Below are 576,716 nucleotides of genomic sequence, written 5' to 3'. Positions count from 1 at the left end.
GAAAAAGAAAACAAGTTGTAATTTGTGATCTGCATGCAACAAAATTATCACCTCATTTTCTAGTTAGGAATAATCATTAATTAAGAACACTATAATTGTACCCAAAGCTTGAGTAAAAATAAACAGGGAAAAACAGTGTGAAAAGTGACATAATTGTAAGTTGAAACGTAGGCCGTTGCCATGGTTACATCTCCCAACTTTGTCCCCCTTTTTCGGGCATTGTTAACCTGCGTTGAAAAATGAAGCCCACTTTTCTAGGGGGTTTGAAATATGCTCTTTCTAATGAGACTGATTTGAAAGAGTTTCTGAAAGGTATTTTTCTGTAAAAGCAGGCTGAAAATACCCTATTTTTGGCCTTTTTACACAAATTAGCAACTTTACACTTAATTTGTAAACTAATGGAAAGAGCTTGGAGGTTGAAATTGTACTTTTGAAAACAACGTTGTACTGAGACATTATGCGCCAAATTTCGCATTTATTACTCAATTATTGTGGGAGCTAAGTAATGTCAAACTTTGACTTTTTTTTGGAGCACTAATTTTTTCGGCCAAGTTTACTGTAATTCAGCCATTCACTCAGTGCTCGACAAAAATTATTATTGGTAGCACTGAATAGAGCTCCAAAAGTTATGCAGGGTAGCTAAGTTTCAGTTTTTTTGGAAACATAGCTCGTGAGATATTGTGTCTCAAAGTTGTCAGAATGTCACTGTCGTACTGTATGTCATTGCAGTATGGGGTTAAACAAATGGCTATATCTCCATGAATATTCCACAGGCGAAACTAAAACTTTACCAAAGTTCGTTTGATACATGTGGGACTTTGTGCATAAAGTTTTATCAAAATCCGTGATGGTCATGCAGGGAGCCCTTGATCACTTGACATGGAATAACCCCTGTGCAAGTCCAGTAATCTTCCTCCCATCTCATGTATGTGTGGTGGGAAGGATTGAAATGTGTGACACTGTGGGACAGAAAAAGGTGGTACTACTACTGCTGCTGGTAGTGTACATGAGGCTGGGGAGCAGAGAGTTGGATGGGCTGGCTGTATAAATTGTGGGGGGCTGGGGACAACAGAGAGAAAGACGTCTGTGCTGGCTCTATGTGGAGGGAGCAGAAAGAGGTGGTAGTGTGCATTAGGAAAAAGGAGGCAAATAAATGGACAGGCTGGCTATCTTCTCAATGGGGAGGTAGAGTAGGACAGGCTGGACATGTGCATTGGGGAGCACGGTCTTGTTTTACTGCTTTATGTATTAAATTCTATTAGGGTCTCTAAATCTCTACCTGTCCTTTCCTTAAGTATGTTGGTTTGTTTTCTGGTACGTCACAGTTGTATGGCCAGTGGCTCATGACTAGTAAGTGATAACCTTGTTAAATTGTATGGAGAATCATGTGAGCTTGAAAACGTGCTCTGAAATTTTTTTAAAAGGTTTAGAATCACCGAGTTAGATGCCAGAGCAGTTTCTTTGGGGATCATTCTATACCAGGGATCTCAAAGTCCCTCCTTGAGGGCCGCAATCCAGTCGGGTTTTCAGGATTTCCCCAATGAATATGCATTGAAAGCAGCGCGTGCCCATAGATCTCATCAAAGTTTTTTCAAAGTTCAAAGTTTTTATTAACATTTGATGAATCGCCTATTTGAATTACTAAGCAATGAACAACATTTAATAAAAGCATGTCATATAACAACAAAAAAACTAACAAAAATTCTTCAATAAAATACGGACGTGAGACAGAAGGAAAGGAGGAAAAGTTACAATTTTGTCTTAGAAGAAATAAACAATCAAGGCAAAAACAAAAGGAAATTGAAGGGGTTGAAACTAGAGCATATTTTATAATATGATTAAATGTTAAAAGCATCTTTAAAAGGATAAGATTTTAGTGATTTTTTAAAAAGTATAATATCTTTTTCGTTTTTAATATATTGTGGCATGGAATTCCACAATTGCAGGCCCATTATGGAAAACATGGGGAAATCCTGAAAACCCGACTGGTTTGCGGCCCCAAGTGGTTTAAAATAAAATAAAAAAAGCTCTTCACCATAATGTCTCGTATTTTGTTCAAAATTTGTATGCAGAACTAGCACAGCATTAAAAAAGAGTTTCCCAAGTTATCATATCCTTAGTTGCAATAGTCCAGGGGTGTCAAAGTCCCTCCTCGAGGGCCGCAGTCCAGTCGGGTTTTCAGGATTTCCCCAATGAATATGCATGAGATCTTTTAGCATACAATGAAAGCAGTGCAAGCAAATAGATCTCATACATATTCATTGGGGAAATCCTGAAAACCCGACTGGATTGTGGCCCTCGAGGAGGACTTTGACACCCCTGCAGTAGTCACTGAGCTAGACCCCCCCCCTTGTTTTACTGGGTGCTGGTAGCATCATGCACAGCAGTGAATAAAATGTAATTTTTAGCTGCTGATAAAGCTGATAATAATTAATGAAAAATGCTAATTTTGGGCAATCTAGCACAACTTTTTAAGCTAGTTTTAGTGCTAGTATGAGCATCATGAATGCAAAAGGCCGCTTAACATTTGCATAAAGTGTGCCTTAAAACTGTCGCAATGTGTCTTGACAGATGACCAGTTTATAACATAAATGTTTATTTATGTACCGTATTAGCCTTTCGGTTCAAGGCGGTGTACAGGATAATAAAAAGCACCAAGGAACAATAATTTTTAACAAATTAGAATAATACAGTTTTACAAACGCATAAAAAACAATAAACGAAAAATTGAGGTTTGTGATGGGGTAAGACGCTGAGTGAAAGTTGTCGAGTCTTGGGTCAACAAGGGTTAATTTTAAACCGGGTCGTCGGGTTCGGGGAAGAGGTGAGTTTTCAGGAGCTTCCTAAAATGCATGTATGAAGTAGAAGAACGGACCAGATGACTCCATGCTGGATCTTTAGAAACTGCTTGGTAGGATAAGAATTTATTGATGAATCTCTTATCTTTTCACAGATGGGAAGGAAAAGAGTGACTGGGGTTGAGAGGTCTGCCCGGGTCTGAAAAATAAGAAATGATTGGTTTATTGCCTGATTAACTCACCATATAGGGCCTTATAATTTATCAGCTGCTATAGCTCCAGAGCAAAAGTAGATACAGACATCAGAGTTTTATCATAGATTATCCTTGCACTGGACACTACACTGTCAAATTTGCAGCAATTTCAGTATGAATAGCTGAAGGATACTATTGAAACAGGATATTTAGGGAGTCCCAGTGGAGAGATTTCAATAATGGTGAAAGAAAGCCAGGAAAGTTTAAGAGGAAGGCAGAGTAAAAGACTCAAATTTTCCCTGTCATCTCAGCAGCCTGTAATTACAAGGAAAAAACCCCACAATTTGAAGTGTCTGTATGCAAATGCAAGAAACCTACAAAATAAAATAGGAGAGATAGAGTATATAGCACTGAATGATGAGGTAGATATAATAGGCATCTCGGAGACCTGGTGGAAGGAGGACAATCAATGGGATACTGTATTATCTGGGTACAAATTATATTTGCAAGAATAGAGTAGATCAAATTGGAGGGGGGGTTGCACTATATGTTAAAGAGGGAATTGAATCAAATCAAATAAACATTCTGCATGACCATACCTCTCCTATGCAACCTAGCATCCTTCTAGGTTTCGCCGTCACCTTTTCAACCTGTTTGGCCACCTTAAGATCATCACATACAATCACACCCAAATCCCACTCTTCCGTCATGCACATAAGTTCTTCACCTCCCTAAACTGTACTGTTCCCTCTGGTTTTTGCAGCCCAAATGCATGACCTTGTATTTCTTAGCATTAAATTTTAGGTGCCAAATTTCAGACCATTCTTCAAGCTTCACCAGGTCTTTCTCCATGTTATTCACACCATCCGGTGTGTCTACTCTATTGCAGATTTTGGTATCATCCGCAAAGAGGTAAATCTTACTAAACTAAAACTTAATTTTATAGACCGGGTCATCAACCAAAAGGAGCTCGACTCGGTTATCTCCTACTCACTGCTTACCAGTAACTAGTTACTATGAAACTCTGCTTAGCTGTCCACTGCTGCTGAGAGCAGGCTATATTTTGCAACATTTTCTGACACAATTTACAGGGAAGAATTATTGGTTCCATCTCTGGCGTTTTAGTATATTTTATGTTTATCCATCTTACTCTTCTGCCTTTGTTACAGGCCGTGCTTTTTTTTTCCTATAATTAATCTTACTTCATACTTATAGTTCATACCAATACTTTTCAGGCACATTAGCAAAATTGTGATCCCAATCTGGGACAGATAGGGAAACGCTATGTTCCATTTATTTTACCACTGAAATAAAAAATCAGATTACTTATATCCTAAATCAGATTGAACAATGGACCATTAAATCGAAATTAAACACTGAAAAAAACCAGATTCTTTTTGGCTAGTCCCAACGATAAAATTACAGATAAAAAAACTCTGTTTAAGAGGACAAGAATATCCAATAGCCTCGTCTCTTAAAATTTTAGGAGTCGTACTCGACCGCCATTTAACCCTGGGGGAGCATACTGATATGCTTGAAAAGAAATGTTTCTTTGCATTATGGAAGTTGCGTTCCATCAAAAAATACTTTGACCCTACTTCTTTCAGATTACTAGTTCAAGCATTAATTTTATCTATTCTTGATTATTGCAATAATAATAAAATGCTAGAGGCGCATGCGCTCTTGAAAATTCGTGAGCGCTGGCACCCTGAGGTGTGCTTCTGTGGCAACATTATAAACCTCAGGGCGCATGCAGTGGCTGAAGGCGCGCGACTGTGGAGCTTTCTCAGCGGTCGTCTTCAGCGCATTTGGCGGTTTGCAGTCTGCCGCTGATTCAGAGGGGGAGGGGGGGCACAGGCGCACCTGCCAGGATCTTCTCACCCTCCTCACCCACCCGCCGTGACTCCTCTCTCGAACCGCACCAGGCGGGGATCAAGAGAGGAGCTGCAGCGCGGGCGGCCAGCCCGCAGACAGGAGGCTGCCGAAGCCGGAAACGAAGCTTCCCGGGGGGGGGACGGGGGACGGACGGACGGCGAGGAAGGAGTGGGAGCAGGCTGCAGAGGCTGTAGGTGCCTGCAGGCCGCGGCGGCTTTAGGCAGATGTCAGTGGAGGTAAGGGTTGCTGCTGGACATGGGAAGAGGTGCTGATGGACGGGGGGAAAGGAAGGGAGGCCTACTGCTGGACAGGGGGAACAGAAAAGAGGTACTGCTGGACAGGGGAAGAGGTGCTGATGGACGGGGGGAAAGGAAGGGAGGCCTACTGCTGGACAGGGGGAACAGAAAAGAGGTACTGCTGGACAGGGGGAACAGAAAAGAGGTACTGCTGGTCACGGGAAGAGGTGCTGATGGACGGGGGAGGGACGGGGGGGCCAAAAAAGGAAGGGAGGCCTACTGTGGGACAGGGGGAACAGAAAAGAGGTATTGCTGGACAGGGAAAGAGGTGCTGATGGACGGGGGGAGGCAAAAAAGGAAGGGAGGCCTACTGCTGGACAGGGGGAGCAAGAAAGAGTTGCTGCTGGACAGGGGGGGGAGTTAAAACAAAGGGAGAAGGGCTGCTGCTGGATAAGGGGACCAGTGAAGGGGTGGTGGTGGATACAGGGGAAGAAAAAGGAAAGGAGAATGGACAGGGGGAGCAGGCAAGGGGTGGTGGTGGACCGCCGAGGAAAAAGAAAGACAGAAATAAATAAATACAGAAACAGGCTAAGGAGAGAGAGAGAGAAAGAAAGAAATACACACACATACATATTCTAGCACCCGTTAATGTAACGGGCTTAAAGACTAGTTGCAATATAAACTACTAGTCTTTAAGCCCGTTACATTAATGGGTGCTAGAGATTCCTCGGCTTCCTCCCCCTCCCTTTCCCTTTCCCGTCCCGTCAACCCCTTTGTTTCCCTTTGCACAGTTTCCCTGCTTCATCCGCTCCTTCTCCTGCGCGGGCCACCGGAGCAGAGAGGACTGGGCAGAGGGGGCTGCCAGCCGGGGCTGGAGAGGAGCTAGGCAGCTGGAGGAGTAGCAGCAGCCGCTGACGATTGCAGCCTCAGTCCCGCCTTCGCCTCCCTGGATTTGCTAGAGCGGCCTGCAAGGTTCGCTACAGTGGCTGGCGAACCTCAGCAGGCCGCTTTGAAGAGGACCGTCAGTGGAAGGGAGGAGTCGCTGGCACACGCGCTAGCGCAGGCACCGTGAGCACTGGCACAGAAGCACAGCTCACACCACCAGGACTCACGGATTTTTGACAGCGCATGCGCGCTTAGCCTTTTATTTTTATGGATTTGGGAGCTTATAAAACCATTTTAGGAAGATTAAGGCTAATCCAAAATACAGCGGTCCGTTTAATTTACGGATTAAAAAAACAGGAACATGTCAGCCCTTACTACCGTCAGCTGCACTGGTTGCCAATGGAAGCAAGAGTACTTTTCAAATTTGCTTGTATTTGCTATAAGATGTTATTTGGATTAGCTCCGCTATATCTCCTCTCTCATTTTGAATGGTACCGTTCAACTAGGCCTACTCGGCGTACTGGTTTATTTACTTTTCCTAATCCCACAAATTGCCATTATAAAAAATATTTTGATCGATCTTTGGCTTATCAAGCAGGTAAAGTTCAAGTTAGAATACCTGATTCAACAATCTGCATCTTATTGCACCTTTAGAAAATTGGTTAAGACCTATTTGTTCAAAAAATTAATTACTTGATTGATTACCATGTCTTAGTTTCTTACTGTATTTTTCACTATTGAAATATGGTACTGCTTTTCTGTGTGCTTTGTATCATCACTGGAATGTCCATTCCTCTTTATTCTGTGACCCACCTAGAACTTTTTGGGTGTCGGTGATATAGAAAAATAAAATTATTATTATTATTACTTTATACAAATGGTTCTGTTAATTTTTAATATTAAAACATTTTCTTCTTTGTTGTACCTACTTTTCTGTAACTGCATCGAATTGAAAGGCATTTTGCGGTGTATAAATAAACACTTCTGTTATGTTAAGAAATTCTTCAGAGTTCAGGCTTCTTTCTTGTTCCATTCCCTCACCATGCTTGTCTCCAACATATTGATTTTTCCCTTTCAGCTTTCCTTCCTTTTACCTTTTCTGCCTTTGTCCTTGCAAATCTCACCCTTCTTTTTATATTTTCATCTCCTCGCTGTCCCTAGCCCTCCCATTTCCCATCTCACTCCTTTCCCAGCCTCCTGTTTCTTTCTGTCCACTCTCCATTACCACATTTTCACCACTGTACTCACTGTTCTCTCACTCATCATCTTGTCATCGCCCTTTTGACCTCTTCCACATGGCTTTCTACTTTGGAAATCCCCCTCTCTCTCTCCACTCTTGTCAGGCTATACCACGTTTCCTTCTCTCCTTAGCATCTTCCTATCCCACTTCTCTTTCCTCCTTGTGGCACCGCCGGTGCCGGCTTGAACGATGGCCCCGGTCAGCGCCCAGAATAGCCTGTGCCCAACGTGCCTCCAGGAGACGCTGGAGGTCCTGCTGTTTTTTAATCAATAAAATAAAACAAATCAGGAACAATAAAGTTCTTATATAAACCAGTCTCAATTTATTGAGTGCCTTGTCCCCTAAAGCTGGGGTTTAGATCATGTGCTTCATGAATAAAAAAGAAACATAAAAAAAAACATCCGGGCTGTAAAACCACCAAGCCCTCACCTTCCTTGCAGGTATTAACAGGTAAGCACTGCAACAGTCTCTGGTAGTCTAGTCTTAATAATCCTGTGATTCTAAGCATGGTAAGACTCAGACTATTAGACCTTCCAAATTGTATGCAAGAGTGCAATTAAGCCTGGCTTGCAACAGGCCTGTTCCAACCAACTTCATAAGCAGTTGGTGGGGGAGGGGAGTAGTCGAATCCACTTCTCTAATATACTTGCCACAAATGGCCCCACAATCCCACCCAAGGATCTTGTGTGGATTCTCCCCAACTACTATCCCTTTCACACAGTTCATAACATAGTCCACAATCAGCCACCAAAAAGGCAAAAAGGTAAAAATGTTATAAACAAACTGAACCTGGTTTTTAATGCTACCAGATTCTAGCACCTTTGTAGCCTTGAGCCTAGCACTGCTCAGCAGGCTTCCCACAGGTGCATACAGGTTTTCAAAAGAAAACAAAACCAGCAAAAACAAAGTTCATCAAGTCAAGCACAGCCAAAAAGAAAAAGTTACTGTACTTAACTCATATCCATTGCTATGGCATCCGGTTCCATGGAAGCGTCCAAGAACTCCATGGGCTCCAGGCTTGGTAGCTGGCTGGCTTCAGGAACAGGGGCTGCCTCTACCATTTCAACATCCTGATTCCTTTGGGCCTCAGGAGACTGGTCCTGAGCACCTTCTTCCTGGGCTGCCCCAGGGTAGACTAACCTGTTCCTTCTCAGTGCTGCCTCTAAAGCACTGAGGCGACCACGCCCTGTTCTGTGAGGGGGAAGGGCAGCCTGTAGCTGTTGCTGGGATTTTCCTGGGACTCTAATTGGGCCCAGTTGCTGCGAATTACCTAAGCTTGTGTTCTGACTCTTAGGCAGTTGCTTTGTATGAGGCACCTCCCTCTGCCCCAGGCTGTTCTTCCCACATCCCTCTCCTCCCCAGGGTTTTGTAACCTGAGTTTTAAATGGAAAATCGGAACTTTCTTTTTTCTTTCTGTCTAACCCATCACATTGGTTAGCCCGGGTAAAAGCCACGCCAGGGCTAGGAGGAGCCTTCCCTGGCACAAGCCGAACCTTAGTGCTAGGGTTGTGACATCCTGCCCTCCCATTGGTCTATCTCTCTTCATGGTCCAACATGTCTCACTCTCTTTTCTGTTATTCTTCTTCCCTCCATCCTTGATGCTGCATCTCTCTCTTCTTTCCATCCCCAGACCTAACATTTCTCTCTACTTTCCTTCCACCCCCAGGTCCAATTTTCTTTATGTTTCCAACTCCCTCCCATCCCATATCTCTCCTTGCATCCCCCTCACCCCCCAGGTCTACCTTCTCTCCCTTTCTCTTTCCAACTGCCTTACCTTCCCATCCCAGATCCCTCTGCACCACCCCCAGATCCACCATCTTTCTCTTTTCTATTCCCAACTATCCTCCCTTCAAGTATCTCTTTCCTCCTTCCTCCACACCACCCCATGTACAATTTTTCTCCCTTTCTCTTAGATTTTATTATGTTGTACATCGCCTAGTAATTTAAATAGGCAATTCATTAAGAACAAATAAACTTAAACTTAACTTAAACTCCTCTCTGTTTCCAGCCCCATAAATTCTTCCTTTTTACCTCCCTTCTTTTCACCAGTCTGACACTTAACTTTGAACCCCCCCCTACCTGTTCTACTTAAAAGAAAAATAGCTGGTTCAGGGGGCTTCCTTGGCCCAGCATGTCTTCCCCCTTCTGTCTACACTGGTCCAATGTTGCCCTCACTTTCAGTCTTGCTGACAAATCCATTTTTTGTTGCAGGGGATTGCCTGCGACCTCTCCGTGCTTTCCTTTTGTCACAGTTCATTCCCAATGACATAACTTCCTGTTTCTGCCTGGATGGAAAACCTTGTGTCCATAGTACAGATACATAGATAGATATTGATAATGGTGTCCCTGATAGCTTTCAGTCCTCCATACAATTTGAAGTATAAGAAATGGTAACCATGCAGTACCAAAATCCAGTTCTTGTTTGAATTATGGATTCTTATTGTGTGTGTAATTTTTTTTTCAGGAACTTGATTCTTCCAAAGCCACCTTGGCTAAAGTAGTGCCAACTCCAAACAATGGCTCTGCAGAATTGGTATTGCTCCATCGGAACAAGGTAGGAATACACTTTATATTCAGAGAGACAGTTTTACTTATTGGTGTTCCGGAAAGGTGTTTTGGGATTCCTGCTGGCAGAAGAAGGACCAGAAAACAAGGAAGAGGCAGCGCTTGCACATAAACTTTGTGTGGAGACCAGCCAAAAACAAAACCATTAAAATGGATGAATAGAGTTAATTTGATTATAAAAAAAACACATCTTTTATATCTTCTGTTTCTAAAACAAAACCAATAATGATTATGTTTTGGTTAATGCCTGCATCAGGGGTATATACAGTATGATGTATCTTTGAATCAGTCTTGGTGAATATCATCTCAACAGTCAGCTTCCTAGTATTCTGCCAATGAGCAGCCTTTTCAAAAATGGAAATAGCTCGTGTAAGAACTCTTGAGCTTGAAAGTGTACCCTGAAATAAAAAAGATGAGAACCACTTCACTGGACACCAGAGCAGTTGGGTGGGGGTGGGTGGGTTGGAAGATTGGGGTCCTCTTGGGGGTGTGTATGGATGAGGAACCTTGGCTTGAATGAGGAGATTACAAGCTGGTGATACAGTTATCCGAGGACAAGCAGGCAGCACATTCTCATATGTGGGTGATGTCATCCAAGGAGCCCGGTATGGATAGTGTAAAAGTGTACTGTCACTTTAAAAAACTCGACAGCCCATACTATGCATGCATGATTGCCTTCCTGCCCGACGTTGGCTCACAGGACCATCAGTTCTTAGTTTTCTGCAGAGAAGCTTTTCTTAGAGTTTCTCTAAATGCATGTATTATGTACCTTCCCATCATTTTTGTCATTTATTTCTCTTTTCTTTCATTATATATAAAATTTTTTTAATTTTTGATAACTTTTTTGTTTTGGGCCTGTGGGCACTTTTCAGCCTCTTCTTGGAATGGGAGTATCGATACGGTTTTCAGGTTACTACCTACTCGATCTCCCCAGACCATTGAGTCCTTTGACCTTGCATCATCATTTTTTCCTTCCATGTCCAAAGTGCCTAGCAGCTTCAAGCGAGTTCAAAATTTAGCAATTTGCCTCCTATATAACCTCAACTTCCGCAGACCACTGACTACCTGTCAACAAGTGCTGCGCCTTCAAGGCCCTTGTAATGACCCACAAAAGATTCCTCCACAAACCCCCTCCTACATAGCATCCAAGCTGCGCCCATACACCCCCAACCACTTCCTTTGCTCTGAAACAGAGCGACAACTCAGCATTCCTCCAGGAATGTCTCTGCAGATGGAAACCTCATGCAAACACTCCTACAGCCATTTTCTCTCTCGGCTATAGAACCATTTGCCCTCACAGATAAGGTCAGTGGAATCACTGATGACCTTCCGAAAAGCAGTGAAGATCATCCTCTTATGCTAAATCTACCATCAGCAGGAAGAAGTGGTCGGAGCATACCGCAAATGATTTCCTTCACTCGCCGGCGCTAAGGCTGCCCTCTCCTGCCTTTTATAGAAAGTGGAGGTAAAGTCTTTTCAAAGCAAAGGCAGTGTGCATCTATTGGAGGGGGAGGGAATGTTCAAAAAAGTAATTTACCTGTGCAGATGGTTATTTAGCCAGGCAAAAGATCTTATCGAAAACGGCCTACCCTACAGTTTCTGTATTTTTACGGAAGCATTCCCAGGGGCAGCGTTAGGAGAGGACGCTACATTGCACATATTTCAGGATTTTCAAAACTACCGTATTCGCGTTTTTTCAAGATTTGCGGAGGTTCCTGGAATGGAACCCCCACGAATATCAGGGGAGTACTGTACTTTGTTATGCTTATTTCTATGTGCTTCTTGTTTGTAACCAGTCATGTCCTAAAATTTATTCTGCAATAATTCTGGGAGGGGGGCACTGGCCCGAATATAAACCGGGACCCCATTTTTGGGCCAATTTTTTTGACCCCAAAATCCCGGTTTATATTCGAGTATATATGGTATATTTTTTTTTCTCCTCTTTCTATCTTTCATGTAGTCTGTATTTCCCCCCTCATGCAATATGTCTTTCTTTACCCTTCTCCTTGCCACCTTGGTCTCTGTGCTGGAAACTGCCAGGCAGGATGCTTTTTAATCCTGGGGCTGCAAGATTATTGTGCTTTCTTCCTTCGTAGGAAGGAGATGGTCGAGAAGTGCTTTCCTTTGAGTTTCAGAAGATAAAGTATTATCACGAGGATAATGAGAAGAAAGAATTTATTCCTGTGGCATTCCCTGTAGAGTATCCATTATCCTACTACCAGACTGCAAAAGGCTACCAGGATGATGCTGAAATCAGAGTTGCTGAAAAGAAATATGGAACAAACAGGTGTGTACTGTATGTGAGTATCTGAGTAATGAAAGGGGCCCACATGTAAAGGGAGTGGCAGTTTTGTGAAGTGAGGAGTACATATTCCTGTGTGATTAGGGCAGTGGGGTTTTTGAGATAACCCTAATGAATATGCATGAGAAAGATTTGCATATAATGAAGGTGACAGGCATGCAAATCTGCTCCATGCATATTCATTAGAGCTATCCTGTGCTAGGGTATAATTCATATTTCCAGTGCAATAGGTGTGTCATTCTAGACAAGCCATGAACCATATGCATAAGGTATCAACTTTTTTTATTTTTATTTTTTATTTATTCAGTTTTCTATACCATTCTTCCAGGGGAGCTCAGAACGGTTTACATGCATTTATTTATTCAGGTACTCAAGCAGTTTTCCCTCTCTGTCCCAGCGGGCTTACAATCTATCTAACGTACCTGGGGCAATGGGGGGATTAAGTGACTTGCCCAGGGTCACAAGGAGCAGCGTGGGTTTGAACCCACAACCTCAGGGTGCTGAAGCTGTAGCTTTAACCACTGCGCCACACTCTCCCAATTTTTTCTGTGCTCCTCCTCCTTCGCTGAGAGCTCTACTGCCACCTGCAGTTTTTCCCTTCTGCACGTGTGCTGGAACCAGTGTTTCTGTTCCTCTCTCTCCTTTTTATTATTTTATTTGTTGTTTTTAAATGCTCGGAACTTCTCACCTTTATTCTCATCTCTGCCAGCGTAGGGAAGAACTAAACTTAAATACAAAAAGTGAGTGAAAAGCTCACGAGGTGGGGTGTCAGATATGACCAATCCAAGCAATAGTGTTTTCAGAGGTCTAGCAGTTCTTCATTCATCCCCCTCTGTCCTCATATATATAGAGTAATTTTTTTTTTTTTTTGAGTTTTTATATTCATATGTGTCTTCTTTTATATACCAATTTTTTATATATATATATATTCATGTGTGTATTCAAAAAGGTCTATCTTATAAGAACTTATCTTCAATTCATGATAGGCATTGATAGAGCATGTCTTATGTTCCGACATTCACCACTTATAAGATAGACCTTTTTGAATACACACATGAATATATATATATATAAAAAATTGGTATATAAAAGAAGACACATATGAATATAAAAACTCAAAAAAAAAAAAAAAAAAAAAAAAATTACTCTATATATATGAGGACAGAGGGGGATGAATGAAGAACTGCTAGACCTCTGAAAGCACTATTGCTTGGATTGGTCATATCTGACACCCCACCTCGTGAGCTTTTCACTCACTTTTTGTATTTAAGTTTAGTTGTTCACTTTTTGTTTTTTCACGAAACGTATGTAAAGGATAGCGTAGGGAAGAAGCAGACTAAGGTCTATAGCCCACAGGCCAATCCCAAGCTCGGGGCTGTCCCCGCTTACCTTATCACCTACTGCTTAGCATGGGTTTGAGTGCAAGTTGTTTGGCATCCGTAGGAGGCTCAGTGGTGTCTTGCAGGGTGCCAGCTGCATTTTCTACCTCCCTTTTCTGCTAGCGTATCTGTTGGTCCGTGGGGGTGGAGGTGCGGTCAGACGCCGTGTCTGACTGGCAGCCTGAAAATCAGCATTGAAGAGGAGCATCTCAGCATGAGGCAGTGATTCTTTTCCTTTCTAGCTACTGTAAAGAGCTTAGGCAGGCTGCAGCACATTGCTAGCACAGTTTACAGTGAGTAAGGCTGTTAAGGGGTGGGTGTTGTGTGAAAAACAAGTTTTTAAGATTCCTGCATGTTCTCCTAGGTCCCCTCCTACAAAATATTAAATTTGGCAATTTTTTTACTTTTGTAAGTTAGTTATTTTAGCGTTTTTAGGTGTGAAAATCTTGATGGCGGCCATCTTGGATTTTTAGTGATCTTTTTTACTAAAGTTCCCTGCACTTACAAAACTTCACTTTCAGTCTCATAACTGGTTGGGATGGAGTCCTTGGGCTCTTTTACCCCAGATTCATGCAATGATTGCGCAAGCTCTGTGCTTCAGGAACTTCCTTGTGCCACATGCCGCGCCGCACAGACAGGAGAGGTGGGAGAGGCCAGCTTAATCTCTCCTTTACTTGCTCAGCTGGTAAAAAGGACGGCAAGCACTTTGTGCGGCCTTCTCTATTTTTGGGGACTGGAAATTGTGAATGTTTCATGCAAAAGGTCACGGACGTCCTGCAGTCCACGAAACACAAAGTAGTGTCATCATAGGGTGACTCCTCAAGCCCTGGTAAGGCTTTCTTCTCAGATTTTGTGAATTTTATGTGAAAAGCGTTTCGGAAGAGCCGTACTCCTCCTCCGCATTCCCACTGCACATCGGAATTGCCTCATCATGATGTAGCCTCTCAGGGCATATCTGCTTCTCAGTTTGCCACTGTTCGGGTCTTGGGAGACCTGTTTACAGGGGATTTTGATGATGAGCATAATTTTACTGTTCCTTTACTGTTTATAAATGCTCCTTCCCTGACAAGGGGCCAGGGAAATATACTGGCACTTTGGATTCTCATTGCTTTGCTAGATCTCCTTTTAGAGTCTCTGCATGAACTGATTTTGGACACACAACCAGCTTTTGCTGTCTCCTCCTCCTCCTTTTGTTGTGGAGTGAGGGTTCAATCCTTTGTGTTTCCCTGGCTTCCATCAGACCACTGAACAAACCTCCATCCCCCCTCTTGAGATCTTGACATAGTTCACCAAAGCTCCATTCGAGCTACTGGAAGAAGTGTCCTTCTTGGACTTGACATTTGGGCATTTTTTTTTGTTAGCTGTGACCTCAGTGAGACGAGTCTTGGAGCTTCAGGTTCTTTCTTGTAAAGAGCCTTTCCTTAGAATCTCAGAGACTGGGGGTTCCCTATGAACTGTTCCTTCTTTTCTGTCGAAGGTGGTTTTGGCGTTTCATGTTAATCAATAAGTCCGATTATCTGAATTCCAGTCCATCGGTTCTAAGAAACAGGACTGCATTTGAAGATGTTGGATGTGAGAAGAGTGCTTCTTTGTTTCCTGGAAGTCACCAACAAATTTAGACTCAATGACCATCTGTTTGTGCTGACTAAGCCTGTCTCTAAAGGCTACGATTTCCAGATGAATCCATAAAGCCATTTCATCAGCCTACATTATCTGTGGAAAACAGTTTCCTGTTTCTGCTAAGGCGTTTTCGACTAGAAGTTTCCTTCATCATTGGCTGAGGCTAGGGCAGGCTCTCCAGCAGAGATTTGTAGAGCTGCGACTTGGTCCATTCTACACCCATTTGCAAAATTGTACAGGGTGGACATTGTGGCAAGAGATGACTCTGCCTTGGAATCCACAGTGTTATGGGCTGGCACAGTCAGCCTGCCCTAACTTTCTGGGACTGCTTTTGTGCGTCCCGCTTACCCAGAATGACACACCTATTGCACTGGAAAAAGAGATTATGTCCTTACCTTGATCATATCTTTTCCAGTAGATAGGTGTGTCATTCTGGACCCCCGTCCTGTCCTTCCTGCACATGCCTACTGTCTTATATCTTTGGATGCCAGTCAGTCCTTTGGGTCCTAAAGAAGTCTGTATAATATGTTTATAGTCTCTACAGTGGTACTACCTGAGAATCTTTGATGCTTCTGTTGGCTGTTGCTTATTCATTGAGTGCTCAAGTGTTCTTATGTTTGAGCAGAACAGTTGATTTGTTTAGGAAATTTCCCATTTTTGTCCTTCACATAATTTTGATAGAGCTCTTGAATTCTGGAGTTCTAACTGCAGGTAGCAGTAGAGCTCCCAGTGAAGTAGGAGGATCATAGAAAAAATCAAGAGTGGATTCCTTCTGCATATGCGCAGCTGTGTTCCATGTGCACTGCGACCTGCGAGGGGGCGAAGTTTGCACGGATGTGGTGCCTTCCACCTCTGGGGAGACTTGAGCCTTCTGCCCCAATTTCCATGAATATTACATCTGGGGACTCGAGAGAGCGAGAGAGCGCTGGCAGTGTATTGGTGAAACTCAAGCACAATTCCAAAGAAAAGCCTCATAAGTCTTACAAGCATTCTGTCAGAGGCGCACAGGACGGCTCGCTGTGGGAGATCTTTTTCCCCCAGAATTTGTGAATATGTTCTATCAGGCATACTTAATTAAGAAGTCCATCCTGTGGTCACCCCACCAATGTCTGGGCCATCTGTGGGGACTATGCCTCCGCTGGGCCTGAGTCTTTCACTTTGTTTTCAAGTGGGAACCCCGGCGTGGTAAAGAATGATGCCTGCAATTGCGTCAGGCACTCTCTTCATTCCTCTGCTTTCATAGGGAGGTTTGGCAGTGTCCATAGATGTGGCAAATTTGGCAGAGCTCCGTGATCAGGATCCGTATGGTTCCAGGGACCTGGCTGATGATTCCACAGTATGCAGGTTCTTCAAACCTGTTTGTCTGGAGGACCTCATTACAGAATTTCTGTAGGAATTAAAACTTCAGCTGGATCAGCCAGTCCATCAGAATGTTCTCTCATAAGTGATCAGAGGCCGCTAACTGCCTCCTTTCCTGATAACCCCAATGTGGTTCACATCCTGTTGGAGATTTGGGATAACCCGGAGGGTCCCTTGAAATGTGCTCGGGCCTTGGCAAGGCTATATCCCCTGGCAGTCAGTTTTGCCAAGCGCTTTGCTTCTCTGAAGGTGGATTCAGCTATGACTCAGGTCACCAAGCGTACTTCCCTCCCTTCTTATGGCGGGGTGGTCCTGATGGATGTTTAGGACAGGCATGTGGATTTCATCCTTAAATGCCTTTTTGATTCGGCTGTAGCTGGTGTCAAGATGACGACAGCCTTGTCCTTTGTTGCTGGGGTGGGGCAATCCAAATTACGCCGTGACCCTGACACTGTGGTGCTGCATGATTTGGACTTTCTCATCTCCTTATATGATGCCTTATATGACATATTGAAAGTTTTCGCCAAGCTGTACGCTTCTTCAGTGGAGGATGCTGTGGTTCAGGCAGTGATCTCCTCTAAGGCCACCTTGAGCAAGTTGCTCTTTAAGGGACAGCTTCTGTTCAGCCAGGGTCTGGATGACCTCATAGCAAGTGTACAAGACTACAAACCCAAAGCTTTGTCCAGGAACATGTCACGTCCTGCCAGGTGTTCAGGGCATTCTAATTTTCATCCCTTTCGATGTCTTCACCAATATGTCGGTCCTCCTGCCTCAGGGCAGAGGTACCCTTCGTCCTCCAGGCCCTGTTTCAGCAGTCCTAAAATAGATGTCCAGCAACCCTTCCTAAGAAACAGCTCTGACGCCAGGCATCCAGCCTCTCTCCTATGAATCAGGTGGCGGCTGTTGGCTATCCTAGTGGAATGGGAGACCATTGCATCCAACAACTGGGTCTTGGAGGTACTGCACAACAGGCTCAAATTGGAGTTTCGCCGTCCTCTCTCCGAGTACTTTCTAGATTCCCCTGCAGACCACCTCAAGAAGGTGCTTCGGGTGCAGGCCATGGTCTGCAAACCATTGGATCTTGCAGCAATCAAGTCATAGGGTGACTTGGGCTATAGGAGATACGCGATATACTTCATCGTTCCAAAGAAAGGCTCCGAAGATTGGAGACTGATCCTGGATTTCAAATCGGTCAATGCGACACTGATGGTGTGCTGCTTCTGCATGGAGACAATGTGTTCCATCATTGCCTCAGTGGCATTGGGGGAGTTTCTGGCCTCCCTGGATCTCACGAAGGTGTACAGTGGTACCTTGGATTACAAGCATAATCCGTTCCAGGAGCATGCTCGTAATCCAAAATGCTCGTTTATCAAAGCGAGTTTCCCCATAGGAAATAATGGAAACTCGCTTTGATACGTTCCCACCCCCCACCCCCGATAACCGGCATCGCTCCCCCCCCCGCTTGCAAAGGCCCCCTCGCTCCAACCGCCCCCCCCCACCAGTACAACTTAAATTTACCCACCTCCCCGTCTAGCACCGGCATGCAGGCACAGCTCGTGTGCCTAGAAGATCTTCCGGCTTCGGTTCATAGACAAAGTGCGCCTTTGTCCCAGCGCGCTTTTGACCTGACACCTCCGACTTCTGCCTGCCTTGAGCATGCATCTGCGCATGCTCAAGGACTTCTATTCTCCCTCTCGCCGGAGGTGTCAGGTCAAAAGCGCACCGGGACAAAGGCGCGCTTTATCTATGAACCGAAGCCGGAAGCCGGAAGATCTTCTAGGCACACGAGCTCTGCCTGCGTGCCGATGCCAGTGCTGGTGCTAGACGGGGAGGTGGGTAAATTTAAGTTATACTGGCGGGGGGGCCGGTTCACGCGGTGGGGGGGGGGTGCTGATTGGAGCGAGGGGTCCTTTGCGAGCGGGGGGGGGGGAAGCGATGCCGGTTATCGGGGGGGGGGGGGGTGCTTGCAAATCAAGTCAACACTCGGTTTGTGAATCAAAAGTTTGCTGAGTGTTTTGCTCGTCTTACAAAACACTCGCAAACAGGGTTACTCGCAAACCGAGGTTTGACTGTATCTTCATTTCCCTATTTTTCCGGTGCACAGGAAGTTTCTGCGGTTTCACATCCTGGAGCAGCACTTTCAGTTTGCGGGTCTTCCCTTCAAATTGGCGACGCCACCCAGGACCTTCACCAAGGTGATGGTGGTAGTGGCAGCGCATTTCCACTCTCTGGGTGTCCTAGTCCACCCATATCTGGACGATTAGCTGATCAGAGCTCCCTCTCGGACCGAGGGGATCCAGGAAGTTCAGCAGGTGGTTCACTGGGTTGAGTGATCAACCTTCAGAAGAGTCACTTGTAGTTCACCCAGGATTTGGAGTACCTGGGGGTCCACTTTCACACGGGACAGAACAAAATGTTCCTTCCCATATCCTGTTAAGAGAAGATTTGGAAAGTCATCAGAGAACGTCTGGCCACTCAGACCCTGATGGCCTGGCAGTATCTCCAGGTCCTGGGGCTCATGGTGGTGACAATCGATGTAGTTCCATGGGCCAGAGCCAGATTGCGTCCCTTGCCGGAGATTCTTTTGTCCTGATGGAATCCGCAATGGGACCCATTGCTTGCTCTCCTGCCTTGGATGGCAGCGGGGTGCAGCAGCATGGTATGGTGGTTGCATCCCTTATCGCTGGCCAAGGGCTTCCCGCTCTGGATTTCAGATTGAGTGACTGTCAATGGCCGTGAGTCTCTCTGATTGTTCCAGTGCAGGGCTGTTCAGTGCCCTTGGAGCGCAAGTGGTCTATCAATCGCCCGGAACTGAGGGCAATTCATCTGGCCCTCTTGCATTTCCATGGTTGTCTCCATCATCAAGATGTCTGAGTGTTCTAGGACAATGCCACAGCGGTGGCTTATGTCAATCGGTAGGGGGGCACGAGGAGTCCCTCCCTGAGCAAGGAGGCTCGGTTGCTCTTTTGCCTGGGTGGAAAGACACCTGGTAGCACTGTCCGTGGCTCACTTGGCAGGCATCGACAATGTTCAGGCAGACTTTCTCAGTCGCCAGACATTGGACCCTGGAGAGAAGTCTCCCATAGAGCATTCGAATGCATAGTGCACCGATGGGGGACCAGTGTTCGACCTCATGATGACCGCAGCAAACAAGAAGGACAATCGGTTTTGCAGTTGTCATTGTGAGGCCGACAGAAACGGCCTGGATGCTGTGGTTCAGTCCTGTCATAGGAGGATCTTCTTCATGCCTTCTCTCCATGGCCCATAATAGGGTGTCTGTTGTGTAGTATAGCAGAGCACAGGGGCCGATGATCTTGGTGGCTTCTGATTGGTGGAGACGGCCATGGTATGCTGACCTGATGCGTCTTCGGCAGGGCTGGGAACTGCGATTGCCCTTTCACCCTCGTCTACTTACACAGGGGCCAATTGCTCTGCAAGACCCAGACCACTTTGGTCTTACGGCATGGTTCTTGAGCACATGGCCTTGACAGCCCATGTCTATTCTACTGCAGTGATAGCCATGTTGCTTCACAATAAACAAAGTCCATGGTTGCAGCCTACATGAAAGCTTGGCGGTGCTACCAGGCTTGGTGTTCCAGCTGTCAGGAGGATCCTTCTTCTCCCTTAGTTCCTTGGGTGCTAGAGTTTCTGCAGGATGGCCTGAAAAAGGGCCTTGCAGAGGCTTCCCTATGGGTTTAGATTGCAGGTCTGTCCTGCCTGGGCCCCATTGCTTTGAGGGGATCTTTGGCAGTGCATCCAGACATGGTTCATTTTCTAAGGGGCGTGGTTCGTCTGAGGTCTCCTTTGTGCCTCCCTTGTCTGATGTTCTCCGTTCCCTAGCTTCCCCGCCTTAAGAGCCTCTGGAGCAGGTGTCCTTGATGGATTCACTATCAAGACAGTCTTCCTTGTAGATGTCACATCAGCTTGGAGAGTTTTGGAACTTCAAGCTCTTTCTTGTCGGGATTTTTTCTTGCGTATTACGGATACCACAGTGCTCTTCCATATGGTTCCTTCCTTCCTTCCAAAAGTGGTTTTGGTCTTCCTTGTGAATCTGGAAGTTTGTCTTCTGGCATTTGTTCCTTCTGGTTCAAAGGCCCAGGACTGGGTGCTACGGTCCCTGGATGTGTGCAAGCTTTTGTTGAGGTATTTGGAGGTCACCAACAAGTATCGTGTCTCGGACCACCTGTTTGCCCTGGCAAGGGCAAGCCTGCCTCTAAGGCTACCATTTTGAGATGGATTAGAGCGGCCATTTCTGCAGCTTATGTAGCAGCAGGAAAGAAGCACCCCCTCGGGGTGCGGGCTCATTCTACCTGAGAGGTGTCCTCCTCCTTGGTCAAGTGTTTGGCAGTGTCTTCTAATGAGATTTGCAGGGCTGCTATGTGGGTCCTCCTTACACACGTTTACCAAGTTTTACAGGCTTGATATGGTGGCCAAACATGATCCTGCTTTTAGTGCCTCGGTGTTAACAGCAAGCTTATCAGTCCCACTCTGATGTTTTCGGGACTGCTCTGTTACATCCCACTGGTCCTGGAATAATAGGGGATTGTACAAGAACGAAAGATTAGGTTCTTACCTTTGCTAACCTTCTTTCTTGTAAATCCTCCCTTTATTCCGGGAAACCACCCTATGTATGCTTGATTCGCTGTCGCCTGTCTTGAAGTATTGGTAAGCTAGATTTAAGTTTCAGACCAGCCTTTACAAAAATGCCATCTGACTGGCTCTAGCACTAAATTTGTTTTTCTTGGGGGGGGGATCCCTGGTTTAGCACCCCCTTCTGACAGTGCAGACTGTGTCTCCCTTTAGCACTTTTTTTTGTCATTCAGGTTTCTAACATTTCAAAACTTGTTTTCTAGTTTTCATTGTTGCTGTTTTGCATATGTTAATATGAGCAGAACTGATTTGTTTGGGGAATTCCCTGTTTCCGTCTCTCTCTTGTTTATTATTTTCTGTAGATGCTCCTGGCTGCTTGAAGACTGAATGGTGTCCAAGGGGCTTGCTCCAGGATATGCTAGCAGAGGAAGGAGTTAAGACTTCAATTATCTGAGGCTTCATACAGGGTTTTGATATCTGAAGCCTCCAAAAATAGAGCATTTCAATTAATACAAATATTTTTTTCCTCAGGGCTGAAATGGTGGTTCCAGAATTCTTGCAACTTTTTAAAGAAAGAGCAACAGCACCTTTCTTTGTCTTTCAGGTAATAAACTTTTCATGTTGAAATTGGGTATGAATTTAACTTCCTGTTTCATAGTTATCCTTCAATGCTTCATGTGCATATAATCTGTGCAGAACTGATGTATCATTGAAATGACTCCATCATATTGTTGAAAGAGTTATGTTTAATACACAGCACAGGGGACTCTGGATCAGATTTGAATCTACTGTTCTCTGAAGGCAAGTAGGTCATATTCTCACATGTGGGTGACTTCATCCATGGAGCCGCGGTATGGATGCTTGAAAAAGTGTTGGCGCCCTACCGTGTATGTGCCTTCCTACCAGACTTGTGCGTGCAGGACCAGCAATCTCTTCGTCCTTGGTGAGAGGCACATTTTTTCTTAGTGGTTCCTCTCTGCCTCGGTTTCAAATTTGCTTATTTTGACATGTGGTGCCTTTCCTTCAGGGATCGTCAATAAATATGTTGAACAATAGAGGTCCCAGCACCGACCCCTGTGGAACTCCGCTCGTGACCCATTGCCAGGGCCAATACTCAGACTGGCAATGGGTCACGAGCGGAGTTCCACAGGGGTCGGTGCTGGGACATATTTATTGACGATCTGGAGACGGGGACAAAATGTGAGGTTATCAAATTTGCTGATGACACCAAACTCTGCAGCAGGGTTAGGAACACGGAAGACTGTGAAAACCTGCAAAGGGACCTAACGAGACTGGAAGACTGGGCAAATAAGTGGCAAATGAGTTTTAACGTAGAGAAATGCAAAGTCATGCATGTAGGGAAAAAGAACCCGATGTTCAGCTACAAAATGGGGGGAACACGGCTAGGGGTGAGTAACCTTGAAAGGGATCTGGGGGTGATGGTTGACACATCACTGAAACCATTGGCGCAATGTGCGACAGCCTCAAAGAAAGCAAACAGAATGCTGGGCATCATCAAAAAGGGTATCACAACCAGGACGAAGGAAGTCATCATGCCGCTGTATCGCGCAATGGTGCGCCCGCACCTGGAGTACTGTGTTCAATACTGGTCGCCGTACCTCAAAAAGGACATGGCGGTACTCGAGGGAGTGCAGAGGAGGGCGACTAAACTGATAAAAGGTATGGAAAATTTCTCTTACGCTGACAGGTTAAAAACGCTGGGGCTGTTCTCTCTGGAGAAGAGGAGACTTAGAGGGGACATGATAGAAACCTTCAAAATCCTAAAGGGCATAGAGAAAGTGAATAAGAACAGATTCTTCAAACTGTGGGGAGCCACAAGCACTAGGGGTCACTCGGAGAAATTGAAAGGGGACAGGTTTAGAACAAATGCTAGGAAGTTCTTTTTTACCCAGAGGGTGGTGGACACATGGAACAAGCTTCCGGAGGAGGTGATAGGCCAGAACTCTGTACAGGGGTTCAAGAAAAGTTTGGATAGGTTCCTGGAGGATAAGGGGATAGAGGGGTACAGATAGAACTTGAGGTAGGTTATAGAAGTGGCCAATAACCACTTCACAGGTCGCAGACCTGATGGGCCGCCGCGGGAGCGGACCGCTGGGCAGGATGGACCTCTGGTCTGACCCAGTGGAGGCAACTTCTTATGTTCTTATATGAAGGGGGTGCTGAAAAAGTTCTCAGCCCAGCCAAGAAGAGAATGACGTCGATATGGTTCAATCAGTAATCTGAAAATAGTGTCAAAATAAGATGACATTCTTTTTAGCTACAGTGACAAAATAATGCTCACAAGTTAGGAAGTTGGTTGGTTGGGCTGAGAACTTTTCAGCACCCACTCATATTTTAGTCTTGTCCCCATCTTTTTTAAGTTTCCTTTATTTTTGCGCCTCACAGGCCAGCTTAGGCCTTAGCACTGGTCAGGAGCGGCCTAGTGGCTAAAGAAGCTGCCTGATTCCCATTGCAGCTCTTTATGACTCTGGGCAAGTCACTTAACACTTCATTGCCCCAGGTACAAAATGGTGTACAAGTTAGAGGTCTGCACGGGAACGGGGATCGCGGGAATCCCCCCTAACCCACGGGGACCCCCCTCTAGCCCACGTGATTCCCAACGGGGATGGAAGGCTTTGGAAGCAGGGTTCGTCCATATAATATAATGGACACGTCAGCCTTAGTAAAAGAGGGGGGTTTATAAGTTAATTACCTGAACAGAAAACAAAAAAAGGGTTCCACCAAAGAGATTCCACAAGGAAAACAGCAGCGCAAACACACAAGAAACTGTGGAATTGATGATCTTGTCAGAAGTAATTGCTGCTTTTTATGGGGACGGGGCGGGTATGGAGGTAATTCCTTGCAGGGATGGGTGGGAACGGAGAGGATCCTGGCGGGGACGGATGGGGACGGAGAGGATCCTGGCGGGGACGGAGAGGATCCTGGCGGGGACGGAGAGGATCCTGGCGGGGACGGATGGGGACGGAGAGGATCCTGGCGGGGACGGATGGGGACGGAGAGGATCCTGGCGGGGACGGATGGGGACGGAGAGGATCCTGGCAGGGACGGATGGGGACGGAGAGGATCCTGGCGGGGACGGATGGGGACGGAGAGGATCCTGATGGGGACGGGTGGAGACAGAGAGGATCCTGGCGGGGACGGATGGGGACGGAGAGGATCCTGGCGGGAACGGGTGGGGATGGGTGGGATTTCTGTCCCCGTGCAACTCTCTAGTACAAGTCTCATTCCCTTTACATTTGGTGAGCACCTCTGTTTCACTATAGAGTCATTAGATTTAGCCATGACTGATTTTCCTCCTGTGTCATTTAAAGTTCCCACTGGCTTTAAGCATTGCATTCAGTGCAATAGGACCATAAGAACATAAGAATTGCCGCTGCTGGGTCAGACCAGTGGTCCATCGCGCCTAGCAGTCTGCTCACGCGGCGGCCTCCAGGTCAAGACCTGTGCCCTAACCGAGACCAGCCCTACCTGCGTTCGTTCTGGTTCAGCAGGAACTTGTCCAACCTTGTCTTGAATCCCTGGACCCACATTCCTGGTGTATTCAGTGTTTGGGGCCAGAACATAATCATTTAAATTGTCATCTTTGCTTGCATATGCAGAGAACACAGAAATCCAGAGAGGCTCAGAAACAGAAAATTTTTGAGCCAGGTGCGAATCGTCAACTTTGGTATTGATATCAGCATCTGATCTAGCATTGGGAACATTAGTCCTCATGCCACAGAGACCTGTAACTGACACTAGGAGTTGCCCTGCATTGAGTGGGTCTCCTTGTGCCTTAGTGCCAGGAACTGAGTAGGTCCATTGGGACCAGTCCGCATCAGAACTGATACCGAGGAGATATGGGAATTTGACATCGTCCTCGTTGTCACCAAGGGGACATTATGCTGTCTGGGTCATTTCTAGGGGGACATTCAAAAGGTAGAGGCACCTCTCTCAGCGAGCACCTTCTGCACTCTTCTAGGAGGTATTTGAATAAGTCAGAGAGAGCATCTTACTACTCTCATAGGTGTAGGTCCAATCCTTGGCACACCCAGCAAGTTCTCAACAGTGTGCAGAGAAGCCCCAACTGACTCCCCAGTTAAACAAGAGGCACATTTTTGACTGTTCTGTACTATACTAGATGACTTATGAGTAGGAAGGAGGCTGAGGCTTTTTTTCCAAGAAAGGTGGCCCGTTGTAACCTCCAATTGGTAGATTTTTCAAATAGTCCACTCCAGTTACGCTCATAGCAAGAAAAAACACCAAATTGCCCTAAGAGAGCCACTTCATACAGCTCTCAAAACAGGGAAATACTACTAGAAGAACTCTGTCCTTCTAAAGACCAGTGCAGTCGAACCAGTTCCATAGGGGGAGGAAGGGCTGGTATTCTATTCTAACTACTTCCTTGTTCTAAAGAAGATATCTCATCCTAGACCCAGGGCTCTGAACAGATATCTGGGCAAGGAAAAGTTCAAGATGGTTTTTCTGTGCTCTCCTCTTTCAGTGATTCAGAAGTACAGTTAGTTATGCTCTCTGGACTTGAAGGATGCTCATCCTGATATAGGTCCAGGTCATAGGAAGTATCTTTGATTTCAGGTGGGAACATATCACTTCCAGTATAATTGTTGCCCTTTGGCCTCGTATCAGTTCCCAGAATCATTATCAAATATCTAATAATAGTTGCAGCATCACTACATGGAATAGGAGTCCATGTGTTCCCCTACCTGAACAACTGTCTGATGAAGATTTCATCAAGGGAAGGTGCTCAGGAGTCAGTGCAGAGCACTATTCAGGTGTTAAAGCTACTAGGGTTCATTTTAAACTACCTCAAGTCCCATTTTACCCCAGTTCAATGATTGGAATTCATAGGAGCCCTGCTAGACACAGTACAGGCTTGAACTTTTCTTCCTGTAGCTTGGGCAGACACACTCCTCACTCTAGCCATTGTTTTGAACCTGCCAGCATGTCACAGTGCGGGAAATGGTGAGATTACTGGGTCTCATGGCCTGTATTGTGCAAGTCACACCCTTGGCATTATCACACATTGGACCAGGCCAATAAGGCCTATGGGAACCTAGCAGATGTCATCCAGGTGACCTCAGAATTGGTACATGTCCTTCTCTGGTGGACAATTCATTCCAAGATGAATAGTCCTCAGACTGATCTTGTTCAACTCTGTTGTTGCTGGGAGATCCCCATACAAATAAAAAAATAAGTGTAACATGCTCCCCAAAAATTTCAAAAATAAAAATATTAAAACAATATACAGAAATCCCAGTGAAAAATCTCACAAAAAGAGTCCACATAATAACAATAGCTTTTTCATATTTTGCCCTTCCTCTACACCAGGGGTGTCAAAGTCCCTCCTCGAGGGCCGCAATCCAGTCGGGCTTTCAGGATTTCCCCAATGAATATGCAGGAGATCTAGTAGCATACAATGAAAACAGTGCATGCAAATAGATCTCATGCATATTCATTGGGGAAATTCTGAAAACCCGACTGGATTTTGGCCCTCGAGGAGGGACTTTGACACCCCTGCTCTACACCAATCATGTTTCACACCGTTGCTTCGTCAGGAGGAAGATTTATATTTGTATGGTTCCAGTAAAAAAAGAAAAAACACGGGATATGATCCATAGTATGCATATTCAGATCTCTAAGTTTGTTCAATGACAAAGACCACTAACCAGTTTTGAAGTGGCCCCCTAGAGCCTATTTATGCTTTTGAAGGTGCGGTTTCTAGAATTTCACACAGTATTTCAATTGGGGCCTCACCAGAGACTTATAAGATGGCACTATAACCGCCTTTTTCCTATTGGCCATTCCTCTTCTTATGCACCCGAGCATCCTCCTGGCTTTGACCATCGCCTTTTTACCTGTTTTGCCACCGTAAAATTATCAGATGCAATTCCCCCCCAAGTCTTGCTCTTCTTTCGTACACAGAAGTACCGGTACTTCACCCCCCTGTACTATACTGTTCTCTTGAATTTTTGCAGCCCAAGTGTATGACCCTGCACTAGAGAATGACACGGGGACAAATTTTTCCCTGTCCCTGCAGCAACTCAATTTCCTCATCCTGTCCCTGTGAATTTTGCCGCTGTCTGTTCCTGCCCCATTCCTGTAAGCTCTGCCTTAACTGCACAAGCCTTCAATACTTATGATTTTATGTTTAAATGGTTTTTATTATTCCAGCAGTAAGAAGCAAATACAAACAGTAGTACCATTCAGGAAATAACATTTTCAACAATATAATCAGTTCCCCTCCCATCCCCAAGAATCCATGGCCAGTCCAACAGCTGAGAGTGGGAATAAAATCTTAAAGATTCAAAAGTCTACTGCGAGCACGCGGTGTGAGGTCCTGCCAGAAGTGCTCCCACACCTGACAAAATTTGTGACCCGGGCCAAGAGTCAAGTCTCCCATACTTATGATTTTAAAGTGTTTGAGATGAGGACAGAGTATACAGGAATGGAGCAGGGACAGGAAAAGAAATTGTGGGGACTGGGAAAAACTTGTCCCCTTGCCATTCTCTACTCTGCACATTTTATTATTAAAACTTAGTTGCCAATTACTTGACCATTTTAAAAACTTTGCTAGATCCTACCTCATATTATCCACACCCTCCAGAGTGTCAACCCTATTACAGTGTTTGATATCATCTGCCAAAAGACAAATTTTATCAGACTGACCTTCCACAATATCACTCACAAAGATGTTAAGAGTCGGCCCTGCGGCACTCAGCTAACAACGTCCTTATCTTCCAAGCAAACTCCATTTACCACAGCCCTCTGTCCCCTCCCACTTGACCATACTGAGAGCACTCAGTTTATTTATCAGTCGTTTATGCGGAACCGTGTCAAAGGCTTTGCTAAAATCCCAGTACATCATTTATCCCAGGACAAGCCGGCAGCATATTCTTGACTGATGGGTGACGGCACCGACGGAGCCCCGGTACGGACACTTTTAGAGTGATTGCACTCTAAGAACTTAGAAAGTTCTAGAGGCCCTCCCATATCCAACTATTTGGTCACCCAGTCAGAGAAATCAATCAGATTTGTTTTGACAAGACTCGCCTCTTGTAAAAACCATGTTGTCTCGAGTTCAGTAGTCAATTTGATTCTGGAAATCTCACTATCCTCCGCTTTAGAAGCATTTCCATAAGTGTACTTACTACCGAGGTCAGACTAACCAGCCCTCTAATTCCCAACCTCCTTCTTATTTTTGCTCTTGTGCAGAGGGACCACTGTCTTGAGAAAGCAATATTACACTTTAAAAAGTGTCTACACCAGGCTCTATGAATAATCGTACCCACATGTGAGAATAATTGGCTTGCTTTTCTTGGAGAACACCTCCTACAGGTAAGTACCTTTGCTTTATGATAGGGTAGAGATAGCTCTGGGTGGTATGTTGCTACAGCGATAATCAGACCCCCCCAAGTAGGGGACGTTTGATTACCGTATCAACATACCACTTGTAGCACAAAATTCTGGTATGACGGCAGTTAAAGCACAGCTCTATCCCCTGATGAAGCCGGTGGTCCACATAAGCATGAGTAATATTTAAGTTCTCTTGTATTTGTTTTACATTGGTCTGGGGACCCCTAACTACCTTTTACCTCATTTCGTGCTATTAAACCATACCAGGATAACCAGGAACTGTAATTTTATTTACCTACCCCAGGATCATTGGCTGTAAATACAAGTCTTTTTTGGGCAGGATAAGAACATAAGCAGTGCCTCTGCTGGGTCAGACCAGAGGTCCATCATGCCCAGCAGTCCGCTCACATGGCGGCCCATCAGGTCCAGGACCTGTATAGTATTCCTCTATCTACCCTTCTATCCCCTTTTCCTTCAGGAAATCATCCAATCCCTTCTTGAACCCCAAAACCGTACTCTGTCCTATCACGCCTTCTGGAAGTGCATTCCAGGTGTCCACCACCCTCTGGGTGAAGAAGAACTTCCTAGCATTGGTTCTGAATCTGTCCCCTTTTAATTTTTCGGAATGCCCTCTTATTCTCATAGTATTCGAAAGTTTGAAGAATCTGTCCCTCTCCACTTTCTCTATGCCTTTCATGATCTTGTAACTCTCTATCATGTCCCCTCTAAGTCTCCGCTTCTCCAGGGAAAAGAGCCCCAGTTTCTCCAGTCTTTCAGCGTCTGAAAGGTTTTCCATACCTTTTATCAAACGTGTTGCTCTCTTCTGGACCCTCTCAAGTATCGCCATATCTTTCTTTAGGTATGGCGACCAATACTGGATGCAGTACTCCAAATGCGGGCGCACCATCGCCCGATACAACGGCAGGATAACTTCTTTCGTTCTGGTTGCAATACCGTTCTTGATTATACCTAGCATTCTATTCGCTTTCTTAGCGACCGCTGCATGCCAAGCAAATAAACAACAATCCTGGTTGGGCAATTATATCACTGGAACCATGCAATCAAAAAGGGATTAAGACTGCACTATTTGATAAATTCATTTCTTAACTGAAGTCTCATTGTAACAGTACTTTTAATCTGCCTGTACTTTAGATAACATGCTGTACTTCTATTCTCAATACTTTGTACTTCGCTGATTGACCAGTTTCTCTTCTTTGTAAACCGCCTAGAAGTCATGTGATTGTTGGCTGTATAGAAGAATAAAGTTATTATTATTATTCATCCCCTAAACCAGGGGTGTCCAACCTGCGGCCCCGTGAAGTATTCTTAAAGCTTTACTAGATCCTACCTCATATTATCCACACCCTCTGGAGTCGAGGGCGATGCAGAGTTTTCCTCTGCTGCCCCCGGGTGTTTGCCATCTTGCCGGCTCCCTCCTCTGTCTTGCTGCAGCACTTGCGCATTTGTGCGGCCCCAGAAACATTTTTTTCGGTCAATGCGGTCCAGGGCAGCCAAAAGGCTGGACACCCCTGCCCTAAACTGTACCGTTCCCTCTGGGTTTTGCAGCCCAAATGCATGACCTTCCATTTCTTAGCATTAAATTTTAGCTACCAAATTTCAGACCATTCTTCACCAGGTCTTTCTTCACGTTCTTCACACCATCCGGCGTGTCTACTCTTTTGCCGATTTTGGTATCAATACATTTTTATTAATATAGAAAATGTCAATAAAGCTCAACATATAACAGATTGGGAGCTAGATGCACTAAAGTAGGGATCAGAATTTGAAGATAAGTGCTACACTCTTATTTAATACATTTTGCAATTTTGATATGTGCTCTTATATGGATGGAAGGGGTTATTTTTTGAAGAGTGGTTATATTGTGGGCTAACACAGCAGTACCATATATTGGGTCTGCTTTATCCTATGAGGTCTTTTTTCCTCCTTATAACACAATAAAAAAAATCATTTCTGTATTAATTGCTGGTTGAGTACCACTTTAATATGGGTTATCTGTGGATATATTTTTTTAAATCAATACATTTTTATTAATATAGCTAGATGCAATAAAGTCAATGATCGTCGCTAAACCAGTTTTAACTACTTTAGCAACCATTGCATTTACCGACTGGCTACACAAAACGGCTCACCATGTATTTTTCCTCTCGATCACCCACTTTCTGATCTGGCCATTCAAAATTTCACATGCACAATACCTGCCCCATTAAAAAAAACCAAACAAACCAAAAGCCCTTGCCTATGACAGCCCTCCCTGACGTCTCCCCAACAAACCAGTACCAGGGATCGACCCTCCATCCCACACTAGCGAAAATCGGCAGGAGGGATGCCCACTCCCTCCTGCCTTGCTGACCCCTCCTCCCCACAAGTGAGAAAAAATTGGCATTTGGGATGTGTCCATTCTCTCCTGCAAACAGAGGTATCACCAGGTGCCATCCCCCGAACCATCCTCTCCCCTTCCCCCTCCCCCCCAAAAAAAAGGCAGGAGGGATGCCCACTCCCTTCAGTCACCGGATGCTCCTCTGAACCCCCCCTCCCCAAACTCCCCCCTCCCCAATACCTTTGTGTGAAGAGAGCAGGAGGGAGGATCTGTCCCTGCAGCTCTGAGGCCCACCAATCCAAAATGGTGGGCCTTCCTCTCCTCGGCACATCATGTGTAGCCTAAGGCCCTGATTGGCTCAGACACCTAAGGCCCCTTCCAAGGGGTGGCCAATCAGGGCCTTAGGCTCCTCCGTCTGTATCCCGGCTCAGTCAAGGGATTCGGGGAGGTGGGGGGAGATTCGGGGGAGCATCCGATGGCAAGAGGGAGTGGGCAGGCCTCCTGCCTTTTTGGGGATGGGGGTATGGTTCGGGGAGTGGCACGGGGAGGGGGGGCTCCGTTGGCAGAAGGGAGTGGGCATCCTTCCTGTCAATTTTTTCTTGCGTGGGGGTTGGAGAGTCAGCATGGCCGGAGGGAATGGGCATCCCTCATTCTGATTTTTGCAGGGGGGAGGGGGGTCGGTCCCTAGTGCCGGTTCATTGGGGGGTTGTCGGGGAAGGCCATCATCGGCAGGATTGCTTTTCTCTCTTCTTTTCCTAAATGGGGCACATATTGTGCATGTGTAGCACATACACAGCATCTGTGCCCATTTAAAAATCAAAAGGTTTCCTGCCCCAAACAGCTGAGTGGCAGGATGCTTCCCCAGCCTCTCAGCTGTTCGAGTTTCCCCTGCCGGCTCTGCATATATGTGAGAGTCACTCTCACAGCGATCAGTCGGACGGGAGAGACGGGGATTACAACTAACCTCCACACGAATCATTTGCATGCAAAATTTTTAGTGCATCAATAGTTCTTTTAGAATCGGCCAAAAATTGTATTGGAGTGATCCCATGCAGTCTTTCCGATCCTGTTTAGAGCATCTAGCTCTGGAATCCCCAACAGTAATCGGAACCCCTAACAGTAAGCAAATTACAAACACAGTATTAAATCCCAGCCTCTAATACAAAATAACTGAATCCTTCCCCCACCCCAAGCAAGCAAGCCCTCAATCAGAACCAAAAATAATAGGTTTGCTAGGATTTCCTTCTGGCCGACATAGAAACATAGAAGATGACGGCAGATAAGGGCCATAGCCCATCAGGTCTGCCCACTCTACTTACCCACCCCCAAGTCTACTATCCTAGGGATCCCACTCCTGGTGACAGGTTCCCTTGGCTTAACCCTCTAAGGGATCCCACATGGGCATCCCATTTGCTCTTAAATTCTTGCACGCTGTTTGCCTCAATCACCTGCACCGGGAGCTCGTTCCAAGGATCAACCACTCTCTCGGTGAAGAAATATTTCCTAGTGTCACCATGAAATTTCCCGCCCCTGAGTTTGAGCGGATGCCCTCTTGTGGCTGAGGGTCCTTTGAGAAAGAGAATTTCTTCTTCCATCTCGACCTATGCCCCTCCCTTCCTGCAACTTCTGTCTCTGTCCATAAATAATCCTGGTGCTTCCATTTTTTGGCACTGGCATCATAGTGATGTTTCCTCTGATCGATGAGGCATTCCAAGCCGTCAACCAGGCGCAAGTGTAACAACCAGCCCTCTACAATGGACATCCTCATTGCAGCTGCTACTGCTACTGCTGCGTCTAAATTGGGTATTCCCCTCCCCGGTGCATCTTGGGATGCACCGGGGAGGGGCCTGAGGCTCTGATTGGCCCAGAGCGTTTAAGGCCCCTCCAAGTTTCTGTTGGTCTGCTGTCTAAGCCGTTTCTTCTGTTTCTCGTAAATTGCATGACATTTTCCTAGTGATGATCACACCTTTTAGGTTATAAAATTGACCCTGCATTTATTTTCAGTCTTAAGATCCTGAATGGATGATACTGTAAAAGGTGAGAGAGATCTTAGAACCATGCCTGTTAACACTACAGCTGAGAAAACTCTTTGGCTTGTGCATGCCATTTTTCTGAGCATTTCTTGATTAATAGCTTTTACTTTGATGTAACACTGATAATAATCTTTATCTAGAGCAGGGGTGTCAAAGTCCCTCCTCGAGGGCCGTAATCCGGTCGGGTTTTCAGGATTTCCCCAATGAATATGCATTGAAAGCAGTGCATGCACATAGATCTCATGCATATTCATTGGGGAAATCCTGAAAACCCGACTGGATTCCGGCCCTCGAGGACCGACTTTGACACCTGTGATCTAGAGCATATTTGTTTGGTATTGAGTATAGACTTTGCTTTTAATGGAATGAATTTTCAGATCATTGATGTGTTGGGAAAGATGCTGGCATTTTTTTTCCCCCTCTGTAGGTGTTCTGTGTTGGGTTGTGGTGCCTGGATGAGTACTGGTATTATAGTGTCTTCACTCTCTTCATGTTGGTGGCTTTTGAAGCTTCCCTGGTCCAACAACAAATGAGAAACATGTCAGAGATTCGTAAGATGGGGAACAAACCCTACATGATACAAGTAAGTGCAAGCTGGTGCATTATGGAAGCCCTTTGCTTTGAAGAGTTCAGGGGAAAAATTTGAAGATAATTGAATAAGGTTAATTGCTTTACAATCTCTGTTTTCTTACTGCTAGCTCGGCATTCTTGAATCCTTAGGGTAGCAATGAGAATCTTAGACATTATGTATTGCAAGGTTCTTATAAAATACGCAATTTGATTGCAGATAGGAACATAAGGCCCATCTGTTTCTGTTCAAATTCCTTTTGCAGTGCTGTAGATCCCTTCTCTTTACACAGTTAAAAGACTGTGTGCTTGTATGTATCTCATACTTGAATTCTGTCGCTGTTTAGGCTGCCTCCATCTCCTGGAGGAAAGCATACCAAGTATCTACCACTTTATTTGTGAATATTTTGCATATTATTCCTGAGTTACTTCCTTTGAATTTTTTGTTGTAGAACTTACTTTCCAAGTTCAAGCTGCTCATTGAGGAACACATCTGAGCAGTTTACAAACCATATATATGGGGGAAGAGTAAGGGAAGTAACAAAGAATTATTGTATAATCCCACTTTGTTCTGGGACGATTGGGTTAATTCTGTATACCCGCCAGAACTTTGTATGAAGCCTCAAATTTCAAAGACTTTAGCTCCACCCCTCTCACCTCAGCACTGGCCCCTCCTGAATCAGTTTTTCTTCCCTCAAGCCAGGCTGTAGGAGCTTGTCTTTTCTGCTCATGTTTTAAAGTTCAGTCTTTTCGTTCGCGGTTTTTCCTTTTGTGGTGCAGAGGTTCCCTGCGGGGACAGCTCTGAATGCGGGAAATCGCAGACCTTTTGGAAAAGTCTGCTTCCATGGGGTTCACTGCCTGTCAGTATGCCGTCTGGACAATTTGCACATCAGATCAGAGCTCAGGGACCGTTCCCTTGGGAGCTTGCTCGCCCCAGGTTCGTCCACTGGTGGGTCATGCATAGGCTGTATGGCTCTGTGGAGGCGTGCCTGGGATTGGGGCCAGGCTGCGTTCCTCTGCCAGGCATCTGCGTGGCATGTTCAAAGGTAGTGGAGGTCCTGGCCATGGATGTCCAGCCGGTGGGGCAGTCCGAAGATTTCCAGTCTAGCTTTCCTTCTTCCTAAGGCAGAGGAGATCTCCCTGTAAGCTGTTTCGGCTCTCTCATCAAGGTTTTCCCAATCGGCACATGTCACAGTGAGTACAGGCTGACAGCCTGAATCAGCAATTTTGGAGGGTATTAAAAAAGGGGTTTTGGGAGGTTTCCCTGCATGTCCTACCTCCCACCCCCACAATCCTAAAATCCTAAAATCGCTGTTTTTGAGGGCTTCTGGTAATTTTCCCAGGCTATTTTTAGTCAAAATCGGCACCCACAGTGGCCATCTTGGATTTTCTCGATTTAAAATTAGTTATTTTTAGCATTTGCAAACTTCATGTTTGCAAGAAAACCACTCAGATGAGCTCCCCAGGACAAGATTTTGTTGATTTGTACCTTATTTGCAGCCCGTGGAGGGAGGCGGGGGTTGAATTTGCCCAGACCCTGTACCTTCGACCTCTGCAGGGGGTCTTCCTGCTTTTTCTGGCCAGTTACCCGAAAAAAATGGTGTCAGGGGCCCCAGGGAGGGCGCAGGTGGTGCTCCAGCGAAACGCAAGTGCACTTTGGGGGAAGAATTTTACAGATCCTCTAATCATCCCCAAAAAAGGGTCCACAGGAGCCAGCTCCCACCCCAGAGAAGTGGTTTTCCCCTACTTTCTGAGTATGCTGTATCCAGCTTCTTTGCCTCAGAAATCTCTGCTTGTCTCCCTTCCGCAGGCATCCCCCCCGGCCACCTTAGAAACATAGAAATAGACGGCAGATAAGGGCCACGGCCCATCTATGCCCACCCCAATGACCCTCCCCTACCTATCTCTGTGAATAGATCCCACATTTCTATCCCATTTGGCCTTAAAATCAGGCACGCTGCTGGCCTCAATGACCTGAAGTGGAAGACTATTCCAGCGATCAACCACCCTTTCAGTGAAAAAGAATTTCTTGGTGTCACCGTGCAGTTTCCCGCCCCTGATTTTCCACGGATGCCCCCTTGTTGCCGTGGGACCCTTGAAAAAGAAGATATCCTCTTCCACCTTGATGCGGCCCGTGAGATACTTGAACGTCTCGATCATGTCTCCCCTCTCTCTGCGTTCCTCGAGTGAGTAGAGCTGCAACGTCACCTTGGCCTTTTCTTTTGCTTCCCTTCTGAGGTCCCAGTTGGTAAGCTGCTCATGACTGCGGTTTCTCCCAATTCCATATCTCTGCTTGTGCAGGTGGGCATCACGGCTGCTGGAGATGTGGCAGCCCTGGTGGAGAGAGGGGTGGGGTGGATCCTAAGATCTGGAGGTGGATCCCACTATGTGTAGATTTTATCCAGCCTACGCATTTAGTGGATTTGATCTCTGCATCTCTTCCGGCATTGAAGCTGCAGACTGAGCAGTCTTTCCCGGTGGAATATTCCCTCATGAATGACCAGAGGCTGCAGTCCACTTTTTTCTTGATCATTCTGACATAGTTTGGATACTTTCAGACATTTTGGGAGGTTTTCACACATGGCAGATGCTTTTACCAAGCATTTTGCTTACCTGAAGGTGTATTCTTTGATGGCACAGGTCACCTAATGCACTTCCTTCCCCAGTGACAGGGGGTGGTCCTGCAGGATGTCCAGCCTCTTACTTCATGGCCAGGGCATGTCATTCCAAGCTTCGCCATGATTCTGACATGGTTGTGCCTCGGGACCTGGATTTCCTGTTCTCGGGTGTGGTCTTTATGGCTGATGCTCTGTATGACATGTTGAAGGGTCTCTTTAAGCGATCTGCCTCTTCCTTTTGGCTCACAGAATGCTTTGGATCAGTCAGTTGCTTTAAAAATCTCCTTGAATTAGACATAGACATAGAAACATGATGTCAGATAAAGACCAAATGGCCCATCTAGTCTGCCCATCTGACTATCCATTATCTCTTTCTCTCTCCGAGAGATCCCACGAGTCTCTCCCAGGCCCTTTTGAATTCAGACACCTCTTCTGGGGAGACTGTTCCATGCATCTACCTTTCTGTAAAAAAGTATTTCCTTAGATTACTCTGGAGCCTATCACCTCTTAACTTCATCCTATGCCCTCTCATTGCAGTTTCCTTTCAAATGAAAGAGACTCGATTCATGTTCATTTACATTATGTATGTATTTAAACGTCTCTCATATCTCCCCTCTCCCACCTTTCCTCCAAAGTATGCAAATTGAGATCTTTAAGTCTGTCTCCATATGCCTTATGATGAACACCACATACCATTGCAGTAGCCTTCCTCTGGACCGACTCCATCCTTTTTATACACACCCTCTGAGCTCAAGTGTGATTCTTTATATAACTGGATTTGCTTTCTTGGTTACCAATGTACAGTGGTCTCTGAATGAGATAAGCATGGTTTTCATGGACATACATACACATCTGATTGTGTTAAGATAAAATCACTTCTGTTCCTGTAATTTTATACCTCAGTGTATTATGTGATCTTTACCTTTTTCACTATGTTTCAGAGGTCGAGTTTATTGCAAAGTTAATGTCAGGAAGCTAAAACCCAAACATGACAGCAGAAACCAGAAGTGAACTTAAATAATCAACTTGGTTTATTGAAATAATTGATTTGATAATTACAAGGAAAAGTTGAATCAATGCAGTGAGTTAATGTACAACTGGAGGTTTCACAAATATGCATTACAGCATGTAATTACAGCCAGTCCCCTGATTTAAGTACGACTCGTACTTAAGAACGCGGGTTGCAACTTCATTTCATTTCACTGAGCAGCATTTTCAGTGGCATAGACTCCTATAGCAGGTTCAGGAATGATGGTGTGTGGTTGTTCATGCTGTACCTTAAAGGGAACACTGATAGGGGCAGTTGGCACTTTTGTCAGCTGAGAGCAGAGGCAAGCAACAAGAATCTTAAAATCTACAAGTTCTGAGTTGCATACAAATCTGATTTTAAAACAGCTTTAAAAACGTAACTCGTTCTTAACCCGGGGACTGCCTGTACAGTGAAACTCCTCTTATTCTATGAATATCTAATCTACAACTAAACTAGTTTCTTAACTAGAATCTCTAAATTATATCAAAGCAAACTATACATTACCCAATTCTTGATTTACTCTCTCTGAAACAGCTCACGTTCCCTGTAGAGCAGACATGTCAAACTGGCCTGTGGGCCAAATGTGGCCCGCGGGGTACTGAAATTTGGTCCGCCAGACAATTTCTAATTTCCCCTAAAGCGGGCCAGCTGGTACAAGCGCCGCATCATTTGTAGATTCACACGGCCTGCAGAGGATCGCTGATCAGCAGTAGTGATCCTAGCAGGCCGCTGTAGCCTCAGCTGCATGTTCCCTCTGGCGCGGTTCCACCCCTCCGCTGACGTACAGGACCGATGCTGAGGAAAGGTATTTTGGGGCTGGTATTCTTAGGAAGTTATCATTTAGTCAGGCAAAAATCAAAGCAAAATTATATATAAACTAGTCTTATAGCCCGTTAATTAACGGGTGCTAGATTATATGTGTGTGTGTCTGTCTTTATTTCTTTCTCTCTCTCTCCTTAGCTGCTTTCCGTATTTCTGTCTTTCCTTCTTTCTGTCTTTCTTTTTCCTCGGCTGTCCACCACCACCCCTTGCCTGCTCCCTCTGTCCATTCTCCCTTCCTTTTACCTCCCCTGTGTCCGACAACCACCCCTTCACTGCTCCCCCTTATCCAGCAGCAGCCCTTCTCCCTTTGTTTTACCTCCCCCTGTCCAGCAGCACCTCTTTCCTGCTCCCCCTGTCCAGCAGTAGGCCTCCCTTCCTTTTTCTGCTCCCCCCCATCCATCAGCACCTCTTCCCCTGTCCAGCAGCACCCCTTACCTCCATTCGCGTCTGCCCTCCGCCACAGCCGCCTCAAGCCGCCGCAGCCTGCAGGTACCGACAGCCGCAGCGGCCTGCAGGCGCTGACAGCCGCCGCGTGCACCTGAAGCCGACAGCCGCCTCGGTAACACTTCCGCCATCCCTACCACCACCGCTGCTTGAGAGGCCCGCGGGACCGAAGGCGGTCAGGGTGTCTGGGGCTCGGGAAGAGGAGTCCTAGTGTCGCACATGCGCACTCCTGCCGACCACTGACCTACAGATCAGGGAACACGCAAATAAGGGTGCGCAAGCGCGCTTAGCATTTTATTATTATAGATATTCAATATAAAAGCATTAGAGGTATCATTTTAAATAAACTTGACATATTTCATGTGCTCACTAAGCACAAGTTTTTTCATCATTTACCCCCAAAGTAAGTGAACAATTATGCAATATTAAATAATGCACTTATCTGAGCTCAGTTAACAATCCTGATACTGGTGTTTCAGAAACAGTACGGCTTTGTCTTTTTTATTTATTTTGTTTGCATCACAGAGCCGGCGTGGGGTTGGAGAGGTGGTAACCATATACTTCTACTAAGACTAAGGGGTCCTTTTATTAAGTTGTGCATTTAGCACGCACTAAATCGGTTAGCGTACCTTAATAAAAAGGACCCCTTTGGGCCGCGACTTAGCCTTTTTTTCAGATTTCGGCCCCTTCTGTGATCGAGTTTGACACCCCTGCTGTAGAGGAAGGGGACCAAAGCAGGAACAGGCCCCTCTTGAGCAGCCTCAGCCCTTCCTTTCTTAATAGTCTTTTATCCATAAATTTAAGACCATGTGATGAGATGGAAAGTCCCAAACTCATGCCTCAACCCTACTATGGCACATCTTCTCTAAGGAGGGGACAGTATACACAATACCAGCCAATCTTCACTCGCTAGCTTGTTTACACTCCCTACACCCTAGCTCAGGATTGATGCTTATTTGATCATGTCAATTCCTCTGTCCCTGCTCCTTCCGTTCCAGATCATCTTGCCCCAACATCCGGAGTAGGACATGTCGCTGATGATCCTGTTTTTGGATATTCTGCATGCCATCATATCTGGATCCAACTCAAAAACATGATACTGCCAATTTACCAGTCGGCTCAGCAAAAGCCTTCTGTTGATCTGAAAACCTAATTATGAAATCAGGCATGCCCACCATTTCGGAGAGAGGGAAAAAAATCTACTGTCTTCCATTTTAAGTTAGTCATTGTCTCACTAAATCTCATCCTGCTATCCCCATTCATGTAATAAAATAATACGCTTGGTTCCTTACAATTGCACGTTGTTTTAAGAGAGGATTCTTTGTATTTCTTCTTGTTCCTTAGGTCTACAGAAACAGAAAGTGGAGACCTATCTCCAGTGATGAGATCATACCTGGTGATCTTGTGTCCATAGGTAATGTATATTTCATATATAGGGCAGTGTTCATATAGGACAGACTTGTAGAGGTTTTAGAAAATTTTATAACAGGTTGTGAAGGCACAAAGGCTCTTATGCTGGGCTGTTTTTTAAGACACAGACAAAAAGGCAGAACCAGTCTAAGGGTTCTGAGAGTGATAACCCAATGATGAATTCACCTGTGAGAGCCAACACAACTTCGGAATCTTTTATAATAAATCTCTAAGCGAGCATGCGCACTCCCACCTGCGTGCTCCCGTTTTCCGTGAGCTGTAGGGACCCGCAGGTAGGAGTGCGCAAGCGCTCGGCGGCATGGAGCCTGTCGGACGCGGTGGCTCTTGCAGTCTGAACTTAAGGATGTGAACTGCCAGGGCGATGTCAGCGGGGGCCAGAACAGACTTTAATTACTGCCTCCCAGGCTTCTCCTCCTTCTCCGGCTGGGCCCACGTAAAAAAAACCCAAAAACCTAGAGCTCGCTTCAGGTCCGGCAAGGGCTGCAGGTCCTGAAACCTTCCGATTCAAGCAGCATCTGCAGCATTCTACACACGCTGCTTCGGGGCCTTCTACTGAAGGCCCCGAAGCAGCAGTGTGTAGAGTGCTGCAGACGCTGCTGGAATTGGAAGGTTAGTCGGGACCGCAGGAAGGGAAGGGGGGGGGAGCAGTAAGGGACTAAGGGAGCTGCCAGACCGTGGGAAGGGAAATGGGGGGGTAGGGGAAACGCTGCTGCTGCACAGGGAAGTGGTGTGGGGGGAGGGAATCCTGCTGTGGCTGCTGCACAGGGAAGTGGTGGGAGAGAAATGCTGCTGCATAGGAGGCAGGGAGAGAGACAGATAGAAAGAAAAGAAGAAAGACAGGGGCAGGGAGAGACACAAAAAGATACAGACAAAGGGGGCCAGGGAAAGAGACAGACAGCGGGAGGGAGAGAGAGACAGAAATAAAGACACACAGACATATATTCTAGCACCCGTTAATGTAACGGGCTAAAATACTAGTAAAGTAAAAATACTAAATATTAGTGAGAGTGGGTAATCTCAGTGTGGAGGGTCAGCGAAGGGAGAATTTCTCCAGCGCTTCACACAACAAGACAAAGGCAAGCATATCCCTGCCTGCACACCATCATCGGGTACCTCACGTGTACTTAAATCAAAATATGTGACATACCTCAGTGAAATAACTAATATCACACAGGTGAAAATCAATCATTGGAACCACTCTTAGAACCCCCCCAACCAACTCCCCAAAATTACCACGGACTTAGCTTCAAAAAGTTTTCATGAGTCTTGCTGAAGAAACAGGGGGTGACATGATAGTCCAAACACCCCTAGGTGCCAGGTTCAACCAAGCCCGGTTTCGGGAGCTCAGCGTCTCTTCATCAGGAACCTGTAGACGTTGATTATCAGTAACACAAGTCCGAGCCAGCTGGGAGGAAGGCGGAGCTAACAGAGCTTGGCGCACACCACACTTAAAAGCCAAGCAGAGATAACGTCATGAAACAATAAGCCGACATATGCAATTATTTACCTTTTATAAAATAACCTCCTTTAAAGCTTTTGCACAATTACACATGAACTTGTATGCATTTCATAAAATAGGCGCATAACTGCTGATCCCACTCAAAACTGCCTGTTCCCCTAACCTTAGTAATGCTCCAGATTGGACTATTGCAACTCTATCTACTTAAGCCTAACTAAGAAAAACCTCCACAGACTCCAATGGATTCATAATGCCGCGGCCAAGCTCATCTTCGCTAAAAGTAAATTTGACCATGTCTCCCCGCTCCTGGCCAAGCTCCACTGGCTTCCGATAATCGCCAGGGTCCACTATAAATGCGCCTGTTTAACTTTCAAAATCCTATATGGTATCCTCCCTCCCTTTATCCCTCTTTCTTGGAATTCCTCAAACCCTAATACCACCAGATCCTCCCACAAATTAAAACTATCCTTCCCCTCGCTAAAAGGCATTTCCCACACAGGAAAGCTAGGGACCTCCCTCCACTTCAAAATCACTGAGCTCCGGAACAACCTTACCTCCCCTCTTCGGAACTTGAGCTCTCTCCAAGTTTTCCGCAAACATCTGAAAACCTGGCTTTTCTCAAAAAAATGTAAGTCTCCCTCCAACTTAGGAATCAAGGAAACTCATATCTTGGCATCCCAAGTCCTCTAAATTTTCTTCACACTTCTACCTCTAACCCTCTGTTGTAGTTCCTTCCTATTTCTCCTACTGTAAACCGCGTCGAGCTCTACGAACGTGGAGATGATGCGGTATACAAACCTAAGGATTAGATTAGATTAGATATGTATCCTGCAAAAGTATATTGCTTGATACTTATGAACTTAGTTTTACATGCATATTCCCCTACTCTCAAGTGACTACTTGAGCGCATAAAATATTTTATGCATCCAAGTTGCTTATAAAATTGGGACCGATGTAACAAGTTGTGTGTTAGAACAGTACGCTGAGTTTCATTTACTCCTGATGCAATAAAACTAATGGCTTGCACATTACAGCAGCATTACAAATTGTTCTCCGACAGAAAAACAACGTAGACCATCTCTTGTACACTTTATTCCGGGACCAGCGGGTTCTTGCCCTCCACCTGCTAGGGTCTGTAGGAAGCCTCAAAACTTCAGAGGCTTTTTCCCCCCTCCCTTACATAACTCCTCTCTGAGCAAGCTCACCGGTCTTTTCTTCCTTCAAAGCCAGTTTGCCATATATATAAGATGGAGCGTACATTTGCAACACAAAAAGGATATATGGATAAGTTCAAGAAGATTTGGGGACCATTAACAGATTTTTGCAATGAATGATTTTAATTTTTTTTTTCCCATAATAAGATAATGGTTAAAGAAGGGAGGGAGGGAAGGGGTAAGGAATTTATTCTCTTTATTATACATTATAAAAAATATATCATAATGAATGAATGATAGTCCTATGAGAAATTAATGTGATAAAGGGAGAGAAAAGGGTTCATAATTAAATAATAATTGATAAAATCATTACAATATATATGTTATATAAATTCATAAGAAAAATAATATAAAATATGGTTTATATAAAATACATTATAGAAATATCAAGTGTATTGTTAAGATAAATGTACGGAAAATTTATAACACTTGTTGATATGTGAAAAAATCAATAAAAAAACAAAAAACAAAAAAAAACAAAGCCAGGCTGTAGGAGCTCATCTTTTCTGCTCGTGTTTTTATTTTGTGATTTTTCCGGATTTTTTTGGTTCACGGTTTTCGCCCTCATGCTTAATCCTTTGTTGCCCCAGGTACCGTGGGTAGATTGCCGTGAACGGATAGGGAAATACTTAGGGCTCCTTTTACGAAGGTGCGCTAGTGTTTTTAATGCACGCACCAGATTAGCACGTGCTAGCCAAAAAAAAAACTACCGCCTGCTCAAGAGGAGGCGGTAGTGGCTAGCGCACGCGGCATTTCCGCGCATTAAGGCCCTAACACACCTTCATAAAGGGAGTCCTTTGAGTACCTTAATGTAAAAACTGCCTCAATGGTATTGCGAATAAACGTAAACATAGACGACTGGTCGATCAAGGCCTCATCATCACAGGAGGCTCAGCAGTTCGTCTATTAGAGCTCCTGGGGTTTGCAGTGAACGACCAGAAGTCTCATCTCCAGCTGACCCAGACCTTAGAGTTCACTGGAGCTCTTTTAGACACTACTCAAAGTCGAGCTTTTCTACCTCAGCAGAGAAACATACAACATAAGAATTGCTGCTGCTGGGTCAGACCAGTGGTCCATCGTGCCCAGAAGTCTGCTCACGCGGCGGCCCTTAGAAACATGATGGCAGATAAAGGCCAAATGGCCCAACCAGTCTGCTCATCCACAGAAACCATTATCTCTTTCTCTATCTAAGAGTTCTCACGTGACTATCCCAGGCTTTCTTGAAATCAGACACAGTCTCTGTCTCCACCACCTCTACCGGGAGTCATCTACCACCCTTTCTGTAAAAAAGTATTTCCATAGATTACTCCTGAGCCTATCACCTCTTAACTTCATGCAGTCTTGTAGAATTGAATGGCATCACTTTGATCTTAAAAACCTCTGACTTTTAATGCCTTGTTTGCAGGTCGGTCTCCCCATGAGAACTTGGTTCCATGTGATGTGCTTCTGCTGCGGGGAAGATGCATTGTAGATGAAGCCATGCTAACTGGTGAATCAGTGCCACAAATGAAGGCAAGAAATTATAGTGTTGCCTCTAATATCATTTTTAATTCTGCTTAATGTCAGTTTAATTCTTCACACAATATCAAAAACCCAAAGAGGAATGTCAAAAACAGAAAAGAAACTAGTATCCCCAGATAAAACTGAGAAAAGTAGGCAGCACTGCACTCGAACAAGCCCCAGGCCTAAATAGGCCTAAATATATAAATTTATAAAGGTGAGGCCTCAGTGCTATAGTAAAAGCTGTGGTGCACCAATACCACCGGCGTCCTACAAACCTGCGGCTTGCCTCCTCAAAGAAAGGTTTCTTTTTGCCTAAGCTCCTGAAGAAGGGTGTTTATCCTGAAACTGGACCAGTTGCGCTACCAACTAGACCAGTGGTCTCAAACTCAAACCCTTTGCGGGGCCACATTTTGGATTTGTAGGTACTTGGAGGGCCGCAGAAAAAATAGTTAATGTCTTATTAAAGAAATGACAATTTTGCATGAGGTAAAACTCTTCATACTTTATAAATCTTTCCTTTTGGCCAAGTCTTCAATAATAATATTGTCATTTATAGCTAAAGAGACATATGATCAAGAAACTGTTTTATTTTACTTTTGCGATTATGATAAACATACTGAGGGCCTCAAAATAGTACCTGGCGGGCCGCATATGGTCCCCGGGCCACTTGTTTGAGACCACTGCACTAGACGGTTTTGCCTTGTTTGAAAACAGAAATATTATACTGAGAGTTTGAGAATGTCGGATATGAACTGAACTGGCCGCCATTGCAGATAAGTTTTTTACTTCCGCTGGCTTGGAGCCTTAACTTTGAAATGTTGACAGCACTGCATCTGTATTAAGTCTGTTGCTTTCTAATTTATTGCATTTGCACTTTAATATTCACTATAAGTTGTGCATAGCACGGCTTGAGAAAAGGCCCGCTTCTAAATGGTAAGCCAGGAGCACTGGTATCGGTGCACCATAGCTTTTACTGTAGCACTGAGGCCTCACCTTTATAAATTTATATATTTATAGTTAGATTTTCCCTATTTAGGGCTGGGGCTTGTTCGAATGCAGTGCTGCCTACCTTTCTCAGTTTTATCCGAGTTTAATTCTTCAGACAAAATCAAAGCGTTATTTAGCAGGTAAGGCTTTGCACTCATCTCCCTCAACACAAAGAAATGAGGGACATCAAAATGCAGAAAGACCTGTATTTTTTAAGCTTTGTATTTGTAACGAGGCTTGGAACTAGAAGCTGTTTAATACAATCTTAGTAATAAGTAAATTAATGAAATAACTGCTGAAACAGAGGATATTGCAATTTATGGGAAGTCTCAGAAGCTAATGGAAAGAGGATTTCCTGTGACATGTTCAGAGATTTGCTCTTTTGTCTGGTTCTTGTCAGCATTTTTGTAAGTAATATTGCAAAAGGACTCGGGAGAGGTTTGAGTTGTTTTTTTTTTTGCAGATGATAAGATCTGCCACAGGGTACACATTCCGGAAGGTGTGGAAAGCATAAGTAAAAATAATGCCTGAGGAATGGCAGCTAAGATTAAATTACAGTTCTGTTTGCAGAAAAAGACTGGAACTTGGTAGTTATTATATCTTACCTTACGATGGCTGAATAAATGGATAAGATGACAACAAAAGCCAGAAGGATGTGTGGATTCATAGGGGAAAGGCATGGTCAGCAGGAAGAAAGTAATCGTGCCCCCGATACCTCAATTGCAGTACTGTGTACAGTTCTGGAAACTGCACCTTCAAAAATGGACAGGCATGGAGCCTGTCCAGAAGGCAGCCTTTCTTAAGAAATGTTCACATATCGATGTCAACTCTTTTTAAATTCCTTACCAGAGTTATAAGCTGCTCCAATCTTCTTTCTGAAGGCCTCAAACAGCTCTTTTGATCTCACCATGGTGTTCACTCTCACTGCAGCAGTCACGAGCACACCAAACTAAATGTTTGAGGTTTAAGTAGGGACATGTGGGACCAATGAGATGGGATGAAACATGGAAAATGCACAATAAAAACTAAAACATGAGAATAAAGCTAAAAAGATAAAAACACGCTGGAATATGTTTGTTCCGTTCACTTCTTTTTACCATGTTGTCAGGTTTTCCAACGCTGGCACCCGATCTGTACCCCTGCTTTCTTTCCCCTTGGGTTTCATTATTTCAGTACCATGGCTTGTCTGTTTTCTTATACAGCACCTGGTTTCATAATCATATTTCTCCCTTGTTGCTGCTGTTTTTTTTTAGCTTTTTTAATAAACATAAACATTCTCATATATTATTGTGCATTTTCCATGTTTTATCCCATCTCATTGGTCTCATATGTCCCTTTTAGCTTTTATTTCCAGTTGTAATCCTTATGGTTCCCCCGCAAGTGGTTTGAATACCTTTCAGGTATGTAGGTTTGGCATCATACGGATTCCTCTCCTTGACGCCTTAGCAATTTCACACATGTTACAAGTCCACCGTTCTTAACGTTCATCATGGCACTAGGTCTTACCAAGGGATGTACGGTTTGTCCACTCGTATCCACATTGCTCACCCCCACTGATTAATATTCATTGCACCAAAATTTTTTTATCATTTTATTCAGAAGTAGTCTCTATATCCCACCATCACTCTGGGTCTGTGTTCCACAATCTCGCATCAGTGCTATCACCATCCACATTAATGCTGTCATCATCTTTTCATAATTTATAACATATCTGTTCACACATTAATATTCTTACACTAAGACCCCTGAGGAAGGAGTGTGTTTTTCAAAACACGGACCTTGTTGGGTCCCAGTTCTCCACACAACTGAACCATACTTTGGATACAAACTGTTCATTGTTTTTAGGATTGCGAATAAAAGTCTTGTTTTTTAATCAAGAACTTGGCATCTTGTACCTCATTGCTGGCAATTTCCTTCTTTTTGTTTGTTGCTTGACGTTTTACTGCAATCTCGTTGGATTTTTTGCTTGTGTTCGCCTTCGGGGAAAACAAAAGGTAGAAAAAATAATTTGATTTTCTATTTTGTGATTGCAATATGGGTTCATAGACAACCCCGCGAAAGACAAAGGCGCGCGCCGACAACTGAGCGCAAGATGGAGGCACGCGCCGAAGAAAATTACAGTTTTTAGGGGCTCCGACGGAGGGTTTTGTTGGGGAGCCCCCCCAGTTTACTTAATAGAGATCGCGCCGGCGTTGTGGGGGGTTTGGGGGGTTGTAACCCTCCACATTTTACTGTAAACTTAACTTTTTCCCTAAAAACAGGGAAAAAGTGAAGTTTTCAGTAAAATGTGGGGGGTTACAACCTCCCAAACCCCCCACAACGCCCCCACAACGTGGCGCGATCTCTATTAAGTAAAGTGGGGGGGTTCCCCCCCACACCCCCGTCAGAGCCCTAAAAACAGTAATTTTCTGCGGCGCGCGCCTCCACGCTCCGCTCAATTGTCTGCGCGCTTTTGACCTGACACCGCAATATGTTAGATTTGAAATATGTATCCTGTCAAAGGTTGTTAGCAAGCATGAACTAGGACCTAAAAGAGAGAGGCAGTGTCTTCATTTATTTTGTTTTCATCACAGAGCCAGCATGGGGTTGGAGAGGTTGTAACCCTAAATTTCTACTAAGACAGTACCTTAATAAAAAATTTGGCCCACGACTTAGCCTGTGTTTGAATTTGGTCTCTTATGTGATTGAGTTTGACACCCCTAGTCTATGTGATTCAGTGCCCTCCTTAACCTTCTTGCAATATAATTTGTACCTTAGTATCTTCCTTCCACCAAGTCTCAGAGAAGTCTTTAGATCTCTTTTCATTTAGTGCAATATATTTTAACTCTTGTTTCTTAGGCTTTTGGCCTTTGCATGCCCAGACATTTCATTTAAACAGTGACTTTATGAGAGCACAATAGAGTAGTTTACAAATTAGTAAAAGGGAGAAAGGAACTCCAGAATCAATGACAATAAAGAAAAAGAGCAGAGACATGGAGACGTGATGGGACTGAAAATGGTGAAGGAATTCAAAAAAAGTGTGGGATCGCTCTATATAGGATGAGGATGGAAAAAAAAAATTATAGAGTATTTTCACTCAAAGTGAAAAAACCAAAACAAATAGTTCTTGCAAATAAAAAGGAGAGAGAGAATATTGAAAGGGATAACCTGCATGGAGCTGTGGATGCAACCCTGGCCACCTTTCTGGACAGTCTGAATGGGCTATGACAGTCTTTATCTGCAATTATATACTGTGCTAATACAGTATATTATTGTTTTTGCTTACATTTGATAGTTGCTTATGTATGTGACTTCCTATTCAGTTGGGAGCTTCATCTGCTACTGGGGTCTGGGTCCCTGCCAGTCTCGCTCTCTAGCCTCACCCAGTCTCTTCCATTCTCTCACTCTGTCCCCAGCAGTAATTCTTCCTTTCCTCTCGGTTTTCATACCCTGCCTTCACACTGTCCCTTTGTCTACAACAGTCTCCCTCTTTCTCCACTCCCTTTATCTTCACCAGTCTTATCTCATCAAATCGTACCAGTCTTCCTCACCCCTCCAACCATCTCTCCTCAGCCACACAGCTAGTCAGTCTTCTTCCAGTCAGCTGCAAATCCCATTCTCACCAGCTAGCCAGCTTCAGTCATACTAGCAGGTTTGAACTGGGCACCCACCCCGCTCACTCCTTGCTAGCTGCCACTCTTGGAAACTTTCTTAGAGCCAGCACTGACCAGTTTGCAAGGAGTTTGAGCCTTGTGATGAATTCAACTCCCATGCTAGTATCACAGCCTTAAGGCTATAGATTTTTTATTGTGTATGTTTGTCCTTTTGATCATTAGGCAATAATGAGCTATACATTTGAAAATAAATAGGCATATTATAGCCTGCACTGTTTGTAATTAATGAACTTTTTGTCTGAGAGAGTGGTTGTTAGTGAATATTAGTTTCAAGTTTATTTTTAAAAATTTTAAGCGTGGGATGAACACAGAGGATCTAGAATCAGAAAATAATATTAAATATTGAACTAAGGCCAGTACTGGGCAGACTTGCACGGTCTGTGTTTGCGTATGGCCGTTTGGGGGAGGATAGGCTGGGGAGGACTTCAGTGGCTGGGAGGGTTTAGATGGGATGGAGTAGGTTTTAACGGAGATTTCGGCAGTGGGAACCCAAGCACAGCACTGGGTAGAGCTTTGGATTCTTGCCCAGAAATAGCTAAGAAGAAAAAAATTTAAATTGAATCAGGTTGGGCAGACTGGATGGACCGTTCGGGTCTTTATCTGTGTCATCTACTATGTTACTATGTTATGTTAGTAATCAGACTTCTAAGCGGTGTACAATAATAAAAAGATTATACAAAGTACATATAGGGTTAAAACAAGGTTACAAAAATTAATAATGAGACATCACTAGGGATTGTTAGTTCAATGAGTAGCTTAAAAAAAAAAAAAAAAAAGACTGAATTGAGCTCTTTTGAGTTGTGCACTTTGTGTTTCAGGAACCAGTTGAAGATCTTGATCCTACACATGTGCTGGACATGCAGACAGACTCCAAGCTGCACATCATATTTGGGGGGACCAAAGTTGTTCAGCATACTCCACCTCAGAAAGCCAGCACTGGGCTGAAATGTGAGTACCTGTCAATTTACTTTAGAGTAGTACTACTCATAGAAACATAGAAACATGACGGCAGATAAAGGCCAAATGGCCCATCCAGTCTGCCGATCCGCAGTAACCATCATTTTTTCCTCTGTCTAAGAGATCCCACGTGCCTATCCCACAATTTCTTGAATTCAGACACAGTCTCTGTCTCCATCACCTCTTCCGAGAGACTGTTCCACGCACCTACCACCCTTTCTGTAAAAAAGTATTTCCTTAGATTACTCCGGAGCCGATCACCTCTTAACTTCATCCTATGCCCTCTCTTTCCAGAGCTTCCTTTCAAATGAAAGAGACTCAACTCATGCACATTTATGCCACATAGGGATTTAAACATCTCTATCATATGTCCCCTCTCCTGCCTTTGAACACATCCTGCCAGTTTGGCTTTTAGGATATCCACTTCCTGGATAATCTGCCTCCATTGCATGCAAATTCAACTCATACATATTCAATATTCTGAAAACCTGTCTGGGTATTAGTGGCGGATTCACTATTTACAGTGTTCCACCATGACAAGGTTGTGCTTCGCGCTCATCCAAAATTCTTACCAAAAGTCGTCACTGAATTTCATCTCAATCAATCCATTGTTCTTCCAGTATTCTTTCCCAAGCCTCATTCTCATCCTGGAGAACAGGCTCTTCATACTCTGGACTGCAAATGAGCATTGGCTTACTATTTGCAAAGAACTAAATCACATAGATCATCTCCCCAGCTTTTTCTCTTTTTCGATCCAAACAAGTTGGAGCATCCTGTTTCCAAGAGGACGCTCTCCAGTTGGTTGGTTGCTTGCATCTATTTTTGTTATGCTCAGGCTGGGCTGCAACCGGACAGTTGGGTCAAAGCCCATAAGTTCGAGCTATGGTAACTTCAGTAGCTTTTCTCCGCTCTACTCCTATTGTTGAAATCTGCAAAGCTGCTACTTGGTCTTTGGTTCATACCTTCACTTCACATCACTGATGCAAGAGCAGCGCAGATGCCGCACTGCGATCGACGGCCTGCAATTGGAGGAGCTGGAGGGAGACCCACTGTCTGGATGTGCCTGACAGATCGTACTGAAGTGGAGAACTCGCCCCTAATGTCCAGCCTTGGCGCCTCTTGGTCGTTGCGGTCCTCTTCGCCGACTCCGCTTGTCTCCTGCGCACCTGGTTCCAGCCTTTCTTTGGGAACGTCATCATTCCTCCAAATCTTACTTGCTCCACTTCATCACCGAAGCTGAAACAATGGATTGAAAATAATGTTTTATTTTTTCCAGTTTATGAATTATTTTTAATCTTATTCATTGTTTTGCCACTTGTTTTTGTTTTGTTCTATTTCTATTATTTAAAATTCACCAGAATTCTTTTGTCCAACGATTCCTCCTTCTGTACTTAGTTCAAAACAGTCTTGTTAGAATGTTTACTTAATTATTTTTCCTCTATATCTACTTCTCACTTCTCTATTACTCTCTAGGTACTTTAGTTAGATTGTGAGCCTTCGGGACAGTAAGGGAAATTTCTAAGTACCTTTCTTTCTTATAATTTTAATGTATATTTTCTGTAAACCGCTTAGAACTTAACGGATGTAGCGGTATATAAGAAATAAATTACATTACATTACATTATTGTCTGGAATATTATTCCAGATGGAATGTACGCTTTGGCCAAGCAGTATTACAAAACTTATTTTCCTAAAGGCCAACTCTCCCACCAGCCCATTCTGGTTAGCTTGGAGGTCACCCACATGTGAGAATATGCTGCCTGCTTGTCCTGGGATAAAGCACAGTTACTTACCATAACAGGTGTTATCCAGGAACAGCAGACAGATATTCTCACAACCCACCCACCGCCCCTGGTTGGCTTCTTAGTTGGCTTACTGAACTGAGGAACCACGTGCCTACGTCGGGCGAGAAGGCACTCGCGTATGCGTGGTGCATTCAGTTGCAAACTTTCTAAAGTTCTTAAAAGTGTACGTACACTTTAGCAGACGTCTGTACCGGGGCTCCATGGATGACGTCACCCACATGTGAGAATATCTGCCTGCTGTCCCTGGATAACATCTGTTACTATACTTAACTGTGCTGTCTTCACAGCTTTCCTAAATTACAGATAATTAGAACAGCTGTGAATTTACTCAACAACTTATTCCAGCATATAAGTGCCATATTTGAAAAGGCTGTAACCCTAATACAGGCTGCATGCATTAGACTGGTCCCTGGAAAAATTCTAGTGTGATGTTCTATGTCATAGGGTTCTAGTTTTGGTTGGTTTATTGCAGTATTTGTTCATTTTTGTACATTAGGTTTTAGATTATTTTATTTAGGTTTTTCTCATCTTGGGTTTCCTTGTTTTTTTTCCCCAATTCTTTATTCATTTTAAAATCAAACAACAAGTGCACATCAATATATCATAAATTGATTCCAATATAGCACTTAAAATCTAACACATATAATCTAATAGACCAACAAAGATAAAAACCCATCATTTATTCTATATAAAATATATTATACTATTATTATAAACATAATTATAATTATAAAGTTTCCTCCCTAAATCCTCCCTCCCCCCCTGAGTAGGTTTCCTAGTAGTAAAGCAAAGTGTGTGTAAATAAAGTAGGGTGTGAAAAGAATGCAATCTTGTGATTTGAAATCATGTACTTAGGCTAATTTTCTCTTTTCATTGTACAGCTGTTGACAACGGATGTGTGGCATATGTTTTACGAACTGGCTTCAATACCTCTCAGGTAAGAACAATGAATTTCTTTAATGTAATCTTTTTTTAAACAATGTGTTGCAGGATCACTTGAGAACGAGAGCTTTGCTTTGTCTTGTATTCAAAATTTTTAATAAGAATCTTGTAGCAGCTCTGAAAATTATAAAATACACAGGAGAGAAGAGGTGTTTCTGCCTTTATACTCTTGAGGAACAACTTCAGAAATGTACTCAAGTTTCCAAGTTTATTTCATACTTGATATGCCCAATTCCGGTCCTCGAGATCTACTGGCAGGCCAGGTTTTCAGGATATCCACAACGAATATGCATGAGAGAGATTTGCCTTCTTGGTATGCAAATCTCTCTCATACGTGTTCATTGTGGGATAGGCACGTGGGATCTCTGAGAGAGAGAAAGAGATCATGGTTACTGTGGATGGGCAGACTAGATGGGCCATTTGGCCTTTATCTGCCGTCATGTTTCTAGATCCTGAAAACCTGGCCTGCCAGTAGATCTCGAGGACCGGAATTGGGCAGCCCTGACCTAGACAGTTTACAGTACTAAATTTTTTTTTTGATTTATAATATTTCTTTATTGAGCAAATTCAGCAACGTACAGAACAAGAAAAAGAAGCATACGGCCGCAGCTCCCGGTAAAGTGCTAAAACAAGGCAGCCAAGGAACTCAGAAACAATACAACAGGAGAGCGCCCAGGCAAAAATGCTAGAGTGCCCAATACATGGTTTTACCAGAATACCCCCCCCCCCCCCACACTTCCCAAACCCCCAACCCCCCACTCCCCCAAAGATACCCCCCCAAACCCAGACCCGTGTGATTAGATGGGAAGACAAGAAAAAAAAAAAAAGATGACCACAAAGAAAACAGGCCAAAAGGAAAGAAAGAAAGGTGGAACAAGACCAAGAGGAAAGAAAGACGAAGGCAGACTACACAGAGAAAACTGCAGCACCCAACTCCCTCCCACATCACCACAACTGACAGGGTTAGCAATTCAACAGCATACTCCGCTCCCTGTGCGGAAGAGACAACCAGTACCCCTCCCACACACCCTGAAATGTGGCCCACCGGCCCTCGTCCTGTCTCCCTACCATCCTGCGCTCCAGAAGCGCTAAGTCATATAGGGACAAGTGCCACTTAGAAAAAGAGGGAGCTTGGGGAGCCCGCCATGAAATCAAAATGGCCTTCTTGGCTAAAAGGAGGGCCTTAAACACCAACATCCGCTGCCCAACGGAGCAACGAGAGAGAGCCGCTCCATCATAAAAAAGGACTATAGAAGGGGTGCATGCAGGCAACGGAGGAGAGATAGAAGACAAAAAGGTCCACACTCGCAGCCAGAAAGCCCGTATCCGGGGACAATCCCAGAACATATGTCCCAGGGTAGCAGGACTCACAGGGCACTTGGGACAACAGGCCTGAGCTGCAAAGCCCGCTCGATAAGCCCTCTGTGGGGAAATAAACGCTCTGTGGAGGAATTTATATTCCTGCTCCCTATGGAGCATATTGCAGGAGAGGGCACGCAGGAAGACAAAGCAACGAGAAATCAAGGAGGACAGGATAGTGCACCCCAGGTCAGCGCTCCACGCCCCAGCCAACATGTCCGCCCTCTCGGTTGACAAAGGTGACAATAGCGCAGTAACAAAGTAACGCAGGCGCGGAGCCGGATCCTCCCACAAACCCAAACTCAAGCCAAGACCCCGCGCCACCGAGTACCGCAAGGACGGCTCTCCGAGACTGCGAACATAATGACTCAGCTGTAAATAACCAAATGTATCCACATGATCCAAACCGTAGAGGGACGCCAACTCAGCAGGAGAAAGAAGAATCCCCCTCTCAGTGAGCACATCTCCCACTCTATGGATCCCATGAGCATGCCAAATCCGGAATACTCGGCTGTCACTTCCAGGACCGAACTGCGCGTTGCCCACTAAGGGCAACATTGGTGTTGCACTATAATTGACCCCCAAGCGGTGGCACAGCTGTTTCCAGATACATCTCATGTATGACCACACCACATGGCCCCTCTGGAAAGAGTCTAACCGAACCGACGGAGCATGCAACAAGAACAATCCCGAGACAGGGGACAGGAAGTCCCTGTCCACAGAGAAGGTCAAAGAGGAGGAACTCTCCAGACACCAATCCCGAATCTGGCGTAAGCCACATGCCAAGTTATAAGCGCGAAGATCTAGAAGACCGAACCCCCCCTGCGCCTCTGGCAGCATCAGAACGCGAAGGGGCAGGCGAGGACGCCCTCCCCGCCACAGGAAAGTCCGCAAAGCCCGGTACAGCTCCTCCAAATCCCTATGTCTCAACCAAATTGGTAAAGTCTGCAACAAGTAGAGCCACCGCGGCACAATCATCATATTATATAAAAAGACGCGGCCCGCAAGGGAAACCGGCAGAGCCCCCCATAAGCGCAGACTCTCAACAGAAGACCGAAGCATAGGTCGTACATTAATCTCATAAAGGCGCGTCAAGGTGGAGGGAATAAGAACCCCCAAGTATTTCACCTGAGCCGAAGCCTCCTTCAAAGGAAAGTCCGACCACAGGTGAGAGACACGCAGATGAAGGGGGAGAGCTTCCGATTTAGATACATTGAGTTTGAGGCCCGAGAGCTCTCCAAACTGCCGAAACAACTCCAGCAACAAAGAAAGGTGCGAGACCGGGTCGGACAAAAGAATCATGATGTCATCCGCAAAGGCCAAACTACGCAGGGAGGAGGCTCCCACCTCCACGCCCTCAAGCAACGGATGAGTGCGGATACAAAGCAACAGAGGTTCCAAAAATAAAATATAAAGCAAAGGAGACAGGGGGCAGCCCTGCCGGGTACCCCGCCGCAGGGAAAAAACCGGGGAAGCTACCCCATTGACAATCACAGCAGCCTCGGGGTTAGAGTATAGAGCACGAAGAGCGTTCAGATAATAGCCAGTCACCCCATAGCGGAGTAACAATGGGAAGAGGAAAGCCCACTCGACCCTGTCAAAGGCTTTTTCAGAATCAAAACTAATGGCCAAGGTAGGCTGACACCGAGAGTCACAGTGGGCCAGAGCCAGTAGAAGCTTCCGAACATTATGACCTGCCTGACGGCCCTTCACAAACCCCACCTGGTCCAGTCCCACCAGTGAAGGGACAAGCGGGGCCAACCGATTAGCCAGCAGCCGGGCCAGAATTTTAAGATCTACGTTGATAAGCGAAATGGGCCTATAAGACCCCACCAAGAGAGGGTCCTTCCCCGGTTTAGGCAGCACAGTTATCAGCGCCTGATTCGAACCAGGAGGGAAGGACCCCCCCTCCACCGCTCGCTCATAATACCGCCTCAACGGATCCGCCACAAACCCCTGCAAGAGACGATAAAATTCCCCGCCAAAGCCATCCGGACCCGGGGATTTGCAGAGAGGCAAGGTTTTAATAACCCCCAAGACCTCCTCCCCAGTAATAGGGGAGACCAAGTTCGCACTGTCGGCCTCCGAGAGCCGAGGCAAGGGCAGTGAGTCAAAGTACGCCTGAATCGCAGAGTCCCGGTCCACCACCTCCGCCGAGTAAAGAGAGCTGTAAAAAGAAACAAAAAGCTGTTCAAGTTGAGGCTGGGCTGTGACCAGCTGCCCCCCAGCTCCTCGAAGTGAGGTGATGGACGAGGACCCCCTCCGCGCCCTAGTCAACTGCGCTAACATTCTACCCGGGCGATTACCAAACCTATGAAGGCGATATTTATAATAGAAGAGCGACTTGTGCGCCCGTTCATGTAAGAGGGCATGGAGCGCCGCCTGGGCCGCCTGAAACTCATGTCTGTGGGATAGAGTGGGAGAATGCAATACTAGAAGCCTGCCCTCCCGCACTTTACGCTCGAGAGCTAATATCTTTGCCGCCATCCGTTTCTTCCGTCGGGCACAGTAGGCTATCACAGCTCCACGAAGCACCACCTTGGCTGCCTCCCAAAAAAGAGCTCCGTCCTCCGCATGCACCCCATTGAACTCAACATACTCCCTCCACTGCACTTCTAGATACTGTTTAAAATCAGGGTCAGAATAAAGTGCTATCGGAAAACGCCAGCGCCCACCCCCAGCAGAGGACCCATCAGCAAGACCAAGGTCCATCCAAACCATAGTATGATCAGAAATAGCCAACACCCCAATCTCAGCTTGATGGACTGCATAGAAGGAGGAGCGGGAGAGAAAAACATAGTCTATCCTAGAAGAGGAATCATGCACTTTGGAAGTATGAGTAAAATCCCTCTCTCCAGGATGAAGGGTTCTCCAGACATCTACCACATCCAAAGCCTGCAGCCAAGCACTTAGCCCGTTATCCGACCTCCCAGAGGAACGAGAGGGCCCCCTAGAAGAATCCAGGACAGGATCCAGAATAGAGTTGAAATCCCCCAGGATAATCAAATGAGTCCCAGGTAACAAGGACACCGACAGGATCACCCCCAGAAGCTTCTTATAAAAAGACCGTTGGGCAGCATTGGGAGCATACACTGACAGTAAGAGTACCGGGCGCTGGTACAATGTACCCTGGACCAGAACATAGTGACCCTCCGGGTCAGACAGGACCCGAGAGTGAACAAAAGGGATAGACTTATGTAGCAGGAGAGCCACCCCGGCCTTAGCCTTAGAAGAAGAAGCAGAATAACATTGTCCCACCCAGGACTGCCTCAGCTTACCGTGTTCTTTCTCTGAAAGCTTAGTCTCCTGCAGGCCCACTATATCTGCCCGATGCCGGGCTAAGTGCTGCAAAATCTTGGTTCTCTTTATCGGAGAGTTAATACCCGACACATTCCACGTCACACATCGCACTCCTCTCTTAGGCGTCATTCAGAAGAAAACCAACATGGTCTACAAAATAAATGAGTAGAAAACTCCTGCCGAGAGTCCCAGCCCTCCTCCCGACAGCCACCCATCCAGCACGCACACACAGATCTCCCACCATCAACCACACCGATCCAAGTCCCCCACCCCTCCAACCACTATCCCTCTTCAACCCCAACTCCCCCCTCCCATACCCCCCCCACCCCACCCTAGCCCAACTCCCCCTCCCACCCTCCCTACCCCTCCTCCCAAACCCGACATCCCCCTCCCATACCCCCTCTGATACCCCAGCCCACCACTCCAGAAGAGGGTACACCAAGGGCCCAAAGTCCCTCCCCCCCTCAACCTCCCATACATATACCAAGCAGTACAAAACAAGAAGGAGAAAAGGCAAAAGCCAAGGGGCAAATACCATCAACAACGGCAGGACCCCTTAGGGAAAGAGCATCTAAAGGAAGAACAAATCGCAAAGTCTCACCCCTGCAGGACACAACAACAATCTAGCTCAAAAAGCCAGAGAACAGTGTCCAGAACAAACCAAAGTGACCCCCAGGGAGGAGCCACTAAACAAAGATAGTCAACATAATATGAGCCATCATGTCTCAAGGGGAGCACCACCAGGATCCCACGGGCGCTCCCCCACTCATAGCAGACAGGAACCTCCAGCCACTGTCAGGGGCCCTCAAGTGCTCGGCTCCAGATCAGGATACCACAGAAGAACCTGAGCCCGGGCAGCCTCACTGGTTTCAAAGAGGAAGGGTTGACCCCCATGAAGCACCCGGAGCTTGGCTGGATATTGCAAAGTGAAGCGCAGCTTTTTCTCGGTGAGTTGCTTGCAGACAGTCGAGTAGCCTCGGCGGAGAGATGCCACCTGTGCAGAATAATCCTGGAACATCAGGATACGCTGGTTCTGGAACTGTAAATCCTTTTTCTGGCGATAGGTGCGAAGCAGAAGATCTTTGATAGCAAAATTGAGGATGCGGAGGATTACCACACGCGGCCTGGTCGAGCTCTCCTGCCTCCTGCCCAGCCGATGTGCCCGTTCTATACGCAAGGGACCCAGGCCCCGCGTAGCCAGCAGCTCAGTCATCAGCCATGCTTCAAGGGTAGGCAGGAGATCTCCATCCGATATAGTTTCAGGGACCCCCACCAGGCGCAGATTATTTCGTCTGGAGCGATTCTCCAGATCCTCCATCTTCTCCTCACATTGCCCCACTTTACGCTGGAGTTGCTGTATCTCTGCCTGCATAAAAGTAATGGTGTCCTCTGCAGTGCTGATCCTCTGCTCAGCTTCAGAAACGCGGTTGTTAAACTCAGCCACCGAGGTAGAGAGGGTTGCTATGGACTCGTGTACTTTATCCAGGCGCGTCCCCAGCGCCAGCACGACTGCCTCCGTGAGGCGCGCTATCATGTCCGCCCCCGCTGAATCAGCAGCGTCTCCCGAGCCGGCCATCTTGCCTTCAGTGCCCGACCCCGATTTCAGTCGTTCGCGCTCCTTTTTACCCGCCTTCGCCGCCATGTCTCCGCTCCCTTTTAGAATAAATTTGTCCATAAAGCCCCAAGGAGTCGGGAGAAAATGCTTGGTGGCGATTTTTTTTCGCTGAGTCTGGATCCGGGAGGCCGAGGCAGGGGAAGAGCAGCGGAGCTCAAGGAAAACGCGTCTTCCCTGCTCTCGGCACGGCCACGCCCCCTCACAGTACTAAATTTTAAAAAGAAAAAAAAAAGGGAGGTATTCATAGTTAAAATATCAAGGACGGATCAGACACAGTTCTGCACTGGATATATTTTAGGTCTTTGGGTAGACATTTTTAAAATTTATTTCTAAAGTTTCTTAACCGCCTATAACTAAGCGGTTTATAGCATAAAACATTCACAATGATTCAAAGAGCAACATATAACAGTACTTTCAGTACATACATTTAACCCACTAAAAATAGCAGGGAGCGACAGTAGGATTACATATCATCAATCGTTAATGAATCAAGAGCATTATTCATAGTTCAGATTCCTCATTAAACATCTCCTTTCCACATAGCATCAGAGGAAGGCATCTACATACATATTTAATGTTAACAAAAGAATAAAATATTGCTTTACGCAAATCAAAATTTAAAAAATGTGTTTCTTACAGATCTGGATCTTCCACAATTGGTTAGCTCAGCAACGCATTGAGAAAGCATACCCTAAATTTGGTAATTTTCCAGAAGATTGCAGCTACTCCAAAATATGGCTGCCAGACTAATCTGGCGAAGCAAATTTCAGAGAATTACCCCACTATTAAGGGAACTACACTGGCTACCCATAAGGAAAAAAAATTAATTATAAAATAGCATGTATGGTCCACAAGGCCATCTATGAGGAGAACTCCAAAGGACTAATCAAAGACACCGTGGTCACAAACTCTTTTCTCAACTTGAGACCGATGCAGTGTTTTAAGTTGGCCTTCCCCTCACCATCACAGGTTCTCCGAAAGAAACTATATGAATTCATTTTTGCATTCCAAGTGCCCAAAATTTGTAATGGCCTCCCACAGCACCTGCGTCACCCATTACATTACAACTTTAGGAAAATGCTAAAGACTCATTTCTTCTCAGCGAACCTATAGCTCAAAATGCAAAGGCACTCTACCTCCTCTATCTATATCTCATTGTTCATGATCACGGTCTAGAAATCTTATTGTAAACCGCATTGAATCCCTGCCAAAACTTACAGTATAGAAGAAAATGTATGGTATGGACTGGATTGGTCATTATCTTTTACCTTTCTCCTCACCTTTCTCTACACCTCTATCGGTTTCTTTATCCACTGGTTATTGGACAAGAAAACGCCATTGTTTGGATCCTCTCTTGTCCTTCAATTAGTTCTTCTTTTCCTGCTAATTTTTCAGATCTAACCTGAACTTGGAAGATGATCAAAAAGAATGTTGGAATCCAGTACTTTGTATAGCATTGGATTTGATTGCTCCTTTTTTAAAGTATGTTCAACCCTCCTCTCATCAATGTTAACCGTGATATCACCGATGTCTGCAGTTACGGCAAGTTTGCAGAGTAGAGTGCAACTCCTATAAAACCCAACAAAAATTGTACATCTCTCAACTATACAAAGCCAAGAAGAATTATTTTTCAAATATTAAAACCTCTCGAATAAGGAAATTATCCTAGGATAAGCAGCCAGCATATTCTCACAAGTGGGTGATCTTATCCATGGAGCCCGGTATGAACAGCGTTAAAAGTGAACTGTCACGTTAAGTTTTAAGAAACTTCAAGACTGCCCGCACTGTGCATGCCTGATTGCCTTCCTGCCCGATATAGGCTCGTGGTTCCTCAGTTCTTAGTTCTCTATAGAACAAAGTGTGTTTCTGGACTTTGTCTGACTGGTGTGCCTTCAAACCCACATTTGTTTCTAATCTTGGCCTTTGTTTTCTGTTTCTTTTTTCTTCATTAAAAAATAATAATAATAGTAATGATTTAATTTAATTTCTTTTTCCCTCACTTGGGCTCCTGCCCTTGTGAGGGCTTTCATTGCCTTTGTGTGAGGTGTTTTCTGCCTTTGGTTTATTTTCAAGTTTAATCATTGAGTTTAACCTTGCTGATGCCATATTTCCATCCATGTTGAAACCGTTGACAGGCTTCAAAAAGTGCTGTCGGTGCTGGTGGCCTATCTCCATAACTAACCCACACAGTGGTGTTTTTCAGTGTTTAGACCCAGAACATCGAGTGGATTCCTGCCTGCGTTGTTCTACCTTGCAGAAGCAATCCTTAAAAGCTCATCGAATTCAACAGGAGAAGCTCTTCGGTTTGGCTATGGACAACGGGAAACATTCTGAACCGGCGGTACCGATGGTACCAGCATCGACATTGGCATTGGAATAAGCCAGCTAAGAAGCCATCCTCTTCCCAACCAATGTCGCAGGCCTCGACAGCATCGAGTCCCTCAATGGAGGCTAAAAAGTAACGCCACAGCTCTCCATCTCTGCAAGCGGTGTCTCCTTCAGGGCTGCATCCTCTCCGAGGTCCTAGAGACTCTGCCATATCGATAGTACTGGCTCTTGAGCCAAGGGTACTGATGCAGCTCTTTAAAGGGCAACTTATTGAGCTCTTTCGAAGAAAGAGAGATCAGTGACATGTTTAAGTTTCATGCAACACTGCTGTTAACATTGACTCCCTCGGTAGTAGCCAGCCTAAGCATAGCACCTCGAGGCCGCAAGGTACCGAATCCAGATCTCCGTCATGGCGTCAGTCTACATTGCACCAATCTGCTAGTAAACATCGGTGCTCACCATCAAAGCATCGATCCCCAACGTCACAACAAAGATTTACATCAAAGCATCATCACTGTGCATCGATGCTCGTCTTCGATACATCAAAGCTCTTCTTCAGTTAGGCACTCTGGATCTAGACACGTTTCAGTGTTGCCACCGAGAGGTCTTGGAGACTTCCACCCATAACCCCACCCATGTGTAATTTGCCAGTTTCCTAGCAGCATGAAAAATGTCCTCCATGATTGAGAAGCTATTGAAGCAAAACACAATGAGCTAGATGCACTAAATAGTATCCAAAATGGCGGGCCTTCCCCTCCTTGGTGCATCATGTGATGCATGAGGAGGGCCAAAGGCCCTGATTGGTTCAGACGCCAAAGACCCCTCCTAAGGATACAGAGGGAGAAGCCTAAGGCCCTGATTGACCTTGGAAGGGACCTTAGGCATCTGAGACAGTCTGGGCTTTAGGTCCCTCCCTGTGCATCACATGATGCACTAAGGCGGAGAAGGCCTGCCATTTTGGATTGGTGGGCCTTGGAGCTGCCTCCCTCCTGCTCTTTTCAGATAATGGTACTGAAGGGGTCTGGGGATGGTCCAGTGGGCATCTCTCCTGCTTTTTTTGAGGGGGGGGAGGGTAGGGGTTGATTGTGGGGTGGCGCCTGGCAGTGGGGGGATGACTCTCCATTGGCAGGAGGGAGTAGGCATCCTTCCTGCCAATTTTTTTTCTTGCATGAGAGGGGGGTCGGCAAGGCAGGAGGGAGTGGGCATCCTTCTTTTTGATTTTCACTGGCACTGGGAGGGGAGAGGTCAGTCCCCAGTGTTGGTTCATCAGGAAGACTTTGGGGAGGGCCGTCATTGGTGGGATGGGGTGCTTATTTATTTATTTATAATGGGGCAGATATTGTGCATGTATAATATATACACAGCATCTGTGCCCATTAAAAAAAGTGCCATAAGACAGGCAAGCGACTGGTCTTGGCCAGTCACTTTTTTTGATCATCTGTTTTTTGTGCATCACTAAGCAATATTAGTGCATCAATCGCTCGGGTAGTTTGCATGGGGTTTTAATATTAAATAGATAATTTGCTTGGGCGATCGAGGGGAAGAACACGCAGTGAGCCGTTTTGTGCTTCGGGTTGGCAAATGCTATTGTCGCTAAAGCAGTCATAATTGGTTTAATGACAGTCACTGACTTTAGTGTATCTAGCTCAATGTCTCTAGGTTTATTATTGATCAGTTTGCGTAGCACTCTATGTGCTTTTTTGATAAGAACTGTGGAAACCAAGTCATTACCCCAGGCTTGTTGCAGTAAATCTAAGCAAATGTCCTGAGCAACTCTGAGGATCACAGAACACTTCTTCCAGAATGCCCCAGAGGCATAGATTTACACCTTCTGAAGCGGTTCTCCAGATCTTTTAGTTTATCCTAGATTTCCAGTTCTCCTTTCTGCAATGTGTCCACCTTTTGACAAGTGTCATCTAATTTTTCCGTCAGTGTCCTTATGCACCTCTGCCTCGTCTTGCCATTTTGCGATCTCATTCAAATCATTTGATCTCAGCTGCTACGTGCTTAATATCCAGTCTGATAGATTGCACCTCAGTCTTAAGATTGGCAAGTGCTCCAATAAATCACAGTTTGACAATGCATTGGGACTACCATTCGGGCCTCCACCACGGCCCTCCCGATATTCTGCCTCCACAGAATGCTATCTTGGGACCCTTAGAGGGGCTGGGTGTTTTCAGCGGACCCATTCCAGCTCTGCACCTCGTGGACATTGCACTGCGGAGAGAGAAGTCTGTAGCTTCACTCCAGAGTGACCACCCGAATCGGTGACCTCACTTCCCCCTCTGCACCATCTGCTAATATCATCCACTTGTGTGCCTAATTCAATTCTTTTTGTCAACAGAAAAATAATAAATTTACAAAAAGATTCTAAAATAAAATCAGTATGCTACTTTCAGTACCAATATTTTTAGGAAAAAAAAAAAAAAAATTATTCATAAATTAGAATTCCAAAATAAACAGCTCTTTTAATAAAGCTGAAAAATAGTGTTGGGAGGGAGGGTGGGTTATGGGTTTATATATATATATATATACAATTGTTATTGTCTTGATGGATTTATCAAGTGTTGTTTCTGAGACTATGTATGGTTTTTCTTGTTCACTTGTTTAATGATTAAAAAGGAATAAAGAATTAAAAAAAAAAAAAAGAAGAACAATATTTTATTGTACACTTGTAAGAAATGAAAATGAATAAACATTTGGAAAAAAAAAAAAAATAAAGCTGTGAACTACTACTACTGTTAATTATTTCTATTGCGCTACCAGACGTGCGCAGCACTGTACAGAGTCGCAAAGAAGACAGTCCCTGCTCAAAAGAGCTTACAATCTAAACAGACAAGGCAGATAAACAGGATGTCATGGATACAGTTAAGGGGAACGGTTAATCTGTTGGCTGGGTTGGTGGGCAGTGGGGATTAGGGTTATGGACTGAAAACTCTTATCAAAAAGGTGGATTTTTGGATTTTGTTTTGGCAAACCTTGAGAGCATAATTGACTAAAATTTAGGAGAAGTTTCAATGGGTCACCTCTCTTCTAAATGCACAAATAGGCAGGGTGACTATGAAATGACAACAGGAGCTCTAAAGCCTGAAGGCAGCAGTTTCAGAGCTCAGTCCATTTATTTAAATAGCATAAGTCTGAAATTTGCATAATAGGGTCTACTGTGTGTAAAGGATTATTTATCTCGTAGGGTAAATTGCTGAGGACAATCCTGTTCGGGGTGAAGAGGGTGACGGCTAACAACCTCGAAACATTTATCTTCATCCTTTTCCTGCTCATTTTTGCAATTGCAGCAGCTGCCTATGTTTGGATCGAAGGTATGGTGATTATTTTTTAAAATTTAGCTTATGCCTTTTCAGTGACACTTGAGGGGGTTACATTCAAGTACAGTAGGTGTTTCCCTGTTCCAAAAAGGGCTAATTGTCTGTTTGTACCTGACCTGGGGGAGGGAGATGACTTGTCCAAGGTCACAAGGAGCATTGGTGAGAGGTTAAATTTGAATTCTGGCTTCTCTTGTCTGCAGCCGGCTGCTTTACCCATTAGGCTACTCCTTCATGCCCTTGCTAAGCTTACAATTTCATTCATATACTTTTCACCACACTTTTAAGCTACTGCCAAAGAGTACTGCCACTAAAAGAATCACTATTTGATAGAAGGGGGAGCCTGAGGTTGAACCACCCTTTCAGCTAGCTCTGTGCGCCTGGCTGTGGGTCCTTTGGCCCCTTGGCAAGAGAGGAATTGATTATGTATACATCTATATAAATCAAGGTAACATTTTTCCCTTAAAAAAGGAGGGGGGTGGAATGTTAACTCAAATTTAAACTGATGGTCTATATTCAAGTAATCATCTCCCTCCCTCCCTCCCTCCCTCTTCTATGGCATCCAACATTTCTTCCATTCCATCCCATTCCTGAAATGTCCTACTGCTGCTGTCTCTCTTCTCCCCCCCCCCAAACCGGAAAGTCCTTATCACTCACTCTTTCCATTGAAAAGATGAACCCCATCCCCAGGCCTACTTTATAGCCCTGGCGGTCCAGTGGTGAGTTGGGGCAGGAGCAATCCTTCTCTGTTCCTAACTGTGCTGAAAATGGCTGCCGTGAGTTCCTGTAGCAATCTCGCAAGACTTCTGCTGAAACTTGCTAATAGAGAATAACACAGGGACAGGTACCCATGGTTAACTGTGGGGTAGAGATGGTGACAGTGCCTAAGGGGACGGGATGGGAATAAACTTTGTCCATGTGTCATTCTCTGAAAACTTGAGACTAATATCAATATGTAAAAAATTTACACATCTTAGTTAATTGGCAACTGAATTCAATGATTAAAAAAACTGCAGAAGCCGCTTTTGGATTTAAATGAACTACTGTAAAAGAACATTTTTGCGTCTTGTCTGCTTTTGATGCGACGACAAGAAGCTTTTGTGCTTCAGCATCCTTCCATCATGTGCCCAACTGCTTAAGCATCTTACTGTTACTGCAACAGATTCATTCATAGTTGCTGGCATCAAAGAACATTTCCAACATTTAATAGACACTTATTCATCCATTGCACAGTTTAGATTCTCTTCTACACCTGTTTGAAAGACAATACAGTTACCTTCCCAGATGATGTAAAAACTAGACAATGGAATCTTTGGGAAGGTTGTACCAAAATCAAGATCGAAATGGAGCTGTGCTAGTTACTGTAAAAAAGTAACTAGTTACCGTTGCTAGTTACATGAGATAAAAAGCAACTACCGTGTTTCCCCGAAAATAAGACACTGTTTTATATTAATTTGGGGTACAAAAATGCACTAGGGCTTATTTTGGGAGGATGTCTTATTTTTTTCATGTACAATGATCATCTCTCCCTTCCTCTCCTCCACCCCAATTCTTCCTATTTCCTTTCTTTCCCCCACATGTACAGCATCTTTCCTCCCCCTCCTCTTATTCCTTCCCTCTGCAGCATCTTTCTATCCTTCCCTCCCTCTCATCCTCCCATGCAGCAGAACCTTTCCACAGCTTCTGTCCCTCCATCCCATCCCCCTGTGCAGTAGAACCCTTGAGCAGCATCTTTCTATCCCCCTGCCTCACAGCCGAACCTCCGCTGACCCTCACATCTTTCCATCTCTCCCTCCCATCTGAACACCACTGACACTCCCACCGCGAGACGACCGACATACCAAACAGCAGCGTTGGCAGCACTCTAAACCGGCTGCTTTGCATCCTTCTCCCGCCGGGTCCTCCCTGTGTCACGTTGCTGATGACATCATCAATGATGCGGCAGAGGGAATCACCGGCTGGAGAAGAAAGCAGTGTTTCTCCCCATACACCATCTCTTCCTGCCCTCCACCCTATGTCCAACATTTCTCCCCCTCTCTTCTTGCATGTCTCCCTGCCCTCCACCACATGCTTTCTCACCCCTTTCTTCCTCTTTGTTGCATCTTTCCCTTCCTTTCCTCCACCCCATATCAAATTATTCCTCTCTCCCCCCATGAGCAGCAGCTTTCCATCCCTCCTATCCCCCTGTGCAGTAGCTTTCAATCCCACCCTCCTATCCCCCTCCATCCCTGAGCAGCAGTTTTCCATCCCTCCCTCCTATCCCCTTGAGCAACAGCTTTCCATCCTTCCCTCCCATTCTCCTGTGCAGCAGCTTTCCATTCCTCCTATCCCCATATGCAGCATCTCCCGAATGACCTCCCACTATGAGATCTGACATTCTACGGGACTCCTAATGCAGCAGCAACAACAGTCATGGCCGGCCAACAGAAACAGTGCTGTGAACAGGCTGCTTGCAGCCTGCCCCACTAGGGCTTCCCTCTGCCACATCATCAGTGATGTCATTTAAACATCTCTATTGTATCTCCTCTTTCCTGCCTTTCTTCAAAAGTATACATATTGAGATCTTTTAAGTCTTTTGAGTGCGGTCCGATCTCAGCCCGCATCCTTTCTGTGGCACCCAGACATGAAATTCCTGGTTTCAGAGCCCTTGGAGGTCTCAGAAGGCTCCCTCAAAGGGACGATAGCCATAACTAGGCTGTATCCTATGGATCAAGAGTTCCAGCAAATGATTACTATGCCAAAGGTAGACTCCCTAGTAGCACAGGTGACTAGATATATTTCCTTACCCAGTGAGGGAGGAATCGTGCTGAAGAATACACAGAACCACAGTAATGAATATGGTCCTCAGGAGGCAATTTGAGGCCCTAGCCCTAGGAGTTAAGGCAGTGTCAGCTGCTTCTTTCGTAGCATGTGCTTACTATTCACAGCTGCGAACCCTGGGCATGACAGCGGCTGAGTGACTATTTCAGAAAATTGCGAGCCATGGAATCGAGGATGAAATACTCACGTGGATTAAAAACTGGCTGGAGCATAGGAAACAGAGAGTGGGGATAAATGGGCAATACTCGGACTGGAAGAGTGTCACCAGTGGGGTGCCGCAGAGCTCAGTGCTTGGACCCGTGCTTTTCAACGTCTTTGTAAACGATCTGGACATAGGTACGACGAGTGAGATGATTAAATTTGCAGACAATACGAAGTTGTTCAGAGTACTGAAGACACAGGGGGATTGCGAAGATCTGCAGCGTGACATAATCAAGCTCAAGGAATGGGCATCGACATGGCAAATGAGGTTCAACGTTTATAAGTGTAAAGTGATGCATGTCGGTAACAAAAATCTCATGCACGAATACAGGATGTCCAGGGCAGTACTTGGAGAGACTTCCCAGGAAAGAGACTTGGGAGTTCTGATCAACAAGTTAATGAAGCCGTCCGCACAATATGCGGTGGTGGCGAAAAGGGCGAACAGAATGCTAGGAATGATAAAGAAGGGGATCACAAATAGATCGGAGAAGGTTATCATGCTGCTGTACCGGGCCATGGTGCGCCCTCACCTGGAGTACTGCGTCCAGCACTGGTCACCGTACATGAAGAAGGACATGGTACTACTCGAAAGGTTCCAGAGAAGGGTGACTAAGATGGTTAAGGGGCTGGATAAGTTGCCGTACAATAAAAGATTAGAGAAATTGGGCCTTTTCTCCCTCGAACAGAGGAGTTTGAGAGGGGACATGATCAAAACATTCAAAGTACTGAAGGGAATAGACTTAGTAGATAAGGACAGGTTGTTCACCCTCTCCAAGGTAGGGAGAACAAGAGGACACTCTCTAAAATTGAAAGGGGATAGATTTTGTAAGAACGTAAGGAAGTTCTTCTTCACCCAGAGAGTGATAGAAAACTGGAACGCTCTTCCAGAGTCTGTCATAGGGGAGAACACCCTCCAGGGATTCAAGACAAAGTTAGACAAGTTCCTGCTGAACCGGAACGTACTCAGGTAGGGCTAGTCTCAGTTAGGGCACTGGTCTTTGACCAGAGGGCTGCCGTGTGAGCAGACTGCTGGGCAAGATGGACCACTGGTCTGACCCAGCAGCGGCAGTTCTTATGTTCTTACCTCAGCTTGTGCTAGCAGGGGTGAACTATATGGTTGACACGCTTTATGATGCAATTAGAGTCATGGTGATAGTCTTTGCTTATTCATCTCCGCCCTGCGCTTGCTGTGGATCAGACAGATGGGCAAGTGAATCAACCTCTAAGACTGTGCTTAGGAGGCTCCCCTTCAAGGGACAGATGCTTTTTGGCAAAGGCCAAAGTGCAAGATTCTCATCCCAAGTCCTTACTGGACAGCAGACCTTGAGTGGCTAGAAGCCAAAACCGGAGTTCCTTTTGGGGGCACTGACTTTTTCGCCTCAGGAGGCTCATCTCAGAGAACGTATCAAGGTTCCAGACAGAGATATTCCGGAAGCTATAAAATTCAAAATATAGGTTCCAAGCCAGCCAGGAAGCCACAATGATGATAGGCTTCCAGCGGCCCTTCAGAAAACTGGAGGTCAGCTCTTGGACTTTCTGGAGGACTGAGATAGTTTTCATACCCTCTGTCTGACTGGTTTGTGAATTCTCCGGCAGGTGGTCCAAGTCCGAGCAAAATTAAAAAGATTGCTGCATATTTAAGCCATAGAACGAGATCCAAAAGAACACTCGAGCTCGGGCAGATACTCAGTATACTTTGTCGTGCCCAAGAAAGATTCTGACAACTGGAGGCCCATTCTCGATCTCAAACATGTAAATGCGGCCCAGAGGGTTCTGCTTTTCTGGATGGAGATGGTGAGATCTGTCATTGCAGTGGTGCAGCTGGGAGAGTTTCTGACCACCCTGGGTTTGACCTAGGCTTATCTCCACATTCCAATTTTCCCAGCACACAGAAAGTTCCTGACATTTCATGTATTGGAGAATCACTATCAATTTTCAACGCTACCGATTGGGCTGGCAACAACACCTCTGATGTTCACCAAGGCGATAGTGGTGGTAGCAGCTCATCTCCACAGGACGGGCTGGCTGGTTCATCCTTATCTAGATGACTGGCTCATGAGATCCCCTACTTGAGAATAGGGAGAAAGAGCAGTGGTGGCAGTTTGCAGAGTCTGAGATAGATTGTAAACTTTTGAAAGAGCCAATTGTTCCCCATGCCAGTCTTTGGAATACCTGGAAGTTCTCCTCAACATGGCAGAAGGCCGAGTTTTTCTACCAAAGGCACACAAACACAAGCTTTATACATTATAGTTTCATTATTGACTTATGTTATGTGAGCAGATTAGAATGTTGGTTTCAGGGAGTTCCCCGTGTCCCTCCTTCTCCGGTCTTTTACTCTAAAGCTCTTGCATGCATTGGAACAAACAGAAGGGGGCATCAGACTCCTAGGAGAAGGAGGCGGTTTCAAAAGCTATGATTGACATCTTTCTGCAGTATGCTCACGAGAATGGACAAGAGTACCTTAAGGTTCAGCATACCATTCCTCTCTACTGGAAAAGATATTATCAATGTAAGAACCTAATCTATTTTTCTGTTAATTTTAGGTACTAAAGACCCAAGCAGGAACCGTTACAAGTTGTTTCTGGAATGTACACTAATTTTGACGTCAGTTGTTCCACCTGAACTTCCAATTGAGCTCTCGTTAGCCGTCAATACTTCTCTTATTGCATTGGCAAAGCTCTGTAAGTATCAGCTTCTTTCTTCTTTTCCACACTGCCCCCCCTCCCTCCCGATCACCACCCTATTTCTTTCTCATCTTGTTTTTTGCTCTTCCCATTTCTTGTCTTCCTAATCTTTTCTCATGTCTTTTGCCCCTGTAGTTCCCTCATAGGTGCTCCTCTTCACTTCCTCCAATAATTTCTTCCCCACCACCTGCCATTCACTCATGCTTCTCACACATTCATTCTCCTGGTTGGGGTTTGGTGTTTTTTTTTTTCTCTCTCCTTATTTTCTTTCTTGATTTTTCATTAACATTTGTCTACAAATGATGCTAGCTTAAAGTTTTTATTTTTTCTAATACAGGCAGTCCCTGGGTTAAGAGCAAGGTAGGTTTTTAAAACTGTTCCTAAGTTGGATTTGTATGTAACTCATAACTTGTAGATTTTCAGATTCTTGCTGCTTCTCTCTGCTCCCAGCTGACAAAAGGGCCAACTGTCCCTCCCAGTGTTCCCTCTAAGCTACAGCATGCACAACCACACACTGTTCTCAATGTGGCCATGCCTCATTCCTGAATCTGCTACAGGAGAAGTGTATGAGTCTTTACCACTGGAAATAGTGCTCAGTGAAATCAAATGAACATAAGAATTGCCGCTGCTGAATCAGACCAGTGGTCCATCGTGCCCAGCAGTCGGCTCACGCGGCGGCCCTTTGGTCAAAGGCCAGTGCTCTAAATGAGTCCAGCCTCACCTGCGTACGTTCCCGGTTTAGCAGGAACTTGTCTAACTTTGTCTTGAATCCCTGGAGGGTGTTTTCCCCTATAACAGACTCCGGAAGAACATTCCAGTTTTCTACCACTCTCTGGGTGAAGAAGAACTTCCTTACGTTCTTAAGTATGAGTCAAGTATCTGTAACTCGGGGACTGCCTGGACTGAGGATATTTTTCTTCTTTTCTTATCTCAACTTCATTTCTCCTCATCTTTACCTTTTACTCACAACTCTTTTTGCCTTCTTCCTTTTCATTCCTCTGAGACTTCAGCACTTTCATATTTATTCCCTTTGTCTTTCCCCCATTTCCTTTCAACTCATCTCTGTTTATTTGCCAGCACTTTGCTCATTCAGTCTATTTCTTTCACCCATACCCATTCCTTCCTATAATCTTCAGTCTTCCTATAATCCTTCAGTCTCTTCCATCTCCTGTCTATATCTCCTCCCTGTCGCACAATCTATTCATACAACACATTCCTTCTCATACATCCCCTTTCCTTTCATACCTTCTGTATTCCTCACCTTGTCTTATTTCTGGATTTGTTTCTGATTCTAGATGTGTACTGTACAGAACCATTCCGAATCCCCTTTGCTGGCAAAGTTCAGGTTTGCTGCTTTGATAAAACTGGCACTTTGACCAGTGACAGTCTTGTGGTTCGAGGAGTGGCTGGTCTTAAGTAAGTAGCAAAAAAATCTGAACATTTATGTAACAGAGCTTATACATTAATAACAGATTACACTATTTAGTTTGCTTCGCTTCATATAAAGAGCCAGTGTACTTACTGTATATACTCGAATATAAGTCGAACCAAACATAAGCCGAGACCCCCATTTCCTCCCCAAAATGGAGGAAAAATGGTTGACTTGAATATAAGACGAGCCAAGAAAACAAAAAGCAGGGTGGGTTTTAGCTCACTCCAGATAGAAGGACAAGGCTCTTTTGCACTATTTGTCATTTCGATAAAACTACCAGATGCATATAGCACTGCGCATAACATGTAAGAGACCGTCTCTGCTTGAAAGAGCTTATAATCTAATTATGACAAAAAAGCAAAAAGGGTGAATCTATACATGTTGATCAAACAGGGAATGAATTGAGGTTGTGCTCTCAGATTTCTAAAAAGAAATGCTTCATAATAAACATACACTGAAAGGTACAAGGTATATACTTGAATATAAACCGCCCTGTCCATTGTACTTCCTCTCTGCCAATATTCTGCATGCTGCGCCTTCCCTATGACCCGCATACCTGGAATCCCTGGTGGTCCAGAGGTGTAGCGGGCAGGAGCCAGCTTTCCACACTCCTGCCCCGCTGCTAAACTGGTCGCTGCCGCAAGTTCTGGCTTCAGCTATACCGAGCAGGAGCACGCTTTGATGCCGCTGCTCAGTGCTGAGTGGCTTCCTGAATGGCTCCCACAAATTCTTGTCAGAACTCGGCAGCAGCGACCAATTTAGTAGCGGAGCAGGAGCGTGGAAAGCTCACTCCTGCCCACTACACCTCTGGACCACCAGGGCTTGCAGGTATGCGGGTCATAGGGAAGGCGCAGCATGCAGAATATTGGCAGAGAGGAAGTACAATGGACAGGGCGGTTTATATTCAAATACAGTGGAACCTTGGTTTACGAGCATAATTCGTTCCAGAAGCATGCTCGTAAACCAAATTGCTCGTATATCAAAGCAAGTTTCCCCATAGGAAGTAAGGGAAACTGCTTTGATTGGTTCCACCTCCTCCCCTCCTCCCCCCCCCCCCCCGAGGCTATCGGCGCTGCTCTATTCTCCCCCCTTGAGGAATCCGACGCTGTTCCAACCCCCCCTTCTCCCGCGATCCGGCATCCCCCCCCGCTCGCATTGCCCCCCCTCCACCGCGATCCTACTTCTCCCCCCCGAGCAGTCAATGACATCTTTTACCCGACTTAGCACTAGTGCCGGTGCCCGAAGATCCTCCCTCTTCTGGCGCGGCTGGGCGGTGCGTCGGAGATCCTCCTTCTTCTGGGCTGGGCTGGGCTGGACTGGCTTTGAGCATGCGCAAATGCTCAAAGCCAGTCCAGTCCAGCCCAGACCAGAAGAAGGAGGATCTACGATGCACCTCCCAGCCCAGGCCGCGCCAGAAGAGGGAGGATCTTCGGGCACCGGCACTGGTGCCAAATCGGGTAAAGGATGTAATTGACTGCTCGGGGGGGGGGGAAGTAGGATCGCGGTGGAGGGGGGGCAACGAGAGCGGGGGGATACCGGATCGCTGGGGGGATGCCGGATTACGGGGGGGGGCGCTCGTACACCGAGGCAAGCTCGGTTTACGAGGCACCAAGTTTGCGAATGTTTTGCTCGTCTTGCAAAACACTCACAAATTGGTGCACTCGTAAACCGAGGCCTTGTACCTTTCAGTGTAGGTTTATTATGAAGCATTTCTTTTTACAAATCTGAGAGCACAACCTCAGTTCATTCCCTGTTTGATCAGCATGTATAGATTCACCCTTTTTGTCATAATTAGATTATAAGCTTCTTTCAAGCATCTGGTAGTGTTATCGAAATGACAAATAGTACAAAAGAGCCTTGTTCTTCTATCTGGAGTGAGCTAAAACCCACCCTGCTTTTTGTTTTCTTGGCTACCAGCAGATTGAGGGCTGCCATCAGCAAAGGCACTCTTTCAGATTGGCCTTTTACTTGTGCTACTGCTACTACTATTAATTATTTTTATAGTGCTACCAGACGCACGCAACGCTGTACAGAGTCACAAAGAGTAAGAAAACAGTCCCTGCTCGAAAGAGCTTACAATCTAAGCTCAGGCTGAGGGCCATGCTATGCTAAGCTGGTGTCCCATGCTTTGTCATACAATACTCCTCATGCAATGTCGCACCATACCATGTTTGTCATGTTATGTTTTTACCAAATCCTATATAATAAAACCCTAAGCGCGCATACGCACTTAGGGTTTCGTGTTCCCTGTCGCTGTGGTGTGTGTGATCCATGGCCCTGTTCCATTTTAGAACCTGGCGGCAGGGAACATTCTGGCCACACCCCTCCTCCCGCCCTCACTCACCATTTGAAGCCAGGCAAGCTCTCTCCCTGCCTGCGTCCTCGGCAGGGAACACATCTCCCGCCCTTACTCGCCACTGCCGCCGCTGCTGATCCTCCTCTTCAGAGCAGCCTGTCCCGCCCTCACTTGCCGCTGCCGCCGCTGATCCTCCTCTTCAGAGCATCCTGCGATGGTGGCCGTCTTTAAAGAACCTCGCAGGCCGCTCTCCAACCTCAGTAGCACGTTCCCTCTGACGCACGGGATCGCGTCAGAGGGAACGTGCTACCGAGTTGGAGAGCGGCCTGCGAGGTTCGCTAAAGCCGGCCACCACGATTGCAGGCTGCTTTGAAGAAGAGCAGGCCAGAAGATGCCGGGATGGAGGGAGGGCAAGAAGCGGATCAATACCGGGGGCCAGGGGGAGAGTGAAAGGGAAAGGGGTCTGCTTTGGGGGGAGGGGTGTGCTGGGGGGAGACAGAAGGGGCCATGGAGAGATAGGGAGAGGGAAAGGGGGCTGCTTTGGGGGGGAGGTGTGCTGGGGACAGACAGCTTTGCACTGGGGGGGGGAGACAGAAGGGGCCATGGAGAGACAGGGAGAGGAAAAGGGGGCTGTTTTGGGAGGGAGGTGTGTTGGGGACAGACAGCTTTGCTCTGGGGGGGAAGACAGAAGAGGGCCATGGAGAGACAGGGAGAGGGAAAGGAGGCTGCTTTGGGGGGGAGGTGTATGCTGGGGGCAGACAGCTTTGCTCGGGGTGGGGGGGAAAGACAGAAGGACACAGACAGCGGCCAAGGAGAGAGATAAAGAAACACAGACAGATAGACACATCTATTCTAGCACCCATTAATGTAACGGGCTTAAAGACTAATAAATAAATAAATGCCATGGCTCATAATGTCAGAACCATGGCTGCATTGCTACCCTCTTGATAGCTGCAATACGTCCTTCATCAACTCATTCATCTAACTATTGTTTGGAACAAGACACCAGATGCGACAGTTGATTTGGTCAGAACTCTCTTGTCCTTCAGAATCTATTTATGGTCTAGAATCCAATTCCAGCTACCTAGGTCCATTTCTTTCTGTTCCAGATTGCCTTAAAAAGAGGCATTAGTTGCAGGACTCCATAGGCCCTGCCTGTTAAGGTTCTTGATGTTCTTATTCTCTACTTTTTGTTTTTAATCAGCCTAGTTCTGGTTGACCAGGGCTGCCCAAGTCCGGTCCTCGAGATCTACTGGCAGGCCAGGGTTTCAGGATACTCACAATGAATATGCATGAGAGAGATTTGCCTGCACTGCCTTCTTGGTATGCAAATCTCTCTCATGCATGTTCATTGTGGATGTCCTGAAAACTTGGCCTGCCAGTAGATCTCGAGGACCGGACTTGGGCAACCCTGTGGTTGACCTTAGAGGAAAAAAAAAGTACTTCCCTGTAGTAAGTGTTCTCTGATAGCAGTCTGGAGATTCTTACATCTAAACTAAACTAAACCTTAGGTTTGTATACCGCGCCATCTCCGCAAGCGCAGAGCTCGGCACGGTTTACAGAATTAGGAGGAAAGGAACTACAATGAAAGGATAAAGGAGAGGGACTAAGAAGATAAAGAGGGACAAAATATTAGAGAATGGGAGGTGATTAGATTTTTGAAAAGAGCCAAGTTTTCAAATGTTTGCGGAAGGATTGGAAGGAGCTAGAATTTCTGAGCGGGGATGAGAGGTTGTTCCAGAGTTCTGTGGTTCTAAAGGGGAGGGATGTTCCAAGTTTTCCTGCGCGGGATATACCTTTTATAGAGGGGAATGATAGTTTCCGTTTTTGGGAGGGTCTGGTGGACTGTGGATTTGAGGAATTCCAAAAGAGTGGGATCCTCACCTACATCCTCACCTACCTCCCTTTAGAGTTGAATTCTATAAGATTATTAGACTGACTGGAATCCGTGGGACAGCAGCACGGAAGTGTTGCACATACACGGTCCAACACTTTCAAAAACTTCTAGAAAGTAAACTGAGGAGCATTCTTATACAGTGTCTATTGATTATGCTCTGGTTTCAAAAATAAGAATTCTGGGATTACTTTTTGATAACAATCTCTCTTTGTTAACACACGTCAACATATTAAAAAATCTTTTGGTTTTTTTTGGGAAACTTAGACGGTTAAGAAAATATTTTGTTCCATTTACTGGACTATCGCAGGGTTACATTTTTAGACTGTCCTAAATCAATAATTTAAAAAAAAAAAAAACATCAAACCCTTCAAAATACAGCTGTAAGACACATTTTTCAATCTGAAAAAGAGTGATAGGATCACACCTTATCTACTACAGCTGCACTGTAGTGGAAGCTAGGATACATTATAAATTCTTTGATACATTGTTCAAAACTCGCTTTGGGGACACTCCAGATTATACACCTCAACTTTTTAAATACTCTAAAAAGTCAACTTTGAATTTAAGGCAAAACCATACCTTTCATTTTCCTGATATTAAAGATATAAAATACACCAGGATTTTTAATTCAACCTTGGCTTATCAAGCAGCCAAACTGTAGAAAATATCTACTTAACCTAACAAATTAACTGTGAGAATTTCAAAAAAGATCCAAAGACTTATCTGTTTGAAGAATTTATACTTTAAAAGATATGACTTTAAGATAACCTGTTCATAATGTTATATTAGCTCATTTATTTTTTGTAAAATACTGTGAACTTCCATGAGGTATTGGCGATATATAAATAAAGATTTTATTGTATTGGATGATGTCACCCATCAGTAAGAATACATATCCCTGTTGCTGTTCTCCAAGAACACCTGTTAACAGAATAAAGTAGCACTTCCAATCTTATATTACTGAAGGTGTAAGTCCTGAAGGAATACTCTTCTTTAGCACTTTACCAATAAAGAGGAATCTGTGCAGAGTCTGTGGTCATCTAAAGCAGTGTTTTTCAACCTTTTTACACCTATGGACCGGCAGAAATAAAAGAATTATTCTGTGGACCGGCATCGGTCCGTGGACCGGTGGTTGAAGAACACTGGGCTAAGTCACGGGCCAGACCCCTCCCATCTCTACCCAATCTTCACCCCAGACCCCTCCCCATAATAGTACTAATTGCACCTTGCACGTCCCGTACCTCATCTGGAAGCCTTCCCTCTGATGTCAGAGAGAAGGCTTCCGGTTCAGGCGCAGGATGCCTGTAGGAGTCCCTGCCCGTGGCTTTGTGCACTGAATGTTAGGAAGAGGGAGCTCGCTCGAAGATAATGCCGCATCGATTGCATCATGGACCGGCGGTTGAAGAACACTGTGTTGGGCCTGATGCACGTGCTGGCCCTGTGGACCGGCAGGAAATTTCTGTGGACCGGCACTGGTCCATGGACCGGTGGTTGAAGAACACTGATCTAAAGCATAGTAGGAAAGGCACATATAAAACAGAATATGGGAACAATATATTGTAGAGAAGATAGTCTGATAATTGGGACATTTTTTTAAAAAATTTCTTTTAGAGACGGGAAAGAGGTGACTCCTGTGTCAGATATCCCTGTAGAGACCCATCGAGTGATAGCGACTTGCCATTCACTGGTACAGCTGGATGATGGGACATTGGTGGGAGACCCGCTGGAGAAAGCCATGCTGACTGCTATTGACTGGACTCTTACCAAAGGTATGACGACCTCAGCTAAGCTATCTATAATTAGAAATGAAGCTTTTGAGAGGGAGTTTCTTATGTTTATAGAGTTCATGCAGCTGTGCAAAAAAGAACACTATATTATTTCCTGAGGTGTTGAAAACAAATTGCACCCTGTGCTATAACCAAAGATCATGGTAAAAAAAAGTGTGCAAACATGGGAGACCACATTGGTCAGCACACACAAATTGACATGAACTGGAGATTGTACTCCACATAAATATTATTATAAGAATAACCATACGGGGTCAGGCCAGGGGTCCATCTAGCTCAGTATCCTGTTTCCTCAGTGGCCAATCCAGGTTACAGGTACCTGATAGAAACCTTAAAAAAATAGCAATATTCCATGTTACTGAACCCAGGGCAAGAAATTGTTTCCCTGATGTCTATCTCAATAGCAGACTATGGACCTTTCTTCCTGGAACTTGTCCAAACCTTTTTTAAATCCAGCTGCGTTAACCACTGTTAGCACATTCTCTGGCAATGAGGGCAAAACACTTGATAGCACCCCTCTCGCTGCTGGACTGTTGTCTGCATCTTAGTATTACTGAGGTTTAATTAATTAAAACATGTTAGTTGTTAGGTACCATCAACTCGTGCTGGAGTCCTAGCAACTTGATAAATTGCGGATCTAAAAAGAAATGGTTTTGTGCTAGTCTGGAAAGGTCCTCCAGCATCAAACCCATGGTTATTTTCAACGTGTCCAGCCATCTGATTGCAGGTCGCCCTCTTCACCTGGTTCCTTCAATCTTCCCAAACATGATGAACTTCTCCAGTGATCGCTCTCTTCTGATGGTGTGACCAAAATAAGACAGTTGTAACTTCATCATTTGGGCTTGGAGTGATATAGCTGGTTTGATCTCTTCCAGAATCAATTTGTTAGTTCTTCTGGCGGTCCATGGCATGCCTAAATTTCTTCTCCAGCACCAAAGCTCAAATGAGTCAATCTTCTTTCTGCCTTGTTTATGTAGTGTCCAGCTTTTGCATCCGTAACAGACCACTGAGAAAATGAGTGCATGGACAAGTCTGATCTTCGTTTGGAGTGTTATCTCCTTGCCTTTGAATACTTTGTCAAGAGCCTCCCGGTTATTTGCTTCTTTGTTTACAAAAGAACCCAGGAGATTGAAATCCTTTACAACTTCTATTCTATCGCCTTCAAACTCAAAATCTTCATCATTTTCTGTGTTCATGATCTTCGTCTTATTTATGTTCAGTTCTAATCCCATGTTATGACTTTCTCAGTAGATACAGCATGTCTTCTTTGCTGCTGGTGATGAGTGTTGTATCATCTGCATAGCGCAGGTTGTTTATATTTCAGCCACTAACTTTGAAACAGACACTCTCTTCTTCCAAATTTGCTTTTCTGAAGATGGTTTCACTGTACAGGTTGAACAGGTAAGGAGACAAGATGCATATGGAAGAGGCAGAGAGGAGGCAGACAGTGGATGGAAACCAGTCAGTGTTGCCATATTCAGTTCTCACTGTAGCTTCTTGATTTTCATATAGGCTCTCTATCAGCTGAGTTATGTGTTTGTGTATTCCCATTTGCACTTGAGTTCTCCATAGTTTATTGTGATCCACTTGAGGAAATGGTCTGAAATTTGGCAACTAAGACATAATGCTAGAAATACAAGTTCATGCATTTGGACTGCAAAAACCCAAGGGAATGGTACAGTTTAGGGGATGAACTTTTGTAGACAAAAGAGGAGCAGGACTTAGCTGTGATAGTATGTTATGATCTTAAGGTGGCCAAACAGGTTGAAAAGTCAACAATGAAAGCTAGAGGGATGCTTAGGTGCATAGTGAGAGGAAAAAGGAGCTATTGATGCCCCTTTATAAGACCTCTCCTCGTATTCTTCCCTTATATGTTTCCATATCTCCAGTCCATAATTTGTCTTGTTGATATGCCTTTGGAAGTCTCTTCCCCTTGCTTTTAATATTGTAAAACGCTTAGAATTTGTGATAGGCATTTCAACAAATTTTTAAAAACTTGGTAACTTAGAATTTTTGTACAATTTTGGAGACCACACCTTCAAAAAGATATAAACAGGATGGAAATGGTCCAGAGGAAGACAACTAAAATGGTTGATAGTCTACGTTATAAGGTGTACGGGGACAGATTTAATCTCAGGATGGAAATGGTCCAGAGGAAGGCAACTAAAATGGTTGATAGTCTACGTTATAAGGTGTACGGGGACAGATTTAATCTCAATATGTATACTTTGGAGGAAAGACTTGATAGAGTTGTTTAAATAACCTACATGGCATAAATATGCACAAGGCGAGTCTCTTTCAATTGAAAGGAAACTCCAGAGTGAGAGGGCATAAGATGAAGTTAAGAGGTGATAGACTAAGGTGTAATCTAAGGACATACTTTTTTACAGAAAGGGGTGGTAGATGGGTGGAATAATCTCCTGGTAGAGTTGGTGGAGACAAAGATTGTGTCTGCATTCAGGGTCACATTATAATTCTGGGTCACATTGTTATGCTGGGGCTAAGGGGAGTATACAGTGTAAATCTGGGTCTAAGGGGAGTTCAAATTGTAATTCTGGATCTAGGAGGGGTGTACACTGTGATTCTGGGACTAGGAGAAGTACACATTGTAATTCTGGGTCCAGCGACAGAATACACACTGCAAACTGTATTATAGGAAGTCAAGCTGCTCAAGAGGGAATACCCCCACAGAGTACACACAATTCTGAGTCTGGGTTAGGCATAAACTGTAGTTCTGGGTATGGGGAGTCCGGGAAAGGTGCACGTTGCAGCTCTGGGTCTAGGAAGAGTACGAGACATGCAAATAATGCTAAAGGTGGCCTAGTTGCTATAGCAGGAATGTCCCCACTGAGACATAACAAACATACAACATGGAGGGCTATGTACGTCAACGCCCACAGTCTGGGAAACAAGATCCTGGAACTGGAAACAGAAATGATAAATGCCGACTTGGATGTGGTGGCGATATCTGAGACCTGGCTCACAGACTCCCACGGGTGGGACATGGTCATACCGGGTTACAACTTGCTTCGCCGGGACAGGGAGGGCAAAATGGGAGGAGGTGTAGCATTATATACTAAAGATGACATTAAAGTCACCAGAATCACAGATGTACGGTACACTGGGGAATCCCTTTGGGTAAATTTGGCCAGAGGGAAGGACAAATGCCTGTATCTTGGCGTAGTATACAGACCCCCAAGACAACAGGATGACCAAGATATGGAATTAATCGGAGATATAGAGAATATCACCTTGCGTGGGGACACAGTATTGTTAGGTGACTTCAACATGCCTGATGTGGATTGGGTCACGCTTTCCTCTGCTTCATGCAGCAGCAGGAGGCTATTAAATTCCTTGAAGGGAGCAAGACTAAGGCAACTAGTGTTGGAACCAACAAGGGATCAGGCAATCCTAGACCTGATACTTACCAATGGAGAAAGTGTCACAGAGGTCTCGGTGGGCGACACATTGGCCTCCAGCGACCACAACATGGTATGGTTCAATCTCAGAAAAGGTTTCACTAAATCTACCACACTGACCAAGGTCCTTAAATTCAAGGACACAAACTTCAAAGAAATGGGAGACTTCGTTCACCAGGTGCTACAAAGCCAAACAGAAACCGATAACGTGGAAGAAATGTGGTCAACTATGAAAGCCACCATACAGGAAGCAACAAACCGCTATGTTAAATCGGTAAGTAAACGGAGTAGGAACAATAAGCCACAATGGTTCTCTACGGAGATCTCGGACCTCATCAAGGAGAAAAAAAAAGCATTCATCCCTTACAAACAATCAGGGAAACAGGACTCCAGGGAAATCTATCTGACCAAGTCAAAAACAGTCAAAACAGCAGTTAGGGAGGCCAAATTCCGAATGGAGAAGTCTTTAGCAAGGAACATAAAGAGAGGAGATAAATCCTTTTTCAGGTATATCAGTGACAGGAACAAGAACTCAGGTGGGATAGTACGCCTCAGGAAACCAGGGGGAGACTATGCAGAAACGGACTCTGAGAAAGCCCAACTGTTAAATGAATACTTCTGCTCAGTCTTCACCCGCGAGGCGCCGGGACTTGGTCCTCAGCTGCAGACAAGGGTTGACTCAGCTGATCCATTTAGTAATTTCGAGTTTACGCCCAGCAGTGTCTACTGCGAGCTGTCAAAGCTCAAGGTTAACAAGGCAATGGGGCCTGACAACCTACACCCCAGGGTGCTCAGGGAGTTGTGTGATGTCTTGGCGGAACCGCTATCCGCACTCTTCAATCTCTCCCTTAGTACAGGTGACGTCCCGTTGGACTGGAAAATGGCTAACGTCATCCCACTCCATAAGAAAGGCTCCAAGATGGAAACAGCAAACTACAGACCGGTGAGTCTCACATCAATAGTGAGCAAACTAATGGAAACTCTAATCAAATGCCAATTGGATACGATCATGAACGAGGAGAATCTACGTGATCCCCGTCAACATGGATTTACTAAGGGGAGATCCTGCCAATCCAACCTGATCGGCTTCTTTGACTGGGTGACGAGAAAGCTGGATGTTGGGGAGTCCCTGGACATCGTATACCTGGACTTCAGCAAGGCATTCGATAGCGTACCACACCGCAGGTTGCTGAGCAAAATGAGTTCTATAGGATTGGGCGACACGCTGACGAAATGGATTGGGAACTGGCTTGAGGGTAGGCTTCAGAGGGTAATGGTGAATGGCACCCCCTCCGAAACGACGGAGGTGATCAGTGGAGTGCCACAGGGCTCCGTCCTGGGCCCGATCCTGTTCAACATCTACATAAGAGACTTGGCAGAAGGTCTCCGAGGTAAAATAACATTATTCGCTGATGACGCCAAACTAAGCAATGTAGTGGCCAAGAGTACAACAGACAAAAACTCAATGCCCGACAACATGATGCACGACCTACTACTACTGGAGCGCTGGTCTAGGTCCTGGCAACTCAGCTTCAATGCCAAAAAATGCAAAGTCATGCACCTAGGCAGCCATAATCCATGCAAGACTTACACCCTAAATGGCGAGATCCTAACAAGAACTGAAGCAGAGCGTGACCTAGGGGTGATCGTCAGTGAGGACATGAAGGCTGCCAATCAAGTGGAGCAAGCTTCCTCCAAAGCAAGGCAAATCATAGGTTGCATACGCAGGAGTTTCATCAGCCGTAAGCTTGAAGTCATTATGCCATTGTATAGATCCATGGTGAGACCACACCTGGAGTACTGTGTGCAATTTTGGAGGCCGCATTACCGAAAAGATGTGCTGAGACTAGAGTCGGTGCAGAGAATGGCAACCCGGATGATCGCGGGTCTCAAGGATCTCCCTTACGAGGAAAGGCTGGATAAGTTACAGCTCTACTCACTCGAGGAACGCAGAGAGAGGGGAGACATGATCGAGACGTTCAAGTATCTCACGGGTCGCATCGAAGTGGAAGAAGATATCTTCCTTCTCATGGGTCCCACGGCAACCAGGGGGCACCCGTGGAAAATCAGGGGAGGGAAACTGCACAGTGACACCAGGAAATTCTTTTTCACTGAGAGAGTGGTTGATCGCTGGAATAATCTTCCACTTCAGGTCACTGAGGCCAGCAGCGTGCCTGATTTTAAGGCCAAATGGGATAGATACGTGGGATCTATTCACTGAGTTAGGTGGGGAAGGGTCATTGCGGTGGGCAGACTGGATGGGCCGTGGCCCTTATCTGCCGTCTATTTCTATGTTTCTATGTAATTAGAGAATGAGACGAGTTCTGTCCGTGTCTCTGCCCCATCCCTGCAAGCCTTGTACTCATCCGCACAAGCCACCTATAACTTGTAAACCGCTTTGCTGTGCTAGATGGCTCATAGGGTAGTATGTAATGGAATAAAGTAGATTGGGGATTTTTTTAGGTCACTTTCTATTTTGGGTACAAATCATAGTATTATCTCTAAAAATACAAAACTTTGTTACTAACCTTTGTGCCTTATCATTTCTAAAAATATTGGAACAGGCCCCAGAACTGATCCCTGATATTCCAAGTAAAGATAGTTACTAGTGTAATGAGTTCATTTAGCATTGCTTCTTGCTGTCTACCATGTAACTAATTTTTAACCTGCTAATCTACCTTTGGACTCACCCCTAGACTACTCATTTTTTAATGTATGGTGGGTTTTTTTTCCTTTTACTGTGAACTGTCGGTGTCGGATAGTTGCAAATGTTTTACTGATATCTAAGTAGCTGCTTTAAGTGTTACTAACAGAAAGGGAAGCAGCTGTAACTACTGAATTTCTTTATGTGCTTATTTTTAGATGAGAGAGAACAATTGCCGTATAAAATGGGAATTATAATAATTTAAAAAAAATTTGGGGGCCATTGATAACATATTGTAATGATTAGACACCTTTTTTTTTAAATTTATTTATTCTTTTTCAAACTTACATCAAGTGCACAAAAAGAACAACATGAAATACTATCATATAACACTTGAACATCATACATTATATTCTTAATATGTAAATTAATTAAAAACCCTCCCCCCTCCCATCTTTCAATACAATCATTAAAACTATCATATTCCTTCAAAATTTCAATTTTGCTACATCTTATCTTCCAATCCCCCCACCCCCCTATGTATATTATCAAAGAAAAATGATGCCTATTCACTACAAAAATCAACCATCGGTCTCCATATCTTTAAAAAATTTTTATAACTTCCTTTCTGTATTGCAATTGCTCTTTCCATCTTGTAAATATGACACGGGGAATTCCACCAAAACGTATAATTGAGATTACTATAATTTTTCCAGTTGTTAGTAATATGTTGCATAGCAACACCCGTCATTATCATCAAAAGCTTATTGTTATGTGCTGATAACCTTTTTACACTTAAAGTGTAATTATAATAATGGGAAAGGGGGATATATTGCTATATTATTGGTTTAATTATTATTTCGAACACATTACATGTACGATATGTTTGGTTTACAATAATTGTGGAAAGGGAGGGTGCGGGAGGGGCTTAAAATATGTATTGAAATAATAATAGGAAAGAATTTCAAGTGATGTATATGATTCAATTGATGTAATATTGTACACTTGTAAGATGAAAAAATGAATAAAGAAATGGGGAAAAAAAGAAAGAAAGGGAAACAGCTGTAACTACTGAATTTCTTTCTGTGCTTGTTTTTAGATGAGAAAGTATTTCCTAGAAGTATTAAAACTCAGGGGCTGAAGATACATCAACGTTTCCATTTTGCCAGTGCCCTGAAAAGAATGTCAGTCTTGGCGTCCTACGAGAAGGCAGGCTCTATGGACTTGTGTTGTGTTGCTGCTGTAAAGGGAGCCCCGGAAACACTGCACAAAATGGTAGTTCCTACAGCAAGTAAACTTCTTTTCAAATATGATATTAAATTAAAAATTCTGACGCTGCTTTTAGTTTAATTCCATGTTAATATATACTTAACAGTAATATTAAACAAAATTCAAGCATCCTAATAGTTCATAGATTAGAAAATTACCAGTAAGATGGACTGTCAAAAATTGTTTTTTGAATTGGTTTTCGATTAAGAAATGTAAACAAAAAAATCTTTTATATTTTTTCAGTTCCAAAATTTTTTATTGAAATTTTATATATACAGTGGTACCTCGGTTTACGAGTGCACCGGTTTGCGAGTGTTTTGCAAGACGAGCAAAACATTTGCAAAATCGGTGCCTCGGAAACCGAGCATGGCTCGATTTACGAGCAACCCCCCCCCCCCCCCGGCAATCCGGCACCCCCCGCCACGATCCGACCCCCCCCCCCCGACACAATTGGGCACCCCCCTGCCGCTTCTTACCCTCATCTGGGAACTCTTGAAGATCGGCCTTCTCGTCTGCTGGGCTTTGAGCATCTGAGCATGCTCAAGGCCTGCGAGTTCACGTTCTGCGGTTTACAATAGATTAAGCGAGGTACAAATTGATTGAATTTAAGAGGAAGGAAGAGGAGATTTTAATAGGACCGGAAATGCGTTGTTGAGGAGAAAGAGATTAATAGGACAGAGGAATCACTATGGAGGAGAAAGAAGATGAGTGGGTCAGTTGTCTAGATACTTTAGGAACAGTTGAGTTTTTAGACGTTTTCTGAATTTCTAAATGAAGGAAAGGAGAGTTTAACCCTTTCAGGACCAAGGGACATATTTGTCCCATAACTTTAAAATCCTATAAATTTTGATTGGGATAGTCTACAGTTCTAAATTTGATATGTACGGATTCCATATGATACTGCCTTTATGTAAACAAACTGGTTCCGACATTCATTCATTAGCGTCGTTGCTAGATTGACGAGAAGATTCACTTGCCACACTGTCCATAAGCCAGAAGTGTGATTTTTTTAAATAAAAATAATGATATTTCACAAAAAAAATCAATTTTTTGGCATCTGCAAGCCCTTTTTACCATAAAAATGTCGTCAAAACCACAAAAATTGGCCTACGATCCTTATGGTCCTGAAAGGGTTAAGGGCTCCTTTTACGAAGGCGCGTTAAGGCCTCAACGGGCGGAATAGCGCACGCTAAAATGCCGCTCGCACTAGCCGCTACCGCCTCCTCTTGAGCAGGCGGTAGTTTTTTGTCTAGCGCGCGCGCGCTAAAAACACTAGCGCCCCTTCATAAAAGGAGCCCTAAATCTTTGAGTACATCTAGCGAGTTGAGCTCTATGAAAATTCCAGGAAAGAGGAACGAGAGGAGCGATAAATCCAAACAAGATCTTAAAGGCGATACAGCTAACATTTAAAATGGATTCTGCAATGAACAGGAAGCCAGTGTAATTTTTTTACGTAATGGGAGACACATGGCCATATTTGCTTTTCCCGAAAATGTTTCCTTCGCTGTCCCAGATACCAGCTCAAGACACTATTTACGAACCTGCATTTTCTTCTCTTTTGGGTCTGTGGCAGGCAGAAGTTTGGTGTCAGTGCAGTGTCTCTCAAACCTTTTCAGCTCTGGCACACTAAACAGAGCAAATGGGCTTTTACTAAGCTGCGTTAGTGTTTTTAGCGCACGCGGCAGATTAGTGCACGCTAACCCCAGCGTCTAAAGCGTGTAGCAATTTAGCGCGTTAATGCCCTAACGCAGCTTAGTAAAAGGAGCCCTAAATGGAGCAAATGTTTTTCACTGCACATTATAATTGAAATTATAAAATTGCAAAACCAACAAAAAATTTAAGTTGAGAGTTATTTATTTCAAGCTCTTTAAGCTATGTATGGGTAATTGTAGTAATGGTGAAACTAAAGTAGATAGAATAGAATTGCTAATCAATGCAATGGATGTGCTTGTGTTTGAGTGTGAATTAGCTCAAAACGCGGCTCGATAGTCAACAAGCAAACACACATTTCATCATCTACATCAGGGGTATCAAAGTCCCTACTCGAGGTCTGCAGTTCAAGTCAGGTTCTCAGGATTTCCCCAATGAATATGTATGAGATCTATTTGCATGCACTGCTTTCATTGTATGCTAATAGATCTCATGCATATTCATTGGGGAAATCCTGTAAACCTAACTGGATTGCGGCCAACGAGGAGGGACTTTGACACCCCTGATCTACATTTTCCTGTATGGTTCTATTCCCTTATGAAAATGTTGGTTGGGTGGTTTTTTTTTCTAATGCTGTATTGATTTTGATTGATTATAGATGCATATGTGATTAATATTATTTGTATAGATACTGTATTGCATTTTTGTTAGCTTTAGAAACTCAATAAAGATTTAAAAAATAAAATAAAATTTAATTTCTGTCAGTGCTAAAAATCCAAGTGTGCAAAGATAAGTTCCATAAAGTAACAAAGCCTTGATTGCTTTGTTGCTCAAGTTAGGATAACTACTGCATAAAAACTAAAAATACATGCCTTTAGTTTTCAAGGACCAGTCGCGTCAAAGAATGATGCTTGTCTGGGCGATTGTATCCTTACGCAGACGTTCATAACATTGACAGACTCTTGTGTATGCGATACATATGTCATCTATTCTAGTGTATGCTTATGAACGGAATTTTTAAAATGAAAAGTAAAATTCTGGAATCTCTTGTGGCACACCCGGATTCTCTTCAGGGCACACTGCAGTGCTTTGGCAAACAGTTTGAGAGACACTGTGTTAGTGACTCTGACTAGGGTACTGACAGGATAGATTAAGAACTGTAGTGTGGAAGAGGAGATAAAGAGGGCTGTTCACTTTTTTTTGTTTTTTCACTTGAGGGATGTTCACTGTCCTGGGAAGAAATTCCATATACAGTGGAACCTTGGTTTACGAGCATAATTCGTTCCAGAAGCATGCTCGTAAACCAAATTGCTCGTATATCAAAGCAACTTTACCCATAGGAAGTAAGGGAAACTGCTTTGATTGGTTCCACCTCCCCCCCCCCCGAGGCTACCGGCACTGCTCCATTCTCCCCCCCCCCCCGGCTCGCGTTGCCCCCCCTCCACCGCGATCCTACTTCCCCCCCCCCGAGCAGTCAATGACACCCTTTACTCGACTTGGCACCAGTGCTGGTGCCCGAAGATCCTCCCTCTTCTGGCGCGGCTGGGCGGTGCGTCGGAGATCCTCCTTCTTCTGGGCTGGGCTGTACTGGCTTTGAGCATTTGCGCATGCTCAAGGCCTTCTGGTCTCACTCTCAATCTCGGAGAGAGCGAGACCAGAAGGCTTTGAGCATGCGCAAATGCTCAAAGCCAGTACAGCCCAAACCAAGCCAAGAAGAAGGAGGATCTCCGACGCACCGCCCAGCCCAGGCCGCGCCAGAAGAGGGAGGATCTTCGGGCAACGGCACTGGTGCCAAGTTGGGTAAAGGGTGTCATTGACTGCTCGGGGGGGGGGAAGAGTAGGATCGCGATGGAGGGGGGCAATGCGAGCGGGGGGGTGGGGGGGATGCCGGATCGCTGGGGGGGATGCCGGATAGCGGGGGTAGGGCGCTCATACAGCGAGGCAAGCTCGGTTTACGAGGCACCAAGTTTGCGAATGTTTTGCTCGTCTTGCAAAACACTCGCAAACTGGTGCACTCGTAAACCGAGGTACCACTGTATTATATATTATGTGCACATCCAGGGGGAGGGAGGGAGGGTGGATTTATTTTTAAATGATTCTCTGAATTCTTGTAAAATTAATGTATTGGTTTATTTATTAGTGCTTATTATCTCTTATGGATATGAAATGTATATCATAATGAGCTTTTTGAAGATTTGATTATTAAATTAAAAATTTATAATAGTTATGGGATAGGGTGGGGGGAGGGATATAGATTGATTTGTTTCTTGAAAGAGTATTAAGTGATATCTTAAATATAAAATGTATTTAATTTGTATTGCACTTATTGAAAATATTGAAAATGAATAAAGAATTAAAACAAAAAAAAACTGTAGTGTGGAAGAGGAGATAAAGAGGGCTGTTCGCTTTTTTTTTTTTCTTTTCACTTGAGGGATGTTCACTTTCCTGGGAAGAAATTCCATGTATGGAACAGGGGAGAAGATGGGTTTGGTGCAGATGTTTGTAGGGGATGTATTTTGTTCTTGGTGAGTAAAACCTGCAGGCGTTTTTCAAACCCTATGAATCTATTTTTAGTTCTCCCAGCATCCAGAGAACTACAACACGGTTCACACTGAGATCTCCCGTGAGGGCGCCAGAGTGCTAGCCCTAGGATACAAAGAGTTGGGACACATGTCTCACCAACAGGTATGTTTACTAATACTGTTCTAGTTTTATTTTAATAAATATATATTGATTTTGCCTTCTACCTCAAGGTGTAAGACGACAAATGTTTAAAGAGAAAAAAAAAACTTATGCACATCAGTACATCATGACCATCTTTTTTTTTTTTTTTTTAATTCTTTATTCATTTTCCATTCTTACAAGTGAATTATACATAATATCACAAATTTCAAATGACACTTGTAATTACATTCAAAAATTCTTATACAATAAAATAACTATCACTTATTCTCCAAAATTCTTATACCAATTAATCGATACCCCCACCCTAACCCATCCCTTTCCCCATCCCTTATATTCTTTCCATGTGCTAAGATATCTGATCATTAGAATAATTAGTCAATGGTCTCCATATTTTCTTAAAATTATGATAACTCCCTTATTGTAACGCAAATGCCTTTTCCATCTTATAAATGTGGCAAACTGAATTCCACCAGAATATATAATTTAATTTCGTATAGTCTTTCCAGTTTTGAGTAATTTGTTGCATGGCGACCCCTGTCAATATAAACAATAACATTATTTTTTGCGGAAATTGGACTCTGAGTTCTCATCGCTGTACCAAATAAAATAGTATCATATGAGAGTCCTACATGATTTTCTAATAATTTATTAATTTGGGGCCAAATTAGTTTCCAGAAAGCATTTATACAGGGACAAAAAAAAATCAAGTGATCTAACGTCCCTACTTCTAATCTACAATGCCAGCATCTATTGGATCTACTGCTATCTAATTTTTGTAAACGTGTAGGGGTCCATAAAACACGATGTAACAGAAATAACCACCTTTGACTCATAGATGCTGATTTTGTAGACCTTAACCTTCAGGACCAAAACATCCTGACCATCTTAATGAGTAACAGGGAAACTAGTACTGCCTTGAAATAATGCTGTATCAATCAGAAGTCTAATCTTGCTCTTGGACATCTAACCAACAGGGAGAGTAGTGTTACCCAAGGATACTTCGACTACAGACTAGGGTGTTATCTTCGACTACAGGCTACAAAACCTTCAGGAGAGATGTTAAAACCATACTCTTCAAAAAACACATAAAACCTATCCAGCACAACCAATCCCAACCCAATATCCCAAATCTATTAGATCTCTCTAATACTCTTTTATCTACCAAACGTTATCTAAAACCCATAATTTCACCCTATTCTTATCTCCTAAAGACCTCCACTTCCCTTTGATAACTCTTTACCCAACGTTTATTACCTTAAAAAAATTCTATGTCATCGCTTATTTTATTCCTTTTAATTTGAATGTAATTCTTGTTTTTAGTTTGAATGTAATCCGGCTTGAACCACAAGGTAATGGCGGAATAGAAATCACTAATGTAATGTAATACTTAACCAACAGGCAATTTAGTGTGTATTGAATTTAGAGTTTAATTTGATTACTTGCCTTTCCATATCGGAGCTCAAATCTGTTGTCCAAAAGGGTTTGCTCTCTAAGTTTTGTACTTGAGGCAATGAAGAGTGACGTGACTTGCACAGAATCAGAAAGAGTATCAGTGGGGTTCTCTGAGGACAAGCTGGATATAATAGCCTTACTTGTGAGTGATGTCCTCTGATGGAGTACTCGCGGGAATGCTTTCCAGCTTGTTTGCAATAACTTTTTAGTACATGGCACCACACATGCATGCATGTCTTCCTGCCTGCTGCCGTTGTGTAAGACTTATGCCCTAATTCACAAAAGGTTTCCTGGTACAGGGTCAGTGGTCCCTATCCTAGAGAAGGTGATCAATAAATCGCCTGGAGCTTTGGGCGGTTCGGCTGTCTCTTCTGCACATCGAGCGTCTTCTCTGGAATCAGGCGGTGCCAGTCTTCTCGGACAATGCCAAGGCAATGGCTTATGTCAGTCACCAGGGGGGGCACTAGGGACGTGTCTCTGCGCAAGGAAGTTCAGCTTCTCTTTCAGTGGGCAGAAAACGACTTTGTGGTGGCAGGAGTGGACAACGTCCAGGCAGATTATCTCAGCCATCAGACTCTGGATCCAGGGGAATGGTCCCTGTCCCAGAGAGCATGCAGCTGCATAGTGGAACGGGGTTGTTCAACGTTCAACCTCATGACGTTGGCGGTCAACAAGAAAGCGGAACAGTTCTTCATCCTCCATCGCAAGCCAGGAAGTGAAAGCTTAAACGCGCTGATACAGCCCTGGCAGCTGGAGGGTATGGCTTCCTCTGTGGCTCATGATAGGCCATCTGCTGAGATGGATCAAGGCACACAGAAGTTGGGTGATTCTTATAGCGCCCTTCTGACCAAGGTGACCATGGTTTGCCGACCTGGTTCATCTGCAGCAGGATCAGGGACTCGGACTTCCCTGCCATCCTCATCTGCTTACGATTGCGCTTTGGTCTTACAGCCTGGCTATTGAGCATGCGGCTTAGTCCAAAGAGGCTATTATTTGGGCATCCGTAGGGGTTTTGTCAGCAGAAAACCTGAAGTCATAATGCCACTGTACAGATCCATGGTGAGACCTCATCTCGAGTATTGTGTTCAATTCTGGAGACCACACTACCGGAAAGATGTGTTGAGAATTGAGTCGGTTCAGCGAATGGCTACCAGGATGGTCTTGGGGTTCAAGGATCTCACGTATGAAGAAAGGTTAAAAAAACTGCGGATATGCTCACTGGAGGAGCGAAGAGAGAGGGGGGACATGATTGAGACCTTTAAATATATCACGGGGCGTATAGAGGTGAAAGATGATATCTTCAGTCTTACAGGGCCCTCGGTAACCAGAGGACACTCGCTGAAAATCAGGGGAGGGAAATTTCAAGGTGATGCTAGGAAGTACTTCTTCACCGAAAGGGTGGTCGATCATTGGAACGAGCTGCCTCAGCAGGTGATTGAGGCCAACAGAGTGTCAGATTTTAAGAGAAAATGGGATATTCAAGTGGGATCTATAGGGTAGTAAAAGTCAGGGAGTGGGTCATTGGTATGGGCAGACTCGATGGGCTATGGCCCTTTTCTGCCGTCAATTTCTATGTTTCTATGATGACTTCTTTTGCTGCGCAAGAGAGTAGCTAACTGTGGCAGCCTATGCAATGGCTTGGAGATGTTATCAATTGTGGTGCATTCTAGTGTTCCTTCAGGATGGGCTGGAAAGGGGCCTGGCCAATGGCTCTGAGGGTTCGGATCGCCATTCTCTCTTGTTTGGGTCCTAAACCTCTAAGAGGCTCTTTGCCTGCTTACCCAGACCTTGTCCGGTTTCTTAGGGGCTCTTTGGGGCTTTGGCCTCTACTGCGACTACCCTGTCTGATTTGGCATCTCAATCTAGTTTTTCAATTGCTGGCTCATCCATCCTATGAGTATCTGGAGCAAGTATCTTAATGGACCTGGTGGTCATAATTTCAGCCCGCAGGATTTTCGAGCTTCAGGCTTTTTCCTGCAGAGATCCTTTTCTTAGGATTATGGATTCCAGCATTTTTCTGCGCACTGTTCCCTCTTTTCTTCCAAACGTGGTCTCCAATTTCTACATTTACCAGGAGGTCCAACAACCTACTTTCATTCCCTCCAGTTCCAGAGTGCAGGAACATGTGTTGCGATCACTGGATGTAGGCAGGCTTTTGTTGCGGTACTTGGAGGTCATGATGAGTTTCAGATTTTCAACCATCTGTTCGTTCTTGTAGGCCCTTTCGATAAGGGCAAGCCGGCTTTGATAGCCACATCACAGCTGGAAATAAGCCCCCTGTTTTTGTGAGGGCTCCATTTTACTAGAGGTGTTTCTTCTTCTTGGGATAGTTGTTGGCTATCTCTCTGGAGGAGATTTGCAGATCTGCTATCTGGTTCTCCTTGCATACTTTTACCAAGTTTTATAGGATCGAAATGGTGGCCAAGCAGGATGCTGCTTTTGGTTCCTCTGTTTTGGCAGCAGGCTCATCAGTCCCACCCTGATTCTGCAGGACTGCTCTGCTATGTCCCACTTGTCCAGGGATAGAGCGGGATTGTACAAGAACAAAAGATTAGGAGGAAGATTCTCAAAACTTCATGATAAAATTAGATGGGCTGCTACCAAGGTCGCTATTGTAATGATTTAAAAAAGGCGAGTCATTCTGAAAAGATCCCACATGCAAATGAGGTTTGCGGATGTTCACGTAGGCTTGCTAAATTAGCAATCAGCATATGCGCAGAATACACTCACATATTTTTTTAAAAAATTCAAATCCACCAAACCAAATCGAAAATCGGCAGTAGAGATGCACACTCTCTCCCGCTGTGCTTGCACAACCTCTGGACACCCACCACTTGCAGCGGAAGGGATGCCCATTCTCTTCCACTGCGTTGCACAAACCCACAATACTACTACCCACCCACCCCCACCCCACAGCGGGAGAGATGCCCACTGTCTCCCACCGCATCGCACAGTCCTCCAACACCACCACCCATCCACCCCCATCCCTCCCACTGCACAGTCCCCTGATACTGCTACTACCCACCCACCCACCACCACCAAACCCCCACAGTGGGAGGGATGCCTACTCCCTCCCACTGTTGCCCAACCCTCCCCCCATGCCCCTGACAATTCCCACGCCCCTTCCTACCTTATTCACGAAGTCTGGCCAGAAGGACACCTACCTGCTCTGGGAGGGGTATAATGCTCTGATTGGCCCTGGTGCCAGGATGCACTGGGAAGGGGAAGGACCGCCATTTTGTAAGAAGCAGGCCTGCCAGCCGGAGGGGGTTGGCGTCCTTCCGACCGGACCGTGAATAAGGGAGGGTCAGGGGGTCGTTGGGGGTTGGACATCTGCAGAGGGAGTGAGCATCTCACCCACTGTGAGGTGGGGGGGTGGGTAATAATGTCGGTGGATTGTGTGGCGGGAGGAAATGGACCTCTCTTCCGCTGCAGGGTCTGGGTGGGTGGGTAATAGTGTCAGGGGTGAAAGTGGGCATCTCTCCTGCCGATTTTGATTTGGGATTTGTTTGGGGTTTTTAATTAAAATTTGTGTGTAGGTGCTGAGCTGTCAAACCTTACTTTCCTGTCAATGCCTGAGCCAATCAACGCACAGGCACTGATCAAAAAGTACGACAGCTCAGACCTGTTGGCAAATTTTGACTGCAAATGTGGCACAACGAGGTTAGGAATCACTTGGCGAGTGCTCATTTTAATATTAATGACTTCGTCATACTACATTTGCATGACAGTGTCAGAGATTGCTAGGAAACTCAGAAAAGACCACCGTAAGCCATTTTGATAATCCATCGCTAAAATACATGCACGCTAAACTGGCTGGAACCAGTTTAGAGAGCATGTTAAAGGCACATTTTAGTTTTGAGAATCTTCCCCCAGGTTCTTACCTTTGCTAATCTTCTTTCTTGTAAATCCACGCTCTATTCCTGGAACCTGCGCTGGGAGTTGCTGATTAGCCCATTGTCTGCCTTAATACACACTGGTAAGCTGAACTTCTGGTTTCTTCACCAGCTTTTCTAAGAGTACCGTCCATACATGTTAAGCACTTTGCTTTGGGGGGTTCCTAGCTGGAGTGTCCCCCTCCTTTGGAGCAGGCTGTATTTCTTTTCTTTCAGGTTTATACTATTTGATAACCTGTTTCATTTGTTTATGATTGTGAAATTTCATGTTCTGAACAGAATTAGACTTATTTGTCAGAAAGTTAACCCATACACCTCCTCTTTGCTTGTATCTTCTACAGATCTGGCTGTTTGTTTTTGCATGAACTAGAACTCAGGCCCAAATGCAGTAAAGCAAGCAATTGTCGCTAAACCTGTTTTAACAGCTTGAACGACAATTGCATTTGCTGACCTGATGCAGAAAATGGCTCACTGCGTGGTTTTCTGCACGATCGCTCATTCCCCAGTCCTGCTAAACTGGCTGGAGCAGGTTTAGTGACTGCGTTAAAGGCACGTTAAGTTTTGAGAATCTTCCCCTTAGTGTAGCGGTGAGACGGTCATTGTGGCTGAAGGCTTGGTCAGCAGGTTAGCAAGTTTTCCTTTAGAAGTTCCCTTTTGTTTGAGGAAGACCTAGACAAGCTGGTTAAATGCCTTACCAAACAGGATGTGCTGCCCAGTGAAGGTCTCGGGTTCCAGCCTCCGATTCCAGTAGGTGCAAGACTGAAGGACTTCTGTTGGAGGTGGATTGGCCATGAAGACCTTTGTACGGGGATTTAATGTGGCTCCTGGTGGAGGATACACTCCGGCTGCCTGCAGAGGAGGATCTATCTTAGGGGCCAGGGTGATGGAAGATTTGGCTCGGTTCTCGCTTATGACTTGGCTCTTGAGAGGGTGTATTTGAGGAAGAAGGGATGTTCCAGTCAAGTAATTGCAACTCTTTTGCATTCTAAGAAGCAGTCAACTTCCCTCTCATATGTGTGAGTATGACATATTTTTGAAGATTAGTGTGATGGCCATCAGATTATTCCCTTTAAAGTTTCACTGCCTTACATTCTTGATTTTTTGCAGGCTGGGTTAGACAAAGACCTAGCCTTATTGCCATGAAGGTGCAAGTGGCAGGTTTAGCCTGCTTTCAGGGATTCCTCAAGGGTCGTTCCTTTGCGACACATGCAGACATGGTGTGGTTCCTTCGGGTGGTGCTCCTTATTCATCCTCCACTCTGTCTGTCCGTTTCACCTTGGGATCTCAGTCTGTTTTTTGTTAGTACTTGTGTTGGCACCTTTCACACTTATCCGGTTATATGGTAAAAGATCTGATCTTGAAGGCAGTGTTTCCATTGGCCTCGTCTTCAGCACGATACATTTCAGAATTACAGGCCCTATTGTATAGAAAGCCTTTCTTAATGTTAAGGACAAAGTGCTGCTCCAGATGATTCCTTCCTTCCTACCTAAAGTGGTGTCAGTTTTTTACGTGAATCAGACAATTTTCCTTCCAGTTTTAGGTGATCATACTGGGACAGAGGAGCAGAGGCGTTTGAATTACTTGGTCGTCTGGAGGATGCTTCATCATTATTTGTGAGTGACTCAGGAGTTTTGGCGTACTGATCGACTGTTTGTTTTAATAGGTGGTCCGAGGTAAGGTGAGGCAGCATCCAAGGCTACAATTGCTCGTTGGATTAAGGAGACAGTGGTGTTGACTTATTAGCTTAAAGGTAAGCCTGTTCTGTCCTTGAAGGCTCATTCAACTAGGACTTGGACAGCTTTGTGGGCAGAGCACTCCCTAGTTTCACCTCATGCCATCTGTAAAACACTGGTTTGGTCTTCAATCCATTCCTTTACTTGGCATTACAGGCTGGACGTGTTCAGGATGAGGGTTTTGGAGGCAGGGTTTCAAGGGTCCTGCCCATGATAGTCACTGCTTTGGTACTTCCCATCTGTGCTGGTCTAGAGGGATGTTGCGGAAGGAGAAATTAGGGCTTACCTACTAATGCACTTTCCTTTAGTCCCCCTAGATTGGCACAGAGCCCACCTGATTCCTATCAGCCTGTTCTGTTTCTGTCTTCTGATACCGATTCCATTGTGTGTGTCAGTTTGGACTGTGAGAGGTTTGCTGTTTGGACTTTCCACATTTGAACATAAAAAAAACCCCATGAGCTAAGAAAGAATTGTCATCAGAACAGAGCAAGTAAAGAGGATTCTTGAGGTTCCTGAGTCAGAAACCTTGACCTGGGGGTTGGGGGATATAGAGGTGTGAGAGTGTGTTGGTTCGTTCACTGGGGGAAATCTGCTTCGTAGACTGACTTTCAGGGGACTGCACAATCCACTTATAGGTTTACTTGAAACTCAGTAGTAGTTAGTCTCCATCTGCTGGTAGAAGTGCATAAACCCATCTGTGCCGATCTAGAGGAACTAAAGGAAAGTAAATGATCAGAAAAGCCCTAATTTCTCCATATGCATGCTAACATTTCTAAATGGTGGTTGTTGTAAACAAAAGGGCGAACTTTCCTATATTGGCTCAATTGGATTGATGTCGCCCACACGTAAGGCTATTTATCTTGTTTTACTGGGGAATCGCCTGTTTCAGTTCAACAATAACTTCTCTGATTTACTTTGTTCTCAGCCTTCTGGTCCTGAGGGAACTTCAGCCAGTCAGGTTTTCAGGATATCCACAAGGAATATGCATGAGATAGATTTGCATACCATGGAGACTTTGCACTGATCCCATGCATATTCCTTGAGGATATCCTGGAAACCTGCCTAGTTGGGTTCCCCCAGGACAAGTTTGGGAATCACTGCACTATAAGGTTATGGTTTACTTATTTATGCCCCACTTATATCTCAGCAGTGTATAAAAACACATACATAAGATTTACAAAATTTAAAACTGATCAGTGAAAACATATCATAAAAACACCTCTTCACATTTAGAAGTACACCAGCCAGGACAAAACTACCGTATAGTTGTCTGCCCAATAACTCTCCAATCTTGTCCATTTTCTTATGAACATATATCCATCAGAAGATTCATACACTTATTCATATCGCCAATCGCGTTCTTAATCTTAATCTATTGGCACATTTCCCTTGTTTGTATCAGTTCCATAAACTCTAATATACAATTGACCTTTTCAACAATTTTCTAATTGTCCTGTTGTGGTTTTCATAGGCAGTTGATTCTACAATATAGACCACAATATCTAGCGGCCAGACTGCATCGGCACACAACAACATGCGCACTGTGCTCGAGCCAAAATCACCTGCTGGAAATTCCCTCCCTCAGAGACATCAAATACAAAAGCGTCAGGAAAAGAATGTTCTCGGTGACGGTGCAATGCCCTCCCGAAGGAACTAAAACTAGAAAAAGATTCCGGAAAGTTCAAGAAAGGGATAAAGACCGTCCTCTTCATAGACTACTTAGCCAATAAAATGACATAGAGGAGACAGTTGGCTAGTCCCCCCCCCCCAATCAGGGACTCGATAGGAAGAACACAAAAGGATAAATAAACCAAGGGCTGAAGCCCAGAAAACTAGACTCTGAGGAATATAATACTTCAAAGATAAACATAAAACATGATACAGATACATGTATATAGACTATATTTAGTTGAATAGGCCAAATTCCTTAAGAGGTGTGTAAATATAGCGTACTTAGCTGCAATAGTAAACCTAATATTAGATGTGTAGGATGATTGATTTGGTATGAACATATGCAAATAAGTAGGATGATCGATGTGCCGGTAACATAAGTAGGATGATTGATTATGCCATAATTATGCCGGTCTGTATTATAACACTGCTACAGAAGCCCCTATAACTCTGTATGGAACCCATGTATTGTAACACCTCTACAGAAGCTCATGCCAACCGCTCTGAATTGACTTCCCAGTCATTAGTAGCGGTATAGAAGCTCACAATAAACTATTACTTCACTCCATCTATTCCATTCTGCTCTAAGACGCATCTTTACTGACATGAGATCTAGTACCCCTAGGTACCTTGTTCATCAACAGAACTATATTAAGTTCTTTGGAGCTACCAGCAGTTAACCTATAGGAATGCTGCTTTGTGAACTTCTGGCTGTGAGTGGTACTCAGACACACAGATCAGATAGCACCAGAATCATCAATGGTTTATTTTGGCACACAGCTGCACCGATGGGGTCTACAAACGATAATCAACTAGACCACCTAAGGTGCTTGCTTTTGATACTGTTTGATTGGCGACCTTAGGGAAAGTATACATATATATTTTGCCTATTGTATTTGTGAGGGGTACTGACATCTCTAAGATATGGAAATAGTGCACCAAACAGTTTTTTGTTGGGGGGCGGTTAATTGAAATAAGGTGTAAAATATTCATCTGATTTACTTTTCCTTTTTCCCCCAGATTCGAGAAATGAAACGTGAGGCTTTGGAATGTGACCTGAAATTTGCTGGCTTTATTGTGGTTTCTTGTCCCCTGAAAGCAGACTCGAAAATTGTTATTAAAGAGATTCAGAATGCCTCCCACCATGTAAGCAAAACACTGTTGGGTGGGGGGACCCTCTCATTTTATAAGAGAACTTACATGGCAGATAGGAACAAAGAGCCACATGGCAATCCTAAAGACCACATATTCCAGGACAAGCAGGCAGCATATTCTCACATATGGGTGACATCATCCACGGAGCCTAGTATGGACAATGTAAAAGTGTACTGTCACTTTAAGCTTTAGAAGCTTTAAGACTGTCTGCATGCGTGAGTGCCTTCCTGCCTGATGCCGGCTCGTGAGGTGTCAGTTTTTCATTTTCTGCGGAGTAAAGAACATGTATCTAAACTTTGTCTAGTTGAGTTTGCCTTCCCGCTTTTTATTTTTCCTTAATTTCTTAATTTCATTCTTGTTACTTGTTTTTCTTTTCAGGCCTTTACAATGTCAAGTAAATTTCTTTATTTTCATTTTCGGGGCCTTTAGGCATTTTTGTAGCCTTCGACCCATCAACGGCGTCGACTGCTTTTGGCCTTCTTTTCACTCGACCCATGCTGTTGGTCTTTCCTGCTGGATCTCTTCTCGATCTTCCAGGGCTATATTAAAAAAAGAAACAACCGAAGAAGAAGAATGCCTTGCCAAACAAATCTTTTCATTCTTTTTATTCCTACATTTATTTTTCTATAATGAGATGTTAGGCTTGGAGTCAGGTACCTGGCAAGTTGAACTTCTTCTCTGTTACCGTTCCAAGCAGTACTGGTGCATTGCCATTTTCCATTGACATCATGGGCATATCTCACGTCGAGTCTCTTGATGCATGCCTCTCTTCAATGCCATTGATGCTGGCTGTCATTTTGAAGCGCGCTTCTTCTTGAGGTTCCCAACTCTTCAACACCCTGCTGCACCTATGGTACCAGCTGAGCAGCATATGGTACTGGTGCCACCTTTCCACAGATTGATCATCTGATTGGTATCTATTCCTTTTGGTACCAGAAACATAGAAACATGATGGCAGATAAAGGCCAAATGGCCCATCCAGTCTGCCTATCAGCAGTAACCATCATTTCTTCCTTTGTCTAAGAGATCCCACGTGCCTATCCCACAATTTCTTGAATTCAGACACAGTCTCTGTCTCCACCACCTCTTCCGCGAGACTGTTCCACGCATCTACCACCCTTTCTGTAAAAAGGTATTTCCTTAGATTACTCCTGAGCCTATCAGCTCTTAACTTCATCCTATGCCCTCTCATTCCAGAGCTTCCTTTCAAATGAGAGACTCGACATATGCGCATATGTCGAGTCTCTTAAGTATTTAAATGCCTATTATATCTCCCCTCTTCCTCCATTCCTCCAAAGTATACATGATGAAATCTTTAAGTCTTTCCCCATACTCCTTAAGATGAAGACTACGCACCATTTTAGTAGCCTTCCTCTGGACTGACTCTATCCTTTTTATATCTTTTTCAAGGTGCGGCTTCCAGAATTGCATACAATATTCTAAATGAGGTCTCACCAGAGTCTTATACAGGGGCATCAATACCTCCTTTTTCCTACTGACCATACCTTTTCCTAAGTCACTTCTCTCTGAATCACTAACTATTCTTTGTACTCTTTTAAATCTCTAATCTAATAAAGCTATATGGTGCCTAATAAATTATTAGATTAGAGATTTAAAAGAGTATAGAGAATATTTAGTGATTCAGAGAGAAGTGGTTAAGATATCAAGTGATTGCAAAAAATAACCCATACTTTCAAAAAGAGATTGGATGATTTCCTGAAGGAGAAGGGGATCGAAGGGTACAGATAGAGGGTAACTATACAGGTACTAAATGAATATGGAATAAATAATTTTAGGTTAACCCTTTCAGGACCAAGGGACATATTTGTCCCATAACTTTAAAATCCTATAAATTTTGATTGGGATAGTCTACAGTTCTAAATTTGATATGTACGGATTCCATATGATACTGCCTTTATGTAAACAAACTGGTTCCGACATTCATTCATTAGCGTCGTTGCCAGATTGACGAGAAGATTCACTTGCCACACTGTCCATAAGCCAGAAGTTTGATTTTTTTTAAAAAAAATAATGATATTTCACAAAAAAAATCAATTTTTTGGCATCTGCAAGCCCTTTTTACCATAAAAATGTCGTCAAAACCACAAAAATTGGCCTACGATCCTTATGGTCCTGAAAGGGTTAAGGACCACTTACAGGTCACGGACCTGGGGGCCACCGCAGGAGTGGACTGCTGGGCACGATGGACCCCTGGTCTGACCCCTCAGAGGCAATGCTTATATTCTTTTCCTAGGCACCCTAGCATTCTTCTAGCTTTTGCCATTACCTGTTTGGCCACTTTAAGATCATCACATACAGTCACATCCAAATCACGCTCTTCTGTCATTCACATAAGTTCTTCATCCCCTAAACTACCGTTCCCTCGGGTTTTTGCAGCCCAAATGCACGGACTTGCATTTCTTAGCATTAAATTTTAGCTGCCAAATTTCAGACCATTCTTCAAATTTTGCTAGGTCTTTCTTTATGTTATTCACACCATCTGGGATGTCTACTCTATTGCAGATTTTTGCATCATCTGCAAAGAGGTAAATCTTACGTACCAGCCCTTCAGCAATATCACATATAAAAATGTTTAAAAGAACAGGCCCAAGAACAGAACCTTGAGGCACACCACTGGTCACATCCCTTTCCTCTAAGCGATCTCCATTGATCATTACCCTCTGTTGTCTTCCACTCAAACCAGTTTCTAACCAGGCCCATCCTGAGGGCACTCCGTTTATTTATTAGATGTCTGTTTGGAATACTGTGAAAGGCTTTGCTAAAATCTAAATACACTACATCTAGCGCACACCTCTATCCAGTTCTCTGGTCACCCAGTCAAAGAAATTGATCAGATTTGTCTGACAAGGCCTACCTCTAGTGAATCCATGTTGCCTCCGGTCCTGTAATCCACAGGATTCCAGAAACTTCAACATTCTCTGTTTTTTTAAAAGCGTTTCTATTAATTTGCTTACCACAGAAGTCAGATGTACAGGAAGAAATAATTTATTAAGATGATAGGTTTATCAACAATGATTAAGTATTAGTTCATATGCAATGACTGGATGGTAAGCTCCGCGTTGGGGATTCCCTACAGAGCTTCATGTTTCTGAGCATATGTGAAATAACAGCGTATTTATATAAAGCATCAAATCAGAGTATAAGATATTGGAGGTTATGGTATATTTGAGCGGGATTATATTTTGGTATCACTTGTTTATATATCTCTCTCAACATTTCAGAGCAATTTATATTCCCTGTTCCTACTTTGCTTTGACAGAGCATTTTAGATTTAGCAGGCCTATTTTAGATGGCTAGTGCTGAAAATCTCTGCTTGAAGTCTTTCTGTTGCCACCCCCTTTTTTAGGACTAAATTTAGAAGCCTTGTGAAATCAGAAATGTAATTTTAGACAGTAACCCCCTCTTCTATGAAACTGCGCTAGCGGTTTTTTTAGCGCAGAGAGCCGCGCGGAATGGCCCGCGCTGCTCCCAACACTCATTGAGTTCCTATGAGTGTCGGGAGCAGCGCGGGCCATTCAGCGCGGCTCTCTGCGCTAAAAACCACTAGCGCGGTTTCGTAGAAGAGGGGGTAAAAACCTAGTAAATTTTTATGACCAGTTTGGAATTCTAATTTCTCAGTTAAGAGCCCATACCTTTTGAATATTGTCTCAAAATGCATCCTATTTTTGGTCAGAATTCCTGTAGAAATGCTATACTGTATAAGATGTTATGTCCATATATTTAGAGTGAATGCATTACATGTAACTGTTCTCTACATTATAATTTAAAGAAAATAGTTTGCAAATATCTTCAGCTTCTTCATTCTGTTTCCTCTTTTTCTGGATATTATATGATTTTGCTTCATTACTGATTGTTTAAGTTTTTGTCCTTCAGTAAGATGAAAATATCAGTCCAGTTGTAAAGTATAAGTTCTTCTATTGTATTTTCCCAGGTGGTAATGATAACTGGGGACAATCCCCTCACTGCCTGCCATGTGGCTCAGGAACTCCACTTTATCCAGAAGGAGTGTACACTAATTCTGCAAACATCTGTCTCAGGTGGTAAGTGATTATAAGACTAGTGGTAGACTCTGATAAGGTTGCACTTCTTACACAGAATGGAATATTCCAGAACACATTATGATAGGAGGCTTGCGCCAGAAGACGTATGAGGAGAGACTGGAAGCCCTGAATATGTATACCCTAGAGGAAAGGAGAGACAGGGGAGATATGATTCAGACGTTCAAATACTTGAAGGGTATTAACGTAGAACAAAATCTTTTCCAGAGAAAGGAAAATGGTAAAACCAGAGGACATAATTTGAGGTTGAGGGGTGGTAGATTCAGGGGCAATGTTAGGAAATTCTACTTTACGGAGAGGGCGGTGGATGCCTGGAATGCGCTCCCGAGAGAGGTGGTGGAGAGTAAAACTGTGACTGAGTTCAAAGAAGCGTGGGAAGAACACAGAAGATTTAGAATCAGAAAATAATATTAAATATTGAACTAAGGCCAGTTACTGGGCAGACTTGCACGGTCTGTGTCTGTGTATGGCCATTTGGTGGAGGATGGGCTGGGGAGGGCTTCAATGGCTGGGAGGGTATAAATGGGCTGGAGTAAGTCTTAACAGAGATTTCGGCAGTTGGAACCCAAGCACAGTACAGGGTAAAGCCTTGGATTCTTGCCCAGAAATAGCTAAGAAGAAAAAATTAAAAAATTTAAATTGAATCAGGTTGGGCAGACTGGATGGACCATTCGGGTCTTTATCTGCCGTCATCTACTATGTTACTATGTATATGTTACTCTATTCTATGGTTCTAAATTTAGTGCACATGTTTTTAAGACTTATGATTACACCTGATTTTCTGATCCTGTATTATCTCCTCACCTGTCTGGATTCAGATGCTGCAGGCTTGACATCAATTAAGTCTAACCTCTTACAATTTTCTTTTTCTCCCGTGAGTTCATGCTGTTTATCATCCTCTACCCCTAGAGCAGGGGTGTCAAAGTCCCTCCTCGAGGGCCACAATCCAGTTGGGTTTTCAGGATTTCCCCAATGAATATGCATGAGATCTATTTGCATGCTCTGCTTTCATTGTATGCTAATAGATCTCATGTATATTCATTGGGGAACTCCTGAAAACCCCGACTGGATTGCGGCCCTCGAGAAGGGACTTTTAACACCCCTGCCCTAGAGCTTTCCCAATCACAAGCAGGATGTAATAGGCATACAAGTGAGTGATGTCTCTACATCACAGGTGTCAAAGTCGGTCCTCGAGGGCCGGAATCCAGTCGGGTTTTCAGGATTTCCCCAATGAATATGCATGAGATCTATGTGCATGCACTGCTTTCAATGCATATTCATTGGGGAAATCCTGAAAACCCGACTGGATTACGGCCCTCGAGGAGGGACTTTGACACCCCTGCCCTAGAGCTTTCCCAATCACAAGCAGGATGTAATAGGCATACAAGTGAGTGATGTCTCTACATCACAGGTGTCAAAGTCGGTCCTCGAGGGCCGGAATCCAGTCGGGTTTTCAGGATTTCCCCAATGAATATGCATGAGATCTATGTGCATGCACTGCTTTCAATGCATATTCATTGGGGAAATCCTGAAAACCCAACTGGATTACGGCCCTCGAGGAGGGACTTTGACACCCCTGCCCTAGAGCTTTCCCAATCACAAGCAGGATGTAATAGGCATACAAGTGAGTGATGTCTCTACATCACAGGTGTCAAAGTCGGTCCTCGAGGGCCGGAATCCAGTCGGGTTTTCAGGATTTCCCCAATGAATATGCATGAGATCTATGTGCATGCACTGCTTTCAATGCATATTCATTGGGGAAATCCTGAAAACCCGACTGGATTGCGGCCCTCGAGAAGGGACTTTTAACACCCCTGCCCTAGAGCTTTCCCAATCACAAGCAGGATGTAATAGGCATACAAGTGAGTGATGTCTCTACATCACAGGTGTCAAAGTCGGTCCTCGAGGGCCGGAATCCAGTCGGGTTTTCAGGATTTCCCCAATGAATATGCATGAGATCTATGTGCATGCACTGCTTTCAATGCATATTCATTGGGGAAATCCTGAAAACCCGACTGGATTACGGCCCTCGAGGAGGGACTTTGACACCCCTGCTCTACATGGTGCAAGGACGGCTGTCCGTCCCCCCTCCCAGAACTCAGGACTAGTGAAACGTTCTGAGCTTATGTGACCCTTCTCTTATTTGATGGTCTTCTTAGTCCCCTCAGTTCTTTTCACTTTGCCAAGCAGAGGCAAAAATACAGGTATCCCATAACTTTCAAGTGTTTATACTCAGTTATCTTCTAATACGGTGGTTTTTAATCCAGTCCTCAGGGACCACTAGTTAGTCAGGCTTTGAGGATCATCTACAATGAATGTGCATGAGAGAGATTTGCAGACTAAGAAGGCAGTGTATGCAAATGTACCTCATGGCATATTCATTGTGGATATGATGAAATCCTGACTGGCCATGCGATAGCCACCTGAGGGCTAGGATGGAAAACATTGCTATTTGTTTTTCAAACAAAAAAATACTTTTATTTTGGGTTTTTTCATTCTCATGGCGCGTGGCACAGATCAAGTTAGAATTCTAGCCTTGTCCTCAGTGTGGAAGAAAGATCCAGAACCGTCTAGTCTAAACTGTAAATGGGTTCTTGCTTTTGCCTCAAAATAAAATCTATCCGAAAATCTGTGCAGCTGTTTGTCTCCTTGGACTTCAGCAGCAATAGCCATCCCAGTTGCAACATGATCTTAGCAAATTGTCTGGCATCAAGCATCCAGTTCTGTTATGAGCAAGCTGGTGCTGGAAATGAATTCTCATCATCACATCAGAGCCATCGGTGGCTCATCTTAAGGCTGTTCATTGGGCACCATTTGTAAAGCAGCGACTCATTCCTCACATCATGCATTTCTCCCACATTATTGTTTGGCTGCGACATTGGAGGAGGCAGCCGTCCAGCAAGGGAGCTTTTAAAAGGTACAGGGGACTCCAGTAGTATGGCGGCTTATCTAGGAATTTTAAATCGAGAATAGGCGTTTCCTGCGGCCTATACATGGAGAAATACGGTACACATTTAAAAATATATATATATATGATAGAGTTGTCTCTCTCTGATATTACAGTTCTTGCTCCTATTCAATGTGTAGTCTACTCTTATGTAGTAGTCAGTACATAATGTGATGAGCCAGTCCTGTACTTGGGAGTAATTCACTTGTGTGCCAGACTCAATCCTGCTTGATAATGGATAACCATTGTATGTTTTGTTGGTGTTTTTTTGTTTTGTTTTTCATAGTTAACAGAGTTGTATTCGTTCTTGAGCTGAGGAGCTGAAGTTACCACGCAAGTTTTGAGTTCTGGGAGAGCTGTACTGTCATGGCGGTGTATAATGATGTCATTCTCACTTGCATGCCTAATCAGTCCTGCTATCTATAGAAAATGCCAAGGAGCATTACTTTACTGGATCTCAAGAAAATGAATAACTTTGTGTCAAGGAAGACTTTTTTTTTCCCTCAGCAATACCTATTATCCATGACTCAAACTATTGTTCTTTTTATTCTGCGAAGCTGTAAAATGGAAGTTTATGTTATTCTGTAACACTTTCCGAAGATAAAAAGGAAAGAAGAGGACTTCCTATTTATATAAACATCCAACCCATAACAAGATATAATATAGAACAAAATAAGGTCCAACGTGGATGTCTCTGAAAATTTTTTGGAAATCTATAAAGTGCCTGACACAGGCAAGTTTCAATATTTCTATCCTCTATATTATCAATGCCCATACAGAGTCACTATAAGACACTATCTTTTTTTCTAAACAATAAATTTATTTTCAGTAAGAGACAGGCGTATCATAACTATGGGTGATCAGATCATAGGACCTCCTATAATCTTTATATTATTTCAGGCCCACATCCTGACTCCAAGTTTTAATCACCTACGCCTGTTCCATCCTACCTCCCTCACTTTTTTTGTGTAAAACCTACATCTGCAAGAATGTGCTTTATGAATTATCATTAAACTAAAGTATATATAATAGAAAGGTATAATCCATGAACTAGTGCTGGTTGGAGACGTACATTTATTGTTTAGAAAGGATAGTGTCTTATAGTGGCTCTGTATGGGAATTGATAATACTGAGGATAGAAATACTGAAACTTACCTGTGTCAGGCACTTTATAGAGTTCCCAAAAATTTTTGGGGAGACAACCACTTTGGACCCTATTTTGTTCTATATTATATTCTGTAACACTATAGCGTTATAAGTGCCTTTATTTTATTGAAGTTAAGGTGGTAAAATCTCAAGCAAGGTCGTGGTTTACTCATAATCTGAAGGAATTCTCATCTACTATTTCATTTTTGTTCCTTTGCTGCAAAGTTTGCGACAGCTTTAGAGCTCCTACTTTTTTTCAGGTGGTTATATATTCCAGGATTGTTGCCCCTTTTCAGAGTCCCTTCTCTTTTTTTTTTTTTTTTTTTAATTCTTTATTCATTTTAAATCTATCAACAAGTGTACAAAAATTATACCAATACAAAACAAACCATATAACACCGAAAAACCTTCACAAATAATCATAAAACATAAAAATTACCACCCATCCCACCCATCCACCCTCCATTACTATCAATAAACATATTTCAAGTGACCATATCATCATTACATTACATTACATTAGTGATTTCTATTCCGCCATTACCTTGCGGTTCAAGGCGGATTACATCCAAACTAAAAACAAGAATTACATTCCAAATTTGAAGAATAGAATAAGCGATGAGATAAAACATTTAAGGATACCAGTGGGAAGTAGAAGTCTTTAGGAGATAAGAAAAGGGTGAATTGTGGGTTATAGATAACGTTTGGTAAATAGAAGAATATTAGAGAGTACTAAGGGTTTAGAGAGTGCTGGATGTTGGGATTGGTTGTGCTGGATAGGTTTTATGTGTTTTTTGAAGAGTATGGTTTTAATATCTTTCTTGAAGGTTTTGTAGTCACACCCCCCAATAAAATAAATATACCTAAACAAAGGAAAATGATGTTCACGATCTGTTGTAGGCAAATTTAGGGCACTCTACACATTTGCTTCTACCACAGGACAGCTAGAACAGGGTTGTTTGGGATTGTATTTCAGGTCGTCGTCAATTTTTTTTCTATCTTTAGGCTCAGAATGGCTATGGCATTCTATCGATGGCAATGTCACCCTTCCTGTGATTCCTGGGTCCCTAAAAAACTTCATCGGTAGTTACCATCTGTGTGTCACTGGAGCAGGCATCACATATCTCCAGGCTGCAAACAGACAACTGCTATTAGAGCTTATCCCTCATATCCAAGTGTTTGCCAGAGTGGCACCAAAGCAAAAGGTAACTGCTTTATGGTGGATTAATGTGCTTTCCTGTCTTCTGAAAGTGCAAATGTTCGGATACCATGCAGCTGAAACTTGTTGAGTTACACTGTACCCGAAGAAAACGGAAATGCCGTTCTGGAGGGGGTTCTAGCAGAAAATGTGCACTAAGGGGGAGATTCCGGGGCCATTCTACACTTCTCTCTCCGTATTCGCGGTGATTAGGCGATGAACACACATGCGCATATGGAAAGAACATGAATAACTTTGCGTCTCTACTGTACTTCTCTACTGTACTTCTCTCCACACGCAGGAAATGGCGGCTACCAAAATAAAAAAAATTAAAAAAAAGTCGCGCGAGACATAACGCCTCTTTGTTCCTCCCTTTGTTGTCATTAACTGATAGAAAACACAACGGTCAGGCTGTTCTCCTACGGCTTTGACCCCCACCTCGCCCTCTTTTCGGCTGAGTCGTGGCTGCCAATTGGCCTTCCTTCCTGCTTTGCACATGGCTCCTCTAAGTTGGGTCGCCTAGCAACTTGGCGTAATGTTGAGTTTTCTGTTCTCTTCCCTCCCCCTGTGCAGAGACTACAGGTAATACGGTGCTTAAACTTCTTAACTGGACTTTGTCTAGAGTCAAGGTTTTGGTGGCGAAGGGCTGAGATGTTTCTAGGTACTGTAATTTTTTTCTTTTTCTTTATGCGACAAGAGGGATTTAAAAAGATGCGTCTCTTGCAGCTCTCTGACGAATGGAAAATAGTAGCTGCTACTTTGAAAGCGCCAAAATTTTTATCAGATGGTGTAATTTGGGGGGAGGGGGGGGAGAAGCCAGCATGTCAATAATCGCAAATAATCGAAATTGCGATTGTTGAAACCGCGAATACAGAGGGAGAAGTGTATAGGGTTCCAGTTAAAAAAGCCCTAGTAAATTCATACTTAACATGTCATATGTTCAAATATATATCCTCATCTTTCTAGTCCAAAAGGACAACTCAACCAATGGTTTTCCTTTCCTTCTATGAAGATGTGTAGGGGGAGAAAAAGATAAATCATTAAAATACTTTCTTACATGTATAGTCGCTATGGGAGGTATAAGAGGAGAGTTAATGTTTTTCTTCAGAGTGGTGATTTTTTTCAGGGATGTCCTACATTAAAGAATTCACACTATACACAAAACCCAATATGGGACTCGCTCATACATATAAACAAAATTGTCCCTTATGAAATAATCACAATAGGTAGGTTTCAAGCAAAATTATACATCATTTGTATAATATTAAGTGCACCCTCAGTGTGTCTATGAAAGCTAACAAGACCCTGGAAGAATAACCAGGATTCCAGGCTTATACATATTATGCAGGCTCTATCTCGAGCACCGTTACATACCATCATAGGCGTACATGTTGGACTACGAAATTATGGTGGTGCCTATATAAAGAACTTCATCTACAAAATAGAGAAACGCCTGAGATAAGTCCCGCAATCTGCATCAGTTTTGAGCACTTCATCTTGATAAGTCGTCAACAAGCAATAAAGAATTTGTCTGTCACATTTGTCCCCCTTCAATATGCCATTTATTAGATGATGTTTCTTTTAAATTGTATTTCCTCTGTTAATGTCAAAGGCATTGTTTTTATCTTTAATAAACTAAACACTTTCACCAAGATGAAATATAATGATGGTATGACCACGATAATAAAGCACAAGCGAAAGACTAGACTTAATGGAGGAAAAAGCCTCAGACAGGGGCCCGCCCACCTCCACAATGGTGGAATAGCGGTGTTCGAGCGGTCACTTCACTGGCTCAAAACTTCCTATTTAGATGGTCCAAGCAATGTGTTAAGTTGATAATTGCTTTTGAAAAGTTGAATGAAATGGAAAAAAACAAACTGATCTTTCTTTCTTGAGGATCGGTGCACCAACGGTGGCCAGCGTTTCACTATCAAGCTGCCTCAGGGTGTAACATGTCCAATCGCACTTGGACTATCTAAATAGGAGGTTTTGAGCCAGTGAAGTGACCACTCGAACACCGCTATTCCACCATTGTGGAGGTGGGCGGGCCCCTGTCTGAGGCTTTTTCCTCCATTAAGTCTGGTCTTTCGCTTGTGCTTTATTATCGTTGTCATACCATCATTATATTCCATCTTGGTGAAAGTGTTTAGTTTATTACTAGTGGTTTTCACAATATCCGAGTATTTTTTGCTATTGTTTTTATCTTTATCATGTTTTTGTTTTACCTTTCACATTTTACCTTGTAAACTCGCTTTAGATATTGGATAAGCGATTAAATCAAATTTGAATAAAAACTTGAATTAGTAATAAATGATTAGCATGGACACTTTTTGTGTATTATGCACTAATATAATTTAAAACACACAACGTGTACGCCTATGAGATAGAGCCTGCATAATATGTATAAGCCTGGAACCCTGGTTATTCTTCCAGGGTCCTGTTAGCTTTCATAGACACATTGAGGGTGCACTTAATATTATACAAATGATGTATAATTTTGCTTGAAACCTACCTATTTTGATTATTTCATAAGGGACAATATTGTTTATATTTATATCTGTATTAAAGAATGTCATTTAAAGAAAAATGTCTGCTTCAAGCCATTATCTGGTGAGTAAACCTATACTTTGTAATTGTAGGAGTTTGTGGTCACTAGTCTTAAGAGTATGGGGTTTATTACCCTCATGTGTGGAGATGGCACAAATGATGTTGGAGCTCTGAAACATGCTGATGTAGGTGAGTATGAAACATAGTGTTGTGGAGGGAGAGGGGGTTTCTATCAGCTCTTTTATTTTTTGTTATGTTCAAATGATTTTTATTATTTCTACCAGAACATCAAATAGAAGTTGCATACAAATCCAAAGAATAACAGTGCAAGCTCACCCCCTCCCCTCCCTCCCCTCCCTTCCCCCACCCAAAAGTCCAATGCCACTACCATGGCTGAGAGTGTAAGATAGTCCTAACAATTCAAGAGTCTACTGCGAGCATAAGGTGTGAGGTCCTGCCAGAAGCATTCCCAGGTCTGACAAAATTTGCGGCCCGGTCCACGATCTAAATCTCCCACTAGTCTCCGCTCCAGCGTCGCATGAACAATCAACAACGCTCTCCATTGAGCTTAGGAAGGTGGATCTCGGGACAGCCAGTTAGTAAGAATTGCTTTCTTCCCCATCAAAAGCACTCTAGTGACAAAAGCTGACATCCCTTTGGGTTTGGGCGCGGCTATATTATAATGTCCAAATAAAGCTTTCGGTTGTGGGAGCCAACGCCTCCGCCAAAGCTGCGTAATATAGTGCCCTGAATGTCGCCAGAACTGTTTAATTTTGGGGCAATTCCAAAGCATATGCCCCAATGAAGCGTGAGCTTGAGCACATTTTGGGCAGGAGTGAGTTGTAGTAATCCCCATCCGGGCTGCCCATTCCGGCGGGATATAAAGTTTCAAAACAATTTTTAACTGCATTTCCCAGTGGACAATATTAGGAGACACCTTCAGAATATTTTTCAGCGTCCTCTGTATCTGTTGGGCCGTTAACGTGCAGTGCAAGTCCTCAGCCCATGTTGCCGCTAAGATGTCCAAATTGGGGCCAGAGTGCCCATCCCGGATCCCCACTATGTGAAATCGAAGCGGAATCCGCTGTTGTGCAGAAAGGCTAAAGAGTTCTGAAAGAGCCTCCCTGTTATCTTCCTCAAGATGGTGCGCCGGAAGAGACTGAACGTAATGTCGGATTTGGTAAAATGCAAAAAAATCATTAGGTGGTAAAGTAAATGTCCGACGTAAGTCAGCAAAAGTTGCCAGTTTCCCCTCCTCGGAAAATAAGTGGAATGGGTATTGAAGTCCCTGCACACCCCACCTCCGGAAGGCGGTATTTTGCAGTCCAGGCTGAAAGGCTCCATTGCTTTTATTTTTTGTTAAAGAACTTGATAGGCAGCAGTGACGCAGAGGACAGAGCTAGTCGCGAGTCTTTCTGTGGCAGTGTTGTTTAAGATGAGGCCTAATCTAGACATTATTAGCAGGTCCATAGTTGTGACTATGATCTGTAAGGAAAAACCAGAAATGTAACCTCAAAATACCATTTGTCACTGGTTATTTTTTTTTTTTTATTAGGTCTTGTCATGTAATTTAATGTATCACTATGTATGGTTCTTTTTGTTGCATAGAGCGTTTTGGACCCCTGTTCGTTTACAAAAATTAGATAGCTCTAAGTCTAATAGATTTTAATAGTCTAATAGTATTAACGTAGAACAAAATCTTTTTCAGAGAAAGGAAAATGGTAAAACCAGAGGACATAATTTGAGGTTGAGGGGTGGTAGATTCAAAGGCAATGTTAGGAAATTCTACTTTACGGAGAGGGTGGTGGATGCCTGGAATGCGCTCCCGAGAGAGGTGGTGGAGAGTAAAACTGTGACTGAATTCAAAGAAGCGTGGGATGAACACAAAGGGTCTAGAATCAGAAAATAAGATTAAATATTGAACTAAGGCCAGTTACTGGGCAGACTTGCACGGTTTGTGTCTGTATATGGCCGTTTGGTGGAGGATGGGCTGGGGAGGGCTTCAATGGCTGGGAGGGTGTAGATGGGCTGGAGTAAGTCTTAACAGAGATTTCGGCAGTTGGAACCCAAGCACAGTACAGGGTAAAGCTTTGGATTCTTGCCCAGAAATAGCTAAGAAGAAAAAATTTAAAAAATTTAAATGGAATCAGGTTGGGCAGACTGGATGGACCATTCGGGTCTTTATCTGCCATCATCTACTATGTTACTATGCTGGCATTGTAATCTGGAACCAGGGACATTAGATCATCTACTTTATTATTGTCCCTTCATCAAGTTATTTTGGAATTAAATCTGGACTCAAGTAAACTCTTTATTGGAAAACCATGTTACGCTTTCATATGATACAATTTTATTTGGAATGGCTATGAGAAAGAAAAGTCAAATATCATCACATAATAATAAACTTTTATTAGTTATGACAGGGGTTGCCATTCAACGTATTACCAATAATTGGAAAAATCACAAGAATCTTAATTACACATTCTGGTGGAATTCGTTATGCCACATTTTTAAGATGGAAAGAGCAATAGCGGTACAAAAAGGGTCATATAATAACTTTGTAAAGATATGGGTGCCATTGGAAAAGTATTGTGATGAATAGACATCATTTTCTTTCCTGTTCCTTATCTTTTTCATTTTTAGTTATATCTAGCACACTCAAGGGGGAGGGTAGATTTGGGATGTAATTTAATACGATATGTTAGAATATGTTGTATAATACAGTATATTCTATTTTAGTTGAGAATGTGATGAAGGGTGGGTGGATGGGGATTTTACACTATTAGATTTTATGTGTTAGATATTATAGTGCTATATGGAAAGTACTTTTGTGATATATTTTTGTGCACTTAGGTCCTGATTCTGTATAGGACGCTCGGGAGAGGTGTCCTATTCAGAATCGGGCCTACACTAAACCCCGATTCTGTAACCGGCGTCCATGGTACAGACGCTGGTTAGAGAATCGGGTTAGATTAGACATGGCCCGCTACACTTATCGCGGCAAGGGATCTCTCTGCCGCTATAAGTATAGCGGGCCGCGGCCACCTGTCCGATTGCCGGCAGGAGGGTGCCCCCCTCCCGACACTACCGACTGCCCCCCCCCCCGACACTACCGACCGCCCCCCCCCCCCCCCCGACACTACCGATCGCTGGCAGGAGGGTTCCCAATTCCTCCTGCCGGAAGACGCACCCCCTCCGCACCCCCCCCCACACTAACAGGCCCCAAACCTCCCCCCACCAAACTAACCTTTTCTTGTTGGCCAGACAGGTCTTGCCCGTCCAGCCGGCAGGCTCGCCTCGTTGAAATGAGGCGGGCCTGCCCCTTCCCGGCCCATCCCTCCGAAGCCTAAGACCTGATTGGCCCAGGCTCTAGAAGCCTGGACCAATCATGCCTTAGGCATAGCGGGTCCGCCCATCCCCACTAAGTCTAAGGTCTGATTGGCCCAGCTACCCTGTGACAGCCTGCAGCACATCTTCCCAGTGTCTGGTCTGTTAGTAAGGCTGTCAAAGCTCAAAGGGCAGTTTGGAAGGGGTGGGGTCTAAAATTGTAGTTCTTGAGATTATATTTTGTAGCCTTGTTCCGCCACCCCAGAAATCCTAAAATAATTGTTTTTTTTAGGTCCTCGGTGGAGTTAGAGCGCGTCCATCTTGGATTTTTTTCCCATTTAGAAAATGTTACCAAAGCAGAGGGAGTGGTTCCATGTGCAAGTTGTCTGCCACTTGGATCTCTCATGAAGGAAGTAAAGGAACTGAGAGAGGAGGTGACAAGACTGAGAAGCATCCGTGAGAATGAGAGGTACATCGATGAAATGGTTCTTGAGGCGTCAAAGATTTCAAGCAGTGGGGAAGAAGAGGCTGTGCTGAGGGAAGGCAGCTGGACTCAGATTATGAAACACTGCAAGATTGATACTGTGACTCCCCCTGCCGTTGAACTGAAGAACCGGTATGCTGTCCTGGAAGTGGAGCAGATGAGAGCATCCCAAGGAGAGGAAGGACCAAAGCTTGAAATTCCAAAAATTACTAGATCTGTGACCACTAAGAGGTGTAAGGTAGTGGTAGTTGGCGATTCCCTTCTGAGGGGTACAGAAGCATCCATCTGCAGACCAGACATGATGTCACAAGAGGTATGCTGTCTGCCTGGTGCCAAAATCCAAGATGTTATGAAGAGCTTGCCAAGACTCATCAAGCCTGATGACTATTATCCATTGCTGCTCATCTACTTTGACACTAACAATACTGCCAGGTACCCTTGCGAACGTATCAAAAGTGGCTGTGGCTCTGGAAGAGAAGATGAAGCAGTCAGGTGCGTAGGTGATATTCTCATCCATCCTTCCTGTCAAGGGTAAAGGTCAGGGCAAAGAAGCTCGCATCCTGGAGTTGAATGCATGGCTACGTGGATGATGTCGTTGAGAGAGTTTTGGCTACCTGGACCACGAGATGATTTTCCAAGGGCTGCTGAGCAGGGATGGTGTGCAAATATCAAAGTAATGTCTTAGGCAGCAGGCTGGCTAATCTATTAAACAAGGCTTTAAATTAGAAGTGATGGGGCAGAGTGATCAAAGCCGCTGGATGAGTATAAGCCCTCAAGTAAGTAAATCACTGAATATCTCTACACGGATGGGAAAAGGGGAAAATGTCTGGAAAGCAGCATACACTAATGCTCAAAGTATGGAAAACAAGATTTTGGATCTAGAAACTGTGAGGGAAGATGAGTTGGATAATAGTGGCAATCACGGAGACATGGTTCACGGAGAACCGTGACTGGGATGTAGTTATACCAGACTATAATCTGTTCAGGAAAGATCATATTAAAGCCGCTCAATTGCAGGAACTGCAGGGCAAGGAAGAGGATCAATTTAGAAAGAGGGAATGGTGAATATTTACATTGATGTGATAGACGGATGTGATAGATGGAAAAAGTGGACAAAGATTTAATAGTAGACATTCAGAATATATCTAAAAAAAGGGGAAGTTTTACCAATAGGTGATTTTAACATGCTGGAAGTTGATTGGGGTATCCTTATTGTGGGGTCTTCTAGAATAGGGAGATCTTGGATTCTCTACAAGGAGAACTGTTCCAGCAGTTGGTAATGGAACCCACGCGTGATGGGGTCATACTGGACTTAGTGCTTACAAAGGGGGAAAGTGTTTCTGATGTTACAATGGGTGATCATCTGGCATCCAGTGATCACTGCATGGTACAGTTTAATATTAAGATTATAGAGAGGGCTCATCCAAAAGCAAAGGGTCTAACTGTTTGGATGGGGGAATTATGTTAAGGAATTGTTGTCTGGATGGGAACATCTGGAAGGAGTGGAAATGCTGTGGGCAAAACTGAAAGGAGTAATTGTAAGGGCAACAAACCTTTTTCTGCAGCAAGTAAGTAAAAGTAAGAGGAAAAGAAGGCTGTTTTGGTTCTCAAAAGTAGTAGCTGAGAAGGTAAGGAATAAGGAGGTTAGCTTTCATAAATTACAAAAGATCGAAGAAAGATGAATTCAGGCAAAATATCTGAAAACGTTAACAGAGGCTGGTCAAGTAGTCAGGAAAGCAAAGATGCGAATGGAAGAAAAAATAGTTGACACTAAAATGGGGAGATAAGACATTTTTTTTTTTAGATATATTAGTGATAGGAAGAAGTGAAAGAGTGGCATTGTGAGACTCAAAGGTGAAGGGGAGAAATATGGTAGAAGCTGATAAAGAAAAGGCTGAATTGCTTAACAAATATTTCTGTTCTGTGTTCATGGCTAAAGCAGGACTGCAGAAGACATGAATAGGAGTGGTAGACCCTAATTGATTTTCAGAGGGTTGTGTTCGAGAGGAGCTAGTTAAAATAAAATACAAAGTGATTGGGCTGGATGGTGTACATCTGAGGGTGCTGAAGGAATTTAGGTAATTTCTGGTGGCTCCACTAACTGACCATTTCAATGAGTTGGTAGTGCTAACAGAGTACTGGAGAAGGGTGGACGTGGTCCCTCTCTACAAAAAAATGGAAGTAAGGAAGAAGTAGGGAATTACAGTCCGGTAAGTCTGAATTCTGTGGTAAGCAAATTAACGGAAACGCCTTTAAAAGAGAGAATGGTGAAGTTTCTGGAATCCTGGATTACAGGACGGAGGCAACATGGATTCACTAGAGGTAGATCTTGTCAAACAAATCTGATTAATTTCTTTGACTGGTGACCATAGAATTGGATAGAGGATGTGCGCTAGATGTGGTATATTTAGATTTTATCAAAGCCTTTGACAGTGTTCCACACAGACGCCTAATAAATAAACTGAGTGCCCTCGGAATGGGTCCCAAAGTGACGAGCTGGGTGAAGAGCTGGTTGAGTGGAAGGCAACAGAGTGTAGTGATCAGTGGAGATCGCTCTGAGGAAAGGGATGTTACCAGTGGTGTGCCTCAAGGTTCTGTTCTTGGGCCTGTTCTTGTTAACATTTTTATAAACAATATTGCTACAGGGCTGTCGGGTAAGATTTGCCTCTGTGGATGATACTAAAATCTGCAATAGAGTAGACACCCAGGATGGTGTGAATAACATGAAGAAAGACCAGGCAAAACTTGAAGAATGGTCTGAAATTTGGCAGCTAAAATTTAATGCTAAGAAATGCAAGGTCATGGTACAGTTTAGAGGGTGAAGAACTTATGTTCATGACAGAAGAGTAGGACTTGGGTGTTATGGTATGTGATGATATTAAGGTGGCCAAATAGGTTAAAAATGTGACGTGAAAGCTAAAAGGATGCTAGGGTGCATAGGGAGAAGTATGGCCAGTAGGGAAAAGGAGGTATTGATGCCCCTGTATAAGACTTTAGTGAGACCTCATTTAGAATATTGTGTGCAATTCTGGAGGCCACACCTTGAAAAAGATATAACAAGGGTGGAGTTTGTCCAAAGGAAGGCTACAATGGTGCATGGTCTTCGTCATAAGGTGTATGGAGACAGACTTAAAGATCTCAATATGTATTCTTTGGAGGAAAGGTGGGAGAGGGGAGATATAGAGACATTTAAATACCTACATGATGTAAATGTGCATGAGCCGAGTCTTTCAATTGAAAGAAAGCTCTGAAATGAGAGGGTATAGGATGAATTTAAGAGATGATAGGCTCGGGAGTAATCTAAGGAAATACTTTTTTACAGAAAGGGTGGTAGATGTGTGGAACAGTCTCCCGGAAGAGGTGGTGGAGACAGAGACTGTGTCTGAATTCAAGAAAGCCTGGGATAGGCATGTGGGATCTCTTAGAAAGAGAAAGAGATAATGGCTACTGCGGATGGGCAAACTGGATAGGCCATTTGGCCTTTATCTGCCGTCATGTTTCTACGAATTCTAAGTTCTCAAACTTCTTCAAAAAGCCTCATTTTTTATTCAAACCACCAGGGATGGAGTTCTCATGCTCAAGTGATATGAATTCATGCGAAGCTTGTACCAGTTGGGCACCCAGAGAGCACTTTTATGACTCATGTTCAACCGCGCACGCCGGGGAGGTGGGAACCTCAGGTTTAGTCTCTGCAGGGTGCGGATGCTGGTGATGGGAAAGGCAGGAATCAGAATTTTCAGGAATGGGGCAGGTTTGTCAACCACTGGGAAATTAATAAATAATTTTGATGACATACTGATTAGCTATCACTTACCTGGAACCTTGCCTTTTCTTTCCTAGCATTTAAATCACCAAAGGCTCCCTCCTTTGCTCATCAAACTCCAAAAAAGAAATCCTCCTTCTCCTTGGCTGGCTTGCTGTAATTTGAAATGTAAACCTTTTCTTAAATATTTGCAATCTTCGACGAAGTGAGTCAGACAAAGCTTTGATTTTATAGATATTATGGTTGTCTTGTGCAGCTATGTCACGATGTTTAGAAACTGCTTAGATATCATTTTAGGTTACATTTACTCAGGGCATGAGAGCTATTAGAAAGCCTGCCTTTAGAGAAGTAAAGTAAGAATTGAGTTGCTCTTTGTCCAAAGATCTAAAATAAGATTGTTATCAGGTTTCAGAACTGTCTTTTAGTAAATAAAGGAAGCTCTATCCCTGTTTATAACAGTGAAGACCCTAGGCCTTCACAGACAGACCACTCAACTCTCCTTATGCTGGTTCAAACATTATGAGTTAATAATCAAATGGTAGCTTACAGGAACAAATCACACAGCATATAGAGTGATAGAGCATACACCAGGCTGGCCAGACTGATGGAGAACTTCCAAAGAGTTCTGAAGCTCTGGTCCCGGGAGCCCTCTTTTATAGGACTCTTGACAGTTCTGGCCCACCTTGATGCATGTTACATTTCACATTTACATTGGTTAATCATATTTATTATCTCATTTATTAATCTATTGATTGATTAACATAATGAGTTATACTGTGTGACCACACCCCTTATGATCTAATCCTACCCTGTGTCCCAATAAATGTCCTGTTAATATACCAAGCCCCCCCTTCCGAGCACCTGGCCTAACGGGGTTTTTTTTAGCGCAGTTTCTTGGTGAGTTTCTTACACCAATTTCAGTGTCTTCCTTTCCAGCTGTGTTTTCTGGTTGACCTTTCCTTCAAGAAAGCAGAAGTGTCTTTCAGAGCTGGCAGTTTGTTAGTCAGAGTCCATTTTTACTTTTTCAGCATCCATTTTAGACTCCATCCGATTTGGCCTATTTCTGCTTAAATGGGGGAAATTTCAGGGGTCTTCAGCTGGTCTCTTCTACACAGGACTTCTATACCCTTCCTCAACAGGGACGATTAATGATGTTGTTTAGACATGTCTATGTTAGAGGTCATAATCGCAGGGAAACAAGATTTTATGTATGTGATATGGAAACCACATAGTTGTATTTTTAAATAAATAATGCTTAAGCATTTGTTAAGGAATACAGACATTTTTGCCTTGTACTTCCTATTATTTCATTTTATGCAATGGTTTGCTGTGCATAGAACGAGTTTAGTTCTCCAATCTTTCTCCCTGCAGTTCACGTTTTGGTCTTTCAGGGGTGGCACTTCTGGCCAATGCTCCCGAGAGACTTCCAGAGAGGAAACGGAAAGCGCGAGAAGTACAAAATGACGGGAGAGCAGCAGGGTCCACGCTGGGAAGCAGCACTGTGAAGCCAAACTCTCGAGCCGCAAAGCAGCGCCTCATGTCTCAGCGAGAGGAGCAGTTAGCTGTTCAGCGGGTGTGTTTTAGATTTTAATTAAAAGTATCAAACCTAGAATCTTTAAAAAATGACGGGCTGCTAGCGCAGCTATTCTGGTAGCAAATTTAAATGAGGTTGGCAGAGAGTAGCAAAGACTCGCTAAATTTGCAAGTGCCCATCGCTGATGATAGCGATGGACACATGCGCAGAAAAAAAACACAAAATAACCCCCCCAAAAAAACAGAACAACAGTAGGAGAGATGTTCAATCTCTCCTGCTGCCAACCCCACCCCCCTTGCAGTGGGAGAGATGTCCACTTGCTCCCGCTGCCAAGCAACCCCCACCCCTCCCCGCAGTGTGAGAGCTGCCCATTCTCTCCCGCTGCATCACAACACCCCACTGCACTGGGAGAGATGCCCATTCTCTCCCGCTGCCACACAACACCCCCCCACCCCTGCCTACAGCCCTTCTCCCATGTACCTTTAATTAGATAGCTGACCGGCCTCCCTCCGGCCTGCTGGCCCCCCTCTTCCAAAATGAGCCTTCTCTTCCCCAGTGCATCCTGGGATGCACCAGGGAGGGACCTGAGGCTATGATTGGCCCAGGTTGTAGGCGGGGCCTTATGCGTCCAGGCTAATCAGAGCCTCCTACGGGGAGAGAGGTCAGAGGTGGGGGGATGTTGTGATGCAGCGGGAAAGAGTGGGCATCTGTTCCACTGCAGAGGGCGGTTTTGTGTGGCAGTGGGAGAGAATGGGCATCTCTCCTGCTGCAGAGGGGATGTTGTGTGGCAGCGGGAAGCAGAGGCCATTTTAGGAAGCAGAGGCCATTCATTTTTTATTTTTTTTCTTCAAATTTTGTTTATTAAAAATGGCAAACGGTCCAGACAAGCGGCACATAATAACTATGGTAAAATCCAGTGCAACACTTTATATCTCTGTCTTCACAATATCAATTATGTAGTGACATCCGGTGTAGGAAATCTTTTAATAGGAAAGTTGTCTAAATAGTTTATTGATGATTAATTCTAGCCAACTCAGTTTTAAATATGTGTAATATTTTATTGCATTTGTTGTTAACTGGAGTTTTTCTTCCATGAAAACTGCATAATAGGAAAGAATCAACCAGGTTTTGAAGGATCTGGAAGAGGACCAGACACCAGTTGTTAAACTAGGTGACGCCAGTATTGCTGCTCCCTTCACATCAAAGCTGTCATCAATCCAGTGCAGTAAGTATTTGGGCCTACAAATGTGCTGTCCATGTGTGAGTGATATTGTAGTGCACTTCTGGGGAAATGTATCTTGTGATATGTTTTTCAAAAGCCAACAAAATAGATGTAGTACACAGTTTATCAAAACCAGAAAGGTTCCTTCTTTAAATGTGACTATAAGGAAATATTATATCTAGAGAAAGATTCGGGATCAAAATTCTTACAACAGAAGCTGGAACATTAGTAATGCATCATCTGTATAATGTGGTAGTTTATGGTCCTGTCCCCAAATCTCCATCAGTATTTTTCCGAATGTTATACTTGTATTCCACCAGCTCCCAGCCGTGGTCCAAAGTGGATAATACAAACAAAACAGAAAAGAGTAAAATAAAAGAGAGTTCATGATATATTAAATACCTTTAAATAAATAGATTTTCTAGTCCCACTCTAAGTTACGCTGTAAGACCAATTGAAGCGCGATCAGACCATGCTGGAAGAGCAAGGCCTCACTGTACCTCAGAGGCACTTTATTTATCTGACCTTGTTGACGGTTAAACGAACGATCTTCCAATATTGGACCCAGGAAGGGACTATTCCCTTGGAAAGATGGCTAAGTCAGATGTCTGAGCTGGCACGTTTTGAACTTTGCTATCACCCTGAGGTGTTGGCCTACTTGGCTTAGTGGAGGGTGTTTCTGCGGTTACCTCTAATCTCCCGACTTGGGGGTGGGGGGGAGAGACTGAATGGGGAGTGTATGTGGAGTATGTATGATTTTTTTGTCTGGTTTGCGTTGTCTGGTGTGCATGTTGCCCCTCGCATAGGGGATTCTTGGGGATAGGCGTACCACATTGAAAAATTTGTAGGGCTGACAGGGGAAGCGGGCTGTCCTTGTCCTTAGATAGTCCTGCATATTATCCCAGGACAAGCAGGCATGATATTCTCACATGTGGGTGACGTCATCTACGGAGCCCCGATGCGGACAGCATTTCAAGCAAACTTGATTGAAGATTCAAGCTTGCTGGCTGCACCACGCATGTGTGCCTCCTGCTCCACTAGAGGGCACATCCCCTCCAGTTCGATTTTTTCCACTGTGCTAATAAGACACGTTTTTTCTTAGCGCTGCCCCAGTGCCTTCTTTGCACCGCGATTTATTATATTTTTTCTTTTTTCGTCGCTAAAAGTCACGGTGCGTAACAAATTTTTTCTTTCTTCCTGCTCATCGCGCTTTTCGCGCCCTTTTTCTCGCGATCCGGGGGCTCCCGGATCGCCGCGACCACAAGGCCTGATTGGCCGCGACCGCCTGGATGTCCCGGCCCATTACGGGCTTTAAAAAGTGCACTGGGTGCGAGTGTCTTCTATCTCTCACAGACCCGCATCGCTGGTGCATCCTTTGCCTGGGGGCCAATCATCCAACAGAAACTTGCCCCCGGTGTGCTACCTTCCAACAGCGGGCGCTCCGACGACGACGGGCCCGCATGGCGGAACTATTTGCTACCGACCAACCCTCGGCCTCGATCTCGGCCTAGAGTACATCGGCCCCGCCTCGGGACTCGACTTCGAAGGCCTCGAGCTCTCAGAAGTCCTCTGCCCCGGGTAAGTCCCCTTTTCCTTCCTCAGGTTCCACATCGTCGAAGAAGCCAACCTCGGGGACAATGGCCGGACAGAGTGGGAAGTCCTTACCCACAGCCCCGGCGAAAACCCCGAATACCTCGGGACGTGCCTCCACCACTCGGGAATGCTCCGAAGCGAGATCGCCCCCGGTGGAGAGCACAGCGGTCTTGGACATGCCATCGATGCTGTCCGTGCCAGTATTCCAGGAACTGCTCCGGGCAATGATCACAACGGAGCTATCCGCTGCCATGGCTCACCTTCAACCGGCCTCGACCTCGCACGCGCCGGACCAGCCTGAGCAACGCGCCGAGACCCCTCAAGGTAAAGCGCGCCGTTCTCGTCGCCTCTCCTCTTCATCGGATTCCTCTCCGAGGCATTTGAGGCGCACGTCCCTGGCGGAGCGCCGCGGGGTGAAACGAAAATTGAGACACCTCTCTAAGAAAGCCCGGAGTTCCCCTCCGGCTCGAGGGCACACCCCCTCGACTCGATCGGGGGGGGCCGCTAAGGGTTACCGAGCTATCTCTCACCAACCCACAGCTCCTATTGACTCCCCCTCGGTCCGGGGCTCCGGTCCGAGGCCCAAGGCTTTCGCCGAGGGAGTCCGAGGAGGTATCCCCGACCAGACATCGGTTGGTACCCAGAACCCTGGCGTCGTCCCCGAGGGGCTTCCCGAGACGACGCAGGTCCTCCACCCTGGAACGCTTCCACAGCGCGTCTCCGGTATCGGACCGAGGGTCTGAGCGAGAACCCCGCTATTCGAGGGAGGCTTCTCCTTCCTTCTCGGCCAAACGGAGGTCTCGGTCACCGTCCCCGCAAGGGGCCACGGGACCCCATCGACCATCCTTCACGAGGTTCGTCCAGGACATGGGACGTGCCCTTGACTTGGACTTACAATCTGACTCAAGGTACTCCAAGGAATACCTGGCGGAGCTGGATATGCCTTCCCCGCCCCAAGAGTCCCTCCGGCTACCACTGAACCCGGTACTCGGGCAGACCCTTATCAGGAACCTCGAAACTCCTTACATGGTGACGGCGGTCCCATCTAAAATGGAGTCTAAGTACCGGACGGTACCTTACCCGGGGTTTGAGCAACCACAGCTGTCCCACCAATCCTTACTGGTGGAGTCTTCTCTAAAAAAAGCTCACCCCTCTAGGGTGTCCGCGGCGGTCCCTCCTGGACGCGAAGGCCGGACACTGGACAAATTCGGACGCCGGTTGTATCAGAACTCTATGATGACCGCTAGAGTCCTGAACTACACCTTTACTTTTTCCTCCTACCTCAAGCACCTCATTGGGCGGCTTGCCTCCTTCTCGGAGAGCTTACCCACCCCTCGCCAGACAGAGTTCGGCCTCCTCCTCGAGGATTTTTCCAACCTCAGACTGCACTTGTTCCATGCCGCTTATGACGGCTTTGAACTGTCTTCCAGGGTCGCAGCCTTTGCGGTGGCCATGCGCCGGCTGGCATGGCTACGACTCGTCGATATGGACCCTAACCTGCAAGATCGGTTAGCCAACCTCCCTTGCATCGGGAAGGAGCTCTTCGACGACACCATCGAGGCTGCTACAAAACGGTTGTCGTAACACGAACGTTCCTTCGCGTCTCTTGTCCGGCAGAAGCCTAAACCACAGGCCTCTCGCCCTTTCCGGGGATTACCTCGCCACTACCCCCAGAAGTCCACACCGGCCTTTTCCAGACCACCGCCGCGACACCCCCAGGCTCACTCTAGGGCTCCACCAAAGTCACAGCCCACGGCGCAGGCGAAGCCGTCTCCGTCCTTTTGACGGAATGAGCGGACGGGGGTGGGCCCCCTCCGCACCTCCACCGGGCCTCCTCCCCATCGGGGGCCGCCTACGAGCCTACTACCCTCGCTGGAAAGCCATCATGTCGGACTCATGGGTCCTTGGCGTGATCTCATCAGGGTACTCGCTCAACTTTCGGGAGGTACCCCTCGACAGCCCACCGAGTGCGTGTCCTCCAAATTGAGCGCAGTTGCCCCTCCTCCGCCTGCGGGCGGTGGAGCCGGTCCCCCAAAATCAAAGGGGCCAAGGGTTTTACTCCCGCTACTTCCTGGTACCGAAGAAGACGGGAGACCTGCCCCGATCCTGGACTTAAGGCGCCTGAACAAGTTTCTGGTACGGGAAAAGTTTCGGATGCTTTCCCTTCCAATCCTTTACCCCTTGATCAGCGAAGGCGATTGGCTCTGCTCCCTCGATCTGAAGGAGGCCTACACCCATGTTCCGGTGCACCCTGCTTGCCGCAGGTTCCTGCGCTTTCAGGTGGGGGACCTCCACCTGCAATATCGGGTCCTCCCCTTCGGCCTGTCCTCGTCCCCCCGAGTCTTCACGAAGTGCCTCGTAGTAGTCGCGGCTACCTTGCGCTCCCAAGGTCTGCAGGTATTCCCCTACCTGGACGATTGGTTGATCAAAGCCTTGACCAGGGAGGGGGTTATCTCAGCGACCCAACAGACTATTACTGCGCTTCAGTGTCTGGGGTTTGAGATAAACTTCCCAAAATCCCAGCTATGCCCCTCTCAGTCCTTACAATTCATCGGGGCCGTGCTGGACACGGTCCGTCTGAGTTCCTTCCTTCCTCCTCAGCGTCGGGAGGCGTTGGTAAATCTGAGCCGACAAGTCTCGAGATCGATCACCGTCTCGGCACGACAGATGATGACGCTCCTCGGCCATATGGCCTCCACAGTCCACGTTACCCCACTTGCCCACCTCCATCTGCGGTTACCACAGTGGACCGTGGCATCACAATGGCGACAGGATTGGGACCCGATCTACCGCCACGTGACAGTGACTCCTTCCTTGCTAAGATCTCTCCGTTGGTGGGCCGACTATTCGAATCTTTCCAAGGGTTTGCTCTTTCTCGCCCCGCCACACCACAAGGTCCTAACCATGGACTCGTCGGAGTACGCTTGGGGGGCTCATGTAGACGGTCTACACACGCAAGGCCTGTGGACCACAGAGGACCGTCACTGTCACATCAACGTGCTGGAGCTTCGGGCCATTTACCTCGCTGCGGTGGCCTTTCAGCATCTGCTTCACGACCGGGTGGTTCTCGTCTGCATGGACAACCAGGTGGCGATGTACTACGTAAACAAGCAAAGAAGGACGGGATCTTGGCCCCTCTGCCAGGAGGCCTTACGGCTCTGGAAGTGGGCGGTCTCCCTAAACATCTCCCTTCGAGCGGTTTACATCCAAGGGGAACAAAACTGCCTGGCGGACAGGCTCAGCCGCCTCCTCCAGCCACACGAGTGGTCCCTGCACTCTCAGGTGCTGCGACAGGTGTTCGACCGTGGGGGACTCCCCAGATAGATCTGTTCGCCTCCCCCGACAATCAAAAACTGCCTCTCTTCTGTTCAAGGATATACTCCCTGGACCGTCTCAAGGCCGATGCCTTCCTCCTAGATTGGGAGGGAAAGTTCCTCTATGCGTTCCCGCCGTTTCCTCTGATTCTGAGGACGCTGGTCCATCTAAAATCTCTGAGGGCCACTCTGATATTGATCGCTCCTTGATGGCCCCGCCAGCCTTGGTTCTCCCTACTACTTCAACTCAGTGTCAGGGAACCTCTGCTTCTACCTGTCTTTCCCTCTCTGCTATCTCAGAGTCGGGGTTCACTGTTACATCCCAATCTTCAGTCTCTTCATCTGACTGCTTGGTTTCTTTCCCCTTGACTTCCTTCCCTGTATCTCAGTCGGCCAGGGAAGTGTTGGAGGCTTCTCGGAAGGTCTCGACTAGACTCTGCTATTCTCAGAAGTGGACTAGATTCTCGTCCTGGTGCTCCTCTCACCGCCAGGACCCGGTGTCGGTCCCTGTGTCCTTGGTTCTGGAGTATTTACTCCATTTATCTCACTCTGGCCTGAAGACCAATTCCATTCGAGTCCATCTCAGCGCCATTGCTGCCTTTCATCAGCCCCTGGAAGGGAAGGCTCTTTCACTCCATCCCTTAGTTTCCCGTTTCATGAAGGGACTCCTGAATGTTCATCCTCCCCTCAAACCGCCTCTGGTGGTTTGGGATCTCAATGTGGTTCTAGCTCAACTGATGAAACCTCCATTTGAGCCTATGGATAAGTGTCATCTTAAGTTCCTCACTTGGAAAGTGATCTTCCTACTCGCTCTCACTTCTGCTCGGAGGGTTAGCGAGCTGCAGGCCTTGGTGGCGGACCCACCTTTCACGGTATTCCACCATGACAAGGTGGTCCTCCGCACTCACCCTAAGTTTTTGCCTAAGGTGGTGTCTGATTTTCACCTCAACCAGTCCATTGTTCTACCTGTGTTCTTCCCCAAGCCCCACTCTCATCCCGGAGAGGTGGCGCTTCACACTCTCGACTGCAAGCGGGCGTTGGCCTTCTACCTCCAACGCACCCAGTCTCATCGGACGGCCCCCCAGTTGTTTTTGTCCTTCGACCCTAAACAGGTTGGGGCGCCCAGTTTCCAAGCGCACCCTGTCCAATTGGTTAGCTGCTTGTATTTCCTTCTGCTACGCTCAGGCTGGTCTCGCGCTGTACGGTCGAGTTACGGGACATAAGGTCCGAGCGATGGCAGCTTCGATAGCTTTCCTCAGGTCCACGCCTATCAAGGATATCTGCAAGGCTGCCACGTGGTCTTCGGTTCATACTTTCACCTCACACTACTGCCTGGATACACTGTCCAGGAGCGATGGCCGGTTTGGCCAATCGGTCTTACGTAACCTATTTTCTTGAATTGCCAACCTCCCTCCATCCCTTATCAGTTAGCTTGGAGGTCACCCACATGTGAGAATATCATGCCTGCTTGTCCTGGGATAAAGCACAGTTACTTACCGTAACAGGTGTTATCCAGGGACAGCAGGCATATATTCTCACAACCCGCCCACCTCCCCGGGGTTGGCTTCTTTGCTGGATATATGAACTGGAGACCACGAGGAGGGGATGCGCCCTCTAGTGGAGCAGGAGGCACACATGCGTGGTGCAGCCAGCAAGCTTGAATCTTCAATCAAGTTTGATTGAAATGCTGTCCGCATCGGGGCTCCGTAGATGACGTCACCCACATGTGAGAATATATGCCTGCTGTCCCTGGATAACACCTGTTACGGTAAGTAACTGTGCTTTACTGGTACCCTATGTATTCTTGTTGATGGCTAATTTATGTCTTTTTCACTGATGCTTCTGGTTGTATATCTCTTCATTGTACCATGCTTGTTTCTCTTATTGACTCTTTAATAAAAATGATATTAAAAAATAAATAAATAGATTTTCTAAAGCTTTAGGAAACATAAAATAAAAATTCAAAGATCTCAATTCTGCAGGTTACAAATTCCAAAACTGAACAGCTTGATATTAGATAGAATTTGTCAGTATATTCATATAATGAATACCATGAAGGGGAGGGATAGTGTAACAGAGGCACAAGGAATTCATATTAGGAAAAGAAAATAAAGATATTAAATATTTGGGGAAGGTCTGTCAAAAATTTTAAATATTATGCATGCTAGTTAAAAAACAAAACACAAAAAACAAGCCTGGATAGAGAGCCAATGTTCATGAATTAACAATGGAGTACCATGATCAGATTTTTTAATCGATTAGCACACCTTAGTAAAAGAGGGCTTTAGTTCTTTCTGTTAAGAGTTAAATAGAGTTAAAGAGTTAAATAATCTGTTGAATTGAATGGGTTTGAAGAAATTCTCTACTATGAGATGAAAGAAAAGCAAACTGAAGATTGTGGGAATATAGGTAAAAAAATTCAATTCCATGACAACTGACTTAATAATTTTAGCAAGTAGTAGAATACTGCAGTGGTGTACTAAGGATAGGGTGTAGAGAATTGTGCGGGAATATAAACCTGTCCCTGCCGAAAATCAAATCCATCCCTACCCATCTCTGCTGGAATCAAGTCTGTCCCCACAAGTAATCTCTTCTGTCTCCGCCCATCCCTATAAACTTCAAATGTAGTTATTTCATTTAATTATGCTACTGAATTAAAGGCTCTGGTAGAGACCCATTTACAAATAAGCAAAGACACTTTATTCATTTAGAAATATTAATTGGGAAGAATACATACTTTGTAAACAGGTTTCTACCAGAGCCTCTAATGTAAATATAAAATAGTAATACTCAGCTGATGACCTCCAAGCTGTCAGCTGAGGATTTCCTCCGAAAGTAGCCGAGAGTCCCTTTTGTCAAGTTTAGCAGGCAGAAGCAGCGTCCCCCGAGTCACAGATGCTGTCACCTCAATGGCTCAGGGATGCTGCCAGCGACTGCTACACTTCATGGAGGGGAGTTCTGGCCATCTTTGGAGGAAGTCCTCAGTAGGCGGTGCTTGGGAATCCTCACCAGCCACAACAAGGGTCAGCAAGTACTTCAGCAGTGGAGAAATAAAACCAGAAATGCATTTCCTTTTCTATTGAACACAATACAAAAACATCTGTTATATACATTTCTCAAAGCTAACATATTTCAGTCAGTAAATTCTCTCCAGACCGGTACAGATTCCGGAGGACTGGAAGGTGGCGAATGTTACACCGATCTTCAAAAAAGGTTTGAGGGGGACCTGGGAAACTACAGACCGGTGAGTCTGACCTCGGTACCGGGAAAGATGGTAGAGGTGCTAATAAAGAACCACATCATTGATCACCTTGACAGACATGGGTTGATGAGGACCAGCCAGCACGGTTTTAGCAAAGGCAGATCTTGTTTGACAAACTTGCTGCACTTCTTCGAGGGACTAAACAGGCAGATAGATAAGGGCGACCTGATCAACATTGTATATCTGGATTTTCAGAAGGCATTCGACAAGGTTCAGCATGAACGACTACTTTGGAAAATTGCAAGCCATGGAATCGAGGGTGAAATACTCAAGTGAATTAAAAACTGGTTGGAGTATAGGAAACAGAAAGTGGGAGTAAATGGACAATACGCGGACTGGAAGAGTGTCACCAGTGGGGTGCCGCAGGGCTCGGTGCTTGGACCCGTGCTCTTCAACATCTTTATAAATGATATGGATATTGGTACAATGAGTGAAGTGATTAAATTTGCGGACGATACGAAGTTATTCAGAGTAGTGAGGAAACAGGGGGATTGCGAAGATCTGCAACGTGACATAATCAAGCTCGAGAAACGGGCATCAACATGGCAGATGAGGTTTAACGTGGATAAGTATAAAGTGATGCATGTTGGTAACAAAAATCTCATGCGCGAATACAGGATGTCCGGGGCGGCACTTGGAGACACCTCCCAGGAAAGAGACTTGGGAGTTCTGATCAACAAGTCGATAAAGCCGTCCACCCAATGCATGGCGGTGGCGGCGAAAAGGGCGAATAGAATGCTAGGAATGATAAAGAAGGGGATCACGAACAGATCGGAGAAGGTTATCATGCCGCTGTACCAGGCCATGGTGCGACCTCACCTGGAGTATTGTGTCTGGCACTGGTTACCGTACATGAAGAGGTACTACTCGAGAGGTTCCAAAGAAGAGCGACTAAAATGGTTAAGTGGCTGGAGGAGTTGCCGTACTGCGAGAGATTAGAGAAATTGGGCCTCTTCTCTCTCGAAAAGAGGAGATTGAGAGGGGACATGATCAAAACATTCAAGATACTGAAGGAAATAGACTTAGTAGATAAAGACAGGTTGTTCACCCTCTCCAAGGAAGGGAGAAAGAGAGGGCACTCTCTAAAGTTGAAAGGGGATAGATTCCGTACGAACTTAAGGAAGTTCTTCTTCACTCAGAGTGGTAGAAAACTGGAATGCTCTTCCGGAGTCTTTCATAGGGGAAAACACCTCCAGGGATTCAAGACAAAGTTGGACAAGTTCCTGCTCAACTGGAAAGTACGCACCAATCTTTCACCTAGGGGCCGCCGCGTGAGCGGACTGCTTGGCACGATGGACCACTGGTCTGATTCAGCAGCGGCAATTCTTCTGTTCTTATAACTCACCTTGACCAGCAGGTGGAGACTAAGACAAAACTGTGGCTGTAATACTAATTGCTGTGCTTCACTCTAGTCTAATCAGTCTGTTCTCAGTCTCAGCAGGTGTGGTAAACTGTGCCAGTCTTCCCTGAAAATGGTTAGTGTAGGCCTGTTGGAAGTTGTTTAGTGGCCTTGTCCCCGCTTGGTGCCGGACTGAGCTTGGGTGGACCCTTTCGGGGGTCCATCCGCCCTCAGGGATGTCACGATGGGTCACGAGTTGAGTCCCTGCCCCCAGGAAAAAATATCCTGAAGTTGTATAAGTCTGAAGGGAGCCTTCAGTTCATTATTATTGCTTACCGGCACTCCCCCCCCCCCCCCCTTAGCTAGGGTGCATATTGCGCAATAACATTTTTAGTACAGGATGTTTGCTGTATTGTACAATATGACTGACGAGGGAGATTCCTTGTTTGTACATGTTCTTTTGCTGGATTTTAGGAAGTAAAAATTCTAATTACATATTAATTCTTTCTGTCTGATCAGTCTGTCACGTAATTAAACAGGGACGCTGCACACTGGTGACAACTCTGCAGATGTTTAAGATCCTTGCATTGAATGCTCTGATTCTCGCATACAGTCAGAGTGTCCTTTACTTGGAAGGTGTAAAGTTCAGTGACTTCCAGGCAACCCTTCAAGGTCTCTTACTGGCTGGCTGCTTCCTCTTCATTTCCAGATCTAAGGTAAGGATATTGTACTGTACTTTTGTCCTAATTGAAAAAGTGATCTATAAATTAAAGCAGCTTAACTAACAATTATATGTACTGTATTTTCTGCTCTATAAGACGCACCTGACCATAAGACGCACCCACTTATAGAGGAGGAAAACCCAAGAAAAAAAATTCCCACCGCCGTGCCCTGTACCCCCTCTGGTGGTCTAGTGGTAGGCCAGGACAGGGTCTTATAGAGCGAAAAACCCGTAGGCGGCATAGGCATCACCCCCCCCCCCCAGTACCTTTTTTTAAAGTCGGTTGGAGCTTTCCGTGCTCCCTGCCAGTCTCCCTCGCTGGACGGCTGTTCTGTTCAGGCAGAGCGGCGCAGAAGGCAGGCGCATGCTGTTCGCATTCCTACCTGGTCCAGCGTCCATTTAGGGAGCAGCGCCGGACCAGGCAGGAACGCAAACAGCACGCACCTGCCTTCTGCGCCGCTCTGCCCGAACAGAAGAACAGCTGTCCAGCGAGGGAGACTGGCAGGGAGCACGGAAAACTCCAACGGACTTTAAAAAAAAGGTACCCGGGGGGGTTATTTGCTCCATAAGATTCCCCCACTTTTTGGGGGGAAAAAGTGTGTCTTATGAAGTGAAAAATATGATAACTCAGATGACAGGAAAAGCAGAAACTCATTTAGATCTGTTTTCATACTTTGAGAATATCAACTTTTCGAAACATTGATGAGCCATGTAGCATGTATCATTCATTGGACACCAGCGTCTCATACTGCAGTTTTGCGCTTTGCTACTTTGTGCTTCTGTTTTTGCTCATAGACCAGGTCCTCTCCTCAAGCAGGTTAGTTTATTTATGATTGACTTGAAGATAGATTTTATACATACACTCTCTCTTATATGTGTATATATATATATATATATTTTTTTTTTTTTTTTTTTAATTGTAGTGTTAATTATTAATTTTTTCATATAAAATTATAATTTCACATCATTTTGAATTAGCTACACTTTTAGGGCTCCTTTTACAAAACGGCACCAGAGGTTTTTAGCACTGGCCGGAGAGGTAAATGCTCCGATGCTCTTAGAATTCTTATGAGCATCAGAGCTTTACTTTGCCGGCCCACACTAAAAAAACCTTTAGCGCCGTTTAGTAAACCCAGCGTTAGAAAGTAACATATAAATAATACAAATAAATTGATAAGCTAAAGCTAAAATGAAGATGGTGACGTTTCTGGCTGATATAGCACGAAACCTTAACTCACAGTATCCTTCTCTCCTTGTAGCCTCTGAAACTACTGTCAAGAGAGCGGCCACTGCCAAATATCTTTAACCTGTACACTATCCTGACAGTGCTGCTACAGTTTGTGGTGCATTTCCTTAGCCTAGTGTACCTGTACTATGGAGCACAGGCTCGGAGTCAACCCAGGTGAGTCCTTTATATCACCTTCCAGTATAGGCCAGGTTAGTGTAACAATCTTAAAATTATTGGTCAACATTTTCCTCAGCCAAATAAATACCTTTGTAGTTCCTTTAAAGCAGTGGTCTCAAACTTGCGGCCCACCAGGTACTATTTTGAGGCCCTCGGTATATTTAGCATAATCATAAAAGTAAAATAAAACAGTTTCTTGATCATATGTCTCTTTAGCTATAAAGACGTAGCCAAAAGGAAAGATTTATAAACTATAAAGAGTTTTACCTCATGCAAAATGGTCATTTCTTTAATAAGACATTAACTATTTTTTTCTGAGGCCCTCCAAGTACCTACAAATCCAAAATGTGGCCCTGCAAAGGGTTTGAGACCACTGCTTTAAAGTAATCTTAGGCCTTTTAGTGACCTTACTCAGAAATTCCTTAATCCACTAGTAGTAATTTGGGGCGGAGGGCCTAATTGGGGTAATGTCTTGGTGATGGCAGGCTGTTTCCACTTTACACTAATGGAACCGAGGATCCCCCAAAAGATATTCAAAAACGCTGAAATATTCCTGTAGACTTCCACCAATCCATATCTTTGAATAACTTTACTGTAGGGTTCTTTTAGCGACTCTGTGTTTAGCATACTTCCTTCAAATTCTCTTCATACAACAGAAAAAGCTTGATTTTTATCTTGTGGTATTCACTTTAACTCAACTACAGCAGTTGGACACTGGTTCACTCCAGTTTTGCTATGGGCTTTCAAAGAGCAGTTTATGAAAATGAACCAAATTCAATTTTTTATGAAAAAAAAAGGTATAAAGAACATAAGAATAGCCTTGTCGGTTAGAAAGACCCAGATGTAACAAGTAGGCTGAAATCCACTAACAAGTCAGACAGGCTCACCCAAGAATGGGCACGATGGTCTTCCAGCTGTAGCAGCTGCCTTTCCCTTGGCTTAACCCAGAGGTGCACAACTTCGGCCCACGCCAGGCCAGGTTTTCAGGACATCCCAAATGAATATGCATACAATGGAAGCAGTGAATAACCCAGTCTCTTCTTCAACATTGGTCCATAATTTATATTCAATATCAAAGGACTAATGTCACTACTATCTCATCAACTACTGTATAATTTGCTGTTTAGGGCTTCAGACATGCCATTATTGTTCGCTCGTTTTTCTCGGCGATACAAAATGATCTTAGTGGCTATGGCTGTGGCTTCTTCATTCGCCCATTCAAAGAATATTTTTAAAACATTTTTTAATAGTTTTAATAATTTTTATCTGTTTTTCTTTATTTTAATTCCTTTTCTTTTATAAAGTGCATAGTGCTCTCATAAATATTTGCAATAAAAAATTTTTTGCAATAAAAGTTGACTTATCTTAAATATATGTAGTTTCCTTAATAGGATCGGGTAGGGGCTTGTCACATCGACATGTTTCGCCGTGAGGCTTTTTCAAGATTATATCCCCCTTTTTTTTCAGATTTAACAGACCATCCAGATGTCATAAACTTTCTGATCTAACAAAGATGCATCTTTGTTAGATCAGAAAGTTTATGACATCGGGATGGTCTGTTAAATCTGAAAAAAAAGGGGGATATAATCTTGAAAAAGCCTCACGGCGAAACATGTCGATGTGACAAGCCCCTACCCGATCCTATTAAGGAAACTACATATATTTAAGATAAGTCAACTTTTATTGCAAAAAATTTTTTATTGCAAATATTTATGAGAGCACTATGCACTTTATAAAAGAAAAGGAATTAAAATAAAGAAAAACAGATAAAAATTATTAAAACTATTAAAAAATGTTTTAAAAATATTCTTTGAATGGGCGAATGAAGAAGCCACAGCCATAGCCACTAAGATCATTTTGTATCGCCGAGAAAAACGAGCGAACAATAATGGCATGTCTGAAGCCCTAAACAACAAATTATACAGTAGTTGATGAGATAGTAGTGACATTAGTCCTTTGATATTGAATACAATGGAAGCAGTGCAGGCAAACAAATCTCATGCATATTCACTGGGGAAATCCTGAAAGCCCGACTGATTCTGCCTTCGAGGGTCGGAGTTGTGCACCCCTGGCTTAACCCCTTTGGTGCTGCCAGGCCTTAGCTACATGAAGCACAAGATCCAAGACATGAGAAGGGATACAGGATACTTAGAACCCCTAGAAGAGAAATAGAGACAGAGCTAATGACACTCACTGTGAGGGGTCTTGGATTAAAAACCAGACTGGATTCCGGTAGAAGTACTTGTACAGAAATAAAGAGACTTCCACAAAGAAGAATGAAAATCTGAAGTGCAGAAAACAAGCTGAGTCCAAACACAAAGTAGCTCCAGAACAGTGGTCTCAAACTCAAACCCTTTGCAGGGCCACATTTTGGATTCGTAGGTACTTGGAAGGCCTCAAAAAAAAATAGTTAATGTATTATTAAAGAAATGACAACTTTGCATGAGGTAAAAACTCTATAGTTTATAAATCTTTCCTTTTGGCTACATTTAATAATAATATTGTCATTGATAGCTAAAGAGTCATATGATCAAGAAACTGTTTTAGTTTACTTTTGTGATTATGATAAACATACCGAGGGCCTCAAAATAGTACCTGGCGGGCCGTGAGTTTGAGACCACTGCTCCAGAAGAAGTGTGGACTAACTTCTGGTACAGAGACCACTTAAGTAATTGCACTATTATGGTTTGCTTTATCATGTGAGGCAGGAAGACAGTTTTCTGAAACATTTATATGGATAGCATATTTGCCCAGATAAATTGGCCCCACTCACTTTAGCTAAAAGTACAAATAAGCTTCCATACAGCATATACTTTTAGCTGGACTTCAAGAGGCAGGTTTAGGAAACGCATGTTCATGTTTAAGAGCAAAATCAGCCCAAACAAAAACCAGAGGTAAATTCTCTAGGCTCTCTTATGTGAACAATTATTTAAATGAAAAGCATAAGCACACATTCTGTTTGAATATTGTTCCAAGAAAGTAGAAGACTAGTATCTATTCCCAACCCTAAGAACACCACTGGAAGTAACTCTCCTTAGCAAAGCAGCATTTTAATAATAATAATAACTTTATTTTTATATACCGCCATACCACAAACATAGAGGAAGCTCTGCATGATGGTCCCCTATGAGAGCTAGATGGGATAGAGTAAGAAAACGGTTATGGGAGGGAGCCTTTGAAGAGTGTTTTACTTTCTGACCAGACATTGCTTGACTTTATTCTCAGGAAGGAAGAATTTGTGGATTTATATAAAGAATTTGAACCCAGCTTGGTGAATAGCACAGTGTACATTATGTCTATGGCTATGCAGATGGCCACTTTTGCCATAAATTACAAGGTAAGGTTTAGGGCTCTGTCTTAGTTCTTTGCCCATATGTTTAGAAAATGAAGAAAGTGGACTTATCAGACACCAACAGTTCTACACATGCTTTATTTGTATGTCTGTTCAAGCACCAGAAATGATGGTTGAATTAAGAACTTCTTTAGCACTCTCCAGACCAGTAGAGGTTAACTTTACGATTGGGTATATATCTAATCATGACCAGCAGGTGGAGACTGAAAACAAAACTTTGGGACAGTATATCCTAGCCCCTCCTCTCTATTTCCCTCAGTCTTCTTTCAGTCTCCAGCAGGTGTTGAGTGATCTGTACCCATCTCCCTTGGTAGGGCTGTTGGAATTTGTTTAGGGGTTTATTGTCCCTGTTTTTAGCCGGACGGAGCTTGGACGGACTCTGTTTGGGGGTTCGTCCGACCTCGGGGGTGTCAAACCCGGCGGGTCACGAGCGGGGTCCCTCCCCCCACTTCCTCCACCTCCCCATATTTTTTTAGAGGAGCCTCAGCAGTAAGCCTTGCCCCCTAAATCAAGCAAGGCATATTGCTTCGAGAGCCTGTGGAGTCTGTTCTGTAAAAAAAAAAAAAAAAAAAAAAAAAATCCTGAGGTAGTGCTGGTCTGGAGGGTTGTATCCCTTTAAGAAAACTGTATTTTACTGTATTTTTTCAACTAACCGGCACTTTTTTTTTACAGCTAGGTCGCGTATGGAGCAATGAGCACTTCTAAAGGGAAAAAGTGCTCATTGTGCTCCAGACGCGAGGCACTCGCGGCCGGCCTGTGCAAGCGGTGTTCAGGCCGGTGCGGTGGAGGAGCTCCGTCGGCAGCGGCTGCAGGCGCCCAGAGCTCCCCGCCGATGGTGCCTCGCGAGTCGGCAGGGAACGGTGGAGAAGCCCGGTCTTCTCCGTCCGCCCACGGAGGGATTCCCCGAGCCGCCGACGGTCGGGTTTTAGAGGATTCCCTCTCAGCTGATATTTTGACAGCTGATGCCGGCTTGCCTGTTTTAGCGGCTGAGACTATTCAGGTCTCTCAGCCGCTGCAGGCTATGGAGGGAGCTGTTTTGGCGGGAAAGACGCCATCTTCTCTGTCTGGCCCCTCCATTTTGTCTTCCACCTCAGGTGACCTTCCCCCTGTTTTGGCTAAGCAGGGGCAGGTTTCTGCTGGGTCCCCTGCTGTGGCAGGGAGTCCCTTGGGACCCTCGGGGGGTTTTTCCCCTGATTTTTTCTTTTCATTATGCAAAGCCTATTTTCAGGCGGCTGGGGGTCCCGGTTGCGCCCAGGGGGTCTCGGGGGGTGGGGTTTCCTCCGCGCTCCCTGCGGCTTTGCCTCTCTCGTCTGACGTGACGTCCCCTCCGCCGCCTCTCTTGTCCAAGCGTCCGCGGGTGTCGTGGGACGAGGATTTGTGGTCGGAGGAACGTGTCGGTCTGGAGGAGGACCTGGACCCTTCTGAGGAATTCCAGGACCCTCTGGAGGGGACGGAAGCTGGCGGCGGGTTGTCGGGTTTCCCGTTCTCCAGTGACGAGGCGTCCGTGGTGCGCCTTTTTCAGAGAGATGAGCTGCCTGACCTTATTCAACAGGTTTCTTCGGCTTTGCGTTTTGAGGACGCGCCGCCGGAGACTCCGCGTGTGGGGGACCCTCTGTTACGAGGGATCCGCTCCGTTTCCCGCTCTTTTCCTATGCATCAGGATATTCGGGATATTATTCTTGAGCAGTGGAAAACGCCGGAGACGCCGTTTCGGCTGGCGCGCAGCATGGCTCGCCTGTATCCCATTCCTGAAGGGGATCGGGCTACGTTAGCTTCGCCAGTCGTGGATGCGGTGGTCTCGGCTATTTCCAAGCGGCATACCGTGCCTGTTGAGGGCGGTTCTGCCTTGCGGGACTCTGAGGAGCGCAAATTGGAGACCATCCTTAAGCAAAATTTTCAAGTCTCTGCCTTTGGGGTCCAGGCGGCTATTTGTGGGGGACTGGTCGCTCGCGCCGTGTTTCGGTGGGCGGAGCGGGTCTTGGATCGAGAGTCTGACGACTGGTCTCTGGTGGATCAGGAGGTAGCGAAGATTGAGATGGCTGCCTCATTCCTCTCGGATGCTCTGTATGACTTGGTGCGGATCTCGGCTAAGTCCATGGCTTTTGGCGTGGCCGCAAGGCGTGTGTTGTGGCTGCGCGCTTGGGCGGCGGATGCTGCGTCCAAAGCTAAGCTTACTAAATTTCCCTTTCGGGGGTCGTTTTTATTTGGAGAGGACTTGGATAAGTTGATTCAGACTCTGTCGGACTCGAAAGTTCCCCGTTTGCCGGAGGACCGTGCCCGCCCGGCGTCTCGGGGTGGTGCGGCCCGGGGGCGGTTGCGGGAATTTCGCAAGTATCGCCCTGGGCGTGGGGCTGCTTCTTTCCAGTCTCCGGGGTTTTCCCGGGGTCGGTTCTTCCAGCGCATGCAGCCCTTTCGGGGGGCCCGTCGGGGGGCAGGGAATCCCTCCGCCGGTTCCCCCGCTTCCCGTCCTGCACAATGACGCCTTGCCGGCGCCCCCCTTGGTTCCGGTGGGGGCCCGGCTGCGCGACTTTTTTCCCAAATGGGCCGAGATCACGTCCGATCAGTGGGTCCTGGAGGTGGTGCGGGACGGTTATGCCCTGGAGTTCGCCCGCTCTCTGCCGGATTTTTTCCTCGCTTCTCCATGTCAGACTCCTGGGAAGACGCTGGCGTTTCGCCAGACCCTTCAGCACTTGCTAGATCTCAGGGCAGTAGTTCCAGTGCCCCCCCCGGAGTGGGGCACGGGCAGGTACTCCATTTACTTTGTGGTGCCCAAGAAGGAGGGGACCTTTCGGCCCATCCTCGATTTGAAAGGGGTCAACAGGGCTCTCAAGATTCCCTCTTTCCGTATGGAAACTCTGCGGTCGGTCATTCTGGCGGTTCAGCCGGGGGAGTTTCTCACTTCTCTCGATCTGACGGAGGCCTACTTGCATGTTCCCATTCGGGCCTCTCATCAGCGTTTCCTGCGCTTTGCGATCTTGGGTCGGCACTATCAGTTCTGTGCGCTTCCCTTTGGGCTGGCCACGGCTCCCCGGACGTTCACCAAGGTGATGGTGGTCGTCGCGGCAGCCTTGCGGTCGGAGGGCATCCTGGTACACCCCTACCTGGACGACTGGTTAATTCGGGCCAAGTCGTTGCAGGAAAGCTCCCGGGTTACGGCTCGGGTGGTGGAGTTTCTCCGGTCGCTGGGCTGGGTGGTCAACCTTTCCAAGAGTCGGTTGGTTCCGGCTCAGCGTCTGGAGTACCTCGGGGTGCTGTTCGACACCTCCTTGGGGAAGGTCTTCCTCCCAGAGGCCCGGGTGAGCAAATTGCAGTCTCAGATTCGCCTGCTTTTGGCGGCCCGGTGTCCTCGGGCGCGAGATTTCCTCCAGGTCCTGGGATCGATGGCGGCGTCCCTGGACGTGGTGAGGTGGGCGCGGGCCCACATGCGTCCTCTCCAGTATGCTCTGCTCCGGAGGTGGTCTCCCCAGAGGCACGGGATGGATGTTCCGGTTCCCCTGCGAGGCTTGGCGCGCTGCAGTCTGCGTTGGTGGCTCCGGACCCCTCACCTAGTTCAGGGGGTGGGTCTGGATCTTCCGCAGTGGACGGTGCTCCTTACGGATGCGAGTCTCCTGGGTTGGGGGGCCCAGTGCCTGGGTCACTCAGCTCAGGGAACCTGGTCCACGGAGGAGGCCTCCTGGTCGATCAACGTGTTGGAGACCAGGGCGGTCCGGCTGGCGCTGTTGGCTTTCCACTCCCTTTTGTTGGGCAAGTCGGTCAGAGTCCTGTCGGACAATGCCACGGCGGTGGCTTATGTCAATCGTCAGGGGGGCACCAAGAGCACTCTGGTGGCGCAGGAGGCGGCTCGGCTCATGGTTTGGGCGGAAGTCGCATCTTCTGGACCTCTCGGCCTCTCACATTGCCGGGGTAGAAAACGTTCAGGCGGACTTCCTCAGTCGTCACTTCTTGGATCCGGGAGAGTGGTGTCTCGGTGCCGAGGCGTTTCAGTTGCTAGTGCGTGCTTGGGGGCAGCCCCTGATGGATCTGATGGCTACAAGTGGCAACGCCAAAGTACCCCGCTTCTTCAGTCGTCGCAGGGACGGTCTGGCCGAGGGTCTGGATGCTCTGGTCCAACCGTGGCCAACGGAGGGGCTGTTGTATGTGTTCCCTCCTTGGCCATTAGTGGGCAGAGTACTGCTTCGCATTGTTCGCCATCCGGGGCTGGTGGTCTTGGTGGCTCCGGATTGGCCTCGTCGTCCGTGGTATGCGGATCTGGTGAGGCATCTGGTGGCGGATCCTCTTCCTCTGCCTCTCGGGTGCGATCTTCTGACGCAGGGTCCCATTCCCATGTTCGACCCGTCTCCCTTTTGTCTTACGGCTTGGCTCTTGAAAGGGGCCGCCTGAGTAAGAAGGGATATTCCGACAAGGTGATCTCTACACTTTTGGGGTCCCGGAGGCTTTCTACCTCTCGGGCTTATGTACGGGTTTGGCGTCTTTTTGAGGAATGGTGCCGAGCGCGGGGAGTGGTCTCCTTTCGTGCTTCTCTGCCTAACATTCTAGAGTTTTTGCAGGATGGCCTGGATAGGGGCCTGGCCTGGTCTTCTCTTCGGGTTCATCTGGCGGCCCTGTCGGCTTTTCGGGGGCTGGTGACAGGTCAGCGTTTGTCAGCCATTCCTGATGTGATTCGCTTTCTTAGGGCGGCCAAGTTGATCAGGCCTCCCATAAGGCCCTCGATTCCCTCTTGGGATCTCAATCTGGTTCTCTCTGTTCTAGTGCGCCCTCCTTTCGAGCCGTTGGATGGCTGTTCGTTGAAGGACCTTACGCTGAAGTCGGTCTTTTTGGTGGCCATTACTTCCGCTAGACGGGTGTCTGAGCTACAGGCTTTTTCTTGTAGGGCTCCCTTCCTGGAGTTTTCGAAGGAGCGGGTTGTTTTGCGGCCTGTTCCTTCCTTTCTGCCGAAGGTAGTTTCTCCTTTTCATGTCAATCAATCGGTGGTCCTCCCGGTCTTGGGTAGTCGGGAGGGTTCTTCTGAGCAACGACAGCTGCGCAAGTTGGATGTCGGTCGGGTCCTCCATGCTTATGTGCAGCGGACCCGGGATTTTCGGAGCTCCGATCATCTCTTTGTGCTTCTGGCGGGTCCTCGTCGGGGGGCTGGCGCTTCTAAGGCTACTATTGCGCGCTGGATCAAGGAGATGATTGCTTCCGCTTATCTTCTGAGTCAGAAGCCGGTTCCGGAGTTTCTCAAGGCTCATTCCACTAGGGGTCAGGCGGCTTCTTGGGCTGAGTCGTCGCTCGTGCCTCCGGTGGATATTTGTAAGGCTGCGGTTTGGTCCTCCTTGCATTCATTTGTTCGGCATTATCGGGTAGATGTTCAGGCGCGTCGGGACGCGGTGTTCGGTGAGCGTGTTCTGGTATCGGCCCTTCGGGGGTCCCGCCCGTGAGAGGGACTGCTTTGGTACGTCCCAATCGTAAAGTTAACCTCTACTGGTCTGGAGAGTGCTAAAGAAGGAGAAATTAGGTTCTTACCTGCTAATTTACTTTCTTTTAGCTTCTCCAGACCAGTAGAGGTCCCCACCCTGTCTGTTGTTGTTGTTGTTGGGGCTGTTGCGCGAGCAGTTTTTGGTTTTTGCTGCGGGTTCTAGTATTTTTCTAGGGCCGGGGAGAATTGAAGAACAGCGGCTGTGGCTCGGCTGGCTTAGCTGGCGAGCTGTGGGGACCTTCTTCCTTCGGGAATTTCTCCTCTGCATTTTCCAACAGCATTTTTGGGTATGTTATTTGTTACTCCTTTCGGAGTATTGTTTTTTCTCTCTGTTGTTTTCCAGTTCTTGGTTCTGCTTGGCTATTCGGCAGACTGAGGGAAATAGAGAGGAGGGGCTAGGATATACTGTCCCAAAGTTTTGTTTTCAGTCTCCACCTGCTGGTCATGATTAGATATATACCCAATCGTAAAGTTAACCTCTACTGGTCTGGAGAAGCTAAAAGAAAGTAAATTAGCAGGTAAGAACCTAATTTCTCCTTCTTACTCTGCAGATGGAAGCTTTCTCAGACTTTCAAGTTTAAGGTGCATAGCCATGTGAAGCAAAAAGGATTAGTTTTCAGTTATGAACAATTCTGGTACATCCCTTTCAGATTCTGTATGCAAGGTGTCCAATCTATTCCCAAGATCTGGGACCTGCAGAAATCCACACACTTTTCTCACTATGTGTTCCTCCTGTTACTGAGAGAGAGAGACAGAGCCCCCTGTAATTTCAATTTCTGCAAGCAATCTGTGCGAAAATCTTTCTGTTCTGCATCTTTTTCTTATTTTTTTCAATTAAAGTTCATTTTTGGTAGCTTGGATGCCATGAGGCCTCTTGCAGTGGTCTTCTGCCAGAGGAAAGGAAGCAGTTTCCGCGGAGCCAAATTGGAGCTTCATAGAGAAACTAGTGGATCTGTAGAGCCAGCCTGCTATGTGCCACCTTCTTCGGACTCGGGGTCTGTTCCCTGGAAGCTAGCTTGCAGGCTAAATGTGTCCCGAGTAATAGCCCCTCAGGGATTCAGGGCGCAGGCTGCATTTCCCACCCCTGGTCACGTGGAGATGTTCCCAGGGGGTGGAGGTTTCGGTCAGGGTTCACCCAACTGGCAGGCCGAAGATCTTGAAGCTGGGTCCTTTGGAGCATTTCTGAGGCAAAATATCCTTTTCCTCCATTCAGCTGCAATAGAGATAGCTGACAAGCAAGGCACTTCAGTGACTGACTGACTTATTTATTTACTTATTTATTTATGTTAGGCATTTATATACCACCTATCAAATTACAGGTGTTTCAAGCATTTTCTCTATCTACCGTAGCTTAGTAAAAGAGGGCCATAGTGAATAACCATTCCCTATATCTCCACATCCTGAGCAGTTTTAAATACAGTAATTCTAGCATATCTGCCTTCTGTCTTCTCTTTTCCACACTGAAGTATTTTATTCATTTGTTGTGCACATCATATGGCATATCTCTGTTCATCTTTGTTCCTCTTTGTGCCTTTTCAAGGTAAGTTGTAATATTGGGGTGACCAGACCTGAATACATTATTCAAGATACGAGTTATAGGCAAAAATCATTAATTTTTGTAATGACATATGTTCTATCATTCCCCAGGATGTTCATAGTATAGTTTGCTACTTGTTAATGAGTAAAAGATATATTTTTAAAGGAATAAAACAACTCTTGACATGCATCTTCTTCCAGGGCCATCCTTTTATGGAGAGCCTGCGAGAGAACAAGCCCCTTCTGTGGAGTATTATCTTATCTGGGCTAGCTATTGTTGGGCTTCTGACTGGTTCTTCTCCAGAATTCAATGAACAGTTTGGACTTGTAGACATTCCCTTCGAGGTAAAAAAGCTTTTTTAACAGACATCTTAGGAATACTTTATATATATATATTTTTTTTTTTAAAAACTTTTAATTTGACAACAGTGGCATCATGTAAACCAGTGTTTCTCAACTTCTTCAAGCCAAGTACCTCTTAAGTCTAAGATCCCCATCCCCATAATAATAGTACTAATTATAATGTGATTTCTTCCATTCATTTTTCATATATACACAATATAATCTTATTAACAATGCATAATGGTAACCACAAAATTAAACTACACAAGGCAAACTGTACACAGAGAAAATGTTAATTATCATTTATATTCTGAGGGGAGGGGGCTTCAAAGAGGTCAAGGCAGATGACTTTAAAATATGTAATATCTCGATACCTCAGTAACAGCTTCAGAAAAATAGACAAATATAGTGTAAAATAATTTTAAACTATTAGAATAATATATTAGAAAAAAAGTTTTGGGGAAGAAAGTATGAAGAGGATTTACTTCTGCTACCCATCTGTATATGCCTCTAAAGAAAAAAAAGAAACAAGGAAGAAAGATTTAGAATATATATATAATATTTATTGTTTTAAGGAATAAGAAAAAATGAAGAAAATATAATTAATTGAAAGAAAAAAAGAATATAAGAATAGATAAGGGAGGCTGGTGGTTGGAAGCCGGTGATTACAAACAAGACAGTCCAAAACCGTTGGATATTAACAACTTATGGTGGAGCTATTCTACCACCTAGTAAGCTGGATAGTAGTCTAATGGTCTTATGATATACACTGTTTTCTTATTCCATTGAGAAGATAATAAGTGTCTAATTTATAATGCCACATGTTTTTCCTGCCTAAATGAAGTTGTTTCTTCTATTTGTTTTTGTAGTTTAAAATCGTGATTACGAAGGTCTTGTTTGCTGACTTCTGCTTGGCCTGGCTCATAGACAGGATACTTCAGTTTTTTCTTGGGAGTGTAAAACTCAACATGCCTTCCTGACCCAGGTCCTGGACATTATCCTAGTGTTGTGACCCTGTACCTCTCAACAATTGCAGCTCAGAGCAGCAGATGCCACAGAAGGACTTATTTTCTCAAAACCGATATGAAAAGCAAGGCATTCTACTATGTTATAGCTCAGAGACAGGATTCTCGCAAATGGGACATGATCACCTTTTAAATAATGTTTGCAAGACCAGATTTGAGCTGCAGAAATTTTTTATACTGCAATACACTCTGGAATTTGGTAAATAAACTATATCAATGTATTTTAATTCTTGGTTTCTAGCCTCTTTTCTCCCCCTCCCCCGAAGATTTCTTCCATGCCTTTGGACTGTCATTGTATTTAGCGGTAGCCTGTACTGGGCTATAGCCTTAGTTTGAACTCTCACCTATCCAGAGTAGCATGGCAGCTCTTAGCCATTTTCTTAGCTACAGCTCCTTAAATAACTCACTACATATTCATCACAAATCTGACTAGCAAGTTCTACTGTTGAGGATATGTGTGGAATTACTTAACCTAGCAGGCACAAAAAGAAGAGCCCCTTGTCTTGGGAAAAAGTACACAAACAGGAGAACGACAAGGTGGATATCTCAATCGACCAAAATGGGTCTTTATTAAACTGCACAAAAAGTTGAGTCCCAACAAGGATCCCCTGTTTTGGGGCTGCTAAATAGCGTCTTTTTCAGGGGACACTAAATGCAACATATAGAGAAAACAACATTAATATCATAAAACAAATCATAAATGCATTAATATCATAAAACATAAAAATATTGTAAAAGCAATATCATTAAAACATTAATATCATGAAAGCAACATCATAAAACATAGCATAGTGATAGAAAATAAAAGCATAGACAGACCAAAAAACAATACCAATATCAAACATTTTAAAACATTAATATGAAAGCAACACCATAAAAACATAGCATAGTGATAGAAAATAAAAGCATAGACATAGACCAAAAAACAATATCAATATCAAACATTTTAAAACATTAATATCATGGAAGCAACACCATAAAAGCATAACATATTGATAGAAAATAAAAGCACTGGCATAGACCAAAGGATAATAAAACCAATATCAAACCATTCAAAACATATTGGAATGGTGATACCATATAGATGAAACATCTTAAATAAAATGTAACCCATTAAACAGAACCTGATAAATAGACTGGACCTATTATCCATGAACGAAGAAAAGCCAGATCAAGGGCGGAGACCACAGCAATAAAGGAATAAGAACAACAGTGACAAGTGCGCTGGGTCAAAGCCCACATATGGAGCAAATAAAGCCACAGTAAAACTTGTGCAATAAATGTATGCAGTGGAAAAAACTGAAGTAAGACAGACAATAAACCTATGCAGCAATTTAGTCACAAGATGATAAAGGGGATGGAACTCCTCTCGTATGAGGAAAGACTAAAACGGTTAGGGCTCTTCAGCTGAGGGGAGATAGGATTGAAGTCTACAAAATCCTGAATGGAATTCACTCCATCAAAAATGACAAAGACTAGGGGACACTCGATGAACTTACAGGGAAATAATTTTAAAACCAATAGGAGGAAATATTTTTTCACTCAGAGAATAGTTAAGCTCTGGAATGTGTTGCCAGAGGATGTGGTAAAAGTGGATAGCGTAGCTGGCTTTAAGAAAGGTTTGGACAAGTTCCTGGAGGAAAAGTCCATAGTTTGTTATTGAGAAAGACATGGGGGAAGCCATGGAATATTGCTACTTCTTGGGTTTTGGCCAGGTACTAGTGACCTGGCTTGGCCACCGTGAGAACGGGCTACTGGGCTTGACTGACCATTGGTCTGACCCAGTTAAGGCTATTCTTATGTTCTTAATACTATGTAGCAATTTAGTGCCAAAGCGGAACACCTGACCTGAATAAATAAAACTGCATAAATGCATCCAATGTACACCCCCTCTGGACAATATGGTGTAAAATTACATGACCAAATGAAAGAACGGGCGACGGGTACAGAGACATGAACCAAAGCACAAAGAATGGAGAACCAGGGAGGCACAGCATAATGACATTAATGAGGCAGATAAAATAAATCACAGCAGCAAAAAGACACAGCGATATGAGGCTTAAAGTTTGCAAAAAACAGAGTCACATTGTGAAAACAAGGACACATGATTAAAACAACCATAGCAAGGATACATAATGTAACTTGTATAAAACGTGCATAAAACTGGGCCACAATCAACCCAAGCATAATAAAACATTACATAGTGGAACCAAACCAGGAATATGCATACAGATAAAGGATCCATAGGAACACAAATGTGGCGGCACAGCAAAAAAATCATAATGGAAAATGTGTAGACAAAGAAACAATGGCACAAATGAACAGTTCGCTAACCTGATGGTAGATCCTACAATGAAACCAACGGCACAATGTGCAGCAGCCTCCAAGAAAGCAAACAGAATGTTGGGTATTATTAAGAAGGGCATTACAACCAGGACGAAGGAAGTCATCATGCCGCTGTATTGTGCGATGGTGCGCCTGCATCTGGAGTACTGTGTCCAGTATTGGTCACCGTACCTCAAGAAGGACATGGCGATACTTGAAAGGGTCCAGAGTAGAGCGACGAAAATGATAAAAGGTATGGAAAACCTTTCATAAGCAGACAGGTTGGGAAGGCTGGGGCTCTTCTCCCTTGAAAAGAGGAGACTCAGAGGAGACATGATAGAGACTTTCAAGATCATGAAGGGCATAGATAGGGTGGAAAGGGACAGATTCTTCAGATTATTGGGAACCACAAGCACAAGGGGGCACTCAGAGAAGCTGAAAGGGGACAATTTTAGAACCAATGCTAGGAAGTTCTTTTTTACACAGAGGGTGGTGGACACCTGGAATGCGCTTCCGGAGGTTGTGATAGGACAGAGTACACTACGGGGGGTTCAAGGAAGGATTGGATAAATTCCTGAACGATAGGGGGATTGAAGGATACAGATAGAGGTAGAGATAGAGAAGGATCACATTACAGGTCATGGTCCTGATGGGCCGCCGCGGGTGCGGACTGCTGAGCACGATGGACCTCGAGTCTGACCCAGCGGAGGCAACTTCTTATGTTCTTATGTAAATGAACCATAAAAAATAAATGAGTAGGACAAACAAAAGCCAAAATAAATGATTAAGATAAAATTAAAGTACCAAATGAAAACAAATGGTGAAACCCAGAACAGAAGGGAAGTAAATTACGAAAGGTAAAATGAGAGAGCTGGACAGGAAACCGAACATAAGAGGTGGCTGAAGCAACGTGTGCCGGTTTGAATGCGGGTGGTGCACTATAGAAAAAGTAAACACGTAACGCCCGAGGTAAATACCTTATTAGTTGAGTACCATCCAAACATGCGCTGGAAAGAGAAAAAGGAGCAAATAAGAATACAGACGGGAAAAAGGAAAAGGAATCTGAGAGGACCTACTGACCTGTAGAGCCAAAGCTATGCGGTCTGTACTGAACACTGCAAAAGTGAAAAGGGGGCAAAGCAGGGCAGAGATTTAGAGCTGAGATAGACAGGTCACATGACAAGCGGCTGAAAAAAATGGCGTGAAAATTTGAAAGTGAAAATAAGGGGGGGGGGATTGAATCAAAGGAATTATCCACCTTTTACCTCTACTAATTATTACTAATATTATTGTGCTCAGTCGCCTCCACCAGGTCAATTTTCTAGAGTAGATATTAAGACCAAGATTCCAAGGAACCATCATGGCAAAATAGCGTTCCTATCCCCATTCATTATCTAAATTTGCTAATGGCTGTTGTGTGTGTATATATATATATATATATATATATATATAAGTCAGCGTCATAACAATAAAGATAAGTGGTCTGGTTACTTGGAATTATTAAATATATTTAATGCACTTATTTAAGAAACTTTCAAGTTGCTAAATTTGGCCAGCACAGTAGTTAAGGAGGAAGGGAGAGGACCAATGATTATAGTATGGTTTCATTCAGCTGAATAGCTGTTCGGCTGGTTTGTAAGCATCAGAAACCTGTCTGAGGTCTTTTCTCCTTTGTTAGATACAAGAAGAAAAGAGAGAATCTGTCAGAATCAATACTGTATGATATGATGGAAAAATAGAACTGGTTGGGACAATGGACTGAGAAGAAGTGTTCTTTTGTAAAAATTAAAAAATTATTTTCTTTTTTCTTTTGCTATTTTGCAGTGTGGAATTTATATTTGGAATATATATAAATACAATTGTGAGTCTACGTTAAAAAATGTATATAATAAACAGCCTAAGTCTTGTATTTATCTGGGGCCGCTAGGCAAGTGAATTGTGCGTGATTGTTATTTCAGTTGTCCGTGATCTTTTCAGTGTAGCTGGTCTTCCTTTGCTTTTTTGTCTCAACACCCTGGTCCTCCGAGTGTCCGGACTTTTATTGCCGCAGGAAAAAAATCTTCCATTCACAATGTGACCAAAACCCATATGTGAAAAAGTAAGAATCAAAATCTAAAATGAAAAAAAAATATGTGAATACAAATGCTCAAATAAATCCATAATTATATCTATGATGATCAGTGAAAACGAGCACCCCTCCAGGGTTTCAAGACAAAGTTGGACAAGTTCATGCTAACTTGGTGAGACTGGACTCATTTGGAGCACTGGTCTTGACCTAGGGGCCGCCGTGTGAGCGGATGGCTGGGCAGGATGGACCACTGGTCTTGACCTAACAGCGGCAATTCTTATGTTCGTGTCAGGCAACTCAACAGTTGCTCAAAATATTTATTTATTTAGAGTTCTATCCTGTTCTCCCAGAAACTCAGAACGGGTGACAAGTAGGCATTCACAATCGTTTGAAAACAGACTAGTCATGACAACAAATAGGTTACAGTAGACAATAACAGAGCTTACTCTAGAGACCAGACTGGTCATAGTGAAGAGTACTAGGAGAAGTATATTGAGGAGACAGTATATGATCACTCCTGCTCTCATTGGATTTTGGAAACAAGACGGCCAGCATTCAGTGACAACATTTTACAGCAGGAGTAATAATTTATATATTGTTAACATGAAGCAAACATTGGCATTACAGGAATATGTTTTAATAATAACTTTATTCTTCTATATCGCCAACAATCACATGACTTCTAGGCGGTTTGAATGTCTTATTTAAGTTTATTTTCCCACAAATTGTGATTAATTAATGAATCAAAGGAGTGACAGAACCAGAACATGGCAGTAAAGGAGCAGGGATGAGGACAGGAACCACTGTGTATAAAAATATAAGACAGAAGAGATTATGCATGGAACAGGGGAGATCAATCAAAAAAACACCAGGAACCATCCCTAACTAAGCCCTGTTTTCCTTGGCTATGTTTAAACCTAGGTTTAGGCACTTCCTTAAGAGCAGTGCTGTGGGTAAAGTCAGGACAGAAATCTCCTCCGGCGCTATGAGTGTTTGCTGAGCAGTGATCAGCCATAACTAGCTCTACAGGAGCTTTCTTACTAATTCCAGCTGGCACTGGTGTCAGGCTTCTGACACTATTTAGATTGTTAAGCCACCTAGAAGGCTTCGCCCTTAGATTGGGATAGAAAGTTTGAAATAAACTTGGAAATATTTTAGATCAAGTTTAAGTTTCAAGTTTATTAGGTTTTCACATACCGCCTATCAAGGTTTATCTAAGCGGTTTTTACAATCAGGTACTGAAGCATTTTCCCTATCCGTCCCGGCGGGTTCACAATCTATCTAATGTACCTGGGGCTATGGAGGACTGAGAGACTTGCCCAGGGTCACAAGGAACAGCGCCGGGTTTGAACCCACAACCCCAAGGTGCTGAGGCCGTGGCTCCAACCAATGCACCACACTCCTCCAGATTTAGTCCTTATTGAAATGCAGGGTCTGCTGGGAAACAGTGATCATAGTGTGACCAAATTTGAGCTCAAACAAAACAAAACTGCAGATCTGTACAAGACGTAGGCAAAATTTATTAATGACAAAAAATAAAATTTATTAATGACAAAAAATTTTTATATGCAAACCCTTTTACCAATCAAGGGACCCGACACGGTCCGTGTTTCGGACACACCTTCGTCAGGGGTCCATGGTAAAAGTAGAGGGAGAAAACAAAAAAATCACAAAAATACTGTATAGTGGTAGCAAAACATAAGCGACGTCACAACAGCCCTTCTCAAGACACAGCTCAGACTGAAGAAAACAGTTTTCTTCAGTCTGAGCTGTGTCTTGAGAAGGGCTGTTGCAGATTGTTTCTGTGGTGGCTTTTTACAGTGACGGATTGTGATGTCGCTTATGTTTTGCTACCACTATACAGTATTTTTGTGATTTTTTTGTTTTCTCCCTCTACTTTTACCATGGACCCCTGACGAAGGTGTGTCCGAAACACGGACCGTGTCGGGTCCCTTGATTGGTAAAAGGGTTTGCATATAAAAATTTTTTGTCATTAATAAATTTTATTTTTTGTCATTAATAAATTTTGCCTACGTCTTGTACAGATCTGCAGTTTTGTTTTGTTTGCTCTCAGTTGTTTTTGACTGCAGTTTAGGTTGGACCTTCTTTTGTTCTTTTGCTTAGGACCAAATTTGAGCTGACATCTGGACTGACGTCACTAACGAAATCTACGATAACATGAGGAAATTGTTAAAAAGAAGTTAAAAGACCAGCAGAAAAGGTTCGGACTTTAAATCGAGCATAGACAATATTTAAAAATGCCATCATGAAAGTCCAGGCCAGATGTATTCCACGTATTAACAAAGGTGGAAAGAAAAGCAAACGACAACTGGCATGATTAAAAGGTGATGTGAAACAGGCTATTGGAGCCAAATGAGCATCCTTTCACAATGGAAAATGGTTCCACATGAAGAAAATAAGAAGCAAAATATGTACTGGCAAGTTAAAACTTGATAAAGAGGCAAGGACTCACAGCTGCAACTTTTTCAGATACACCAAAAGCAGAAAACCAGGGGACACTGGATCACCAAGGAGCAAAAGGGGCACTCAGGGAGGATAAGGCCATAGCGATTAGACTGAATTAAATGCTTTGCTTTGGTTTTCAAGGGTGACAAGGTGGAGGAACTTAAAGAAATTTCAGTGACCCTGGAAGACATACTGAGCCAAGCTGACAAGCTAAAGAGTGATAAATCACCTGGACTGGATGGTATATATCTCAGGGTACTGAAAGAACTCCAACATGAAATTGCTGATCTGTAACCTGACGCTAAAATTGTCTGTAGTACCTTAAGATTGGAGGGTGGCCGATGTTACACCCGTTTTTAAAAAAGGGTCCAGGGAAAATACGGGATATTACAGACCAGTAAGCCTGACTTCAGTTCCTGGCAAAATAATGGAAACTATTATTAAAAAATAAAATAAAATTACAGAACACGCAGTAGGCAAACATGGTTTAATGGGACAGTCAGCATGGGTTCAGCCAAGGAAGTTCTTGCCTCACCAATTTGCTTCATTTCATTAAAAGGTGTGATTGAGCAGGTTGCTGTAGTGTATTTAGATTTTCAAAAAGCTTTTGACAAAGCTCCTCATGAGAGAGGGTTGAGAAAATTAGAGACATGGAATAGGAGACAATGTAGGTTTGTTTGGTTTTAATAATAGTTGTCATGATTACATCAAAAAGATATGTAAACAGGCCCTGATTCCATAAATGGTGCCTAGGCCTCATTAAGCATGATTGTCCATCATCTGCCAGGCACCATTTATTTATTTATCGACCGCTTAAATCTAAGCAGTTTCCAGAAGAAAAATACATAATATTGCAAATAGACAGTGTGTATAACAGATTATGACTACTGTATTTTCACGCATATAATGCACATACGTGTATAACACGCATACGCGTATAGCGCGCGGGTCCAAAGCATTTCTGTAAAAAAAATTTTTTATATAGCACGCACACGCGTATACCGCGCATGCTGCTATAACCTCCTCCCACTCCCGCTTACTCTTCTGGCCTGCAAACCAGCATCCTCCCCCACCCCCGCTCGCGTCACCCCCCCTCCCCTGTGATCCTACATCCCCCCCAGCACCGCAAAACATCTCTTACCCAATTGGGCACCGGCACCAGCATCAATGCACAGGACGTGCCAGTGCCAATGCCTGAAGATCCTCCCTCGTTGTTGCTGGGCTGGGCGGTGCGAGGGAGATCCTCCTTCTTCCTTGTGCTGGGCTGGACTGGGCTTTGAGCATTTGTGCATGCTCAAAGCCTTCTGGTCTCGCTCTCTCCGAGATGAACGAGGGAGGATCTTCGGGCACTGGCACTGGCACGTCCTGTGCATTGGTGCTGGTGCCGGTGCCCAATCGGGTAAGAGATGTTTTGCGGTGCTGGGGGGATGTAGCATCGCGGGGGAGGGGGGGTGACGTGAGCGGGGGGGAGGATGCCGGTTCGCAGGGGGCATGCCGGATCAGAATGAAAAAAAAATTGTACAACGCGCTCAAGCGTATAACGTGCAAGGTTATGCACGGTTTGTAAAAATCGTGTATAACGCGCGCATTATATGCGTGAAAATATGGTACTCAAACAAAGCTTTAACCAACATCAGGCCCTTCAATTTCTCTATCTCCCACATAATCAAACTATTAATTCTAAGACTATTCGTTTCTCAGTCCAATAATATTATTAAAATCACTATATCAGACTCATAATTCTCCTCTCTTTAGATGTCTTTAGATAGCTGGTCTGACCCAGCAGCTACAATTCTTATGTGCCTACCAGCGCCTAAATCAAACCATTCCCAAAATCCATCTCAAATTCACCCCTAACCATGACTGCTTGCTGGTAGGTGCCTCAGGATCGATGCCTACCAGCTACTTAATGTTTTTAATTGGGGGGGGGGGGTTAATGGCACTTTAAATTATTGACACTAATTAAGCCAATTAAAATTAAGTTAGACACCGTTTATAGAATCTGGGCCAAAATGCAAGAAATAAAAACAAATAATTTCTTCGTCAATACAAAACATCAAGTCCGCATTACGGAGAAGCCTCTTAATCCAAAACTAATTAGTAAATGTAACAAACATAATATCCAAAAATAAAGAGTAAGTTACAGACCATGAAATTATAAATCCTCTATACCAGTGGTCTCAAACTCAAACCCTTTGCAGGGCCAAATTTTGGATTTTTAGGTACTTGGAGGGCCTCAGAAAAAATAGTTAATGTCTTATTAAAGAAGTGACAGTTTTGCATGAGGTAAAACTCTTTAGAGTTTATAAATCTTTCCCTTTGGCTAAGTCTTAATAATAATATGGTCATTTATAGCTAAAGAGACATATGATCAAGAAACTGTTTTATTTTACTTTTGTGATTATGATAAACAGACCGAGGGCCTCAAAATAGCACCTGGTGAGACCACTGCTCTATACGAACCTCAACTTGAAAAATGGATTAACACGTAAACATTCATAAAACCTCTTTATCCTTAAGAAAATTTTCCAAATATAAAGTATCCAAAAAAATATATCTAACTTCCGTAAATGTAACCAAGCATCTGCAGTGAAATAGTAAAAAAGGAAGTAGTCCCCACAGCCAAAACATTTGGCTTCAGCTGTAGAAAGGCCTTTCTCCTCATCTGAGTGGGTCTTGCAACATCAGGAAACATTTGCACAGCCTGTCCACAAAACAACACTTGTTTCTTAGGAAAATAAACATAGAAACATGACGGCAGATAAAGGCCAAATGGCCCATCTAGTCTGCCCATCTGCAGTAACCATTATCTCTTTCTCTCTCCGAGAGATCCCACGTGCCTATCCCAGGCCCTTCTGAATTCAGAGTTCAGACACAGTCTCTGTCTCCACCACCTCTTCTGGGAGGCTGTTCCATGCATCTACCATCCTTTCTATAAAATAGTATTTCATTAGATTACTCCGGAGCCTCCGGACAAACTGCTTATATTCTATTTGAAAAGATACCCCAAGAATTTTTTTAAAAAACAACAACGCTATTCCCATAATGAAGTCCTATCCCCAATCAGCAAAGACGGTTCAACAAAGGCAGAACTTCAAACTGAAGGCAGAGCATTAAAACACAATATTTGCTTTTCTTTTTCACTATTTGGGGTTCCATAGAGCCTATGGGAAGGAGGTGAAGCAATTACAGATCCAGCAAGGTTGTGGTACCCTTCTGAATCATTTCCTTTATTAGCCATGCCACCTCAAGTTAAGCTGTGCTTGGGGTGGCCTGGCTAATAAAGGCGATGGGGAGCCAATGAAGTGACTTGAGGAGGGAGGGGGAGGGAGGGAGAGGGATTAGCATGTTTTTATTGTAAATTATATGAAGAATTAGAAACCCAAGCAGAGGATATAAGTGCAAAAGTTTTTAGTCACTGGGTAGACTCTAGAGCTTCCAGTATGAGCCAGAGGCCTCCTTCTGCCCGCAAGATTAGCTCTGGCTTCCGACGAACTGTCTTGGTCTCATCTGGCTTCACCAAAAACCGCAACAGAGTCAATGCTAGAACCACCTTCATCTCTGCCATAGCAAAGTTCTGCCCAATGCAGTTCCTGTAAATAATAGACACAAAGAGGTATGGAGGACTATGCGATCCCCAAAACAATACATAAGACTCCAACAAACGTGGCTGAGGTAAAGAAAGAAAGAAAGAAAAACTCAAACAACATTATCTGCTACTTAACCTCATCGTTACTCAAAAAATAATTGTAAATTAGTTTTGCATTACAAAATAGATTTTATTAATTATTACAAGTTTTTAAATACTGTAAATCATAGATTTCAATCAATGGTGGAACTCCGTTTGTCTCCACAGTAAATTTGAACGACATATGGCTGAACGCCATAACTCGATAACAACGTTTGACAAAACTTGGTCGATTTTGGCAAATCTCAGCACTTAGACCCTTGACCAACATACAGATTTTTACTTATAGTTTTCTGGTTGACATATGTGTTTACTCTGTCCTCTATATCATATTATATTAGCATTTTAATGTCTGCTAATACTATAACATACCTACATGTACTGATATTAGCATTGAATGTATAATACCATTCTCTTTCTCAACATACTTTCCTCATTCCTCTTAGTTATTTGTGTATTTCATTTCCTTACGTATTTATGATTTGCATACATTGATGATTGTTATAATGTTTTCTGCTCTTATAATTTCTGCTACTACCACCTCTACTTTGTAATTAGATATACATGATGGGTGTCTTCACCCGGCTTAACCTGTGCTTCATTAGAAGCTCTCTTTTTGTTTTTGTATTGTTATGCTTTCTAAAACCAATAAAATTTTCTTGAACTAAAAAAAAAAAATACTGTAAATCAAAAAACACATAGGAAGGTTAATTGAGTGATAAGGGGCACTGAACGAGCAAAATTCTTGAAAACTTTCACTCAAAATCAGTTAGAAACAAAAAAAAAAGTTGTCTACCAGCAAATACAAACTCTAAGGGCTCCTTTTATGAAGGTGCGCTAGGGCCTTAATGCACGGAGTAGCGCACGCTAAATTGCCATGCGCACTAGCCGCTACCGCCTCCTTTTCAGCAGGTGGTAGATTTTCAGCTAGATACTCCGGTGTGTACGATAAAAACGCTAGCGAACCTTTGCAAAAGGGAGCCCTAAGGGCTCCTTTTCTTAAGCTGCAATAGCGTTTTTAGCGCGCGCTAAAACCTGCGCTACGCGGCTAGAACTAACGCCAATGCTGGCCTTAGCGTCTAGCGCGCGGGGCAATTCTGCGCACGCTAAAACCACTATCGCAGCTTAGTAAAAGGAGCCCTAAGATTAGCTACTACGGTATATAAATAAATATATGCCATGCATCAAAGTGCTATTTCAGTATACGAGTAGGTTAATGCCACTAAAAAGACATGAATTGAGATGATACGTGTTTTAAAGTATTTATACAGGTTTGAAAAAATGAAAAAAGATTTTATGTTTTTCTTTATACACAGATATTTTTTTTTTTTTTTTTAATCTAGCTACTAATTATATTCCCTAAAACAGCATAGTGAAATGGTGGTCAATGTCGGGTTTTCGGGGTTTCCCTAATGAATATGCATTGAAAGCAGTGCATGCACATAGATCTCATGCATATTCATTGGGGAAATACTGGGGACCCGACTGGATTGCGGCCCTCGGGGAGGGACTTTGGGGACCCCTGCATTAGGAAGTTCCAGGCATCACTGCTGCATCTCTTGGACATTCTAGCCATAAAGTCGGTTTCCATAAGTGAATCGAGCTCTGGAAGATACTCCTTATACTTCATCATCTCAAAGAAAGGCTTAGAAGACTGGAGATCCATTCTGGATCTCAAGTTGGTCAATGCCTTTCTGCAGATTCCGCACTTTAGCATGGAGACAGTGCGTTCGGTCATTGCAGCAGTGACTCCAGTGGCATTTCATGCCTCTCCTGGATGTGACAGAGGCTTATTTTCAAGTCCCTATATTCCCGGGTTACCGGAAGTATCTGAGATTTCATGTTTTCCAGCGGCATTTCCAGTTGGATATGATCGAAACCTTCAAAATACTGAAAGGAATCGACAAAATAGAGCAGAAAAAACTATTTACATTGTCCAATTTGACACGGACAAGAGGACATGAAATGAAGCTAAGGGGGGGCAAGTTCAGGACTAATGTCAGGAAGTTCTGCTTCACACAGAGAGTGGTTGACATCTGGAATACTCTCCCAGAGGAGATTATTGCGGAATCGACAGTCCTAGGCTTCAAAAGCAAACTAGATGCATATCTCCTTGAGAGAGGCATATAAAGTATGGTTGGCTATAAAATAAGCCAGGTGTATACCTGGCAGGGCCTCCGCGTGTGCGGATCGCCGGACTTGATGGACCGAAGGTCTGATCCGGAGATGGCGCTTCTTATGTTCTTATGTTCTTATGTCAGAGTTTGCCTTTGATGTTGTACATCTTCTATTTTTTTTTTACTTAGATAAGTTTCCGTTTACATAGCACATATATTTTCAATAACCTTCCTAGCTCACATTGTCGTGGCCCTGAGCATATATTCTACAGTATATTTCTGTATGAATGAATATATTTAAAATTCATAAAATGTTCTATAAGAGAAAATCATTTGCAAGTATTTTTTAATTACAGAGGTTTTAGGATTGCATATGAAATATCAGATTGATGTCTCCTCCCCTCCATTTAATCGCAACAGCGATTTATGTTATGGTTGTCAGGATCACAGATCAGCAACAGAATCCATTTAACCATCACATCGGGTAAGCATAAGGAAGTAATTTTATAATTGAGCACCTGGGAAGGGAACATGCAAAAGGTGCATATCCTCCTCAAAAGCTCCTGTACAACATGGCACCTGCTCTGAGGTCTCTCAGGGGCTCACCTTATTCTAACTATCCCTCCAAACCTCTTATAGCTTTTAAGGGTTCCTCTCCTGTCACTGATCACCCTTTTGTACAGATTGCATCTTCCTAAAGAATCTTATGGGACAAACTGGACGCATGGCGTGCATATTGGTACCTGGGGCCAGCTGAAAAAGGAACAAATGCATGCGAGGACCTCTGCTGGTAGTTCTCAGGATCAAAACGATAGGGATTGTATACCTGGGAAACCAAAGAACATAGAAGAGAGAATGGTTTTGATAAGATGCTGCGATATCTTATCATCAGCCCATAATAAGACCTCGTGACAGTGACAGTTACAATAAGGCAACACACACACACAAAGGATAGCATACATACGAAATAGCAATCTGATGTTCTTTTGGGTCTGACTCCTTTCTTCTCTCTCCTACACTCCTTATGCCATCCAGCATGTCACTTATATACATTATTTCAGTAGCCTAGGGTACCTCCTAGTTACTCACTTCTCATTGGTTTGTCACATATGTCATTTTTATTGGCTGAATGGTCTATACACCTATCATGGAGTTATACTGAAGTGTGACGTCACCTGGTGCCAAAACTGACCTTTCTATATTTCCCTGACAAATGCATTCCCAATACTAAGGCTAATAACTCCAGAGAGCAAGCCCCCACCTTCCTGAGTTACACTGTCCTTCGCTAGCACTTCTTAGGAGGACTTCCTATCATGTACTGTACTGTTCTGAAAAGTCCCAAAACTGTGATGCCACAGACAGGAGATCTGACTGCTGGTTTCTGGAGCAAAGGTGAGTCTCTCTCTTACTGGCAGAGAAGAAAATGACTGCTTAGAAGGTTGAATTCATATGCACAATGTCTCTCTTAGAAATATAACTATTTGGGGTTCTCAGGGGTCTTCGCCTACAATATATGCAGGTCTTATGTTTGCATCTTCTTCCGCCTACATTTTCATGCAGGTCTTACCCGATTCTCCTCTGATTCATCCTCATTTTCAAGTTTATTTAAAATTTCTTATACTGCCTAATCAAACTTCTAACATACATCAACTCTAAAACTAAGGTTAAAACTTAACATTACAAGACATCATTGGGGAAAGTCAGCAGAACCAAAGACCTAAACTGTGGACAAATGAAAATGGCAAGAACTACAATATTCTGTGAAAAGAGAACAAGTAAAGGAAGAACAATGGGAGGGGTAGAACTTTAATGAAAAACTGTGTAATTTAGCCCTTACGAGGGCAGCTACGATTCGAAAGCATCAAAGAATAAAAATGTTTTTAGCTTTGTTTTGAAATGACTTACAGATGATTCTTTGTGTAAATAATTGGGTATTGAATTCCAGAGAGAGAGTGCGGTTACCGCAAAAATATTTGATCTCATTGTGTTTATATGCTTTAAGGATGGAATAGTAAGAAGGTTCTAGGTCATGGAACGAAGGACTATAAGGAATGAGAAGTCTGTCGATGAATTCGGGCTGGTCACTTAGACAGGTTTTAGAAGTTAGCAGAAGGATTTTATAGCTAACTAGTTTTTTAGCCCGTTACATTAAAGGGTGCTAGCAGCCCTTCTCCCTTACTTTTACCTCCCCCCTGTCCAGCAGCACCCTTTCCCTGCTCCCCCCTGTCCAGCAGCAGCCCTTCTCCCTTACTTTTACCTCCCCCCTGTCCAGCAGCACCCTTTCCCTGCTCCCCCCTGTCCAGCAGTAGCCCTTCTCCCTTCCCTTTTACCTCCCCCTTGTCCAGTAGTACCCCTTCTCCCTTACTTGCTCCCCCTGTCCAGCATCCGCTAGCCAGGGCAGCCTCAGGGCTTTTGCTAGGACAGCCCGCCTCACATTATCGAAGTGGAACGGCCTAGCAAATGGCCCACGGCTGCTCTCATGCTCGGAGCAACGTCAGGAGGGCATTTGCGCATGTGTAGCTATGAAATGATGATATCACACGCATGCATGTGACATCACCACGTTGCATCCATGCTGGGTTTTGAAAAGCCTTCCGGACAGCTAGGCATGATTCTCTAAAGGACTTAAGTGCCTATAACGTAGGCCTTTAAAACCCCGGTCCACATTACAGGTGCCTAAGTTTTAAGTTAGGCACGAATCTGACATAAGCGCCTAAGTTTGATTGACAAGAGATAGACACCTATGGGGCTCATAATCAGAAAAAAAATGTCTAAAAAGAGGCCTAAATGGGTACTTGAAATATCAAAAAGCCTGATCGTCCAAGTACCCATAATCAAATCTGGTTTTATACGTATCTAAAACCAGCTTAGGCCTTTCCCCTGCCTCTAAACGCATAGAGCGAAAAGAGGCGTTTTTAGAGGAGGGGAAAGGATGGGAGGTGGGCGGGAGGTGGGCCGACCTAGACATAGGCGTACAGCAGGTATAACCAAACGTTTAGGCAGGTTGTCTAGTCAGCACTTATACGTTTTGACTTAGACCAAGTCATAACAGGTATAAGTGCCAAAAAAGGGGCTGCTGAGATGATCACTGCAGCTCAGCGGCCCCAGCAACCTGCCTGCTGAAACTATCGCAGCAGGAGAGATGGCTCATCTATCCTGCTGCGATGATGATTGCCCACCCCCCCCTCCGAACCGCGGCACTTTGAGGTGAGCATCACAGCAGGGCATCTCCCCTGCTGGCAATCCTCACCCCCAAGTGCCGCGGTTCAGAGGGGGGTGGGCGATCACCATCATGGTAGGAGAGATGAGCCATCTCTCCTGCAGCGATCATCCCTCCCCTGCAACTCAATCCGGGCAGGAGAGAGCCCAAGCCCTCCTGCCCGGCGACACCCCAAACCCCCGACTACGATCGGGGCAAGAGGGAGCCCAAGCCCTCTTGCCCCGGTGATCCCAAACCCCCCTTCTCCCCCTGCCAATTACAATGTGGCCAGGAGGGAGCCCAAGCCCTCCTTGCCACGTGACCTCCCCCTACAAGATTGGGCAGGAGGGAGCCCAACCCCTCCTGCCCAGGCAAACCCCCTACCTCTACTCCCAGGCCCTCCTGCCCTTGACGCACCCCCCTCCCATAATCGCCCCCCTGAACCCCCGATCGCCCCCCCGGTTGACCCACGTGACCCCCAGCCGACCCCCTCGATCCCCCATCCCCAATCCACCCCCGTACCTTAAAATCATTGGCCGGATGGACAGGTGCCATGTCTGTCCATCCGACAGGCTAGCTATCCCTTGAATGGCTGGCCTGAGGCACCTGGGCCAACCGGAATAGGCCCAGTAGCCTTAGGCCCCTCCTGGTACCCAGATGTCCCTCCTGGAACCCAGATGCCATTATAGAATTAGTATTTAGCATCCAGGATCTTAATCATAGCATCAAATCCTACAATTGTCCCTTTAATGCAGAGAAGATGCATTTATTGTATTGCAGATAATGTGAATTCCCATTAATGCCATCTGTCAAAGTGGCATCGACTGCTCCATGTCGACAGTATATTAACTGTTAAAGCAGAAGATAAGTTAGCATATGCTATTCAGTTAACATGAGAATTAGCATATGCTGTCAAATTGTTCTATTGCACAAACAGTTAATAGTGTATTAATTCCCATATCAAATGCTTAATACACTTTAAAGGGATGTAAAGAAAATATATATATATATTTCATACATTCATATTCTGCTGATTCAAAATTCTTGTTCCATAATGGGATACGGAGGTGAAAATTTAAAATATACCAAAATTTAAAGCACATTAAAGTTAAATCAGAAAAGATGAACACAGAGCAGATTGAAACAGTTAGGATACTTTAAAAAAAATCTAAAATACTTAGCAATATGGGAGGTCATAGCAGAGAAATGGAATTATATGAATTACTCGTACAATACCTCAGGCTCTGGCCATATAGTGGGATTGTGGTGGGTTCCATAGATGCTGATCAAACATGTGATCCCTGCAAAGTATAGCAAAAGCCACAGAAAAATCTGAGACCTTAGGTAAAATGGATTTATACTGTAGAAACATAGAAACATGATGGCAGATAAAGGCCAAATGGCCCATCCGCAGTAACCATTATCTCTTCCTCTCCCTCTCCCTATTGGCTAAGGCTCTTAACATTTGCATCTCCTCTTCCATTGTTTTGACCAATCAGGGACTTCCTTAGGCTCCTCCCTAAAGATGTCCCTGGTTGGCTCAGACGCCTCGGGCCCCTCCCAAGGGAGGAGCCCAAGGTGCCTGAGCCAATCAGGGTCTTAGGCCCCTCCCCATGCATCACATGATGCACGGGAAGGGGCCTAAGGTCCACATCACTGACGGCAGCCGGCGGAGGAGCAGGAGGGACTGAGCACCCCTCCTGCTCCCAACTTAAAGGCGGGGGGGCTCGATGGCAGGAGGGAGTGGGTATCCCTCCTGCCATATAAGTGCGAGAGGGGGGGAAGCATCAGGGGGAACATATGATGTCATGGCAATTATCGGGGGGGGTGCACAATTGTCGGAGGGTCGTTGGAGAGGGCCGGCGGTGGGGGATTTTTTTTTTTCCATGGGACAGATATTTTGCATGTGTAATACAGCAATCGGGTGTTTAGGATCAATCGCTTGGCTATTTTGCATGGGGTTTTACTAATTTGCAAGGCCGGATCAGAAAATGGGCATTCAAGGGGGAAATCGGGTCAGTTAGCAGTGATCTTCGCTATACCTGTGAAAACAGGTTTAGCGACAATCACTGACTTTAGTGAATCGGGGCCTATGTCTTTCCAAAGACATAAAATGACTTGAAGCCATATGAGTCTGTACCAGCACAAGCATGAGAAAAGAACCGAAACACTTGATTATATACCCCAGAGAAGAAGAGGACAGGGAGATATGACACAGATGTTTAAATACTGAATGTTATCAATAAATAAACCCCAAAAAGACTCAGACATTGTGAAAAGTCAATAAATAAACCAACATCTTAAAAAAAAAAATAAATGGAAGAGGCAACAGAACATAAATGCCTGTCAACTTTCTGGATAGTCTGGATAAGTAATCCTAGTATTTATCTACCTCCCAAGAGGCTCAATTTTTAGGATTAATAGTAGAGATCTCAAATGTTTTTGTTTGATTTTTTTTTAAATCCCTCTCACATAACTTTCATTAAAAAAAGTGCCATGAACCTCAGCAGGTACCTTACAACTGAGTTTACTTAGCCAAGTTGATCATAAGTCCAATATACTTAAAACTTTATCTAATGTAATATAATAAAACGGTAAGCCATGCATGCGCACTTCCTATGCGTGCGCTGCTTTTCCTTGAGCTGTAGCGACCCATAGGAAGTGTTCTGTTTTTCGGTCTGGCCTGCTCTCTGCCGTATTGCATTTTTCAGTTGAAAGACGCAGCGGTGGCTCCTCTCATGATCCCCGCCTGCGTCGGATTTCCGACGCAGATGGGGATCATGAGAGGAGCCACCGCCGCGTCTTTCAACTTAAAAAAAAAAATACAGCAAGGCGAGCAGGCCAAACCATACCGAAGCTCAAGACCACAGGAAGGGAAGGGAAAGGGGGGCCGACAAAGAAGAGGACTCCAGCCGCGAGGAGCCGAATGGAGCAGCCAGATCGCAGCAGGCCAGAACGCGGGGGAAGGGCCAAACGGAGTAGGCAAGATCGCGGTAAGAGAAGGGAAGGGGTGGGGCAAATGCTGCAACTGCTGCACAGGGACTTGGAGAGGAAGACAAATACCGCTGCTGCTGCTGCACAGGGAAGTCGGGGGGGGGGGAGGGAAATGCTGTTGCAGGGAAGTGGGGTGTAAATACTACTGCACAGGGAAATGGAGGGAAAGAATGACAGACAGACAGCAGGAGGGAGGGAGACAGACAGAAAGGAAGAAAGACACAGGGGCAGGGAGAGGGACAGAAAGACAGACAGAAAAAGGGAGTCATGGAGAGAGAGAGAGACATCGGGAGAGAGAGAGAGAGAAAGAAAGAAAGACAGACAGACATATTTTCTAATACCCGTTAATGTAACGGGCTTAAAGACTAGTTCTTAAATATTCTCTATATTATTCATTATCTCATCTTATTTCAAAAACAAGTACTCATCTTAAAATTACTGATGGGGACTTCCAACATGATATCACATTTCACCAATAGGCTGTTTCAAGGCATGTCCCCTTCACATTGCTAGCCTGCCATCTCATACTGAGAGAGAAACTGAGCTTTACCAGCGTTTTAGCTGGAGAAAGATCCCTATTTGGATTTCCCATTCCTGATTGCGGCTAAGAAATTAAATATAATGAATTGTCAGAGATTGCGAAGAAGTGGAGCCCGTTTCAGTTCTAAGCTCCTGATAACGCCTGAGGGCAAAACACAGAACTGTGTCAGGCTAAATTGTTTCCAATGATCAGGCTTGACCGATTGAACGAGTGTGGAGGAAACACAGTGAACAGCGGCGTGAAGAGAAAAGCAATTGAGAATTGGCACAGTGAAGAAGATTGTGCATGGATAAGATGACCATACGTCCTGTTTTCAACGGGACAGTCCCATTTTCGGACCGACTGTCCTGTTGTCCCGACCCACCGCATCGGGACACCGAAATGTCCCATTTTTAGGGACAGCATCCCGAAGCTGTGCGTGGGGACACCGGGACGATTAATTGCTTTCCCTCCCTGCTGCGCCGATTCAAAGCCCGGACCACCGCCGCTGCTTCTTGCCTTCTTCTCGACATCAATTTTGATGTTGGAGAGGAAGTTCCGGGCCAGCCAATCGCTGCTTGAATGGAAGAAATTGGGGTGGGATTGGGGGCGGGGCTAGGGCGGGATTGGGGCGGGACTGACAATTAATAGACGTCCCCTTTTGATGAAAAAAATAAATGGTCACGTTATGCATGGAGCACAGCACTTTATTGAAAGGATGAACATTTCATGAATTTTAAATATAATGGGTAGACTGGGAGGGCTTCATTTTGGGAAGGATGATTGTATGTGTGTATTATATGAAATGATCACCACAAAGAAGGAGTCGGTGCACTAAACCTCCCTTAAATACCTTCTATTTCTTTTCCTTACGGCCCTCAGAGATGCCACCAAGTGTTCAATACACTTTCATGACACTTGGCTTTATGCACCCAATCGTCACCGGGTCGCTTAGAATATATAATCTTAGAATATGGTAAGTTAGAATCTGCAACTTGATTAGGTTTAATAAATAAATAGTACTTAGCTTAGGTGGTGAGTAACGAGGGATGAGTTCGCCAACATGTTTCACCCTTAAAGGGGGTTTCCTCGGGGCTACAATCCCACGTCGTGACGATTTTTCACCTGGGTGGTCACGTCATGAAAAATCAGTCAAATCGAGGGATTGTAGCCCTGAGGAAACCCCCTTTAAGAGTGAAACATGTTGGCGAACTCATCCCTCGTTACTCACCACCTAAGCTAAGTACTATTTATTTATTAAACCTAATCAAGTTGCAGATTCTAACTTACCATATTCTAAGATTATATATTCTAAGCGACCCGGTGACGATTGGGTGCATAAAGCCAAGTGTCATGAAAGTGTATTGAACACTTGGTGGCATCTCTGAGGGCAGTAAGGAAAAGAAATAGAAGGTATTTAAGGGAGGTTTAGTGCACCGACCCCTTCTTTGTGGTTCTAGCCAATCCTTCTATTATAACGATTCAAGTCAATTTAGAAATTCATTATATGAAATGATGGCATTGAAAAAAATGTTTTAAGGTTTTCATGGTGCAATATAGAATTATAAGAAATGATAAAATATTTATAAAACCATTAGGAGGTTTAAAGTACAGTATAGCTCTCACTCTGAGAACTAGTATCCTGTAGCTTGAATCACGTATATTGCAGGTAAGGAATTTGTGCTTTTGTTGTAGGTGTAATTGTCACCTATAGAAGAAGCCTGTTACCTTTAGGGATGACCTTTCCATCAGGCAGTTTGAGGTCCTCAGTGCAGCAGCGAGTTATAGTAGTAACTGGAGGGTGTAGCCGTAGGCTTTCCTTAATGCACATGGTAGTGAAGGGCAACTGGGAAAGATCATCCCTGTGGGAACAAGAAAAGTTACTGTGAGGTGCTGAATTATAGACGTGCATTATGGGTATCATAAGATATTCCAAGATAGATGTATGTGGCTAGCATTACAAGTAGGGTTACCATATGGTCCGGGTTTGACTTCCATTGCTTTCAAGGGCAGTAAAACCCAGATGTCTCAAGCTGTCTTCCTTTTTCTAGATAAAAAAAAAAAACCTCAAAAGGCTTCAACACTCAGAAAATAATTAATTTAAGGTCAATCTCTATAAGTAATCAGTTGAATAGATACCTTAAATAATGTAGTCATAGACCTCAGCGGTGCTACCGTGTGTATAGAAATCTCCACACACAGGTCAACAACACCAACCTCTTCATCGGTCTAATATTCTTTTTTAAAATATTTGAAACTATTTAATTCTTCTTTTAAAGTGCTTAATAGTGCATTTAAAGTTTTAATAAATACTCATCTTTATAAACACGGCTAAGGGTACATATTCTCAGTTTCTTTTTGCTATTCCCAAAATTCTCTCAAGTTTCAAGTTTATTAGGATTTTATATACCGCCTATCAAGGTTATCTAAGCGGTTTTACAATCAGGTACTCAAGCATTTTCCCTATCTGTCTCAGTGGGCTCACAATCTTTCTAACTTATGGAGGATTAAGTGGCTTGCACTGCAGGGAAGGGCAGGAGATCAGGAGTGAGAACAGCAGATTGGGGCTGAGAGCAGGAGATTGGGGCAGGCAGCAGATCGGGAGTGAGAGCAGCAGATCGGGGCTGAAAGCAGGAGATTGGGAGTGAGAACAGGAGATCGGGCAGGCAGCAGATCGTTGAGAGCAGGAGATCATGGGTGAGAGCAGCAGATCGGGGCTGAGAGCAGCAGATCAGGGCTTAGAGCAGCAGATTAGGGCTGAGAGCAGCAGATCGGGGTTGAGAACAACAGATCGGGGTTGAGATCAGGGCAGCCAGCAGATCGGGGCTGAGAGCATCAGATCGGGGTTGAGAGCAGCAGATCGGGGCTGAAAGCAGGAGATTGGAGTGAGAGCAGGAGATCAGGCAGGCAGCAGATCGGAGTTGAGAGCAGGAGATCGGGGCTGAGAGCAGGAGATCGGGGCTGAGAGCAGGAGATCATGGGTGAGAGCAGCAGATCGGGGCTGAGAACAGCAGATCGGGGCTAAGAGCAGCAGATCGGGGCTGAGAGCAGCAGATTAGGGCTGAGAGCATCAGATCGGGGCTGAGAGCATCAGATCGGGGTTGAGAGCATCAGATCAGGGTTGAGAGCAGCAGATCGGGGCTGAGAGCAGGAGATCGGGGCTGAGAGCAGGAGATCGTGGGTGAGAGCAGGAGATCAGGGCTGAGAGCATCAGATCAGAGTTGAGAGCATCAGATCGGGGCTGAGAGCAGCAGATTAGGGCTGAGAGCATCAGATCGGGGTTGAGAGCATCAGATCGGGGTTGAGAGCAGGAGATCGGGGCTGAGAGCAGGAGATCGTGGGTGAGAGCAGGAGATCAGGGCTGAGAGCATCAGATCAGAGTTGAGAGCATCAGATCGGGGCTGAAAGCAGGAGAATGGGGATGAGAGCAGGAAATCGTGGGTGAGAGCAGGAGATTAGGGCAGGCAGCAGATCGGGAGTGAGAGCAGCAGATCGGGGCTGAAAGCAGGAGATTGGAGTGAGAGCAGGAGATCAGGCAGGCAGCAGATCGGAGTTGAGAGCAGGAGATCGGGGCTGAGAGCAGGAGATCATGGGTGAGAGCAGGAGATCATGGGTGAGAGCAGCAGATCGGGGCTGAGAACAGCAGATCGGGGCTAAGAGCAGCAGATCGGGGCTGAGAGCAGCAGATCAGGGCTGAGAGCAGCAGATCAGGGCTTAGAGCAGCAGATTAGGGCTGAGAGCAGCAGATTGGTTTGAGAGCATCAGATCGGGGTTGAGAGCATCAGATCGGGGTTGAGAGCAGCAGATCAGAGCTGAGAGCAGCAGATCAGGGCTGAGAGCAGCAGATTTGGGTTGAGAGCAGGAGATCGGGGCTGAGAGCATCAGATCGGGGCTGAAAGCAGGAGATTGGGAATGAGAGCAGGAGATTATGGCAGGCAGCAGATCGGGGGTGAAGGCAGGAGATCAGGGCTGAAGGCAGGGCAGTCGGTAAGGACCTGAAAAACTGGTTTTCAGCAGTCGCTTATTTTGGATCGGTCAGCCCAGTCGGTGTCCTTTTTTTTTTTAGTGAATCTCGTCCCTGCCTACTTTGCATGCTGTTTCCCCTCATTTGCATGCACGGATCGGAATTGGATCGGTCCACAGGTTAGTGAATCGGGTCAGAGGGAAATCAGGATCGGTACACAGTCGGTTTCCGTAGTGAATCTAGTCCTTTGTTTTCAGAGCCAATTTTTTTTAGGTACAATATATAGAATTCAATCCTAAATGCATCCGTAAACAAGAATGCCTTTAACTGTTCCCTGAACTGTAAATATGAGGACCCAAGAGGCAGCGAATTAGGTAAATGGTGAACAATTCAACAAGAAAATACCATTAACAAATTCAGTTGTGGCAATTGCTGAGACTGAAGTGATGGAATAAGGTGTCAAAAGCCAGATAACTTTGTTGGTATTCCTGAATGATCATTTTGTAGACTAATGTTAGAATCTTAAACGTTGTTCTGCATGAAATTTGAAATCAGTGTTCTTCTTTCAGTAATGGTGTGATGCGATCTCATTTCTGGGTGTCATTGAAACCTTCTGCCAAATGTGCGGCGGCGGCCAAAAAAGCAAACAGGATGCTGGGAATTATTAAAAAAAGGGATGGTTAACAAGACTAAGAATGTCATAATGCCCCTGTATCGCTCCATGGTGCGACCTCATTTGGAGTATTGCGTTCAATTCTGGTCTCCTTATCTCAAGAAAGATATAGTGGCGCTAAAAAGGTTCAATGAAGAGCGACCGAGATGGTAAAGGGGATGGAACTCCTCTCCTATGAGGAAAGACTAAAACGGTTAGGGCTCTTCAGCTTGGAAAAGAGACGGCTGAGGAGAGAGATGATCGAAGTTTACGACGTCCTGAGTGGAGTAGAACAGGTACAAGTGGATCGATTTTTCACTCCGTCAAAAATTACAAAGACTAGGGGGACACTCGATGAAGTTACAGGAAAATACTTTTAAAACCAATAGGAGGGGAAAAAAATTTTCACTCAGAGAATAGTTAAGCTCTGGAACGCGTTGCCAGAGGATGTGGTTAGAACGGTTAGTGTAGCTGGTTTTAAGAAAGGTTTGGACAAGTTCCTGGAGGAAAAGTCCATAGTCTGTTATTGAGAAAGACATGGGGGAAGCCACTGTTTGCCCTGTATTGGTAGCATGGAATGTTGCTACTCCTTGGGTTTTAGCCAGGTACTAGTGACTTGGATTGTTCACCGTGAGAACGGGCTACTGGGCTTGATGGACCATTGGTCTCACCCAGTAGGACTGTTCTTATGTTCTGAACTCTCTTGATAAGTCTGATGGTGGCTGTTTTTCCTACTACTGTACATGAAGATGAAGCGGTTCTTTTCAACAAGGAGTTTCAGAGGAGATTGAGAGGGGACATGATAGAAATAGTCAAGGTACTGAAGGGAATAGACTTAGTAGATAAAGACAGGTTGTTCACCCTCTCCAAGGTAGAGAGAATGAGAGGCCTCTCTCTAAAGTTAGAAGGGGATTGATTCTGTACGAATATAAGGAAGTTCTTCTTCACCCAGAGAGTGGTAGAAATCTGGAACGCTCTTCCGGAGTCTGTCATAGGGAAAAACACCCTCCAGGGATTCAAGACAAAGTTAGACAAGTTCCTGCTGAACCAGAACGTACGCAGGTAGGGCTAGTCTCAGTTAGGGCGCTGGCTTTGACCAGAGGGCCGCCACGTGAGTGGACTGCTGGGCACGATGGACCACTGGTCTGATCCAGCAGCGACAATTCTTATGTTCTTAATTCTGCTTGTGACTGCAGACAGAATTATCATTTTCAAAGCATCTTTAGTAAATAAGGATTTTACTGCGCATATCATGTGAAGTTTCTAAAAATATTTTTTTAGAAACAAACTCAGGAATTTTGTAGAAGGTACCCAATTAATTGGTGAACTAGCCATCTGAATAACTGGATTTATTAGATTTACTGAACCCTTTCCTGCTCCTTTGAATGTCAGAAACTGAAAACTGTATTCTTCCATTGAAGAAGAAGCTGTACGCTTGTTAATTCTGTTACTCAAATAGATCCAGCTTGGAACTTTGCTAGGAATTCAACTGCTTGCTCCAGGGATTTTTTTTTTTTTTTCACTAAGGGGTCGTTTTACGTGTTAGCATGTAGCGTACGCTAAGATGCACTAGCGCTCCTTAGTCAAAAGACTCCCAAGTCTATACAATGACAGTTCAGCTTCTAGCCTCAAACCACTTAAATACATGGCATCTGCAGGGAGAGACGTTTGTATGTGTTTCCCGGAGAGAGGATCTACTTAGTGAATACGCCCCGAGGCAGCACAAAATTGTGAAACGCTGGCCATCGTCGTTGTGACGATCCTCGATATAAGATACGTAGTCTTGTGCTGTGATCTTGTTTATTCTTCTATTGCATGGCGCAGAGCTATTTTGAATTTTGTAAAGAGAAGGGTTTTTTGGATGCCCAGGCCTTAAGCCGCTGCGATGGCTGGCTTGTGCCGCATTTTCTGAGGCTTTTCTTTTCTCCTTTTCCTATTTAAATCAACTCGCGCATGCTAAGTTTGATTGGGTTCTGAGTGGACTTTGACCTACGTGAGTTTTCCATTCACCGCACTGTTAAAGGTGAGAAAGTGTTATTTTGTGATCTATAGAAAACCAAAAAAAACTAAACAAAACTCTGTGGAGTGACGATGTTACATTACATTACATTACATTAGGGATTTCTATTCCGCCTGTGCCTTGCGGTTCTAGGCGGATTACATTATAGAAGATATCTGGACAGTTCCAGTTGAATTACATTTCAGGATAGGAGTATATTACAGTAACAGTAAAGAGTTATGATACTTCAAGTTCACAGAAGATAATACTTGTCACCGAAGTTATTACATATGACAGAAGATAGTGCATTTTGCAGAGGTAATACATGGCAACTCGATCGTTTAAATCAGGTGTAAAGTAGAAGAGTTACATTACATTTTAGGTCACAGACAAAGAGATAGTATAGATGGGTGTTTCCGAAGTCGTTGGTTGGGAACTCATTGGGTGGTGGTTAGAGTGATGGGAGATATTTTTTGAACAGTAGTGTTTTTATTTCTTTGCGGAACTCTTTTATGTCTGTTGTTTTGGTCAGTAATTTTGAGATGTCAGAGTCTATTTTAGCTGCCTGTGTCCCCAGGAGGTTGTCGTAGAGTTTCTTACGACAAGTTCCGTTGAGTGGTGGATAGGTGAAAAGGTTCTGTGTTCTCCTTCTTCTTGGTGGGTGGTAGTGATGGAAACGATTAATTAGGTAACTGGGTGCCGTGCCATGGGTTACTTTGAAAATGAGACTGTAGAGTTTGAATTGTGTTCTTGCTTTTATTGGTAGCCAGTGAGATTCTAGGTATGCGTTGGTAATGTGGTCGTATTTGCTGAGTGAGTATATGAGTCTGAGGGCTGTGTTCTGGATGGTCTGTAGTTTTTTTATTGTGTTGGTCGGGCAAGGTAGGTAGAGGCTGTTGCAATAGTCGACAATACTTAGCACAAGGGATTGGACAATGATCCTGAATTGGTCTTTGTTAAAGAATTTCCTGATTTTTCTTAAATTTCGCATTGTGAAGAATGCTTTTTGGGTGACCTTTAGGATTTGTGTTTGCATTGTGCAGCATCTGTCTAAATGTATTCCTAGGATGTTCCTAAATGGACTTTATTTGAAAGTGTCAAAGTTCCAAAGGTACACTGAAATCATCCACATAAAATAATTCCATCCACATAAGAATAAATCAAACACATAAGAGCCTTAAAGGACCTAGTCCGCTCGGGATACAGGACCCAACACGGTCCGCGTTTCGACAAAAAGTCTTCTTCAGGGGTCCCTGGGGGTCCTATAAAAGGTGAGTATGTGGGAAACAATTGTGTGGTGAACCGGAAGTGAGACTCTGTTTGCATTTGCAATGGATCTATACCTGTTCTGCCCGTCCTTCTGTGTTGTTCCAATTTGCATTCAGCTTCAGCTCAGCACTGCAAGCCCTATTTTCAGAGACATTCTGTATTCCCGTGTTGCGCCTAGTTTTCTGTCTTCACTTTTTCTTTAAGAGTGTTCAGAGCCATTATCCGATTTCTTGTTCGGCAAATCTTCTTGCGGTGCAACTGAGAAGTTTAAGAGATCTAGAGAAATTTCCTCTTCTCTTGCAACATTTCTCTGTTGCAGGCACAAGAACAAGAAGGAAGTGTTTTAGCCCATGCTGCTTCTCTGCCTCCTGTGACTGACTGGTTTGTTGCCTCTTGCACAACACTAGCTCAGAAATGCTTCCTTCCAGCTCCCAAAGTCGTTTCTCCAAGCTGCCAGCAGTGAGGAAAGGAAACCAACCTGTAACTAGGCATTTTAATACCCAAGAAAGGCATCATAATATGGAAACACTAGTATTTTAGCCCGTTACATTAACGAGTGCTAGAATATATGTCTGTGTGTCTTTATTGCTGTCTGTCTCTCTCCCTGGCCCCCTTTGTCTGTCTGTCTTTCTGTGTCTCTCCCTGCCCCTGTGGCTTTCTTTTTTCCTTCTATCTATCTATCTGTCTCTCTCCCTGCCTCCTATGCAGCACCATTTCTCTCCCACCATTTCCCTGTGTGTGTGCATGTGCCCAGGCGGTAAGTAATGGACAGGCTGATCGGGTTAAGTTGCATAGTTTTTTGAATCAGTAGGGATTGGTCATTCTGTAGCATGTGTTACATCCAGATCTTAAGGACTTCACTTATCATTCTTCTAAACATAATACTTTTTGTAGAATTAATCTCTGGCTAAGTTGTTTGGCATTTTGGGGGCAGGTGTTGGAGGTTTCTATTCAAGCTAACAGGTGGTGGGATTGTGTCTCCCTTTTTTTTACTTTTATCCTGTGAGTCTCGGGTTTGAGGTCTTAGAAGTTGGCACTTAATTCTTTCGGCGGAACCCTCACATTTACTGTAGCTGTTGTCCGCTGTGGCTTGCCGTCACGGCCGCGGCCTGCCACCACCGCAGAGGCCTGTTGCTGCCGTGGCCTGCCGCCGCCGCAGACAGCCGACAGCCACCGCGGCCGACATCCACAGCCGGGGCTGACATCCGCCTCGGGGGGGGGGGGATTCCGGTGCATGCGCAGTCCTACCTGCAGTGCCCTACATCTCACGGAAAACGGACGCACGCAGGTGGGAGTGCGCATGCGCGAGTAGCCTTTTATTATATTAGATGGCTACTTTCTAATTCAAATTATTGGTTGGTCTCAACAGAACCACACTAGGCAACCGGGCCAGTTTCTTGACTTATCACCTGCATTTGTCTTCTAATCTGTAACATCTTATAAAAGATCTGAAGTCAATAGCGATTAAGGATCAGATCTTGGTTTCAGGCATATTTTTCTGAGAAGGCCCAGGTGGTGCAGATGGCAGGATCTTTCCGATCCCTTTAATGTGAGTCAGGGAAGTCCCTCAAGGCTCAATATTGTCTAAAATACTGTTTAATATTTACTTAAAACATTTTTGTGACATGGAGTTAAAATGTCTATGCTGATGAAAATCATATCCATAGTTTAATTTTGCTTTGGTTTTAAGCAGCGTCTGTTTCACGACTCTCCGCATATCAGTTTGTTCCACGTATCTACAACCATAGGACTCTCAGGGACCCTTGAAGAAGACTTTTTGTTGAAACACGGACTGTGTTGTGTCCCATGCCTTCAGCGGACTAGGTCCTTTATCTTTTAATGTGGATTATCTTATTCTCATGTGGATTATTTTATCTTTGAGTGGATTATATTATTGTACTTTTGAACTTTGACATTTTTAATGAAGTCCATTTTAGGAACATCATCACTCCACAGTGTTTTTTTGGTTTTTCCTTTAATTTTGCATCTACCATAGATGAACTGTCAGCTATCATCCAGAATCTTTCAATTTGGTTACTGACTTAGTATATATTTCATTAAACCACAAATTTTAATGGTACATACTCTTTTTTATTTTTTTAATTCTTTATTCATTTTCAATATTTTCAATAAGTGCAGTACAAATTAAATACATTTTATATTTAAGACTTCACTTAATACTCTTTCAAGAAACAAATCAATCTATATCCCTCCCCCCACCCTATCCCATAACTATTATAAATTATAAATGGTACATACTTTTGATACATTACCTTAGTGATGGATTCAGAATGATGCTTATATTCAGCCTCAGGACACGTCCAGCCAATCAGGTTTTCAGGATGCTCACAATAAAAATGCACGAAATAGTTTTGCATATAATAAAGACAACTGACTTTAAATGCCTTATCGGTGCTATAATTCAGTTTACTGGAAGCCTCGGGGTATACTCAGCAACGCTTATCTTCAATGGAAGAATCAGATCCTGACTCCAAAATTCTAGGCAGTATGTCTGAATCTGTACCTAAAGGCGTTTGATAATCCAGTATAAACAGCCCTGCCTTGTTCTGAAAACCAAAGGAGTCAACTTTTCAAAATGATCGGAGGAAATCAAGACCCTACTATTCAAGAAATTCACCCAAACGTCCTAATCCCTTCCTTTTCCCCTCTCTACCCCTCTTAGAATCTACTCATCAAAATTGCTTTAGACCTTACGCCTTAATTGTAATTTGTATTTCTCTTCCTGAAATGTCCAGTTATCGTTCGGATGTAATCCGCTTAAAACTGAAAGGTACAGGCGGAATATAAGCCAGTTATGTAATGTAATGTAATGTAATGTAATGTAATGTAATGTAAGGTGCATTAAGATCGTAGGGATTATTTTTGATTATAAACTAACTTATCACGACCACATTAGTAGTATTGTTAAATCAACTTTCTTCAGACTACGTCAAATTCGTTCAGTTTTGAAAGTCTTATGTCCAAAGCCACTTAACACGTTAATTCATTCTCTGGTTATTTCAAAAATCGATTATTGTAATGCTCTATTTAAGGGAATAGCCCAAAATGAAACCAGACGTTTGCAGATTATCCAAAATGCTTCAATTAAACTTATAATGAAAGCTAAGAAATTCGACCATGTGACACCTCTCCTTAAGAAAGCGCATTGGCTCCCAGTTGCTTACCGCATAACATATAAATTAAGGGCTGGATTCACTAACCTGCCCGATCGGGTCCTGATCCCGGCAGGTCCGACTGATTCAGTAAACTTAAACATGCAGATGAGGGCGATCGGAGGAACGCCCTCATCTGCCTGCACAGTTCGCACATGCGCAGGCCATAGGATCAGCGATCTTTTTTAAAAACTTTTTTTACTTTTGACTTCAGGGAAACGCCGCCACCTCCACTGAACCCCCAACCCGCTTGGCTCCTAAAAGCTGGTCCCGCTTTTGCCAGCTGCTGCCCTCACAAAAAGATAAATGGAGCCCGTGGTTATAACCCGCTTTAAAACCGCGGGTTAAAACCACGGGCTCGCTGGGCAGGGAAAGGCAGGAGAGCTTTGGAGAAAGGCAGGAGAACGGCAATGCGGCAGGGGAAGATTGAGGCAGAGCAGGGCGGCATGACGGCGAGCAGCAGAGATAGCAGGGCAGAATTCGGGATGAGCAAGCAGGAGAGATTGCAGGGCAGAGAGCAGGGCTTCCAGTCGGAAAGACGTTTTCGACTGGTCCCCAGCAGTCGCTTCTTCAGGTGATCGGCCAGCCCAGTCGGATCGGAAATTTGGTGTAGTGAATCGGGTCGCTGTCCAATTTGCATGCGTTTCACCTCATTTGTATGCAAGGATTCCAAGCGGATTGTAGGAGAGGTAAGTGAATCAGGCCGGATGGAAATTTGATAGTTAAGTGGTCGCAAACCGATTGTTACATGATCGATTTGCATATGAATATAGCCCTAAGTTTGCTAACTCTCAAATCGCTTCTTTATAAAAGTCCCGCCTTCATTCCTAAATTACTGATTCCCTATACCTCAATAAGATTACTGAGGTCAAACAACCAACATCTATTAATTGTTCCCTCACTCAAAAATATTAACACACGGAGGCAATTCATCTTTTCTGTCACAGCCCCCCAAACATGGAATCCCCTCCCTATTTATTTAAGGGAAGAACGCAATCTAGACAGATTCAAGAGCCAGTTAAAAAGCTTTCTTTTTAAAGATGCATTTGATAGCTAGAAAGCTTGATTAGGAGCTTCAATTGAATCCCATTTCCCAACTTTTTTGAAGCGCATTGCTCTCTCCCCTCCTTTTGGTTTTTTTCCCATACGTATTTTATTTACTATCAACCACTTGTATTTCTTTTTCCATCTTTTCCTTTTGGTTAATATGTTTTGTTAGGTTAGTTCTATTCGTTTGTTTTGTTTCCCCCAGAAATTTGTAATTTTATTGATTTGTACATTGCTTAGAATTTTGAATAGGCGATTAATCAAATTTATAATAATAATAAAACTTGATCATCAAGTCCGTAAAAAGGAAAATTACAGCATGGTAAGTTGTGAACACAACTGGCAAGGCTGTCCTTAAATGAAAAGCGCAACAGATGGTGCCACACGGAGAGGACTTGTTAGGAGTGATACTGCAAGTCCCACCAGTCTCTCTTCCTCCCCAACCCCAACTAATCACCACAGTTTATCATCCTACTCCCAGACCATCTACATCAGGGGGGGTCAAAGTCCCTCCTCAAGGGCCGCAATCCAGTCGGGTTTTCAGGATTTCCCCAATGAATATGCATGAGATCTATTTGCATGCACTGCTTTCAATGCATATTCATTGGGAAAATCCTGAAAACCCGACTGGATTGCGGCCCTCGAGGAAGGACTTTGACACCCCTGGGCTAGTTTGAAGTAAAACTTGGACTGTTTCCTCTAAGCCAGGGGTGTCAAAGTCCCTCCTCGAGGGCCGCAATTCAGTCGGGTTTTCAGGATTTCCCCAATGAATATGCATGAGATCTATTTGCATGCACTGCTTTCATTGTATGCCAATAGATCTCATGCATATTCATTGGGGAAATCCTGAAAACCCGACTGGATTGCTGCCCTTGAGGAGGGACTTTGACACCCTTGATCTATACCATACTCCTCCTGTGCCTTCTAGTGCAGCCTGGTCCATAGTCTCCACTCCCAGCCTCTCCTCAATAGTCTCTCTTCCTTAACAAACCTGTGCCTACCACACAGTTTCTTTTCTTAGACATCTCTATTTCTTTCTCAGTCCCTCCCCGCCTTAAAATCTTTCCTCTCATCTTATTCTGTTTTTCCCCTCACTTCATTTTCCAGTGCAGTTTGAATATTGTTTTGGGGTAGGATGTTTAATATCACACACCCATATACTTACTTCACCCCCCATTCTTTGCTAACTCTGCTCTCTACTTCCTCCTGACTTGACTTGCTCCCTACTAATTTCTTCCCCACCTTGGGTTCTCTCTCACTCTACCTTGGTCAATGCACCTCCCCTGCAGGCTAGACACGCCCATCAGTCACACTTCATTGTACATTTCAAAATTTTGAACTCCACACTTCCTGGCAAGGATCATATTCCTACTCCCCCTTCCCAGATCCCCAGACTAGAGAACGACACAGATACCCATTCCCGAGGTAAATCGCAGCCAAAAACCACAGGAATAGGGAAAAATTCAGCCCGTTTGCCACAGGTTCGGGAGCAAAGCTGTTCACCGCCAAACAGGAGCAATAAAGGGTCTTGCTCCCACAGTAAAGTATGAGATTGCCAACATGGTTTTAGTCAAGGGCAATCTTGCCTCACCAATCTACTGCACTTCTTTGAAGGGCTGAATGAACATGTGGATAAAGGTGAACCAGTCGATATCATGTATTTGGATTTTCAAAAGGCATAAGAACATAAAAATATAAGAATTCCGCTGCTGGGTCCATCGTGCCCAGCAGTCCGCTCCCGCCACGGCCCATAGATCAAAGACCAGTGCCCTAACTGAGTCTAGCCTTACCTGTGTATGTTCCGGTTCAACAGGAAGTTATCTAGCTTTGTCTTGAATCCTTGGAGGGTGTTTTTCCCCTATAACAGCCTCCAGAAGAGTGTTCCAGTTTTCCACCACTCTCTGGATTAAGAAGAACTGCCTTACGTTTATATGGAGTCCACCAGGATAGACAGAGAAAAATGTTTGCATACATGAATAAATCAATGGAAACCATTCTGAGCTCCCCCGGGAGAACGGTATAGAAAAAAACAGGGGACAACAGAAGAGTTTAGAAGGGATAAAAGTGGAAGATGAAAAGTTGGTAGGTTAGGAGTGAAAAGAGGGAGACTGAGAACTGGAGGTTGAGCGATGAGGGAAGTGTGATGAGGGAATTGTGATCCCATCTCTGGTTTCAAAAGCAAAAAAAAAAAAAAAAATTGAGTTCCGCAGCTAAACTCTTCTTGGTCATGCAATTTAGGCTCCTAAATTGTACTGGAAACAAGAGCAAAATTTAGAAACCTAAAATTAAGTAGCTCAGCTCTTTTTTAAATATCAGGACCGATTTATCCTCACAGCATAATAGGCCCACTTGAGCTTCTTCTGTCATCATCTATTAAATTAACAATGTAGACTAGCATGGGCCAGTTTCAGTGGCATGCAGGTGGATGTTTTCAAGATATTACAACGGGGAGGAGCGCTTCGCTCAGGCCAGTACACGGTGCATCTTAATTCAAGCAAAAATGGGACAAGCACATAGGTCTCTAAGTCAGAGGAAGAGATAATAGATTGTATGGATCAGGGGTGTCAAAGGTCGGTCCTCAAGGGCCGCAATCCAGTCGGATTTTTGAGATTTCCTCCGATGAATATGCACGAGATCTATTAGCATACAATGAAAGCAGTGCATGCAAATAGATCTCATGCATATTCATTGGGGAAATCCTGACAGCCTGACTGGATTGCAGCCCTTGAGGACCAACATTTGACACTCCTGATATAGATGGTCCAGATTGGATAGGCCATGTGTTCTTAATCTATGTCATAATAGGTGTAACCTAGGTACTTGGCAACTAAGAGGTGTTCCAGATTAGGAACTGATGTGAAGCTATACATAGGAAACATTCATCACAAAAAGCAAAGTGCCAACCACCACCTGTTACAACCTGTGACTGACACATAGCCAACTTTTTAGATGAATTATAGATCTAACCAGTCGAATTCTTCAACTTCTTTTCCCGTCATTAATTCTTTAATCTCCTCTCTGCATTTTTGTTGGTATTCCGGATGTTGGGCCAAATTGTACAGAATCCAGGAAAGGCCACTGGCTGTGGTGTCATGTCCTGTAGGAATAAAAAAAAAGAAAAATATTTGTTTCACAGAATCAAGCTCTCTCTCTCTCTGCACCCAGAGCCAGGAATAGCTTTTTCTTCGCCAAAGGCAGATATTCAGAATTACACTCTCTCCCCTCAGGATTTTATTTTTTATTTATCATTTTTTAATTGTTCCAACAAGCATAATCAACACACTTGTATACAGATTCACAAAACTGAATAAGTAATCTAAAGCAGGGAAATAATCCCTCCATAAGAAAACCAATTATTATTATTTGGTCCACAAATAATATATATATTTTTTAACTTTGGGCCAGCAGACCACTGGTATCTGGACTAGGGTTAGCAGACATCCGGGAAAACCCGGACTTGTCCTCTTTCGCCAACTGTCCAAGTGCCCGGACGTTTTTTGTTTTGTTTTTTTAATTGGGGAATCTATCCAGTTTTAGCCAGCTCTCCCGACTCCCCCACCTACCTCCTCCCTGAGATTGGCTACTACATTTGAATCTTCAGGCAGCCGGCAACAGCAACAAAATCAGCCTGCCACCAGCCTTCACTAGAAGCCGCCACTGTACAGCAACTTCCTATTCCAGCATTGGCAGGACTTGCAGAGAGTCAGCTTCTGGGGCAGGCCAGTGGCGGCAGGCTTACTTCGCTGCTGCCGGCTGCCCAAAGATAGGTTACAATGGCTAGACCCGGGGAAGAGGTAGATGGGGGCGTCAGGAGCTAAAGAGGTCGTGAGGGGAAGCAGCTTTGGAGGAGGGAAGGGGGCTGGAGAAACAACATGGAGGGGGGAGGGGGGCTGGTGAAACAATATGGAGGGAGGAGGTTGGAGAGACAGCATGGAGGGAGGGAGGGAGGGACAGAAAAGCATTATGGAAAGGAGAAAGTGCTGGAGAAAGAGCATGGAGTAGGGTAGTGCTGGGAAGGGAAGACAAACAGAAGGAGAGGAGGTAGGAAGGAGAGAGAAAGAAAGAAGCACCCACAGAAGAGGTGGGTTGGAAGAAGAGAGAGTGAGAGAGAAGCACCCATGGGGGAGAAGAATTGGAGGAAGGAGGAGAGAGAGTAGCACTAAAAGGGTACAGAGGATGGGAAGGGGGTACCAAGGAAATGGGTGGAATGAGGGCAGGGCTATGAGTAGAGTGTGAGTGGGGCTGTGGATGGAGTTTAGGCAGGGTCGTGTGTCCTCTTCTTTGTCTTAACAAATATGGTAACCCTAGTTTGGATAAAATTGGGAGTGAAGATAGAGGAGCAAGCTAAAGTGATATTGCCCTTCATTATGCCTATCACCATAATCACAACCCTTTCTCCTACCTTTAAAGTAGCTATAAAAGACTCTACAAGAAAAGTCCTAAGGGCCTTCTATCCTAAGTCGTAAGGGCCAATATCTCCGGTCTAGTAAAATTGCCATTATAATTGATAGCTTCATTCAACCAATTTATTTTTTATGGATTATATAAAAGATTGGACAGAATCTCAACTTAAAACCTGCATCTCCAGTTCTATAACACATTCCATATTTCTCAACAATAGAGCTAAGATCTTTCCCACTATGCCCATAAAAATGAAATTATGTTGACAACTCAGGAATAGTAAAACTCTCCCTCCTGCTGCCATTTTACAAAATTACACAAAACCATGCATAAAATCAAAGCAAATCTAAACAAAAAACTTATAATGTTTATTTATTAAGAAACAATCGCCAGTATGCAAAGATTAGGTTCTTACCTCGGTAATCTTTCTAGTAGACAGACACATTATTCCTGAACCTGTGGGACATGTCAAAGCAGTCCCCTAAGTTTAGAGTAGGAAAGATGAGCCTGCTGACAGAATGAATGATCCAAATGCAGAGTCCTTTATGACTGCTACTTCCACCCTATAAAACTTCATGAACGTATGGAGAGAGGACCTTGTGGTCACTCTACAGATTTCTTCTGGAAACTCCTCTGAAAACGCTGCCCATGAGGAAGCCCAGCCCAGTCTCTGCAGTAACTGAATCACTCTTTGCACAGCTGTTCTACCTTAAGATTTGGACTGGGCTCTTATCAGCCAATCGTCCAGATACGGATGTACATGTATACCCACTCTGCGTAGGTGTGCTGCAACCACCACCATCACCTTGATGAAGGTATTTGGTGCCATGGCCAGCCCAAAGAGCAAGGTCACGAACTGAAAGTGTTACTCCAGCACATGGAATCGCAAGATAGGCCTCCATCAAATCCAGTGAACTGAGAAATTTCCCAGGCACCACCAAAGTAATTACTGACCTCACCATCTCCATCCGGAAACCTGATATTTTGAGGGTCGCACTGACCGCCTTGAGGTTTAGAATTGGCCTCCATTCTTCTTAGTCTCTTTACAGCACTATGAAGTAAATAGAGCATCTGCCAGAGCACAAGTCTTCTTCTAATATTGATTCTGTGGCCTCCAGATCTAACAGATCTAATTGTACCATTGCTTGGACTTATCTCTTTTTCTGGCTTCCCAGTCAGAGAATCCAGAAAGAGGTCTGGAAGGGGACAAAAGAACTCGAGGTTGTACCCCTCCAGTATAATATCTAGCATCAGCAGTCTGTAGTGATCTCCGCCCACACTTCCCAATAGGTTAACCTCCCCCCCCATGCGTGGAGGCCCGACAGACAGCTTGGCGTCATAACTGCTTCTTGAAAGCTGCTGTGGATCAGGATCCTGAAGATTAGGAGAACCTGGCCCTTCCAAATTTTTGCCTTAAGCTTTAAAATGATCTCTGGCTCAAAGGGCCTCCCGAGAACAGGCGATATTGTCTTGAGATCTGCTGTTGGGTAAAGGGTTCCATGCGGCCCTTGTTAATCATGTAAGCTTCAAAAATCATATTGATGAATTCAGGGGGAAAACCCTGTCCAGGACATCCAGACACCCCCCTGAGAATACTCTCAAGCTCTTTTGTGGGGGTTTTGCAGCAGCAACATGGCTGTGCTTCACAGTGGATGCATTTTCACTGCTGCTAGCCCAAACCTGGACTTTTTGCCTGGTCCTTGTACCATCTGGGCACTAATATAAAAATTGTATTTCCGCCCCTTTCTCCTATTGTTTTAAAGACTTGAGTTTGTCTGTTTAGTCCTGGTTTGTCCAATAATTTAATCTATATATGTTTTACATTGCAGACATGTTTGTCTTCCAGTAATTTTTAAATTTTTTGTTCAACACTTTGTACTGCTGGATAAGCGTTTAATCAAATACTTTGAATAAACAATAATACCCTCCCCACTCCCAAGGAACTAGAGGAGGCTAAGCCAGTGGCTCCTGCCCCCCCCCCCCCCCCATCATGTGCCAGGTGGCAAGCGGGACATGGATGATCCTCAGACAGCTATCCAGCACAAATCTGAAATGAATCCAAGGTATCAGTGGAGTCCATCAAAATTTAGGTGTTTTGAGACAGATAGAGGTTTATGTTTTCAAATTGAGAAATCCAAGATGGCCACCATGGCAGCAATTTTAGCACCAAAGACGGCCTGTGGGAGCACATTGGGGTCCAAAAACTAGTGATTTGGGGATTTTAGAGGTGGGAGAGCCTGGCTTTAAATCCAAAGCCACAAAAATCCACTTTTAAAGATACTCCCCCCCCCCTCAATTTTGTGTCAAAGACTGTCAGCTGCCCTGCTGTGTGCTGAGGGCTGCTTGCGATTAAGTTGCAGACAGCTTACAGAGAGAACTGCTGCCTCAAACAAGCCTGTAATATGGACTGTTGATCACTTCAGACTGCCTCCCAGACCCAACGATCAGCCAGAGACCTCAACCCCCCTACCAGAACCCCACAAGTGCAGTCGGGGAGGAGGAAAGCAGTCACGATCCTAGAAAAACCACCACGGAGCTACTCAGCCTGCACTCAAGCTCACTGCAGACAGACCCTGAGGTGAGCCTTGCTTCCAAGGGACTGGGCCCTGAGCTCCTGATAGTGCAGGCTGTCCAAGTGGGTGCATTGCAAGGCAGTCTGCCCTCTTGGATGTAGACCTTTGACCTTAGAGTCTGTGCTCTCCTGCAGCCAGAGATGTCCCAAGATTGGGACCCTCTGCAGCACCGAAAAGCCTTGCAAACAGAAATCAAAACCTGGATTTAATGGGAAATAAACTTGAACATAATAGACGACTCCTACCATCTTGCTTGAAGAGAGACAACCAAGGAATTGAAGGACAGCCCAGAGAGATGGGAGGTGGAGCAAAAGAATGCCAATGAAACTCTCTACAAGAATTCTCGCAGGAACAGACTGACTACCCACAGGTTCAGCAATAATGTGTCTGTCGCAGTAGAAACCTATTATTAGGAAAATAGGACTGCTGTTGATTGTTGAATCCAGTTGTTTTTTTTTGTCTAGATTTATTAGGTTTTTGTAATAACTATCCTGTCTCCTTTTCTTCTTAATTTTTTTCATTCTCCCCATCACTCATTCCCTAACCTCCATCGACATCTTCTGTACTCACTACCTACCAAACCTTCATCTACCTTCCCCTGCTGCTCATTTCCTCATCGCTCCCAGCTCCTTCCGTCATTCAACAACTCCTGGCATCTAAACACCTCTCTTATCTGTATCCAGCTTCTTTTTGCCTCTCTTTGTTTTCATCCCAGCTTCCACAATCCCCTTGTACCTTTACGCTCCCTCTCAATCCCTAACCCTTCAAGATCCTTCACTCCATATATCCAGCGTTCTGTCAAAAACATCGCGATCAGGTTTCAGGTGGTTTGGTGATTTCTTTGCAATCTGTACCTTCGAACATGAAGGTGTCAACCTCTGCTCTCAGGTCTTCATCAGACAGTCCATTCCCATCCGCATCCTGCAATAAATTGTAGATAAACATTAGTGAGCAAAACCGTTGCTGTCTCAACTTTCCGAAGACTAACGGCATCCTTTTTTCCACAAAGCAGACGTTGAGTCGCCAGCCTGCAGCCCATATTATACATAGGCCTGAAGAGATGCTAGCTTAACAGTATCATACATGCAGGTCTTCCTTCATACAGGGTCATAAAAGTCACTGATCAGCCCAACTTACCGAGAGCTTGGAAAGTCACTGACCATATTCCAGAATCAGAGCTATAGAACACAGCATAAAACAATATTTCTCAGGCTGGTTGTACAATACCCCTAGGCCAGGGGTGGGGAACTCTGGTCCTCGAGGGCCGTAATCCAGTCGGGTTTTCAGGATTTCCCCAATAAATATGCGTGAGAACTATATGCATGCACTGCTTTCAATGCATATTCATTGGGGAAATCCTGAATCCCGACTGGATTACGGCCCTCGAGGACCGGAGTTCCCCACCCCTGCCCTAGGCAGTCTGGTTTTCAGAATATCCACAATGAATAAACCCAACTCCCCACTGCCCACCCACCTAGAAAGCAGACTAACCGCTTCCCTTAACTGTATCCATGACATCCTGTTTGTCCGTCGTGTTTGTTTTGATTGTAAACTCTTTCGAGTAGGGACTCTCTTCTTTGTGACTCTATACAGTGCTGTGTATGTCTTGTAGTGCTATAGAAATAATTAATAGAAGTAGTGTGAAGAGTTTAAGTCTTTGGGAAGCAGAGCTGAGATTGTGATGTCACAATGCCTCATTCCACCAATGAGAGCCAACCTCATCAGTGATGTCACAATGGCTTGATTATCCTGTACTCTACTCTACCCTCCAACCCAGCCAGCTGATTAGCTGTTCCCCTTAACTGTATCCATGACATCCTGTTTGTCTGTTTAGATAGTAAGTTTTTTCGAGCAGGGACTGTCTTCTTTGTGACTCTGTACAGTGCTGACGTGAGCAGGGGGGGGGATGCTGGAACGCAGGGGGGATGCTGGATCGCAGGGGGGGGCTCGCAAATCAAGGCAAGTTCGGTTTCCGAGGTGCGGATTTTGCAAATGTTTTGCTCATCTTGCAAAACACTCGCAAATAGCAGCACTCGTAAACTGAGGTTTTACTCGTTTTGTTTACTGAGATGGTAGTGGACAACCGGAACACACTTTCAGCAGGCGTGGTAGAAATCCGAAGAGTGGCATGCACACTCTCTTCCCCCCAGTCCTGCCCATTTTTCTCTTCCTGTGGACAACCGCACGACTTGTTGTAGCAATACGCAGAAGGCTTCAGAGAAATGGATTTCAGTAACCTTGCTTAAACTAATTTCTTAAGAGAAGCGGTGAATACAAAAAGAGAGGAAATCCCCCAGGAAACCGCAAATGAAAACTCATAGTGCCATTACTTAACACAGGCTTGTTCCAGTTTTATTAGAAGTTGTAAGTAACAACTGCTGGTCTTTAAAAAACCAAAGCTGATTTTGTAGCAGCTGACTTACACCTCAGTTGAAACTAACAGTATGAAATGCCATGTCAAGATGGAAAGAGTAAAGTTTCACGTTTTATTTAAAATCTGAATTTAAAAAAACGCTTACAATATAAAAATAGGCATCTTGAAACATACAAACGACAGACGTTACCTATGACAAACTTGAGGAAGGGGTAAAACTACAATTTATCCTGAAAAGAACGAAGAAGGGGAAAAACATTAGGGAAGGGATAAAGAGCCGCCTAAAATACGACTGTATTTGAACATGGCTGATCTGTCAATTTGTTCTTCTTATTTTTCAAAAGCGACTATATAGGGCTCCTTTTACAAAGGAGCGTTTTTAACGCACGCACCGGATTAACGCACGCTATAGCACACTCTAGCCGAAAATCTACCGCCTGCTCAAAAGGAAGCACACGGCAATTTAGCACGCGCTATTCTGCGCATGAAGGCCTTAGCGCGCCTTTGTAAAAGGAGCCCATAGTAATGAAGAAGGAACAGCAGTGGAGAATGACATGGGGGCAAGGCAGGATTAACCAATAGGCCCAGTAGGCACGTGCCTAGAGCCCGAAATGGTCAGGGGGGCCCGATGAAGGAGGGCATCAACATTGTTTTTTCCAAACGGCGATGGGCCCCTCCAGCAATGCGGGCCCCCCCCGATCAGCAATGCGGCCCCCCCCATCGACGGAAAGTAAGACAAGCAAGCAACGCGGGTAAGAAAGGCAACGGGAACTGTAATTTTGCAAGCGGTGCTGCTCGCCCAAAGCTTCCCTCTGGCGCAGCTTCCTGTTTCCGCCTGGGCACATGGTGGGGTGGGGCGGGGCAGGGGGGCCCAGTGTACTTGTGTGCCTAGGGGCCCTCGACGAATTAATCCTGCCCTGCATGGGGGATAAATTTTTCCCCGTCCCCACGGGAACTCATTTTCCCGTCCATCCCCGCGAGTTCTTTTCCTGTCCCTGCCCCATTCCTGCAAGCTCCATCCTCATCTGCACAAGCCTCAAATGCTTTAAAATCATAAGTGTTCAAGGCTTGTGCGGTTAAGGCAGATCTTACAGGAATGGGACAGGGACAGGGACAAAACTCATGGGGAAATTGAGTTCCTGCGGGGACGGAGACACATTTGTCCCCGTGCCATTCTCTAAATAGCAGCCCTATTTAGCACTTGAGCTCTGCATTTCTCAGTTTTCCATTTCTAGACCGCAAATACCTTTCGGTTCATTGCAGTGAACAATGAAACGAAGAGACTGTAAAACCACAATGAGTTCCAAAATTTGCAGAAAACAATTTGTAGAAAATAGCAAAAATTTTCAGTTATAAAATAAAGTACTGGAATTTCAATTACCAATAAATATGGTACACAAGGACAAGTTCAGTCATTTTCTAAATTGCAAATACGAGGATGCCAACGATTGGAGCTTACGAAATTCAGCATCCTGAAAAAAGATCAATTGATGCAAAAACTTCTTATAAATACATCCTCTTACCAATGGAAAAGTAAAAATATAAGTAATCCCTAAAGGGCGATTTGTAGCAAAAAACAAAAACAAAACCCTAAATTGAGCCATTAGGTATCCTGGAATTTGACTCTGAAGAGCTTTATAACCTAAAATTCCAAACTTAGGGGTTGTTTTACTAAGACGCACTGACAAATTTAGTGCACACTAAATGCTAAGGTGCCTTAGTAAAAGAACCTCTTAAACATAACCCTTGCTTCAAGAGGAAGCTTGACAAATTACAGCTATACTCGCTCGAGGAGCGCAGAGAGAGGGGTGACATGATCGAGACGTTCAAGTATCTTACGGGCCGCATCGAGGCGGAGGAAGATATCTTCTTTTTCAAGGGTCCCACGACAACAAGAGGGCATCCGTTGAAAATCAGGGGCGGGAAACTACGAGGTGACACCAGGAAATTCTTTTTCACTGAAAGAGTGGTTGATCGCTGGAATAGTCTTCCACTACAGGTGATTGAGGCCAGCAGCGTGCCTGATTTTAAGGCAAAATGGGATCGGCACGTGGGATCTATTCACAGGGCAAAGGTAGGGGAGGGGCATTAAGGTGGGCAGACTAGATGGGCCGTGGGCCCTTATCTGCCGTCTATTTCTATGTTTCTATGAAGCCAGTAAGAACTCTTAGAATAGTCCTTCAGTCTCTGATCTATTTCATATTGTCATCACTGACCTTTGATAGAAGTAGGATGTCTATGAAGTCTGTGGTCTTGCCCTTCTTAGATTTCAACCAGGCATCAGCACCCAGTTTTGTCAGGGCCTCACGCCGCTGCTGCACTACGCCACCTGTGAAATCATGCACAATGGTGCAGGCTTTCTGGAAACGGCGTCCATCAGCAGAAAAACGATAGATGAGGTCAAAGTGATGTGGCAAGAAGAGCTCCCGCTTCATCACCAATGCGCTAAGCTCATAGATAGCAGAAATATATTCACTTGGCTTCCTGAAACGTAAAAGACACAGAAGCTCAATGTGATATGTAATTCTCCCTAATCACATAAGTCAAAAACTGAAATAAAATGCAAAGTCCCAAAAATAGGAAAGCCAAGAAGACGCTTTGAAAGCTTTAAACTCAAGAGTTGGGGATGTTGTAGGAAGTGGGAGGAGAGGCAAAAGCAAGAAGACCCAAATTTCCATAGGAAAAAGGAGAGCAAGTCCAAGCAAACGAGATTGTGGAAAGCCAATGTTCTCGGATCTTGAGTTGTAATTTATTCAGAGTATTTTGACAACAATAGAAGCAATAAGCACAATAAAACTCTAGCCACATATATCATAAGAGGACCCAACACGGGCCGTGTTTCGGCTAAACACGCCTTCCTCAGGGATCCAAGATGTAATAATGCAGTCTTTGATAGATAAGGACAAATTCTGGCCAAGCCTAAAAACCGATTGTTGAAGCCATCCAGACTGGATGGACCAAAGGTCTGATTTGGTGAGGGCATTTCTTAGGTTCTTATGTTCAAACTAACAGCAAACACCAGCAGATAACAATACATAAACTCAAGATATCAAGTATCCTTTTCACATATAGTTCCCCCTGCCCCCCTCCCATTACGGACATAAGAATTGCCATAGTGGGACAAACCAAAGGTCTGTCAAGCCTGTTTCCAACAGTGCCCAAGCACCTAGCTAGATCCCAAGTAGCAAAACAGATTCTATGCTGCTTATTCTGGGAATAAGCAGTGGATTTCCCCAAGCCATCTCAATAATGGCCTATGGACTTCTCTTTTAGGAAATTATCCAAACCCTTTTTAAACCCTGCTAAGCTAACTGATTTCACCACATTCTCTGGCAACGAATTCCAGAGTTTAACTGTACACTGTGTGAAGAAATATTTTCTCCGGTTTGTTTTAAATCTACTACTTAGCTTCAGCGCATGTCCACCAGTCCTATTATTTTGGGAAAGAGTGAACAAGCGATTCGCATCTACCCTTTCCACTCCACTCAGTATTTTATAGACCTCTATCATATCAACCCTGAGGCATCTCTTTCTCCAAGCTAGAGAGCCCTAGCCGCTTTAGCCTATTTGCTTTCTTGAGCTGAGGGTTTCAATGTATCCTCAACAATGACACCTAGATCGTTTTCCTGGGCAGTGACTCCTAACACAGAACCCAGCATCACATAGCTATAGTTTGGGTTCCTCTTTCCCACATGCATCATTTTGCACTTGATCACATTTAACGTCATCTTCCAGTCTCTCAAGGTCCTCTTGCAATTTTTCACAATCCTCTTGCGATTTAACAACTTTGAACAACTTTGTGCCATCAGCAAATTTAATTATCTCACTAGTTACTCCCATCTCTAGATCATTGATAAATATGTTAAAAAGCAGCGGTCCCAGACAGACCCCTGGGAAACCCAACTATTTATCCTTCTCTCTGTTTTCTGTCTTTCCACCAGTTCTCTGTTCATAAAAGGACATTACCTTCCTTTACTTATCATTCTTTAAATTTTCCTTCCTCACAGCATCACAAGATTTCTTTAAAGGACATAATATTGGCTATAAGTAAGTTTAGACAAAACACTGCAAGATAATTTGTCATGTTGTAGTAAATTTACCGAGATGGGACAGATAATATAAATTCTCCAGAAAGTCTTGATTTTACAAAACTTCTAGAAACAACTCAGGATATCAACTCTATTGGTTACTGTGTCTTCTGTGGAGAAAAAAAACCTGAAGTATGAAGTCTTATTTTAAAAACCAACAACACGGTATTATTTTATGTTCAACCAATTTCTATGTTCCCAGATGTATCCAGACACACTCAAATTCAACATAAGGCTTTTCTCCTGCTTAGGCCTAGAGTTTTAACAGGGGGGAGCCATTTTTTCTTAAAATTTCCTTGTAAATGTCTGATTACGTGGGGAGCAGATTCTTATATATTTCTGGATTCGGTTTCATCTGGAAACTTTTCTTTTCTATAAGCCTGAGAAAGCTGTGAAATCAATTACTTCTCTCTTACAGGTTTAATAGGTTTAATATATTTCAACCTGTTCAATAAAGATGTTCAATGTTTTTCTTAATATTCTCCTCTGCCCCTCATGATGTAGGCTTATTAGGATGATTTTATCCAGGGGTGGAGTATATCTTTTGTTTTGGTATTGATGGATGGGGGAGGGAATTTTTATCTTTTGTATAGATTCTGATTGTTTATAAGTGCTTATTTGATGATTATTATTTGTATGTAAATTGTGTTGCACTTTTTGTTGGCATTAAAAACTAAATAAAGTTTTTTTTAAAAGGATGAATTTATTTTGTTATTGATAAATATGTGGTTGTCCAGGATATGTATTTTATTGCACATTTTTACATTATTTTTTATGTTCTTGTGTTCATTATTTTAACCTTACTTATACATTTATTATTTTGAGATGTTTATTTATGATTTAACTACGTGTATGATCTTGTTTTTATTGTGATTCTTTTATGTTACAGTTGTTACCCCCGATGTAGCCTGTGGGCGAAATGTGGCCTCGAATAGGGCACTGGTCTTTGACCTAAGGGCCGCCGCATGAGCGGAGTGCTGGGCATGATGGACCCAGTAGTGGCAATTCTTATGTTCTTTCTGTTTGATTTATCTGCTCTTTGGATTGTTGCTTTACTTGTGGCTGATTTTTGCCCCTTTTTTTGTGTGTATTACATCTAAGAAAATGGCCATTTTCAAAGACTTATCTGTTTTGAAAATAGTCATGTTTGCTACTCGATTTTTGGATGTCATATTAAAAATGCCCCTCCACATAAGGCCAAAAAAAAAGCAACTTTCTGTCCTATTAACCTAGGTGCCCTATAATAAAGCCTACTATACAGAGGGATCTCCTAAAGTAACTCCCAGGTCATAAGGTTTGCTTAGTTGGAATGATAGTTATACATACCAGTAAGCACAGGCCCACAGCCTAACTCCAGGTGTTATAAGCACCCCCTCCTTTTCCCTTCCACTGTTCCCTTATGGGTAGTGCCACGGTCCTTCCACAAAGTAGATCAAGGTAATATAGGTAGGCAGGAGCCCCTATTTTCTCTGCACATGATGTATATATCACAAAATGCAATATAGTACTTCCCCGCCAATTCTCGGTTCGCGGACTCAGTCTTTCGCGGTATTTTATGACCGCCTCTTTCAGGAACTAAAGTCAGGCTACACCAATCAGGAGCTGCTTTGACACGCTATCTGGCGTGTCAAAGCAGCTCCTGATTGGTGTAACCTGCCTAGTTCCCAGAAGAGGTAGTCAAAAATGACTAAGAAAGATCCCGCACCCAATTTTAAGCGCCTGCCGCCGCCCCAGTTTCCCTCTTCTGCCTCTCCTGCCTCCAATCCGCTCCTAAACCACATTCGTGGTTTTTCAAAATTCGCAGGGGCTCCTGGAATGGAACCCCCCCATGAATTTTGGGGGGAGTACTGTATACAGATACATCATTCTCTGCTCTAAAATGCAGACACTTCTCTGCCTATGAACAAAACACACCTTTCGTCACCACTCTGACTTCACCACTCACTCTGCTCAGTACGAAAATGCCACCAGCACAAGCTTCATGCCTTCACACCTTCACAAACACTTTTCTCAGTGCAGGCCAAGACTTATCCTATAATCCCGGAACACCTTGCCCATATATGGGGATGAGATCTACAGAAGGACATGCTGTAGATGTGTGTTTCAGGTTCTCTCGCATCACGGTGCGCCAGCCCTGAATCATAGCAGTTAGACATATCTGTTTCTGCTCAGGCTGAGACTCCCAGAATGCAGCTGGCTGAGAGTCCTAAAATGCTCAGGATGAGACTCCCAGAATGCAGACATAGCATTTGCTGCTTTAGATAAAGACCCCCCCCCCTGAATATCACACTCAGACACGTACCCATGACCCTCTCTCAGCACTCAGATATACCTCCACACTTCTCCCTCCGTATTCGCGGTGATTAGGCGATAAACACACACGCGAATACGGAAAGAACACGAATAACTTTGCGTCTCTACTGTACTTCTCTCCACGCGCAGGAAATGGCGGCTACCAAAAAAAAAAAAAAAAGTCACGCAAGACGTAACGCCCCTTTGTTCCTCCCTTTGTTGTCATTAACTAATAGAAAACGCAACGGTCAGGCTGTTCTCCTATGGCTTTGACCCCGCCTCGCCCTCTTTTCGGCTGAGTCGTGGCTGCCAATTGGCCTTCCTTCCTGCTTTGCACATGGCTCCTCTAAGTTGGGTCGCCTAGCAACTTGGCGTAATGTTGAGTTTTCTGTTCTCTTCCCTCCCCCTGTGCAGAGACTACAGGTAATACGGTGCTTAAACTTCTTAACTGGACTTTGTCTAGAGTCAAGGTTTTGGTGGCGAAGGGCTGAGATGTTTCTAGGTACTGTAATTTTTTTTTCTTTTTCTTTATGTGACAAGAGGGATTTAAAAAGATGCGTCTCTTGCAGCTCTCTGACGAATGGAAAATGGTAGCTGCTACTTTGAAAGCGCCAAAATTTTTATCAGATGGTGTAATTTTTTTTGGGGGGGGGGAGAAGCCAGCATGTCAATAATCGCAAATAATCGAAATCGCGATTGTTGAAACCGCGAATACAGAGGGAGACGTGTACAGTGGTGCCTCGCATAACGGCCGCCTCGCACAGCGGACGCTGCGCACAACGAACTTTATGTCGTGATCCGTATAACGTACTTCGTTTCACACAACGAAGTCGCCCGAGCTGCATCCTTCCGGGGTTCCTGCGGGGTTGGATCGCAGCGGGGTTGGTCGAGGGTAGTCTCCTTCTCCTTACCTGCCCTGTCGCAGCACACAGCCGAACGGAAATCTTCCCGATGTCAGCGCTGACGTCGGAGGGAGGGCTTAAGCAAAGCCCTCCCTTCCTCCGACGTCAGCGCTGACATCAGGAAGACTTCCGTTCGGCTGTGTGCGGCTGCGGCAGGGCAGGTAGGAAGAAGGCAATGGCGAACGAAAGAGGGGGGAGGGGGCGGTCCGCCCCGAAGAATGTGCACAGCTGGTCAGGTCCCCCGATCGACCGACAACAGGCCCGGCCGACAAACCTCCCTGCCCTGTAGCCGCGAATCTAAATTACCTCTTACAGCAGCTTCAATAATCCAGCTGCTGTAAGAAGGTAATTTAGATTCGCGGCTACAGGACAGGGAGATTTGTCCGACCGGGCCTGTTCTGTTGTCGGTCGGGTGCAAAAGCGCCACAAAGGTGGAGGCAGGGAGGGAGGAAAGGTGGAGTGGAGAAGAAAAGACGCTTAAGGGGGGAGAAGGCCGCTGAAAGCACATGTTGGAGCAGGGGATGAGAGGGAGGGAGAGAAGGGGAAATATTGGACAAGGGCAGAAAGGATGCTAAATCATAGGGTGACAGGCAGAGAGAACAACAGGAAAAAGAGTGGAAGCAATCTTGAACCCTGAGGGTGAGGGCAGAGAGAGGTGGTGAGATGATTGATCATGGGGAGAGGGACAAAAGGGAATAGAGATGGGATAGGAAGATATTGGAAGTAAAAGGACAGGGAGATGTATGTTTTTAGATGTATCTAAATAAAAATAATAACAAAAAATTTATCTTTTTTATGTCATCTTAGCATATTTTATGCTGCAGAACGAATTATTTTTTTTTACATGTATTCCTATGGGAAAACGCGTTTCACATAACGAACGTTTCACATAACAAACTTGCTCCTGGAACCAATTAAGTTCGTTGTGTGAGGCACCACTGTACTTGCTTCTGCTTGGGTGCACCTTCTCGGAGCACTGGACTCGGACACATCTTTCTGGTAGTGAAATTTGTGGAGCACTTAAGGTACACCTTTCCGTGTATGAGGCGAGATCGATGGAGAAAGATCCTCGCATACCTCTCTCTCCTCTCAGGTTAAGAGCCAGAATGGAGCATACAGATACATTTATTTTTTGACTGGTGTGAGACACCCAAAGCGCTGCCCTTGTTCTTTCTTTATTCATCGTAAGAGAGTGCAGTTCAGATATACATCATTCTCTCTCTCAAAGTTTCAAGTTTCAAGTTTAATATATATTTGATTGATCGCTTTATCGGTTGCAAAGCGATTTACATATGATTAAAATTACAATATAAAAGAAGTTTTAAGAATAATTAAAAACAAACAAGACATGGACAGTTACGAGATAAACAGGAAACATTAGGATAAGTAGGGGGAGAAATTACAATATATTTGAGAAGAGGGGGAAACAAATAAAGGAAAACACATATGGATGGGATAAGAGAAGGGATATTTGAAAAGAGAGAAAAAAAAAAAAAAATGTTAAAGAAAGGAGAATAGAAATTGATTCCAAGACTTATAAAAAATATATTACATGTGACCGAATAGTATTAAATAACAAAGGCGTCGTTAAATAAAAAAGTTTTTAGTTTACTTTTAAATTTTTCTAAGTTAAGTTCTTCACGTAGATAATTGGGGAGAGAATTCCAGGTTTGGGGAGCTGTAACTGAGAAAATATACTGCCGACGCGTATTGATTATTTTTAGCGAGGGAATGGCTAATAAGTGCTGTTCATCTGATCTTAAGGTTCTATTAGAGGAATAAGGAATTAAAAGTTTATGAATAAAAGCAGGAGTTTTGAATAGAAGGGATTGAAATGTGAGTAAGCAAAGTTTGTAAATAATTCTGTGGGCCACTGGGAGCCAGTGGGCTTCCTTAAGAAGAGGGGTTATATGATCAAATTTTTTAGCTTTTGAGATAAGTCTAATAGCTGTATTTTGTATGATCTGTAAACGTTTGATTTCCTTTTGTGCTATACCCTTAAACGATGCGTTGCAATAATCTAATTTCGATATAACAAGAGAATGAATGAGTATTATTCCCTTATTCTTATTACGTACTCTTGGCAGTCACTGCTGTAACTAAAGGTGCATCTTAAGAGGCTGTCCAAGGTCATCAGACTGATATGTTCAAACATGTCCAGGCAGACTGTGCCCCCAGATGCCGCTTTATGCCACTTAGCCTAGAAAGAGAAGGGGTATTAATCAGAATTTGAACAGTATGTGTCTGGGGCGGGGTGTAGGGCGGAGCTTTTGGTCCCCTCCCCCAATAAAAAAAAGCATTCCGCTGCCTGTGTACAACGTTCACCTGTGATATCAGAATCAAAGCCTAGGGCTCCTTTAACCCTTTCAGGACCAAGGGACCTATTTGTCCCATAACTTTAAAATCCTATCAATTTTGATTGGGATAGTCTACAGTTCTAAATTTGATATGTACGGATTCCATATGATACTGCCTTTATGTAAACAAACTGGTTCCGACATTCATTCATTAGCGTCGTTGCCAGATTGACGAGAAGATTCACTTGCCACACTGTCCGTAAGCCAGAAGTGTGATTTTTTTTAAAAAAAAAATAATGATATTTCACAAAAAAAATCAATTTTTTGGCATCTGCAAGCCCTTTTTACCGTAAAAATGTCGTCAAAACCACAAAAATTGGCCTACGATCCTTATGGTCCTGAAAGGGTTAACGAAGCCGCGTTAGCGGTTTTAACGTGCGAAATAGCGGCGCCAATTTGCCGGCCGCGCTAGCCGCTATCGCCTCCTCTTGAGCAGGCGGTAGTTTTTCGGGGGTTAGCGCGCAATAAAAAGGTGTGCGCGACAAAACCGCTAACGTGGCTTCCGTAAACGGAGCCCCTAACGTTTGCCTGTATGGAAGCGTAAATTCTGCGTTCGTCCGTGTGATAGCCTACCGACAAAAGAAAGGCGTAGGTACGTGCAGAATTAAAAATCTGAAGTTTGAACGTGCGTACGGGCATAACCAAGAGCAAAAATCCGCCAAGATTCTGGAGGCAGAGACATAGCGAAACTTACATGCATGATGTCCGCGCTCTGATTAAAAATCTTCACATAGTGCTTCAGGATATCAAAGTGAAATGCAGGCGTTAGCAAGCGGCGGTGCTTCCCCCATTTCTCGCCACGACTGAGCAACAGGCCGTCTCCTGAACCAGAAAAGAAAGTGATCATCCGCAGTAGCACAACACCCTCGGGGGAATATTCAAAGCGAGATACCACCTTTTGTGTGGAAAAAAACAAAGAGACTCCAACTTACCCAGCCATGGCTTGAGAAAGCCATAGAACAGCTCATCTTTTTGGGCAACAGCAGCTGTGAAGTTACAGGCATAGATTATACACTGTTAAGTCATGTATACTTTACAACCCACAATGATATATATGGAAAAGAAACAACAGACTTCAAAGCTTTCCGAAAAGAAATCAAAACCTTACTATTCAAAAAAATTCGTCCTCACGTCCTAACCCCCCATTCTTTTCCCCTCTTTCTCCCGCTTAGTATCCTCTCTTCAAAATTGCATTAGGCCCCAACGCCTTTAATTGTATCCCTCTTCCTGGATATGTCCAGTTATCTTTTTGATGTAATCCGCTAAGAACTGCAAGGTACAGGCGGAATAGAAGTCATTAATGTAATGTAATATAATAAAGAAGGATATAAAACTGCTGGAGAGGGTGCAGAGACGAGCAACAAAACTGGTGAAGGGTACGGAGAAACTGGAATACGAGGATCGACTTAAAACACTGGGATTGTTCTCCCTTGAGAAAAGGAGACTGCGTGGGGATATGATCGAGACCTTCAAAATACTGAAAGGAATCGACAAAATAGAGCAGAGAAGATTATTTACACTGTCCAATTTGACACGGACTAGAGGACATGTAATGAAGCTAAGGGGGGACAGGTTCAGGACTAATGTCAGGAAGTTCTGCTTCACTCAGAGAGTGGTTGACACCTGGAATGCCCTCCCAGAGGAGATTATTGCGGAATCGACCGTCCTAGGCTTCAAGAGCAAACTAGATGCATATCTCCCTAAGAGAGGCATATAAGGATATGGTGGACTATAAATTAAGCCAGGTGTACACCTGGCGGGGCCTCCGCGTGTGCGGATCGCCGGACTTGATGGACCGAAGGTCTGATCCGGAGATGGCACTTCTTATGTTCTTATGTTCTTATGTTCTTAATCACATTAATACAATCCACTATGGTAATCTCTTTAGTTAGCAGATAAAATGTTAACCTCCTTCAGTTCTCCCACCTCCCCTATCTAATCTAATCTAATGCTTGGTTTTATATACCGAGTCATCATTCTGTGAAAGCTCGACTCGGTTTACAATAGTTAGCTTAAACAAATAAGAACATAAAAAAAATAAAAGCAAATTACGAGAAAGTCCATTTTTAAAATGTTTGGCAAATAAAATGGTTTTGAAAGATTTACGAAAAAGTTGAAGCGAGCCAGAACTTCTTCAAAAAGATGGAAGGTCATTCCAAAGTTGTGAAAATTTAAAAACCCAAAGCTTGACTGAAAATCTTAACTCCTTTGATCCCTTTCCTGGAAGGAAGGGATAATTTAAATTGTTGGTTGCCTCTTGAAAAAGAGAGTCTATAAAGATTCCATGATAAAGGAATAAGAGGGGTAAGAATTCCATATAAAATTTTAAAAGCCACACAAGCACACTTAAATTGAACTCTGAAATAAACCGGGAGCCAATGAAGACTCTGGAGCAACGGAGTCACATGATCAAATTTACGATTCCCAAAGATCAATTTCGCAGCAGTGTTCTGAATCAGCTGCAATCTATAAAGGCAGGTTTTTGCGATACTGAGGCAAATAACATTACAATAGTCCAGACGAGATAATATAATTGGCTGAATTAAAATAGAAAAACGACGATGATAGAAAAAGATATCCAACCTTCCTCAGCATACGCAAACTAAAAAAAGCATTTCTTTAGGGGGGGAAAAAAGACTCAGGTTTTTAGCCATTAACCCATGCGGGTCACAGGTGACATATTCACCCAGCTCTCATTACGGTCATAGGCAGAAAACCTCTTCAGATTATTTGTTCTCTCTTTATTCTTTATCTTTTGTTCATTTTATAAAAAGGCTAATCTTAATCATAAGCCCGTCATCAGAAATTTCATTTCATTGCTAAATAAATAGCATAGTCAGGAGCAGTAGTTTGTCGTTATTATAGTTCTATTTTCTTATTTACATAAACCAGCTATAAAGCCATAAAGGGTTCAACTTATCTTGTAAGCTAGAAAGTGTTAGACATTTCAGCCCGATTTCTCAAAACTTAGGATATCTTCCTCTGGCCGCCGTCCAATAACCAACGCGGCCTGCGTTTCGTGAAGGTATAGTCTTCCCCACTGCGTCACGGTATTTTTTTTATAGAGATCCCAATTCAAATAGGGAAGGTGAGATAACTGAAGGAGGTTAACATTTATCTAAACTAAAGGGGGAGAGTGTGGTGCAGGGGTTAAAGCTACAGCCTCAGCACCCTGAGGTTGTGGGTTCAAACCCACGCTGCTCCTTGTGACCCTGGGCAAGTCACTTAATCCCCCCCCCCCCATTGCCCCAGGTACGTTAGATAGATTATGAGCTCGCCGGGACAGAGAGGGAAAACTGCTTAAGTACCTGAATAAATGCATGTAAACCGTTCTGAGCTCCCCTGGGAGAAAAATAAATAAATAAATTCCCATAGTTGATTATATTAATGTACTTTATAACTCAATCATGTGCCACGTAGCATACAAGTACAGCTAAATCATATATATCTCTCATACTGTAATAACTGATGTGTTCACAGTCTTACATCCCATACAATTAATCATGTGTTTCATTTATTAAGAACATAAGAAGTTGCCCCCGCTGAGTCAGACCAGAGGTCCATCTTGCTCAGCGGTCCGCTCCCGCGGCGGCCCATCAGGCCTAGTGTCTGAACAGTGATCCCTGATTAATTTTGTAACTTACCTCTAATCCCATCCCTATAATCTACCTCTACTCTTATCTGTACCCCTCAATCCCTTTGTCTTCCAAGTACCTATCCAAAGCTTCTTTGAACCCCTGTAGCGTTCTCCTGTTTATCACATCCTCTGGTAACGTTCCATGTATCCGCCACCCTCTGTGTGAAAAAGAACTTCCTGGCGTTTGTTCTAAACCTCTCCCCTTTCAATTTCTCTGAGTGCCCCCTTGTACTTATTGATCCCCTTAATTTGAAAAATCTGTCCCTGTCTATTTTTTCTATGCCCTTCATGATCTTGAAGGTTTCTATCATGTCTCCTCTAAGTCTCCGCTTTTCCAGGGAGAAAAGCCCTAGCTTTTTCAGTCTGTCAGTATATGAAAAAGCTAGGGCTGATCTTGGGAGGGGGAAGAGTAAAGAGCGTTGGCAATGAGAGAAGACTGATGGTGATAAGAGAGGGAAAGATGTGGGGAGTGACTGGGGAAAGGAGTATATCTTCTGGAGTCCTAGAAAAGAATTTGAATACCACTGTCTTATGTAGTCATATTATATAGGTACAGCCATCTTTCATACAGCCATTTGTTAAACACGAAATCATTTGTGCCACATATGAAAGCCATGTTAAATACTTTTAGCCACTTAAATATCAATGTCACATATGGTGTCAGGTCAAAAGCGCGCTGGGACAAAGGCGCGCCCAGACAATTGAGCGTAGCACGGAGGCGCGCGCCGCTCAAACTTACTGTTTTTAGGGCTCCGACAGGGGGGTGTGGGGGGGGAACCCCCCCACTTTACTTAATAGACATCGCGCCGCGTTGTGGGGGGTTTGGGGGGTTGTAACCCCCCACATTTTACTGAAAACTTCACTTTTTCCCTGTTTTTAGGGAAAAAGTTAAGTTTACAGTAAAATGTGGAGGGTTACAACCCCCCAAACCCACCATAACGCCGGCGCGATGTCTATTAAGTAAAGTGGGGGGGTTCCCCAACAAAACCCCCCGTCGGAGCCCCTAAAAACAGTAAGTTTGAGCGGCGCACGCCTCCGCGCTGCGCTCAATTGTCTGGGCGCGCCTTTGTCTTTCGCGCCGTTGTCTGTGAACCGTCACATACGACAGCCGTATATTACATAAAAATTGCCACAGATTACTGTGCTATATACTGTAGTATTAAAAGCCACACAGCTACAAGCAAAATTGGCCAATTAGATCCCTAACTGGTTACACAAGGTTAGATTACTGGTAAACAGGGTTACCAGACGTCCAGGAACAGCCAGACATGTCCTCTTTTTAGAGGACTGATCGGGAAAACCCGGACTTACCCTCTTTTTAGAGGACCGTCCAGGTTCCCAGATGGATTTTCCAAAACCCGGCAGTTTGTCTGGGTTTTGGAAAGCCCTGAGCTCCAGCCGCGTCTGGAGGGCCTTCAACGAGAACGTGAGGACGACGTCCCACGCACACTTGCGCATGCTGGAGGCCCTCCAGATGCGGCCTGGAGGTCAGGTAAAAAGAGATGCGCTTTTGAGGGGGCAGGGCTGGAGGCAGACCAAGGCGGAGCTGGAGGCAGAATAGGGCGGGGCCATGCGTTCGGGTTTTCCATCGTCAAATATGGTAACCTAAATGGTACATATATTATGGTATAATGTATTTGTGGCATTCTGCTACAATGTACCTTTTTTTGAAAAAACAGGAGGAATGTTTTGTGATCCTGCATAAGATTAGTGCCTATAAAACTACTGAAAAGATGATCTAGTTTGTGAAAGCCCAATACAGTGGTAGACGTTCCTTGGGAACTGAAGGATAGTATAAATCCTGGGTGTAGGGAAGTCCCAGAAAAAAATGTAGCATGGAGTGTGTTGGTTTCCCATCCCACTCAAGCATTCAAAGCCTGAGATGCTTTTCCAACTCCTTGCAAGAAGGCCTCACGCTGGCAGTGCAGCATGAGGTCCTGTTGCAAGGAGTTGACCAGCATCGTTGGCTTTTTCCTCTCTCAAGAAGTCATCGATTGCTTGAGTGTCTTAAGTCTCACTCTGCATCTTCCTTTCAGTTGTAGTGGGAAGCGTTCCTCATAGCCTCGTTGTACCTTGACCTCTTCATAGTGGCAGGGGTCAGTTCTCATCAGTGCTGAAAATCGACTCTCTAATTTACCTCTTTCCACTATCTCATCCCTTCATTTTATCATAAACGGGATACATTTTTTAACACGTGCAAAGTTCACAGAGACACTCATTCTTCCCCTCCTCATATCACCAATCACCACCAGTCCTATAAAGATACTATCCAGCACGTATAGAGGAAACTTATGTAAATGGTGCTCAAAATTTGAACAGTATTCTACTACCAGCGACTCATCTCATGTAAATTTAGCAAGCCTACATGAACATCCGCGAATCTCATTTGCATGCGGCATCTTTTGAGAATGAAATCGTTACAATAGTGACCTTGGTAGCAGCCCATCGGATATTACCGTTAAGTTTTGAGAATCTTCCCCCGAGTCCTCAGTATTAAATGCTACATAACTACTATCTCTCCCTTCTAGTATGTATTATTCCTCTCTCATTTGACTTTATGTGCTGTTAATAAGTATATTCTTGAAACTGTTTCATGGTAGTCCTATAATTTTAAATTTGCCGATTTTAACTTTACTACGAGCTTCAATTCATCGGATTTATGTTTCTATTTGGTCTTTTTTACTACTGCTATGCTGTTAACAAAATTGTAAGTTTTATGTTGACTTATACGTGCTGTACACCGCCTTGGGTGAAAGGACTTACACCTACTGAAACTGTGTACATCCAAGCATGCAAGTTGGGAACAGATCCCCTCAATTCTATAACACCGTGCACATTTTTAAGAAAATGCCCCCTGACAAGCTCACCTCAAGGCCACAACTCCTTTACAGATCCGCATGAAAACACTTAGGCCCAGATTCTAAAGGCGGCGCCATAATCAGCAGGTGCCTGAAAACAACGGTGCCAGTCGCATGTTACCTCAGATTATGTTGTCGTTTCTCAGAATCGCAGCCTGCGTTGAAGGTAGACACTGGAAACATAGGCCAGGGTTTTAAAAGCCTACCTTTGTGGTGCCTACCTTCAACGTATGAGGGGGGAAGAGTTGTACGACCACTATATGGAGACCCCTCACGGATGGTGTCTTTTATATGCTCGAGGAATCATAGGGTGCAACAATGGCCTGTATGTGAGAATGCTGTTTGAATGAGTGAGTGGTGGTATGTGTGGGAAGAATGTAATAGACGAGTGTGTGGGTGAAAGTGTTTGAATCATAAGAACATAAGAATAGCCTCACTGGGTCAGACCAATGGTCCATCAAGCCCAGTAGCCCGTTCCCACGGTGGCCAATCCAGGTCATCAGTACCTGCCCAAAACCCAAGGTGTAGCAACATTCCATGCTACTGATACAGGGCAAGCAGTGGCTTCCCCCGTATCTTTCTCAATAACAGACTATGGACTTTTCCTCCAGGAACTTGTCCAAACCTTTCTTGAAACCAGTTACGCTCTCCACTCTTACCACATCCTCTGGCAACGCGTTCCAGAGCTTAACTATTCTCTGAGTGAAAAAAAATTTCCTCTTATCGGTTTTAAAAGTTTTTCCCTATAACTTCATTGAGTGTCCCCTAGTCCTTGTAATTTTTTAACGGAGTGAAAAATCGATCCACTTGTACCCGTTCTACTCCACTCAGGTTTTTGTAGACTTCAATTATATCTCCCTTTAGCCGTATCTTTTCCAAGCTGAAGAGCCCTAACCTTTTTAGTCTTTCCTCATATGAGAGGAGTTCCATCCCCTTTACTATCTCGGTCACTCTTCTTTGTACCTTTTCTAGCGCCACTATATCTTTCCTGAGATAAGGAGACCAGAATTGAACGTAATACTCTAGGTGAGGTCGCACCATAGCGCGATACAGGGGCATTATAACATTCTTAGTCTTGTTAACCATCCCTTTTTTAATAATTCCTAGCATCCTATTTGCTTTTTTGGCCGCCGCCACACATTTGGGGATTCTTTCTGTTATTACTCAAAAAATGCGATAGATGCAGCCAATTTTGAACCAGCTGTTTCTTTCACTGCTATGTTTTGTAATAACCATGTCGATTCTTTACCGTTTGTACATGGTATTTGATATGCTATATTTCTCCGCTAAAGAGTGCTACTTGCACTATCTTTGTTCTATTTTTGGTTGCATTCTGTCCTAATAAACATGATATTACCCAAAAAACCCGACAACAACCAAAACATCGTTTCCAAATACCAACCTTGCCCATAACCGCGCCTCTTGATGTTCAGCGCCACTAGGCATCTGCCTAGATGCGATTCTGGGGCCATGTTTTGAAGGCACCTCGTGGCACTTACAGTTTTTTTTTTCTTTTAATATGTTTTTTAATGGCAGTCAATTACCGGGCCATTAATAGCCAATTAAAATAATTAACTTAGGCTCCGGCAGAGTGCCTACCAGTGCCTTCCCAATGGCGCCATTTTTAGAATCTGCGCCTTAGGCATTATTCTATAAGTGGGCATGCAAGTGTGTTTTCGCACGAATCTGCCTTTTATTGGTGCCTTTTCCACATTGAAATTTAGCACCTAATGTATGGCATCGTATATAGAATCCCCCCTAAAGTTTATCCCCTTACCACATACTATCCCACACTTTCATCCTATCACACAGCAATAAAGGTTCCTCATGTATTCAGCTCACGGATGCTGAGATGGACCCCTTGTTCATATATCTTTTTTTAAAAAAATCATATATCTTATTTCTGTCATTTCCTCTGATATCCATTCCTAGCTCATATATCTCTGGCCTCTTCTCTCATTTTCTCTACTGGACAGCAAGATAAGACACTTTTCTTTTAATGAATTCCTTTGCTGTCCTCCTGAGAAGGAAGGGTATCAACTCCCTGAGGAGACAGAAGACATATTAACACTTTTGATCTCCCAGGGTAAGATTATTATCTAAAACACTACAGCTCATGAGTGAAATGAGGCGTGTTAGTGTGTCACAACTCTAGGGGGAAGTGGCATTAGCAGACTGAAGCCCAGCAGACAAGCAGTGAAAGCTTGTGAACGTTGACAGTACCATCTACCTGAAGCCTGGAAAAGGGGTTTGGTGAAATCAGGATGGAAGAGCCGCGCTATGGGATAAAAGATGCTAAACCACCAGGAGCACCCATATATGTAGGATTTCACCAGGCCATCCACCACCAGCAAGCCTTCCTCTGTGTTCGGAATCTGAGTCGGACAACAAAATGTCAAGGAACGTTAACATAAGATCTGGAAAATCATTCTCTGATTTTAATCTTAAGGGAACAAGGGACAAAGTTAGCATGAGTTCAAGCAAGTTTCCCGCCGAGGGGAAGATTCTCAAAGCAAACGTGCCTTTAACATGCTCGCTAAACCGGTTTCAGCCGGTTTAGCATGCATGTATTTTAGTGGCGGATTATCAAAATGGCTTACCGGGGTCTTTTCCAAGTTTCATTGCAGACTCCGATTCTGCCATGCAAATGTAGTATAATGAGGTCATTAATATTAAGCGATTCTCCAACCTTGGCCACATTTGTAGCCAAAGTTTGCTGACAGGTCTGAGCTGTTGTACCCTTACTTTCTGGTCAGTGCCCGACGGCTGATTGGCTCAGGCACTGACAGGAAAGTAAGGTTTGACAGCTCAGACACCTCCCCCCCCAACACAAAATAAAATAAAAAAATACCCAAATTGAAGATTGGCAGGAGAGATGCCCACTCTCTCCCGCCACGTCACACAATCCCCCGACATTACTAACCACCCTCACCCCACAGTGGGAGAGATACTAACTCCATCCTGCTGCACAATCCCCCCAACACTATTCTCACCCCCCACCCTACAGCGGGAGAGATGCCCACTCCCTCCCGCTGTACAATCCCCCCTGACACTGCTATCTTCCCCGCAGTGAGAGAGATGCCCATTCCTCCTGCCATCACCTACCACCCCCCCCCCCAACAACTCCCCCGATGACCTCAACCCCTCTCTACCTTCTTGACGAAGTCCGGCCAGAAGGATACCCACACGCGCCGGCTGGCAGACCACCTGTTACAAAATGGTGGGCCTTCCCCTTCCCGGTGCATCCTTGAAAGGGCCTTAAGCGCCTGGGCCAATCAGAGCCTTAGGCTCCTCCCTGGCGTATCCCAGGATGCATAAGGAAGGGGAAGGCCTGCCATTTTGTAAGAGACAGACCTGCCAGCCAGAGCGGCATCCCTCTGGCCAGACTTCATCAATAAGGTGGGGGGGATGGGTTTGGGTAAAGGCGGAAGGGAGTGGGCATCCCTCCTGCTGCGGGGGAGGTGTTGGTAGTAGTGTTGGGGGATTGTGCTGCGGGAGGGAGTGGGCATCTATAATGGTTGTCTAATTAGAGGGTTATGCTCAGAGACATGGAGGAAAAAGGGGAACTTGTTCCCCAAAAAACCTCACCCATTGCTATACCCTCAAACTATAATGAAATACTGTTTGTTCAAAGGCATCAAAAGATCAAACTAGAACTTATTGGTTGAACAATGTTCTTTGGCCTCGACGTACGTTTCAATATTTCATCAGGAAGCCAAATAGTGAGTTCAAAAAGACACTACGTCTTTCATAAGGGTGTCAGTCTCTGTTAAAACTTTAATTTTAATTACAGTAAAACTTTGGATTGCAAGGAACTTGGTTTGCACGTCAAGCAAAACATTTGATTAAATTTTAACTTGATATACAGTACAAGCAATGTCTTGCAATACAAGTACATACAGTAGACACACATCACAACTGAACCAAGAGTTTTTCTCTCTCTGACGCTGCAAGAGGGTAGTGACTGTATACAGTATACACAGTATACGTATACACACTATACGTATACAGTATACGTATACAGTATACGTATACACAGTATACACAGTATATACAGTATACGTATACACAGTATACACAGTATATACAGTATACGTATACACAGTATACAGTGCACACAGTATACACACGTCACATCATCACAACTGAGACGATGGTTCTTCTCTCTCATCCCATCCCATTCCCAACCCTCCCACCCCTACAGAACCACTCCCCCCTGCCATCCCACAAAAATACGATAGGCAACCCAAGGAACTGTCCAGAAAACTCAAATCACCAAGTCATAAATTATTCACTACTGGGGCAACAGAGCTGGAAAGTTTCTAGTTAAATATGATCCACCCTCGTAGGGAGGTGTCCCGCATCACTCGGATCCGTGACTAGATTATTCAAAATCTGACTGCGGCCTCTCAGTCAGGACATTCAGATAAGGAGTCCACACTTGTAGAAAAGTTTTACGGCGCGTCTGAGAAACTGCTACAGCTCTCGCCTCCTACCGCATCCGGGTTTGTAGTTTATTCCTCCAATACCATATGGAAGATCTGAATGTTTTTCTTTCCCCTTCACTCACTACATTTTGTCTGGTTTGAGGCATTCCTATGATGTGACGATTAATACTTGTTTTCTTTCTATTTATTACCTTTAAAAGTGGACTAACCTGGCTACCACAACATTTTATCCTAGGGTAGAGCAAACTTTTATCATGTCATTGTGTTGCTGTCCTAAAGTTATCTGGATAACTTTTAATTACCATGTTTCCCCGAAAATAAGATTGTCATATTAATTTTGGGCCCAAAAAACACACTAGGTCTTATTTTGGGGATAGGTCTTATTTTTTTCATGGACAACAATCATCTCTCCCTTCCTCTCCTTCACCCCAATTCTTCCTCTTTCATTTCTGTCCCCCACATATGCCATATCTTTCCTCCCCTCCCATCCCTCGTGCAGCAGAACCCTTGCACAGCTTCTAAACCTCCCTTCCTCCCACCCCCCCATGCAGTCGAACCCCCGCTGACCCTCCCATCTTTCCATCTCTCCCTCCCATCTGAACCCCGCCGACCACGAGACCGACATACCTCCCTCCCTCCAAACGGCAGCAATCTATACAACTGCCGGGGCCTTCCATATGCTATGTCACTGATGACATGAGTGATGCAGCAGAGGGAATGCCCCGGCGGGAGAAGGCCGCGAAACAGCCTGTTTAGATTGATTCCGTTTGGAGGGAGGTATGTCAGCAGGGTTCAGACAGCAAGGAGAGATGGAAAGATGGGAGGGTCAACAAGGCTTCAGCTGCGTGGCGGGGGAGGGGAAGAGTAGCACTGCTACCAGCGAATCCAGGGACGATATAACTAGCACTTATTTGGGGGGCAGACCTACCCCGAAAATCACGCTAGGGCTTATTTTCAGGGTAGGTCTTATTTTCTGCAGCTTATCTATCCAAACAAATCTTACTGAATGAATCAAGTTATCTAAATTTACCACCGATTGACTTGCCCTCAATGTGTCTGCATTATGGCTTAATATATTTACACATGTATAAATATTCTGGACTTTACTCAGAAGGAATCAGGACTCGTACCATTCCCAGGTGTCCCAGCAGCCAGTTACGGCGTGGAGGCTCAGGAAAGCAACGCAGATGCTTGACATTGGTGGCATAGCGCTGCATGAAGATAACCACCCGTTGAAGAACATAGAAGAGCAGAAGGATCGCCAAGAGGAGCAGAGCAGAGACGACATATATCCGGATCAGAGTTCGTTCCAGGTGCAAGAAATCCAGCATTTGATCCACAAATGGAAACATCCTACAGGAAAGAAACCAGAATGAGGTAAAGGCAAGGGAGACGCCAGAAAAGTAAGACCCTGCTACAGGTTTGCTCAGCCCTGTGCATGACACTGGGAAATGTTGCACTATGAGAGAGACCTCGTTACAGATACGAAAGTATATTAAGGGTTAAAATACTTTACAGAAAAAAATAAAGAAATCTGAACAGCTTGATAAAAAAAAGTTAGCATGGAGTTCCAGTGACGTGGTGAGCTTGTCTGGATGCCTTTTAGCTGAGCTCCTGCACTTTGGGTCTCATCTGTCTTTAAATCATTGTTTTTATTCACTTGAATTTTTACAAAATGCTATTAACACTTATTTGAATAGATAATCTTCAGCTACAAATATTATGAGCTCTAAACGAGTCCTGAAAGAAAAGGAAAAGGAATGGGACGAACTTCAACCGTTACAACTGTCTGGTGAGATGGCTGACTCAGACGGGAGATAACAGCTGCAGTAGTAAAAGCTTTGGAGCCTAGGTTTACTCACCTTTCAAGTCAATTAGCTGGGGTTGACGCTTTGATGTCTGACTTATCTAGGAGAGCAGGAGTGCTTGAGGTAGGAGTTGCTGTAATTGAGGACACAGCTACTTTGAAGGAACAGATCAAATTACAGGAAGTCAAGATAGAAGATATTGAAAATCGTTCACGAAGAGATAACATCCGGGTAGTGGGTGTTCCTGAGTCAGTGTCAGAAGCTCGTTTACTATTTCAACTGGAGGATTGGTTTAAAAATAAACTGCTGCTTCCATCAGATACTGGCCCACTCTGTTTAGAATGGGTAAACCGGGTGGGTATTAAACTAGATAACCATCAAAGACCACGAATAATCATAGCTGAAGTGCATAATTATGCACATAAAGTGGCATTATTTCAGCAATATTGCCAATGTAAAGAGACACTAACTTTTGCTGGAGCTCAAATTAGACTGTTTCAAGATTACTCTGCTTCATTATCAGAGAAACGTCGGCAGTTTTCCCCTATTTGTGCTGATTTCGTGAAAAGAAAAATGCGATTCATTCTGGCATATCCTACAACATTATGCATTTTTACAAACACTGGCTGGAAATCATTCACATCTATTTTGGAGGCAAATAATTATATACGACTGTTGTCACCAGCTACTTCAACAATTTGATGCCTATCAGATCTTGAAAATTCATACTGTCATTATATGATGTTGATAAGTTATTTTGTAATAGGTGCTGTTCATATAATGTTTTGTTTTTTTCATTAGGGTGGTTTGTGCAGATTGGGTGATGGAGGCTGTGATGAAGTATTTCAAAATTTAATATACTTTCTTTATAGTTGTGTTTTTTTTTTTGTCTATGTAGGGCTGTTACTGTCTTATGTTTCCTGATTTGTAACATTTAAATATTAAAAAGTAAACAATAATAAAAACTACATGAAGACAGAGGAAACTATTATTGATAAGACTTAGAAAGTAATTTAGGAAAGAAGAGGAAAAATTTTTAAGTCATGATAAAGAATGGCAAAGATGGCAAGGAGAGAGGAAAATTCAAAATTCAAAATGATATGAAGAATGGAAAAGAAATGAGATGCAATTTATGCTTTCTGCCTTCCTGATCTACACTGAGAAGATTCCATGTGAATGTTCTGTCTATCTGTAGCATGACGCAGGAGACTTATTGACAATCGACCTAGTTCTTCCACAGGATAATTGCTATCAGTCTGGATATTAGAAAAGGAAATAAATCTTTAAAGATATGAGAAAGAGTGGCAAAAATGGGAAAAAGTGGAAGGTGAAGAAATAATGAAGGCAAGAAGGGGTGAAAACTTTAAAGTTCAAAAACAAATATTGAAGAAATGGAAAAGAAATGAGATTCATTTTGTGCTTTTTTGCCTTCTTGATCTACTTTGAGATAGACAAGTAAATCTACATTTAGTCCATCTGACATTCTAAGTAACACCTCAGTTCAAGAAAGAATATAAAATAATTTTAAAAATATGAGAAATAGAAACGGGAAACATCTGATATTTATACACCTTGATGCTTGTACACCTTAAACATTTTTAAATTAAATTTTTATAAAAATACAGATGCTAATATTGAATATGTGGAGATGCTTCATTGTAGTGTCTGTTTGGATCGCCGTGATTGGAAAAAGAAAAAAAAAAAGAAACAATGAAAGAAACCTATTAAAGTAGAATTTAATATATAATAAAATAAAATGCATATACAGTCAAACCTCGGTTTACGAGTGCACCGTTTTGCGAGTGTTTTGCAAGACGAGCAAAACATTCTCACAAATCGTGATGCGCAAACCGAGCATTGACTCGATTTGCGAGTCCCCCTGCCTGACAACCGGCATCACCCCCCGCCCGCAAATGCCACCCCCCACGAACCGGCATTGCCCCCCCCCCCCCCAAACTGAATGCTTACTCCCAATGTGGCACCAGCACGCAGCACCAACCCAAAGGAGATGCCGGTGCTGGTGCCCGAAAATCGTGTCTCTCCTCCGACTGGGCCATGAGCATCTGCGCATGCTCAAGGCCTTCTGGCTCTCGTTCTCTCTGAGAATCTTGGAGAGAGGTGGGAGCCAGAAGGCCTTGATTATGCACAGATGCTCAAGGCCCAGTCAGAGGAGAGGCACGATCTTCAGGCACCAGCACCTCCTGTGGGTTGGTGCTGCATGCCGGTGCCACATTGGGGGGGGGGGTAAGCTTTCAGTTTAGGCAGGTGGGGGATGCCAGTTCACGTGGGGGGGCCGGCATTCACGAGGGGTGGGGCGATGCCGGTTCACCGGGGGGGGGGGCAGCGTTTGCGAGCGGAGGCCATGCCGGTTTACGTGGGGGGAGATCTGAAAGCGCACCAATGGCCTCAGGGATGGGGGGTCTTATGGGGATATGGTGGGGTGGGGTGGAGAGGTGGAACGAATCAAATGAGTTTCCCTTACTTTCTATGGGGAAATTTGCTTTGATATACGAGTAAATTGGTTTATGAGCATGCTTCTGGAACGAATTATGCTCGTAAACCAAGGTTCCACTGTATATATTTTGTCACACAGTGGGTCCCAGTTGGTGAGCCCACTGGGTGCTAATCACGGTTCTGACGTGCCTTCAAGAGTTGAAAGCCCTGTTCTGGTGATAACCTTTACACTGGCAATGCTAAAAGAGAAATAAGACCACAATTCAGTCACTGGTAAGATGGAGTGGTCATTCAGTACTCAGTAACTTTCAAAACATTTAAGCTAAAAAAAAAAGGTAGTTTCAGTTCATTTGCTTAGCTCCTTCAGCTTCCTATATGCCAACCAAGGCATCACGGTTCCCCCCTCACAGGTTGTAGCAAAGACAACAAATAAAGCAAAAAAACAAAACAGTTCACCTGTTCCTGGGGTTACAGTGCAACTCCTCAGGCTGCCAGGTCAGCACATGGCTTGCTACACCCTTCATTCATGGCAAGTCCAGGAATTAAACTTCTGGTTTTCGTCACACAAAAGATCAAAACAAAATCATGTATTCATATAGTAGTTCATATAGTCCAAAACACTCTCTTGTAGGGTTGCCGTAAAATCTGGACACCCCCCAGGCCCGCCAATCTCTGCCCCAGTCCTGCCCTAGCTCCGCCCCTCGCTGTCTGCTTTGGTCGGGCAGGAGACAATCCGCGCATGCTGAGCATTTCTCATTCAGGCTTTGAAGTTACTGCGCCTCAGGTCCTGATGCACTTTAGAAAAGAGACCCCTAAGGAGTTAATTCTATAAATGGACACCTCTTTGTAGCAGGTGGGGGGTTCTGGCAGGAGGGACTGGGTCATCCCTCCTGCCGGTAGTCTCCGCAGGGGGGGGATGGGACAGGTTTCTGCAGCTGCTAAACATATTGCGGTATGCTCAGCGGCCGCGTCTGCTTGAAATGTAGGCCAGCATGCTAATATATGCTTATTAGTACAGGGACTCCAACCTGGCAACTTGCTAATACTTTCATACTCTACCCACCAGATTTTACAACTGACCAGAGAGTAAACTGAATAACAGATGTTAAAACTCATGCGGATTGTGAAAAATTGCAGGCGGACCTTAGGAAATTGGAAGACTGGGCCTCCACGTGGCAGATGAAATTTAATGTGGACAAATGCAAAGTGATGCACATTGGGAAGAATAACCTGAATCACAGTTACCAGATGCTAGGGTCCACCTTGGGGATTAGCGCCCAAGAAAAGGATCTGGGTGTCATCGTAGACAAATACGATGAAACCTTCCGTTCAATGCTCAGAATTGAATCAGTTCAGCGGATGGCCACCAGGATGGTCTCGGGGCTAAAGGGTCTCCCGTACGAAGAAAGACTGAGCAAATTGCAGCTCTACACTCTCGAAGAGCGTAGGGAGAGGGGAGACATGATTGAGACATTTAAATACATCACAGGACGGGTCGAGGTGGAAGATGATGTCTTTCTTCTCAAGGGACCCTTGACCACAAGAGGACATCCGCTCAAACTCAGGGGAGGAAAGTTTCGTGGAGACGCCAGGAAGTACTTCTTCACGGAGAGAGTGATTGAGCATTGGAACAAGCTTCTAGTGCAGGTGGTCGAGGCACGCAGCATCCCAGACTTCAAGAACAAATGGGATACCTATGTGGGATCCCTACGAGGGTCATGCCAAGGGATAGGGTCACAAGGGTATGGACTTGAATGAGCAGGTCAGTAGAGTGACAGTATAATTACAATTATACTTTAGGGGGTCAGTAGACTTAAGAGGGTGGGTAAATGGTGTGGGCAGACTTGATGGGCTGTAGCCCTTATCTGCCATCATCTTTCTATGTTTCTATGTTTCTATGTTTCAATATGCGGCAGTGGCGGCCAAAAAAAGCAAACAGGATACTAGGAATTATTTTAAAAAAGGGATGGTTAACAAGACTAACAATGTTATAATGCCCCTGTATCGCTCCATGGTGCGACCTTACCTGGAGTATTATGTTCAATTCTGGTCTCCTTATCTCAAGAAAGATATAGCGGCACTAGAAAAGGTTCAAGGAGCGACCAAGATGATAAAGGGGATGGAACGCCTCTCATATGAGGAAAGACTAAAAAAGATAGGGCTCTTCAGCTTGGAAAAGAGACAGCTGAGGGGAGATATGGTTGAAGTCTACAAAATCCTGAGTGGAGTAGAACAGGTACAAGTGGATCGATTTTTCACTCCGTCAAAAATTACAAAGACTAGGGGACACTCGATGACTTTAAAAACCAATAGGAGGAAATTTTTTTACACTCCGAGAATAGTTAAGCTCTGGAACATGTTGCCAGAGGATGTGATAAGAGTAGATAGTGTAGCTGGTTTAAAGAAAAGTTTGGACAAATTCCTGGAGGAAAAGGGAAATGATCCAGCACTCATAGGAATTCCTATGAGCGTCAGAGTATTTACCTCACTGACCCGCGCTAAAAAGTCTAGCGCCATTTAGCAAAACCCAGAGTTAAATTGTTGGTGCTCAAATCTTTTGCTTGAATGCATAAACCAGACTGGCGGTATCATTGGAGAGCTCCCTTCTCACTTTCCCCCACTCCTTCTTGCCTGAGGGAGGGGAGAGAGAGAGATACCTGACTGGGGGAAGGTGGAGAGCTGTACAGAGTCACGAATGAGACTGTAAGCTTTTTTATTTTAGCAAGAACTATTTAAACAGACAGACAGACAGGATGCCAGGATAGGGGATACAGTTGGAGGGGGGGGGGTTAATCTGCTGGCTAGGGTGGCGAGTGGTGAGCAGTGGGCAGTGAGAAGTAGGGTATGGATTGAAGGCTATATCAGAAAGTAATTGGAAGAATCATGATAGAATAAATTATACTTTCTGGTGGGTGAATGTGTGTACTATATACAAATGTAAACGAATTAATGCAGAGTGTAGGGGACTTAGTGGAATATTCAACAAAATTTGGTGCCCATTGACTACATTTGTACAAATATAATACTGTATTTTGTCTTACTTTTTTCTTGGTTTATTTATCTTTACACATCCAGGGAGGGTGGGGGGTTGGGGGTTGGGAGGAAATATTGATAATGATATTTTAGATAACTTGGTTTCATTTTATATTATTTCCTTGGTTCTTATGTTATTACTATATGCGAAATAATGTAATTATTGAATGATAGTTCTGTTATCTATATAGATATTAGTGTTATGACTGAATGCAATAATATACTGTTCTTTTATTTATATAACACTGTTCTTGTTTAAAAATCAATAAAGAATTATAAAAAAAAAAAAAGAAAGGTGGGTTATCAGTCTACTTTTAAACAAGCAAGGGGAAGGGGCGTGACAGACGAACTCAGGTAGTTCAGTCCAGACATATGGGGCAGCTAGATGAAAGGAACGAAGTCTAGAACTGGTAGCGGAGGAGAAGGGTGGCACAGTGGTTAAAGCAACAGCCTCAGCACCCTGGGGTTGGGGGTTCAAATCCACACTTCTCCGTGTGACCCTGGGCAACGCACTTAATCACCCTATTGCCCCAGGTGCATTAGATAGTGTCAAATGCTGCTGACAGATCTAAAGACACTATTTGACACTATCGATCATGTCTTACTTCTTGATAGACTAAAATCTATAGGTGTCTGTGACCAAATACTAGAATGGTTCGCCTCCTTTCTTTCTAATCGATCATCCATAGTTAGTTTCAATAACACAACATCAAAGTCTTATACTCTCAATTATGGCATTCCACAAGGATCCATCCTATCCCCATTATTGTTTAACATTTTTCTATCACCCCTGTTAAGTCTATGTCAATCGATAGGCTCTACTACTTACACATATGCCGATGCCATTCAACTTTCACATCCCCTAAATCCAGAAGATACAGAGGAAATACTTGAGATCAACAAAAAATTTGAGACAATCAAAGACTGGCTCAATTCCAACATGCTAGCTCTAAATATACGAAAAACAAAAGCTTTAATTTTCCCGTGGAAAAAGGGAATAAGTTTGAGTATTCTTTTCACTCTTAATAACATTCATCTGGATTTAGTAACATCTCTAAAAATATTGGGTGTCATTATTGACGATAAGTTCTCCTATCACGAACATATAAGTAATACTGTTAAATTCTGCTTCTATAGATTACGCTTGATTCGCTCGATTTCTAAGTTTCTCGAGCCAAAATCACTAAACGTTTTAATCCACTCCTTAATTATCGCTAAACTTGATTATTGCAATTCATTATTAATAAACATCACACAAAAAAAAGAAAAGAAGCGTCTTCAAGTAATACAAAACATCACGTTACTCCTTTCCTGATCAATTCACACTGGCTTCCAATCAACCATCGTATCACCTTTAAAATATTACTCTTAGTATTTAAAACTCTGTCCACCCATGAACCACAATTTATTAATAGAATGCTTATATTCCTTATAATACACCGCGCTCCCTCCGATCTACAATCCAAAAGCTCATAGCAGTCCCTTCCTTGAAAGTTATTGGAACCAGACGCCATGATATGTTTTCGGTGATGGCCCCACAACTTTGGAACACTTTTCCTCAATATATAAGAGAGGAAAACGATCTCAGCCCTTTTAAAAATAACTTTAAAAGTTTTCTTTTTAAAGATGCTTTTAATCTTTAAATTATACTCAAATTGTAAAGTAGTTACCTTCCAGGATTATACTGCCCCCCTCCCTAATGTTTTTTTTCCCACCTATGGTTCTTTTTTCTACTTTAAAGCACTGATTTGTAACTTTATTCCTCCATCCCTTGTGTATCAATTAGTCTGTAAGTTTGTCGGTCTAACCCATTATTTTTAAATTTTAAAACAGTATGTCTAAATGTATGTTCCTTTTTATTGTATTGTATCTCGCTTAGTCAATTTGAAGAAGCGATTTATCAAATCAAAATAAAACTTGAAACTTGATAGATTATGAGCCTACCGAAATAGAGAGGGAAAAATGCTTGAGTACCTAAATAAACTCCTGGAAACCATTCTGAGCTCTCCTGGGAGAACAGTATCGAAAAATGAATAAACAAATGAAAGCAGCTTATCTGAGGAATGGAGACAATGTCATAATCTGCACCAAAAAATACATTTTTACTAGTTGACTTCCAGAAGAGGGAAGTTTCCTTAGAAGCTCAGTTTCTAAAGGCTTCAGTTAAAGACAGTGGCAAAATCATAGCTAGAGAGAAAAGAAAAACACACCTGTTTGAGTAGCTCTTCTATGCCCAGCTCTTCTTTCTTCTGCCTGAACCTTCCTCTCATGGGCTGATGGTAGATTTTGACTGAACATGCGCAGTAAAAGATTCTGTTTCTGGGATTCTTTGGATATGTGGCTTTGTCTGTACTGCCCTCTAGTGGGATATGTGAGAGTTTTAACATCTGTTCTCAAGCGATCTCTGCAGCTACAGGGAGCCCTGAACTAGAGAGTTGCGCGGGGACAGAAATCCCACCCGTCCCCACCCGTCCCCGCCAAAATCCCACCCATCCCCACCCGTCCCCGTGAGGAATCCCTCCGTCCCCACCCGTCCCCGTGAGGAATCCCTCCGTCCCCACCCGTCCCCGCGAGGAATCCCCTCCGTCCCCACCCGTCCCCGCGAGGAATCCCCTCCGTCCCCACCCGTCCCCGCGAGGAATCCCCTCCGTCACCATCCTTCCCTATAAACTTCAGAAATAGTTATTTTATTTAATTATGCTACTGAATTAAAGGCTCTGGTAGAGACCCATTTACAAATAAGCAAAGAGACTATTAATTTGGAAATATTAATTGGGAAGAATACATACTTTGTAAATGGGTTTCTACCAGAACCTCTAATGTAAATATAAAATATAAATACTCAGCTGATGAGAACCCACAAACTGTCAGCTGAGGACTTCCTTTGCAGTTGGCCTGGGGTCCCTTTTGCCAAGCTTGGCAGGCAGCAGTAGCGTCCCTGAGTCACAGATGCTGGCACCTCAGTGGCTCATGGATGCTGCCAGCGACTGCTGCGCTTGGTGGAGGGGAGTTCTGACCATCTCTAGAGGAGGTCCTCTGCTGGCGGTGCTTGGGGATCCCCACCAGTCACAGCAAGGGCCAACAAGTACTTCAACACTGTAGAAATAAAACCAGAAATGCATTTCCTTTTCTTTTGAACACAAAACAAAGATATCTGCCATATACATTTCCCAAGGCAGATGACTCTATGCAATGTCACCTCGGTAACAAAATACAAAAATAGACAAATACACCCCCTCCCTTTTTACTAAACCACAATAGTAGGTTTTAGCACAGGGAGTTACGCTGAATGCCTCGCGCTGCTCTCAATGCTCATAGGCTCCCTGCGCTAAAAAACAATATTGCGGTTTAGTAAAAGGGAGCCATAGTGCAAAATATAGACAGCAGATATAAATTCTCAAAACAGACACATTTTGATCACTAAATTGAAAATAAAATCATTTTTCCTACCTTTGCTGTTTGGTGATTTCATGAGTCTCTGGTTGCACTTTCTTCTTCTGACTGTGCATCCAATCTTTCTTCCTTTCTTTCAGCCTCCTGTATGTTTCCTCTCCTCCAGACCTCATTCTCTCCCCCAACTTTTTCTTTCTGTCTCCCTGTTCCCCCTTCTTTCTGTCTCTCTGTCTGCCCCCTTTCTTTCTTTCTCCGTGCCCTCCCCCAAGCCACTCGGTTTGCTGCCACCCCCATCGGGGAATAGTCCCCAAGCCACCGCTGTCCCAAGCTTTCCCTGCAGAAGCGTCGCGCTGACCAGCATTCCGCTCCCTGACGTCAATTCTGACGTAGGAGAGGAAGTTCCGGGCCAACAAGGCATTTCTCCTCATTCCATCCAGCCTGAGCCCCATCTCTCCTTGATCCAGCATTTCCCTTCTGTGTCTGTCAGAATTACCATTCCACCTATTTTCCAGCATCACCCTTCTTTGTGTCCATCTCACCTATATCCCTATCTCACCACTTTTTCAGAATCTTCATTTGTCTCTGTCCTTGTCTTTACCCCATATTCACCATTTGCCCTTTCAATGTCTTTATCTCCCCCCCCCCCCACACACACACTTTTTCAGCATTACTTCTATGTCTCTATTTCACCTCCTCTTCATGTCCCCTCTGTATCTCTATCCTTATTCAGAAGGTCCTGCTTACCCTTTCTCTTCTTTGTGTCACTATCTCCATTTTCAGCTTTCCCCCTTTTTCCTTTGTTAATGCACCCTGTAGCCAGAATATTTCCACCCTCTCTCCACTCCGGCCCAGCCCAGTATGAAATATTTCCTTTTGTTTCTCTCCCCTCTCTCTTCTCCTCCCTCACCCACGAGTCCTGCATCTGGCCCTCTCCCTTCTACCTGCACCTGGCAACACCCCCCTGCTCCGCGGCTCTCTTAAGCAACTCGTCAGCAGCGGTGATCAAGACAAGCTGCCGACATCGAGGCCTTCCCTCTACGAGTCCCACCTTTGTGGAAAAAGGAAGTTGAAACAAGCGGGACTCGCAGAGGGTAGGCCCCGACGCCAGAAGCTTGTGTCGATCGTTGCTGCTAAGTTGCCGAAGAGAGCCGCAGGTAGAAGGGAGAGGGAGATAGGAAGGCTGTAGAAGCTCCGGAGCATGACACCGAACCCGGCCAGGATGATTTCTTTTTCAGGCTGCTGCTGCCGCTGCCATCCCCCACCCGAAATGACAAAAAACAGCCTAATGCCCGCGTCGGGAAATAGCCATGCTGAGCAGTGAGCTCAGCACGTACACAGATGAAAGCCTTGCTTGCTGATTGGTCCGGCGGCACGGTGGGGCGGGGCCGCCGGACCAATCAGCAAGCAAGGCTTTCATCTGTGTACGTGCTGAGCTCACTGCTCAACATGGCTATTTCCCGACGCGACGCCAGACTTGCATCGCCAGAATTTAGGTAGGTTGTTTTCATCCCCGTGGGAGTCCCGTGGGCAAGGGGGCGTCCCCGTGGGAGTCCCGTGGGTCAGGGGGGCATCCCCGTGGGAGTCCCGTGGGCCAGGGGGCGTCCCCGTGGGAGTCCCGTGGGCCAGGGGGGGAACCCGCGGGATCCCCGCGGGACCCGCGGGATCCCCGCGATCCCCGTTCCCGTGCAGACCTCTACCCTGAACAGCTTTCAAGTTTAATGGTTTTTTTGATTAATCGCTTAATCGTATTTCTAAGCGATGAACAATTTAAAATTACAATAACTGGGAGACAATACAATACAAAACTATGTATAACGACATAAGGGATTAAAAATTTAACTTAGCTTTCCATGTTTAATGTTGTTATGCCACCAATGGTGTACCTTCATGGCAGTTTACAATAACACAATTACAATTCCATTTAGAGGAAGGAAATTACATCATCTTTAAAGAGAAGAGAAGAAAAATGTAAGGATGCCTGTGTTGTCCTGTCCCAGCCACCCCAGCACTGCTCACACTGCTAAAAGCATAGATGGCTTTAAAATTTCCAAATGTGTCTTTGAATAAGTAGGATTTGAGTTGGCCCTTAAACGAGTGAAGGGATGGCTCTAACTGCAAAATTAAAAGTAATGCATTCCTGAGTGTCGGTTCAGTGACACGAAATATTGATTCATGAATGCCGTGGTTCCCTAATGTCATTATTATCAGGGCCAGTCTTAGGCAGGGGTAAGAGGTGCGGGTGCACAGAGCCCCGTGCCCTGGCATCTCACCCCTTCTCTCTATCCCACCCAAGTCTCCCTCACCTTCCTGCTCCACGCTGTGCAGGTGGTTGCCGGAGACCTTCCTAGTGCTGTCCCTCTGCCGTGGTCTTCTCCAGAAACAGGAAGTTGCATCAGAGAGAGTCAGACTGCGGCAGGACAGTGCTGAGAAGGCCACCAGAAGACTATCATGAGTTACTCCTGCTGGCAAAACCCTGCACAGCGTGGAGAGGGAAGGTAAGGGAGACTCGGAGAGGAGAGGGTGAGATGCCAGGCCACAGGGCCCCCTGGAGTAGCTGGATTTTAAAGTAGATCAGAGGGAGGGAGTTCATAGAAAGGGGGTAATATGCCAGATTGGGGAGGAAGGTGAAAGGGCAGAAATGGTGGGAAAGAGAGGAGAGGGAAAGAGAGATGGTGGATAGTGGAATGGAAGGAGAGAAGAAAGGGAGAGAAGGATGGGGAGTGGTATGGAGGGAAGGAGAGAGAGATACTGAATGGGAGAGCAGTTGGGAAGAGGAAGGGAGAGATGATGAACCTAGGGGAGGTGTGGAGGGAGAGATATGGGATGGGAGGGCAGTTGGGAAGAGAAAGGGAAAGATGGTAGACCTGGGGGAGAGAGAGATATAGAAAAGGAGGTGAATTGGGAAGAGGAAGGGAGAGATGGTGCACCTGGGAGAAGTGGGGAGGGAGGGAAGGAGGGATATGGGAGGGCAGTTGGGAAGATAAAGGGAGAGATAGTGGACCTCCTGGTGGTGGTGGGTAAGGGGAGGGAATAAAGCTGGAAAGGAAGGCAGTCTGGAAGAAAAAGAGAGAAGGTGAACCTGGGGAAGGAAGGGAAAAGAGAGGAAGAAATATTTGGTCTGGGTGGAAGGGAGGGAGAGATGCAGCATCTCTTTCCTCTTTCCTGCAACATCGACTACAAAGAGACCAAAATGCTATGGTTAGGCTATTAAAAAACCTTGGCCCTTTCGATCTCATTACCCCCAGCACTGAATGAAGTACACTGACTACCTATAAGGAAGCGAGCCATCTTTAAACAACTGATGATAGCCTTCAAACGTCTCCATGGCATGATTCCCCCACTACATGGCAGAAAAGCGCCCCATCTACCACTCATCTAGGCTACTCAGATCACAACTAGAACGCCGGCTGTGCATTCTGCCAGCGTACCATCTCCACCTGGAAACTTCCCAGAAACAATCATTTTCCTATAGCGTTTTAAAATTGTGGAACATATTATTTGTACCATTGAAAATTATGAAGTGTTATATTTATTGTTAATTTGTTTGGATATATTGTTACACTTATTGTAAATTTGAAAATGAATAAATAATTAAAAAAAAAAAAAAAAATTGTGGAACCTGCGCCCCCCTACCATCCCGAGCTATAGACATCCTATTGCCCTTATGGAAAGCAGTGAAGACAATCTTAATTCCCAAATCATTGCATACCTGACTTAAGGTTCTAACCGCCAGGTTATGGCAGACCATGGTCACCAGAGACTCATTGTGTATATGCTGCTTAATGTTCAATCATTTACCGTTGCTGTCTAGAGGCTAGATTCACTAAACTCACCGATCATGTCCCGACCAGTTTGTGATCGTTTCCCGACTTGATTCACTATGCCCGATCAATCTCCCACCCAATCCGATCCACCCATGCAAATGAGGGGAAATGGCATGCATAAGTAGGAAGCCATCGATTCACTATGCAGAAGCAGAAACACCAATTGGGTTTGCCGATCCGAAATGAAGCGACTACTGAGGACCAGTCGCTTACTGTCCTTGCTGACTCTCCTGCTCTCTGCCGCCCTGAAATCCCAGTATCGAGATTACAAAACAACCATCAAAAAAACCAAAACTGTACATATGCATGCGAACTCCCTTTTTATTCTGCAAAAAGTGCAGTGCGAGCCCGTGGTTTTAACCCACGGGTTTAAAGTGTGTTCTGTTTCATAATCAAAGCATGTTCTTGTTCCATAATCTGGCTGCACAGGTTCTGTTCCATAATCTGGCTGCACAAATTGAAATGATTCCTTTTAAAAAAATGTCCACTTGTAGGGCCAGCAAGTAAACTGCAGCCGCCCCTTCCCCTTTATTTTGAGCTCGCTTGTGCAAAGAGCAAGTGCATGCGCAAATGGCATCCACAACCAACAAGGATAATCTGCGCATGCGTCTCGATCGTTCTACAGTGATCTGTGGGATCGCTTGCGGGCGGGCGTCCGATCAGTTCATTTGCATGCTGACTCTGTAGTGAATCGGTCGCTCGGCAAAACTCGGCCACGAATCGCCCAACATCGATCCATGTCGGTGAATGTAGTGAATCTAGGCCTTAGTCTAATGTCTCCAGAACGACCGTGAATGTTCCACTGTAACCCCATTCTGGGCTCCTAGGAAGAATGGGCTATAAAACGAAATACGGTACTCCCCTGATATTCGCAGGGGTTCCGTTCCAGGAACCCCCACGAATCTTGAAAAACCGCGAATACATTTTTTCACGGGGGAGACTGAAGAGGACAGCGGAAGAGCAGCCGGAGCACCACGAGTGCAGGAAATCACTTGCAGTATGCTCTGAACGCCTCTTCCTGCACTAAGTCGGGCCTTCTCCAATCAGGAGCTGAGTGTCAAAGCAACTCCTGATTGGATAAGGCCCGACTTAGTGCAGGAAGAGGCAGTCGAAGCATACCGCGAGTGATTTCCTGCACTCGAGGCGCTCCGGCTGCTCTCTCCTGCCTCTCTCACTGCCCTCTCCTTGTAGGTGTTTCGCAGTCGGAAAATACCACGAATGACCGGGACTGCAAGCCGCTGTCCGCGAATGACCTGGAGGAACACTGTAAATAAATCCTATTGTTCTGCATCAAAGGTAGGGGGGAGAGAGAGAGAGAGAAGAAGAACAGAAAAGAGAGAGAATAATGTTGAACTGTGAGGAGAGAGAGAAGGAGAGATTGACCCATGGAGTTCAGGAGGGAAGATGCTAGGGGCTAGAAGGAAAGGGACAGAGATGTCAGGCAATGAGAGTGGGGTGGGTTACAAGAGTGGGGAAAGGGAATTCTGGAAATGATAGAACCATGTTGGAAGCTTCAAAATGGAGGTGGTAAGAAATTGAGTGAGAGGAGAATAGTGAGTGCAGAGGTAGAAATGTGATCATGGGAATTAGATAGAAGGAAATTAAGAGGTTGAGAAAGGAGTGAGATGGGAAATTGGATAGCTAGGGACTGAGAGGAGGTGGAAAATTGATAGCTGAAAATTTGGGTGGACAGAGGCAGAAAAAAGGAGGAAAGAGCTGAAAGAGAAAAATCAATATTTTAGAGACAGGCATTGTGAGGGAATGGGTCGAGAAAGAAAAAAGGAGAAAAGAAAAATGGACAGCAGACACTGAAAGAATTATTAGCAGAAGACAGACAAGAAAACAGAAAAGAGAAACTGAGACCAAGATGATGGAAAAAGATAATGTCCAGACAACAAATGTAGAAAAGAGTGTTTTATTTTAAATTTATTAACTTTTATTAAATTTATTAGCTTTTAGATATGTGAATTATAGACATTTTCATATTGTATTCAGTGGCAAAGCCAGATGGCTGATTGGGGGAAGGTCAATATAATACAACTGGGTAATTGAATAAATTGAATATTGTTCCAAAGGAAATGTAGCACAAACAGCAAAAAAGGAACAATAATAGTTATTAATACAGTTTCAAAAATGGCGTTTAGAATCCAAAAGTAGAGTAAAATAACTCAGCATAGGGAAAAACCCTTTTATAAACTTTCATAGAATCAATCATTGCACCATCTTGTTAGAATAAATGATTTTTAAATAACTTCATAGATTCATAAGTAATTCTTAAATCTCCATAATGTGATTGGGGGAAGGGGCTTGATACTTGGTTTCCTATGAAAGCGTATTTAAATCAGTTTTTCGGTACAAATTTGCTTGGTATGTCTTTATTTGAAATTTCATACATAAAATATTTATAAAACAAATTTAAAAATTGCTGTCACCAGGGGGCGGGGCCCTGCAGTTGCTAAGTCCATCCCTGATTATTATTATTATATCTTCATGTGTGGCTCATCGCAGCCAGTGTTGATGGATTTTAGTGTAAATAGAAGAGGAGAGAGGCAGAGAGGCCCAATCAGAAGCCAGCACTAGAGCTGGAGGCGGACCTGCAAAATCTAGTCCAGGGTGGTCTGCCTCCTATTTAGGAGCCTTCCTCCAAGAGCTTTTATGTGAAAGCCTACCTTTGAGTACGTCATTTAGGAGCCTGTCTCCAAGAACTTTGATTTGCAAACCTGCACCAGGGGTTTAGTGATAGTTGGCCAGTAACTGCAGTTAGTGCAGCAAGGGTGAGAGAAGCCATACTGAACGAAATACAGAAGCCACTGATTTTGGAGGGCTAGTTAGGAACCCCCTTTTTCTTATCTTTTATTGTATACACCAGCGGTCTCAAACTCGCGGCCTGCCAAGTACTATTTTGAGGCCCTCGGTCTGTATGCAATTCTCCACTCCACAAGTGTCCAGCGGTTGCTGTAACCTCACACAAGCACTTTCCTGAGTCTGTATGCAGTTGTGAGGTAGAGTCCAATTGCGTGCAGACACAGGAAAGCGCAGTGAGGCGGGCAACATTCCAGAACGTAAGGTAACCAATGAAGCAATGGTTGGAGGCAATGATTTGAGGCAGTGCATCTTGGAGCAATGGTTGAAGGCAGTGCAGCTTGTGCATGTGTCCGGTGCTAGAAGAGGTGAGAGCTGAAGTCCGTTGCGGACACCTGTTATAACTGTTATAATCTTTTCTTAATTCAAAGGAAAAGAAAAGATGTTAAACTTTAACTGTGAGAGCCGCAGAAAAAATAGGGTACATGGATGGCCACAGAAAAAAAAATAGTTAATGTCTTATTAATGAAATGACAACTTTGCATGAGGTAAAACTCTTTCTAGTTTATAAATCTTTCCTTTAACAGTTAAAAAGGAAAGATTTATAAACTATTTTTTTCTGCGGCCCTCCAAGTACCTCCAAGTCCAAAATGTGGCCCTGCAAAGGGTTTGAGTTTGAGACCACTGGTGTACACTATCCCTTTGCCTGAAACCCCCTTCACTGTCTGAGGACCGAGAGTTCGGGTTTTGCTTTATTTATTTGTTTACGCTAGGTCAGTGAGTACTCACCTGCCTGCAGAAGCGTGACGCCATGAACCCTGGTACCTAAAGTGTGACAGAAGCAACATTTCCAAAGACTTGCTAGACTGGTAACACTGTGTGCACAAAGATTTAGGGTACTAGGCCAGATTCATTCCAATACATTCATATTTGAGTATTCAGGTCACCTGTAGATGTTCATTGTATGATATTTGAATCTGTTGACACCAGAAAGAGAAGAAAATTAAAAAAAATTTTGAGGACAAAGAATCATAGTCTTAATGCAAAGGATCTATAAGTGAAGAATAATGGTGTACTTATCTGATGCTATAGTCCTTAAAAAACCATAAGAATTGCCGCTGCTGGGTCAGACCAGTGGTCCATCATGCCCAGCTGTCCACTCATGCGACGGCCCTTAGGTCAAAGATCAGTGTCCTATCCGAGTCTAGCCTTACCTGCATATGTTCTGGTCCAGCAGGAACTTATCTAACCCTTTCTTGAATCTCTGGAGCAGTGGTTCCCAAACCTGTCCTGGGGGACCCCCAGCCAGTCAGGTTTTCAAGATATCCCTAATGAATATGCATGAGAGAGATTTGCATACCTGTCACTTCCATTATATGCAAATCTCTCTCATGCATATTCATTAGGGATATCTTGAAAACCTGACTGGCTGGGGGTCCCCCAGGACAGGTTTGGGAACCACTGCGCTGGAGGGTGTTTTCCCCTATAACAGCATCCGGAAGAGCGTTCCAGATTTCTACCACTCTCTGGGTGAATAAGAACTTCCTTACGTTTCTACAGAATCTATCCCCTTTTAACTTTAGCGAGTGCCGTCTTGTTCTCTTTACCTCGGAAAGGGTGAACAATCTCTCTTTCTCTACTAAGTCAATTCCCTTCAATATCTTGAATGTTTCGATCATGTCCCCTCTCAGTCTCCTATTTTCAAGGGAGAAGAGGCCCAGTTTCTCTAGCCTCTCATTGTAAGGCAACTCCTCCAGTCCCTTAACCATTTTTGTCGCTCTTCTCTGCACCCTTTCGAGTAGTACTAACTATGTCCTTTTTCATGTACGGCGACCAGTGTTGGACTCAGTATTCCAGGTGGGGGGCACACCATGGCCCGGTACAGCGGCATGATAACCTTCTCAGATCTGTTTGTGACTCCCTTCTTAATCATTCCTAGCATTTTGTTTGACCTTTTCGCCACTGCCGGCGGGAATGAAGATATAATAAAGTTTATGTGTAATTAATGGTTTTGATTTTATAGCATTCAACTTGAACATCCTGTTACCTTGTAAATTTAACACCTGCTAAATACCATACAAATTGGTACCTACCTAAAGAGCTTAGCCAATGCTCACCATCTATTTTTATGTAATACATTTAAAAATTATTTTCTTGTTGAATCCCTTGGTTGTGTGGAGTTATTTGGGAATCCCACCAGATACTGTGACATTTCCATCATATTTGTATTTAATAGTAATGGCCCTGCACCACCACCAGGGGGTCCACCTTAACTTCATTAATTCCAGTCCTACCCAAAGATATCAGCAACCAAATGTATGCTGTTCCAACTAGGGTAGTTTTTAGGGGTTTTGCTTTTTTTTTTAAATTTAAAATTTCATAGTATTTTGGGAGGCAAATTTCTATTGCTCAAGAACTCCAATGAGAGCGGGGTGAGCTACAAGAGTGGAGAAAGGGAATTCTGGAAATGATAGAGCCACGTGGAAGACTTCAAAATAGGATGGCAAGAAAATGAATTATAGGAGAATAGGAAGTACAGAAGTAGAAATATGATAATGGGAAGTAGATGGAAAGGAAATAAGAGGCAGGGAAAGGAGTGAGATGGGAAATTGGAGAGCTAAGGACTGAGTTGAGGTAAAAAATTGATAGGTTGCTGAAAATGTAAAAAAAAAAAAAAGAAGGGTAAGAAAGAGGGTGAAATTTGGGTGGACAGAGACAGAAAAAAAGGAGAAAAGAGCTGAAAGGAAAAAAATCAATATTTGAGAGACAAGTATAGGGGTCCTTTTACTAAGGTGCGCTAACTGATTTAGTGTGCGATAAATTGGTTAGCACACCTTAGTAAAAGGACCCCATTGTGAGGGAATGGAACAAGAGAGAAAAAAAGAGAAAAGAAAAATGGACAGCAGACCCCGAAAGAATTATTAGCAGAAGACTTACAAGAAAACAGAAAAGAGAAACTAGGACCAAGGTAATTGAAAAACAAAGGCCCATATTCAATAAACATCGATTACTGTAACGCCCTTTTTAAAGGAATTGCACAAAGTGAAATCAGACGGCTCCAAATCATACAAAATATGTCCATTAAACTTATAACAAAGACAAAAAAATTTGATCACGTAACACCACTTCTCAAGAACGCTCACTGGCTTCCGGTATCTCATAGAATAACTTATAAAATATGCCTACTCACTTTTAAATCAATGCTTTTTAAAACACCCGCATTTATTTTTAAATCACTGATCCCTTACTCCACAAACAGAAGATTGCGGTCAAACGAACAACATTTATTGACAATTCCATCAACACTAGAAGACAATTTATCTTTTCTGTTACTGCCCCACAAATCTGGAATTCTCTTCCAATTTATTTAAGAGAAGAACATAATATTGATAAATTTAAGACCAATCTAAAAACATTCCTTTTCAAAGACGCTTTCGAATAATAATTCTTAATCCTGAATTTATTAATAATGTTGTATTTGACCATTCATTTTAAATTCCCAACCCTGTGTTTTTACCTGACCTCCTTTTCTATAATAATTTGTAGTTCAAATCCCCTTTACCTCTTTGTTTTTGTTTTGTTAAAGTTTGTGTATAGTCTAGTTTATTTTAATGTTTATGTTTAAATGTATTACTTTTTAATATATTGTAAGTTTAATTGTTTTTTAAATATGTTCATCGCTTTGAAGTAAGATTAAGCGATTAATCAAAATTTTAATAAACTTGAAACTTGAAACCGGTAGGCGCCCTACTGATGCCTAAAACGTTGTTTAAAAGCACTTTTAAGGCAAATATCAAGGCGCCTACCGGCACTTATAAAAATGGCATGGGGATCATGACTAAAGAGGTGCTTTATGATGCCTAATGCCACTGTGGGTGCGACTAACACCAGAAGAGGTATTAGATGCCATAAAGCACCTTCATAGGCACTATTCACGTCAAAGGTAGGTGCCAGAAATGTCTATCTTTCCTGAAGTCGTGATTCTCTACACAGTGCCTTCGCATGCAATCGGTAGCTGTTTATAAGGAAGCCACCTACAATCCAGACCAAAATGTCCAGACAACAAAGGTAGAAAAAAGTGTTTTATTTTTAACTAGCTGATCACCCGGTGTTACCCAGATATTTATTTATCCCAATCTTCCGGTATCGATAGACTTGATTACGGCCTGGTAAAACGGGAAGTATTTGATTGTTTATTTTGTGGACATCTTCATTTTTAGCAGCAAGAATGGCCCTCTCTACGGGGCTGAACTTGGACTTAAATGGGATTGGGAGTGTCAGTAATCATCTTAGCGAGCCCGAAAACCAGGGGTTAGACACTAATATGTCATTTTTTATAATTTTTACATGTCACCCCCTTCCTACCCCCACAGTATTTTGGTTGTAATCTCTCTATGCATTTCGGACTTAAGCTGGAACATACATATACACACACACACACAGATACATCCGATTATATATGGATTAGACACTAATATCTGTGGTTTTCGATTATTTTTATGTCACCCCTTTCTCAGAAGAATGTCCCTCTCCATGGGGCTGAACTTGGACTTAAACGGCATCAGGAGTGTCAGTATTCATCTCAGCGAGCCCGAAAACTAGGGGTTAGACACTAATATGTCATTTTTTATAATTTTTACATGTCACCCCCTTCCTACCCCCACAGTATTTTTCCCCAGATAGTAAGTCATATGTATACCAAGTTTGGTTGTAATCTCTCTATGCATTTCGGACTTATGCTGGAACATACATATACACACACACACAGATACATCCGATTATATATATATTTATTAACTAGAATATGTTAGCTTTTAGATATGTACATTACAGACATTTTTATATTGTATTCAGTTGCAAAGACAGATGGATGATTGAGGGGGAGGGGTTTGATACTAGGTTTCCTTTGAAAGCATTGTGTTTATTTAAATCAGTTTTTCTATACAAGTTAGATTTGGTTTGTCTTTATTTGAAGTTTCGTAAATAAAAAATTTAAAAAAGTAAATTAAGAAATTGCTGTCGGGTCCTATGAACAGACACCTTAGGTCATCTTAGATATCTGCTTCCAAAGCTTATGTATCTTATATATCTTGTTCCAAACATATGTATCTTGTTGTAAACATATGTCTCCTGCTGTAAACACTGCATTCTCTCTCGGCACGACTTTCATTGTAAATCGCTTTGAACTTAGGGTATAGCGGTATATAAGAAATACAATTATTATTATTATTATCTAATATGGCACCAGGAAGGACGTGATAGGCAAAGTTCAAGGACCCCCAGTAGCGACTGCAAAACCTTCAGAGTAGATTTCTTGGTGCTCAAGACTTGAGACATAAGCCCCAGCAAATACTGGACCTTGCCCACTGGGAGCCGGGTCACCATCGCCACAGAGTCCAATTCTGTCCCCAAGAAGGTGAGGGTGGTTGCTGGACCCTCCAATTTCTCCGCCGCGAGGGGCACTCCAAACTTCAAAGCCAGTCTCTTGAATGTGCCCTTCACAACCCCGCATTCATTCGAGCCCACTGCATCAATGAATAAAAAGTTATCCCAAATAGTGCGCTATGGAGTCAAAGTGGGAGCTACAGATGGTTATCCAATGCAAGAATGAGCTGAACATCTCGAAATATGGAACAGCCCGTTGACAAGCCCAGGTCAAAGTAGAAGTCCCTCTCAAAGTTAAACTCCAGCACTACCAGCGCCGGCGCCCCCCCTAGCCCGTTCATCCTGCGTTAGCCCTCCACTCAGCGCCGTCATAGGCCCAACCCCAACAGGCCACAAAGAAAATGAAGTAGTGGACAAGGAAGAAGATGACAATGATGAAGAAGCATGCCCCCTCCGCTTGCACTTCCCCCTCCCCTTCTTCCTAGCCCTCTTTGCCCCTGAAGAAGCACTTGGTGCAACGTTATCCATATCTGACAACCTCCTCCTCTCGCCTCTGACTGCCACAACCTCCGTACCTGTCCGCGATGACAGCTCAGCAACACTCCTGCATTGCTCCCTGGATCTGCCCCTACCCCACCACACCCCTGCCACTCATCGATTGCCCTGGCTGATGACCTATGACCATGCACCCACCCCATGGGGGGAATGGGTCCAGCATACTGGTAAGAAAGGGCACTGGAAGGCTAAGGCGAGGGCCCCCATGTGGGACCCCACTGCCCAAGAAACCAGGAAGGCCAAAATCTTGGGAGACTCCTGGGTTGACTGTGCCCTTGCCCTGCCATCGCTCCCGTGCCCTCCAAAACTGAGCCACCTGTAGCCCTCGGAAACCCTGCCCTGGAAGAGGCCCCACTGACAGCCATGTGGGCTGCCACGCTAGCAGTAGACCCTGCACGAGCAGCATCGTTGATGTCCTGCCCCACCAGAACACCCAAGGAAAGCCTCACCCCCACATGATCGCCGCCCGACTCTGTGCCGCAACCTGCCCAAGAACGGGATCTTGAGCCTGCTGCTTTGCCCTTCTCCCAATGCACTACCACGCTCTTCTTGCCTCCCCGCCACTGATGCCGGTGCACTCAATTGCCAGCGTGAATAAGGCCGCTGACTTCAAGCAGCGCAGTAGCAGCAACTGCTCCTCCTCCGCACCCAAACCCACTTGGTCCGACGTGCAGTCCTCTCTGAAGAAGTCGCCCGCCTGCAGAGAAATTTCCGCCGGATACCTCCTCCTCCGAAGCTTCTGCTGGGGACCTTTCCAATGCCATAGCTGCCCCGTGATGTCAACCACCACGCCGCCAACTGCCAGGAAAAGAAAAGCCGTCACCAAGGACCAGGTAAGCCCTGTATCCTTCGAGTTCCTGGCTTTTCTAACCCACTCCCAGAACCCCTCACAGCTGCACCCCCTCCAATCCATTCAAAATCCTTTGGCGACCAATCCCCTCTGCTGGAGGACCCCCCCCCCCCCCCTCCCCCACTGCTTCTGTGCTTTCCCACTGATTTTGATGGGTGACGACACGGGCCTGTCAGCCCCGTGTTACAGTCGCCCATCAAGACCAGCTCTTCGGCTCACATTTCCTCCTATTGGTTTTAAAAGTAGTTCCCTGTTTGATGTACAGTACTGGGTATATCAAGTGGCACTATAGAAATTATTAATAGTATTAACTTAATTGAGTGTCTCCTAAAAAATGGATCCACTTGTACCCATTCTGAGTGTCTGTCCACTCAGAATTTCATAGACTTCAATGATATGTCCTCTCAGCCATCTCCTTCCCAAGCTGAAGAGCCCTAACCTTTTTAGTCTTTCCTCATACGAGAGGAGTTCCATCCCCTATATCATTTTGGTCGCTCTTCTTTGAACCCTTTTTAATTCCGCTATATCTTTTTTGAGATAAGGTGACCAGAACTGAACGCAATACTCAAGGTGGGGGGGTCGTGCCACGAAGCGATACAGAAACATTATAACATTCTTAGTCTTGTTAACCATCCCTTTTTAAAATAATTCCTAGCATCTTATTTGTTTTTTTGGCTACCGCTGCACTTTGGGCAGAAGGTTTCAGCGTATTGTCTACTTTACAATGACACCCAGATCTTTTTCTTGGGCGCTAACCCCCAAGTGCATCCTAGCATCTGGTAACTATAAATTGGGTTATTCTTCTCCATGTGCATCACTTTGCATTTGTCCACATTAAATTTCATCTGTCACTTGGAGGCCCAGTCTTTCAATTTCCTAAGGTCTGCCTGCAATTTTTCACAATCTGCATGCGTTTTAACAACTTTGAACAGTTTAGCTACATCTACATACAGATTAATTTCCCTGCCCTACGCTCATCATCTGCCTGTGTCTAGTGCTACCATATGGTTCTGGAAAAAGGAGGATGGATTGATACATCTGGAAGTTACGGACAGACTGAGACATCTGGGTTTTACTTCCATTGAAAGCAGTGGAAGTAAAACCTGGATGTCTTAATTTGTCCTCTTTTTTCTGTCTACATCTATGTCCAGCCTCTCCCCTCTCTCCTTCACCCACATCAATGTGTCTCTCTCTCCTTTTAGACCTCACCTCTCCAATTTCTATCCCTCTCTCCCTTCCAGCATCTGGCGCTTTCTCCCACTGTGGGTTAAGCACTTATTTCCCTCTACGTTCATCCTCTTGGTCCGGCATATCTCTCCCTCCATTCTAAACCTTCTCCCCCATACAGCACCCCTCTCCCCTCCAGCTTCCAGCCCCCGTTACAGGCCTTCCTCCAGGCTCCCTCCTGCAAATCCAGCATCTTTCTCCCATCACTCCAGCTCCCCTCCAGGCCCAGCACGTCTTTCTCGTCACACTTTCCTCTTTGCAGGTCCAGCATCTCTCTCCTTTGCTCCCAGCACCTCTTTTCCTTCTCTCCAGACTTCCCCCTCTTTCAGATCCAGCACCTCTCTCCCTTCTCTTCTTGCAGGTTCAGTATTTTCCTTGCTCCCAGCCCCCTCCCCCTCCCCCATTACAGGCCCAAAACCTCTTTTCCTTCCCTTCAGACTTCCCCCTCTTTCAGATCCAGCACTTCTCTCCCTTCTCCTCTTGCAGGTTCAGTATTTTTCTTGCCCCCAGCCCTCCTCCCATTGCAGGTCCAGCACCTCATTTTCTTCTCTCTAGCCCACAGCAAATGCAGCACCACTTCCACCCCATTAATGCAACACTTTTCCTTTCCCTCCCTCAGTCCCACAGCGGTGCTTGCAGTTCTGTTTATGGGCAAGCAACCAGCCAAACTGCAGCGATTCACACAGGCCCGCTTTTGGCCCTTTTCTCTGCTGCGAGCCACCCTCTCTGATGCAACTTCCTGTTTCCATATGAGCAGATCGTAGCAAATGGAAGACCCCAGCTGGCGCACCCTGACACTCATAATTTTTTCATCTGCAAGCACTGTGGTGGGGATGAGAGAGGAAAAGGACAGAGAAGTGCTGGCTTGCATGTGGACCTTAAGTGGAAGTGGCTATGCCCCTGGAACACTGGTAGTGACAAGTGCCCCTTTTGCTGCTAAGGAGCAAAATACAGCAGCTACTGCAGGGACATAGTGCTTCTGACCCGAAAATTTGCCAACTGAATCAACTCCCTCTTCTTGCCTAATTATAGACCTATCCCAATACAAATTTGCTCATTTTCAAAGCAGTTGGACATCTCAAAATAGTAAAAAAAAAGTCCATCTGCCAAAAACACCCAAATCATGATTTTTCTGGAACAGAATTTGGATATTTTACTCTGCAGTTCATCCAATACCAAAAGGGCATGTCAGAAACATGTTTGGAGTGGGCCCAAAATTAGGATGTCTTTTAGCAATAATGGAATGGGATGAAATGTCCAAGGCAAAAAAAAAGAAGGATGGTTTTATCTAAACCTGTTTCAGTTACATCCAGGGTATAAAAAGGTGCCCTGATTAAGCAGTTGACCATTAGAGGGATGAAAGCATGACTCCTCCTTAATTTCCCAGTGGTTACTGACCCATCTCTCACCCCCTTAAGAAGGGAAAGTAACAGTGAATACCAAGTTCTATGACAACTTCAGGTATTATGACCATTCCTAATACAGCAGCAAGCAAATATAAGGCGTAACCGAGAACATAAGAATAGCCTTAATGGGTCAGACCAATGGTCCATCAAGCCCAGTACCCCATCTCACGGTGACCAATCCAGGTCACTAGTACCTGGCCAAAACCCAAAGAGTAGCAACATTTCATGCTACTTATCCAGGGTAAGCAGTGACTTCCCTCATGTCTTAATAACAGACTATGAACTTTTCCTCCAGGAATTTGTCCAAGCCTTTCTTAAAACCAGCCATGCTATCCGTATTTACCACAATCTCTGGCAATAAGTTCCAGAGCTTAACTATTCTCTGAGTATTTCCCTGCAGTTTCATCGAGTGTCCCCTAGTCTTTGTAATTTTTGATGGAGTAAAAAAATCGATCCACTTGAACCCGTTCAACTCCACTCAGGATTTTGTAGACTTCAATCATATCTCCCCTCAGCCTTCTCTTTTCCGAGCTGAAGAGCCCTAACCTTTTTAGTCTTTCCTCATACGAGAGGAGTTCCATCCCCTTTATCATCTTGGTCACTCTTCTTTGAACCTTTTCTAGCGCCGCTATATCTTTCTTGAGATAAGGAGACCAGAACTGAACGCAATACTCCAGGTGAGGTCGCACTCTTTTATTTCTGTACAAAATATATAGAAATACCCACTGTACCTGAATTTATAAGACACCTGCATGCAGGGGCAGCAGAATGCTGTCTTGTTTGTGGGGGCCAAGACGCTCTGCCCTAGCCCCGGCGAAATCGTGCGGCAGCTTCAATTTTAAACGATTGGGCTGCTGCCGCGCAGCGTCAAGAAGAAGGCCTGCCCCCGGAAGTCTTCATTCTACTTCCGGGGTAGGCCTGCTCCTTGAAGCTGCGTGGTGGCGGCTGGCCAATCATTTTAAGTTAAACCCTGGGAGTCGGGAGGGTGGGTGAGCACCAGTTTTTGGGGAGACCAGGGCCCCTGTGGCCTCCCCTGTTCCGACGCCTATGCCTGCACGTGTGATGGCTACTGTCGTAGGGTACCTTTAGGTACAGTAGGTTCTTATCTGCACCTCAAGGGCTCACAGTAACACATAATAAAATGAAGGTGGGATTTGCACTTATATCCTGCTGCCCAAAGTCCACTGCACTGACTATCAGGCTGTCTCTCTGCTCTGCAGGGATGTCTACATGACCATTTGTGTACAAATTATGCTAGATAAACATTTTTGTGCCTGTTTTGTTGTCATTCATTATTTTGGATATTTAATTTTGGAAAATGGCTGTTCATTTTAGATGTTTTCAGAACAAGCACATCCTTCTCACATGTATTACATAAGAACATAAGAAGTTGCCACCACTGGGTCAGACCATTGGTCCATCGCGCCCAGCGGTCCGCTCCCATGGCGGCCCGTCAGGTCTATGACCTGTAAGGTTCCTGTCCATTTCTGTAACCTACCTCTTCTTTTTATTTGTAACCCTCAATCCCCTTATCTTTTAGGAACTTGTCTAAACCTTCCTTGAAACCCTGCAATGTGCTCTGGGCTATCACAACCTCCGGAAGCGCGTTCCATGTGTCCACTACCCTCTGGGTAAAAAAGAACCTCCTAGCATTTGTTCTAAACCTGTCCCCTCTCAATTTCTCCGAGTGACCCCTTGTGTTAGTGGTTCCCCACAGTCTGAAAAATCTGTCCCTGTCCACTTTCTCTATGCCCCTCAGGATTTTGAAGGTTTCTATCATGTCTCCTCTAAGTCTCCGCTTTTCCAGGGAGAAGAGCCCCAGCATCTTCAACCTGTCAGCATACGAAAAGTTTTCCATACCTTTTATCATTTTAGTTGCTCTTCTCTGGACCCCCTCGAGTACTGCCATGTCCTTCTTGAGGTACGGCGACCAGTACTGGACACAGTACTCCAGATGTGGGCGCACCATTGCACGATACAGCAGCATGATGACTTCCTTCGTCCTGGTCATGATACCCTTTTTAATGATACCCAACATTCTGTTCGCTTTCTTTGAGGCCGTTGCGCACTGAGTTGATGCTTTCAATGTTGTGTCCACCATCACCCCCAGGTCTCTTTCAAGGTTGCTTACCCCTAGCAGTGATCCCCCCATTTTGTAGCTGAACATCAGGTTCTTTTTCCCTACATGCATGACCTTACATTTCTCTATATTAAAACTCATTTGCCATTTTTTTGCCCACTCTTCCAGTCTTGTTAGGTCTCTTTGCAGGACCTCACAGTCTTCCGTGTTTCTAACCCTGCTGCAAAGCTTGGTGTCATCAGCAAATTTGATAACCTCGCATGTCGTCCTCATCTCCAGGTCGTTGATGAATATATTGAACAGGATTGGTCCCAGCATCGACCCCTGTGGAACTCCACTCGTAACCCATTGCCAGTCTGAGTAATGGCCCTTTACTCCAACCCTCTGCTTCCTGCCTGCCAGCCAGTGTTTGATCCATCGGTGGATATCCCCCTGCACCCCGTGGCTCCACAGTTTCTTAAGTAGTCTTTCGTGAGGTACCTTATCGAAGGCTTTTTGGAAGTCAAGGTAAATGATGTCTATGGATTCCGCTTTATCCACCTGGTTGTTTATTCCTTCGAAGAAATACAGTAAGTTCGTGAGGCACGACCTTCCCTTGCAGAAGCCGTGCTGGCTCGCCTTCAGTTGTCCATTGCCTTCTATGTATTCGCAGATTGCGTCCTTGACTAGTGCTTCCATCATCTTTCCCGGAACCGAGGTCAAGCTCACCGGCCTGTAGTTTCCCGGGTCACCCCTTGATCCCTTCTTAAAGATGGGCGTGACATTGGCTATTTTCCAGTCTTCTGGGATCTCCCCAGTTTTTAAGGATAGGTTACATATTTGGCTTAGTGTATCCGCTATTTCGTTTCTCAGTTCTTTTAATACCCTTGGGTGGATGCCGTCCGGACCTGGTGATTTGTCGCTCTTCAGTCTGTCTATCTTTCTGAGAACATCCTCTTTGTTTACCTCTAGTTGGACTAGTTTCTCATCAGGGTCTCCGTTTATGTGCTGCTCGGGTTCTGGGATATTGGATGTGCCCTCTCTCGTGAAGACTGACGAGAAGAACTTGTTTAACCTGTCAGCTATCTCTTTTTCCTCCTTTACTACTCCCTTCCTGTCTCCATCGTCTAACGGTCCCACTTCCTCTCTGGCTGGTTGTTTCCCCTTCACATACTTGAAGAATGGTTTGAAGTTTCTTGCTTCCCCCGCCAGCCTCTCCTCATATTCTCTTTTTGCTTTCCTAACCTCTCGGTAACAGTCCTTTTGGTGCCTTTTGTGTTCCTTCTGGTTGTCCTTTGTTTGGTCCTTATTGGAATTATTTTCGAATAAGAAATCCAAGGGGGGGGGGGGTTTCTGTACAAAAATAACAAGCTGTCCCAAAGCTGTTATGAACAAGCTGTCCCAAATTCTGGCCTGGATGTTCTTTTGAGATGCCCCTCCATGTCTCTAATGCAAAGTTTTTCAACTCGGTCCTGGAGTACCCCCTTGCCAGTCAGGTTTTCAGGATATCCACATTGAATTTGCATAAACTTGATTTGCATATACTGCCTCCATTATATGCAAATTTCTATCATGCATATTAATTGTGGATCTCTTGAAAACTTGACTGGCAAGGGGGTACTCCGGGATCGAGTTGAGAAACACTGCTCTAATGTATACAAATCATGGTGGATTTTGGGAGGGAAAACCTGACTGGCTGTGGGATCACCAGGACAAAGCTGGGAAAACTCTGATGTTCACCTATTTGCTTTATATGTCTGTGTCAGATATAAAACTACTCTCCTATTTGTGTTACCCATCAGGATCACTGGAAAAGTAGCTCACCTAGATAATATTTTGAAAGAAAAAATAAAAATACAGTAAACTTGTCAGGGAGTTTCTTTTTTTTTTTTTTCTAGTCTTCAAGGTGAGTTTATTTTTCTGAAATTCATTCCTTGTTGGAACAATTTTTGAAGCCTATGATTACTCAAAGACTCCAACAAGAATGAATGAAAAAATAATAAATTACTTTATTTGGAAACAATCTAATCTAATATAATCCTTAGGTTTGTATACTGCATCTTCTCCACGTTCGTAGAGCTCGGCACGGTTTACAGGAGATGAAATAGGAAGGAACTACAATAACGGGTTAGGGGTTGAAGCATGAAGAATAATTAGAGGATTTGAGATGCCAGATAAGAGTTTTTGAGGACTTGGGATACCAAAGTTGGAGAGAGACTTACATTTTTTTAAAAAGCCAGGTTTTCAGATGTTTGCGGAAAACTTGGAGAGAGCTCAAGTTCCGAAGAGGGAAGGTAAGGTTGTTCCAGATCTCTGTGATTTTGATCTATGTGTACGGTGTAAAGTTTCTTGACGGCATAACTATGGAGAGAATACACAGCAATTAGAAAAATAATATATATAAAATCAGATGTGTGTGTGTGTGTATGTTCCAGCATAACTCTGAAACGCATGGACAGATTTCAACCAAACTTGGTATACATATATATCACTTACTATTTGGGGAAAAATACTGTGAGGGTGGGAAGGGGGTGATGTAAAAATCTTTGAAAACGACAGATATTACTGTTTAATCCATACTTTGTGCAGCATATCTCTGAAACACATGGAGAGATTTCAACCAAACTTGGTATACATATGACTTACTATCTGGGACAAAATACTGTGGGGGTGGAAAGGAGGGTGACGTAAAAATTATCAAAAACGAGAGATATTAGTGTCTAATCCACAGTTTTAGGGCTTGCTGAGATGAATACTGACACTCCTGATGCCGTTTAGAGAGCCACAGAGAGGGTCATTCTTGCTGCTAATCATGAAGATGTCCACGATTCCTTTTCCCATCTAATAGAAGATTGGGATAAATAAATATCCAGGCAACGCTTGTGTTTATGGATGGTTCTGTGTACAATTTTGGGAACTAGGAGTAGAGAATGACACGAGGAGAAATTTGTCCCCGCGAGTTTTGTCCCTGTCCCTTCCTGTATCCTCTGCCTTAACCGCAAAAGTCTCGGATTCTTATTATTTTAAAGTGTTTTAAGAATGTGCAGATGAGGACAGAGCTTGCAGGAACGGGGCAGGGACAGGACAAGAACTCGCCGGGATGGGATGGGAAAATGAGTTCCCGCGGGGACAGGGAAAAATTTGGCCCCGTGTCATTGTTTAACAGACGCAATGGTTGGAGATAGCGGTTTGAATGGGAGAGGGAGCCTTGATAAAGCCCTTTGAATCATACGGGCGAAACATGTTGGCGATTGATGTTTCTACCCTCCCGATTAGTGTCGAATTTACAAGCTAAGTGCTTTTAGCATATATTTTTAAAAAATTTTTCTTAAAAATATTTATGAAATATACACAGTAAAACGTATACTGGGTCCAATGACGAGTGGGAGCATAAAGCCCCTCACAATGAGATGGTTTGAGTGTGTGGTGGCCTGCTGAGGACCTGAAAATATTGTTAAATTATATAGAATGAAGTTTAGCAAATCAGTGAGATAACATATTGCTGATGCTGACTGATTGTTTAACTGGGAGCAGGTCTATATGGTTCTAACCTCCTCAAACTTTTTTTTTTTAAATTTAAGGCTTTGTAAAGATATGGGGGCCATTGTGATGAAAAGACATTAATTCTTTTCTTTTCTTTCTTAGCTCTGTTTAGCACACTCAAGGGGGAGGGTGGATTTGGGGTGTAATTTAATAAGATTTGTTATCATATGTTATATACATATAGTACACTCTATTTTAGTTGAAAATGTGATGAAGGGTGGGTGGGGATGTTTTTTTTTTTTTTTACACTATTAGATTTTATGTGTTAGATATTATAGTGCTATATTGGAATTATTTGTATGATATATTTTTGTGCACTTGTTGTTTGATTTGAAAATGAATAAAGATTTTTTTTAAAAAAATTTTTTAAGGCTTTTTGATATTTGGAGAATACACAGCAGTCAGGTTATTGCAGAGGTTTCTTTTTAAAAAAAAAAAACTTCTTTATTCATTTTTAAAACTTTAATTGTGCACAGTAAATGATGCATTTACATAAAATATTAATATTTCAGCACAATAAACTTGTTAAAAATAATGACAAAAATTATTTTCCCCCGCCCATTTATCCAATTGACCAACCACTCATAAAATGACCTATAAACAACCTATCTATACCTCTCAAAAAGTGTCAAAAACATACCCCCCTCCCCAGGATGTGTATGTTTTCCTCAATTAAATAAATAAGTCATTCCTTGTTGAACTAATGAATTTGATACCAATATATAATCTATCCTTGAAAAAGATTTATGAACATGGGAACAAAACGAAAATTCCCGATCATTAAAATGAAATATTCGCCAAATATCTTTCAAATCACAATTTATTACCAAATTATCCAATCCTAATGATTTCATACTTCTACTAGGTTTTTTTTTTTATCCATATAAGGATCTATAACAGCATTAAAATCCCCAGCCACAACTAAATTCAAAGCAGCCAGTGGTAACAACAATTGTTGTAGAGTTTTAGTCTGTAAGTGATATATTTATTGTTAATGTGATTGAATATATGTAACACTTAATGTAATCTTAAAAATGAATAAAGAATTAAATAAATAATTAATTAAGTCATTCCTTACAATATTTAGTTCATGGTTCCCAAACTTCCATACTTTTTTTTTTTTTTTTTTGCAACTTCCCTTCTGAATGGCCACGAATCTTTCCATTTTTAAAGACATAACACAGGGATCCCCATTGCAGAGCCCTTGCTTAAAACAAGTTAAAAAAAAAACCAAGCAGCAGAGCGAAGTGTGACGAATTTGGTCGCCTCAGCTCACACACAGAATCACCTGCAAAAAGAGGGCTGCTTCTCTTGTCCCGCCTCCCCCTCTTGATTGACAGGGGATGGCAGCCATCACATGCGAAAGGAGGAGGGGGGAGGAGAGAAGCACCTGAGAACGGGGGAAAAGAGGAAGGGAATCTCGGAGACTGGATTTTTAAAGGTCGGGATCGGGCGTTTGATCGCTTTTTTTTTTTCTGTCTCGGGGCACCTTGGCTTACCGAGATCCCGTTGCCGGGAGGGGATAAAAAGTAGGAGAGAGAGGGGGGGGGGGGTTGTTTCCACCCGTGCGATTGGGAGCGTCCGGGCTGCCCCGTCATGGAGCCGCAGCACCGCTGATCTCGCCGGCGATGGTGGATGCGACGGAGGCGATGAAGAAGTCCTTCCTCGTGCCCGAGATCAAGCCGCTGGACCAGTACGACTTCGGCAGGGCGAAGGTTCGGGCTGGCCTGACGTGGGCGCTGGCCAAGTCTTACGGAGCAGGTAGGAGACGGCAGGGCAGGGTGGGTGGGCGAGCTGGCTTGCACCTAGGTGCTCTTGGAACCGTGCAAGTTGGGGGGGGGGGGGAATGGGCGGGCAAGGCATTCTTGTCTGAATAGGTTAAAAAAAAAAATGTTGATATGGGAGAGGGGAATCCTTAAGAAAATTAGTGGGGGGGGGGGGTGAAAGCAATTATTTAGTCCAGTTTCTTGTGTTTCTACACACACCTTGGTTAGATTGGCCTGGATTGCAAGCTCATTTTTGCAGGGGGGGGGGAGGGCGAAAGTAGTTATATAGTCGACTTTCTTTTTCTTGTTTGTTGGATTTTTTGTATTGCTACCCACACCTTATATCTCTGGACTGGATTGCAAGCTCATTTTTGCAAAGGGCGATTAATGCAGGGGGGGGGGGGCAAAAGCAGTTATATATTCTTTTTCTTGTATTTCTACCCACACCTTATATCTCTGGACTGGATTGCAAGCTCATTTTTTGTCACTGGATTAAAAGGGGCGATTAATGCGTGATTATTCAGGGGGATCTGCTGTGAAGTGACTTTTAGGGGGGGTTAACCTCGGGTAATATTTCCAGATGGCTTAAATGGGCGGCATGCCACGACAAGAATGCATTTCATTCCCCCTGTGCCAGGGTAAAATAATAATTAAAAAAAAGGCTCTCGGATTCACTGGTAATGGTTTTGATAGGGCTGATATAGGGGATGTTTCTTCTCTCGTATCTCCTCTTTTGTCTTAAAGACCTGAAGGGAGAGGAAGGAAATAAGCAAACCAATAATAATGATGATGATGATGATGATGATAAAGGCAGCCTGCTGTAAGAGAAAGCACCACAGTTAAAACCCGAGCTCCCTTTAAACCCGAAACGTTTTCATTCTTGATCCCGGGAAATAATAGACATATCATAGAGGGATTAAGCGAGCATAAAGGCTTAATTGCTTTAAATAGTTCAACTTGATTACACATTTTAGTAAAGACCCAAATCGTGATACGATTTTTTTTTTTAAAAACCCTCGATTATTTTTTTTGTGTTTCATAATTTCTCCTTCTGGCTAGAGTTCTTGATATATCTAATCTATACGATATGTCAGTTATTATAGGGAGGGGAGAAGGCGAGTAGTATCTGTTAATGTGAGGGTTTCTCCCCCTCCCTAATATGGTTTCAGGGCAATTCACCTGTATCGTCCTCCCCCTCCCGGGCTTTGGCCCTGCCTCATTATAAGGAAACAGGCCCGACCGGTGACGTTATTTCTCGGAGTCGACTTATTCTTGCGATTAATTTCGAGACCGTGGTCTTCCTTTTCTGGCTCTCTAGCTGCTCGCGATTTTCCTTTGTTCCGAAGGGCCATGAATAAAATATCGAGATTTGGGGGGGGGGGGGGGTGTAGATTATGATTGGCTGTTTAGGGGGTTTTAAATGTTCCGGAATTAAATGACTTTCTTCCAGTTCCCCCCCCCCCCCCCAGACATTTCCCTTGTCTTTATTTGTGTTAAAACGGGGTAGGGGAGTTTCCATAGGTGTTAAGTGTTTGGCTTTTATTTCCTGGAATTTGCAGCTGCAACCTGCTGTGTGCATGCGTGTTAAATCCCAGCTCCCATTTCTTTCCTAAGAACGTAATTGGATATGCGCAAACCCCCCTCCCCCTCCTTCCCCCCCATTTCCCCCCCCCCCCCCATTTTGAAGGACAGTTGTAAAAAATTTAATCCGATACCGCTTTATGTCATAATGTCGGGGGCGCTTGAAAACAAACGCTAAAATCTCTAGACTGGCCGCGCTCGGCGGTTTCGATCCGGAGCTCTCCGGCTGACGTTCTGTTTTCATACCTAGCGCGAGCCTAATCGTATATAAAACACTGCGCAAACATGACTGCGGGAGTATTGAATCCATTGTGTTTTGAGCGACGGCCGTAAAGTTCTTTTTTTTTTTTTTTTTGTGGCATTGGGGAACTGGAATTCGGTTTCAAAGGATTCTGGGTAATGGTGACTCGGCGCCAGGTAATCGTAAGCCTCGCGCTCCCGCAGGTGCGATGACGTAAAACGTCCACGCCCCCTGATCAGCGTACATAAGTAGATTTGTTTCCTTGTGTGTTTTGTTACTCACGCGCTGCAGAACAGCAAACGTGTGTTGGTTCTGTACTGTCAAGCTGGTCACGTGTTCAGCAAAGGTCTCTGATGTGGAAATAGTTTGACATTCTGTTTAATACCTTGTGTGAGCCTAGGATTCATATGGAGTGGAGTAGTATCTTTAAAATACTTCCAGATAAATTTGACTAATTTTTAATATACAGTTAAACCTTGGATTGCAAGTTTGTTTGTTTATTCAGATTTTTGATTAAACGCTTTTTCGAAACTACAAAGCGTTGAACAAGGTTTAAAATAACATTTAAACAAAAATGTAACAATTAAAACATACATGTCTATAAAAAAAAAACCTACAAGACTGACAGCAATTACATACTAGGTAAATACGGGCCGAAAGGCCCCTAAACACGAATAGGAAGAGGGGGAGAAATACAATTGATATAGAAAATGTGAGAAACATTTAAGGTAAACACAAAAGGGACTGGGAAAATAAATGTAAAAAAAACAAGAATAGGTTAATCTCTAAAATACAATTGATCGATTAAAAGCATCTTTAAAAAGAAAGCACTTTAAATTGCTTTTAAAATTTTTTTAAGTTTTTTTTTCCATTTTTAAGTATAAAGGAAGAGTATTCCAGATCATAGGGGCTGTCACAGAAAAAATGGAGGTGCGACGTGTGCCAATAATTTTTAAAGAAGGAATGTTAAGATTGTATTGAGACAAGCAAAACATTTCATTAAATTTTAACTTGATATACAAGCACTGTCTGTCTTGCAATACAAGTACACACAGTATACACACATCACAACTGAGCCGTTGGTTGTTCTCTCTCTGACCTTGCGGGAGTGTAGTGACTTCTAAACTAGCAAAGTCTTGCAATACGAGTACATACAGGGAAGGGGTAAAACGCGGATCTCGCGGATCTAAACCCGTACGGCCTTAAAAATCTGAGGTCCGCGTCCCTGCCGCTTGTAGTTTCTGTCGCTGACAGACCTTGATGAGATTTGAGCGCTGACGGATCCGTCTCAGCATAGGGAGGGGAAAGTGTTAGGTAGGATCCGTCAGCGCTAAAAATCTCTTCGAGGTCTGTCAGAGCCAGAGACGAGTGCTGGACTTTGGAGACTTCTTTTCCATAACGCACGTCCAAAACCTATGTCCCCGCTCTCTTGGCTTCTGCTCTGCCGCTCTAGCACTAGTCTCTGGCTCTGACAGACCTGGAAGAGATTTTTAGCGCTGACGGATCCTAACACTTTTCCCTCCCTATGCTGAGACGGATCCGTCAGCGCTCAAATCTCAATCAAGGTCTGTCAGCGACAGAAACTACAAGCGGCAGGGACACGGACCGACACGGACCTCAGATTTTTAAGGCCGTACGGGTTTAGATCCGCGAGGTCCATCAGGTCCGTGAGGTCCGCATTTTACCCCTTCCCATACATACAGTATACACCAGTCACATCATCACAACAGAGCCAATGGTTCTTTTCTCTCTGATGCTATAGTGACTGTTCTAAACGAGCAAGGTCTTGCAATACAAGTACATATAGTATTTTGTATTAAAGTTTTTGGGTTGTAGAACGAAACATCTTAGTTTCCATTATTTCCTATGGGGAAATTCGCTTCGATATACGAGTGCTTTGGATTACAAGCATGCTCCTGGAACGAATTATGCTCGCAAATCAAGGTTTTACTGTACTAATGTAGTTTTGAAGGTTTTTTTTCGTAATTTCGCTGTCTGTATACAGTCTCTTCCTCTGTAAACCGCTCTGTGGTATTGCGGTATATAAAAATGAAGTTGGTATTAGTAGCCCAAGACCCTGGGCAACCCTCCGTTTCTTCAGGTTCTGAACACTGCTCAGTGGAGGGGTGGAGTCGGAAGGAGGTTTTATTTTCAGTAAACTGAAAAGGGGCACCTTCGGCTAAATTACTTCAGTATAGAAAACCAGAATCTGACTGCACGCAGAAAATAACATTGTGAATCGCCATTTATAGTTTTTAAGAGTAATAAGGGCATTGTTCCAGCAGGTAGGTTGATTTGCCAGGGCAGGAAATAATCTGGTTTCTTTCGAACCCATAGTTACTGCTTTAGTTTTGGCAAAAAGTAATTAAATCCATATCTAACCTAAGTTTAAGACAAGGTATAGTTTAAGTAAACTTTTTCCTTCCTTCCAAGAGAGCTTACAGTTTGAGGGTCTGACTTACTAACATATTAAACCACATTAATAACATGTTAACTGGTTAGCATGTTGAATATAGAGGTCTGCACAGGAACGGGGATCGCGGGAATCTCCCCTAACCCACGGGGATCCCCCTTTGGCCCACGGGACTCCCACGGGGACCCCCCTCTAGCCAACGGGACTCCCACGGGGATGGAAGGCTTTGGAAGCAGGGTTCGTCCATATAATATAATGGACACGTCAGCCTTAGTAAAAGAGGGGGGTTTATAAGTTAATTACCTGAACAGAAAACAAAAAAAGGGTTCCACCAAAGAGATTCCACAAGGAAAACAGCAGCGCAAACACAAAAGAAACTGTGGAATTGATGATCCTGTCGGAAGTAATTGCTGCTTTTTATGGGGGCGGGTGGGGATGGAGGTAATTCATTGCGGGGATGGGTGGGGACGGAGAGGTTCGTGGTGTGGACAGGTGGGGACGGAGAGGATCCGGGCGGGGATGGGTGGGATTTCTGTCCCCACGCAACTCTCTAGTTGAATAACACTTTTATGGGCCTGTAAAAGGCCTTTTATAAAATCACTCTCTGTGCACATAATGACAATTAGATGTGTACATTACCTAACTGGGGGGTAGGTGTGCTCATGGGGCATAAACCTGAGCAAAACAAGTAGAATGGAGGTTCTATAAAATAGACTCAGGTCATATGCGTTTACACACCACCTCCTGATGGTATGTGGCTTCATTATAGCTATAATTCTGGCTGCTTTTGTGGGACAATTATAAGACACACGGGTACTAACTTGGCATCCCAATTAGATGACCTGTCTTGTAAAATTCCTCTCCACGTGTTTTAACTTATAATTAACGCAGAATGACAAATAAGGCCCTAGGTTTGTACTTGAGGCAAGGGTGGATGAAGTGATTTGTTCAAGATCGGAAGGAATGCCAAGGGAAATAGAACGGTTTACGTTTTCTAATAGTACAAAGACTAGGAAATGTTTAATGAAAGTAATCGGAAGTAGATTTAAAACAAATGAGTTTTGGGGTTGGTTCCCCCCCTCCCCCAAATCATTGTCCGGTTAAGCTGTGGAATATGTCACGAGTGCATGCGATTTTGAAATAATCACTTTTTGATTGGACTCTGCTTGGTGTGATTTTCTTTCTGCGTTACATTGCTGTAACCTGGAAATACTTTGACGTTCTGTTTAATACCTAGGGCTTCGTTTGCGAAGCCGCGTTTAGCGGTTTTAGCGCACGCAGCTTTTTAGCGCACGCTAAACCTGCGCCAAGCGGCTTGAACTAACGCCAGCTCAATGCTGGCGTTCAACGTCTAGCGTGCGTCAAACCGCTAACGGGCCTTCGTAAAAGGAGCCCCTAGCGTGAGCCTAGGATTCATATGGAGTGGAGTAGGAGCCCGGGGAGCTGGGTTTCATTCCCTGCTCCTTGCGACTGGGCAAGTCACTTAATCCTCCTTTTTCTTCAGGTACAGACTTAAATTGTGAGCTCTCCAGGTACCTCAATGGTAATACCCAATTTCCCAAACGATAGGCCGCGGCTTATACATAGGCCTTTCTTTTTAAAGACGCTTTCGGTGTATAATAGTCCTTTTTAAGGACGGTAATGGAAATCTGTTCCTTGCCATTTTTTTTATCATTTTAGCCTATTTTACAAAATACTAGACTCTTTATTTTATCGTTCCCCTTCCTTTTAGTCCTTCTTCCCCCCTCTTTCTCTTTATACAAATTGTATTTCTGCCCTTTTCCATCCTGTATCGGTAAGTTAATGTTTGCCGGTGCATTTGATTGTTTGTAGCATTATTTGTAATTTTGTTTTTAACATACACTCTTTTTATACTTTGTTTTTATATTATGTAAAACCGCTTTGAATTTTGATAAGGCGGTATATCAGATTTTTAAATAAACCTGAATACTGAAAACCTACAATCCTGCGTATTGGGTGCAGCTTGCTTAAATGCGGCCTATCTTAAAAACTCGTTTGCTAAAACTCATTCGCTAAAAGTATATTTCAGCGCACAAAAAGACGATAATACCCAAACGATTAATTGAATTTAAATGTGCTGTTTACTTGAAAGAAAAAAAAAAATCGTAGATAGCGACGAATGTTCATAGATACAGTTAAAATAAGCAAGTCCACAATTCGAAAAGCGTATGAATTATGAATTGTCCAGTAGACAAAAAAAAAATTATGTCAATTAAGAATGACTCCATTATTGGTTCACTGATAATGTCACTATAGAGTTGCAAAGGCCTACAGGGGCGTGCCAAATTAGATGTTTTTACCTCAGTAACGCCACGGCTAATAACATGGGGTGGCTTATCTTGGGGCTCCTTTTACGAAGCCGCGTTAGCGCTTTAACGCACGTAATAGCGAGCGCTAATTTGCCAGCCGCTACCGCCTCCTCTTGAGCAGGCGGTAGTTTTTTGGCTAGCGTGCGCTAAAAAGGTGTATTCGCTAAAGCCGCTAACGCAGCTTCGTAAAAGGAGCCCTTAGAGCAGGGGTGTCCAATCTTTTGGCTTAGTAGAAATATAGGGTTACAACCTCTCCAAACCCCCACGCCGGCTCTGTTCCTTCCCTCTCTCCATCCCGGCTTCCCAGTCTCGCACATTTTTAAAGCAGCCTGCAAAGGATCGTTGGTCGGCTGGAACGATCCTAGCAGGCTGCCGTCGGCCTCCGCAGCACGTTCCCTCCGCCGCGGTCCCGCCCCCCCTCCTCTGATGTATGGGACCGCGGCTAGGATCGCTACAGCCAACCAGCGATCCTCTGCAGGCTGCTTTAATGTGAGACTGGGAAGCCGGGAAGGAACGGCGGGCTAAATCGCAAGCCAAATTTTGGCCCGCAGGCCTGAGTTTGACACCCCTGTCCAAAAAGAAGACTGGATGATTATTTTTATTAGTTCAGTCGGAGGGGTGTTAGGCCACAGCCAAAGTAATATGACCTGAATTGCTATACTGGGTCATACCAAAGGTCCATCTAGTCCAGTGGTGTCAAACTCAAACCCTTTGCAGGGCCAAATTTTGGATTTGTAGGTACTTGGAGGGCTTCAGAAAAAATAGCTAATGTCTTATTAAAGAAGTGACAGTTTTGCATGAGGTAAAACTCCTTTATAGTTTATAAATCTTTCCTTTTGACTAAGTCTTAATAATAATATTGTAAGTTATAGCTGAAGAGACATATGATCAAAAAACTGTTTTATTTTACTTTTGTGATTAGGATAAATATACCGAGGGCCTCAAAATAGTACCGGGCGGGCCGCATGTGGCCCCTAGGCCACGGGTTTGAGACCATTGATCCAGTCCATATCCCAGTTCCAATTGTGGCTAACCCAGGTCACTAATACCTGGTAGAATTCCAAGAAGCAGCAATCCCCAGTAGCTTATTACCTGTAGGACTTATCTAAACCTTGTTTACCATATTCTTTTAACTGTTTATTTGTTAAAGTGAAACTATTTGTTAAAAGTTACTATGTAACTTCATGACACATCCTCCTACTCAATGCACTTTTTGAAAGATACTAGAAAGTTTCACAGTTATGCAATTATTGCATTAATTATTATTTTTTTTTATTTAATATTTATTGAATTTTGCAATATATTCAAGCATACAACTTGTACAGAAAGGAAATTTAGCAAGAAATTAATACAAATGAAAACATATATCAAAAAATATCAAATATAAGCATAAATTTCTACTCAAGTCCTCAATCAGATCCAAGAAGGGAATTAGGCGAATCAAAGTAATTATTTAAACCAGTCGGATGAGATTAAAGCACCCTTCCTTAAACTAAGCACTTTCTTTCTCCAGAGATGCAGTTGAGAGAAAAGTTGTCAGTTGAGATGGCTCAAAGAAAACATATTTATGAGAATGATAATTAACAACACATTTACATGGATGTCGCAAGTAAAAGGTCACCCCCTGCATTAAATTATTAATTGTGATATAAAAAATTATGATTAAGGAAATTAGTGGTTATGATTTAAATTTTATTTAATATACTGCCCTTCCTTACAAAACAAGAGAGCGGTTAATAGTCAAAGGGCTCCTTTTACAAAGCCACGGTAGTGATTCCTGGTGCAGCAAATGCGATGAAACCCATATGAATTGAATGAGTTTTTTGTCGCATTTACCGTGCGGTAATCACTACCGCCGCTTTGTAAAAGGAGCCCAAAGTAAGTTAAAACTAAAATAAAATATTTTAAAAGGAATTCCAAATACAGTCAAACCTCGGTTTACGAGTGCCATGGTTTGTGAGTGTTTTGCAAGACAAGAGAAACATTTGCAAAATCTGTGCTTCGGAAACCGAGCTAGACTCGATTTACAAGCGTCCCCGCAATCCGGCATCCCCCCTGCTTGCGTTGCCCCCCCCCCCCTGCTGCGATCTGGCATCCCCCACTCACCCACCCACCCAAACCCATTCGCTTACCCCCATCTGGCACCAGCACCAATGCGCAGGACATGCCGGTGCTGGTGCCCGAAGATCTTCCCTCTTCCTTGTGCTGGGCCTTTAGATCTTCGGGCACCGGCATGTCCTGTGCGTTGATGCTGGTGCCGGTGCCAGATGGGGTAAGCGAATGTGTTTGGGTGGGTGGGTGAGTGGGGGATGCCAGATCGCGGTGGGGGGGGGGGGCGACGCGAGCGGGGGGATGCCGGATTGCGGGGACGCTTGTAAATCGAGTCAAGCTCGGTTTCCGAGGCGCAGATTTTGCAAATGTTTTTCTTGTCTTGCAAAACATTCGCAAACCACGGCACTCGTAAACCGAGGTTTGACTGTATTTGGAATTCCTTTTAAAATATTTTATTTTAGTTTTAACTTACTTTGGGCTCCTTTTACAAAGCGGCGGTAGCGATTACCACACAGTAAATGCGACAAAACTCATTCAATTCATATGGGTTTCATCACATTTGCTGCACCAGGAATCACTACCGTGGCTTTGTAAAAGGAGCCCTTTGACTATTAACCCTTTTCTGTACTTTTTCTAATTCCGCTATATCTTTTGAGATACAGAAACCAGAACTGCTCACAGTATTTGAGGTATGGTAGTACTATAGAGCGATACAAGGGCATTATAACATTTTCTTCTTTATTTTCCATTTCTTTCCTGATAATTCCTAACGCTTCCATTTGCTTTCTTGGCCACCGCCACACAATGAGCTGAGGGTTTCAACATATCCTCAATAATGACACCTAGATTCTTTTCCTGGACAGTGACTCCTAATAGAGAATAGCACGGTGACAAAATTCATCACCATTCCTGTCCCTGCAGATAACCACGGGAAACCATCTTCATGTCATTCTTTAAGGAAAGAGGGAAGAATCGGAGTATGAATGGCCACAACCACTGAACCTCAAGCTTTGCTTTGAAAAATGCTAGTGTAGAAGGACTGAGGTTGAAATAGACACTAAAAAATGACATGGGATGATTTCCCGCGGTGACGGGGAGCGGTGATGAATTTTATCACCGTGTCATTCTCTAACTCCGAACATAGAACCTTGCATCACGTAGTTCAGGTTCCTCTTTCCCACATGTATCACTTTGCACTTACTCACATTAAACGTTATCTGCCATTTTGATGCCCAGTCTCACAGTCTCATAAGGACCTCTTGCAGTTTTTCACAATCCTCTTGCAACTTAATGAAATTTGCTAGTTATTCAAAGTTATTATCTTGCTAGTTATTTCCATCCCAAAACAGACTCCTGGAAAACCCCACTATTTACCCTTCTCCATTGAGAATATTAACCATTTAAAGCTACTCTCTGTTTTCTATCTTTCAATCAGTTCTTAATCCATAGTAGTGGACATTACCTCCTATCCCATTACTTTTTTTTAATTTTTTTAAATTCTTTATTCATTTTTAAAACTACAATTGTGCACAAGAGATGATGCATTTACATAAAATATTAACATTACAGCACAATAAACTTAATAGAAATAATGACAAGACTTATTTTCCCCACCCATTTTCCAATTGACCAACAACTCATAAAATTACCAGTAAACAACCTATCTATACCTCTTAAACAGTGCGAAAAACATTCCCCCCTCCCCAGGATGTGTTTGTTTTCCTCATTTATATAAATAAATCAATCCTTACAATATTTAGTTAATGGTTCCCAAACTTCCAGAAATTTTTTATAATATCCTTTCTGAATAGCCATAAACTTTTCCATTTTAATGACATAACATAGGGATTCCCACCAGAATGAATAATTTAATCTATCCCAAGTTTTCCAATTCTTTAAGATAAGCTGCATGGCAACCCCCGTTGTTATAAACATGACTTTCTAATTTCCTCAGAAGACTTTCATGAGGTACTTTGTCAAATAACTTTTGAAAATCCAAATACACATTAACGGCTCACCTTTATCCACACGTTCATTCACCCCTTCAAAGAAATGTAGTAGATTGCTGAGGCAAGATTTCCCTTGACTAAATCCATGCTGTCTTTCTCTCATTAATCCATGCTAACGTATATTTGCTGTCATTTTGTTCTTTATAATAGTCTCTACCATTTTGCCCAGCACCGGTGTCACTCGCCAGTCTATAATTTCCCATATCACCTATGGAACCCTTTAAAAAAATTGGCATCACGTTAGCCACCATCCAGTCTTCTGTTACTATGCTGGTTTTTAAAGAAAAATTACTAACATTAGCCCTGCAGGTTCATTTTTCAATTCTATCTGCACTCTGTGATGTATTCCATCCAGTCAGATGCTACTGTTCAATTTGTGAAATTGACCCAGTACATCTTCCAGTATTACAGAGATTTCTTTGAGTTTCTCTGATTCATCAGAATTGAATACCATTTTTGCCACTGGGTAACTCCCCTACATCTTCCTCGGTGAAGACAGAGGCAAATAATTTATTTAATCTCTCCACTATGGCCTTGTCTTCCCTGAGAGTCCCTTTTATTCCTTAGTCATCTAGTGTTCCAACTGATTCTCTACCTAGCTTCTTGCTTTTAATATACATAAATAAGATTTTTACTGTGTGATTTTGCTTCCAGTGCAATTTTATTTTCAAGGTCTCTTTGCCTTCCTTATTGGTGCCTTGCATTTAACTTGGCAGAGGGTAGGGTTAAATGGTAATTTTTCTCACTGGAGGAGAGTGAACAGTGGAGTGCCGCAGGGGTCTGTACTGGGTCTAGTGCTATTTAACTTATTTATAAATTATCTGGAAATTGGAAAGATAAGTGAGGTGATTAAATTTGCAGATGACTCCAAACTGTTCAAAGTTATTAAAACGCATGCGGATTGTGAAAAATTGCAGATGGACTTTGGGCAATTGGGAGACTGGGCGTCCAAGTGGCAGATGAAATTTCATGTGGACAAATGCAAAGTGATGCACATTGGGAAGAATAACCCGAATCGCAGTTATCAGATGCTAGGGTGCACCGTGGGAGTTAGTGCCCAAGAAAAGGTTCTGGGTGTCATCGTAGACAAATACGATGAAACCTTCCGTTCAATATGTAGCGGCGGCCAAAAAAAAGCAGATGTTAGGAATTATTAAAAAAGGATGGTTAACAAGACTAAGAATGTGGTTGTGCCCCTTCAGTTACAGTAGAATCTCAGTGAACCGGGACTCTCATCCAACCGGCAAAAAAAAAATCGCCCGAAGTACCAACGGCAGCAGTCCTAAGCTGCAAACCCCTCTCAAGACCCGAAGTACTACAAGCAGCGGCAGTCCTGAGCCATAAAACCCCAGCTCCTTCTCAACCTCGACCAACGTCTCTCGATAAATTCAAAGCTAGTTTAAAAGCATTTCTGGTTAAAGACGTGTATGATCTATGATCGTCCTTTTAAGGACATATTAAGGTAGATTTTTATACTTTCTTAAGCCAAGTCCTTCTGGCTGCCATAGCTGCTAACCCCTACCCTTTGTTTTCTTCCCTTCTTTTTCTTTACTATCTAAATATTGTAGTTTTTCCCAGCTTCCTTTCGTACCAGTAAGTCACTGTTTGTCAGTATTGATAACTGTTTTTAATGTATTTTTTTTTTTTTAAACCTAAAAACCCCACTGTAAAACCGCTTTGGTATTTGATAAGGCGATGTATCAAATTTTTAATAATCCTGAAACACCAGCGCGACGGTGTCGTGAGCTGTAAATCCCCACTCCCTCCCTCACTCAAGCCCCCAAGCAGCTGAGAGACAACCCCCCCCTCCCCATTCCCTCCCACCTCACAGCACCAGTGCGGCAGCGGTTCTGAATCACAAAGCCCTGAGCGCAGCCGGTCAGCAGGAGGTAGCCTCAAAACAGACTGCTTGCCGCCAGCCCCGGCAGGGCCTTTCCTTCGATGCGTCAGTTCCGATGAATCGGACGGAAGGCCCTGCCAGAGCTGGCCGCAAGCAGTCTGTTTTGAGGCTGATTTCTGCTGACTGGCTGCACTTGGATAAGGAAGGGGGTTCGCAGCTCAAGACTCCACCGCCTTTTACCACTTCGGAGCTTGAGGGAGGGAGGAGGCCTTTGCAGCTCAGGACCGCTGATGCTTTTGGGGCAGGAGGGAGGGGAGGGGAATTAAGACACTGTTAGACAAGGTTTCTAAGACACTCTTAATTAACCAGAAAAACAGTTATCTGGTATTCACCAATCCCCCGTGGGTGCCAGATAACTGCTGTATATCTTTTTGAGATGGCAGCAACCAGAATTGCACTCAATACTCAAGGTGAAGTTGTAGAGGCATTATAATATAATCTTTTATTTTATTCATGGTCCGCAAAGCCAAGAGCAAGCCAATTCTGCAGACTTTGATATTCAACTATACCTCAAAATATTCCACTAAGTGTAAAATATTTGACTAAGAGCAGGATAGGTACCGGTAAATTGTAGCTACTGATTTCAGGGCTCCTTGAGTGTGAAACTCCCCTGTAGGTGTTAAGGTCCATGATCGCATTATTGGAACTGGGGACCAGGCAATGCTGCCTCTAAGCTGTGCGATAGCCATAAGAATGTAAGAGGTGCCATACTGGTATCGACTGAAAGGTCCATCAAGCTCAGAATCTTGTTTCCAAGAGTGGCCAATCTAGGGCCCCAAGTACTTGGCAAGATCCCAAAACAGTAAAACAGATTTTAGGCTGAGCACTTATTCTTGAAAAAGCAGTGATAATAATGATAATAACAGTTTATATACCGCAGGACCGTGAAGTTCTATGCGGTTTACAATGATTAAAAAAATGTTACAAATTGAGTAGAATTAACATAGAGATTAGTGACTAACAGTTTTAGAGTTCGGTTGTTGTGGGAGAGATTGTGCAGATCAGCTACTTAGGTACTTCAAGAACAGATATGTTTTTAGGTGTTTCCTAAATTCCCCATAGTTATTTGCATGCATAAGTAATTTTTTCCAGATCTTTGCCCCATAATGCTGCTTGATAAGTGGATTTGCCCAAGTCCATATTAATAATGGCTTTTGGACTTTTATTTTAGGAAATAATCCAAACCTTTTTTAAACCTTGCTAAGCTAACTTCTTTCACCACATTCTCTAGCAATAAATTCCAGAGTTTAATTACACATTGAAGAAATATTTTCTTTGGTTTGTTTTAAAATTTATTACTTAATAGCTTCATTGCATGCCCCATAGTCATAGCTGTCTCTTCGCCAAAATAAAGAGCCATACCTTACCATGTTGTTTCTTATACCCCACAAATGTCAACTGGGAATCATTGTGGCTTACATAAGATTAATAAGGTTAGCAACATAGACATTATGAATCGTAGCAAGACTATAATGAAACCGGGTGTGTTTTTTAGCACCTTCCTAAATTTGAAGATGGGAGGCAGTGCAAAATGTTGGGGCCTTGAAATGTGACGGTGGATTCGAAGAGCGATTCCCTCTGAACTTGGTGTAGAGAGAGAAGATGTAATTGGTAGCGCTGAGTCATTCTTGAGTTATGGAAGGCATGTGAAACTTGGATGGTTGAAAGTTAGCCCAGTCAAGCTTTCTCCATTTATTTATTTATTTATTTATTTATTTAGATTTCTATCCTGTTCTTCTGGGAGCTCAGAACGGGTTACAATTGACATTCACAATAAAATTATAGGAAAGGTTTATAGCCCTGTGAACCATACATGCAATTTTAAATTAAATTCTATACTTGAATGGCAGCCAATGTAGTAATTTCGGCAGCGGACTGGCTCTCTCAAATCGGGCTTTATAGAAAATCAGTCTAGCTACTGTGTTCTGGAGTAGCTGAAGACTTTTCTTTGTGATGTTGTAATATAAAGAGTTGTAATAATCTAGATATGCTTCAATTCATGCCTCATAGTCATAGCTGTCATTTCACCAAGCTGAAGAGCCCTAGCCGCTTTAGCCTTTCCTCATAGATAAGTCATCCCATCTCTTATCATTTTCCTTGCCCTCCTGTGTACCTTTTTCTAATTTTTTGAGATGTGGCGACCAGAATTGCACATAGTAGAATTTGAGGTGTGGTCGCACCATGGAGTGAGACAAAGGCACTATATAACATTCTCATTTTTGTGTTCCATTCCTCTCCTGATAATTACTAACATGTACATTTTGTTTTTCTGAATCAGTATCAAAGAAAACACACCCTCAATATACTCAAGATTTTGTGTCAGATCTTCTCTAAAAGGGAGAAAAGATCTCCGTGTCCAATAAGGGGCTCTCAAAATAGCTACCCACATAGACAAGCTGGTTTCAAATAGAACTTGAAGCCAGCAGACACATCCTTGGTCCAAAAGCTCCCAAAAAGAATGAAGACGCAATTTCAGAATCACTTTCCAAAAAAAAAAACCAGTCTTTCAATAGTAATATCAGTCTTATCAATCTTTATAATGAAATCACTTATCTGAAAAACGCTGTCTTCTCAATATCTTTTCAGTAGATTTCCACAAAAATCTGGGGCTTGAAAGCAGGAAAAAACCGGCTTCATAAGGGATCAGCTTAGAGCATAGCGACTACTTCAATACAACCGCTAGCCCGCCTCCACAAAATCCAACAGGGTTCCCTGTTTCGCTAGCACGCTTCTTCAGGGATTTGAGCGTCGATTCACCCGCTTCAACTCCTGAGCATATTGAGGATGTGTTTTCTTTGATACTGATTTATTTAACATCCTTTCTTGTTTACATTTACATCTGTTTTCTGAGCCAGCACGTCACACTGAGTTGACGGTTTTGACGTATCGACAATGACATGTAGATCCTTTTTTCCTAGGTGGTGACTCCTAATGTGGAACCTTTGCATCACATAGCTATAGCTTGGGTTTCTGTTTCCCATGTGCATAATTCTTTACTTGTTCACATTAAACATCATCTCCCCATTTTCATGGAGACATAATTCAGTCAATTTTTTCAAAGTTACTACTATTCTTTATTATTTCTATAGTGCTACCAGATGCCCACATCTTCAATCAATTCTTTATTTATTCAATTTATTTATTTTTTACGGAAACTCCGCAGCTCCTCTCATCCAATTCTTCTCCAAGGCATGGTTTACTTCCTGCAGAACCCTCAACAGAATACTTCTAAATCTCCCTGCCACAAAAAAATCTGCAATACAAACGTGTTTTCTACTCCATGCTCACCTTTCTAGGTGTAAAAACTTGGAATGACCTTACTGAAATGACCAGGACGGAATCTAACCACATCATATTCCGGAAGAAACTGAAAACTCATCTATTTGACACTTGATCACCTGTAGACCTCTCCTCCCCCTCCATCCCTCTCCCTCCCCCCTCCTCTTCTCTTCTCCCATCCCTCCTCTTTCCTTACCCCCCTCTTTAAGTCGCCTTGAGCCTACCTAGGTATGAGCGACACAAAAATAGAAGATTAGATTAGATTGTGGAAATGTTCATGCAGGACATACTGTATTTCGTCAGGAAGCCTTCATCAGGAGTCCAACCCAATGTACTATCGCAGCAATGTTACAAACATACAAAGGCAATAAAAATAAACTTATTAAAAGTAACAATACAAAATATACTAATATTAAAAATATTAAAAGATGCTTACTCAAATATCCTCACAAACTTTTTAATGGTATCAAAGGTGTTCCAAGTTTCCAAGTTTATTTACATTTTAATATACCGACCATCAACGTGTATCTGGCGATTTGCAAAGCGAATAGCATAAAAGTAAATATAAAAACGGCGTAAAAAGAAAAGGTGAAACATAAAATAGACGAAGAGGGGGACATACCTGGATTTGAAGGAGTGGGGGAAAGGAAAGTTTTTTTAAAATTACATTGTAAAAATAAAAGTAAATGGAGGTATGAGGGGAGGGGGAAAAACATCAGGGAATGGGTGTCTTTTCATAGAAGCGTTTTTTTGGGTGGAGTGTGTCGCAGTTAAAGAGGGTTATTGTCAAGCGCTATGGAATGTGTCTTAGAATAAGAAGGTTTTGAGTTTGGTTTTGAATTTGTCGAAGAGAATTTTTCTTGGCGTAGGTGAGATGGCATAGCATTCCGGAGAGTAGGGACTATAACGGAAAAATTTGTATTTTGAGTGTAGTAAAAAGTTCCTCGATTGGAGGGCTAGTCATTAGAACATAGGAATTGCCGCTGCTGGGTCAGACCATTGGTCCATCGTGCCCAGCAGTCCGCTCACGCGGCAGCCCTTAGGTCAAAGACCAGTGCCCTAACTGGTTCTGGTCTGCTGATCTGAGGGTCCGTGATGAGGAATAAGGAATTACGAGTTTATCAAGTAATGCTGGAGAGCCCGTAAGTTTGATTTTTGAAAGCAAGCAAGAGAATTTTTATATGTGGTGCAATGTTGGATGGGTAGTCATCATAAAAGGCTGCACCTAAAAAAAATATATGCATGTATATAAAATTAAAACCTTTAAAAAAAAAAATATGCAAAAATAACAAATGGGGTAAACTTGTACTAATATGCCATAAGATGTGAAAAAAATGCTACATAAAACGGGAATGAGGACATGCTGTATCAATGCATATAAAACATAAAAAAATAGTAAGCTTGCCAAGAGAAAATGAATTTGCTTGATATGTTTTTCCAATCACACTTCTTAAAAAAATAAAAAATAAAAAAGTGCAAAGTCAAAATAAAACGTGCTGCTCTGATAGGTTAACTCAAAAGCTGTGTTTATACTAAATGACAACAACCAAGCATTTATAAAAAGCTGAAGTTGATCCGTGCAAATAAGATCGGCAAATATTATAAAGAGTGCACCTTAAAGAAAATAAAGCCACTTACATGATCATATCCTGTCAATTCTCATAAAAGTGCAGGCTGCTTATGGGACTGAAATGTAGTTTTGTGTCCTTGCTTTGGGATAGTCACAAAGCAAACCGATCGTCTACTGATCGGTTTGCGACCCCTTAGCGACCAAATTCCCCCCCCGGTCCGATTCACTTACCTCTCTGCTGACCATCCTCCGATCCGTGCATGCAAATGAGGGGAGGGACATTCAAAAGTAGGGCAGGCAGCGATTCACAACACAATCGGTCCGATCACTGTTCGGGACTAGTCGAAAACGTCTTTCCGACTGGAAGCTCTGCTCTGCAATCTGTCCTGCTTGCTTCCCCCTGAATGCCGCCCTGCTCGATCTTCCCCCGAATCTCTCCTGCCCTTCCCCGGCCTACAAGCCCGTGGGTTTAAAGCGGGTTAAAACCATGTGCTCGCAGGGCTAAAAACAAACCAACAAAAAACGGCCCCCATCTACAGATGGTCTGCGGATCGCACAACAGCGATCCGTGCAGGCAGCTGGGGGCGTTCCTCCGATCGTCCCCATCTGCATATTGGGGCTTCGAGAGTTCATCGGACCTGCCCGGATTGGGCAGGTTAGTGAATCTGGCCCTATGTCTTTGTTACATTTAGGCCCTGTTTTACTAGTGCGCGTTAATTGATTTAGTGCGCGTTAAACTCTAATGGACGCGTTAGTGTTTAGCGTATGCTAATTCGATTAGCGCCTTAGTAAAACAGAGGGTTAGTTTTTGTTTGTCTTTGTTGTATATGTACCGTATATTGTTCTCTGCTTAGACCTAAACTATGATGTGATGGTCTGGGCCCTCGCTACTGCATTGGGGAAAGGGTCATTGTCAAACTTGCTACAGGTTTGAATAGCTATTCTTAGGTCATCTTGCTATTGGTTTCTGTCGCCTGCCACAATTGTCAACATGGATTTTGCCTTTTCATTATTAGATAAATTATACTGCTACTTTAATCACTTCCTTTCCACACCCTGTTTGCACTTCTCTAGTGTAGTCCTCCACACCCCAGGTATCCACTCCATCTTAATGCGTAGTTATGAAGCTCTTGAACTTCAGACTTCAGTGCTCAAAACCTTTATACTTCAATAAATTGGTTGGACAAAAGTGCTAGGACAAAACAAAAACTGCAGATCATGTACAAGATGCAGGCACTGTTTATTGCAACATTAGTAGTATAAATCCTTATTACCAACCAAGGGACCCGACACGGTCCGTGTTTCGGACAACTTGCCTTCCTCAGGGGTCCGTGGTAAATAAGTTATTAAAACAGACAGCAATAAATGGAATAAATGAGTGCCGCTTAGACTCCGCTATCGAGTGTAGAAGTGTGTCGGGTCTCTTGGTTGGTAATAAGGATTTATACTACTAATGTTGCAATAAACAGTGCCTGCATTTTGTACATGATCTGCAGTTTTTGTTTTGTCCTTGCTCGTTCTTGGTTTACTGCAGTTTTTTGTTGGGATTCTTTTTTTGTGTGTTCTTGGACAAAAGTGCTACCAGCCTCTCACTTTTTTTTTACATTTTTAATTGTGGAAAGCTCAGCTTTTTAATTCTTTTTTTTTGTTTGTTTCATTCCTCTGAATGGATGCTTTGCTGAAGCTGGAATACTTTTTGATATAAAGGCGGTAGAATTTTGACCACTGATGCATAACCCAGTGAAAAAAAATGATGGCACTTAACATGAACATAATGCTCGGTAGTACAGGTACTAATTTTGTGGGTGTAGTACGGTGTGTCCAGGGAAGGGTTATTTGTTTCGAGTTCAGCAACCTCTGAATGTTTATGAAAGGTTGGCCCTGTGCTTGTCAGCAGGGTAAATGGAAGGCAGATAACCAGCGAAGCCCATTCTGTCTCGGTGATTTGTCTGACAAATGATAGTACAGATGTTTTATGATTCTCTTTGTGATTTATAGATAGTTAAAACTATCGTGTTCAAATATACCATAAGTAGGCATATTGCTTTTATTAACCATAGTAAGTTCCTTAAATCATGTTTTCACTTTGTGGATTTGTTTGGGCTGACACATGTGGTCAAATAAAACATCTGTAAAACATGAGATGAAGGTGCGGCAGTTCACCTGTGCCCTGTCTAAGCAGCTGCTTGGAAACTTGATGACTCTAAAAGTGTCCTCCTTTGTTTTAATGTTTCCTGTTCTATTTGTGTAAGCACCTGAGGTATGGGATGGGGAGAGTTTTGCTACAAAGATTGGACATTTGATGAGGAGCTACTATGTGAGAATGTCTGTGGTTTTTAACCGCTAACGTGTACCTGTTCAGCTTACCAGTTGGTCATGTTTTACATTCTGTTCCGACAAGAACAAAACCTCTGTGGAGGAGATGATGATGATCAAGATGCAGGCTTCATTAAAAGTACAGTCCTATAATCCACATGAAGAAATACCTAGGACCCAAAGCACTGGGGACTATGGACCCAACACGGTCCTTGTTTCGACAAAACTGCCTTCCTCAGGGGGGTCCCTGAAGTTTCCGATACGAAAACTCGTGGATCAAAGACTAAAAACAATCCTGGGTGAACTTCTGCGCAGTTGAGAAATCATGAACTGTGCTGAGGTCTTTGCATGTAAGCAAAAGATTTAATCATCATATCGTACGTGCTACCCATGGGGCTAAAGGGTCTCTCGTACGAAGAAAGACTGAACAAATTGCAGCTCTATACTCTCGAGGAGCCGTAGGGAGAGGGGAGACATGATTGAGACATTTAAGTACATCACGGGACGGGTCGAGGTGGAAGATGATAGCTTCCTTCTCAAAGGACCCTCGAACACAAGAGGACATCCGCTCAAACTCAGGGGAGGGAAGTTTCGTGGAGACGTCAGGAAGTACTTCTTCATGGAACGAGTGATAGAGCATTGGAACAAGCTTCCAGTACAGGTGATCGAGGCCCACAGTATCCCAGACTTCAAGAATAAATGGGATACCTATGTGGGATCACTGCGAGGGTCATACCAATGAATAGGGTTGCTGGGATATAGACTTAATAGAGCAGGTCAGTAGAGTTAAGGGGGCCAGTAGACTTTAAAGGGGGTCAATGGTATGGGCAGACTTGATGGGCTGTAGCCCTTATCTGCCGTCATCTTTCTATGTTTCTATGTTTCTAAGTGTGCAAGGCTTTGTGCAGAACTAGTGCAGGGTGAGTGTGGTTTTAGCTTACTGTTTTATAGATGTACAGAAGCTAACCCTTCAGCAGGACTCGCGTTGAAGCACTAGTACCCCCAGTACACAGCATATTAAAATCAATGTTAATGAGGTTATATCGATCCCTTTTACTCTGGAGAGTCGCTTATACGAGCCGATGGGAGGTTCAGTTAGAATCGTTCTTTCTCTCCAACTCAATGGGTCAAGATTTATAAATCTGGTGGAAAATGGACATAAAATATTTTATCAATGGTATTTTACTCTGAACACCTACATAAAAATGTTTCCGAATGTCCAGGATGCTTGCTGGAGAGGTTGTGGCCAGAAGGGCACGTTTACACACATCTGGTGGCTGTGTCCATTACTCCAACCATTCTGGACTCAAATAGTGCACTGTGAAAAGCAAAAACGAGAAAACCCCAATGTTCCACAGAAAAAGGAGCAATCCAACAACAAAACAAACTGTGGACGGAACATGATGTTCTTGACCTTCCTTTATTTCTTCAATCGATTGTTAAGAAAAATAGCCACATCAACCGTATTAAAAACTAACGGATCCGACACTAGCGGCCAGCCCGGCTTCGTTCTCCACATGGCATTTACATTACATTGGTGACTTCTATTCCGCTTGTACCTTGCAGTTCTAGGCGGATTACAAAGAAGCTAACTGGACATTTCCAGGAACATTACAGTTTAGGTGTTAAGATTACAATGAAGCTAACTGGACATTTCCAGAAGATTTGCAAGTTAGATAGTGGAATACATGGTTGATACTTAGGAGAGAAAAAATTACAAGAGGGGGTGAGACTATTACAAGGGAGGAGAAGGACAAGGGGAAGAGTTAAGATAACTGGATAAATTTGTTGAATAGCAGTTTTGATTCCTTTTCGAAATGATTTGAAGTTGCTCGTTGTCAGTAAGTTAGAGATGGGGTGGTCAAGTTTTGCTGCCTGCGTCGCTAGTAGGTTGTCATACATCTTCTTGTACCGAGTACCTTTGAAAGGGGGGTAAGTAAATGGGGTTTGAGTTCTTCTTTGCCTAGTAGTAAGATTTTGATTTAGGCGGTTGTTTAGGTAAATGGGAGCAGTACCATTTATAGCTTTGAATAATAGACAGTATAGTTTGAATTGAATTCGTGCTTGTATTGGTAACCAGTGTGAGTCCAGGTAAGCAGCGGTGATGTGGTCATATTTATTCAGCGAGTAGATTAATCTGAGAGCTGTGTTTTGTACAGTCTGTAGTTGATTTATCATGAATACAGGGCATGGTAGATAGAGGATATTGCAATAGTCCACTAGACCTAGGACTAGGGATTGGACTATGAGCCTATATTGCTCTATGTCGAAGAATTTTCTTATTTTTCGTAGATTTCTCATGGTTAAAAATTTTGTGATTTGGAAACCAATTCCACAGTACCTGCGTATTATTTAACGACAGGACCCTTGAGAGAAGCTTTGTTAGCCAAAACACGGCCCGTGTCAGATCCGTTAGTTTTTAATACAGTTGATGTGGATATTTTTCTTAACATCGATTGAAGAAATAAAGGAAGGTCAAGAACATTGTGTTCCATCCAGTTTGTTTTGTTGTTGGATTGCTCAAATAGTGCACATCTTGGGGGGAAGTGTTGGGCATAGATTACCCTAAAACACAGGAATGCTGTCTGTTGCATAATAAGCCCCCTGGGGTTACAATTCAGGCTCATAAATTTGCTATGGCACTCTTTGTGGCTGCTAAACTGACAGTGGCCTAATCATGGAAACAAACGAAGGTTCCTGCTATAACGAAGGTGCTGCACAAATTAGATTATATATGCCTAATGTCAAAATTGACTGCACACAAATATGGTAGAGCAGAGATATAGAACGTCCCTCCTCGAGGGCCGCAATCCAGTCGGGTTTTCAGGATTTCCCCAATGAATATGCATGAGATCTATTAGCATACAATGAAAGCTGTGGATGCAAATAGATCTCATGCATATTCATTGGGGAAATCCTGAAAATCCTGACTGGATTGTGGCCCTCGAGGAGGGACTTTGACACCCCTGTGGTAGAATGATACCCTTTCACAAAGTTTGGGATTCTTATATTGAGTGGAGAAATGAGATTCATTGATTTGTATCTGGGATTTGATGATCGTTATGTTATACCAGGGTTAGGCAATTCCGGTCCTCGAGCTGGAGCCAGGCCAGGTTTTCAGGATATTCACAATATAGATAGATTTGCATCTCAAAAAGGCTCTAACACAAGCTTACTGCATTGGTGCTGGCTGCTGACCATAGGAAGGAGCACATCACAATGGGTTAACGAGGTTAAAAAGTGACTTCAGTTGGTACAAGCTGAGATTGAAGGTATGGATTTAAACACTTAGGGCAAGATTCTCAAAATGCCAGCGCTAAACTGTTTTCCAGTGGTTTAGATGAAGGAGGGGGAATCCTGGAGTGGATTTCTTCTTCATGGCTTGTGAGCATGTAGATCAGGGGTGCCCACACTTTTTGGGCTTGCGAGTTACTTTTAAAATGACCAAGTCAAAATGATCGACCAACAATAAAATTTTAAAAAAGACAAAGACTGTACGCAGAGAAATTGTTAATTATTTATATTTCGTGGTTTTTTTCAAAGAGGTCAAGGCAGATGAATTTATGCAATGTCACCTCAGTAGCAAATATACAAAAATAGACACATACCCCTCTCCCTTTTTACTAAACCGCAATAGCGTTTTTAAGCGCAGGGAGCTGCGCTGCTCTTGACGCTCATAGGCTCCCTGCACTAAAAACCGCTATTGCAGTTTAGTAAAATGGGGCCGTAGTGCAAAATATAGACGACAGATATAAATTCTCAAAACGGACGCATTTTGATCACTAAATTGAAAATAGTCATTTTTCCTACCTTTGTTGTCTGGTGATTTCATGAGTCTCTGGTTTCACTTTCTTCTTCTGACTGTGCATCCATTATTTCTTCCCTTCTTTCAGCCTCCTGAATGCTTCCTCTCCTCCAGACCTCATTCTCTCCCCCCCTTTCTGTCTCCCCCCATCTGCCTGCCTGCCCCCCACTGCTCGCCTGTTTGCCTTTCTTTCTCTCAAGCCACCACCATCGGGAAACAGGCCCCCAAGCCACTGCCGCTGGGTTCTGAGCTCTCCTTGCTTCCCGACGCTGTAAATAGCACAGCAGAAGCGCTAGGCCCACCAGCCTTCCCCCTGACGTCGGAGAGGAAGTTCCGGGCCAACCAAGCAGCGATTGGTTGGTCCAGAACTTACATTACATTACATTACATTACGGACTTCTATTCCGCCTATACCTTGCAGTTCAAGGCGGGTTCCTCTCCGACATCAGGATTGATGTCAGGGGGAAGGCTGGTGGGCCCGGCGCGTCTGCTGTCCTGTATACGGCGTCGGGAAGCAGGGAGAACGCGAAGGCAACATGAATCTATCACGGAGCCTGTGATGGGCTCTGCGATCGACTCTCATTGCCTTCGCATCTACTGGTTGATCGCCATCGACCTTTTGGGCACACCTGATGTAGATAATACCCTATTGCCCAGAATGACACACCTATTCACTAGAAAAGATAGTAGCAAGGTAAGAATCTAATCTCTTTATATAGTTTTTGAAATGCGGCCAGTGACAAGAATTGTTTTCACTATTCAAGTTTTGTTCAAACCATGAAGCAATAACAAAAGCTTTATAATATTCTCCATGTTCTTCATTTCTTCGTTAATAATTCCTAACATTCTGTTTTGCTTTCTTAGCTGCTGCTACCCACTGCACAAAAGATTTCAGCGCATCAAAATATCTAATCTGAGACTTATGAGTCATGCTACGAGGTGACTTACAGTACAATGTAAAAGAAATACAATTTTTAGTACAGTATAAAGGATGCTACAGGAGATATATTACAAAACAGTTAAGAGATGGTATAATACAAAGGAGATGAACTTGTACTAATTTATGAGTGGTTCTACAAAGTTAGAAGGCGGTGTCGTCATAGTCCAATGTCACTTGGCTCACTGTATACGTGGTGTCATAGAGATTATAAAGTGATTTGTAGACTCAAAGGTCAGTTTTCTGGGGTGGATATGATGTCAAAGAGATAAATCTTTAGTTTCTTTTGGAATGTGAGGTGGTTTGGTTCTGATCTGATGGTTGTAGGAAGGGATGATACCTAGATCTTTTTCCTGGGTGGCAATTCCTAATGTTGAAACTTGGCGTCCTACAACTTTGAGTTTCTCTTCTCTATGTGTTTCACTTATGAGTTATGTCGTATTACATTTCAACTTTCATTTACAATCCCAGAATCCCATTCTCTCAGTTTCATGCAATCCTCTTGTGACTTAAGAACTTTGAATAACTTTGTGTCCCAGCACAGATCTGTGCGGAATCCCACTATTTACCCTTTTCTATTGAGAGTATTGACTATTTAACCCCATTCCCTGTTTCTGCCTTAATTATTTATTTCTAGCCTGCCTATTACCTACGTGGGTTACAATAAAGCATTGACAAACCTTCCCACTCAAATAAAAAACACAGCAACAGTGCAATAGGGACGGTATGCTGAACCAAGGGTCTTGCATCTGTCCCCGTGAATCCATTGCAGGAGATAACTGAATACTGTTTTGAGCACCTCCACCTTCTCCCTGCTCTCTGCTGTCTCCAGTCGGTTATTTCTTCTGAAAGTGAATCTGCAGGAACAACATTAATTTGTTCCGCAACAGAGATTCTCCGGGAATAGAAAATCCTGGGGCTTCACTTCCAGACAGGGAGGACAGCCCCAAGAAGTCTCAATAACACATTCTGCCTCCCTGTACAAAATAGGAGGCAGACTGCAGAACATCCTGGAATCATAGGAGGCTATCACAACCGACAAATGGGTTTTGGAAGTCATCCGAGACGGTTACAAGTTGGAGTTCGCCCATCCCCTCTCTGCCTGGTTCATGGACTCTCCAGCGGGCAGACCGGAAAGAAAAGCCGAGGTCCTGGAAATTCAAGCAATCGGACAAGTTCCAGACCCAGTTTTGGAATCAATGTGCTGGTTCAGCCTTGGCCGATGAATGAATTCCTGTATGTGTTCCCTCCCTGGCCCATGGTAGGGAGAGTCGTGAGAAGAGTGGCTAGGCATCGGGGATTGGTTATTTTGGTGGCCCGGACTGGCCTTGACGCCCCTGATGTGCAGACCAGGTGTGTCTTCAGATCAGCTTCCTTTTGAGACTTCAGCTGTTCCTGGGATTCCTCTCTCAAGGTCCAATTGCGAGATCTGTAGTGCTTTGGTTTCACAGCATGGCTGTTGAGCATTTGACTCTGAGCCAGAAAGGCTACTCGGATCTGGTTGTATGCACTCTTTTTTTTTTTTTTTTTTTTTAAAGCCAAGAAGCTTGCTACATTCATGGCATATGCCAAAGCATGGGATGTCTTCCAACATTGGTGCCTTAAGGAGCAGCTGGCTTCAGTATTGGATGTCCTGTCCTTTCTTCAAGAAGGTCTGGATAATGGGCTGGCGGTTTCCTCATTGAAAATTCAAGTGGCTGAAATTTCCTGTTTCAGGTCCCAGGGTGCCAGATGTTCTTTCTTTGTACCCAGATATTGTCAGGATACTTCAAGGGTCCTCTATGGTTGCGGCCTCTGATTTCGCTAGCCCTCTCCATCATGGAATCTCGAGGGCTCTGTTTGAGCCCTTTCAGGATGCTACCCTTATGGGCTTGGCAACCAGAAACACCATCTTGATAGTCATTACTTCTGTAAGATGCATCTCAGAACTGTAAGCCTTATCATGCAGAGACCCTTACCTGCATATCACAGAGGCTGGGGTCTCTTTGAGGACTGTTCCCTCTTTCTTGCTAAAGGTGGTCAACCAGAGTTCGTCTTCCAGCTTTCAAGTCCTGAAGGTGGTGAATATCTGGAGGGCTATCTTGCATTACCTGGAGGTTGCGATTGACTTTTGTCTCTTGGACCACCTCTTTGTGTTGACAAATATGGTTAAGAAGGGGAGGCTGGCTTTCAAGACTAGAATCGAGACTACCATTTCTAGATGGATCAGGTTGGCTATTTCGTCCTGTTACATTGTCTGCGGAAAGCAGCCTCCCTTCATTCTTTGAGCACATTCAATGAGAGGGATTGCCTCTTCTTGGGCTGAGACCAGAACAGTTCCTCTGGATAAGATTTGCAAGGAGACATGGTTGTCCCTTCACACTTTCACCAAATTTTATAGGTGAACATAGCTGCGCAAGAGGACTCCTTCTTTGGAACCTCAGTTTTGAGAGCAGGCTTACTCTCTCACCCAGGATTTCTTGTTCCGCTTAGGTGCATTCTTTGGTTCAGTATACCAACCCTATGGCACTGGAAAAAGAGATTAGGTTCTTACTTTTGATGATATCTTTTTCATTAGCTAGGGATGGTATGCTGAACCCCCATCATTGTCGATGCACCTTCCTGGTCCTCCTGCTACCTGAAGGCTGTGTCTGACCTTTCTGTCAGCTAATGTAAATTGGAAGACATTGTATATTTAATGTATATAGTTACTTAGAGTTTCTCCAAAAGTTTCACAGTTTGTTTTTTTTTTTTTGCATTTTGATAATAAAGATTGTTGTTTGTTCCTATCCTTTCCATGGCGTGTTTGAGCTATGTGTTTATTTTTATGAGCAGATCAAAGTCTTCTTGGGAGGAGTCTCCCCATTCTCCTTCTCCTGTTCTCTCTTGTAGAGCTGTTGCCAGCTTTGAAACTAACTGACTGGGGGCAGCAGAGAGCAGGGAGAAGGAGGAGGTGCTGAAAACAGTTTTTAGTATCTCCTGCAACGGACTAGCAGGAGTGGATGCAAGATCCTTGGTTCAGCATACCATCCATATCTACTGGAAAGGATATTATCAAGGTAAGAACCTAATCTCTTTATCTACAATTGGATATGGCCCCCTGTCCCAATAATTTTTTAAAATTTTCTCAGACGTTATTCATGAAGTACTTTGTCAGATGCCTTATGTAAAACCAGATACATAATATCAACTAGGTCCATATGTTTGTCCATCCTTTAAAAACGTTGCAGATTGTTGCAAAATTTCCCTTGGCTGAATATATATTCTAGTGTTACAGACACTTTATTCCTGAATCTTTGGGTAGTCAACCCCCTCTTCTGAGAATTCTTATAGAGAGCCTCATTAGCATTCTTTTGCTCTGCCTCCCATCCCTCGGGGCTGTCTTCCAGTTCCTCAGTTGTCTCTCTACAAGCAAGATGGTAGGAGCCCATCTTTTCTGCTTGTGTTTATTTTTCAGTTAATTCCTCAGGTTTTTGAAGGGTGCTTTGTGTCTATGTCCTATGCTTCGATAGCCTTTCCTAGCATGGAGTGTTAATCTGGCCCTACAGGCATTGGCTAGAGTGCCCTGTGAACCTCTAGAGTAGGGGTAGGCAATTCCGGTCCTCGAGAGCCGGAGCCAGGTCAGGTTTTCAGGATAGCCACAACAAATATGCATGAGATAGATTTGCATCTCAAGGAGGCAGTGCATGCAAATCCATCTCATACATATTCATTGTGGATATCCTGAAAACCTGACCTGGCTCTGGCTCTCGAGGACCAGAATTGCCTACCTCTGCTCTAGAGCAAGCTTCCCTGATGGATCTTACAATCAAAAATTGTATTTTTGGTGGTGATTACCGGTACTTCAGCCCAGTGAATGTCGGAACTGCAGGCCTTTTCATGCGGAGATCCCTTCAGAATTTTGGATTCAGGCATGGTCTTGCGCATAGTCTATGTTTCTTACTGAAAGTGGTTTCCAGCTTCCATGTCAACCAAGAAGTGGAATTGCTTGCCTTCACTCCCTTAGGACTGAGAAAGAGTGGATAAGGTGTTGAAATTGTTGGATATGTGCAGAATATTACTGCAGAATCTGGAGGTCACTAATCAATTTTGACTATAGCATCATCTTTTAGGACTGGCGGGGGCTGCCCGTAAAAGTCAACCGGCCTCGAAACTGACCATTTCAATATGAATCCATATGGCAATTCTTCAGCCTATGTCGGAAGTGGACAGTGTCTGCCTATATCCATCAACGCACACTCCACTAGAAGTGTGGTTTCCTCCTGGGCGGAATCTTCAGCAGTGTCCCCAAAGAAATTTGTAGAGCGGCCACATGGTCTTTTCTCCATATATTTATATATTTTACAGGTTAGACATAGCGGCCAAAATGGACTCCACATTTGTATCATCCATACTGTCAGCAGGCTCATTTGCCCTGCCCTAGATCCTGGGAACTGCTTTGTTACATCCCAAAGGTTCAAGAATAAAGTGTCTTGTTGCACTAGAAGGAAGGATTAGGTTCTTATCTTATTCCTGAAGCCTGCCCTGTCAGATGTTTATTTGCCTGCTTACTGCCTCGAATGTGCCAGGGAATTAAGACACCTTAAGCTTCTTTCCTTTATCTAGCCTTAGCAGGATAGAGGATGCAACTGCTGTGTTGAAGAATTTTGGGGGTATCTGTAGAACCTCCCATACTCTTAGTGCAGGTTATGCTGAGGTTGATTACTTGTTTTCACCTTATGTATTGTAAATGGTTGCTTGTTTTATCTGTTTGATGTTAATGATTTGAGCAGAACAGACGTTTCGTGGGGAGAGATTCCTCTCCCTATTCTATATCCTATCCAGGGCTGACCATCTGCTTTGGAGGACAGCCCAGAGGAATGGGAGATGGAGCAAAAGAATGCTAGAGGCACTCTATAAAAATTCTCACAAAATGGGGTTGACTACCCAAAGGTTCAGGAACGAAGTGAATGTCTACTATTAAGAAGACTACTGAGCTAAGAACCGTCTCTAGTTGGGGTCATGTTTTCGTGCTATGGGGGCTGAGATACAATTGATGTGTGGATATCTGGTTTATAGTTCTTTACTATGATGCTGTGATTTTCATTTCATGTTAGTAATGCTTTTTTATCTTCTTGTTGCATTTTGTACATTATAGTGGTGTAATTTGATATTCACTTCATGCTGCTTGTATATTTTGTTTAAAAAACAATAAAAATCTTTAAAAATTTTTTTAAAAAAGAACCTAATCTTTCCTTGGCCTTATCGTTTTTAATCCATGTCTATGTATATGTTTATTATAATCACTACCATTTTGCCAAGCACAGATTTCAAGCTCACTGGTCTATAATTTCCCAGGTTACCTCTTGAACCCTTTAAAAAAAATGGGGCATTACCATGCTTTGATTTAAAAGATAATTTACAAATAGATTTATAAATAGATCTTTCGGAACTCTAGTCTAGGTGATTTGCTATTCCTTTTTCGGAACTCTAGTCTAGGTGATTTGCTATTCCTTTTTGGTTTTCAGATTAACCTATTACATCTTCCAGGTTTACAGAGATTTCTTTCAGTTCATATAACTCATCACTATTGAATACCATTTCTGGCACAAGTATCTCACCTATAATCTTCCTCGGTGAAGACTGAAGCAAAGAATTCATAAACTGGACATGAGCAATAGATAATTGCAGCAGTAAAAATATTCAAATAACTACATATTATGGCATAATATGATAGTGTCAACATAAAAGACTTATTTAAATGTGTATTTATAGACAGCTTAGGGTGTAAACAAAGGTGGAACATATAGACAAGCTGAATAATAGGAATTAGAAAATAAGGTTGACTAACGAAGAAACATCTGCACGTGGAGTCAAAAGGTGCATGTAAATGATCTCAAATAGAGTAGGAGTGGATATGAGCAGCTGGTATTTAATGTATGTGTGTGATTAGTTAGTTGGCTGTTCCCACAAGCCTTTTATGGAAAAGGCAACTAATGTTTCACCTTCCAGAAATGAGTCTTAGTGTTAAATTAAGCATTTCTGGGAAGGGTATTCTGACCTTAGCACCCTGGCTCATTACTTTTTTAAGGGCATTGGAGATCAGAGATTTAAATTTAGCCCTGTATTATACTATTTTATTTATTTATTTTGATTTACAGTACTCCCCCCCCCAAAATTTGCAAGGGTTCTGTTCCAAGACCACCTGCTAATTTTGAAACTCCGCAAATATTGGATGTGGTGCTAAAATGGCTAAATATGCCCTCCAAATCAAATTTAAAGAGTAGAATGTGTGTTCTCACCAATAATGATGAAGGTATAGACAAGAAAGCGGCAAATCAGAGGATTTACAGTAGAGAATGACACGGTGAAAAAATTGGTCCCCGTCACCGCCCCGTCCCCGTCTCACCATCCTCTGCACCGCCCCGTCACCGCCATTCCCTTCACCGCCCCGTCACCGCCACTGCCACCCCATTCACCGCCCCGTCACCGCCACTGCAACCCCATTCACCGCCCCGTCACCGTCACCGCTGCATACATAAAAGCCTCAAACGGGTACGATTTTATATACTTTTCTTTATTTATGTATAAAGGAAACATTCTTTAAAACTTTAAAACTTAGTTAAATATTAGTTAATAACTATACAAAAACAAAACACGCAGAGAAAAAATTAATTAATATAAATTCTCAAAACTGACACATTTTGATCACTAAATTTAAAATTTCATACAGTTTTTCAATCACTAATCTTCCACCACCCCTGGGGCTAGCAATGCAAAAACAAACACGACATGTACTTTAAATGCTTACAATGTTAGCCTACATGGTAAGTAGACGCGGCCGCTGTACCTAATCGCGGCAAAGATCTCCCTGCCGTGATTAGCATAGTGACCGCGGCTACGGCTGCAAGTCTCCCCTCCCCCCAGCGATCACGGCAGGAGGGCACCCAACCCCTCCTGTAGACCCCCCCCCAACGGCCCTCCCGACAATCACAGCAGAAGGGTACCCAACCCCTCCTGCTGGACCCCCCCCCCAACGAACCCTCCCACCCCGGAACCCCCTTAGTCTTACTTTCCAAGTTGGACCGGACGGCTCCTCACACGTATGGCCAGCAGGCTTGCCTCCGTCCAAATGAGGCGGGCCCGCCCCTACCCTGCCCAACCCACAGGATCCTAGGGCCTGATTGGTCTAGGCACCTAAAGCCACTCCCGCTATAGGAGGGGCCTTAGGTGCTTGGGCCAATCAGGCCCTAGGATCCTGTGGGTTAGGCAGGGGAGGGTAGGGGCGGGCCCGCCTCATTTGGACGGAGGCAGGCCTGCTGGCCAGACGAGCGAGGAGCTGTCCGGTCCAACTTGGAAAGTAAGACTAAGGGGGTTCCGGGGTGGGAGGGTTTGTTGGGGGGGGGTCCGGCAGGAAGGGTTGGGCACCCTCCTATTGGCAATATAGGGGGCCGTTGGGGGTGCCGGCAGGAGGGGTTGGGCACCCTCCTACCAGTGATCATAGGGGGGCTGTTGGGGAGCTGGCAGGAGGGGTTGGATATCCTCCTGCTGCGATCGTCGGGGGGGCTGTTGGGGTAGGCAGGAGGGGATGGGTACCCTCCTGCCGCGATCGTTGGGGAGGGCTAGTTCTGTCGGCATGAGGGCTGAGTGCGATCGTCGGGGGGGGGGGCAGGTTCTATTGGCAGGAAGGGTTGATCTGACAAATGAGGAGCACGGTGAAACACAGGTAAATAGCAGTTCCTAGAAGGGGGAACATTGGCCTGCGGGGACAAATCTATTCACCGTTTTTGCGGGCGGTGAAAGGATTTGTCCCCGCGTCTGCGGCGATTTGCTAATGAGGTCACCATAACCCGCAGCCAAACCGCAGCCACGCAGCGGTTCGCTGCGGGGATCGCTCCCCGTGTCATTCTCTAATTTACAGTTCCTCGGGTGGCATCTCTTCGGGCGCATCAGAAGGAGTCATATCTTCTGATAGGTCGTCTTCTGGTGTGGTTTTGTGCTGGCTTTCCGTCATAGGTTTGAGGAACATTGTGATGGAAAGTTGCTGTCGTTTCTTCATGGTGGCAAGGAGGATCTTATATGTCTGAATGGAAGCATCGATGCCATTATTAACTTTGAGAACTAGAACCATATAGGGATCCCATGCTTCAATCATCCCTTGCTGTCCTAATAATCTGGGTCAGACCCTGCTCCTCCTCCTCAGGATCAATCGCTTCCCCGTCATCTTCGCTGGCATACTTTGTTAGCTCCAACAAATCCTTGTCCGTCAGGGGCTCAGAGTGGGCATCAGTGAGATTGTGGAACTCATCTTGAGTGATGTCGTCAAAACCTTCACCACCTAGTATCTTTCCCAGTCCCATGGCCTTATCGACACCTCATGCTGAATTTCTTCTGGTGAGAAACCATTGTAATCATGAACACACTCTGACCACATCTTCTTTTAGCATGAGTTGAGGGTTTCCTTTTTCATCTCCTTAAGAGCAGCTTGGATGACTGACAGGCATGTTGTAATTGTAAAGTTACACCAATAACTCTTTAATGTAAAATTATCATCTGTGTCCATTGCATCCACAAGGTGTTGGAGAGAATTTCTTGTATAAAGAGCCTTGAAGGCACGGATCACTTTGGTTCAGAGGTTGGATTAGGGAGGTGGAGTTGGCAGGAAGGAACTCAATTTGGCCTCCCTCATAATACAAATCCAAAGGATGTCCGCCAGCATTATCCATAATGAGCAACACTTGGAAGGCCATGCCTAAGTCGTGAAGGTAATCCTTGGCTTGAAGGATGAAGCACTGGTGAAACCAGTTTGAAGCTAGGATTTTGGTAAGCCAGGCCTTTGGGTTGTACATCCAGTGGACTGGCAGCAGGTTTTTATTTTTGTTTTTGAGGGCTGTAGGGTTTGCTGATTTGTAGATGAGTCCTGGTTTCATCATATAGCCAGCAGCATTGCCACACATAATGAGCGTCACTCTGTCCTTCTGTGCCTTAAACCCTGGAGCTTTGGCTTCGTCCATCATGATGTAAGTTCTGGCATCTTCTTCCAGAACAAGCCTGTCTCATCCATGTTGAAAACTTGTTCTGGCTTATAGCCCTTCTCCTCTATGATGTCCCTGAAGATCTTGGGGTACTTTTCAGCGGCTTCTTTGTCGGCAGATGCTGCCTCTCCATGTAGAGAAATACTTTTAATATTAAATCTTTTTTGAAAGCGATCAAACCATCCTTTGCTGGCTTGAAAATCTTCAGGCTCCTTGTGTTGTAGATGATCCGGGTTGCTGTTCTATGGCATCCATTGCAAACTGCTGGTACTGAAAGGTCACTTGGACACACAAAGTCAGAGGCGTGAAGAAAGTACAAGAAATTTATTACGGTATACCGGACTCTAGTGCAGTTAATAGCCTGCCTACTAGAGTGTCAGAAACAGGAAATACACGGACTTTTATGCCCTTTTTGCAAACTAATATATGCAAAAATTACAATTTTCATTTGTTACTTCTATAACTTTTCTACAATTATTATTGGACCTAAGCTCACACTAGCAGGTCACTTATCTAACTCTTACAGTTCTAAATGTTAAATGTGCAGAAGGGCAGGGTACATCATGACTCAAACTCTTATCTATTTAGCTTACAATGTGGTAAGGCAGGGACATACATTTTAGGCAGATGAAGTCAATAGATTGTACACTTTCTTCAGCTATGTAGGCCAGGGCAATATTTTAAACAACAGTTAACCATTTCATGACCCTACAGTACAATTTCCTAGCTTTTTCACGGATAATGTTACCATTCAAGGGGATGTTTTTTCTTGCAGTCAGTGATCCACAATGCCAAGACAGATTCCAACCTAACGATAGTCTTATTTCTTACTGTCGTTACCTTTTTGGCAACATCACAGAAACTTACTGATATGGTGCTTCTGATTGCTGCCTCGTTCTTCTTTATGCAGCGTACAGTGCTTTCATTAATGCCATAATGGCGCGCTATAACTTTTTTGTTCTCGGAGCACATCCAGCAGCTCAACTTTCTCCTGGAGTGTCTTGCACTTCTTCTGGCGCTTTGGTTCATTGCCATAGGCCTTTGAAGGTGCAGGGCGTTTGGGTGGCATTTTTGGGCTTTCACCGGTTTGTAAAACACTCGAGATAGCTACACTCTGGCTACTTTCAAAACTCCCGCCAAACCTTTTCAATCATCCTGATTGGCCACTGTGCTTCCAGACATTTTGTACATGTAAATTTAGCTTGCAAGGGATGATTGAAGCATGGGATCCCTAGATAGTATGGTTCAGACTCTCAAAGTTAATAGAAATGGCATTGATGCTGCAATTCAGACATGTACAGTAAAACCTTCCTTGCCACCATAAAGAAACAACGACCATACGGTACAGGTACATGGGGAAGAACGAGGCAGCGATCGGGAGTACAGTATCAGTAAGTTTCTGTAATGATAATAAGAGATAAGAAATAAGAATTACTGTTCAGTATATGGTTCTAAATTAATTCTCATTAGGAAAATACAAGAAAAACCACGATCGAGTGAGGGAAATTTGCGGATAAAAAACCTGCGAATGACTGGGGGCGTGAAATCTGAAACGTGAATAAGCGGGGGAGTACTGTATATCCTGTTCTCCCAGGAGCTCAGAACGGGTTACAGATTGACATTCACAATCAGTTTTAGGACAGACAATCATGACAAGGAAAAGGGATATAGTTAGATAAACACAGATCTTATTCTAAAGTCCTGGCTGGTCATAAAGAGGAGAGCATAAAAGGAATATTTGAGGAGACTGTTCATTGGTGGCCCGATTGGCAGAAGAGGAAAGTTTTCACTAATCTTCAGAAGGTCATTAGGAAGTCCCGTGACCTTATCTGTGTGGGAAACTGGTTCCACAACCGGGGGAGGAAGTGGCTGTAAGAGCGTTTTCGAGCAGTGTTCATCTGAAGGGAATGCTGAGTCTTAGCTCTGCTTCGGAGTGGAGGGGGCGGTTGGGGGTGTATGGCTTTATCTTGGATGCAATGTAGGCTAGATTTTTGAGGTGGAATCTCTTGTGGGCCATCCAATAGGGTCTTGAAGATGCAACGCTTTGCTATTGGTAACCAGTGAGCTGCACGAAGCGCTGAAGTGCTGGGGTCCTTAGTAGCCAGTGAAGATTTTGCAGAAATCAAGGCTGATTTCCAAAGACCGGATATTGTACCATGTTCACCACTGGAGGAACCCCTAATTTTCTAATACCATATTTACAGATTGTTTGTTTTGATTTAAGTGCAGCTGTGGGCTTCAGGGATTCTGGTGAAGTTGGTAAAACTTATTTTGCCCTGGAGGGCAAGGAATGTGCCTAGGCTTCCAGGAGATATACGCCAGCATTCAGGAGATGTCTCTGGTGCTCGGATAGACCCAAAGGCTGGGGTGAAAAACCATTGCTGCTGCTGGCTGTGAAGAGCAACAGCTGGTGTATAGCATTTTTTTGAGAGGTATCGAGTCGCATGAGTTGAGCATGTGACACACAGAACCGAGTGCTAAGTGTCAACAAAAAAAGGAAGAGGACAGAGGTGCCCACAGAAAAGGTAATTGGAAAAGCAAAAAAAAAAAAAAGTAGGAACAATAATACTCTGTATCCAGATGACCTTTATCAAAAATCTGGATTGCAGCAGTCAATATCTGCACAAAATCAACAAAGGTAGAAACAGTTGATGTGTAAAGGACCCAACATGGTCTGTTTTCTTACTCAGGAATCCAATAAGAACATAAGAATAGCCTTACTGGGTCAAGCCCAGTAGCCCTCCATTCTACCGATCCAGAGCAAGCAGAGGCTTCCCCCTTGTCTTAATAACAGGCTATGGACTTTTCCTCCAGGAATTTGTCCAAACCTTTCTTGAAATCTGCTACGCTATCTGCTTTTACCACATCCTCTGGCAACGCATTCCAGAGCTTAACTATTCTATGAGTGAAAAAATATTTCCTTCTGTTGGTTTAAAAATATTTCCCTGTAACTTTATTGAGAGTCCCCTAGTCTTTGTAATTTTTGACGGAGTGAAAAATCAATCCACTTGTACCCGTTCTACTCCACTCAGGATTTTGTAGACTTCAATTATATCTCCCCTCAGCCATCTCTTTTTCAAGCTGAAGAGCCCTAACCGTTTTAGTCTTTCCTCATACGAGAAGCGTTCCATCCCCTTTATCATCTCGGTCGCTCTTCTTTGATCCTTTTCTAGTGCCGCTATATCTTTCTTGAGATAAAGAGACCAGTGTTGAACACAATACTCCAGGTGAGGTCTATCATATCAGCCTAGTTAATTCAGTGCTAACAGCAAACTATGCTAAGTACATGCTGAGTAGAGAGTATGAAGTACATGGGTAACTTCTGTGGAACCAAATTGCTCCTGCAGCAGTGGCATAGCCATACAGCCAATTTTGGGCGGGCCTGAGCCCAAAAGTGGACAGACATCTGTCTTCCCCTTCTTTCCCACCCTCCCAGCCTGTTCAGTAGGCTCTCTTTCCCTCCCTTCCCACCCTCCCAGCCTGTTTAGCAGATTTTCTCTCTCCCTTCCTTCCCACTCTCCCAGCCCGTGCAGCAAATTTCCCTCCCTTCCCACCCCTACAGCCCATCAGGTTACTAGCAATGGTTTGGTCTCAGGCCCAGTCACCCAGTAGCTACATGCTGCTGGCGGCAGACCTAGATGCCTTTCCTTTGATACAAAATGCAGACGTGTCGGAGGGAAGGCTTCCGGCTCAGCCGCCAGCATTGTGTACAAACCGCTGCTATGCCCCTGTCCCATAGGCTTGTATTTAGTGGTATCCAACCTTTTCACAACATGAGTATTTAAAAAAAACCTCTGAGGGCCACCAAAAGATTTCAAGCTTACACATATGACTAATTGTTCAGACTGGATATTAAACATTTAAAAATTAATACTAATAGATTCTATAACACTTCAAGGATATATATATATTTTTTTTTAATCACTTTATTTTGGATTGCTAACAGTAGCAAATTCCATAAATGAGACAAGTGGGCAAGATTGAAATTAATAATAATAATTTATTTTTAGAATACCGCCATACCCGTGAAGTTCTAGGCAGTTCACAACAGTTAAGCATAGTACAAACAATGCAAATCGTTTGAGATTCAACAGATTAAGTGCATACAATATAAAAAAGAAATGCATACAATATAGGAAGGATACAACAACGTTAAAATAAAGTAAAAAGTTAAAAGAATAAGATTACATAAAAAACCCAGCCTGTTAACGTAGGGAAATGCAAGGTCATGCATGTAGGGAAAAAGAACCCGATGTTCAGCTACAAAATGGGAGGATCACTGCTAGGGGTAAGTAACCTTGAAAGAGACCTGGGAGTGATGGTGGACACGTCTTTGAAGGCGTCGGCACAGTGCACCACAGCCTCAAGAAAAGCAAACAAAATGTTGGGTATCATTAAGAAGGGTATCACGACCAGGACAAAGGAGGTCATCCTGCCACTGTATCGTGCGATGGTGCGACCGCATCTGGAGTACTGTGTCCAGTATTGGTCGCCGTACCTCAAAAAGGACATGGCGGTACTTGAGGGAGTCCAGAGAAGAGCAACTAAACTGATAAGAGGTATGGAAAACCTCTCATATACTGACAGACTGAAAAAGCTGGGGCTGTTCTCCCTGGAAAAGCAGAGACTTAGAGGAGACATGATAGAAACCTTCAAGATCCTGAAGGGTATAGAAAAAGTAGACAGGGACAGATTTTTCAGATTATGGGGAACCACAAGTACAAGGGGGCACTCGGAAAAATTAAAAGGAGACAGGTTTAAAACAAATGCCAGAAAGTTCTTTTTCACCCAGAGGGTGGTGGACACATGGAACGTGCTTCCGGAGGCTGTGATAGGCCGGAGCACGTTACAAGGCTTCAAAGAAGGTTTGGATAGGTTCCTAGAGGATAAATGAATTGAGGGGTACAGATAAGAGTAGCGGTAGGTTATAGGGATAGTCTGGGACCATTGCTCAGGCAATGGGCCTGATGGGCCGCCGCGGGAGCGGACCGCTGGGCGAGATGGACCTCTGGTCTGCCTCAGCGGAGGCAACTTCTTATGTTCTTATGTTAAATAATTGAGTTTTTATCTGTTTTCTGAAATCGAGATAAGAAGCTTCTAACACAGTTTTGGCCAGCCATAAATTCAGTTTGGCCGCCTGAAAAGAAAAGGTTCTCTCAAGGAACCTTTTAGAGTGACATAATTTTATCGAGGGATTTGCAAACAAGTGTATTCTTCGAGAACTCTTGTTAGCATAATTCAAAGTAAAATGAGGAGTAAGATAACCCGGTAACATGCCAAATACTGTTTTGTAGCAAATGCATGAAAACTTAAACAAAACTCTGGATTCCAGTGGCAACCAATGGAGCTTACTTGGACAGTAAAGCACACTACCTGGACCCTAAATCTATAACCCCAAAAGTTAAGACTTTTTTCAAAGGATTAAGTGCCATACAAAGCAAGAGTGGCAGCAGAATCTCCCTGAAATATCTCTCTTGCTGGATCTTGATGAATTGCCCATCTTCATGCTTCAGTAGAGATTGATAAGCCACATTTTCATGATCAGCTTGGTGTACTTGTCATTATCCAAGAGTATTGGATGCCATGGAAGGCTTTCTTATATCTCTCATTCTATATTAAGGATTTTGCTTTTCAGTTTCCATGATGTTATTGGAATCAATATGATAAAGTATTCTGTTGGCATCTACTGTACATTGAATCGTAATGATTCCAATAACATGGATTTGGTAAGCACTGAAAAGCAGCTTATCTCAGTGCAGCAAGCAGACTGGAGAGTGTGGTATAGTTATTCATCCATCACCTTTATATCCTGCTCAAAATCCAGTGTAACCTAGTAAATGAGGGAAGATAAATAACTGAATGGTTTCATCTAGTCTGCCTAACCATACTCACTCTATAAATTAATAATTTAAATGGTCCATTTTCTTAGATATTTTTGAGCCAGAAACCCAGAGCTCTGCCTGGTAATGTGCTTACGTTCAGTCTACTGTAGTTTCTGTCCAAGCTCACTCCAGCACATCTAAACCATCCCAGCTATTGAAGCCCTCACCAGCCTGTCCTCAACTGAATGGCCATATGTGGGACACAGACCGTGCAAGTCTGCCCAATACTGGCCTTAGTTCTTCAATATATACCCATTATTTTCCGATTAGAGATCTTCTATGTTCACCCCATGCTTTTTTGTACTCTGTCACTGTTTTCCTCTCACCGACCACCCTTTCTGTAAAGAAGAATTTTCTAACATTTATTCTTGAGTCTACCACCCCTCAACCTCGGATTATGCCCTCTGATTTTTACCATTTTCCTTTCTCTGGAAAAGATTTTGTTCTACGTTAATACCTTTCAAGTATTTGAATATCTGAATCATATCTCCCCTGTCCCACCTTTCCTCTAGGGCAGGGATCTCAAAGTCCCTCCTTGAGGGCCGCAATCCAGTCGGGTTTTCAGGATTTCCGCAATGAATGTGCATTGAAAGCAGTGCATGCACATGGATCTCATGCATATTCATTGGGGAAATCCTGAAAACCCGACTGGATTGCGGCCCTCAAGGAGGGACTTTGAGATCCCTGAGCTAGATCAATGCATACTAGTGGTTTGTGTCCCTTCCTGACTGACAGATGGAGTTGGGAATTCTGAATCATTTCCGTGATATCTCCTTTATTGAGTTTGGCATAAGCTAGAATCATTGTGCACGTATCTACCTCCAACAGATGGTAAGGTTGAGCTAGTTAGGTAGGCCTGATCATCTGGCTAGTAGTCCAAGGCCTGCATCCCTGGGCTATATAGTCTTCAAACCTTAACCCTACTCCTCTGCCCTCCAACCCAGCCAGCTGATAAACCGTTTCCTTTAACTGTATCCATGACATCCTGTTTGTCTTTGGGAAGCAGAGCTGAGAATGTGATGTCATAAAGCCTCATTCCACCAATAAGAGCCAACCTCATCAGTGATATCACAATGGCTCGATTGTCCTGTACTCCCCTCTACCCCCAGCCCAACCATCTGATTAAGCCTTTCTCTTAACTGTATCCATGACATCCAGTTTGTCTTGGCTGTTTAGATTGTAAGCTCTTTTGAGCAGGGACTGTTTCTTCTTCTTTGTGGCTCTGCAGTGCTGCCTGCATCTAGTAGCACTATAGAAATAATAGTAGTAGTATATACTCCATGGGGCTCAGACTATGGTCCTTATAGGGAATATGGTTTAAGCCTATTGCCCCAAGCTTGTAGCCAATGGGCTTTAGCTTGCTGGGCCTCTGCCAAGGTTCCCGTTGGGCAGGGATATGTTCATTAACTATAACTATTCTTGATTCATGGGCACTGGAGCAAAAACAAATTATTTTCCCAAACAAACTGAATAAGAATAGAAAATGTACTGTACTGGATGAAAATTTTTCCACAGTGACCTATGCGTGCATAATATATGTGATCAATTGTTTGTTTTACTGCTGGTTCATTAGACAGTTGGGCCCACCCCATTTAAAACTCGGGCCCATGCAACAATAGTACACCCTTAGCAGTAGCTGGCAGGGCTTGGGATCCTTGCCAGCTCAGGTAGTATCAAGTAATATGGGCATGACTGCATTGGAGAGAATGGGAAAGGAGTTGATTTGGCTAGTGGTGACTTTATGATCTCAGATGTTTTTATTAGGAGAGGTTGGGTTGGTCTAGAGAGAGTTATGTTTTGGGCAGGAGGAAGAATAATTCAATTGTGAAAGCAGTGAAACGGATTGCTTGAAATAATTGAACTTTGGTGTGTTCCCTATTTTTTTTTAAAGGTTTTTTTTTTTTCTTTTCTTTTTATCTGGGTGGAATCTGTTTTGCTGGTGATTATGAATGTCTGGTAATTGTTCATGGTATGTTAAGGTGACTGGGTGGGAGTGTTTAAATTATCTAAGACATGCACATGCAAGGTGGAAAGTGTTGAAAGCCCCAAGTTAATTAAAAGGGAGTTGAGATATCAAAACACTAGTCTGTTAGTACGTTCCTGCAGCTTGCTTTATTTTTTTTATGCTGGTGAAAGGTGCCAGATTGAAATGGCAGCCTTCATACACAGAAAAGTTACGTCGTGGATAGGGGAAGCAATGCAGGCTTTTTCATACATTCTTTATAGCTGGTCTAAAACAAGGGTAGACTACTACCTCACTTCAAATTCTATTCCCCCATTAGATCTACCAGAAACCACAACCTGTTTGCATACCCGAAAATCACTGGGTGCAGATATCGAACCTTCCTGGACAGAACTTTCAAGTTTCAAGCTGGTAGACAGCAATCATGGCTAGGCTATCTCATCGATACCGCTAGGTTGACCTACAGCATCTTCCGGAAAGAACGAAAGACCACTTTGTTTAAGAAATTCTTGTCCTAGCCAGACACTCTCCCGCGAACATAACTTCCACACCTTATCCTGAATTTCTTTCTCACACTAGGTATCCACATTCCCTGCCTGCTAAAATTCCCTCTTCATAATTGTATCCTGATATTCGCTGGTGTCCGACTATTTTCAATTGTAAGATGTAAAATAGTTACTTTCTTATAATTCAACCTATGTATAATTTTCCTTTCAACCACCTTGTATTCATCTAATATAATTCGCCGATTGTACAGCTCTTCTTCTTTGTGAACCGCCTAGAAGTCGCAAGATTGTGGCGGTATATAAAAATAAAGTTATTTATTATTATTATTATATCTTGGTGCAGTCCTGGTCCTTTTGCTCAGTTAAATACTGCAAATCTCTTCCAGAGAAGAGAAATTGGTAAAACTAGAGGGCATAATCTGAGGTTGCAGGGAGGGAGATTCAGGAGCAACTTTAGGAAATTATTTTTCACGGAGAGGGTGGTAGATGCCTGGAATGCCCTCCCGAGGGCAGTGGTGGAGAGGAAAATAGTAAAAGCATGGAATAAACATAACAGATCTCTAATTGGAAAACGAAGGATGCAAATTAAAGAAGGATGTAAAATAAGGAACTAGAGCCAGGCTGGACAGACTTGCGCGGTCTGTGGGGTGCTTTGGTGTGGGATGGGCTGGGGAGGGCATCAATGGGAACTCCACTAACTTGGAGCATGGGGATGTCCTGCGGGCGGGATGATTGGATAGGCTGGAGAGAGCTTGGACGGCCACTTCAGCATTTGGAGCCTAGGACAATGCAAGGTGTAGTTTGCAATCTGTTTTCCAGGCGTATCAAAGAAGAGAAGTTAATTTTAATCATGAATTTTTGATGGGTATGACAGGTAGGCAGACTGGATAGACCGTTCAGGTCTTTATCTGCTGTCATTTACTATGTTATGACACTTTTTATGGGTGAACAGTTATAGATCCCTTTTTTTTTTTTTAATTAACTTTTCAAAATTATATTCCAAGCATTAACATCTTGTACAGAAAGCATAATCTAAGACATAAAAATTAAACAAGATTCATCAAATAAAAATGATACATTCCTTAATTACACTCAAGTCCTCATAAATGATCCAAGATGTAAAGAAAGGAGTAATTACTGAAACATATGGGAACTCCCAGCAGCCATTTCCTCATGGCGATCTGCACGAGGCAGGAGCGTAGGAAGATCGCTCCTGCCCCGAAAACCCTCTAGACCACCAGATAAGGCCGGGAAGGCGGCAGGGAGGAAAAAAACGATGGATTTTTATTTACATTAAGCCTTTTTTTAATTTTCCCCCTCACCAGAAAAAAATCGCGATTATATGAAACCGTGAGTGCAGGAACCGCGGAGGGGGAAGTGTACATGAGTTTATTCAGGTAATTAAGCATTTTTTCTCTGTCTGTCCCGGTGGGCTCACAATCTATCTAATGTGCCCTGGGGCAATGGGGGGGATTAAGTGACTTGCCCAGGGTCACAAGGGGCAGCGTAGGCTTGAACCCACAACCCCAGGGTGCTGAGGCTGTAGCTTTAACCACTGCGCCTCACTCTCCCCTTCAGTATCACCATATTATTATCTGTCTTGCCTCAGTATCTTGGGTTTATCTCTCCCTATATGCTCTGTTATGTCCTACTGCTGGACTCTGTATTTAAGTCCTTATTTTTCCACTGAACATCAATCTTAAATTCTCAGGCCCCGATGCTTTAAAGTCGCTGTTAAAATCCTGTGAGCCATTGTAGTGCAGGTAAAACTTTCCCAATTTTTAAAGGACGAGCGATTTGTTTCAAAAACGTGGCAGGTAAATGAGGTCTGTGGAAATACTATCCAATCAGTTGTTGGAGAAAGCGTCGGACACATGTGCAGAATAGTTCGTGGAAAGAGTCATAAATGTACGCATGTGCCAGGAAAAGCTATGTTGTAGGTACACAAATCATAGGTGTGCCTTATTGTAGTGCATCATAGGTGCATGTCATAAGCAACATAGAAACATAGAAATAGACGGCAGATAAGGGCCACGGCCCATCTAGTCTGCCCACCCTAATGACCCACCCCTACCTTTGCCCTGTGAATAGATCCCATGTGTCGATCCCATTTGACCTTAAATCAGGCACGCTGCTGGCCTCAATCACCTGCAGTGGAAGACTATTCCAGTGATCAACCACCCTTTCAGTGGAAAAGAATTTCCTGGTGTCACCTCGTAGTTTCCCGCCCCTGATTTTCCACGGATGCCCTCTTGTTGCCGTGGGACCCTTGAAAAAGAAGATATCTTCCTCCGCCTCGATGTGGCCCGTGAGATACTTGAACGTCTCGATCATGTCCCCCCTCTCTCTGCGCTCCTCGAGCGAGTAGAAACATCATGGGTGGGGGAGGGGAATGAGAAATACTAGCAAACCATGCAAATGTGGCTTGTTGTTTTTTAACCATGCAATCTTCAGTCCCAGTCCTGCCAGTGGTCTGCGCATGCGTCGAGATTGCTTTTCAGCAATCCAAGTAGTCGGTTGGGGGGCGTGATTCCGATCGCCCTCATTTGCATGAGGGCGATTCTTGAATCAGCTCCCCCCCCCCCAGGGTGAATCTAGCCCTTAATGTTTATTAGTTGCTTTAATTCAAGCTCCGATATCTTGCGACGGCACACGCAACAACGATAATGGAACGCCACTTAGCAAGACACTGCTACATGTCAACACAAACACAGCTGCGAGACACTGATATACCAAGGTTATGAAACCTTACCGAGGAGTTTGTACTGAGCTGCCAGCGTAAGTGCATGGAGGCAAGTTTGCAAACTTAATTGTCAGACATGAGACAGAGAGGGGAAAGAAGAAAAAATGGAGACCCAGTCAGACCCTCTAGCAATGGAGGGAGGGACCTGGGGGGGCCCAGGTGTAACCCCTAAAGCCGGCACCGTTCAGCGTACACCCCTGTCTCACTGAAGAGAAAATCTCAGCAGGAGAAATAGCATTGCCAGCTCACTGAAGAGAAACCTCAACAGGAAAAACAGAATGGCAGTCTCGCTGAAGAGAAACCTCAACAGGAGAAAATAATTTTCCAGTCACAGCCAGAATTCAGGTGCTAGTTGAATAGCGACCATTTCCTGCTGGGAGATAGAGAATACTGGAGATACAGGAGGAGTTCCAGCCAATAGGACCACCTGTTAATCAGTTTCTCTATCTCCGCCTGCTGGTAGATGTGTGCTATCCCATTGGTCTCTGGATTCATCTACTGCTGTTGCTAAGGAACTCATATATGCTTTTTTGGGGGTGTTCCCCTAACTCTATAAAAGTATGATGCAAGTATCCCCTACTTTTTTTTTTTTATTTTTTAAACTTGCAATTGGCAGACCCAGATCTGCCGGTATAAGCTTTCTACACACACACGGTTCAATGCTAATGGCACCTCCAGACCTGCCAGTAATTCTGGAGCTTTAAATGTTGACGCTTCATTTTGTGCACTGCCCGGCATACTCATTTTAATATTAATGAACTCATTGTACTACATTTCCATACTGTTCTCGTAGGCTGCTAAGGGGCACGGAAAAGAATGCACTGAGCCATTTTGCGCATCGGAAGCTAAAATGCTAGTACGCCAAACCGGTTTAGAAGCGGTTTGGCGACAGCCGTTAAAGGCATGGTAAGTATTTAGAGCATCGGGGCCTCGGTGGGTTCACAGCTTCGCACTTACTGCTAAGCTTCACTGCGTGGCCTCTGACATGCTTCACCTTCACAGTATCATCTACATTTCAGGCTCGCTGTCAATTATGCTTTATTCTCTCAGCTACGAAGGCCTTGGTCTCCCGTTTAATGCTTTTATTTGCTCTCTTAGACTCTGAGGCACTTTTGCTTTGCAGTATCTTGTTGCTGTAACCTCTTGCTGTCTGTGCTATTTCTTTTACATTTTACACTGTGTTAGGCTTAGTGAGCTATTAGACACACTCCCATCCCATTTGTGAACTGCTTAGTGAGTGCAGTGACCTGAGAATCGGGTTCGATTCTCATTGCAAGCCTCTTAACTTTAAGCACACACAACCCCCCCTCCTCCCCCCACCACCACCTTTTAGATTGTGAGTTCACTAGGGACAGAAAAAGTACCTGCAATACATTGGCACAGTCACAGGTGGGTCTAGATGGGCTGAGGCCTATCCACTTTAGGCTCAGGCCCACACCCAAAATGTTTTCTCCCTTAGTGTGCCTGACAGGCACACTAAGGGAGAAAACCTCTTCCCTGCCAAATGAACTTACAACTTGGATGTCTGTATTTACATTTGATCTTAGCCAAAAGGCCGAGAAGCGATGGATGTCTGTATTTAAATCTGGTACTATGCGTGTCCAGGTTACAGAAAGCTGCTCAGAAGGGAGGACCATAGTAGGTATTTTTCCGTTCCAGGAAGGCTCATAATTTTACATTCTTTTAAATTATTTTTATATTTTTAAATTTCTTTTCTAGCAGCTTGGTTAGGATTTGAAATGGTGACTTCTCCTGGCTGCTCTAACCATGAGGTGGCTACATAAACATCTATGAATTTTCCAATACTGTCACAAAGACATCCATGTCCCTTTGTTTTGCCCCATCCTTTGTTTGGACCTTTTAATTTGTAAATGGATGTTCATGCTGGACTTAAACAGCACTTCAAAGTCCATTTCTTATGTATTTTAGACCAGCTTTATGTTGGCAGATTCTGCTTTAAAAAACATGAGAAATTGATGTCCACATCTGTACAAACATGGTCCATATTCTGAGTTGGATATAAGCACATAAGCATTGCCTCTGCCGAGTCAGACCATAGGTCCATCATGCCCAGCAGTCTGCTCCCGCGGTGGCCCCCCAGGTCAATGACCTGTAGTGATCTATTACTCAAGAGCATTTTGTCTTGTATAGTAACCCTCTAATTGTACCCCTGGATTCCCTTACCCTTCAGGAATTCGTCCAATCCCTTTTTGAAACCCAAAACCGTACTCTGCTCAACCACCCCCTCTGGAAGCGCATTCCAGGTGTCCACCACCCTCTGGGTGAAGAAGAACTTCCTAGCATTTGTTCTGAACCTATCTCCCTTCAATTTTTTATGAGTGCCCTCTAGTTTTTGTTGTCCCCGCCAGTCTGAAGAATCTGTCTCTCTCTACCTTCACTATACCCTTCATGATCTTATAAGTTTCTATCATATCCCCTCTAAGTCTCCGCTTTTCCAGGGAAAAGAGCCCCAACTTCTCCAGCCTCTCAGCATACGAGAGGTTTTCCATGCCCTTTATCATTTTTGTTGCTGTTCTCTGGACCCTCTCGAATTTCGCCATATCTTTCTTTAGGTACGGTGACCAGTACTGGACGCAGTACTCCAGATGCGGTCGCACCATTGCCCTGTACAGCGGGAGGATAACTTCCTTGGTTCTGGTAGTGATACCTTTTTTGATAATGCCCAACATTCTGTTCGCCTTTTTTGAGGCCGCTGCGCATTGTGCTGCCGGTTTCATTGTTTTATCCACCAAAACCCCCAAGTCCTTTTCTAGGTTGCCTTTTCCCAATGTCATCCCCCCATCGTGTAGTTGAACTTCAGGTTCCCTTTCCCTATGTGCATAACTTTACATTTCTCCACATTAAAGCTCATCTGCCATTTATCAGCCCACTCACTCAGTTTGTCCAGGTCCCTTTGGAGTTCTTTACATTCCTCTACAGATCTAACCTTACCGGAGAGTTTGGTGTCATCCGCAAATTTTATAACTTCACACTTTGTCCCTGTTTCCAAGTCATTAATAAATATATTGAATAGCAGTGGTCCCAGCACTGACCCTTGTGGGACGCCACTTGTGACCTCTTTCCAGTCAGAATAGTGTCCCTTTACTCCTACCCTCTGTTTCCTGTTTGCCAGCCAGTTTCTGATCCATCTGTGTATGTCCCCTTCCACCCCGTGGTTCCACAGTTTCCTTAGAAGGCACTCAAGAGGTACCTTGTCGAAGGCTTTCTGGAAGTCTAGGTATACTATGTCTATGGGGTCACCTTTGTCCAAATGTTCGCTTATCCCCTTGAAGAAGTGCAGCAAGTTTGTTTGGCAAGATCTTCCAGTACAGAAACCATGCTGGCTTGTTCTCATCAGCTTATTTTTTTCTATGTGCTCACCGATACTGTTCTTGATCAATGGTTCGGCCATCTTCCCCGGAACTGAGGTTAAGCTGACCGGTCTATAATTCCCCGTGTCGCCTCTGGATCCCTTCTTGAAGATAGGTGTAACATTTGCTATCCTCCAGTCTTCCGGTATTACCCCTGTTTTCAGGGATAGGTTGCAAATCTGCTGCTATTTCGTTTCTAAGTTCTTTTAGTATTCTTGGGTGAATTCCGTCCGGGCCTGGGGATTTGTCAGTTTTTAGCCTATCTGTTTGAGTACGTCTTCGAGGCTTACCTCCATGCACGATAATTTTTCCTCTTGGTCCCCCTTGAAGAATTTTTCCGGTTCCGGAACATTGGATGTGTCCTCTTTCATGAAGACTGACGAGAAGAACATGTTTAATCTGTCTGCCACTTCCTTTTCTTCCTATACCACTCCTTTCCTATCCCCCTCATCCAGGGGTCCCACCTCCTCCCTTGCCGGCTGTTTTCCTTTCACATATCGAAAGAAAGGTTTAAAGTTCCGTGCCTCCTTTGCAAGCTTCTCTTCATATCCTTTCTAAAATTCTGCTCTTTGCAGGTCTAGTTAAAAAGTAACCAAGTTCAGGACACAAAGTCCTCAGACTGATGAAAAATGCAGAGGAAGTTCAAAATTCTGTAAAGAGACTTGAATAAATTAAGCCTACTCTGGTTCAGTACTTAGGCTTAGACTAAATAGAAAGTAGTGAGGAAAGCCCTTGTGGAGAGGAGACATGATCGAAACATTCAAAATACTGAAGGGAATAGACATAGTAGATAGAAAGGTTGTTCACCCTCTCCAAGGGCACTCTCTAAAGTTAAAAGGAGATAGTTTCCGTACAAACGTAAAAGTTCTTCTTCACCCAGAGAGTGGTAGAAAACTGGAACGGTCTTCCGGAGTCTGTTATAGGGGGAAACACCCTCCAGGGATTCAAGACAAAGTTGGACAAGTTCCTGCTAAACTGGAACATATGCAGGTGAGGCTGGACTCATTTAGAGCACTGGTCTTTGACCTGGGGGCCGCCGCTTGAGTGGACTGCTGGGCAGGATGGACCACTGGTCTGACCCAGCAGCGGCAATTCTTAAGTTCTTATGTTGTGAAGGAAGATTGAGCCGTTTCTCTGCTATACACAGCAATTGGTGCTCATTCACCAGAGTAAGACAACAGATTTAGCTCAAAGCTGCTGGCACAGTGAACCCTTGATTTAATAGACTGCTCGGGGCGGGGGGGGGGGGAATGGGTGTCCGTTAAACCCGATTGTACGGAAAATCCAAATATCCCTACCTCCTGTCACTAACTCCCTCCCTGGAAGCTTTTCCTCTTGGAAGTGGCTGCTCAGTCCCCGAACGTTGCACTGGCGTCCCTCGAAGAGCGTCGCTGAAGAGGGTGCTGCGTTGCAAACTAGGAGTTGTAGTCTCCGGGGCGCGGTCCATTAAATCTGAAGTCCGGCTAAACGAGGTCCAGATAATCAAGGGTTCACTGTATAATGTTTAGAGGAATCGGGTATGAGCAATTTTCGTAAAGTATTTCAGTTTACTCCTTCACTAGAGGTCATGCTGTCCTTCACTGTTGAGTCTCTTGCTTTCTTTTAGTTGATTCCTTTCACCTCTTGCCATACGTAAAGTTATTTGCAGTTTTTCAGTATTTCGGCCATGCTGATCCGCTATCTCTGTGACTACGGAAGGGGAAGTGTATATTAACTCTTTCCTGTTACGGCTTGAGGTGCTCTTCATCAGAAGGCTGCTTATGCAAGATTCTACTGTTTAAAACTTTTGTTTAATGTGGGCAAATGCGACCTTGTGCCTCCCCTGCAATTCCAGCAGAAGTAGGGGGTGGGGGGGGTTAAAGACTAAAATTTAAGGTTTTGTATTGACTCATTGCAATTTCCATACTGCTTTGCCTCTTTAGGTTGTGAGAAATTCTCTAGTCCCATTTGTCTGTTCTGATTAGATTGTAAACTCGAGCAGGTATTGTCTCTTAATACACTTAACCTTTTCCTATTGTAATAAATTTTACGTTACGCTGGTTCCAATCGTAATTATTTTAGCAAAGTTTTGTATTATTCACCGTTATCATTTACGGCTATTGTAAGCACAATGGCCCAATAGATGGGACAAATGATAGGTAGAAGGTGTACTGTATGTCCCATGCCATGGGACATAAGATGGCAACAACATTTTTTTGGAATGTCCCGTCATCCGGGACAAACGATAGGAAAAGGTTAATAATAATTTATTTTTGTATACCGCAATACCACAAGCAGTTCAGAGCGGTTCACAGAGGAAGAGACTGTACACAGACAGTGATGTTACAGAGAAAACTTTCGAATTACATTGGTAAGCCGGGGGTGGTGACAGGTCAAAAGCGCGCCAAAGAAAAACAGTATTTTAAAGGGCTCTGACGGGGGGTGTGGGGTGGACCCCCCCCACACACTTTACTTAAGAGATCGCGCCGGCATTGTGGGGGGCTTGGGGGGTTGTAATCCCCCACAGTATACTGAAAATTTCACTTTTTCCCTAAAAAAGAGGGAAAAAGTTTCCAGTAAATGAGGGGGGTTGCAACCCCGCAAACCCCCCACAACGCCGGCGCGATCTCTATTAAGTGAAGTGGGGGGGGTTCCCCACCAACACCCCCCCGTCGGAGCCCTTTAAAATACTGTTTTTCTTCGGCACGCTTCCACCTTGCGCTCAGTTGTCTGCGCTGGGTTGTCGGTGCGCCTTTGTCGTCGCACGCTTTTGTCTATGAACCGCCAGGGGTAGTTAGGTATATCCAGAAGTGTTTCAGAGATATTACAAGGCAGTAAGGAGTCAGAAAAATTTATCAAAGAGATAGGTTATAATTGATTTCCTGAAAGATTGGTAGGAGGGTGAATTGGAAATGAGAGTGGTTAGACATTTATTCCATTTGCCTGCTTGAAATGACAGTGATCTATCAAGCATTCTCTTGTAGATACAGCCCTTCGGGCTGCGCACATCTGGCAGCGCTACAGAATTAGTTTTATTTTCCAAGTTTTAATTAAAATTTGATATACCGCATAAAAAGTTGTCTAAGCGGTGTACAAAGTCTGTAAACGGAACGGGGGAGGGGGCCCTCAGGGTCCATGGCCTCCCCAAAACTTGGCCCAGCCCCCTTCCCTTCCAACCGCCATCAGACTCTTCACCCATGGAATCGGGTTAGTGCTGAGAAGAAACCTGATTCAATGGGTGAAGAGCCTGATGGGGGTTGGGAGGGAAGGGGGCAGGGCCAAATTTTGGGGAGGCCATGGCCCCTGTGCCCCCCTCCCCCCCATTCTGATGCCTATGAATATTCCTATTTAAATATTTTTGTTACTTCAAGGAATACTTTTCTTTTAAAAAGAATTAATGAGCCTCAGCCCCACCACTCCACCGCATCAAATAATTTTCTTAGCGGGAGCTTTGTGGTAATATTACTCATATTTTTTTCTATTCCGTTTAGTATAAAGTACACCGTACTTAGTGCTACATTATCTAAATTTCTCTATCAGTGTTGTGCTTCATCTTTTCATACTTAATGTAGTTCATAAATACTTTAAGAATAATTCATAAGTAATTCATAAATAGTTAATTCTTTGGTTGATTCTTTAGAAACTTAGCTTATAATAGTTGTTAGGTTCCATTCATTCGATTCGGGTGGTTGGACCTGACATGTTTCGCCTACTGCTGTTTCAAGGGTCCTCCCTATAAAACAAAAATTTAAATTAATGTATCCTGCTTTCAAAAAGATAAAGAGATCCCAAACACCCATACAAACTTATAAATATATGCTTAAGAGTTTGTTTTACCGGAACTGCCGGTACCGATCCACCTTGCTTCAAATTTCAAAGTCAAGATGGCCGCAGCATCTTCTTACTGACTTATTTGAATATTTCCTCTACCTGTATATCTTCACCCCCCTGCTTTCCATTGGAGAGAAATTAACCAATCGGAGAACCCCATTCAATTTCGGCGTTTAGCCCTCCTGGTTCTACCATAGCTAGTTGGTAGATCCATCTCTGCTCTTTAAAATTTAAAGTCCTCTCTAAATTTCCACTCACCCACCCTTCTTGTAACTGTTCAAGAACTCGCCATTTCAAATCCTCAATCAAATGATTCTTTTGATTCCAATGGAGAACCATTGGAGCTTGTTCAATCCCTGCCAGTATACGGGATTTGTGTTCATTTTGCCTCAACTTCACAGCTCTACTGGTTCTTTCTATATGCAATAGATCACAGGGACATAAAATACCATATACCACTTGTTTACTGTTGCAATCTATATTGCCCTTAGATCTTAATGTAAATTTTTTCCAGGAATAGCCTACTCAGTACCTTCTATAGTGCCACTGACATCTACCACGTTTATTATGGCTTCCCCCTCTCTGTTCCTTTTTCTTAAAACCAGAAGACTGGAACTTCTGAAAATTAAACATCTGCCCTTTAGTTTTACCTCGATTGTGTGCTATTAAAGCAGGGGTCTCAGAGTCCCTCGAGGGCCACAATACAGTCGGGTTTTCAGGATTTCAATGCATATTCATTGGGGAAATCCTGAAAACCCAACTGGATTGCGGCCCTCAAGGAGGGACTTTGAGATCCCTTTAAAAGGAACTGTTGTAAAATAGGATGCAATTGCATTACATGCCAATAATTTTTCATTATAGTTAACCAATTTAATTGCTGCCTGAGAGTATGGTAAAACACAGTTAAGTCGTCCTGGTGCTTCAGAAGACTTGTTTTTTCTAATAAAAGTAATTTCCTCTGGGCAAACCTCGCTCTCAAGAAGGCTTGCTTTACAGATTTCTTAGGTTATCCTCTTAACAAGAACTGTTCTAATTCTTTTGCTTGTTTTTTTTAAATCTTCTAAGTCTGAGCAAATTTGATGAACCCTCAGAAACTGACTAATCGGCAGATTAAATTTAAGCTTTTGAGGGTGAAAGCTAGTAAAATGTAGGAAGGTATTGCGTGCTATAGGGTTTTGGTATAGAGAGGTTGAACATTTACCATCTTTCAAATTAATCAATAGGTCAAGGAACTCAATCCGGGTTTGATGGCAAGTCATAGTAAAATGCATCTGACTATCCACAGTTACATTACATTAGAAATTTCTATTCCGCCATTACCTTGTGGTTCAAGGCGGATTACAAAAGAGATGAAAAACGTTTTTGCACTGTTCCCTCTAAGCTGAGCAGGAGTCCTCCACCCACAGTCTCACCAATAGAGGGTGCTGTTTTACTGTCACATTTTTCAATTGTGAGGGACAGGCAAGTTCTGCAGGACTCCAGGGAACATACCTGTCCTTAGCGACTGAAAATATTCCACCCCCTAGTGGTAGCAATGCAGCTGGAGGACACCTGCTCAGCTTAGAGGGAACAACATTTGTCCTTTCTAAAGAGGTAAAGAGTAGGTTATCCCAGGACAAGCAGGCAGGTATTCTCACTAGTGGGGTGATGTCATCAGACAGAGCCCCGGTACGGACGTCTCACAAGCACGTGTTGCTTGTAGAAACTTAAAGTTTCTAGATGCCCGCACCGCGCATGCGCCGGTGCCTTCCTACCCGGAGATCCGGGCGTGTCTCCTCAGTTCTTTCTTTTCCGCGGAGCTGAGAAGTTCAACTTCATCATGCGCTAGCTGAATTCAGTTAAATTTGCCTTCCTTGTCCGCGTTTTCGCTTTCTTTTAATTACAGTTAACAGTTCTTTTCTTTTCGGTAAAAAAAAAAAAAAAAAAAGAAGATTATTTCCTCCGGCGGGTCGAACGGGCTGGCCACGTGGCTCAGGCCCACTGGCTTTGACCTCGCGGCGGAGATTTTCCGGCCTATGTCCCGGCCAATCACCGGGTTTAAAAAGTGCAGCAAGTGCCAACGCGCGATTTCACTCACGGACCCTCACTGGCGCTGTTTGCAGTGTTTGGGCCCTGACCACATTCCGAAATCGTGCAGGCCTTGCTCTACCCTTACGGCACGCTCATTCAAGCGGCGTTGCCTATTGTGGGAATCGATGTTCAAGATGGACGCAGCTAAGGATCCCTCAGCCTCCACTTCATCCGATACCTCCCCGGTTCGGGCAAAACCGGCATCGACCCCTCCTGCATCGAGCGTGGTGAAACCGGCATCGCTCGCCCCGACACCATCCACGAGCTCGACGTCGGTGCCTGCCCCGGTCTCCTCGGTTCAGGTCTCCTCTTCCTTCCACAGTGCCACCAATGGTCATCAAAGTGCCGAAAGCTACTAAGCAGAAGCACTCGGCCTCGAAGGAGCGCGATGTCCGTGCAGGAGGACCCCCTTTCGGTGCGGATCCCTCCTTATCGGCTTCGCTACAGTCCGTGCTGGAAGCTCAATTCGTTGAGCTCATGCAGACCATCGGACCCGGGCTCATCGCTGCCATACAGGGTGACCTCCCGGCACCGATCCAAAGGGGCGGTCCGCCCCCTCCCCCACACCGTTCGACCTCGACAACCGACGAGGACGAACGGGGGAGGGCGGCGATGCCCACGCGGCAAGCCTCGCTTACCGATATGCCGCCATTAGAACCCATTACGCCTCCGCGCCAACATGGGACCAGACCTCCGATCGATACTCGAAGCCCTGGGCATAGTCAGGAAGAGTTCTTCCGTACTCCTTACCAGACTTGGGTAGCATCGCAAGAACCCGCATCGCAAACCCAGTTACGATCCACCGCTTCCAGCCCTATCCACTTGGGGGCCTCGGGAGACCATGCGATGCACAGACGATCCCGATCCCCGTCCCGCCACCGAGACGGGCACCGATCGAGACACTCATCCTGGCACTCCTCACGCCATTCGGAGGTGTCACCGCAGAAAAAACTGCAACGTAGGGGATACTCCTCATCAGAGGTGTCCCCTCCGAGGGGCCCGGAGTACGAGGAGACACCGGTGCCCGATTCTCCTTGTCACTCCCCGATGTCCACGGACCTGGAGGCCTCATCCTCCTCCAGCCCGTCCCACAGACCGACGCTGGCGGAACAATTGTCCTTCTCATCATTCCTCCGACAAATGGCGGATGATCTGGATGTGACCCTTGACACGGGCTCCAGATACTCCAAAGAGTATCTGGACACCATGCATTTACCTAACCCTCCAACGGAGTCGCTTCGGCTCCCCTTGCATAAATTACTGGACCAGATCTTCATGCAGTGCTTCGAAACGCCGTATTCCATACCGGCAATCCCCAGCAAACTCGATGCTCGATACCGCATCGTGCACCATAAAGGGTTCGAGGGCCCTCAACTCTCCCACCAATCCCTACTGGTCGAGTCCTCTCTTAAACGCTCTCATCCCTCCCAGGTCTACGCCTCTGTACCGCCGGGCCGAGAGGGGAGAACGATGGATAAATTTGGTAGAAAATTCTACCAAAACTCCATGATGGCGTCACGGGTGCTAAACTACAACTTCTTTTTCTCTTCCTATCTGGAGTTCTTCTTGCCGGTGCTCCGCAAGTTCACTCCGTTCATAGACAACCAAGCTCGATTCGAGTTCGAGGAAGTGGTAGCCTCCCTCTCCCAATTACGCCTCCAGCTGATGCAATCCTCCTTCGATGCATTCGAACTCTCGGCACGCGCCGCCGCAAGCGCGGTAGCTATGCGTCGCTTGGCATGGCTCCGTACTATCGATATGGATCCCAACCTACAGGACAGACTCGCCAACGTACCATGTGCTGGAGCTGACCTGTTCAATGAGTCTATCGAAACTGTTACCAAGAAGCTGTCGGATCATGAAAAATCCTTTCAATCCATCCTGCGGCCCAAACCCAAACCTCAACAGTCTCGACCTTCCAGGCCACCCCTGATTTACCAGCGGCGTTACATGCCCAGACAAACGCCTGCTGCGAGACAGCCTGCGAAGAGACAACCTCCCCAGAAGTCTCAGCAAAAACTTCAGCCACCGGCTGCACCTAAGGCTCCCCAGCCCTTTTGACGCCCCTCCTGGGAGCATAACCTCGGCCTCTCCCATAGGGGGCCGCCTCCATCTTTTTTACCACCGATGGGAGGCCATAACCACGGACCTATGGGTCCTCTCCATCATCAGAGAAGGATACTCTCTTCAATTCCACCGGGTCCCCCCGGACCATCCTCCAAGAGAGTATCCTTCAAGCTCGACGCAGACCGCCCTTCTTCTTCAGGAAGTCCAAACCTTACTTCAGCTTCGGGCTGTCGAGCCGGTCCCGTCAGACCAATTGAACCGAGGGTTTTACTCCCGGTACTTCCTCGTCCCGAAGAAAACGGGCGACCTGCGACCCATTTTAGACCTTCGGGCCCTCAACAAGTTCCTGGTCAAAGAGAAGTTTCGCATGTTGACTTTGGCTTCTCTATACCCCCTCCTCGAGCAGAACGACTGGTTATGCTCCCTGGATCTCAAGGAGGCCTACACTCACATCCCCATTCACCCGGCCTCCCGAAAGTTCCTCAGATTTCGGGTGGGAAATCTGCACCTACAGTATCGAGTGCTACCATTCGGCCTATCTTCGTCCCCCAGAGTCTTCACAAAGTGCCTGGTGGTAGTGGCCGCAGCACTCCGGGACAGGGGTCTACAGGTGTTCCCATACCTCGACGACTGGCTCATCAAGGCCCCGTCAGCCCCAGAGGTCACTTCGGCGGCCTTGGCTACAACCTACTTCCTCCAGAATTTGGGCTTCGAGATCAACTTCTCCAAGTCTCATCTACAACCCACCCAGTCCCTCCCCTTCATCGGAGCGGTCCTGGACACCACCCGACTCCGAGCATTCCTGCCCCGGCAACGCATGGAGTCTCTTCTTCATCTCTGCCAGTCGGTGGCTACTCGCCAAACCCTACCGGCGAGACAACTGATGGTGCTCCTGGGCCATATGGCCTCCACAGTACACGTGACACCCTTTGCCAGACTCCACCTCAGGATCCCCCAGTGGACCCTGGCATCACAGTGGAATCAGACATCCGATCCACTGTCCAAACGCATCGTAGTCACACCTGCTCTTCGGCAGTCTCTACTTTGGTGGATGACCTCTTCGAATCTATCCAGAGGTTTGCTGATGCACTCTCCCCCCCATCAGAAAGTTCTCGCAACCGATTCGTCGAATTACGCATGGGGGGCCCACCTGGAGGGTCTCCGCACCCAAGGATTCTGGACCAGTGCGGAAAGACTGCACCAAATCAATCTATTGGAACTCAGAGCCATCTTCAATGCGCTCCAAGCTTTCCAACACCGACTCCACGACATGGTAATCCTCATTCGCACAGACAATCAGGCCGCCATGTATTATATCAACAAGCAAGGAGGCACGGGCTCGGCCCTCCTTTGCCAGGAAGCTCTACGAGTCTGGGACTGGGCGGTGCGCCACAACGCCCTACTCAGAGCAGTATACATCCAGGGGGAGAACAACGTCTTAGCAGACAAACTAAGCCGTCTGCTACAACCGCACGAATGGACTCTCCATTCCAACCCCCTTCACCAAATCTTCACGCAATGGGGGACGCCTCAGATAGACCTCTTTGCGGCTCCCCACAACGCCAAACTGCCTCAGTTTTGCTCCAGGATCCACACTCCTCATCGCCTCGAGGCAGATGCTTTTCTACTGAACTGGGGGAAACGATTTCTATATGCGTTCCCACCATTCCCGCTGATCCAGAAGACTCTGGTCAAGCTGAAACTCGAACGGGCCACCATGATTCTAATAGCTCCTCGGTGGCCCAGACAACCTTGGTTCTCCCTCCTACTTCAACTCAGCAGCAGGGAACCAGTACCACTTCCAGTGTTTCCTTCACTACTTACTCAACATCAAGGATCACTACTTCATCCCAACCTGCAGTCTCTCCACCTGACAGCTTGGTTCCTCTCAACGTAACCCCTCACCAATTCTCACAAGAAGTGAGGGAGGTCTTGGAAGCTTCCAGGAAGCCCGCCACTCGACAATGCTACTCCCAGAAATGGACCAGATTCTCCTCATGGTGCGTTTCTAAGTCAAAGGAACCTCTGCGAGCTTCCTTATCCTCCGTGCTGGACTATCTCCTACACCTATCTCAATCTGGGCTCAAGTCCACATCCATACGAGTCCACCTGAGCGCTATTGCGGCATTCCACCAGCCTCTACAAGGGAAACCCCTCTCGGCCCATCCGGTGGTCGCCAGATTTATGAAAGGACTCTTCCACGTTAACCCTCCTCTCAAACCACCCCCAGTAGTTTGGGACCTCAATGTAGTCCTTTCCCACCTCATGAAGCCCCCGTTTGAACCACTCAACAGGGCCCCTCTGAAGTATCTCACCTGGAAAGTGCTTTTCCTTGTAGCCCTTACGTCCGCTCGCAGAGTCAGCGAACTCCAGGCATTGATGGCGGACCCACCATTCACAGTATTCCACCATGACAAGGTGGTCCTCCGCACTCACCCGAAATTCCTGCCTAAGGTGGTCTCCGAATTTCATCTCAACCAATCCATTGTACTTCCAGTATTCTTCCCTAAGCCTCATTCTCACCACGGAGAATCGGCCCTTCACACTCTAGACTGCAAACGTGCCTTGGCTTTCTACCTGGATCGCACCAAGCCACACAGAACCACTCCTCAACTTTTTGTCTCCTTCGATCCTAACAAGTTGGGAAGACCCGTATCAAAGCGCACCATCTCTAATTGGATGGCGGCTTGTATCTCTTTCTGCTATGCCCAGGCTGGATTATCACTTCCTTGTAAGGTCACAGCCCATAAGGTCAGAGCAATGGCAGCCTCAGTAGCATTCCTCAGATCAACACCAATCGAGGAAATTTGCAAGGCTGCCACCTGGTCCTCGGTTCACACATTCACCTCACATTATTGTCTGGATACCCTCTCCAGACGGGATGGACAGTTTGGCCAAACAGTATTGAAAAATTTATTCTCTTAAGTCGCCAACTCCCCCTCCATCCCACTGAGGTTAGCTTGGAGGTCACCCACTAGTGAGAATACCTGCCTGCTTGTCCTGGGATAAAGCAATGTTACTTACCGTAACAGTTGTTATCCAGGGACAGCAGGCAGCTATTCTCATGTCCCACCCACCTCCCCTGGGTTGGCTTCTCAGGCTAGTTACCTGAACTGAGGAGACACGCCCGGATCTCCGGGTAGGAAGGCACCGGCGCATGCGCGGTGCGGGCATCTAGAAACTTTAAGTTTCTACAAGCAACACGTGCTTGTGAGACGTCCGTACCGGGGCTCTGTCTGATGACATCACCCCACTAGTGAGAATAGCTGCCTGCTGTCCCTGGATAACAACTGTTACGGTAAGTAACATTGCTTTATGTAGTTTCTGTGTGGCGGGAAGAGGGGGGGAGGGAAGACAGTAAGTTTGAAGTTAGGGCTGTTTCAGGAATTTCTTGGAAGAGTGTAGATTTTATTTCTTTTCTGAACGTCTTGTAGTCTAGAGTTCAGATAGTTTACAAATTCATCCAGTTCTCTCGGTTGCCCTGCCAAATGAACAAGACATTGTCTAGGAACCGGAGCCAAACTGTAACCTTAGAGAAAAAAGAGACATTGTAAACAAAAGAATCCTCAAATTTTGCTAAATATAGGGTCGCAACTGATGGTGCCAAGGTTGCTCCCATAGCGACTCCTTGTATTTGTTTTTAAAATGTCTCTTGATAATTGAAAATAATTTTCTTGAATAACCCATTTCGCCAATTGATTTAAAAATTCAGTGGAAATCCGCTGGGGCTGGATGCGGCGCTGAAAGGTTTCAGAAATTATTTCTAATGCTTGATGCTGAGGGATTTGAGTATACAATGAGGTAACATCTAAGGTAACCAACCATGCATTTTCTGAAATGGTTTCCAATTTTGTTAAAATCCTCAAACAATGAGATGTATCTTCTTCGTTTCTTCACAAAAGAAAAAATCGCAGAATTTAGACACGGGTTCTAAAATTGATTGTCTAGTATTCACAATTGGGCGTCCTAGTGGTTTAATTAGTTTTATGAATCTTTGGAAGAAAATATATCCTTGGGACCCTTGGAAACTTTTCAATAAGGAATTGGTTCTCCTTTAAAGTTACTATTCCATCCTTAAAGTGACGTGTCACCCAACCACTATCTTATTCAGAACACTCTCAGTAGGATCCCCTTCAAGTTTTTCATAAGCTCTAGTATCTTGCAATTGGCGTTCAGCTTGTTCATAATCTTTTTTGTCCATTAAGACAGTGGCACCCACATTATCTGCTCTCAAAATTATTATAACATTATCATTAGAGATCAACTGTTGCAGTCCCAAAAATTCCGTCCAAGTAATATTCCTTATAGGATGAGCAATCCATTCCAGTTTCATAGTCGTCAAGGCTGCAACAACCAATTCACGAAAAGTAGATATAATTGGGTCTATTGGCCCTAGGGGACCCATCGCGAAGTCCCTTTACATAATGCTTTTAATTTTAATTCATCTTGTTGATTAGTCTCTAGTTCTTCACCTTGTTCAGGGTCCTCTTGTTGCCAACAGTCAGAATGAAAAAACACCACCAGTTGAGTTTCCTAATGACTTTATAAATTTAAGCAATATGTAGTTGGAAAAAGTCTGGAGAGTGTGCTATCGCAAAACCTAAGCCGTATTGGAGAACAGATTTTTGAGAGGGTATTAAGAGAAAAGATGATAAATTTACTATGATCGAGTCTGCATCGACCTCGTTCGTGCCGTCCCTTGATATCCATTTTGTTCTCGCCCTCCCGGTGTATTTATGAACTACACTAAGTATGAAATGATGAAGCACTAAACACTTTGATAGAGAAATTTAGACAATGTAGCACTAAGCACGGTTCACTTTATACTACACGGAATAGAAAAAAATAAGAGTAAAAGAATAGAGCCAATGAGGATATTACCACATAAAACTCCCGCTATGAAAATTATTTGATGCGGTGGAGTGGTGGGGCTGAGGCTCATTAATTCTTAGTAGAAGAAAAGTATTGCTTGAAGTAATGAAAATATTTAAATTGATTTATAGACTTTGATTTGAAAATTGCATATGAATATTCCTGTAGAATACCTAAATTATGGAATCAACTCCCTCTTGCCATTAGGGCAATTGAAAACCTACTGACCTTCTGGAAAGCAGTAAAGACGCTTCTTTTCATGGACCAGATCAATTCTGGTCTCAAACTTTGACGTACCTTACCTCAGAACACCTGTGTCTGCTAACCAATTCTTCTACCGTTCACTGCAGATAGGTTAATACCCATTTGTGACTCTGATTTATTTTCTTAGATTCTGCAAAGCATATGTTCTTAGTCACATTCTATATAAGTTGTAAGTTATTGATCCTATAGCTATGTGTTTTGATCCTGTAGCGTGTTATTGACTCTGTAATGTGTGTTTTTTGTGTATGTATCCTTGTAAACCCGTTCTGGGCTCCTGGGGAGTAGGGGGCTATAAAAATGAATGAATAAATCTAAAGTCTCTTTTACAAAGCCGGGCTAGCGGCCCTGAAGCCCAGAGAGATTTAAAGGGCTTCGGGGCTGTTGCCGCATGGCTTTGTAAAAGAGGCCGTAAGTATTGTACTATGGCCAAAATAAATACCTATTGCTAAGTCTCTCCTTAGACAAAGGTAGTGTGTTGTGACTATCGCGTGAGGGTTAGAAGCTCATTTTTTATTCTCTCTCTCTCGGTATGCTGCCCTTGATATGGGAAAGAATGCACAGATGTGCACAGATTTAATTGAGTTGTGTTAATTACCAGGGTAGTTTTTCATTCTTGCCCTGAGGAGAGGATTTGGCATTCTTAACCATTTTGTTCTTGTATTGATGTGGTCTGGGAAGGGAGGATCAGCATTCCTGACATGGCAGTGACTTTTTCTCTTGCGTTTATAATCTAGTTCATCTTTTTTAATAATATTTTTAGTGAATTTTTAGCAGAAAACAACAAATAACGCAACACAGAGCTAAACGAGCCACACATGTTTGTTCTTCATGGTGGCCCCAAAGCAGTTTACAAAATCACAAATACAGCGTACCCTTAACCCTCCTTCCTCCTTCCCCCCACATGACATGTTCAACAGATAACTACGAGCTCTTGGTGGCATATTATCCCACACAGGTGTCCAAATTTGAACAAAACGCCGCCACGTAGCAGGCGATGCCCTTTTAACATCCAAGCGTCTTTTATATAAGGTAAGACTTCTGGAAATGACATCCTTATTTTTGTAGAGATGCCAGGGATGGGTCATCCCAAAGAGTAAGATTTGTATTTATTAATTTTTTAAAATTTTTTAACACATTTTGGCTTATATCACTAACCAACACACAAAATGCAGAAGTCAAACTAACAGCACTACTCAACAGACTATAACAATAGCTCTCCATGTCGACATCCTAATAATGTAACCAATTTTTATTAATGTTTTATCAGTCTATTGATCTTAACAAACAAGCTTTCTGAAAAACGGGAGCTTTTCTTACAATTTATTGAATTGCTTTCTATCCAACTTCATCTTAATCGCTAATGGTAGCTTATTCTTTAGTGTTGGAGCAGTTCTTAATGATGATATTGCCAACAGGGTAAAAAAAATGGCGGCAGATAAAGACCTGAACAGTCCATCCAGTCTGCTCATTAGTTATTCACATTAAATACGTGATTAAATTAACTTGTCTCTTCTTTGATATTTCTGGGCCTTAGACTAAAGTCCCCACCTGGTATTGTCCTGGCTTCTAACTGCTGAAGTTGCCATCTGAGCTCATTCCAGCCTATCCAACAATCCCGTCATCTGCAGGATATGTACTGTAAAGTCTGGCCAGTAACGTTCTCATGTTCCAAGTTAGTGGAGTTCCCATTGATGCCCTTCCCAACCCATCCTACACCGAATCACCATATATGGAACACAAACTGTACAATTCTGTCCAATACCGGCCTTAGTTTTTTAATTTATACCATTTGTTTTCTAATTAGAGATCCTGTGTGTTTGTTCCACGCTTTTTTGAATTCCATTACCATTTTTCTCTCTACCACCTCCCTCGGGATGGCATTCCAGGCATTCACTACTCCGTGAGAAATAATTTCCTAACTTTACTCCTAAGTTTTTCTCCCTGCAACCTCAAGTTATGCCTGCTAGTTTTACCATTTTCCCTTCTCTGGAAAAGATTTGGTTTGATTACCTTTCAAGTATTTAAATGTCTTTATCATATCTCCTCTGTCCATCCTCTCCTCTAGAGCAGTGTTTCTCAATACGCCGTAAGCGTACCCTTAGGGGTACATGGGCTGCTTGTTGGGAGTATGCTGCCTGGCTGCCGCAGAGGATATTCCTGCCCGTCCATAGAAGCCGCCACTGCTGGGGTTCTCGCCTTCCTACCTGTCCCCTGCTGCTGCCAGGGATCCATAGCTGACCCAGTTCTTGTTCAAGCCGCACTCCTTGCAAGGACAGCACAGGCAGCAATTTCCACGCTGCACGTAAGTAGCTGACCTGGAAACCTTCTATCCGACGTCAGAGTTGACGTCAGAGGGAAGGCTTTTGTGGATGAGCCACGTGCAGCATGTGAATCTCTGCCTGCGCTGGCCCTTCAAGGAGTGCTGCTGAAAATTGAAGGAGCGAGTGTAGCTTGAACAAGAACTGGGCCAGCTTTGGGAGCAGGCAGGGAGGGGAGAGATCTCCGGCAGAGGGTGGGCAGGAAGACAGTGGTGGCTTCTATGGACAGGCGGCTATTTACTGCAGGGGGAAGGGGCATCATCATGGGACACAGGAGGGAGGAAGGGGACACTAACTTAGGATATGGGAAGGAATAAAAAGGGAGAATTGTTGGGTACTGAGAGAGGTGCTGGGATGTAACACAGGTATAGAAAGCAAACCAGGTAATAAGTATAGAAACCCAACCAGGTAGTGCATGTGCAAGACCAGAGGGTTAGGACTTCGATGGGAAGATAGGACTCAATGGGAAACCAAGGTGGCAAGGGGGCCCCTTCTGGTGATTCAGACAGGTCGTGACCTGTTTGGGCCGCCGTGGGAGCGGACTGCTGGGCAGGATGGACCTATGGTCTGACCCGGCGGAGGCACTGCTTATGTTCTTACTGCTTTCCCTACTGTCTCTGTTTGAGCATAGAAGGATCTTAACTGCTGCTTAAGGCAGTGAGTGAGAGGGAAAGATGGTGGCACATGGGGAAAGGAAGAGGGGAAAATTGGTCAAAGAGAGGAGAGCGATGCATGGGAGAGGATGAGAGGGAGAAATGTTGGATATGGTTGTGGAGAGGGAACAGAGGGACAGTTTGAAGGGTATGCAAGGGAGAGGAATGTTGGACAATAGTGATGGAGGGAAAGATGTGGCATGGTGTTGGAGAGGGATGATAGAAGGAGAAATGGGCATGGGACTGATGGTCAGTGGTGAAAAATGCTGCACATGATCAGGGGATGAGAGAGGGAGAAACGTTGGATGTGACAGTTAAGAGGGTGGGAGAGATGCCTAGATCTGTCAAGATAGATGGACACAGAGAGAGAGAGAGGGAGACTTGTTGCCAATAGGGGTGGAGGAGAGAGGAAAAGTTGGACTCGGAGAGAGAGAGTGAGTGAGAGATGGATGAGGAGAGAAGGAGCAATGTCACTCAGGGGAAGGGGGAGAGAGCAGAGAGTAAAAAGTTGAACTCCATGAAGAGAGAGAGATGTTGGTTTGGGGAGGGAATGAGGACTGGAGGAGAGGAAGCGTGCAGGAGGCAGAGAGAAAGATGTTGTACTGGTGGAAAGGAGGGATAAATGTTGGATTTGGCAGTAGAGAGAGTGGGATAGATGCACCCTGGATCTCTCTTTCCCCACTCCCTTTGCAGCAAGGGAGGAAAAGAGAAGGATAGTGAGAGAGAGAGGGAGGCATGTTGCCAATGGGGGTAGAGGAGAGAGGAAGAAAAGTTGGACTCATAGAGGGACAGAGAGATGTTGGTTTTTCCTTGACCCCTTTTGAGGATCATTATCCTGTTAGAACTTTGTGCTCTCAGGATCAAGCCCTGTTTAGAGATTTCATCCTTGAAAATTGCTAAACTTAGTTTTACTTGTTCATGTATATTTTCTGTGAAGGGTCCATGTATGTGGATCACATTGCCTATAAATTTACATATATTTTTCTTATGATTTTGATTTCCATAGGAGAGTGAAGGCCTGCTTATATGTCCAAGCCTTTGAGGCATAATTGGGTTGGTCCAGATTGTCCTGCTACAGTAAATATGGGTGATATGACTTTTCCAGTGAAAATTAAATTGAGATCTTGGGGTGTAATATTAGATTGCACATTGAGTATGCAGGAGTAAATAATGCAAGTAGTAAGATGCACTTTTATTTCAAATAAGATTGAGTAGATTAAAAATGCTATTGTTGATCCAAGATGGCGTCAGATGGACACATAGCATGTAACTCTTCCCCCAACTAGACCTTGCAATTCTGCATACCCTTAACTTTCTGCTTGAACGGTGGGTTTTTTCTTCTTACTTTCTGATATGGGGAAGCGGAAAAGAGTTGCCCAGCTGCCTCCTCCAGTGTCTGGGAGCTCCAGAGGACTAGTACAAACTACTATTGATGGGAGGCTTACACATCAGGTGAAGGAGACACTCCCAATTTCGAGAGGAACACCGAATTCTGCAGTGAGCCTCAGTCTGGGTTTCCTTTAGCCCAATCCAGGGGCAGGCTCCTCTCCAACCCAGAAGAGAGAGTCCTCCAGAGAGAGATGAGATAACAGTCCTCCCAAGAGGAATGGCAGCTGTTAAGCCCAGGAGGAGCAGCTAGAGGAGATTTTGCAGTGGGGAAAGATCCTACTGAAGCCCCAACATAGACACACTGTGGGGGCTGGAGAGACCATGTCTTCTGCAAGAGGAAGTGGGTCCTTTGGAGATTTGGTGAAGCCTGCTGTTAGTATGGACGAACTGTGGAAAGCTATTGAAATCATGGACTCCAACCACAGAAAGTCAGTATCTGTGGTGAGATCTGATTGTGTTTTTATCAACTCCTAGGTAAACATCCACGGTGAAATGTTGCGAGAACAAGGCGAGAGTATAAAGAGGCATGAAGAACAGATGAAACAAATTAAAACTTTAGAAGTGGAGATTGTTAAAGAAAGAGCCTTTATTCAGAAAAAAATGGAATATATGGAAAATAAACAGAGGTAAAAGAACTTGAGACTGTTAAATTTTCCTAAATCTCCAATAATACCAGCAGTTGAAATGGTTCAAAGATATCTGAGAGACCTTATTGATACCAACGGAAAGGCTGCCTCTGAGAGTCAGAGCTCATTATATTTCTCTAGGGAGGAAGCAAAGAATTCTACTCCCATTGAAGTAGTGGAAGGTGGTAAGTTGACTTTGACTAAATTTCTGGAGAATTCACTGGAAGTGATAACTGAAAGGACTATTCTCATAGTCACGTTTGCCTTGGAATTTGATAGGGATTTAATTCTTTGGACTTATTTCAGACATATGAATGATACATTTTTTGGGTTCAACAATATGTATCTTTCCTGATGTATCTCAAGAAGAGAACTTTTTGGCATACAGAGCAAGGGTCCAAGTTTTGGGTGTTACCTTTGTATTGAAATTTCCTGCAAAATGCTGTGCATCACTAGAGGGAAAAATTTCCTTTGTTTTTTTTTTTTTTTTGAACCGAAACTATTGGAGTTCATTGTGGCTAAAGAAGGGGGGGGTGGGGGGAGGAGTAATGATTGATACAATAGTTTTGCCCACAATTTAACGAACCAGTTGTCAGAAGAAAAATATACAATTAAACCAAAGGGACAGCACTGGAGAATACTCTGGGGTTTTTTTTTGTATCTTTGTGTCCTTAATCTCTGTGCTAAAAACTGCTAGCGTAGTTTGATAGAAGAGGCCCTAAATAAGTAATGTTAATTTCCTATTATTCTTGGTGCCACGTTATGTGGGAGTTCTTTCTGTATTCAAGTAAGGTTTGCTTGTTTAGACTGAAAAATTCAATAAATGAAAATGCTGTTGTTGCCATCCGACTTCAGGACGGTGGTTCAGATGGCGATTCTGCATTTGGACTAGAGAATGACACGGTGACAAAATTCATCACCGTTCCCGTCCCCGCAGATAACCGCGGGAAATAATCCCATGTCATTTTCTAGTGTCTATTTCAACCTCGGTCCTTCTACACCAGCATTCTTCAAAGCAAAGCTTGTGGGTCAATGGTTGTGGCCATTCATACTCTGATTCTTATGGGAGCCAAGGATAATGAAGCCATTGTGACATCACTGATGTGATTGGCTCTTAGGCACTGGTGGAATGAGGCATTATGACATCACAATATCTGCTCTGGATACCAGAGACTGTCATTCTGTAGTGTCTGTTTCAACCTCAGTCCTTCTACACCAGCATTCTTCAAAGCAAAGCTTGCGGGTCAGTGGTTGTGGCCATTCATACTCTGATTCTTCCCTTCTCCTTAAAGAATGACATGAAGATGGTTTCCTGCGGTTATCCGCGGGGACAGGGACGGTGATGAATTTTGTCACCGTGTCATTCGGGCCACTGCAATGACTTGTACCTCAGGATTTCTCTGACGGTGATTTTGCTTTCGGACCACTGCAATGACTTGTACCTCAGGATTTCTCTGACGGTGATTTTGCTTTCGGACCACTGCAATGACTTGTACCTCAGGATTTCTGTCTCGAAGTGCAGGGCATCATAGTTGGTCCTGAATGCAGCTGCTAGACTGGTGATGGGTACGTCCAGGAGAGAACATATTGCTCCAGTATTGAAAATGCTGTACCGGTTACATTCCGGATTGGATTTAAAACATTGAGTCTGAGGCAGCAAATTTTGTACCTTGAGGCTCCAGATGCTTTGTAAACAGTTATTGCTTTTACACCTTCCTACTCGGAGTTTAAGATCTGAATTGGGAATAATGCTGTCTTTGGTAGAATTTTACAGGGTGCATTACCAAAAAATACCAGGAAAGGTGGTTTTTGTTCATGCATGGCCCCTTTTGTGGGGGATCAAGCTTCCAGGATGATTACAGATGTGTACTTCTAAATGTAATTTTAAGAAACTATTGAAGACACATTTTGTGCGTACCTTTTGAGTGCTTGTGGCTGTACAGCAGGGATGTCCAACCTTTTGTCTTCCCTGGGCCGCATTGGCTGAAAAAAAGTTTTCTGGGGCCGCGCAAATGCTGCAGCAAGACAGTAAACACCCAGGGGCAGCAGAGGAAAACACTGCATTGCCCTCGACCGAGGCCGCACAAAATACTTCATGGGGGCCGCACCCTCGGGCCGCAGGTTGGACACCCTTGCTGTACAGTATGCCAAATGCTTGTAATTTTATACTGTTGAGAGTTGATGATTTTATATTGTTATGCCATTATATGTGGTGCTGTCTTAGGATTATGTTTGCTATGATGTTATCTGCATAGGTATATGCAGAATATAATTTTTTTAAATAAATTATGAGCTAATTTTTGTGTTTATATAGAGATTATAAATGTCTGTATATGTTTATTTTACTATGCTGCTACCTGTTTACTGTTAGTTGCTCAGATTTTTAATTTAACAGCATAAAAATGCTAAGAAATGAATAGATCCTTTAATAATAGTAACATAGTAGATGACGGCAGATAAAGACCCGAATGATCCATCCAGTCTGCCCAACCTGATTCAATTTAGTTTTTTGTTTTTTTTTTCTTCTTAGCTATTTCTGGGCAAGAATCCAAAGCTTTACCCGGTAGTAATAATATATGTCATGTGTTGAGTATCAAATTACCCAGAATTTAAAGGACGGTCGCATTCTTTTTGCCACATCTTTATGGTTGAACTCCAAGATTCAAACTGGCGAGTCTAAGATCCTCTGGAAGAATTGGCTGCAGGCAGGCATATACGTACATTAGATGATGTATTATCAAACGGGACAATGCTTGATTTTTCACGACTGCAACAACCATTTGGCATTACAAAGTCTCAAGCATATAAGTGGTTGCAGTTGAAGCAGGTCATTCAGAGAGGGTTCCCTGATTGGTGAAATTTAAAGGATCAGTATAGCTTGCCGGGCCTATGCTTCCAGACAGATTTGCTAGGGCATCAGTCAGCCAAGTGGTATAAATAAATATCTGAATTTTTGAATAAGAAACCAAACACTGGTCTGAGAGATATTTGGAGCATTGAGATAAAGCAGCAGATTTCTGAGTCTCAATGGCCACGAATTTGGACTTGGAGGATGAGATATACAGCGTCAGCATCTATGAGACAAAACATGGGGTTTTTTTGTTGCATAGAAGTTTTTGGACCCCTGTTAGATTACAAAAGCTAGATAGTTCAAAATCTAATAGATGCTGGCATCTTGACATGGGGACACTGGATCATCTGTTGTTCTATTGTCCTTTGATACTCCATTTTTGGAGGTCTATATGGGGACATATTAATTTGATTTTGGAGAGTGCGGATCAGCTGTTGTATGAAGCGGTAATCTGTGGGATGTTGTCATCTCCTACTCCTCCAATAGATAGACATAAGAGCAGATTACTTGGTATGACCGGGGTAGCCATGCAAATGGTCACTAAAAATTTGAAGAATTTTGACAGATTAAATTTCACTTTTTGGTGGAATTCATTATGCTTGTGTTATAAGTACGTGAAAATGAATTCTGAACGGGTAATAATTGAGTTGTTTAAATTGACGAGGGGTCCATTGATCAATTTTATCAATTCTAATTAAATGGTTTATTTCCCTATTTCTGGTTTGATTTGCACATCCAGGGGAAAGGGGGTGGGTGGGAGAGAGAGGGATATTTAAATTAAGATTTGCTTATTAATTACATATATGTATGTATTGTTGTTGGGTTTTATTGAATACATTGGAATCGGGGTGGGAGGGAAGGGGATGAACTTGGTTTCTCATGTATTTATGGATGGATGTAAGTGATGTTTTTCAAATTATTTGAATGTATTATTTTATGCACTGTTTTTAGACTGAAAAATTAATAGATATATTAAAAAATAATAATAGTAATAATAATCATTTAACCACATTTCTTGTTTTCGTCATTGTTGCAGAGTGCATTCCTGAAGAGCTGAAGGAACCCTACTATACAGATCAATATGATCAGGAACACATCAAGCCCCCTGTCATCCGCTTGTTGTTGTCATCGGACATATATTGCAGAGTATACCGGAACATGCTCCAACCTTCGGAGGATAATGCTTCAGCACCACGGGACAATGCTAGTATGCTGCAACTCCTGGGCCACCGGGGCCTGGCACCTGTTGACCAAGAAAAACCCGTGAAGGATGAGGATCTGAAACAGAAGCCCATCAAAATGGTATTTACACCATTTACTTTTAGCAAAACCTCTACCTCCCCACCCTTTCTGTATACAGTCAGTCCCCAGGTTAAGAACGGGTTCTGTTTTATAAACCGTTAAGTTGAATTTGTATGTAACTCGGATCCTAGTATTTTCCCCCCCTTCTCCACCTCCTTAAAGCCCCTCTTGCATCCCTTTCCATACATCCCACTGTTCTCTCTCCACCACCTCAACAAACATTACTTCCTCTCATATCTCTCTTCCCCATGCATCTTTACTTCACTCCTCTCCCACCAGCATATCCAATAATCCTCTCTCCCTCCCTATGCCCAACAATTCTCCTCTTTCGTCATCTCTCCATGTGCACCATCTCTCTTTCCCTCTCTCAGACACCCAATTTTCCCTTTCTGTTCCCTCCCTCACCTCAACATCTCTTTCCCTCTCTCTTCCATTCTATGGCTCGTGCTTCCCTCCCTTCTTCTTTCCATCCATCATTTGTTTGAAGTTTGTGCACTCTCCCTCCCTCCCTCCATTCTGTGCCTCAAATACATGCCTTCCTCCTTTACTTTCTGGCTGGCTCCCTCCTCCTTCCTACCGCATTAATTTCTCTGCACAAAGCCATGGGCGGCGGCTCCTATATGCATCCTGCAGCTGAGCCGGAAGCCTTCCCTCTGACATGGGAGGAGCGCCAATGTCAGAGGGAAGGCTTCCGGCTCGGCCGCAGGACGCTCATAGGAGCCGCTGCATGCGGTTTTGTACAGAGAAACGACTTCGGCAGGAGGGAGCAGGCCAGAAGGTAAACACTCACTGGAGGAAGGCACGTACTTGAGGCACAGAATGGAGAGAGAGAGGCACGTTGGAGCTTGGGAGGGAGAGGAGCACGTTGGGAGGGACACTGAAGGCAGAACAGGACCCCCGTTCATAAGTACGAGTCCGACGTAAGTCAAATGTTCATATAACGGGGACTACCTATATTAGGAACACAACCCGGGATCTGTAGCAGAGCCAGTTTCTCCCCCACAGGTTACACTGGAAATCTTTACAAGATTCATGGTCATTTAATTATATAAGAATATATGAGTTGCCAAACTGGTACAGACTGAAGGTTCATCATATCTTTGTTACCAACAGTGTTCAACCGAGGTCACGAGTACCTGACCAAATCCCAAACAGACTTTATGCCGTGGATTTTCCCAAGTCCATCTTAATAATGGCTTATGTGCTTTTCTTTTAGGAAATTATCCTAGCCTTTTTTTTAAATCTTGTTAAGTTAACTGCTTTGTGTTGCCTAGGTATCTAAAAAAAACCCACACACGTTTGGTGGTCAAATTTATTTTTTTGTGGGTGCTATTGAGTTGGTATCAGACTGTGGAGCTTCATCATGTGACCACTTAACGGTTTGCAACTTTTAATGACCAGATTAGCTTTTTGTGTTTTCCATTGATCTCTGGGTTTCTGTTAAGATTTTCTTATTGATTGTAGCAGAATCCTCAGCAATGTAGTATAATGTAGGTTTGTAGCCTGTGGCTTCTGAGATACCATCATATCTACAAATGTTTATTAAGGCACTGTGTGCCGATAACAAGCTATGACAAGTGTTCGAAGCTTCATGAGAAGAAGGAAGGAAAGAGCAGTGAATACAATGTTCAGGGTCCTGGAGAATTATAGCAACATCCAGTCTGCTGAACAAGGCAGCCATGGCCACATTGTTATGGCTGTAGCATACTCGCATTCATTAGGTGACCCATTAAAAGCGCTCCAGACATTGGTACGCCGACAGTCCAGCAGTGACATTTGCACACATTCATGCTGTTTGGGGGGGGGGAACCCCCCACCCCCACTGAACTTACAAGTCCTCGTGCTCCCGTTGAGGGAAGACCCCCCCCCCACTACACTGAAAACTCCCGAAGAGCAAAAATGGGACAACAGGAGTTTTCTGTGTACTCGAGGGGGGCATTCCCCCCACACCTCCCCCAACGGGAGCGCAAGGATTTGTAAATTTACTGGGGGGGGTCCCCCATTCACAGCACGAACGGGAAGGCCTCGAAGCGATGGTACGCAAATGTTGCTGCGGGATTGTGGGCGCGCCAATGTCTGTGCTTTGGACGGTGTAGCCATTCATTGTTTTAATAATCTAATAATAGTGCTAATTCACCAATTTCAATCTACTGAGATATACAGCACACAAACTTACAGGATGTGATGTGAATTGGATAAATATCCTTTCTCGATCCCGATTGTCTTTGCCATTGACAGGACACAGGCTGGCAGTGGCCTTTCTTCCCAACTGCTAAGTTGTTGTCAAAGCCCACTCCAGACCATCCTGATCTGTCAGAACACGAGACTATTTAAGTTTGCCAGACACTGGCCTGCCTTCCCCCAACTGCTGGAGTTGCTAAGTACCTGCCAACATTAGCAACTATGAGGTCATTGATGTTTTGTTGTGATTCCATTCCCTTTCTATATAGGGATCCTGTGTTTATCCCATGCATTTTTAAAATTCTGTCAATTTTTGTCCTCCCCACCTCCACAGGAAAGGTATTTGAGACATCTATCACCCTCTTCGCGAAAAAAAAATAATTTTCTGACATTACTACCCTGCAACCTCAAGTCATATGCTGTAAAAGAAAAAAAAAAAGTATTTTTAATATAGATGGTTAAATACATGAAAGGCATCATCTTTTCTATCCCTCCTTTCCTCTAGGGCAGGGGTAGGCAATTCCGGTCCTCCAGAGCCAGGTCATGTTTGCAGGATATCCACAATAAATATGCATGAGATAGATTTGCATTTCAAGGAGGCAGTGCATGCAAATCCATCTCATACGTATTCATTGTATGAGATGGATTTGCTCTCAAGGACCTGGAATTGCCTACCCCAGTGCACGACACAGATAACAGTGTGAAATCCATATGGATAAAAATTTCATGTGTGAAGGGAAGGAATATAAAAGGTAAATCCAGAGTGGTGTAGAAGGGGTACAATTGGATCAATTTTTTACTGCATCAAGATTTACAAAGACTAGGGCAGGGGTGTCCAATGTCGGTCCTCGAGGGCCGCAATCCAGTCGGGTTTTCAGGATTTCCCCAATGAATATGCATGAGATCTATTTGCATGCACTGCTTTCAATGAATATTCATTGGGGAAATCCAGAAAACCCGACTGGATTGCGGCCCTCGAGGACCGACATTGGACACCCCTGGACTAGGGGATACTCGAAGTTACTGAGCAATGCTTTTAAAACCAACAGGAGGAAATATTTTTTCACTCAGAATAATTAAGATCTGGAATGCATTGCCAGAGGATGAGGTGAGAGTGGTTTAAAAAAAAAAAAAAAAAGGTTTGGAGAAGTTCCTGGAGGAAAAGTCCATAAACTGCTTTTGAGACAGACTTGGGGAGAAGTACCGCTACTGGAATGCTGTGGGTTTTTGCCAGGTACTTGTTTCAAGTTTCAAGTTTATTAGGATTTTATATACCGCCTATCAAGGTTATCTAAGCGGTTTTTACAATCAGGTACTCAAGTATTTTCCCTCTCTGTCCCGGTGGGCTCACAATCTATCTAATGTACCTGGGGCTATGGAGGATTAAGTGACTTGCCCAGGGTCACAAGGAGCAGCGTGGGGTTTGAACCCACAACCCCAGGGTGCTGAGGCTGTAGATCCAACCACTGCGCCACACACTCCTTGTGATTTGGATTGGCCTTCGTGAAGATGAGTTACTGGGCTAGATCTGATCCAGTAAGACTGTTCTTATGTTCTTATTGTGTGTTGTTTTGGAGTCTGTATCTTGCCAAGGACTTGAAACAGTTCAGAAAAATATGACACAAATAGTATGGGATTTGCACCAGAAGACATACGACAAGAGACAAAGACCTGAATAAGTATACCCTAGAGCAGGGGCTCTTAATTATTCTGAGTGAAAAAATATTTCCTCCTGTTGGTTTTAAAAGCATTGCTCAGTAACTTCGAGTATCCCCTAGTCTTTGTAAATCTTGATGCAGTAAAAAATTGATCCAATTGTACCCCTTCTACAGCACTCTTGATTTACCTTTTATATTCCTTCCCTTCACACATGAAATTTTTATCCATATGGATTTCACACTGTTATCTGTGTCGTGCAGAGTGTTTATTATCCCAGGACAAGCAGGCAGCATATTCTCAACAGGTGGGTGACGTCACCGACGGAGCCCCGCAGCGGGCAGACTTGCTTGAAGATCTTTGTAAGAGCTTACGAGTGCTGCACTGTGCATGCGCGAGTGCCTTCCCGCCAGAGTCAGGGTGCACGTCTCCTGTGAGGTACCTCAGTTCAACGTTTTCCGCAGAGCCGAGAAGTCCTCTTCACTTCAGCTCTGCAGCTACTTCGTTGCCTTCTCGCACCGCGGCTTTGTTGTTTTTCTCAGTCGCTGTGCCCGCCTGTCTTTTTCTCCTTTTCTTTAAAAAAAAAAATAAATAAAGTTTTTTATTGTTTCTTTTTGGCCGGTGGCCTTTCGGCCTAGGCCTGGCCGCTGAACCTCATTCTTTCGTCGGCCTATCTTTTTTCTATGTCCCGGCCTCTTACCGGTTTCAAAAAGTGTAGCCAGTGCAGCAAAGTAATTTCACTCACCAACCCTCATCGTTGGTGTATTGCTTGCCTGGGTCCCGAACATTGCCCCGACACTTGTTCGCGCTGTGCTACCCTTCAACCTCGAGCCCTTCGCAGATGCCATGCCAAAACTCTTCAACTATTTGGCACTATGGAACAGTCTGCTGAGAGGGTCTCGACCTTGGCTTCGGGGACGGCCTCGACTTCCAAGATCTCGACCCAGACACCCGTGGCTGCCTTGACCAAGGCCTTGACCTCGACATCTTTGGTCTCGAAGGCCTCACCTGCAGTCCCTTCCAAGTCTGTATCTGTGGGTAAGTCTCCTGTTTCTCCTTCAGGTACCCTTCCTAAGAAGCCTCCAGAGTCTCAGGCATCCAAGGCTGTGCCTACAGTCCTACCAGCCTCTTTGAGATCTCCAGCTAAGCGTGCCTCCAAACATAGAGAATACTCATCCTCGAGGTCACCCTCTTTGGAGCGCACTGCTGCACCTTCGAAATCTGATCCCTTCGTCTCGGTACCTATGTTCGAGGACATGTTGTAAGCCATTTTGGCCACTCAGATTTTCTCGGTCATGGCTTAGCTCGTCCCAGCCTTGACCCTGCTTCCTTGAGCCTACTTCCTTGAGCCTCAGCCTGAGCCTCCTGTTGAGGCACCTCGAGGCAAGCCTCAGAAGTCTCGTCACTTATCATCCAGTGACTCTTCGCCTCCTCCTGGGACACGCTCTCCTGAACCTCGATTGAGGCATCGTTCGAGGGAAACCCCTGTCTGCACATCCTGTGGTTTCCCACTTCATGAAAGGACTTTTTAATGTACATCCACCACTCAAACCACCTCCAGTGGTCTGGGATCTCAATGTTGTCTTGGCTCAATTGATGAAGCCTCCATTTGAACCAATTGATAAGGCTCATCTCTAGTATCTTACTTGGAAAGTGGTTTTTCTGATAGCCCTCACGTCTGCTCGAAGAGTCAGTGAGTTACAAGCCTTGGTTGCGGATCCACCTTTCACAGTTTTCCACTATGACAAAGTGGTCCTCCGTACTCATCCAAAATTCTTGCCTAAAGTTGTTTTCAGAATTTCACATCAATCAATCTATTGTTCTTCCAGTATTTTTTCCAAAGCCTCATTCTCATCCTGGAGAAGTGGCGCTTCATACTTTGGACTGTAAGCAGGCCTTGGCTTTCTACTTGCAACATACTCAACCTCACAGACCAGCCCCACAACTTTTCATCTCCTTCGATCCAAATAAGTTGGGGCATCCTGTCTCGAAGCGAACCCTATCCAACTGGATGGCTGCTTGCATCTCTTTCTGCTATGCTCAGACTGGTCTCCCTCTGCAGGGTCGAGTCACGGGCCACAGAGTTAGAGCAATGGTGGCATCTGTAGCTTTCCTCAGATCAACTCCTATTGAGGAAATCTGCAAGGCTGCCACTTGGTCCTCGGTTCATACTTTCACCTCTCATTAATGTCTGGATACTTCCTCCAGAAGGGATGGCCATTTTGGCCAGTCTGTTTTACAAAATCTCTTTTCTTAACTTGCCAACTCTCCTTCCATCCCATTATGCTTAGCTTGGAGATCACCCACTTGTTGAGAATATGCTGCCTGCTTGTCCTGGGATAAAGCATAGTTACTTACCGTAACAGTTGTTATCCAGAGACAGCAGGCAGATATTCTCACAACCCACCCTCCTCCCCTGGTTGGCTTCTTAGCTAGTTATCTGAACTGAGGTATTTCACAGGAGACATGCGCCCTGACTCAGGCGGGAAGGCACTCGCGCATGCGCAGTGCAGCACTCATAAGCTCTTACAAAGATCTTCAAGTCCGCTGCAGGGCTCCGTTGGTGACGTCACCCACCTGTTGAGAATATCTGCCTGCTGTTCCTGGATAACAACTGTTACGGTAAGTAACTGTGCTTTTTGTTTGATTCAATTCCCTCTTTAACATACAGTATAGTGCAACCCCCCCTCCAATTTGATCTACTCTTATCATTGAGATATATAATTTGTACCCAAGTAACAGTGTCCCATTGATTGTCCTCCTTCCACCAGGTCTCTGAGATGCCTATTATATCTGCTTCATCATTCAGTACTATATACTTTAACTCGCCTACTTTATTTTTTAGACTTCTAGCCTTTGTATACAGGCACTTCAAATTGTGTTTTTTCTTTGTATCTACAGGCTGCTAAGATGATAGGGATAGCTTCACATTAGAGAATGACACGGTGACGGTTTACCCGCGGCCACCGCATTTAAGCCGCGGGTCACCGCCGAAAACGGGGAAGAAAACTAGCAGTCGCTGCGGTGACGGGGACAAGGCCATTCACCGACCGCGGAAACGGTGAACAGGTTTGTCCCCGCGGGCCAATGTACCCCCTTCTAGGAACCGCTATTTACCTGTGTTTCACCGTGCTCCTCATTTGTCAGATCAACCCTTCCTGCCAATCGCAGCAGAAGGGTACCCAACCCCTCCTGCCGGTCCTCCCAATGGCCTCCCCTAAGATCGCCGGCAGGAGGGTACCCAACCCCTCCTGCTGGACCCCCCCCAACGAACCCTCCCACCCCGGAACCCCCTTAGTCTTACTTTCCAAGTTGGACCGGACAGCTCCTCGCTCGTCTGGCCAGCAGGCCTGCCTCCGTCCAAATGAGGCGGGCCCGCCCCTCCCCTCCCCTGCCTCCCAATGGCCTCCCCTAAGATCGCCGGCAGGAGGGTACCCAACCCCTCCTGCCGGCCCCCCCCCCCCAACGACCCCTCCCACCCCGGAACCCCCTTAGTCTTACTTTCCAAGTTGGACCGGACAGCTCCTCGCTCGTCTGGCCAGCAGGCCTGCCTCCGTCCAAATGAGGCGGGCCCGCCCCTCCCCTCCCCTGCCTAACCCACAGGATCCTAGGGCCTGATTGGCCCAAGCACCTAAGGCCCCTCCTATAGCGGGAGTGGCTTTAGGTGCCTAGACCAATCAGGCCCTAGGATCCCGTGGGTTGGGCAGGGTAGGGGCGGGCCCGCCTCATTTGGACGGAGGCAAGCCTGCTGGCCATACGTGTGAGGAGCCGTCCGGTCCAACTTGGAAAGTAAGACTAAGGGGGTTCCGGGGTGGGAGGGTTCGTTGGGGGGGGGGTCCAGCAGGAGGGGTTGGGTACCCTCCTGCCGGCGATCTTAGGGGAGGCCATTGGGAGGACCGGCAGGAGGGGTTGGGTACCCTTCTGCTGCGATTGTCGGGAGGGCCGTTGGGGGGGGTCTACAGGAGGGGTTGGGTGCCCTCCTGCCGTGATCGCTGGGGGGAGGGGAGACTTGCAGCCGTAGCCGCGGTCACTATGCTAATCACGGCAGCATTTAAAGTACATGTCGTGTTTGTTTTTGCATTGCTAGCCCCAGGGGTGGTGGAAGATTAGTGATTGAAAAACTGTATGAAAAATAACTATTTTAAATTTAGTGATCAAAATGTGTCAGTTTTGAGAATTTTTATTAATTAATTTTTTCTCTGCGTGTTTTGTTTTTGTATAGTTATTAACTAATATTTAACTAAGTTTTAAAGTTTTAAAGTTTTAAAGAATGTTTCCTTTATACGTAAATAAAGAAAAGTGAATGGGATTGCAGTGGCGGTGACGGGGCGGTGAATGGGGTGGCAGTGGCGGTGACGGGGCGGTGAAGAGGATGGTGAGACGGGGATGGTGAGACGGGGACGGGGCGGTGACGGGGATGGTGAGACGGGGACGGGGCGGTGACGGGGACCAATTTTTTCACCGTGTCATTCTCTACTTCACATCTTTAATCTGCTTCCCTCTTACGCACTCTTGGCTTTTATTTCACCATTTTTGAAATCTCTCTATCGGGGCTCCCTAAATGTTCTGATTCAACAGTATCCTTCAAGGATACTCCACACCGAACCATCTGCTCCTGGGCGACTTTCGACTTCTCCCCACCCCATCTTAATTTAAAAGCTACTCTCTATCTCCTTTTTAGACATTAGCACCAGCAGCCTGGTCCCATCCTGGTTAAGGTGGAGTCCATCCTTTCAGAATAGGCTCCCCCTTTCTCAGAATGTAGCTCAGTTCCTAACAAATCTAAATCCCTCAACCCTGTACCGTCATCTCAACCACACATTTAGACTTCAGAGCTCTGCCTGTCTCTTGGGTCCTGCGCCTAAATTTGGCTTCCAGAACCTCCCTCCCATATTTTCCTATGTCATTAGTACCTACATGTACCAAGACAGACGGCTCCTCCCCAGCACTATCTAATATCTTGTGTAAGTGGCACATGAGGTCTGCCACCTTTGCACCAGGCAGGCAGGTGACCAGGCAATCTTCATGCCCACCAGCCACCCAGCTATTTACATGCCTAATGATTGGATCTTCCACTACAACGGCTGTCCTCCCTTCTGGGTTGAAGCCCGTGAAGATAGATCCTCAGTGTAAGAGGATATTGAATCTGCATCATTTGGTGGGCAGCTCCTGGCTACAGGATTATTTCCTGCATCACTAGGGTGGTGATCTCCTTTTAGGAGACCTCCCTCCTCCAAAGCAGCGCAGGGGCTGCGAGACTGGAAGTAGGACTTTTCTACAACATCCCTGTAGGTCTCCTCTATGTACCTCTCCCTCAGCTCCTCCAAGTCTGCAACTAGCCTCAAGGGAATGGACTTATTCTCTGAGAGCCATGAGCTCTTTACAGTAAGCATAAACATATAATTTGTTGCCAGCGGGGAGATAATTATACATGTGACACTCGTGCAATAGACTGGATAGCTCCCCTCTTGCTGCTAGACTACTGTCTGCATCTTATTATTGAGCTGCTTAATTAAATCCTATTAAGGTACTGGGTATGTTACACTGGTATAGAAAGCCCTAAGATAATTTGTATGCTTTATTTAGTTTTTGAGTCTTAGCAAGTAATGAAATGTAAGTTATATATGTAGTTCACGGGTGCTGTGAAAACTATCTTTAAATGCTAAGCCTCTACAACCTCTCACTTAGAACCAGGCTTACTGAGGATTAGGCACTAGGCCAGCGTTCCTCCCCTCAAGGGTCACCTGTGGAGTCTGATCTCTAAGAAATTCCAAGGACTGGATCAGACCAATGGTCCATCTAGCCCAGGACTAAGATCTGGGTTGACCCTCGGATCAGGAGGAGGATCCAATGGTGCGGAGATTTTGTAAGCCCCCACATTTGGTGGCTTTGATCACATAGTCCATCCAGGAGTTGATGCTGGAGGCTGGGCAGCCTGTCGCTGTGGATTGTTCCCTCATGAGTGATCAGAGGCCACAGTCCACTACCTTTCCTGATCATCCTAACATAATTAAGATACTCATGGACATTTGGGAGGCTCCTGAGGGCCCCTTGAAATGCGCTAGGGCCAATTCTTGTCATTATTCAATGGCAGATGCTTTTAACCAGTGCTTTGCTTCCCCAAAATTTGGTTCTTCAGTAGCACAGGTTACTGAATGCACTTCTCTCTGCATTGATAGGGGAGGTTGTCCTGAAGGATGTTCAGGACCATAGAGTGGATTTTATCCTCAAACACCTTTTTGACTTGGTGACCACCGGAATTAAGGTGGTGATGGCCTCCTCCTTTGTGGCCAGGGCTTGCCATTCTAAGCTAAGTCGTGATCCAGGATCTCGACTTCTTCTAGTTTTGGGGGTGAACTACATGGTGGATGCTCTGAATAACATGCTGAAGGTCTTCTGCAAGTTTTCAGCCTATTCCATTTCAGTGCGTAGGATCCTGTGGATCCGGCAGTGGTCCAGCAACTCGCCTTCGAAGACAACATTGAACAGGTTGCCTTTCCAGGGGCAATTCCTGTTTGGCAAAGGTCTGGATGACCTCATAACTAGTGTGCAGGACCGCAGGCCCAAGTCTGTGCCTGTCAACAGGCCCCAACCCTGCAGATGTTCGGGGCACCCTACTTTTTGGTCCCTTCTTCAAAATGGCCAAGCCCTGCTGAACTCGCTGAATTAGGTTGGCACTTGTCTTAAGGCTTCCATTCCGTTAACCCTTACTTTTTTAACCTTAACGTTACCAACCAGACTCTCTAGTTTTTTTGAACAACTTTTTTTAATAACTTGAAGTAAGGAATAAACACTCGCAATTTGATTTCAAGGCAGTCCAATTTTGTTTACAGAATCTTCTCACTCAACCAGCACATCCAAGGGGAAGCTGGGAGTGTGTCCACATACCTTGTGGGGAATAACACTGTCCTCCAGACTTACATACTGAATCTAAGCTGTATTAGGCTAGCAGAAATAAAGGGTGAAAATCTGGTGAGAGGACGATGTTAAACCCAAGTTTTCTTGCAGCCATGTGGTCTCACAAAATGGCCACTGTTCTCTCTCAGACTAAAGAAGAAGGCAGGCTCCAGAAAGCTACATTCACACCCTCTAGGAGTAGCTAAGCACTCTGGGAGATGTGAGTCTACAGAGCACACTTTTTATACATTTTAGAACCGACAATCTATAGAAGAACTGAGAAACTGTCCACACAAAATGGGAGCAGAACAAACTTTTTATTACAAAAATATGGTAATCTGTTGTTCATCATTACATGACTCATGGAAACAGGTCATGATAACCATAATATTTGATTGTATTTTGTAAACCGCTTAGGTTTAAGCAAGTGAGAAATTTTTTAAATAAATAATAGAGTAAAGAGTAATGAATCTCTCAAATCTGTATACCAGAAATTTATATTGGTAATCAGTCTGAGGATAAGGTGATGGCTGAAATCTTATATGCTATTTTCTCTTTGGCCTGTGTGTTCTGTGGAATAAGGGCAGATATTGAAGATTAGGGTTACCAGAAATCCGGATTTCCCTGGACATGTACCCTCCTTTGTCCAGGTTTTGAAAAGCTTCTAGCAACGAGTGACATCGGGACGGTATCTGTGCATGCGCGATGAAACACGGTGATGTCACGTGAATGCGCAGATGCCATCCCAATGAGCAAACAAGTCGAGGAGGCTGGTCTGGTTGGCAGAACAGGGTGTGTCTTGGGCGGGGCCATGGGTCTGGATTTTTGTTCCCGAAAATCTGGTAACCCTACTGAAGATGTCATACTGTGGAGAAAAAGAGGGAGAAGGAGGAACGCTTAAAACTGAAGGGTTCTGTATCTCTTTAGAACCCAAAAAGAGTGTTTTTTTGGAAGAAAAAAAAAAAAAATCTCTTCCATGGAAGAACCAGGGCTGTCCTTGGGAAGATATCAAAGCGATGCTTAAATGCATAGGCAATGGCGCCCTCATTTGAAAGGAAGTTCTGGGGCAAGAGATCAGGGGTGGACTTAGTAGTAATGAAGGAAATATTTCTGTATAGAAAGGATGGCGGATATGTGTAACACCCTTTTAGTGAATATGATGAAGATGAGAAAAAAACATAGAAATTCTTTTAAGGGAGAGGAAGAGTCTGTAGAGCTTAGTGGCTGGTATGAATAAGCAGACTAGATAGGCCATATGGTATTTAACTGCTGTCATTTTCTGCTTATGAAAGCTTTTATTGGACCAAACTAAATATCCAAAGGTAGTGTGAAGACTTGAATGCTCATGCACGGGCTGTCATAGCTTATCAGGGATAATGTTTTCCATCTCATGTTTCACTTTCATTTTGGTATTCCACAAATCTGTAGCGGTATGAAAATATTCCAGCCTTATTTTCTACATCCTATTTTCTTTCAGCAGTTTTGTGGTTTCTCTCTGCAGGGATCACACTTGGCAGTGATTGATGCGTTGATGGATGCCTTTGCTACAGAGTCTATGAACATGCTGAAAACTCCTGGAGGAATAGAGCAGGGTCCTGATACATGGGAACCTCGGATCCTTCACTGGATAGATAAGGTATAGTTGTGTTTGTTTCTGTTGCTATATTCCATTCAGCACTTTTACGCCTGTTCCGTTCGATTTTGTTTGTTTTTTTTCCAATCTGGTTTTTTGATATTCTACGTAAGAAGAAGTTTTTCAATACAAGGACCAGTTTCTGGCTATATTTATTACATTTATTTTATGTATGCTATACATGTTTTTATGATTTTTATTGAATAAATTCCTGCACCTTGTACATTCCACTGCAGTTTTGTTTTGGTTTTTCGTTGTATTCCTTGTGTCACTTCAAGTTTCAAGTTTATTTAGTCTTTGATATACCGCTTTTGCGTACAAAGTGGTTTACAATTTTACAAAGATTTTATTTTTTCAAAAAAGGTATTTTAAAATATAAAGTGGGGAAAAACTGACTACATGAACATTACAGACATAAGGGAAGTGGATAGGATACATTACATGAAACTAAAAAGAAAAGGGAATGGAAAAAACGAAAGGGATAAAGGGAGTCTTTAATGTGTGGCCAGTTGTCTGAGTCTCATGAGCAGTTAGTCCTAGGAACAGATCTCGTAAGCATCTTTAAACAGAGAGGTTTTAAGACTAGATTTAAAGTTGTTGAGAATAGTTTCTTGTCCCGGGGCCAAAGATAGGGCGTTCCATAATGTGAGGGTGACTACTGAGAAGATAGTTTTTGCATGTTGTATCGTAGAACAATTGGACGGAAGGAACTACAAGAAGATATTGTTGAGAAGAATGGTAGTGATCGTTGAGATTCACTTATTGTATTCCCTTCATTTACTGTATAATACTAAAATATAAACCTAGATTTTTGGGACAAGAAAATGACCTAAAAATTGGGGGTTTCAGTTTATATTCGTGTCTTTCCCTTCTTCCATTTCAATTTTAGCCACTCTTTGCTGCAATTTCAATGATTCTGAAAGTACTCCAGAGCAATAGGTAGTCAAATTTTGCATCTGAGTTCCCAAAGAGGACTGTAGCTGAGATATAGCTTCTCAAATAGAGTTCAGGTCTATAACTGAGGGCTTTTTTAAAGGAGCTATTGCAAAGTTTGGCTCAATTAATTTCGGTTCCACGGTACCTGAGGCTGAAATCGCTGACAATTGATTCTGCCGTTCCTCTGCTGACTCCAGGAGATCACACAGTGATTGCTGTATCACAGAAACTGCTAATGCCTGCTGTACAGCTGGGTCTTCAACTTCCCCGCTGTTCTCTGACATCGCCGACTCGCTCCCCTCTCCAGCCGTGCTGCACGCCAGCGGCTGGGGGACTGGCTGCACCGGCGTTCTCCGCTCCTCCGGATAGAGGCTGACAAGTTTCAAGTTTATTTAGATTTTTATATACCGCCTATCAAAGTTATCTAAGCGGTTTTTACAATCAGGTACTCAAGCATTTTCCCTATCTGTCCCGGTGGGCTCACAATCTATCTAACGTACCTGGGGCTATGGAGGACTGAGTGACTTGCCCAGGGTCACAAGGAGCAGCGTGGGGTTTGAACCCACAACCCCAGGGTGCTGAGGCTGTAGATCCAACCACTGCGCCACACACTCCTCATAGAAAGAGACTCGAGGGCTCTCTGATGAGCTCTTGTCCAAAGAATGCTTGAATGCTAACGCAACGCCTGCTGGAAAATACTAGAAATCTATCACCCTTTCAGTAAAGAGCGATTTCTTTGTTTCCTTTTCAGTTTTTCTTTTTGTGACTTCATATCGTTGTGCCTCATCAGAATTTACTTTTCTGTGTTAAATGTAGCCTTCCAGCGCTCTGTTAAAGACTGTCAAATACAGTGGTGCCTCACACAACGAACTTAATTCGTTCCAGGAGCAAGTTTGTTATGCGAAAAGTTCGTTATGTGAAACGCGTTTTCCCATAACAATACATGTTAAAAAAAATAATTCGTTCTGCAGCATAAAATATGCTAAGATGACATAAAAAAAGATAAATTTGTCAAAATGGTGAAAATGGTGGTCTTGCTGAGGCCAAACTCTTTGACGAGGTCACACTGTTTTACCCCACATTCACTCCTTCTAATTATTTCCCGTTTCATTTCAACAGAAATCACCTTCCTGCTTTTTTTAGAAGCCATGATATATAAAAAATATTGAGTTTATCTTAAAAGGACGACTGTATACAGTGAGAGAGGGCAGTTAAGCGCAGTGACTAACGACTGCCTGCAGTGCCTGCGCGGAAGGATGCAATACATCGGCAGCTCGGGCGACTTCGTTGTGTGAAACGAAGTTCGTTGTGTGAAACGAAGTTCGTTGTGTGAAGTTCGTTGTGTGAAACGAAGTTCGTTGTGTGAATCAAGACATGAAGTTCGTTGTGTGCAGCGTTCGTTGTGTGAGGCGTTCGTTATGCGAGGCACCACTGTAATGGAATGTTTTAATTGTAATCTCACATTCTCTTTCCTCCAGCAAGTGCAAATGTCTGTGCCTAGCATGTAACTAGAGGGGGGAGACATTGTGGATCCCTATACCAGGCATCAACATTGTCGCCTACAGTATGCTTTCTGTTCATTCTCTCTCATATGGATGCTAATATAGTAACTCTACTGTTTTGTCTTTCTCCCCTTCATAGATTAACCGCAAACTTCAGGATAGTACAGAAAGAAACCTTAACCAGAAGCAAATGGCCGACTCTGATGGGCAGTCCCAATCACCAGTAAGTTCTTTACTGATAGGTCCTCCTCTGGGTTGGGGCAGGGAACCCCATTATTAATCATTAGTCAAGATGTCAGATAATTGTGTAAATCTGTGATTCATCTCCTTAGTTTGTTTTTGGTTTTTTTTTTTCCGTAATCTATGAAGTAGTGTATGAATCTAGTAGAGGCAGATATGGGGCTCAGCTTGTTCCTGAGTAACCCTGCTTATAAATTAGAGCCTGACTGAAGAACAGAAAAGAACCTTCCATTTTTCCATTATCAAACAGGACTGAGTCAGGCAATACAAATGGGTGAGGCCCATTGCATATCACCGAGATGGATTAATTCTCTCAGAGCTAGAATGTAATGTAAGTTCTGAGCACGTGTAGCCCTTCCCATGTGCAGTGTAGAGAATGACACGGGGACAAATTTTTTTTTTTCCCCGTTCCCACAGGAACTTAATTTCTGCATCCCCTAAGTTTTGTCCCTGTCCTTTCCCCCCATTCCCGTAAGCTCGGCCTTAATCGCACAAATCTTGAACACTTATGATTTTTAAAGGGTTTGAGGCTTGTGCAGATGAGGACAGAGCTTGCAGGAATGGGGCTGGGACTTGAAAAAGACGGGCTGGGAAAACGAATTCCCGCGGGGACGGGGAAAAATTTGTCCCCTGTGTCATTCTCTAGTGCAGTGGTCTCGGCTCCTCAGTGTTAGGTGTTCCATTCAGCCGAACGGATATAAAAATATGCTGGGACAGTTTTAATGTGTTCAAATTATATACATGCTTTGATAATTTAAAAAAATAAAAAATCCTGTTTTACAAAAAAAAAAAAATTCTTCTTGTTCAATACGGCTCTAAAATCTGGGTTCTAACTATGCCCATATGTAGCAGAAAAATCCATAATTTTAGCACCCACTCTAGGCATGCTTGTTCGTATATCAGAACTAGGATGAATGCAAGCATTGTGTCGGTATGTGTCCTAGAGCATGAAAGGATTGCCGTAATTGCTTCTGACAGGGCTCAATGATGTTTCTTAGGAACTAGGAGCCAGACTTTGAACTACTAGAATGTTTGTTCACATTTATAAATCACTTATTTATAGTGTGCTCAAGGTGATGTATAGCAAGTTATTAATAAAATGTCGGGAAAAGAGTAGATCAGAGAGAGTGAGTGTGCTATGAGGAAGGCAGAGAATATTACATTACATTACATTAGGGATTTCTATTCCGCCTGTGCCTTGCGGTTCTAGGCGGATTACAATAAAGATGATATCTGGGCATTTCCAGTAGAATTACATTACAGGAAAAGAGTAGATTACAAGTAACAATGAAGAGTTACAATACATATCGCAGCAGATGTAACATAGCCACGGATTACAATAAAGAAGATATCTGGGTATTTCCAGTAGAATTACATTACAGGAGAAGAGTTAATTACAGTTTATATAGAAGAATTATAGTACATTCAATATCACAGGAGATGTTACATGGCAACTGAGTCAATTTACAACTGGTGGATAATAAAGAATTACCATATATTCTAGATTACAAAAGATGTTTGCCCTATTAAAAAAAAAAATGCCATGACGACCCTCCCCAAAGACCCCCACCCCCAGAAACTTGCACCAGGAGACCCTCCCCCCCTGGTGGGAGCAAAAATGGCAGGAGTGATGCCCACTCCCTCCTACCAATGGGAGGCCCCCTTTGTGCCAGGCATCCCCCCCCAAGAACTATCTCCTACCCTCCCACCTTCCCCCCCCAAAAAAAGATAGGAGGGATGCCTACTCCCGAACATCCCTCCACCCCGTACCTTTGTGAGAAGTTGAGAGCAAGAGGGATGGTTGGTCTCTCCTGCTCCGAGGCCCGCCAGTCCAAAATGGCAGTCCTTCCCCTTTCCGATGCATCATGTGATGCACGGTGAGGAGGAGGGGGTCTAAGGCCCCTCCCAAGGCACCTTAGGTGTCTGAGCCAATCAGGGCCTTAAGCCCCTCCCTATGCATCACATGATGCACTAGGGAGGGGAAGGCCCACCATTTTGGACTGGTGGGCGTCGAAGCAGAAGGGACGAGCATCTCCTGTTCTCAACTTCTCACAAAGGTATGTGGGGTTCAAGGGGTGGGGGAGGTTGAGGGAGCATCTGGTGGCAGGAGGGAGTGGGCATCTCTTCTGCCTTTTTTCATTTGTGCAGGAGGGGGCTTCCATTGGCAGGAAGGAGTGAGCATCCCTCTTGCCAATTTTCTCTCCCACGGGGGGGTGGGGGGAGGTTGGTTCGCAATGGCAAGAGGGAGTGGGCTCCCCTTCTCCTGATTTTTGCGGGCACAGGGGAGGGTCTTGGTGCCAGTTATAAATATTATATTAATTTCAGGACTGAACTATCGCTAAGACATGTAAGTGACTGGTCTTGACCAATCGCTTTTTCAGATCACTAAAAGTGTTCACTACTTTTTTTTTTTTTTTTTTTTTACATCACGAAGCGTTAGAGCAGGAGTCCAGTCCTCGAGAGCCGTATTCTAGTCAGGTTTTCAGGATTTCCCCAATGAATATGCATGAGATCTATTTGCATGCACTGCTTTCATGGCGATACTTGAGAGGGTTCAGAGAAGAGAGACAAAAATGATAAAAGGTAGGGAAAACCTTTCATACGCAGACAGGTTAGAAAGGCTGGAGCTCTTCTCCCTGGAAAAGTGGAGACTCAGAGGAGACATGATAGAGACTTTCCAAGATCATGAAAGGCATAGAGAAGGTAGAGAGGGACAGATTCTTCAGCCTATTGGGAACCACAAGAACAAGGGGGCACTTGGAGAAATTGACAGGGGACAGGTTTAGAACCAATGCTAGGAAGTTCTTTTTCACTCAGAGGGTGGTGGACACCTGGAATGTGCTTCCGGAGGTTGTGATAGGACAGAGTACACTACGGGATTTTAAAGAAGGATTGGATAAATTCCTGAAGGATATGGGGATTGAGGGATATAGATAGAGGTAGAGATAGAATTATGAAAGGATAGATAGAAGCATAAAGGGGAATAAAGGGTTTTAGACAAGGGTCACCTTACAGGTCATGGACCTGATGGGCTGCCGCAGGAGCGGACTGCTGGGCGTGATGGACCTTTGGTCTGACCCAGCGGAGGCAACTTCTTATGTTCTTGTATTCATTGGGGAAATCCTGAAAACCCAACTGGAATACAGCTCTAGAGGTCCGTGAGTTCCCTACCCCTGCGTTAGAGCATCAATCGCTTGGCTAGTTTACATGGCATTTCAATATTATTGACCTTATTTGCCTGGTCGAATCGGAGACTGATCTGTCGTGCAGAAACCACGGGGTGAGCCGTTTTCTGCTGCAGGTTGGCAAATGTGATCGTTGCTAAACCAGTGAAAAATGGTTTAGCGACAGTCATTAGACAGTCACTGACTTTTGTGCATTTAGGCCTCAGTTTTTGCTCTCCCAGCTCATAAACACCCATCTCTTGCTCTCCTTCACCTCCCAGGCATACAGATACTCACCTCCTACTCTCTGACTGACCTCCCCCTTCCTCTTACTGAACATAAATATTCAAAAAGAGTGGCCCGTGCATCAAACTCCAAAAGTATATTAAGGCACTAAAAGACGGGTGCATCAATCATAGACTGGGTAACCTGTATTAATGCTTACCATATTTCTATTTATTTAAAATTATTTATAACCCGCTTATGCACAAATCTAAGCGAGAAACAAAATCACATACAAAATCACATTAAATATTAGACAAATACAAAACAGCAAAAAAAAACAAAAAAACAAACCAACAACCACGGGATAAAAAAGAACTGCCCCAACTCACTGTCACATGGCTCACACCAAAAAAGCACTCAAACAATACCGTTTTCACCCCCGTCCTAAAATACGGTGCAATCAAAGCAGCTTAGCTCCCACATTCTAGAATTTACCCCCAGAGGGACTATGTCTAATTCTAGAATACCTCTACTTCAGGAAGCAGGTGAAAACCTGGTTCTTCACCCAAGCCTTTAATACATAGGGCGATTGATTATTTACTCGTGCAACACCAGGAGTAGCTTGCTACGCACACTGTAACTAAATCAGTTCCTATATCTTTAACTGTATAATCAACTTGCCTTGATTTTTAGCTTCCTATCTGCTTATCCCAATGGCCTCTGTACCACCCATCTTGTTCCCATCTAATAACTGCACTTGATAACATAACATAACAAATGACTTCTATACCGCATAATCTTGTAAGTTCTATGCGGTGAACAAAGTAAAAAAAAAAATCATATAATCATTAAGGGTAATCGTTATGTAGGAAACAAGTATTTCTTCAAAATGGTGGCAGAACTTTGAACTCCCAAAGTGCTGCCTGAAAAGACAGAAGACGTTGATGTAAACTTTTTATAATGACAACTTTTATCGAAGGAAAGTTTTAAAGAGAGCATGAGATTTTTGCATACGAGTTGAATGATCCCTCAGCTATAGGATAAGCTGTATTGTAGTAAAGCACTGGCATCGTATCTGTTTGAACGTTTTGAGGTGTACATATTAGTAGTTTCTTAAGTAGTACTGTATTTTTTTGCTCTATAAGACGCACCTGACCTTAAGACGCACCCTAGATTTAGAGAGGGAAAACAAGAAAAAAAACATTCTGAACCAAATTGTGCACCCAACCCCACACTCCCTCCCAGGCTCTGCACCCTGTCCCCCTTCCCTGCCAGGCTTTGTACCATTTCCCACTACCCTGCCCTGTAACCTGCTCCCCCTCCTCACCTCCGGTGGTCTAGTGGTAGACTGGGACAGGAGGGATCCGTCCCAGCCGACTAACAATTTTTTCCTCCTCCTTCGCCCCCTCCGGTAATTTTTTAATCCCCCCATACCTTTTTAAAACACCCCCGCCCCCGTAGTACCTTTTTAAACACCCCTTAAGCCTGGGGGTCAGCAGTGTATCGGCCAGCGGGAGCGTGCTTTCTGCATTCCTGCCTGGGCCCGCGCCGCTTTGTGAACGGCTGCTGTGTTCTCGTGGGACTCGTGAGAACTGACAGCAGTCATTCACAAAGCGGCGTAGACCCAGGCAGGAACGCAGAAAGCATGCTCCTGCTGGCTGATACACTGCAGGACCACCACACTTAAGGGGTGTTTAAAAAGGTACTATGGGACGGGGGGGGGAGTTACTAGGGGGGGAGTCAGGGCGTCTTCGCTGCATAAGACACACCAACATTTCCACCCACTTAAAAAGTGCATCTTATAGAGTGAAAATACGGTATGTTGACATTGTATTATATCTTTCTAAATTCAGTGCTGCTATAAGTATAATTTTGAAACTGTTTCATGGTAGTCCTATTATTTTCAATTTGCTGATTTTGAGTTGACCTCACCCGTTGCATTTGTTTTATATTTGGTCTTTTTTTACCACTGTTATTCTGTTAACAAATTTGTGTTGCATTTGTACTTGCTGTGCACCGCCTTGGATGAATCTCTTCATAAAGGCGGTTAATAAATCCAGATAAATAGATATAGGTACTCTCTGTCCGTAGTGGGTTTACAGTTGTAAAGATTTGTACCTTGGGACAAAGAAGGGATGTGGTCATCAACCATTCAGCCCTTTTGAGTCTTTCTTCAGGGTACATCAGTATTAATCCATGCAATCAAGTAGTAATGTTTTGTCAACAAACAAGGAGAGATGTAATCTTTATCTCTGTCAGGAAGCGGCAAGGATTTGGGACTTTGTCGTAGGTAATCGCATCCAAATACAGGCTGTTTATATCCTCAAAGAGTCACAGCTTTGTAGCATACAAGTACAGCTGAGTTTCAAGTTTCTTTATTTTTGATATACCATCTATCAGAATACATGTCTAGACGATGTACATTATAAAAGATTATAGGAAACAATTAAAATAGGTAAATAAAAACAATAATTTATCAAATATTAAAAAAAATATCCTGGACAAATTCAGATTAACATACATGAAACAAAAGGAAAGTAGGGGAGGGAAAGGTTGTTTAAAATACATTGCAGTAAAATTAATAAAAAAGGACGGTAAGTGGGGAGTGGTAAAGATATTAGGAGGGGAATCACTTCAAAAGAAGTATTAGATGTTTCAATGCTACACATGAATTGGGGAATTAAGAGGCAGAGACTGATGCTAAAGAGTAAAAGCATCTTTAAAGAGGAAAGTTTTAAGCTTGGTTTTAAATTTTCTGAGTGAGTTCTCTAATCGAATGTCTAGTGGAAGGGCATTCCACAGAGAGGGAGCGGTAACCGAAAAGATGAATTTGTGAGTAGTATCGTAAAACAATTCCCATATTGACGGTATAGAGAATAAATTTTGATTATTTGATCGGAAGGTCCTTGATGATGAGTAAGGGATCAAAAGTTTATCTATGAACAGTGGTTGGTTAGTTTTTTGTTTTAAAAGTGAGGAGTATTTTATAGGAGAGACGATGAGCGACAGGTAGCCAATGTGCTTTACAGAGGAAAGGGGTGACATGATCAAATATTTTTTGCGTTATAGATTAATTTAACAGCGGTGTTTTGCAATAGTTGTAGACGGCGAATTTCTTTCTGGGTTATGCCCTGATAGAGGGAATTACAGTAATCTATAGTTGGAAATTACTAGGGAGTGAATCAGGATATTAATGGAGGAGGGATCAAGAAAAGAGGAAATAGAATGGATGAGCCTAAGCTTATGGAAACATTTCTGCATAACTGCACTAATTTGTTGATGAAAGGTAAGATCCTGTCTAAAATGACTCCAAGGAGTTTAATTTTGCTATCTGTTTGAATTGGGGAGGAGTCTATACTGATGAGCAGACTACCTTTCAAAAATGGAGGACTCTGTCCTTGTGTTCTTTGACCACCTAACCTGAGATGGACTAGTGATCCCCCCTGGACAGTGAATACATATCCTCCTGTTCTCAAGTATTAATGTTTCTCATAGGCCTGTACTGATTTTGGCAGAACTGGTTTCCTACTCTCTTCACTTATCTCCCCCTATGTCTTCCTCCCCCCCCCCCCTCCTCCTCGTGAGCTCCACTCAGCTGGTAAGTCCCTCTTATCTGTGCCCTTCTATTCCTCTGCCAACTCCAGACTAGAGAGTTGTGCGGGGACAGAAATCCCACCCGTCCCCACGAGGAATCCCTCCGTCCCCACCCGTCCCCGTGAGGAATCCCCTCCATCCCCGCCTGTCCCTATAAACTTCAGAAATAGTTATTTCATTTAATTATGCTATTGAATTAAAGGCTCTGGTAGAAACCCATTTACAAATAAGCAAAGAGACTTTATTAATTTGGAAATATTAATTGGGAAGAATACATACTTTGTAAACGGGTTTCTACCAGAGCCTCTAATGTTTATAAATTTTTATCAACACAACTAATATACTATTTTATCCTGAAGCAAAAAAAAAAAAAGAAATAGAATAGAATTTTTTTCCTACCTTTGTTGCCTGGTTTCTGCTTTCCTCATGTTCTCATTCAATTCCTTCTATCCACTGTCTCTCTTCTCTCTGCGTCTTCCATTTACTCTGTTACTGTGCCTCTACCTTTCTCCCCCCTTCCAAATTGGTCTGGCACCCATCTTCTTCCCTCCGCTCCCCCCATAGTCTGGCATCTCTGTCTTCTTCCCTGCCAGCATCTTCTCCCCACTCTCTCTTCCCCATGTCCCTGCCAGCATCTTTTCCCCACTCTCTCTTCCCCATGTCCCTGCCAGCATCTTTTCCCCACTCTCTCTTCCCCATGTCCCTGCCAGCATCTTCTCCCCACTCTCTCTTCCCCATGTCCCTTCAGCATCCTTCTCCCCACTCTGTCTTCCCCATGTCCCTTCAGCATCCTTCTCCCCACTCTGTCTTCCCCATGTCCCTTCAGCGTCCTTTCCTCTCTACTCCACCTTTCCTCCCTTTCTCCCTCCCTGCCCCTTACCTTCGTGGCGCTTCCCCACCCGCCCGACAACAGAACAAGCCCGGTCCGACAAACCTCCCTGCCCTGAATCCAGCTGCTGTAAGAAGGTAATTTAGATTCGCGGCTACAGGGCAGGGAGGTTTGTCGGACCGGGCCTGTTGTCGGTCGGTCGGTCAGTCAGTCGGGGGAAAGCACCACGAAGGTAAGGGGATCTGGTCGGCTCTGCACCCTCCCTAAGGCTGCCCCAGGGCGGACCTCCCCCCCCCTTGGTACGCCACTGCCTTGAATTTTTCCTACCTGCCCTGCCGCAGCACACAGCTGACCGGAAGTCTTCCCGACGTCAGCACTGACATCGTGGAAGACCTCCGGTCGGCTGTGTGCTGTGGCAGGGCAAGTAGGGAAAAGAAGACGAGCCTCGCGGCTCGAGCGCAGGGAAAGGGGAGACATGATTGAGACATTTAAGTACATCACAGGTCGTGTCGAGGTGGAAAACAACATATTCTTTCCCAAGGGACCCTCGATCACAAGGGGGCACCCACTCAAACTCAGAGGGGGGAAATTTGACGGTGACACCAGGAGGTATTTCTTCACAGAAAGGGTGGTGGATCACTGGAACAGACTTCCGGTGCAGGTGGTCAAGGCCACCAGCGTTCTCGACTTTAAGAATAAATGGGACATCCACGTGGGGTCCCTATGAGGGCCGAGTTAAGGTACTAGCATTAGCACTCAGACCTAATGGGGTGGGTCAGTGGAGTGGGCAGACTTGATGGGCTGTGGCCCTTTTCTGCCGTCATCTTTCTATGTTTCTAACCCCGCAGGAACCCCGCGACCCTAGGGGGCGTCCCCACGGGATCCCCGCGACCCTAGGGGGCATCCCCGCAGGATCCCCACGACCCTAGGGGGCGTCCCCACGGGATCCCCATCATCCCAATTCCCGTGCAGCTCTCTACTCCAGACTCTGTCCCTTCTACCTTGCTGCGCTGTAATTTTGGAGCAAGCTGCCCGAATTCCTATGGCGGGCTCTGTCTCTGGCAGTGTTTAAGGCCCAGTTAAAAGCCCACCTTTTCGAGGCTGCTTTCAACTCTTAACTCCTCTCACCTTGGGTTCTGCATCCTTAAGACCATATGTCATCATTAACATCATCAGTGATGTGGCAGAGGGAAGGTGGCAGAGGGAAGGCCCCAGTGGGGTAGGCTAAGAGAAGTCTATTCACCACACTGCCTCTGCCAAGCCGGTCACCACTACCGCTGCTGCTACTATAGGAGGCCTAAAGGGGGTGTATGCTGCACAGGGGAATAGGAGTGATGGAAAGCTGCTGCACGAGGGATAGGAAGGAGAAAAGCTGCTGCACATGAAGGGAGAGAGGAAGAATTAGTGGAGATGGGATGGAGGAGAGGAAGGGAGAGATGCAACAGAGGTAGAAAGGGGTGAGGAGGAAATATCTCAGAAACATAGAAGATGACGGCAGAAAAGGGCTACAGCCCATCAAGTCTGCCCACTCTGCTTACCCACCCCCTGTCTATACCCTAATGACCCAATTTCCTTATCTTGACCCTCGTAGGGATCCCACATGGGTATTCCATTTATTCTTAAAGTCTGGCACGCTGTGTGCCTCGATCACCTGCACTGGAAGCTTGTTCCAATGATCAACCACTCTCTCTGTGAAGAAATACTTTCTGGTGTCGCCATGAAATTTTCCGCCCCTGAGTTTGAGCGGGTGCCCTCTTGTGGCCGAGGGTCCCTTGAGAAAGAAAATATCATCTTCCACTTCGACACGTCCCGTGAGGCACTTAAATGTTTCGATCATGTCTCCCCTCTCCCTACGTTCCTCGAGAGTGTAGAGCTGCAATTTGTTCAGTCTCTCTTCATACGAGAGACCCTTGAGCCCCGAGATCATCCTGGTGGCCGTCCGCTGAACCGATTCAATTCTGCGCACATCTTTACTGTAATGTGGCCTCCAGAATTGCACACAGTACTCCAGATGAGGTCTCACCATGGCCCTGTACAATGGCATTATGACTTCAGGCTTTCGGCTGACGAAACTTCTATTGATACAACCCAATATCTGCCTTGCCTTAGATGAAGCCTTCTCCACTTGATTGGCAGTTTTCATGTCTGCACTGATGATTACTCCTAAATCTCGTTCTGCTGAAGTCCTAGTTAAAGTTTCTCCGTTCAAGAAGTACATCCTGCATGGATTTCCACTTCCGAGGTGCATGACCTTACATTTCTTAGCATTGAAGCCTAGCTGCCAGGTTGAGGACCAACTTTCCAATGTAAGCAGGTCCTGCGCCATATAATTCTGTAAACTGCATTCAATTCTGTAAACTGTATACAGTGGAGAGGAGGGGGATATGTATGGAGAAATGTTGGACATAGGGATAGAGGGCAGGGAGAGATGGTGCATGGGGAGAAAAAAATGGTGCACATGATAATGGAAGGGAGGAAGGGAGAGATGCTACATGGAGGGGAATTTAGAGAAGGCCCGAGGCGGGTGAGAGAGGGAAATGGTAGACAGTGGGAAAGAAACAGAAATGCTGGATATGGCAGTGGAAGGGAAGGTAGAGATATGGAAGATGGAAGGTGAGCACGGAGAAAGAAGAAAACGTCAAATGGGCAGGAGACCCTGGCGAGCGAGTTAACAGAAGACAAACAGAAACCAGAGCCTTGGACTAACATGATTTAAATAATAAAATGACCAGACAAAGGTAGAAAAACGATTTTATTTTCTATTTTGCGATTACAATAGGTCAGATTTGACATGTGTATCCTGCCAGAGCTGGTGTTAGACAGCGAGTGTGTGCTAGGACCTAACTGAGAGAGGAAAAGTCTTTTTTGTTTATTTTGTTTACACTACAGCACCGGCAAAGGGCTGGAGAGGTCAAAGGGGGCTGGGTTGGGTGAAGAGGCTTCAAAATAAAACCCTTGGATTCTCAAAATGGCATACAAGCAATGGCTTGACCTTGAAATCCCTACTTGTGTTTCCACATAGCAAAAGGGTCGGCCTGTCTTTTATTAGCTTGTGTTCTGGCAATACGTTTTCCTCCTGAGTGATGTAGGTCCTCCTTGGCAATTTTTTCCAAAATAATAATAATAATTTTATTTTTATATACTGCCAAAGCCATAGAAGTTCGAGGCGGTTTGCAATAAGAAGAGCTGGACAGTCGGCGAAAAAAAAATAACAATGAAGTCTTTGAATACATGAATATGGAGGGAGAGAGACAAGAGTAAAAGTAAAAGTCACAATGTAGGGACATCGAGTACATGCAAGTAGTATACAGGAATAAGGCTTTAAGAGTTCTTGGCTACAAATCGCTTAAACAGGTTGGTTTTAATTAGTTTTCTGAAGTTGAGATAGAACGAGGAGTGCTTGCTGATGTTGCCTAGCCAGTCGTTCTGTTGACCTGCTTGGAAAGCAAGAGTTCTGTCAAGGAATCTTTTGTATCGGCAGGTTCTTATTGTAGGGTGGCTAAACATATGTATTCTGTGTTTAGGCCTGGTGGAACAATCCAATTTAAAATGGGAGACCAGATATAGGAGAGCCAAACCAAGAATAGATTTGAAACATAGGCAGGAAGATTTGCTTCTAGGGGCAGCCAATGAAGTTTTTGGTAGTAGGGGATTATGTGATCCCATTATTTTATACCGAAAATCAGTCGCACTGCCGAATTTTGTATGATTCGGAGTCTTTGAATGTTTTTTTTTTTGAGAGACCCCAGATAAATGATGTCGCAATAGTCGAGCAGGCCAGTTTCGTCACAGTTGAAGAACACTCATTGAGGAAGAAAACCCTCGGCCTTTACATAGACACGAAATTCTTGCACGTATTTCTCAGCAGCGTCGTGGTTTTGAACTTGCAGCCTCCCCATGCCTAACCATACTATGGGCTCCTTTTACTAAGGTGCGCACAAGTTTAGCGCGCACTAGCTGAAAAATTACCGCCTTCTTAAAAGGAGGTGGTAGTGGCTTAGCGCGCGTGGCATTTTAGTGCACGCTAAAACCGCTATTGCGCCTTTGTAAAAGGAGCCCTATGTATTCCACTTCTCCTCTTAAATTTCTCGACCCACCCTCTACTAGCTTTGAACATATCGGTACCAAGGATTTTCTTCAACAGGTCATCGTGTAATTGCCTCACTTTTCACCAATTATAGCCTCAAACACTGTTTCTCGTTGTCCAGATCAACAATTTTTCCTGTCCTTCAGTTGTTGGTGATCTTTGTTTACTAAGACCTTTCACTCTTTTTGCAACATCAGTCCCTTGATCGCCTCTTTATTTTTGAGTATACACTTCTCCCTCCGTATTCGCTGTGATAGGGGATTAACAGAACCGCAAATACAGAAAAACCGCAAATAAACTTTTTCATATGTTGTTTGCTGTTTTCTATTAAAAACCATCGTGAATATGGTGAAACCGCGCATATCATGGTGGGAGACCTGGACTGTTCCTGAAGGAGAGGCAAAACACGGTGAAGAGAGTACTGGGAATCAGCAATTTTCTCTGTAAACGCTTGGAATCAGCGATTTCTCTATGCAAGCTGATGTAGTTTGGGGGGAGGAGCCAGCAATCTAAAAACCATGAATAATCGAAACCGTGATTGCTGAAACCGCAAATGCGGAGGGAGAAGTGCAGTTCAGATCGTTGATTTTGCCATACTGAGCTGCTTAGCAAATTCAAGACACAAATGGATACGATTTTCTTTTTTCACCTCTTGTCATTCTAACAGATTTTCTTTTCGCTTTGCTGCTATCGCTATCCTCCTTCGGCCCCATGGAGGCTTGTTTAATAATAATTTATATTTTTTTAAAAAAACCAACAAAACGCAAAGAAAATCAAGAAAGGCACCGCAAATTTGAACAGGAGGCTGCAGCATAACTGACATTCTCCGGCCGTACTTCTCAGCCCGCGGAGCACTGGGCTGCCGGTTTGCCCGTTTGGGAACTCGGATTCTGTTTGGGAACCATGCGTTTTTTTTGATTGGAAAATAGATTCGGGAATAGATTTGTTCGAGATGAGTCATTCGAAAACCAAGGTTCCACTGTATATACTTTGGAAGAAAGACAGAATAGGGGAGATATGATAACAGATGTTTAAATACCTCCATGGAATAAATGCACAGGAAGCAAATCTGTCTGGAATGAAAGGGCATAGAATAAAGGTGAATGGGGATAAACTCAGCAGTAATCTGAGGAAATACTACTTCATTGAAAAAGTGGTTTAGTTAGTGGAATGGCCTCCTGATTGAGGTGATAGAGAAACCTTTATCTGAATTGTTTGTTTTATTAACATTTGATATCCCGCTTAAGCATATTACAAATCTAAACACTGTATCGGGCGATGGTGCGTCCATATCTGGAGTACTGTGTCCAGTACTGGTCGCCGTACCTCAAAAAGGACATGGCAGTACTTGAGGGAGTCCAGAGAAGAGCGACAAAGCTGATAAAAGGTATGGAAAACTTCTCATACGCTGACAGATTGGAAATGCTGGGGCTTTTCTCCCTGGAAAAGCGGAGACTTAGAGGAGACATGATAGAAATCTTCAAAATCATGAAGGGCATAGAGAAGGTAGACAGGGACAAATTCTTCAGGCTGTGGGGAGCCACAAGTACAAGGGGGCACTCGGAGAAATTGAAAAAGGACAGGTTTAGAACAAATGCTAGGAAGTTCTTTTTCACTCAGAGGTTGGTGGACACATAGAACGCGCTCCCGGAGGCTGTGATAGGCCAGAGCACGCTACAGGGGTTCAAGGAGGGTCTAGATAGGTTCCTAAAAGAAAAGGGGATTGAGGGGTACAGATAGAAGTAGAGGTAGGTTATAGGAATAGTCAGAAACCACTTCACAGGTCATGGACCTGATGGGCCGCTGCGGGAGCGGACCGCTGGGCGCGATGGACCTCTGGTCTGACCCAGTGGAGGCAACTTCTTATGTTCTTACTTGGAACTTCCCTATCTGTTCCGAAGGCTCACAATCTAGCTAAAGTAACTGAGTAAACAATTATTAAAACAGTAAAGATGTAACAAAATTCCAAGAATGGTGAAGGAAAGGTACAATTCAAATAATTTTTTTTTAAAAAATTCAAGCAAGCTTGGGTCAGGTATTCATACATATATCCAAGGAAGAGGATAGGATAGATGGTATGGAAGGGAAGACTGGATAGTTATTTGCCTTAATTTCTCTATGTTTTATATATATATCTACCGTGTTTCCCTGAAAATAAGCTCTAGCATGATTTTCGGGGTAGGGTTTAATATAAGCCCTACCCCAAAAGTAAGCCCTAGTCCCCAGAAGCCTAGCCTGAATATCCCTGGGTTCGCCAGCAGCCCCTCTAAACAGGTTGCTTTGCGGCCTTCTCCCGCTGGGGCATTCCCTCTGTTGCATCACTGATGTCATCAGTAATGTGGTGCACGGAAGGCCCCAGCGGGAGAAGGCCGCGATGCAGCCTGTTTAGAATGCTGCCGACGCTGCTCTTTGGAGGGAGGTATGCAGATCTCTTGGTTGGTGGGGTTCGGATGGAAGGGAGAAATGGAAGGATGGGAGGGTCAGTGGGGGGTGCTGCTCAAGGGTTCTGCTGCACGGAAGGGAGGGATAGAAGCTGTGCAATATGCAAGGGTTCTGCACGAGGGATGGAAGGGAGGGAGGGATTGAAAGATGCTGTGCACAGTGCAAGGGTTCTGCTGCATAGGGGGGAAGGGAAGGAGGGATCGAAAGATGCTGCAGAGGGAAGGCACAAGGGGATGGGTGAGAAGGGAGGAAAGATGTTGCACATGTTGGGGAGAGAAAGGCAAGAGGAAGAATTGGGGTGAAGGAGAGGAGGGGAGAGATGATGTACATGAAAAAAAAAAAGCCCTACCCCAAAAATAAGCCCTAGTGCATTTTTTAGGCCCAAAATTAATATAAGATTTTTTGGGGAAACATGGTATATAGAGATTTATGTGTATAGCCATTCACAACAAGTAACAAAGCAGTTTACAATACTATATAAAAAAAAAATGCTGAGAACAAGGAACTAGAACCCAATACATTGACAGAAAAGTAATGAATAAGTAATAAGAGACCGTGAATTATACCGAACTATGCACCAGAAAGATAAGATAATCAATAAAGGAGACAGGCTGGCATACCTCATGGCCTCCAATAATCTCAAGGTTCAAGGAAAGCAAGGGTCAAAACGATGTGTTATAAACCAGCTTTAACTTTTTGATAGGAATGATATAAGCAAAGGTTCTTTGGAACCTGTGTGGTGGTCGGGACTATTGCTTCTCTTTGCTCCCCTAGGTTACTGCTTAGTCTTTTTTTTTTTTTTTTTTCCAGTGGCTGATCCAGCCCTGCTAACAGCTTGTACTTTATGCTTAAACAGAAAAGGTTTTCCAGCTGTGGTTCACAAGTGGCTGTGATTCTTCGTGTTATCTTGCAGGATATGGATGTGAAGCTGTTACCCGGGCCTCACTTCATACCATCTTATTAAGTTACTGCTTGCACCAGTACACAATAAAGACAGTTCATCTGTTTGTGTGATGTCATAACTCACACTGTTTTAGTGTGGAAGTTGTTCCTGAATAATGACAATGCACAGAGATGAGTTATGTTGCTTGGGAGTCACCACTTGTATGCTATAGTCCAGGGGTCTCAAAGTCCCTCCTTGAGGGCCACAATCCAGTCGGGTTTTCAGGATTTCCCCAATGAATATGCATGAGATCTATGCGCATGCACTGCTTTCAATGCATATTCATTGGGGAAATCCTGAAAACCTGACTGGATTGCGGCCTTCAAGGAGGGACTTTGAGATCCCTGCTATAGTCAATTCTGCGTGTCAATAGAAAAAAAGCACGGTGACGGGACAAAAGTGCACGGGCCGAACGTGCGCCTACAATTGCGCACAAGACTTCAGCGCATTGCAGTAAAAGCTTATTTTAAAGGGCTCTGGGGGGGTGTGGGGGGAACCCCCCCCCACTATACATAATAGTGTTCACGCTGCTGTGTTGGGGGGTGTAACCCCCCACATTATACTGAAAACTTAACTTTTCCCCTAAAAAATAGGGGAAAAGTTGTTTCCTCTATAATGGAGGGTTACAACCCCCCAAAAACCACCCCCTACGGTAGCACCAACATTAAGTAAACTGGGGGGGTTCCCTCCCACACACCCTTTAAAATAAGCTTTTACTGCGGCACGCTGAAGTCTTGCGCTCAATTGTCTGCTCGCGTTTGTCGGCACGCTTTTGTCCCGCGCGCTTATGACTATGAACCAAAAGCATGGCTGATTACCTGTAACAGCTGCCTTTCACAGACGGCAGGGTTGATTACGCATCCCTTCTGCATTCTTGAGAGCTCCATCAGTTCTTGAATTTGGGAACCAGTCGGGGAGCTGAGAATACTGCTAGGTGCTCTCAGAGCCTTGTACAGTAAAACCTTGGTTTGCGAGCATAATGCGTTCTGGAAGCATGCTTGTAATCCAAAGCCCTCGTATATCAAAGCGAATTTCCCCGTAGAAAATAATGGAAACTCAGACAATTCGTGCCACAACCCCAAAACTTTAATACAAAATACAGTACTGTACGTACTTACATTGCAAGACCTCGCTCGTTTCAAACGGTCACTACCCTGCGGGCGAATTGGGCGTGGTGCTTTTATTACCTTCCACCGCGCTCAGCGCGATATGTGCGTACGTTGTGCACTTGAACCGTGGGTGCTTGTATTACGTTCAGCCGCGCTCAGCAATGTGCCGCGCGTATGTTTTGCGTGCTTGAACCATGGGTGCTTGTATTACCTTCAGCCGCGCTCAGCAATGTGCCGTGCGTATGTTGTGCGCGCTTGAACCGTAGGTGCTTGTATTACGTTCAGCTGTGCTCAGCAATGTGCCACGCGTATGTTGTGCGTGCTTGAACCGTGAGTACTTGTATTACCTTCAGCCGCTCTCAGCAATGTGCCACGCGTATGTTGTGCGCGCTTGAACCATAGGTGCTTGTATTACCTTCAGCCGCGCTCAGCAATGTGCTGCGCGTATGTTTTGCGCGCTTGAACCATGGGTGCTTGTATTACCTTCAGCCGCGCTCAGCAATGTGCCGTGCGTATGTTGTGCGCGCTTGAACTGTAGGTGCTTGTATTACCTTCAGCCGCGCTCAGCAATGTGCCGTGCGTATGTTGTGTGCGCTTGAACCGTAGGTGCTTGTATTACGTTCAGCTGTGCTCAGCAATGTGCCACGCGTATGTTGTGCGTGCTTGAACCGTGAGTACTTGTATTACCTTCAGCCGCTCTCAGCAATGTGCCACGCGTATGTTGTGCGCGCTTGAACCGTAGGTGCTTGTATTACCTTCAGCCGCGCTCAGCAATGTGCCGCGCGTATGTTGTGCGCGCTTGAACCGTGGGTGCTTGTATTACCTTCAGCCGTGCTCAGCAATCTGCCACGTGTATGTTGTGCACGCTTGAACCGTGGGTGCTTGTATTACCTTCAGCCGTGCTCAGCAATGTGCCGCGCCGTATGTTGTGCGCGCTTGAACCGTGGGTGCTTGTATTACCTTCAGCCGCGCTCAGCAATGTGCCGCACGTATGTTGTGCGCGCTTGAACCGTGGGTGCTAGTATTAACGCTCAGCAATGTGCCGCGCGCTTGAGGTACATATAAGTGCTCATACTGCAAGACGCTCGCTTATCGAGTTAAAATTGAATAAAATGTTTTGCTCGTCTTTCAAAACACTTGCAAGCCCTGTCACTCGCTCTCCAAGGTTTGACTGTACTAAGCTCTGAACTTGGAGAGTTCTGGGTTGTGCAGTGATAATCATCCGTGTATGACTGACTCAGTCCTTCTCTTTGGAAAACACTTATTATGGGTGAGCAACAATGCAGTTGTCGTGCACATGTTTTACACTTGATCTGCAGGAGTTATAAATATGCCCTGGTGTTCTATAAAGCAGTGTTTTTCAACCTTTTTTGGGCAAAGGCACACTTGTTTCATGAAAAAAATCACGAGGCACACCACCATTAGAAAATGTTAAAAAATTTAACTCTCTGCCTATATTGACTATATATAAAGTAATTCTCTTGAATAGGAATCAAATAAACACAAAGAAAGTATTTTATAATTACTTTATTATGAAATAAAAATTATAAAATACTTTATTCAGTGCGAAACCTGGGCCTGTTTGGCTGAACACAAAGCTGATATTCTGGCTGGAATCGAAGAAAGACACACATGTAGCTCTTCGTCAACAGCTCTCAGTCTCTCTCTGTATTTGGTTTTTATAGCATACAAAAATAGACAAATATACCCTCCATCCTTTTTATTAAACCACAATAGCAGTTTTTAGCGCAGGGAGCTGCGCTGAATGTCCAGCGCTGCTCTTGACGCTCATAGGCTCCCTGTGCTAAAAACCACTATTGCGGTTTAGTAAAAGGTGACCATATTGTAAAATATAGACAGCAGATATAAATTCAGAACTGTGCATAGTAAGTGAAGGGAAGTTTTCATCTCTGGGAATTTACCCAGTTAACTATTAAGTTATTTGGGAAAATTCCTTTGAAAACTGTGGTAATACTGCCTCCACTTTGCTAAATTTAAAATAAAATCATTTTTCCTACCTTGTCTGGTGATTTCTGGTTGCACTTTCTTCTTCTGACTGTGCATCCAATCTTTCTTCCCTTCTATCAGCCTGTATGCTTTCTCTCCTCCACACCTCATTCCCTCCCCCAACTTTTTCTTCCTCTCTCCCTGACCTTTCTTTCTTTTTTTCTGTTTCTCTTCTTTCCTTCTGTTTCCCTGCCTGCCCCCTTTCTTTCTTTCTCCCTGCCGTTCCCCAAGCCACTGCCACTGCCGCTGCCATCGGGGAACAGGACCCACCAATGGATAACAGGCCCCAAAGCCGACGCCGACGCATGCTCTCCCTGACGTCAATTCTACAATCGGAGAGGAAGTTCCGCCCAGCCAGGCAGCGATTGGCTGGCCCGAACCAGGCAGCGATTGGCTGGCCCGAACTTCCTCTCCGACTGTAGAATTGACGTCGGGGAGAAGAAGACTTATCGGCTCCATAGATTAGATCACCAAGACAAAGTGAGTCCTGGGTGATCGACTCACTTTGCCTTGGCGAGCTACTGGCGCCCCTGCCTCGGGCCCCCTGTCAGCTCCGGGCCCGGCGGCCCTGCGGCACACCAGGCAACATCTCGCGGCACACTAGTGTGCCGCGGAACAGCGGTTGAAAAACACTGCTATAAAGGATGTGCATGCAGCACACTCTGACCCTTGGGAGCACTGGGGCATATTCTTATGCACATACACAGCTGTACAATTGTTACATGCAGAAATGGGCTCTTTAAAACAATGTGGAAAAGCCTTTATAAAATTAAGACGCTGGTTGGACTTGTTCCTATCTCTCTTCAACTAAAAGTCCAGCCGCAAACAATCCCCTCAGCTCTCCCACCAACAACCACTAGTTGGTGACCCTCTGGTCCAATCTACTGTATTACCTCCCCAGGAATTTCCTATGAATGTCCCCACCCAAGCTGTCATTAAGTTACTGTACTGTCCAGCCTTGTCATTATTCTACTGTATTGCATTGTAGTATATTGTATTGCCAATCGTATTGTCCAATGTAACATACTGTGAATGTTGGCTTGTAACCCGTTCTGAGCTTTTGGGGTGGGGGGGGAGGGACGGGATAGAAATCAAATTTAAATAAATAAATAATAATTTTGTCCTCCCTGCATATGCTCGTCCTAGGCGGGGAATTTCCCTATTTTCATTTCCAATACTAAAAGGATACATCTCTAAGATTTCTGGGCAAAACTCTTTATCTTATCAAGCTGGTGTTTGGAGTAAAACTATAAGTGGTTTATTTCTAAATTCAATCTCTTACCAAATGTTTAGCAGATCTGTGAAGACTTATTTATATGATAAATTTGTTTAAGAAATTTTGGTTATATGATAAAAGACATATATTTCTTCTTGATGTAAACCGCTTTGAACTGTGAAGGTATAGCGGGTTATAAATAAAACTTATTATTATTATTCTTGTTGTGTCCAAAGGAGGACGTGCTCCGCTGTTATCATTCTACAGCAGGGGTCTCAAAGTCCCTCCTTGAGGGCCGCAATCCAGTCGGGTTTTCAGGATTTCCCCAATGAATATGCATGAGATCTATGTGCACGCAATGCTTTCAAAGCATATTCATTGGGGAAATCCTGAAAACCCGACTGGATTGCGGCCCTCAAGGAGGGACTTCGAGATCCCTGTTCTGCAGTGTCCACTGAAAAGTGAGTTCTGAAATGCCTAATTCTGCATGTACCAGCTATCGGGATAGGATAAGGTTTTGGGGTGAGAACCCTTGCTGGCATGCACTTTAGTGAAAACTTTTTAAGAAAGAGCAAATGTTAGTTATGGGAAGAACAGGGATCTCAAAGTCCCTCCTTGAGGGCCGCAATCCAGTCGGGTTTTCAGGATTTCCCCAATGAATATGCATTGAAAGCAGTGCATGTACATAGATCTCATGCATATTCATTGGGGAAATCCTGAAAACCTGACTGGATTGCGGCCCTCAAGGAGGGACTTTGAGATCTCTGGGGTAGAGGGAGGATCTCAAAATATCTCCACTTCTAACCAGAAAGGTGAGCAAATGACTGTTGGGGTGTTCCTTATGTTCCTGCCCAGATAAGTTGCATGCACAATTTATTACACACTTAGTGCTGCAGAGTGGCCATGGCTTCTGAAGCTCAGACCATTTGTGTCCTCCTTGTTTCTTTCCTATCAAATAACCTCTTGATGTCTCTGGGAGATGGAGCACAGATGACTATACTTCAGATTATCCTAGACAAGCAGGCAGCGTATTCTCGCATGTGGGTGCCGTCATCTATGGAGCCTGGTATGGACAGTGCAAAAGTGTACCGTCGCTTTAAAAGACTGAAAAACCTCGTGCATGTGCCGGTGGCTTCACGCTCAAAATCGGCTTGTGGGGCCATCAGTTCTCAGTTTTCTGTGGAGCTGAGCTGTGGGTTTTTTTTTTTTTTTGCAGCGCATCAAATTGTGATAGTTCGAGTGCTTTCCCATTTGAATTTTTCCTTTTGCTGGAGCCCAGTTTAGCGGGGAGTGGCATACCCAGGCAACATAAGACGCTGCTGCCACTTTCAGTTCCAGCGCAGCAGCCTCAACTTGGCTTTGAGGACAAAGTCTATTCTGCATGTCCTTTGAGAACTGTGTCCTCTTCATTAGGGAGTGAAGTTCGCTTCATAGCCTGCACCATCTGCGAATCCACTGGCGGTTGGCTTTCTTAAGGTACAGATAACCAGACTTACCTGCTGCAGAGCATAGTTCAACAAATGCATGTTGGCATCTCATCAGGATGTATCCAGATTTTTTTTAAGGGAGCCTTACATCTTTGCCCTCCAGTGCAACAGCCTTTTCCATCTTGCGAAGGCTTTTATGAGCCTTTGGAGGCAGCGCCCCCTGATAGATCTGATAACGGTTAAGGCCAGTTTTCTTAGTGGCTGTGACATCAGCAAGAAGGATTTCAGAACTGCAGGCTCTGTCCTGCAGGGAACCCTTTCTTTGCATCTCAGAGGCCAGAGTCTTGATTCGAGCGGTCCCTTCCTTCCTACCGAAGGCTAGTAGTGAAGAAAGCAGATAGTGTGTAGAAAGTTCTAGATTCTAGATGTGTGATGAATTTTGATTCATTACTTGGAGGTGACCAATGAGTTCTGGCTGCTTGATCACCTCTTTGTGCTTATGAAAGTGGCACATCAGGGGAATACCGGTGTCTAAAACGACTGTATCTAGGTAAATCAGGATAGCCATATATTCCACCTATGTTGGAAGCGGAAAGCAGTACAGTGAGAGATTAGAGAAACTGGGCCTCTTCTCCCTTGAAAAGAGGAGACTGAGAGGGGACATGATAGAAACATTCAAGATAATGAAGGGAATAGACTTAGTAGATAAAGACAGGTTGTTCAACCTCTCCAAGGTAGAGAGAACGAGAGGGTGCACTCTATCCAATTTTAACTTTAGATTCTGTACAAACGTAAGGAAGTTCTTCTTCACTCAGAGAGTGGTAGAAATCTGGAACACTCTTCCGGAGTCTGTTTATAGGGGAAAACACCCTCCAGGGATTCAAGATAAAGTTAGACAAGTTCCTGCTGAACCAGAACGTACACAGGTAAGGCTAGACTCAGTTAGGGCACTGGTGTTTGACCAAAGGGCCGCCGTGGGAGCGGACTACTGGGCACGATGGACCACTGGTCTGACCCAGCAGTGGCAATTCTTATGTTCTAGTGGCAGTGAAGGTGCACTCCACTCGCAGCATTGCGTCATTTTAGGCAGAGTCTAAAGCAGTCTCACCTGCAGTGATTTGCAGGGTGGCTACTTAGTCCAATCTCTACATGTTCACCACATTTTACAGGGTGGATGTGCACCAGGCTGGACACCACTTTTGAGGCCTCAGTACTGGCACAGGCTCATCTGTCCCATCCTAGGAACTGGGGACTGCTCTGATTATGTCCTGATGGTCAAAACTACAAGTCCTGTTGCACAAGAAGGAAAGATTAGGCTCTTACCTTGTTAATCTTCTTTCTTGTTAACAGGAATGGTAGTCTTGATGCCTACCCTGTCTAGCCTGTTTTCTGTTTCAGGCATGCCTAATTAGTCAGATGTCTTGTTTCTATCACCTGCCCAGTAAGATCAGAAACGAAGAAGAATTCGCTCATAAGAGCTATAGAACTATTGGTTCTGATGGCACTCAGGTAGGTTCTCTTTTATTACCACTTTGTTTGTTTTGTTTAGTTGTGGTTAATCAGCATTGTTCTTTAATGTTTGCATTTAGAGCGGAATAGACTTATGTAGTTTGGGGGAGTTTCCTCGCTCCCCTCTCATGTTTGAACTCTAGGACTAGCTAGCAGCTTTGATACCAGCTGAGGGGGTGGAGCTCATCCCAGAGTGATGGGAGGTGGAGCGTGAAAACAAACAGTTGGCTCTCTACAATCCTCACAAATAATGGGGATTTAACCCAATGGTCAAGACTACCATTCCTGTTTGCAAGAAAGAAGATTAGTAAGGTAAGGTCCTAATCTTTCTATATGAAATCTCTGGTACAACAATAATCTCATTATGAACTGTTCATACCCCAAAATCAACTCAATACATTCCAACACATCTACAATGACCTTCTGGAAGCTAGAAAGTTTATGCCACGTTCTATCTTTGATGCCTCTGTCACCTCAAGAGCATCAGCCCTATCCATTGCAAAGAGGAGGCAAGCATGGCTCTGAGTGTCAGACCTCAATGCCAATATCCAAGAGCATTTGGATAATATTCCATGCCTGGGAAATGAATTATTTGGAGAAAAAATTGAGGAAGGGGAATGGACTTTGAATAAGCTAAGTCTATTATTTATATATTTATATAAAATAATTGAAATAAGTAAATACTTGGGAAATAGTACTTGGAATCATGAAGAATCCCACTACCTGTATCTATTGATAAGGGTGGATATCTGAATTCCTAAGATGTACTGCTGTAAAGAAACTGGACTAAGAAATAATTTATAAAGCATTGATATATTATCTAGCGCTATTATATTATCTAAGTTGGAGTGAACTGTTTTGGTGTAAAGAGTGGTTAAGCCGCTTTTCAAAAACCCCTCGCTGAACCCCCACCTGCCCGTCCAACTATCACCCCGTCTTCCTTCTTCCATTTCTATCCAAGCTACTTGAGCATGCTGTTTTCAGTCACTGCCTGACTTCCTTTCATCTCGACAGATTCTTGAGTCTCTACAACCAGGCTTTCGCCCCCAACACTATGCAGTGACCTGTTCATGGCCAGATCTAAGGGCCTTTACTCGATCCTCTTCCTTCTTCACCGGTCTGCTGTCTTTGACACTGTTAATCACAACGTACTCCTTGATACACTGTCCTTGCTTGAATTCCACAAATCTGTCCCCTCCTGGTTTGCTTCCTATCTCTCTCATCGCACCTTTAGTTTATGTGTTGGTGGATCATCTTCTGCTGCTATTCTGCTAGCGGTTGGTGTACCACAGGGTTCTGTCTTAGGATCTCTTCTTTTCTCTCTCTACACCTCTTTCCTCGTTACCCTGATCTCCTCCCATGGCTTCCAGCATCACCTATATGCTGATGACTCCAAGATCTACCCTTCTACCCACGAAATTTCACCAAAAGTCCAAGAAAGAGCCTACTTGTTTGTCTGACATTGCTGCCTGGATTTCCTGCTGTCATCTGAAACTAAACATGTCCAAGACTGAACTGCTCCTCTTTTCTCCTAAACCCTCTGCTCTTCTCCCTCCATTCTCTGTCTATGTAAATAATACTGTCATTGTTCCAGTATCCTCTTCTCGAAACCTCGGAGTCTTCCATGATTTCGACCTCTGTTTTCTACTCACATCCAACAAACTGATAAGGCCTGTCTCTTCTATCCCTACAACATCTCTAAACTTTGCCCTTTCCTCTCTGAGCACACTACCCAGACCCTTGTCCACACTCTTGTAACTTCACACCTAGATTACTGGAATCTACTTCTAACTGGTCTCTCGTAGTGCCACCTCTCCTCGTGCAAAACTCTATTGCACAACTCTTCTACCAACTTCGCTACACTCATGTCACCCCTCTCGTTGAATCACTTCACTGGCTCCCTATCCACCTTAGCATACAGTTCAAGCTCCTATTGTTGACCTACAAGTGTGTTCATTCTGCTGCCCCTCAATATCTCTCCTCTCTTCTCTTTCCTTATATACCTCCCAGAGAACTTCGTTCCTCGGATCAGCTGCTCTTAACTGTACCCTTCTCTTCCACTGCCAATTCCAGTCTTCATTCCTTTCATCTAGCTGCCTCATATACCTGGAATAAACTACCTGAATTTGTCTGCCACGTCCCTTCCTTTCCCTTGTTTAAAAGCAGACTGAGAACATATCTCTTTGATATAGTCTTCAAACTATAACTCCATTCCCCTCTGCCCACCAACCTAGCCAGCAATTAACCTTTCCACTTAACTGTATCTGTGGCATCCTAAACTGTATCCTTGGCATCCTGTTTGTTTGTCTTGTATGTTTAGATTATAAACTTATTCGAGCAGGGACTGTCTTCTTCGTGACTGTACAGCTTTGTATACATCTGATAGCACTATAGAAATAATTAATAGTAGTTTAAGTGGACTCGCTTCACAGTCTGGTGCAATCTCAACTCATTGGATCTAATAACTTGTTGTCTTCCATCAGTTCTGGACTACCTCCTGCATCTATATACCAGACTCGGAGGAGCTCATGAGTGGGGAACAGGCAGAAAAATTGGAGCACATAGAGGTAAGTAAGGAGGATGTCCTGAAACAGATAGACAGGTTAAAATGCGGCAAATCACCGGGCCCGGACGGGATCCACCCAAGGGTTCTGAAGGAACTAAGACAAGAAATAGCGGGCACAATCCAGCATGTTTGCAACCTATCCTTGAAAACTGGAGAGGTACCAGAGGACTGGAAATTGGCAAATGTCACACCTATCTTCAAGAAGGGATCGAGGGGTGACCCCGGAAACTACAGGCCGGTGAGCCTGACTTCAATTATAGGGAAGATGGTGGAAGCTATGATCAAGGATGGTATTTGCGAGCATATCGAGAGATATGGCCTACTGAGAACAAGCCAGCACGGATTCTGTAAAGGAAGGTCATGCCTAACGAATCTTCAGTACTTCTTTGAGGGAATAAGCAGTAGGGTGGACAATGGGGAACCCATAGACATCATTTACCTTGATTTTCAAAAGGCTTTCGACAAGGTACCACATGAAAGGCTGCTTAGGAAACTGTGGAACCACGGGGTGGGAGGGGATGTGCACAGATGGATCAAGCACTGGTTGTCGGGTAGACTGCAGAGGGTCGGAGTAAAGGGCCAATATTCTGAATGGCGGGGAGTCACGAGCGGTGTGCCACAGGGATCGGTGCTGGGGCCGTTACTCTTCAACATATTTATCAATGACCTGGAAAAGGAGGCAAAGTACGAGGTTATAAAATTTGCAGACGATACCAAACTGTGCGGCAGAGTTAGGTCCAGGGAGGAGTGTGAGGACCTGCAAAGGGACCTGGACAAGCTGGAAGACTGGGCAAACAAATGGCAAATGCGCTTTAACGTGGAAAAATGCAAGGTCATGCATATAGGGAAAAAGAACCCGTTGTTCAACTACAAATTGGGGGGGGCATTGTTGGGAGACAGCAGACTCGAGAGAGACTTGGGTGTACTGGTGGATGCATCACTGAAGCCATCTGCACAGTGCGCAGCAGCCTCAAAAAAAGCCAACAGGATGCTGGGCATCATAAAGAGGGGCATAACAGCCAGGACGCGGGAAGTCATCATGCCATTGTATCGAGCGATGGTGCGTCCACATCTGGAATACTGTGTTCAGTATTGGTCGCCGCACCTCAAGAAGGACATGGCGGTACTTGAGAGAGTCCAAAGGAGAGCAACGAAATTGATAAGAGGGCTGGAACACTGCCCATACGCCGAGAGGTTGGATAGGCTGGGGCTCTTCTCTCTGGAAAAAAGGAGGCTCAGGGGAGATATGATAGAGACCTTCAAGATCATGAGGGGCATAGAGAGGGTGGATAGGGACAGATTCTTCAGACTGAGGGGGACAACAAGTACGAGGGGGCATTCGGAGAAACTGAAGGGAGATAGGTTCAAAACAAATGCGAGGAAGTTTTTCTTCACCCAAAGGGTCGTGGACACTTGGAATGCGCTACCGGAGGAAGTGATCAGGCAGAGTACGGTGCAGGGATTCAAACAGGGTTTGGACGGATTCCTGAGGGATAAAGGGATCATGGGATACTGAGAGAAGTTCTGGGATGTAATACAAGTATAGAAAACTAAACAGGTAATAAGTATAGTATAGAAAGCCAAGCAGGTCGTGCATGTGCAAGGCCGGAGGGTTAGGACTTCGATGGGTAATTAGGACTTAAATGAGAAACCAGGATGGCAAGGGGGCCCCTTCTGGTGATTCAGACAGGTCGTGACCTGTTGGGCCGCCGCGGGAGCGGACTGCTGGGCAGGATGGACCTATGGTCTGACCCGGCGGAGGCACTGCTTATGTTCTTATCTCTCTAACTCTGGTCTCAAGCCTCCTCCAGTTCCTTGGGATCTTAATGTTATGCTTTCCACTCTGATGAAACCTCTGTTTGAATCTCTCTTCACTTAATCGCTCAAGTTTCTAACTTGGAAAGTGGTCTTCCTAATCTACAGCACATCTGCACGCCGAGTCAGTGAACTTCAAGCACTTGTACTACATTCTATCCCTTATACAACATTCTACCACGATAGGGTGGTTCTTCGCGCTTGTCTGAAGTTCCTTCTCAAAGTCTTTTTGGAATTTTCATCTGAACCAGTCTGTAGTTCTCCCCGTCTTCTTTCCAAGTCCACATTCTCACCCTGGTGACGTTGCACTCCACACATTGAACTGTAAATGTGCTCTTGCTTATTATTTGGTTTGGACCAAACCTCACAGAACTTTCACTCGGCTGTTCCTCTCATTCGATCCTAACAGACTTGGAGCGCCTGTCGACTTGGAGCTCCATCTCCTTTTGCTATGCTCGGACTGGGTTGTCGCTGGAAGGTTGTGTCACTGCACATAAAGTAAGGTCAATGGCAACTTCAGTAGCCCATCTATGTTCCATTCCTATCGAGGATATCTATAAAGCAGCCACCTGATCCTCAATTCATACATTCACATCCCACTATTGTTTACGAATCTGGAGAAGGGATAGTCGGTTCGGCCAAGTAGTTCTACAGAATTTATTTTTCATTTAGATACCAACTTCCCTTCAACCCTTTTGATTTCAACAGGCTCACAATCATGATCCTGGCAGCTAAGGAGTCCCACCTCTGCAAATATGCTGCCTCTTGTCCTAGGATAAAGCACAGTTACTTACATGTAACAAGTCTTATCCGGGGACAGCAGGTGGATATTCGCCAACCCTCCCACATCCCCTAGTTGACTTCTTAGCTCTTTTTACTGAACAGATGGTCCTGCGAGCTGACGTTGGGCAGGAAGGCACAAGTGCATGCGCGGTACGAGCGGTCTCTAGCCTCTCTTCGTTCTTTTAAAGTGACACTCCACTTTTGCACTGTCCATAACGGGCTCTGTGGATGTCATCACCCACTTGTGAGAATATCTGCCTGCGGTCCCCGGATAACACCTGTTTACAGGTAAGTAAATGTGCTTTAATTCACAAAGTAACCATTTAAATTTGATGTCTTTCTATGCAAAAGCAGGAAATGTTCATGAAAATACTCTAACTGTTCTCTTGTCTTTGCCTCTGTGTAGAAGTCTCGAGTTCCATGTCTGTTGCTGCTAGGCTGGATTATTTTCATGCTCCTTATTTTCCTCCTCTGTCTCTCCCTCTTCTTCCTATTGTGCTTTTATGCTGTCTCACGGGCAGTGCCCCACACGCTGGTATTGGAAGCTGGTTCCTGTAAGTGGGTTTTATTTGTCTCTTGCTGCATTATTTGCCCTAAACGGGTTCCTAGAGGTTGAGATTAATCCTGATGAGGCTATACTTAAATTTACATGGTCTGCTTAAACCCTGTTTTTAGATGCTTAAAACAGAAACTTCTAGATAACATGTTATTTGGTTAATATATGTATTAAAGCTGTGGAGAGAAGGATGCTGGGATTGGGGCACTGTCAGTCTTTGGTAATAGACCCACTAATACCTTCTTTTCTAGACTTTTCCTCTTTGCCTTCTACTAGTTAATTCTATGACCGATATCCCTAGTTCAGGATCATTTGTTGTTCCTGTTTCCGACCTGCCAAGTCTCCTCCAATCAGTAGACCGTTTCCTGCACTCCCACTGAGCATGCAAAAACTCTACTCAGCCGGAATGGCCTGGTAATTGCCACTTTCTCTGGTGCAGTATAGCAGGCAGCCTAGTCCATTCCACCTTCCCCCCCTTCCCTCCCCCCCCCCTTCTATTGATAGCAAGAGGAACATTAAGGAGAGATTTCCAGCTGTCACAGGGTCAGTCTTGCAATAAAAGCTGTAAAATCTCACAGCTCTTTAACACAAGAATAGTTCTTGGCAATAAGAGGCAGCATCAAGTCTTCTGCTGCAAATACAGAATGAGACTGCATACTGGTGCTACCATGAGAAATCAGCTCACAGATCTGGAGAAAAATCTCTCTAATGAATTGAAAGTTGGGGAGGGGGGAGAATACAAGAAAGAGAAGCCACTAAGGAAGAAGAAGCCTCTATAGGGAATGAAGGAGGATGGAGAAATGCAAGGAATAGGCCAGGGAGAATGGAGACAGGAGCATCTCTTGAAGAAGTTCCTCTGGTCCTAGCGGGTTGAGAGGGAGGTGAGAATGGGGGAAAGAGCATTGAGTGGATGGGTAAGTGAGTGGTAACAGAGGGAATGAAACATCTCTTGTGGGCAAAGACAGAACAGATTGGTAAAAAAAAATAAAAATAAAGATATGGGAGAGCATGGGAGGTGGTAACAGAGGGAAGAAAACATCTCTTGGACGGCAAAGAAAGAATAGATTGGTTAAAAAAGATATGAGAGAGCTGGGGAAGGTGTAAAAGTGAGAGATGAGATGTAAAAAGAAGAACTGGAAGGGGAAAATTAGCCTAATTTTGAGTGAAGAAGCAGAGAAAATTCAGAGGAGAAAAAAAAGCTGAAAGGGAAGATCATTGTTATATGTAGAGAAAGAAGGGAAAAAGACGAGAAGAGACAGATGAAATAGAAAGGTGACACTGAAAAAAATAATTTAAAGGAGAACCACACAAGAAAAGTGAGAGAGAAACTGGAACCAACCTGGTTAGAAAAATATAATGTCAAGATGACAAAGGAGGAAAATAATTTTATTGAGTTTTTAGAAACTGAAATGTGTTGGCTTTGGGGAAAAGTGTATCTTTCTAATTTTTTTTTGTTTGTTTTTTGTAGTGTACAGAAGGAAAAGCGCTTTTCTGTTTCTCTTTTACTGGTACCGCACTGCTTTTACAGTCTGGCTTTCTGTTTTTGTCTTCCTGTTTTTCTAGTTTATGGTCTTTTATTCTGTATTAGGTGAGGGTCTGCCAGTGTTCTGCGTATGTGTCTGAGGTGAAGTGTTCTGCTAGTATGTAGTTTTAGGGATTTGTAACAGTCTAGCTTTAGGGTCTTGTGTAATATTTGCAGTGCTTATCGTAAGACAGGGAAAGTCAGTGGTAGGGAAATTAAATTAAGATGAGTTGTGAAAAGAGAAAGAAGAGTACAGGAAATGGTTACCTATTGTCACTAGTGTGAATAAAGTATTTAACTGAATAACTATGGGCTGAAGGTGGAGCCAGCAGGCAGAATAGGGTGGGATTGAGGATGTGCACAGAAACCTTCTTCTCAAAAATTGCTACCTCTTGGCATCTGTCCTATTTCCCAGATAGGCACTGTTGTAAATTTTGGTGGGAACAATGGATTTGAAACTTGCCCCCCTTCTGGTTAAACGAAATGATTGTTCCATTTTAATGGGGTATACAGTCCTAACCTGTAACTTCTGCTATCCAGAGTCCAGGTCCAAATTTAGGCATAGACAACGGAAGCAGTTTTCTGGTATCACATTTTGAAGGGCAGCATCTGATCCTGATAACTTTGTTGCATGAAAGAACGGGGTTGGATAAATACATGCAGGCCGGAGGAGGGGGAAGGGCCGGAGAAAGCAGAGCACAAAAAAAAGATAATGTTGGGTATCGCAGGCTTTCTCTCTGGTATCCAAGAACACCTCATTCACCAAAACCTATGCTCTGGAGTTCTTATAAGATCTGTTCCAGGATGGAGCCTCTAAAACCAAAATTCCTTAACACGCTATGTATTATCCCATAACACTATGTCAAATACCTTCTCGAGATCAAAGCTCACTGCCTACATAACCTGAGTATATTGCTTCTACAGCTGTTGGCAATTGCCATACATTAGCGACGAAGCCCATTTGATGGTCATACACTAGCCTAGAAACTACGACTGCCAACTTAGTGGTCAAAACCTTGATATAAATTTTAATGTCTACATTAAGCAACAATATAGGTCTATATGAGCTCTCTTGTTTATGAATTTTGTCCTCCTTGAGGATGCCAGCAATCAAGGCACTGTTCAATGATGCTCTGTTGCATCTTCAAATATAGCCACCAAAGGGTCTCCTAATGCTTTGTAAAATTCTTACCGGGGCCTGATGGTCTCCTGGTAGATGTTATTCAACATCTGGTTTATAGCACCCGATATAATCTCTGGCGAGATAAGTGAATTTAAAGTTTCCAGTTTTCCAGAATGAGCTGTAGTAAAACCAGATCCTTCAAGAAGACTTTGCCAGTTCTAAGGGTTGAGTTTGTAAATCTGAGCATTAATTGCTGAAAGATCCACATTATGTCGGTTACTTGCAGTTCTGAGCCCTCCTTCCTTCTGCGTTATGGTGATTTTAAATTTCATACCTTATTCTGTGTGCAAAAGCCTGGCAAGATACCTACGTATCTTATTACCATATCTAAAAAAAATTTTCTCCTTAAGACTGCTTATGTGGTTTCCCCAAAACAGTCCAGGCTCAATAACGTTGCATATTTGCATCTGCAAACTACTGCCATTTCTCCTGAAGAAATTTCTGGAAAAAAATCATCATCTGTCAACCCTCTGGGCATGTACCACAAAACCATACATTCCTTGTGCTCTAGGGTTTAAAGTCAGGGTGATCCATTATGTGATCTGTGATCTCACTGTCAGTATCTTGCTCAATGTCTACCATCTGTACCTTGCTAAATCAGCTTTCTGATACAAGGGTGTAGTTGAGACTACTGTGGATGTAGTACATAAGAACATAAGCAGTGCCTCCGCCGGGTCAGACCATAGGTCCATCATGCCCAGCAGTCCGCTCCCGCGGCGGCCCAAACAGATCACCTGTCTGAATCACCAGAAGGGGCCCCCTTGCCACCCTGGTTTCCCATTGAAGTCCTATCTTCCCATCGAAGTCCTAACCCTCCGGTTTTGCACATGCACGACCTGGACCCTGGACCCTGGAAACATGAGTATACAGTTTCTCTCCCAGGTAGAGCAGTATCCATCAGCTCCAGTCCTGGAAAAAGGAGGTGGTCAGCCCAGGGAGTTTGCCTCAGGGCCCTATTCAGTTGACCATCTTTGTCTAAATCAGGAGCTGCCACATTAAGTTACTGAAGATTATTATTCTGCTCTCTGTTATCACTATAAGGTGGTCTTTATCTGCTATCATGTTTCTATGTTTCTATTAGGGAGAGGAGAAGATAATGGATGCTGCGGATGGGCCATCTGACCTTTTATCTGCCATCATGTTTCTATGTGTAATAATATTGGAAAGAATTCTAGTTCATAGCAATTGGATATATAAACAGTAGCTCTCCATAAAAAGTCTCTCGCATGATCCAATGACCGTGATTATACTGTCATACTTTTCTGTCCACAAATGGAATAGCTATATAAATAAGAATGGCTACTCCAGCTCATCTTTTCGCAGGTGCTGATAAATGATAGCACCTATCTACTCATTGGTCTCCCATAATTTTGCAGAATTTGTTTCCTAAAATTCAAACGCTATGACAATACTTTATGCAGAAAAGAACTTGTGAAACTGCTTCCACCGGACCACTGCCGACACAGCTAGTGTCGGGGTAGATCCAATTATAACAGCTCAAACATTCTCATTTGAGCTGTTATAATCGGACCTCTATTCTGATGCAGGACTCAAAACACTGGCCGTATTGGAAGTGGTGGAAGCGGTTTCACAAGCTAAGTTCTTTTCTGCATAAAGTATTGTCGTGGTCGTAGAATTTTAGGAAAAAATTCTGCAAAATTATGGGAGACCAATGATGAAATTGGTGACTATGAGTTAGCTTGGTTCAAGCACGCAATATATACATGAAAATATATTAATAGCGAAAGAACCTCTTCGGGAACTCCTCTCAAAGTCAAATTCATATATATCGTATCTAGATTGGAAAAGTATAGCACAAAAGCGCAAGAAGACATGAAGAGGAGCAAGTGGCAAAAGCAGACGAAACATCAGCCCTCTGTAGAATTTTGGTTAATCGCTCATGTGAAGAGCTCGGAACCTAAAAGGAAAAACGAGGGTTTATCATTTGACGTGTTGATTCTTGCTTTTTTTTCTGGGTGGATTGGAGCCTGCCTCTACCATATGGAACATAATGCTACTTTGGTGGTAAGGATGATGCAAAGTGACGATCCAAAGATATGTCCTCTGTATCTCACCAGTCAATAGACTTCAATACTTGAAGAGCAGCCTCTCTCATTATCGCAATCCAAAAGGGAAAGTCCATCTATATCTCACTTGTTCAGTTCTGAGCTGAGGTTTGCAGTGGTGATGCAATGTAATGGGGGATACATCCCCAAAAATAGCTCTCATAGTAATTTGCTCTTGCTTTCTCGCAACTGCAAATATCACTTCCTTTAGCCTGTTGAAAACCTGTAAGATTTGCGCATGCAGGACCCAGGGCTTTTTGGGCCCTTTCTATTTTTATATTCTGTGGGGATATTTCTACCTGTGCCTGAGCCAACAAATAGGAAGAGTCTCTGTCTTGGTACTCGGGACTGTCCAATATGCCACAGATCCTTAAATTGATCCTTCTGCTCCATATCCAAGTTATGTTATATTATGTTTATTATCATTTGTTATACCGCATCACCATATTACAGACCTCAGGGGTTTACATTCTGAATTATATTAAATAATAATAATGAGAACTTAAAGAGCAGACAATATTGAATTCAGATTAAAAGAGCAGAATAGGAGGAGAATAAGAGCAGAAAGAGAATCGGAGCGTAGGGAGAAAATACATAGATAAATAAAAATATTAATAAGATTTTCTCATCAACTGGACAGATCCATCAATAAATAATAGCCAAAAACAAGTATAACAAGAAGAAAGAAAAATAACGGGGAGTAATTTAAAATCTATAGAAAACATAAAAAAGAGTGGAATTGTCCTAATCTGACTGATGACCACAAACTATTGTAAAAATGCCCTTTTACTCATCCAGTGTTCAAATGACTTTATTCATTCATCCAACAACAACTCAATGGCTCGACATGTACATGTTTTGGCCGAAGTTATAACGGATAGTGTCTTGAATACATGCATAGGCTCTGACAATGCTACGGTACTGTGACCTTCTGAACCCCCTGCCCTTTCTGACAGCAGCAAACCAAGTAAGAACAATCTGTCAGAAAGGGCAGGGGGTTCAGAAGGTCACAGTACCATAGCATTGTCATGAGAGCCTATGCATGTATTCAAGACACTATCCGTTATAACTTAGTAGATTCTCAAGACTCCTGAAGCAGGCCTGTTGGGCCGAAGCATGGACATGTCAAGTCATTGAGTTGTTGGATGAATGAATAAAGTCATTTGAACATTGGATGAGTCATTTAAAATCTGTCATTAAGGCAGCTTGGTCTCCACAGCAGGACAACTTCTGCAATCCGGACGGCAACAAAGGAGAAATTGTCAACATTAAAGTTGGTTAAACTGTGAGGAAGTATGGCACACAGAAAACTCTCTTATCTGTCCCAGATAGGGATCATAATCTGTGCTAAGGTGCCTGTAGAACAGTGGTCTCAAACTCAAACCCTTTGCAGGACTACATTTTGGATTTGCAGGTACTTGGAGGGCCTCAGAAAAAAATAGTTAACATCTTATTAAAGAAATGACAATTTTGCATGAGGTAAAACTCTTCATAGTTTATAAACCTTTCCTTTTGGCTAAGTCTTAATAATAATATTGTCACTTATAGCTAAAGAGACATGATCAAGAAACTGTGTTTTATTTTACTTTTGTGATTATGATAAACACATTGAGGGCCTCAAAATAGTACCTGGCGGGCAGCATATGGCTCCCGGGCCGCGAGTTTGAGACCACTGCTGTAGAATAATAATAATGATCTGAAAATTTAATAAAACTTTTTGAACTTGAAAACTTTGAACGAAAGAAAGAAAAAGACAATATTAAGTTCGAATTAAAAGGAAATAAATTTTTAAAAAAAGGAAAAATAAATAAGCAGTAGCAATAATAATAACAAAAACAAATGTAAGAAGTAAGATAAATAAATAACGGGGATTAGTTAGAAGTCAGTCAGTATGGCAGCTCAACCATCAAAGCAGTATAACCTCTGCGAGCAGATCTTCACAAGGTGGGAACAGGAGCAGCGGATCACAGAAGCAAAAGTCAGCTGACTGCCAGTGACAAGTTCTGTAGTTAATTCTATATTTGATATACCAACCATCAGCAAGTATCTGGTCGGTTTACAGAATGAAATTACAAAGTTAAAATTAAAATATAGTTCTAAAAAGAAAAGGCCATTTACTAAATATTACATAATTGACTGACGAGACTTGAACGGGGTTTGATACATAAGGTAAAAAAAATTGAAAAGGACGGGAAAAAGGGGATGGAAAGAAACAAAAGGGGGGGGGGAGGGTCTTTCTTAAAAGCGGTTCACTTTCATCGTTGATCTGGAGAGGGTTGGTAGGAGTGTTCTTATCTCATATTAGATATGCGTCCCGGAATAAGAATGTGTTGAGTTTGCTCTTAAATTTGTCGAGGGATACTTCTGATTGAATGTCAGGTGGGAGAGAATTCCAGAGTGTAGGTGCCGTAGCGGAAAAAATTGTATTGCGAGTGTAGAAGAGCTCCTTAATTGGGGGAATAGTCAGCAAATTTTGGTTTGTGGATCTTAAGGCTCGTGGACTGGATTAAGGGATAAGATATTTATCTAAGAAGGATGGACAATGGGTGAGTTTAATTTTGAAGGCGAGTAAGAGTATCTTGTATGTCGTTAGATGTGTTACCGGTAACCAATAAGCTTCACAGAGTAGAGGGTTGTGACGTGGTCGTATTTGCTTGCCTTATATATGATCCTCAAGTTTATCAAAGAGCGCTTCCTGCAGTTGTGCCTGTTCACAATTGTTTTTTCTCAAGTGAGGTAATTTCTCTCCTTGTTTATTCCACCTCCTCTGTTTGGTTCCCTAACTCTGCAATATTGCATTTAAGATCTGTTCTCCTCCATATGTGGGGGACACATCATCCCTGCCCTTTTGGAGATGGTCAACCAGCGTTCCTGTTGGTATATGACCACCATGTTTTTTGCTCCATGATGTGTCTGGGCAAATTCCTGCAAGTCTGTTGGCTTCTTTTTTTTTACTCATCCCCACTCCTGCTGATGACTAGGTTAAAAATATTCCAGCAGAAAAGACTAATATTACAGTTCGAGACAGTTGATGAATGTGGATTCCCCTGAGTCAGTGAAGAACTATGAGCTTTAAGCAGCCATTTGGCTCAGTGATGTCACTTTGTTCCCAAAATCTATTTTTTTAATCTCCGATGTGTTGTTACCACCTCCTCTGGCAATGAGTATTAGTATTGAGTGAAAAAATATTTTTTCCTACTTCATTTTAAATGTATTTATCATGTAGCTTCCTGGAGTGTCATCTAGCCTTTGTACTTTTTGAAAGGGTAAACAATCGATTCTACTGTAGTTTCTTTTCTGGGATCTAAATCTCATATGCTTTAAAATTGAGCAACGGCCTTTCTTGCATAAGAATCTGTTTCAAATGCTACAGTATCTTTTGATTTCTACACATGGGTCTTCCCCTCTGAGTACTGGCTGAGTTTACTGGACTTGCCAACTGTACACTCTGCTGTCTCTACCCTTAACAGCAGCAGGATCCTATCATCTTTACCCCCCCAAAAGGGTGTAGACTGCAGGGGTGTCCAACCTAGAGGTCTACATGGGAACGGGGATCGTGGGAATACCGCAGATCCCGCGGGGGTCCCGTGGGAATCCCCCTTAACCCACGGGGACCCCCCTCTGGCCCACAGGACTCCCATGGGGATGGAAGGCTTTGGAAGCAGGGTTCGTCCATATAATATAATGGACACGTCAGCCTTAGTAAAAGAGGGGGTTTATAAGTTAATTACCTGAACAGAAAACAAAAAAAGGGTTCCACCAAAGAGATTCCACAAGGAAAACAGCAGCGCAAGCACAAAAGAAACTGAAATTGATGATCCTGTCAGAAGTAATTGCTGCTTTTTATGGAGACGGGCGGGGATGGAGGTAATTCCTTGCGGGGATGGGTAGGGACGGAGAGGATCCTGACGGGGATGGGCGGGGATGGATTGGATTTCTGTCCCCATGCAACTCTCTAGTCCAACCTTTTTGCTTTCCTGGGCCACATTGGCCCAAAAAAATGTTTCTGGGGTTGCGCAAACACTGCAGCAAGAAAGAGGAGGGAGCCGGCAAGGCGGTAAAAACCCGGGGGCAGCAGAGGAAAACACTGCATCGCCCTCGACCGGGGCCGCACAAAATACTTCACAGGGCTGCAGGTTGGACACCCCTGAAGGGTTCGGTGGATTTGGCAGATTCTTATAAATCTTTTCTATATACCTGCAACCACTTAGAGCAAAAGCTGAATATCAGAAGAGAGTTAAGGAAAAAAAACAGGCACAACAGAGCAAAGATGCCAAGGGGGGAGATTCTGACCCTACTTCCCAATCCAGATCATGCTTTGCCCCATTCTACCCATTCTCTGCACCCACTTTCCTCTTCTGCTAGCTGTGGAATCATAACAGCTTTAAATTTCACATCTGATGCTCCCCGTCTGTGAGGTTTGAAGCTGTTTGATCTGGTGCAGGCAGAATAAAATAGTGACTCCTGACTCCCCCGTGTTCCATGGGAGATACCTGACTGTGGACAGAGAAGGCATTCCAAAATGGGGACTTCCCGCTTAATGTGGGAGACTTGGCAGGTCTATAAAGAGTTCTCTACGCACAGAATCTGAACATTCCATACTAAAGCTCTCTCCCTCCCCCCCCCCCCCCCCCCTGGCTACACTCATAATAGAAACCCTGTACTGTATTTTTGGATCTTAAGTCTAGCCATTTGGTGTTGCCCTCAGTTATGACACTAATGCCCTCTCCCCCATTAACTCCATTCCTAGAGCTGTGAAAGTCACTGTCACAGTATCCCTAGCTGCCTCGGAGGTTGTGGAAGGCCCAATTTTAATTTCAGATTGGAGACCTACAATATATGAGCATTCATAGCACTTCACCAAGCTACTGGGGCAGCTATACAGAGGAGGAACCTAGTCTGGGCCATGTGATCAGTTTTATTTTAAATATATTTCATCCCACTAATATAAAACAGAGTGCATCATTTGGAGTGCATCTTTTGGAGTTTGATTTTAGGTGGGAAGGAATATGGTATTATAGTGCTTGATTTTTGAAGTGTAGTTGTTTGCATAATTTCGGAAGAGTAGTGAATTCTTCCTCTCCAGAGTTTATCTAGAATTGGTAGTACCACTGTAACTATCTAGCATTTCTCCTCTATTAAGTTTATTATTTCCTTAAACAAAACCACTGCAGGGGTGAGAGGGTGTTATGTCCAGGAAGGGGTGAGGCGGTTGTGGATATGGCTCAGGCTATTTCTGGGGTGGTAAAAGGGAGCTTCGTTAGGATTGAAGAGGGAGTTCCCTGGCCTGCAGTAGAAGGTTAATATCCCAGCCTGCTCATTTTGAAGGAGGGATCTTGGGAAAAGAAGATTTAGGGGGAAGGAGATGGGCTTTAAATTGGGGGGAAGGATCCCCAACCTGCATCTTATTTGTTGAAGGCCCTAGGACATTGTCGGAACGCTGCTTACTTTCTGAGCGGCTAATTCCATAGCAGCATGCAAGGATCATATGAAAATACTCTGCCTGCTGTCTTTCTTGTCTGTTCTTTTCTCGCTGTTATCTACCCCCCCTCTTGCTCTATTTTTCTTTTTCTCTTTCCCCTTTGGCAGCTCAATTTGATACATTTATGCTTTCTCTTTCTCTTTCTTTTGCTCTTGCACGCAGCATGCCATCGCTTTTTGCTTGAAGGAGTCTGGGAATAAGCCTCCCGTGGTAATGTATCACTTGCCTGATTTGTAGAACAGACAAAAAGTGTACACACCTGTCTTTTTTTTTTTTTTTTTTTTGACATTTCAGCCTCTCTTTTGTTTCTAGTTTTTCCACTTGAAATTTGTGTTCAGCATACCAAAAAGACCACTGTGGACATAGAAGGGAGGGGGAAACAGACACCCAACTTTGTAGAATGCAGTAACATTAAGGTTAATGATTTATTTAATTTTTAATTGCCTTTATGAAAAGATTCAACCAATTCATCATAAAACTTAACAATTTTGTTAACGGCATAGCAGTAGTAAAAAGACCAAATATAAACAAGTACGAGGGGTGATTGAAAAAAATAATGAGACGGGTTTTTTTTTTAAATTCAGAATCGGATGACACCACAGGATCTGAACAATTTTCTTTTTCAAAGTGGTGTCCTTTGCATTCAATACATTTTTGGCAGCATTTTCAAAACAACTCAGACATGCAGTAGACTATGTTGTAATAAGATATGATGTAAAATATCTTCACTTATGGTATTCCGGAACAATAACCAATAAATGTCAAAACTCCATGCAAAATTCCGGATTAATTTTCTATATATAAATATCTTTCGGCCTCAGCCCCACCACTCCACCGCTAATATAAGTTTGTAGCGTGAAGAATTATGTAGACCTTCATCGTTGGCCATATGTTAATTTATTTTTCCTTTATTTAAATACCATTAAATAGCCTTTCATAAGTTAAATTCTGATTGTATTAAAGATTAAAACTTTAACCTTTTTTTCAGCCACTTATCTTAACAGCTGATATGACCCGGGAGGGATTGACCCGATATGTTTTGCACTAGTGTGCTTTTAAAATATATATATATATATATATATATATTTATATTTAGTATAATCCAACTACTGTGGTCGATACTGTCATCCGACAGTTAAGCAAACAAGATGGCGCCGGCGTCTTTTTTTTTTTTTTTTTTTTCTTTTTAAATACATTCTTTACAGCTGATATTCCCTGCATTCTATTGGGTAAGAACTAGCCAATCAACGATGCCCACTCTATTTCTGCATTCAAGCCCCTCGGTTCAAAGGTATCAAGTTTGTAAATATACTGTTGGTCTTTATCATTAAAAATTTTCTCTACATTACCACCCTCCCACCCTTGCTCTTTAATACAATAAGAATTTACCGTATTTGCCGGCGTATAAGACGACTTTTCAGTACCTTAAAATCCTCCCCAAAGTCGGGGGTCGTCTTATACGCCGGGTACTGTTTACATGCAGTGGCGTACCAAGGGGGGGGCGTGCGCCCCGGGTGCCAGCCCTAAGGGGGTGCTCCCGGCCTTGCCGTTCAGTCCCCCCCCCACCCCCGAAGGACCGCTCGCCCCACTGACCTTCCTGCACCACCTGTGAAGCAGCCCGCAGCAGGATCGCGAAGTCAGCGTCAGCGATCCCTGCGCTGCTTCCTGCGCCGCGATCCCGCCCCTCCTCTGACGTCAGAGGAGGGGGCGGGACCGTGGCGCAGGAAGCAGCGCAGGGATCGCTGACGCTGACTTCGCGATCCTGCTGCGGCTGCTTCATAGGTGGTGCGGGGAGGCCAGGGGGGCGAGCGGTCCTTCGGGGTGGGTCGGGGCATCAGGCCTTCAGGGTGGGGCGGGCGGGCAGGCAGGCAGGCTTTCAAGGGGGAGGGGGGGACAGGCAGGCAGGCAGGCCTTCAAGGGGGGACAGGCCTTCAAGGGGGGAAAGGCAGGCAGGCAGGCCTTCAAGGGGGGGACAGGCCTATAAGGGGGGGACAGGCCTACAAGGGGGAGGACAGGCCTTCGGGGGGTGCAGACCTTCAAGGGGGGGACAGGCAGGCAGAAGGTTGTGCAGAAGGTGTGCGGAAGAAGGGGTAGTCTTATACGGCGAGTATATAACAAACTCTATATTTTAACTGTAAAAGTTGGGGGGTCGTCTTATACGCCCAGTCGTCTTATACGCCGGCAAATACGGTAACTTATGAAAGGCAATTTAATGGTATTTAAATAAAGAAAAAATGAAAAATAAATTAACATATGGCCGACGATGGTCACGTTACAAATTTATATTAACGGTAGACTATATTTTGTGACATCACTTTTAGCACTGCAGCTGTGAAGTGCTTCCACCACCGAAATACTGCAGCGCAGCTAATTGTTTCACTGCCGTATGCTTGCCGTACCATTTCAAGAGTTTCATTACCGCTCTTTCCAAGTTTATCAAAAAAAATTCGATTGCACACCTCTGGCGTACTTTCACAGATTAATCTTCCTCATCTGCCAGGATAAAATGTATGAAGTTCTTCCTCTCGCCATGACCCAACAATGAAGATTATAGCAGGCCAACTGCAGGTTCAGAAACGTTGATTATATGAGCTTCACAAAAACCAGCCACATCGTCTTCTTGGAAAGAAAAACATAGGCAGCCTCGTTACTTTTCAGTCAGCCCTCGTACAGTGAGCGGGGTAAACTCAAAATCAGCAAATTGAAACTTAATAATAGGACTACCGTGGAAGAGTTTCAAAAATATACGAGGTACTTCTAACGGCACTGAAATTCAAATGAGAACTAAAGAGTACAATGTCAGCATAATACTTATGAAACAACTAGTAAGCACACATCAGAACTTTATCCTGAAAGAGACTTAAGTATCTAAGCAGGGCTGTGGAGTCGGTAGATAAATGTTCCGACTCAAGACTCCTCAGTTTTTTGTACTTCTGACTCCGACTCCGGTAAACAAACGACCCCGCACGTGAAACAAGATCTTTATCCGCGTAAAAAGATGTTGTGCGTATGGTGGGAGAGCTTGGTTGGATGAATTTTTCGAGTCTACACCAGGTGATTTCTACCAACGAGGTATTGAAAATCTTGTTGAACGTTGGAAATACATTTATAAGTATTGGTGCTCCGAATTGTGCGTTGCGTGCCATATAATGAAGCACGTGTTCGTTTTGCGGTTACGTGAGGCACTGCATGCATTGGTCTTTATTCTTACAGTAGAGAAGTCATTAATTATAACTTTTTGTGAATTGGGACATTTTAAACTTGCTTTTTTTTAATTCCAATCTAAATTGAGTCGGAGTCGGTGCATTGTTTGGCAACTCCGACTCCGACTACAGGTACCCGAAATTTCCTCCGACTCCTCGACTCCGACTCCACAGCACTGTATCTAAGGATCACTCATAAAACACACACACATTTTAGTATTAAAGGTGCCAACCTCAAAGAGGCATTCAAAGCAGCAGTACTAGCAAGACAAACTTTAGGGCTTCCCCTCCTCCCTGTTTTTTAACTATTTTATTCCAGGAAAAGATGATATTTTTCAACAGTTTTTGAAAACCGAGCTTACTTAGTTGCTGCATTTATTATGGCCTAAGTCAGGGGTAAGCAATTCCGGTCCTCGAGAGCCAGAGCCAGGTCAGGTTTTCAGGATATCCATAATGGATATGCATGAGATGGATCTGCATGCACTGCCTCCTTGAGATGCAAATCTATCTCGTGCATATTTATTGAGGATATCCTGAAAACCTGACCTGGCTCCGGCTCTCGAGGACCGGAATTGCCTACCCCTGGTCTAAGTAAATTGGAGACCTGTGTGAGTAGTGAACATTAGAACCCAATGTGGTAGGATTGCTCTGATATGTGTAAAATCTAGGAATACTTCACCCTCGGCTAATGAAGAAAACTTTGCTGCAGCCTGCTTTGGGGATGGATTTCCCAGGGCAAATTGTCCCTGAAAGGGCAAACCTAGGAAGGTCATCTCTTTCTAATCTAATCTGTAATTTGTGTGTCACGCTATACCTATAGCAAGAAATGGAGAACACTTTTTGATCAATGCGGAAATCTAAGAAGGATATTGCTATGTAACTATGCAGGGCATAAATTACATTTAAGACATTACATTAGACAATACATTTTAAACATTACTGAAATCTAAGGAGACAATACAATTCAGGGTTGCGCAAAAGTCAATTAAGACCTTACGAATACTTAAGTCAAAGATCACTGGTCTGAGAAGTAACTAAGGGATTGAGGTTTTTGAGAAGTTTATAAAGCTGTGGGTGGGCTGATAAATAATGTGAGGAAATTGGGTGGGTTTGAATTTTGTATTAAGTGGATAGTGACATATTAATTTTTATTGTTGGAGTTGTGAGGTGTTCATTTTTTAGGCCCCGATTCACTAAAGTCGGTGATCGTGGCTAAACCTGTTTTTTCACAGGTTTAGCCACGATCGCTGCTAACCGACCCGATTCACAAAACGGCCCACAGAAAAAAGGGGGGGCTCATGGATAAATAAACCATACCGCTTTCCTAATGTTTTCTAATTCAAACTAATGATGTAAACATGTTAATGACAACTTCCTCAATGTTAACAATTTTCTAAGAACTATCAGCTATCCCACATTTCAATCAATCCCAAGTACTGCATCAAGTAGGAGGCTGATTTATCATATAGATCAGTGGTTTTCAACCCTGTCCTGGGGACCCCCCAGCCAGTCGGGTTTTCAAGATATCCCTAACGAATATGCATGAGAGAGATTTGCATACCTGCCATTATATGCAAATCTCTCTCATGCATATTCGTTAGGGATATCTTGAAAACCCGACTGACTGGAGGGTCCCCAGGACAGGGTTGAGAACCACTGCTATAGACCAAAAGGATTCAGTTCATAGGACCTCCTATAACTTATATGTTATTCCAAGTCTACATCCTGTGTGATCATTGTAATATAATCATTTATATCACAACCTCCGTCCCATCCCTTAAATCAACAAAATTGCTCAATTGGTTTGGCCATGTGCCTTGTGTTTCAAAAATGAGAGCGAGAGAACAGCAACACTTATCTCGTATGGGTAGATTACCATACCCAATGCTGGTTGGGTGTTCTATTTGAAAACCAGCGTTGGATATGGTAATCTGCCCGTACACGATCAGTGTCGCTGGTCTCTCTCTCGTCCTTGAAACAAAAGGCACACACTGCCTCCATTATATGCTAATTTCTTTCATGCCTATTCATTGTGGGTGTCCTGAAAACCTGACTGGCAAGGGGGGTACTCCAGGCCCGAGTTGGGAGACGCTAGTTTAGTGTAGCCTGACCGCTGACATAAAACGTAGACACCAGCTGCAGATTGTGTTTGCTCTGAATAACTACATGGTTAGATTTATCCTATCCTGTTCTTTCTGTTCTGGGTTTTGAGATAGAGGCATGTAGGTTTGGAAGAAAAAAATCATTTTGAACTGGTTTAGCTGGTCACATATTTCCTGACGGGCAGGTTCTCAGATAGAATCTATCCTGAAGTTCTCAGATGTGTATCTTTGGTATAACACCCAAGCTTTTTAATTATCAGTATGCTCAGAGCTGAAGATTGTTTGGGGACAGGCATATATCATGTATCTGGGGTAGAGAATGACATGGGGACAAATATTTTTCCCCCCCCCCCCGCGTGAACTCATTTTCCCGCCCCATCCCTGCCCCATTCACGCAAGCTCCATCCTCATCTGCACAAGCCCTGAAACATTTTAAAATCGTACGTGTTTGAGGTATGTGCGGTTAAGGATGAGACGGGGAAATTGAATTCCTGCGGGAACGGGAACAAATTTGTCCTGTGTCATTTTCTAATCTGGGGAATGGTGGTAATTATGCTAAAGTCCTTTTTTTTTTTTTTTTTTTCTATATAAATTCCTTTTAAATTTTAGACCTTATGTCTTGATAACTTTCTGGTACATCAGTTCTGTTTTTCCGATAGGAGGTGGGTTGCTATTTTAACCCTTTCAGGACCATAAGGATCGTAGGCCAATTTTTGTGGTTTTGACGACATTTTTATGGTAAAAAGGGCTTGCAGGTGCCAAAAAATTGATTTTTTTTGTGAAATATCATTATTTTTTTTTTTTTTTAAATCACACTTCTGGCTTACGGACAGTGTGGCAAGTGAATCTTCTCGTCAATCTGGCAACGACGCTAATGAATGAATGTCGGAACCAGTTTGTTTACATAAAGGCAGTATCCTATGGAATCCGTACATATCAAATTTAGAACTGTAGACTATCCCAATCAAAATTTATAGGATTTTAAAGTTATGGGACAAATATGTCCCTTGGTCGTGAAAGGGTTAACCATAGTCAGAAAGGGCGGGACAGGGATAATCTGCTCTCTTAGAGCAAATTCTAGCTAGAAAGTTTCAACAAGCCATTTATATAATAATTCCTGGATCCAGCAAAGTTGTTAATCCAGTAAATTCAAAACATCACGCTGTGTGGCACAGTAAATCGCACAGATTAGGCAGCAGTTGGCTTTGTTCTCTCTTGGCATTTTAAGCCTGGGACTGTAGCCGTCTTTATATCTCAGGCTTTCTCTCCGATTTACAGAACAGAGCAGTCCAGTCATGAAATGCGGCAAATAAATCCCACGTAGCAAACGAGTTTTCTTCTCTTTCCATCAGCAGTGGCGAGCATATCAGAGCAATTTTTCTATTAGAACAAGTCTCGGCGTTCTATATATTTGATTCAGACCACAAAAGAACAGACCGTCCGTTAAATTAACTGCTGCCTAAAGAGGGAGAATTGTATGGCTGCAGGCTGAAATCACGACATTGGGAATAAAACCCAATGATGATTCTTTTTAGCTAGTACTGCTGCTTTAATGTGTTGTGAATCCCAGGAAAGCGGTGGGGGTTTTTTTCCCCCCTAGTCTAAACATGCGAGGTACACTTAGAATGGTTGATGCATGATGCGTGCCGAGAGATGCAGCCTCCTAACATCCTCATTGGTCTCCTGGGCGGGGTATAAGGGCAGGATCAGAATGGGACGATTCAGAATGGCCGTTTCAGTGCAACCAGTTCAGCATAGCTCTTTCATCGTGGCTTTTCATCCTGGCGAGATAAGGGTTGGTTGCACTTCCATTTCAGTGCAAGGTCGATGTGACTATTGAAGCTCAAGAAGGACATGGCAGTTCTTGAGAGAGTCCAAAGGAGGGCAACGAAACTGGTAAGAGGGCTGGAAAACTGCCCATATGCTGAGAGGCTGGATAAACTGGGGCTCGTCTCTCTGGAAAAGAGGAGGCTCAGGGGGGATATGATAGAGACCTTCAAAATTCTTAGGGGCATAGAGAGGGTGGACAGGGACAGGTTCTTCAGACTAAAAGGGACGACAGGTACGAGGGGGTACTCAGAGAAACTGAAGGGAGATAGGTTCAAATCAAATGCAAGGAAGTTTTTCTTCACCCAAAGGGTCGTGGACAAATGGAATGCGCTCCCGGAGGAAGTGATCCGGCAGAGTACAGTACAGGGATTCAAACAGGGATTGGACAGATTCCTGAGGGAAAAGGGGATCGTGGGGTACTGAGGGAGGTGCTGGGGTGTTGCATAAGTATAGACAGCTCACCAAGTCGTGCAGGTGCAAGGCCGGAGGGTTAGGACATTGATGGGAAGATAGGACTTCGATGAGAAACCTAGGGGGCAAGGGGGCCCCTTCTGGTGATTCAGGCAGGTCATGACCTGTTGGGCCGCCGCGGGGGCGGACTGCTGGGCGGGATGGACCTCTGGTCTGACCCGGCAGAGGCACTGCTTATGTTCTTATGTTCTTATGAAGCGTTTGAGATACAAAGTGAGCATTATTGATGCGATTTGTTATTGCGATTTAAGTGCTGTCCGACTCATTGAAGCAACCTGTTGCTCGCTGCGACAGTTTTGCTCCTTTTAAGTGTCAACAATGGCTTCGGTGGAGAGGGTAAAGGTACTGTAAATGATGTCTCAGCTGTTCCCTCCTCTCCCCCCCCCAAGTCAGTGCCTGATTTCATTGGGATGATGTAAACCACGGCACTGTCGCATTCAATCCAGTCACCGATTGTATTGGGGAGGGGGGGGGCGGAGCCCCCTCATCAAATATACTAGGCCCAGCATTCAAAACAAGAGGTAAATTGGTTGCTGTGACTGTTGGCAGATTTCACTCATTTATGTGTTTAACGATGGCTTCGATGGGGATAGCAAAGGTGCTGTAAATTATGTCTCGGCCTAGCCCCTCCCCCCAGTCACGAGTGCCCAATTGATCCAGTCACTGAATATATGGGGGCGGGGGGCGGTGGTCGGCGCAACCCCAGTCATCAGATGTACTAGGCTCCGTTCATCAATATCTGGCATTCTAAGTAAGAGGTAAATAGGCCAACGGTAAGAACATAAGAATTGCCGCTGCTGGGTCAGACCAGTGGTCCATCCGGCCCAGCAGTCCGCTCACGCAGCGGCCCTCTGGTCAAAGGGGACTAGCCCTACCAACGTACCACTGAAAGGGCCATGCTGAACTGGCTGCACCGGACGGTCCTAGATGTGGTCAGATTGGAGGTGTTTGGGAAGCGGACACAATAGGCAGGGAAAAAGTGAAGTTTTCAGTAAAATGTGGGGGGTTACAAGCCCCCCACAATGCCCCCACAACGCGGCGCGATCTGTATTAAGTAAAGTGGTGGGGTTCCCCCCCCACGCCCCCCTGTCGGAGCCCCTAAAAACAGTAATTTTCTTCCTCGTGCGCCTCCGCGCTGCGCTCAATTGTCTGCACGCGCCTTTGTCCCGGCGCGTTTTTGACCTGACGCCCAACATTTACAAGTTCCTCAGCCATTCTAGGAACAGCTGGGCTTGGACCATACATCCCCTTTCACGAACGCTCTTGTGTGATATTGTCCCATATAGGAAATAGTTTGATTTCTCTTGTGGAGCAATTCAATCCATTCCATTTCTTACATTGAACTTTCTCGTTCTCATCTAATTAGAGAAAAGCTTTATGCTATGCTTTTTCAATTCAACGTACAAAATACCGGGTGCTGGATGTGTTTGAAGATATTAAAAGTAATTCTGTACAGTAATAGGGATCCTAGCTCCTAGAATATACTCCTCTGTCTTGATCGCAGTTGTTTGTCGGTCTGGAGCAGAGGTCTTCCATTAATTATAATAATAATCAGTTTATATACCGCAAGGCCGTAAAGTTCTATGTGGTTTACAATAGTTTAACCCCCCCCCATAAAAGAAGTTGAATAGAACCTCTGTCCTAGAGAATGTCCAAGTAAACTGGAAATCCCGATAGCATGTATACAGTAAAACCTTGGATTGCAAGTAACTTGGTTAGCAAGTGTTTTGCAATACAAGCAAAATATTTGATTAAATTTTAACTTGATATACAAGCAATGTCTTGTAATACAAGTACATATCACAACTGAGACGATGGTTCTTCTCTCTCTGACGCTGCGAGAGTGTAGTGACTGTTCTAAACGAGCGAGGTCTTGCGATACAAGTACGTATAGTATTTTGTATTAAAGATTTTGGGTTGTGGAACGAATCGTCTGAGTTTTCATTGTTTCCTATGGGGAAATTCGCTTTGATATACGAGTGCTTTGGATTATAAGCATGCTTCTGGAACGAATTATGCTCGCAAACCAAGGTTTGACTGTATTTGTTAGGGGAATGTGGTATATAGAGAGGATCCCTAAAAGGCAAGAGGATAGAAACCAATGCAACTTTTTTTTTTTTTTATGGGGATAGTAAGAGGTACTGAGTACCAGCACCTTTTCCATTGCTTGATAAAGAAAAAAAAACATGACCCGTGGTCCCCAAGTATTAATACGAGTTCAGGTTCTGAACACTTAGTTGCAGGCGACCTGGCTACTGTGGAGAGTGGGTTCTTCATTAAAGTTTCAAGTTTAATATTTATTTGATTAATCGCCTTGTCTATATTCAAGGCGATTTACACATGGATAAAAGTTACAGAATAAAAGAAATTTTAAAATAATTAAAAACTGACCAGACACAGACGATAACTTGACAAACTGGAAACGAAAGGAAGGTAGGGGAAGAAGTTACAATATAATTAAGCAGAGTGGGAAGCCAAAAATGGAAAACACAAAAGGATAGGATGAAAAATAGTTAAATGTATTATGTGAAGAGAAAAGACAGTTAGGTCCAAAAATTTGTTGAATATTAATTAAAAGAAACCAATGGTATTAGGTTACAAAAGCATCGTTAAATAAGAAAGTTTTCAGTTTATTTTTAAATTTGTCTAGATTGATTTCTTCACGTAAATAGATGGGGAGAGAATTCCAAGTTTGGGGAGCTATGACTGAAAAGATATACTGACGGCGCGTATTTATTATTTTTAACGAGGGAATCATTAGTAAGTGCTGTTGGTCTGATCTTAGGGTTCTATTGGAGGAATAAGGAATTATAATTTAATCACTACACTCCTGAAGAATGGCCTGATTTTAAGTACCAGCACTTTTTTTTTTTTGCTAGAAAAATTGCATTGGAAACCAAACATTGAGCCCTTCAATGCAAAACAGCAGTGAAATGACTTTGGCGCTACTTTTAAAGAGGCATAGGAGATTAACCTGCATGGAGTGCAGTTTGTCCTAACCATCTTGCTGTACAGAATGAATAGTCCATTCCAATTTTTATCAATCTTTGGTCAACTACTATATAAATATTCAGATAGAATCTTATCATTCTGTTGCAGGATTGACTGTGGAAGCAGTTGTGTGTGTTCACTTTTACTGAATTTAACATTTAGGACCCAATGTAGTAATTTGTACTTCTGCATTAGCAAATGCCAACATGCGTTCTATATCACAGGCAGTATTTCATAACTTGTGTTAGTGTGTGCTAATGCTGCAGCCCAGGGGTGTCAAACTCAGGCCCGCGGGCCAAATCTGGCCGCAGTGTAATTATATTTGGCCCGTGAGAAAATACCAAATGTCTACTAGAGCTGGCCCGCTGGATATGTCAATGGAGGACAGCTATACTATCTTCACGACGTGTATCGGTTGTTTTTAGAACTTTCCCTTTTATTTATTACTAGTCTTTAAGCCTGTTACATTAACCGATGCTAGAATAGATGTGGCTGCTTTTTGTCTGTCTCTCCCTGGCCGCTTTCTGTCTGTCTCTTTCTTTCTTTCCTCGGCTGTCCACCACCACCCCTTGCCTGCTCCCCCTGTCCAGGCCTTCTCCCTTCCTCTTACCTCCCCCGTGTCCAGCACCACCTCTTCCCTGCTCCCCCTGTCCAGCAGTAGGCCTCCCTTCCTGTTACCTCCCCCTGTCCAGCAGCACCTCTTCCTTGCTCCCCCTGTCCAGCAGTAGACCTTCTCCCTTCCTTTTACCTCCCTCCTTGTCTAGCAGCACCTCTTCCCTGCTCCACCTGTCAAGCAGTAGGCCTTCCTTCCTGTTACCTCCCCCATCTACATAAAAATAAATCATCCACATAAAAGCCTTAAAGGACCTAGTCCACTAGGGATACAGGACCCAGCATGGTCCGCGTTTCGACAAAAAGTCTTCTTCAGGGGTCCCTGGGGGTCCTATAAAGGTGAATACGTGGGAAACGATTGCAAATGCAAGCAGTGTCTCACTTCCGGCTCACCACACAATTGTTTCCCACATATTCACCTTTATAGGACCCCCAGGGACCCCTGAAGAAGACTTTTTGTCGAAACGCGGACCATGTTAGGTCCTGTATCCCTAGTGGACTAGGTCCTTTAAGGCTTTTATGTGGATGATTTATTTTTATGTGGATGAAATTATTTTATGTGGATGATTTTCAGTGTACCTTTGGAACTTTGACACTTTCAAATAAAGTCCATTTAGGAACATCGTCACTCCACAGAGTTGGTTTTTTTTGGGTTTTCTCTGGATTTTCTTCTTTGTGGATATTTTGAGGTCAATTCCTTTAGTTTTTTTCTATAGTCTTGCCACACTGCGCTGTTTGTTAGTTCAGGACAGCTACACTTTTTTCACACTCTGCAGCAGAGACTTTTTATTTACGCATTTTTTTAAACCTTTCCGCATGCAAGGTTTTATTATTTATTTTTCACTATTTATATATATATATTTTGTTGGGTTTTAGCTTATGTGCCCGCGATGCTTCTTAAGCGCTAAATGCCAACACGTCCATTATATTCTATGGACACATTAGCATTTAGCGCGTGCTAAATCAGCCACCGTGCCTTAGTAAAAAGACCTTTTAGTTTCTTTTGCCGTTTATGCAGCTAGAGTGTATTTTGCCCGCGACTTTGTCCAAGGGCTCCTTTTACTAAACTGCGTTGGCGTTTTTAGCCCACGCTAAACCCGCGCTACACGGCTAGAACTAACGCTAGCTCAATGCTGTTCCGCGCGTTGAAGCCCTAACGCGGCTTAGTAAAAGGAGCCCCAAGTTTTTTAATTTTGGCCCACTGTGTATTTGAGTTTGACACTCCTGCTGTGGCCCAAATTATTACATTGGGCATTAAGGGGAAGATGTTAACCCTTTCAGGACCAAGGGACATATTTGTCCCATAACTTTAAAATCCTATAAATTTTGATTGGGATAGTCTATAGTTCTAAATTTGATATGTACGGATTCCATAGGATACTGCCTTTATGTAAACAAACTGGTTCCGACATTCATTCATTAGCGTCGTTGCCAGATTGACGAGAAGATTCACTTGCCACACTGTCCATAAGCCAGAAGTTTGATTTTTTTAAAAAAAAATATTTCACAAAAAAAAATCAATTTTTTGGCATCTGCAAGCCCTTTTTACCATAAAAATGTCGTCAAAACCACAAAAATTGGCCTACGATCCTTATGGTCCTGAAAGGGTTAAGCTAGGAAGAAAGCTGAACGTGGACCTGCAATCTGACAAACGTTGTAATTACTAAAGTTTGAAATTTCTCACCTCAAGGAATGATTGGAGTTGGCTACTTCTGTTGCTTATTTTATCTTTTTGTTGTTTTTGTGGGGTTTTTTTCCCCTTGGGGTAAGGGAGGGGAATAGTGGCATTCTTTTCTGTGCCGTCACTGTTCTCCTTTCTCCCCCTGCTCTTGGTTTGGGCTTGCCGAACGACTGCTTTGCTTTCTTGCTGATTTCTTGTTGCCATATTGCACGCTTGAAAAGTCACCTTGTCTCTGCCTGTCTCTTCCTGGTTGTAATCTCTCCCATTCATGTTCTTTCCTTGGGTTGGAATTTCCTGCTGTGCCAGAACAGGCACAGAGTGGTGGGAGAGGACGCTTTTGTTTGCTACTTCCATTAGTCATCTTAGTTTACGGCTAGATTTCCTAATCTGCATTAATGCACATTAATTTACATTTTACCGATAAGCTGACCTCATGCTAAGAGGCAAGAATAGTCCCGCAAGTGCTGTTACTAAAGATATTTTGTAAAAGTGCTGCTGTTTTTTAAAATAGAGAAACAAAGGGAAAACAGCAAAACAGGGCACCTATTTAAAATAAGAGGGTCATTTCCTAAATAAAGCATACTAACTTTTAAAATTTACATGTGGTTTTTTTTCAAGTATTTCTTTACAATCCTTCAATATAGTCTCCCTGCTTTGCAATGACGAGTCCCAATGTCCGGGAGGCTTCATTATTCCATCCAAGACAACCGTGTTTGTTCAGTTGCTGAATGGCTCGGGTGACGGTGGAAGAAAGCTCTTCCAGTGATGCAAAACGATGTCCACGCATAGGTTGCTTCAACTATGGAAAAAGGTCGAAGTCTGGTGGACTCGTGCCTGGACTTTAGGGAGCATGAGGTAACACCTCCCCGTCGTATTCGTGTAGTTTTTCAATGACAACATTCCCTATGTGCGGGCGAGTGTTGTCGTGAAGAATGAGTGGCCCAGCCAAGAGCAACTGAGGTTGGGTTTTGTGCATTTTTCTGCACATATTTTACAAAAAATCACAATAATACACTGCTATGACACTTCTTCCACATGAAACTTTGTCAGTGATGATGATGCCTTCGTGATCATAAGCAAAAATCATAATTTTTTTGACTTTTGGTTGAGCTTGTCATTTATTTTGGTCGTGGAGAAGATGGAGCTTTCCACTCGGACTGTGATTTCAGCTTTGGCTCAAAGTCTGACCCACATTTCATCAATAGCAACAATGCAATTCAAGAATGCCTGACCTTTTTCCAAAGTTGAAAGTAAACAACCTGTGCATGGACACTGGACATCGTTTTGCATCTCTGGAAGAGCTTGCTTCCACCTTTACCCGAGCCATTCGGCAACTGAACAAAAACAGTGTCTTGGATGGAATAATGAAGCTTGGGACTCGGTCATTGCAAAGCAGGGAGACTATATTGAAGGATTGTAAAGAAATACATGAAAAAAACAAAAACGTAAATTAAAAAACTGTGCATTATTTATGAAATGACCCCTTGTAAAAATGGTCATGGAGGATAGGGAGAGGCTAAACTCCAGGCCCGAACTAAAGAAGATAACATGTAGTGCCGAGTCCTCGGTTTCACAGAGTAGGGATGCTACCTGGGTGTCATGTTCTTCCAACAAGTTTGTTACTCTTTTGCCATCTGTTCTTGCAGTCGGGAAAGCAGTAACTCCTCTTGGTATGCTGGCTTCTCTGCTGCTCTTCCACAAGAGTTCATAAGCGCATTGATATTGCCCATACTTTCATAGGGTTTTTTTGGGCAAGCCTAACTCCTAATAGTAGTACTGCTATGCTACTACCAGCAAGAGCTACAAATGTAGAAGAGCTTGTGGATCAGAGAATGACACGAGGACAAATTTGTCCCCCATCCCCGCAGGAACTCAATCTCCCCGTCCCGTCATAAGAATTGCCGCTGCTGGGTCAGACCAGTGGTCCATCGTGCCCGGCAGTCCGCTCACACGACGGCCCTTAGGTCAAAGACCAGTGCCCTGAGTCTAGCCTAGTCTAACCTGGAGAGGGTGAACAACCTGTCTCTATCTACTAAGTCTATTCCCATCATTATCTTGAATGTTTCAATCATGTCCCCTCTCAGTCTCCTCTTTTCAAGGGAGAAGAGGCCCAGTTTCTCTAATCGCTCGCTGTACGGCCATTCCTCCAGCCCCTTAACCATTGTAGTTGCTCTTTGGACCCTTTCGAGTAGTACCGTGTCCTTCTTCATTTACGACGACAAGTGCTGGACGCAGTATTCAAGGTGGGGGCGTACCATGGCCTGGTACAGCGGCATGATAACCTTCTCCAGTCTGTTCGTGACCCCCTTCTTAATCATTCCTAGCATTCTGTTCGCCTTTTTCGCAGCCACCGCACATTGCGCAGATGGCTTCATCGACTTGTCGACCAGTACTCCCAAGTCTCCGAGTACCGCACCAGACATCCTGTATTCGTGTATAAGATTTTTGTTACCGACGTGCATCACCTTGCACTTATCCACGTTAAACCTTATTTGCCTTGTCACGTTGCCGTGAGTTTTGTCCCTGACCCTACCCCATTCCTATAAGCACTGCCTTAGCCACACAAGCCTCAAATACTTAAAATTTTTTAAATGTTTGAGGCTTGTGCAGATGAGGATGGGGCTTGCAGGAATGGGACAGGGACAGGAAAAGAGCTCACAGGGATGGAACGGGAAAATGAGTTCCCATGGGGATGGGGGAAAATTTGTCCCTGTGTCATTCTCTACTGTGGATCTCTCCTACCATCCCACCCATCTTCTGGGAGACCTGTATTGGATGCCAATGAAAATTGCAGAGGGGGGGGGGGATATAAATTTCAAAAGCACAGCCATTGGTGGTGGGTGTAACTCAGGGCCTTCTGGCTTTGCATGGCAAAAATTACTAACTCATACAGATTAAGGAGAGTGTGGCGCAGTGGTTAGAGATATAAAACCCCGGCACCCTGGGATTGTGGGTTCAAACCCACGCTGCTTCTTGTGACCATATGCAAAGTTACTTAATCCCCCCATTGCCCCAGGTACATTAGATAGATTGTGAGCCTACTGGGCCAGACAGGGAAAAAATGCTTGAGTACCTGAATAAATTCATGTAAGCTGTTCTGAGTTCCCCTGGAAGAACAGTATAGAAGAACTGAATGAACAAGTTAAAAATAAAAAAAAAGGTGTGAGAATCAAAAACTGAGGAGAGATGGGCAGTACCAGATTGTATGTACTGCAATTTAGTACCACTTGTGACAAATTTTGATGCTGTAAAATAAATAAATATATATAACGAACGCCTCGCACAGCGAACGCTGCGCACAACGAACTTCATGTCTTGCTTCCTACAACGAACTTCGTTTCACACAACGAAGTCGCCCGAGCTGCATCCTTCCGCGCAGGCACCGCGCTTCACTGCCCTCTCTCCTCCTGGCTCCCTGTGCAGTGGCGGACCGTCGGCTCGCAGGGGCCCGGCGCCTACTGCTGATGCGTTGGGGGGGGCGGAGCTACTCTCGCCGCTTCCCCGATGCTAGAAAAAAAAAATGAACAGTTAAGTCCCAGTTTTTGCCGCTGAGACTCTGCCCTCTCTCACTGTAAAATTAGACTCTACTTAGTCTGTCTTTAAATTTAAAAAATGTGTGTTGTTTTAAAAAACAATTATGTTTTTAGATGTATCTAAATAAAAATAACCAAAAATTTATCTTTTTTTATGTCATCTTAGCATATTTTATGCTACAGAACGAATTATTTTTTTTAACATGTATTGTTATGGGAAAACGCGTTTCACATAACGAACTTTTCGCATAACAAACTTGCTCCTGGAACCAATTAAGTTCGTTGTGTGAGGCACCACTGTATATATATATATATATATATATATATATATATATATATATATTTGTAGTATAGCAACTAGGACTCGTAATACATATTGTTATGGCTAGCAAATTTTATTAATAAATAGACCTTATTGACAATAATTGAACCTGCATTAAATAACACTCATTGATGTGCAATAATGTATGTTGGTGAATCTAGTCCTTACTTTGAAATAGCAAAAACACTTAACACATAAGAGAGCTGGTGTAGAAGGACTGAGGTTGAGATAGACACTAAAGAATGATGTCATAATGCCTCATTCCACCAATGCCTAAGAGCCAACCTCGTCAGTGATGTCGCAATGGCTTGACTGTCCTATACTTGGCTCACATAAGAATCGGAGTATGACTGGGCACAGCCACTGACCCTCAAGCCTTGCGTTGAAGAATGCTGATGTAGAAGGACTGAGGTTGAGATAGACACTAAAGTGACGGTTTCCCTGCAATTATCCATGGGGATGGTGATAAATTCTGTCACCGTGTCATTCTCTAGTGTTAACTGAGCCATAGAAGGAAGCTGTGTGTGTGGGGGGGGGGGTCCACCTGATTTTTGATAGAAGCACTGAGAAGAGTTCACAATTGTTAGCTTCTTTATATCAGACACAGGACAATGTTTTTAGTTGACACTGAGGAAAGACCCTGCATTTTCTGCCAGAGTGCAGCCTTTATTTCTTGCGTTCTCTGGGATGCTAACATGTTTGTTCTCAGCAAAGGTTTTGCTGGCCCTGGGTGCCAATGAATCAGCCAGTTTACACGTTATGATCCTTTTTAGTTGACCTGTTGTTTTGGTTTGATTGTGAAATGTGGGAGTTATGGGGTTTTTGTTTTTTTTAGGGCAGATCTATTCTATTTTCCTCTCCCCCCCCCCCTGTTCTCCCCCCTGTTTTTCCCAGTGTTCTTGAAGTTACCACTGATAGTTCTTATTTTTCTTTCTTTTTTTTTTAAAAAACATCTTTTTTTTTTCTTGGCAGATTCGATACAGGAAAGACAAGGTACTCCCAAAGCAGACACCCTGTTTCCCTGGCGTTGCTAGCATGAAAGATCTTGCTAATGGCTGTGCTATTGCAGCCACTATCCAGTACTACTGCCCTAAGGTCCTGCGGCTAGAAGGTAAATTTGGATGCCCGACCTTTGTGAAGTCTATATCCGTATTCTCTCTCCAGTCTGTTTGGCGGCAGCATGGAAAGGAATAGGAAGCCTTTAACAGAAGGGAGAGTGCTCGGGTTTTAAGGGTGCATTCCAACAAGGGGTTGCTTTCCTGTTCTCTCTTCTCAGACAGATGTTCAGTATTGGGGTGGAAAGCAAAAAGTGCCGAGGAGGCGGTATAGGGTGTCTATTGACTGCTGCTCTTCCTTCACAGATGTGTGCCTGAAAGAGACCATGTCGGTGGCTGACAGTCTGTACAATCTACAGCTCATCCAGGATTTCTGCAGGGACTACTTGAGTGGGAGCTGCCCTCTGGCACTTGAAGACCTGCTCTATGTTCCTCCAGTACTCAAGGTAAGGTACAGTCTGGTACTGTTCAAGTTTGACTCCCCTCTTTTTTTTTTTTTTATTCTCCATAAAATGTGTGTGTGTGTGTGTGCACTGAGAGGCGTACACAGCGCTGTAAATGTTGACATTTAATAGACTGTCCCTGCTCAGATGAGCTTACGATCTAACTTGGTAAGGGCAGTTTCTGTGGAGTGCAGTGGGTGAAAGCCTGACTGAAGCGGATCCAGAATAGCTTGGGAGGAGAGGAGGTCCAGGCAACGGCGGTGAACGTTCAACTAACTTGGATAAGAAGGGGAGGAGGGAGATGAGGCAATAGTTGGAGAGGCTTGTGTTTATGTTTATTAAAATCTTTATATACCGCTTGTACAGTGAGGGGGTTTTGGGGAGGGGTGTGACGACGGCATGTTTGAAGGCATCAAGGACAGTTGCAGCGGAGAGTGACAGGTTGAGGATGTGACTGATAGGAGGGGAGATAGCGCCGAGTAGGTGAGTGGGAATCGGATCAGAGGAGCAGGTAGTGGGTTTTGAAGATGCGGTTTCCTCCTCTGTGATTATGGAGAAAGTGGCAGGTATTGAGGGGGGGTTAGCAGAAGGGATGGGTAGAGGGAGGGTGGGGGAGGTAGCCTGGTTGCGATCTCAAGGTGATCTTATTGTAGAACTCTCCTGTTACCTAAATAACCGTTTTCACTACTACCACCCACCAAGAAAAAGGAGAACACAGAACCTCTTCACCTATCCACCACTCAACGGTACCTGTCGTAAGAAACTCTACGACAACCTCCTGGGGACACAGGCAGCCAAAATAGACTCTGACATCCCTAAATTACTGACCAAAACAACAGACATAAAAGAGTTCCGCAAAGAAATAAAAACACTACTGTTCAAAAAATATCTCCCATCACTCTAACCACCGCCCAATGAGTTCCCAATCAACGACTTCGGAATCACTCATCCATATTATCTCTTTGTCTGTGATCAAGAATGTACTGTAACTCTTCTACACTACACCCGACTTAACTGATCGAGTTGACATGTATTACCTCTGTAAAATGCATTATCTTCTGCTATATGTATTATCTTCTGTAATAAGTAATATCTTCTGTGAAATTGTAATATCATAACTCTTCACTGTTCCTGTAACTTACTCCTATCCTGAAATGTAATTCTACTGGAATGTCCCAGATATTTTCTATATTGTAATCCGCCTAGAACCGCAAGGCACAGGCGGAATAGAAATCCCTAATGTAATGTAATGTAATTTGGGGAGAAATTGAGGGGGGATTAGGGGGTGAGGGTGCTTTGAATAGGGCGTTAAGTATGATAAAGAGACGGCGAGGTTTAGAGCTAAGGGAAGTGGTTAAGTGGGTATAGTATTCTTGTTTGGCCTGCGAGAGGGCAGACTGGAGTGATGATGCTAACTTTATAGATATAATTATCATAACTTTATTCTTATTTTCCGGAACACCACGTAGCTCTAAGTGGCTCACAACAAAGAGTGAAAAAAATCAGTGAAAAAATACAATTAACGTGGAAGTACATTCAAGGAAGGTCAAAGTTATGACTTTATATTGAGGTAAAATATCAGTTTACAAATTTACCAAATAAATCAGTTTTCAACAGCTTCCTAAAAGACAAATAATTTTGAGCCTGAGAAATAATAGTGCGCAGCCAAGAATTCATTTTGCCTGCCTGAAGTGCAAATGATTTTAACAAGAAATCTCTTATACCGACAAGATTTCATAGTCTGATAAGCAAACAAAACGATTTCTTCGGATGAGCTTGTTCGGTTTATATCGTTCAAAACGTGAGCCAGACCAAATAGAGCCTTGAAACAAATACAACCAACCTTAAACAATATTCTTGCCTCAAAAGGCAGCCAGTGTAACTGTCGATAGACTGGACTAACATGGTCATATTTTTTTCAGGCCGTATTTTTGTAGTCCTAGTCTCTATATCTCTTCATTTATCTTCCTATTATTGTCGGCAGCATTCTTCTACTACTATTTATTATTTCTATAGCACAGGGGTGTCAAAGTCCCTCCTCGAGGGCCGGAATCCAGTCGGGTTTTCTGGATTTCCCCAATGAATATGTATTGAAAGCAGTGCATGCAAATAGATCTCATGCAGATTCATTGGGGAAATCCTGAAAACCTGACTGGAATATGGCCCTCGAGGACCGACTTTGACACCTGTGCTATAGCATTACCAGACCCATGAGACACTGAAAACTTTTGCTTCTTTTGCTCATCTCTGGTTAGTGGAGAGAAAAAACCTAAATGATTTACTTAATTTTTTTTTTCCAAGCAGAAACGCTGGCTGTACAAATGGACCCCTTTGACGGAATTGATTTGTCTGGCAGACTGAAAGAAGTGTTTGTAGTTGAAGTCTCTCTAGGGACATCTTCAGAGCAGAAGGGTATGCATAGGTTAAAGCAGTGTATCTCAAACGTTCAAATATGCCACAGGCCGTATCGAGGTGGAAGAGGATCTCTTTTTCCTTAAAGGACCCACGGCAACAAGAGGGCATCCGTTGAAAATCAGGGGTGGGAAATTTCATGGCGACTCCAGAAAATATTTCTTCACCGATAGGGTGGTTGATCGCTGGAATAATCTTCCACAACAGGTAATTGAGGCAAGCAGCGTGCCAGATTTTAAGAAAAGATGGGATTGGCATGTGTGGGATCTCTTCATGGAGGTAGTTAGGGGGTGGGCCATTAGTGTGGGCAGACTAGATGAGCCGTGGCCCTTTTCTGCCGTCATGTTCTATGTTTCTATGTAAACTAATGTGCCTTCTGAGATTTCATTGTGCCACGGTACACTGGGGAGGAGGAGAGGGCGCCAGTGCCAGCTGACTGCCTACAGGACGTGCCTCTCAGGGCGAGAGGTACATCCTGTAGGCAATCGGTGGACGCCAGCACCTATACTTCTCTCTGGCCCTCGTCTCTTCTGGCACTCCCCACTAGAGTCTCAGGGCCTGCCTGGAGGGCCTTCACACACACACACACGCGCGCGCGGACATCGACAAGATGATGTCACACATGCGCGAGATGTCAACATGGCGATATCCGGGCACTTCCAGGTGCCTCGAGCCACGGCCACTACTTTTAGTGTGCTGCGGCCCGAAAGTTTGCAGGACACTGGTTTAAAGAATCACCAATAGCATTAGAAAGAGAGTTACTTTTCCCCAGCTGCAGTCCATAGAGGGACCTGAAGAGATGGCGAAGTGGCTGCCGCATTCATGATGGGCCTCGAAGGTATAGTGGAGTTGGGGACAGGACCACCATTAGCTTTTCATCAACAACATACGCTAGGGACTCCTATTGTGGATCTGATTTTTAAAGAGGCCTTGGAGATCAGACATGCTTTGGTTTCTAATTTGAATTTACTATGGAAGATAGCCGACGAGTTGGAAGTAAAAGTTGACTTTCAGGTATTAGATAAATAAGTCGCTGTGATGTTGCCATAACACAGCAAACAGGTTTTCTGATTACGGAAATCCAGAGAGCAATCTTCCTTTTTCCTTCAAGAAGCAGGATTGAATTAATCATACAAATGGGAAGGTCATTTGATGGTGCTAGGATGGAACTGTTCTCCCAAAACTCAGAACTTGGTGTAAAGTTCTGAGCATATGTGGTTCTTTACACACACACACACAAAGTGGTGGTCGCATTGCCTCAGTTTAGTTTCTTCTACTCTTTCAAAACAATATAATAATGTTTTTCATATTTTTATTTTGGAAATCGGTGTTAGCACTAATTAATTCTCAATGCTAATGCAAAAATCTATGTACTAAATAGCAGTATCATACCATCTCTTCACCATATAGTGTCATATCAAATCTTCACCCTATATCAATTATCTGCTTTGCAAGATCTTCAGATGTGCTTCACATGAGCTGCATTTTGTGCTGCATATACTTCAGCACACTGCAATCTTCATTTGATCAAGTGTTCATTTTTTGTGGTGTTTTTTTTACTTATCTAATCTCAAAGACTCTAAAAATTTGTATCAATAATCAACTTTAAAGAGTGCACTTAACTTTGGAAATCTTCAAAATCACTGTTGGTAGGGATATATTGCTCCAAAATGTTTTGCCTCATGGCTTTATCAAGGAAATTCCCCCAACTTCTTCTGCCTTGCTATAGTCGGGATGGCATAGATTGGCCCAGGTGTCCTTGGTATGCAGATCTCGTATATCTACATAAGGAACAAAGTCTCAGACTCCAGGTACATCCAGACTTGCTCTCACAGGGGCCAGTTGCCCTAGAAGATCCGTGACACTTTGGTCTTATGGCATGACTCTTGAGCGCATAGCGCTAGTCCAAAAAGGATATTCAGAAGTTGTCTTTGCTACTCAGAGCCAAAAGCCAATGACGGTTTCAGCATATGCTGACATGGGAGACATTTCCATTCTAGTGCAGCAGAGAAATGTTAGAGCCAAGCAATGTCCCAATCTCAGGTGACTGAGTTTCGTCTCTCAGATCATCTTTTTGTGTTAAGCAACCAGGCCAGGCAAGACAGACCCGCTTCCAAAGCCATCATCTCTAGATGGATTCGTAGAGCAATATCCTCTGCATACATTGGTTGTGGCAAATAGCCATCTATCTCGTTGAAGTCGCACTTAACATGAGGAGTGGCATCTTGGGCAGAAGCATGGGCAAATCCACCCGAGGACACATGAAGATTAGCAACTTTGTCCTCCCTTCATACCTTCACCAAATTCTACTGGGTGGACGTAGAAGCACAAGAAGATGCCGTTTTTGGGTCCTCAATTTTACAAAATCCTGAGTTGAAGAATGAGTACAAGTGGATTGATTTTTCACTCAGTCAAAAAAGACTATGAGACGCTCGATGAAGTAACAGGGAAATACTTTTAAAACCAATAGGAGAAAATATTTTTTCACTCAGAGAATAGTTAAGCTCTGGAACGCATTGACAGCGGTTGTTGTAAGAGCGGATAGCTTAGCTGGTTTTAAGAAGGGTTTGGACAATTTCCTGGAGGAAAAATCCATAGTGTGTTATTAAGAAAGACATGGGGCAAGCCACTGCTTGCACTGGATTGGTAATGTGGAATGTTGCTAAGGTACCTAGTGACCTGGATTAGCCACTGTGAGAATGGGCTACTGGGCTTGATGGACCGTTGGTCTGACCTAGTGTTTCCTCACTGATTGTTTTAAATTCATCTGAACAGATCAGACATCTGGTTTTGGGGAATTCCCCATATTCTTACTTCTCCTGTCTTCTGTAGGGCTGTCACCAGCTTTGGTACAAACTGAAGGGGGCAGCATAGACTGTGTAGAGTTGAAAAGCCGTGATTTGTCATTTTCTGCAGTATATTCCTATGGTTCAGCTTACCATCCCTATCTACTGGAAAATATATTATCAAGGTAAGAACCTAATCTTTTTATTTACACTATCCCTCCCACATACCCAAAAATTGACCTAATATTTGAGCTTTGAAACTGAGGAGATTGCTGAGTAAGAAAAGGAAAGCTTTTAAGGTCAAAATCTTGTACTATAACTATGGCAGATACAACCTATAAACTGTCTGTGTGTCAATTAGTGTCAAACTTGTACCGGAAAACTTGCACTATAAGAATAACCAGGGTAACTAGTAACCAGTAAACTGTATATTAGTATTAGACCCTTAATATGTGTCTAGCTAAGAAAAAACTTGTACTGAAATTATGGCAAATCCAGTGTAAATTGGAACCTGTTAATTGTATACTATGTATGTTTAACCTGTAACCCGCTCTGAGCTCGTAGGGGACGACGGGATTGAAAACGAATTAAATAAATTCCTAGTGGGTAATGGGTATGTGATGAATTTATCCACTCGCGTGCCAGATTGATCCTGTCATGTACATGTCCGTCACATGTTAAATGTACAGTGCTGTGTATGCCTTTCAGTGCTATAGAAATTATAAATACTAGTAGTTGAAAACAGCTGCTCCACATATTGGCTTAACAATCCCTTATGTCAAATTTAAGATTTTGGTGCTGCCCACATGGCATTTTATAGGGGAATTGTTATTTCTTTCCAATGTGTCAGTGCCTTACTCCTCATAGAACCCTTCAGTCCCAGTCGCAAAACCGCCTTTCAATTTCCCCTTTAGGCACAATTGGTTTGTTTGCGAGGCTCTGCCTTTTATTATCTGGCCCTAGCATTATGGAATTTATTGCTTCCTTATCTCCGATCTGGGATGGATTTTAGATGTGGAGGAATAGCCCAATAATTAGTACAGCTGACTGAGATGAATTTTAGGAGATTGGTACGAAAACTTCAAGAGGGGCCTGGGATAGGCACGTGGGATCTCTCGGAGAGAGAAAGAGATAATGGTTACTGCGGATGGGCAGCTCTATGACTTCACAATGCAGGTGCACACAGCCTCAGCCTATAGGAAGAGGAGATGCAAATGTTAAGAGCCTTAGCCAAGAGGGAGAGGAAGAGATAATGGTTACTGCAGATGGGCAGCTCTATGACCTCACAATGCAGGTGCACACAGCCTCAGCCTATAGGAAGAGGAGATGCAAATGTTAAGAGCCTTAGCCAAGAGGGAGAGGAAGAGATATTGGTTACTGCAGATGGGCAGCTCTATGACCTCACAATGCAGGTGCACACAGCCTCAGCCTATAGGAAGAGGAGATGCAAATGTTAAGAGCCTTAGCCAATAGGGAGAGGAAGAGATAATGGTTACTGCAGATGGGCAGACTAGATGGGCCATTTGGCCTTTATCTGCCGTCATGTTTCTATAAGCAACATTGCTTCTTGCACATATATGTCTCCTGTATCCCAAAACAAATAGGTACGACATGAATAGAGGCATGTTTGTGGGAGGAGTTTCACTGGAGCCCCAAAGTACACATATATATTATAACATATACAGTTGTGATCAGCTTCCAAGCTGATGTAAATGTAGACAGTGGCAATATAGTCACAATTTTGCTAATTTTTCTGCTGATACTTTTATAAACACACATAGGTGCCTGCTTGACTTCCTGACCTCGGTGACCTGTGTTCAAATTATTCTTTGGTTTTCTTCCTTGTGATAATCAGATATTATCATCTCAACATCTCTCTTGTTTGGTGAATATCGGTATTTCACCCCCCTCATACTGTACTGTCCCATTGGATCTCTGCACCCAGTCGCCATATTCTGCACTATGGGTTTTTGTTCTTTTTCTCTCCCTCTTTGCTTTTGTTTTCCAAATGCTTGATCTTTTGTCATTTTGTCTTGTTTCATCAGCTCTTGCATTAAGCTTCTTATTCTTTGCTTAAGCTCACTTATCGCACACCTTAATATTTCTCTTGAGGCAGGTACTGAAGCTAGTCTGCAGGTGTCTTTACATCTTACTATAGAAGGCTCCATTGGCTCCCATTTGAAGCCCGTGTAAGGTTTAAACTGGGAACACTTTGTTATAAAGTCTTGCATGGTCAAGCACCAGAGTACCTATTAGAATTACTTACGTTATTCACACCAAATCGTCCACCAAGTAATACTGCTTTATTTGTCGCTCCCCCAGTTCGAGGTTGTATCTATAAAAAGTTCCAGCAACACTTGCTTGCTTTGGGACAAAGAGTTATCCATTTTATTCCGAAGGTCTTGCTCTTGCATATATTTCAAAAAGTTATTAAAATCCATTCTTATTCACAATTTTTAGAAAGCTAAAATGATTAATGATTATTCTGTAGCTCACTGGAAATGTCCAGTTTTTTTTCTTTTGAGACCCGCATCGATCCGTGAGGTTTTGCGGTCCATAAATGTAATGTAATATACTCACTGTTTTCAGCCTTAGGTCCCGGTGAGTTGCTGGAAGCAATGACATTGAATGCTGGCTCTGCAGGCCTTGATTGGGGCTCAACATTACAAAAACTTGCTAAACCCCCCCCCACCCCCCCCCCCCCTTTTTTTTTTTCTTCTAGGTTAACATTGGTGCCTTCCTGGCTGAGCTCTTCCTCTGTTTTGAGGTACTGAAACCAGACTTTGTTTCTCCCAAGGAGGCAGCTTACTTGAAAGGTACGTGCACAGTATTAGACATTCCTAAAAAGTGTATGCTGTGGGCAGCTGAGCATCCTTCAAGTGATGTGTTGGTTGTTTTCTGTGCAGGTTGTGGTAACTGCAATATTAACCACCAGTTGAGACATTATAATCATTGCCTCCGCTTCATGCCTCCCAATCAAATTCTGTGAATAATAATAGCCTTGGGTTAATTTATTTTAAAATGATGCATATAAATCCAATAAATAAATAGTTGTAAACAACAACACTAGGAGACATATAAAAAAAAAACCTATGTTGGTCACCAAACAAGTGTCTGAAGGAACAAAGACAAAACAGATGGCATTTATGAAGTACAGAAGATTGAAGAAAGAAAAACATAGAAAAGAATACCACATAAAACTCAAGAGTGAAGAGAAAAATACAGCTGGCAGAAGCACAGGTGAAGGAATAAGTGGCTAGAGACAGAGGTGACGAGACTTTTTTCAGGTATATTGGAGAAAGGAGGAAGGCTAGAAATGGGATTATGAGACAGAAAACTGCTAAGAACCGACGTGTCGAGTTGTGAGGAAAAGTCGGACATATTAAACACATACTTCTGTGTTCATATTCTCAGCGTCAACAAAAGAGTCGTTGCAATTTTACTTGCTAGGCTTGCCATCGTGTTCCAACTCCTCTAAAACTAGTTGTATACCTCCACGTATATATGTGCTCATGTGGAGGTATACAACTAGTCTTCGAGGCGTTGGAACGTGATGGCAAGCCTGGCAAGTAAAATTGCAACGACTCTTTTGTTGACGCTAAGAATATGAACAAACTCAGTTTCTTGTGTCATTTTTAAGAATTTATTAAAAGTATGTACTGTAGTGACTTTTGGGACACCCTGTTTTGACTGACAAAGACTGTAGTCGGTCAGCTGGCGCCGGCATCTCTTCTCTTCCCCAGTGTACTGCGGCACACCTGAAATCTCAGGAGACACACTGGTGTGCCACGGCACACAGTTTGCGATACACTGCTCTAATGGAAGGGAGGCTTTTGTTGCCTGTCATCTCCTATACTCCAGTCCTGCCAGATACTTTACAGCTAGGACAAATGTGATTTGTATGTGTAGTGTTTGAAAATGTCAAGATGCAGGAGGGTTTCTAGTAGGTACAAAAGGTAAGAAGAAAAATCTTAAGAACTGAATAGAATCTGTATATACAGTGGTGTAGCGAGGGTAGGATCTACCCTGCCCTATTCACACACACACACCCCACCACGAGTGTACTTTCCCTCTGCCTCCTGTACCTCTTTAACTTTTCACTGGCACGAGAAGCATCTCCAACCTGCTGCTCGCACCAGCCTCTGCTCTCCCTCTAGACATCACTTCCTGGGGGGTGGGGGGGTGGAGAGGAGAGGTGCCAGCACCCCCACGAAGACCGTGCCCGGGGTGGTCTGCCCTCCTTTATTAATAATAATAATAGCTTTATTTATATCCCGTCATACCTTTTCAGTTCAAGACTGTGTACAACAAGAAGTGCTGTAAAGACAGTGAGGTTAATCAGTTAGATTTGGGAAGGGGGTAGATGGACAGTTAAGAGACGGGACAGTATAGGGTAGGAGGAAGGAACGTGTAAGACGAGGTAGGTGATGAGCAGAATAGAAGGGTCAGGTAAATTTGTCGAATAGGTGGGTTTTTAAAGATTTCCTGAATGAGTGTTAAGTTAGTGAGTTCAGGATTAGGTCAGTTGAGGTGTTTTTTCCAGATCCCTGCTTGAAAGGAAAGTTGAGGAATCTTTTGTCTTTGCATCCTTTGGGACAAGGAAATGTGAACAGAACTGCCTGGGGTGGTCCACCCCACTCCCCTTTTCCATGCGGAGAACTTCTCTATTTTCCTGGACAAAACTTTTATCTTACCACGCTAGCGTATGGAGCAATACCTTAAGTGCCCTATTTGTGAATTCATTGTCTGATCAAATGTTTAGGAAATCTGTGAAACCTTATTTGTATGACAAATTTGTCTGAGAAACCTCTATTTGCAGATCCTTTCCCTTACCAAATGTTTAAGGAAACCTGTGAAATCCTCATACGTATGACAATTTTGGCTTAATAACCCCAACCATGCAAGTTATATAATTAGATATGTATTTCATCTGCGTCTGGCAGATTCTCTTTATTGTAAACCGCTCTGAACTGTTAAGGATATAAATAAAATTATTATTATTGTATACAAGGAAAGATTAGAGAGAACTGCAAGTCATATTTTTCTCTGACTGGATTAGACTTGAAGAAAAGGCAGATGATGGAGCAGAGTATTTGTGTATCCTGATCCAATTACTTTCTTTCAGAATCTCCTGGGGTGAACAACTCTCCTTCCCCTCTCAGTGGCAGCAGGTGAGTCCCTCTAACCACCATCTCCCTTGCAGTCTGTAGTAACAGCAGCGATCAATACCAACCGGGGCAGTATCTTTATTGATCTTTCTCCATCCCACCCTGAGTTTCCTGGTTCCCCTCCCCCAATCAAGCTCCATAATAGTTGTGAACAACACTTTAAGACGGTGGTTCTCAAGACGGCATCAGGACACACCTAGTCATTCAGGTTTTTAAGATACCCACGAGATGGCTTTGCATTAGAAGGTAGTGCATACAAATTTCTCTCGTGCATATTCATTGTGGATATCCTGAAAACCCGACTGGCTGGATGTGTCTTGAAGACTGCATTGAGAACCCCTGCAATAAAGACTGTTATTTTTATACCATTCCTTTCTCCTATTCGTTTGTTTCAGACCTAAGGAGATATTGGCATTTTTAATTTTTTTTTTTATTTATTTTAAAGCTTTTACTGCTTGTATTGACTTTGGGGAGGTGGTACTTTATTGTCATGTGACTATGGCATCAATGCCCATAAAGTGAGCATACAATGTGGACAACTGACAAAGGGAAAAATTGCCTCCCTCAATCTGCCAGCCTCTTGTCTTTGTCTGTCTTTTCTCTTAAACCATCTTTTGTCTATCCCAGTGATTCCCAACCCTGTCCTGGAGGAACACCAGGCCAATCGGGTTTTCAGACTAGCCCTAATGGATATGCATGAGAGAGATTTGCATATGATGGAAGTGATAGGCATGCAAATTTGCTTCATGCATATTCATTAGGGCTAGCCTGAAAACCCAATTGGCCTGGTGTTCCTCCAGGACAGGGTTGGGAACCACTGGTCTATACTGGATGAGTGTAGTCCGCCTTCCCTCTTTTTCCTTTCTCTTGCAAGTGTAGGCAGAACTATTGATAGAGGTGAGTGAGTCAGGTTCATAACCAGAGTGCTATAATGATGGGCACCTGAGGATACAGGCCAACTTTCCATTACCATACCCCACTTCTCTATTTTCCTTAATCCCTTGGATTTATTTGTGCCCTCTTCAAACTATCCAGTAACAGCCCAGCTTTCCCTATATATATATATAAGTCTCCCTCCAACTTAGGAATCAAGGAAACTATTATATCTTGGCATCCCAAGTCCTGTAAATTTTCTTCACACTTCTACCTCTAACCCTCTGTTGTAGTTCCTTCCTATTTCACCTACTGTAAACCGCGTCGAGCTCTACGAACGTGGAGATGATGCGGTATACAAACCTAAGGATTAGATTAGATTAGATTATATATATCCTTGTGCTCTTTAAGACTCTCTCCCCACCCTTCAGCTGCTTGTCTGCTATATTCTGAGGAATATCACAATCGGATATTGGACGCTGTAACGCAGTCAGCTCCTTTCCTCACGAAAAGGCCCTTCGTGGATAATACCGTATGTCTTAGCAGGCTGAAGCCAAAAATCTCCAATAAAAAGCAAGCAGCAGAGAAGTTGGCCAATAGGAGATCCCACATTCAGGATCGTATCTAGATAACGTGGTACCTTGAGTAATGGTTGCAATAGGGATCCCTTCCCCCAACAGGCTCTCTGCCTGCTCTCTCCCCAAATGGCACAGCTCCCGTGGGTCACAGCAAGGCTCAAGGCCCAGCAAGAAGAGGAGGCCGATCTTCGGGCACCAGCACCAACGCACAGGACATGTCTGTGCCGGTGCCCAGATGACAGTAAGCAGCGGTGGGGGGGGGTGCCCGATCGCGGCGGGAGGGAGGGTGCCGGATCGCGGAGGGAGGGTGCCCGTAAATCGAGCCATGCTCGGTTTCCGAGGCGCCAATTTTGCGAATGTTTTGCTCGTCTTGCAAAACACTCGCAAACCGGTGCACTCGTAAACAGAGGTACCACTGTATTTATTTATTTTATTTATTCATTCAATTTTCTATACCGTTCTCCCAGGAGAGCTAAGAACGGTTTACATGAATTTATTCAGGTACTCAAGCATTTTTCCCTGTCTGTCCCGGTGGTCTCGCAATCTATCTAGTGTACCTGGGGCAATGGGGGGATTAAGTGACTTGGCCCAGGGTCACAAGGTGCAGCGTGGGTTTGAACCCACAACCCCAGGGTGCTGAGGCTTAAGCTTTAACCACTGCACCATACTCTCTCTTCTATCTTCACTGGCATCTAGAGCAGTGCAGGGCTTGCCTCCCTTCCCCCCCTCCCCCCCCGTAAGAATTTTAAATGTTACTTCTCCCGTACACCTAGCATGAGTAGACTGCATAATGGAGAATTTGAACAGGGTCTTCTCATTAAACAGGGTCTTCTCATTACATATACTGAACCTTTCAGTATATTTTAGGGGAAATTATCATCTCTTGTCGAGATCTGATTTTGTTGGCTGATCTTTCTTGAAAGAAGAGGATTGTGCTTAATTTTGATTTGGTTGACATGATATATATATATATATTTTCTTTTTTCCAGCTGTGGATCTCCGGTGTTCACCTTCCATCATCCCATTCTCTCCAGGGGTCATTTGCAGTCCCCCACACAGCGATCTGCAGGTGAGGGCTTTTATTAATGATTAAATTAGTGCTTATCAGTCTTTTTGTGGTGTGTGAACCCATGATCACAGCCAATTAATATTGTTCGACTTTCAAGGTGGTGCAGAATGATGCTGTGGAGAACCCACCTAGGTCCATGATCCCAAATGTGGTTTTGTAATCCCCTTTTTGAATCCCAACCCACAATTTTGGAAACTCTGGATTAAACTTCAAGGTGAATCCTTTCCACTGATTGGTGCATGTGAAGCTTTATTGTATGATTCTTGCCATAGTCAAAACAAAAACATAGAAACATAGAACATAGAAAGATGACGGCAGAAAAGGGCTACAGCCCACCAAGTCTGCCCACTCTACTGTCCCACCCCATTAAGTCAGAGTGCTGCTCGACCCACATAGAGATCCCACGTGGATGTCCCATTTATTCTTAAAGTCGAGCACGCTAGTGGCCTCAATCACCTGCACCGGTAGTTTGTTCCAGTGATCCACCACCCTTTCTGTAAAGAAATACTTCCTGGTGTCACCACCAAATCTCCCTCCTCTGAGTTTGAGCAGGTGCCCCCTTGTGACTGAAGGTCCCTTAGGAAAGAATATGTCGTTTTCCACCTCGACACGACCTGTGACGTACTTAAATGTCTCAATCATGTCACCCCTCTCCCTGCGCTCCTCTAGAGAGTAGAGCTGCAATTTGCCCAGTCTTTCCTCGTATGAGAGACCCTTTAGTCCGGAGACCATCCTAGTGGCCATTCATTGGACTGACTCAGCTCGAAGTACATCTTTACGGTAATGTGGCCTCCAGAATTGCACACAGTACTCCAGATGAGGTCTCACCATGGCTCTGTACAGTGGCATTATGACTTCAGGTTTACGGCTGACGAAGCTTCTATTGATACATCCCATCATTCGCCTTGCCTTGGATGAGGCCTTCTCTACTTGTTTGGCAGCCTTCATGTCTGCACTGATGATTACTCCCAAGTCCCGTTCTTCTGAGGTCGTAGCTAGTGTTTCTCCATTCAAGGTGTATGTTCTGCATGGATTTCTGCTGCCGAGATGCATCACCTTACACTTCTTTGCGTTGAAGCCCAGCTGCCATGTTGAGGACCAGTTTTCCAACTTGATCAGATCCTGCGCCATACCATCTGTGAGATCGCTTTCACCTACTATATTACACAATTTGGCGTCGTCAGCAAACAGTGCTACTTTTCCCTGAAGCCCTCGAGTCAAGTCCCTTATGAATATGTTAAAAAGGGATGGTCCCAGGACTGAGCCCTGCGGTACTCCACTAGTCACCTCTGATGTCTTAGAGAGGGTGCCATTGACCACCACCCTCTGAAGTCTTCCACTCAGCCAGTCATTAACCCATGCCGTTAGTTTCTCACCTAACCCCATCGATTTCATCTTGTTTAATAGTCTACGGTGTGGGATACTGTCAAATGCTTTACTGAAATCCAAGTACACTATGTCCAGAAACTCTCCCGAGTCTAGCTTTCCTGTCACCCAGTCAAAGAAGCTGATAAGATTGGATTGGCATGACCTGCTCCTAGTGAATCCATGTTGACAGGGATCCCTCAGATTCCCCTCATCCAATATCGTGTCTAATTTCCCTTTAAGTAGAGTTTCCATGAGTTTACACACTATTGATGTGAGACTTACTGGTCTGTAGTTCGCAGCCTCCGCTCTGCAACCTTTTTTGTGCAGAGGAACAACATTGGCAGTTTTCCAGTCCAGGGGGACTCTCCCTGTACTTAGGGAGAGATTGAAGAGCATGGCTAATGGTTCCGCCAAAATATCGCATAGCTCTCTGAGCACTCTTGGGTTCAGATTGTCCGGTCCCATGGCTTTGTTCACCTTGAGTTGATGTTTATTGGAATAAATAAATAATCCACATAAAAATGTCTAGAGCAGGGGTAGGGAACTCCGGTCCTCGAGAGCCGTATTCCAGTTGGGTTTTCAGGATTTCCCTTATGAATATGCATTGAAAGCAGCGCATGCAAATAGATCTCATGCATATTCATTGGGGAAAACCTGAAAACCCAACTGGAATATGGCTCTCGAGGACCGGAGTTCCCTACTCCTGGTCTAGAGCCTGAACCACTGGAAACATATGGGCCCAATACGGTCCATGTTTCGACACTATTGTCTTCCTCAGGGGTCCCTATAGGTCCTATAAGCAGGCTTGTGGATTAAATCCTAAAAACAAACGAAAACCTCTGCGCTGGTGAGATGTACTCGATAGCAAGAGTGGGTCAATAGAGTGGGCAGACCTGATGGGCTATGGCCCTTATTTGCCGTCATCTTCTATGTTTCTATGAGTGAGGAATCGGGGTCAACTCTCTTGTATTCTTGCCATAGTGTCCATTCCTTCCTCATTTACTACTGATGTCTCTACCTTCAGGATTGGCAGAAGATATTTTTCTGTAATTTCTTTGAGATGAACCCACTGAATAATCTACAATACCAGAGCATGAGAACTAAGAGCCATTTAAAGTCCTTTGGTAAAGAGACTCATTTGCCATTGGTGTAAGAATTGGAGTTCTGTGGATCTCCCAGAAATCAGGCTTGGACCAAAGTGTGTGTGTGATAATTTTTTTAGCCACTCTGACAGCCACATATATTGCCAAGTAAGTGGTACTAGTCAGTTGTTGTGGTATATCAAATGTGAATAAATAAATAAATGCCTGCAGGTCAAAGCCTGTTGTAAATGCACTGCCATTGCTTTCTATACCTTTATAAATTTCCACAAATTTCCATGATTATGAACACAATAATGTGGAAATTTGTATGCACATGTGCATAATTTATGTGGAAAATAGTGCACATGTATCATTGCATAATTCCCCAGGATGTATATAAGGCTGCTGGAATAGAGAGGAGATGAGAAGCAAGATGGCCGAGGTGTAGTTAGGACGCCGACAACTCATCTCCCTGCCAGGAAAATTTCCTCTCTATCCGAGTCTATCAGAGATCATATTGATGTCTAAAAGTAGGGGGAGAGCGGCTGCTACAGCCAGGCAACCCGAACTCACCCCACGACGGCAAGGGACGATGGACAGCTTCATCACATCTTCGCTTCGGGGCGAACCGGCATTGCCGAACCGAAGGGAGGTTTTGGCTTTCGGGAGCGAGGTATCGCTTAGCCCAGCAGGACCACTCCCTCCCCAGCAGCCACGAGAAAGGGAAACTACGGTGGCTCAGAAGGGATAGGAAGCCACTTCCCTTACTGAGCTGGAGGGCTCTCCGGCGTCCCTGGATTCTCGAGAGGCAGCAGAAGTGAACGGGAAGAGGGTAGAACTGACCATACCAGAAGGAGGACAGATTCCAGCGGTCCCCATACTGGAAAGGCCAGCAGAGTTCACGTTGGAGTCTATCTGGAAGGCATTAGATTTCTTGTACCAGTTATGTTCAGGAATGCTACCTCTAGTCAAAGAACAGGAGAAAAAAATTGAGTCTTTACAGAAAGGAATGAAGAATCAGGGGGTAAGAATGGATTCCTGGGACCAACAGGTTCAAGGGATACAAAAATCTCAAGTTACCTTAATGCAATTTAGACAATTGGTAGTAAGGAAAGTTGAAAATATGGAAAATTATACTAAAATGCTAAATTTTAAGAATACTCAACTTTCTTAAAGTACTGAAAATGTCTTCTAGAAATTTATTTAATAAATTTCTTAAGGAAGTATTTAAATATCCTGATTCGGGACTTCCACCTCTACATAAAATATATTTCCTTCCAGTATCAAAGAAGGTTTCACAACCTGAGGTGTTACCTGACCCAGCGAGCTTAATGGACTTAACAAGAATATTGGAAACTTCAGTGGTTGAAGCCATCTCGTACTCAACACTTCTGGTGACTTTTGTCTTTCCAACAAGACAAAGAGGAGCTTCTTAGGCTGTTTTTTTAGGCTTAATGAGGTGACCTTTATGGATTCTAAGATCTCCATGTTCCCAGATGTTTCAAAACTAACTCAAACTAGAAGGAAAGGGTTTCTGCAATTGAGACAATCTGTACTGACTTTGGGTGCTAAATTTCAGCTTGGGTACCCTTGTAAATGTTTGATCCTTTTGGACCAACATTCATATATCTTTTTTGACCCTGTTCAATTACGGTTTTTCCTAGAGGGGAAAGGAGTTATTCCTTCCAGTACCCCCACGCGGACTTAGTCCTTAAATAATCTAGAAGATGTAACACTGCTTTGTTGTAGTAGTATTGTATATTTTCTTGATATTCATCAATTCCCATGATGTAATGTGAATTGCTTTTCCTATATTGTGGACTTTATCTGAGAGATTGTTTAATTTATAAGGAATCTTACTTACTTATTCTTTTTTAGATTTTGTTTCCTGTTTAATTATGTGTTAATCTCTCTTTTCTTTATATATATATACTGGAACGGTATATTTATAAAATCAATAAATAAATTTTTAAAAAAGAGAGAATGGAGATGAGATATTCTATGATGTCTCTAGAGGTCTTTTCCCATGCAATGGGAGCAGAGATCCTGAATTAATGGGTAGTCGCCCAAAACTGTGCGTTTCCTTGCTGAAACTGCCAATTATCTTCTTGCACAGCTCCACCTTGCCTCCTAGAGGGCTGTGCTGCAGCCCCTCGGTTTTCACTTCTGCAAGTGAATTGAGATGTCTTTTGATCTGCTCTGATTTATTGTCCTTTAGAGAGCCATTTCTCTGGTTCTCAGTCTTGATGAGGACAGTTCCTTCCTTTTTGCCGAAAGTAATTTTGGCTTTCCAAGTTAATCAAGTGGTCCGGTTGCCCGTGTTCAGTCCAACGGGTTCCAAAAAAGATGTTAAGATTTTGCAGTTGCTAGAAGTCAAGAGTTCTTCTCTCTTCTCAGATACCTCGAAGTGACCAGTGAGTTTTGATTGGTCATTCGTTTGTCTTAACGAATCCGAGTCAGCGCAGAAAGCCAGCTTCCAAGGCTTCTGTTTCAAGAAGGGCTCGCATGGTGATATCTTCAGTGTACATTGTGAGTGGAAAACCATCTCCGATCTCATTGAAAGCACACTCCTCTAAGGAAATGGCAGTTTCTTGGGTGGAATTCTGGGCGGTGCTGCCTGAGATTTGTAGAGCGGTGACATGAGCCACCCTCCATATTTTCAGAGTGGTACAGGATTGATGCAGTGGCTTGCCTGGACACAGGCCAGCAGCAGGCTCATTTGTCCTGCCTCAGACTCTAGGGACTGCTTGGCTACGTCCCATTAGTTCAGGATCTCTGCTCCTGTTGCATTGGGAAAAAAGATTAGGTTCTTACCTCAATAATCTTCTTTCCTGTAAACGGAAGCAGAGATCCTGATGCTGCTGTCACATGCTTCCTGTTTTTGAAGAGTACTGTGATAGACTGCACTGCCTGCCTCAGACAAGTGTGTATTAACATCTGTTTGAATTCCCCCTTTCAAGCAGGGTCACAGAATGCTGAGGCTTCTGAAGTCTTAAGAGCCTATCCAGAGTTGGCATGAAACTCCTTTACTGTTAGTGCAGGTTGCACTCGGGTAGGTGTTATTCCTAATGTTGTTCCACTTTGATTTGCATTAAAATATTTATATCATGTGGTTTAAGCATGTTACTTACAGAGCAGAACAGAGTTATAAGAATTATGCGGTGAGTATTCCCGTGCCCCTTCTTTCTGTGTGGTGTTAGTGACCTCCATTGCTTTGGAACAAACTGAAGGGCTGCAGCACAGGCCCCTGAGAGAAGAGTTTGAGCTGTGCAAGATAATGATTAGCAGTGTCTGTAAGGAAACTCATGGTTTCAGGGTGACTTCCCATTAATTCAGGATCTCTGCTCCCATTTATAGGAAAGAAGATTTGAGATAAGAACCTAATCTTTCTCTATAGCTCTTTTTAGTGCAATAGTATGTCATTCTGGACAAGTGGGTGTTACCCAGTGCTCATGGATCTTACAGAAGAGATCACTTTGCTTTTTGAATCCCTCCTACTTCACAGAGGGCTCTGCTGCCCCCTACAGATTTTTTTTCCTTTTGCATGCGAATCGAAAGGAGTGTTTCTGATCTGCTTAGCTTATTTCTTTATTTTTGTCAGTTATTTGGGGGATTTCTTTTCAGTTTTGCTTAATTTTGGTGCTGAGAGCTCCCCTAGCTGAGGGTCCAGCTCTGCCTGCATGGAGGAGAAGCAAACTGAGGTCTACAGCTGACAGGCAAGTCCTTTATGTTGGCCAGCCTGCAGAGGCCTTTTTGGAGCTCAGGGTTCATTGTAGCATTGCTCGCCTATTGCACTGCAGTGGCTTGAGCGCAGGCTGTTAGGCATCCGTAGAGGGCTCAGCAGGGTCTTGCAGGATGCCAGCTGTGTTTCACCTCACCCCTTTCACATCCACGGGTTTGGAGGCTGTCAGAATAGCAGCCCAAAGATTCAGCGCTGGAAGGACACACCATTATGAGGCAGTGATTTCTTTTTTCCAAATCCAGCTACCTTTGGAGCTGAGAACATCTTCTCAGAGACCAGTTGGTCATAGCAGTTCCGAAGCACTTTGCTTTTGAGGCATGGCTCTTGCATGCATGGCGTTAGCATGCAAGGATACTCAGAGGTAATTATTGCTACTCTGCTCCGGTCTAAAAAAAAAGAAGCTGACAAGTTTCTGCCTATGCTAGGACTTTCAAAATAAAACAAAACACAAAAAAAACCCTCATCAATACTGGGCAAGTTTCTCAAATAGTATCTTTATATAACATTTAAAAGCTTTTAAATATTTAAATGTGCTCATAAGCTCTTAAGCAAGGCGCCACAGCAGCGGTACAATGTCACTGGAAAGGTGCTTGAATTTTAATCATTTAAAGCTCATTAAACCTATGGCCGCCCAAATTAGATTGATATAATCCAGACAAAAAATAGTTAATGTATGTGTCAAGAAATGTGTCCAGATTAATATTGAATTATAAACCTGACGCCTCAGCCCCACCACTCCACCGCAATGTAAAATTCAAAAAGCGGGAGATTTATTGTGGGAGCCTCATCATTGGCTGTCGGGTTTTTATCCTAAATTTATATATTTTTATATTTTATATTTTTTTAGTAAATTTTCAGTATATATATATCAGTTTTTAAACTTAGACTTTAAGAAGTTTTAAGAAATAAATATTCTCTTTCTGAGTATCGTGATTTTGATTTTGAAAGTACTTGATACTTATCTCAGCGTTAAACCCAGGGAGTCAGACCCGACATGTTTCACAGCATTTGTGTTTTATCAAGGGTCTCCCTATGGAAAAAATATTAAAAAAGAGAAAAAGAGTCACATACAATTGTGTGCACTACTCCCCCCCTATCTGAAATTGTTTCACTATCCGTAGTAGTTCAAAAATGTGTGCTTACCGAGGGCGCCGCCGCCTTCCGACTCCACTACTTTCATGAGAAAAGATGGCGTCGGCGTCCTCGGGCCGAAATTTAAATCCTCCCTCGCTGTCATATAAAACTCCTCCCCCTGCATTCAATTGGTGCTCGCAAGATTATACCGTCCCCCACTCTATACCGATGTTTAATCCGTGGGGTTCAACTGTGTCTAAAGAAAAAATGTATCTCTGTTCAAATTCATTTAGCTTAACAGGATCCCCCCGCCCCTCCCGTCCTGTTACTTTCTTAATAACCCGCCATTTCAACTCTGTCACTGTATGTTTAAACCTTAAACAATGCTCCACCAAAGGAGCTTGCATGATCTTATTCACAATTCGAGATTTGTGCTCAGTTAGCCTGATTTTTATTTTTCTGCTCGTGCGCCCAACATATATAAGTTCGCACGGGCATACTATGACGTAGATCACCCCCTCAGAATCACAATTAGTGATATGTTGTGCCTTCAGAATATCGGGACGACCCGGAACATCCCAAGTTTTTCCTTGGATGGCTGAGGGGCACCATTGGCATCTACCGCATGTGCCGTGGTTACCTTCCACCCCTTCTCTGTCCGGACGGGTACCGAACTTCATAAAGTTCAATTGTTGGCCCAGTGTGTTACCTCGGGTGTACGCTATCATAGGGAAAGAGCACAAAACTGAATGGGGTTGGACAATGAACCAGTGTTTTCTTAATATTTGCACTACCATTTGTACCACTCTAGAGTAAGGGAGCACACAGATAAGGTTATCTTCTTCGTCCTGTGTGGTAGTTGATTCTTGCAATAGAAGGTCCCTCTGCGCATATTTGCCCCTGTTAAATGCTTGTTTGATGGATCGTGTTGGGTAACCCCTATCAAAAAAGCGTTGTTTTAAATCCTTCGCTTGTGATTTGTACTCTTCTGTTGTGGAACAGATCCTGCGTATCCGCAGAAACTGTCCCACCGGCAAGTTAAATCTAAGCTTGAATGGATGAAAACTGCTAAAGTGTAAAATGGTGTTGCGAGTTACTGGTTTTCTATAAAGGGACGTGTTGATTTTGTCTCCTTGTATTTGGACTGTGACGTCCAAGAAATCAATTTTGGTCTTATGGCAGGTCATTGTAAATTTGATATTTGGGTCAACCGAATTTAGAAATTCTACAAAGGAGTTTAATTCTTGTGCCGTGTCTTGCCAGATGAAAAAAATGTCATCTAAAAATCTGCCCCAGAGTTGAATATGGGGCATCCATAGTGAGGTATAAACCCAGGTCTCCTCAAATCTGGCCATGTATAAGGCAGCTACAGAGGGGGCGAGGGTTGCGCCCATAGCCACCCCCTGTATTTGTTGATAAAATAAATGTTGGTATTTAAAGTAGTTGTTCTTAATAACCCACTTCGCTAACTGCATCAAAAATTCGGTTGGAATACGATGGGACTCTCTCTTGTGGAGGGACTCCCTGATGACGGTCAAAGCTTCTTCCTGGGGGATCTGTGTATACAGTGAAACGACATCCAATGTCACTAGCCATACTTCGGTCAAGTTACCATGATACCCATTTAGAATTCTCAAAAAATGGGAAGAATCCTTTATGTAAGATTTTATCTTAGGTACTTCCTCTCTAAGAAAAAAATCAACAAATTTAGAAAGAGGTTCCAAAAGGTGGGGCCACGGTAATTTTAGATAGAAAAAATTACGAATATGAAGCGGATCGCCAACTGGCGGACGTTTGTGCCTATGAGCTTTTACAGGGGGACCCCACTACACCTTTGGGCCAGAAAATTCTGGAATGTTTGAATGATTATCGAGAGCGAGATATCATTACTAAGAAAGAATACACTTTTCTGTTTGAAAAAAACCCCAGGATTCCATGTATCTCATTCGTCCCCAAAATTCACAAAACGCTGGAGAACCCACCGGGGAGACCCATTGTCAACACCCGGTCTTCTATTTTGGAACCTCTTTCTAAATTTGTTGATTTTTTTCTTAGAGAGGAAGTACCTAAGATAAAATCTTACATAAAGGATTCTTCCCATTTTTTGAGAATTCTAAATGGGTATCATGGTAACTTGACCGAAGTATGGCTAGTGACATTGGATGTCGTTTCACTGTATACACAGATCCCCCAGGAAGAAGCTTTGGCCGTCATCAGGGAGTCCCTCCACAAGAGAGAGTCCCATCGTATTCCAACCGAATTTTTGATGCAGTTAGCGAAGTGGGTTATTAAGAACAACTACTTTAAATACCAACATTTATTTTATCAACAAATACAGGGGGTGGCTATGGGCGCAACCCTCGCCCCCTCTGTAGCTGCCTTATACATGGCCAGATTTGAGGAGACCTGGGTTTATACCTCACTATGGATGCCCCATATTCAACTCTGGGGCAGATTTTTAGATGACATTTTTTTCATCTGGCAAGACACGGCACAAGAATTAAACTCCTTTGTAGAATTTCTAAATTCGGTTGACCCAAATATCAAATTTACAATGACCTGCCATAAGACCAAAATTGATTTCTTGGACGTCACAGTCCAAATACAAGGAGACAAAATCAACACGTCCCTTTATAGAAAACCAGTAACTCGCAACACCATTTTACACTTTAGCAGTTTTCATCCATTCAAGCTTAGATTTAACTTGCCGGTGGGACAGTTTCTGCGGATACGCAGGATCTGTTCCACAACAGAAGAGTACAAATCACAAGCGAAGGATTTAAAACAACGCTTTTTTGATAGGGGTTACCCAACACGATCCATCAAACAAGCATTTAACAGGGGCAAATATGCGCAGAGGGACCTTCTATTGCAAGAATCAACTACCACACAGGACGAAGAAGATAACCTTATCTGTGTGCTCCCTTACTCTAGAGTGGTACAAATGGTAGTGCAAATATTAAGAAAACACTGGTTCATTGTCCAACCCCATTCAGTTTTGTGCTCTTTCCCTATGATAGCGTACACCCGAGGTAACACACTGGGCCAACAATTGAACTTTATGAAGTTCGGTACCCGTCCGGACAGAGAAGGGGTGGAAGGTAACCACGGCACATGCGGTAGATGCCAATGGTGCCCCTCAGCCATCCAAGGAAAAACTTGGGATGTTCCGGGTCGTCCCGATATTCTGAAGGCACAACATATCACTAATTGTGATTCTGAGGGGGTGATCTACGTCATAGTATGCCCGTGCGAACTTATATATGTTGGGCGCACGAGCAGAAAAATAAAAATCAGGCTAACTGAGCACAAATCTCGAATTGTGAATAAGATCATGCAAGCTCCTTTGGTGGAGCATTGTTTAAGGTTTAAACATACAGTGACAGAGTTGAAATGGCGGGTTATTAAGAAAGTAACAGGACGGGAGGGGCGGGGGGATCCTGTTAAGCTAAATGAATTTGAACAGAGATACATTTTTTCTTTAGACACAGTTGAACCCCACGGATTAAACATCGGTATAGAGTGGGGGACGGTATAATCTTGCGAGCACCAATTGAATGCAGGGGGAGGAGTTTTATATGACAGCGAGGGAGGATTTAAATTTCGGCCCGAGGACGCCGACGCCATCTTTTCTCATGAAAGTAGTGGAGTCGGAAGGCGGCGGCGCCCTCGGTAAGCACACATTTTTGAACTACTACGGATAGTGAAACAATTTCAGATAGGGGGGGAGTAGTGCACACAATTGTATGTGACTCTTTTTCTCTTTTTTAATATTTTTTCCATAGGGAGACCCTTGATAAAACACAAATGCTGTGAAACATGTCGGGTCTGACTCCCTGGGTTTAACGCTGAGATAAGTATCAAGTACTTTCAAAATCAAAATCACGATACTCAGAAAGAGAATATTTATTTCTTAAAACTTCTTAAAGTCTAAGTTTAAAAACTGATATATATATACTGAAAATTTACTAAAAAAATATAAAATATAAAAATATATAAATTTAGGATAAAAACCCGACAGCCAATGATGAGGCTCCCACAATAAATCTCCCGCTTTTTGAATTTTACATTGCGGTGGAGTGGTGGGGCTGAGGCGTCAGGTTTATAATTCAATATTAATCTGGACACATTTCTTGACACATACATGAATTTTAATCATAACACATTGGATGGAGCAAGGATACTTGCTTCTACTGGAGTGGCAAATGTTATGGCTCTACAAAAGTTGTTTAACAGTAGACCACTTATCTGAAAAGGTCAGTTCACGGCTCCAACACAGTCTGTGTTTTGCTACGCTACATCAGGAAGCCGGAAGAATGAGCTTTTTATATTGATTTTATTTGCAGTGTGCAGTGCTTGAGTCCTTTGGTCTACACACACTTGATGTTGAAAAAAGACACTAGGACTTTGGCAGCTTTCCAGCACTGGTGCATCCAGGAAAGGAAGCAGCCTTTCTCTGCTCCAGTCTCCAGGCTAGCCTTGCCAAGAGTCTCACAGTGGCATCGCTTAGAGGCCAAGTAGTGGGACTCTCTTGTTTTAGGGCTAGAAACTGAAGATCTACGCTGGCATCTTATCAAGACATAGCCAGATTCCTAACATGAGTACAACATTTCCTTCTTGGGATCTTAACATAGTTTTGCAGGGTCTCAACCAGGCTTCATTTGAGCTTCTGAAGGAAGTGTCCATGATGGATCCAACATTCAAAAACATTTTTTTCTTTTGGCTATTACCTCGGTGAGAAGGGTCTCGGAGTTGCGGACCTTTTGCCTGCAGTGAGCCTTTTCTCAAATTTAATGAAGCTGGAGTTTTTGTGCATCATTCCATCCATTATGCTGAAGATTTCAGCATTCCATATCAATTAAGAAGTCAGATTGCAGGCGTTCTAGTCCACAGTTCCAAGAAAAAGCACTGTATTCTGAAGAAGTTGAACATTGAAAGAGTACTTCTCCGATAAGTTGCAGTCACCAACGAATTCAAATCATCTGACCATTTTTTTCTTACTTACACATCCAGCTGGATGCGGTGTGCCCGCTTCCAAGGTCAGTGTCCAGATGGATCCATACGGCCATTTTGTCAGCATATTTTATTTGGGGAGGGGGGGGGAAACAGTCCCCCGCTTAAATAGCGGTGCATTCAACTAAGTTTGGCTTCGTCATGGGAAGAAACTTCAGTGGTCTCCCCTGAGGAGATTTCTAGGGTAGTGACTTAGTCCACTCTACATCCATTTTCCAAGTCTTTACAGAGTGGATGTAGCGGCAAGGGAGGACTCTTGCCTTTTGGGTCCTCAGTGTTATGAGTCGGTACAGTGGTCCCACCTTAGATTTCTGGGACTGTTTTGTACGTCCAACTTGTTCAGAATAACACACCTATTGCACTAGAAAAAGAGATTAGGTTCTTACTTTGCTAATATCTTTTCTAGTAGATAGGTGTGTCATTTTGGACCACCGCCCTGTCATTATTTCTGTGCCTGCCTCACTTGGATGATTCACATCTAAACTTAACAGTTGGATGCCAGTCAGACCATCAAGGTATGAAGCGTAGTTTACTGCTAGGATACTTTGGGGTATTATTTGAGCTCCATTAATGTTTCTGTTTTGCATGATTGCTTTTGCTGGTTCAATGTTAACATGTTTGTTTATAATTTCATAGCAGAACACTCTGGTTCTTAGAGGTGTTTTCCCATACCCTTATTTCATATCTGTTTCTAGAAGAGGTTTTTGCCTGCTTTGGAACTAACTGTAGGGGGCAACAGAGCCCGCTGTGAAGTAGGAGAGTTTCAGAAAGCAGAGTGGATTCCTACTGTAAGGCTTGTGGGCATTGGGATATAACTCGCTTGTCCAGAATGACACGCCTATCTATTAGAAAAGATATTAGCAAGGTAAGAACCTAATCTCTTTTTTTTTTCCTGCTTCAGCTTCTTAAAGTTAGTTGGTTTTGGTGTTCAGAGACAGGGCAGCTTTCTGAGAACTGAGTACTCTTTCCTTTGGGTAAACACAGAGTGGTTTTTCAGTGTAAAATGATTTGTCTGCTTTTCAATTTTTAAGATAATAATGGAAGATATTTAGTTTATGCTTTTGCTATGTTTTCCAATGACCCTCAATTCATGCAGAGTTGTATCAAAATTATGGTCATGTTGAACTTGCTAATATAAAACACTAATTGAGTCCTAGGTGGTATATCAAATTTTTTTTATGGTAGCTATCCTGCAAAACAGGATGGTTGGATAGGCTGGAGTGAGCTTGGACGGCAACTTCAGCATTTGGAACCTAGGACAATACCAGGCAGACTTTACAGTCTATGATCCAGAAATACCAAAGAAGAGACAAGTTAATTTAATCATGTATTTTTAATGGGTATCACTAATGGGCAGACTGGATGGACCGTTCGGGTCTTTATGTGCCGTCATTTACTATGTTACCTGGTAGAAACCCAAAGAGTAGCAACATTCCAGAGCTGAGATTGTGATGTCATAATTCCTCATTCCACCAATGCCTGAGAGCCAACCTCAGCAGTGATGTCACAATGGCTTGATTAGATGACAACTTCAGCATTTGGAACCCAGGACAATAACAGGTGGACTTTACAGTCTATATGATCCAGAGATATCAAAGAAGAGACAAATTAATTTAATCATGTATTTTTAATGGGTATCACTAATGGGCAGACTGGATGGACCGTTCGGGTCTTTATCTGCCGTCATTTACTATGTTAATAAACTTGAAATGTTTGCAAATTATTGCCCCCTCCTCCTAACTAGCCAGTATATGGAGATATATAGTGAACTCTTAACAGTCAAGGGATACAATTCTAGCATAGTATAATTTACCTTAACTTTAACGCCAGGACTTTACAAGCCTGTCCTATGACCAATTGGATTTTTAAGGATATCCACAGTAAATACATATTGAGAGTAATTTGGCAGGCCAGAATTTCAGTGGACATAGAAAAGGGAGCCCTTTCTATTCCACTACAAACAGCTCTAATACAACTTCCTTCCACAAACAATTGGCTTTTGTAAGTTAAAGAAGCCCCATGTTTTTCCTAAGCAAAGTTCTGCTTTTTTTTTTTCCAGCTTTCAGTAATCCCCTATTGACAATGCCAGTGTCGTTAATGTTACTAATAAGTCATTTCAGACCTTTTCTTCCTCGTTGGTTCTTAAGACTAATATTCACTTGAATAACCAGTTCCTCTTCCCTGTCTACCTTTCCAACCTTTTGTTAATCTACCTAAGCACGTCCTGTCGCTGCTATGCCTGATGAAATGTTTTCTCAACCTTTTGCTTTTGCCTTGCCCATCCTAATTTTTCCATTTCTTTACTGGATATTTTTGTTTTGGAGATTTTTTTTTTTTGTATACTTTTTGATTAATATTTTTTTTTTTCTTCTTTTCAATAACACCCACAAAGAAGTGCACACGCCAACAGAACTGGGACGAATAATTCACCTAACCAGAAACTTCCCTATTTTACCAAAGTAAATATTCTAAAAATGCAGGCTTTAGAGCCATGTTTCACTAGACATTGTGTGCTAAAAATACTACAGTGCAATAACGACCAAAGCACCCGTGCAATTCCTACAGGCACAATGGCAGATACTGTGCTTAGCCTGTTAAGCAAAATAGGAACAAGGGACGTGCTCTGAAGCTAATGACCAGCAGATTAAAAAAAAACAAGTGATTTTTGGTTTTTATTTTAAATCTGTTTTTATTAACAAGAAAGAACCACAAACCAACAAATGCAACATGGCAGACAAGAAATTTGAAAGTATACAAGAAAGGGGACCCCCCCCCCCCCAAGAGGACTGGACTCTGATGTCCTCCTGGGTTACAAAGGCACCTCTTCCCCAACAGACCTCCCTCCCAACATACCCTCTCTTTTGTTTTTCATAATTATGCTGTGGAATATGGTGGGACTCAAAAGAAGTTTGGACAAGTTCCGTCTCTAAATGTTTGCTTAGAAAAGTATGTAGCAATGTAGATTGGGAGAGCGATTCTTCATTCCTGGAAGTGAGTTTTAAGAGAAATCTATGTTTTGGGATATGCCAAGTGCTTGAGACCTAGACTATGCTCGGTGGACCTTGATCTAACCCATGGTAGACTTTATTATGTATGTAGTGAAGTTACATCTGGACTGTTATGCTTTGAAGAAACTTTTTATCAGTACTGCTGTGTCTGACGTATCTCCTTAAACTAATAGCATAAAGCCTCGGGCCGTGAGGTGGCATGTGCCCCCTTACCTCATTGGAGAATTCACGCAAGGGTTTAAAGATGATCTGTTGGACCTGTTCTAAACAGGTGAACCCCCAGATTATAATGTGAACCCAGAAAAGAGGTTATTCCCCCAATTAAAACAGCCTAGGTTCAGTAGTATAACAGAGGCTTTGGAAACAGTAAGGTCTGAGATCTTTTATGGGGGTGATAATGAGGCTATTGTAGTATTTTGTTCTGAACACTTCCCTGTCTTGAGTGAGCAGAAAATATGGAGAGGCAATTATTGCTAGATCTCTAGAATAACCTGAATTTCCATTCACTTCCTTTGAACACTCATGAGGTTTTTTTCCCCCCCCCCCTTGTTGCAGGTTCTTTGAACCACTCTACTTCACTGTCACAAGTGGAGGGCTTAGGCAAGACCTGGAGCAAAAAGCAGCTAAGGTGAGTGGCATGTGCCTCAAATGATCACAATATATTTACTCTGTAGTTGTGAAATTGTGGTCTATCATAGATTACCATATAGTGGTATTTAAAGATGCCTGACTTACTCCTGTGGGTTGGTTAGGAGTATAGAGAGAATTCTGTAATATGCCTGGAGAAAAATGAGGAGGAAGTAATGTCGGAATCTATAATTAGATTTATTTAGATTTGATAAGAAAATTGGTAAGAGGGAAATGTATCTTTTAGAAGATTCATATAGGACAGAAGCGAGTGATTCCTTACCATATTCCTGTTGTAAGAAATCTGCATTCAATAATGCTGTCAAGCATACAGGGACTGATTTCAGAAAACCATACATTAGAACTGCTGACGGCGCGGCTTCTAACTGAAGCTTTCAGCAAAAAAAATTACTGCTTAGACTGAGGCATTAAAATCATGGCAGTAATCCACAGCTCATTGCAAAATAGCCCTTTACCTATCAGTGGGTGAGCAATGATGGGCTCATGCACTGATGGGAATGGGGACCCCCCCCCAAAAAAAAAAAGGTTGCCAAGCCTGAATCGGTCTCTTTCCCTGGTAGTCTAGTGCAGTGTTTCATAACTCTATCCTGGAATACCCTCTTGCGAGTCAGGTTTTCAGGATATCCACAATGAACATGCATGAAAGAAATTTGCATATAATGGATGCAGTCTATGCAAAGAAAAAAAAACCCCCAAAATGGAAAACAGTTGGAGTGAGAAGGGGAAGGGAGCAGGGAGAAACAGCCTGTATTTCTCTGGTTAATAGTTTGGTAGGACCTGGCAGAAAATTTCTCTAAGCAGCTGACTACCTCTATACCTATAGCTCTGGGGATCAGTGTCCCAGAACCCTGAATATATTGGTAAAGGGGGAATTTCTTTTTGTCTTATTTACCCTCTTCTGGCATGCCTCCTGTGCACCATAGGGATACCATAGGAGGCTAGGGATTACTTTGTTTTTTGGCAGTCTATAAACCCATCTTGATTGACAATTTGTTTTCTTTTGTTTTAAGTCATCCCCTATCCCAGGCTGTATCCTTCAGCATTCCTTTTGGGCTGGACAGCGATGTGGACATTGTTATGGGGAACCCAGTTGGCATGATGCGCTCGGTCAGCTCAGACAGCCTTGCGCCCAATGTGTATCCTACGCCAAAGAAAGCCATGCAAACCACTTACACCCCATCTGAAGATGTGGTTCGGTACTTGGGGCAGAGCGGCGAGAATAGCCTTGTGACACCCCCCAGGACTGTCCACAAGGTGCCACTGTCCATAAAGAGTGGGAGCCAGGAGAAAGAGGAGGGTGCAGGGACCCCCCTGAAAAATGGGACATTAGATGGACATAGTGAGCTGCCCACAATTGAAGAAGCTCTGCAGATCATTCATAATATGGAGACACGTCTCCTTCCTGAGGGTGCTCCAGATGGTTTTTATCTTCATTCTCCAGAACTGACAGAGGGGCTCCAATCCCCCCAGCACACACAGATCCACACAGGACAAACCCAAGGCAAGGTCTTAGCATCCCCTGCTAACATGGGAGTATACAAACCGCACAGTGGTTCCATAAATGGCTGTAATTCCTCACTAGAGGTGCCTTGGACTTCACGCGATGACGAGTCAGCTTTGAGGGACAACAGCCTAGATTCTGATGTGGAGGATGTGTCCCGTGGCCTGCCAGCTGGAAGGGAGTTGTCAGGAAAAGAGGACTCTACCTCTGATCCAAGCTCCCTCAGCTCTCAAGCAGACAGTTCAGCCTCCTCTGGTTCTGGTGTGAAGATGACCAGCTTTGCAGAGCGCAAGAAGAAAATAGCATCGGATAGCAAAAGTGGTGGCTCACCAAAGAACGTTCAGGAGGACCTAGAGCGAGGCTCGGCCTCTAATACCACCACTACATGGGCACAAAAAGCAGAAGAGAGTCCCATCAAGAGCCCATCTTTAAACTCTGAGATGAATCAGTTGGGGGCTCGACTAGAAGAGAAAAGGAGAGCTATCGAGGCCCAGAAGAAGAGGATTGAGGCAATCTTCACCAAGCATCGACAACAGCTGGGCAAAAGTGCTTTCTTGCAGCTGAAGAAAGAAGAGGAGTTGGAGGGAAATACTGGCTATCCAGAAGAGAGGCCGCCCTCGCTGGAGGAGCGCCTTTCCAAAGTGGAGGCTGAAGATGAGTTGGGAAGTATGAAGACTTCTGGGGGAAAAAAGGCTCGAGATGCTAGTACTGCTGAGAACAAAGATGGTGAGATTTTAAGCAAGGCACGTAGTGAAAAGCAAGTTACTTTTTCTCCAGAGATCGTCACAGGCGCGCTGGATGTAAACCTTGGTGATTACAACCGGGCAGTAGCTAAGCTGAATTCTGCGCTGAGCTCACTGCAGATGGACATGCAGCGTCTCTCTGACCAGCAGCAGAAACTCATGCACAAGGAGAAGAGCAAGGCCTGGATAATCCCAGCCCCTAAAGCTACCAGTAGTCCACAGCCTAGTCGCGAGGTCTCCACACCTCGCCACGTGGATCTCTCCTCATCACCCTCATTGCCTCGCAAGACTACTGCCCCTGTCCCCAGATCTCCCCAGCCCACTCCACGAAGAGTACCTCCCACCACCACGATTGTCAATCCCAAGAGCCCCAAACATGTAAGACCAGCAGAACTGAAGATCCCACCTCTGACCCGAGTTCTGACGCCACCGCATAATGTAGACACCCTGCCCCACCTGCGTAAATTTTCCCCCAGCAAGGTTCCTATGCAGACCCGCTCCTCCATTCACTTCGCAGATGAGGACCAAGACTTTGATTTGGCAAAGGCACTGGAAGCGGAGAATGCAAATCCTGCTGAGGATACGCCCCAGTGTCTGGAGCTGCAGGGTAATCTGCGACCTGTGGCATCAGTTGTACCTCAGAGTAGTACCGCAGTGGTAACTGCCTCTGGCGAGGATGATACAAGCACTGAAGGCATTTCATCACAAGGCACGAGGCAGTCAAACCTCATTGAGATCCAGCTTTCCACTCTGCAGCCCTCTGAGGATACAGAAGGGGAAGGGGAGGATGTCTCATTGGACGAGCCTGATCCAGCCCATAAGGGAGGAGTTGGATTCTTCTTTAAGGTAAAGCTCTTGAAGAGTGTGAGGAGGAGTCATAATGATTTGAGCACTGAAAATGTGGTTAACAAAAGAAACAAATCGGTACTGTAGTTAGTGCTCTGTACCAAACAAGTAAGACAACTGGAGTCCATTCTTGGCTTGAGCATCTATTCCTTGGACTGGAGAATGCTGCAGAGATATGGACTCCATTTCTGTCTGTAACATATAAGCTCAAACTGGAATGATGTAGAGGTTAGAATGACTAGAGCCGGATTCTCTAAAGTCACTGTGCATTTAACAATGGTGCTAAACAATTGTTAAATGCAGGTATTTTACCGCCCACTCCCTCCTGACTGCAAGTTGCTCCCTCCCCCCCCCCCCAGACAACCTCCCACCACACCAAGCCTGGTGGTCTATTGGGCCATACCTTCCCTCTGACCCTCCATCCTGACAGCAAGTTTTTCCCCTCAACTGCCCACCACCACACCAATCCTGGTTGCCTAGTGGGCTGTCCCCCCCTGACACCCCCCCCCCCGGCAGATCTTTTTTAGAAGACTGGCAAAAGGAATGATTACTCCCTCCCACCAGCAGGACCACCTCTTCAAAATGAAGGGCATAGAAAAAGTGGAGAGGGACAGATTCTTCAAACTTTCAAAAACAACAAGAACGACAGGGCATTCAGAAAAATTAAGAGGGGACAGATTCAAAACCAATGCTAGGAAGTTCTTCTTCACTCAAAGGGTGGTGGACACCTAGAATGCGCTTCCAGAGGGTGTGATAGGACAGAGTACAGTATTGGGTTTCAAGAAGGGATTAGATGATTTCCTGAAGGAAAAGGGGATTGAAGGGTATAGATAGAGGATTACTATACAGGCCTGGACCTGATGAGCCGCCACGTGAGCGGACTGCTGGGTGTGATGGACCTCTGGTCTGACCCAGCAGAGGTAATGCTTATGTTCTTATGGTGGGCCTTCCCCTTCCTGGTGCATTCTGGGATACATCAGGGAGGGTTGGGTTGGGGATGGAGGGGCCTTAGGCACCTGTGCCAATCAGGGGCTTAAACCCCTCCCCGTTGCACCCTGGGATGCATTGGGAGGGGAGGGGCCTAAGACTGGCCCAGGTGCCTAAAGCCCCTTCCATGAGAGGAATCTTAGGCATCTGGGCCAGTCACGACCTTAAGCACCTCCCTGGTGCATCCCAGGATGCACTAGGAAGGGGAAAGCCCGCCATTTTGAAGAGGCGGGCATGCTGATAGAAGTGAGTAAGCATCCCTCTTCACGGTCTTCTCAAAAAAGTACAAGGGGGGGGTGATCAGAGGATGGATAGCCCACTGGACTACCAGGCTTGGGGTAGTGGTGGGTTTCTTTTTTTTTTTTTTTTTGCGCACACAACAGCTGCACCCATTAAAATAAAAGTATCCCCTGCTTTCCCTACTTGCCAGTTCAGGCAGGAAGAGCAGGGGCTGTTGTTGGTTTTTTTGTGTTATTTTTTTGGGGGGGGTTAAAAAATAGGTAGGCAGGAGGAGAGGAGCAGTGCTAGCGATTTTCCTTCTGAGCACAGCTCCTCTCCCCCCTCCCCCCCACGCCTCTTTACCAGCGATTTTCCACACACATAATGCTATTGTGCCGAGAATCGCCAGTAAAACAAAAATTGCTCCCACCATGGTATGTTTTTATCGTGATGTCGGAGCTTAGAGAATCTGGCCTCGTCTAGACTCCATTCTAAGCATTGCCCACCTCCCTCCTTTTTATTATTGGGTACAAGTGTTGAAAAGTGCTCTTTCCAGGATTGTATCCCTGTCCCTTCACGGTATGACATGATCTGGATTGGAATGGAAAAATGAGAAAAGTGCTAGAAATCCTGTCCGTGCCTGGCTTGAGTCTCTGCCTTGGTGTGGGTAGTGTGTTTGTTTTGTGCCCATACCTCACTGCATTTTTTTTTTTTTTTGATGGGTGGGGGGCTGACAGGACGAGAAGAGGCCAGAGGATGAGATGGCTCAGAGGCGTGCTATTCTGCTGGAGAAACAGCAGAAGCGTGCTGAGGAGGCTCGCAAGAGGAAACAGTGGCAGGAGTCTGAGAGAGAGCAGAAAAAAGAAGAGGCAAGGTAAAAAAATAAATAAATAAATGTATTGAGTGCTAGCATTTGGGGGATGGGAATTTGCCCATGTTCGGGAGATAACATGTACAGGTGTATTGAGTAACACATGTTTATGTCTAGATGAACATTTTATCTCTCAGGAATTGGGAAAATGATGTGTGTATCCTGTTCTATGTGTAAATATACCTTTCCCCCCTCCCTATTTGCAGTTTCGATGTTCGCGGGTTTTCCCCAGGCCTCCCCCCCTCAGAATCGCTCGTTGGCACCCAAAAAAACGGCCCTGGGACCTGGAGGGAGGTGAAGGGAGGCGATCAGAGGTGGCGGGGAGGCGATCCGAGGTGGCGTGGGGGCGATCGGAGCAAGAGCCTTACCTGGTGGTCTTGTGGTGACGCGACTACAACAGGGTCTGCACATGCACGGGAATCGCTATTGAGCGATCCGGGAAGGCAGATGGGGGCGTTCCTCCAATCGCCCCCCCAGCTGCATATTGGGGCTTCGTGAATTCATCGGACCTGCCCGGATTGGGCAGGTTCGTAAATCTTTCCCATTGTAAAGAGTCTTTCACTCAATAAAGGTTGTAGATATAAAGAATTAAAAAAGCATATAAAAAAATAGCAAAACGCAATAAGAAGCATAACAGCATTATATATTGATGGATTATATGTTTAAATATATACATAAATGCGCATGGTCTCAGGTTTGGGGCAGTTAAGGGAGTAGTGTTTAATGTGCAAGTACAAGCATGAATGCTGCACAACAAAGAAAAATGGGGAGACCCAATGATCCACCGATGAAAACAAAAACTGTGGATACAGATGTTCTGGAGATAATTTATTAAACCCTGACATATAAAACCATGAAAATTCAATTTAAAAAGTACAGTGATAAAAAATACAGTGATTAAAATCCAACCGGACCCTACACGGTCCGTGTTTCGGCAAACACGCCTTCCTCAGGGGTCCAGTGGTTTGCAACCTCACATATAAAGAATTGCAATTTTTTTGCTACTTCAGCTTGTCTGCGGTGTTCTTTGCTCACATGTTTAAAGACAATAGACTGTTTTCAGTCCAATTCTTTATATGTGAGGTTGGTAAACCATTGTACCTCTGAGGAAGGCGTGTTCGCCGAAACACGGACCGTGTAGGGTCCAGTTGGATTTTTATCACAGTATTTTTTATCATTGTACTTTTTTAAATTGCATTTTCATGGTTTTATATGTCAGGGTTTAATAAATTATCTCCAGAACATCTGTATTAGAGAATGACACGGGGAAAAAATCTGTCCCCGTCACTGCACCGTCCCCGGCCCACCATCCTCTGCACTGCCCCGTCACCGCCGTTCCCTTCACCGCCCCATCACTGCCATCCTTTTCACCGCCCCGTCACCGCCACTGCCATCCCATTCACCGCCCCGTCCCCGTCTAGCACCCATCTTCTTCCCTCCGCTCCCCCATAGTCTGGCATCTGTATTCTTCCCTTCTAGCGTCTTCTCCCCACTCTGCCTTCCACATTTCCTTTCAGGGTCTGTTCCTCTCTACCCTCTTTCAATGTCTGTTCTATTCCTTTCCACCACCACCCTTCCCTCCCTCCTTTACCATCTGTTCCTTTCTACCACCCTTCTTTCATATCTTCTATCAGTCCCCCCACCATCACTAGCAGTCTCTCTTCTCCCTTACCATGAGCAAATAGAACTTCTGAAAATTGTATTGCTGAGGCATTATTTCTAGTACGCCTTTTTTTCCAGATGGATAATGACATCAATTTTATAATTCTTACTGTCTGCTCTGATTTCATTCACAATTTGGTTTGTGTTTTGTACCTGAGGATTCCATGAGGCATTTAACCTTTTCCTGTCTCTTCTGTGATTTCAAGTTGATTCCTTCAATAATGGAGTCTCAAGGCAGTAGCAGTTTTCTATTTTGGGCTCTTTTGACATTGTTTAAGGGATTTCTTGTACATTTGGTGCTGGTCTTCTTTGATGAGGTCACTTCAGAATCTATTTCCAAGGAAGAGAAACTTTTTCCCTTTCACCCCCTCCTTCCTTGTGTGAGCCGGAACACGCGGTCCCCGCAAGCAAGTAATTTTATATCATTTTCATTCTATTCATTCATAGAAATTAAAGTCTAGATAATGCCAGTCACATAACAAAACATGATTTTACAAAAATAATTCCCTGCACAGTCAAGCCTGCAAGGATTACTAGATGTCTTTCAGCAGCTCCCCTCCCTCCCTCCCCCTTACCTTTGTGGCCAAGTCAAAATGATCTACCAACAATAAAATTTTAAAAACACAAAGCACGCTGTACGCAGAGAAAATGTTAATTATCATTTATATTCCACGGGTTTTCAAAGAGGTCAAGGCAGATGACTTTATGCAATGTCACCTCAGTAACAACTATACAAAAATAGACAAATATTCCCCCTCCCTTTTTACTAAACTGCGATAGCGGTTTTCAGCACAGGGAGCTGCGCTGAATGCCCCACGCTGCTCTCGACGCTCATAGGCTCCCTGCGCTAAAAACCGCTATTGCGTTTTAGTAAAAGGGGGCCATAGTGCAAAATATAGACAGCAGATATAAATTCTCAAAACGGACACATTTTGATCACTAAGTTGAAAATAAAATCATTTTCCTACCTTTTTGTCTGGTGATTTCATGAGTCTCTGGTCCTTCTTCTGATCCTTCTTCTTTCTTCTCCTGCCCCCCCCCCTTCTTTCTTTCTCTCTCCCCCTGGCTCCCCTCTTTATTTCTGCCTTTCTTTCTCTCTCCCCCTGGCCCCCCTCTTTATTTCTGCCTTTCTTTCTCTTTCCCCCTGGCATCCCTCTTTATTTATCTCTCCCCCTGGCCCTCCTCTTTCTTTCTCTCCCCCTTGACCCCCTCTTTATTTCTGCCTTTCTTTCTCTCTCCCTCTGGCCCCCCCTCTTTATTTCTCTCTCCCCCTGGCCCTCCTCTTTCTTTCTGCCTTTCTTTCTCTCCCTCTTGACCCCCTCTTTATTTCTGCCTTTCTTTCTCTCTCCCCTTGGTCACCCTCTTTCTTTCTGCCTTTCTTTCTCTCTCCCCCTGACCCCTCTTTATTTCTGCCTTTCTTTCTCTCTCCCCCTGCCCCCCTCTTTATTTTTCCTTTCTTTCTCTCTCCCCCTAGCCCCCACAAAGCCATCGTGCCAATTCCTCCACTTCCACGATTCTTTCCCTACCCTCACCCCCAAGCCAGCAGCCGATTTCTCCCTGCTCCTTCCCCGATGTCCTGATGTCCTGAACTTCATCGGGCAGCAGCAGCATTCACAATTCACTGCTGTTGCCCGCTTCAGGCCTTCCTCTCTGTCGGGTCCTGTCTTCATGAAAACAGGAAGTAGGCAGGACCCGGCAGAGAACAAGGCCTGAAGCCGGCAACAGCAGCGAATTGTAAACGCTGCTGCTGCCCGAAAAAGGTAATGGAGCACCGAGGCAGACCACTTCTCCTCCCTCCCAGCCGAACCCCCGCTGACCCTCCTATCTCCCCCCCCCCCCGTGAACCTTTCCGACCCTCCCAGCAAGAGCAGCAAACCTCCTTCGCGGCTTTCTCCTCCCTCTGCCGCGTCACTGATGACATCATCAGTGATGCGGCAGAGGGAGGAGAAAGCCGACGCTACTGGAGGGAGATTTGCTGCTTTCGCTGGGAGGGTCGGAAAGGTTCACTTGGGGGGGGAGAGATAGGAGGGTGAGCGGGGGTTCGGCTGAGAGGGGGGAGAAGCAGTCTGCCTCGGTGCTCCAAGGCCTGGCGCCATTACCTTTTTCACCCCTCCCGCCCCCCCCCCCCCCTTGGTACGCTACTGCTCTCCTTAGTTTGCCGGTTTTCTTTTTCGGCGACCAGCACACTTTCAAAGAGCTGCGCACACGCGGCTGCTCAAAGTTCAATCTTCTGCTCTGCTGCAACTTCCTGTTTCCGGTTGGGTCAGAGCAGAAGATTGAATACTGAGCAGCCGCGCGTGCACGGCTCTTTTGAAAGCGTTCCGGTCGCCGAAAAAGAAAGCCGGCAAACTAAGGTGAGGTGGAGAGAGGAAGCTGGTTAAACGATCGAGCCTGCATGCGGGAGGGCGGGTGGGGGCTGCGGGGACTGCACGATCCTTTATGCCTCACTGCGGTGACAATACCATTCACCGCTCCACGGGGCGGTGATGGCCTTGTCCCCGTCCCCCGCAGAGGCTGCTAATTTTCATTCCCCGTTGCTAAACGCAGTACCCGCGGGTAAACTGCCACCGTGTCATTCTCTAATCTGTATCCACAGTTTTTGTTTTCATCTAAGCATGAATGCTAACATATTGTAATGAATCGTCGAAAGTCTTTAAACTTCAGCACCTTAAATCTTACAGATTTTCCTCTTGGTCCTTCCCGTCTCCTTTACGTACGATGGCATGTGTGCATCTGTGACGATCAGTGAATATAACAGATACGGAAAAACAATTTTCCTGTCACTATTTAAAAATACTGATATTAAGAAGTTATCTTCAGTTGCTCGTGAACAAATTCTTTCTTTTTTAAAAATTCTAATTGCAATTTGTATTTAATATGATTTTTTTTGTGTGTGTGTATAGAAAAAAAGATGTGAAATACTTGGGAAAATGTCTAGAAAGCTGTGGTGGGGTATATATCCCGTCACTTTGAACCAGGGAACTTCAAGGAGAGGATCTGTTAACCCTAGGATTTAATCCCTAGAAATAAAATGGGATAAACTGGAAAAGCCAGAAAACATAAATCTTTAAGAGAAGGAGCTGGGTGCAGTAGAATCAAGGCAGGGAAAGGCTGCTGCTAATTGCTTACAGGGTGGGGTAGATTCCCTGGCCATTCAGGATCAAGATGGGGATGGGGCTATAATAGCCCTCTAACCTATTTAAAAAAAAGAAGCGGGAGCAGAGCTAAATCTTCATGGGAAGGCTGCAGAGTAAAGAGCTCCTAACCAGAAGCCATCAGTCAAAGCCCAACTGGGTATAAAATTGTCTTGGTATTCTGCTCTTTTGAACTGTTGCAAGAAGACTATACATTTTGGAGATTACAACATGTTCAGCTTGAATTGTGTTGTACTATTCATTTACCTGCCAGTGGGACGATAAGTTTCAGGAGATATGAGGGTTGTAAGCAGGACTGGAGGACTGTTGTATTTTACTTTGACAGAGACAGTGATAGCCCTAGAGAGCAGAAGGGATGGGTTCCTCTCTCTCTCTCACTACAGGAAGCCATGCCCAGGGAATGGCCAAGGAATGAAGCACCAAAGTGCCATAAGGAGAAAATGTAACACAGAATTTATATATGTTGAACATTTAAGGAACATTACATAAGAATTGCCATACTGAGACTGACTGAAGGTCCATAAGACCAGTATCCCGTTTCCAACAGTGGCCAATCCAGGTCCTAAGTACCCAGCTAGATCCCAAGTAGTAAACGGATTTTATGCTGCCTATTCTAGGAATAAAAGCAGTGGATTTCCCCAAGCTATCTCAATAAGGGCCTATGGCCTTCTCTTTTAAGAAATTATCCAAACCCTTTTTAAACCCTGCTAAGCTAACTGATTTCACCACATTTTGTGGCAACGAATTCCAGAGTTTAACTGTACACTGTGTGAAGAAATATTTTCTCCGGTTTGTTTTAAATCTACTACTTAGCTTCAGCGCATGTCCCCTAGTCCTATTATTTTTGGAAAGAGTGAACAAGCGATTCACATCTACCCTTTCCACTCCACTCAGTATTTTATAGACCTCTATCATATCAACCCTGAGGCATCTCTTGTCCAAGCTAGAGAGCCCTAGCTGCTTTAGCCTATTTGCTTTCTTGAGCAGCCGCCGCACATTGAGCTGAGGGTTTCAATGTATCCTCAACAATGACACCTAGATCGTTTTCCTGGCAGTGACTCCTAACACAGAACCCAGCATCACATAGCTATAGTTTGGGTTCCTCTTTCCCACATGCATCATTTTGCACTTGATCACATTTAACGTCATCTTCCAGTCTCTCAAGGTCCTCTTGCAATTTTTCACAATCCTCTTATGTTTTAATAACTTATTCTCCCCTCCCCCCTTTTTACTAGACCACGATAGCGGTTATTAGCACAGGGAGCCACGCTGAATGCTCCACGCTGCTCCCAATGCTCATAGTAACTCTATTCAGCGTGGCTTCCTGCGCTACTAACCACTATCGCGGTTTAGTAAAAGGGAGGGTTAGTGTCGTCAGCAAATTTAATTGTCTCACTAGTTATTCCCATCTCTAAATCATTGATAAATATGTTAAAAACCAGCAGTTCCAGTACAGACCCCTGGGAACCCCACTATTTACCCTTCTCCATTCAGAATATTGATTATTTAAGCCTACTCTGTTTTCTGTCTTTCAACCAGTTCTTAATCCATAATAGAACAATAACTCCTATTCTGTGACTCTAATTTCCTCAGAAGTCTTTCATGAGGTACTTTGTCAACTGCTTTTTTAAAATTCCAATATACAGTATTAACTGGCTCACCTTTAACCACATGTTCAAACTACCTCAACTCAAACTACCTCAACTAGACACAGGAGAACCCACACACTATTCATACACCCACTTACCAAAAATGTCAAACGAAGAAGAACGTACGACAACCTACTAGCCACCAGAGTAGCAAAACCGGACATACAAGTCACAAATCTGCTATCCTCGACCACAGACTACAAAACCTTCAAAAAAGAACAAACCCTACTCTTCAAAAAGTACATTAAACCTTTATAACATAACCAGACCCCCCCCCAAACTTTACCCGAAACACCATCTACATAGCAAATCAAAAATATTCAAACCACTCATTAGACATTTACTAGTATCTTGACAATTCTCTTGTAATCCACCAAATGTATTTCGTAACATCATAACAATTCTTGTGTAATCCGCCTTGAAACGTAAGGTAACGGCGGAATAGAAATCACTAATGTAATGTAATATAATGTTCATTTACCCTGATTGGTGTGGCAAGATTTCCCTTGACTGAATCTGTGTTGGTTTTCTCTCATTAATCCATGCTTATAATTATGTTCTGTCATTTTGTTCTTTATATAGTCTCTACTATTTTGCTCGACAATGACATCTGTAATTTCCCGGATCACCTCTGGAACACTTTATAAAAATCAGCATCACGTTGGCCACCTTTCAGCTTTCCATTACTATTAGAGAAAAATTACAAATTACTAACAATAGCTCTGGAAGTTCATTTTTCAATTCTCTCAGCACTCTGTGATGTATACCATCTGGCCCAGGTGATTTGGTACTGTCCACTTTGTCAAATTGATCCATTACATCTTCCATGTTATAGAGATTTGTTTGAATTTATCTGCTTCATCAGAATTAAATACCATTTCTGGCACTGGCAACTCCCCCCACATGTTCCTTGGTGAAGACCAAAGTAAAGAATTCATTTAATCTCTCCACTATGGCCTTGTCTTCCCCAAGAGCCCCTTTTATCCCTCAGTTGTCTAGTGGCCCAACCGATTCTCTTCCTATATCTTACTTTTAATATACCTTTTTGCTTTGTGTTTTTGCTTCCAGTGCAATCTTCTTTTCAAGGTCTCTCTTTGACTTGCATTTGACTTGCCAGCTTGCCTTGTGCTGTTTGCAATCATTTTCAGTCAGATCCTTCTACTTTCTGAAGGATTCTCCTTTGGCTCTAATAGCTTCCCTCACCTGACTCGTTAACCACACCATGTCAGTCTTCCTCCTTTTTTAATACATGAAATATATCTAGTCTGTGCTTCCAGGATTCTTTTTTGGGTTTTGGATTTTTTTTTTTTAATAACATCCCCGCTGGATGTAAATTTTTGACCTTTACAGCTGCTTCTTTAAGTTTATGGGGTTTTTTTTTTTACCATTCTTCTCATGTTATAGTCTCCTTTTGTAAAGTTAAGTGCTGTTGAGCGGTGAATGGACTTGTCCCCGCAGTGAGGCAATCAAGATCGCGCAGTCCCCGCCATCTCCCTCCCTCCACCTCACCTTTGAACTGAAGAGCAACCGCCGGTTGAATTTCTGCCGGTCCGCGCGAAGAAAAAAAAAAAAAGCCTCTCCTTTTCTCCTGCTCTTATCGCCATGCTGCAGCTACTAAAGCCGACAGGAAGTCTTTCCGACTCAATTCTGAAGTCGGAGAAGACGTTCTGGACCAGCCAGGCAGCGATTGGCTGGCCCAGAACGTCCTCTCCGACGTCAGAATTGAGTCGGAAAGACTTCCTGTCGCTTTAGTAGCTGCGCTAAATGGAGGAGGTACAATAACAAGCTAACAAATGAAAGAACCTCCCTCACCCCAAGAAGTCTGCAAAGATTAGGGAAAAGAGATGAAGTCCAACTCCAAACTAAGCAGAAAATGAAAATAATTCTATAATTTAATTTAAGAGTATTAACCGGACAAGCCCTCAGTCACACAGCAACCTCTGGAAACTCCAGGGAAAAGCTGTCGCGAATTTACACCCAGAAAGGTGTTAACTGCGAAACATCCCCAGGCTTGCTCCGGATAATATTTGTGGTGCTTAACTAGTGCAAAATGTGCAATGTGTGAAAAAACTCAAATGAAAAAAACACACATTATCAAAATAAAGAAGGAATTCATCTCTTACCCCTAAGCTGGGGGCCAAACTGGAAAGTTAGTGTCCAAATCCAACCAAGCTCAAAAATACACAGGCTGTAAGAACTTAGCTTCTCCGTGTGTAATGGAAATGGTGATCCATAAGCAGTAAATGAAGTAAATGTCCAACGGACTCCGTTTCGGGGGTGAACCCCCTTCCTCAGGAACCGCACTGCTCGATGACTCTCAAGTTCGTGAATGAAGCAGGAAAGAAATGGCCATTTATTTTGACATGGCCATTTCTTTCCTGCTTCATTCACGAACTTGAGAGTCATCGAGCAGTGCGGTTCCTGAGGAAGGGGGTTCACCCCCGAAACGGAGTCCGTTGGACATTTACTTCATTTACTGCTTATGGATCACCATTTCCATTACACACGGAGAAGCTAAGTTCTTACAGCCTGTGTATTTTTGAGCTTGGTTGGATTTGGACACTAACTTTCCAGTTTGGCCCCCAGCTTAGGGGTAAGAGATGAATTCCTTCTTTATTTTGATAATGTGTGTTTTTTTCATTTGAGTTTTTTCACACATTGCACATTTTGCACTAGTTAAGCACCACAAATATTATCCGGAGCAAGCCTGGGGATGTTTCGCAGTTAACACCTTTCTGGGTGTAAATTCGCGACAGCTTTTCCCTGGAGTTTCCAGAGGTTGCTGTGTGACTGAGGGCTTGTCCGGTTAATACTCTTGAAAATAATTCTATAATTTAATTTATTTTCTGCTTAGTTTGGAGTTGGACTTCATCTCTTTTCCCTAATCTTTGCAGACTTCTTGGGGTGAGGGAGGTTCTTTCATTTGTTGGCTTTAGTAGCTGCAGCATGGCGGTAAGAGCAGGGGAAAAGGAAGGAGGCTTTTTTTTTTTGTTTTTTTTTGGTTTTTTTTTTTTTGAGCGGCAGGGAGGCAGCAGGCTGGCTTTGGCTAGGAAGGGAGAAAGGTAGGCAGGCAGGATTTGGGGGTGGGGGTGGGACAAAGTGTAGAAGGCAGTGAGAGGGACATAGGAAGGAGGCACTAAAGACATGGGAAGGATGCACTGGGGGGCACTAAAGACAGGAAGGGGCACTAAAGATATGGGAAGGAGGCACTGGGGCACTAAAGACAGGAAGGGGCACTAAGGACATGGGAAGGAGGCACTGGGGGCACTAAAGACAGGAAGGGGCACTAAGGACATGGGAAGGAGGCACTGGGGGCACTAAGGACATGGGAAGGAGGCACTGGGGGCACTAAAGACAGGAAGGGGCACTAAGGACATGGGAAGGAGGCACTGGGGGCACTAAAGACAGGAAGGGGCACTAAGGACATGGGAAGGAGGCACTGGGGGCACTAAGGACATGGGAAGGAGGCACTGGGGGCACTAAGGACATGGGAAGGAGGCACTGGGGGCACAAAAGACATGGGAAGGAGGCACTGGGGGCACGAAAGACATGGGAAGGAGGCACTGGGGGCACGAAAGACATGGGAAGGAGGCACTGGGGGCACTAAAGACAGGAAGGGGCACTAAGAACATGGGAAGGAGGCACTGGGGGCACTAAAGACAGGAAGGGGCACTAAAGATATGGGAAGGAGGCACTGGGGGCACTAAAGACAGGAAGGGGCACTAAAGATATGGGAAGGAGGCACTGGGGGGCACTAAGACAGGAAGGGGCACTAAGGACATGGGAAGGAGGCACTGGGGGCACTAAGACAGGAAGGGGCACTAAGGACATGGGAAGGAGGCACTGGGGGCACTAAAGACAGGAAGGGGCACTAAGGACATGGGAAGGAGGCACTGGGGCCACTAAGACAGAAAGGGGCACTAAGGACATGGGAAGGAGGCACTGGGGGCACTAAAGACAGGAAGAGGCACTAAGGACATGGGAAGGAGGCACTGGGGGCACTAAGGACATGGGAAGGAGGCACTGGGGGCACTAAAGACAGGAATGAGAAGAAGTCGAAAATACCTCCAGTTTGTGACCTTCAATATAAGGTGTACAGTCACCTTCAAGCTCTCTCATTTTTGGGGGTCTTATAGCATTTACTTAAAAAAGACCAGTAGTTAAATAGAGATTGTATTAGAAAATCATGGATTCGTTTTAATGGCTATTAAAGTCTCAATAATTGGCATTTTTACTTCAGACACATACCTTTTACAAGATTCAGTTTTTTTCTACCTGCTTCTGGGTTTTGTCTCAGCTAATTTGCTATGCTAATACAGAGTTGTTCTGCCTTTCAGGCAGCTCTGACGGCACCACATCTGTCGTAGAAATATGATGGCCGCTAAAGGCCAAATGGCCTATCCATTCTGCCTATCTGCAGCATCCACTATCTCCTCCTCTCCATAAGAGATCCCATAATGTAACACAGTAGAGTACCTTTCATGAGTGGGGATTTCAGGTGCCTAACCAAGCCTTTGTCTTCCTCAGTCAGCTGCAGGCAAAGGAAAAACCACCGGAGGAGGTGGTGGCCGGAACTCGGCGCGGGGAGTTCACTCGGCAGGAGTATATGCGCCGGCATCAGCTGAAGTTGATGGATGACCTAGACAAGGTCCTGCGACAAAAACCCACTACTGTTCGAGCTGTCAAGAAGGCGCGACCAAAAACAGACTTCCGGGATGATTCTGTCATCTCCCGCAGCCCTGTCAGGGGCCTTCTGGGTAAGGTGGAACTGAGGGGTACTGCTGTATAATAATCTTTTTAGTGCATTGCAAATGGCTGTTCTGGGGCTTTGGTGCTGATCACAAGTTTAAATGGAATTGGAGGGAGGTATGACCAGAAATCTGAGAGATTGGGTGGCAGATATATTTACATGTCTCACTAGAAAAGTCACAGAAAGAGAAAGACACACATGTATACACGCCTCACCTGAAGGCAGTGGGGGGGGGGATGCAGTCTTCCTTGGGGTGCTAGCACCCCTCCTGTTTTCTGCCCCCACTTCCTATTTCTCCCCCTGCCGCACGCCCCTTCCTTACCACACACTCCATACCTTTTTAACTTCAGCGTCAGCAGCCACAAACTTTCTTCTCGCGTCTGCTTCGGTGCTCTCTTTGACATCACTTCCGGGACCCGCGCCTAGAAGTGACGTGAGAGAGAGTGCCGAAGTCGATGCAAACGGCAAGTTTGTGGCAGCTCGCACCATAGATGGACTTTTCCTCTAGGAAATTGTCCAAACCTTTTTAAAAATTAGCTACATTAACCACTCTTACCACATCCTCTGGCAAATGTGTTCCAGAGCTTAACTATTCTCTTGAGTGAAAAATGATTTCCTCCTATTGGTTTTAAAAGTATTACTCTAACTTCATCGGGTGTCCCCTAGTCTTTGTAAATCTCGATGCAGTAAAAATTCGATCCACTTGTATCCGGTCTACTTAGTATTTTGTAGACTTCAATCGTATCTCCCCATAGCCATCTCTTTTCCAAGCTGAAGAGCCCTAACCTCTCTAGTCTTTCCTCATACGAGAGGAGTTCCATCTTGGTCGCACTTCTTTGAACCTTTTTGTTAGTGAAAAAATTTGACTCCATATCGCCCTATTCAAAAAAACTTCACTGGCTACCAGTCACTGCACGCATTAAATTGAAAGGGTTATGCATGATATATCAAATCTTGCATGCAAACTCAGCTGAATCTCTCATAAGCTTTTCATCAGTTCCTTTCCAATTCAACCAGAAACATCATGAAACTTCTTTTGATCCTCCCGTCCCCTAAAGGAATAAAGTACAAGTGCTCATTCAACTCGCTCATCACCTACATCGGCACAAAAACCTGGAACAGTCTCCCAACAACCATCAAAACGGAACCCTTCTATCTCGGATTTCAAAAGAAACTAAAGACTCTTCTCTTCGAGACGATATACTCCATTGACAATCAGTAGCTTTTTCGAACTCAAAGGTTTCTCCCTTGCTCCAATGTAAACTGTATTTTTAATATCTCCTCTTTGCTTCCCTGTAGAGGTCTGTTCACCCCTCCCTCTCCTCCTCCTGCTTAATGTCCCCTTTCTCTTTGAACCTATGTAGGCATAAAGCAACTCGCAAACTAGATTAGATATACCTATTTTGAGATAAGGAGACCAGAACTGAATGCAATACTCAAGATGAGGTCGCACCATGGAGCGATACAGAGGAATCGTAACATTTTTAATGTTGCTTACCATCCCATTTTTAAAAAATAATTCCTAGCATCTTGTTTGCTTTTTTGGCCACCGCTGCCACAACACATTGGGCGGAAGGTTTCAGCGTATTGTCTACGATGACACCCAGATTTTTTTCTTGAGCACTGACCCCCAAGGTGGACCCCAGCATCCGGTAACTATGATTTGGATTATTCTTCCCAATGTGCATCACTTTGCATTTGTCCACATTAAATTTCATCTGCCATTTGGACGCCCAGTCTTTCAATTTCCTAAGATTTTCTTGCATTTTTTCACAATCTGCAGGCGTTTTAACAACTTTGAACAGTTTAGTGTCATCTGCAAATTTAATCACCTCGCTCGCAGTTCCAATTTCCAGATCATTTATAAATAAGTTAAATAGCACCAGTCTCAGTACAGATCCCTATTTATCCTCCTCCATTGAGAAAAATGGCCATTTAACCCTACCCTCTCTGTCCAATAACTTAATTCTGAATCCACAATTGAACATTGCTTTCTATCCCATGAATTTTCTCAGAAGCCTCTCATGAGGAACTTTGTCAAAAGCTTTCTGGAAATCTAGATACACTACATCAACCACCGGCTTGCCTTTATATAGTTGGGTTACAGAGAGAGGAGGAACTTCATACATTTTGTCATGGCAGATGAAATCACACCTCTGGCGTCCTCTCAGACACGTCTTCCTCATCTGCCATGACCAAATCTTCCTCTCGCTGTGACCCAACAATGAAGACTACGGCAGTCCAACTGCAGGTTCGGAAATGTCGATGTATGAGCTTCACAAGAACCAGCATAATGTTGCTACGTCTACTTCTTGGAAAGAAAAACAGAGGCAGTCTTGTTGTTTTTCAGTCAGCCCTCATATTTAAAAAAAATATATAGTGGTCTTTATCACTTGTCCTTTAAGTGTTTGAATATCAAAACTATGTAACATGTCTGTAGATTTTCACAGTATTATGAATGAATATATTATTACATCACTGTGCTTATACATTTAATTTCTTTTTGTTTTGATACTATAAGGGTTTGAAGACTTTGGTATCCACTAGTATTGGTGTATTAGTTTTGAATTGGTAGCCAGTTTTGCCTTGATTAATTCCCGATTTTCATCACCTAAAGAGAGTTGCAGAGAAGCCAGATCCCTCTTAACACCCTGCATTTTAGCACTCTGTGGCATTTTAGCATTGGTGGGGAGACTTGAGTAGCATCTTCAATACTGTTTTAGACTTAAGTAGAAGCCCAGTATAGTCTGAAATCACTTTAGATTATCTGTAGAAAAAGTGCTGTTTGAAAGAGCCTCTTCTCCCTGCAGTCCTTTTCCTACCTCTTTTCTGGGGACAATAAGAACTGGATGGTGTATATTTGCTTTTGAGGAATCACTAGTGGGGGGAGAAGACTGCCTTTTATGGGTGCAGAATTAACCTTTTTTTTTTCCCCTCAATAAAATGGTCTCTCACTGTTGTAATGATCTTCTCTTCACAGGCTCGAAGCTGAGTAAAATCTACTCTCAGTCCACACTGTCTCTCTCCACTGTTGCCAATGAGCCCTCTGGGAATATGTTGAGCATGAAGAGGTCACCAAGATCACCCAGGTGGGTGAGGTAGAGCATCTTCTAAAACAATGGTTCCCAACCCTGTCCTGGAGGACCCCCAGGCCAATTGGGTTTTCAGGCTAGCCCTAATGAATATGCATGGAGCAGATTTGCATGCCTGTCACTTTATTTTATTTATATATTCAATTTTCTATACCGTTCTCCCAGGAAAGCTCAGAACGGTTTACATGAGTTTATTCAGGTACTGAAGCATTTTTCCCTGTCTGTCCCATTACGCTCACCATCTATCTAATGTACCTGGGGCAATGGGGGGATTAAGTGACTCTCCCAGGGTCTCAAGGAGCAGCGTGGGTTTCAACCTACAACCCCAGGGTGCTGAGGCTGTAGCGCTCTCACCACTGCGCCACACTCTCCATTATATGCAAATCTCCTCTTGCATATTCATTAGGGCTAACCTGAAAACCCGATTTGGCATGGGGGTCCTCCAGGACAGGGTTTGGAACCACTGCCCTAGAATATCTAGCTAAATCCTTAAGGGATGATTGACCACTCAGGGATCTGGGACTTCAACACTCCTGCAACTAATCCTAGTGATGTTTTGTGTGAGAATCACCCCCTCCCCCACCCCCCAAAAAAGAAAAGAGTCCTTTGGTGTTTAAGCAGTCTTACTTTCCAAGGTGCTTGCTTGAGGGAAGATACTATTAGAGGTGCTTGCTGCTTGCCTGGACTAATTTGTGCAACAGAAGTGACAGGGTATATCTGAAGGTTAGAGATACAGATTGGGCTATATTTTTCTTTGCTCCACAAAAGGAAAATATTAAAAATAGTTTAGAAAATAGCAGAACGTACCAGGCCTCTGGGAGGAAAGGGAAGCCTCTGGGAGACAGGTCTCTTCCATCACTTAAGAACATAAGAATAGCGTTACTGGGTCAGACCAATGGTCTATCAAGTCTGTTCTCACAGTGGCCAATCCAGGTCACTAGCACCTGGCCAAACCCCAAGGAGTAGCGACATTTCATTTAGAATCCTAATGAATAGCATTCATGAATAGGATTCCGGAACCCCAAAGAGTAACAAAAGAACCTTCAGGCCCATGACCCTGTTTCCCCAGCTCTGACGTCGGCCCACTGTGCTAGCATATAAATCCTTCAGGAAATTACTAAAAACTTACTTATTTGATAAACATGAATGCTGATTCTCTTAATATCTACGATGGTGTTTTTATATTTCAATTTTTTATTTATGTTTTAACTGTGAGTAATGCATTGAAATTGTATTTTAATTAATGCTGTATTGATGGTTGTATGTAGTAGTGTGTTTTGAAATTTATATTTTCTGCTGGCAAGTTTCAGTTTTCTGTTGTGAACCGCCTAGAACTGTTGGTGGGGCGGTATACAAGAAAATAAATTACATTGGTACCTTGGATTACGAGCATAATCCGTTCCAGGAGCATGCTCGTAATCCAAAATGCTTGTTTATCAAAGCGAGTTTCTCCATAGGAAATAATGGAAACTCGCTTATATGTGTTTTCACCCCCCCCCCACCCCCCCCCGAGAACTGGCATTGCTCCCCCTGAAGGTCCCCCCTGCAATCCGGCACCCCCCCCAGCAGAAGAGGAAGCCGATTTTCGGGCACCGGCATCAAGCACAGGACATGCTGGTGCCGGATGAGGGTAAGAAGCGACGGAGGGGGTGCCCAATCGTGTCTGGGGGGGGGGGGTGCCGGATCGCGGGGGGAAGGGTGCTGGATTGCAGGGGGGGCGCTCGTAAATCGAGCCGTGCTCGGTTTCCGAGGCACCGATTTTGCAAATGATTTGCTCGTCTTGCAAAACACTCGCAAACCGGTGCACTCGTAAACCGAGGTACCACTGTATTATTATGATTCCACAACATGCTGCCCAGCTACTTCTCACACAAACTTCCACACTACATCCCCAAGAGGCCTCTATGCTCCCAAGATGAAATACGACTAGAAATAACCCCAGGCCATGCCCTCCAGCTCCAAACTGCTCGAAAAAAGATCTTACTCCCATTTCCTACCAATCTGCCCCCTCGCATCAGATCTCTTCAGGGCCTTCTAAACTTCAGGAAAGCCTTAAAAATCTACCTCCGTTGCCTAACATATCTGTTAGATTGTATGTCACGGTATCTAATTGTATCAGTCACATCTGTCATGTTTTCCAAATCTAGTCCAACTCCTATGGAACATTTGTGTTAGATTGTACTATTGTTCAATACGCCATTATTCATATCTAGAATGATAACCCCTTATTGTACAACTCGACTCCTTCGATCTTCCCAGCAAGACTTATTATTGGTCCCTTCACTAAAAATTGTTGGAACAAGGAGAAATGATATGTTCTCTGTACTAGCTCCCCAACTCTGGAACACCCTTCCTCTTTTTATCAGAAAGGAAAAAGATCTTATTTCTTTCAAAAAAATTATTGAAAACTTTTTTATTTAACGATGCTTTTAACGATTAATTTCCTTTCTTTTCTCCCCCCTTTATATTGTCTTTCCCTTCCATATGTTCTTTCCCTTTATTAAGAGAAATATTGTAACCCTTTCCCCCCTGTTATGTTTTGTTAATTTTTAGGTAAAGAGAAATCTTCTCTACTTTATTTATTTAATTAATTAATAATTACTTGTGATTATGTTTTGGATGTTTTGTAATACTAATATGATATTATGTTTTTTATAACTTGTATTTTATTGTACATCGCCTAGAAAGTTTTATATAGGTGATTAATCAAAATAAACCTGAACTTGAACTACTATAATTCCTACCATGGAAACTTAACTCTATGAACAATGCATGCCCGAGATTTAAAAAAAGAAACAAAGGATCTCAGATATCCATACCTATGGCATATAGGTGTGTTTTTGTTTTGACTTTTTTGATATTTTATATTTTATAAGGCTTAGTTTTTGAAAGTTTAATATAAAAGGTTTTATACATTTTCTACACACAAGTCACAATTAATATAAAGAAAATGAATATTAAAAGGTTTTCTTAGGATCGATGATAAGATACCATCATCCAAAAATCACCTTTTGACACTTATGTACCATAGGTATGGATATCTGAAATCTTTGTTTCCTTTTTAAAAAAATCTTGGGCATGTATTGTTCATAAGAACATAAGAATAGCCTTACTGGTCAAACCAATGGCCCATCAAGCCCAGTAGCCCGTTCTCACGGTGGCCAATCCAGGTCAGTAGTACCTGGCTAGAACCCAAGGAGTAGCAACAGTCCATGCTACCCATACAGGTCAAACAGTGGCTTCCCCCATGTCTTTCTCAATAACAGACTATGGACTTTTCCTCCAGGAACTTGTCCAAACCTTTCTTAAAATTGGCTGTTATCTGCTCTTACCACATCTTCTGGCAACGCATTCTAGAGCTTAAATATTCTCTGAGTGAAAAAAATTTCCTTCTATTGGTTTTAAAAAGTATTTCCCTGTAACTTTGAATGTCCCCTGCCTTTGTAATATTTGACGGAGTGAAAAATCGATCCACTTGTACCCGTTCTACTCCACTCAGGAATTTGTAGACTTCAATCATATCTCCCCTCAGCCGTCTCCTTTCCAAGCTGAAGAGCCCTAACCATAGTCTTCCCTCATATAAGAGGAGATCCATCCCCTTTATCATCTTGGTTGCTCTCTGAATCTTTTCTAGCCACTATATCTTTTCCTTGAGATAAGGAGACCAGAATTGAACGCAGTACTCCAGATGAGGTCGCACCATGGAGCGATACAGGGGCATTATGACATTCTTAGTCTTGTTAACCATCCCTTTTTAAATAATTCCCAGCATCCTGTTTGCTTTTTTGGCTGCTGCCGCACATTAGGCAGAAGGTTTCATCGTATTGTCTACGATAATACCCAGATCCTTTTCTTGGTAGGAGCTTGAGGGTGATTAGCTAGCTCACATTCTTGTTTATTGTTAGTTTGTACTACCACATTGTGCATCCTGATTGTTAAGCCATGATCCTATGTACTATTACTGTTACCCTATGAGTGTAAGCTATAACCCTATGTAATGCAATACTGTTAACACTATGAATGTTAACCTGTAACCCGTTCTGAGTTCTCTGGGGAGGACGGAATATAAATCTAAATAGTCTTCTCTTCAAAATCATGAAAGGAGACGGTCTCCCTGCCCAGATACTGGCAGACTGGCCCGTTATCCTTGATTTTGCAAAATGAACGGGTCACACAGTAGAAATTAGGGATTCTAGAATGTTTTGTTGGTGCTCTTAGAGGTGTACATCTTACATTATTTCCATAGATCAGCCACATTTTCTTCAAGTTTGATGCAATTTAAATTTTTAGGTTCTCTTACAAATCCAGCACCAGCAAAGTGTTTTATTGCAATGGCTAAAACCTTAAAGTACACTTCCCCCGCCCCATTTGTGGTTTCGACACTCGCAATTTCACATATTTGCTATTTTTTTTTGGGGGGGGTGGTAAAACAACCCATAGTTTAGCACGTTCCTGCCTCTCTCCAGCCTTCCTTCCGGCATCCTGGCCTTACCTGATGGTCTAGCGGGCTTTCGGGGCAGGAGCGATCTTCCTACGCTCCTGTCCCGTGTAGATCTCCAATAGGAAATGGTTGCCAGGAACTCACGGCAGTCATTTCCTATTGGCAATCTGCACGGGGCAGGAGCATAGGAAGATCGCTCCTGCCCCGAATGCCTGCTAGACCACCACTTAAGGCTAGGATGCCGGGAGGGAGGTGGGGGTGGGTCAGAGCCGGATGAGTTGTTATTCACAGTTTTTCTCAATTCGCGGTCCGGCTCTGCCCCTATCCCCTGTGAATACTGAGGGAGAAGTGTAAGTTATTACTGCTTTGTTGTTTACTCCGTTTCCCTCTTCCCTTGACCCTGCGCCCTGCTCTCTTGTCTCCCTCATCCCTTGGCAAGCAAAGATCCTTGCAGTCTGAGACTGGAAAAAGAAACCTCTTTCGTGACTCAGGACTTCAGTGTGCTGTCCATTTGTCAGCATTTTTTCTCTGTTCTTGTAGGGCTGGATATTCTGTATTTTTGTATATTTCTTTTCTTCTTGCAGAGCCAACTCTCCTTCTGGCCTCATGTCTCCAAGTCGTTTGTTCTTTACTCAGAATGGAGAAGGTGACTGGGAGAATGCCTCCACCGCTTCGTCCCCTGCTTCTATCCCAGAGTACACAGGTAAGTCCTGTTGGCGAAACATGTCATACTCAGTGGTGTTAAGTGTTCCACGAGTGTACATGTGCAGGAGAAAGGGCCCTGGCGTGAGATCTGGACTTCAGCCCAAGAGGTTGATTGAGATAGAACTTCAACTCGGAAGATGAATCATGGGAGTTGGACCCAAGGGGAATGAAGGCTGCTTGGATTTTTGAGGCCAGGAGAATAAAAATATTTGAATATAAGCCGGGATTTTGGGGCCAATAAAATGGACCAAAAATATGGGTTTATATTTGAGCCTCCTTTTGATGATGGTGCTTTTTTCCTCCCATCCCCATCCCACCCGATGACCAACACTGCTATTTTATACCCTTCCCGATGTCCGGCACTGCTATCCTCCACCTCCCACCCCCCCTATGACTGGCACTGCTATCCCCACCCCCCGATGTCCAGTACTGCTATCCTCCAACCCCCTCCAATGACCGACAATGCTATCCTCCACCCCCCCTCCCTCCGATGACCAGCACTGCTATCGTCCACCCTCCCCCTGATGACTGGCACTGCTATCCTCCACACCACCCCCCCTTTGATGACCGGGACTGTTATCCTCCACCCCCCAACAATAACCGGCACTGCTATCTTCCACCCCACCCACCCCTCTGATGACCAGCACTGCTATCCCCCTGATGACCGACATTGGACAGCTTTCTCGTTTTGGGAATCACTGCACTAGATCATTATGGGTTTCATAGGCCATGTCAACAGCTGGAGAAAAAGAAAGTGCATGGATGTAGTTTCTGTGGGGCTCTAGGTGCCATAGTTAATTTAAAAAGGTAAATGGATGTACTTATGACACCACTTTACAATAAGTGGACTGATAGGCTGAAAGGTGGGAGGAAATGTGAAAAATGGGCTAACAATGTTTTTCTCTTTTTCTCCTTGTGCCTTCTTTCCTTTGTTTATCTAGGTCCCAAACTCTACAAAGAGCCAAGTGCCAAGAACAATAAGTTCATTATACATAATGCACTTTCACATTGCTGCCTGGCTGGGAAAGTCAATGAGCCCCAGAAGAACAGGATTCTAGAGGTAATAATGTGCCCCCCCCCAACTCCAGTTCTCTGGTAGAGAGAGAAGAGGGTTTAGATTTGTTTATTTTTATATTCCACCTGTAACCTAATTGTCCAGGTGGATTACATTAAGAAACAGTTACCTAAATGATGAGGTAATTTTATAAATTATTTTACACACAAAATTTTATAAAATTACTCCAGTATTTATATGAATAAATCTATACGGTGCCAAGAAGGTGTGTACTTTTGTGTGATGTGTATAAAGGTATATTTAGATATACAGAAAAAGGGATCCACACCAGATGCATGGTACCCAAAGAGGATCCAGAAGAACATCAAATGAAACTCTAAATTAAAAAAAAAAATCCCCCTATATTCAGCATCTTCCTTGTCCAGCATCTGCTCCTCTGTCCCTATCCCCTGAAATCAGCATTGCCCCTCTATACCCCTTTTCTCTTTCTCTCCAATGTCCAGCATTGTTTCTATCCCCTCTTTGTTCAGCATTATCCCTCTCTGTCCCTATACTCCTTCCATGCAAAGCATTTTTACTCTGTCTCATTATCACTCTCCCTTTCCACTCATACCCCCCCCTGAGTCAGTATCTCTTCCTGCAGCCCCCCTCATATTTTAGCATCTCTCTTCTCTTCCCCCGATCCAGTCTGTCTCTCCAGAATCTCTCTCTCACTCCCTCCACTCCCCCTGCTGGTCCAGCTTCTCTCACACAGCAACTCTTCCTGTCTGTCCTATCCTCCCCCTCAAATTGAATCCAGCATCACCTCTTCCTATCCATCCCTCTCTCCCCCCTCCTCAGGTCCAGTAGTACATTCCCTCCTGCCACAGGTCTAGGAGGCGGAAGAGATCCCTCCTGTCCCAGCCACCTCTGGACCACCAGGTCTCACAGTAGGCCCGTTGGAGGCCTGCAAGGCATCGGGACGGAGGGGGGACAGGGTGCAGAACCTGGCAGGGAGGGAAGGTGGCTCTTTGCAGAGACAGGCAGCGAAGGGAGGGAGTGAAGGGGGCTAGAGGCAGAGAAGCAGGGAGGGGGAACAGGGTGTAGAGCTGGGCAGGGCAAGACGAGGCACTGCAGTTGAATATTAACAACCCCCACCCTCAGTTTCTATTTGAGTCAACCTTTTGGCCTCCTTTTTGGGGGGGGGGTGGGAAAGGTTACCTCAATTTATGTTCGAGTTGGTTTATATTCGAGTACATATGGTATTTTAAGATTTTAAATTTATCAGTGTGATAGAAAGCAAGGCATAACTGAGCAACCATCTTATATCATGACTTAGTAGAGCTTTCTCCTCTACTTATTCCGTTTGTTTTATAATTACCCTTCTTTTCAAATGTGACACTAATTTAGTGGGAGCTCTGTTGTAGGCTGGGTGTGTGGGCAGTGGTTTTGCAGGAAGGCCTAGAAAGAATATAAATCGCTCTTGTCTTTTGCTTTTCCCTAACCCCCACCCCTCTGTTCTTTTGACAGGAAATCGAGAAGAGCAAAGCAAATCATTTTTTGGTGCTGTTTCGTGACACTAGCTGTCAGTTTCGGGCTATATATACCTTCTCTTCAGAGAATGATGAGTTCACTCGCCTTACTGGAATTGGTCCTCGCGTCATCACTCCGGCCATGATTGAGGGCATCTACAAATACAGCTCAGACCGCAAACGCTTTACCCAGATTCCAAGCAAGACCATGTCAATGAGTGTGGATGCTTTCACTATCCAGGGCCACTTGTGGCAGAGCAAGAGGCCTACCACTCCCAAAAAACCTGGCACCCCCAAATAATCCCTGAAGTTGGAGTGGCAGACTCTGCAAAGTTAGCACGCTTCCTGAAAAACTTGCCACACCAAATAAATCCATAAGGGGAACTTAGAGATTGCAGAAACACAATAGTTTCAAATAATCCAGTACTGATGGGCACAAGGGACTCCAGAAACCAGGCACCCCCTAAATAGTCTTTGGAGTGGGGAATGTAGGAAGAGATACTATGGAAAAACTGCATATGATAAGATTATGGTGTCCTTAAATGATCCAGTGTTTGCTAGGGAAGAGTTAGGAAGATTTCAACACTTAACCCAACCAACCAAAAAAAAAAATTAATAATGGTCAAATTTAAACCTCAATTTGCTTGACCTACATGTTTAGGATAACCATAGCAGTATATTCAAGAAGTAATATACTCCTTCACCTGCTGTTGACCCATGCAAGGGCTGCTGCAGGCAATGGATAAGCAGAGCAATTGCTCAGGGTACCAAAACAGAGGGATGCCCTCTTGCATTTTAAGTCAGTTTCTGTGAGCACTTGAGACTGAAAAAGAGGATGCCCAGGTTACTGTTCTGTCCCTTCCCCAATATTGTAGACAGCTGGTGTGGTGATAGTAATTCTTGCCAACAGGAGCAAAAGGACAGCTGGGTAGCAGAAATGGATAAGTAACATCTAGCTGTATGAACTTGCCCCTTCACCAATTAATTCTCTTGAAATAGCTAGTTAAGTCCTTTTTATGACTGGTTTATGAAGAAAGAAATAGCCTCTTTTTCCCATGCATATGTATTTTTACTTTCTCTTTGCTGTTCTGAATGTTTTTGTGGTATGTATGTGTGTTTTGTTTTGGGTTTTTTTCTTTTAGCTTAGATATTTGTGATGTTGTGGTGCTGTAGGGAAGATGTGATAAGACAGCCACTCCTTCTTACCCCCTTCTAATACCTATCTCCAGAAACCAGACTGCCCAAAAATGTATCATTACCAACAGTTGAACTGATTTTATTTTCTTTTTCCCCCAGTACAAAATTATAAAAAAAACAACTAGATTTTTTAAGTTTTCTTCATCTAATACTATAGAGTCCACAACCTTGTTACATGAGTATTTTTTTATTTCATTTGTTTTCACTGGGTACAAGGACAGAGGAGTTAGTTCCAGTATGTCCTGTGAAGGTAGGGGCAAAAGCAAGAGTAGAGTCTGGTTAGTGAAGGACCCCTTTGTCCACTCTTATACACACATTCACGTTTTCATTTTTATGGTGGCATGCTGTGTCTCACATATTCATTAAAGCCACTTAAAATTTTGTTTTTTTTAATCTTTAAAAGAACTTGATTTCACTGGAGTGAGAACATTGCCCTCTGCTTCACTATGTCATGGGAAGAACATGAACAAGGAACAACTGTGCTTGGCTTCAAGCTCACCTTTTCCAGGTAGAGCAAACCGCTGGATTCTGGAAAAGAGGCTTTGGATCAAGAATTTGTGGCTAAAAGGGTAACAAATACCCTCGTCCCTCTTGAACATTGTTTAATAACTTTTGTAGGGAGGAAACCATCCACTAAAGTTTCTTTCCATATGCAAAATCATTTGGTTACTTACTGCCTTGCCTATGAAATTGTCAAATGTATAGAATTTTTATTATCTTGATTTATTATTTGGGGGCTGTCTTTCCTATAATTACTGCCCAGAGGACTGTCGTCTTCTGACTGGGGTCTGTACCTTTTTGAATGAAGGGATTATGTGAAAATACTAATGGGAATGGGAAACACAAGGAAGAGATAAACTCCTTGGACTTGTATTTATATATACATATATACATAGATATTCTATATATATATATATATTGAAGCTATTTAAATGATTTTGCAATTATTTGTATATAAAAGTAAATGAGGAAATTTGACAAACATTTTGTAATACTCTTATTATTTGGTAACACAGGAGTATGTGCATATGGAGAGAGTAGAACGCCCTACTGGGTTGCTTGTCTGTGGTCTGATTGTTCTGTGCATCTGAAGATATCTTTTCCAGTGCTGGGTTTTTGTTGTGCTTTGGTGGTGGTTTTTTTATGATGGCTAGGTACGAAAAAGAGAAGTCGAGATACGGTATGTATGATTTGCCACCTGATATGACTTAGATTAATCCTTACAAATAGATCCAGTTCCGGTTGGATACCCATGCATCTATGAACTTATATTCCTAGCAGGAACTTACACTGACACAGTGAGAGCAACTATAGGATCTGATAATTTGTCATTATTGGTAACACTCAAGTCCTACATCTATAAGGAAGAGAAGGACTTTTAGTCCTTTGCATGCTTGCTTTACTTCAAAGTCTGTAGAGACACTAATTTATATATTCTTCTGCCCCTCCTCCTCTCATTCTGGGCTATGCTGGATTTCCTCAGTCTTACTCTCTACGGTGAAGCTGTAGGAGCTTCTCTGTTCTGCTCAAGTTGGTATTTTCTTTTATGGGGTTTTTCTTCCGTAAACAAGGCATTTTGGTGCTGCAAAGGTTCTTGGTTCCCCTGAGACATCTCTGGCTGTGAGAAGATCCAGACTCAGGGAAGAGGTATGTAGCCCGCAGGTACATGTTTTGCACGATTCCTGTGTGGCCAGCCTGTATTAACAGTCCGAAGGCTCAGGGACAATACCCTCGGGAGCAGGTTTTGTCTGCAGTGGGCTTGCGTACACCAGGAAATTCTTTTTCACTGAAAGGGTGGTTGATAGCTGGAATAGTCTTCCAATTCAGGTTATTGAGGCCAGCAGCGTGCCTGATTTTAAGGCCAAATGGGATAGACACGTGGGATCTATTCACAGAGAAAGGTAGGGGAGGGTCATTGGGGTGGGCAGACTAGATGGGCTGTGGCCCTTATCAGCCATCTATTTTCTATGTTGTGCAGCTTCCATGTTGGTTTTGTACCAGGATCGGAATCGACTGCATTCCTTATCCCATGACATCGTGCGGACTCTGGTGGGGGTCTGAGGGTCCATTCCCATGGGGAGGGGTACTAGACCACAGTCTGAAGAAACAAGCTGGTTTCACTTTGGCAGGCTTGTCTGAGGTAGAGAGTTGCGTGGGGATAGAAATACCACCCGTCCCCGCGAAGAATCCCACCCATCCCCCCTAAAAGTTGCCTGTCCCCATAAAAAGCAGCAATTACTACAGAAAGTTTTGATTTTTTTTTAAAGCCTTTATTTAAATCAACAATAAAATGCAATATTTTTAACACCCCCTTTCTTTTTTAATAAGGTGCTCGGCAGGAGTCAGGCACTTAAAAAGACCTGGTTTTGCCCCTCTGGCGTGCATGGTAAAAATCAGAGCGGTATAACTGATGCCATGGGAAAAGCCAACCAAAGAAGTTGATCCACTCCTGGCTTTTCCCATGGCATCAGTTATACCGCTCTGATTTTTACCATGCACGCCAGAGAGGCAAAACCAGGTCTTTTTAAGTGCCCGACTCCTGCCGAGCACCTTCACCACTTTACCCGGTAAAGGACCTATTTTACCCCGTTACGAGAAGCTAAGGGGGGGAGAAGAAGGTCAGAAGACAGGAGAAGACGGTCAATGCAACAACCGCCGTCCTTCCGTAACAGAAGCAGCATTCCAACCCTTCCCCTGCACAGGACTCACCTGGCCAAGAACGCCGAGGCTGTGAAGAGACACAGAAGCAAGCAGCGTTCCAGTCTGGAGCTCATCACGCAGGCAGTAAGCTCAGCACAGGCACACATTGGTTCAGCTGCAGGACAATGGGCCAATCACAAATGACCTTAGAACTATAAGTTTGTTTGTGATTGGCCGTTGTGCTGCAGCTTACTGTGTGCCTGTGCTGAGCTTACTGCCTACGTGATGAGCATCATGCCTAAGTGACATGCTGTTGATTCATCGGGACTGAGATGGAGTGCAGCGCTGGACTGGAAATAAGGTAGGCCTTGAGTCGGGAAGATAGGAACCCCAGTTCCATACCTGTGGAAGTCCTGTGGGCCTGGGAGAAGTCCCCATGGGAGTCGTGTTGATCTGTGTGTGTGTGGGGGGGGGGGGGGGGGGGATTCCTGTTCCTGTTCCTGTGCAGACCTCTAGTCTGAGGCAGAAATCTCATACCTCTGGTTAGAGGGGTTTCGTTAAAAGTTAATTTTAGAGGTTTCTGAAGCTATTGACAGTGTTCCCCACCTCCAAGAACTATTTCCCTGAATTTTTTGTGTTTCATTTTTACCTCCATGGATTGTTTTAGGCTCTTAAAATCACTATCATGGTGGCCATCTTGGATTTCCTGATTTGATTTTAAAAACCTCCATCTGCCTCAAAACCCCTGGGTTTTGGTTGTTGTTTTTTTTTTTTTTTAATTAAAAAGGGCATAGATGGACTTCTCAGATGAAGAATCTTTGGATTCATGCCAGACTTGTGGCGGATGCCTGTCTGAGGGAGGGGTCATTGTTCCATGTGATGTGAGGGGGAGCAGGAGCTTTGGGCTTCACCCCTCCTCATATCTCTGAGGAGTTTGGAGCCCATATAGAACATTTCCTGGGCCAGAAATTTCAGCTGGAGCTAGAAAATGGAGAGTTTGTGTCCCCAGTGAAGCACAGCTGCGTGCTGGTGGATAAACCCCAGAGGGCACCACAGGAGATCCTGCCAAATCCCTCCAGTCGACCTGGACAGTGCTTTGTTCCCAAATTCATACATATGATATAATGAAGCTTTTTTAAGCTCAAAAGCCAGCCTGGCTCCTCAGGGGTCTCGGTGAGAAAGGCGCATGAGCTTCTCCCCATGAAGGGCATGGGATCCCTTAATTAAAGCCATGCTCAAGTGTTGGGAACCCAGGCATTGCAGGATTCGAATAAAGATGGTTCAGAGTCCATGCCTCTGCTTTCGCAATCGGAGGCCATCTGTGCTTGGAGAATCAGCTTGATGGGCTAGACCATGATCAGGTGGCAGCTCTGGATCTTGGAGAGGACCTGATGATGCGCAGGCTGTTCAAGCCATCTGCACTGCAGGGAATCATAGGATCCATCATAACTTGTTATGCGATGCTTTCCCTCACATCCAGACATTACCAGGATGCTAATTGACCACTGGGAGGCCACTGAGAGGTAACCAAGTCTATGACAAAGCTTGCCTAATGGATGCTGAGTTCCAGCAGCTGTTTAATACACCAGAGGTGGATTCCCTAGTGATGCAAATTTCTAAATGTACCTCCCTTCCCAGTGAGGGTAGAGTGGCTCTAAAGGACTCCCAGGGCCGCAAACTGGAATTTGTCAAGAGACAATTTGAGGACACGGCGCTCAGCCTAAAAGTGGCAGCAGTGGCATCATTAGAAACATAGAAAATGATGGCAGAAAAGGGCCACGGCCCATCCAGTCTGCCCACACTAATGACCCACCCCCTAACTACGCCCATGAAGTGATCCCACTGCCAATCCCATCTTTTCTTAAAGTCTGGCACGCTGCTGGTCTCAATTGCCTGTTGCGGAAGATTATTCCAGTGATCAACCACCCTTTCGGTGAAGAAATATTTTCTGGTGTCAACATGGAATTTCCCTCCCCTGATTCTCAATGGATGCCCTCTAGTTGCCGTGGGTCCTTTAAGAAAAAAGAGATCTTCTTCTGCCTCGATACGGCCCGTGACATATTTGAACGTCTCGATCATGTCTCCCCTCTCTCTGCGTTCAAGTAAGTATAGCTGCAACTTACCCAGCCGTTCCTCATACGGAAGATCCTTGAGTCCTGCGACCATCCAGATTTGCAAATTGGATAACTTTTAAATTGTTGATGCTGGTTGCACAGGTTTCATTTCACCTCGCTAAGCATTGCAAAATCTTATTAATCATGTTTTTTGTTGAGCAGAACAGACTTGTGTTGTCTTGGGGAGAATTCCCATGTCCCTTCTCTCTTTGTACACATTCTAGGGTTGACTAACTATTTTGATACAGACAGAAAATCTAGCACAGCCCAGAGTGAGAGGAGAAGGAGTAGAAGAATATGTAAATTAGTCTCTTGACAGACTTCACAATAAAGGTGGGTAATTGATCAAGACTGATCTTCCTGTGAACCTAATCTTCCAATGTGTGCTAATGATGCCACCCCTTTTGATGTGCAAGAACTGCTGTAGTTCAACTGTTTACACTTACTGTGTCTATAAACTAATGCACAGTTCAGTATTGAAAAATATCCTGTGATGCAACAAGGGATGCTAAATATTTGTTTGCATGTGCAAAACTGATTTCTGGTCACATTCTTTTTAAGTGTACCAGAAACTTTCCACTTATGAATGTTCTCCTATTAGAGACAAACCAGACACAGGAAAGAGAAACCAGTGCAAGAAGGTTGATCTATAAAGATGGTATTCATCAAACAAAAAACCCTAACTACTCACCATGGTCATTTCTGGTATTTTCTGTTTGAATACAAGCATCTTTGAAGATCAACCCCCTTGAATTGTTTTCTCTTTCACAATTTTTACTGATCTAGTTTTGTGGGGGGTGGGGGTTGTTGTGGACCTTTGCTTCACATTTTGCCATCCTATTGGAGACAATCCTGGTTTGTATTGGAAATTTTCAACAGTTTGTCTGTATTGCTCCTGCTTGAGTACCTTGCGTGCAGTTCTGTGTCTTGGCCCACATCATCAATGGCATATCATTTCTGGCTGGGATTCCCTGCAGGTAGCTGTCCATTCCAAAAGTTTGTCTACCCTGTGAAAAATGTTCATCTATATTTTGTTACCTGTTCAAATTGTTTTCAAATAGATTTTTCATTCTATTTCATGTCTGTTTTTGATGAAACTTCCAAAAGGGAGCTGCATTAGTCTCTAGCAAAAAAAAAAAAAAAATGAGGCTGGCGGCAATTTATTAAGGCATGAGCTTTTGAGAACCAACCACTTATCCAGGACATACATCTGCACAAATATTTATTTTCTTAATACTAAATGTGTAATAATTGTAGAGTCCTTCCCTAGTGCCCTCATGATGCAGTTGAGAGGCCTGCACTAATTGATAGAGAAGGTTGAGTATACTGTTATAAACTGAATAGGCTAAATAAAATAGATATAGAATGGTGCAACACATTAGAAATAAATATTTAAGGATCTCAAAGTTATTGATATTTACTGTTTCATTAGCGCCCAATGGCTAAAACCATCATTACATTACTTCAAAGGAATTTTATGTCTTTTATGAAAGTTATCATAGGACTCCAAGATTTTATTTACTTTGCCACATTATCTGGAGTGTGGAGGTGAAGGCAGGGGTTTTGTTGATCCTTGCTCTGGGTTTGTGCTTATAAAATGACAACTGTACACAATATTGTTTCTTTTTATACTTTAATAAAATAAAATAAGTTAAAAATAAAATCATAACTCTTTGAGGTTTAGGTGGAAGGGAACAGGACTGGGGCAAATCATTTTCCTGCCTCATTCTCTACGCTTACTCTTAACGATAAAAGGGCAGATTCTAGAGATGCCATCAGGAAGTGTCATTTTTTGGCCAGATGCTTCACCCGCTCCACCACGAAAAGAAGGTGTTCCTGAAAGCGCAATTCAGCAAGCAGGGCCGTGGAAGCCTTGCACAGTTATGGAGCCACAACCAGCGCGGGGCAGTTATCATCAATGCTAAAGTCCCTCGTCGAGGGCTGCTATCCAGCTGGGTTTTCAGGATTTCCCCAATGAATATGCATGAAATTTATTTGCATGCACTACTTTCATTGTATGCTAATAGAGCTCATGCAAATTCATTGAGGAAATCCTGAAAACCTGACTGGATTGCAGCCCTTGAGGAGGGACTTTGACACCCCTGCCCTAGGGTTACTACTACCAGAAAAAGGAGGATGGATTAAGGAATCCGGGTTTTACTTCCATTGACAGCAATTTTTATCCTTTGTATAAATATTGATTGATTATAAGTGCTTGGTTGATTATCATTATTTGTATAGAAAGTGTATTGCACTTTTTGTTGGCATTAAAAACTAAATAAAGTTTCATCACCCTGCCCTTTTTATTTGTTTATAAATTGTATTTAACTAGTTTATTTTTTTTTACCTTCTGTGTTTGGTTTGATTAATGTTTTTCTTTTTACACCAATTTTATTATTATTTGTAAATCGCATTTAATTACGATTTTGCGAACAAATCAAATTTTTATTAAACTTGAAAAAAAAAAAAAAAACCCTCTCTTTTTCTAGAGCCATAAGGTAACCCTACCCCGCACTCCTTTCCTTTTCTACAGCAAGCTGAAGCAAGGTCCAGGAGTGTGACCGGTAACCTCTGGCTCTGCTGCCCTAAGAACTTTGCTTTAAAACCCCTCGGAGGCAGCTCATAAGTGTTTAGGTCCCTCGGTCTTAGCGTCTCCAGGCAAAGCGGAAGAAGCAGACGCTTAGCAACGCAAACCCCGCCTTCCCCCCCCCCCCCCCCCCAGATCGGCATCTCTTCCTCGGTCCTAGCGTCTCCAAGGCGCGGCGCGAGGCAAAGCGGAAGAAGGAGACGCTTAGCAACGCAAACCCCGCCTTCCCCCCAGTTCGGCATCTCTTCCTCGGTCCTAGCGTCTCCAAGGCGCGGCGCGAGGCAAAGCGGAAGAAGGAGACGCTTAGCAACGCAAACCCCGCCTTCCCCCCAGTCCGGCGTCTCTTCCTCACTCTCAGCGTCTCCAAGGTGCGACGCGGGGCAAAGCGGCAGAAGCTTAGCAACGCAAACCCCGCCTTCCCCCCACTCCGGCGTCTCTTCCTCTTCTAATTCATAGCCGAAGTCGCCCGTGAGTGACAGCTCGCGCTGTTTCCCCTTCCGGCGTCCCGCCCCCCCTTCCACGACTTCCTGTTTCCGGCGAGCCCAGAGGAAGACGTTCTTCGCGCGAGCGGGCACGGGCGACCCTCAACCATGAATTGGAAGGTAGGGAAGGGGGAGGGGGTTGTTTGAGGTGGTGGCGGCGGTTCCAATTGCGTGTGACGTGATAGCTTCGGTTGTTGTTCTGAAGGTTTCAGCTTGTGATGGGCCGAACCTCTCGCCAGAACTTTCTCGGAATGTATCGCGACGCGGCCCAAGTCTTCTGCGGCTCTCTTTAGCTTATTAAGTGGAAACCGTGACGAGTGTTTTTAGAGTTGCATTGCCTAAACCCCTCCTCCTGTTTGTTTGGTGTTTTGGTTTTTTGTTTGTTTGTTTTCTGGTTTTAGGACTTATGGTACAAACCCCCCCCCCCCCCTAACAACAGATTTTAAGCTTTCCATTTAACAGGGAGATTCTTTCGTTTCTGATTAAAGATTCTGCAACTCTTGTGCATTTTTGTTATACTTTACGTTTACTTTAGTCAATTAGTACCCTGTTTCCCCGAAAATAAGACAGTGTCTTAAATTAATTTTGAGGAAAAAAAACTCACATTAGGGCTTATTGGGGAGGGGGTCTTATTTTTTTTTCATGTACAACAATCCCTTCCTTTCTTCCACCCCCAATTCTTCCTCTTTCCTTCCCCCCCTCCCCCCTTGTGCAGCATCTTTCCTCCCCTCTCACCAATCCCCTTGTGCAGCATCTTTCCCTCCCTCCCATTCCCCTGTGCAGCAGAACCCCACCCACTGTGAGACTGACATACCTCCGCTCCGAGGCCTCCAAAAAAGACAGCAGTGACAGCAGCACGCTGAACGGGCTGCTTTGAGGCCTTCCCTTTGCCATATCACTGATGATGTCATCATTGATGCGGCAGGGGGAAGGCCTCAAAGCAGCCCTGCCACCGTTGCTGCTTTAGGAAGTCTCAGAGTGGAGGTGGGTCAGGTCTTACCGGGGTGGGGGGGGGGAGGATCACTGAATTGACAAGTCCGATTTTTTTTTGGTGTAATGAATTGGGCAACACTAGTGTCGGGGATAGAGTCGAGGAGTGTTGGGGGGTTTCAGGGTTCGATTTTAACTAGAGCTTATTTTGGGGGTAGGGCTTATATTAGGAGCATCTTTAAAAATCATACTAGGGCTTATTTTCAGGGAAACCAGGTATACGTTCTATTTTATGTATATAGTACATTGTATTAAGTTATTTGATTTCCTTTGTTTTTGATTGATATGTGTGTATACACTTCTCCCTTGGTATTTGCGGTGGATAGGGGCAGAGCCGGACAGTGAATTGAGAAAAACCGCGAATAACTTCTCGTCTGGCTCTGACCTACCCCCGCCTCTCTCTAGCCTTCCTCCCGGCATCCTGGCCTTACCTGGTGGTCTAGCAGGCTTTCAGGGCAGGAGCGATCTTCCTATGCTCTTGCCCCGTGCAGATCGCCAGTAGGAAATGATTGCCTTGAGTTCTCTCGAGACTACGACGTGAGCTCACGGCAGCCATTTCTTATTAGCGATCTACACGGGACAGGAGCGTAGGAAGATCGCTCCTGCCCCTAAAGCCTGCTAGACCACCAGGTAAGACCAGGATGCTGGGAGGTAGGCTGGAGAGAGGCGGGAATGTCATAAACTATGGGGGAGGTCCCCCCAAAAAAATCACAAATATGTGAAACTGTGAGTGTCGAAACTGCGAATGGGGAGGGGGAAGTATAAGACACATTTACCTGAAAGTAATTAGCCTTGACCTACAACTAAAAAGGCTGAATTTGGAATTCAGAATGATACATGGTGGCATAGCATATATGAAGTATAGTGTTCTGTGTATGTTGTAATAGTTTAAAATGGAAAAATCTGTTTTACTCTTGGGATCTTGCGACGTGTATTGGCCACTGTAGGAAATGGGACACTGAATATGATAGACCTGTGGTCTTTCCCAGTATGGCAACACTAAAGTTCTCATGAGGAGCTGAATACTGGGGAGGCAATGCAGGATGTTTGGGGAGGGAAATGAGGAAGGGATGCTAACATTTTTGGGGCAAGGGAGAGTGATACTGCACCCTGGGAAGGGTAAAGTAAAAATAGAAAGAGAAGATGCTGGAGACTCGAGGAGAGTCTACCAGAGGAGTGCATAGGGAGCAAGTAGTGAAGTGGAAAACCTGGACAATGGAGGGGAGAGGAATGTCATATTTGAAGGCTTGCCTATGGCATAAGATACTGTTGGTCTAACCCTGCACAAACAAGTTATTCCATTTTAAGCTATGCTGCTTATCCTAATGATAAGCAATGGATTTTCCCAAGTCCATCTTAATGGTGTATGGATTTTTCTTTTAGGAAGTTATCCAATCTCCTCTCTTCTTATTTGTGCTGTTTTGTTTTAGAGCGTTACTGCTGTCGCTGTCACTAGGTCAGCACTAAAGCAGAGTGAGAGCATTTTAGAGTCCATCCTCTCTGAATTTCCTGTTTGGAGGAGGTGAGATGCAGCAGACCTCCATGCCGTTCAAAGATAGCACAGGCAAATTTAAATTAGCAACTCTCTAGTCTTTAGAGCAGAAGCTAAGTCAGTTGTATTACTATTCACCCTTGCAGTTCATAAACAGAAATACAAAATAAGAAAAACAAGCCATGCATGATGCAACAAATCTAGAATCCAGAAATACATTGGAACATGGTCCAGTGCAGCAAGAAAAGATTGGAATCCAGGTGCCCACTGGAATAAGAATCCGTTACAGGAAACTGGACAAGAGATAAGATATTAGACATTAAGAGGAAGATTCTCTAGTATTGGCGGTAAAATTTTATGGGCCGCTATCATGGCCGTAAATATAATGATTTAAAAAAAGACGATTCATTTTCGATAAACCATGCATGCAAATTAGGTTCATCAAATTTACATGAGATGAAATGCTGGTGATAGCGATCAGCATATGCATAGAATAGAGTCTATTCTCAAAGTCCCTCCTTGATGGCCGCAATCCAGTCGGGTTTTCAGGATTTCACCAATGAATATGCATGAGATCTTTGTGCATGCACTGCTTTTAAAGCATGTTCATTGGGGAAATCCTGAAAACCCGACTGGATTGCGGCCCTCAAGGAGGGACTTTGAGATCCCTGGAATAAACCATGGTAAGAGGCATCCATGTGCTGGGAAAAGTTGTGTCATAGACACATATATCATGTGCATACCTTATTGGCGCACAATGTATGCACACGTCATAGGCGCATGTCACATGCGGCTGTAGCAGGCGCACGTGTCGCAAAAGAGGTAAAAGCCCGGTGCTTTTAAGGTGATTTCCTTTTTGTGTTGACTTCTGGTATATTTTATCTTTAAATTTTATGATGAGTCACAGCCAGAAACACACCTGCGATGCATTTTGCACAGTACCGTGCCAGTGCCCCCCATACCAGATGGTAATTTTTGGTCGTCAAAAGCTGGCACTGCGCTTGAAGAATCACCTGGAGTCCTTTTAAATATTGGTGAGCCAATTTTACTATCACTTTAATATTTATGACTTCATAATACATTTGCATGGCAGAGTTGGAGTCTGCCAGGAAGCTCAGAAAAGACCATGGTGAGCCGTTCTGATAATTAGCCAGAAAAATACTGCCACCCTAAACCAATTGAAGCTGGTTTACTGACCAACGTTAAAGGCATGGTAAGTTTTGAGAATTCTCCCCAAGATAAAAGACACAATGCACAGTGCAATGACTTGGCATAAAATCCGGCTAAACACATGATGCCAATTCTCTCGCTGCGAAGAACCCCATGCTGCTGGTGAACATCCCCCCTACTCCGGAATGGCGGCAACCCCCCCTGCCATAGAACACTTCCCCCCGCCTCCGACACCACTCTACTCCCCCTTACTTCCAAATAGATGCATGGAGGGATGTGATCCCCCCCTGCCTTAGAACACATCTCCCCCGCCCCGGGCCTCCCCTTTACTTCCAAATAGATGCACGGAGGGACATGGATTCCCTCCTCCTAGCTGACCAGCGTCTTTGAAAATGGGCCTTCCCTCCCCGGGAATGCACTGGGGAGGGGCTTGAGACTCTGATTGGCCCATGGGAGGGGCCTTATCCAACTTGGGCCAATCAGAGCCTCAGACCTCTCCCCGGATGCACCATGATGGGGCCTAAGACTCTAATGGTGCCTAAGGTCCCTCCTATGCATCCGGGCCAATCAGAGCTTTAGGCCCCTTCATGGTGCATCCGGGGAAGGACCTGAGGCTCTGATTGGCCCAGGTTGTATAAGGCCCCTCCCATGGAAGGCCCATTTTCAAAGCTAGAAGGAGGGAGTCCACTTCCCTCTGTGCATCTGTTTGGAAGTAAGGGGGAAGGGGATGAGGTGTCAGAGGTGGGGGGGAATGTGTTCTATGGTGAAGTGGGGTTCGCCGCCGTTCAAAATACCATTTTCATCTAACATTTTAGTGATGGAAGAGTAGTTCTGTCTATAGTATTCCTTGGAGTCATGATGCTGTATCAGCTTAGTTTACTGAATCAAAATAGAGCATAATCATGAAGACGGTGCAAAGCATCTGAAATAGCTTGGATCACTGGTGGGGAAGAGAAAAAAAATTAGGGGTGTTGTTATTTATTTCCCATTTTTGGGGTTTGGATTATTTCTTTGTGAAAATTTGAAATCTGAGTTTGGGATGGGGGAGATCACTAATTTGGAGGATCCTATATTCAGTAATCTCTTAAGTTTTCTTAAACTATGCTTTAATGTGCCTACTTCGTAGGCTTTCTCTCATTGGTTTCTCTATCCTCGTGGTCTTGTTTTTTATTTCTTTAATTTTCTTGCGTCAGGGTATGTAATATTGCTCTTTTTACTTGTTTTTAATATTTCTAACCCAATTGTAGGTGGAAAGAATTATACAAAATGGGAAAAGAAATGTCTGGGAGTAAACTAACTCAGCACGGCTCCCCACTTTAGAAACTGCTATCGCAGTTTCGTAAAAGGATGCCCAAATGTGATTATTATATGAGCATATTAGGGAATTTCTCCTTTTAGACTCCCCCGCTTCCAAAAACTGTCCCTTCTGCAACTGTCTCAACCCCCTTGTTTTGTTTTAGATTTCTTATCAAGATTCCTAATGCTTGATTTTATTTCAAGAAAATGTAATAAGAACAAAAAAAACCCAAATTCCTTTTTACAGGAAGAAGAGGATTTACAATATGAAGAGGAAATCCTTCGCAATCCATTTTCTGTGAAATGCTGGATTCGTTACATTGAGTTTAAACAGAATGCTCCCCACAGTGTGCTGAATCTGATTTATGAGAGAGCCCTCAAGGAACTGCCAGGAAGGTACAAAACACACTTTCTGCCTCCTTCTCTTTCTCCTGCTCCCCATTGAAGACATTTGAGTACAAATGCATGAAGGAAGGGCAGCATGTTTCCTGACTGCAGCTTTTCTCTCCTCTGACCATAGGATCTAGAGCAGCGGTCCCCAACCTTGTCCTGGAGGACCACCAGGCCAATTGGGTTTTAAGGCTAGCCCTAATGAATATGCATGGAGCTGTCACTTCCATTATATGCAAATCTCTCTCATGCATATTCATTAGAGCTAGCCTGAAAACCCAATTGGCCTGGTGGTCCTCCAGGACAGGGTTGGGGACCACTGATCTAGAGCAAACTGTTTATATTTTCTCAGGTCTATCAAAGGAAATACAATAAATATGAACATGTGTAAATTTGTAAAAAAAAATAAGTGAATCTTATGTCTTTATTTTTTCTGCCATTCTTCTACTCCTCTTGTACTCTCTCACTGATTATAGAGGCAAGGGCAGGGATGAATTTGGTAATCTCTATGAAGGTAGATGGGCCAACAGCATAACATTAAATGGATTACTGGAAGTGTTGAAAATCCTTAGAACTTTAAACAGAGAACCTAACTATTTCCACTGTTATACTATTTAGCCATTCATACCTAAAAGCATAAGGGGCTTATAATCAAAAAATAAACACTTCGCAAAAACATCATAAGTTGGCACTTGGACGTCCTAATTGCCAGAAAGTCCAAGTGCTGATTTTCAAAGCTGACTTTCTGGACGTCTAGTGAGGCGTTTTTCCCGCTGTGTGTCCAGAGGTCTAAGGGGCATTTTGGGAGACGTGCTATAGGGCTTTGGGCGGGTTAGACTTGAACGTCGTGTGATAATCCCAGGCCATCCTAGACGAAACTTAGATGTTTTGGGCTAGATCTGTTTTAGAAGCATCTAAATGCCACAAAGGTACCCAAACTTACAAGATGATCACTGGAGTGATTAAGTAATGACCCCCCAACACTCCCACAGTGGTCACTAATCCCCACCCACCCACCCACCCCACAAAATTCTGAATGAAACAGTACATACCTATCTCTAGAACAGCAGCACTTAGTATGGGAAAGCTTAGTCCAATGTCACATATGTGTCTTAAGTACCCAAATGGGTGGACTAGTGAACCATAGAGAGGAGGAGCCAGACCCATAAGACACTAACCACAACATCTATAGTTTTAATTATGAGCTCATCATACCCACCAAAATCCTACTGTACTGACATATAGGTGCCACCTGCAGCCATAAAGACTCTTGGGATGGTAGACAGGTGGGAATAGTAGGTTTTGAGGGAGTTTTGGAGGGTTCACCACAAATTATAAGTAAGATATACCGTATTTTCACTCATATACCGCGCACCCATGTAAAACGCGCACACGGGTATAGCGCGCGGGAAACTGTAATTTATGTAAAGAAATTTTTATATACCGCGCAAACCCATATACCGCGCATGCCGCCCCGACTCTCCTTTCGCCCGCCCCGACTCTCCTCTGGCCGCCCCGACTCTCCTCTCCCCCTTGAAGTCCTGTCCCCACCCTAAAAGCCTGATTCCCCCCCCCCGACATCCGATTCACCCCGCAGGACCGCTCGCATCCCCCCCCCCGACGTCCGATTCACCCCCCCCCCCGCAGGACCGCTCACACCCCCACCCCGAAGGACAGAGAAAGGGCGGAACCGCCGGAAGAGGAAGCAGCGCAGACGCAGGGCTCACAGAAGGCCCAGGACCGCCGGCAGAGGAAGCAGCAGGAGAACGGTAGGAGCTTCTCCATGATGGGGGGGGGGTGGGGAGGCTGTGGGGGTGCGAGCGGTCCTTCGGGGTGGGGGTGCAAGCGGTCCTGCGGGGGGGGGGGGTGAATCGGACGTCGGGGGGTGGTGCGAGCGGTCCTGCGGGGTGAATCGGACGTCGGGAGGGGGGAACTATTGTAAAACATTGTAAAACGCGCTCACGCATATAACGCGCAAGGTTATGCACGGTTTGTAAAAATCGTGTATAACGCACGCGTTATATGCGTGAAAATGCGGTATATCTGGCATCCTTCATGTCAAGTTCATAGCAGTGCCCTCTAAGATGTCCAACTGCTCTGTTTTCATGTCCATGTTACCAAGTATTTACAATGCTGGCCCCTCCCACGTCCAAATGGTCTGGATCTGGACATTTTCAACTTAGCCTTTTCTTGGTTGAAAATGGGGTATAAAGTTAGGTATTCTAAGGATTGGTCGTCCTGTCGGCTTAGACATCCAAGTAGCCATACAACATATTACCAGCAATTGGAAAGATTGAAGTAGATTAAGTTATACACTCTGGTGGAATTCGCCAAGCCATATTTATAAAATGGAAAGAGTTATTGCCACACAAAAGGGTAGTTATAATAATTTTAAAAGGGTTTGGGGGCCATTAACAAATTTTTGCAATGATTAGACACCTTTATTCATAGAAAATACATTTATGCATAGGGGGGAGGGAGGGTATTAAGTTATATTATGGATGATCAATAGTTAATATTGATATGAATCTTTTGATTATAATATTGGTGGGGAGGAGGGAGGGTGGGAAGGGTATAAATGTGTTTTTAGATGTGATTTAAAGAATTGTAAGAGATGTATATATGATATCAATGTTACTATATTATGATCTTAATATTGGATGGAGTGATGAATAAAGATTTTCGTAATTCTTGGTGGGTGGGGGGGGAATAAATTTTTCTTGTTGAGATTTTAATTGAAAGTTGTTTAAGTGACATGTATAATTTTTAAATGTTGTAATATTGAACACTTTTTATAAGATGAAAAATGAATAAAGATCTTGGGAAAAAAAAAAAGACGTCCAAGTAGTCAATTTTCAGAAAAACTTTTTTGGGATGTCTGTTAGTTCGACTTTTAAAAATGGATGTTTCTGTGCTTCCAACTTTGGACGTTTTCTAAAATGACCTATTTTAGTAGCTAAACTTTGCTGCTGTAAGGCTAAGCTCACCTCAAACACCTCAGCAAACTGTTTGGTAGTGCTTTGATCCAACCTTCTGCCTCATAATGGTTCTCATGAACTGTTCAGCTATTATTGTGGAACAAAAAAATTAGAATGACAAAAATCTTGATGGCATTGGGGTTGGGTAACATAGCAAATGGAAGAGGTGCCAAAGCCCAAATTTCTGCCCCGACATGACTTGGCAGTGTAGTAAATGGAGAATCCAGGTTGTGCTTGGCAGCTGGTAGAAGAGTACCTGGGAGAAAGGTGAGAGCTGGGAATCGAGGAAGATAACAACACTGAGAAAGCAAAGGGAGGTAAATTCTAGGAAATGCAGCAAAGAGGAAGGGAAGGAGAAGAGAATCATAGGAAAGATTGTTTAAAACCAAACAGTCTAATTCACCGGCATTCATTAATAAACTTCTTATTCCTTATGCTCTTACCCGGACTCTCCGATCCATCACCTAAAGTCAGCTTTCAGTCCCGTCTATACGTGAAATATTTCTTGACGCAACTCGTAAAACTATCTTCTCTGTCATTGCTCCCATTATATGGAACGCCCTTCCGTCGGATCTTAGACTAGAAACATCTCTTGAAAAGTTCAAATCTAAACTAAAAACACTTCTCTTAAAAGACCCCTACACATTCTGACTTTTTCCATTTCAATAAGAGCCTAATCAGCTTCCATGCAGTTGGTAATACTGAATTTTAAAACGCTTCTTTTGAAGCAAATCCTACCCTACCCTTGTGTTTCAATCCCCTTTCCTCTCTTCCCTCCCTCTTATGATTTTTTTTTCTCAATGTAATTAATCTCATACTTTTTTGCACTTATTCCTCTTGGTTCCAATAAGTCAACATATCCTGTCTCCCCCCCCCCCTCTTATTTTCTTTTTACATTTTTTATTCTTAATATTTTCTAATTGTAGATAAACAGTTTAGATATGTTTTTGCTAAATGGTATATCAAAGATTAATAAACTTGGAAATGTACAAGCAAGGGAGACAGTGGACTGTGCACAAGCATCCCTCCTACATATCCCCAGCCCACAAACACACCAACATTAGTGCACAGAACGTCTCCAAGTGCATGTGCACATGCATTCTCATTCTTACCCATGCCCCTACCTCACTTATGCACTCTGCACGTTCATCTCCACTCACATACCTATCTGCCCACAAGCCCGTCAAAGTAGAGGACTGATACTCAAGCTTCTCAAGAGGTGGGAAAAAAAGGGACCAGTTTGTAGAAGGGTCAGTAAATGAGAGGCAGGAAGCCACCAGGTCTGTGCTGCATTGAAGGATTGAAGGGGCCCTGTGCGAAATGTTATTCTTCGTTTATTTCTGTACTGGAGCATGTGGTGTAAATTAATTTGCATTTTCTCTTGCTATCTTTCAGCTATAAGTTATGGTATAATTATCTGAAGCAGCGTCGGAAGCAAGTGAAAGTCAGGTGCATCACAGATCCAGGCTATGAGGAAGTGAACAACTGCCATGAGAGGGCATTGGTGTTCATGCATAAGGTACTTCTAGGTTTTTACTATATTGAACCCAGTAGGAAAAGATGAGACAAAACCAAAAAGATATATATATAATCTCTCCCTTGAAAAGTTGTAACAGCAGCGAGTAGACAACAAAGTCCAATCAAATTGAAGTAAGAATATATAGTGATGGAGGGTCCTCAGTCTACACAACTCATGAAAAGGGGAAAATTGGTAAAACCCCTTAATTCAGAGTTGACGCTCAATAAACCCACAAGGGTAAATGTTGTGAAAACATCCCTGGACCCGTCCCATAAATATTTAATAAGTGAATCAAATGTGACAATGTTAAATAAATCTAATAAAAATAATCAAAAAGTGTTAAGTCGCTGCTGTACAATCATGAAAACAGCGTTCAAAAAAATCACCGCAACAAATGGTGTAATATAGCAATGCAGCTGGGAAAAAACAAATAAACACAGCACTTACCCTTTGGGAAGTGTAAAGTCAAAAACCCATTAACAGCTCTGTGTGATATTCAAGTCCAATGGGGCTTCATTTTGAAGGCCAAAGCCGCCTTCAGGAACTTCAGCGCTGCTTCACTGGAAAAGAAGTTGGTTCCAGCTGTAACAAAGTTTTTAACTTGCTTGTGGTTTTGCTGGAACAGAGTTACTGGTAGATATCCTGCAAACAGGAAGGTTGGATAGACTGGAGTGAGCTTGGATGGCAACTTCAGCATTTGGAACTTAGGACAATACCAGACTTTGTCTCTTTGATATTTCTAAGTCATAGCCTGTAAAGTCCACCTACTATTGTCCTAGGTTCCAAATGCTGAAGTTGCCGTCCAAGCTCACTCCAGCCTATCCAACCTTCCTGTTTACAGGATATCTACCGTAAAGTCTGGCCAGTAACATCCTCATGTTCCAAGTTAGTGGCGTTCCCATCGATGCTGTGCAAGCCTTAGTTCCTTAGTACTGGCCTTAGTTCCTTAGTACTGGCCTTAGTTCCTTCAATATATACCCATTATTTTCTGATTAGAGATTCTCTGTGTTCATCCCACGCTTGTTTGAACTCTGTCACCGTTTTCTTCTCTACCACCTCCCTCGGGAGCACATTCTACGCATCAGCCACCCTCTTCTATTATCAAAGTTTATGCCTCAGCACTTCCAGGACGTGAGGGCCGTACTATGGAAAAACAAAGAAATCTAATCTTCCATTTGTGAGTCGCACAAACCTATACAAGCTGAAGGCGACAAATACTGCAGGAGTGATGTACTTGATGACAAGTCTTTATTGAGATCAATAAACATTGTATAGATGTGCCAACAAATACGTCTTCCTCAGGGGTCTTGAGATAATATGATTGAACAGTGTTACTCTATGTAATTATGTCTGGCCTGGTGAATGAAAGTAAGAAAATGAAGTGGCATTATCAGGCCATGTGAGTGAGTGAACATGGAATTGTGAGCCATGTAAAGGTAGATTTGAAATGGTGAAGTACAAGCCCTTGCGATGTCTCACCGCTTTATACAGAGGGGATATCCATTGGAAGATATAGGGAATGGATACAACTGCTCCAAACTAGGCCTTTCATATGCTAAGATCTGGCTTCTTTGGGACACTATTCTCTGCCACCTTAGCCAGCGCACCATCTCAGGGTGGTGGTGGGGGAATAAGGAGTTATGTATCTGTCTTATTTTGCAGACTATTCTGGTATGGTTGTATCATTCTGCAGAACTTATGCTAATTGTAGGGCTGTGTCCCCTTTGCAGATGCCCCGGATCTGGCTGGATTACTGTCGGTTCCTTATGGATCAATGTAAGATCACCCGTAGTCGTCGGACATTTGACCGAGCCCTCCGAGCCCTCCCCATCACACAGCACCATCGCATTTGGCCGCTCTACCTAAAGTTTGTACGTCTCTATCCTTTGCCAGAGACTGCTGTGCGGGTCTACAGAAGGTACTTGAAGGTAAGAGAACAGCCAACAAGAGAAAACAAAGTAATACATAGGCATAAGAACTGCATAGTGGGGAGAATAAATGGAGGGACAATAGAGAGATAACTGGAACATGCTGATGGGGAGATAGCAGGAGCAATATGTAAACTACTAGTTGGCTTAATACACAGAGATATTTTTTTTGTAGAAACACAACAGGGCAGCATGAAAAGAAAATATTTTCAACATGTGCAGGAGTTAAACTATGGAACGGCCTTGTTGGCCAGATTCAAAAATGTGGAGAGAGGAATTCTTTTAGGAAAATGTTGAAGACTCAACTATTTGTTAATGCATTTTTCTGAGCAATTGATTTATGCTATATTGAATAGGTCTTTTTTATTTTCTTATTTTGTATAGATTTTTAATAGTTTATGTGAATCGTGTTGGATAAAAACGGTATAGAAATTTTAAAAATAAATAAATGTGTGATGCAGGGATAGGCAAACTACTTTGCCTGAAGGTCATATTGATGAATCTTAAATGGTGGGCCATTTCCCTGGCTCTTTGGTCAACAAGTGATGATAAGAAGCAGCACAAGTGGGAAGATGCTGATTCCATCAACACCTGGAAAACAAACCATTGCTCCTACTTATTGTAATACACCCTGCAATTACGAATGACATCTTGCTGACCTTCATATCATTCAGCAGTAGTAAATCAGTCTGTTAGCATGTCCACATAGCCAGTCTGTTATGATGCTGGCCACTCCCAAATGTCTGGTATATATAAAAGTATGTTGAGTTTTTGAGGAGTGTGGCAGGTGGCGTCCTTGAGACCATCTATTTCAAGAGGTTTTGGTTTTTCTTCAGGCCAGTTTGGACAAGGAATTTGCCCTAGTCTCCCTAAGATAGTGGCCATCTCTTGCTATAGGTACTTAGTGAGTGATCTCTGGCATCTCATCCAGATGATGTGAGATTCCTAACAGGCTATTAAGAGCTCTGAGCTGCATGGTTGTATTGGGATTGAATTGGGATGTGAACCTGGGATTACTGGTCTTATGTAGATGCCGTTTGAACCTCTTAGGGAGGCCTTGCTGAAGGATCTTATGTTGAAGATAATGTTTCTGGTACTATCTGTTTGACAAAAAGAATTTGGGAACTATTTGGAGCCTTTCCTATTTATTTCAAATACTCCTTCCTTTTCTCCATAAGGTGTAGTGGTGATCAAATCAGTCTATTTCACTCTCAGTGTGTTTTAAGAAGACAGTGGGGGGGATGGGGGGGGGTGTAAGTCAGCTTCATAAGTAAGATGTAGGGTGGACATTATGTTCTCTGAAAAAGACAGAAAAGAGTCATTGGTCTGTCTGATAGACTTCTTGTCTTGTTTAGTGGGGTTGGAAAAGGAGAGACTACTTATAAGGTGACATTGGCCCACTAGATTAAGGAGGCAATAAAACCTACATATATTATCAAGGAGCACTCTGATGCTGAAGGCTGACCCTCATGGAGCTTAGTTTTATTCCATCTCAAGAGATCTGCAAGGGAGCAAACATGATAATTGTTGAATTCCTTTGTACATCATTACAGATTGGATGTACACACTTTGGGGCTAGTATCTTGATGTCGAGCCTTTCTAGTTAACTGAATCAGAAGCCAAGGGACATGCCTCAATGACGAGACAAAAGCACACAACGAGGAGTCGTGAGGCCAAGATGTCAGAAGTTCAGCCAAGGGTGTATAGTTAAAAAAATCACGTTATTGGAGAATAATACACAATAGCTCAAAGACTCGACACTGGCAGTGTTTCGGAGTACGTACCTTTATCAAGAGTCTCAAAAGTAGGTACCATGAGCACACGCACTTGGGTCAAAGAGTTGAAAAGTCTGGAGAAAGCAAGGTAGAAACTAGTCTCCAGTTTTTCTGCAGACACTAGTTTCTACCTTGCTTTCACCAGACTTTTAAAGTGATTTTTTTTTAACTATACACCCTTGGCTGAACTTCTGACATCTTGTCCTCACGATTCCTCGTTGTGAGTCTTTCTAGTTCCCACCCTCAATGATTACTGCTTTTGCTACTTCCCAATTATCTAGACTCATCTGGGGGACAATAAGAAAGGGAAAATTTGATGTTACCTGCTAAATTTCCTTCATCAAGTCCTTCCAGATCAGTCCAGAATCCTCCCATTGGTGGAAGAAGAATTAAGGTAGAAAGAATCATTTCTGTGTAATGGCTGTGAGTGTACAACTATAGTCCCCCCCTCCCTCCCCCCCCCCAGCAACAGTACTTTAGACGTGTAAATAATGGCAAGGAATCTAGGGAACAACAATCTCAGAATCCAGAATTTCCCTCTAAGTATTTATCGATAAGCCACACAGATCAAATCGAAAAGTATTTAATTACGTACAATTCATTGATAGGCGATTATATCAAATTTTAATAATAAACTTGAATGTGCAAAACAAACTGCAAACATGAGTAAAGTTTCAGGATAGATTTGAAAATCCCTAATACAGACATTAGGATGATAAAATGAACAGCAATCTGATGAAATAGCACACACCCCTTACTGATAAAAGACACCTGGAAACCAGCTGTCAGTGATCATAGAACTTAAATTATTTTATACAACCTCAGTTTTTTGCTATCAGGTCCACGTAGGCAGCTGGAACACAAGCAGGCAGTAGTTATCTCCTGTGTTGATGTATCAGTGCATGTCATAGTCATTGTGATGATGTTGATGTGTTGATAAATTTCTTGATGTCCTGTACCTTTTTCAGATTCATCTTAAGTATAAGTCCTTATTAAGAGGCTGACTATGACCAAAAATGAAACTGGGATCCTACCACTGCAAACTGTTCCCCCGAGCCAACCAGCACCCTCCCCCCCAAAAAAAAAGAGAGCCCATTCTCTCCATGGGCAGCCCACCAACTTTGCCTCTCCCCCATAAACCCTCCCTGAATATATCTTTTAAAAGCTCTGTTGGTCTAGTGGCCATTCGGGGCAGGAGTTGCTCCTGTCCCCACAGGCTGTATTCTGAAAATGGCAACCTTGACGTCCTGCAGCTGCCATTTTGGAATTGGGAATGGCATGAGCAGGATATGATGTCAGGCTACTCATGCTGCAGGTCATGCTTTAGATTTAATGTTTATCCACAGTAATTTTGAGGTGAAATGTTTTTTTTATTGATGTAGTAGGTGAACATATACAAACCAGTATTGATAAAGTAAAACAATGCTGATTTGCTTGATTTCTTTGAATGTGTGATTAAACATGTGGATAAAGGTGAGCTGGTTGATGTAATGTATCTAGTCCTTCAGAAAGCTTTTGGCAGAGTTTCTCATGAGAGAAAATTAGAGTCAGGGGATAGGTGGCAAAGTTCAGTTGTGGATTAGGAATTGGTGATACTATTTTATTTGTTACATCTGGTTCATAGACAACCCCGCGAAAGACAAAGGCACGTGCCGACAACTGAGTGCAAGACGGAGGCGCGCGCTGAAGAAAATTACAGTTTTTAGGGACTCCGACGGGGTTTTTTATTGGGGAGCCCCCCCCAGGTTACTTAATATAGATCGTGCCGGCGTTGGGGGGGTTTGGGGGGTTATAACCCTCCACATTTTACTGTAAACTTAACTTTTTCCCTAAAAACAGGGAAAAAGTGAAGTTTTCAGTAAAATGTGGGGGGTTACAACCCCCAACGCCCCCACAACGTGGCGCGATCTCTATTAAGTAAAGTGGGGGGGTTCCCCCCCCCCCCCCCCCCCCCCCCCGTCGGAGCCGTAAAAACAGTAATTTTCTGTAGCGCGCACCTCCGCGCTGCGCTCAATTGTCTGCGCATGCCTTTGTCTCGGCGCGCTTTTGACCTGACACCGGTACATCTAAGAGATTAAAGAGTCAAATTTCAGCAAATAACAATAAACTTATGCTAATACTGACGGGGGTTGCCATTCAACATATTACTGGAAATTGGAAGGATTATACTAAACTTAATTATACCTTTTGATGGAATTCAGTCTGTCGTATTTATAAAATGGAGAGAGTGCTTGCTATACAGCAAGGAAATTATAACACTTTTAAAAAGATTTGGGGGCCACTGATTACATATTCTAATGACTAGACACTTTAAACACCTTTTTATTATATAGGAATATGATTAGTATGGGATTGGGATGTATGATATATGTTTTAATTGGTTGATTCCTAGTGGAAGGGATGGTGAGGGAGGGTTTCTTTTTTATGCTTTTGATAATAATATATAAGAATGTCAAGTGATTTGTAAGAATTCTCTGATTGAATATTATACACTTGTTGTAAGATATGAAAATGAATAAAGATTTAAAAAAAAAAAAAAAAAAAAGGAATTGGTGATCAGATAGAAAACAGAGGGCAGGGTTAAATGGTCATTTTTCTCAATGAAGGAGAGTAAACAGTGGAGTTTCGAAGGGTTCTCTACTAGGACCGGTGCTATTTAACTTATTTATAAATGTCTGCAAAATCCAAGAAAGTGATCAAAAGAGCAGATCAGCCAAAGCAAAGTCCAGTTATTTTTTTATTGTTGCAGAGACACAGAACACATAGAAGACCCGATAACGGCTTTGTTCTGCCTACGCAAGGGCTGCATCAGGGGCTCAGTAAAACTATAAAATGATAACAAAATACAATCGGTAAAATCATAATACAAAACCATTGTAAACATATAGAGAGAGCTAACAAGGGATTAGAAAAAAAAAGCATACATACCTACATCATTGTAGAAGTACAAGAAGAGTGGAACATACATCTTAAATAATAAAATGCTAGCCTGCGCATGCGCAGTAGCGAAACGTGTTCCCTGATCCCTTTTCTGTCGGGATGTGGCCGCACGACTGCGCATGCGCTAGATGGCGCATCGAGGAGTCATAATGCAGACCCGGAAGAGCGAAGGAAGCCTTACACTGAGCAACTGTATTTACACTGTGCAACGAGCCTCTGCAATGGTCCCGGGTTCCTCTCAGTCCACCCTTCTCGCGGTCTGGCTGGCTACCTTAGTCCTTTGCCGCCGCCGCCACCCCCTTCACTTCCCGCGGTCGACAAAACTCTTGCCTCCAGCAGCCGCTGCAGCACTGTAAACACGCTGTTTCGCGGCCTCTACTGCCTTCATTTGCTCTTCCGTTTCTCTGATGACGTCATCAGGGACACGGAAGAGCAAATCGGGGCAGTAGAGGCCGCGAAGCAGCGTGTTTACAGTGCTGCGGCGGCTGCTGGAGGCAAGAGGTTTGTCGACCGCGGGAAGGGGGTGGCGGTGGCAAGGGACTAGGGGAGCTGGCCAGACCGCGAGAAGATAAAATCGCGTGAGCCACGAAGAGACAGGGAGGAACTGGGAAGAAGGAAGAGGGAAAGGGGCCTGCTTTGGGGTAAGGGTGTGCTTGGAGGCAGACAGCTTTGCTTGGGGGGGAGACAGAAGGGGGACCACAGAGAGACAGGGAGGAACTGGAGCGGGAGAGGGAAAGGGGCCTGCTTTGGGGTAAGGGTGTGCTTGGAGGCAGACAGCTTTGCTTGGGGGGGAGACAGAAGGGGGACCACAGAGAGACAGGGAGGAACTGGAGCGGGAGAGGGAAAGGGGCCTGCTTTGGGGGAGGGGTGTGCTTGGAGGCAGACAGCTTTGCTTGGGGGGGGAGACAGAAGGGGGGGCCATGGAGACACAGTCAGGGAGGAACTGGAGGGCCAGAGGGAAAGGGGTCTGCTTTGGGGGAGGGGTGTGCTGGGAGGCAGATCATTTTGCTTAGGGGGGAAGTCAGAAGGGGGGGACACGGAGAGACAGTCAGGGAGGAACTGGAGGGGGAGAGGGAAAGGGGGCTGCTTTCTAGCACCCGTTAATGTAACGGGCTTAAAGACTAGTAGCAAATATAATTTTCTATAACCGATCAATACAGAGGCAGCAGCATGCATAAAGTAGTAAATAAAAGTCTATAGATATCGATAAAAGAGCTACAAAATTAGTAAATAATAATAGAAGCTTAGAGCAGCTACATAGGGCTCCTTTTACAAAGGTGTGTGAGCGGTTTTTGCGCGCGCTAAAAAGCTGCGCACACTAGCCACTACCGCCTCCTTTTAAGCAGGTGGTAATTTTTCGGCTAGCACACACTAATCTTTTGGGGGTTTTTTTTTTTTTTAATTCTTTATTCGTTTTTAAAACATCAATTGTGCACAAAAGAAAATGCATTTACATAAATTATCATTACAGCACAATATACTTAATAGAATAAAAACAGGACTTATTTTCTCCCACCCACTTTCCAATTTACAAACACCTCATAAAAATACTTGTAATCAACCCTTCTATATTTCTTTTTTTTTTTTTTTTTTTTTTTTTTAAATAAATCTTTATTCGTTTTAAATCTTTCAACAAGTGTACAATAAAATCATCATTTAATATACAACATCACAGTTTCTGGTGGAACTCAGTATGTCATCTATACAAAATGGAAAGACTACTTGCAGTACAAAAGGGTTATTTTAAAAGACATCAGGATGTGTGGAGGCCATTAATAGAATATTATAATGATTAAGGTTAATTTATTATTCTTTTTCCTTATGTGATAATGTGTAGAAATGGGGGGGGATATTCTAAATAAATATCTGTATATTTTAAATGATTAATACTTATAAGAAATATAATATGAATGTATGGATGGAAAGGGGAGGGGGGTAAATTTATTGGAAATATATGGTTATGGAAGTTCAAGTGATGTTGTAATATGATGAGTTATATTTACTGTACACTTGATGTATATAATAAAATGAATAAAGATTTGGGGAAAGAAAAAGATTATATCCCACCCCACCCTCCCAAAAATTATATTCAAATATAATATATATCATATAATAATTTAGAACCCTTCTATATTTCTTAACAAATGCCATATCTCCCTCCCCTCTCCCCGGATGTGCATATTTCCCTCAGTTTATACAAATAAATCCTTCTTTACAATATTTAGTTAATGGTTCCCAAACTTCCATAAATTTTTTATAATATCCCTTCTGAATTGCCATAAACTTTTCCATTTTAAAGACATAACAAAGGGATTCCCACCAGAATGAATAATTTAATCTATCCCAATTTTTCCAATTCTTTAAAATAAGCTGCATTCCCGTCATTATAAACAAAAGTTTGTTTGCTGAAATTTGACTAAATCATGTGCGTGCGCTAAAAACGCTAGCGCATCTTTGTAAAAGGAGCCCATAGTGTATAGGTAGAATGAAATAACTAGTCCAGTGGTAGAAACATAAATCAAATACATAGACAGGCTATAATTTAAAGATAGGCTTAAAGAGACAAAATGAGAGTACAGTACGTACTCGGAGAGCGTAATTACAAAGTAAACAAATACATAAACAACGATATATAATCTCAGTTTGTTTCCTTGAGCTTATTTTTTAATTACAGTCATTTATGTATTTGCTTACTTTGTAATTACACTCTCTGAGTACGTACTGTACTCTCATTTTGTCTTTTTCAATTACAGTCTGTGCATTTGCTTATTTTTAAGTTGCATCCTGTCTGTGTATTTGATTGTGTTTCTACCACCTGGGCTAGTTAACTTCATTCTACTTGTACACCATGTAACCTCAGTGAGCTTCTATTATGATTATTGTTTACTATTTTGCTGTACCGTATTTTCACGCATATAACGCGCGCATTATACACGATTTTACAAACCGAGTATAACCAAGCGCGTTATATTCATGAGCGCGTTGTACACATTTTTTTTTACATAGTTCCCCCCCCCCCCCCGACATCCGATTCATCCCCCCGCAGGACCGCTCGCACCCCTGCCCCGAAGGACCGCTCGCACTTGCACCCCCACCCCGATGGACCGCTCGCACCCCCACAGCCTCCCCCCCCCCATCATGAAGAAGCTGCCTACCGTTGTCCTGCTGCTTCCTCTACCGGCGGTCCCGCCCCTTCTCTGAGCCCTGCGTCTGCGCTGCTTCCTCTTCCGGCGGTCCCGCCCTTTCTCTGACCTTTTTCAATTGGTAACAAACATGGAGCTACTCCTGTGAAGGAAGTTTAATTTCGGCCACAGCTTTTATTCAAAATGTTCTCCCTGAGCAGACAGACAAGCATGAAGATTAGGGCTCTTCAGCTTGGAAAAGAGACGGCTGAGGGGAGAGATGATTGAAGTCTACAAAATCCTGAGTGGAGTAGAACGGGTACAAGTGGATCGATTTTTCACTCTGTCAAAAATTACAAAGACTAGGGGACTCTCAATGAAGTTACAGGGAAATATTTTTAAAACCAATTGGAGGGGGGCGTGGCTTAGCGCGAACACGAATGGAAGTGTAGTCGCAAAGCTCCTCACCATCTAGGCACAGAATATAAAAAAATATTTTTCCTTCTGGATAATTTCATTAAAGAAATAATTGCTAAAGAAGAGGAACATAGGATAAATGAGATGACCTCTTTTACTGAAGTTAAAAACGAAGCCTGAGGTAATTGGGAGCTGAGAAGGCAAAGTACCGTTTTTTATCTCCAACGATATTGTGAGACTTGAAATGCAGCGCTGAGACAGTGCAGCCTGCGAGTGAAAAACCGAAAGAGAGGAATACCGGCTTTTGAAAAGTGAGTCGTTAAAAAAAAGATAAAAATAACTCAAAGTTAAATGAAATAAAAGATTATTTCAGTGAATTTTGCTCTCCTCTATCGCAGCTGCGATTGGGCTTGTGAGAGGAGAGCTGGAAGAGAGGATTGCCGGTTTTTTTTTTTCTAAGCATTAAAACGGCGAGATATCGAAGATAAGTGACGGATCGGCGCACCATCGGAGATAAATAAATAATAGAGGGAAAAAGTCTAAATAATATTGTGAATGACCGACAGTGAAAGGAATTGGAGAGGGAGGAGAGAGCTGGCAGTTTGAATCTATCCCTCTTTCAAAACTGTGAAAAGACTCAAAAATACAGATTTTATTTCACCGCTGAAACGGCAAGACATCGAAGAACTGGAATGGTGAGGAAATAGAGAAAGAAATGCTGACATTGAAAAGAATAGTGGCTAACTAAAGATAAATTACCGAATTGTCTTTAAGCTGATGTGAAATGACTGTAAGGAAAGGCTGATAATTGAATTGGCAAACGGAAGGGAAAAAAAAAAGTTTCAATGCAGTTTTAAAATTAATACTGTTAAAGCTGTATTATTAGAAGACTTGTTTAAAAGGAAAAAAAATACTAACTACAGATAAAAAAAAAAAGTATAAGAAAGATTGACTCTTAATGTGTGGATGTTGTCAATAGAATTCTTAAGTGTGGCCGTTTGAGGCGGCCATTTTCAGTTTAACGAAGAAACAGAACACAGAGTGACTAAATGAACTTCTGCCTGAAACCTATCTATTTGTTTAATTTTCTTCAACGATTGATAGATATTGAGGTAGATAACAGATAAGAAACTGCTGACACTGAAAAAAGGCTGAGGATAAAATAATTTTTAACAACTTTTCCCTGATTGATACAGAGAGGCAGTGAAGTCAGCTGAAAAAAAAAACTGACTAAAAAGAGGAAAGTTTCAAAGCGGTACTAAAACTAGTACTGTAAAAATTATAACTGTGCAAAAACTGAAACAAGACAGATTATTGTGAATTCTGAACAAAAGAGATTATATTAGTCTCCTGAAATTACAAAGAAAGAAAAAAAAAAATAAATACCAAGAATTCTTGTCAGTGCTGAAACGGTGTCTCATTAAGAGAGAGAGTGAAAGTCAGGAGAGATCTAAGGGAAGGAAATGTTGTTGGACTGAATGTTCCCCTCCTTCATTGAAACAGTAAAGTGAGAAAAATAAAAGAAAAAAAAGGAAAGAATTTTCAAACTGACATAAGTAAAGGAAAAAAGAAGGAAAAAGAAAAAAATTAAAAATAAACATCTAGCTAATATTAAAGAGATAAATAAACTAAAAAAGGAATACTCAAGATTGTGACAGATAACTGTGAAAAAGAAAAGGGCTTAAAAAGAAAATTTCTACTTCAAAAGATAAAACTAAATCTTGGAAGAAAAGAGATTAAAAACCTAAGAATATCAAATCTAAATCTAAGAGACTAAATATAAGAAATAAGAATAACCAAGAAAAAGAAAACAACAACATGACAAGCACCAGACAAAACAAAAATGAGGCTGGTACATCTGCAAAAAGACAGAAACAAGACCAAATAACACCAAGCAAGATACCACTTCCTATCGAAGAATCAGACATATTAAGCAAAGCTGAAGTTATGGAAGAACTAAAACAAATCAAACAAATGCTCAAGGAAACTATAACTAATATGTCGGAAATGAAAGAAGAAATTTTAAATATTCATAGACAAATGGAAGTTAACAACAAAAGAACAACTGAACTAGAATCAAAAATGGAAACTATAGAATGTGAATCAAAAAGATGTAAAAACGACAGCCTGGAATTAAATAAATTAAAAGATCAACTGGAGGACTACGAGAATAGAGGAAGAAGGAAAAACATCAAACTTTTTGGAATACAAGAAAATTTAGAGGGAAAAAATACTATCCTTTTCCTTGAAAATTTAATTCCAAAAATACTACAATTAGACTTGAAACAACCAATTGAAATTGAAAGGGCGCATAGAATCCCAATTAAAAATTTAGAAAACAAAAACAGACCAAGACCAATAATTTTCAAAATGCTGAGATACCAACAAGCACTAGAGATACTAAATGCTGCAAAAAAAGACAAAAACCTAAATTATAAAGGATCAAGATTATGGTTTTTACCAGACTTTGCCAAAAACACAGCTAACAAAAGAAAAAGACTACTAGACATGAGACCTCTACTAAAAGAAAAAGGATTTAAATATGGTCTATACTACCCGGCGAAAATGAGAGTATCATCTGGAGACAAATCCTTATATTTTGAGGACCCTGAAAAACTAAAAGATTTTCTCTCTAAACCAGAACCTATGATATTTTAACATAGAATATTAAGATGGTTTTGAAGACTCTATGAAAAATTAGAAAATATGACATATCGAAATATCTGAAGAAAAGGAGGAAAACAATACAAAGAAAAGACAATAATAATTATAAGAAAAAAAAAAAAAGAACAAAATATAGGAAAATTATTAAATAATACACTACATATATGTTTAAAATAATTATATGTTGAAATCATAATACTAAGGAAATACAAATTAACATATTGTTAAATGGATAATGATACATTAATGAAATGTTATGGAAAATGATTAAAGATATAAAAGATCAATATAGATAGATAGAAGGGAAATTTGTTTAAATATTGAAGATTGATTGCCTGGAATGGGGAGAATGTTTGGATTACAGTTCCAATGTGTATCCTTAAGCAGCCAATGTATTGGGTGGGAAAGGGAGGGACAAGGAAAATATTTACTAGAATAATTAAGGGAGATACATTAGGGTTAAATATGTGTGTCGTGAAGAAAATTTTTTGGATATTAAATATGAAAGAGGAGAGGAAGAATAAGATAATGAAAAGTATTAAAATGTATAATGTCTTTTAAAATATATTCTATTAATGTCAATGGCCTGAATCATGTAATTAAAAGGAAAAAAATATTAACATTTTTAAAAAAGCAAAATGCAGATATTTACTGTCTGCAAGAGACCCATCTTAATATGAAGGAATCACAGAAATTATCAGGTGGATGGATAAAGGAATGTTTTTTTGCTCCAGCAGTGGGTAAAAAAGCAGGGGTTGCAATTCTTATAAATAAAAAATGTACGGCCAATATAAAGGTAAAAAGTTCAGATCCACATGGAAGATGGATACATATCGATATAGGTATGGGAAATGATACCCTGACGTTATTTAACATATATGCCCCTAATTCGAATCAATCAGAATTTTTCAAAAAGCTACAAAATATGTTATTACCACTGGCTGCCTCTAATTTAGTGGTGGCTGGAGATTTTAATGCTGTAATGGATCCATTATTGGATAAAAAACCAGGTAAAAATATTAAATCTTTAGGTCTAGATAATTTAGTTCGATCATGCGATTTGAAGGATATATGGCGTATTCTTCATTTTAATGATCAGGAATATTCATTTTGTTCACAGGTTCATAAATCATTTTCAAGAATCGATTATATTTTTGTTTCAACAAATAAAGTGCAACAGGTGATTAAGGCCTCCATTGATCCTATTATCATTACGGATCATGCGGGAATATGGATAGAATTACAATCAGATCAATTAGAAAATAATAGACCTCTTTGGAGATTTGATAATGCATTGCTAGTGGATGACAAATTTTTGGAAAATTTTAAAACACAAATTAATGAATTTTTTCAAACAAATTTAGTGGAAGATACATCTATAGAGAATGTATGGGATGCATTTAAAGCAACTATGAGGGGTAATATTATATCATATTCAGCATTTATTAGGAAACAAATTAAAAAACAATATAAAGAATTAGAAAAAGAAATAAAAATATTAGAAGCTAAATTGATAAGTAAATGGGAATATGAAGTTTTGCAAGCTCTTTTGAAAGTAAAAGGTAAATATAATGAATTAACTTCAAAAATGATAAGAAAAGATTTGTTTTCCAAGCAAACAGTGTATTATGGAAATTCTAATAAGGCGGGAAAATTATTGGCAAATTATCTTAAGGCTAAAAAAAGGAGAACTAATATTAATGGAATAAAAGATGATAATGGAATAATAACAAATCAAACAAATAGAATATTAAAACAATTTTTAAATTTTTATAAAGATCTATATTCTTCTGAACCTTATTTGGAGAAACAAAAAGATGGAAAAAAATTTTTAGATTTAATTAATGGACCTAAAATTCCTGATCATATAAAACGAAGTTTAGAAGAACCTATATCATTAAAAGAATTAGAATCAGCATTGAGATCTCTTAGAGTTGGATCCGCTCCAGGTGGTGATGGTTACACAGTAGAATTTTATAAAACATTTCAAAATATCCTCTCCCCACATTTATTAAAATTATATCAGACACAACTTATAAAAGGTAATATAAAAGGTACTATGGCTGAATCAATAATAATTGTTTTGCCTAAGCCAAATAAAGATCCTACTTTGGTTTCAAACTACAGGCCTATATCTTTGATAAATGTTGATAATAAACTTTTGGCAAAAATTTTGGCTTTGAGATTAGCCAAAGCTCTCCCACATATTATAGATATGCATCAAACGGGTTTCGTTGCTAAAAGACATTCCTCCAATAACTCTAGACTATTATTTCACATGCTAAACTTGTCAAAAAAAATGGATGAACCGGCTTTTACAGTTTCATTAGATGCTGAGAAAGCATTTGATAGGGTAGAATGGAATTTTATGTATCAGGCTTTAGAATGGTTTGGTATAGGTTCTGGATTTATACAAATGGTAAAAACATTGTATAGCTTCCCGATTGCAAGATTAAATATTAATAATATGATATCTGATGGTTTTCAATTGCAGAGGGGAGTTAGACAAGGCTGTCCTTTATCTCCTTTGTTATTTGATGTTGTATTAGAACCCTTATTGTTAGCAATACAGCAAACGAGGGAGATACAAGGTATTCCATATTCAGATATGGAATATAAAATTTCGGCTTATGCTGATGATATTTTGCTTTATTTGAGAAATCCAGAGTCTACCTTATCTTCTTTATTGGAAATAATTGATAAGTTTGGCAAATTTTCAGGTTATAAAATTAATTGGAATAAATCTGAAATTATACCTTTGAATGTTCACTGTGTAAAAGGATTATTTGATACTTTTCCATTCATATGGAAAGAAGAAGGATTTAAATATCTAGGCATTCAAGTTAAAAAAACAATTGAAGATACTGTAAAAGAAAATGAAAAATATGTATTAAAAAAAGTTACGGAGTTATGTGAGCAATGGAACCCATTACATATTTCTTGGTGGGGAAGAGTTCAAACTATTAAAATGATGATGTTGCCTGTAGTTTGCTACCAAATGAGTATGATACCTATTTATTTTCAGGGGTCCTTTTATAAAAAGCTTAATAGAATTTTAACAAAATTTCTTTGGCTTGGTAAAACACCTAGAATAGCTTTAGTAACCTTACAAAAATCAATTAAGGAGGGAGGGGTAAATTTTCCAAATTTTTATAGGTACCATCAAGCCTATATTCTACGTCAGGGTATGTATTGGATCCTCCCAGAACTTATAGATAATGCACCAGATTGGTTATATTTGGAATGGCGCCTTATGTTTCCCCTAAATTTAGTTCATCTACCAAGTATTAATATACCTAAAAGATACAAAGAAAATAAAATAATAATGGATACTTGGAAAACATTGAGATTTATTGATAAATTAACACCCATCCCAATATACAAATCAACTAATCAATCCATATGGATAAACTCCAAGATCAAAATTGGCGGAGCTCAAATCCTTTGGAAGAACTGGATTAATGCAGGCATTAGAACTCTAGATGATATTATATCAGAAGGTAAACTGCTGGATTTTTCACAATTGCAACATAGATTTGGTCTCAATAAAACACAAAGTTTTAAATGGTTGCAATTGAAGCAGGCCATTCAGGTTGGGTTCCCTGAATGGAAATCATTAAACAATCAATATAGTTTAAAATTCTTATGCTTTAAAGCAGACTTCCTAGGACATCAAGCCGCATTGTGGTATAAATTAATATCTGGATATTTAAATAAAAAACCAAAAAATGGTCTAAGAGACATTTGGAGCATTGAGATTGGACATCAAATTAATGCATCTCAATGGCCACTAATTTGGTCTTGGAGAATGGGATGTACAGTGTCAGCATCTATGAGACAAACATGGTTCTTTTTATTACATAGAGCTTTTTGGACCCCTACCCGTTTGCAAAAATTAGACAGTTCTAAGTCTAATAGATGCTGGCATTGTAATCTAGAACCAGGGACATTAGATCATTTATTATATCATTGTCCTTATATAAAAATTTTTTGGAATTCAATTTGGCCACAAATTAATAAATTAATGGAAAATCATATTGCAATATCATATGATACAATTTTATTTGGAACAATGATGAGAAAAAAAAGTCAAATTTCACCAGAAAATAATAAGCTTTTATTAATTATGACAGGGGTTGCCATTCAACATATAACTAACAATTGGAAAAATTACAACAACCTAAATTACACATTTTGGTGGAATACAATATGTCATATTTTTAAAATGGAAAGAACAATAGCAGTACAAAAGGGGACATATATTAAATTTATAAAAATATGGGGGCCATTGACAAAATACTGTAATGAATAAATAATATGATGTTTTCTTCTTTTCTTCTTTTAAGGATTTTTTTTTTTATGACACACATAAAGGGGGGGTAAGAAAAATTAATTTATACATAGTATGTTATAATATATTATACAAAATGTAACGTATGAAAAAAAGGTAATAAAAGGGTGGGGGGAGGGAAATGGGATAAAAATTATTTAGATTATATTGTATTAGATATAAAAAAGTTATTGAATATTTATCAATTGTATTCTAATATGTTGTATACTTTTTATAAAAATTTGAAAATTAAAATATTATATTAAAGTAATGAAAGGGAGGGGGGAGGGTGAGGGGGGAAAATCAAATTCAGATATATAATGTATTAGATATAAAAGTGATAATATGTATTTATAAATTGTAATTAATTATTATGTACACTTTATGAAAAATTAGAAAATAAAAAAATAATTGGAAAAAAAAATAAAACCAATTGGAGGAAATTTTTTTCTTCTCTTCTCCCACCCCTCTTCCCCCTTCTTCTTCCTCACCCCACTCTTTAAGTCGCCTTGAGCCTACCTAGGTATGAGCGACGCAGAAATAGAAGATTAGATTAGAGTAGTTAAGCTCTGGAACACGTTGCCAGAGGATGTAGTAAGAGCAGATAGCGTAGCCGGTTTTAAGAAAGTTTGGACAAGTTCCTGGAGGAAAAGTCCATAGTCTGTTATTGAGAAAGACATGGGGAAGCCACTGCTTGCCCTGTATTGGTAGCATGGAATATTGCTACACCTTGGGGTTGGCCAGGTACTAGTGACCTGGATTGGCCACCATGAGAATGGGCTACTGGGCTTGATGGACCATTGGTTTGACCCAATAAGGCTGTTCTTAAGGTTTGTATGCCACTGTCTTATCGCAGTGTCGATCACACCAACTACCACTTAACACCACGATCTTGTGACCACTATCTCAGGTTCAGAAAACTTTTAAAAGCATTTCTGTACCAAGACAGGGAGCCAGCCGTGAAGTAACTGAAATGGTAATTGTAAAAGTCCATCTATTGAATGTTAGTGTCAATCTGTCCATTGTAACTTCTAGATAACTGATCCAACCTCTTGTAATGTAATCTGACCTTGAACTGAATAGGTAAAGGTGGAATAGAAAACCTGATTAACATAACATAGATCAAGTTCTTCCCATGCAATCACAATGTGATGGTGGAGTTCATTCCACATTTCTCATCTTTGTCTTGTACACCTTTTCCAGAATTGCTGCCCAGACTTTGTAGACCATTGAATTTAAGACTGGGTTGTCAGATGGTCAGCGTGTCGGCAGGATATAATTCAGCATATGTCATGTTAGTAGCTGCAATGTTTCTTGAGCTTGGTAGGCTTGTGTACTGTTTTGGACTTGTATTTATAATTTTATGGATGCTGCTGCCTCTATATTTATTAATTGTAGAACGTACTATATATACCACATCCTATATAATAAAACCCTAAGTGCGCATGCACACTTAGGGTTTCGTGATCCCTGCGGCTGTGTTTTCTGATCCGTGGCCGGATTCTATTTTAGAACCCAGTGGCAGGGAACACTCTGGCCACTCCCCTCCTCCCGCCCTCACTCACCAACTGCTGGAGGAAGCGCAAGCAAGCTCTCTCCCTGCCTGCTGCCCTGTCACTCCTCACGCGCAGGACGCTGAGGCAACAGGCCAGTGCTCAGCAGAAGCCCGACACAGCGCTGACCACAAGGGAATTGGGCACAGGAGCCCCGCTCCGACACAACCCTCCAAGACAGGCAGCACGGACATGGAGCCCCGAAAGCAGCCCGAGAACACGTGCCGACTCTGAAAATTCACCGCTGTCATCACCCCCTCCCCCCGCACCCTTTCCCGGTACACACGAACCCCCATTGACCCTCGCACCGCGAGACGCACAAACCTCCCAGATCCAGCAGCTGCTGCATCACACTAAAAACGCTGCTTCGCAGCCTTTCCATGCTCTGATTTCCTCTGCCGCATCTCTGATAACATCATCAGAGGCGCCGGCAGAGGAAATCAGAGCATGGGAAGGCCGTGAAGCAGTGTCTTTTGTATGATGCGGTCGCTGCTGGAGCAAGTAGGTTTGATGGTCGTCTCGCAGTGGGAGGGTCAGTGGGGTCGGCTGCACGGCGGCGATAGAGGCGGGTTCTGCACAGGGGGATGGCTGGCAGGCAGGTTGGCTTCGGAGGGTGTGGAAGAGACAAAGTATGGAAGGCAGTGAGGGGGAGCAGGGAAGAGGTGCTGCTGGACCGGGGAAGCAGGGAAGAGGGACAGGGGGAGCAGGGATGGGGAGCTGCTGGACAGGGGGAGCACGGAAGAGGTGCTGCTGCACAGGGAAGTGGGTTGGGGGAGGGAAATACTGCTGCTGCACAAGAAAATGGAGGGGGAGGGTATGCTTCTGCTGCTACTGCACAGGGAAGTGGAGTGGGGAGGGAAATACTGCTGGTGAGAAAAGGGGGCTGAGGCTGAAAGGGAAAAGATGGGAGAAGGGGGCTGTGGGGGGTGGGTAAAAATGGGTTTGGAGCTGGGGCTGAAAATAGGGGGCATGTGAGGGAAGGAGGCTTTACTAGCACCCGTTAATGTAATGAGCTTAAACACTAGTTGGTTTTATATTTGCTATGTGTGTTCCATTAGCTTTACTTCTACAACGGTGTAGGTATATATGCTTTTTTTTTCTAGTCCCTTGTTAACTCTCTATATGTTTACATTGGTTTTATATTATGATTTTACTGATTATTACTGGTCAACAAAAAACAAGTTTTTCTTTGCTATTGAGAACTTAAGAAGTGTTCTTAGTTAATTTAATGACTGATTTCAGATCTGTAATTGAAATTGAGCTAGCACATCAGGTTACTGATTTTTTTAAACAAGTTTGCCATATCGGCACAATATTGTGAGTATAAAACTTGTGTTAAGGAGTTTACTCTGAAAACAAACCCTATAAGGAAAAAAGCATATATTTATGCCTCTCTTAGCTCATACAAAATGATGTCAGCATGTTCAGAAATGTGAGACACTTGCTTTTACGCTTGTACTGTACATTTGTCTCTCTCTGCAAGAACCAACAATAGTCTCCCATCATACTGGGATTAAACTTTCCCTGATACCTGCTTTCCTTCTCCACGATATCCTGATGAAATCTTTCCCCATGCTTATCGCTGACATCACCAAGATTGGGTGGGAAGAAGTTGAGGTGAAAAAGTAAGAAGTACATTTTAAGTGACATTCTGGCCCCCATGAGCTAATATGCTGTCAGCATGTTCTCCACAAGCTCAGCATAATTCTCTGATCTGTGATTACCAAGAAAGTTCTGAACAACCAGCACGAATGCTTTCCATGCTGCTGGGTTAATCTGAAATAGCAGACAGTGCAGCACACATGAGGTGCCCGTGCTTTATCTTGGTCGCCAACTTTACAGCCAAAATAATGCTTGCATGCACTTTGAAGTCCGTTGGACAGATTCTTTCTTTTTTTTTTTTAATCTTTATTCATTTTCAAACTTACAACAAGTGCACAAAAGAACACCATGAAAGACAATCATACACCACCTTGCGCAGTAAATTGTCCACAGACATAACAGAAGTTATCAGGATGGTTAACACAACCTCGTCTGTTCATAATAATTACAATATCTTAGACAAAAACAAACAAAATATAAAAATTCACTGGTAGAAATAGCAGCACAATCACTTTTTAGTATAAACTTTCAAATTACTGTCATATGTGATCGATGAGCTGTCCTAAAATGCAATATTGTGTTACAGAAACAGTAAAATACCGAAGCGTCACGGTAGTATTATTGACAAAAATGAGAAAACCACAAACTGGCGCTTAACTTAAAAACAGGATGTGATAGACGAAAACTGTTTTCAGATTTATTATTATTATTTTTTTCCAAATTCTTTATTCATTTTTCATCTTACATCAAGTACACAATATTACATCATTTGAAACTTTTACATATTACTTGAAATTCATTCAATTATGATTTTACATACATAAATTTATTCCCTCCCCACCCACTCTTCCCACAAGTAATTTAATTCAAAATATCATATAAATATTGTATTCTTATCTATTAATAAGACCAATAAAGGAACTTTCTACCCCCCTCCCCCTACGTATAAATGTACTTTCAGTGGAAAATGATGTCTATTCATTACAATAATTTGTCAATGTCCCCCAAATCTGTTTTCAGATTTAGAGTCATCATGTGGTCCTTGTTAAGGCACAGGTGACAGAACTCCAGTAGCAAAATGCTTGTTGACCAGTGTGTTTTATTACTGTATTCTATAGTTTTACTGAGCCCCTGATGCAGACTTTGTATGGACGAAACATGCCTTGTGTCAAGTCTATTTATGTGTTGTGTGTTTCTGCAACAATAAAGATATTTGAACTTTGCTTTGGCTGATCTGCTCTTTTGATCACCATCTGTGATATTTAGATCATAGAACTTTGCATATTCCTTAGCTAATGTAGTTGGGGTGAGTGGATGGTTAGGAAAGAGGTAGGGGAAGGCAGAATATTATTGTTAATGAAGGGACACGTCTTGCAGTTTTTCTTTCAACTGAGTTTGAAGCTGTAAGAAAACCAGACCCTGTTTGTTTTTCCTTCTCTGAAATACTGCAAGGCCATTTTATGTTTGAGAAGATGCTTGTTAATTCAATTGTTTTCATAGCTGTATTTGCAAGCAGCTTTAGATAAGAAACAGGCTCTGCTGACCAAGGCACCCTTTAGACTTCAGTCTTTAGATAGTAAAATTTCTTTAAAGTTTCATGTGACCTGTGTCCATATATGGTTTGTGTTTACGTCACATGCTGACGACATTGACTCATGTAAAATGATATAAAAGGGATGTAAAGCTGACAATAAAGCGGACATGTTTTTGGGAGATAATTTCTTGCCTCTAAGATATGTCCCCAGATGCATCTGTCTTACAAATGACAGAGAGAAAGTATGGGGCAGGAATTGGGACCTAATCCTTTTCAGTTAATATCTCTGCTTTCTCCTATCCAGCTAAGCCCTGAGAGTGCCGAAGAGTATATTGATTACCTCCGGTCCATTGATCGACTGGATGAAGCAGCTTTACGTCTTGCTACCATCGTCAATGACGAAGATTTTGTGTCCAAGGAGGGCAAGTCCAACTACCAGGTGAGCGCTTAGAGGCAGGAGGGAGGGTTGTAGAGGGCTGAAGATATTGCAGATCTAATGATAGGGGATAAATCAAGGAACCAAGGAAGAGCCTGCAGCACTGAAGGGATTTTGTCGGTCTACCAGAAGAATGAGCTTCTTGTCTGCCATCTCTTGCACTTCAGCCAGGGAAAGCACAAACTTGTGCCAAGCTCAAGGAGTGCTGTGTGTGGCAGGAGGTACAGGCAACCTGAGTTTGTTGTGCCTCTTCTTGTTGCCTCTTCCTGCATCCTATTGGCTAGTGGTGGAAATTCAAACTTATACACTGTTCTCCCAGGACCTTTTGAATGAGTGTGCCACCGAACTGATTTTACTGGCCACCTAACTTAATAGAAAATTTTCTAAACTAAAGACCCCCTAAGATTGCAAGTATAAGCTTTAAGAGCTATCTGTTAGAGATGCCCTAATTAAATTTCTAGCCTCCTAATTGGTTCAAGGGCCTATAGATCAGGCCAGGGGTGAGTGGGTGGGAGGGAATTAAAGCCTGAACTGAGGTTTCCTGTGACTATTAGCATTGTTTTATACTGATAGAAGCATGATAGCAGATAAAGGCCAAATGGCCCATCCAGTCTGCCCATCTGCAGCATCCACTATTTCCCCCTTTCCCTAAGAGATCCCACCTGCCTGTCCCAAGCTTTCTTGAATTCAGACACAGTCTTTATCTCCACCACCTCTACAAGGGAGACTATTTCACACATCTACCACCCTTTCTGTAAAAAAATTTAAAAAAGTATAGTCTTATGCTTCCTTTTTCCTACTGGCCATTCCTTTCCCTATGACTCACCAGAGTCCTATATCTCCTTTTTCCAACTGGCCATTCTTTTTCTTGTGCACCCAAGCATCCTTCTAGCTTTCACTGTTGCCTTTTCAACCTGTTTGGCCACTTTTAAGATCATCCCATACTATCGCACCTAAGTCCTGCTCTTCTTTCGTGCACAAAAATTCTTCACCCTTAAACTGGTACTGTTCCCTCAGGATTTTGCATTTCTCTGGAGACAAGCAGGGGAAATGCAGGCACACTTGTTGGTGAAGTCCTTCGACTGAGCATGTGTGTCAGTGCTCTCCCCTAGATATAGTAGGGTAATTTTTCTATTGAGCATGTGCAGACACCTTGCCTCCTGAGCTCCACCTCCTGGTTACTCAGTTTTTTCTATGACTGTGTTCCTAGCAGGTCGCAGCTCTACCCCTCTCCTTGCCTCTTCATAAAAAAATTTATATACAGTGGTACCTTGGATTACGAGCATAATCCGTTCCAGGAGCATGCTCATAATCCAAAATGCTCGTTTATCAATGCGAGTTTCCCCATAGGAAATAATGGAAACTCGCTTTGATGCGTTCCCCCCCCCCCCCCCCGAGAACCGGCATTGCTCCCCTCGAAGGGCCCCCCCCCCCCCACGATCAGGCATCCCCCTCTGCGATCCGGCACCCCCCCTGCCTCGAACCGGCACCCCCCCGCCATGATCCGACACCCCCCCCCCCCGACACGATTGGGCACCCCCCCCCCGCCACGATCCGACCCCCCCCACCCCCCGACATGATTGGGCACATCCCCGACACGATTCGACATCCCTCCCGACACAATTGGGCAACCCCCCCCCCCCCCGCCGCTTCTTACCCTCATCTGGGCACTCTTGAAAATCAGCCGATTTTCAAGAGTGCCCAGATGAGGGTAAGAAGTGGCAGGGGGTGCCCAATTGTGTCGGGGGGGGGTCGGATCGTGGCGGGGGGGTGCCCAATCGTGGCGGGGAGGTCAGATCGTGGCGGGGGGGTGCCGGATTGCGGGGGGGGGAGGTGCTCTTAAATCGAGCCATGCTCGGTTTCTGAGGCACCGATTTTGCAAATGTTTTGCTTGTCTTGCAAAACACTCGCAAACTGGTGCACTCGTAAACCGAGGTACCATTGTATACAGAAAACCTAACTCTTTAGTGAGAGACTATTTAATTAGTAACTATTCTTTTTTTAAAAAATCCAAAAAACACTCATCACACAGTCTCAACCAACTTTGTCTGTCTCTTCAAACTAAAAAATACCCCAGCAACGGACAACGAGAGAAACTGCCAGTATTATTTTCTAATGGCAAACTCCTTGCCGTTTCTAACCCAGTGGTCTTTAGGACTGCAAACTCTTTTTTCTCTATGGAAGATGGCTCCACTTCAGCAACATTTCACGCCAGTGGTGATGGGAACTCTCTGAGGCTGCGGTCATTGATGCTCCTCCCTCTCAGGGCCCAGGTTCAGTACTACCGGGGGCAGGAAGCTCTTCATTGCCACAACCATTGGAGAAGCCAAAAATAGCACCTGCGGCCAACGTTAAAAAGAAGCAGCCAGTGAGAGAGGCATGTAAAACACCTCTTTCACCGGTTCCAACTATGGCAGTACGTGGCTCATAGAAACAGCCCGCAACTGCTGCAGCTCAGAAGGTGAAGCTCGATAGGTGAAGTCAGGGAGGCCTCCCACAAGCACTGCTTCTGCCTCGCAGTCCTCTCCTGCTACAACGCTGGACTCATCAGGTACTTCTTTAAGTTCTTCTAAAACACTCACTGGTACAAAAAGGTTAAGGGGATGGAGGAGTTGCCGTACAGTGAGAGATTGGAGAAGCTGGGCCTCTTCTCCCTTGAAAAGAGGAGACTGCGAGGGGACATGATCGAAACATTCAAGACAGACAGACTGACAGATAGACTGTTCACCCTCTCCAAGGTAGGGAGAACGAGAGGGCACTCTCTAAAATTGAAAGGGGATAGATTCCGTACAAGCGTAAGGAAATTCTTCTTCACCCAGAGAGTGGTAGAAAACTGGAACGCTCTTCCGGAGTCTGTTATAGAGGAAAACACCCTCCAGGGTTTCAAGACAAAGTTGGACAAGTTCATGCTCAACTGGTGAGACTGAACTCATTTGGACCACTGGTCTGACCCAGCAGCGGCAATTCTTATGTTCTTATGTTTTCCCAAAGCATATTTCTGAGGACATAATACCTCCTAAGAAAGTTGCAATGCCTCATTTACTACCAGCAGTTGTTCCACAGCCACAAACATTCAATGCATTATTTTTTTCTCACTTTTATGAGGGATAGTGCTGCACTACTGCGTCAACCCCCTCTCTCCTATCATCTCAGTAGAAATTCAGCAGTGTCCTGATTGTGTTGAACAGCGTCCTTCACCTGATATCTTGTGCCCAGACCTCTTGTCAAATCCACCAGATATTGCTTGGTCTTGTACATCACTCTGCCCTTCATCTTTGCAGCAAACATCTCCTACCCCTTGCTCTGCTCCTTTAGATACAGGCCCTCCTTCCCAAGTGCAGCCCTCACAGCAACCAGTCCAACCTGTGGAATATTCTTATCCTAAATTCCTCAGAAGATTTCCATGCTTTTAAGTCTCACGAGATTTCTACGATCAGTTTCCGCATCAGTGTGAGATAATGAAATACTAATCAGGTTGGTCTTTTAAGAAAACCCTTAAGATATTCTATGAGCTCTTCTCGATTCTCAAAATTTTGGGTCTTATTCATGTGCGTAACTTTAAGAACAGCAGGATAGAAAAGGCCATATTGTGCCCCAATTAACTTCAGTTGTTGCCTCAAGGCAAGAAATTGTTTATGAAGCTGAGTCGTATGAGAAGCAAAACTTGCACAATAGTAATCTGAGCTCCATTCCAAGTAAGATCTTTTGTGTTCCTCGCTGTAATGATAATTACCATATCCTGAGGGAATATCAACATGGTCAGACTTAACCCTTTCAGGACCAAGGGACATATTTGTCCCATAACTTTAAAATCCTATAAATTTTGATTGGGATAGTCTACAGTTCTAAATTTGATATGTACGGATTCCATATGATACTGCCTTTATGTAAACAAACTGGTTCCGACATTCATTCATTAGCGTCGTTGCCAGATTGACGAGAAGATTCACTTGCCACACTGTCCATAAGCCAGAAGTGTGATTTTTTTTTTAAAAAAATAATGATATTTCACAAAAAAAATCAATTTTTTGGCATCTGCAAGCCCTTTTTACCATAAAAATGTCGTCAAAACCACAAAAATTGGCCTACGATCCTTATGGTCCTGAAAGGGTTAAAGGACAAGGTCCTACCATGTTATTAGGCCTGTATGCAGGAATGCGGTGTGCATCTAGCCCTAAAAGTCAGGCTTCAACCCCCTTTCTTCTCTCTTCCTTCCTCAACCTTTCACACTTCTATAGCTACCATTCATTCATACATACACTCTCTGCTCTGCTCTCTCACGTTCTGACCCCCAAAATCATTCAGGCAGGTCATAGTCGCATACACAAGCTGCTTTGCAACTAATCTATGCTCTGTTTTTGTAATAAACCTATTCTATGTCTTTTTCAAACCATCTTTGACTGCTATCTTGCTAAATTACATCTCACTGCATCTGAGGCCTGAATCCGGGACCCAAAGTAGACTAGCCAAAATACAAAACACAAAAGATTACAAGTAGTTATCAATGACTAGATAATTATGGATAAATCTCCATCTCTATTCAGACTTTTCCCGTTTCTCTTATTGCATAGCTGTAAATTTTTCCAGGAGCTTAATGATCTTCAATCTCTGCCTTCACAATATTTCATTCCCGCTGAGATCACCTTTGTCATATCATTAGATCCTTCTGTGCTATCTGTACATAACTCATACATATTTTTTTTTTCTCCCCCCAGCTGTGGCATGAATTATGTAACCTGATTTCCCAGAATCCCGACAAAGTGAAATCCCTGAATGTGGGTGCCATTATTCGTGGAGGCTTGACTCGCTTCACAGATCAACTGGGCAAACTTTGGTGCTCCCTGGCAGACTACTACATTCGAAGCGGCCATTTTGAGAAGGTATTTTTTTTTTTTTTTAGTACCAGCAATGGCAGTGGGAAGGAAAGGGAAGATTTCAAACAACAGAATATTTGTTTTCACATTAGTTGGGCCAGTGGAGATTGTTTACAGGAGATATGGTCATTTTTTTCTTGGTATATGGAAGAGCTGTGCCTACCACTGAGTGTATATGTTTCTCCTGATATTGGTAAGAGCTGTATTTCTGAGATTAGTATTTCCTGATGTTTGTAGAAATCATTCCCATTGGGGACGCATATGTACTCCATTCATACTCCTGGGCAATATATATTTACGGTTGGTTGGCCGCCCTATGAACAGATGGAGACCGAGAACTCCTAACTTCTAAGTGCACCTATAACTATTCTATGCAGTCCCCAGATAGCATTTCTTATTCTCTAGCAGATGGTGGATATGGTAAGCTTGTGCAGCCTCATTTACTATTACTAATCATTTCTATAGTGCTGCTAGACATAGAAGAGACTGTCCCTGCTCAAAAGAGCTTACAATCTAGTCAAGACAGAAAAACTGGACTAGAAGGTGCATCAATACACAGTGCTCAAGAAAGATATAGTGGCACTAGAAAAGGTTCAAAGAAGAGCGACCAAGATGGTAATGTGGCTGGAACTCCTCTCGTATGAGGAAAGACTAAAATGGTTAGGGCTTTTCAGCTTGGAAAAGAGACAGCTGAGGGAAGATATGATCGAAGTCTACAAAATCCTGAGTGGAATAGAACGGGTACAAGTGGATCGATTTTTCACTCCATCAAAAATTACAAAGACTAGGAGGGGGCACTTGAAGTTACAGGGAAATACTTTTAAAACCAATAGGAGGACATTTTTTTTGTCTCGGAGACTAGTTAAGCTCTGGAACGCATTGCCAGAGGTTGTGGTAAGAGAAGATAGCGTATCATTTTAAGAAAGGTTTGGATAAGTTCCTGGAGGAAAAGTCCATAGTCTGTTATTGAGAAAGACATGGGGGAAGCCACTGCTTGCCCTGGATCGGTAGCATGGAATAATGGTACTCCTTGTGTTTTGGCCAGATATTAGTGACCTGGATTGGCCACCGTGAGAACGGGCTTCTGGGCTTGATGGACCATTGGTCTGACCCAGTAAGTCTATTCTTATGTTCTTATGGTGCTAGAAAACGGGTTGGAGTTTGGAATTGAAAGCATCTTCAAAGAAAGTGGGCTGTGAGTCTGGATTTGAATACTGCCAGAGACTGAGCTTAACGTACAATCAGGCAGTTTATTTCAGGCTTATGGTGCAGCAAAGGAGAAGGGTAGTGATAAGAGAGACTTATCTGATGAGAGGAGCCCTTTCAATGTTTTATATAATCAAACACAAGATAAATTCATTGAGGTAAAAGTTTAAAAACTAATTGTTTTCAGCTAAATTAATGTATACTTAAATTTTGGAGATCCATTTGGGATCAAGTGAATGAAGTACTGGAAAATCCTGTGGCATTGACGTACGATACTGTACTATTTGGTACGTTAATAAGGGCCAAAAGTCAAATATCTTTCCATAATAATAAACTCCTCTTTATTATGACAAGGGTTGAAATACAATCTATTTTGAGGATTGGAAAAACTGCGATCGGTTAAATTATACTTTTTGGTGGGAATCTCTGTCATACTTTTAAAATGGAATGTATGATGGCCATACAACATGGACATTATAGGAAATTTATGGATGTTTGGGAGCCATTGACAAAATTCTGTAAGGAGTGATTGGTGATTTTGCCCTTTGATCATACATGTTCAGGGTGGGGAGATACTTTTAATTTTAGTGCAATTGTTGGATATGTAGAAAGGGGGGATGATATATGTATTTGTCATAAAATATTATTTGATTGAATTTAAGTGCTGTTAAAGTATAAAATGTATGTATAATATGTTGCACTTATATTTGGTTTTAAAATGAATAAAGATATAAAAAAAATGTATATGTATCATACAGTAATCAAACTTTCAAATTAAATTATTAAACAGTTAAAAAAAAACCACACAGCAATACATTTTCAGCATTCTCTTGGATTTTTACAAGGTCCATAACTAATTATTCACGATTCCTTACCAAGTTTTGTAACAATTTACACCAAAAACAGTGGCTATATAGGCCAAAACATTTGATCATACCAAGTTCATTGGCATTAGGGTCATAACTGTGGCTGCTATATGTACATGAAGTGATATATTTGTGATGAATCGAGGTGCCTCCAGCTTTTCGAAGGCATGCTTACATCACCTGGTTTTTCAGATGTGCTCATGGGATGCATATTTATCTCTCACCTGTGGTTTACTCTCTCTTTCAGGCTCGGGATGTTTATGAGGAAGCAATCCAGACAGTGATGACAGTCCGGGATTTCACTCAAGTGTTTGACAGCTATGCCCAGTTTGAAGAAAGCATGATAGCAGCCAAAATGGAGACTACATCCGAATTGGGAAAAGAAGAGGAGGGTAAGTGTTGCACTAAGAGAGCGATGATCGCCATTTGCATTCATTTATCCTACCTCAGATGATTGCAAATGCCAGGACTTGTTTTTACATTACATTACATTTGTGATTTCTATTCCGCCTGTGCCTTGCGGTTCTAAGCGGATTACAGTTAAAAGAGATCAGGACATTACCGAGAGAATTACATTACAACGATTTAAGTAAATTACTTGTTGTGGTATAGAAATACAAGTATAAGATATCTGGATTTATCGATAGAATAGCTTGACAGGGTTCAAGTAGTTACAAGGTTCAGTGGGGAAAACAATATAGGCAACTGAAGAAAGATACCTAACTTTGAAGGAATCAGTTGAGTGGATACCTAAGGGAGATGCTTATTTAGGAGAAGGTTAAATGGATACCTAAGGGAGATGCTTATTTAGGAGTTTGGATATTTTTGGTAAATGAGGTTCAAGGGGATGACTAGTGTGTTATTTGCTGGGGAGAGTGCATGTGTGATTGGGGAGGGGAATATTAAGTAAGGACGTGTTTTTTGAAAAGAAATGTTTTGATTTCTTTCCGAAACACTTTGATGTCTGTTGTTTTGATCATCAGTTTGGTGATGGTGGGGTCAATTTTCACTGCCTGAGTTGCTAGAAGGCTGTCGTAAAGTTTCTTACGTCGGCTACCATTATGAGGGGGGAAGGTGAAAAGATTCTGAGTTCTTCTTGATCTGGGTAGTCGGTAGCAGCAAAGATGGTTGTTCAGGTAATTGGGGGCCATACCATGGGTTACTTTGAAAAGTAAGCAGTAGAGTTTGAATTTAGTTCTTGCTTTTATCGGAAGCCAGTGAGAGTCTACATAGGCGGGTGTGACGTGGTCGAATTTGCTGAGCGAGTAGATGAGTCTGATAGCTGTGTTCTGAACGGTCTGTAGTTGTTTTATCATAGTATTTGGGCAAGGTAGGTAGAGGCTGTTGCAGTAATCTAAGGAGCTGAGTATGAGGGATTGTACAATGATCTTGAAGTGTTCTTTGGAAAATAATTTTCTTATTTTTCTTAGGTTTCGCGTGGTGAAGAATGCTTTTTTTATGGTTTTGTGTATTTGTGTTTGCATTGTGCAGCCTCTGTCTAGGTGTGTTCCCAGAATTTTGAGAGTATTCTGTATTGGATATTTGATTGTGTTTACATCTAGTTCTGTTAGGGATGGTTTTTGTTCCTTCTCTAGTAGTAGGAATTTGGTTTTCTCCGCATTCAGTTTTAACTTGTGGTTCGTCATCCATTTTTCTACAGTTTCCAATGTTGTTTTCAGGCGTCCGTTGGAGGTGGGGTCTTGAATGTCGAAGGGGAGGAGGATGGTTATATCATCCGCGTAGCTGAAGGATGTAATGTTTAGGGCGTCTAGGGCCGTGCCTAGGGATGCTATGAAGAGGTTGAAAAGTATGGGCGATAGAGGGGATCCTTGTGGAACTCCGCAGGGATTTGACCATGAGTCGGATAGAAGATCATTTGACTTGACTCTGTATGATCTTGTTTGAAGACCTTATGCTTGGTGGGTTTTGGGAAGGGTCCTTGGTTCTATTCCTTGTTATGACTTCTATCCCTTGCCCCATGCTCTGCCTGCTTGAAGTCTGTGCAGTGGCTTCTAGCACTTATCTCTTCATTTAAAATCACTTTCTTCTTCAGAATAAGCTATGTAGCTCTTCTGGTCTGCTGGAGCTTAGTTGGAACGTGGTTATGTAATGTCACTTGATTGGATGTGAAATTGTGCAGATATGAGCTCAGTGTGAGCTATCACACTTGGCATTTCATGCAGGTCTGATTTCTGTCATTTAGGGCAGCAATAGGTACAAGTGCACCTGTAGGTAAAAACTCCCCTTCACCCTGCCTAGTGATCCTACTCACCTAGCTTATTGGCATTTGAAAGGAAACTGCAATGAGAGGGCATAGGACAAAGTTAAGAGGTAATAGGTTCCAGAGTAATCTAAGGAAATACTTTTTTACAGAAAGAACATAAGAACATAAGCAGTACCTCTGCCGGGTCAGACCAGAGGTCCATCCCGCCCAGCAGTCCGCCCCCGCGGCGGCCAACAGGTCATGACCTGCCTTAATCACCAGAAGGGGCCCCCTTGCCCCCTAGGTTTCTCATCAAAGTCCTATCTTCCCATCAATGTCCTAACCCTCCAGCCTTGCACCTGCACGACCTGGTGAGCTGTCTATACTTAAACACCCCAGCACCTCCCTCAGTACCCCACGATCCCCTTTTCCCTCAGGAATCTGTCCAATCCCTGTTTGAATCCCTGTACTGTACTCTGCCGGATCACTTCCTCCGGGAGCGCATTCCATTTGTCCACGACCCTTTTGTGTGGAACAGTCTCCCAGAAGAGGTGGTGGAGACAGAGACTGTGTCTGAATTCAAAAGGGTCCTGGGATAGGCACGTGGGATCTCTCAGAGAGAGAAAGAGATAATGGTTACTGCGGATGGGCAGACTAGATGGGCCAGTTGGCCTTTATCTGCCATCATGTTTTTATGTTTCTAAGAAATTGATTTCTATGCTTTTGCAGAAAACTGCAAAAATATAAGTTTTATTGTATCATTGTCAGAATAGAAATCAGCAGAAGTATAAATATTTTCCAGAAAGAAAATTACAAAATCCTAGGCTATAACTAGTAGAATGTAAGGCAACTTTTGTGTCACAGCTTTGACTCGCTTTCCAGGGAAGTTACTTCACTAGCTACCCCAGATGGGTAGAACAAAGATAAGAGAGACAGCCTTGCAGCTGTGCTGAATAATATCTGCAGTCCAGAGAAGGAAAAGCAGTACATGGACTGTCTTCTGAGCAGTTGTGGGTTGGGAACTATGGAGAGAACATAACAGAAAAACAAAAGTTCTTGGGAGAGAGGCAGTGAAATTATCTCTGTGGCCCGAAGGACATCCAGGAATGCACAGGAACAGCCAATAACTGAGGTGCAGAATTTATTTATAAAATTTCTTAACCGCCTGTAACTAAGCGGTTTACAGCATAAAACATTCACAATGATTCAAAGAACAACATATAACAATACTTTCAGTACATACATTTAACCCACTAAAAATAGCAGAGAACTGCAGTAGGATCATCAATCATTAATGAATCAAGAGCATTATTCATTTATTTATTTAGATTTTTATCCCGTCCTCCCAGTAGCTCAGAACGGTCTACAGATAAACATACACAATGGAGAGTAATTAGACAAATAAGATGTACAATAGGTTAAATGTTTGGACATTCAGGACTGTGCAGTAGTTAAATACAGGGAGTATACAGCAAATTAAGAGTAGAGTTTAAGTATAAGTAGTTTAGTTTAGTATAATAGTTCAGATAGTTCAGATTCATAGTTCAGATTCATCTCCCTTCCATATAGCATCAGAGGAAGGCATCTACATACAATTGAGTTTTTAGTATTCGCTTAAACAGTAATGGATCCGAACAGGTCCTCAGGAAGCCAGGGAGGAGATTCCATTGTTTTACTCCTGTCACGGACATCAGTGCTATTCTTGATTTTTCTTCTTCCTCGAAATTAATCTCGCTGTGCCTTCAGACCTTAAGAATCTCCTCGGTTGGTATACCTCCCATAGAGTTTTAAAATTCAGAGGAACAAAAACATACAAACTCTGATGCACCACTGAACCTTGAAGCAGATCCTTTGTGCCACTGGGAGCTAGTGCAACTGCTTCAACACTGGAGTAATATGCTCTCTACGTGGGATTCCCGAAATCAACTTTGCCGCAGAGTTCATCAAATGCTTTCTTGTCACTTATCGCCTTTTTCACTGTATTTGTTATCCACACTGGGTTTTTTGTTCTATTTTTCTTGCACCCTTTCCTGAACTTGGGGACGCACAGGTTCTGTGCTTCGTGCACTGTGCCTTTGAGTAGGGTCCAGGCCTTTTCTACGGACTCTATCTTCCTTGCGGTATCGATGAGTTTCTTTCCCACCATTTTCCTCATGGCATCATAATTCCCTTTTTTGAAGTTGAGTGCTGTCATTGTGGTTCTTTTCACCTTTGATGGTCCAATTTCTAGCCTGTACTGGATCGTGTTATGATCGCTGTTTCCTAATGGGGCTAGTACCGCCACCTCCTTAGCGGGTCCCCCTAGTTCGTTGAAGATTAGGTCAAGAGTGGCATCTCCCCGTGTTGGTTCCATGACCAGCTGTTCCATGAAACAGTTCTTGTGGGGGAGGGGTTTCTGATTTGCAGATGAGGAAGGAGAAGAGAGGAGGGGCTTTTTTGAGAAGAAAAAAACCCCAGTTATGTGGGTCCTAACTGTTATTCAGTACAACTGCCCACATAGCTAAGTGAATTAATTTAGGACAGCTTTTGTGTTTGTGTTGCTGAATATCACCAATTAGGTGGTGGTAAGCAATTTAAACAAGTAGAAGCCACTAAAGAATATGGTAGCAGAGTTACAGAGCTGTGGTTTCCAAACCTGGTTTCTGTCCTGTGAAAGTGCTTGTCTAGGCCTCACTGCACCTACATAGTATAAGAAGACATAGGAAGAATGTCTTTATTTCCTCTCACTGAGTGCTGAGAAGGCTGCGGTGGTACAAGTTCCAGTGTATTAACTTCTTATGGGCTCTTGTAGATATCTGTGTTCCTTGGTTGTATACGAGCTGCTCTGTATTCACTAGATGATAATGTATAAGTATTCTTTTTTTTTTATATATTCTTTTTTTTTTTTTTTTTTTTTAAATCTTTATTCATTTTCAAATCTTACAAGTGTACAATATTTAATCAGAGAATTCTTACAAATCACTTGATATTCTTATATATTATTATCAAAAGCATAAAAAAGAAACCCTCCCTCCCCATCCCTTCCATTAGGAATCAACCAATTAAAACATATATCGTACATCCCAATCCCATACTAATCATATTCCTATATAATAAAAAGGTGTTTAAAGTGTCTAGTCATTAGAATATGTAATCAGTGGCCCCCAAATCTTTTTAAAAGTGTTATAATTTCCTTGCTGTATAGCAAGCACTCTCTCCATTTTATAAATACGACAGACTGAATTCCATCAAAAGGTATAATTAAGTTTAGCATAATCCTTCCAATTTCCAGTAATATGTTGAATGGCAACCCCCGTCAGTATTAGCACAAGTTTATTGTTATTTGCTGAAATTTGACTCGTTAATCTCATAGATGTACCAAATAAAATAGTATCATAAGATAGGGCAACATGATTTTCTAACAATGAATTAATTTGGGACCAAATTAACCTCCAAAAGGCATTTATATAGGGACAGAAAAAAAGTAAATGATCTAAAGTCCCAGCATCTAAATTACAATGCCAGCATCTATTAGACCTAGAGCTATCCAACTTCTGCAAACGTACTGGGGTCCAAAAAGCTCTATGCAACAAAAAGAACCAAGTTTGTCTCATAGACAAGTATTCTTTTGTTTTTGTTTTGCTAGATGACGTGGACCTGGAATTGAGATTAGCACGTTTTGAGCAGCTCATCAATCGCCGGCCTCTGCTTCTGAACAGTGTACTGTTGCGGCAGAACCCCCATAACGTGCACGAATGGCACAAGAGGGTGAAGCTCTACGAGGGAAAGCCACGAGAGGTAAGCATATCTCCCAAAGGCTTGGGATGTTGGATTCTGCCCTTGCTTTCTTCATCCATACAGGGATTCCTAGGAAGCAGGAAGGAGCAAATCTGAGATACCATTTGTATTACTGCAATAGGAAGGAAAAATGAGCAGACTGGATGGATCTGGACTTCTTTGCCATCATTTTTCTGCCTCTTCTCAACACGCTAGGACTTTGTGTAATTGAGTGAGCAGTGACAGCAGTGCTGGTTCCTGAGGGAAGGTTTTTTTTTCGACCTTTGAAACGGAACCCCGTTGGACATGGAGAGCACGCAGCTTTATTGAGCACACTCTACTTCTTTTTTTTGGAAGAGAGAAGTAACATTATGCTCGACTTCCAGTTTTCCAGTATTGTGTCCAGCTTGATTGATTTTTCTAGGCTTGTACGAACTCTAGTCGCAGAGTACCCCCGTGTTGAGGGACAGAGACGGCTTGAACTTTAAAGATTTTCGCTATTTAGCACGTTCATTTAGTACACTTTAGTACAAAATTGTGGTTTAGTCCTGGGATGTTTCACAGGTAAAAATACCCTTTTTGGGTTTACTATTGTAGCAGCTGTGCATATAGGGGTTGTAATTTCCCACTTTGAGCTGTGAGACTGAGGACTTTTTCCACTTACACTAATAATTTAGATTGAGGTTCTGGTGGCCGTCTCTGCCCTCCTACCCTTTTGGGGTCAGGAGACATTTTTTGTCTTCAACCATTTTCTGTACTACTTACATCATTCTATCTGTATGTGAGGGCTCTTCACTCCCTGTCATTCTTCCTCACACTACAGTTCTGTGTAAGGGCTCTGCACTTTCCGGTGCAATAGCTGGATATGAAGATCCTACTACTTTTCTGCTGTTATCCCTCTGCCCTTTGGATTTGCTTTCTTTTTGATTGATCAAAATTTGTGAGGTGCCTATTGCTTAACTATTCTCTGAGTGAAAACATATTTCCTCCTGTTGGTTTTAAAACTATTTCCCTGTAACTTCATAGAGTGTCCCCTAGTCTTTGTAATTTTTGACAGAGTGAAAAATCGATCCACTTGTACCCATTCTATTCCACTCAGGATTTTGTAGACTTCAATCATATCTCCCCTCAGTCATCTCTTTTCCAAGCTGAAGAGCCCTAACCCTATTAGTTTTTCCTCATACGAGAGGAGTTCCATCCGCTTTATCATTTCAGTCGCTCTTCTTTGAACCTTTTCTACTGCCACTATATCTTTCTTGAGATAAGGAGACCAGAATTGAACGCAATACTCCAGGTGAGGTGGCACCATGGAGCGATACAGAGGCATTATAACATTCTTAGTCTTGTTAACCATCCCTTTTTTAATCATTCCTAGCCTCTTGTTTGGTTTTTTGGCCGCCGATACACATTGGGCGGAAGGTTTCATCAAATTGTCTACAATGACACCCAGACCCTTTTTTCAAGAGTGCCATTTCATCGTACTTACACAAATGCTTATACTGTCCCACTTGGATTATTACAACTCCCTCTATGCGGGTCTATACTCTACCTCTCTTAAACAAACTACAGATGATTCAAAACATGATGGTCAGATTTAATATTCAAACTAAAAAAAAATTGACACTCTCTCACCTTGCTGTAAGAACTTACACTAGCTACCTGTCAAAACTCACATCACCTTCAAACTATCATGCATAATGTTCCAAATCTTATATGCAAAAACCGATGAACCACTCATAAACTTTATTCATCAATTCCTGGTCAAGGTCAGCTAGAAAACTGAAATCACTTCAACTCCCCCAAAGGTGTCTATACTACTGACTAAATAAAGTTTGCTTCGAATCATCCACTCGATGAAGTTACTGGGAAATACTTTTAAAACCAATGGGAGGAATTTTTTTTTGACACAGAGAATAGTTAAGCTCTGGAATGTATTGCCAGAGATTGTGGTAAGAGCGGATAGTGTAGCTGGTTTTAAGAAAGGTTTGGACAATTTCCTAGAGGAAAAGTCCATAGTCTGTTGTTGAGAAAGAAATGGGGGAAGCCACTGCTTGCCCTGGATTGGTAGCATGGAATATTGAGTTTTGGCCAGGTATTGGTGACCTGGATTGGCCACTGTGAGAATGCTTGATGGACCATTGGTCTGACCCAGTAAGGCTATTCTTATGTTTGACATCTTTTACTCACGACTCTTGTATTTGGAAACATTCTACAACAGATTCTGAAAAAAAATTAAAAATTCTCTTTGAAAGCATACACATCAAAGGCAACTGGGACACATGGCATCTACAGTCCAAGTGACGCCTTTTGCCAGGCTTCACCTACGGATCCCTCAGTGGTCTCTGGCTACTTGGTGGTCGCAGGCTGTCGACCCACTTTCGCAACACATTTCAGTCACCTCTTCTCTTTGACAATCACTTCAGTGCTCTCTTCCAATCTTTCCAAAGGATTGTTATTCCACACACCTCCTCATCAGAAAGTTCTCACCACGGATTCATCACCCTATGCTTGGTGAGCTCACCTTGATGGCCTAAGCACTCAAGGCCTTTGGTCTGCCAGAGATTGACGCCATTGTATAAATCTGTTGGAACTTAGAGCAATTTTCAATGCTCTCAAGGCTTTTCAGCATCTTCTACAAGATCAAGTTCTCCTTGCCTGTATGGACAGTCAGGTGGCCATGAACTATATAAATAAGCAAGGAGGATCGGGATCTCTCCTTCTCTGGCAAGAGGCTCAAAAGATTTGGAATTGGGTGATTCCTCACAACATCTTCCTCAAAGCTGTTTACATTCAGGGGGAACAGAATTCTTTAGAGGACAAACTAAGCTGCATTCTTCAACCTCACGAATGGACGCTGAACTCAGCAGCTCTCCATCCTGTGTTCTCTCAATGGTGGACTCCTCAAATAGACCTTAGACCTGTTTGCATCTCCCCACAACCACAAGCTAAGAACATAAGAACATAAGAAGTTGCCTCCGCTGAGGCAGACCAGAGGTCCATCTCGCCCAGCGGTCCGCTCCCGCGGCGGCCCATCAGGCCCATTGCCTAAGCAATGGTCCCAGACTATCCCTATAACCTACCGCTACTCTTATCTGTACCCCTCAATTCCTTTATCCTCTAGGAACCTATCCAAACCTTCTTTGAAGCCTTGTAACGTGCTCCGGCCTATCACAGCCTCCGGAAGCGCGTTCCATGTGTCCACCACCCTCTGGGTGAAAAAGAACTTTCTGGCATTTGTTTTAAACCTGTCTCCTTTTAGTTTTTCCGAGTGCCCCCTTGTACTTGTGGTTCCCCGTAATCTGAAAAATCTGTCCCTGTCTACTTTTTCTATACCCTTCAGGATCTTGAAGGTTTCTATCATGTCTCCTCTAAGTCTCCGCTTTTCCAGGGAGAACAGCCCCAGCTTTTTCAGTCTGTCAGTATATGAGAGGTTTTCCATACCTCTTATCAGTTTAGTTGCTCTTCTCTGGACTCTCTCAAGTACCGCCATGTCCTTTTTGAGGTACGGCGACCAATATTGGACACAGTACTCCAGATGCGGTCGCACCATTGCACGATACAGTGGCAGGATGACCTCCTTTGTCCTGGTCGTGATACCCTTCTTAATGATACCCAACATTTTGTTTGCTTTTCTTGAGGCTGTGGCGCACTGTGCCGACGCCTTCAAAGACGTGTCCACCATCACTCCCAGGTCTCTTTCAAGGTTACTTACCCCTAGCAGTGATCCTCCCATTTTGTAGCTGAACATCGGGTTCTTTTTCCCTACATGCATGACCTTGCATTTCCCTACATTAAAGTTCATTTGCCATTTTTTGGCCCATTCTTCTAGCGTCGTTAGGTCCCTTTGCAGATCTTCGCAGTCTTCCATGGTATCAACCCCGCGGTAGAGTTTGGTGTCATCCGCAAATTTAATAACTTCGCAATTTGTTGTTATTAAATTTGCGGATGACACCAAACTCTACCGCGGGGTTGATACCATGGAAGACTGCGAAGATCTGCAAAGGGACCTAACGACGCTAGAAGAATGGGCCAAAAAATGGCAAATGAACCTGCTTTTGCCCCAGGCTATATTCTCATCGCCTAGAATTGGATGCTTTTCTCCTGGATTGGACGCACATGTTCCTCTATGCGTTTCCACCCATTACTCTTGTTGTCAAAACGCTATCAAGCTCAAACAGGAGTCTGCCACCATGATTCTGATAACTCCTTGGTGGCCCAGACAACCATGGTTCTCCCTTCTATGTCAACTCAGTATCAAGGAACCAATACCTCTTCCAATTTTTCTATCTCTTCTCACGCAGCGTCACGATTCTCTTCTGCACCCCAACCTTCAGTCTTTGCACCTGACAGCTTGGTACCTCTTGGGCTGACTTCACCTAACCTACAATTTTCTCAGCCTGTCAGAGACATCTTGGATGCTTCCAGAAAACCGGCTACACATCAGTGTTATTTTCAGAAATGGACCTGTTTTTCTGCCTGATGCATACTTCATCACCAGGATCCAAAATCCACCTCTGTTTCTTCAGTTTTGGATTATCTCCTGCATTTGTCACAATCTGGCTTCAAATCCAGAGTTCATCTCAGTGCAATTGCTGCTTTTTATCAACCAGTGGATGGAAAACCACTAGCTTCTCATCCTGTGGTTTACAGATTCATGAAAGGACTTTTCTTTTTTTTTTAAATATCTTTATTCCTTTTTACATTATACAAACAAGTGTACAATAAATCAAGTCATACTATACATTCTTCACTTGAAACTCTACAATCATTTTATACCATAAATTACCTCCCATCCCTCCTTTTCCAAATATTACCCATCACAATGAAATAAAACCCACCCATCCACCCTCCCACCCTATACATACTAAATGGGGATAAATACAATTATTTATTATAGTAATCAATTAATGGTCCCCACACATCTTTAAATTTCTTATAATAACCTCTCTTAATCGCCAATGTTTTTTCCATTATCCCAGGACAAGCAGGCAGCATATTCTTAACGCATGGGTGACATCACCGACGGAGCCCCGGTACGGACACTTTTTACTAGAAAGTTCTAGTTGGCCGCACCGCGCATGCGTGAGTGCCTTCCCGCCCGACGGAGGAGTGCGTGGTCCCCAGTTTCTTCGTTTCCGCGGAGCGAAGAAGTCGCATGTGGTTTCAACGGCCGTTGAAAACATCCTTTTTGCCTTCCCGCTCGCGTTTTTTTCTCGTTTTTTCTCTTTTTCCCACTTCGGGTTCTCTTTTTTCTTCGATTCAAAAAAAATATCTCTCGATTTTCTCTATTTTTTGAAACCGGCCCCAGCGGGGCCTGTTGTCACCATACAGGCCTCTGGTTTTGATTTTGCGGAGGCCGTGTTTCCCTTCATGCCCCCGCAACCGGGCTTTAAGAAGTGCCAGCGGTGTGCACGCCCGATCTCCCTCACTGACTCACACAATTGGTGCCTACAGTGTTTGGGTCCAGAGCATCGGGCTGACACCTGCACCCGCTGTGCCATTCTTAAGAAACGCACTTTAAAGAATCGGCAGATCCAGCAGAACATCCTTTTCGGTACCGGATCTGCTATGGAACCTGCCGCGACGTCGACGGTACCGCAAAAGACGGCACCGACTACTTCGACGACGCCCGATCCTTCCTCGGGGTCGCTGGCACCAGGTAAGCCGGCTAAGAAGCCTTCCACCTCCCTTGAGCGCCCACCTGCCACAGTGGCGACGCCGGTCCTCCCGGCCTCACGCCGACCCCGCAAACGCTCCGCCCCGATTTCGGTGAGTGCCTCGTCATCGGCCTCCTCATCGCCGGGGCGTGGAGCAGCACCTATGGAACCGAAAAAGAAAAAAGCGGTACCGGTGCCACCCCTGGATGACCGCATCGCGGCCATACTCCAAGACAAATTGCAGGAACAGCTGCAGCACCAACTCCAGCACCTGTTACCGACCCTTTTGGCACCACTCTTTTCGGTACCAGACCGGCCCGAGCCTCGCACCATCCCACCGGTGTCCACTCCCTCGGTGCCACTCAACACTTCCATGCCAGTCCTCTCGGCTGAACCACTCCGTTCTCATCCTGTAGTACAGACCCGCTCTGAAGCCGATCCTCCTCGGGACCAGGAAGGGCACCGGTCTCCCCGAGACCGAGAACGGCACCGCTCTTCCCGGGACCGGGATCAGCACCGGTCTTCCTCTCCCGGTACCGTCTCAATGCACTCTGGCAAGTCTCTTTCTAAGACCCGCCACACCGAGCCTTCCACCCCGATATCTCGGCGTGCGCACACTGATATCAGAGACCCGGACTTATGGGAAGAATCCCCACCCGGTACCGAGGAGGACGCATCGTCAACAGACGAGGAACCCTCAGTGCCCGATACCACTTCTAAGCCTGAGCAATCCTCTTTCACCAAGTTCCTCAGGGAGATGTCGGCGGCTCTTTCTATTCCTTTAGAGTCCGACTCTAAAAAGTCCCAGGCCTTTCTGGACGCCTTAGATTTTGAACAACCTCCCAAAGAATTTCTCAAGTTACCCGTCCATGACATACTGCGGGAAACTTTTTATAAAAATTGGGAGAATCCACTCACTGTCCCCGGAGCCCCTCGTAAACTAGATAGCCTATACAGGGTCATCCCAATTCCGGGTTTTGACAAACCTCAATTGCCCCATGAGTCTCTCCTAGTTGAGTCTACATTAAAGAAAACTCAGGGCTCCAGTGTTTATGCCTCCACCCCTCCTGGCAGAGAAGGCAAAACAATGGATAAGTTTGGCAAACGCCTTTATCAAAATGCGATGCTGGCCAATAGGGTGAATAATTACACATTTCACTTCTCATTTTATATGAAGCATCTTGTACAACAACTATCCGCCCTACAGAAATACATCCCTGAACGCAAAGTTCCACTCTTTCAACAACAAATTTCCAGCCTCCTTCAACTGCGGAAATTCATGGTGCGCTCTATTTATGATTCATTTGAGCTGACCTCCCGAGCATCTGCCATAGCTGTTGCCATGTGGCGTCTGGCCTGGTTGAGGGTATCTGATCTTGACATCAACCACCAAGACCGCCTAGCTAACGCACCCTGTCTTGGGGATGAACTTTTTGGGGAGTCCCTGGATTCAACCACCCAGAAGCTCTCAGCCCATGAGACCAGATGGGACACTCTGGTGAAACCTAAAAAGAAGGCTCCACCTGCTCGTCCTTACAGACCACAGTCCTCTTACCAGCGCAGGTTCTCGGCCAGACCTCTCAACCCGCCCCAGCAGCAGCCTCGCAGACCTCGTCAGCAACAACACACTCAAGCTCGCTCTCAATCTCGCCCAACCTGCCAAGCCTCTTCCTCCGTCAAAACCATCTCAGCCCTTTTGACTCCTTTCTCCAGGGCATAGCCAGTCTCCCACCATCATTACCTCTCCCTCAACCAATCGGAGGACGCATCCAACTCTTCCTCAACCGTTGGGAGGTCATCACATCAGACCTGTGTGTCCTCAACATCATTCGCCACGGCTACTCTCTCAACTTCCAGACTCTTCCACCAGACAATCCTCCAATAGAGTCTGCGTCTCACTCCTCCCAGTCCCTTCTCCTCCTAAGGGAGGTCCAATCCCTCCTTCTTCTCAATGCCATCGAAGAGGTTCCCACAGACCAAAGAGGTCAGGGATTCTAATCCCGCTACTTCCTGGTTCCCAAGAAGACAGGAGACCTCCGTCCCATCCTCGATCTCCGGGACCTCAACAAGTGTCTGGTCAAGGAAAAGTTCAGAATGCTCTCCCTGGCCACGCTTTATCCTCTTCTCACTGCGTTTCATGAGCCTATCCTTGGAAAACCTCTCACGGCTCATCCACTGGTTTCCCGGTTCATGAGAAGCCTCTTCAATGTCAAACCACCTCTGAAGCCTCCTCCAGTCGTCTGGGACCTGAATGTGGTTCTATCGGCCCTCATGAAACCTCCGTTTGAGCCTCTTGCCACAACCTCCCTCAAATTTCTTACATGGAAGGTGCTTTTCCTCATTGCCATCACCTCTGCCAGGAGGGTTAGTGAGTTGCATGCACTGGTTGCCGACCCACCTTTCACTGTTTTTCACCATGACAAGGTGGTTCTGCGTACCCATCCGAAATTCCTCCCCAAGGTGGTCTCGGACTTTCATCTTAACCAGTCCATTGTGTTACCTGTCTTTTTCCCAAAACCCCATTCTCATCCTGGGGAACAGGCACAGCACACGCTGGACTGTAAGCGTGCCCTTGCTTATTACCTTGACCGTACCAGGGCTCACCGCTCGTCTCCTCAGCTCCTTTTGTCCTTCGACCCTAACCGTCTAGGTCGTCCTGTCTCCAAACGGACGCTTTCCAACTGACTTGCTGCCTGCATTGCGTTCTGTTATGCTCGGGCCGGTCTTTCACTGGAAGGTGCTGTTACGGCTCACAGGGTCAGAGCTATGGCTGCTTCTGTGGCTTTCCTCCGTTCCACGCCCATCGAGGAAATCTGCAAGGCTGCCACTTGGTCCTCAGTTCACAAATTCACTACTCACTACTGTCTGGATACCTTCTCCAGACGGGATGGGCACTTCGGCCAATCTGTGTTACACAATTTATTTTCCTAATGGCCAACCATCCCTCCTCCCTCTCTGTTAGCTTGGAGGTTACCCATGCGTTAAGAATATGCTGCCTGCTTGTCCTGGGATAAAGCACAGTTACTTACCGTAACAGGTGTTATCCAGGGACAGCAGGCAGATATTCTTACGACCCACCCACCTCCCCGGATTGGCTTCTTAGCTGGCTTATCTTAACTGGGGACCACGCACTCCTCCGTCGGGCGGGAAGGCACTCGCGCATGCGCGGTGCGGCCAACTAGAACTTTCTAGTAAAAAGTGTCCGTACCGGGGCTCCATCGGTGACGTCACCCATGCGTTAAGAATATCTGCCTGCTGTCCCTGGATAACACCTGTTACGGTAAGTAACTGTGCTTTTCATACACATGACACACCGAACTCTACCAGAAACAGTAATTCAACCCTCTATAGTCTTTCCAGTCATGAAAGGACTTTTCAATGTCAAACCACCTCCAGTAGTTTGGGATCTTGCTAGATTGATGAAGCCTCCTTTTGAACCAGTGACTTCGACTCATCTCAAATACCTCACTTGGAAAGTAGTTTTCCTCATTTCTCTAACTTCTGCTCGCAGAGTGAGTGAGCTTTAAGCTTTAGTGGCGGATCCACCATTTATAATGTTCCACCAGGACATGGTGCTGCTACACACTCATCCAAAGTTCTTACCAAAGGTCGTCAATTAATTTCATCTCAATCAATCGATTGTTCTCCCAGTATTTTTTTCCTAAGCCTCATTCTCATCCTGGGGAAACGGCTCTTCATACTCTGGACTGCAAATAAGCATTGGCTTACTATTTGAAAAGGACTAGATCATCTCCCCAGCTTCTTGTCTCTTGATCCTAACAAGTTGGGGCATCCTGTATCCAAGAAAACAATTTCTAATTGGTTGGCTGCTTGCATCTCGTTCTGTTATGCTCAGGCTGGGCTGCAACTGGAGAGTTAGGTCACTTGCCCATAAAGTTAGAGCTATGGCAGCTTCAGTAGCTTTTCTTCACTCTACTATTGATGAAATCTGCAAAGTTGCTACTTGGTCCTCAGTTCATATGTTCACCTCTCATTACTGTCTGGAATCTTTTTCCAGACGGGATGTGCACTTTGGCCAAGCAGTGTTACAAAAATGTATTTTCCTGAAAGGCCAACTCTCCCACTATCGCATTCTGGTTAGCTTGGAGGTCACCCATATGTGATAATATGCTGCCTGCTTGTCCTGGGATAAAGCATAGTTACTTACCATAACAGGTGTTATCCAGGGACAGCAGACAGATATTATAGTTTATTCAGTTTTTGATTAAACGCTTTATCGATTCTTCTCACAACCCACCCACCTCCCCTGGTTGGCTTCTTAGCTGGCTTACTGAACTGAGGAGCCGCACACCTATGACGGATAGGAAGGCACTCATGCATGTGCGGTGCGGTCAGTCGCAAACTTTCTTTTTTTTTTTTAATGTTTTAGTAATTTTATAAGATTAGTGAACAAAATGTACAAGTATTAAGTAAAACAAAAAACAAATCATATGTAGAAAGCAATAAATACAAATATTAAATAAGACAAGAAGTAGATCATATGTACAAATCATTGTGTGCATATAAATCTATATGATTACATAAAATGTAAATAGCAAATGAATATGGGGGGACCATCACATGTATTGTTGGCACATGGTAAGCAGCAATCATATTAAAACGTAGTGAATCTTTCAAGAGGCATCACCAGCTAAATAAGTTAAGGATAGCAATGTATTCTGAAACTCTGTTTGTCTAAAGCACAATAGGTTTGAACAGGGCGCCATATTTTGAGATATGTGCTAGTGGAATGATGTTTCCCTGCGATTACACTTTCATATTGGTTAGTGATACATACAGTGTTCCACCACACCATACCGTGAATTCTACCTTAGATAAACTCTTCCAACAGTGCAGGATATTTTTGATGGCCAAAAACAATAATATGTGAAGCAGGCGAGCATTGGGCTCCGAGAGGGGTTGTATGAGGCCCTGTTAACCTAAAACAATAATTTTGAGATTTAGCAGCTCTTGGGTCATTAAAATGGAGGAGATGGTATTCCAAACTCTTTCCCAATAGATTTTGAGCTAAGGACATTGGAATATCATATGCGGCAACGTACCCACAGAACTCTCACATGACCAGCATGAATTAGAGACTTTATGTGAGAATTTAGCAATCTAGTGAGGCCAATGTAAAAAGAAGTATATTGATTGGAGTACTGAAGCAGAGCTAATTGATTTAAATAATCTTGTCCACACCACTTGCCATACTTCATCATTAGTGGGTATATCTAAGTCAGATTGCCAGGAACTCATCAGAGTTGATACAGATACTGGTATTCCTCGATACAGTAGTCCATACCATTTGGAGGCAACGCCTTTGAGGAGAGAAATAGTAATACTTTGAAGTAGAAGGTCAGGCGTAGACTTTCTAAAGTGCTGGTGCACTTGTACAGCTGTCTGTACCGAGGTTCTGTGGATGATGTCACCCACATGTGAGAATATCTGCCTGCTGCCCCTGGATAACACCTGTTAACGGTAAGTTAACTGTGCTTTATCTCCAGAGGATTCAGCATGGATCACAGCAAGACAGAAGGCTAACAATAAAATAACAACAAAAAAAAGAATAAAAATAATTTATGTAAACCAAAACTTTTTTTTTTAAAATTTATTTATAAGTTTTCAATTTATACAATCAAGATAAACTTATACAGAAAGAGGATTCATGATAAGAAAAAAAAAATTTATCAAAAGACAATTAAACAAATGGATCCAAGATGTAAATCAAATGCGAGTACATCAAAAAGAAACAATCTTTATAGAATCACAAGTTATCGGAGAGTAAGGATGTCTAATCTATTTAGCACTCTCCTTCTCCAGTCGGGACAAGGACAGGAAGGACATCAGTTGGGGAGGTTCAAAGAAAACATACTTCTGAGTTTAATAATGAATTACACATTTACAAGGATGTCTAAGAAAAAAGGTTGCCCCTAGGGCCAGAACACCAGGTTTTAACAAAAGAAATTCTCTTCTACGCTTTTGAGTCTCCCTTGCTAAGTCTGGAAACATTTGTATCTTATAACCAAGAAATTCTTTTTGTCTATGTTTATAGAACATTCTCATTAAACAATTCTTATCGGGGGTAAGTGCAAGCGTTAAAAGTAAAGTAGATGGAACAGACATTTCTCTATCAGATAATTCTAATACAGCTGAAATGTTCATAGGGTTTTGATTTATTACTTGTTGAATATCTCGAGTCTTAGTCGGTAAATAATACACTTGCGTAATAGGTGGTAATGCAGACTCAGGTATTTCCAATATTTCTTGAAGATATCGTTTCAACATATCTTTAGGTGTTATCGTAGAAATTTTTGGAAAGTTAATCAATCTTAAGTTATTATTCCTAGAAAAGTTCTCCAATGATTTAATTTTCCTTCTTAAACTTATATTATCTTTAATCAAAGTCTCTTGAAGTTTCTTTGATAGTCCTATATCTTCTTGAAGATTATTTGTTAAGGATTTAGAGACTTCTAAATCTTTTTTCAAGTTCCCAATTTCATTATCATAATTCTTAATTTTCCCTTCTAATTGTTGGAATTGAGAATTAAAAGTCTTTCCCAAGTTAAGAAATCAAATCCCAAAGGGATTCTAATATGACTTCCTGGGGTTTTTGAGGTAAGAAAGCTTGTAAATTTATTCCAAATTGCTCAACAATTGCAATCTCTCCCTGTCTCTGGTCCGTCTGGGCTGTTCTTACTCCACCAGATGTTGAATCTTCACTTTCTAAGTTCAGGCTCTCTTGAGAAAACTGAGAGCTTAAACTTCTGCTCTCCGGATCGACTTCTCTGGCCTCAGGGGTAGAATGTCCACCGTCTCCTGGCAACACTCCCTCCCTCGGGGAGCTAGTAATGTGAGATTGTAGGGGCGGTGCTCTGGCGTCGGGGCTGAGCGTTGTTTCAAGCCCCAAGGAAGCCTCCAGCATCTCGCCTCGTTGCCACGTCTCTAGCAGGGAAACTGCCGACGCCACCATGATGTCCTGCATCCGCTGCAGGAGTTCGTCAATACTGCCGACTGCTACTGGTCCGGAGCGCCGCGAGGCTCCAGCTGCGCTCCTGCCTCTTCGCTTCGGCATACTGAAAGGTAATAATTCTCAAAGAAGAAGTACAAAGGTAATTTATTGGCGAGCTTCCTGGCGTCCTCTCATAGAGCTCATGGAAATGCCATCTTGGATCAGCAATCACCAAAACTTATCAAAACGTTTGAGAGACCCATCTTCGCTTTCAGCAATTTTTGAAAAAGATAAGATGCTGATGACCATAGGAAAACCATTCCAAATCTTTGCACCACTAGAACCAAAAGACAGTTGATAATACTTTTTATATTTAATATTTTTTTTTTGTTTTTGTTTTTTTTTAATTCTTTATTCATTTTTAAACTTTCATCAAGTGTACAAAAATTCATAATAAACACTATTAATTAGACAACTTGAACATCTTATCATTATATCTTATAAATATAAATGCAACCCTCCCCCCACCCTCCCTCTAATCCCATTATTCATTATAAGATCATAAACCCTACAATTGAAACCCTCCCCCACCCAACACTAAGTGTTATATAATTAATAGAAAAATGGCATTTAATCATGACAAAAAGATGTTAATGGCTCCCATATTTTTATAAAATTTTTATACTTTCCATTCTGTACCGCCAATGATCTTTCCATTCTATATATGTGACATAATGAATTCCACCAGAAATTAAAATGTTTTTTTATAATGGAAAAGCTAACATCCTTCTAGTAAGCCTCAGTTTTCCTCGATTTTGGCAAAAAAAAAAAAAGGTATTGATTGCAAACAGAAAATGGGCTCTGTGCTGGTAAAGATTTAAAGACAAAACAAGCAATCTTAAATTGTAATCTAAATTGAATCAGTAACCAGGGAAGATCTTTCAAAAGAAGAAATAATCTATCGGATTTATTTGCACCATATATCATCCTAGTTGCCTTATTCTGCATTAATTGCAGTTTTCTCAGAAACACCTTCATATTCTAAATGTAAATGTTAAAAATTGTAACAAATTTTTTTTTCAAATCAAGGCCTTTTCAAAAGCTTATCTCCAATTTCTTCATGTTATTTATTTAGATTATAAACACCTACACGGAAGCAGTTCAGACTGTGGATCCCCTCAAAGCTACTGGGAAACCCCATGGACTCTGGGTGGCTTTTGCCAAGTTTTATGAAGAAAATGGACAAATTGAGGATGTAAGTAACCATAAAAGAAAGCAAACGAAAATGTCCCCAAGGGATATGGTAGAATCATTGTCATTGGCGCAATGCTTCTTAACCCTCTCCTAGCCAGTCAGGTTTTCAGGATTGCTACAATATCTTATTTCTAAATCAAATGCCCAACAGGTTTCACTATAAAACCTCAGAGTACTTAATTTTAACATTGCCACCTGAAGTGTCATAGTGGAATATTGGAAGAAGTTGGTCCAGTACGTGTTACAACACTGGGTGTAAGGAGTGGTCTGGAATTATCCTTACTTTTTGGGGGGAGGACTACTTTAAAAAAATTATTAATTTCATACAGTAACAGCAGCAAGTAGCCAAAAAAAAAAAATTCCCCCCGTACCCCAACATGGGCCAATGAGTATTGTGCAATCAAGGCAAAAAGGTTTTGTTCTTTTAACCTCCCGCCCACAGAAAACAGCTGCCAAAATCCCCCCACCCTCCTTCATAAGAAGTCCCTATTGTTGCAGTTTCAAGAATACTGTGGCATTCCCTCAATTGAGCCCAGCCTGTTCAATATTAAACTTATTAAATGTGGGTTTAAAGTTTGAATATAAGAAGTCCAGATGGAATGAAACTATTCCCTTCGGGAAACCATCCTGTGTCATTCTTTAATGTCTATCTCACCCTCAGTCCTTCTACACCAGCATTCTTTAATGCAAGGCTTTTAGGGTCAATGGTTGTGCCCATTCATACTGATTCTTCCCTCTCTCCTTAAAGAATGACATGGAATGACATTCTTTTCTCTGGTTGCATTCTTGAGCCTAATATACATTTCTAGTGCAACGTGTCTAGTGGTCCTGTATCTCAACTCGCAAGTTGCTTGCAGAAAACTGTCAGTCATGTTTTCAACTCCACCTCCTTCCCAGGAAGCTACTCTTTCCCCCTCAGTTTGCTTTCTGCAAGCAAGTTGCTCAGAAGTGCTTCTGATCTGTTATGTGGTTTTATTATTTTGGGGTATTTTTTCTTAGTATATATTTGGAGGCTCAATGCCCAGCAGTTTCCACTTGTTAGGACCTCTTGTCTGGGAGAAGACGTAGACATGCATGGTAGAGGTATGCCCTTGGGGACACCTAGCTAGCTAGCCTTTTTATTTTTTAAGCTCAGGGGCCATCCCCTGTGTATCTTCTTGCATTCGTGACTTACTCAGGAGCTTGATCACAGGCTAGGACTAACACTGTGTGGTCCTCTCCCCTTTGAGACGAGTTTTTCCAGGGTTTGAGGCTCAGTCCAGCCTCTGTCCGATTGATAGCCAGAAGACCAGGAATGTCCAGCGAATCTGTGAGGCAGAGTTCTACATTTGTTCCAACTGAAATCCTATGCTGAGGCAGGCAGGCACCACATTGCACATTGAATAAAGCTATTGGGGAAAATCGGGGGATGTCTCCAAAACTCGTTTTTGTTTTTGTTTTTTTTTTAATTATTTAACATTTCAATTTTACAATCACCTCAATACATCCATGATAATAAAATTATAGTAATATTAGGAAAGGAAAAAAAAGAAAAATCAGGAAAACATCCTTTCCAAACAGACCACAATAAAACGGAAATAAGATCCAAAATGCATAGCAATAACTATAATGAAAAACAAATTTACTTCCCTGGAAGCTTCCCCCACATCATTTTCTCAGCCTGCTCCAGTAACTACCATTGGAGGGTTATACAGTTACCTTAATCTGTTCTTTAGCCAAAAGAATATCCAATAGCTGTTTTGGGTCAAAAAAAGTAAACGTTATACCCTCAAATAATACTATACATAAACCAGGAAATTTCAATACAATATTTGCTCCCAAAGCATCACTCTTGGTCTATAAGCCAAGAATGACTGGTGCCTCTTTTGTGTGTGTCTATATAAATCAGGAAATATCTGAATATTTGATCCCATAAACTGCTGATTAATATTGCGGAAATATAAACTTAGAACATTATTGCGATCCGGTTCCAGAGCAAATGTTACAATTAGAGTCAGTCTCTGGGTAACTATTTTCAAGAGATTATTCTAGGAAATTAGTTACGTTTACCATCACATCAGTTCTCCCGAGGTCCCTGCCCCTCCTGGCTCATTTCCAAAACCATAATTTATTTATTTATTCGATTTTTTAGCCCGTCCTCCCAAAAGAGCCCAGAATGGGTTACAATTAATATATTGGTGCATTAAAATTATAAGTAAGATAGGTACTTAGAAATTCCCTTACTGTCCCGAAGGCTCACAATCTAACTAAAGTACCAGGAAAAATGACAATTAGAAGAGTAATAAAGAAAGAAAATAGAGATAGAGGAGGAAAATAAGAAAATAAACATACTAATAAGATTACAATGATCTAAAGGAATTTGAAAGGTTAAAAAGAGGGGAGATAAGAATAGATGCAGAGGGAGAACCGTTGAAGCAATAGAATTTTGGGGAAATTTAAATGAAATTTGAATGATAAAATAAGTGGTAAAACAATAAGTGAGATTAAAAAATATATCATAAACTAAAAAGAAGTGAAAATAAAATCAAAACAGTCAAAACTTAAGTCCAGCTTGAACGGGCCCCCGAGCCAACCGTTGGTCCGATGGCCGGACTGCAGCCCTCCTCCGTCGGCTCTCCCCTGCTGGAATGGGGGAGGAGCCTTCACAATTGGCGGAAGGGCTTCCTCTGGTATTTTAAGGACCTCTTTAAAATAGCGTCTCACCAAGTCCACTGCTGATATTAAAGGGGACTTGGGAAAATTCAAAAATCTCAAATTATTCCTCCTCAACTGATTCTCCAGATATTCAATCTTTTGCTGAGTTGAATTTTATCTTTCACCATAGCTACTTCTAGGTTCTTAACCTCCTCCACTTTCTGTTCCAAAGCTGTTACTTTCTCCAATTGCTGCACAAAGTTCTGGGACTGAGAAGCCATTTGTTCAGAAAAATTTTTCATTTCACCTTCCATTCTATCCACTCTTCTCAAGAAAGAAGAGTTTAAGTCCTATATAGCCTCCCAGAGTACCTCTAAGGTTATGATGGCTCGTTTAACTTTCACACCTGCAAAACATTTGGAAGGATCTTTCCCCCCACAAGCACCACTCACAGCTTCAGCTGGATATAAAGGCTGTGGAGTAGACACCCTCACCATCAATCCCTGCTGTTGGGGAGAGAATTCTATCAGGGAGAAGTTCCCGGATAGCCGTAAAGAAGTTTGAGTTCCTTCCATACTTCTGCTCTCCTTCGAAGAAACTCCTTCCGGGTTGCAGGGGTGCGATTCTGTTCTCGGGGCTCAACGAGATCCCGTTACTGCTAGCACAGCTAACATGCACACGTTGCATGTGTGGCGCTTGAGCAGGAGAGACATCTGACGTGGGGCCAATCGACCTTCTATAATCCTCTGATAGTTTGCTTCATCGGCGGTACTTGGCTAACTGCCAGGACTTGGGCTTTCGCCAATCCCTTTCTTTTACCCATTTCCCTGGGAAGAGAACCGACACATTAAACACCATAGAGGTTCAAAAAAGCCAACTTTGCAGCTTCTCAGCATGACGCCATCTTGGATGAAGCTTGAATATCAGGTCCAAAACTCATTTTTGAAGCTTTCTGCAACCAGAGCCTAGGTTCCCTACCTAAAAACCCCTTTCCCTGCATTTTGTGACTTTCAGGGAAGTTTCCACAGCCGTTTTTGGCATGATTTTACTGGTGGCAGTCATTTTGGATTATTTTTTTATATATATACTAGTCTTTTAGAACGTTACATTAACGGGTGCTAGAATATATCTCTGTCTGTCTTTCTCTCTCTCTCTGTCTTTTTCTCTCCCTGGCCCGCTTTCTTTCTCTGTCTTTGTGTGTGTTTCCATGCCCCCTGTGCAGCAGCAGCAGCATTTCCCCCCACCCCCCCTTTCTCTTCCCGCAATCTGGCCTTTAGCATCTGTCCAGAGAGGAGCATTACTGTCCCTTTAAGAAAGTTTTCGCAGCACCCGCAACCGCTGCCACCGCTTCACTCCGTCTCCTTTTCTCTCAGTCCTTCGGGTCCTTTCCGGGGGGGGAGGGGCGGGGAAACCGAGGTCCGCACGCCGGCGAGCCACTAGGAAAAATGGAACTGAATCCAGGGGTGGGGATGAGGTGGGGGGGGACGGTTGCACGCGAGCTTCCACCTCCTCCTCCTCCCCTACTCCTTCCCAGGTCACCGCCAGTCAATGAAGGGTTGCTGCGCCTCGGGGGCTGAGGGCGTGTAGCGGGGCCGCGGCATGAGCCGTTTTAATTGTCAGTTTGGTCCACCGTGCGCGCGGGCTGCCTCTGCCCTCGGGGTCGCTCGGCGGCGATGCTTTCTCCCTCGGTGCCGGTCCCTCTCCTCTGACCCCCCCCGCTGCCGCAGCATTCTCTGGGAGCTCTCTTGGCGATCCTCCAGTAAGGGCTTGTGGAGGCGATAGGCGGCTGGCTGTGGTCCCGGCTTGTGGAGTGGATCCTGGTGACGTATTAAGCGTGCATGCGCATTCTCGCCAGCACAGCACGACAGAAAATGGATCAGAGAACACGCAGCGCAAGTGCGCATGCGCGGCTAGCATTTTATTATTTAAGATTTTTTATTGAAAATTTTTATTTTACACACAAAACTCAACAACTGTACAACCAGACCAAATAAAGTCATCTGTGTGAATCCTTCACGGAGACTTAAAGGATCCAATCCCCTCACCAATGGGAACTCACGGCAGCCATTTTGATGACGGCTCTGCATGGGGCAGGAGTGTAGGAAGATTGATCCTGCCTCGCGTCGCCGTTAGACCACCAGGTAGGGTCTGGGGAAGGTCTGGGAGGCGGGGGTGGGTCAGAGCCATCCCTAAAAGTTATTCGCGTTTTTTTTATATTCGTGAACCAGCTCTGCCCCTAACCCCCGCGAATATTGAGGGTGAAGTGTACTTGAAAATGAGTAGGTATGTTCTGTTAGAATCTGCTGGAGAAATCCCAAAATTTTCTTTGCTACTCGGGCTTTTTTCTCTACTCGCAGTATACTTGACTCTCGGAACTTTCTCTTATGGCTCACACTCTCATCTTCTCGCCTCATAGTTCGGCTTTTGCTGCTTCCCAATAATAAAATAGGATCATTCACATGACTCTGCATTGCATATTCCTTCCAAAGGCATACTAACTGTTCTACAGTATAAATATCAGCATCCCTAATTTTATTTTTCTCACTGCATTAAGTAAGGATGATAAGTTTTTATCAAGCTATTGTTGTTGGCACATAAGTGTGTATTGGTATAGCACAATGTGGATGCCCCTAATATGAAGCAGTGGTATAATTTTCGGTTTGATCTCATGTTGGGTGGTATTACAAAAAGGTCTGGAAAGTTTACTGGGAGTTAGAGGCACGGAGAACAGAGAGAGAGATGGATTAAGGCCAAAAAAGGAAGAGAAGGGGTAGTGTAGACTGCAGGAGGAAGGTGCTCATGAGCAGTCCACTCCCCCCTCCAGATCTGTGGGGATTAGGGACACAGCCCTTGTGTATTTGTGAATAACTTTAGGGGCCTCCCAGACCCCTCCACACTTAAAACCCTGGTAGTCTAGCGGTGAAGCAGGGCAGGAGCGATCTTCCTACACTTCTGCCCCGTGAAAGCCACAATCAGAAATGGCTGCCACAAGTTCCCACGGCAGTCTTGTGAGACCGCAGGAACTCGTGAGATTGCCATGGGAACTTGGGGCAGCCACTTTTGATTGTGACTTTCACGGGGCAGGAATATAGAAAGATCACTCCTGCTCTGTTTCACTGGTAGACCACCAGGACTTTATGGTAAGATGTGGAAGAGGTTAGGAGGCTCATGAATAACCAAATTTGCAAATGCCAAACTTGCGAATATAGAGAGAGACCTGTGGGAGATAAGCAAACACTGATCTTTTTTGCCTCCTTTCAGGCAAGGACAATCTTTGCGAAGGCCACCAAGGTGAATTATAAACAGGTGGATGACCTGGCAAGTTTGTGGTGTGAATATGGTGAGATGGAGCTGCGGCATGAGAATTATGATCAGGCCCTGCGTATCCTGCGGGTGAGTCATGGGTTGTGTGGTATCCAGGGACAATGTATATAGAATATAAATTTTTAAATAAATGGTAGCTATCATAACTTGTGCTCAGTTCGGCGTTCAAAACTGTTGCCTTGTAAAACTACCATTGGGTACCAGCTTACTGTTAATGATGTCACAGTGACATCGACTTCTGTCTGGGAAGTGATGTTGAAGACCTAACACAAGCTCCACCCAAAGTTGCAAACATTCATCAAAAGCAAGGAAGCACTGCAAATGATATGGGACCCATCAATAAGGCTGTTAACACAGTAACGCAATAAATGATGGCAGGAAAAGACCTCGCGGTCCTTCCAGTCTGCCCAACAACTTCTCAAAGTGACTGAAAGCCTGTGTTAAAGCTGGGGGTGGATGTTTTGAGCATTCACAGTGTATTGTTTGAATTAAATTATTTTATTATGTTTTAGCTCAAGCATTTTTGATGCACAAAAATTTGTAGGTAATAATGAAAGGTCACTTGGACACACAAAGTCAGAGGCGTGAAGAAAGTACAAGTTTTATTCACAGCATGCGTGCTGGACCCCTGAGCTCCAAGCTGGCTCAGAAGTGCCGAAACCAGGAAGTCACAGAGACACCCATTCACTTCTCTGGCTATACAACTGAATTCCAGAAAAAGCCCTTCACGTGTTACCCCTCCCAACACTCATTGGTTCCAAGCTCACACCAGCAGGTCACTAGCAGGACACTTATCTAACTCTTACAGTTAAATGTACAGAAGGGCAGGGTACATCATGGCTCAAACTCTTATCTATTTATGGCTCAAACTCTTATCTATTTAGCTTACAATGTGTTAAGGTAGGGACATACATTTTAGGCAGATGAAGTCAATAGATTGTACACTCTTTTCAGCTATGTAGACCAGAGCAATATTTTAAACAACAGTTAACCATTTCATAACCCTACAATAACATTAAAATATCAGTAACTTCAGCATAGATTAAGATAATTAAATGTTTAATAGTAATACGTAAGTATGTATATAAACTTTTTCATTGAAACTACATTGATCCAGCATCTACCAATCCCCGTTGGTGCCAGTTCATATAGAGCAGTGGTCTCAAACTCAAACCCTTTGCAGGGCCACATTTGGGATTTGTAGGTACTTGGAGGGCCTCAGAAAAAATAGTTAATGTCTTATTAAAGAAATGACAATTTTGCATGAGGTAAAACTCTTCATAGTTTATAAATCTTTCCTTTTGGCCAAGTCTCCAATAATAGTATTTATAGCTAAAAAGACATATGATCAAGAAAACTGTTTTATTTTACTTTTGCGATTATGATAAACATACTGAGGGCCTCAAAATAGTACCTGGCGGGCCGCATGTGGCCCCCGGGCCGCGTGTTTGAGACCACTGATATAGAGATTTCAATGGGCTTGAGTGTGACTTTTGGCTGGCCCAAAAGGTTACATATGTGTTTCCATCTTACACATGGAAATACATGTCTATATTAACAACAAAAAAAAATTCTGTCGGGTTTTACAGATGTCAGTTAAGAGATACCGGCTCTACAGGGTAAGGGGGTCCATCAGAGGCCAGACGCTTGGGGGGGAGGGGGAGAATAGGACATGGATGCTGGGCCTGCAGAGTGAAGGAGAGGGGAAATGGATAGATGCTGGACCCATAAGTGGGGGGATGGGGAAAGAAAGTGACCCAGACCTAACACAGAAGCCAGTACAATATTTGTTTTTAGTAGTGCTTGTTTTGCCTAGGGTTTTATACTAGTGGATTAAGGGAGAAGGGAAATTATTGTCCTTCATTCCCCATTGTTTGTCTTTGCTTCCCCCCCCAAAAAAAAAAAAACCCCAAGAATTGCGGCCACATTACTTAATTGGTTTCACTCAGATGCGCAGATTTGTAAATTAGGACTGACTATATATGTAGGGGTTGATAGTTACATGTAGAACATTTTTTTTCAAAAAGTCACTTCCAAATGTTTCCAAGTTTAATTCTTATTTTTAAATGTAAGTGCTAAAGTAAAACTGCTATTTTGTTCACATATACTTTTGTAAAATGGCTGTTTCCGCTGCATTTCCTTCTATGCATTTTCCTATCGCAGTGTTTTATGTGAAATTGAGCTTTAGACTATGAAACAATGGAACAAAAGTTATTTGTAAATTGGAGGCAAAATATTTTTGGATTTTCATGTTAGTTGCTGTCTCTCTACCTCTGAAATCCCACAGAAAGCCACAGCCATGCCAGGAAAGAAGGCAGAGTACTTTGACAATTCAGAACCAGTCCAGAATCGCTTGTACAAATCCCTCAAAGTCTGGTCCATGCTGGCAGATCTGGAGGAAAGTCTGGGCACCTTCAAAGTAAGGACCAATTTCTGTGACTCTATTTCATTGAAATAATTTGCACTAACCAGCCTAGATATTTCTCTTCAGTAATTAACTACAAGGAATGCCAGTAAAATTATACCTATGCATTTCATAACTGCTATTTCAGTATTTAATGGTCCACTGAAAAATATGTATGTGCATTTGATAGTTAAATTTACATGTGTATTATTTCTCCCTGTTTGGGGCTGATGTTAAGACATACAGGGTTCTAAGGCAGAACCGGGAAAGAGGGCCCAAAGCCCATCTTCAGGATATGCCTTCTTTAGCCTGAAGCAGATTAGGGGGGGGGGAGGGTGCTGGCCATGCCATCTCCCATAACGTCATTTTGTCCCTAAATAAATATAGCCACCTAATAAAATGTGGCAACTTACCTGTTCAGCAGGAGACAATTTTCAGGTACAGATCCAACTGAGTAATTCCTTAGTTATCTGTCTGGATATTTCTAAAAATTGTCCTTCAGAGTAAGATCCTAACATACTGTAGTGCAGGTTCAATCTCCTTATCACACTATTGCTTTTTTCACTATCCTTTATGTCCCTACAAGCAGGAGTATAGGCCACATCAGTTAGTGACAAGGTCTGACAATGTTAATGCAGAAAATTGCCCCGAGTCCAGAAAAACTTAGGCCTCTTTTTATCAAGCTGAGGTAGAGTGTTTTAACGCAGGCCGGCGAAGTAAATGCATCAACGCTCATTCAATTCCTATGAGTATCAGATCATTTACCTTGCCGGCCCGCACTAAAACGCTCTCGTGCAGTTTGATAAAAGAGGGCCTTAGACTTTTCTAAGCCTGTGTGAGTGTTCTAGATTAGAGGTTCTCAACCCTGTCCTGGAGGACCACCAGGCCAGTCAAGTTTTCAGGATATCCCTAATGAATTTGCATGGAGCAGATTTGCATCCCTGGAGCCTCCATTATATGCAGATCTCTCTCATGCATATTCATTAGGGCTATCCTGAAAACCTGACTGGCCTGGTGGTCCTTCAGGACAGGGTTGGGAACCACTGTTCTAAATAATCAACCCCGTGCAGTACCTTTCATTCAGTCTTTGTCAGCTGACCAGGTGATGTGATTAGTCCTGCAATTTTATTTTTGTTTTCATTCAGGCAGTTCTAAAGTATTTCATTTTCACCATCACCATTGCTTCAGATAAGGATTATTAGCGGCTTCACGTCAGCTTTTAGGGAAATTGTTTCATTTTTATCTCACAGTGGTATATAAAAACAAGCCAGTGGCTTCAAGGGGTGTTTCACATGCATTAAAAGATATTAATGAAGGACTATTACAGTTATTGCATAAGGGAGGAAATTCTGTAGGTTAGATATCCTAATTGAGGATTATACAAACTCCATAAATGTTAAGCTTATGGTTGTTTTACACTGCTGTTTTTATTGGTTCACATTGTTCATAAATTGTGTTTACTCATAGTATACTTCTTGCAGAGCAGATCTATGTTATTGGGGAGTGTCCCCATGCCCTTCTTCCTTAGATTCTGTTGTTAAGGGCTGTAGCCTGCTTTGGTACAAACTGAAGGGAGCAGCACACTCCACTGGGGAAGGAGGGTGAGTTGAAAACTTTGATACTTCTGCCAGCATGCAGGTTTGGATTCACTACCCACTTCCAGAATGACACACCCATCTAAAAGAAAGAAGATTAGCAAGGCAAGAACTTACAGTAATCTTTCTTTCTTCCAATATAACCAGTTTTCTTATTCTCTTTGCCAGCTGCTAAATGTTCCCTTACCCTTAGTGTTAGCTGAGGAAAATTAGGTTTTTGCCTAAACTCAATCTTTTTTTCTCTTTTGTTTCATATCTTATCCCACACTTCTTAAATTGCAAGATTAACTACTGTAATTGCAATATTAGCTAATGGTGACAATTTTAGGTCATCCTTGTTATTCTAGTGAATTTGGGGCTTTCAGATTTCTCTAAGATTTGCTCATTGTTACTAAGTGATTGGGGACTTTGAGTTAGAACATATTTGGCATATAGCTAGTTACATACATAAAGGACACACTAACAGGGGCTGTATTACAGAAGCAGTTATGAATTATTTAAAGCTTAAATAATTTATTGTATTGTTTGTTAGGCTACAAAAGCAGTGTATGATCGGATCCTGGACCTGCGCATTGCAACACCTCAAATTATCATCAACTATGCCTTATTTCTGGAAGAACACAAGTACTTTGAGGAGAGCTTCAAGGTAAAAGTGTTTATACATCAACACCTTTGCAAGTCTCGTATGTATTACTGAATAATTGCTGAAGGTAGTAGCTGCTATATTCTGATTATTGTGCACTTTATTCGAAGAAAGATGTCCTGAATCTTTTGAAATGAGCTCCTGACTTCTTTAAAAAGAGATGCTAACATGTAAATATGAGGCAGCTTGAAAGTTTCAAGTGAGATTGAAGCTGGAGTAGCATTCCCATGCAGGGTTCTCTAAGTGATATCACCTATGCTGTAGTGAAATTGGTTTTCTTGAAATGATCTAAATCAAGCTATTGATTTGCTTTAGATAAGGGGAGACTGTAATGTGTAATGAGGCTCTCAGTGCTGCTGACTTGGAGTGGGAGAGCATACCAAAGGATTAGCACAACAGATGAGATGAGTTTGAAGAATTCCCATAAAGTATGGTCAAAGAAAGCTGAGGCAAATTGGGGAAGATAGGAGTTAATAATTTTCTCTGGATTTTTCTGGCAGGTGTATGAGAGAGGAATATCTCTATTTAGATGGCCCAACGTATACGATATCTGGAATACCTACTTGACCAAATTCATTGACCGCTACGGAGGGAAGAAACTGGAGAGAGCCCGGGACCTCTTTGAGCAGGCACTGGATGGTTGTCCATGCAAATTTGCAAAAAGTATGTAGAATACTATTGCAGGAAGTTCAGACAATGTATACTCTTCTTGCCGGGGGGGGGGGGGGGTACCTTCTTACTTTCAGATGACAACTGGTAGCCAAGTCTGTTTTTGTCATTACTATTAACTTGTAAGATCTCTGCCAAAAAAATGTGGGTTAGTGAAGAGGCTATAATCTTTGAAGTCAAAATTAGAAGATGGCTCAGGGCATTCCAAATATGATCAAAGAGGGTAAAGAACTGATATGGTCAAATATTCAGATTTAATAAGAAACAGACACTGAGTCGTGGATTTGAACCAGCTAACTTAGAAACAAAGAAATATTGGCTAGCCTGGTGATTCAGTAGCATTGTTCCCAGGCCTAGCTTCTGATGGCTGACTAAGACTGGGAATACCTACTACTGACTTGGAAGCCAGTATTCAGCAGAGAGTAAAGGAGTAACACCATCAAATTTTCTAGCTCCATATAACAGAAATATTTTAAATGAGCTGCAGGCTGTATAGAGAATTACAATAATCAAGAGAATTACAATAATCAAGGTGTGGTATTACATAGAAATATTGAAAATTACAGCAGATAAAGGCCACATGGTCAATCCATTCTGCCCATTCACTTTCTGTTGCTAAGATGTAAGATTCTGTACTATATAGCTGCTGCTTCCCCCTAGTCGTGAACTTTGTGGAAGGATACCACTCAAACCTTTCAACGCCTCCTCTTCAGCCATGGAGAACAGCTCCCCCTTCAGTTTTTCCATCTGCAAACGAACTCAGAAGGTGTGTTATGATCTGCTCTGTTGCTTTTCTTGAGTATTTTTGTTATCAGTTCATTTTTTTCCTGTATGGCTTCGATGCTCAAAGGTCCCCTTCTTGGTCTTACTCTCTAGGGGAAAGGACGCAGTCCTGCGTGGGTAGAACTGCTGCTCAAAGGCCAGTCTCTGAGTACCTGTGGAGTCAGCCTGCTTTGGGTCCCTTCAGGAACTTGGGCTCCGTTCCCTTAGGAGCTTGCGTGCCTGCTGATTTATCAGAAGTTTGAGCACAGGTTGTGTAGCCCCTGTGTAATAACCTTCTTGATATCAGAGAGCCTGCAGTGAAGTTTCTCTCCTTACGCATCACATAGGTTTTTGGGGGTTGGAGTCCTTGGTCAGGGTCCGCCTGACTGGCATCAAGAAGATTTCCAGTGGTGGACCTGTTCCTGACGCTTTCTGAGGCAGAAATCCTTTCCCTGCAGGCAGGCTGCTGCAAGCTGACAGACACCAGAAGTCACAGTGAGTACTCCCATTATTCCCTACGGGGAAAATAGGGGGATCTGAAAAAGGCAGATTCGGGGGTTTCTGGGGTTAGAGTTAGATTCCCCCATCTCCAAAACTCCTTTTTCAATGTTGTTGTTTTTTTTGTTGTTGTTTTCTGGTGGCAGTCATCTTGGATTTTTATCAATCTTTTTTTTTCTCTTGCTTTTTTTCTGCCTCAAAATCCCTTGTTTTATCCAGGGATCATCTGTAATGGAGTCCCCAGTCAAATCTGCCCCTATTTCATGCACTTTTTTCTGTGACTTTGCCAGATGTGGAGAAGCTGTGTTCCATAGGGAGAGGAAGGGACGGGAACTTTTGGCTCAGCCTCTCAAATCCTCCAGGGTGTTAGATTATCGAAAAGATCTCATCTAGAGGTTGCACGTATTGAGGAGGTGAAATTCAAGCACAAGGAGGCAGAGGAGGCCTTGCTACCTCAGTCAAGGGCCCTGCAGGGATCTTTCAAGGGCCTCCTCTCCAGGGATTCTTAGAATTTATCAGTCTTCTGTAGAAAGCTTATTTAACGGGCCCAGGAAGCGCTGCATTGCCTGTGGGCACATCAGCTCCAGTAGAGAGATTCATGGCCCAAGCAGGCTTCTCCGTTTCGGTCCACGCTGGCTCCAAGTGTCAAACGACCAGTCAGAGCAGAACTGGGAGGACTGGAAGTCTATTTCCATGTCTTTATTGCAAGGATCCAGTGTCCTTGGGATCTCTTTTGGGGACTGGAGATCAAGAAGACGGAACAGTGATGATCACTCTCTGAGTTGAAGTTGGATCCTCAATATCCCTCCACCTCACAGTGTTCTGGTATGAGCAGTATTAATGTGTAACATTACCTTTTTTCTAGCTCATCCGGACATCTCCTTAGTCACTGTCTAATGGGAGTCTACTGAAGGCTCTTTAATTGTAGCCAAAACTCTGTGTAGGCTTTATCCTATGACTCCAGACTTTCAACAGCTGTTTTCACAGCCGAAAGTGGATTCTGCAGTGGTGCAAGTGACCAAGCAAACCTCCCTTCTTAGTGAGGGGAGGAGTGATGTGGAAAGACACACAGAAATGTAAGGTGGATGGTGGTACTTAAGACATTTTGAAGTGCAGATGGGTTTCAAAGTGGCAGCAGCTGCTTCCTCAGTGGCATGAGCCTGTCATACCAGACTGAGGCAAGCTCCTTCAGAGCTTGACAACGTCTGTTCCCACATGATTATAGAAGGAGTAGATTATGTAGCTGATACTCTTTATGACATCCTAAGAGTGATGAGCAAAGTTTCAGCTTACACCATTTCTACTCGTTGGATGCTCTGGATTAAGACAGGGAAGCGGGTGCTTCATCCTCCAAGACCACTCTCAGCAGATTACTCTTCAAGGGGCAGATGCTTTTTGGCAAAGGTTGAGATGACCTTATAGCCAACATGGCAGATCGCCATCCCAAGTCCCATCCAGATAGCAGGGTTTGACACTTCTCCGAGGGCAGAGGAGGCAATATTCATTCTTTTTAGAGATTCTGTCAATTTTCCTCTGGTCCCTCTTCCCGGAGGTCCTTCCAAGGGTCCAGAGATGTGGCAACTACAGATGCAAACAACGCTCAGGTTCACACGGTGGTTCATCCAGCAAACAGCCACAATGATGCCAGGTTGATGACTATGCCCCCCCCTCCCCTGGTGGGTGGCTGTCAGCTTTTTGGAGGGAATGGGAACAGATCTCATCAGACTGTTTGGTACTGGACATTATTCAGGAAGTGCACAAAATAGAATTTTTGGGCTCTCATCCAGATCTGTTCATCGATTCCTCAGCAGGTCGACCAGTAAAGGTGCCAGGGTCCTGATAATTCCTAACATTGTTTGCTTTCTTAGCTGCTGCCGCACATTGAGCTGAGGGTTTCAACGTATCCTCAACGACGACACCTAGATCCTTTTCCCGGGCAGTGACTCCTAACATGGAACCCTGCATCACATAGCTATATTTCAGGTTCCTCTTTCCCACATATATCACCGCTTTGCACTTGCTCACATTAAAAGTCATCTGCCATTTGATGCCTAATCTCACAAGGTCCTCTTGCAATTTTTCACAATCCTCTTGCGATTTAACAACTTTGAACAATTTTATGTCATCAGCAAATTTTTAATTATCTCACTAGATCATTGATAAATATGTTAAAAAGCAGCAGTCCCAGCAAAAACCTCTGGAGAACCCCACTATATACCCTTCTCCATTGAGAATATTGACCATTTAAACCTATTCTGTTTTCTTTCAAGCAGTTCTTAATCCATAATAGGACATAACTTCCTTTTTCATGACTCTTAATTTCCTCAGAAATCTTTCATGAGGTACTTTGTCAAATGCCTTTTGAAAATCCAAATTCACAGTATCAACCGGCTCACCTTTATCCATATGTTTCCAGAGAAAGGAAAATGATAAAATCAGAGGTCATAAATTTGAGGTTGAGGGGTGGTAGACTCAAGAGTAATGTTAGGAAATTCTTCTTTACGGAGAGGGTGGTTGATGCGTGGAATGCGCTCCCGAGGGAGGTGGTGGAGAAGAAAACGGTGACAGAGTTCAAATGAGCATGGGATGAACACAGACATCTTAAACACCTTGGTATTAGATAAGATATAGGGAGGGTGGGGTTGGGAAAGATAATAAATGCTAATTGTTTTATTATTAATAAATGGGTGGGTGGGAAGGGATTCTTTTATATATTTTAAAGATTATAAGTAAGATTGTCAAGTGATTTGTTAAAAATTTTCTGATTGATTATTATACACTTGATGTAAGATTTGAAAATGAATAAAGATTTATTAAAAAAAAAAGAAAATAATGGGTATACATTCAAGTTTCTTTATTTTTGATATACCGTCTATCAAAACAAGAGTCTAAATGGTGTACAATGTAAAAAGATTGAAGAAAACAATTAAAATAGGTAAATAAAAGCAATATTTTATCAAATATTAAAAATACTAGTTGGATTCACATTGACGTACATGGAACAAAAGGGAAGTTGGGGAGGGAAATGTTTTAAAATACATCGAAATAAAATTAGTAAAAAAGGAAGGTAAATGGGGAGTGGTAAAACAGGATGGGGATCGCTTCAGAAGAAGCGTTTGGTGTTTCAAGACTTCACAAGAGTTAAAGGTTTGAGAAGCGGAAGCTGGTACTAGAGAGTAAAGGCGTCTTTTTTTTTATATATATATTTTTATTAATTTTTCATTCTTACAATAATTGAAACACACATAATATAATTGATTATACATGACAATTGTAGTTATATTCAATATATCATATCATAAATAATAAATCCCCCTCTTTTTTTTTTTTTCAATTCTTATGTCCAAAAGTTATACATATCCCACCCTAACCCTATATAACTACTGCCAATGTGCTAAGAAATCTGATCATTAGAATATTTAGTCAATGGTTCCCAAATTTTCTTAAAATTGTGAAGATTCCCTTGTTGTAACGCTAATACTTTTTCCATTTTGTATATATGACAGAGTTCCACCAGAATGTATAATTTAATTTGGTATAGTCCTTCCAATTTTGAGTAATTTGTTGCATGGCGACTCCTGTCAATATTAATAGCAGCTTGTTATTATTTGCTGAAATCGGAATCTGAGTTCTCATTGCAGTGCCAAATAGTATGGTATCATATGAGAGTCCTACATGATTTTCTAGTAATTTGTCTTTAAAGAGGAAAGTTTTTAAGTATGGCTTTAAATTTTTCAAGAGAGTTCTCTAATCAAGAGGCCAGTACTGGGCAGACCTGCATGGTCTGTGGCCCGTATATGGACATTCAGTTCAGTACGGGCTGGGGAGGACTTCGATGGCTGGGATGGTTAAGATGGGCTGGAGTGAGCTTTGGAGACTCCAGTAGATAGAACCTAAGCACACTACCGGGCAGGGCTCTGATCATTTAAATAAAATTAATTTATGGAGCATGCATGGTTGGGCAGACTGGATGGATCATTCGGGTCTTTATCTGCCGTCATTTACTATGTTACTATCTGACATAAAGGAGGAAATCCAGCTCAAAACTGATCCTTGCAATCCCAAATCCTATAGCATGTCACCAATAACGCATGTAATAAGTCAAAAGCTGCTGGCAGGACTAGCAGCACTTCTTCCCCTTGCATTAAATGTTTCAAAACGGAGTCTTCCACTACTACCAATACCATCTTTGCACTATAATTATTTCTCATGGCTGTTGGTAAGATGACAGATTGTACTGGACTGATATTCCAAGATAAACTGATCTATAGAGGAACAAACCTTTTGAGTTGTTAAATTTATTCGATGGCGTTTTAACACACATTGTATATAATCCAATTGTCTATATTCATTATGTGATCATTTACATATTGCACGGTTTAATGTACGTTAAGTGCAAAATCTCTGAGTTTCCTGTTTGTGGTGGTCCCAGCAGCTGTGCAGTTAGCAAAGAGAAATGATCGATACTGCACAGTGGTGGCATGACTGATAACGTGAGGAACAAAAAATACACACAATGAAAATAAGCACACATTGATAATAGGACATTTTGTGCAAAACCTCTAGCAGCATTTTATTAAATAAACTTTCAATATCTGCACTTTATTGTGGAAAATAACAGAAATTTAACATACTTTGCCAATAGCTAAACATGTGTGCACTTTGGTGTAGTTATTTACCAATGGCGTTCCAAACACTCAAGCACTCGGTCTTCTTGAGATAGGATAAAGCCTGCGATGCTGTTCAGCTCCTTTCAATGAGGCCTCAAAATTTAAAGTTTTTAAGATGATGTATAGAATGAGTGTTGTTAATTATAATGCAATTGTGAAACAACTGCTTTTGATTTTTAGAAATGGCAGACTCTCAGCCTTACCTTATAACTGCCATGAATTCTTATTCTCTTAGTCTTCTGTTTTCCACACCATCGTCCTTTATAACTGGTGCATCTTTTCCTCTCACTTGCCCTTTACTTCTCTTCCCCATCTGCGCTTTTGATGAGGCTATACTTCTCTTTTTCTATCCCAGTTATCTGGGGACACAGGCCAATAAAATTAGTCAATAATCCAGTTCTTTTACGCCCTTCTGAACGCTTAAATATTTCACTATCCCCTCACCAGATAGCTTCCCCTATATTATTTTCATCCTCCCCAGATTTAAAGGCAACTCAACTTAATATACCGTAGGTTTAATTAACATCTGTTCCCTTAAAACTAAATATCATTTAGTTAAAGACCTTATTATTCAACGCTCTTTTGATGTTTTATGTTTAATTGAAACTTGGCTTTTTGAAGGCGAAGAAGCCTATCTTTCCTATGCCTGTCCCCCTGGATTCTCGTTCTTTCATAACCATCGTCACCATAAATGAGGAGGAGGACTAGCGACCATTTTCCGTGAATCCCTATTGATACACACCGACGATTCTCCAGCAAATTATTCTATTGAATTTTTACAATTTTCTTTTAAAACTAAACCCAGAACAGATGTACTTTTACTATATTTACCGCCTCCCATTAACTCTGAAAATTTCACTCAATTGCAATCCCTTCTTTTTGATTTTGGTTCCTCCACTTCAAATCCATTAATCTTGGGTGACTTCAATATACATTTTGATGATCCCAACAATAATTTTACTAAAACAATTCTATCTCACTTAAATCATCTAGATTTATATCCCTTATTAACAGTGCCAACTCATCAAGCGGGGCCACACAATAGATATGGCCCTAATATCTATTCCAAAAATAAATAATTATTCTTTAAATTACTGTCTACCAGTCCCTTGGTCAGACCATTTCCTAATCTCTATAACATACTCCATTTCACATAACTTACCTCATATAGAAAATCAAACGATCAATTTTAGAAACTTTAGTGACCTCTCTTTAGATCTAATTAGCACTACTTTTGAATTGGATTTTTCCGATTCTAAAACTCTTCCTTTGGATGATTTACTAAATCAATGGAACATATCTACAAACTCACTATTAGATAAACTTGCACCATTACAATCTAAACGCATTCCCGCTCGAAAAATCGCGAATCCATGGTTCACAACGGAACTTGCCCTTATTAAGAAGCAACTAAGATCATTAGAAACATAGAAAGATGACGGCAGATAAGGGCTATAGCCCATCAAGTCTGCCCACTCTATTAACCCACCCCTTTAAGTCTACTGACCCCCTTAATCATACAGCCACTCTACTGACCTGCTCCTTCAAGTCTATACCCTAGTGACCCTATTCCTTGACTTGACCCTTGTAGGGAACCCACATAGGTATCCCATTTATTCTTAAAGTCTGGGATGCTGCTGGCATTAGAACACAAGTGGAGAAAAGATAAAACTCAAGCCAATTCCCAATCATTCAAAGAGCATTCTAGATTTTACAAATTAAAAATAAATCAAGCAAAAATGAAATTTTATTCAGGCAAAATTTTGAAAGCCAAAAACCCCTCAGCTCTCTATGTCATATTAAAGTCATTTACATCTTCAAATAAGCGACAAATTCAAACCGCCAATTCTTTACCCACTGCTCAGAAACTTGCAGATTACTTTATTGACAAAATTAACAAAATCAGAAATACTTTTACAGCAAATTATCATGCAATGGCTGATCATAAACAAACTATTCCAGAATCATTCTACTCAAAATGTTCAAGATTCAATATACCGAGTCTTAAAGAGATTGAGTCCATTATTAAGTCTATTAATATTAAGGGTTCTAAAGCAGATTTAATTCCACCTTTCATCTTTAAACGTTACTTTGAGATTTTTGGTCCTTTTATTCATACGTTAGTTAATGAAAGCCTATGTCAAAACATTATGCCGAAGGCCTGGAAGAAATCAATCATCCGACCTATTATTAAAGACCAAAAAACTAGTCCCGAGGATCCATCTAATTACAGACCAATAGCAAACATTCCTTTCCTAGCAAAATTGACGGAAAAGGTAGTTTTTAACCAAATTTCAGAATTTGTTGAAAAAACTAGCGTTCTACATCCAAATCAAACCGGTTTTAGAAATCACCATAGTACAGAACCATCAATCGGTTTTATTAATGTCTATTGATCTTTCTACAGCCTTCGATACGATCGATCACCAACTTTTACTTAACAGACTCCAATCTATTGGTATTAGAGATCAAGTTTTTTTCCTGGTTTGTATCATACTTTACAGATCGTACTTCCACTGTTCTCTTTAATGATTCGATGTCTAAAAATTCAAAGTCCACGTATGGTGTTCCTCAAGGATCTATTCTCTCTCCACTATTATTTAATATTTTTCTTGCCCCATTGATGACTTTGTTTTCATGTATTTGCCTATGCTGATGATATTCAGCTTTTACATCCATTAGATGCTAGTAACTCTTCTGACATCATAGCGATTAATAAGAAGCTTGATCAAGTTTACCATTGGCTAGATACTAATAGATTGGCACTTAACATTAATAAAACTAATGTGATGCTTTTTCCATGGAAAGATAGTTTTAAACTTGTCTCTCCTATTTCCATAAAAAATGTCCCCCTACATTTTTAGGGGTGATTTTTGATCATAAACTAACTTTCCATGATCACATTAGTAATATTATTAAAACAACCTTTTATAGGCTGCGTCAAATCCGTTCACTTTCTCAATTTCTTTGCTCAAAATCCCTCAATATCCTCATTCACTCTTTGGTGATTTCTAAAATTGATTATTGTAATGCCCTTTTTAAGGGAATTTCTCTGAACAAAATAAAACGTTTACAAATTATTCAAAATGCATCTATTAAACTTATAACAAAAACTAGGAAATTTGACCATGTAACTCCCCTTCTTAGGAAAGCACATTGGCTTCCTGTATCTCACCGGATAACATATAAATTATGCCTACTTACTTTTAAATCCCTCCTTTATAAAACCCCAACATTTATTTATAAACTATTAATCCCTTATACTCCTAATAGAACGTTGAGATCTAATGAACAGAATTTACTGACGATCCCTTCTCTTATGTTCTTATGTTAAGGTTATTAACACTAAACGGCAATTTATTTATTCTGTTACAGCACCTCAAATTTGGAATTCTCTCCCGGAAGAGCGTAATCTGGAGAAATTTAAGAGTAATTTAAAAACCTTTCTTTTTAAAGATGCCTTTGATAATTAATTTTCCAGTTCTCTGGTCAATTTTTTATTGTTTAATATTATGGCTACTTTCTGTTTTCCCTGCCTCATGGTTTTTCCCCTGATTGTTTTGCTTCCTTTAATGATTTTGTATTTCACTTTCCTTTCTTTCCTTGTGTTTATGGGTATGTTACATTACATTAAGTTTGTCATAAGTCCTCTCGGACTTATTTCATTGTTAAGTATTGTATTGTTCCCGAAATATTGTAATTTTATTATGTTCTTCGCTTAGAAACAAGATTAAGCGATTAATCAAAAATCTCATGAAACTTGAAACTTTTTTTGTTGACAATCTTTCTCTTCTTCCTCATAAACCAGCTATTTACCTACTATATGCTAAACTGGAGGAGGAGTTTGGCTTGGCACGACATGCTATGGCAGTGTATGAACGGGCAACCCGTGCTGTGGAGTCAGCAGAGCAGTATGAGATGTATAACATCTATATCAAAAGAGCAGCAGAGATCTATGGTGTCACCTATACACGCAGCATCTATGAGAAAGCTATCGAGGTGAGTATTTTTGAAAGTTAAAGGTGGTACCCTGAGACACACAATATCTGTGAGAGTTTTAAGGTGAGCTGGACAGATCTAGACTTGTAATCACTGCGAGAACCTTCAAGGTAAGTGGGACACCCCTGTTATCAGTGAGAGATCTCTTTCGTGGGTGTTTTTAGTTGTGTTGTCATGGCTTCCTCAGTGTTCTGAATTAATTCAAAACATTGACATTTCATGGTCATTTTGACTTTGGGGAAAAGCCAGAAGTCGCACAGTGCCAGATTTGGTGAATAAGGTGGATGGATTGGATAAGCAGATTAAAAATAAATAAAGTGGAACCCTCCCAGATCCAAAGTCAGAGAGCCACTCCACACACTATATGATTCATGTTCCTCCTTGGCCTTGTCTACTGAGCAGGGGACATGTTCTCCCACAAAATGTATCTACAGTGGTACCTCGGTTTACGAGTGCACCGGTTTGCAAGTGTTTTGCAAGACGAGCAAAACATTTGCAAACTTGGTGCCTCGTAAACCGAGCGCGCCTCGATTTGCGAGCGCCCCCTCCCGCGATCCGGCACCTCCCTGCCGCCTCCCCCCCCCCCCCCCCGCTGCCGCCATCGGGCACCCCCCCACCATGACCTGAGGTCCCCCCCAACCCACCCGAACCCTCTTCTTACTTTGATGTAGCCTCTGCATCGGCATCAGCATGTCCTGTGCTGGTGCCGGTGCCCGAAGATTTGCCTGCTGTGTTGGGCCTTGAGCATGTGCGCATGCTCAAGACCTGAGAGTTCACGTCGAACGTGAACTCTCAGGCCTTGAGCATGCACGCATGCTCAAGGCCCAGCACAGGAGGCAGATCTTCGGGCACCGGCACCAACGCACAGGACATGCTGCTGCCGGTGCTGGTGCGGAGGCTACATCAAAGTAAGAAGAGGGTTCGGGTGGGTTGGGGGGACCTCAGGTCGTGGGGGGGGGGTTTGTGGGGAGCAATGCCAGTTAGCAGTGCTGCTGGCCTCGGGGGGAGGGTGGAGAAACTTGCTTTGATAAACGAGCATTTTGGATTACGAGCATGCTCCTGGAAAGGATTATGCTTGTAATCCAAGGTACCACTGTATTTAGTACATAAATTTCTGTGGGGAAGGAGAAGAGAGAGCAAACTACATTTAGACGTTACCCTTACATTCTTTAAAAATATATATGTTTGATTATTATTATTGAAGGAATAAATCTTACATTAAGGATGTTTCAGATTTAAATTTTATATGTATTTCTAGGTTGCTACTCCACTCTTTATAACTTGTGATCCACACTGAGCCATCAACTCGAGTTAAGTGGAATATAAATGATTAAATTTGATAAGCATTGTCTTTTCTTTCATAGGTACTGACTGATGAGCATTCTCGTGAGATGTGTCTTCGTTTTGCTGACATGGAGTCCAAGTTAGGAGAGATTGACAGGGCCCGAGCCATTTATTCATACTGCTCACAGATGTGTGACCCACGGGTGAGGAGTGCTACTGGAGAGGTTATTTCAAGGCAGAGAGGAATATGTTTCTCCTTGAATGAAGTCTTAGTTTCACAAGCTAGGAGGCAATGGATGCTTTAATATGTCCCTCCTTCAATGAAGTCTTAGGGCTAGATTCTCAAAACTTTGCGGTAAAAACCGATGGGCTGCTGTTGCAGCCGTTAGTGTAGCAAGTTCAAAAAGGCAAGTCATTCTTTAAAAAATGTGCATGCAAATAGTAGCAAAGGTTCGCTAAATTTGAATGTGTCCATCACTGGTGATAGCGATCGGTACATGCACAGAATAAGTGCACAAATTTTTAAAAACCCAAATCAAAGATCAGTAGGAGGGATGCCCACTCCCTTTTGCCACCGAAGTCAAGCAAACACCCCCCCTCCCCACGGCAGCAGGAGAGATGCCCATTCCCACCGCCAAGCAATATCCCCTGATACCACCCCCCCCCCCCCAGTGGTGGGAGAGATGCCTATTCCCTCCGTCAAGCAACGCCCCTCTCCCCCCACTGGGATAGATGCCATCAAAGTCAAACAACCTCCCACCCCCAGCAGCGGGAGAGATGCCCTTTCCCTTCCTCCCGCTGCCACACACCCCCTGACCACCCACCCCGCCCCTCCTCCTTACATTGTTTACAATGGCTGGCCGTAGGGATGCCTACTCTCTCTGGCCAGGTTTGCCTCTTTAAAATGGCAAGCCTTCCCCTCCCTGGTGCAAGCCCACTTATATATACATGCCTATAAAACACACTATATAAGATATGCACATTTTTACAGCATAGCATTTAGGCAGTGTTTTGGCATTTAAAGTATGCATATACAGACATTCGGTGAAGTCATTTAAGTCCCGAGGTTGAACAATTTGTAATTCAAAAATCCAAAATTGTTTACAGAATTATGAAATGTGCTATTCTATCCCCACTATAGTTGTTGGGAATTTTTTCAATTATGCACCATCTAAGGTCCCGAAAAGCATGATTCTTGTGTATGCAGTGTGCAACCATGGGAGCAGTGAGAGTTTTCATATTGATTCTGCTTCTGTGTTCAATTAATATAATATGAAGTGTGCGTCCCATTTCATAGGGGCAAATGATGATGCAGATAACCCATTGGATAAACATTGGAATTACACCAGACTTAATTACACCTTCTGGTGGAATTCACTGTGACACATATATAAAATGGAAAGAATAATTGCCATACAAAAAGGGAACTATAATAATTTTAAAAAGATTTGGGGGCCATTGACAGCATATTGTGATGATTAGACACCTTTTTTCCACAAATAGTATGTTATAAGAATGGAAAGGGGGGTATATTGTTATTGTACTGGCTTTTCAATATCTTTGAATATAATCACTAATAATAATACCCTAAGCGCGCATGCGCACTCCTACCTGCATGTTCCGTGATCTGTAGGTCCGTGGCAGGTAGGAGTGTGCATGCGCACTTAGGGTTCTATTAGCTTGGGAGGAAATGCCCGGGGCCTCCGGAGCGCAGAGGGGAGGCAGCAACAGAGGCGGCGTGGGCCGACGGGTGGTGGCGGAGGAGAAGCAGCGGCACTGGTGTCAGGAGCAGGAACTCTGAGGGGAGTCGGAGGAAGAGAAGCGGCGGCAGGAATAGGAACTCTGAGGGGAGTGGGACTGGGGAATTGCTGCGAGGCGATGGGTGGCGGAGGAAGAGGAGCAGCAGTGGCACTGGCGGCGGCAGCAGGAACACTGAGGGGAGTCTGTCCCTATCCACCCTCTCTATGCCCCTCATGATCTTGAAGGTCTCTATCATATCTCCCCTGAGCCTCCTTTTTTCCAGAGAGAAGAGCCCCAGCCTATCCAACACTGCCCGTACGCCGAGAGGTTGGATAGGCTGGGGCTCTTCTCTCTGGAAAAAAGGAGGCTCAGGGGAGATATGATAGAGACCTTCAAGATCATGAGGGGCATAGAGAGGGTGGATAGGGACAGATTCTTCAGGCTGAAGGGGTCAACAGGCACGAGGGGGCATTCGGAGAAACTGAAGGGAGATAGGTTCAAAACAAATGCAAGGAAGTTTTTTTTCACCCAAAGGGTCGTGGACACTTGGAATGCGCTACCGGAGGAAGTGATCAGGCAGAGTACGGTACAAGGATTCAAACAGGGATTGGACGGATTCCTGAGGGATAGGGGGATCGTGGGATACTGAGAGAGGTGCTGAGATGTAACACAGGTATAGAAAGCTAACCAGGGGTCGCGGCCTGCTCTGGTCGTGCATGTGCAAGACCGGAGGGTTAGGACTTCGATGGGAAGATAGAACTCAATGGGAAACCAAGGTGGCAAGGGGGCCCCTTCTGGTGACTCAGACAGGCCGTGACCTGTTCGGGCCGCCGCGGGAGCGGACTGCCGGGCAGGATGGACCTATGGTCTGACCCGGCGGAGGCACTGCTTATGTTCTTATGAGTCAGGGAGGGAGGTAACAGGAAGGGAGGCCTACTGCTAGACAGGGGGAGCAAGGAAGAGGTGCTGCTAGATAGGGGGAGAGGTAAAAGGAAGGGAGAAGGCCTACTGCTGGACAGGGGGAGCAGGCAAGGGGTGGTGGTGGACAGCCGAGGAAAGAGAGAAAAAGAAAGAAAGACAGACAGACAGAAAGCGGCCAGGGAGAGACAGACAGAAAGCAGCCACATCTATTCTAGCACCCATTAATGTAACGGTCTTAAAGACTAGTATATGTATAATATGCTTGAATTATATTATTGGTGGAAGGGGAGGGTGGGGGAGGGACTTAAATTTATGTACAGTGGTACCTTGGATTACGAGCATAATCCGTTCCAGGAGCATGCTTGTAATCCAAAATGCTCGTATATCAAAGCAAGTTTCCCCATAGGAAGTAAGGGAAACTTGCTTTGATATGTTCCCACCCCAAGCCTTCCCCCCCCCCCCCCCCGCGAACGGACACCCTCCCCCCCGCGATCCGGCACCCACCCCCCGCCGCCATCGGGCACCCCCCGCCGCCACCTGAGATCCCCCAACCCACCCGAACCCTCTTCTTACTTCCCTCCGCATCGGCATCGCCGGCATCAGCATGTCCTGTGCCCGAAAATCTTCTTCCTGTGCCGGGCCTTGAGCATGCGCGCATGCTCAAGGCCCGGCACAGGACATGCTGATGCCGATGCGGAGGGAAGTAAGAAGAGGGTTCGGTTGGGTTGGGGAATCGCGAGGGGGGGGCGCTCATACAGCGAGGCAAGCTCAGTTTACGAGGCACCAAATTTGCGAATGTTTTGCTCGTCTTGCAAAACACTCGCAAACCGGTGCACTCGTAAACCGAGGTACCACTGTATTTACAATGTTAATAGAAAAGATTTTCAAGTGATTTGTATGAACCAATTGTATTATTGTTCACTTTGAAAAAAAAAGGATGGACATTGGAAGATAGGCTGCACTATTTCCAATAAGACAGAATAGAAGGAAGGATACTTTTTGTTTAATCAGGTTTTACACACAGAGAGGGCCTGGAATGTTTCATGCATGTTTACCCAATTGGGTTAAGAACAATTAACTCTGATTTATGGGTCTTGTTCCCTTCACGAGTTGTGTAAACTGAGGACTCTCATTCACTAATATTAACTCACTTTCATTATGTTAAAATTCTAGAGTGCTTTATTGCAACTGTGTCTCCTCCTTCAGTAAAATATAACACACCTAAAAGGTTCCCTCAATGATTCTACAGTATCTTTTTATTGCACTAAAAGAATCTTTTTGGTCATTGAACTCGGCATTCTTTCATTATTAGATTGTTTAAAAGTACCTGGTGAGCTATGACATATTCAGTGGTGTATTTGCTGATTGTGATTTGCTTAAGGTCGTACAGGTTCTATGTGAAGTGTGAATTGACAGTCACATGGTCTTGTGAATAAGATATAACTGGCCACAGTGTCTGCGACTTTGGTGTAAACTGAGATTAGTTATCTCTTGCTTTGACAGTTGACAGCTACCTTCTGGCAGACATGGAAAGACTTTGAGATCCGTCATGGGAATGAGGATACAATCCGTGAAATGCTACGACTTAAACGCAGCGTACAGGCCACCTACAACACCCAGGTCAACTTCATGGCATCACAGATGCTGAAGATCTCTAGCACCACAGGTACAGTTAAGCAACTTCTAGGATGTTGGAAAGTTGTGCACCCAGAGAGGAGAGCTGCAGACACGAACGATGCTCCCTCTAAGGACTGGCCGGCTGCATACAAATTTTCTCTCATGTGAGCAACAAGTTCTAAAAAGCAATAATTTTCCAGATTTGCAAGTATTTTTGTGAGCAACCATGTAAAATCTGTGAGTGATGCTCTTAGGATGTATGAATGATTGCTCACATGCTCAACTTAGAGGAAACATAGGCCATGAGGAGCAATCTTCCACCACCCCCCTCAATCACTTCTGTAGTATTTCTTAGTTTTATTGGATACCAACGTCTACTGCAGTTACATTGGAACTCTTTTTGAGCAGTCTTCCACAGCAATGGTGAGATGTGTGGGAATGGTAAGTGACTTGTTCAAAGACAGGGAGAAGTGCAGGCATGGGAAAGATTTCTCAGAATAAGTGGAGATGCAGTACAGTAGAGAGACTAGCTTAGACACAGGAGCAGGAGTAGAAGCCTCTCTAGAATATTTCTCTGATTTGTTCATTCATTCTCCCTCTCATATATCTTACCTGTACCTCTTCTCCATCTTTCCTGTTTGTCTCACCTGCCCTTTCTGGTTTATTCTGCATCAGACCTGGCTTCTGGACAGAGAGAGATGGATGACATGAAACTGCTAGAGCAGAGGGCTGAGCAGCTCGCTGTAGAAGCTGAGAAGGACAAGCCCAGAGTCAAGGAGAAAATCCTCTTTGTCCGGTAAGTATATGAAAACTTTTATGTTGTTCACAAGTATCCTGATTATACCTGGAAATGCATGCAGAGAGCATTGAAGGGTTGCCTTGCTGACTAGTTTGGTTGTTCAAAGATAGATACAAAGAGCATTTCATCACGGGTGCAAAATGTTGTTGCCTCAGGTGTGGAGAGAGCATTGTAATCCCAGATTCCCAGAATAGATAATGTTGTCTGGTAGATGGTATGAGTAGAGACTGCTATTGTGGCTTGCAACGCGTACACAAAGCTTTGTTGTCTTGAGTTAGAAACATAGAAAGATGACGGCAGAAAAGGGCCAAGGCCCATCAAGTCTGCCCACTCTATAGACCCTCCCCTTAAGATTAGCCAATGTTTTGCCCTGACCCACGTAGTGATCCCACATGGGCGTCCCATTTATTCTTAAAATCTGGCACGCTGCTGGCCTCGATTACCTGTACTGGAAGCTTGTTCCATTGATCAATCACTCGCTCCGTGAAGAAATACTTCCTGGTGTCGCCGTGAAATTTCCCGCCCTTGAGTTTGAGCGGGTGCCCCCTTGTGGTTGAGGGGCCTCTGAGAAGGAAAATGTTATCTTCCACTTCTATACGTCCAGTGACGTATTTAAACGTCTCAATCATGTCTCCCCTCTCCCTGCGTTCCTCGAGAGTGTAGAGCTGCAAATTGTTTAGTCTTGCTTCCCTAGTTAGCACATAGGGTGCAGTGTATATCACTAATTGTTACAGTACCTAGTGTTGTCTGCTTCATAATGGATAAAGACAGGACAATACTGAATACATAGTAAATGACAGCAAATAAAAACCTGAATGGTCCATCCAGTGTGCCCATTAGTTATATCCATTAAAAATACATGATTAAATTAACTTGTCTCTTCTTTTTTTTTTTTTTTTTTGTTTTATAAATCTTTATTCATTTTCTTATGTTACAACAAGTGTTCCAAATAAACTCATTAGAAACTTGAATATACACACTTGATTAACTCATATATTAACATCAAATTTAACATTTCTTTAGAAAATTAATATTATATAAAGTTATAATATTATGCAAGAAATCTAAATTTATATAATTCTTATTGAATATAATAATCCTCCCTCCCTCCCTCCCAATCAATAATACATAAAATCAATTTTATAGTATATTCATTCAAATATTGATATAGTATGTAATAATCAGAAATAAAGTCCCTTGTCTCTTCTTTGCTATTTCTGGGCCATAGACTGTAAAGTCTGATATTGTCCTAGGTTCCAAATGCTGAAGTTGACGTCCAAGCTCACTCCAGCCTACCCAACCATCCTGTTTCTTGGCAAGCCCAAAGGACAAAATCACCATAACATCAATACACCTAAATGGTCACGATCACCCAATATCAAAAACTATAAAAATATTAGGGTGTCACCTTAGACACCCACTTGACCATAATCGAACACACAAACTCGGTGACAAAAAAGTGCTTCTCCACACTTTGGAAATTAAAAACCATCAAAAAATATTTCAACCCTCTGTCTTTCAGATTACTGGTACAGTCATTGATTCTATCCACCCTAGATTACTGCAACATCATTTATGTGGATATACCTAAAAAAACCGTGAGAAAATTAAGAATAGTGCAAAACACGGCTGTCCGCTTAATATTCGGACTAAAGAAAAGTGATCACATTAGTCCCTACTACAAACTACTACACTGGTTGCCAATAGAGAGACAAATTTTATTCAAGTTCTTTTGCTTCTGCTATAAACTGGTGTGGGGAATGGCCCCCACCTATCTCTTACCTCACTTCAAACTATACATCCCCACAAGGACAACCAGAAATCGCAACCTCTTTGCCTATCCGAAGATCACTGATTGCAAATACTGGACCTTTCTGGACAGAACTTTTAAGTTTCAAGCTGGTAGACAGCAAACCTGGCTAGGCAATTTCATCAATAGAGCCAGGTCGACCTACGGCTCTTTTCGGAAAGAAATTAAGACTGCTCTGTTCAATAGATTTATTTCCTAGTCAGACAACTCCCCCCCCTTTTTTTTTTTTTTTTTCCATTATTTTTTATTTTCTAATTTTACATAAAGTGTACATAATAATAAAATACAATTGATAAATGCATATTATCACTTTTATATCTAATACATTATATATCTAAATTTGATTTTCCCCCTCACCCTCCCCCCTCCCTTTCATTACTTTAATATAATATTTTAATTTTCAAATTTTTATAAAAAGTATACAACATATTAGAATACAATTGATAAATATTCAATAACTTTTTTATATCTAATACAATATAATCTAAACAAATTTTGTCCCATTTCCCTCCCCCCACCCTTTTATTACCATTTATTCATACGTTACATTTTGTATAATATATTATAACATACTATATATACATTGATTTTTCTTACCCCCCCTCTATATGTGTCATAAAAAAGATCCTTAAAAGAAGAAAAGAAGAAGAAACATCATATTATTTATTCATTACAGTATTTTGTCAATGGCCCCCATATTTTTATAAATTTAATATATGTCCCCCTTTGTATTGCTATTGTTCTTTCCATTTTAAAAATATGACATATTGTATTCCACCAAAATGTGTAATTTAGGTTGTTGTAATTTTTCCAATTGTTAGTTATATGTTGAATGGCAACCCCTGTCATAATTAATAAAAGCTTATTATTTTCTGGTGAAATTTGACTTTTTTTTCTCATCATTGTTCCAAATAAAATTGTATCATATGATATTGCAATATGATTTTCCATTAATTTATTAATTTGTGGCCAAATTGAATTCCAAAAAATTTTAATATAAGGACAATGATATAATAAATGATCTAATGTCCCTGGTTCTAGATTACAGTGCCAGCATTTATTAGACTTAGAACTGTCTAGTTTTTGCAATCGAGTAGGGGTCCAAAAAGCTCTATGTAATAAAAAGAACCATGTTTGTCTCATAGATGCTGACACTGTACATCTCATTCTCCAAGACCAAATTAGTGGCCATTGAGATGCATTAATTTGATGTCCAATCTCAATGCTCCAAATGTCTCTTAGACCATTTTTTGGTTTTTTATTCAAATATCCAGATATTAATTTATACCACAATGCGGCTTGATGTCCTAGGAAGTCTGCTTTAAAGCATAAGAACTTTAAACTATATTGATTGTTTAATGATTTCCATTCAGGGAACCCAACCTGAATGGCCTGCTTCAATTGCAACCATTTAAAACTTTGTGTTTTATTAAGACCAAATCTATGTTGCAATTGTGAAAAATCCAGCAGTTTACCTTCTGAAATAATATCATCTAGAGATCTAATGCCTGCAATAATCCAGTTCTTCCAAAGGATTTGAGCTCCGCCAATTTTGATCTTGGAGTTTATCCATATGGATTGATTAGTTGATTTGTATATTGGGATGGGTGTTAATTTATCAATAAATCTCAATGTTTTCCAAGTATCCATTATTATTTTATTTTCTCTGTATCTTTTAGGTATATTAATACTTGGTAAATGAACTAAATTTAGGGGAAACATAAGGCGCCATTCTAAATATAACCAATCTGGTGCATTATCTATAAGTTCTGGGAGGATCCAATACATACCCTGACGTAGAATATAGGCTTGATGGTACCTATAGAAATTTGGAAAATTTACCCCACCCTCCTTAATTGATTTTTGCAAAGTTACTAAAGCTATTCTAGGTGTTTTACCAAGCCAAAGAAATTTTGTTAAAATTCTATTAAGCTTTTTATAAAAGGACCCCTGAAAATAAATAGGTATCATACTCATTTGGTAGCAAACTACAGGTAATATCATCATTTTAATAGTTTGAATTCTTCCCCACCAAGAGATATGTAATGGGTTCCATTGTTCACACAACTCCGTAACTTTTTTTAATATATATTTTTCATTTTCTTTTACAGTATCTTCAATTGTATTTTTAACTTGAATGCCAAGATATTTAAATCCTTCTTCTTTCCATATGAATGGAAAAGTATCAAATAATCCTTTTACACAATGAACATTCAAGGGTATAATTTCAGTTTTATTCCAATTAATTTTATAACCTGAAAATTTGCCAAACTTATCAATTAATTCTAATAAAGAAGATAAGGTAGACTCTGGATTTCTCAAATAAAGCAAAATATCATCAGCATAAGCCGAAATTTTATATTCCATATCTGAATATGGGATACCTTGTATCTCCTTCGTTTGCTGCATTGCTAACAATAAGGGTTCTAATATAACATCAAATAACAAAGGAGATAAAGGACAGCCTTGTCTAACTCCCCTCTGCAATTGAAAACCATCAGATATTTTATTATTTATATTTAGTCTTGCAATTGGGAAGCTATACAAAGTTTTTACCATTTGTATAAATCCAGAACCTATACCAAACCATTCTAAAGCCTGATACATAAAATTCCATTCTATCCTATCAAATGCCTTTTCAGCATCTAATGAAACTGTAAAAGCCGGTTCATCCATTTTTTTTGATAAGTTTAGCATGTGAAATAATAATCTAGAGTTATTGGAGGAGTGTCTTTTAGCAACGAAACCCGTTTGATGCATATCTATAATATGTGGGAGAGCTTTGGCTAATCTCAAAGCCAAAATTTTCGCCAAAAGTTTATTATCAACATTTATCAAAGATATAGGCCTGTAATTTGAAACCAAAGTAGGATCTTTATTTGGCTTAGGCAAAACAATTATTATTGATTCAGCCATAGTACCTTTAATATTACCTTTTATAAGTTGTGTCTGATATAAATTTAATAAATGTGGGGAAAGTATATTTTGAAATGTTTTATAAAATTCTACTGTATAACCATCACCACCTGGAGCGGATCCAACTCTAAGAGATCTCAATGCTGTTTCTAATTCTTTTAATGATATAGGTTCATCTAAACTCCGTTTTATATGATCAGGAACCTTAGGTCCATTAATTAAATCTAAAAAATTTTTTCCGTCTTTTTGTCTCTCCAAATAAGGTTCGGAAGAATATAGGTCCTTATAAAATTTTAAAAATTGTTTTAATATTATATTTGTTTGATTTGTTATTATACCATTATCATCTTTTATTCCATTAATATTAGTTCTCCTTTTTTTTACCTTAAGATAATTTGCCAATAATTTCCCTGCCTTATTAGAATTTCCATAATACATTGTTTGCTTGGAAAACAAATCTTTTCTTATCATTTTTGAAGTTAATTCATTATATTTACCTTTTGTTTTCAAAAGAGCTTGTAAAACTTCATATTCCCATTTACTTATCAATTTAGCTTCTAATATTTTTATTTCTTTTTCTAATTCTATATATTGTTTTTTAATCTGTTTCCTAATAAAAGCTGAATATGATATAATATTACCCCTCATAGTTGCTTTAAATGCATCCCATACATTCTCTATAGATGTATCTTCCACTAAATTTATTTGAAAGAATTCGTTAATTTGTGTTTTAAAATTTTCCAAGAATTTGTCGTCCACAAGCAATGCATTATCAAATCTCCAAAGAGGTCTATCATTTTCTAATTGATCTAATTGTAATTCTATCCATACTCCCGCATGATCTGAAATAATAATAGGATCAATGTAGGCTTTAATCACCTGTTGCACTTTATTTGTCGAGACAAAAATATAATCAATTCTTGAAAATGATTTATGAACCTGTGAACAAAATGAATATTCCTGATCATTAAAATGAAGAATACGCCATATATCTTTCAAATCACATGATTGAACCAAATTATCTAGACCTAAAGATTTAATATTTTTACCTGGTTTTTTATCCAATAATGGATCCATTACAGCATTAAAATCTCCAGCCACCACTAAATTAGAAGCAGCCAGTGGTAATAACATATTTTGTAGCTTTTTGAAAAATTCTGATTGATTCGAATTAGGGGCATATATATTGAACAACGTCAGGGTATCATTTCCCATACTTATATCAATATGTATCCATCTTCCATGTGGATCTGAACTTTTTACTTTAATCTTGGCCTTACATTTTTTATTTATAAGAATTGCAACCCCTGCTTTTTTACCCACTGCTGGAGCAAAATAACATTCCTTTATCCATCCACCTGATAATTTCTGTGATTCTTTCATATTAAGATGGGTCTCTTGCAGACAGTAAATATCCGCATTTTGCTTTTTTAAAAATGTTAATACTTTTTTCTTTTTAATTACATGATTCAGGCCATTGACATTAATCGAATATATTTTAAAAGACATTATACATTTTAATACTTTTCATTATATTTTTCTTCCCCTCTTCTTTTATATTTAAAATTCTAAAAATTTTTTTCACGACACACATATTTACCCCTAATGTATCTAATCCCTTATTTATTTTTCCCTTAATCATTCTAGTAAATATTCTCCTTTTCCCTCCCTTTCCCACCCAATACATTGGCTGCTTAAGGATACACATTGGAACTGTAACCCGAATATTCTCCTCTCCCCAGGCAATCAATATTCAATATTCAAATAAATTTCCCTTCTATCTATCTATATCAATCCTTTATATCTTTAATCATTTTTCCATAACATTTCATTAATGTATCATTATCCATTAAACAATTTTTAATTTATATTTCCTTAGTATTATGATTTTAACATATAATTTATTTTAAACATATATGTAGTGTGTTGTTTAATAATTTTCCTATATCTTGTTCTTTCTTTCTTATAATTTTTATTGTCTTTTCTTTATATCATTTTCCTTCTTTTCTTCATATATTTCAATATTTCATATTTTTATATTTCTTCATAGAGACATCAAAACCATCTTAATGTTTTATGTTAAAATATCATAGGTTCTGGTTTAGAAAGAAAATCTTTTAGTTTTTCGGGATCCTCAAAATATAAGGATTTGTCTCCTGATGATACTCTCATTTTCGCCGGATAATATAGACCATATTTAAATCCTTTTTCTTTTAGTAAAGGTCTCATGTCTAATAGTCTCTTTCTTTTATTTGCTGTGTTTTTGGCAAAGTCTGGTAAAAACCATATTCTTGATCCTTTATAATTTAGATTTTTATCTTTTTTTGCAGCATTTAGTATTTCTAATGCTTGTTGGTATCTCAGCATTTTGAAAATTATTGGTCTTGGTCTGTCTTTGTTTTCTAAATTTTTAATTGGGATTCTATGCGCCCTTTCTATTTCAATTGGTTGTTTCAAGTCTAATTGTAGTAATTTTGGAATTAAATTTTCAAGGAAAAGGATAGTATTTTTTCCCTCTAAATTTTCTTGTATTCCAAATAGTTTAATGTTCTTCCTTCTTCCTCTATTCTCATAATCTTCCAGTTGATCTTTTAATTTATTTAATTCCAGGCTGTCGTTTTTACATCTTTTTGATTCACATTCTATAACTTCCATTTTTGATTCTAATTCAGTTGTTCTTTTGTTATTAACTTCCATTTGTCTATGAATATTTAAAATTTCTTCTTTCATTTCAGACATATTAGTTATAGTTTGCTTAAGCATTTGTTTGATTTGTTTTAGTTCTTCCATGACTTCTGCTTTGCTTAATATGTCTGATTCTTCAATAGGAAGTGGTATCTTGCTTGGTGTTATTTGATCTTGTTTCTGTCTTTTTGCAGATGTTCCAGCCTCATTTTTGTTTTGTCTGGTGCTTGCCATATTGTTGTTTTCTTTTTCTTGGTTATTCTTATTTCTTAAATTTAGTCTCTTAGTTTTAGGTTTGGTATTCTTATGTTTTTAATCCCTTTTCTTCCAAAATTTGGTTCTATCTTTTAAAGTAGAAATTTTCTTTTCCTTTTTTGCCTTTTTTCCTTTTCCTTTTCTCTTTCTCAGTTATCTGTCTCAATCTTAAATACTCCTTTTTTAGTGTCTTTATCACTTTAATATTGGCAAAAAGGTTCTTTGAAGTAACTGTCAGTTATTTGTTTCCAGTTCTATTGATGTGAAAAAAAAAAAAGAACCAGTAATCCTTTTTTATGGTTCTTTTCCCTTAAGCCCCTTCAGTGTTTCAATAAAAAAGGGGGATATTCAATCCAACAACAGCAACAGCATTTCCTTCCTTTAGATTTTTCTCAGACTTGTCGGGTTCTTCCACAGATTTAATTCATTACCTCTGGCAGTCACTCTTTTTTAATGACACCCCGCTTCAGCGCTGAATAAAAAAAAATTTTTTTGGTAGTCCTTTCTTTTAACTCTCCTCTCACAAGCCCAATCGCAGCCCTGACCGAGGAGAGCAACACTTCATCTAATTCTTTTCCCTTGTTTTGACAAACTTGAAGCAACTGTTCTCTGTTTATTCACAGCGTCTCTCAACTGCCTCGATGTCTTGCTGCTTCAGTTTTTTTTTTAAAAGTTCCGTTAACCCTTTCCTCTGTCTCCTCTCTCACAAGCCCAATCGCAGCTTTGTCAGAGAAAAGTAATATTCAATTCAGTATTTTGTTTATTTAGTAAGTTGATATTTTTTGTCTTCAGCGCCTCGGTGTTTAATTACTGAGAGAAAATGCCGGTATTCCTTTCTCTCAGTTTTCTTTAATCAATCCCCCTTTTCAGCGTCGTCGTCGAAGGGTAATCTATTTTTTCTTATGGGATCTTTTGTATCTGATCGGAACATAAAATTCCTTCAAAATTTCCCCACCAACCTCGTTATTCACTCACACACACCTCGCGGTCTCAGCGCTGTACGTTTCATGTAACCGCCGAAAATATAAACGGCTCTCTGCCTTTCCGATTCCTGTCAGCACATACCTCACTTCAACTGCAGCAAATTAGGATTTTATTTTGTATCATTTGTTCAGCTTCTTTTATATATATTTTTTATATAGTTATTCAGAAGGAAAAAATTTTTTTTATATTTCGTTGCCTGGGTGTTGAGGAGCTTCACGATCACACCTCCATCCGTGCTCGCGTTAAGCCACGCCCCCCAACTCCCCCCTTTTTAAAAAACTTACTCAACCTGTTGTATTCTGTATTCACTGACTGTTCAGTGACTTCTTCACCATTTGTATTCTGAAATTCGCTGGCTATCCATCCCCCTTCACTGTAACATGTTAATATTATATTGTTCAATACAGCTACAAAGAAAACCCTAACTGTATAGCCAATAAACCTAGTCAAAATACTACTGAAAAAATTGGCTAAACCTCCTTAAACCGGAGAAAAGAAAGTCTGACAAAATAATTGTTCTCTGGAGATACAGATATATATATATCGGGTTAGTGACAGAGGACATCAGTATGAGCCCACCATAGATATTCTAGGAACCTCTGGCTCAGGCAAAATCTCAAAGGTGACTAGCACCAGACATATGTATTAGATGAGAAATGCCTCATACATCATATAGTCCATAGTCACCTCCCGTAAACCCAAAGATTGTAATTCAAAAAGAGCAATTGCAGACTTAGCCCTCAGGAGAAAGGAGGAATAAGGACATAACAAACAAATAACCCTAAAAAGACTAAACCAACATGATAAATAAATATACAATAAATAATCAGAAGTGAGTGAATTGTGCAAATAGTGGTTATTAGCTTACACATACATATACATAAATCTAATCTTTAATAAATACATACATTGACATTGACAAATTGGTGCTACACATATAATACACTTAATAAATAACATATAAAAAAGATACCTTACTAAATGAATATATTAGTGATATATGAAAAACAAGATATGAAAAAATTGTGCAAGTCTGCAAACCCTACAATAAATAAATAAAGTGCTATAAATAAGATGTATGTTTATGAAAAGTGCCAGTGCAAGAAATTTCTATCACTAAAAGCAGCAAATTATGACTGAAAAAATCATCATCGAATCCTTAAATAAAGTGCAACTACTAAGCAAATAAAGTAAAATGCCACTACTAAGGTGCAAGTGCTTAAACTGTACAAAATGCAAGCACTAAAATTTAAATAATGCCACTCATATATCAGAGCTGCTACAAATAATTAAACATCAACATTGCAAAATTCCATACGCACACAACCACTCAAACCACTGATAATCACCACCATGCAAACCATAAACATATCACCACTCGACAGAGCTCCGTTTCGCGTCTTCGTCAGGAGCGGGATACAATAAAATAAATTGATAACCCAGTGGAAAGACCGGCAACGGGTTTCTAAGTTGTTGGTTTGAATAATAATGTGATTTAATGTTTCCTCAGTTATTTTTAGGATCTGGTGGCCAGTTCTTTACATGCCCCATGTATTCATTTAGTTTTTCAATTTTTCAGATTTCTTTTTACATACTTTTTTCGTATAAATATTCTCCTTTATTTGTCTCCGTTATTTTTCTTTAACATATCTGTTGTTTCGCGTGCTGCCGTTGTTCAATCTCACCACGCACTTTTAGGGCGTTGCCACGTCTGATCCCCTTTGGCGTTCTTAAACCCGGCAGACGCCATGTTACTTTTTCATTTTCAGCGTGGTTTGATTTGTACACGCTGCATATTTTCCTCTTTTGACCGTACAACTTAGAAACCCGTTGCCGGTCTTTCCACTGGGTTATCAATTTATTTTATTGTATCCCGCTCCTGACGAAGACGCGAAACGGAGCTCTGTCGAGTGGTGATATGTTTATGGTTTGCATGGTGGTGATTATCAGTCTATCAGATTCGTTTGGCACGATTTACCCTTAGTAAACCTATGTTGCCTCAGATCTTGTAATCCATTAGATTCTAAGAATTTGACTATCTTTGCTTCAGCAACATTTCCATTATTTTTCCAATAACTGAAGTGAGGCTTACAGGCCTATAGTATTCTGCTTCATCTCTGCAACCACTCTTCTCCAGTCCTGCGGAACCTCGCCCATCTAAAGATTTATTGAGCAAATCTTTAAGAGGACATAGAAACATGATGGCAGATAAAAGCCAAATGGCCCATCCAGTCTGCCCATCCGTAATAACCATTATCTCTTCCTCTCTCTAAGAGATCCCATGTGACTATCCCAGGCTTTCTTGAAATCTGGACACAGTCTCTGTCTCCATCACCTCTACCAGGAGACTATTCCACGCATCTACCACCCTTTCTTTAAAAAAAATAAGATTACTCCCGAGTCTATCACCTTTTAACTTCATCCTATGCCTTCTTATTCCAGAGCGTCTTTTCAAATGAAAGAGAATCGACTCATGCGCATTTATATCACGTAGGTATTTAAACGTCTCTATCATATCTCCCCTCTCCCGCCTTTCCTCCAGATCTTTAAGTCTGTCCCCATACGCCTTATGACAAAGACCACGCATCTTTTTTGTAGCCTTCCTCTGGACCGACTCCATCCTTTTTATATATTTTTGAAGGTGCGGCCTCTAGAATTGTACACAATATTCTAAATGAGGTCCCGCCAGAACCTCTCGGAACTCCCTCAATATACTGGGATGGGTCCAGCCCCATAGCTGTGTCCATCTTCAGGTTTTAAAGTTGCTCATAAATACTTTCTTCCATGAATGGTGCGGTATCCACTCCATTCTCAGGTGTAGCTTTGCTAACTAATCACGGTCCTTCTCCATGTTTTTCTTCTGTGAAGTATTTGTTTAGCACATTTGCTTTGTTCTCATCACTCGCCACATAGCAGATAATACCTTCTTTCAGTCTCGTAATTTCATTTTTTGTTTTTCTCCTTTCACTAATAGACCTGAAAAAAAAAATGGTCTCTTTTTTTATAGCCATTTGCTCTTCCGCCAGACGTATCTCTCTCTTTACTTCGATATTCTTAAACAGACTGCAGGGGGTGCTGATCACATAAATACTTAAAACTTTCTCAGTTCCTCATATTGAAGAAAGCATAAATTCAGGCCTTTGTAGTGGGTTAACATTTAGGACCTCCTTTATGAAGCCGTGTTAGCAAGCACAGTGTGACAAAAGCCCCAAAGCACTTTAAATCCCTATAGGCTTCGGAGCAGTTACCACAGTGGCCCGTGCTAATTGGCTTTGAAAAAGAGGCCCTTAGAATTCGTGCATTTTAAAATGGGTAAAGTTTGGGATGGTTTGAAGGTGGATGAAAAAGTTCCATAGAAAGTGGCAAAATCCAACTATTTTCTTTATTCAGTTTTGCATATTACAACAAGTGTATCAGAAAAATTCATATGATCTTATAACTTCACACTTGATTTTCCTTCATGTAACGCTTTAAGTACAACATATCATTCTTATATTCATATTATTAATCCAACTATTTTCAATAAAGTTTGTGGGAAAGGTGGGTGGGGAGGGAATAAATTTATGCATTTATGATGACAATAGAAAGAAATTCAAGTGATGTGTAAAAGTTTTAAATGATGTAATATTGTGTACTTGATGTAAGATGAAAAATGAATAAAGAATTTTGAGGGGGAAAAAAAAAGCTGGTTTGTTTAAGGCAGGGATCCTCAAATCCAGTCCTCGACGTCCACAATGAATATGTATGAGATCTGTTTGCATTCACAGCTTCCGTTGCATGCAAATAGATATCATACACATTCATTGTATTTCTTGTGCTTTCTGTTTTTACGTCTTTTTGATGTTATGATGATTTTTTAAAAATCCCGAAAACCAAGCTGTATTGTGGACTTCAAGGACTGAATTTGAGGACCCCTGGTCTAAGAAGTGGTGGTCAAATAATTGCCATAACAGTGTTCTTACGCCACAGTAACATTTACTATGGTGGGAGCGATATTTTCCTGATGCTCAGCACTTATTTGCATGCTATTTGCGTGGAGTAGCACTAGTAAAAGGAGGAGGAACTGTGCCTGGCTCTTGCTTAGAAGAGTAATCGCTAGGTACAGCTCCTCCCTAACCATCCTGTCAAATTTTTTGCTGATCTCCCTGCCCACCGATCAATGCTAAGCTAGCAGGGGAAGCCCCAAAGCCATTGATTGGTTCTTTGGGGAGTCCTGCTGGCTCAATTGTGTTTGTAGTTTTTGGGGAGCATATTTAATATGAATTGCTACATAATTAACTATATAAGAGCAGTGGGGTTGAAGGCTCTTCTCCTTGATCATTATCCAACAGCGTGGTTATGTCCCAAAGGGCAGATATTTATTTGGCGTGGAGTGTTTTCTTGTGCTTAGTCATTCCCTGCTTGGCTATTCGTCAGACTGAGTCTAGATGGGACTGCACAGCCCACTTGTACTATAGCCAAAAGTCATTGTCTCAATCTCCATCTGCTGGCAGAGGAACATAAACCCATACCGATCCTGCCCCCTTCACTCTCAAGCAAGCCCCATCCAAAAGAAGGCAACTGGTGGTCTAATAGGCTACCATTGCCCCCCTCCGACATCCCTCCCCCACACCAGGCCCACCTCTTCAAAATGGCAGCCTTCTTCCTAGTGCATCTTGAGATGCACTGGGAGGGGCCTAAGATTCTAATTGGCTCTGGCGCCTAAGGCCCCTCCTAGGGACAGACCCCTGCATCTTGGTTGTGGGGGGGTGGCAGGAGAGAGTGGGCAATGGGCATCCCTCCTGCCAATCTGCAATTTGAAGGCAAGGGGGTTAAGTGGATTTCGTGTGAGGATGTGTCTTAAGGGCGCGGCAGCAGAGGGAGAGGGATTTTTATTTTTTTTTAATTGAGTGTTGGGAGCCTTCCCAATTTACCAGTCTTACTTGCAAGGAAACCTTTTGTGCTTCAGGATCTAAATGGATAATTGATCCCAGTATATTCAAATCTAGTACTTAGTCATTTAAACTTATAACTATATTTAGTAGTGTTAAATGGATAATTACTAATACTCCTTATTTCTTTGCCCCCCCTCCCCCCCGACTAGTGATCTTAAAGAGCTTTGTTGTCAAATGCTGAGAACTTGCTGCCATTATCCATAGTGTTCACAAATTTTATTTTGTACTGTTGAGACCTTTACCAAGTTAGTTTATGTGTAAGGGGTGTGCAGAGGCATATAAAAACTTTAAGCAAAGAACAAATCTGCATAGAAAATGAGCTTAAAAAAAATATTACTCTCCTTCCGTGCATTTATTCAGATTAAATTTGGTAACCTCTCAGGTGAAAAATGCCTTCAGGCAAATTAGATACTTCTAATTTTAATTTTGTTATCAAATTACTTGAGGATGGGCTGGAGAGGGCTTCGATGGAGTGAACTTTGATGGAGACTCCAGTAGATACTAAGCACACTACCGGGCAGGGCTCTGCGATTTTGGCCAGAAATATCTAAGAAAAAGGACCATTTAAATAAAATTAGTTTATGGAGCATGCATTGTTGGGCAGATAGGATGGACCATTTGGGTCTTTATCTGCTGTCATTTACTATGTTACTTATCTCTGTAGAATAAAGTGTCTGGATTTTTAATATTTAGCTATACCTTTGATAAAAGTTGAGTCTCAGAGCCTTCTACTGTATGCGATCTTTTGAGGGAGGGCCTGAGACAGCTATTTGCTAACTCCTCCTCCCTTTTCCCCATAATAAAGTTTATTAATGTCTCTCTGTATCTCACCCTCAGGAGCGATGCTTCACGTAGCGAGCTGGCAGAGCTCACCAAAGAGGCCAACCCAGATGAAATTGACATAGATGATGATGATGAAAGCAACGAGGATGAACCAGATGGTAAGGAAGAGAAATATATATACAGTATAGGTTTCTGGGCTTATAGCTGTTCAATGATATAATCCAAAAACAGGGCTGGATTAAAGGGTAAGTATAAATAGGCAGTCAAGCGGGATGCATGTTTTCAGAAAAATCTTCCCCAAGGCAGGAAGCCTACTCTAGGCGTTTGTCACAGGTCTAGGGAGAGAGATAGGGACACCTGGGTTTGCCTGGAAGTGGCCTTGGGTAAGTTTAATTGGTCTTAGTAGTCTCCCTAGAGCTGCGGCAGACAGCTGAAATGTAGAAAATTATAGCCCACATTTCAAAAGTCAAAAGTTAAAAGTAGTTGGTTGAGTCCTCCCTCAAGCGGTCTCATCCTTCCCAGGTATATGCCTCTGTACCTCCGGGCTGCGAGGGCAGAACCATGGATAAATTTGGGAGACGTGTTTACCAGAACTCGATGATGATCTCCCGTGTTCTGAACTATAATTTTCATTTTGCGACTTATTTGGAGTTCTTCCTGCCTGTGCTTCGGAAGTTTACCCCTTACATTGAGTCTCAGGCTCGTTTCGAGTTCGAAGAGGTGGTGGCGTCGCTGTCCCAACTTAGTCTCCAGTTGATGCAGTCTTCTTACGATGCTTTTGAGCTTGCGGCACGGGGTGCCGCCTGTTCCGTGGCTATGCGTCGTCTGGCGTGGCTGCGGACCATTGACATGGATCCGAACCTACAGGACAGACTAGCCAACATCCCCTGTGCTGGAGAGGATCTGTTTGATGAGTCCATCGAGACTGTGACCAAGAAGTTGTCGGACCACGAAAAGTCGTTTCAGTCCATCCTTCGGCCAAACCTAAACCTCAGCAGTCTCGACCGGCCCGACCGCCCTTGATCTATCAGAGGCGTTACACTCCGAGACAGGCCCCTGCTGCGCGACAGCCGGCGAAGAGGCAGCCTCCTCAGAAGAATCAGCAGAAACCACAACCTCCTGCTGTTCCCAAGGCTCCTCAGCCTTTTTGACTCTCTCTCAGGGAGCATAACCGATCTCGTTCTGCATCCTCCTCTTTTTCCCATCGGGGGTCGCCTCCATCATTTCATTCATCGATGGGAGGCCATTACCACCGACCTCTGGGTGCTTTCCATTGTAAGAGAAGGATACTCTCTTCAATTCCATCGGGTCCCTCCGGACCACCCTCCAAGAGAGTATCCTTCCAACTTGACACAGACCGCCCTTCTTCTTCAGGAAGCTCAGGCTTTGCTCCGGCTTCGGGCCTTCGAGCCTGTTCCTCTGGATCAACACAACCGGGGTTTTTACTCCCGGTACTTCCTCGTTCCGAAGAAGACGGGCGACCTGCGACCCATTCTGGACCTTCGGGTCCTCAAAAAATTTTTGGTCAAGGAGAGGTTTCGCATGCTGACCCTTGCTTCCCTCTATCCCCTCCTCGAGCAGAACGATTGGTTATGCTCTCTGGATCTCAAGGAGGCCTACACTCACATTCCCATTCATCCGGCCTCTCGCAAGTTCCTCAGATTTCGGGTGGGACATCTACATCTGCAGTATCGAGTGCTTCCATTTGGCCTGTCCTCGTCTCCCAGAGTCTTCATGAAGTGTCTGGTAGTGGTGGCCGCTGCACAGGGGTCTTCAGGTATTCCCCTACCTCGACGACTGGCTCATCAAGGCCCCCTCAGCTCCAGAGGTCATTTCGGTGACCCTGGCTACCATTTGCTTCCTGCAGAGTTTGGGCTTTGAGATCAACTTCCCCAAGTCTCATCTTCAGCCCACCCAGTCTCTTCCCTTCATCGGGGCGATCCTGGATACCATTCGTCTCAGAGCTTTCCTTCCTCCTCAACACATGGAGACCCTGCTCCATCTTTGCCAGTCTGTATCTTCTCGCCAGTCCATCTCGGCGAGACACATGATGGTTCTCCTGGGCCACATGGCCTCTACAGTTCATGTGATACCTTTTGCCAGACTTCATCTCAGGATTCCTCAGTGGACCCTGGCTTCTCAATAGACTCAGGTGTCAGACCCGTTGACTCGACACATCATAGTCACTCCTGCTCTTCGGCAGTCTCTGCTTTGGTGGATGACCTCTTCGAATCTATCCAGAGGTTTGCTGTTTCACACTCCTCCCCACCAGAAGGTTCTCACAACCGATTCCTCGACCTATCATGGGGAGCTCATCTGGATGGTCTCCGCACTCAGGGATTCTGGACCAGTGCGGACCGACTCCATCAAATCAATCTTCTAGAGCTCAGAGCCATTTTCAATGCTCTTCAGGCTTTTCAACATCTGCTTTAGGACATGGTGGTCCTCATTCGCACAGACAATCAGGTCGCCATGTATTATGTCAACAAGCAGGGGGGCACGGGCTCGGCCTCCCTCTGCCAGGAAGCTCTTCGAGTCTGGGATTGGGCAGTTCGCCACAACGCCTTCCTCAAAGCTGTCTACATTATGCGGAAGGACAATGTCCTCGCAGACAACTTAAGTCGTCTCCTCCAGCCTCACGAATGGACCCTTCATTCCAGGCCCCTTCATCAGATCTTTTCTCAGTGGGGGACACTTCAGATAGACCTCTTTGCTGCTCCCCACAACTTCAAACTGCCTCAATTTTGCTCCAGGATCTACACTCCTCATCGCCTCAAGGCAGATGCATTTCTGCTGGACTGGGGGAATCGCTTTCTGTATGCGTTTCCTCCATTTCCTCTCATTCAAAAGACTCTGGTCAAGCTGAAATCCGACCATGCAACCATGATTCTGATAGCGCCTCGGTGGCCCAGACAGCCTTGGTTCTCCCTTCTACTTCAACTCAGCAGCAGGGAGCCATTCCTTCTTCCAGTGTTTCCTTCACTGCTTACTCAGCAGCAGGGATCTCTACTTCATCCCAACTTGCAGTCTCTCCACTTGACAGCTTGGTTCCTCTCAACGTAGCTCCTCACCAGTTTTCCCAGGCGGTGAGGGATGTGTTGGAAGCTTCCAGGAAGCCTGCTACTAGACAATGCTACTCCCAGAAATGGACTAGATTTTCTACCTGGTGTATTTCCAATTTTAAGGAGCCTCAGCGAGCCTCCCTCTCTTCTGTATTGGACTATCTTTTACAACTGTCTCAGTCTGGCCTCAAGTCTACATCTATTTGAGTCCACCCGAGTGCTATTGCGGCTTTTCATCAGCCTCTACAAGGGAAACCCCTCTCTGCTCATCCTGTGGTTTCCAAATTGATGAAAGGACTTTTCCATGTCAATCCTCCTCTCAAACCTCCTCCAGTGGTTTGGGATCTCAACGTTGTCCTTTCTCAACTAATGAAACCTCATTTTGAGCCTCTTAACAAGGCTCCTCTTAAGTTTCTCACTTGGAAAGTGGTTTTTCTGGTGGCCCTCACGTCTGCTCGCAGGGTCAGTGAGCTTCAGGCCTTAGTGGCGGACCCTCCCTTCACAGTATTCCATCATGACAAGGTGGTCCTCCGCACTCATCCGAAATTCCTGCCTAAAGTGGTCTCTGAATTTCATCTCAATCAATCTATTGTACTTCCAGTGTTTTTTCCAAAGCCTCATTCTCATCCTGGAGAATCTGCTCTTCATACTCTGGACTGTAAACATGCTTTGGCTTTCTATCTGGATCGCACCAAACCACACAGAACTGCTTCTCAACTTTTCATCTCCTTTGATCAGAACAAGTTGGGACGCCCTGTCTCGAAGCGTACCATCTCCAACTGGATGGCGGCTTGCATCTCGTCTTGCTATGCCCAGGCTGGATTACCCCTTCCCTGTAAGGTCACAGCCCATAAGGTCAGAGCAATGGCAGCCTCTGTAGCCTTCCTCAGATCGACACCGATTGAGGAGATTTGTAAGGCTGCCACTTGGTCCTCGGTTCATACATTCACCTCTCATTATTGTCTGGATACTTTCTCCAGACGGGATGGACAGTTTGGCCAAACAGTATTACAGAATTTATTCTCCTAAGTTGCCAACTCTCCCACCATCCCATTGAGGTTAGCTTGGAGGTCACCCACTAGTGAGAATACCTGCCTGCTTGTCCTGGGATAAAGCAATGTTACTTACCGTAACAGTTGTTATCCAGGGACAGCAGGCAGCTATTCTCACGTCCCACCCACCTCCCCTGGGTTGGCTTCTCGGCTAGCTACCTGAACTGAGGAGACACACCCGGAGTATCGGGCGGGAAGGCACTGGCGCATGCGTGGTGCGGGCATCTCGAAACTTCTGAGTTTCTTCAAGCAAAGTATGCTTGTGAGACGTCCGTGCCGGGGCTCTGTCGGATGACATCACCCACTAGTGAGAATAGCTGCCTGCTGTCCCTGGATAACAACTGTTACTGTAAGTAACATTGCTTTAAGGTAGTCCTAGGGAGAGTCATTCCTGTATTTCCTGGGAAGTAAGTAACCCCAAAAAAAGTATCTACGGTTGGGGATCCTGCCAAGTATTTCTGACTTGGCCACTTATGGAAACAGGATAGTGGACTTAATGGACCTTAGATCTAAGCCAGTTTGGCAATTATGTTCTTATTAAAAAATCACAGTGAAAACATTCATTACTCTCCTAGTGGCTTACCTTTTCTCCTTTGGCTTCTTGTTCAATCTTTCCACCTTATCATGCCTGGAGGGGTGAGGTAGAGTGTTTGCATTTTGTATGCTGATTCTATCCACTGCCTTTCATTAATATATATTTTTTTAACAGAGGTAAACCTACAGCAGAGAAGTGTGCCCTCGGCAGTATTTGGAAGTCTAAAGGATGACTGAATTACCCTCTCCTGTAGGAGGGAAGAGAAACCAGAACCTTGACTGGCAGTGGAAATATTATTGCATCTTCACCAAGACTTTGAATATATATTTTTATCTCATATCTTGTTATATTTCTGTAACAGTTTTCTTGTTTCCTCTTGTCGTTGTTATAAAATGTTTACAAATGCATCCAGTCAAAATCTGTAAATGTCATATATGTAAATGCTAATGTATTAGTCTCCACACACCTATCCCAAAGAATAAAATGTATCCACTCTTATTGTTTGTTCTCTTTTGTAGGAACACGTTTGGTTCATTGCTCATGTTTTCAGTGGCCTGGGATTTTGTTCTGTCACTTTTGCATTTCTAAACCACCTATAACTATGCGGTTAACACTTAAAATAATGTCAAAATGCAACGAGTTTGCATGTTATCTATCCATCCCTGCTAAATAAAATACAGCAGTCAATCCAAGATTCTTAGTAGATATGACTACCTGCACAATTTCAGAGAAAAGCCTCCACAACATCTTTCTAAACTGTAAACAGGTCAGAACATATCCTCAGGATGCCAGGGAAGGAATTCCAAAATTTTACCTCAGACAACATAGCTGCTCTAGATTTAGCATGCCGAACAGTTTTCTCCTTCATGGAAGTTAGTCTCATAGACCTTAATTTCCTCCTCAACCGATACACCTCTCACTGAGTTTGAAAATTCAATGGAACAGATCTATACAAGCTCTGCTGTATCACTGATAACATTTTATAACAAACCCTTTGCAACACTGGGAGTTAAAATATGAGGGCATTTGGTACATCCCTGGTACCTCCCATCTCCCCTTGCAACACTATTTTTTGACAACAAATATAGGAGGCATAATTCAACAAAGAAAATACATAGAAACATGATGGCAAATAAAGGCCAAATGGCCCATCCACTAACCATTATCTCTTCCTCTTAAGAGATCCCACATGACTATCCCAGGCTTTCTTGAAATCAGACACAGTTTATGTTTCCACCACCTCTACTGGGAGATTGTACCACACATCTACCACCCTTTCTGTAAAAAAGTATTTCCTTAGATTACGCCTGAGCCTATCACCTCTCATTTCAAATGAAAGAGACTTGACTCATGCGTATTTACAAAAATAGTGTAGAATACCACTTATAAGGAACAATACACATCAGTACTGTTAAGCCCGTACACTTTAGGGCTTACTATAAGGCCTCAGAGATGGAGCCTACACACAGCAATGCAATCACAAGCTGAGATGGTCCGCGTAGTTGTGATACTCCTGCTCCAATCATTGGCCACTAAATACTTTTTTTATGCTATTTTTATATAATCTTTAACTTAGAGCTAATGTAAACCCTTCACCAATCAGTACTGAAAATATAGTACTTTTTCAAAAATTCTTCATCAAGTACTGTGTATATTATCCAAATTTGAAAAACTAGACCACAACTTTCTTGAAAGGTATCAGGGGAGGGGGGGGGTTCAGGGGACCTCCGGTGGCAGGGAGTGGGCATCCCTTCTGCCTTTTTGGGGATAGGGGATTTTTGGTGGTGGCACCTGGCACGGAGATGGGCTTTCGGTGGCAGAAGAGAGTGGGCATCCCTCCTATTTTTTTCTTGCTGGGGGGGGGGATTGCAGTGCTATGTTTGTTGGGGAGGGCCATCATTGGCAGGGGGACTTTTCTTTTTTTTTAATGGGGCAGATATTGTGCGCGTGTAATATGAACAGCCGAGTGGCAGAAGGCTGCTTTCTGGGCTTCTCTTTCCTCTCAGCTCTGCGCATGTGCGCGAATCGCTCTCACAGCGATCAATTGGACAGGAGAGTTGGTGATTACAACGAATCATTTGCATGCAAACTCTTTAGTGTATCAATAGCTCTTTTTGAAATGGCCAAAAATCAGATCGGAGCAGACCCACACGATGTTACCGATCCTCTTTAGTGCTTTTAGCCTCTTGAGGATGTCATCCAGTGGTAAAAACAGAGGTTCAGAATATAAATGTGAAAGATGTTGAAGTAAATATAAAACAGATACACCAATAAAAAGTTATATTAAAAGAATATATATATATATACATACAATATATATATAAATTCCAACTTGGATGTGTTTTAGTGAGGGCATGCAAAAAAAAAACTCGGATATGCTGGTTTGCTAATCATGCCGCCATCTTTGGATCTTTTGAGACGTGAATGGCGTCCGTATGAGAGGTATGTAGCCAGTTTTCATGATGTATATAGTTATAATACATACCGGGTTTTTAGAAATATTGATTTGAGTGTTTTATATTTCTAGTGCGATCGGGCTTGAAACACCCTGAGGCAGCTTGACAGTGAAACGCTGGCCATCGTTGGTGTTCCGATCTTTAAAGGAGAAAGTTAAGTTATCATTATCTTCTTCCATATCACTCGATTCTGAAAGTAATTTTTCAATACATTGCTATGACCATCAAGACCATCTAAGTAGGAGGTTTTATGCCAGTGAAGTGATCGCCCGAACACCGTTATTCCACCATTGTGGAGGTGGGCGGGCCCCTGTCTGAGGCTTTTTCCTCCGTTTAAGATTGGTTTTTGCTGGTGTCTTTATTTATTATACCTTCATTTTTCCTTTTGGTGAAAGTGTTTTTTGTGATTATTAGTGAGGGCATGCACACATGACGAGAATAATAAAAAATTCATATTCATACCATTTGTTACCTTTAAGAGCACAAGTTGTAAAAAGTACATTTTATTAAACAAGAAAGGCCAGAGCACATACCAGATTATCAATTATGTACCACTTCAAAGAGGATATTTAAAATTTTGTTCTCTATATCAATGATGCATCTAAACTGTAAAATATGTAGAATTAGGAGTAAACAAACCAAATAACATGTATGGAAAATATAAATAAAAGAGGAAGAGTTAAAAATACTTCTGTGTAATTAATACCTTCCTTATATCTAGCCAAAGGAATCAGGCCTTGATGCAACTGCATTACTCGACCCACAGTGAGACAATCTAAAAAAAAAAAAAAAAAAAAAATGCAAGTATTAGTGAATCATTTACAAAATAATAAACCATTGCCTTTGAAACAACAGTGTTTATTACAGCATATTGAAGTCATATAGCATTGCTACTTGTACAATATAACAAAATATGATGATCAATACTGTTAACCTACTTGAAAAGACTTACTGTATTTTTGCCCAATAACACGCACTTTTTTCTCCCCAAAAAGTGGGTGGAAATGAAGGTGCATCTTATGGAGCAAATATAACACCCCATCCTGGTACCTTTTTTAAAAAAAATTCCGGCGGTCCAGCGCTGTATCGGAAGGAGCTTTCCGTGCTCCTGCCCCTCCCTCACTGGACAGCTGCTTCAGAGTCCTCATCCCTTGCGGCAGAGTGGCGCACAAAGCAGGCGCGAGCTTTTTGCGCTCCCGCCTGGTCCTGCGTCGCTCCCTGAACGGCTGCTGTCAGGTCTCAAGAGAACTGCAGTACTTGCCTCTGTTAGTTTATTTATCTTCTGGACTGTCATCCCATGGTGCCAAGGCACTGCCTTGGCGATTGCATGAAGTGGTGCCTGTGCGGCTAGCTGCCTCGCCACCTCCTGTATCCGTCCCTTTTTCCTCCTCTGCCTTGCCTTTCTCTTCATTTGCTGTAGGGGAGGGGACTGGAGGCTGGATCTCTGGGTCAGCTGTCGAGACAAAAGAGCATTAACTGTATAAAGGCAGCTCATTTGAGACAACTCAAGGAAAAATTACAGCCTGTATGTGCAATAATCTAGAAATTTAGGGATATTTATCAGTAGACCTGCTGAGGTTTCTTTGGATACTAGGAAAACTTTGCTACCTGTTGTAAAATGATGTAAAACCTCAAATTAATGGTTTGGTAGCTACAGTTAAGAAGCATGAAGATTTGGATTAGATAGTAACATAGTACATGATGGCAGATAAAGAACCAAATGGTCCATCCAGTCTGCCCAACCTGATTCAATTTAAATTGTTTTCAATTTTTTCTTCTTCGCTATTTCTGGGCAAGAATCCAAAGCTCTACCCGGTACTGTGCTTGGGTTCCTACTGCCGATATCGCCATTAAAACTTACTCCATTAAAACTTACACCCTCCCAGCCATTGAAGCCCTCCCCAGCCCATCCTCCACCAAATGGCCTTATACAGACACAGACCGTGCACGTCTGCCCAGTACTGGCCTTAGTTCAATTTTTTATATTATTTTCTGATTCTAGATCCTCTGTGTTCTGGGCCGTAGACTTGTAAAGTCTGGTATTGTCCTAGGTTCTACCATCCAAGTTCACTCCAGCCTATCCAACCATCCTGTTTTGCAGGATATCTACCTTAATGTCTGGCCAGTAACATCCTCCCTCATGTTCCATATTAGTGGAGTTCCCATTGACGCCCACCCCAGCCCATCCTACACCGAAACACCATATATGGGACACAGACTGTGCAGATCTGTCCAATACCAGCCTTAGTTCTTTAATTTTCATCCTTCATTTTCTAATTAGAGATCCTCTATTTTCATCCCACGATTTTTGGAATTCCATCACCGTTTTGCTCTCCACCACTTCCCTCAGGAGAGCATTCCAGGCATCTCCGCGAAGAAGAATTTGCTAACATTTGCTCCTAAGTCTTCCTCCCCGTAACCTCAAATTATTCATGGAAGGAATTAATAGAAAACATGGTTTGGTTTTTTTTTATTTGTAAAATTTATATTCCACACACTACAATTCTTGGTAGATTACAAGGTCATCTATCTAAAAAAAAATACATAATTCAAAATTAAATCGATCATTGGACACAATACTGTGGCCCATAATGTTTTACTAAATTGGTATGTAGGCTTGTAACTGAAGAATAATTATAGAAGAATACGTGCTATAACAACCTAAGGAGAGGGTTTCACTATAACCCTCCCCACGTTCTCTTCTATATCACAACTGCTCGATACCCAGAATCTTCAGACCCTCAGAGGTGCCACCAGATGCTCAATAGTCTCTCATAGCAACTGGCTTTATGCCCCCTATCGTCATCGGGTCACATATACTAATTAGTTTTTAAAGATTTTTTGTGCAATGCTATAATATACTTATGTGTTAATTCAATAAATAATTAATAAAGTTTGTTAAAGTTTGTTACACTTATCTTGGGTGGTTCAGCCAAGAGGGACAGAGTACTGCCAACATGTTTCACCCTATCCGGGTTTCCTCAGGGCACAATCCCTCAAAACTGTGTTACTCTATACAACGTGGCCACCCGAGTAATTGTGGGGAGGGTTATAGTGAAACCCTCTCCTTAGGTTGCCATAATGTTTTACAACACCACACCACAATTGACATGTATTCTCAGAAGTAGTTGTATAATACTATTCTTTCAGATATCAACAAACGAAATGGTGTAGCAACCGAATTAGTCCACTCAAAGATAATATGTAGAAATAAAAAGAATCTGAGTGGTACTTTTTATATTGGTGTAACTAGAGGATGATCTGAAAAAGGAGGATTATATTCGAAAGCTAATCTAACCCTGCTCTAGTTAGTCCAATAAAAAAGGTAGCACTTGGATTCCTTTTGTTTTGGTTTTTATTTCTTTTCATTTCTACAGATATCAACAAGATATTACCAAAAGCTTGATGAAATACAGTTGTTTTTAAAGTTTTTAAAAAATGATTCTAAACTTCACAGAGATTGTACAAAAGGCAGCAATTCGTTCCAATGTTTTTGTCCTGCATCATAAAACAATTAATGTTCTATACTGTTCCAATGAAAAGTCGGGACATCTAATAAGTTTTCCTTCCCCCCCTTATCAAGCCACGCTACTTGGCAGCGCAGCTTGGTAAAAGAGGGGGAGGGGTTGCTGAAGCATACCATAGAGTTTAAGAGGGTCAACAGGAAATTACCGCCATCAATACACAACTCTTCCAGTAAACCCACATTTACGCATAAATGTGCTTCGTTAAACTTATAGACCAAACAGCACAATAGTTCAAGTTAAATCTTCTGTGAGAGTATAACCCAAACTTCAGATTGGAAGGGTATATATTCTCTTACCCCTCCTAACTCTCTTCACAGTGAATAATACATTTATAGATCCTCAGAAGTAACATAGTAGATGATGGCAGATAAAAACCCGAATGGTCCATCCAGTCTGCCCAACCTGATTCAATTTAAATTTAAAATTTTTTCTTCTTCTTAGCTATTTCTGGGCAAGAATCCAAAGCTTTATCCTGTACTATGCTTGGGTTCCAACTGCCGAAATCTCTGTTAAGACTTACTCCAGCCCATCTACACCCTCCCAGCCATTGAAGCCCCCCCAGCCCATCCTCCACCAAACGGCCATATACAGACAGACCGTGCAAGTCTGCCCAGTACTGGCCTTAGTTCAATATTTTATATTATTTTCTGATTCTAAATCCTCTGTGTTCATCCCACGCTTCTTTGAACTCAGTCACAGTTTTATTCTCCACCACCTCTCTCGGGTGGTGGAGAGTAAAACTAGCAGGCATACAAATTCATTGTGTCAGGCTTTATGTACTACTTCCTCACCGGATCTTCCATACTTTGCTATTAAATTTATAAATACTTTTTTCCACCTTGGTGTATAAATAGTTTAAATACTTAGCTTAAAACTTGTGGTCATGCTTTCAGGGATTTATACCGCCAACATGTTTCACCCAAAGGGGTTATATCAGGGCATCATATCCCTTTCTAAAGCTTAACAAAACTGTAACCGACCACTGAATAGTTAATTCAAACTTATAGGCATAATAGCACTCTACAGCCTTTGTTTCAAATCATTAACATCTCATTAGTTGGAACTAATTAAAATAAGATTTAAGTCTGCTAGACCATTATGGAAATCTTATAACACGTAGACAAACATGATTTAATGAGATAAGAGTCAGTATGGGTTCAGCCGAGGGTGGTCTTGCCTCACCAATTTGCTTGACTTCTTTGAAGATGTGAATAAACATGTGGATAAAAGTGAGATGGTTGATGTAGTGTATCTAGATTTTCAGAAAACTTTTGATAAGAGTTCCTCATGAGAGGCTCCTGAGAAAAATGAAAGAGTCATAGGATAGGTGGCAAAGTTCAGTTGTGGATTAGGAACTGGTTATTGGATAGAAAACAGGGTAGGGTTAAATGGTAATTATTCTCAATGGAGGAGAGTAAACAGTGGAGTGCCGCAGGGGTCTGAACCGAGACCGGTGCAATTTAACTTATTTATAAATGATCTGGAAATTGGAATGATGAGTGAGATGATTAAATTTGCAGATGACACTAACTATTCAAAGTTGTTAAAACGTATGCAGACTGTAATAAATTTCAGACCTTAGGACAGTGGTTCCCAACCCTGTCCTGGAGGACCACCAGACAGTTAGGTTTTCAGGATAGCCCTAATGAATATGCATGGAACAGATTTGCATGCCTGCCACCTCCTTGATATGCAAATCTCTCTTATGCATATTTATTAGGACTATCCTGAAAACCTGACTGGCTGGTGGTCCTCCAGGACAGGGTTGGGAACCACTGCCTTAGGAAATTAGAAGATTGGGCCGTCCAAGTGGCAGATGAAATTTAATGTGGACAAATGATGCATGTTGGGAAGAATAATCCGAATCATAGTTACCGGATGCTAGGGTCCACCTAGGGGGTTAGCGCCCAAGAAAAGGATCTGGGTGTCATTGTAGACAATATGATGAAACCTTGCACCCGGTGTGTGGCGGTGGCCAAAAAAGCAAACAGGATGCTAGGAATGATTAAAAAAGGGATGGTTAACAAGACTAAGAATGTTATAATGCCCCCGCATCGCTCCATGGTGTGACCTCATCTGGAGTATTGCGTTCAATTCTGGTCTCCTTATCTAAAGAAAGATAGAGCAGCGCTAGAAAAGGTTCAAAGAAGAGCGACCAAGATGATAAAGGAGATGGAACTCTTCTCATATGAGGAAACACTAAAAAGGTTAGGGCTCTTTAATAAGACAAGCTATTTTTTCTGCGGCCCTCCAAGTACCTACAAATCCAAAATGTGTCAACTGCCTATTCCTGAAAGCGGCATTACAAAAGTAACACATAAAGTAAAACAAACACGACTTATACACATATCTTAAAGTACAAATGAATAGTTGTATCTTAAAACCAAGATTTAATAGATCATCACAGAATCATTCATCTTAAAGCCAGTTTTAAGTTTTAAACAACGAATCGTTCATTAAATCATTCCATATAAGGAATTCTAGTTTTGAATGTAATTTGATGTTTGAATTGCATATCTATGAATATCATGGGATAAAGCCAGGACCGAAGTAGCTGGGTTCTTATAACATGGAACCAGGTTGCATAGAAATAATTGTACTTACACTTGTCTTTATATTTAGCATCACAGATGCCTTCATGGTGGATGATGTTTATGCTACAGCGCTGCTCATCCATCTGAGCATCCTGGATGTGGCTCAACAGGTTAAAGAATCCCTCTTGCTCGGGTGAAACCTGTGTGAGAAACCTATAATGAGAGAAGTCAAGGATAGCACTATTGAAGAGTATCCCTGAACATCACTGTGACCCTGACCACAAAGTTATAATAGTACTAGGGATACTTCTGAACCATAATTACACTGTGCAACAGAGATGTTTGGGGCATGAATTGTAGTGGGTGTTTTATGGTGATTTGGGGCTCGCTGAATTCAAAACTGACCTTCATTTTTCAGTATAACCCTTTGATTTTTGGCAAAAGAGCATTATATTGCAAAAATTAACATTTTCGCTACATATATTTTTTTTCTTTCCTGATTTCAATAATTTTATTGGTATTTAAAGAAGAAATCATACATATGCAAATATAATACAATATAACAGGGTTGCTAACACTTTTTTGGCTTGCGAGTTATTTTTAAAATAACCAAATCAAAATGATCTACCAATAATAAAATTTTTAAAAACACAAAGCACACTGTATGAAGAAAATGTTAATTATAATTTATATTCAGGGTTTTTTTTCAAAGAGGTCAAGGCAGATGACTAAAATATGCAATGTCACCTCAGTAACAACTATACAAAAATAGACAAACTATGACCATAACCCTCCCCTTTTACAAAACCGCAATAGCAGTTTTTAACACAGGGAGCTGCGCTGAATGCCCTGAGCTGTTCCCGATGCTCATAGGCTCCCAGCACTAAAAAACTCTATTGTGGTTTAATAAAAGGGGGCCTTGGTGCAAAATATAGACAGCAGAAATAAATTCTCAAAACGGACACATTTTGATCACTAAATTGAAAATAAAATCATTTTTCCTACCTTTGTTGTCTGATGATTTCATGAGTCTCTGGTTGCACTTCCTTCTGATTGCATCCAATATTTATTCCATTCTTCCTGCCTCCTGCATGCTTACCTCTCCTCCAGACCTCATTCCATTCCCTAACCAACATCTCTCTCTGTCCCTCTATGAGTCCAACTTTTTTTCTTCCTCTCTCCCTGCCTGCCCCCTGCCACCCTACGCACTCCATCCCCTCCCCCAACTTTTTCTTCCTCTCTCCCTGCCCCCCCTTCTTTCTTTCTTTCTTTCTCCCTGCCCTGTCTTTCTTTCTGTCTTTCTCTCTCCGTGCCCCCCCTTTCTTTCTCTCTCCCTGAACCTAAGCCATCGCTACCGATTTCTCCCTGCTTCCCAGACACTGCAAAAGCCAGGCCCATGCAGAAGCGCTGGGCCCACAAGCCACCCCCTCCCCCCCCACACCCGACATAAATTCTGACATCGGAGAAGAAGTTCCGGGCCAGCCAGGCAGCGATTGGAACTTCCTCTGCAATGTCAGAATTGACGTTGGGGGAGGCTTGTGGGCCCGGCACTTGTGCAGTGGCTGCATGCACCTGGCTTTTGAGGAAGCAGGGAGAACGCAAAGGCAACACGAGTCTACCGCGATCGACTCACGTTGCCCTTGTGATCGACCTTTTGGGCACCCCTGCAATATAATATAGATCATATGTATGCACAAAAGAAAATCAAACAACAAAATAACAGTAAACTAACATTTAAAGTTATTAATGATCATTGATGCTTTCATAGATTTATCAAAAAGGGCAGTATGGATGTACACCTTAAACAAATTGCTAATGCTTGGAGTAAATGTTATAACAATCTCTGAAATATTAAAACAGTTTGCCTCAAATTAGATTTTTAAGCTAAAGTATTAATTTTAATGATGATGTAATAATGTACTATATAATTAAATTATTGTGGGTGAAGAGGCGGAGCAGGAATATGCTGTAGGCCTATTGCATCATAAATTTTCAAGTTTCATCAGCACAGTTGAGATTAAATCAATTTTGTATTAGGGTTTTGCTTCTTAATTAAATCAGCACATTATGACTTCTCATGCTATAAATATTTGCGCTTTGCTCAAAAACTATACGTGATAGGAGAAACCTGAGGCTAATTACATACACAGGATGTCAAATTCTATAAAGTAAGCCTCATTTTCTTCTTGCCCCAGAAAAAAAAAATTAAAATTTGTTGCGCTGTTCCCAATTAATTGACTCATCATGGATTTACCATAACAGTTTAACAGTCATTTCTGAGATGTCACAGATTCTGAGGTGGATTATCTAAAGTAATAAAACTCAATTTCAAAAATTTTAAAATGAGATTTTAATTGGCAACAAAACAATTTATCATTTGATTCAGATCTAACAGTATGTGGAAGTTAATTTCATATTTTAATCACTTGATAGGAAAAAGAATCAATGGCGATGTATGGAGACAATTATACTTTACATTTTTCAGAGATTGGCAAGCTGAAATTTCTCTGAGCCCAAAACTAGCAAAGGATTACATTTACAAGTTTCTGCTAAACAAAGTAAAATTTTGACTTTCTGCAAAATTAGAGACTAATCTTGACTAGAGACAGGCCATCTAATTATGGCGAACTATGCTTTTTTGAATTCCACTCAGTGCCTATTCAGGAAAAACTAAAGACTTAGCTCCTCCTCCAGTAGACTCAGCTCTTCCCGAGAGAGAGAGAAGCACTGAAAGGGCTAAAAGAGGACCAACATAATAAGTGAAGCGCAGGGTCATGTGTCCTCTTTTTTGTCTTCACATAAATGGTAACTACCTAGTTATGCGATTTCTCAAGGTCACAAGGAGCTGTAGTGGAAACTGAACCCAGCTGTCTCGATTCTCAGCCCACTATGCTAACTACATGTGGGCACTCCTCCACTCCAGCAGATGAAAGTAGAAGTCCACCTATGATATGGCACATAGTTGGTAGCTGAAACCCATCTCCTTACCTGCCTGAGCATACCTGGGCTCCTGGCACTGGCATACTTCTCACTCACTTCAGTCTCTCCCAGAAAGGCTGTAGGTGTTGAGTGATAGCTCCTGCTATGGTGGCGGAGGGCACTCAGAGATTGCAGGAATGATCTTTTCCTCTTTGAATCAGAATCTGAGCTGGTTGTCTGTACCTACCACATATACAGAATAGAGCAGTCAATTATTCCTTTGTTTTTGCCTTGCATTCTGCCATCAGGGAATCCTCACATATCTCAGTTCTTACTACTTCCCCATACTATCTCTGCTAATCATTTCTATAGTGCCTCGAGTTCTATCCAGATGTCTTGCGAGACGTCCTTGTCTAACCCTAACCCAAAGCTCGCCCATAACACATCTCTACCACGCCCATCTCATGCTCTGAATGGACAGAGGCTGGAACACCTCACTAGACATACAGAACGACGGTTTTGATTATTGTCATTTCGACGTCCAAGTGCTGATTTAGGATGCTTTTTGGACATCTATGTTTTTTGATTATGGGCCCCATATTTTCCTGGTCAGCAAGCCTGTATTATTTTATGGCCGTGTTTTATTTTGTTGTATTGATCATTTTTTGTGCATTCATCAGAAAGCACCATGTGTCTATGCCTTGAAATCCTTCTGTGTACATAAGGCACCATCAGCAAATAGGTTACCTTGGCAATGCCTGGTGACATCACAATGCAATGCTGTCTCACTAAAGTATTAATTAGGTCTAGCATGCAAAAATATAACAAAAGTAGTCAATTAACATTTTAAAAGCAAAATCTCCAGAGTTTTGGGAATTTTTAAAGTGAAATAACGTTTTCCAGGATGTGCGTTAAATTTCAAACGCATCAGTACAGTAAGTTATGTATTCAAGGATGTGGGAGTCAACTAATAGTATTCCTTCACTTCTGTTCAGCTGAAATAATCTAAGAAGAACCACCAATCTCCTCAGTAAGCGTGGTCCAAAGGAGAGTAGATATGGCCAAGGGAGGTGGATAAGGTAGTGTTATTCTCACCAAATTTGAAGAAAGTGTAAGATTCAGCCAAGTTGGCCAAGGAGATGGATGAACAGGAATCACACCGCGGGGAAACTATTCAATGAATGCTTCTGTTCATTCATCTCCTTGGCCATCTCTGCTAAAATAGTCCAACAGTGAGAATAGCACTACCTCTTAGCCTAGCCACGTGCAGATGAAAAAAGTAGAACCTGGTTTATAGAAATATAGTTCCCCCTTTTACAAAGCCGCAAAGCTGAGTGATGCGCGGCAATTCTCCGACATCCATTCAATTCCTATGGGCATCGCATTTACTGCGCCAGCTCACACTGCCAGAGGGAAATAGTTACATGCAGTCCCCTCATCCAACCCCAGCACTGGTTCAGAGGGAAGTGTGGCCCCTCACAAATAATGGAAGTAAAACCCAGATGTCTCAATCCGTCCTCCATTTTCTGGAGCCATATGGTAACCCTAGGGATACTGGGACAATACAGACTCCAAGGATAGATTACTCTTAACAACATGTTGAGATATTGGGGTAATATGAGCTTAAAGGATAAGGGGCCCCTTCACATGTTTATTAAAATTGCTTCATATCCCACTAAAGATTTCATAGAGAAAAAGTCTGTTCCAAAGAGTTTGTTGGGATAGTGGGAACTGGGAGCATGCCTGTAACCCAACATAAGGTTAAATGGTAAAACTAGAGAGCATAATTTGAGATTACAGGGAGGAAGACTTAGGAGCAACGTTAGGAAATTCTTCTTCACAGAGAGGATGGTAGACGCCTAGAATGCACTCCCCAAGGGAAGTGGTGGAGAGGAAAATGGTGATGGAATTCAAAAAAGCGTAGAATAAAAATAAAGGATCTTGAATAGAAAAAGATGTAAATTAAAGAACTAAGGCCAGTATTGGACAGACCTGCATGGTCTGTGTCCCTTATATGGTGATTCGGTGTAGGATGGGCTGGTATCAATGAGAACTCCACTAATATGGAACATGAGAATGTTACTGGCCAGACTTTATGGTAGATATCCTGCAAACAACGGGATGGTTGGATAGGCTGGAGTGAGCTTTTGATGGCAACTTCAACATTTGGAACCATTAGGACAATTCCAGACTTTACAGTCTACAGCCCAGAAATATCAAAGAAGAGACAAGTTACTCCAATCATGGATTTTTAAAATAGGTATAACTTATGGGCAGACTGGATGGACCGTTTAGGTCTTTTATCTGCCCTCATTTACTATGTTACTATGGTTTGGTTGGATTTAAGATGAGACTGCAAGATGACAACCAGGAAGTAATTGCATCTGCGCATGATTTAAAGGGAACCTAAATTTAACTGATGAAGTAAGTAACACTGAGAAGATTAAGAGAATATCAATAGTATAAATAAATGCTTTGATGTTATGATCCTGGATTAAAGAAGCAAGAGGGCTAAGAAACATATTAAATATAAAAGAGGAGATAGTAGAGAGCCTTGTGGGACACCACAAGCCAATGGAACTGAAAAAAAAACAAAAAAAAGAGGCGGCAGGGGAAACAGATACCTTGAAATATCTCTTAGAGAGATAAAGCACTGAACCACTGAAAAACCTTACCTGAAATACCTATCGATTGTACTTGAGACAATAGGAAACAATGGCCTACTAAATCAAAGGTCGATGAAAGGTCACGCGAAACCAAAAGCACTAGAGAATCTGCATCTAAAATGGAGTGAAATTCACTATTGAGAGCCGTCACAGTTGTTTCCAAGCTATGGTGTGTGTGAAACCCCATCTGATGAGGGTGTAATTACTAGTGTATTATCTACAAAATCAGAGGTTCTGGTTAAAAGTAACCTGCTCTGTGATCATTGAAAGTATGCAGAGATTAGATATTGTACGATATGTCCAGAACGACGAGGAGGTAGCAAAGGATTGAACAATCGCTGTTTTCCGTGAAGATGGAACCTCACCATTAGACAGACTAACTCCTCTTTTACTAAGGTGCGCAAACATTTTTAGCACGCGCTGCATTGCCACGTGCGCTAACCCTGCGCTACGCGCAAAGAAGAAACGCCAGCTCAATGCTGGCATTAGCGTCTAGTGTGCGCTAAAACCGCTAATGCAACTTGGTGAAAGGAGCCCTAAGGGTAATAAGAAGTACCGGTAAAATGATAGGGAGGAAACCATGACTTGGAAGTTTTATCCAACTTGATGGAAGCGGATCGAGCAAAGTAAGTTAGTTAAGTAGTTATGTTGAAATCTGTTTTTATTAAACAACAAACCATAACACAGGCAAACAACAGACAAAAATATATAGCAGTTTCACCCCAACCAAGGAAAACAGGGCTCCCCACCACCCAAGAGGACCGGACTCTTATGTCCTCTCAGGTTACAAAGAACCCCAAACCCCCAGCCCCCCCCCCAAAAGCAGACCCCCCCAAAAACCCCTCCCCCTCCCCCCCAGCCCCCCTCCCCCCTCCCCCCCCAGCCCCCCTCCCCCAGATCAGACAGGCGGACTGGAATACAACCGCAATCTATTCAAGACACGACTATGCACCCGGGGAGACAAACTGTCCAAATAGGGAGTCCAAATATGAACAAAGTCTCTGCTCCTTCGCCGAGAGGAAGAAGCCAGGTTGGCCTCCCAGCTGAGAAGGTCATGTAATTTATTCCTCCAGTACCAGAAGGAGGGAGGAACATCCACCAACCAGAAATTTAGTATACATTTTTTTCCCCAAAATATAACATTTGCTCAAAAACAATTTCTCAGCAGAGGTATACACAGAAAACAAAGAAAAATGAGCGAACAACATGTGATATGCAGAGACAGGAACAGAAACCCGTAAGAGACCCTGAAGAAAGGAAGCCAAGGCCTCCCAAAAACTCTGAATACTCTCACAACTCCAAAGACCATGAAAGTTAAGAGTTCACCTCCGCATGACAGGTGAGACAGTAGGGGGTATCGGCACAGCCCATATGGTAGGCCCGGCTCTGGGAGGCGTACGCTCTCAACAAGGTCCTGAAGTGGCACTCTTGAAGCTCTGGGAGGCGTATGCTCTCAACAAGGTCCTGAAGTGGCACTCTCGAAGCTCTGCACTAAGCCATTAGGGCATTGGGTCAGCATTGGCCCTGAAGAAAGTCTGCAAGAGGAAAGAAGGAACGCATAAATTACCTGCTGGGCCATTTCCTCTGTGTCCCTGCTGGGTGCAAAGTCTTTCCAAGAAGGATATAGAAAGGTGATGCAAGGTTGGAGAAAAGTCAAAGGCCCCCATTGTTGAGAGGTGTCATCTGATTGGCTGAATATTGTCTTTGTTATTAAGTCACACTTTTGGCTTTAGCTGAACAAATACTAGTACAGAAAACACCCACACATAGGCTTATAAGAAAACACCTCACAAGTGTCAGTAGTGCTCAGAACTAATTCAATGGTGTTTAAAGATCACAACGGGGTAAATCCCCGGAAAATGTGCCTTTAATGTCGTTGCACTTTGATCACTGTAATGGTTGCAATGAATCCAAATGCTTAAAGGTACAGATCAGTGGTTCCCAACCCTGTCCTGGAGGACCACCAGCCAGTCGGGTTTTCGGGAAAGCCCTAATGAATATGCATGGGGCAGATTTGCATGCCTGTCACCTCCATTATATGCCAATCTCTCTCATGCATATTCATTAGGGCTTTCCCAAAAACCCGACTGGCTGGTGGTCCTCCAGGACAGGGTTGGGAACCACTGGAATAGATAATTCAAAAACATGTGTACTCGTCTGGGGTGTCCAACTATTCCAGGTTACTTTAAAGCAGGGGTCTCAAAGTCCCCTCCTTGAGGGCCGCAATCCAGTCGGGTTTTCAGGATTTCCCCAATGAATATGCATGAGATCTATGCGCATGCACTGCTTTCAATGCATATTCATTGGGGAAATCCTGAAAACCCGACTGGATTGCGGCCCTCAAGGAGGGACTTTGAGATCCCTGCTTTAAAGTATCTTATGTGTGGGTTCTCCGAGGAAGCCTGGTCTGGCGAAATGCGTCAGAACCTGGAATAGTTGGACACCCCAGACGAGTACACATTTTTTAAAATGATCTATTCCAGTGGTTCCTAACCCTGTCCTGGAGGACCACCAGCCAGTCGGGTTTTCGGGAAAGCCCTAATGAATATGCATGAGAGAGATTGGCATATAATGGAGGTGACAGGCATGCAAATCTGCCCCAGGCATATTCATTAGGGCTTTCCCGAAAACCCGACTGGCTGGTGGTCCTCCAGGACAGGGTTGGGAACCACTGATCTGTACCTTTAAGCATTTGGATTCATTGCAACCATTACAGTGATCAAAGTGCAACGACATTAAAGGCACATTTTCCGGGGATTTACCCCGTTGTGATCTTTAAACACCATTGAATTAGTTCTGAGCACTACTGACACTTGTGAGGTGTTTTCTGTACTAGTATTTGCTCCATGTGTCACCCACGTGGTATTACATATCTTATTCCCAAGTTTTTGTTTTGGATTTAGCTGAATAAAAACAAGATTGATATGATAGCATCTGACTTTGCTCTGGGACTACGATTTGCTATTCTTTACTTTGGTTTATTTATCTATTTTTTTTATTCAAAATAAGTATTGATTGCTTATCTGTACTTCTTAGGCTCTCTCGTCATTTTTTTCATATTTGTAGTTCTCTGGTGGAATTTGTAATAGAGCGACATTCAGTCCTTCTGCTGCATTTCTGTCCTCCATATTTCCTACTTAGTGCCCCTCTCTTATTACCTAATAGAGCATATCTTCACACAAGGCCAACCCTGAGTCCTTTAACGACAAAGGACTATGTCTTCTTTACACCTGTGCGTCGGGTCTGGCAATGGATCTGTAAGTTTCACTCAGTTGACTGGCATTGCATTCCATTTCCATTACACTGTGATAGCTTTTTGGGACATGGGAGAGTAGAGGTATTACATGTTTTCCAAGTGTTTTTGAATGAAGGTATCATTAAGCCCTGCCAGACATTACAAGAGGAATTCCATCTTGCTCCAAGTTATTTCTTCACTTATTTACAGTTGCGCCATTGTTTTAATACATTGGATATGACCTACTTGACTTTGGAAACCCCATGAGCTTTCATCATCAGCATTCACGCCGGGCTCTCAAATACAGGTCCCCCCTGCACTTTCACTACATGCATTTCAAGGAACATTCATCATTCCCATGGGGATTGATAGATGCCAGATAAATGTAGTTTCTGGTTGCTTGGGAGTTACTATTAAAAATAGGCCTAACTAATACTATACCCCATACTATGCCATACCATAAGCTGTTCCAGACAATACCAGACATGTGGTAGGAAGAGAGTGGGCACACTCAGGTGGGGCGTGCCAACTTTACACTTAAATTTCCACCAGAAATGTATTTTATTTTAATTTTTTATTTAAAGTATTACAGTATTTCTTTGATTTTTTTTTTTCTGTTTGCTTGAGAGTTTATTTGCTTGAGTTCCAGTTAACAGAGTCTACTGTATAGTCATATTGCATCTGTATATTGTGTCTAGAAAAGCATCTCTGTTTCACGATACCGTAACAGGGTCTTGTTTGAAATGTGGACATTTACATGCTTCTTTCTGGAGCCACATTTTTAGTTATACTGTATATCTAATATTTGGAAGTTTCTTAAGCCTATGGCTCAGCTTATCTTTGGCCTTATCCCAGGGTCCAGATCACTTAAGAGAGGACTTTAAAAGTTTGTTAAATGGCCCTTAAGTAGCATATTTTTTTCACTCAGAGAATAGTTAAGTTCTGGAATGCGTTTTAAGAAAGGTTTGGACAAATTCATGGAGGAAAAGTCCAGTCTGTTTTAAGACATGGTGGAAGACTCTGTTTGCCCTTGATTGGTAGCATGGAATGTTGCTACTCTTTGGGTTTTGGCCAGGTACTAGTGACCTGGATTGGCCACTGTGAGAACGGGCTACTGGACTTGATGGACCATTGGTCTGACTCAGTAAGGCTATTCTTATGATCTTATATGGCTCCAGAAAAAGCAGGGTGGATTGAGACCTCCGGGTTTTACTTCCATTGTTTCAATAGAAGTAAAACTTGGATGTCTCAATCCGTCCTCCTTTTTCTGGAGCTATATGGTAACCCTATACTTAAGAATATTTTGCTTAAGTGCCAGTCTCTCATTCATTACATACTTGGAGATCTAACATGTCTATGGCACATTGTACTATACAAGATTTTCAGTCACTAAAGAGAAAGCAATTTTAAGTGACCTGGGAGCCTTTTTGGGCAATCGCCAACAGCACATAGCAGAATATTGAATATTTGATTATCATTGTTTTAATTATCAGTTCTTTCACAATGAATAATCCTTTGTTGGATAGGAGAGGGGATTTCTTTTGGAAGGGGATACTGTATGATCATCTCTTAATCTCCACTATCTTATATCTTGAAAACATAAAAATTGAACAATAAGTATTGCATTTTTTGGAGGTGTATTAATCTGTACTTGCTCAATAAAAATTGCTTAAACATAATTTTAAAATATCAATAAAAATAAGTTTTAAAATGTTGAAAAATTTTGGAATGTTGCATTGAAAATGCACAGTATGAATACTGTTTAAAATAGTAAGAGGTTTATTAATTTTGGGCTTTGGGTTGACCTGAGCTCCAATTTTCCCTATCTAGCTAAAGGATATAAGAGAGATGTTATCTGCTCTTCACTCTTGGTTGGCGGTAAATTTCATGGCGACACCAGGAAGTATTTCTTCACTGAAAGAGTGGTTGACCATTGGAACGGGCTTCCGTTGAAGGTGATCAAGGCCAACAGTGTGCCGGATTTTAAGAGTAAATGGGATGCCCATGTGGGATCCCTAAGAGGGTCGAGTTAAGGAGTAGGGTCGTTAGGAGTGGGATCTCTAGGAAAATAAGCCTAGGTGGGTGGGTCTGTTAGGTGGGCAGATTTGATGGGCTATGGCCCTTTTCTGCCGCCATTTTCTATGTTTCTATGTGTGCTTATCCTAAGTTTCCCTAAACACGAACACATTTATGACCATCACTACCCGTTTCAGGAAGGTGTACTTGTGACATTGCTTATGAATCTACCTGTATGGAACTTCATACCATGACCTCTTCTTTTATAGCATCAGTCAAAATCATCCCTAGGCTCCTCTGAGGAAGAGATGGGGAAATAAAAAGAATGGAGAGGAGGAAAATAGAGGGCAGACATGGTAAGAGCTAAAAGTGTGAGAAAGAATGGTAATGACAATAATAATAACAGTTTATATACGCAGGACCGTGAAGTTCTATGCAGTTTACAATGATAAAAAGTTACAGATTGAGTAGTACTAACAGAGTGAAGAAGATGGAAGAGAATAAAGCAAAGGGGATTTTTGGATCACTGGTAATGGGCCAGCACTTGTAAGGAGTGATGCTACAGTAGAAATGGTTGCAGGGTAAATAAAGATAATTGTTGGGTTTTTGGGGGGTGGGATATTTGATTTGAATTAGTTTCTGATAGAACGTTAAATGATCTTTACATTACATTACATTAGGGATTTCTATTCCGCCATTACCTTGCAGTTCAAGGCGGATTACAAAAGAATTATCCAAGATGTATTACAACAAGAACTTACAAAAAAAAAAAAAAATTGGTCATTTTCAAAAAGAGTGAGAAATGGGTAAGGTTATTTGTTTGGGGTAGTTGGCTTTCGTGAGAGGTGGAGTTTGAGACTTGCGGTATTATTTCTTTTTTTCAGAGTTTTCTTGAAGAGTATGGTCTTTATTTCTTTTCTAAAAGTCTTGTAGTCGAGGGATGCCGTCAGTAGATGGCGATTTGGTTGTCTAGTTTGGCTGCTTGAGTGGCCAGGAGGCCATCATATAGTTTTTTCCGTGTAAAATGTTTTTATCTTGTATTGCACTTGCTGAAAGTTTTAAAATGAATAAAGACTATATATATATATATATAAAATAAATGGTTGAAGGGTAAATAAGTCCTATTTAGACTGTCCCCATATGCTTTACAACAAAAACCACCAGCCATATTAGTAGCTGGTCTCCAACTCCATCCAGTTTATAACCTACTGAAGATGTGAATTCTGGAATTCCATGTTGTACCCTCCACAAGTTCTCAAAGAGACTTCTACAGCAGCACAATCACTGGGTCATTCCTTTCTTTAGGCATACTTTTGGCTTTTACCATTGTTCTGCTTGACCCCAGCCCCGGCTCGAACTCTTTTCTCACGCGAAGTACCTCACTCCGATAAAAAAAACAAAACACAAAACCAAAACGTTTGCAGTCCAAAGGCGTGAACTTGTATTCTTACCATTAAAGCTTAGCCACCATTCTCTAGTTCGGGGGTGTCCACCCCCGTGGCCCAGTTCGAGGGCGCAGCATTCTGACTCATCGCCGCCCCCGGGAGTTTTCCCTTCTGAGTGGCTCCCTCCGCCTCCTCAGTGCTGGAGTCATTTTTGTGCACAAAAGCCGCGCGCATAGGCAGCTCCGTCCCGTGCCTGACCCGGAAGCGTTCCCACGTCAGAGAGAAGGCTTCTGGGTTAGTCGCCGCCCGCCGGAGGGAGAGAGAAGGGGTGTTGGGATTCAGGGGGAAGAGATGGGGAGATGAGGGAGGACATAGAAAGGGAGAATTGGGGGTCTAAGGGAAAGAGAGATGGTGAAGAAAGAGGGCTTGTACATCATGTTAAATTGTATTAAGAAATTTTATTTTCAGCTTGAATAAATGGGCTTCTTCACTATGGAGGGAGAACTGGTCCTTATTTTGTATTATTTACCATTTATATTGCTGATTTTTTTTTTTTACAGATTACATAAGGCTCAGGAGATCCACAGACAGACACTGTTTAAACATGAATATAGCTTTATTATCTACAGTATAACAAATGAACATTTTAGAAGGGTACATTTTGGAGTAAGGCACAAAAATATATAAATATATACATATACAGTATCTCCAAATAACTGCAGTTAAAGTTTCAATGTGCTGGTTGAAATGGATATTTGGTAGCTGAAAAGTATTCTGGAATAAACACTATTTGCATAATTGCCCTTCCCCTCCTCCAAGTCTAAATAATGAAATTGAATGCCACACGGCAAGTAATAGCAAATTCTTCTTCTTATAAATCTTACTAAGGAGTCCTTTTCCTATGCTGCATTAGGCATATACCCAAACACACAAAAATGAACTAATACAGGATGTGCTATCATGTTAGTTTTTTTAACTGCACACTAATTTATTTTGCATTTTTTTTTAGGGGGGCATTAAGGGCGGAGAGTGGGCATTCATTCCTGTGGTAACCAGCTAGAACATCATTACCGTATTTTCACGCATATAATCATGCGCGTTATACGCGTGAGCACGTTTTACAACTTTTTTTTTACATAGTTCTCCCCCCCCCCCGACGTCCGATTCACCCCGGACCGCTCGCACCCCCACCCCGAAGGACCGCTCGCGCCCCCACAGCCTCCCGACCCCCCCCATCATGTAGAAGCTCCTACCGTTGTCCTGCTGCTTCCTCTGCCGGCGGTCCCGCCCTTTCTCTGACATCAGAGAAAGGGCGGGACCGCCGAAAGAGGAAGCAGCGCAGACGCAGGGCTCACAGAAGGGCCGGGACCGCCGGCAGAGGAAGCAGCAGGACAACAGTAGGAGCTTCTACATGATGGAGGGGGGTCGGGAGGCTGTGGGGGTGCGAGCAGTCCTTCGGGGTGGGGGTTCGGGTGCAAGTGTGTGCGAGCAGTCCTTTGGGGTGGGGGTGCGGGTGCGTGCGAGCGGTCCTGCGGGTGGGTGAATCGGACGTCCGGGGGGGGGGGCATCAGGCTTTCAGGGTGGGGACAGGACTTCAAGGGGGAGAGGAGAGTCGGGGCGGGCTAAAGGAGAGTCGGGGTGGCCAGAGGAGAGTCGGGGTGGGCGAAAGGAGTGTCAGGTGGCGACGGGAGAGTCGGGGCGGCATGCACGGTATATAAAAATTTATTTACATAAATTAGTTCCCCGCGTGCTATACCCGTGTGCACGTTTTACACGGGTGCGCGGTATATGAGTGAAAATACGGTACTATGTGGTGTTTGGCATTCAGATATCATGGAGCTCTTATCACCAGCAAAACAGGTAGTAGTGGTAAGTGCTTCAGTTGTAATGGCCACATGCTAATGGCAGTATTTGCACACGGCCATCAGCAAATAGGCCATTTTATGACCATGCTAAAAATGGCCTTAGCAAGTGGAAATGACCTCTGTTAAGGATGTGAACTAAGGCTAGATTTTACTGCAGCTTTGTAAAAGGACTCCCGATGATTGCTCTTTAATTAACACGGGATTATGCTGTGGAAGGAATGAGAGACTTCGGTTTATCTCAGTGCCAAAGATGACTCAGATTGCTCCATCTGAATCCTACATTTCCTGGGGGAAATAACTGTCTGTTCCGAAAACACTTATGAGATACACCGCTGGCTTTCTCTATTTGAAACGCCTGTGGAAGCCAAACAGATTGGCTTTCGATTATGAAAATCCTAAACCACCTAGCAGAGGCAGAGAGCCTCCTTCCATACCAAAGAAACAGTAAAACAGTTGGATCTCCCCCTCTTAACAGGTAAGCTTGGATCTCCTATGGAATTTCTGTAGTTACTTTGCAGAGTATCATTACTGCATGCATTGCACTATCTCCAAACAACAAAATCCTAGTAAAAATGCAGAATGCTGGTGATCTTAAGCTTGTGTCAGAGTTAGTGGAAAAGTCTGCTTATATATGCAAAAGTGCAGTATGCCTCATAGTTATGAGGCTCCAGAAAAACACAGGTTTTCAGAATGGTGTTATGCATGTGTGTGGCTTGTGACTACCGTGTTTTCCCCGAAATAAGACCTACCCCAAAAATAAGCCCTAGCATGATTTTCGGGGTAGGTCTTAATAGAAGCCCTACCCCCCAAAAATAAGCCCTAGTCGCTGGCAGCAGCGCTTCTCCCGCCTCCCCTGCCATCTCTCCCATCCGAACCCCAACCGCGAGGCCGAAATACCTGGTAACACACGGCAGCATAGGCTGCATCACGGCCTTCTCACGCCCGGGCGTTCCCTGCCGCATTGCTGACGACATCTCAGGGTCACAATCTGTCAGTGGAATGTCTGACAAACAGCCTCCTTGTGCCAGAGATTAGGCCAAAAGATGTACTGTAGATAAATGTTATTCTAAGTGGGACTTTGAAGCATATTCAGTTGCCTCACTTATGTAACACATTTGACATTTTCATCAAAATGCTGGAGAAGCCCACTGAAGAATTCTTAGAACTTGTCTAGAACCCTAAGTCTCATTTTAACGAACTAAAGGTCATTTTCCCCTCATGGTAAGCAAGTCTACACTATGTTTCACAACAATTCACACTCTGCTTTAAAAGAAACCCTCTAGTTTTGCCAGTTCCCAGACATTTTGTTTTTAAATTTAACTCTGACATTACTTGTAACTGGTGTTTCTGCAATGGAGTGGACCGAGATACTCAACAATAGAAAGAAACTCAACAATAGAAAGAATTCAACAATATAAAGAACTGCCTCTGGTTAGCTGTCCCACTTTTGTACAGAGATCATTCACAAGGTTACGACCACTATTATAGGAGTTCTGTGATTGGTAGAATGGTGAGAGGTGGGTGAAATACCATAACTGGGAGTGGGAGATGGTTACTGACTTAGAAATGCTGGAAAGATAGGGATCAATTCATGAGGTAAAATTTGATCCCCCCAAAGCCTAAATTAATTTTAAAAATATAACATATACCTGAACTTGTCCTGGAAGAAGGGTAGGGATTGTAGAACTAGGGTTCTTAACATTTAACAATATTGATAAGGGTTCCGAGTTCTGCCAAGGGCAGCTACTTGATATAGGCTGGATTTAGGCAGAAGCACTGC

At 43.4% G+C, this 576,716-nt stretch overlaps 5 protein-coding genes across 13 annotated transcripts in view; 3 read left to right on the top strand and 2 right to left on the bottom strand.

Annotated features, from left to right (window-relative positions):
• Positions 1-144,645, top strand: part of ATP13A1 (ATPase 13A1) — a 149,078-nt gene extending 4,433 nt beyond the window's left edge. The window contains exons 2-26 of the mRNA XM_033916037.1: positions 9,693-9,782; positions 11,890-12,080; positions 21,575-21,647; positions 33,216-33,371; positions 39,614-39,683; positions 43,779-43,885; positions 49,335-49,464; positions 52,160-52,215; positions 64,013-64,139; positions 69,707-69,844; positions 71,143-71,263; positions 77,084-77,241; positions 84,422-84,597; positions 88,816-88,926; positions 98,699-98,824; positions 102,786-102,894; positions 108,011-108,210; positions 110,843-110,939; positions 119,716-119,897; positions 120,969-121,083; positions 131,108-131,304; positions 132,569-132,711; positions 135,940-136,051; positions 143,259-143,402; positions 144,269-144,645. Coding sequence (XP_033771928.1) covers positions 9,693-9,782; positions 11,890-12,080; positions 21,575-21,647; positions 33,216-33,371; positions 39,614-39,683; positions 43,779-43,885; positions 49,335-49,464; positions 52,160-52,215; positions 64,013-64,139; positions 69,707-69,844; positions 71,143-71,263; positions 77,084-77,241; positions 84,422-84,597; positions 88,816-88,926; positions 98,699-98,824; positions 102,786-102,894; positions 108,011-108,210; positions 110,843-110,939; positions 119,716-119,897; positions 120,969-121,083; positions 131,108-131,304; positions 132,569-132,711; positions 135,940-136,051; positions 143,259-143,402; positions 144,269-144,379 — 3,240 coding nt within the window. The 3' untranslated portion in view covers positions 144,380-144,645. The remainder of the gene's footprint in view (positions 1-9,692; positions 9,783-11,889; positions 12,081-21,574; positions 21,648-33,215; positions 33,372-39,613; positions 39,684-43,778; positions 43,886-49,334; positions 49,465-52,159; positions 52,216-64,012; positions 64,140-69,706; positions 69,845-71,142; positions 71,264-77,083; positions 77,242-84,421; positions 84,598-88,815; positions 88,927-98,698; positions 98,825-102,785; positions 102,895-108,010; positions 108,211-110,842; positions 110,940-119,715; positions 119,898-120,968; positions 121,084-131,107; positions 131,305-132,568; positions 132,712-135,939; positions 136,052-143,258; positions 143,403-144,268) is intronic.
• LOC117346462 (cytochrome P450 4F22-like) lies at positions 46,620-224,040 on the bottom strand. Of its 6 annotated transcripts, none has more exons than XM_033916042.1 (13): positions 223,939-224,040; positions 206,966-207,188; positions 203,618-203,762; positions 195,825-195,878; positions 195,587-195,714; positions 194,614-194,735; positions 187,470-187,737; positions 183,734-183,800; positions 178,873-179,002; positions 165,530-165,663; positions 161,524-161,588; positions 157,832-157,914; positions 46,620-46,839 (listed from the first exon to the last, which is right to left on the bottom strand). In XM_033916042.1, exons 1-13 carry the CDS (start codon positions 223,995-223,997, stop codon positions 46,803-46,805), a joined length of 1,515 nt encoding a protein of 504 aa, XP_033771933.1. In that variant the 5' UTR covers positions 223,998-224,040; the 3' UTR covers positions 46,620-46,802. The 6 variants fall into 6 exon arrangements, with proteins under 6 accessions (XP_033771933.1, XP_033771929.1, XP_033771931.1 ...); XM_033916038.1 differs by lacking the exon at positions 46,620-46,839 and adding an exon at positions 154,137-154,876; XM_033916040.1 differs by lacking the exons at positions 46,620-46,839; positions 223,939-224,040 and adding exons at positions 154,137-154,876; positions 216,581-216,616.
• A 15,654-nt stretch (positions 224,041-239,694) lies between these two features.
• Positions 239,695-438,353, top strand: CAMSAP3 (calmodulin regulated spectrin associated protein family member 3). 2 transcript variants are annotated; one of them, XM_033916157.1, is made up of 18 exons: positions 239,695-239,935; positions 309,788-310,053; positions 322,289-322,423; positions 324,998-325,081; positions 363,786-363,833; positions 381,341-381,479; positions 381,730-381,869; positions 389,787-389,880; positions 392,190-392,235; positions 394,673-394,752; positions 410,595-410,667; positions 411,698-413,777; positions 415,721-415,857; positions 426,848-427,077; positions 430,051-430,159; positions 435,188-435,306; positions 436,250-436,368; positions 437,833-438,353. In XM_033916157.1, exons 1-18 carry the CDS (start codon positions 239,803-239,805, stop codon positions 438,133-438,135), a joined length of 4,335 nt encoding a protein of 1,444 aa, XP_033772048.1. In that variant the 5' UTR covers positions 239,695-239,802; the 3' UTR covers positions 438,136-438,353. The 2 variants fall into 2 exon arrangements, with proteins under 2 accessions (XP_033772048.1, XP_033772049.1); XM_033916158.1 differs by lacking the exon at positions 363,786-363,833 and having other exon boundaries at positions 239,696-239,935.
• An 8,464-nt stretch (positions 438,354-446,817) lies between these two features.
• Positions 446,818-552,831, top strand: XAB2 (XPA binding protein 2). 2 transcript variants are annotated; one of them, XM_033916022.1, is made up of 19 exons: positions 446,818-446,974; positions 452,050-452,198; positions 456,566-456,689; positions 458,420-458,617; positions 478,859-478,993; positions 483,706-483,870; positions 486,184-486,328; positions 491,765-491,916; positions 505,640-505,759; positions 511,654-511,785; positions 514,004-514,135; positions 516,248-516,361; positions 516,859-517,021; positions 526,766-526,956; positions 528,321-528,443; positions 532,405-532,567; positions 533,194-533,314; positions 547,739-547,842; positions 552,508-552,831. In XM_033916022.1, exons 1-19 carry the CDS (start codon positions 446,963-446,965, stop codon positions 552,567-552,569), a joined length of 2,505 nt encoding a protein of 834 aa, XP_033771913.1. In that variant the 5' UTR covers positions 446,818-446,962; the 3' UTR covers positions 552,570-552,831. The 2 variants fall into 2 exon arrangements, with proteins under 2 accessions (XP_033771913.1, XP_033771915.1); XM_033916024.1 differs by lacking the exon at positions 446,818-446,974 and adding an exon at positions 449,938-450,370.
• A 2,264-nt stretch (positions 552,832-555,095) lies between these two features.
• On the bottom strand, positions 555,096-564,013 carry PCP2 (Purkinje cell protein 2). 2 transcript variants are annotated; one of them, XM_033916026.1, is made up of 4 exons: positions 563,839-564,013; positions 560,921-561,050; positions 556,051-556,242; positions 555,096-555,564 (listed from the first exon to the last, which is right to left on the bottom strand). In XM_033916026.1, exons 1-3 carry the CDS (start codon positions 563,848-563,850, stop codon positions 556,061-556,063), a joined length of 324 nt encoding a protein of 107 aa, XP_033771917.1. In that variant the 5' UTR covers positions 563,851-564,013; the 3' UTR covers positions 555,096-555,564; positions 556,051-556,060. The 2 variants fall into 2 exon arrangements, with proteins under 2 accessions (XP_033771917.1, XP_033771916.1); XM_033916025.1 differs by having other exon boundaries at positions 563,853-564,013.
• Positions 564,014-576,716: the final 12,703 nt, after the last annotated feature.

Source organism: Geotrypetes seraphini, chromosome 12 (assembly GCF_902459505.1).
Source record: "Geotrypetes seraphini chromosome 12, aGeoSer1.1, whole genome shotgun sequence".
Taxonomy (NCBI): Eukaryota; Metazoa; Chordata; class Amphibia; order Gymnophiona; family Dermophiidae; genus Geotrypetes; species Geotrypetes seraphini.
This window is presented reverse-complemented; position numbering and strand designations above follow the sequence as displayed.

What these genes read in the sequence shown, in the direction of transcription:
- LOC117346462 (XM_033916038.1), bottom strand. Translation starts at nt 223,997, where the DNA reads ATGTTGCTTCTGTCACACTTTAGGTACCAGGGTTCATGGCGTCACGCT. An exon ending in ACCCCTTTTCCAGGCTTCAG is followed by an intron (nt 195,879 to 203,617) that starts GTAGATGGTACT and finishes GTAACTTCACAG; the next exon opens with CTGCTGTTGCCCAAAAAGAT. An exon ending in CTATATGGCCAGAGCCTGAG is followed by an intron (nt 157,915 to 161,523) that starts GTATTGTACGAG and finishes TTGGTTTCCCAG; the next exon opens with GTATACAATCCCTATCGTTT.
- CAMSAP3 (XM_033916157.1), top strand. Translation starts at nt 239,803, where the DNA reads ATGGTGGATGCGACGGAGGCGATGAAGAAGTCCTTCCTCGTGCCCGAG. An exon ending in CCCTGTCAGGGGCCTTCTGG is followed by an intron (nt 427,078 to 430,050) that starts GTAAGGTGGAAC and finishes TTCTCTTCACAG; the next exon opens with GCTCGAAGCTGAGTAAAATC. An exon ending in AGGTCACCAAGATCACCCAG is followed by an intron (nt 430,160 to 435,187) that starts GTGGGTGAGGTA and finishes TTCTTCTTGCAG; the next exon opens with AGCCAACTCTCCTTCTGGCC.
- XAB2 (XM_033916022.1), top strand. An exon ending in ACGAGGGAAAGCCACGAGAG is followed by an intron (nt 491,917 to 505,639) that starts GTAAGCATATCT and finishes TTATTTATTTAG; the next exon opens with ATTATAAACACCTACACGGA. An exon ending in TCTATGAGAAAGCTATCGAG is followed by an intron (nt 526,957 to 528,320) that starts GTGAGTATTTTT and finishes TTTCTTTCATAG; the next exon opens with GTACTGACTGATGAGCATTC.
- PCP2 (XM_033916025.1), bottom strand. Translation starts at nt 563,873, where the DNA reads ATGCCAGTGCCAGGAGCCCAG. An exon ending in TGCCAGTGCCAGGAGCCCAG is followed by an intron (nt 561,051 to 563,852) that starts GTATGCTCAGGC and finishes TTTCTCACACAG; the next exon opens with GTTTCACCCGAGCAAGAGGG. An exon ending in TGCTAAATATAAAGACAAGT is followed by an intron (nt 556,243 to 560,920) that starts GTAAGTACAATT and finishes TTGTCTCGACAG; the next exon opens with CTGACCCAGAGATCCAGCCT.